Source organism: Euleptes europaea, chromosome 4, assembly GCF_029931775.1.
Source record: "Euleptes europaea isolate rEulEur1 chromosome 4, rEulEur1.hap1, whole genome shotgun sequence".
Taxonomy (NCBI): Eukaryota; Metazoa; Chordata; class Lepidosauria; order Squamata; family Sphaerodactylidae; genus Euleptes; species Euleptes europaea.
Genome location: NC_079315.1, coordinates 113181027 through 113660812, shown reverse-complemented (window position 1 = coordinate 113660812; position 479786 = coordinate 113181027). Strand labels below are relative to the sequence as shown.

At 46.5% G+C, this 479786-nt stretch overlaps 4 protein-coding genes and 5 non-coding genes across 11 annotated transcripts; 1 reads left to right on the top strand and 8 right to left on the bottom strand.

The window, feature by feature from the left end:
* Positions 1–40159: 40159 nt before the first annotated feature.
* SMAD7 (SMAD family member 7) lies at positions 40160–94617 on the bottom strand. 2 transcript variants are annotated; one of them, XM_056848319.1, is made up of 4 exons: positions 94110–94617; positions 91001–91054; positions 80117–80191; positions 40160–40783 (listed from the first exon to the last, which is right to left on the bottom strand). In XM_056848319.1, the coding sequence occupies exons 1-4, from the start codon at positions 94600–94602 to the stop codon at positions 40245–40247; spliced, it is 1161 nt and encodes a 386-aa protein (XP_056704297.1). In that variant the 5' UTR covers positions 94603–94617; the 3' UTR covers positions 40160–40244. The 2 variants fall into 2 exon arrangements, with proteins under 2 accessions (XP_056704297.1, XP_056704298.1); XM_056848320.1 differs by having other exon boundaries at positions 80117–80187; positions 90997–91054; positions 94110–94602.
* Positions 75455–75526, top strand: TRNAS-GGA (transfer RNA serine (anticodon GGA)). The gene has a single exon. It is a non-coding gene; the product is annotated as a tRNA-Ser (tRNA).
* Positions 94618–183808: 89191 nt separating the features above from the next.
* DYM (dymeclin) lies at positions 183809–411052 on the bottom strand. 2 transcript variants are annotated; one of them, XM_056847950.1, is made up of 17 exons: positions 410904–411052; positions 390635–390687; positions 387261–387354; positions 382663–382796; positions 370942–371014; positions 362633–362758; positions 352668–352810; positions 324668–324850; positions 323183–323361; positions 309150–309275; positions 304394–304507; positions 303293–303387; positions 279034–279198; positions 260327–260429; positions 233169–233351; positions 221041–221154; positions 183809–183959 (listed from the first exon to the last, which is right to left on the bottom strand). In XM_056847950.1, the coding sequence occupies exons 1-17, from the start codon at positions 411041–411043 to the stop codon at positions 183810–183812; spliced, it is 2175 nt and encodes a 724-aa protein (XP_056703928.1). In that variant the 5' UTR covers positions 411044–411052; the 3' UTR covers position 183809. The 2 variants fall into 2 exon arrangements, with proteins under 2 accessions (XP_056703928.1, XP_056703929.1); XM_056847951.1 differs by lacking the exon at positions 279034–279198.
* Positions 411053–451821: 40769 nt separating this feature from the next.
* Positions 451822–455556, bottom strand: C4H18orf32 (chromosome 4 C18orf32 homolog). The gene is made up of 2 exons (XM_056848897.1): positions 455310–455556; positions 451822–451896 (listed from the first exon to the last, which is right to left on the bottom strand). Exons 1-2 carry the CDS (start codon positions 455529–455531, stop codon positions 451822–451824), a joined length of 297 nt encoding a protein of 98 aa, XP_056704875.1. The 5' UTR covers positions 455532–455556.
* A 7510-nt stretch (positions 455557–463066) lies between these two features.
* Positions 463067–470714, bottom strand: RPL17 (ribosomal protein L17). The gene is made up of 7 exons (XM_056848000.1): positions 470628–470714; positions 468182–468234; positions 467929–467969; positions 466786–466920; positions 465506–465604; positions 464025–464216; positions 463067–463156 (listed from the first exon to the last, which is right to left on the bottom strand). The coding sequence occupies exons 2-7, from the start codon at positions 468219–468221 to the stop codon at positions 463109–463111; spliced, it is 555 nt and encodes a 184-aa protein (XP_056703978.1). The 5' UTR covers positions 468222–468234; positions 470628–470714; the 3' UTR covers positions 463067–463108.
* LOC130477221 (small nucleolar RNA SNORD58) lies at positions 464518–464584 on the bottom strand. The gene has a single exon (XR_008933309.1). It is a non-coding gene; the product is annotated as a small nucleolar RNA SNORD58 (small nucleolar RNA).
* Positions 465674–465740, bottom strand: LOC130477220 (small nucleolar RNA SNORD58). The gene has a single exon (XR_008933308.1). It is a non-coding gene; the product is annotated as a small nucleolar RNA SNORD58 (small nucleolar RNA).
* Positions 467070–467136, bottom strand: LOC130477223 (small nucleolar RNA SNORD58). Its single transcript, XR_008933311.1, has one exon. It is a non-coding gene; the product is annotated as a small nucleolar RNA SNORD58 (small nucleolar RNA).
* Positions 468336–468402, bottom strand: LOC130477222 (small nucleolar RNA SNORD58). Its single transcript, XR_008933310.1, has one exon. It is a non-coding gene; the product is annotated as a small nucleolar RNA SNORD58 (small nucleolar RNA).
* Positions 470715–479786: the final 9072 nt, after the last annotated feature.

Genomic DNA, 479786 nt, shown 5'->3' with positions numbered 1-479786 from the left:
ACTAATGATTAATATTTAGTCCACATGGATATATCTAGGGTCTTTGGAAGAAGTTAATGTTTAAACTGTTGAAATCCTGTGTCCAAAAAGAGAGAGAGAGGGAGAACGGAGCATTGTTTTTTCTTTAGAACACAGAGTTTGTGCTAATGATGATTTTTTTTAATTGCAAAAAAGTATTTATTTTGTTTGAAAAAACAACAACATTTAATTTAATCATTTATCATATTTGTTTTCCAAAGTGCTTTTGTTTAAAAAAAAAAAAGTTTAACAGGAAAAAAAACATTCTGGAACTGGGGTGACTTAGATGTTTGTAATATGGAGAGGACTCCCGTCGTATTCAGCATTTAATAGACTGTTAAGGGAAGGGAGCGGACAATTTCTTCATGGCAATTCAGTTTTGTTTATGGAACATCCCGAACCGCTGTATGCTATAAAATGCATCATCTGAGTAATAAAAGTTTCAAGCTTGTCTCTTTGCCATCTCTCTTGATATGCGGTATCAGTTATGGTGGTCTGAAAAGACTTCTCCAGTCTGTTTGGTTTGGAAGGAATATGGAAGGAAAGATGACGTTACAAAAACAGGCATTTCGCTCCAAATCATAATTGCAACCTCTCCCCCCCAGTGTCTGTATAAACCATAAAGGACCGATGGAGGATTTGTTTCTCATTAATAACTAGCAAAACGAGCTGCCCTTAAGTTGGATCTTGCTGGCCGCACCATCCTCTGTTTCATTCCCACGTTCTCCAGTCACTTCAAAGTCTTACGCAAGTAATTTACAGTGCAATCCGAGGCAGAATTTCTCCATTCTAAGCGCTTGATATCAACAGGCTTAGTCTGTGCTATTGGGATCGGATAGGATTGCACTATTCACGGAAGGTCTTTTGAGGCTGGTGAACTGGGCAGGCTTCAGCACACATTACTGAGATTCTTTGATCAGCTAACGGGTTTAGTATGCCATGCCACTGGTTGAATGTCAGACAAATAAATACAATTTTTCCAAGTAAAAATGCTGATGCGTGCCTTTCTTAATGCACCAGTATTCTTAGAAGAGGCATTCCCTCCTGTTTAAGGGAGAAGGGAATGTTTATTGTCACAATAATATTCTTAACAGAGGCGTCCCCTCCTGTGTAATGGAGAAGAGAATGCTTAGAGATTTCAGATTGGCAATTTTATCTTTAGTTTTAATTGAAAATGTTTGTAACTATTATTATACGTGACCTTGAACCACAAGGGCAGGCGGGATATAAATGTCTTAATTAATAAATACAATGAATTTGTGTTGCAACAGTGTTCTTAAAAGAGGCATTCCTTCCTGTGTAAGGGAGAAGGGCATTCTGTTCATTGCAACAATGTTCTTAGAAGAGGCATTCCCTCCTATGTAAGGGAGAAAGGCATTGTTTTCATTGCAACAGTGTTCTTAAAAGAGGCATTCCTTCCTGTGTAAGGGAGAAATGCGTTATTTTCATTGCAACAATATTCTTAGAAAAGGCATTCCCTCCTGAGTAAGGGAGAAATGCATTATTTTCACTGCAACAATATTCTTAGAAGAGGCATTCCCTCCTGTGCAATGGAGAAAGGACTGTTTAGAGTGTTAGAGCTGAAAGGGACTTGGGAGGCCATCTAGTCCAACTCCTTGCTCAGAGCAGGAATACACAACCACAGCATCTCTGACAAAATAGAGTTTGGCTTCAGTTTCCAAAGGGAGATCAGGGGTACAGGGCTACCAAGCGAGGCTGCCAGGCCCAGAAACATAAGAATGTTTATGGTGAAGATGGCAGTGCAAAGTTGTGATGCACCCACCCAGGATGAGCTTAGCACTTTGCGCTCTCTCTCTCTCTCTCTCTCTCTCTCTCTCTCCCCCCTGTTCCTGAACTGAGCCTAGAAGCAAAAATGACTCAACTGAGGCTGTCGTACTTTGGTCACATTATGAGACGACAAGAGTCACTGAAAAAGACAATAATGCTAGGAAACGTTGAGGGCAGCAGGAAAAGAGGAAGACTGAACATGAGATGGATGGACTCTCTAAAGGAAGCCAAGGCCCCCAATTTGCAAGACCTGAGCGAGGCAGTTAAGGATAAGACATTTTGGAGGACATTGATACATAGGGTCACCATGAGTCAGAAGCGACTGGATGGCACTTAACATACATACAAGATTTCGAGACTCAAAGCTCTCTTCTTTAGAGCTTTGGGCAGTGTCCAATGCATAGGGATCTCACTCTGTCTCTTTTAGCTAATTGATCATTTAATCAATCGATTGAAGAAAAAGAAGTTGTTTTTTTATACCCCGATTTTCTCTACCTTTAAGGAGTCTCTGCTTTTCCCCCTCAATGGGTACCCGAAGCTCTCCTCTATTTTATTCACCCAACAACCCTGTTCATTCTCCTCTCCTCTATTTTATCCTCACAACAACCCTGTGAAGTAGGTTAGGGTGAGACTGTGTGACTGGTGGGAGGTCATCCAGCAAGCTTCCACGGCAGAGTGGGGATTTGAATCTGGATCTCCCAAAGCCTAATCTGACACTCTAACCACTACTCCACACTACACCACATCAAAATCTAGGGGGCGGTGCATTTTCTCACCCACCTTTCCACAGTGCTCAGGGTGAGATTTGTGTCTGGTAGCAGCCTGATTTGAATGAGATCCTGGGCACGTGCAAAGTCCAGAGGACACCTGCTTTTCGGTTCCACCGCATCATGTTTAAATCAAGCCGTGCCAAATGGACACCCGGGCTCCAGTGCCAGGTTTTGAAGTGCTTTCGAAAGCTGCCGCCCTCTTTCGTTCTGAAGCTGCGTCCTTCCGCCCCAGAGTAATCGCACTTGAAACCCAGCAGCAGATAGCCTTGACCTCCCGCCGGTGGCGAAGAGGGACCTGGCAACCCTATTTGCAGGTGTGAAGTACACCTGATAAGTCCAACCTCACCGGGCAGGTAAAGCCGGTGACTACTGAGCTGAGCCGTTTGCAAAGGCACGCGCCAGCCACAGAAGAGAAGTCGGGCCTAGTTATTAACAAGAGAGCGAGAGATCTGCCTGCAGCTGTTCCAGCAATATTGATCAGGTTCATTTATTCATTTCATTATTATTTTTTTGGTATCATCTCTCCCCCCCCTTTTTCGATAGGGGTCTCTCTTTCGCGTGTTCCCGAGCTCACAGCGCTATAACCTTTCACCTTGGTCTAGACGCCACGGAGCATCGACTGTCGCTTTTTAATGAGAAAACCCAGCCTCCTGTGGTCTTTCTGGTGGGGCGGCGGAGCCAGCCAGATTTCCAGGAACAGATGGTAGGATATTTCTGACGGCACCGAGACCACAACCTGGCGGCTCCCTCCAAACTGCCCAAGTTAAATTATTAAAGACGCAATTTCCTTTCATCTTTCCAGTAAAATCTATCTTTGCTCCGTAATCCTGTGCATTAGAGTCACTGCGGAGCCCGGCACAAACAGCCTCCCTCCGCTCCCTTTAGGAAAAGACCCACCAGGACTTTGTGTTCTTATGGGGAGAGCCCTGAGAAGGAACGCCTTGCGGGCAGGAGGCGTATCTTGAGGTCACGGACTTCTGCCTGTCACTGGCCAAGTTCAACAGAGACACTGTCTGCTCCTAACACCGTAGGTCAGGGGTTGAGCATCTGCTCGGCATGCAGATGGTCCCAGGTTCAATCTCGGGAATCTCCAAACTGGACCAGGGTGATGACAAAGAACCTTTGTCTGAGAAACTGAAGAGCTACTGCTGGTCTGAGTAGGTAGTACTGACTTTGATGGAGCACGGGGATGATGATGATGATGATGATGATGATGATGATGATGATGATGATGATGATGATGATGATGATGATGAAGAAGAAGAAGAAGAAGAAGAAGAAGAAGAAGAGTTGGTTTTTATATGCCGACTTTCTCTACCACTTAAGGGAGGCTCAAACCGGCTTACAATCACCTTCCCTTCCCCTGCCCACAACAGACACCCTGTAAGGTAAGTGGGGCTGAGAGAGCTGTGACTGGCCCAAGGTCCACCAGCTGGCTTTGTGTGGAGGAGCGGGGAAACAAATCCAGTTCACCAGATTAGCCTCCGCCGCTCATGTGGAGGAGTGGGGAACCAAACCCGGTTCTTCAGAATAGACTCCACCGCTCCAAACCACCGCTCTTAACCACCACATCACGCTGGCTCAGTATAAGGCAGCTTCATGTCTTCATGTGCTTATGCATCAGCTCCCTAAACACAACATTAAATTCTGTGGAGGGGACCTGGAGAGCTGCCACAGGTATGACCACCAAGAGGTGAGGGCTAAGTACAAAGTTCCCTAGGCCAAGGTTTTTCTATGGGGGCCAGAGATGTCAGGCCGTTCTCCTGACCCCTTCAGGGAGGGGGCTGTAGCTCAGTGGCAAAGCATGTGATTTGTATGCCAAAGGTCCCAGGTTCAATCCCCGGCATTTCTAGTTAAGGAACATGCAGTAGGTGATGTGAGAGATCTCTCTACCTAAGACCCTGGAGCAGGGCCAGTTCCAGGTTTCAGAGGGCCTGTCTATTGATTTCTGTTGAGAAAGATATTTTTATTAGGAAATTTCAACGTATTTTTAAAAAAACCTTACCTGTTGGATTGAAACCTGTTACATTGTGATTACTTGTTTGCTGGAACAACTTTTTCGTCTACATTGTGCATATCCTATTGTATATATTGTACATATTTATTTGCTTTTTGTCACTTTATGAGCACTTTTTTGACACTTTATATAAAATTTGCATTTATATTTTTGTGCTGTTCTTGTTTACCCATACTTACTTCACAGCACAGAGCCTTCTTTTTTGTTGGTGAACCTCCAGGTACTAGCTGGAGATCTCCTGCTATTACAACTGATCTCCAGCCAATAAAGATCAGTTCCCCTGGAGAAAATGGTCCCTTTGGCAATTGGACTCTATGGCATTGAAGTCTGTCCCCTCCCAAACCCCACCCTCCTCAGGCTCCACCCCCAAAACCCTAGGAATTTCCTATGCCAACGTTGGCAACCCTGTTTCTCCCAGCGTGGTATAGTGGTTAAGAGCGGTGGACTCTAATCTGGAGGACCATGTTGTTTTCCCCCCACTCCTACACATGAAGCCAGCTGGGTGACCTTGGGCTAATCACAGCTCTCTTTGAGCTCTCTCAGCCTCACCTACCTCACAAGGTCTCTGCTGTGGGGAGGGGAAGGGAAGGTGATTGTAAGCTAGTTTGATTCTTCCTTAAGTGGTAGAGAAAAGTGGGGTATAAAAACCAACTCCTCTTCTTCTCTTGCACCTAGGGTTGCCAGCTCTGGACTGGGAAATAGCTGGAGATTTGGGGTGGAGCCTAAGAAGGGTGGGGTTTGAGGACGGGAGGGACTTCAATTCCATAGAGTTCAATGGCCAAACTGGCCATTTTCTGCAGGGGAACTGATCTCTATTGGCTGGATATCAGTTGTAATAGCAGGAGATCTCCAGCTACCACCTGGAGGTTGACAACTCTACCTGTACCTGATCCCCCACACTAGTGTGTCCTGACCCAAAAGTGGGTCATGAAGCCTATAAAAAAGGCTGTTGCAGTTGTGTTGATTTGTGCGTGCCTGTTTTTTTTTTTTAAAGGGGTCACCATATAGGATTGCCAGCACAGCCTGGCAACTGGTGGGAGACTTACTGGGACAGGCCCTCACCAGCAACGTCATGACATGGCTGGCAACATGCTGATGCCACTTCTCATACACCCAGAAGTGATGCCAGTGCATCGCTGAGGACATCTGTGGTTTACCGTAGAGTTTTTGGAGAATGCTAGAGTGCCCCTATGTTACTTCCAGGTAAAACCAGAAGTGACACAGTGTCAGGCTGCTATCTCGGTTTCGTTATTGCCTCTGTCTCTGTGCTGTATTGTCTGCCCCCCAAGGTCGCATGCCTAAGCCTGGGAACTCAGCTCCTGGGAAACTGTATTCCTGCGTGTAATCTCCCGCCTTTCCTGCCTTATAATATCTCCCAGCTAGTGAGCCTTTCATAGCTGTCATTTTATTCGTTTGCACTGTATGCCTATTTGATCAGTAAAAGCCATCTGTTTGGACTCTATAAGACTTTGTGGTGATTTCTGGTTCTGTGGGCCAAGGGCTGACATTATGACAGCTATATCTTCACCGTTCTCCTAGCCAGGCTGGAGCCCAGGGGGGGTTCGCCTGCCACTTGGATGGGAGCTGTGCAGCTCTCCAGGTGATCTACTACCCTGGAGCCCTTCTCAGAGGACCCTACTCTGTTACAGGACTTAATCGCTGAACTTTTCCGGACGAACCGAGAGGTTTGCCGCTTGAGGGGACTGGTACACGCGCAGTGGCAATCTCTTACAGGACGTCTCTGGATGTTAACATCGGAGGATACTGATGCTCGTTTAGATCTTCAGGACTTGGATCAATTACTGGACGATGCCCGATTGGCGACTGAGGATTTACAAATATTAACTGGACTTTTGGATAATCTTATTTCTCGACAAACTCTTTCTACCATGGCGGGAGCCCCGCCGGAGGGTTTTTCCCTGATCCCGGATGCGGCCAGCTGCCAGGCTGAGGCCAAGCGAGTCGCTATTAGCACCGCTCTTCTCCTTGTAGAATGTACAAAGGACACCCCGGTAGCCACCTTGGCTCAAGTTTTGACCCCGACGTTTGGAGCCGAGGCATCCGCACTGGCGGTTCGAGTACAACCTCTGCTGGGCGGGGAACCTGACCCCATACTCTTGCTCCTCGAGACAGAACTTTTGCCGCGCATTACGGCAGAGGCTGCCCTAAGACTTGAGAACGCCAAAGTCCTTGCGGATCAGCAAGCCGCCGAAGCGGCTAGGGTCGCAAGAGAGAGAGAGGCGGCGGAAGCAGCCAGGGCGGCTGCAGCAAGGAATCAGGCGAACGTGGACACGCGCCCCAAGGACTATGTACTGGGACTATCAGGTCTAACTTTTTCCCCGGCGTTTGTCCCGTCGCGTGCGACCCAACGCGCACGCCGTTTGGCTGACCGACGTCGAGACTCAGATGAGTCTGAAGACGAGGATTTATATGGGGATAGCTCTCAATGGGCCACGAGCTTCCGAACCAGTAAGCCTCATCTTACTGGTGGCCCAAGTGAGGAGGTTCATCTTTTACGAGCCCAGAATCGGGAGCTCTCCGACCGTGTTGATCAACTCCAAGAAGTAATGGAACTTATGCTTCACGAGAACAGGCAATTACAACAAACCCTGATAGCTCAGAGACAGCCCGTTCCGATACCGGGTCAGGGGGTACCCGTACAACCACCCGCTAATGTGCCTGCTCCACCCTTACCTCCTGGAGCTCCTGTTGCTCCTCCGCCCGGACCACCCGTGCAACCACCTGCTAATGTACCTGCTCCACCCGTGCCTCCCGGAGCTCCTGTTGCTCCTCCGCCCGGACCACCCGTGCAACCGGGTCAGCCCGCGCCCGGTCCTTGGAAGCAACTCAAATTGAGGACTACGTATGACGGATCTCTTGAGACTTTGCCTTGTTTCTTGCATCAAGTGGACAGTTATATGCGAGAACAAGGTCAACTTTTCCCCACGGAAGATAGCCGGGTGCGGTACGTAGCTTCCCTCCTGACAGGCAAAGCGGCTGACTGGATGGTCCTCCAGTTTGACACCCGCTCTCGTGCGATTCGTTCCCTCAACAACTTCATGACTGCCCTGAGAAGGAGGTTTGAGGACCCCTTCCTGGGAGAAAGAGCCAAAACGGAACTCTTACAATTAAAACAAGGCTCTGCTACAGTTCGGGAATTTGCCGATGAATTTCAGCGACTAGCAAGTAAAATTGTAGGTTGGCCCGAGACCACCCTAATCCATCATTTCAGGGAAGCCTTGCATCCTGACATTCTGAACTGGTCTTACATGCGGGGCGATCCCGATACCCTCGAAGGCTGGATCCTATTAGCCGAGGAAGTGGAAAGCCGCCGCCGCTTTATTTCTCTCGTCCGTCAAAAGCACAAGGAGAAGGGTACCCAAAAGCCTCAACCCAAGGCACCACTGCTCGTCCCACGAAATCCCCCACGTCCGCTCCAGGAACGTGAAGCCCGATTTCAGAGGGGTGCCTGTCTTACATGCGGAGAAATGGGCCACTTTGCAGCCGTTTGCCCACGCCGCCAGGAATTATTTCGTCCCAGCACGACAACCCGCGCCCGAGGTCGTCCACCACGCAGAGGCACCGCGGCCACCCGCAGCGCAGCTCCGGGAAGGCCCACACCCTCTGCACTCCATGCCGGGGACCCAGCCTCCCTGCCTGCTTCCAACGACCCCGCCGGGTCTCGGATTACAAGTGCCCCATTGGGGGACAGCTTTCCCTCTTCGGATGAGGAAAACCCTTGGATTTCTCCAGCCTTAAACCTGGAATCTCCCCTCGACTTGTCAAAAAACGGCTCCGGTCTGTGGTGAATGGAGCATCTCCACAGACCTCTCAGGATCTTCCTATCAAACCGAATGCTCCTACCAAAATCAAAGAAGTGGACTCCACCGTCTACGTAGATGCAGTTTTACAACAACTTAACGGAGGTCCACAAATCCCCGTCAAAGCACTAATTGACTCCGGTTGCTGTCGCACTCTCATAAGCGAAGCCACGTTTGCTGCACTCAGAGCCGACTCAGAGGCTTTACCCGCCCCCGTCCAATTTGCTCAAATGGACGGGAGCCAATTCCAGGGGGGTCCAGTTGATCATCGCACCATAGGGGTGGCAATGGGAATTGGTTCCCACTGGGAACAAATAGACTTCACTATAGCCCCTATCCGATTTGAAGTGGTCTTGGGAATTAACTGGATTAAAGGACATAGTCCCAATATTGATTGGGAAACAAACACTATCTCTTTCGCTAGTCCCACCTGCGACCAGCATCGGCAAAACTTTGCTCTGCCATTTCCGCCCGTTCCAGCGTTAACCTCTACTGCCCCAGTACCACCGGCTCTACCCGCTGTATACCGGGACTTTGAAGATGTCTTCGACCTTAGGGAATGTGATGCCTTACCCCCCCACCGGGCCTCAGACTGTGAAATTGAAGTAGTAAAGGATTGCACATTAACCAAAAGTAAGATTTACCCTATGAGCGCTTCCGAGCGCACTGTCCTCCGGGACTTTTTGGACAAAAACCTCGCCAGAGGGTTCATTCGCCCTTCGAATGCCCCAAACTCGGCCCCCGCGTTTTTCGTCCGGAAAAAAGAGGGCGACCTTCGCCTGTGCATTGACTTCAGAAAGCTCAATGCGGTTACCCAGACCAACGCCTATCCTATCCCATTAATATCGGATATTTTGGGACAATTACAGGAAGGCCGTGTGTTCTCTAAATTAGACTTGGTGGAAGCCTACTACCGAGTCCGTATCCGCGAAGGAGATGAACACCTCACTGCCTTCTCTAGCTGTTTCGGAATGTATGAATTCCTTGTAATGCCGTTCGGATTAAAAGGGGCCCCGGGGGTCTTCATGCAACTCATCAATGAAATCCTACATGACCTTCTATATCGTGGGGTGGTGGTCTACTTAGATGACATTCTCATTTATTCGAAAACTATGGACGAGCATGTGACTCTGGTCAGGGAAGTTCTACAACGCCTGCGTAACCATCAACTGTTCGCTAAACTAGCTAAGTGTGAATTTCACCAAAGCAAACTCACGTTTTTGGGATACATCATCTCCCACCAAGGTCTTCGCATGGACCCCGCCAAAGTCCAAGCCGTCCTCGATTGGACTCCCCCCACCAACCGTAAGCAAGTACAGCAATTTCTGGGATTTGCAAACTTCTATCGGGGATTCATCCCTAACTTCGCCCAAGTGGCTCTACCCATTACAGACCTACTGAAAACTAAGGGAAAAGTAAGCTCGGCTGCCTTGCCCTCCGCAAAAATCCTATGGACTGAGCAATGCCAAGCCGCCTTTCTGGCCCTCAAACGCCTCTTCACTTCGGAGCCGGTGCTCCGGCACCCAGACCCAAATCAAATGTTCATTGTGCAAGTCGATGCTTCCGATGTAGCCATGGGAGGGGCTCTCCTCCAGCAAGGATCGGACGGTCTTCTTCACCCTTGCGCTTACTTTTCAAAAAAATTTGTGCACGCTCAATTAAACTGGCCCATCTGGGAGAAAGAGGCCTCTGCAGTTCATCATGCACTGACTTTATGGCGGCAATTCTTGGAAGGGTCTAAAGTACCCTTTGAAGTTTGGACCGATCACAAAAATCTAGCTGCCCTCACGGGGTCCCATAAGCTATCGGCGAAACAACAACGGTGGGCGGAGTTCTTTGCTCAGTTCCGTTTCACCCTGAAGCACGTCCCTGGGAAGCAGAACGTTCTCGCGGATGCCCTCTCCCGTTTACCACAATATCCGGTAAAACTCGAAAGACCTACCAACTCTCTGTTCACCCCTATGCAACGTGGGGCCCTACCTATGCTGGCTGTGCAAACCCGATCCCAGCATCAACACACCTTCCCTAACTCGCAAGCTCCGCCAACCCAACCGGCTGCCCAGCCGCCACCGCAACAGACCGGAGTTCCCGCCCCTCCTACCCCTCCGACCGCTCAGCCGCCTGCAGTCTGCGCGCCGCCGCACGTAAGCACTAACCCTATAACTATTCCTCAGATCTCCAGAACCGACGGGGGGGCTCCCTCCAAAATCCCCATCTCCGAATCCTTTTTAACTGTCCTTCGGGACCAGTGCCTTTTAGAACGTTCCGCTCATACCCTACCTCCTGGTGTTTTGGAACAAGGGGGGTCCTGGTACAAAGACTCAAAATTGTATGTACCCAAAGCTCTCCGGAAGGACGTTTTACATTTAGCTCATGGAGCCAAAACAGCTGGGCACTTTGGGTTTCTGAAGACCCTTCACTTATTGCGCAGACAGTTCTGGTGGGGGGGAATGCGTTCCGACATTGACTCCTTCATCCGCAGCTGTCCCGTTTGTGCCGCTGCGAAACGATCGCAGGGCAAACCCCCGGGACTGCTACAACCTCTTGAAACGCCCAGCAGACCTTGGGAAGTGATTGCTATGGACTTCATGACTGATCTCCCTCTCAGTGGGGGTAAAACTGTGTTGTGGGTTGTTACTGATTTGTTTTCTAAGCAAATACATTTGATTCCATGTGCAGGGATCCCCTCTGCTCAGAAACTGGCCCGCCTCTTCGTGACGCATATATTTCGTTTACATTCGTTTCCGCGTAAAATAATTTGTGACCGCGGAAGTGGTTTCGTTTCTAAGTTTTGGAAAGCTTTCCTCAAGTTGGTGGGGGTGGAACAGGGATTATCTAGTGCATACCATCCTCAAACTGATGGTCAAACTGAACGTGTCAATGCTGTACTTGAATGTTATTTGCGTTGTTATGTTAACTACCACCAGGATAACTGGGTGGAACTGTTACCTTTAGCAGAATATGCCTACAATAATGCCATGCATCAATCCACAGGTTTTAGCCCGTTTTTTGCTGTGTATGGACAAGATTTCAGTCCCATCGTTCCTACAGATGATGTAGAGGGGGAGGGGAACCCCGACATTGCTTCCTGGGCACACGCCCTCCGTACCACTTGGCCCTGGCTCGTTAGCAACCTCGACCGGGCCAAACGTAAATACAAAGCGCAAGCTGACAAACATCGCTCCCCCGGGGGTGATCTGCAAGTGGGTGCTTTGGTTTACCTTTCCACCAAAAACCTCCGTTCCACCCAACCGTGCCATAAACTCAGCGCCAAATTCATTGGCCCTTTCCCCATTACGCGGGTCATAAACCCTGTCACAGTGGAACTGGCTCTCCCCAAATCCTTGAGGCGTGTGCATCCTGTTTTCCACATAAGCCTCCTCAAACCCCATGTTGCTTCTCCACGGTGGCATCCGAACCCACCGCCTGCACAGCCCATCATGGTGGGGGGGGAAGAACACTTCGAAGTCTCCAAGATCCTTGACTCCCGTATTCACCATGGCACTCTCCAATATCTAGTTCGTTGGAAACATTTTCCCCCTGCCTATGACGAATGGGTGCGCGCACGGGATGTCTCCGCCCCCGACCTCGTCGACGCCTTTCACATTGCTTACCCGGACAGGCCAGCCCCCTTGCGAACTGGGAGGGGGCCTTGAGGGGAGCAGAATGTCAGGCTGCTATCTCGGTTTCGTTATTGCCTCTGTCTCTGTGCTGTATTGTCTGCCCCCCAAGGTCGCATGCCTAAGCCTGGGAACTCAGCTCCTGGGAAACTGTATTCCTGCGTGTAATCTCCCGCCTTTCCTGCCTTATAATATCTCCCAGCTAGTGAGCCTTTCATAGCTGTCATTTTATTCGTTTGCACTGTATGCCTATTTGATCAGTAAAAGCCATCTGTTTGGACTCTATAAGACTTTGTGGTGATTTCTGGTTCTGTGGGCCAAGGGCTGACACACAGGTGAGCTGGCACAATTCTGGCAAGCCAGGCCTTTCCTCCCACAAATTTCCTCCCGCCCAGTGCATCAAAGGGAATTGCTGGGAGACCTCCCAGCTCCCACTGTAGCTGGAGGCCAGCGTGGTGTAGTGGTTAAGAGCGGTGGTTTGGAGCGGTAGACTCTGAGCTGGAGAACCAGGTTAGTTTCCCCACTCCTACACAGGAAGACAGTTGGGTGACCTTGGGCTAATCACAGCTCTCTCCGCCCCACCTACCTCACAGGGTGTCTGCTGTGGGGAGGGGAAGGGAAGGTGATTGTAAGCCGGTTTGATACTTCCTTAAGTGGGAGAGAAAGTCAGCATAAAAAAAACAACTCTTCTATCACCTTATCAAGTACATTTGGACTTCTAGGTCACCATACTAAAAAGGTTGGCCACCTAGGGATGCCATCCTCCAGGTGGGACCTGGGGAGCCCTCAGAATTACCCCTCATCTCCAGACTACAGATATCAGTTCCCCTGGAGAAAATGGATGCTTTGGGGGGTGGACTCTATGACATTCTACTCCACTGAGGTCCCTGTCCTCCCCAGGCTCCACTCCCAAATTTCCAGGAATTTACCAACCTGGATATGGCAACCAGTGGCCAGAGGGGACCTAGCAACCTTATCTATTCTCTGCCATGTACCCTGCCCTAAAGTCCTAGTGGCTTGTTTACACAGGCGTGTGCATCTTAAATCACGTATCAAACCATCTGCCCCATAGCATCTCTCCCCTGCTCTCAGCAAGCTAACATTTTGCATGGTACCTTTGCATCCTGAACTCCCTCTTAGCAACGCCCCTCCCCCTTGCTAGCTAGGGTTGCCAACCTCCAGGTAATAGCTGGAGATCTCCTGCTATTAGAACGGATGACCACCATATAGAGATCAGTTCCCGTGGAGAAAATGGCCCCTTTGGCAATTGGACTCTATGGCATTGAAGTCCCTCCCCAAACCCCGCCCTCCTCAGGCTCCGCCCCAAGACCTCCCGCCGGTGGCGAAGAGGGACCTGGCAACCTTACTGCGAGCTCAGGGATCTCTGTTCCTACTTGTATCTGAGGAAGGGAAATTTGACTGTCAAAAGCTCATACCCTGGAAATCTTAGGTCATTTATGCATGGGTACTTCCACTCATGTTTTCCCCCGGTCTGTCTCGGTTGTTCCTTGGAGTTATGCATGAGTTTTCCATCCATTAGAGATGACCTCGCTGCCAGCCCTCACAAATCTCAGGACTTCCCGTTCCTCTGTTAACCCGATTCTTCCCTCTCCCGTGAGCTCAGCCTGGGTGAAATCCCCAAGCATAAGGCAAAGCACGGGACACAGAAACTTGGCTTCTCTCATAGACAATTACAAAGCAGCGTGTAAAGAGGCGGGGATTCAAATGCTTCCTGCTTCCTCAGAGCTCTTTGTGAGCGGAAGAAAGGCTTTTTAAAAATGAGGCTTGGATTTCTCCCCACCCTCCTTTCAGATTGCTCCGTTTTTTGTGTTTTTTGTGTTCTTAAAATGCTTTTTTATGCAACAATTGGGTTTTTTAGGGGGAATTTTCTCTCACAGTAAGCTCTGCAAAGTAAGCCAATTACAAAGCAGCATTTAAAGGGGCGGGGACCTGATTTGAGCTTGGAGGCTGCTGGTGCAGAGATTCCCAACAGGAAAGTGGGGGTCCAGCAAGCAACGAACCTCAGGTCAAACTCCCAGGCATAAATGACCTTAGTTGCTTCTGGACTTGAATCTAGCTCAGATCATCTAATTTCTCAACTAAATGTGCAGACTTGTTCTGTGGAAAACGGTGATACAGAAACTCTCTTGCTCTCATTCATACCCATGCTTCTTGCTGCAATCAGTGAGTGATGAAACGCATGCGCAAATTGCCTCCAGAAGCCGCCGTTTCCCATGGATGAAATGGCCCGCAGTGATTCAGCCGAAGCGTCACTTCTGGAACGCATCTGGGCACATATTCCCTCCAGTAACATTTCTCTGTTTCAAACAGAAAACCCCCAGGAATGTTGGGTGAAGAAAGCTCCTTTGCTTCCTCCATATGGCGTTATAAGTGTGTGTTTCTCAAGACACCATCTTGACGGGAAATTCCCTGAGCTTTACGTCACGACCGCTTTGTCTTCCACATTAACCTGTAATTATCAGAAAGTTTATTGCTGAAGGATGATGTGTAGATTTTTGCCTCCCCCCCAAACTGAATGTGATTCTGACAGCATCTTGGGGGAATGTGCTGTAGGGGTTGGATGTCATTTCCGTGAACGGGAACCCTCGAGTGAAGAATCCCTCTCCCAGAATGCATCCAAACAGTGACTTATTTCCGAAGTATTTGCAGATGGTTTGGGACTTTGCAAACAGGAATGATTCAGCGTTCTTGCCCACTCCAAATTGAGTTTCCTCCCCTAGGTGATTGGGGAAGGGCTGTGGCTCAGTGGTAGAGCATCCGCTTGGCATGCAGAAGGTCCCAGGTTCAATCCCCGGCATCTCCAATTATAGGGACCAGGCAAGGAGGTGATGTGAAAGACCCCTGCCTGAGACCCTGGAGAGCCGCTGCCGGTCTGAGCAGGCAATACTGACCTTGATGGAACAAGGCCCTGATTCTGTAGAAGGCAGCTTTGTGTATTCATAAGAATGACAATACTGTCCGTGATGGACAAATGGCCTGGTTCAGTATAAGGCAGCTTCATGTGCTCCACCATGTGTTCATGTGTTTCTTGACGTGATCTGGCTAGTTCAACAAACACTCCCTAGCATGTTCTTGTTCTTCTGCCTATAATATGTATAGCCATTGTGGTGCAGTGGTTAGATTGTCAGACTAGAATCTGGGAGAACCAGGTTCGAATCCCCACACTGCCGTGGAAACTTGCTTGGTGATCTTGGAGCCTGACAGTCTCCCACAGCCTAACCTACCTCGCAGGATGGTTGTGAGGATGAAAACCAAAGGAAGAGAAATGATGGTGTAAGCCACTTGGAGTCCCCATTGGGGCAGTTGGGGTATAAATGAAATAAAGAAATAAAAATAAATGGCTTTGTCTCTCACTGCCCTGGAAGCAGGTCCTTGCCCATAGTTCGAATGCCTCAGGCTTAAAGAAGTGTGCGTTGAGAGGAGCTGTGGCTCAGTGGTAGAGCATCTGCTTGGCATGCAGAAGATCCCACATTCAGTCCCCTGCACCTCCAGTTAAAAGGCCCAGGCATTAGGTGATCATAGAGTTGGAAGGGACCACCAGGGCCATCTAGTTTAACCCCCTGCACAATGCAGGAAATTCACAACTACCTCCCCACACACACCCCCAGTGACCTCGACTCCATGCCCAGAAGATGGCCAAGATACCCTCCCTCTCATCATCTGCCTAAGGTCATAGAATCAGCATTGCTGACAGATGGCCATCTAGCCTCTGCTTAAAAACCTCCAGGGAAGGAGCACTTACCACCTCCCGAGGAAGCCTGTTCCACTGAGGAACCGCTTGAACGGTTAGAAAATTCTTCCTAATATCTAGACGGAAACTCTTTTGATTTAATTTCTACCCGTTGGTTCTGGTCCGACTTTCTGGGGCAACAGAAAACAACTCTGCACCCTCCTCTCTATGACAGCCCTTCAAGTCCTTGAAGATGGTTATCATATCCCCTCTCAGTCTTCTCCTCTTCAGGCTAAACATACCCAGCTCCTTCAACCTTTCCTCATAGAACTTGGTCTCCAGACCCTTCACCGTCTTTGTTGCCCTCCTCTGGACACGTTCCAGCTTGTCTACATCTTTCTTAAGATAATGTGAAAGACCTCAGTCTGAGACCCTGGAGAGCCGCTGCCGGTCTGAGTAGACAATATTGACCTTGACAGACCAAGGGTCTGATTCAGTACGGCAGCTTCATGTGCATCAGCTGTGACTTCTCTGCCCCTCCTACACTGCCCCCTCCCTTTCCACTGGACTACAACTAGAATCTTGTCGCCTGGCCAGTTTCAAGCCCAGGGGATGGACTCACCGTGAAACTGACCACATTAGCAGCCTCAAGGTATTCCAGGGTTATTCTCTGGCTGGTGCACTCGCAAATGGCTTTGAGGGGAGGGGATGGGTAAGGGGTTCAGACACGTGGGAGGGAGAAGCTAGAATGGGCTTGGAAAGAAAAACCCAGAGTGACAAGTATGCACAGGACCAGCTTTCGATTTGGGATCGAAGCAGGATTTAAACTTGGGGTAAAACAGCATCTTCAAAACTGAGGAGGAGGAAGAGGAAGAGGAGGAGGAGGAGGAGGAGGAAAACAGCATCTTGAAACCTGGGGAGGAAGAAGCAGAAGTAGTAGCAGCAGCAGAGTTGGTTTTTATATGCCAACTTTCTCTACCACTTAAGGGAGACTCAAACCGGCTTACAATCACCTTCCCTTCCCCTCCCCACAACAGACACCCTGTCAGGTAGGTGGGGTTGAGAGAGTGTGACTGGCCCAAGGTCACCCAGCTGGCTTCGTGTGGAGAAACAAATCCAGTTCACCAGATTAGCCTCCGCTGCTAATGTGGAGGAGTGGGGAATCAAACCCGGTTCTACAGATCAGAATCCCCCACTCCAAACCACCGCTCTTAACCACTACACCACGCTGGCTCTCCAGGGAGAGCGAGGCAAGTTCTGAAGCCCGGAAAATACATGCATAAATAAAACAAAGCCCTGAAGTAGTCAGGGGGTGACCGCGATGGGAACAACCCGTGCATGAAAGGCCTGGGTTGCCCTAAGTCAGCTGTGACCTGATGGCACTTTACACACACACATGTAAAAACTGGTTATGAGGAAATCATGGATTCTCCGTTATTTCTCGGATGTCCTCTCTAGAAATACAGCAGACTCACCCAACAAGGAAAACTGACTCCATCGTGTGAGGGGGAGACCAGGAGAATCAGCATTTCCACACTCCCCTCGGTCTTTCTCTCTGAGTGAGTTTTCCACTGGAGTGACCCAGGCAGAGTGGTCCCATCCTGAGAACTTGACCTAAAGCCAAACTGAAGATAACAGGGGAGGGGCTGTGGCTCAGTGGTAGAGCCTCTGCTTGGCATGCAGAAGGTCCCAGGTTCGATCCCCGGGATCTCCAGTTAAAGGGACTAGGCAAGTAGGTATGTAAAAGACCTCTGCCTGAGACCCTGGAGAGCCGCTGCCAGTCTGAGTAGACAATACTGACTTTGATGCACCGAGGGTCTGGTTCAGTAGAAGGGAGCTTCATATGTTCATATAATCAGTTTCCTTTTAAAATGCCCAGCCTTCTTCATGCCCCATCCTATTTAAATAAGGATGGGATTTCGGTTGTCTTAGGAACCCTACTAGTGTGAGTGTGCTAAGTAGGGATCTGGGAGGCGTGGGTTCAAATCCCTGCTCTGATGTGGAAGCTCACTGGGTGACCCTGGGCCAGTCCCACTTTCTCAGCCTAACCTACCTTACAGGGTTGTTGTGAAAATAACATGGCAGAGGGGAGAAAACTAAGCTACTTTGGGTCCCCATTGGGGAGACAAGCAGGGGGGAAATTTCCAAATTACTAAATAAATATAGCCCCATGCTTGCTGAGATAAACTTGGCCCTTATGGAAACCCCTGATTTGGGATTGTTTTCAGGATTACAGAGATAACATCATGTGATTGGCTATGAATTTATTTATTTCATTTATACCCCACCTGCCTCCCCAGTAGGGGCTCAAAGTGGCTTGCATTGTATTCCATATCATCTCTCTTCCATTTCATCCTCACAACAACCCTGTGAGGTAGGTTAGGATGAGAGTCAAGGTCACCCAGTAAGCTTCAATGATTGAGTGGGGATCCGAACCTGGGCTTCCCAAATCCTAGCCGGACACTCTTAACCGCTGCCCCACACTGGATCCTCCTTTAGGGATCAGGGTAGTCAGGCTTAAGGGTGGTCAGGGTGACCAAGGGAGAAACGTGGGTCACATCGTGAGAAGACAAAGCTCACTGGAAAAGACAATAATGATAGGAAAAGTTGAAGGCAGCAGGAAAAGAGGAAGATGTCAGGCTGCTATCTCGGTTTCGTTATTGCCTCTGTCTCTGTGCTGTATTGTCTGCCCCCCAAGGTCGCATGCCTAAGCCTAAGCCTGGGAACTCAGCTCCTGGGAAACTGTATTCCTGCGTGTAATCTCCCGCCTTTCCTGCCTTATAATATCTCCCAGCTAGTGAGCCTTTCATAGCTGTCATTTTATTCGTTTGCACTGTATGCCTATTTGATCAGTAAAATCCACCTGTTTGGACTCTATACGACTTTGTGGTGATTTCTGGTTCTGTGGGCCAAGGGCTGACATTATGACAGCTATCTCACATCTTCACCGTTCTCCTAGCCGGGCTGGAGCCCAGGGGGGTTCGCCTGCCACTTGGATGGGAGCTATGCAGCTCTCCAGGTGATCTACTACCCTGGAGCCCTTCTCAGAGGACCCTACTCTGTTACAAGACTTAATTGCTGAACTTTTCCGGACGAACCGAGAGGTTTGCCGCTTGAGGGGACTGGTACACGCGCAGTGGCAATCTCTTACAGGACGTCTCTGGATGTTAACATCGGAGGATACTGATGCTCGTTTAGATCTTCAGGACTTGGATCAATTACTGGACGATGCCCGATTGGCGACTGAGGATTTACAAATATTAACTGGACTTCTGGATAATCTTATTTCTCGACAAACTCTTTCTACCATGGCGGGAGCCCCACCGGAGGGTTTTTCCCTGATCCCGGATGCGGCCAGCTGCCAGGCTGAGGCCAAGCGAGTCGCTATTAGCACCGCTCTTCTCCTTGTGGAATGTACAAAGGACACCCCGGTAGCCACCTTGGCTCAAGTTTTGACCCCGACGTTTGGAGCCGAGGCATCCGCACTGGCGGTTCGAGTACAACCTCTGCTGGGCGGGGAACCTGACCCCATACTCTTGCTCCTCGAGACAGAACTTTTGCCGCGCATTACGGCAGAGGCTGCCCTAAGACTTGAGAACGCCAAAGTTCTTGCGGATCAGCAAGCCGCCGAAGCGGCTAGGGTCGCAAGAGAGAGAGAGGCGGCGGAAGCAGCCAGGGCGGCTGCAGCAAGGAATCAGGCGAACGTGGACACGCGCCCCAAGGACTATGTACTGGGACTATCAGGTCTCACCTTTTCCCCGGCGTTTGTCCCGTCGCGTACGACCCAACGCGCACGCCGTTTGGCTGACCGACGTCGAGACTCAGATGAGTCTGAAGACGAGGATTTATATGGGGATAGCTCTCAATGGGCCACGAGCTTCCGAACCAGTAAGCCTCATCTTACTGGGGGCCCAAGTGAGGAGGTTCATCTTTTACGAGCCCAGAATCGGGAGCTCTCCGACCGTGTGGATCAACTCCAAGAAGTAATGGAACTTATGCTTCACGAGAACAGGCAATTACAACAAACCCTGATAGCTCAGAGACAGCCCGTTCCGATACCGGGTCAGGCGGTACCCGTACAACCACCCGCTAATGTGCCTGCTCCACCCTTACCTCCTGGAGCACCTGTTGCTCCTCCGCTCCAACCACCCGTGCAACCACCTGCTAATGTGCCTGCTCCACCCTTGCCTCCTGGAGCTCCTGTTGCTCCTCTGCCCGGACCACCCGTGCAACCGGGTCAGCCCGCGCCCGGCCCTTGGAAGCAACTCAAATTGAGGACTACGTATGACGGATCTCTTGAGACTTTGCCTTGTTTCTTGCATCAAGTGGACAGTTATATGCGAGAACAAGGTCAACTTTTCCCCACGGAAGATAGCCGGGTGCGGTACGTAGCTTCCCTCCTGACAGGCAAAGCGGCTGACTGGATGGTCCTCCAGTTTGACACCCGCTCTCGTGCGATTCGTTCCCTCAACAACTTCATGACTGCCCTGAGAAGGAGGTTTGAGGACCCCTTCCTGGGAGAAAGAGCCAAAACGGAACTTTTACAATTAAAACAAGGCTCTGCTACAGTTCGGGAATTTGCCGATGAATTTCAGCGACTGGCAAGTAAAATTGTAGGTTGGCCCGAGACCACCCTAATCCATCATTTCAGGGAAGCCTTGCATCCTGACATTCTGAACTGGTCTTACATGCGGGGCGATCCCGATACCCTCGAAGGCTGGATCCTATTAGCCGAGGAAGTGGAAAGCCGCCGCCGCTTTATTTCTCTCGTCCGTCAAAAGCACAAGGAGAAGGGCACCCAAAAGCCTCAACCCAAGGCACCACTGCTCGTCCCACGAAATCCCCCACGTCCGCTCCAGGAACGTGAAGTCCGATTTCAGAGGGGTGCCTGTCTTACATGCGGAGAAATGGGCCACTTTGCAGCCGTTTGCCCACGCCGCCAGGAATTATTTCGTCCCAGCACGACAACCCGCGCCCGAGGTCGTCCACCACGCAGAGGCACCGCGGCCACCCGCAGCGCAGCTCCGGGAAGGCCCACACCCTCTGCACTCCATGCCGGGGACCCAGCCTCCCTGCCTGCTTCCAACGACCCCGCCGGGTCTCGGATTACAAGTGCCCCATTGGGGGACAGCTTTCCCTCTTCGGATGAGGAAAACCCTTGGATTTCTCCAGCCTTAAACCTGGAATCTCCCCTCGACTTGTCAAAAAACGGCTCCGGTCTGTGGTGAATGGAGCATCTCCACAGACCTCTCAGGATCTTCCTATCAAACCGAATGCTCCTACCAAAATCAAAGAAGTGGACTCCACCGTCTACGTAGATGCAGTTTTACAACAACTTAACGGAGGTCCACAAATCCCCGTCAAAGCACTAATTGACTCCGGTTGCTGTCGCACTCTCATAAGCGAAGCCACGTTTGCTGCACTCAGAGCCGACTCAGAGGCTTTACCCGCCCCCGTCCAATTTGCTCAAATGGACGGGAGCCAATTCCAGGGGGGTCCAGTTGATCATCGCACCATAGGGGTGGCAATGGGAATTGGTTCCCACTGGGAACAAATAGACTTCACTATAGCCCCGATCCGATTTGAAGTGGTCTTGGGAATTAACTGGATTAAAGGACATAGTCCCAGTATTGATTGGGAAACAGACACTATTTCTTTCGCTAGTCCCACCTGCGACCAGCATCGGCAAAACTTTGCTCTGCCATTTCCGCCCGTTCCAGCGTTAACCTCTACTGCCCCAGTACCACCGGCTCTACCCGCTGTATACCGGGACTTTGAAGATGTCTTCGACCTTAAGGAATGTGATGCCTTACCCCCCCACCGGGCCTCAGACTGTGCGATTGAAGTAGTAAAGGACTGCACATTAACCAAAAGTAAGATTTACCCTATGAGCGCTTCCGAGCGCACTGTCCTCCGGGACTTTTTGGACAAAAACCTCGCCAGAGGGTTCATTCGCCCTTCGAATGCTCCAAACTCGGCTCCCGCGTTTTTCGTCCGGAAAAAAGAGGGCGACCTTCGCCTGTGCATTGACTTCAGAAAGCTCAATGCGGTTACCCAGACCAACGCCTATCCTATCCCATTAATATCGGATATTTTGGGACAATTACAGGAAGGCCGTGTGTTCTCTAAATTAGACTTGGTGGAAGCCTACTACCGAGTCCGTATCCGCGAAGGAGATGAACACCTCACTGCCTTCTCTAGCTGTTTCGGAATGTATGAATTCCTTGTAATGCCGTTCGGATTAAAAGGGGCCCCGGGGGTCTTCATGCAACTCATCAATGAAATCCTACATGACCTTCTATATCGTGGGGTGGTGGTCTACTTAGATGACATTCTCATTTATTCGAAAACTATGGACGAGCATGTGACTCTGGTCAGAGAAGTTCTACAACGCCTGCGTAACCATCAACTGTTCGCTAAACTAGCTAAGTGTGAATTTCACCAAAGCAAACTCACGTTTTTGGGATACATCATCTCCCACCAAGGTCTTCGCATGGACCCCGCCAAAGTCCAAGCCGTCCTCGATTGGACTCCCCCCACCAACCGTAAGCAAGTACAGCAATTTCTGGGATTTGCAAACTTCTATCGGGGATTCATCCCTAACTTCGCCCAAGTGGCTCTACCCATTACGGACCTGCTGAAAACTAAAGGAAAAGTAAGCTCGGCTGCCTTGCCCTCCGCAAAGATCCTATGGACTGAGCAATGCCAAGCCGCCTTTCTGGCCCTCAAACGCCTCTTCACTTCGGAGCCGGTGCTACGGCACCCAGACCCAAATCAAATGTTCATTGTGCAAGTCGATGCTTCCGATGTAGCCATGGGAGGGGCTCTCCTCCAGCAAGGACCGGACGGTCTTCTTCACCCTTGCGCTTACTTTTCAAAAAAATTTGCGCACGCTCAATTAAACTGGCCCATCTGGGAGAAAGAGGCCTCTGCAGTTCATCATGCACTGACTTTATGGCGGCAATTCTTGGAAGGGTCTAAAATACCCTTTGAAGTTTGGACCGATCACAAAAATCTAGCTGCCCTCACGGGGTCCCATAAGCTATCGGCGAAACAACAACGGTGGGCGGAGTTCTTTGCTCAGTTCCGTTTCACCCTGAAGCACGTCCCTGGGAAGCAGAACGTTCTCGCGGATGCCCTCTCCCGTTTACCACAATATCCGGTAAAACTCGAAAGACCCACCAACTCTCTGTTCACCCCTATGCAACGTGGGGCCCTACCTATGCTGGCTGTGCAAACCCGATCCCAGCATCAACACACCTCGCAAGCTCCGCCAGCCCAACCGGCTGCCCAGCCGCCACCGCAACAGACCGGAGTTCCCGCCCCTCCTACCCCTCCGACCGCTCAGCCGCCTGCAGTCTGCGCGCCGCCACACGTAAGCACTAGCCCTATAACTATTTCTCAGATCTCCAGAACCGACGGGGGGGCTCCCTCCAAACTCCCCATCTCCGAATCCTTTTTAACTGTCCTTCGGGACCAGTGCCTTTTAGAACGTTCCGCTCATACCCTACCTCCTGGTGTTTTGGAACAAGGGGGGTCCTGGTACAAAGACTCAAAATTGTATGCACCCAAAGCTCTCCAGAAGGACGTTTTACATTTAGCTCATGGAGCCAAAACAGCTGGGCACTTTGGGTTTCTGAAGACCCTTCACTTATTGCGCAGACAGTTCTGGTGGGGGGGAATGCGTTCCGACATTGACTCCTTCATCCGCAGCTGTCCCGTTTGTGCCGCTGCGAAACGATCGCAGGGCAAACCCCCGGGACTGCTACAACCTCTTGAAACGCCCAGCAAACCTTGGGAAGTGATCGCTATGGACTTCATGACTGATCTCCCTCTCAGTGGGGGTAAAACTGTGTTGTGGGTTGTTACTGATTTGTTTTCTAAGCAAATACATTTGATTCCATGTGCAGGGATCCCCTCTGCTCAGAAACTGGCCCGCCTCTTCGTGACGCATATATTTCGTTTACATTCGTTTCCGCGTAAAATAATTTGTGACCGCGGAAGTGGTTTCGTTTCTAAGTTTTGGAAAGCTTTCCTCAAGTTGGTGGGGGTGGAACAGGGATTGTCTAGTGCATACCATCCTCAAACCGATGGTCAAACTGAACGTGTCAATGCTGTACTCGAATGTTATTTGCGTTGTTATGTTAACTACCACCAGGATAACTGGGTGGAACTGCTACCTTTAGCAGAATATGCCTACAATAATGCCATGCATCAATCCACAGGTTTTAGCCCGTTTTTTGCTGTGTATGGACAAGATTTCAGTCCCATCGTTCCTACAGATGATGTAGAGGGGGAGGGGAACCCCGACATTGCCTCCTGGGCACACGCCCTCCGTACCACTTGGCCCTGGCTCGTTAGCAACCTCGACCGGGCCAAACGTAAATACAAAGCGCAAGCTGACAAACATCGCTCCCCCGGGGGTGATCTGCAAGTGGGTGCTCTGGTTTACCTTTCCACCAAAAACCTCCGTTCCACCCAACCGTGCCATAAGCTCAGCGCCAAATTCATTGGCCCTTTCCCCATTACTCGGGTCATAAACCCTGTCACAGTGGAACTGGCTCTCCCCAAATCTTTGAGGCGTGTGCATCCTGTTTTCCACATAAGCCTCCTCAAACCCCATGTTGCTTCTCCACGGTGGCATCCGGACCCACCGCCTGCGCAACCCATCATGGTGGGGGGGGAAGAACACTTCGAAGTCTCCAAGGTCCTTGACTCCCGTATTCACCATGGTACTCTCCAGTATCTAGTTCGTTGGAAACATTTCCCCCCTGCCTATGACGAATGGGTGCGCGCACGGGATGTCTCCGCCCCCGACCTCATTGACGCCTTTCACATTGCTTACCCAAACAGGCCAGCCCCCTTGCGAACTGGGAGGGGGCCTTGAGGGGAGCAGAATGTCAGGCTGCTATCTCGGTTTCGTTATTGCCTCTGTCTCTGTGCTGTATTGTCTGCCCCCCAAGGTCGCATGCCTAAGCCTAAGCCTGGGAACTCAGCTCCTGGGAAACTGTATTCCTGCGTGTAATCTCCCGCCTTTCCTGCCTTATAATATCTCCCAGCTAGTGAGCCTTTCATAGCTGTCATTTTATTCGTTTGCACTGTATGCCTATTTGATCAGTAAAATCCACCTGTTTGGACTCTATACGACTTTGTGGTGATTTCTGGTTCTGTGGGCCAAGGGCTGACAGAAGACCCAACATGAGATGGATTGACTCAATCAAGGAAGCCACGGCCCTCAGTTTGCCAGACCTGAGCAAAGAGAAAGTTTTGGAGGTCCTTAATTCATACCGTTGCCATAAGTCGGAAGCCACTTGATGAGACATAACACAACACTGAGTTGGAGGGAAACCAGAACAGGGCAGTAACTTACTCTGGCTTCTTTTAGAGCAGCAGCAGCAGCAGCAGCAGCAGCAGCAGCAGCAGCAGCAGCAGCAGAAGAAGAAGAAGAAGAAGAAGAAGAAGAAGAAGAAGAAGAAGAAGAAGAAGAAGAAGAAGAAGAAGAAGAAGAAGAAGAGTGTCTGTTCTGGGGAGGGGAAGGGAAGGTGATTGTAAGCCATTTTGATTCTTCCTTAAGTGGTAGAGAAAGTCAACATCTAAAAACCAACTCTTCTTCTTCTTCTTCTTCTTCTTCTTCTTCTTCTTCTTCTTCTTCTTCTTCTTCTTCCTGCTAGTACCGAAAAAGAAAACAAATTTCCCTGCTGGAAATCTAAGAAGGCACCATCCAGAGAGCGTCTTCTCTGCTTCGACCCTCAGCGTCTGCGCTGTGACAGTAACTGCCTGTAATTAAAATTAAATGGCTAAATTGAGGCCTGTCGGAGCTTTCCCTGTCTGCCTGTCTAGGGAGGCAGGTGTCAGAGAAAAGGGCGGAAAAAAAATCATTTTGTGTCATTACCTGAAGATTCTCCCTGGATGATCCCAGCGCATTACCGACGTGGCAGACAGACGCGGGCCCCGAGGAAAGGGGCTCCTCTTTGATGTCTCTCCGCTGCAAGATCATCTGTCGCGGCCCTTTCATTCAGCAGAAGTTCATTCGTGGGAAATTTCCAAAGCCTCTTGTCTGGAGACTGCGCCCCGAACAAAGGAAAGTGTCCAGGGCTGTGTTCTGTCTCCCATTCAGAGTCCCCAGGTGAGGGAAAGGGCAGAGGGAAATGAAACAGCCTTGGGCCATGATTTGCCATTTGGGGATGAGTCGGCAGCCAGGTTGACAAGGGGGCACGAGTGACGTTGACGTGGAGGGGGAAACAAGAACTCGCAAGTCGTAGGGTTGCCAACTCCGGGTTCGGAAATACCTGGAGGTTTGAGGGTGGAGCCTGGGAGAGTGGGGTTTAGGGAGAGGAGGGACCTTGGTACTGATGTAATGCCATGCAGGTAGGGTTGCCAGGTCCCTCGTTGCCACCGGCGGGAGGTTTTTGGGGTGGAGCCTGAGGAAGGCGGGGTTTGGGGAGGGACTTCAATCCCATAGAGTCCAATTGTCAAAGCAGCCATTTTCTCCTGGTGAACTGATCTCTATTGGCTGGAGACCAGTTGTATAAGCAGGAGATCTCCAGCTAGAACCTGGAGGTTGGTAACCCTGCCAGAACTGGAATAAAAGTGGGAAGGAAGGAAGGAAGGAAGGGAGGGAGGAAGGAAGGAAGGAAGGAAGGAAGGGAGGGAGGGAGAAAGAGAGAGAGAGAGAGAGAAAGAGAGAAAGAAAGAGAGAGAGAGAGAGAGAGAGAAAGAAAGAAAGAAAGAAAGAAAGAAAGAAAGAAAGAAAGAAAGAAAGAAAGAAAGAAAGAAAGAAAGAAAGAAAGAAAGAAAGAAAGAAAGAATTTGTGTAATCTGGAGATCAGAATTCTAGATCTCCATCTCCCCCCACCTGGAGGTTGGCAACCCTTACTGTGTGCTTGCTGGCTCTCAGGATTTGGCCCTGAAGCTTGGATTTTGGGCCATCTTGTGAGCTAGGCAGGAGGTTGGGATCTCAGAGCCATATGCTACCCGTCACTCTTGACAACTTCTTTGAAGGTACCATGTATGCTGTATGTGGTATAGGGTTGCCAGCTCTGGGTTGGGAAATTCATACCAATTTGGGGGTGGAGTCTGAGGAAGAAGAAAAGTTTATACCTGGATTTTCTTTACCGAAAGTAGTCTCAAACTGGCTCACAATCGTCTTCCTTTCCCCTCCCCACAACAGACACTTTGTGAGGTAGGTGGGGCTGAGAGAACTGTGACTAGGAGGCTTCATGTGGAGGGGAATCAAACGAAGTTCTCCAGATTAGAGTCCACCACTCTTAACCACTATGCCACACTGAGCAGGGTTTGGGAAGGGGAGGGACCTTAGCAGGGTATAATGCCATAGAGCCCACCCTTCAAAGCAGCCATTTTCTCCAGGGGAACTGATCTGTGTAGTCTGGAGATCAGCTGTAACTCTGAGAGATCTCCAGGCCACAGCTGGAGGTTGGCAACCCTAATGTGCCAAAAATCTGGCCCTTAAATTCTCAAGCTATATTTGATGTTTATTTTTTTATTTTTTTATTTGATGTTTAGTGCACAATTTATGTCCATGGTTTTGTTTAGTTGGGTGTGGTTAATACTCCATCTCTTCAAAGCAACATGATTGTCATGTATACATTCACAAATACCATGTGGTATTATTCCTAGGGGTTCCATGGCAGGACTACTGCTAGTATTAAAAGGTAAAGGTAAAGGTCCCCTGTGCAAGCACCGGGTCATTCCTGACCCATGGGGTGACGTCACATCCCGACGTTTACGAGGCAGGCTTTGTTTAGGGGGTGGTTTGCCAGTGCCTTCCCCAGTCATCTTCCCTTTACCCCCAGCAAGCTGGGTACTCATTTGACCGACCTCGGAAGGATGGAAGGCTGAGTCGACCTCGAGCCGGCTACCTGAAACCAACTTCCGTTGGGATCGAACTCAGGTCATGAGCAGAGCTTGGACTGCAGTGCTGCAGCTTACCACTCTGCGCCACGGGGCTCCTACTGTTAGTATTAGGGTTGCTAAAACTGGCTCTGCACATGCTGGAAGATTTTGAGGGCGGTTCCTGGGGAGGGAGGAGCTTAAGGGATGTAACGTCACGTCTGGGGGACAAACCATAGAGACCCGGGGAAATTCCTAGAGGGTCACTATGGAAGCCATTTTTCAGTAATTTCTTTCCTGCTCCTCAATTTCTCAAGGGCAGGGCCTTGTTTGCCAAGGGTGGTGGAAGTTTACCCACCACAGGCTGGCAAATGGCAAGCCTATTTAGTATTGGTATTGAATGCGACATCACCCTGCCCATCAAATGACATCACTAGCCCCACTCCATGAGTCTCAGGGTTTGGGTTGCTGGATCATGCGAAGTGATGGTATCGCTTTACTCTGCTCTGGTTAGACCTCGCCTATAGTACTGTGTTCAGTTTTGGGCACCACAATTTAAGAAAGATGTAGACAAGCTGGAACGTGTCCAGAGAAGGGCAACAAAGATGATGAGGGGTCTGGAGACCAAGTCCTATGAGGAAAGGTTGAAGGAGCTGGGTATGTTTAGTCTGAAGAGGAGAAGACTTAGAGGGGATATGATAACCATCTTCAAGCACTTGAAGGGCTGTCATATAGAGGAGGTGCCGAGTTGCTTTCTGTTGCCCCAGAAGGTTGGACCAGAACCAACGGGTTGAAATTAAATCGAAAGAGTTTCCGTCTAGACATTAGGAAGAACTTTTAACAGAGCGGTTCCTCAGTGGAACAGGCTTCCTCGGGAGGTGGTAAACTCTCCTTCCATGGAGGTTTTAAGAAGAGGTTAGATGGCCATCCGTCAGCAATGCTGATTCTGTGACCTTAGGCAGATGATAAGAAGGGAGGGCATCTTGCCCATCTTCTGGTCACTGTGTGTGTGTGTGGGGGGGGGTGTTGTGAATTTCCTGCAATGTGCAGGGAGTTGGACTTGACGGCCCTGGTGGTCCCTTCCAACTCTATGATTCTATTCTATTCTAACTTGGCAGTGTTACGCAGAAAAGTGGTTTGTGGAGCCTTGGAAGCCAACTGCTTACTCCAATGGTAAACCTGTGTTTCCATTCAGTGGTTGACTGGTGGAAAAGAAAAAGAATATTCCAGTGCATGGAAAACTAGACTGTCATGGAGGATAGGGCTATTCATGGCTACTAGTCGAAATGGATACTAATCATGATGCATACGTATTCTCTCCAGGATCAGAGGACCATGCCTAATATATTAGGTGCCGTGGAACACAGGCAGGACAATGCTGCTGCTGTCTTGTTTGTGGGCTTCTTAGAGGCACCTGGTTGGCCGCTGTGTGAACAGACTGCTGGACTTGATGGGCCTTGGTCTGATCCAGCATGGCTTTTCTTATGTTCTTATGTAGTTAAATTGTGGAACTCCCTGCCCCAGGATGTGGTGATGGCTGCCAACTTGGAGGGCTTTAAGAGGGCAGTGGACGTGTTCATGGAGGAGAGGTCTATTCATGGCTACTAGTAAAAATGGATGCTAGTCATGATGCATACCTATTCTCTCCAGGATCAGAGGGACATGCCCATTATATTAGATGCTGTGGAACACGGGCAGGACAATGCTGCTGCAGTGGTCTTGTTTGTGGGCTTCCTAGAGGCACCTGGTTGGCTACTGTGTGAACAGATTGCTGAACTTGATGGATCTTGGTCTGATACTGCATGGCCTTTCTTATGTTCTTATGTCAGGAAGAAGACTAGCTTGGAACCTTTCCGTCTGACATCTCGTTTTCTATATGCAGAGGATTTCATATCAATGAAGAGTGCATCCACATATCGCTGGATATCATTCTATTATTGAACTATAAAAATCATGTGCAACTTGGTTCTCCTGTGAGAGCGAGACAATTTTGCTTCAATTGATTGCTTCAGCGTAACTATGGCATGGTATCCAAAGAGGTGAGAAAGTAGCTATGATGAGACCACACAAAGTCCAAACTGGGGAAGTCCAGGCATGGATTCATTGCCAAAGCGAACACTAGGTCCATGTTAAGGTAGCTCTCCAACTCTCCTCATTCACAAGCAGTGGTCTTCTGTCTCTCATTTCTGAGACCTGGGATTCATTTAGTTATTTATACTCCACTTCTCTCCCCAGTGGGGACTCAGAGTGGCTTACATAATCACTCTCTCTCTCCTTCTGTTTTTATCTTCACAACAACCCTGAGAGGTAGGTTAAGCTGGCCCAAGGTCACCCAGTTAATTTTCATAGCAAGGTGGAGATTTGAACCTGGGTCTCTCAGGGCCTTATCTGACACTCTAAGTGGTACATCACACTGGCTCCATTCAGGAGACGCAGTTGTCAAGTTTGACAAGAACACGAGAGACATGACCACGTAGGGATGCTAGCTCTGTGGGGAAATACCTGGAGATTTTGGGAGTAGAGCTTGAGAAGGGCGTGGTTTAGGGAGTGGAGGGACCTCAGCACGGGTATAATGCCATAAAGTTCACCCTCCAAAGCAGCCATTTTCTCCAGGGGAACTAATTCTCTGTAGTCTGGGGATCAGTTCTAATTCCAGGAGATCTCCAGGCCCCACCAGGAGGCTGGCAACCCTGGGTAACAGCCATGCCACCCTTCTACCCTGGACCATTTTTGCCATAGAGGGGTTGTTTGTCTTGCTGCCAATTCCAAAAGACATTTGGAGAGGACAGTTGGAAGAAGAAGAAGAAGAAGAAGAAGAAGAAGAAGAAGAAGAAGAAGAAGAAGAAGAAGAAGAGTTGGTTTTTATATGCCAACTTACTCTTCCAAGGAAGACTCAAACCGGCTTACAATCACCTTCCCTTCCTCTCCCTATAACAGACACCCTGTGAGGTAGGTGGGACTGAGAGAGCTCTAAGAGAGCTGTGACTAGCCCAAGGTTATCCAGCAGGGCTCATGGGGAGAAATTGGGAAACAAAAACAGTGTACCAGATTAGAGTCTGCCGCTCATGTGGAGGAGTGGGGAATCAAACCCGGTTCTCCAGGTTAGAGTCCATCGCTCCAAACCACCACTCTTAACCACTACACCACACTGGCTTCCCCTTCCCCTCCAGAACATTGGTTCTCTCTCCAGCCCCAGCATCGCCATTTTCATCCTACGTTCTCCTTTCAGCAAGATCCAAATCTGGAGTTGGTAGAAAATGCCAAGAAGACAAGGTTTTAACAGGGTGATTTCAGTAAAGGGGGAAGAGTTAAGCATCCCTCTTCCCACCTGCCCTTCTCCTCTGCAAATGCCATCCCCCACAGCAGCAAACACACCTTTGGGAAAGGCGCATTTGCCAAGCTCACATGTCCTTCCACCTAACTTTGTGCTTTCCACAAGAATTCCAATGGGAACACTCGGCAGCTGGCCGCTAGGGTTGTTTGGGCAACGTCTCCGTCTGGGATATTCATACGCAGCAACTTTGGAGGCATTTTACTTTGCCTCGCTGAGCATCAAAGAGCCCCACAGTCTGTCTGGTGACTTTCAGCGGCGACAATAATAAGAGGAGTAATTATGAAGATGTTTCTCTCAAGCAATATGCGCGGTTGTTTTCATCGTAGGAAGGAATTCTCCTCTCGTGCTCCAGGACAAGGGCTCTCAGGGTGTGTCGCAGTCAAAGGACAACAAAAAAACAACTAGACCTGCATCTTCTTTCTACTCTTGCCTTTAGGATTGCCAACCTCCAGGTGGCGGCTGGAGATCTCCTGCTCCTACAACTGATCTCCAGCCAAAACGGCCACTTAGGCAATTGGACTCTATGGCACTGAAGCCTTCCCCTCCCCAAACCCCACCCTTCTCAGGCTCCACCCCAAAAACCTCCCGTCGGTGACTTGCTACCATGCAATCTGAGCAACTCACCCAGGTGTGGCAGTGGCTATGACTTGATGCCACCCAACTCACCTGGGCCCAGCAGCAGCGTCTGCACTACATGGCCAGCCATGGCAGTGGCTACCACACAACTGAACTGAGCAACTTGCTACTGCACAAGTTTTGCAACTTGGACAAGTTTTTCCAGGAAGAAGAAGAAGAAGAAGAGTTGGTTTTTACATGCTTTCTCTACCACTTAAGGTAGAATCAAACTGGCTTACAATCCTCTTCCCTTCCCCTCCCCACAACAGACACCCTGTGAGGTAGGTGAGACTGAGAGAGTTCTAAGAGAGCTGTGACTTGCCCGAGGTCACCCAGCTGCCTTTGTGTGTAGGAATGGGGAAACAAATCCAGTTCACCAGATTAGCATCCGCCGCTCATTTGGAGGAGTGGGGAATCAAACCCGGTTCTCCAGATCAGAGTCCACCCCTACACCACGCTGGCTCTCCAGAGGCTGACAGGGGGAGGGATGAAGGAAAAGCTAAGAGTGTTATAACGGTTAGAGTGTCAGACTAGGATCCAGGAGACCCAGGTTCGAATCCCCACTTTGCCATGGAAACTGCTGGGTGACCTTAGGCCAGTCACCCACTTTCAGCCTAATCTACCTCCCAGGACTGCTGTGAACATAAAACAGAGGAGAGAAGAATGACGTAAGCTGCTTTGGGTCCCCATTGGGGAGAAAAGTGGGGTATAAATAGTGAAAATAAATAATAAATAAAGCTAAAAGCTTGGGGGCAGATAAAAGAAAAGTATAAATAGTGAAAATAAATAATAGATAAAGCTAAAAGCTTGGGGGCAGATAAAAGAAAAGTTGGTTGGTGAGTGGGAAGGAGAGAAGGAAGCATAGAAAGGGGAGAGAATATGGGGCTACCAGGAGGAGAGAAAGAGGGGAAAGTGTGGGGAAAGTGGGTACAGGGGAAAAGAAAGGGACCTCTGCAAATCCTTATGGGTACCCCGTTTGTAACGTCTATAATAATGAAAGTTTTTTTAATGTGCAAGGATTAGAGGTTGTTCATGCAGAAAGATGCATGTGATGTGGTTACTTGGAGAACACTGTGCAACCGAGTACAGCTTTAGAAAACCTGTTGTTTTACAAATAACACCAAACAAAGGTGAATTCACATTTGGCAGGCACCCTGGCTTGGATTTGGGTGGCCAATAGAATGATGTGAAAGCCAACCGAATGGAATCAAAAGAAAGCCACTGAAAATATCAAACAAAGAACCGACTGGTTTTGATGTCCCAAAACGCATTTACTGGGAACGATGTATTGCGGGTGTGACTTGAAAAGGACTCATTGGTGTGACTCAGAAATTTGGACAAAAGAATCCCTGCTTTCAAAGGGCAAAATTATGGCTTCAGAAGGGAACGATTCTTTTGAAGTCAGCAGGTAAGCATTTAAGCACCCACCTTGGGACTTCTATGTAACAACTTCCAATAACAACATCTGCTATATCGACTGTGGCAGAAGGTAATAAATTGCAGCCCAGGGCAAGGTTGGGAGGAATCCAATAGCTGATTCTTACTGAAGTCTAGCCAGTCACACACGTTCAGCTTGGCCTACCTCACAGGGTTAATGTGAGGATGAAATGAAGGAGAGGAGAACAAGCCCTAGGGTTGCCAGGTCCCTCTTTGCCACCAGCGGGAGGTTTTTGGGGTGGAGCCTTAGGAGGGCGGGGTTTGGGGAGGGGAGGGACTTCAATGCCATAGAGTCCAATTGTCAAGGCAGCCATTTTCTCCAGGTAAACTGATTTCTATCGGCTGGCAATCAGTTGTAATAGCAGGAGATCTCCAGCTAGAACCTGGAAGCTACCAACCCTAGTAAGACCTTTTGACTCAGGGTGGACTCTATGCCACACCAGCCTACACAATCACCCAGGGGCACATCCGTGTAAAAAGGTGGGAGGGGTCACCTCTGGATTCTGTTTCCACTTTAAAAAAAAGACATGTAAATTGGCCTCCTGAATGTCTCCTAGGAGGTGGGGAGGGGCTGTGGCTCAGTGGTAGAGCATCTGCTTAGCATGCAGAAGGTCCCAGGTTCAATCCCCAGCATCTCCAGTTAAAAGGAGTAGGCAGTCAGGTGATGTGAAAGACCTCCGTCTGAGACCCTGGAGAGCCACTGCCAGTCTCAGTAGACAATACTGACCTTGATGGACCAAGGGTCTGATTCAGTAGAAGGCAGCTTCATGTGTTCATGTGTTCACTCCCCTGCCTCCGTTTGTAGACAATGAATTAACAGTTTTATTCAGCTGGACGAATATCACCCACCCCATGGAACAGTTGCTGTCAATTCCCGCTCGCAAAGAGAAGTAAAGGTGGATGAAGTTTACGCTTTCTGTAGAGAGAACGTTATCCCTTGCCCCCCCCCCCCCATTAAAATTATATTGTAAAGATTCTTCCCTCCTCCCCTATTTGGTCCAGTATATTATCCAAGGCGGTGCAAAAATCACTATAGACCCTGTTAGTCGCTCAGCTCCAGACGTCGAGCATTTTTCGCTTGTGATTTATCAGCCCAGAGTTATATGGTTCAGACCTATTTTACTGCACGCTGCAATTACATCTCCACAGCGTTACCTTTGGAGAGCCCCTGAGCTGTGCTATAATTTACGGAGTGGCGGTATATCATTAGAAGATTTAGGGCTGATTACGCTGGAGTCTTGGTACAATGCGAGATTACTGTCAGCAGCAGGGAAAGATTGATATCAGATCTCCAAGCTTTTCGCCAAAAACAAATTTCGCAGGAGAGTTGTCCAGGGCCAGTTTGGCACGCCAGCTGTCACCCTGGATCTCTTGTTCACACAACCCCTAGGATACAGGCCGCAGCAGGTCATAATTAAACTCAGATGGCTTCCCCCAACCTGTTCCCAAGAGTTAGGGCAAACTTAGTTACATCATTGGGTCTTTACAACAACCCTGGCAGGAAGGCTGGAGGAATGGAGACTCATCCAAAGCTATGATTTGGCTTCATGACTGAGAATGGATTTGAACAGGGATCCAGAATGTGGAGATTTATCTACCGCTGTAGAAGAGGAATGCAAGATGTCTAGATGAGATTTAAATACACCGGCCTTAGACTCTGGAGACTCAGTCCTAAGAAGCTACACAAAACTATCTGGAACCAATAGACTCTTCCGTTTCTGGAAAGGTATGAGGAACATTAATAGTGGTGGAAAGTGCCATCGAGTCACAGCTGACGTATGGTGACCCCATAGGGTTTTCAAGGCAAGAGATATTTGGAGGTGGGAGGAGGAGGAGGAGGAGGAGGAGGAGAGGAAGAAGAAGAAGGAGGAGGAGGAGGAGGAGGAGGAGGAGGAGGAGGAAGAAGAAGAAGAAGAAGAAGAAGAAGAAGAAGAAGAAGAAGGAGGAGGAGGAGGAGGAGGAGGAGGAGGAGGAGGAGGAGGAGGAGGAGGAGGAGGAGGAGGGTTTTATACGCCGACTTTCTCTACCACTTAAGGGAGAATCAAACCGGCTTACAATCACCTTCCCTTCTCCTCCCCACAACAGATAACCTGCGAGGTAGGTGAGGCTGAGAGAGCTCTTAAGAGAGCTGTGACTAGCCCAAGGTCACCCAACTGGCTTCGTGTAGAGGAGCAGGGAAACCAACACAGTTCACCAGATGAGCGTCAATCAAACCTGGTTCTCCAGATGAGAGTCCATTGCCTGCCTCCCTGTGGGCTGAGAGAGTTCAGAAAGAACTGTGACTGGCCCAAGGTCACCCAGCAGGCATCATGTGTAGGAGTGGGGAAACCAACCCAGTTCTCGAGATTAGAGTCCACTGCTCTGAACCACTACACCACGCTGGCTCTCTGATCTTGGAAGCTAAGCAGGGTCGGCCTTGGTTAGTGCTTGGATGGGTGACCACCAAGGAAGTCCAGGGTTGCGATGTAGAGGTAGGCAACAGTAAATTGCCTCTGTTGGTCTCGTGCCTTGAAAACCATACAGGGTCGCCATAAGTTGCCTGCGTCTTGATGGCACTTTCCACTACAGGAACAAGTTCAGAAGCTGGCCTTTTGAGCCTCTAAGCCTGGTCTTGACACCGTTGCTCTCTCTCAACTTTAGGAAAGTTGCTTAATGTCTATGCTTAATTTCCCTCACCTGTAACGTTTAGATAATCGTTATCTTCGGGTGCCAGACTGAGGTCCTTCCGGGTCTCTTGGCTGTCAGTGTCTAGGTGAGGGCAGTCTAAAGCCTGCTCGCATTTACACTGGGGAGTCATTCACAAAATGCAGACAACAGACATCCGTATTGTCTGCACAACCCAGTCGCCAGTCTGCTGATAAATATCGTGCCAATTCAGCCGAAGAAAAGGAAGAACTTGGCATTCAACCTCCTATCTTTCATAACCTTTTCTTCCACCACCACCCGCCCCCCCTGTGAGGCCTTTGATGTTGTATTAATTGTGCCAATTTGCCAGGCAGGGAAGGGAAGCCGTAGGGATGCCCAAAACGTCTTGCTACAAAAGAGCCGTCACCATTCCGTGACCTGGAAAGGTGGAATGGGCTAATAGAGTAGCTCATGTTCCACCTGCAGACAGGAACAGGAACAAAACCATCCAGCACAGACTGGTCTACACATGAGGTGGAACAATCCGGAGATATGGAGGAGGAGGAGGAGGAGGAGGAGAAGCAGCAGCAGCAGCAGCGTGGCTCAGTGGTAGAGCATCTGCTTGGCATGCAGAAGGTCCCAGGTTCATCCCCGGCATCTCCAGTTAAAGGGACTAGGCAAGCAGGTGATGTGAAAGACCTCTACCAGAGACCCAGGAGAGCCTCTGCTGATTCAGTATAAGGCAGATTCATGTGTTCAAGAAGAAGAAGAATTGGTTTTTATACCCTGATTTTCTCTACCTTTAAGGAGACTCAAACCAGCTTACGGTTGTCTTCACTTCCTCTCCCCACAACAGACACCTTGTGAGATAGGTGGGGCTGAGTTTGGACAGAACTGTGACTAGCAGTGTAGGAGTGGGGAAACCAACCTGGTTCACCAGATTAGCCTCCACCGCGCACGTGGAGGAGTGGGGAATCAAACCTGGTTCTCCAGATCAGAGTCCACCGCTCCAAACCACGGCTCTTAACCACTACACCACGCTGTCTCCCAGAAAGACATGGTTTTTATATGCTGACTTTCTCTACCTTTTTAAGGAGAATCAAACCTGCTTACAATTGCCTTTCCCTCTTCTCCCCCCCAACAGACACTTTGTGACGTAGGTGGGGCTGAGTTCTGAGAGAGCTGTGACTAGCCCAAGGTCACCCAGCTGGTTTCATGTGCAGGAGTGGGAAAACCAACCCGGTTCACCAGATTAGAGTCCACCACTCTTAACCACTACACTATACTGGTTCTCACAAGGCACCCAAATGTCTCCTCTTCTGCTTTGCAGTACTGCTGAGGGACCAGGAGTGTGTGTGCATGTGGGGGGAGAGAAAGGACACCCCAATTCTCAGAGAGCCCAGCTGCTGCCCTAGCTGAAGTTTTTAGGACCGCTGGGGATCTGCCTTGGATCTATGCGCAAAAAGGCAAGATGTAAAAGTAGCTACCCAGCAAGGATGCCCACTGGAGAGGGGGCAGCCCACCATTCCCCCACCTTCTCTCCTCCCCCAGCTCTCCCGGCTCATGGCTTTACAACTGCTGTTCCTCCTCAGGAGGGGACACAGGCCCCATTTGTTTGGAGCCCAGGGATCAACCAACCAAGAGGACGTTCTGTTCTGTCTGTAAACTTGAAATTGCAGGTTCAAGCATGGCCTCAACTCGCCTCGGGACGAGCAGGAAAAGGAGCGATGGCTTAACCCTTCAACCGCCACCCCACCTTTGATTTTGCATAGCGTTTTATTATTTTCTCCTATAAAACGTCAGTAATCTTGCCATGAAACCCCCCCAAAAAAGGGGTCACCGTAAGTCGGCTGCGACTTGACGGCACTTTACACACACACACAAAACACAGAGAGCCCTGATTTGAAGAGCGAAACCAAGAGGTTTGCCTATTATATTAGGTGCTGTGAAACATAGGCAGGATGTTGCTGCAGCCATCTTGTTTGTGGGCTTCTTGGCCGCTGTGTGAACAGACGGCTGGACTTGATGGGCCTTGGTCTGATCCAGCATGGCTTTTCTTATGTTCTTAGGTTCCCCTCCCTTCCTTGCATGCATGATGCCAAGACAAACTGAGGCTACAGAGAGCCTGCAATTTGCATTTTTATAGAGATCATCCTCACTTCAGAACCTGGCCTAGCATGCCACCCCCTCCACAAGGAGGAGTTAAGGATCTTGGGTTACAGTACCCTAGCCTGGCACGCCATTAGGTGACTGGCATGGTGCAAAATACCCGTACCCAGACGGAGAGCAGGACTGACCCTTATGTTGTATCTTCTGTGTTATATTATTCTTGCAGCACTGCCTGAGAGACTGGTTTCTGCTACACGGATACCTGTAATTTCAAAATGCTGGTTCCTCACTCTGAACACCAGCTCATCCTGGAAAAACAAGCTATGCATGGTATTAGACCAAATATGTGTTGGTTTTGATGGACTGTGTTCCTTTACAAAAGCATTCCAGCTGGAAGGTTTTAAGTAGAGGCTAGATGGCCAACTGTTAGCAATGCCGATTCTGTGAAAGGCAGTGCATGAGAGGGAGGGCAGGAAGGGTTGCGTCAGTGCTTGGCTCTCGTGGCCCTTCCTTACATGCCCCAGGAAATGCTGATCGCCACTTTGGGGCCAGGAAGCAATTTTCCTTCAGGCCAGTTTGGCCAGGGATCCTGAAGGATTTTTTTGGCCGTCTTCTGGACATGGAGTAGGGGTCATTGGAGGTTTCCTGCATTGTGCAGGGGGTTGGACGAGATGACCCTGGTGATCCCTTCCAGCTCTATGATAGCATCCATGAAAGTGGAGAAAAAAACACGCCAAGCTTGTGTTTTTATCGGTTTTTTTTTTAATTTGGCATTTTGTTATTTGCATTTATATTAAAGCAAAGTGCATCTTTTTCTTATTTTTTCTTGTTTATACACATTGCACAATACATAAATAATGATGCTTATAAAACGTCTTTATATTTACAAGTAATAATATATTTATATATAACATAAAATACAATTTTTTCTTTAATAAATCTCAGGGGTTTTTTTCAGGAGTCTCTTTTTTGTTGCTGTTTTATTTCCGAAAGCACTTCAATGCTAAAATTCCAATGAGAATGCTTCTCTTGTTCACTTAAACCTTTTATATTTAGAAAAATAGCTTATGTTAAAGGTCTAAACATGCTCATTGAGCTAAGAACAGTGTAAAATCATCATACTAAGTGTATGAATTCAAGAAGAAAGAAATGAACTGACTGCAAAATCTGGATGCAAACAGTACTATCGTAATAAACCTGAACAGGCCAGGCTTCAAGGAGATAAATACTGAAAATCCTTTTCGTCCTTTGGGGGAGGAGGGGAAGAAAAGAAAAAGAATAAGTCTGGATCTCAGATGAACTTGAGAAACGTAGGCCACGCACCCTTATCGTTTTCTTGGCAGCATGGATGACCACAATGCGCGAAACACAGGCATGCTTTCTGCCTCACACTTCCTTTCCTATGTGTGAGCACCGTTTTCTTCCACAGTGACACAGATGTGAAACGAAGGAGCCGGAGGTGTGTGCAATGGCCAGGGGTGGGCCGGAAAGCAGGACAGATATAGAAAACTAAAGAAGTCATTGGCAAAAAAGGGTGTGTGTGTTACTTTTCTGCATTTGCTCCCCCAAGCCGTCTCTGCATGTATGAATGCATGTTGCATACATTCGATCTGTGCCACTTGACCGTGAGGGGTTTCTCACTGCCCCCCCCAAGGGTCGGCTTCCTTCCTACCAGCAAAGGAACTGGCGTATTTGCAAGGAACAACAGCTGGAATGATTCACCGTAAGGCAGATGATACAGCACGACGGAGTGGTGTGGGGGGGACGGGGATGGTGATATTGGGTAGGCCTTTGACAGTCGTGGACTCGTATGAATGATTTAGCACCAAGCTGGTGAGGAACTTGGCATTAGCTCATTCATTTTATTGTGGGGGGGGGGGAGGTTATCTTGCAAATTCCTTGCAAGCCACAAGAGCTCCAAAGTGCTTATGGAGCTCTTTGCTGTCTGCGGCGGCTCGTTCGTTCCTTTTGATGGAGAAAAACGGATCTCGGTACACGATACCCTTTGTGCGTCAAGATCTGCTCCCTCCGCAACGACGAATGGGGTGGCCCATGTGCACAAGAACTTTGTATCCAATGCAGCGCACACATGCTCCTGGAGCTGTGTGGGTTTAGGAAAGAATTAAAAAAAAACACCAGAAAATCCTTTGTATCCAAAAGAGGGAGATATCAAAAAACCAAGTTGCATCCAATTCCATCCACTGGGTTTGGACAATAAGTTAAAGGGTTACAAAACGATCGGTAACGACACACGTTCAAACGAATTCTCATCCATTCCCCCCTTCCCAGGTGCCTTCTTCTCCCCTTCTGAGTTATTGGTCGTTCACACTTTATTAAGTTTTTTTTAAAATAAAAACTTTATCAAAATACCGAAGCCGGAGAGAGAGAAAGAGATAAATCTTCCCATAAGCTATTTCTCAAAACAGAAACAAACAAAACAAACAAACAAAAAAGTTTGCATGAAAAAGCAAGCACTCAGAAGGAGATATTTTAGCAGCAAAGTAGTTATAAAATGTCATTGCTGAGAGTCCGGGTTCTAGAGTCTCGAGTCATCGGTTATTAAAAATAACTTCCAACCAGCACGGGCAACTGCTGATGAACTGCCTCGTATAGCACTGGCCCCAGCCTTTCACAAAACTGATCTGAACGGTGAAGCCAGTCCACGGCTGCTGCATGAACTCGTGGTCGTTGGGCCGCTGCAAGCTGTACGCCTTCTCGTAGTCGAACGCTTTGATGGAGAAGCCTGGGAACACTTTATGAACCAGCAACGTCCTGGAGTCGGGGTTGTCCAGTGTGGCCGACTTGATGAAAATGGGGTAACTGCTGCGGTTATAAACCCAAACCCCGTCGACTTCCTTGGTCAGCTGGATGCCGTAGCCGATCTTGCTGCGGACTTTCTGAACCAGCTGGCTTTTATTGTCCGAGTTGAGCTGTCCGAGGCAGAAGCCGTTCCCCTGAGGTAGATCATAGAAGATATCCAGGGAGGGCTCTTGGACAGAATATAGCCGACCCACACGTGTCTTTTCTTCCCAGTATGCCACCACGCACCAGTGTGACGGATCCCCCGGCTCTTGAAGAACTTGGGAATCTAGAGGAGAGAGGAAACAAAACAGGTGTTGATCTTGGTACAACAATGCAGCATACTTAGAACTTCTTTTTTAAAAAGCATTTTATTAAATGTATTAAAAAATTACAATAAACAAAATACAGAAAAAGGAACAAATAAAAATACAAACACAGAGACAAGAAGATACTTGTTTCCGCCTCTATAGAATATAAATCTTATTAAGAAATTACAACCTGTTCTCTAGCTCATATACAAAATTACTTTTTAAATTATTCTTACAACTAAAAAAATCAAACTTTTCTCTATCATACCTACACTCTAGATAACGTTATTTTCTCTAACCAAACCAGTCAGTTTGGCCATTTCCACTAATCCCAACATCTTGACAAGCCATTCTTCTATTGTAGGTATATATGGATGTTTCCATTTTTGGGCATATAATATTCTTGCTGCTGAAATCATATATAATAGCAAACATCCATGTCCCACCCCCAACGAGCTATCCATAAAACCCAAAAGATACAATTCTGGTTTCATTTGTATATGAACCTTCAAAATCTTCTGTATTGTAGAATATAATTGTGACCAAATTTTTAAAACTTTTCTACAAGTCCACCATAGCATACTTAGAACTTCTATATGTGTGTGTGTGTGTGTGTGTGTGTGTGTGTAGAGTGCCGGCAAGGCAAGAGATGAACAAAGGTGGTTTGCCATCAGCTTGCCTCTGCGTAGCAACCCTGGACTTCCCTGGTGGTCACTCATCCAAGGACTAACCAGGGCTGAGCATGCTTAGCTTCCAAAATCTGACTTGCCTGGGCCATCCAGGTCGGGCCGAACTTCTATAGAATTTCTACATACCCACAATGAAATGGCAGTGACTCATGTACACATGAAGCTCCCTTCTACTGAACCAGACCCTTGGACCATCAAAGTCAGTATTGTCTACTCAGCCCGGCAGCAGCTCTCCGGGGTCTTTCACATCACCTGCTTGCCTAGTCCCTTTAACTGGAGATGCCGGGGATTGAACCTGCGACCTTCTGCATGCCAAGCAGAGGCTCTACCACTGAGCCACAGCCCCCTCCCCTCATGATGTGTCAGACCACTGGCCCACCACTGGCTAGAGGACGGCTCCTAACTTGGTTGAGCAGAGTGATAGGTATAAGTCAGATTCCAGAAAAGATGATCTGATTCAGCTAACAACTCTTGGAGACTTCATTCCACCATTACATGCCTCAACTGTTAACCAGCGCGTAGGATTCACGTAGACCTGGATGAAATCCACTACGGCCCCTCAGCAAACAACGAAATCTAGGACTAGTAGTAGAGCTGATCTTCGCTTTCTCCACAACTATTTCCCCAGCTTTACAACCTACTTGATATTTATCAATAGGGCCCAAAAGTGGGCCCTATCCATGAATACTGTGGTCAAAGAACTAGTGGAAAATATAAATATAAGACAGTGTCTATTGTGCCGCCCGGTATAATGTGTTTCCTCCTCCACCTCCAAGCCGATCTTTAAATTCTATATGTAGCTATCCAGTTTAAGCCAAGAGTAAATCAATGGCAGATAACATAATACCAAAAGAGCTGCTAATCAGCCACAGACATCTTTTCTGATGTCAAATGTGGGTAAGCAGGACTGACAGCTAGGTATCGTATGGACTAACCAGCTGCATACATCACTGTGTTCTTAAAAGCCAACCCCCAGTTTTGTTTCATATAATAAATTCAACCCCCCCACACATCATTACCAGAGAGAGAAAGAGAGAGAGAGTCATAAAAGGAGAGTTAAACATTGTCGCTTGGGCCAGACAAGAGAGGATGGGCAAAATCGTCTGCTATAATTTACAGGCCTTATTTATGCCTATAGCCAGATCTCTGGTCATAAATGCTGAAGGATGCAGACGTCAGATGAGCTATAAATCTGATTGAATTGCAGTTAGACTGTGGTTTGTGGTAGTGGGGTGGAGACCGGAAGTCTTGCATTTGTTAGCAAAAAATGCAGGGGAGGGGAGGGGGAACGCTTCCCTCTTCCCCCACCAAAGCCTTCCCTTCTCAACTCTTGTCTTGCGTGCTAAAACAGGAGGAAAGACTATTATCCTGATCAGTGTTTAGGGAGGGGGGAATAAAGCATCAACTTCAGATCTTCTCAGAAAAGCTGCCCAAAACTTGCATAACACATCAGCTCCGCTACGATCACGGAAGGGTTCGACTTTGCAAGAAAAAGAAATGTAGCTTGTTCCTGCCTTCCAAATCTTACTAAAACTGGCCCACATTTCTGGTTTCTCAGCAGCAGCCAGGAGTATATAAAACATGTCTGCATTCCAAAACATCCTCTTAACACCTTTCAACCCGCCTGCGCCTGCGCCTTCATTCGCGTCTACTTAGAGCTCCGTTACGAAAACATGGAACTTCGGCCCGTGTGAGATCAACGAAAATCCACGTCCAGAGTAAATGTTTGGGACTGTGGCGTTCAGCTGCTTTCTCCTTCGCGGCATAATACAGTTTAAAGAAATCCTAAATAGGACAGAACTGTTTTGCTAAAATAGCGCCTCTCTGTGGTGGCTTCCACATGACCCAAATCTGAGCTTTTTTTTGGGGGGGGGGTACCCACTGGTACTGAGTACCGGCACCTTTGGGGGAGGTTCTCCCAAGTCCTGAGGGGGGAACAGGTGGACATTGGTGCAACCTTATATATGAGTATCGGCACCTTTTTTGAACAAAATAATAATAATAATACTTTACCAATTCGGCCCTGATCAATGTCACACTGAGAAATAATAATAATAATAATAATAATAATAATAATAATAATAATAATAATAATAATAATAATAATTATGACTCAAAATTATATGAAAACATCCGCTCACATGGGGGTCCCCCCCCCGGATTTCTTTCCCTCTTCAGTGCCAAGCAATCCCTACTGAGGGTCCTCTTTGGTGGAAGGGGAAGGACCTGTATGATTCGGACCATTAATGCGAGTAGCAATTGGTAGCCTAGGAGCCAACTAACCACAGCTTTGTGGTGACAAACATGCCTTCTAAGGTAGCTGGGCCTCGACTACATCACTCACACAACTGCCTTTTCTACACCTTTCTGCAACCGTGGAACTCCCTGCCCCAGGATGTGGTGATGGCTGCCAACTTGGAAGGCTTGAAGAGGGGAGCGGACATGTTCATGGAGGAGAGGGCTATTCATGGCTACTAGTCAAAATGGATACTAGTTCTTGATGCATACCTATTCTCTCCAGGATCAGAGGAGCATGCCTGTTATCTTAGGTGCTGTGGAACGCAGGCAGGATGGTGCTGCCGCAGTCGTCTTGTTTGTGGGCTTCCTAGAGGCACCTGGTTGGCCACTGTGTGAACAGACTGCTGGACTTGATGGGCCTGGGTCTGATCCAGCATGGCCTTTCTTATGTTCTTATAAGTTGAAAGGCTTTAAGAGGGGAGTGGACACTTTCATGGAGGAGAGGGCTCTCCATGGCTACTAGTCAAAATGGATACTAGTCATGATGCATACCTATTCTCTCCAGGATCAGAGGAGCATGCCCATTGTATTAGGTGCTATGTCACACATGCAGGATAATGCTGCTGCAGTCATCTGGTTTGTGGGCTTCCTGGAGACACCTGGTTGGCCACTGTGTGAACACACTGCTCGGCTAGATGGGCCTTGGTCTGATCCAGCATGGCTTTTCTTATGTTCTTATGGAGGATGGGGCTATCAGTGGAAATGGATACTAGTCATAATGCATACCTATTCTCTCCAGGATCAGAGGAGCATGCCTATTATCTTAGGTGCTGTGAAAATGCAGGCAGGATGATGCTGCCGCAGGGGTCTTGTTTGTGGGCTTCCTAGAGGCCCCTGGTTGGCCACTGTGTGAACAGACTGCTGGACCTGATGGGCCTGGGTCTGATCCAGCAGGACCTTTCTTACGTTCTTATGTTCTAACCGCCTTACCAAGGCCAACGCTACCCCCACTCTTTTCGACCTGGAGGAATGTATTCCGCTTCAATTTAGTTACACTTTTCATTTCAAAGAAGAAAAGAAAAAAGGGGAAGGGGGGAGGGAGGGAGGACCGTTTCATACAATTTCCACATTTCGATGCCAGCTAGGAAAATATTTCCTCAGTGGCTTGAGGCTGCCGCTTAAAAAAAAAAAGCACACGCACACACAAAAACCAGCCGAAACTTTTAGCAGTTAGAAAGTTAAAAGTTGACGGCCCCACTCCCTCGGAGGAGAAAAAGAGGGGGACGTCCCTCCCCTGAGGCCCTCTCCCCTGGAAAGAAGAGTCGAGGGCTGCAAAGCGGACTTTGAGCAAGACCCCGATTTTGTCTTTCAGCTCTTTCCCCCACCCCTTTCCAGAGCCTCACAATACTTTGTTTCATATAACTATCCCACTGAAATCTAGCACCACATTAAGGGGGGGGGAGCTGAGTGAGAGGAGGTGGGGGGAGAGAGAAAAGGAGGTTGCCAAGGGTTGGAGGGAGCTCGCGGATCAAATTACTTTTTTAACCGAACTTTCCAAAACTACTTCAACATAGACTTTCGAGGGAGGGGTGCAGGAGGCAATGGGAAGGCTTTGAAAGAAGGGGAGGGGGGGGAAGCAAATGTTTCCTTAAGGGCTATTTTCCCCGGTTAAGAAAGAGGTGAGGAATGAGGCCGCTGCTGAGAACTGAAGGGACGTAGATCTCCTCTGGTGCAAAAAGGAACCTCTCTCTCAAGACTGCAACCACCCCACGGCAAGAAAGAAAATCCCTCAGACTGCATTCTTTCCCCTTTCATCTCCTGGACTTCAACAAGTCCACCCAGCAATTTTGAGACAGACGTCAGGGAAGAGACATTTTCAGATTATGTTAATTGCTGAGCCTGGATAAACTGCAGGCGCTTCTCCCCCACCCCCCCACCCCCCACCCCGTTAAGTGTGCGCCGACTTCTCCATTTGTACGTCCCATAAAACGAAGATCTTACCACATAAAGGGGCTGCCCCTGACAGCTTCAAGAGACAGGCTTCCTACGTGGGTGGCAGGACCAAGAGGATTATGGCAGATTTTCACAAGCATTTGTTGAGTAGTGTTCTGCCATGGCATGGACCCTGCCACGGTTTGGGGATAACCCCTTGGGAAACTGGTCATCAGTTAAGAAGAAGAAGAGTTGGTTTTTATATGCCGGCTTTTTCTGCCACTTAAGGAAGAATCAAACCGGCTTACAATCACCTCCCCTTCCCCTCCCCACAAGCTGAGAGAGCTCTAAGAGAACTGTGACTAGCCCATGGTCACCCAGCTGACTTCATGGGTAGGAGTGGGGTTCGCCAGATTAGCATCAGCCATCCATGTGGAGGAGTGGGGAATCGAACCCGTTTCTCCAGAGTCCACTGCTCCAAACCACAGCTCTTAACCACTACACCACGCTGGCTCTTAAGTGATGACATGGGTGGCAAGACCAAGAAGATCATGGCAGGCTTTCACAAGCATTCATCGAGTGGAGAACTCCTTGGTCAACTGGTAATCAGTTCAGTGGTAAGGGGAATATTATCAATCCCTGCTTCCACAGGTCAGGTGTGGTGAAATTCCCCTTAGTACCTGGGCAGGAAACTGCTGGCGACCAGCTTACCAGATGGCTACATGGCTACCGTAGTAGGCTACTAGTCAAAAAAAGTCACCCCATGTACAGTGTTGAACTTAGACTCAAGGAGGCCCAGAATCTGTGGAACTTCGAACTCGGTGAAGGAAAGAGAACAATGAAATGAAAATTTGAGTCTGGCCTGCATGTTATCTCAATATGGCCTCCTTCACACTACCACTTTATTTTATATCCACAGAGCATGCTTTCTGTCTGTTGTCCTGGTTTAAGTGGAAAGTGAGCTTCCAGAAGCTGACCCAAGCATATTGCCACCCTGTGCAAAAACATGCAATCTACATTCAGGAAAGGTGCAACTGAAGCAAATTGTGAATCTACCACTGGCTCACTCCTACTGCCTCTAAATGAACACACGAAGCTGCCGTATACTGAATCAGACCCTTGGTCCATCCAAGTCAGTATTGTCTACTCAGACTGGCAGCGGCTCTCCAGGGTCTCAGGCTGAGGTCTTTCCCATCACCTACTTGCCCAGTCCCTTTAATTGGAGATGCCGGGGATTGAACCTGGGACCTTCTGCATGCCAAGCAGGTGCTCTACAAACTGAGCCACAGCCCCTCCCCATATGCTTGCACCATTACAGAGGTCTTACTTATCTTGTAATTCCCTGCTAAACGGCTCTCTCGCAACACTGGAAGAAGTTTCCCAACACCTCCGCAGAGCTAACGCTGTCCTGCAGATGTTCCTGTCCACCGGTGCCACGCCTGGCTATCAGAACCAAAGGGCAGATCAGTAACGTATCAGTAGACGATAGCGGTTAATCTGTATTCTCAGCTGCATGCAATTAACCTTATTTGCTTGTCATATTCACGAACACGGCAGGTGACAAACTACTGTTTGCTTGTCCACATGTCGCGCTCCCGTCTGCAGGACATGAGGCTATCAGCCCTTGAAACAACCTGGTAATCCACCAACAGTGAGAACAAAAGCTGATTCATCTAAATATTCATTTGTCACTGTTGTAAAGGAGGGAAATCCATTTTAAAAGAGCTGCAAAACGGCTCTGTGGGTGCGCACGTCCCAAGGACTAGCCAATCAGTGCTGCACACCTCCGTTTTCTGCTGCAATTGGCTCCCCTCTTTCAGAAGAAGAAAAAGAGTTGGTTTTTATATGCTGACTTTCTCTACCACTTAAGGAAGAATCAGACAGGCTTACAATCAACCGCCCCTCCCCACAACAGACACCCTGTGAAGTAGGTGGGGCCGAGAGAGTGTGACTATCCCAAGGTCACCCAGCTGGCTTCATGTGTAGGAAGAGGGGAAACAAATCCAGTTCACCAGATTAGCCTCCGCCGCTCATGAAGGAGGAGTGGGGAATCAAACCCGGTTCTCCAGATCAGAGTCCACCACAGAATTAAAAACAGCATTAAAACCCAGCTAAAACACAGCACAAGCATTAACATGACATGTTAAACGATGCAGAAACTATATAGTAGGGATTACGCTCATAGCAATGAACAGGATGTCCTCTACACGGTAGTACAGCCCACAATCCCTGCCCCTTTACCAAAGAGTTTGATTGTTGTGCTGTTGCATTTTAGATGAGATTTGAAACTAATGTGATCAAGGATGCAACAGAGTTGCTATTTATGCAGTAAACAAGCAAATGGCTATTGCCCCTACCCCACCCCGCATAATCTCCTCTCGATGTCCACATGAGCCACGGTGTCTAGGAAACTGAATCTCCCACGTCCTTCCCATTGTGATTGTACAAAAGACTCCAAAGAAACAGACAGGCTGTGGTGTCAACACTTTCTTAGGGAGTACTTAATCTGTGGATTATTGACACGGCAGACCATAACGTCTCTTTAGGAGCCATTACAGGCGGATTGTGTCAATGGGTGCTTGTGGGGCCTTTAATCCGCGGATTCACACACCAGGCCGTAAATTCGTTTCTGCCTCTAATTAGGAAGTTCTTATTACTCAACACATAAAGCAACCCTGCGAGAAAGCATATTACTTCCAAAAAAAGGAGAGAAGCAATCCCCATCTGACCATGCAAATGGCCTCTGAATGACACTCCTTTTTTTGCTGAGAACAAAAAGGAAGAAACATGGAAACTTCATAAAATTTATTTTCCCCTTAAGGGGGAAACATGGGAATAATCAAATATTTGCTCTTCTAAATTGTAACCAAGCTCAGATACTTGCGATCTAGGGATCAGATACTTGACAGAGAGTTGGTTTTTATACGCCGACTTCCTCTACCACTTAAGGACGAATCAAACCAGCCTACAATCACCTTCCCTTCCCCCCAACAGACACCCTGTGAGGTAGGTGGGGCTGGGAGAGCTGTGACTAGCCCAAGGTTACCCAGCTGGCTTCATGTGTAGGAGTGGGGAAGCAAATCCAGTTCACCAGGTTAGCCTCCACCGCGCACGTGGAGGAGTGGGGGATCAAACCCGGTTCTCCAGATCAGACTCCACCGCTTCAAACCACTGCTCTTAACCACTACACCATGCTGGCTGTTGCAATTGCTAAAATAATGGACTCAGAGAGGAGCGGCGTGCATGGAAGAATCCAAGAGCTTTTTTTGGGGGGGGGGATATTTAAGGGGGGGGAGGCATGCGGGAAGAAAAGTTCTTGAAATTAAAACATGAAAAAAAATAATTAGACTGGGCTGTATACCAAATAACAGCAAAGAGGGCCATTTACTGTAAATATTATGAATGGATTTGGCTGTGTTTCTTGATCCGCGCCCTTCTTCTAAGGTTTTCTTTCTTTCTTTTTTCTTTTCCCTCTCTGCGCTTAAGTAGAAATTCGGCCTTCAGACACCGCCACAGTACTCTATAATTTGCATGGCTGATGAGGCCTTTTTGCCTGGGACACAGGGAAGATGGAGTCAGCTGGCTTTAGTCTTAACCACCAGAGACAGCCAGGCCGGCTTCGTTGTTGTGTGGATCTATGTGTTTTTTCCTAGCTATAAAGCATACTCGGGAGTCCCTGGCTCCTGCCTGCAGGCTTTTAAAGAAAGTACAATTAGACTTTAAAATGGGGGGGGGGCAGCTTCCCCCCTCCTCCTTCCTCTGTGGATCGTTTCTTAGCAGCAGTAATTGATTACTTGTCATAATTAGGCAGCACCAGTGACTAATGAAGCATTTATGAATCAATTCTTTGTTTGCTTTTCAAAGTCTCTCTCTCTTTTTTTTAAAATGCTGTGATTTAGGGGTTTTTTTCTGCAGTGCATCCTTCTCTAACTATACACAGAAAGAGAATCACACCTATAGGCCCATTCGTACATATTGGCAGTACTGGTAAAGTCGAAGTGTGGTGGGGCAACTGGTATCATGCCCGCTGTTATATTCTGGGCACTGGTGTAACTTTTAAAATTTATTTATGTATTTATGCCCCATTTTCCTCCCCAGCAGGGACCCAAAGCAACTTACAGCATCATTCTCACCTCTTCTCTAATCTGGTGAACTGGATTTGTTTCCCCACTCCTACACATGAAGCCAGTTGGGTGACCTTGGGCTAGTCACAGCTCTCTCAGCCCCACCTACCTCACAGGGTGTCTGTTGGAGGGGAAGGGGATTGTAAACTGGTTTGATTCTTCCTTAAGTAATAGAGAAAGTCAGCATATAAAAACCGACTCTTCATCATCCTCACAACAGCCCTGTGAAGTAGGTTAGGTGGGGACAGTGAAGTTATGCTTAACTCTAATAGTAACTTCAACAATTCATGCATAAGCTTTGCTGAACAGATGCCTTTTAGTCTCCATACCAAGTCAGATCTCCAATCAGAAGCCCTGCTGGGCAAAACTAAGAGTTGGTTTTCATGTGCCGACTTTCTCTACCTTTTAAGGAGAATCAAACTGGCTTACAATCACCTTCCCCTCCCCTCCCCACAACAGACACCCTGTGAGGTAGGTGGGGCTGAGAGAGCTCTATCAGAGCTGTAACTTGCCCAAGGTCACCCAGCTGGCTTCGTGTGTAGGAGTGGGGAAACAAATCCGTTCATCAGATTAGCCTCTGCCACTCATGTGGAGGAGTGGGGGAATCAAACCTGGTTCTCCAGATTAGAGTCCCCCTTTAGGTACATTTGGAGTATCCCTTTATACGAGAAGAGAGAGTCTGAAAGTGTGAACAGTAGTAATCTGTCCAATGTCACCCTGTAACCAAGCTGGGATTTGAACCCAAGACTTGCCTGGTGCACCAATCAGTCTTGTCGTATATGCAAAAGAGGGGAAAGGAAGTGAAAATCTACAATATAGGGGCAGGATCAAATCCCTTGTAAGTTGCAGCATTGGGTTTATTTATAGTATTACATTATCCCTTCATGTTTTCAGGCTTTCCTTTCTTTGTGCCAAAATAATGAATAGGATGATATCCACAGAAATAGCCCTGACTTAAAAGGATAGTCCCTCTACTGTTTTAGCATTTCCTAATGTTGTTGCTGACAGCCTGTTAACTAGGACATGTCTAGGGATTTCTCTTACTTCTGGCTTTATGGCTTAGTGGAAGTTGGGAAAAGTCCCCCACCCCCCAGAAGTAGGTGTGATGTGGGAGATCTCATGCTAACATCAGATCTTTGAGTTATTTCAGGCCTGCACAAGTTGGAACCCAAAAAACTGAACACAATTCCCATGCTACTTGCAAATACCTGCATAAGGGCGCTTTCACACATGCTGAATAATGCACTTTCAATCCACTTTAACGATCGTTTGCAAGGGAATTTTGCCATTTCACGCAGTAAAATCCAGCTGCAAAGTGCATTGAAAGTGGATTGATAGTGCATTATTCGGCATGTGTCTTATGGGACACAGTTTGGTGGCTCACAGATGATGCCTGCGTGAGTTATGATAGCACATGCATCTCCACGACAGCTCACCTTAAGCACATGTCTACATGTTCTCAGACAGCCCTCTGCAACATTGAGGACTAGCAGCTTGGTTTCAACTGGAAGCACAAATAACCTGTAAGCTCCAGTGCAAATTTCCATAGCAGTCCTCACTTTTCCACCAGCCGTAAGGGAGATGTGATCCCACAGCATGGTGTAGTGGTTAAGAGCGGTGGCCTCTAATCTGGAGAACCGAGTTTGATTCCCCACTCCTCCACATGAGCAGCGGACGCTAATCTGGTGAACCTGGTTGGTTTCCCCATTCCTCCACATAAAACCTGCTGGGTGACCTTGGGCCAGTCACAGTTCTCTCCGAACTCTCTCAGCCTATAAAAACTAACTCTTCTTCTTCTATTTGGGGGAGGGAAGGCAGTATGGTATAACCCAATCTTGTAAGCTAAGCAGGGTCGGTACTTGGAAGGGAGACCTCCAAGGATGACTCTGCAGAGGAAGGCACTGGCAAACCACTCTGCTTCTCACTTGCCTTGAGAACCCCTTGCCGGGGTCGCCGTAAGTCGTCTGTGACTCAACGGCACATAGGCAGGTAGTTGATATCTCCCTGCCCTGACCTGGACACCCCAGACTAGCCTGATCTCATCAGATCTTGGAAGCCAAGCAGGGTCGGCCATGGTTAGTACTTGGAAGGGAGACCACCAAGGAAGGCTCTGCAGAGGAAGCCAATGGCAAACCCCCTCCTCACTTGCCTTGAGAGCCTCTTGCTAGGGTTGCCATAAGTTATCTGTGACTTGATGGCACTTTATACACACACACACACACACACACACACACACAGCAATTTGGGGGTGAGTAAAAAGGGGTTTGAGACAGCCTACAGCTGCTGTGAGATTCATGGCCAAATGAAGATTCAAACTCCTGGCTACCTCATGACCAAACCCAATGCTCTTTCCACTACAAACAACGTGACCCTAAATTCCCCACCCCTTAACTCATTCCGCAACCCACTCTCTCCCATTTCTTTAAAATTTGCTCTGTCCCCCATTATTTAAGACTACTAAAGATTTGGGCGCGCGCTGATAATTAATTTTCCTGAATAGGAATTTTCCTCATCACCTGGATGTTGGCAACCCTAATTTATAGAGCAGGTAAGATCTTAAAACCGGCTAAAGAGAAAGAGAGAATTTTGAGTGTTCCCTTTCTAAATTGATAAGGCTGCAATCCTGAGGATACCTTCCTGGGAGTAAGCCCCACTGAGTAACATGGGACTTACTTCTGAGTTGACCTGCTTAGGACTGCTGCCCATGGGTCAAACTACACATGATGCAAAACACAGGAATACCACTGGAAACGGGAGTCCAGTGTCAAGTTTGCAACCACTTGTACAAGTTACACCACTGGATCTGGTGGAATAACATTTTGTGTTTCTCCACCCCTGCAAGCTTCTCCAACCCCGCAAGCCCAAGAAACAAAGCAGAAAAAAGGAAACACACAGCCGTGCGACATAGGGACACAAGGCAAACGGTACCACATGTTACGGAAATGAGTTGCGAAACTCAACCCTGCGTAGTGCTGCCATTTTCAGCGGCAGCAACACGCTTCTTACAAAGTCTGCAGGACCCATTTAATTGCCAGTGTAGGATTATGCAAATGTTCTGAGTTTCACAGAACCCTTTGATGAGCGAGCCACCCTTTCTGAATTCTGTACGACTCACAATCACGCATGCCACCGCATCAGCAGATGCCATTCCCATAAAATAAATTAACCTTCTGTAGCTATTCCTACTCTGCTTGTCTTGCTGTTTACATTCAGGAGGCAAACACGCTTCCCCAAATAAAACCATGGCAATTTATTTTTTCTTTGTCTCCAGCTAAAAAACAATTCCGCAAACCCGTTTCCACAACTCGCTTCTGCACCCAAAGCTGTAGGTACAACAGGTTTCTGGACAAAAGAAGGAACTCAAGACCACAACTGAGAGAAAGCTTATGACTCTTCACTTTGCCAAGGCAGCCAGATGTTATCATCCCCTAGCCTGGAACACATACACATTCATTTGAAACACTGCCTAGAGAAAATGATTTGAAGATACCTGAGATAGAGCTCCCATTTCTGAAGCTAAGCAGGCCTGGACCTGGCCAGCTTGGGAACTGCATGGGATACAGATGTCATAAATAAATAATGCAGGACGACCCCGGTTGTACTTAAAGCTGCAGCATCTTCACACTGGTGTCCTATAAACCTGCTCTCTAGAACTGCTGAGAAATGCTTACAGGAGGGGTCTCCAACCTTTTTCAGCCTGGGGGTATATTTGGCACTCTGCCGCGGCATGGTGGGTGCAGCAACCTTTTTCAGCCTGGGGGTATATTTGGCACTCTGCCGCGGCATGGTGGGTGCAGCAACAAAACGGCTGCCACAAAAATGGCTGCTGCAGGAGGTGGAGCCAGCCACAAAACAATTGACGCCGCTTACCTTCAGTAACACAGCGCAGATCCTTGTGTTGTGGTGGCAGCTGCTGCCAAAGCAATGCTCTTTTAAAAAATCTGCACAACCAAACAAATCTGCAGTATTTAATTTTGCTGGGCAAAAGCGGGCGCCAGAAAATGTGCCAACGGGAACCGTAACACCCATGGACACCACATTGGGGACTCCTGGCTTATGGCATCAATAGGATTTCAAGTTGCCATTGATCACTGAAGGTGTTTGGAGACTGCACCCCTTGGTGAGGAAATATCGTATCCTTCCCAGCAAGAAAACAATTAGACTACAAAGATTTCAGAAGAAGAACCCAGCAAGCATTAAACCCAAGATTGTCAACCCTGAGAGGTCATCCAGGACAAAACAGACTTATAATCTATTTCCAGGAGATCAGACATCCATCCATCCATCCATCCATCCATCCATCCATCCATCCATCCATCCATCCATCCATCCATTGGGTTGCCAGGTCCGTCTTTGCCACCGGTGGGAGGTTTTTGGGGCGGAGCCTGAGGAGGGTGGGGTTTGGCGAGGGGACTTCAATGCCATAGAGTCCAACTGCCAAAGCCGTCATTTTCTCCAGGTGAACTGATCTGTGTCACCTGGACATCAGTTGTAATAGCAGGAGATCTCCAGCTAGTACCTGGAGGTTGGCGACCCTATCTCCAGGAGATCAGACATATTTATATAGGTTCTGTTCTCACAACTTCCAACTTCTCACTAGCCCCCAAATGACTAAAATAAGTATGTGCAAACAGCCAAGACACTAAAAACCTTTGAAGGCTAAAAAATGATCAACAAATTTATAGTAATCTAGCATCTAAACTGTCACAGAATACTGGGTACTACTGTATTTCCCCCCTTGTGTGTCTAGCTACATTCAATACAGATATACTACGTATTCTGCAAATCTAATTTTAATAATTCACAGGGAGGGAAGGCGGGGGAGAGGGGGAGAGAGAGAAGGAAGGGGAAATCCTTCCCCAAGTTTCTCAGCTTGCAAGACTAAACATTTTAGCCAAAAGAAAGCCCTCTTAATTAAAACAGCGTTTTCCTGGAGAGTAAAAGGAAGTGCCCCTTACGTAGGGCGACTAAAAACACAGAAAAACAAAAAAAAATAAGTCCTCTTCTTCGTCCCCAACAACTCTCCATTTCTCGGGCGTCCCGTCCCCAAACACACTCCGAATAACAATTATGAAAACTGTTTAGACGGCCTGGCGTTTACTACATTCCAGCCAATAAATTCCATTCCCGGATCCGACGGAAGAAAAGCGCCCTCCCCCTCCCGATTCCTCCCCTCCCCTCCCCTTCCCACCCCCCTTCTGCTCCGTCATCCCCTCCCCTGGCTTTTCATTCCTTCTGTCTTTCTTTACAACCTAATACCCTGTCGACTCAATCCCAGGGCCTGCTTAGGGGGGAAAGAACACACAGCGCCAGACTGGAGACAGCGCACAGACTGAAAAAGTTAATCATTAGTTCTGTCTGCCTTCATAATCTAATCACTTCTGTGCCTAAGCGCAGGGAGGAAACGCTCTGCGACTCCCTCCCTCTCTCATACACACACACACAAATGCAGAGGGTCCAACCCTGCAAAGCCAAGCCCTGGTTGTGGGTTCCTCCCCTCCTTCTCCTCTCCCTGCCCCCAAACTCTCCAGATGCAAACCCCGCAAGTCAAGAATGAAAGCAAGCAGCCAACAGCAATGGAGAAGGGCATCTAAGCTAGGTCTGTATGCTGCTTATCTCGACACACACACACAAAAAAACCCTCCCTCTCTCCCCCACCAAGAATCCTTCCCCGCCTGTCTCCTACCTTACCCATTGGGTTAATAACACTTAACAATTAAGACAGTGCATTACATTCATGAAGCTAATTAATCCTCCCCGACATTCCTGGGAAGGAGGTGGCAGGAGGGGAGGGAAATTGCTTTTACTCCATTTTAAAGTTGGGGCGGATCAGCAGTTTTGTTCTCTGCGTAGCCAAGGATCGGAAAATGTGCAGCGGGGAATCTGAAGCGGCCCTGGCTGCAGCTGAACTCATCTAAACCGCTGCTAAGCATCCAGGTTACATGACTTAGTAGGATTGCCCGGTCCCTCTTTGCCACTGGGAGGGAGGTTTTTGGGGTGCAGGCTGAAGAGGGAGGGGTTTGGGGAGGGACTTCAATGCCATGGAGTCCAATTGCCAAAGCGGCCATTTTCTCAGGTGGACTGATCTCTGTCGGCTGGAGATCAGTTGTAATAGCAGGAGATCTCCAGCTAGGACCTGGAGGTTGGCAACCCTATGACTTAGCTGCAACACCAGTCTTGACCACCGAGCTTGAAACACAGGGTGTGGGGGTCCAGAAGCCCCCCTCCATGCCTGGACTCAAGTCCCTACAGAGCCATTTCTTTGCTGCCCTTTGGAAGGACAGCAAGTTCCAGTTACCAATAACAAATCCCAGTTTGGGCATAACCTCTGGTTTGTCTGTTTCTTGCCAGCTCTCCACCTCTTAGCTGGGACGATACCTACCCTACGGTGCAACCACAAGGGGGGGAAGTCTGCTACTCAACAAACTGTACCAGCTCTGGTTTAACAAACTGGCAACTAACTTTAGTTTGAAATTCCGGTTTGGTGCCAACCAGCAAACCCATTTGCTGGACCAACCTGCATTCAGACATCTCAACAAGGCCAAATTTATAATCCACAGTTTACTACAAAGTCTGCATGTTTACTACAAAGACTCCCCCAACGTCCCCATTCTCCATTTTCTAGCAGCAACCCTAAAACAGATACAGAAAAGGGCCACTAAAATGATTGGGAGGGAGGATGTTTCCTATTTCTATTGAGGAATGAGAATTGGGGTCTTTTAGGGGAGGGGCTGTGGCTCAGTGGTAGAGCATCTGCTTGGCACGCAGAAGGTCCCAGGTTCAATCCCAGGCATCTCCAGTTAAAGGGACTGGGCAAGGTGATGTGAAAGACCTCTGCCCGAGACCCTGGCGAGCCGCTGCCGGAAATGAGTAGACAATACTGACTCTGATGGACCAAAGGTCTGATTCAGCTTAAGGCCGCTTCATGTGTACCAGAGATGGTGGGAGGTCACAGCCTCTTGGGAGGGCAGACTTGACCATGGGGAGAAACAGCATGAGGGTCCTTCCAGTGAAGCTGTCAGGAAGCTTTAAGCCAATGCATATGTTCTACACACAACGGCATTCATTGCCACAGGATGTTGAAGATGGGGATCGCCAACATGAAGGATTTGATCCACTCACTGACAGCAGGCTGCTGGATCCTGGTTTCCAGAAATGCAACCTCTACGCTCACAGACACAGGCCTCAAATACCTTGGCCTCTGGTCAGCGATGAGCACTGGATTCAACCCCGTCATCCTACTCGTGAGTTTTCCTGCAGCATCCAGTCAAGTCACTTCACTGTCTGAGTGCCTATGACACAGTGAATTCTGCCTCCCCTGGGGTGTGACTCATGCAAAACAGACTCCTCTGCTTTCCATAGCACAGACTAAACACCGAGAGACTTCCTAAGATATTTTGGCATTTGACTGTATAATGTTTTATTTGCATCTCATCTCTGTTTTGTCCCGGCAGCACCAAATTAGCTCCTCAGACACTAAATAATATACGAAGAAGAAGAGTTGGTTTTTATATCCTGACTTTCTCTACCACTTAAGGAAGAATCAAACCGGTTTACAATCCCCTTCCCTTCCCCTCCCCACAACAGACACCCTGTGAGGTAGGTGAGGCTGAGAGAGTGTGACTAGGCCAAGGTCACCCAGCTGGCTTCATGCGGAAGAGCGGGGAAACCAACCCAGTTCACCAGATTAGCGTCTGCCGCTCACGTGGAGGAGTGGGGAATCAAACCCGGTTCTCCAGATCAGAGTCCGTTGCTCCAAACCACCGCTCTTAACCACTACACCACACTGTTAAAAATTAACTAAAGACACATTAGAATGATGCAGCCTCTGAACCTTCCTGTGGACTCTCATGAGCACTGGTTCCCAACCGGGGGTCCGTGGACCCCCAGGGGTCCGCGAGAACTAAATTAAGGTCCGCGAAACAAAGTTATAAACCCATAATAAATTTAATATTTTCAATTAAAAGTTCTCTATTATAAAAATATATATTCAAATATTATTCTAAGTTTAATGTTTAACTAACAGTTATGATTAAAGTTTATTTTCAAATTCTCGGAATTTTTATTTTGAACCTTGGGGTCCCTGCACCGAACAAAAACGTCCTAGTGGTCCCTGGTCAAAAAAAGGTTGGGAACCACTGCTCATGAGTAATGGTGGGAAGGGACCCACGTTTCTGTCAATGCCGACTTAAGAGGCAAACAACTGAAGAAAGAAAACTACCAACTGCCTTGCATTCAGACTGCAGCCTACTGTTCCTACTAAAAATGCAGCGGAGACCTCCAATGAATGGAATTAGCCAGCACTAATGTGTGACAGTGGTTACAATGTTGGGTAACATCTGGGTAATTTGGGCGCTAATTCCTACTTTTCAAGAAGCTCACTGAATCTTGTGCAGATTTACTTCAGTCTGTGGAAAAGGCCATCAAGTCACAGCCAACTCAGGGCGATCCTGCAGGGTTTCCAAGGCCGGTGACCAACAGAGACGGTTTGCCATTGCCTGCCTCTATGAAGCAACCCTGGGCTTCCCTCGGTGGTCTCCCAACTGAGCATTAACCAGGGATGACCCTGCTCAGCTTCCGAGATCCGGCAAGTTTGGACTAGCCTGGCCCATCCAGGTCAGGACTACTCCAGTCTACATCCGCCTGAAATCAACGGGCTTAGACTGGAGTCACTCAATAGGATTTCACTGCAAATAACTTTGGGCCAGGCATTCTTTCTCTGCCTACCCTACCTTCCAGGGTCGTTGTGGGAATAAAACAGAGGGCTGCCCTGAGCTGGCAGGAGAAAATTCCAATAAATAAGTCTAGAGATACAAGATCAGATTTTGACCTTCTTTCCCAACGCAACCAATTCTCATAAAGATATTCCCTGCAGAAAGCGCATGAAACAGTGCAAGAGCAACGTGCGCACAGGGGATTCCCATTTAGACACACACTGACGCTGGGGAACTTTGACTGGACATATGCGGCTCCTGAGCGTAGACCCAGAGTTAAGCATGCAAAACTATCTCTTCCCTCTGCAAACACCAGATGGCAACTGCACTTAATGTGTGAATCAGCTCTGGCTGAGTTTGGGCATTCATGCCTGGAGAGTTGAGGACTGGAAGCATTTCTTTACTATGCCCATGAAGATGCCGAATGACCGAGACAAACTTGTCAAACCGTCCAATATGACAAAACAACACAATAAGCCTCTCTCTAATTAACCATCGCTATTATTTACTACTTGCGCGTCGGTACACTTTTTTCTTTGCTGCCTGTCTGGCTGTGGAGGTGATCATCATAAACATGAAGAATAACTTTTCGGAAGACTCATGCTATACCCCATTGATAGTCCATCGCGTCCTGGGCTCCATCTTGTAGATCAGGGGTCTCCAACCTCTTTGTGACTGCGCCCGTGACTGCACAGCCCCCCCAAAATGGCTGCCACAAAATAGCTGCCATGGGAGGCTGAACCAGCTATACAATGGCTGCTACCTTCAGTCACATAGTGAAGATCCTTTCGTTATGTTGGCAGCTGCTGCTGCTGAAGCAACATTTTAAAGAATCTGCACAGCCAACCAAATCTCCAATGGCCCATCAGAAGCCTTTGCTAGGCAAAAGCCCCAACTGGCTAAGCCCACTTTCTAAAAACACTTGGGTGTTGGCGGGCAACATGGCACCCCTGGGTACCACACTGGGGCTGGGGAACCCTGCTGTAGATCCATTCTACCAATGGAGATGACTTTCCATTGGCACAGAATACTTTTGATAGAAGAAAATCTTGCAGAGGGATGAATCTGCGAGATCCAATCTTCTGTCTTTTGGTATCCACCAGCCAGATGTTACAGCTGTTTCCCCATAGTGTTCAATTTCAATATCAATATCTAGAGTTCAGGGGGTTCTCTTCTGTCTATCTTTAGGGAAACCTTTCCATAGCAATTCATCTGACATGGATTCCCAGAGCATCAAAGAAAATTTTGGAGTTTATATTGGGGGGGGGGGATCAGCTGCCATTTATTTTAGCATTAAAAGGTGAAGGTCCCCTGTGCAAGCACCGGGTCATTCCTGACCCATGGGGTGATGTCACATCCTGACGTTTCCTAGGCCTACTTTGGGCAAAAACGCATGGTCACTTTATCCTCCTTTAATCCCTGTTTCAGCCAGGATTTAGCCAGGATCGAACGCATGCGTTTCACCTAATGTGTGTTTGATCCTGGCTAAAACAGGGATTAAAGGAGGATAAAGTGACCATGCGTTTTTGCCCTTTGTTTACGGGGTGGTTTGTCATTGCCTTCCCCAGTCATCTTCCCTTTACCCCCAAGCAAGCTGGGTACTCATTTGACCGACCTCGGAAGGATGGAAGGGTAAGTCAACCTTGAGCCGGCTACCTGAAACCGACTTCAGGTAGCCGGCTCAAGGTTGACTTTTAGCATTATATGTTGCAATTTTTGGTACAGATTTTAAAATTTTAGCTCTTGTTTTAAAGGGGTACTTTAAACTCATAAATATTATGAATAAACAGGGCCTGGCACAATCACCGAGGGGAAACATCAACTTTAGGATGGCATTGCTACAACGCTTGAGTGAGCAGCAGGCCATAAGAAGTCCTTTACAGTTCCTAAGTTCCCTTTTCCTCTGTGATAATGAATGCTTTGCTACTTCTGGTATCTATAAATTAAGTCCACCCATCTCGTCATTACAAGTGATACAGCCTAGGGCAAGCTTTAAAAGCAATAAAGTGAAAGCTCTTTAAGACGTACTCAGCTCTCAGTTGTCGGACTTAGATAAGACTTGCTTCAGTCGTCAATGAACATTTACCTACAACAACCTACAAAATGAATCTGTGCCTCTTTAGGACAGTGGGTATGAAGCTTAACCCAATAAGAACCACTACCGAAAGTAGGGATCATGTTTGCACTGTGGGGGAAAAAACACCTGATTTAATCTACTCTTGGCAGCAAGAACATCTGTAAAGAACATCTCAGAACAAAGAAAATGACTATTGGTAATTATCCACATGAAGCCTGCTGAGTGATCCTGGGCTAGTCACAGTTCTCTAAGAACTTTCTCAGCTCACGCGGAGGCAGGCAATGGCAAACCACCTGACAAAACCACTTCTGAATGTCTCTTGGCTTGAAAACCCAAAGGGGTCACCATAGGTCATCTGTGACTTGATGGGACTTTCCACCACCCAATAATCCCAAACCCTGACCTGGATGGCCCAGGTTAGCCCGATCTCATCAGGTCCGAGACCACCAAGGAAGTCCAGGGTTGCTACACAGAGGCGGGCAGTGGCTAACCACCTCTGTTCCTCTCTTACTTTGAAAACACTCCCGGGTCGCCGTAAATTGAGTGTGACTTTCCACCACCAGTAATCCCAAGCATGCTTCTTTCTTAGATACATCTCACATTAAGACAATACACAAATGCACACATCTTGCTTACTGTTGTAATTCTACCTCTTAACTAAAACAAAGAGCAATTTTCTCAACAAGGAACCACATCCCAGGGAAGTATTTACCCTCTACTACCTGAAAGGACTCCTATCTGCTCATGGGTAGACACAACAACCTTGGGTCCCCCCTTTTCCCACAACCTCGAGTCTTCAACCAACCAAGAAACTACAAGTGAAGGGAAGCTACTACAGGGAACTCCCTAACAGCATGATTCTCAGCCAAAACATCACCCATAATTATTCAACAACAGAACGGAAACCTCTATCGAACAAACACGAAATGTCACCTCGGTCCTTTCCCCGCTAAGGACATAACAGAATACCCCTACTACTAGACTTAATAACACTACCCTTAATAGAACAGGGGGGAAATATGTACGTCTCTCCTTCAGCACTAATTTTTAAAACCATGGACCAAAGCAGAGTTGAGGCTCTTTTGCATTTTAATCAATGACAAGGAGAAAATACCGAAAAAGCAAAATCCCACCAATGTATTCTGGAAACACACAGAGAAAGCAGAGCTAGATGAACATTTGGCATCTTTCATGTCTTTGGACTTGGACACTCCGCCCTCTACAGAACAGTCTAAAAGTTGTCATTACTCTACAATTACCCAGAATGCCTCTGCTTTGGTTTTTTCCTCCCCACATTTCCCCGGCGGCCTGTGGTTAGGATTCCAACTCTTAACAATGCTCCTCAAAATGTATTTTTGTTAGTGAATAATAAGGGTGGGATCTCGCTCCCTCTCTCTCTCCAATTTCCCTGGTAAATCAATTCCTTAAAGAAACAGCATTGCAAAGAGCAAAAAAAAAACACACACAAAACAAAAACCTGGTCTCACTCTGTCTGGTTTTGGGGTGTTTTTTTTTTTTTTGGCTAAACTGTCATGGAAGGACAGCGACTCTGCCTACTCGCGAGTAGCAAGCAGGATTTCAAGGGTTGGGAGCGAATGGGTGCATGCACGCTTGGAGAAGCTGTTTCCAAAACAAAACTCTTCTCCCTCCCACGGAGATTTTAAGCAATAATGGAAGATCAACATTCATCTTCTAGGGGCCCATCATTCATCAGCCGACCAGAGAGCCGCAAAGACTCCCAAGGACATACCTGAATAATCTATCATCTCTGGAGACAAGACTTCCACACTGAATGCACCCTGCTTTGTATGGACTGAATAAAAAACGCACATGTAGAAATTCCACACGCACACACAAAAGCTGAACAACAGGGAAGCGCGTTTACTAATTTGTACCCTTTTAAATTAAGGCTGGTGTTTCAAAATTACGCCAGTGGGAGGGGTGGAGGGGGAAAAAACTACAACAAAATGCACCGAAAGAAACAAGCCAAGCCACCTCTCTGTCTGTTCAAATTGCCTGCATCGTTTTGCTGTGGCGTCTTGTTGTGTTTTGACAAGTTATACTCACTGAGAGATCAGCAAACCCTTTTACGCACTGACAACCACAACCCCAGGCTCTCCTTGTGTTAGGAAAACAAACTGAAGCAAAAAAAAAAAAAAAAAAAGCTTAAAAAGAAACAAAGCTCTTTGCCATCTCTGGTAATAGCCCCTATTTGAATGAACAATGACAAGGCCAGGACTTTCTAAAGGAAGTTGTATCGGCCTATGCAAGCCGGCGAGAAATCCACGCACTGATGCATGTGAAATCTTAGAGGCTACTCAGATAAGTGGCAGACGCCAGGATGAGGCCAGGCAGTGTGCAATCCTGACAAACGTCATTTCACCGCTTGAGTAGTCCGAGGAAGGTACACCGTCAATCACAAAGTCCTTTGCAAGACTTAAGATGGCATCAAACTTGGGTAAGGTCAATGTGACCCAGGAGGAACACTTGTCTGAGGGACTCTGCACCCATATGGCGTCTTGTTTAGACTGGGCTACCACCAGTGCAACACACTTTGTGTGGCTGTCGGCTAGGGTTCCAGGTCCCCCATCCGGCAACCGGCAGGAGACTTACCCCACTTGGGGGGGGGCTCTCCATCACAATGGCGCCAATGACGTGCTCATGTCACTCCCTGTGCACCCACACATGACATCAGCACGTCCCCAGTGATGCAGAGCGGCCCCTGTCACTTCTGGTTTAAACTAGAGCTTTCCAGGAGTGGGCAATTTGTCCCACGCTGCACTAAAGGCCGCATCGGAACCACATCCCAAGCCAAAACGGTCTCAGCTAATCTGCATGCAGCAATTGAGTGTAATTACACTGCAATTTGCATATCGTTTTCGTGAGCCAAGCTTACAGCTGAAGGACACGTTGCTACATGCAGACAGGGTTCTTGTTCCGAGTTTCCCTCTAACAAGGTCTAGCACTTTGGGGTGTGGGGAGGTTTAATGTTTCTCAATGCCCATAAACATATTCTGCAGTATTCAAAGAGGGGCAAAAAAGAAATATCACCTCCCGCTTCGCACAACAAAATTAAAAGGCTAAGTAAGTGCTGAGCGAATTTGTATGCAGCCTTTAAAAAAAAAAAAAAACTTCTCTGCTTCGCTGCCGCCACCATCACCACCCTGAGTTAAAAATCTAGATAATGACGCTGGGTGGGGACCAAGTTCTCTGCAGCCAAACCAAAATTAGCTTCCCAGCCAAAAAGCTCTCTTTGCCTCGCCTTTTGGGGAAGGAAGCTGGGGAGGGGGGGTGGAATCATGAAACGATTCCTCAGTAAACGGAGACAGGCGGCGGCGGGTTACGTTCAAGTAAAGGTGACCCTGCTATTAAAATATTTTTTGAAATAATAAAAACAAAAACGAGTACTCGAGCACCTCTCCCCCTTCAAAATTAGGCCCGCAAAAACATGTGATTACTAGAAGGGGACAGGAAGACCGTCACAATCCTCTCCTACCTCTTTTATTCTTTCATTAATAATTATATTTTCCTTCCTTTCACCTTTTCCATGATTCTCTCCCCCCCATTAAGCAATGATGCAATATCCTATCACATGCCAACGTTTCCTTTCAAGAACTCGGTGAAAGTGGCCATTATGTCTTGAAAATATCAGCTACACATGGCTCTCCCCGCCTGTCCCCGCAACACCGAAGCGATGCAAAGAACCGCTTTCTTCTCATGAACATTGAATAGCACACTTAATACGTTAATCCACATTTGTGTGAGAGGCCCTTCTAAACCGTTTTTATCAAACGGAGGCATTAACCTTGCTCTTGGGACAAAACCTTGAAGGTGAACCGAGTCTCACGGAGACAAATAAGGTCTCTCTTCCTTTGACTCTACGTCGTATTTGCACAGCATCATACTCACCACCATACAACGCCACGGTTCCACGTCTCTGTGGGACACGGGTGGATACCGAAGCCACGGAGAGCTCTGCTTTTAACTCCAGATTGTACGAGCAACTGAGACCACACTTTCTAGTTGCAATCCATTAATTACGTCAGAATAACCACCCCGACTCAATCGCCACCCCCAGGTCAACCCCTAACCACGTTAGGATACTCAGTCCATGAGGGGACATGCATTAAATACAGCAGGGGGAAGGCCGTCCTTGGCAATGTTTTCAACCACCTTGCCCCAGCTATTTGGGCCTTTGCAAAAGAGAGAGCTGTCCTCACCCAAAAAAAACCCCCACAGATGGTGTCCTACATGAGCACTAACATTGGCCATTTCTCCTCAAAGAGGGGCAAAGAGGACAGAAACCGCACAACCAGGCACCAAAATGGAGTGGTTGGTTCATACGTCTGTAGGTTGAAAGGAAAAGCAACACACTGGTCCCCTCTCTACATGGGATATGGTTGCCAGGTCCCTGGCAGGGATGGGGGGGGGGGTAGGGTTGCCAGGTCCCTCTTCACCACCAGTGGGAGGTTTTGGGGGCAGAGCCTAACGAGGGCGGGGTTTGGGGAGGGACTTCACTGCCATAGAGTCCAATTGCCAACGCGGCCATTTTCTCCAGGTGAACTGATTTCTATCGGCTGGAGATCAGTTGTAACAGCAGGAGATCTCCAGCCAGAACCTGGAGGATGGCAACCCTTAATGGGGGGTAGGGTGCCAAATCCAGGCTGGGAAACTCCTGGAGATTTAGGGATGGAGCCTGGGGAGGACAGGGACCTCAGTGGGGCAGAATGCATCCGAGTCCACCCTCCAAAGCATCAGTTTTCTCCAGAGGAACTGATTTCGGTAGTCTGGAGATGAGCTGTAATTTCGAAGGATCCTCAGGTCCCACCTGGAGGCTGTCGTCTCTAATACGGAAGGGCCCAGATAATATATGAACCAAGGCTTTGACAAACACAATTTAAATGCAGCGGAGGGAAATTTATGAGAATCTTAATCTATGTTAAGTGAATCTGTGTGCTCTTCACCAGAGGGGGTGGGCTTTGGCTAACGTTGTCATTGTACATTTTAGAGCCCATATCCCTGAGGGAGGCTTAAAACGGGGGGATTTTGTTGGCATGAAGCAATGGGGAGGTGGGTGATGAAGCCTATATGGAAGGATCCATGCGGCAATGGGGAGGTGGGTGATGAAGCCTATATGGAAGGATCCATGCTTCCTCCTTTTGTATAAAACACTTAGGGTACGGAAGATGCCCATCACAAACACAGGCATACTGAACAAGCGGGACGAAGAAGGAAATCCCCACAAAACCCCTGAAGAAAATTTTCTCGCTCAAAATCCCAGTCCTTCTTGGAGACGCACCGGCCTCACGTGATTAAATTACTTAGCCATTCCCTCCAGCTTAACAGCGAGCGAACGTTTTATGAATACACCCAGTATTTTAATGTCGGTTAAAAGAGCTAATTAAAAGCCAGGGGCCAGAGATCCCGGGAGCTGCCAAGCAATTTCAGTTCCCACCATTTGCACCAGCCCGCATTCTTGGGTCGCAACTACGCAGTTCCTGAACTCTTCCTCTCGCTGTGCCGTGAAACCCACCCCGCAGTGAACGGGGAGGGTAGCAAGAGAACGCCAAGCTATTTGGGTGAAAAGTTAAGGCGGTAAACATGAACTTTACTTTCTTTTGGGAGAATGCGAGCTGAACGAAGGCCGTCTGCCTGCACTTAATAATATCATTGAGCTGAAAATAACACTGGAAAGGAAGGTACTTCGTGACACTGGGCAGCCGGCCAAGTTGCGCTGCGCGGGTCATTCAATCCCGATCAAGAAGAGGGTACTCGCTGGCTATGACCTCTCCCTGGCCTGTTGTCGTCTTCTTTTAGACGGGCTCCCTTTCCGAGGTCACTCGGAGACGGCACCAGTCGGAATTCCACTTTCGTCTCTCAGAAGCCACCCAGTCTGATAAAAGCTGTGGCCCGGGCCCAAATGTTTGGCCAAAGGGATTGAGGTCAGGTACCTGCGTCTCTTCCAAAACCACCCCCGCGGGAGTCCCTGCGGCTGCGGAGATGGGACCGCTTTGATAGCGCAAAGCTGATAACCCTGGAATAACCCTTAGTTAATAGTAAAACTGCAGGCAATCCAGGAGAGCATTACATCCCCTTCACACAGCAAACACAGCAATAGGAAATATGCGCTCAGGAGACAAGGGTGCACCAAAGGTGTACTCTGAATGACAGAAATAACAGCTGTCTTTCGATTATGGAGACAAAGGTGTCACAACCACCCTGGGCCAATTCCCTTCTATTGTGTGTGTGTGTGTGTGTGTTAGAACATAATAACATAAGAAAAGCCATGCTGGATCTGACCAAAGCCCATCAAATCCAGCAGTCTGTTCACACAGTGGCCAACCAGGTGCCTCTAGGAAGCCCACAAACAAGACGACTGCAGCAGCACCATCCAGCCTGTGTTCCTCAGCACCTAATATATTCGGCATGCTCCTCTTATCCTGGAGAGAATAGATATGCATCATGACTAATATTCATTTTTACTAGTAGCCATGAATACCCCTCTCCTCCATGAACATGTCCACTCCCCTCTGAAAGCCTTCTTGGATTATGACTGCTAGATTTACACAGAATAATGTGTCCGCGGCCTCTATGGTCAATCCTATATGCTTTATGGTTTTCTGCGAGTATGTGAAGGGCAGAGTGTATGAAACGCACCGCAATAGTCATCGAAAAGGTGAGAAGACAATGATTACAAAGTAATTCCTGAAACCATCTTGTTCTACTTTTGTACAAAAGCATCACGTAACGAACACCGATGCGGAGGAATGTTTGGAACGGCTGAGCGCCAAATTCTAACCCCACGTTCCCCATATATTTGCCCCGTTTACTGAAAAGTAGAAAAAGTTTTCCCTTGCTGTGATATGCAATGCCAGAAAATACAAAGGAAAAGGTCCCTGGTTCTGATGCCAAGAAGACTGGGGCCCTCGGCCCTATTCAATGGAGCTGAAAAGAACAGAAAAGGAACGTCTGCATTTCAGAAATTCAGGTCTGAAATAATTTTGGATGGAGCAGATCACAGGAAAGCATGACGAAAGACCGGGCCTTCCCAACAGTGTGTCAAGGACAGCTCCCGTCTGCTTCTGTCTAGAACTGAACCTCATCCCTTTCACAAGTTCACCAGTTATCACACTGTTGAGTCATTAGCATCAGCTACCATAGGGGAGGGAGGGGGTCGTTGCGTAATGTGGTCACAGTGTTTGAAATTTTAGAAGTTCAGGCCACTGAAATGACAGTCATGCATCATGCAAACTCAAGTTCAGACACTCACAGTGCATTCCTGCCAGCATCAAGGCCCGCGCTGGCATCGCGGGGGGCGTCCCGGGAGGAGTTCCTGGGGAGGAGCTGCCATTAGGCAGCTTCCCGTCCCCATTCGCCCCGGGTATGCCGGCGGCGAGAAGAGGGAAGCGCAAGGAAAAAATGGAAAACGGGAGGAAATATCTGAGCTTCGCAATGCCAATGGGACACAAGCGGCTTTGTCTGAACAGGCTAAAAAAAACTAAAAAAAACTAAAAAAAGTTTGCAACCGGGAGCCAAAACGGTTGTGTCTGAATTGACACCAAATAATCTGTTAGCATCCTGATGCTCAACCTGAACATAAGGGCAGTTTGAAAAGGGCCTTACTGGACACATGCATCACGCATCATGTTACGAATGACAGGAGGGAGGGAAACATGTTCTCCCAGCACATGCCTACCATCACTGCCCAAGCAGAAGTGCCCTGAATTATCACTATTCTCAGGAGAGCGATGTACTGATAATGGAAAGCGCATGCAACGAGGCACCTGGGGACTGAAGTATTTTCTAGCATGCAGACTTCTACACCTCATGCAAACTTCCTAGTTGTTCGGTGCAACCGCACCTATTTATAATTACCCATCAGGCTCAAACTGCCAACCCCGTTATATGCCGAAGTAAACCACCTCCCGGGCCGAAACCCTCACCACTTCCTTTGGGCAAATTTTATTTAGCAGGCAGATCCATAAATAAAAGTCCGGTTCACAGCATTAGGAGGTTAGGCTAGACTCTGAAAGCATACTTCTGTATACTGGTCAAGACTGCAGGAGCGGGGGGGAAACCACTGGCTAGTTAGCCATACAAAAGATTAAAACGTGCTTGGCAAAAGCGAAGCTTTCAGTGGAAAGGGGGCAGTCACGAAAGAAAGAAAAGATTCTGTTTAGATGTTAACACTCACAATAAATGCAAGGATTCTTTAAAAGCAGCTTCTTCTGATAAAGATTATGTTTTCAACCAGCACACACAAGCCCCCACAAAATTCTTAATGGCTGCCACCCGGCTAAAATTAGTCGAAAGCAATGATACTCCAGTGAGCTGTGACTAACTCCCTCCGTTAGTTTCAACAGTCACTACGAGCTTTTTGCTGCATCGGGAACACTAAGGCAAAAGTTTAAACACGGATAACTTTTGAAATGTCACCCATCACTTAACTGGAACCAAAACGAGGAGAGTCAATGCGGATCCCTGCTTTAAAAAAGAACAAAAAATGACCAGGTGTCATCATGGAAAATGTAAACGTACAATGCGTTAAAAAAAAAAAACTTTTCTTGGTTGAATGCACACCTCTTATAATAAACTTTTTTTAATTAAAGATAGGTCCAGAAGGTTAGCCTTGTTGATCTGCAATAGAAGAGCTAGGTTCAAATCCAGCGGCATGTTAAAGACAAACAAGCTTTTCAGGGGTACAAACCTTCGCGAGTCACCGCTCCCTTTGTCAGAGGAAGGGAGCTTTGACTCTCGAGCGTTTGCACCCCGAATACCTTGACGGTCTCTCAGGCGCCACCAGATTTGAATCTAGTTCTTCTTTTTCCGTTTGTACATAGCCGGGTTACAGGATGCAAATTTCTGTTCCTCTCTCTGGCTGCGGCGTTTGTGCGCATCTCAGATCTGCCCAATGTGCAGTTTGAGCCATGCTCAGAAATATACCCGGGGCTTCAGGCAAAATGTCACCCGCCCCAAATCTCCGTTTTGTAGATTCCTGCAATGTCGCCCTCCTTTCCTATGGAAGGAAATAAGAGAGAGAGAGAGGGAGAGAGAAGCTAGAATGAAGTGCTGGGAGCCAAGAGCTACATCGGGGCGCTTGCCAAGAGCCAGTCTCTCTTCACCTGGTTGGCTTGGCTACACACTGCTATGGTCAGATGATGTGCGAGGAGAACTTCAATGCTCTTGCCTCGCCTGGCAGGCGGCCTGCTTTACTTCAAAGACTCCACACTGCTGTCATCTTACCGTTAACCCCTGATAACCTTGTCCCCTTGCGGAAAGACCTGGGGCTTTGAGGCAAGCCGTTCAAAATCAATGCACATACTTAATGTATAAACACATTTCTCCTAAGAGTCCGTAGCAACCTTCTCTTCCTTGCAGGGAGAGTTCAGACAGATCTCTGAATAAAGGATGCCCCCCCGCCCCCCAAAAAAGCATCGCTAGTTGTTCCAAGAATCTGATGCTGAAGGAAGGAACTTGATTGCAACTAAAAAATGCTGGATTGTTGGCACTTTCACACATGCTGAATAATGCACTTTCAATGCACTTTAATGATTATTGTCGAAGGCTTTCACGGTCAGAGTTCATTGGTTCTTGTAGGTTATCCGGGCTGTGTAACCGTGGTCTTGGTATTTTCTTTCTTGACGTTTCGCCAGCAACTGTGGCAGGCATCTTCAGAGGAGTAACACTGAAGGACAGTGTCTGGACAGTGTCTGGACACTGGACACTGTCCTTCAGTGTTACTCCTCTGAAGATGCCTGCCACAGTTGCTGGCGAAACGTCAGGAAAGAAAATACCAAGACCACGGTTACACAGCACGGATAACCTACAAGAACCAACACTTTAATGATTGTTTGCAAGTGGATTTTCCCATTTCACACAGTAAAATCCAGCTGCAAAGTGCATTGAGAGTGGATTAGAAGTACATTATTCGGCATGTGTGAAAGCGCCCAAGTGTGTTTCTCCTTCAGCTTATAAACTTTTGTTAAAAGAAGGGAAGGGGCTGCAACGGAACTAGGTTTCTCTAAATGAAGTCATCCCACCCACCCTTGAACTGTTCGTTCAAGTCACTGAACGGCAATTGTGAACTCGCAGATTTTTAAGTAGAGAAACAGGGCCTGCCACAAAACTGAGAATTGCACTTCCACTGTGAAAAAAGACCCTTAAAAAAAATTCACCTCTCCAAGCCGACACAGATACCAGGAGGGATCAAAAGGCACACTGAGACATTCCAGGCCCGTTTGCTATTTAGTAATAAAATGGCAGTCAGTTTCCCCTTCAGAGCTTTTTTTTTTGTTTGGGTAGTAAAACATAAACTGAAGCAGAATTAAAAGTATTCGGTAAATAAGGTTATGTTTTGAAGTGTTTAACTCGGGAATCAAGATAGGATATGATTGCTTAGCTGAGCCAAAGTTCTGCAGGAGAAAACTGGCATCGGAACAAAATATTCCTCACCCATTTCAGCACTCCTTGGGAAAAAACGTTGACAGTAATCTACGCTGCCCTCACTTACCCTCACCTCAACTGCCCTCCCTTGTCTCAACTGACATCACATACCAGATCCACTTGGCTATGTAACATCACCCTATTCAGTGCATGGTTTGGGTGGGATTCCCATGGGACTAAAACTAATGAGTGCCAGTGTGACGTAGTATCTGGGAGACCCAGGTTCGAATCCCCACTCTGCCATGGAAGCTTGCTGGGTGACCTTGGGCCAGTCACACATCCTCAGCCTAACCTACCTCACATGAACACATGAAGCTGCCTTATACTGAATCAGACCCTTGGTCCATCAAAGTCAGTATTATCTACTCAGACTGGCAGCGGCTCTCCAGGGTCTCAGGCTGAAGTCTTTCACATCACCTACTTGCCTGGAGTCTTTAACTGGAGATGCCGGGGACTGAACCTGGGTCCTTCTGCATGCCAAACAGATGCTCTACCAATGAGCCTTGGCCCCTCCCCATGGGAGGCATCTGGCTGCCAGCAAACTGGCAGGAGCTGCCCTTTGTACACTTGCAAGACTGTCCCTGGCTGAGGGGTCAGTTCTACTTACCTCATGGGGTTGTTGTGAGGATAAAATGGATGTAAGCTGCTTTGGGAATTACCTAAGAAACAAGTAATGGTCATCTTTTGCCCGTCTTCACCGAACGGTTTGGTGGAGGTCACCTTTCTTCCTCCCCCCACCCCCAAAATTTACTTTTAACTTCCTTTCTCATACGACTCAAAGTAGATGTCAGGTACCTTGGGTTAATTTAATACTACGAGATATATAGGGGTTTTTTGGGGGGGGGAGAAATGTGTCACTACATCTACACAATCACCAGCTAAACTCTCTTGCCAGGTTTCAAGCTGAAGATGCTGACCAAGATTCAAACTGAGAACTTAGCACTTAAAGTAGCTCTGTGTAGGTACCTACGCTTGTAGCCAGTGAGTCTGATTTGTTTTAAAGAACAGTAATTATCACAAATAAAACACACAAATAAAAGCAGACCGCAAGTCATTGGCACTCGAATGCTATCTTGGTCCCTGGGAGTGTTGGGAAAAGGAGGAGACGGACAATATCCATCCAGTCCGCGAGGGCAGTCAGAGCGGCTGCCAGAAATGTGAAAACGCTCTCTCTGCTAGGCTCCAAGGAGGAGCTGGATCCGAACGTCTTCCAAGAGCAACCTGTCTCCAGCTGAGGACCTGAACGGTCCAGTAATGGATTGGGCCTTGGTCCAAAATCCAATTCAGCTATGGACGGCCTTGGGCAAATCGTTGCGTCTCACAGTACAATCCCGCGCGGTAACTCCACAGCCTACGTCCACTGGTTTCAAGAGGCGTGGACTAGAGTAACTCTGGGCAGCATCACACTGACTCGTTTTCAGGTTGGGATCCACATCTTTCTCCCTCTGTGGAGCCAGCGTGGTGTTGTGGTTAAGAGCGGTGGACTCTTAATCTGGAGAACCGGGTTTGATTCCCCGCTCCTCCACATGAGCGGCGGACTCTAATCTGGTGAACCGGGTTGGTTTCCCCACTCCTACGCACGAAGCCTGCTGAGTGACCTTGGGATAGTCACAGCTCTCTCTGAGCTCTCTCAGCCCCACCTACCTTACAAGGTGTCTGTTGTGGGGAGAGGAAGGGAAGGAGATTGCAAACAGGTTTGATTCTCCTTAAAAGGTAGAGAAAATAGACATATAAAAAACAACTCTTCTTCTTCTTTGTCACGTTTGAACCCTGACCATAGCCAGGATCCTTAACATTAACTGAGCGCTCTAGACTGGGAGGGGGTCTTCCAGCTCTAGAGATCCACCACCCAAATTATTCTCAACTCCACAATATGGGAGTGTTTTGGGGTGTTTGTTTGTTTGTTTGACCAAGAGAGACAAGAGTTAAGAGGTGCAGTTAAACCAGAGACTCATCTTTACTCCTTCCGTTTCTCTGGCTGAGAATTTTCTTTTCCCTTTTAGCCTTTGGGAAGACCTTCGCTTTGGAAAACGAGAGTTAAAACTAGATCCAGCAATGCAAAACTTGGCCAGTCGGTCCAGGTTTCTTTTTCCTCTCCCCCCCACCACACCCCCCACCCAAGGTCCTCCCCTTCACCCTGCCCGCCTTTCCCCGCTCTCCAAAGGCCACATACGACATGGAAGGGGGCACTGCCAAGTGAATTAAAGGTCACCCCTGGTGGAACCGGTCCCTTTGTGAGGACCCCCACGGGATTAAGTTTTCACATTCAGCTCCTTTATATTTCTCTCCCCCCCCCACCGCCCGCCCCGTCTCCTTCTCTCTCTCTCTCTCTTTTTCTTCCCCTGCCAAAAGAATCAAGTCACTGGCTCCAGCCTTGCAGCCTTCCTCCCACCCAGAACTGAGCCTCATTCATTAACTGGAACTGCAGCGTCTCGGCCAAAGCCAGGAAGGAAAACAGCAAACAGAGCAAGTGAAAGAGAGGCTCAGATTGGTTATTTTCGAGGGGGGGGGGGACACTTGGGCAGCGTCTCCTTCTCCCCCCCCTCCTCCCCATTACTCTCATCATTCCATGCTGGTCTCCCTCCCACATCCTCTCGGCGACACTCTCCCCCCCCCCAACCCACCCACACCTCCGCCATTCATCCGGGAGAGTACTTTCGGCCACATGAAGCAGAACGGAATAGTCTTTGTAGCTGTAAAAGGCATCCCCTTTTAAAGAAAACACCAGGCCTTTCTGCAGTCTCCAGGCAAATTATGCGTCTGTAAACCTCAGCACATGCGCAGTACTGGTTCTCTTAGTGTTTTAAGATGCTCCTCTTTGTAGGCAAACACCTTCTTAAATTAGAAGGAGAGGCTGCATAACCCCTGGGAGAATTGGCTGGCAACTGCGTGATGCCTTCCCTGATCTGAGTTCCACCAAATTGCCTGAGCTGGGTAAGAAATTCTCATTTTCCTGCCACATGAACACATGAAGCTGCTGAATACCAAGTCAGACCTTGTCAGTATTGTCTGCTCAGACCGGCAGCAGCTCGCCAGGGTCTCAGGCAGAGGTCTTTCCCATCACCTACTTGCCCAGTTCCTTTAACTGGAGATGCCGGGGATTGAACCTGGGACCTTCTGCATGCCAAAAAGATGCTCTACCCCTGAGCCACGGCCCCTCCCCTAAAGGTATTGATCCTAGTGGCCAATTTTCCCTGATGTGTCATGAACACATGAAGCTGCCTTATACTAAATCAGACCCTTGGGCCATCAAAGTCAGTATTGTCAACTCAGACCAGCAGCTGCTCTCTATGGTCTCAGACAGGGGTCTTTCCCATCACCTACCTGCCTAGTCCCTTTAACTGGAGATGCCGGGGACTGAACCTGGGACCTTCTGCATACCAAGCAGATGCTCTTCCACTGAGCCACGGCCCCTCTCCATGGCTCTCCAGGGTCTCAGGCAGGGGTCTTTCACATCATCTACTTGCCTAGTCCCTTTAACTGGAGATGCCGGGGACTGAACCTGGGACCTTCTGCATACCAAGCAGATGCTCTACCACTGAGCCACAGCCCCTCCATATCTTACCCGGCTGGGTGCCAATCGTCAGAAACGGACCAGTGAGAGCCACCATGGTTACTGTCAGAGTAGGACCGGGAGTCCCAGGTTCGAATCCTTGCTGTGCCACTGGACCAGTGAGAGCCACCATGGTTACTGTCAGACTAGGACAGGGAGTCCCAGGTTCGAATCCCCGCTCTGCCACTGGGTAACGTTAGGCCAGTCACGCTCTCTCAGCCTAACCTACCTCACAGGGCCGTTGTGGGGATAAAATGGAGCAGAGAAGGATGCAGGCCGCTTTGGGTCCCCATTGGGGAGAAAGGAGGAGCATAAATAGAAAAATAAATGAAATGAATGCTTGATAGTTTTCAGTACAGGAGAACAGGGGTTTCACACCAAAGAAGAACCTGCCAAAGTTCATGCCACATGCCTCACCTTAGAGAAAGGTTGCACAGATGCGCCATCTGATATTATTGGAGAATATGAAACTTAGGGAAACCTTTTTCTTCCTGAACTAAAACAACCAAGCAGGACGCCTAATAACAGAGGAAACAGTCTTTCTATCATAGGAGAGTAGCAATGCTGAAATGACACCTCATTTCACTGAAACATACAGCTAGGTCTCCGTATCTCAAAAGGTGCCAGATCAATGGTTTTTTAAATCAGTCCATGTTTTCTTAGAAGAAAGCAAGAAGGCGATTTTCCTTTTAACTCGGCTATCTCTTAGAAAGGAAGAGGGAACGTTGTCCCCCCCGCCCAGCACAATATAAGTTCGATAAGTTACTGCAACTTTTTCCTGAAGATAAAGCAACTTTGCACCTGATAACAGTTCGTTAAAAGTACTGTTTGAATACACCTTCCAGCTATCTAAAACTCCAAGTGCACCGCTTGGAGGGAGGGGCTGTAGCTCAGTGGTAGAGCATCTGCTTGGAACGCAGAAGGTCCCAGGTTCAATCCCCGGCGTCTCCAGTTAAAGGGACTGGGCAAGTAGGTGATGTGAAAGACCTCAACCTGAGAGACCCTGGAGAGCCATAGAGAGGGGCTCTGGCTCAGTGGTAGAGCATCTGCTTGGCATGCAGAAGGTCCCAGGTTCAATTCCCAGCACCTCCAGTTAAAGGAACTGGGCAAGTAGGTGATGGGAAAGACCTCAACCTGAGAGACCCTGGACTAGACAGTACTGACTTTAACAGACTTCATGCATGAAGCTGCCTTATACTGAATCAGACCCTTCGTCCGTCAAAGGACGAAAACGCATGGGAGGTTTTGCCTTGGATTTGCCACTCTCTAGCTGCACATTTTCCCCATCTAAATTCTCAAAACTCTGCATGGGGGCTTATTTTTGAGTTTTGAGAATTTGGCTTGGGAAAATGTGGATTTAGAGACTGGCATATCCCAGGCAAAACCTCCCATGCGTTTTCACCCAAAGTCAGTATTGTCTACTCAGACTGGCGGCGACTCTCCAGGGTCTCAGGTAGAGGTCTTTCCTATCATCTATTTGCTTAGTCCCATTAACTGGAGATGCTGGGAATTGAACCTGGGACCTTCTGCATGCCAAGAAGATGCTCTACCACTGAGCCACAGCCTCTCCCCAAGAGGTGTTCACCGAGAGAAGAAAAGTTCTACAAACCCCTCTGAAAGATCACACCAATCCCAAACACTTCTCAATCTCCTGGATCCCAATGGAAAATCCAAGCATGTGCTCAGATCTCTCCCACTGAAATAAAGCAGGACTTTTCAAGACACTCTGCTTCAGCCTCTCCTCTTGGAGAATTTTAAGAGGCTCCGCTTCTAGGTGTGCGGCAGAGAGTTATTAGTAAGTCAGGCCAAATTCAAAACAAATGCTCCTTCCCTTTAATGATATATTCGGCTTGTGCTTCAGAGCAAGCAACAAGCCTTTGCCAGTGACGCTCTCTCCCATCCTCTTCTCATTAAAATCTACTATTACACCGCGATGCAAAAACACACCAGCAGACGTGGACTTTTAAGAGACTCCCTCCCCCTTTTAAAAATTCTGGTACAGTAAAGTTCAAAACTCAGAAGAATTTAGGGGAGGGGATTTATCTACCTTAAGGTGCATTCAAGGGGTGAATTGCAGCATAAGAACCTTTGTGGAAACCAGCCCCTATCCATTCTTTCTGAGCTCTCGAGATGAAATTTTACCCAAAAAGAAGGAAAAAAAGAAAGCATTCCCCCACCAGGCCAGCTATGTTATTTCCTGCAACCCCCCAGACCCCCACCCCTCTCTCTTCCCCTCCCCTTCAGCAGCAGGCTAGACAGGCTGAGATGCTATCAGTACACAAACCTTTTTTTAAAAAAGGGCTCCTTTTAAAAGCTAGCACTTCCTTTCCTTACTTCAGCGTCGCATCCTGTGGATCTCCACCCCTTTCGCATATTCCTCCGTTTCCACCCCCCTCTTTAAACATCCAATATCCTTATTACGTTCTTGCTATCTCTCTCCATTTTGCAAAGTTCCTTTTTTTCCCCACCCACCTTTCCAAAGCTCTACCTCCCCCCCAAAAAAAGCCAGCTTGAAAATTAGACAACGCCAAACCGCAAAGTTCTCTTTCTCCCTTCTGCTCATTTGATTAATTCTCATTAGGGAGCTTCGAGCAAACAGTATACTCCCCTCTCGAATAACGCAGGCCGGGTATATGTTACTCTAAAAGGAAAGCAAATAAGTCTCACTCAAGCAAGGCCATGCTGAATGCTATTCCTGGGGAATCCCATACACACACACACACGAACAAGCGCACACTGAGAAAGAGAGTCGACATATTTTGGACAATCCAGTCATAGGGCAATGAACTAAGTACAATCATCCCATAAAGCATAAATCAAGCAAGGACTCCTTGGCAAAGGAAAAAAAAAAAACCATCTTCCCATGGTACACGAGTCCAGACAAGTATTCTCTTGGCATGAACAAGAAACACTGAGGGCCTGCATTCAGCAGAAGCCTTTTACAGATGCTCGCTTTCATGGCAAGTCCTACTGACTTCGATTCTGACTTTGATTCTGCAGCCATAAACATTACAAACGTGTCAGGGAGTCAAAAGAGGGTCTCAGGGAGCAAGATGTCCCCCCCCTTGCATGCGAAATTGCAAGCCGCCGCAATGTTCTTTGCACCCCATCTCCGGTGCTCCAAACCAGCCTGAACTTGCAAACCTTGGAAAAACACACACGCAGACACACACAGAGCCTGCTTGCAAGGGCACACCCATGCAGTGGACAGTATATAATTTAGCTCTCAAAAGCATAAATCACAGTCAAGACAGTGGCCTCAGCTAACTGCAGGGGTGCAGCTGCCAGCAAGCCTCTGTCTAGCATCGCAAATGGGTCTCCGCGGCGGTAGATGGCTATGTGGCTCGCTGGATCAGAAAGGTGGCACAGATGAAAGGCGGCTCTCATCCTAACCCTTCTAACGTTGTTCTGGAGAATAATACTGCAGCGTGACAGCTTCACGCAAAACTATTATCTGCTTGGGTAAATAGTAAATAACTTTGTCCTGTTTGAATATGAGCGTATCGGTGTAAAATTATAGGCACAAGCGTACTTATGTTGTAAATTTTGTTTCAAGGTATATCAGCGCATTCCTGAGATTCAGCGTGTGCGGAGGCTTTTTTTGTGGGAAACGGGGGCCTTTTCACCCCATAGAGAACAGTGAGGCTGCGCCTGCTAAAAATGAGGTGCAGTCTCGCCCTTCTCCGCACTGGTGTTCCCAGGGCAAAAGGCGACAGGAGGCTGCCTAATGGCAGCTCCTCCCCCAGCCCACCCCAGGGATGCCTTCCGGGACGCCTCCCAGGACGCCAGCGCAGACCTTTACGCCGGTAGGACTCCAGCGGAAGGCCCCATTGCCGTCCCGGGGTGGCGCGGCAGCGGCACTGTCCAGGCCTTCCCGCCGGCGTTGAGGCCACTAATGCTGGCGTAAATTGGCCGGAGGCCGGCACGGGGGGCCCGAACGCCGGTGTAAATTGGCAGATTAACAGGATTAGAATCAGGGAGACTGAAAGAAGCCGTCAATATTCTCCTGTAAATAGCAAGATAAAAAGCAACAGACTTCTGATGAAGCTGATGCGAAACAATGATAAAATCGTGAAACCTTGTTGTACAGTTTGCATTGCTTCGGCATAATTGTAGAGTTTGCACTGCTTGGTCGTAAGTATTTTGAATATTATAAGGTTATATGTGGAATTATAAATCACCTTTTTGAAATCATATAATTTATCACATTCATTTACACTGTGGCATTCTTTCTGCATACACGAACAAGACTTTGTCTAGCATCACATCTGGGTCTCCGCGGTGGTAGATGGATATGGGGCTTGCTGGATCAGAAAGGTGGCAAAGATGAAAGGCAGCTCTCAGCATCTCCTAACCCTTCTATGTTGTTACGAAGAATAATACTGTCACATGACAGCTTCACTCAAAACTATTGTACTACAGAATCCAGCAGCCACAAGAGACACAGCCGACTCACATGGTACCCCAAAGGTGTTATGTCTGTAGAGCTCCCCAGCTACCATCAGCAAAATCCTACTATTTGGTAGTTACCAAAACTAGGTCAACCCCGGGCAATGCGCCACCTATGAATATGAAATAATTTTCCAGCCCTACATAGGGCCAGTGCGTAAAAGATCAGATGTCGATGCCTACCAGACACAACTATTTCTTCCCGCTCTCCTAGTTAAAAGTAAACTTCTATGAAACCACGTGTTTCTTTCTTAGCATGATCTTTGCATTGGCCCAGCAGCAGAAACGAAGCTGATTAATTTATGTGTTTGTTAGTTTCTAGCCTGCCTCTCTTACCAAGACTCAAGGCTTCTGATACATTTTGGATTTTTGGCTGCAAACTGGGTTGACCAAGGAGCTCAGTGACTCCTGGATCTAGGCAAGTGAGTTCCTCTTGGTTCCAGCAATTTGGTAAACGCCGAACTTCTTACTCTTAGTGAAGAGGATGTAACTATTGTCCAAATCCCATCCTACCAGTTAATAGCAGGTTGCCCTGCCAACGTAGGACTCCATTTAAGCAATATCAGAGCTAACCTGTTCTTCTACAGGATCACACATGAAGCTGCCTTCTACTGAATCAGACCCTTGGTCCATCAACATCAGTATTGTCTACTCAGACCGGCAGCGGCTCTCCAGGGTCTGAGGCAGAGGTCTTTCACATCACCTACCCGCCTAGTCTCTTTAACTGGAGATGCCGGGGATTGAACCTGGGACCTTTTGCATGCCAAGCAGATGCTCTACCACTGAGCCACAGCCCCTCCCCCAAAGAACACATGAAGCTGCCTTATACTCAATCAGACCCTTGGCCCATCAAAGTCAGTATTGCCTACTCAGACTGGCAGCGGCTCCCCAGGGTCTCAGGCAGGGGTCTTTCACATCACCTACTTGCCTAGTCCCTTTAACTGGAGATGCTGGGGATTGAACCTGGGACCTTCTGCATGCCAAGCAGATGCTGTACCACTGAGCCACAGCCCCTTCCGGATCCAAGCTACTCTTCCAAACTGTATTTAAAACGCACAATGGTACAAGTACAAACAAAATCCTGTTCCTTACCTGAAAGCCCCGCAGGGGCCAGATAATTTGTTCCCCCTGTCTCAGTGGAGGAAGGCACAGAGTCTGGACAACTTGCTGAAACAGAAAAAAAGGGAAATGAATTAGGAAAAGAAGCATGCCGTGCCACTCTTTAAAAAGGAAAAAACAAAGCAGCTCGCTGCAAACAATGTCTCCAGACAAACGAGAAGCACATTCCTCGGCACTTACCAGGAAGTTATTACTAATTGTCTGCACAGAGACAGCGCAATTCTTCACGATACATCCACCCTAACTCATCACCCATGTCTAGGATCCACTGTACCACTTAATCACGTTCGTCAATGAGCGCAAGATTACAGGCTGGCTGGCATCTCCTCTCCCTCTCTTCTCACCCCCTTCCCCTTTTCTTTGCCAAGTTGGTTTTGAGTTCCTCCTAGTCACCGGTTATTGAAATCCAGGTTGCCTCGCCTAAGCTGGAGATAAAGATCAAAAGGGAGTCTGGATTGTGGCTCTACTGATTTGAGCTGGCAACGGACTGGCAGAGAAGGAGAGGTCCCAGACTGCCAAAGAGGCATTCCAATACTAAAAAAAATAATTTTTAAAATCCCATTTCTGTGTTATTCAGCAGGAACCCATCCACGTTTCTGCCTGAAACCTCTAACTCCTCTCCCTACTATGCCCACTCCCTTTCTACTGCTGCAAGGGTTTTATAATAAAGAATCCTAGTCTGGAGCAAACTATGTTAAATTGTGGAACTCCCTGCCCCAGGATGTAGTGATGGCTGCTAACTTGGAAGGCTTTAAGAGGGGAGCGGACATGTTCATGGAAGAAAGGGGTATTCATGGCTACTAGTCAAAATGGATACTAATCATGATGCATGCCTATTCTCTCCAGTGTCAGAGGAGCATGCCTGTTATCTTAGGTGCTGTGGAACACAGGCAGAATAATGCTGCTGCAGTCGTCTTGTCTGTGGGCTTCCTAGAGGCACCTGGTTGGGCCACTGTGTGAACAGACTGCTGGTCTTGATGGACCTTGGTCTGATCCAGCATGGCCTTTTCTTATGATTTGCAGTAAATGTAGTTTTTCTAGTTTAGACATTGTGGCATTTCCTACAACCTGGAAGCAAAATGGCACGCAGGAAGGAAGGAGAGTCCGGGGGTGGTGGAGAAGAAAGCGAGACCAAAACCCATTCCCAGAACAGCTACTGGCGGGCCACCAAATGCAAAACACTCTGAACATGCATAAGAATCATACTGTGCCAATTACTTATACCAGTATCTGCATCAGTCCAATATCGTATCTTATCTTCACGTTAGTTGATGTAATACACATCCTGATACACTTTCATATACAAGGTGTGAGCCAGAAGTCCATGTTATAAGACACAAGGGCTAACTATATTTTACACAAAGCCACACAGAATAAAAGGCTTTTATTTTTCTTATCTTGAACAATGTTTGTGCAAATGTCAGGATGTGTATTGTGAAACTGTGTATGTACTTGAAGGGCTGTCATATAGAGGAGGGTGCCAAGTTGTTTTCTGTTGCCCCAGAAGGTGGGACCAGAACCAACGGGTTAAAATTAAATCAGAAGAGTTTCCATCCAGACATTAGGAAGGATTTTCTAACAGTTAGAGCGATTCCTTCGTGGAACAGGCTTCCTCGGGAGGTGGTCAGCTCTCCTTCCCTGGAGGTTTTTAAGCAGAGGCTAGCCTGGGCCATCCAGGGCAGGCGAACAAAGGTGGTTTGCCACTGCCGGCCTCTACGCAGCGACCCTAGACTTCCTTGGCAGTCTCCCACCCAAGTAGTCAAGGGGGCTGACACTGCTGAGCTTACAGTTATCTAAAAACCAGAACGCCTATCATTGTTTTCCCTTTGAGATGCCCACCTTCAGCCCGCTCTGATTTTATGCTCCGACACAGGCTGGCAGACAAGGGATAAGACGTGGATTCAAATCCCTACTCTCCCGTAACGCTCCCTGTGCCAGCTGCTATTGCTCAGAGCACGTCACAGGGCTGTTGTGAGGATAAAATGGGAGGGTGGTGAGAGCCCAGTTTCCCTGTCTTGAGCAGCTTAGAGGAAGGGAGGGGGGATGCGCTGACCTCGGATAGTGGGCCTGTGCCCAACACCGAATGTGTACCGCTATGAGGCTTCTGTTGCAAAGTTTCAACTTATATCATCAATCTGAGGTTTAAGAAAATACTGAGGATGAGATCAGCCTTCCCCTGGCTTTACTATCTAATACCAATTAATGCAGCCACCATGACCTATGAAGACACAAAACGAGAGCTCTTGCAGCTGGTGAGCCAGACATTCCTTAAAATTCTGTATTATACAACGTAAAGGGAACTTAATGTACAGCAACACTGAAGGGTTTGCGTAAGACCGTGACTCCCAAAGTGGGCAGTACCACCCCATGGGGGGGATTACCTGGGGGGCACTAAGAGGTAAGGGGGCAGCAGGGGACGCTAGAGGTGGGCCCCTTCGGCTGTGTTGTTCACTAATTTACAACAGATCAAGCTATGGCACCATGCTGGCAAATTTGGTGGAAACTATCAGAATTTTTTCCCCAGACTTTGAAGAGCTGGTACCACTGGTCCAAGTTCATCAGTTTTGTTCAATAAATTTCAACAAAAAAGTTTTAATTTGATCCTGAATAGATGGGCAATTAATTGTTACTGTTTTGAAATTTTATTGTCATCATCTTCTTTAGTGAGTCAGGCAAACCCCTATTTTGAATAATGCTTTTTATAGGGTGGGGGGGGGCTGGGGTTGAGTCTGGGGAACCAAGGGGGCGGTGGCCCGAAACGTCTGGGAACCACTGGTGTAAGACTTTTTTTAAAGTTCTTGGAAAACAAAACGTGGAACCAGATTTCTTCCCCAGACAACAGCGTGATCTGCAACAGAACCAAACAATGCATAAAAGTGAAATTCCTAAGAGTTGCTAGAACTCACAAAGTCCCACACTATGAACGGAATCGGTTTTCAGAAGAGCCCAGCGTCGACTGGAGCCCAGATTCTTCAACAAAAACCTAACCCTGTAACATCCAGGGCAGAAGGAAAGGAAATCAAAAGCCAATCTGACTCTGTGGCCGGCCTTCAATGGCTGGCACCATGTCAATATCGCCTTGGGCGATACAAAATTTGGGCAAGCAGTACCCAACACAGTACAATGAAAACATGGATGTGGACACAAGCATACACACAATTATCCTCCTCTCCACCCACCCACTCCAAGAAGTTGTTTTTCCAAGAACTCACTCCTGAAAAGATAGGGAAAGAACACATGTATGTGTGCGTATGAGACCGCGTAATCTCGTTTTATCAGAGTCAAGTATAACCCTGAACAGGAATATACAGTTTAACAGGATACACTTAATCAAACTGAAAACAATAGGGCAGACAGGAAATTGAGTTACTTATGAAATGCCATATACTATACACTTTCTAAATGTACACTGTTTTCTGTGTTCTAAGGAAATAGGTTGTAAAAAAAAGAATTGGAACTTTTTTTCACTAGACAGGTCACACTTTATATCCTACCCTACTTCAAATGAGAAATTCCTTCAGATTCCAAACAACCGTCCCTTTGGTCTTCACCGGACACAGTAAATTTGAGTTCGGGCTGTACCCAATTCTGGTAGCTCAATTGACAGAATGTGTCCTCCATACAAAAAAAAAATCCCCAACAGATTGTTGGCATGCCAGGACAGCTAGAACATGTCCCCCTTAACATCTTGTTTTGCCATATGCAGGAAATTATTTGTACCAAGGAACATCAGGGCTGGAAGCCACCATCTTTGATCTCAAGTGCCAAAGCCTAGACACAGGTCTACTAGGTCTATACAGGTCTACTAGGTCTATACATGGAGAGATAGCATGGTATTGTGGTTAAGAGTGGTGGTTTGGAGCAGTGGACTCTAATCTGGAGAACTGGGTTTGATTCCCCACTCCTCCATATGAGTGGCAGGCTCTAATCTGGTGAACCCGGTTGGTTTCCCCACTCCTACACATGAAGCCAGCTGGGTGACCTTGGGCTGGTCAACAATTCTCTTACAGTTCTCTCAGCTTCACCTACCTCACAGGGTGTCTGTTGTGGGGAGGGGAAGGTAAGGTGATAGTAAGCCAGTTTGATTCTTCCTTAAGTGGTAAAGAAAGTCGGCATATAAAAACCAACTCTTCTTCCCATTTGTGGGGGCACATGCTGTGTCCATTTGAGATGGCCAGCACAGGCTACCAGTTCATTTCTGGGCTGAGTTTAAGGTGCCAGCACTAACTTTTCAAGATCTACTGGGTCCCCTGCATACTTATAGGAAATCCATTATCCTGTGATTGTAAGAGAATTTTATTCTTCCTTAAGTGTTAGAGAAAGTTAGCATATAAAAAGCAACTTTTCTTTTTCTACTACTATCTTACTAAGCCCAAGTCCCACGTTATGGATTTCCAACCCCATGCTGAAATGGTATACCAGTTGCTTCGTACGATATAAACTAAGTCCCTTTTCTTCCACCCTGTTTTTTTCCCCAACTTGTGGCTTTCTCTCTCAAGAACCAAGGAAAGCCAAGATCAATACTGGCTTAGCCAGGAAAAAAACTGGTAGGCCTTTGGCCAGTCACCACCACATAGCCAATCCTACTCTACAAGGTCATTGTGATAATAATAGGAGATGACACCCCTCCTGTACACTGTCCTCAGTTTCTTGGAAGAAGAATAGGAAACGAATGAGACAGACAGACGTGATAACACTCCACAGCACCTTTCTTACAACTATATGGTGGTCAAGAAATAACTAGGTCAAACACAACTCTGATGTTAACATCTAAACATTCCAGATAGTGCAAGTTAACACACTTCATGGGTGGTGGCGGAAAGCGCTGTCAAGTCGCAGCCGACTTATGGCGACCCCTCATGGTATTTTCAAGGCAAGAGAGGAGCAGAGGTGGTTTGCCATTGCCTGCCTCTGCGTAAGAACCCTCGTTTTCCTTGGGGGTCTCCCATCCAAGAACTAACCAGGGCCACCCCTGGTTAGCTTCCAAGATCTGGCAATATCTGGCTTACTTGGGCCTTCCAAGTCAGGGCACAATTCCTTATAGACTATTAAAAATAAACCTGACACACCCTCAGCCTTGATTGAGGTCTCTTTTATCTCAATTGGGCCCTAGGCCCAAAGCCATCCAGAACTTCTTCTGCAGATGGAGTCATGCAGCGTTTTGAAATAACCTTGGTTCTATTGTTCGAAAGCTGCAGAAAGCTAAGGTATCATTGAACACGTGAAGCTGCCTTATACTGAATCAGACCCTTGGTCCATCAAAGTCAATATTGTCTACTCAGTCCGGCAGCAGCTCTCCAGCAGCTCTCCTCTACCTCTTAGGTAGAGGTCTTTCACATCACCTACTTGCCTAGTCCCTTTAACTGGAGATACCAGGGATTGAACCTGGGACCTTCTGCATGCCAAGCAGAGGCTCTAGCACTGAGCCACGGCCCCTCCCCATTTAAGGCCTTATTCATCTATTCTAGCAGTTTCACTGCAGGTATAATTCATATGCAAGAAACAGAAAACACACACAATACCAGTCCATTTCCTTGGTGAGGCAAAATCAGGAGCTCTCTCTCTCATGTGCATACATTAATTTTTACACATAGACACAATATAGATCTTACTATGCGGCACAGCCTTGAATTCTTAATGTAGCTTCATCTCACAAAGGCCAGCATTGGGTCCCACCTGTCACTTGCTAGACTTAGCTTCTGTAAACAGTCCTCTACTGACCTCAAAATACAGAGAGAATTTACACATCGTCTCAAACACAATGCTTTCCCCTGGAATCGGTTCACACATTTAGCTGCTGCCAATCTAGTGGAGAGAGTGATCAAATGTGTGAGGGGGAAACCTCAAGGGATACACACGCATATGTGGATGAGTTTACCTCCGGGGTTTACCTGTTTGACTCACACAGGGAATTTAGAACTCACGGCCCCCAGTCTTCCCTCTGATACTCTGCCCCCTTTAAACATGAATGGACTCAAAATCTAATCTTATCTTTGCTTAAGTGGCTGTCATGCCTTCTATAACCTCTCTGTAAAACCGGGTTAATAGTACACATCTGTATATCTTATCGGGCTGGTGTGAAGGTAGGTCCCCCATGAATCCAATTCACGTCAACTACATCTGTTGATGACAACACAATTCCCACGTCAAAGTCTGTGGAAAGCAAAGCAGGGAAGGAGTCCCAAATTCGCACCAATCCCTGGCACCCAGAAGACAACTCAAGACCAGATGGTCAGTCCACCTAATCTTTTGTGGCTTGTGCCAGACATGTGACCAAAGCCACATCAAATATTATTTCTATGAACCTCACCCAATGTGAGAAGAATCTATACAACTTGAGGCATGGACATCTAGCCCTAGATCATAAAACTTTACAGTATTTGTTATTACTTAGTAGATGCCCAAATGCAACTAATGTGGGTATTGTGTCTCTAATACCCATTGATACAAGTATTCCACATTTAATAGCTGGAACATCCTCCTAGTAATGCTCAAGAACTAAGTTAGAAACCACAATCATGCTGTTCTAATTTAGCGTGTTGCCCCTCAGAGAGGACAAAAGCAGCTTTCTTATATGATGCTTTCAGCCACGCTGAAAATGTCTCATGTATCAGGAGACATGGCTGAGGGGCCATGGCTCAGTGGTGGAGCATCTGCGTGGCATGCAGAAGGTCCCCGGTTCAATCCCCGGCATCTCCAGTTAAAGGGACCAGGCAAGTAGGTGATGTGAAAGACCCCTGCCTGAGACCCTGGAGAGCCGCTGCCGGTTTGAGTAGACAATACTGACTTTGATGGACCAAGGGTCTGATTCAGCATAAGGCAGCTTCATGTGTTCATGGCGTCCAACTCATTTCTTCTAAAGGGAGAAGTTTGGTTAAGTCCAGCTTCTCCCAATACAAGTGCTGGCACAGTTTATTCCTTTGGCCCTGAATTTGCCCAGTAGCCAAGGCAGGAGAAACCTGACCTGTCGAACAGGTCCTTTACACAGGAGGAATTAAAAGGCAGCATGTAAACCACACCCATCTGCACATAACGTGATGGATGCTAAGCTGTAACATTCACTCTTTGGAGTGGCTGACTCCCCCAAATGTGAAAAGAATGCCGATAACATAGATTTGGCCATCCCAAAAAGATTTTAAGAACTTAAGGAAGCTGGCGTTCCTTTCCCTTCTTGTTTCTGGGCCTCCAAAACACAGCTCTGAACATTAAAGCTAGATTATATAGCAAGGACCAAAACTTTACATCCCTCATAGCCTTATTATCTACCCTGCGAGAAACAGCTTCCTATTACACTGCTAGGCAAACATCTGCATTAGTATAGCAATTCTGCTCCCACAGTTAAGCATCACCTACCTTCCTATCTGGCCTGATGAAGAATTCTGTGTGACTCCAAAAACTTGCTTACCTCTATGACTGACCCATCTAAGAAAGCCCAGGGAACAACAGAATTCATTTCTCATCAGGTCTCCCTCATCGAGCTGACAATACTCAGCAGCACCCTTTCAAGACGTAGGAATGTGAGTAAATTAAAGTTCACAGCAATTTTAACCATAAGCAGGCACTGAGCTCTCTCTCTCCCCTTACAATGGCCTTCCTTAAAGAGGAAATGATTACAGGATTCAACCACCTGCAATGACAGACTTATGGGGTATTTTTGTCCTTCCACGTGCCACAATATTCAAAGTTCAGCTGCCAAAAGGGGGAGAGGGGCCCGGAGGTAAGTAACCCCTGCTATTTCTTGTAGATTTCCGACCGGCCCCATTAATCACTTCCCATTGGCTAATACAGAGAAACTTTCCCCTTTTGAAATTTTTCAAGTCCTGTGGCTTTTCTGTTTACACACAGTTTTTGCTACCTTATGTCAACACTTACTAATGAATAAATATATCACTCCACAAACTGAGAATGAGCCCCTGGCAACGGCCAGCTGGATGTTTAAACTCTGCTAATAGATTTATCCTAGCATCTCTGCCGGAAACCAGTGGCCAACCCCCCCCCTTAACCATTCTCTTCCAACACCTCTGCGGCTGCCAGCCATTCAACACTCTTCCCCAAGCTTGCCTCCTTCTGAGCAAGCAAGGCAGCAAATTCGCAACAGACAAACAAATAAAACATTTTTTAAAAATCAAGACACTCTGATCCTAAACCACCTTCACTTGGAAGTAAGCCCCACTGATTTCAGTAGGAAGTTCTTTCCAGATTAAGGAATGCTTGCAACCTAAGAATCCAGGGGTTCCAAAGAAGCAATCTATTCTCCTTAGGGGCACATTATTATTTATCACCACCGCTTAGCGCATAGTTTGCTTGCAAACGGGCATTTGCATTCTCAATTTACAGGTGGGAAACTGAGGCTGGAAGACAGCTGTTACCGCACTTGTATTCCCAGCAATGTATTAAGGGTTTGAAAACGTTATAAAAAAATACTGTCCGCACTTTGTTCGGCCCCTTTAGCTGTGAAGACGTCTTCCAACCATTTATAAGCCGTGGTATCCAAAAACCCTTTTAAAGCAATGTTTTTTACAACATTTTCAAACTCTTAATACATCGCTGGGAATACAAAGTGCGGCAACCCCCAGCGAGGTGACTCAGCGCACAGGTATTGGCTTCCAGATCTGTCAGGTTCAACATCCTCTGGGAACGCAAAAGCTCAATAAAAAGAAATTAGCTGAAGTTCCGTCACCAGGTGAAGGGAAGGGAGATTCTGGGAGGGAATCCCTTTCTGGAAGGGTTGGGTCTCCATTCCCACAAGTTCCACACACCGTTACCCCACCCTGCCCATGCACCAGGAATCAATGGAAGCAAAAGTAAAATGGAACAATTGGGGATTCCTTTGGAGCAAAGTTGAATTCCTTTTCTTACCCTTCCAGACCTCAGCCATAAAAGATCGAGCTTATTCCTTCCAGAATAGCCCCATCCTGGGACCTGTTTCTTGGTCACACCAGTGTGTGACTGAATGTTGAGGCTCCGATTTGGTTGGTCTCTAAGGCGCTACTGGATTCGAAACTAGCTGTCCTACTGCAAACCAGAAGGTTGCGGGACTCGCAAAATCACTGTTACAGCAACCAAAAACACTCTGCCAGGAGACACGAGGTGAATATTCTGATTTTAATGAAGCAGTCTAGTCTAGAGTAAAAGCGTGTTCCACCTCTCGCAACTCATTTGTTTAACAAAATGTTTAACCTCCTTGCAGAGGCTATACACCTGTATTGCTCACAAGTCCTGGGGGAAGGGGTCCGTTTTAAAAGCCAAGACCATCAAGATATCAAGACAGCGGACATAAAATTAAGTGATGAAACAAGACTAATTAGCATGGGAGGGTGCCATATCTGAAGCCCAATTTCCTAAAACACTATAATAACAACAACAACGACACATCAGTGGACATTGTGCTTTACTAAGTTTAATAACTGAAAAAGCTGTCAGATCCCCTGCCCGCAAGGCGCATACATTCTAAAAAGACCACAGAAGCTATTTTTCAAAGCCAGGGCGAACCTTTGCAAAGAGAAACTGGTACCTTTCCAACCACCTGGGACTTAATGATTATTCTGACTTTATGAACTAACCAAATCTGTAACTTTTCAATGGACAGGGAGGCCTGAAAGGTTGGGCCTTTCCAAAGGAAACTATTTTTAACAGGCACTAACTTACAGCTTTGCCATCAGGATGTAATCAATGGGAGACCACTGCTCTGCAATCTGCATTTCAAGTCCATTAATCTTCAGGAGAGATATGAAGCGGCTTTGTGGAATTTTATTTCCCTCCCTGTCCACATTTCCGATTTCCACCCAAACTCACTCTCTCCTCTGCTCTCTTGCGAAGAAGCACTCACTTTCTCTCTCTCTTTTCCACAATGCAAGCGCTATTTATCTAGCACAGGGTGAGCCTGCAGCCAGCCAAAAAGTTTATGCAGACAACCGCAACAGCGCTTGGTGCCAGGCTCAAATGGGCCCTGGCAAAATGCCACCCAATTACAAGCAACAAGCATGCAGAGAGAAGTCCTGCTGGAAATGCCTGTGTGCCCCCTTCGTGCATTTTTTAAAAAACTGTTTGTGCCCAAGTTACAGGAGTTGATGCAAAAAAATATACACACAGACGTTTCGAGACAACCCACCTGAACGTGGCATTTCGAGACACCCACCCGATGTGAAATTCACTCATGTCCTTATCCATCCTTTGTACAAAAATCCTAATTTCTCAGTGTTTCTTCTGCTGCTAACAACATACGTCAAATATCTGGTTGGCCTGCCTCCATGTACGTGTTCAAAGAAATGGAATCTGTTTTTGTTTTTTAAATGGAAGAAGCTGGTATGCCCGCTCAGGAGTTTGCCCCATTGAACTTAGTTGGGCTTACTCCTGAGTAAACACCCGCCAGGAGCCAGCTACCGGTGAGGAAAGCACTTGTCTTTCCAAGTCTGGGATGCCCATTCTGAAAACCCCGAACAGAACTTCCTTTCAAGCGAGAGAGGATCTTTGCAGTATCTCGCCAAGTGTGGAGGGTTTTTAAGAACAACAGGGTTTACAATCCCCCAAGTCCAGGCTGACTGGAGAGCAAATCCCACTTATCTTCATGGGGCTTGCCTCACAATTATCGGTTTAGGAGCCCTACCCAAGCCAGCAGCAAACACAACCCGCCAACTAAACCGGTGGGCCAGTTTGGTTTCAGACAACCAGAAACAAATACAAACAAAAGGAACTAGATTTTTTTAAATATATATATATATATATATATACAAGGGTGTGTGTGATCTGTTCCTCTCCCATAAAGAAAACCTCTGCCTTTATTTCCTTCCCGTCCCCAGATTTTCAGGTTTGTTCCCAAACGACAACAACAAAAAACACCAAAAAAATCTTACTTACCAGTTGGTTTGAGAAAATCCATTGGGTATCTGGTGTAAGGAGGAGGGGGAGACTCTGGAATTAGAAAAGAACCGAGAAAATAAATGCAGGGCCATGAGAAAGGAGAGGGGGGAGGAAGAGAGAGGAGGGGGAGAGAGAGAGAGAAAGATAGGAACTTATGATAACACAGGCATTCTTGTAGCAATACAGTTTGTCTTTAGCTCTGGGGGTTGGAGGCAGGGCGGCTGGGGCGGCGATTTGCCTTGATATTTAACTGTCAGATAAACAAAAGCGGCCGGCTGGCGCCAGTCGCTTTTGCTATCTGCTCTTCTGGCTGTCTCGAGCCGGGGCCTCCTTGGCTGGGCTGGAAAGGCTGCAGCTCTGGAAATCACCCCACTGATCCCGGCTCCCTGATAATCCCGGCCAGCCCGGCTGCAGGCACACTTAACATTGCGCAGAAAGCCCCAGGAGGGGGGGGGAGAGGGGAGGGCCACGCAACCCAGGCTTGCATTTTCCTCCCCCCTCCCCTGCAAGCCCCCCCTCTCCCCTCCCCAAGGAGCTTGCTCTGAACAGGTTTTTTTTTTCCTTTTCTCCCCACCCCCCTCCTCGTGCACCGACCTATGCAAAGTTTGCAATGTTTTGAAAGGCTTGCGGGACCTTATTCCACCGGGAGGTGTGTGCTTAAAGCCTGCTCCTTCCAGCCCCCCTCCCCCAAATCTTACCATTCAACTTGCACCAACTACACAAATCTTACAATTTAACATGCACCAACTAGACAAAGTGGGTAGCCGGGTTAGTCTGTCTGCAGTAGTAGAAAAGGGCAAGAGTCCTGTAGCACCTTAAAGACTAACAAAAAGTATTTTCTGGCAGGGTATGGGCTTTCATGAGCCACAGCTCACTTCTTCAGTGGTATCTGAAGAAGTGAGCTGTGGCTCATGAAAGCTCATACCCTGCCAGAGAATATTTTTTGTTAGTCTTTAAGGTGCTACTGGACTCTTGCTCTTTTCTACAACTATACAAAGTGGCGTGTTTTTTTCTCTTTCTTTTGTTAAGGAAGGAAGGGGCTTGTTAGATTGGGGGAGGAGTTCGCAACGTACCAAAGCTGTAACTTTATTTAAAAACTACACTTTGAACTTTGAAGGAAACAAAGAAACCTTTTGCACAGACGGATTTCAAGGAGGATCTCTCCGTCTCTCTCATGCGCTCCCCCCTCCCCTTTCCCCAGTTTGGAAACCCAAAAAGGCATTTTGCCCAGAGGAGGGAAAGGAAGCAGGATTGGACGCCTGGAAAATATGTGTTTTCTTTCTTATATTATAGCGGCAGCGAAAAACGGAGAGGGGGAAATATCGTGAGCCAGCCTAAGTGTGGGATCGCTCTTTTGCAAAAAGAGCCTTCGGCCGGCTGGAAATTTGTACGTTTAAAAATATGAACCCGAAGATCCGGGCATCATCTGCTGGTCTCCAGCCCTGTTTACCCGGGGCTTCTTTGCATAAGTCTAACTCTGCAAGGACCAAATCTCGTTTGGAGCATGCTTGCTGTAGGATCCTGGCAATAACCTGGATTATTGGCAATAACCTGGATTATTTTTTAAAAGTTATTAGCAAGGGAAGCCCTGTCCACATTAATCTGGGTGTTTCATGGCCTCCTCCAGTTCTGCCTTTAGCATAAGAACCGCAGGAACTAAAGACACACACCCAGAACTGGAGAGGGTGTTTTTTTTTTGTAAGGGCTGTCCAACGCTGTGGAAAACTCCCCTCGGGCTTCTTTGCAAGCTAAAATTAAAACTCTCCCTGGGAATTTTTTCCCCCCCTTCTCTGCAGAGAAGCATGTAGACATAATACAGGGAGTCGCTGCGAGACAGCCCACAGGCCTCTCTCTATGGCTTTACGGGACAGGGGGGAAAAGTTTCAAACAAAATTAAAAACAAAGCAAACCCACAAGGTTATTATGATCCCTTAAGTAGATCTCAAGCTGGCTGCAGAACTGAAAAGTCTCAAACTGGAAAGGATCCCAAAACAAATGGCACCACCAGAAACCCAAGCGGGAAGGCCCGACTCGCGCGTCTGTTCAGACATCGCGTTCCCACCCCCTCCCTCCTCCTACCCGTGCAAAACATCCCCACGTGCAATGCACAAAAAACGCCTTTGCGAGAGCCTAGCTTTGGGGGGGGGGGAGAGAAAAAAGGGGTCAACCGTAACCAGGACCGGTGCTACCATTAGGCGAACTAGGCGGTCGCTTAGGGCGCAGACCTTAGAGGGGTGCAGTTTTCAACAGATTACAGATTAGTTTGTTGGGGGGGGGGGGGAAATGCAACTGACAATTTATTTATTTTTACAGTGGGTAGCCGTGTTAGTCTGTCTGCAGCAGTAGAAAAGGGCAAGAGTCCAGTAGCACCTTTAAGACCAACAAAAATATTTTCTGGCAGGGCATGAGCTTTCGTGATCTGAAGAAGTGAGCTGTGGCTCACGAAAGCTCACACCCTACCAGAAAATATTTTTTGTTAGTCTTCAAGGTGCTACTGGACTCTTGCCCTTTTCTACTATTTATTTTTATTTTAAGATGAGAACCCCAACCGTGCTATGGGACATAGTTAATTATAATGACATATAAAAAAAGTGTTGCGGTTTAATTTTTCTACAAAACATCTGTTTTTGCAAACCGGTGAGCAGTTTTGCGCTTTGATTTCTCTACAAGACATGTTTTTGCAAACCGGTGGGCAGTTTTGCGCTTCGATTTTCCTACAAGACATCTGTTTTTGCAAACCGGTGAGCAGCTTTGCGCTTTGATTTCTCTACAAGACATATTTTTGCAAACCGGTGAGCAGTTTTGCGCTTTAATTTTCCTACAAGACATCTGCTTCTGCAAACCGGTGAGCAGTTTTGCGCTTTGATTTCTCTACAAGCCATCCGCTTCTGCAAACCGGTGAGCAATTTTGCGCTTTGCTTTTCCTACAAGACATCTGCTTTTGCAAACCGGTGAGCAGTTTTGCGCTGTAGTTTCTCTACAAGCCACCCGCTTTTGCAAACCGGCGAGCAGTTCTGCGCTTCGATTTCCCTACAAGCCATCCGCTTTTGCAAGCCGGGGAGCGGCTGGGGCAGCCGTCCCGGCCTAGGGTGCCCGGAGCCCTTACCTAGTTCGCAGAGGCGGCTGAGGTGGTAGGGGTTGCAGCAGACCAGCTCCGGGTGCGCCTTCCCGTAGGACTCGCAGCCCGCCAGGCGCTTGACCTCCGAGCAGGGCCGCAGGTCGGGCCAGCGGAAGACCTTGCAGAGGAGCAGCGGCAGGGAGTACCAGTGGGCGCCCAGCTTGGCGTCCGCCTTGCCGGGCAGCAGGAGGCAGGCGGTGCGCGCGGCGCCGCGCGTCTCCACGGCCTGCAGGAGGCCCTCCAGGTGCCTCTCCTTGAGCCGCTTGAGCGCGGCGTGGGTGAGCGCCTTCAGGTCCGCCTCCGAGCCCAGGGTCGCCTTGGCCAGCTTGCCCGCCTTGCCCAGGCAGCAGCCCCGGCCGCCCCCTCCTCCATGCGCCCTGCCGTCCGCCGCGCCCTCGCCCACCTCTCCGCCGTCCTCCCCGCAGGGCGCGCGGCTCCGCCAGAGTCTCCGGACGAGGCCCGCGCGTTTGGTCCTGAACATGCGGGACGGCAAGGCGGCTCCCCGGCTAAGAAACGGGCATGCCGTCCGCCACTCATGAAGGATGCGGGAGCCGAGTCCGGGCAGCCAGGACAAGCAGCCCGAAATGATGGGGAAGAAGCGGGAGCAGCGCAGGGGGCCGCCGGCGGCCGATGCGGGTGCTGCGGAGGCTCCTTTGGGGGGTCCGCCCGCCAGAGCCAGCTGAAGCATGCGCCGGTTCCCGGGTGCGGGGCCTGGGTTCGGATCCTGCCCCCTCTTCTTCTTCCACGCTCTCGTAAAAAACAACAACAGGGGTCTTTCCAAATCCACAGGGGAGGAAAAGAAAAAGACCACCCCAAAAAAAAAAAAACAATCCTGCGCAGTTTCTCTGGAAAGGAGGGGTGGAAGAGAAGCGGTTCTGTTTTTTTTTAAAAAGGGGGGGGGGTTCCGAAATTGCGAAGGATGCCCCTCCTTTGCCCGCCGCCCGGGGGTTCAACAGCACCCGTCGAGATGAGCTTAACTTCGAGTGGAAGAGGGGTTTTTTTTCTTCCTGTTTCTTTTTTCCGTCTTAATAAATAGCAAAAATTGTCACCGAGGGTTTTCTTCTAACGCGATGCCTTTCTCTCCCCACCCCCCCCCCGGCTTCTTACACGGTGCTCCCCCCCTCGTCGCCTCCTCCGCCGCCAAGGCACACGGCCCGAAGTGCTCCGAAGTCGGTGTTAAATCCAACCCAAAGGGGAAAGGTGCGGAAAGGGAGGGGGGGCGAGAGGCGAAGGGGGCGACCAGACGGGGGCTGGGAGGGATGGAAAGCAAACCCCCCAAAAATAGCAATGTGGGTCTGGGCCTTTTCTGGGGGGGGGGGATCGAAGGTGGGGGGATGAAAACAATCCGCCGCGAAGCTCCGGGCGTCTCCGAGGCTCCCCCTTTCTTCTCCGGCGGGCGCTGCTGGGTCCCCCCTGCCCCCCAAAAGCGCTTTGATCTTCCTCTCCTCCCGGGCCGGGCTCGCGTCGCTTCCCTCCAGTCGATACTCTTTCCTCCCCTTGTTTCCTCCGGAGTTTTTCAATGCCAAAAAAAAAAAAAGGGAAGAAAAGTTCTTCCCCCTTTGCAATCTCTCCACCCACTTTTTTTCCCCCCCACCTCCTCCTTGCGGGAGAGAGAAGAAAGGGGTGGGGAGGGGGGAGAAGGCGCGCGAGAAGGGCCGGCCAGCAGCGGCCGGGTGGGTAGGTGGGGGGGGGCTCTCCTCGCCCCGCTGCCCTCCGGCCCGGGTCTCCCTCCGGCTTCAGCGGGCGGCCGGGCGGCCTGGGCTCCTGCCTCCTTGCGGCTCCTCTGCGCGCATCGCCCCTGCGGAGACAGACGCGCGCGCAGCGGGGGGGAGGGATGGAGCGGGGGGGAGGGAGGGGCCGCGGCAGCCCCCCCCCCGGCGCTCCTCCTCCTCCTCCTCCTCCTCTCGCCGGGGTCTCCGGCTCTGCCCCGGCTCGCGGCGCCGCTGCAGCTCCTGGCCTCGGGCGGTGCGCTTTGGAGAGGGCGGTGCGCTCCGGAGCGCGCGCTCGCCTCGCCTTCCCCCCTTTGCAGCCCGGGTCCGGCGCTCGCTTGCCCCCCGAGCAGGAGACGGACGACGGGGGGGGGGGACGACCCTGGCCGAGCTGAGCCCCTCTCCTGGGCGGGGGGCTCCCTCGCAGCCCTCCTGTGCCAGCGCCAGCCAGCCCGGCTCCGGCTCCTCCTCCTCCTCGCCCCGGCGGCTTGCAGACTGCGCAGCGGCGCGGCCCTGCCCAGGCGGACCCAAACCTCCCCCCCCGCCTTATCACGTGGGCGTCTAGACACCCTGTCGCTTTTTTTATTTTGCACGGGGAAAGGGAAGAAAAAAAAAAAAAACCAGCGATTGCATTGCGCAAAAAAAGGCATCGGGTTTCTGGAAGCTGGTTTTTCTCCTCCCCTCCCTCCTTCCCTCTGTAATTCCTGGAGTCTGGGGAAGGCGGAGAAGGAGGGAGAGGAGGGGCGAAAGCGCCCGGCCGCTGGAGCCTCCTTTCTTCCCTGTTCCAGCCAGGATGCAGCCAGGATCGAACGCACGGACGTTCTTCGAACGTTCGAAGAACGTTCGAAGAATGTTCGTGCGTTCGATCCTGGCTGGAACGTTCGAAGAACGTTCGAAGAATGTTCGTGCGTTCGATCCTGGCTGGAACGTTCGAAGAACGTTCGAAGAATGTTCGTGCGTTCGATCCTGGCTGGAACGTTCGAAGAACGTTCGAAGAATGTTCGTGCGTTCGATCCTGGCTGGAACGTTCGAAGAACGTCCGCGCGTTCGATCCTGGCGGCATCCTGGCTGGAACAGGGAAGAAAGGAGGCTCCAGCGGCCGGGCGCGTTCGCCCTCGGGAAGGAAGGGCGAGAAGGGATGGGAATTATAGATTGCAAATGGGATGATTCTCAGACCCGGGGAGGCGTGCGGCGACTCGTTTGCAGGAGCGCTAAAAAAAAAGAGGGCGAAGGAGTGCTCGCCTATTAATTCGGGGAGCCGAGTTTAAAAAATCAGCAGAGTGGCCCATGAAGGGCGAGCGGGGTGCCACGTGCCGTCGAGTCGCTCCCCCCCACTCCCCGATTTCCAGCTACCCGGTTGGGGTTTCAAGGCAAGAGGCTAACAGAGGGGGTTGGCCATTGCCTGCCTCTGCCTAAGGACCCTGGGCTTCCTTGGGGGGGGGGGGGCGGTCCGCCATCCAAGTACACGGGGAAGGGCCGTGGCTCAGTGGTAAAGCATCTGCTTGGCATGCATCTGCTTGGCATGCAGAAGGTCCCAGGTTCAATCCCTGGCAGCTCCAGTTCAAGGGACCAGGCAAGGAGGTGATGTGAAAGACCCCTGCCTGAGACCCTGGAGAGCTGCTGCCGGTCTGAGTAGATAATACAGACTTTGATGGACCAAGGGTCTGATTCAGTATAAGGCAGCTTCATGTGTTCACAATAAATAGCAATAGTTGCTATTGGGGAGGGGCTGTCGCTCAGTGGTAGAGCATCTGTTTGACAAGCAGAAGGTCCCAGGTTCAATCCCCGGCATCTCCTGAGTAGTCAATACTGACTTCGATGGACCCAGGGCCTGATTCAGTATAAGGCAGCTTCATGTGTTCATGAGATCTGACGAGATCACGCTAGCCTAGCATAGTGGACCCCAAATCTAACTAAGAATAGTGACAATAATCGCCATGAATAGGGAGGAAGAGTTGGGGTTTCTTATTTTATTTTGATTTTAACTGGAATTTTTTAAAAGTATTATTGGAAGCCACCTTGTTTTAATAAATTATATGTTTATTTAGCACTGTCAATGTTTATTTTATGGAAAGATCAGTGCCTATCTGTCAGTTTCAGGCTTCTGTCCCTAGCATCCCATAAGCAAACTCATCCAGGCAGGTAGCTCTGAAGCAGCAATATTTTTATTAGGAGCAAAAGACAGATTCAAGGACTGACTGCCTACAGGCAGGTGAGGCTGGTAATGGGGAACACAGGCAGGTTACACGTTAAAGACACTACGGACTGAAAAGGTAAACATTGCTAGGCAACCTCGAGATAAGTGGTTCCCAGGAAGACAGACTAAACATTACTGCAGCTGCAGAAAACAGGATGAGCAAAACTACACAGACGTTCATAGGCATGAGAACCAAGGATTTGACGTGTGGCCAGAACCTGGCCTGACTCAGGTCAAGAGCCTTTGCTCCAGCAAAAAAGGCAAAAGCCTGACACTATCCTGACAACTCTACAGCTTAAATTTTGAGATCTACTGATGGTGAGTGAGGCAGAAACCTATCCAATGTACATTTAATCTCCTGTTGTATTTGCTATACGCAGCCATGTTGGTCTAGAAGGAAAACAATCCCCACAAAATAATAGTAGTGCAATTCCTTTCTAACTAAAACATCACCAAATAGTAATTTGATTTTCTTCGTTTCTACCCCACCTTTCCCGCCAACAAAGACCAAAATTGGATTACATCATTCTCCTGGTCTGCAACTTATCCTCACAACAACCCTATGTGGTAGGTTAGGCTGAAAGTATTTGATTGGCCCAAGAGCCAGCGTGCTGTAGAGGTTAAGAGCAGTGGTTTGGATCTGGAGAACTGGGTTTGATTCCCCACTCCTCCACATGAGCAGCGGAGGCTAATCTGGTGAACTGGATTTGTTTCCCCACTCCTACACATGAAGCCAGCTGGGTGACCTTGGGCTAGTCACACACTCACAGCCCCACCTACCTCACACGGTGTCTGTTGTAGGGAGGGGAAGTCGGTTTGATTTTTCCTTGTGGTAGAGAAAGTCAGCATATAAAAACCAACTCTCCCTCTCAACAAGCTTCCATAATATAGGATCTCCCAGATCCTTGTTTGTTTGTTTGTTTATTTGGGACATTTTAATGCTGCCCCTTTGGGAACCTGCCGGAGGCTGCTTTGCAATATACAAATAATTAAAAAAAACACCATGAAATATATTAATTAAAATCCAATGTAAAAAAAGTCCCACCCCTGTATAAAAACATAGATCATTAAAAACAGACCACAGACAGCTCAAAGCAACAGACCACAGACAGCTTAAAATCAACCCCTTTAATTAAAACCCTGGGTGAACAGGAACATTTTGGCCTGGCACTTAAAAGAAAGCAACATAGTTGCCAGTGGTGGGGGCTCAAGGTGAAGGCATTCCACAAGCGAGGTGCCACCACCAAAAAAGCCCTGTCTCCAGTTGCCATCCACCTCTGAAGACGGGCACCAAGAGCGGGGTGTGTGAGGCAGATCTTAACAGTTAGGCTGGGCGATATGGCAGGAGGCGCGCCTTCAAGATCTTAGCCCGACGCTGTAGCCACTACACAACACTGCCAATCTTTTGAGATCACCAGAACTCTTGAGTTTACTTAACAGGTCTTTTAAACAAACAAAAAACCTTATTTCACAAGACTTATTTCTGCCTAAATGTGGGCATGGCTGCAGCCCAAATTACTGAGCTGCAGGCTATGTCATAGTGGTCTTCAACCTTGCCAGACCTGGCACCCATTGGACTGCAAGGACATGACATCAGAGGCACATGAGGAGGAGGCGGGGCTAGTGTGATGACATCACTGGTGTCGAGGCCAGGCCTGTGATCGGCAGCAGGCAGAGTTGAACGGCGTGCCGTAGCAAGGAACAATCTATGGGTTCCAGGTCTTAGAGGAGTCCTTTCCACTCTAGCATGGCCTGTTCAGGTGTTCCTGTAGGTTTAGGTAAAGGTAGTCCCCTGTGCAAGCACCGGGTCATTACTGACCCATGGGGTGATGTCACATCACGACATTTACTAGGCAGACTGTGTTTACAGGGTGGTTTGCCATCGCCTTCCCCAGTCATAAGAACATAAGAAAGGCCATGCTGGATCAGACCAAGGTCCATCAAGTCCAGCAGTCTGTCCGCACAGTGGCCCAACCAGGTGCCTCTAGGAAGCCCAAAAACAAGACAACTGCTGTAGCGTTACCCTTTGGGCCATGTGGAAAGGTGGGATTTCTGGTTGCCAACTCCTGCCTGGGAAATTCCTGGAGATTTGGGGGCGGTGCCTGTGGAGGAGGGGGAACTCAAGGAGGGATTTCACCTAGAATCTATGCTATACCATAAAGCATGCCCTCTGAAGCTGCCATTTTGTCCAAGGGAACTGTAGTATGGAGAGGTCCACCCACCCCCACCCCCAAGGTTGGCATCCCTAGTGGGGATAGAAATAAGGTCTATTAATACAATTTCCAGGCATGATTTCACAGCCCTACCTGTGTGGTTTGGGACCACATATCTTTGGAAGCCTCTTTTATGAGAAAGGCCATGCTGGATCAGACCAAGGCCCATCAAGTCCAGCAGTCTGTTCACACAGTGGCCACCCAGGTGCCTCTAGGAAACCCACAGACAAGACGACTGCAGCAGCACCATCCTGCCTGTGTTCCACAGCACCTAATATAATAGGCCTGCTCTTCAGATCTTGTAGAGAACAGGTATGCATCAGGACTAGCATCCATTTTGACTAGTAGCCATGGATAGCCCTATCTTCTATGAACATGTCCACTCCCCTCTTAAAGCCTTCCAAGTTGGCAGCCATCAGCACATCCTGGGGCAGGGAGTTCCGCAATTTAACTACATAAGAACATAAGAAAAGCCCTGCTGGATCAGACCAAGGCCCATCAAGTCCAGCAGCCTGTTCACACAGTGGCCAACCAGTTGCCCCTAGGAAGCCCCCAAACAAGACAACTGCAGCAACACCATCCTGCCTGTGTTTCACAGCACCTAATATAATGGGCATGCTCCTCTGATCCTGGAGAGAATAGGTGTGCATCCTGCCTGTGTTCCAAAGCACTTAATATAATAGGCATGCTCCTCTGATCTTGGAGAGAATAGGTACACATCATGCATTTGCCGTCTGAACTTCCCTGCATGCTGGCTTTTGGATGAGTCCTCATTTCATTGGGTTCATGTACCAAGCAGAGCTTTCTCTGAGGAAACCCCATGTCTCTGGAAGCTTACCAGGTGTACTCTTGGGCAGGTCAGTTAAAACTTTTATGGTCAGCCAATTTTAAAACCTTAAAAAAAAAAAAGACATGTTTTACGCCTGGGTAGCCACCGTGAACGCCTCATAGGCAGAACATCAGGATTCAAATTAAATAAAGATCCTGCTTCTCGCTGGTTCATCTGGTGCCACCTTAATATCATACGTCCATGGAGCAAATGGTTGTTGGCCACACCACAAGCCTCTCTTTATATTCCTTTATACATTAGCCGGGCAATCGTTCAGGATTAGGGAGGCTCGGTTGCCCAGAACCCAGCAGGATCGAGTCTTCCAATGCTATGGTGCTGTAAACAAATCTAGTTATGATTTATAAAGACGTTGGACACACCCAGAGAAAACACAGAGATGGAAGTAAAGCCACACCCGGGTAACTGAGAGAGTGCAGAGGTCGTTTCTCAGAGGAAATTCAAGATCGTTCCGGTCGCACGGATGGAAGATGTCTCAAAGGCTGGTACCAGAGTCAGGGAAAGCCCTGCATCCTCCAGACATGTTATAGAATGAGTCCCCAAGCAAAACAGGTTTGCACTTACCTATAACCGCTGTTCATCGAGTATCTTCTGTGCAGTCCCACATTGGGGATTGCGCATGTGCAGGCCTGCCTCAGACAATTTACTAGCTTTTACACTCCAAAGAGGGACTAGACCTTGGATAGAGCTCCCAGCAACCGTTCACTCCAACGGTCATGCGCCAATGGTCTAGCGCCCCATCCCTCAGTTCCTTCTTCTCCGTCAACGGATTAGCTTGCTCGTTGTCGTCATGGATTGAAGAGGAAGAGTTGGTTTTTATATGCTGACTTTTTCTTCCACTTAAGAAAGAATCAAGCCATCTTAGAATCACCTTCCCTTTCCCACAACAGACACCCTGTGAGGTAGGTGTGGCTGAGAGAGCTCTAAGAGAGCTGTGACTAGCCCAAGGTCACCCAGCTGGCTTCGTGTGTAGGAGTGGAGAAATGAACCTGGTTCACCAGATTAGCCTCTACCGCTCATGTGGAGGGGCGGGGAATCAAACCCAGTTCTCCAGATTTCAGTCCGCCGCTCCAAACCACCGCTCTTAACCACTGCACCATGCTGGATTGAGAGAGTAGAGTTTTGTTGTGTTGTCCCCTCTTAGCTTATTCAGTAAGCCTAAGAGAGCAGATAGTTCAATCCCCGGCATCTCCAGTTATAGGGACTAGGCAAGTAAGTGATGTGAAGGACTTCTGCCTGAGACCCTGGAGAGCCACTGCCGGTCTGAGTAGACAATACTGACTTCGATTGACCGAGGGTCTGATTCAGTAGAAGACAGCTTCATGAGTTCATGAGTATGGCGCACCATTTTGCAGCCTGGCAGCATTCCTGTGCTTTTATTACCAGCTCAATAGGAATAAATGTTGCATTTTCCCCATCCTGCCATCTTCATTCCAGGAGAAACTTCACCTCTCCCAATCTGACAGTATTATTGAAGATAAAGGTACAATCTCCAGGTTGCAATCTGGCAACGACCTTACCTGCTAGGAACATGGCTTTGGTGAAAAGTGCCATCGAGTCACAGCTGACTTATGGCGATGCTGTAGGGTTGTTAAGGCGAGAGACGAATAGAGGTGGTTTGCCATTGGCTGCCTCTGCGTAGTAACCCTGGACTTCCTTGCTGGTCTCCCATCCAAGTACTAACCAGGGCCGACCCTGCTTAGCTGCTGAGATCTGATGAGATCGGGCTAGCCTGGGCCATCCAGGTCAGGGAGGAAACATGATAGCAGTGGTGTACCCACCCAGATTTTATTTCTGGTCTCTTCTACGATCACCTTGGAAGGAGGAGAATACACAGTGGATTTTCCTCTCGTTGTGCAACTGAGGACAGTTCAGAAGCTTCCAGAGGCACTCATGGAGAGCCGGCATGGTATAGTGGTTAAGAGCGGTAGATTGGAGCAGTGGACTCTAACCTGGAGAACCGGGTTTGATTCCCCTCTCCTCCACGTGAGTGGTGGACTCTTATCTGGGGAACTGTGTTGGTTTCCTCAGTCCTACACATGAAGCCAGTTGGGTGACCTTGGGCTACTCACAGCTCTTAGAGCTCTCTTGGCCCCACCTACCTCACAGGGTGTCTGTTATGGGGAGGGGAAGGGAAGGTGATAGTAAGCCAGTTTGATTCTTCCTTCAGTGGTAAAGAAAGTCGGCATATAAAAACCAACTCTTCTTCTTCTTCCCATTTGTGGGGGCACGTGCTGTGTCCATTTGAGATGGGCAGAACAGGCTACCAGTTCATTTCTGGGCTGGGTTTAAGGTGCCAGCACTAACTTCTCAAGATCTACTGGGTCCCCTGCATACTTATAGGAAATCCATTCTCCTGTACGGCGAGACCATTCCAAGTAGCTTTGTTGAGGATCTCTGGAACTCAGACGTCTAAGTTGCGGCACCCAAATTGTAGGAGTCTCTCCTCTCTGATGTGTGGCAGACTCGTCATCTTTTAAGCATCTTAAGACATTTCTGTTTTCCTCATTTCCTTGGGAAATTATCCTATTGGGGAGGGGATCATTTTTTATTTCTCTTTTGCAAAACTATGGCCACTACACAGGATGGGTATTGGAATAATTTCTGATGTATTTACCACCACCACCACCACCACCCAATTTTGTTTTGTCCAATCTTGTTAGAATTTTCTGTTTTGTAGTGTGTGTGATTTTAGCTATCCTGATGGGCTGGAAAAATGGTTATCTAAACTCATGAAAAGAAATACATACCTACAAAAATAGTGAGGGTGTTATTGGGGTATGGGAGAACTAGGCCTTGAAGGAAGTGACCTCAGGGCTGAACCTAGGGTTGTCAGGTCCCTCTTCGCCACCGGCAATGGGTTTTTGGGTCGGAGCCTGAGGAGGGCGGGGTTTGGGGAGGGACTTCAATTCCTTACAGTCCAATTGCCAAAGTGGCCCTTTTATCCAGGGGATCTGATCTCTATCAGCTGGAGATCAGTTGTAATAGCAGGACATCTCCAGCTAGTACCTGAAGGTTGACAACCCTAGTTGAACCACATGTGATGGAGTCCAAGTGATGGAGTCGTCATTGCCATGAAGATTGTGGACCAGAGGTGTACAAGGAATTCTGTGCTGAGAACTCTGTTTCCAAGTTTGTGGGGGCGGTGAGGTGCAGGCAGTAGGGTTTCCATTTGCCCGCTGTTGGTAGGCAAAACCCTGCTGGTACTCCATGTCCCCTGCCCTAGCTCAGTAGAGCTGCGGGGGGTGAAGGTGGGAATGGGGGGGAAGCGACATCGCACAATGTATCGATGTCACTTTTGGCTAAAGACCTGGAAGTGGCGTCACTGAGTGTAACTTGATGTTTTGACATCACTTCCACGTCTTCATCCGGAGGTGATGTTGACATATCTCGTAACAACACTTTCTCCATGACTCCCTCGCCCTGCCCCGCCCAAGTAAATTCCCAGTGTTTTCTGAGCAGGGAAAAGAGGCTCAAGCTTTCCTCCAGTGCCATTTTTCCAACTTGAAACATCCTAGGGTTGCCAGGTCCCTCTTTGCCATTGGTGGGAGGTTTTTGGGGTGGAGCCTGGGGAGGGCAGGGTTTGGGGAGGGGCCGGACTTCAATGCCATAGAGTCCAATTGCCAAAGCGGCCATTTTCTCCAGGTGTACTGATCTCTATCTGCTGGAGATCAGCTGTAATAGCAGGAGATCGCCAGCTAGTACCTGGAGGTTGGCAACCCTAAAACAGCCCAGGGAGTCTGTGTGTGTGTTGTGTGTGTGTGTGTGTGTGTGTGTGTGTGTGTGTGTGTGTGTGAAGTGCCACCAAGTTGCTTCCAACATATGGCAACCCCTGTGAATGAATGACTTCCAAAATATCCTTTCTCAGGTCTTGCAAATTAAGGGCCATGGCTTCCCTGGGGGAGTCAATCCACCTCATGTTGGGTCTTTTCCTGCTGCCTTCGACTTTTCCTAGTATTATTGTCTTTTCCAGTGACTCTCGTCTTTTGAGATAGCGTGGTGTAGTGGTTAAGAGCAGTGGTTTGGAGCGGTGGACTCTGATCTGGAAAACCAGGTTTGATTCCCCACTCCTCCACATTAGCAGTGGAGGCTCATCTGGTGAACTGGATTTGTTTCCCCACTCCTCCGCATGAAGCCTTGGGCAAGTTACAGCTCTGTTACCCAAGCTACCCTTGGGCAAGTTACAGCTCTGTTACAGCTCTGTTGCCCAAGGGTGAGCTTGGGCAAGTTACAGCTCTGTTACAGCTCTTTCAGCCCCACCTACCTCACAAGGTGTCTGTTGTGGGGAAGGGAAGAGAGGGTGATTGTAAGCCAGTCTGAGTCTCCCTTAAGTGGTAGAGAAAGTCAGTATATAAAAACCAACTCTCCTCCTCCTCCTCATAATGCGACTAAAGTATGAGAACCTCAGTTTAGTCATTATAGCTTCTAGGGTGAGTTCAGGTTTGAACTCCTACTTGTTGAAAATCCACATGGGGAATGCGTGGAATTTGTCTTGCGTGAATCAGCCGGTCAGTCTGGAGGCCCTGCTGAGCCATTCTCTTTTTTAATCTGCCCTTTCTGCATTCTTGACTGTGTTTTCCACCAGCCTTAAGTGTGACCATGGCTCTTCTGAACTACTTCCTCCTTACTGTACTGGAGCTGGTTCAAACTCTGCAACCCATTCTTTTTTCATCAGTGAGATGGTTGATGGCTCGATGACCTAGATAAGTGAGCCAAGTTACTTTCCCTCTCCTTATCTGATACAGACATCCGGCTTAGTTCAGATACACCTGTTTCTACATGCATTACATTTTTCCCCCAATTGCTGAAAGCTCTCCAGAGCATTACAGATTAAAGCGTTTTAGTCACGGCAATTCCCAAATTAAAAAACGAAGCAAAAAAAAAATCATTTGCAGCTGCCATCCTGTCTGTGCAAACATCCATATTTATTATTCGATGGAACCATCGTGGCAAGGAACCAGACAAACCCTGAGAGATCGTCCAGAAGAAGAAGGGGGAAAAAAATGAGCCGCCAGTTTGTGCGAACCGGAATTTCCAGACGGTGCTTTGAAACCTTGCTGGAAATCTTGTTCCACGACTGCCTTTGAAGAGTTAATGGCCAGCGATAAACTCGGGTTAATTTGCAATGCAATTCAGCAGTTGGCAGACAGTTGGAGCCAAGGCACTGTTAAACTAATTGTCTTTCTGAGGGCACCAGGGTGTGACACAGCAAAAGTACACAAACACAGGTATGCCAAAGTTATAATAAAAAAAACCCTCTTTTTAATCCTGACATCATTAAGATACTCAGAGATTATTCCCCTGCGGGGCTCTCCTGCTTGAACCATTAAAATACCATTCCAATCCCCCCCCCCTTCCCACAATACGTTTAGGATCTTGCTAGCTAGCTATTTCCATCTGGCCCTACTTCCAAGGAGCTCAAGGGAAGAAAGATTAAAGGCAGTTTGGCAGATCTGATCAAGGTCTGGATGGTAAATCTCTTGGGATTCCCATTATGTGTTGATCCGATCTCCTTGAAGGTTGCTTGGAGAATAAGTCAAAAAGACTAACAGGCCATTATTCAATTAGGAAGAAGCCCCAGATTTCCTATTCACACGTTACAGTAAATGCACATCCATCCTGCACGTAGACACATGTTTGTAACAAAGAGACAATGCGTTTTCACTTAACAAATGAAACCAGGGACCAGTATCTGGATAAACATGGGGTTGGTATTACAGGATACACTGTACATGCATTGAATGTAACACGAGAACTACTCAAGGCGAAGAAGAAGAAGAAGAAGAAGAAGAAGAAGAAGAAGAAGAAGAAGAAGAAGAAGAAGAAGAAGAAGAAGAAGAATTGGTTTTTATATGCCGACTTTCTCTACCACTTAAGGGAGAATCAAACTGGCTTACAATCACCTTCCCTTCTCCTCCCCTCCCCACAACAGACACCCTGTAATGAAAAATCAAGTGTGCATTGTACATTGATGGCAAATGCATTCACTGTAACTTGTGTTACTATTTCAAAAGATGGCAAATGCTGTAACTTGTGTTACTATTTCAAAAGAAAGCATGTATTAATCTCTCCAGCGTGGTGCAGTGGTTAAGAACGACAGACTCTATTCTGCAGAACCGGGTTTGATTCCCCACTCCTCCACATGGAGCCTGCTGGGTGACCTTGGGTTAGTCACAGTTCTGTTAAGAGCTCTCTCAGCCCCACCTATCTCAGAGGGTGTCTGTTATGGGGAGGGGAAGGGAAGGTGATTGTAAGCCGGTTTGGTTCTGCCTTAAGTGGTAGAGAAAGTGGGCATATAAAAACCAACTCTTCTTCTTCTTTTCTGGAGGAGGGGTTGGAGTAACTCTCTTTGGGATGGCACTGTAAGTTCTCACTTTAGCCTGCTCACTTTTATTTGTTTATCATTTCATTGCAAACATTTATATGCTCAAATAGCGCCCCCAAGGTGGGCCTGCCAGGTAGAGAATCACGGTCACCCCAATCCAAACACAGATTAGCCATAGGAGTTGCGATATTACCTTTTGATGTCTTCTGCTGCAGCCTTGGTCTGATCCAGCATGACGTTTTCTTATGTTCTTATGAGCTGAGAGCCAGCGTGGTGTAGTGGTTAAGAGCCGTGGTTTGGAGCGGTGGAGTCTGATCTGGAGAACCGGGCACAATTCCCCACTCCTCCACATGAGCGGCGGAGGCTAATCTGGTGAACTGGGTTTATTTCCCCACTCCTACACACGAAGCCTGCTGGGTGACATTGGGCTAGTCACAGCTCTCTTAGAGCCCTCTCAGCCCCACCTACCTCACAAGGTGTCCGTTGTGGAGAGGGGAAGGTGATTGTAAGCCGGTTTGATTCTTCCTTAAGTGGTAGAGAAAGTCGGCATATAAAAACCAACTCTCCTTCTTCTTCTATTGAAATGAATGGGGCATGTACATTGAAGTGCGTTGCATACCTTGGCAGTTGCTACCTGGGAACTGATCAGTTGTAATTCCAGGAGTTCTCCAGGGCTCACCTGGAGGTTGGCAAACCCACACACCAATCTTCCACAGCAGAGTAAGGATTCTTACCAGAGTAAGACTGGATGGCCATCTGTCAGCAATGCTGATTCTATGACCTTAGGCAGTTCATGAGTGGGAGGGCATCTTGACCATCTTCTGGGCATGGAGTAGGGGTCACTGGGTGTGTGTGGGGGAAGGCAGTTGTGAATTTCCTGCATTGTGCAGGGGGTTGGACTAGATGACCCTGGTGGTCCCTTCCAACTCTATGATTCTATGATTCGAACTGCTACACCACGCTAGTTCTGTCATTACCAGCCAGCAAGACAATATGTTCTGTATTTTTGGTACTTGGAGGGTGTGATATATTTCAACTTTTTGGCAGCTTTATTTTCTTATTTTAAGGAAAGGCCGAGAGACAGGCTCGGAAGGGATTCTGCGTCCCTTGTTTTCAGCTCTCCCCCCCTTCCTCCCTTCTCTAGGTACACTCATCAATTTTTCTGCAGCTCTCATTTAAATATTAAATAGCCCATTAGATTGCTAGACCTTATGGCTGCACAAATAAAGACGCTCAATGGAGGATTATGGCGAGTGTCTCCTAGACATCTCTGTGGGAAGACGGGCCGACAGACAAGATGGAGGGGTGGGGGAGACAACCCTCATTTGGCATTTAATCCAAAAGGTAAATATGACAATGTGAAGGCTGCTCTTGTTAAGTGTGCTTGGCTTGAACGTTTAAGTGGGAATATCCTGTTTTGGTGGGGTTTTTTTGTTACCACGCAGGGTGGCTGGACATCCCTGGAAAATGGAAAGAGGAAGACGCCAATCGGTTTACCCCCTTCGGGCTCTTTCTCCTACAAAACATTCGCTGGCAATGTCGCCCATAGGCAGATTATAGGAAATCACCTTCCCGGAGACTGGAACATCGATAACTATTAAGGGGGAGACAACAAACCTTTGTTTTCTGTGGAATTAAACTGCTCTCTACGTACCTACTTTTCTCGTCCAGATCCAGTTTGAGGGAATGCGTCGTTAGGTTATTCATGTTCTGCGTGCTAAGAGTATTAATATATCAGTATTTTATTTAATGCAAACACCAAAACAGTCAGCGTGGAGTATGGGTTTGGACGAGGATCTTGGAGACCCAGATTCAAATCCCCACTCTGCTGTCGAAGGTTGCCAGCTGACCTTGGAACAGTCATGCGGAAGTATACCTATCAACAGAAGTATAGTGTCCAGATCATGCAAAGTGCTGGTATCGCTCTGCTCTGCTCTGGTTAGACCTCACCTAGAGTACTGTGTTCAGTTTTGGGCACCGCAATTTAAGAAAGATGTAGACAAGCTGGAATGTGTCCAGAGGAGGGCAACAAAGATGGTGAGGGGTCTGGAGATGGTGAGGTCTGGAGACCAAGTCCTATGAGGAAAGGTTGAAGGAGCTGGGTATGTTTAGTCTGGAGAGGAGAAGACTGAGAGGGTCTTCAAGTACTTGAAGGGCTGTCATATAGAGGAGGGTGCCGAGTTGTTTTCTGATGCTCTAGCAGGTCGGACCAGAACCAACGGGTTGAAATTAAATCAAAAGAGTTTCTGTCTAGACATTAGGAAGAATTTTCTAACAGTAAGAGCGGTTCCTCAGTGGAACAGGCTTCCTCGGGAGGTGGTGAGCTCTCCTTCCCTGGAGGTTTTTAAGAAGAGATTAGATGGCCATCTGTCAGCAATGCTGATTCTATGACCTTAGGCAGATCATGAGAGGGAGGGCACCTTGGCCATCTTCTGGGCATGGAGTAGGGGTCATTGGGTGTGTGTGAGGGGGAGGTAGTTGTGAATTTCCTGCATTGTGTAGGGGGTTGGACTAGATGATCCTGGTGGTCCCTTCCACCTCTATGATTCTATGTACTCTCGGCTCACAGGGTTGTGGTGTGGATAAAATGGAGGAGATGTGATCGATGTAAACTGCTTTGGGTCCCCATTTGGGGGGGATTAGGATATAGTTAAATAAATGTATAGATAAATGTGTGTGTGTGTTAAGTGCTATGGTGTAGTGGTTAAGAGCAGTGGTTTGGAGCAGTGGACTCTAATCTGGAGAACCAGTGGACTCTAATCTGGAGTGGGTTTGATTCCCCACTCCTCCACAAGAGCGGCGGAGGCTCATCTGGTGAACCAAGTTGGTTTCCCAACTCCTCCACGTGAAGCCAGCTGGGTGACCTTGGACTAGTCCCAGCTCTCTTAGAGCTTTCTCAGCCTCACCTACCTCACAGGGTGTCTGTTATGGGGAGAGGAAATGATTCTTCCTTAAGTGGTAGAGAAAATCAGCATATAAAAACCAACTCTTCTTCTTCTATCAAGTCACTTCCAATTTATGGCAACCCTATGAATTAATGACCTCCAAAACGTTCTTTTGTTAACAGCCTTTCTCAGGTCTTGCAGTCTGAGGGCCATGGCATCCTTGATCGAGTCAACCCATGTCATGTTGGGTCTTCCTCTTTTCCTGCCACCTTCAACTTTTCCTAGCGTTATTGTCTTTTCCAGTGACTTGTCTTCTCACAATGTGACCAAAGTAGGATATATAGATGAAAATACCTATCAAAATAAATAAACAAGCTTTAGAAACTTCCCAAAGTTTGAAGAACGGAAGAGGAGGAGGAGAAAGAGGAGGAGAAGAAGAAGAGGAAGAAGAGGAGGAGGAGTTGGTTTTTATACGCTGATTTTCTCTACCTGGAAGGAGTCTTAAACCGGCTTAAAATCGTCTTTCTTTCCTCTCCCCACAACAGACACCTTGTGAGGTAGGTGGATCTGAGAGAGTTCGGAGAGAACTGTGACTAGCCCAAGGTCACCTACCAGGCTCCATGTGTAGGAGTGGGGGGAACCAACCCAGTTCACTAGATTAGAGTCCACCACTCTTAACCACTACACCACACTGGCTCTCTGAGGAACTGCCCTGTATGGAAGACATTCCATAGCCAGCCAGGCTTACAGGGGCTAGTCAGACACTCTGTACATGCCTAAAGGAATTTTGTCCATTTAACAGATGGGGGTGGGTGGGGCTGAGCCCTGGTATTAAAGAACTGGTTCAGGGACTCTTCCCTTCTCAGCTTTGCATCAAACAAAATACTACCTGATCCTGGTGTGAGCTGATAGCTATATCTTTTGTGACAGAATCTCCCAGATGGTGATGGATATATATTCATAACATTTGGGGATTTTGCAATGAACATGCTGGGTGCCATCTTAGAGGTGGTTCTTCTGCTGGCAGAGATGGAATTCGTGCCCTGTGTGGAGCCTTACGATGCCAACAACTTATTTTAATATCTCTGTGTAGCCTGAAGGCCTTTCTGGATTACTTAAAAGGTGGTGGGGGGGGGACCCTTACTAAACCTCATCATGCTGCAACCATTCAAGTGAGCCCCAGAGCCAAGAGGGAACCAACAACAGTTTCTCACAGAATCATAGAGCTGGAAGGGGCCATACAGGCCACCTAGTCCAACCCCCTGCTCAATGCAGGATCAGCCTAGACTCTAGAGCAGTGGTTCCCAACCTTTTTTTGACCAGGGACCACTAGGACTTTTTTGTTCGGTGCAGGGACCCCAAGGTTCAAAATAAAAATTCAGATAATTTGAAAATAAACTTTAATCATAACTGTTAGTTAAACATTAAACTTAGAATAATATTTGAATATATATTTTTATAATAGAGAACTTTTAATTGAAAATATTAATTTATTATGGGTTTATAACTTTGTTCCGCGGACCTTAATTTAGTTCTCGCGGACCCCTGGGGGTCCATGGACCCCTGGTTGGCAACCAGTGCTCTAGAGCATCCCTGACAAATGCTTGTCCAGCCTCTGCTTAAAGACTGCCAGTGAGGGGGAGCTCACCACCTCCCTAGGCAGCCCATTCCACTGCTGAACAACTCTTACCGTAAAAAACGTTTTCCTAATATCCAGCTGGTACCTCTCTGCCTGCAATTTAAAACCATTATTGTGAGTCCTGTCCTCTGCTGCCAACAGGAACAGCTCCCTGCCCTCCTGTAAGTGACAGCCCTTCAAATACTTCAAGAGAGCAATCATGTCCCCCCTCAACCTCCTCTTCTCCAGACTGAACATTCCCAGCTCCCTCAGCCTTTCCTTGTAGGACTTGGTCTCCAGGCCCCTGATCATCCTCGTCACTCTCCTCTGCACCCACTCCGTTCTGCCCACATCCTTTCTGAAGCGAGGCCTCCAGAATCGCACACTGTACTCCAGGTGTGGCCTGACCAATGCTGTATACAGCTGAACTATGACATCTTGTGATTTGGATGTTATGCCTCTGTTGATGCACCCCAAGATGTCATCTCCATCTCTTTATAATGAGAATGGCTTCATTGAAGAGGCAAATCGGTCTGACAGAGGTACAGCCCTATCTTTACAAAGATGAGATCTAGCTAGCCTGGGACATCCAGGTCACAGCAGGGAGATCAACTACCTATGTATGTACTGTCAAGTTGCAACCGACTTATGGTGACCCCAGCAAGGAGCTCTCAAGGCAAGTGAAAAGCAGAGGCAGTTTGTCATTGCCTTCCTCTGCAGAGTCTTCCTTGGTGGACTCCCACCCAAGTGCCAACCCTGCTTAGGGTCTGAGATCTGATGATATCAGCTTATAAAGAGCCAGCGTGGTGTAGTGGTTAAGAGCAGTGGTTTGGAGTGGTGGACTCTGATCTGGAGAACCAGGTTTGATTCCCCACTCCTCCACATGAGCGGCGGAGGCTGGATTTGTTTCTCCACTCATACACACAAAGCCAGCTGGGTGACCTTGGGCTAATCACACTCTCTCAGTCCCACCTTCCTCACAGGGTGTCTGTTGTGGGGAGGGGAAAGGAAGGAGATTGTAAGCCGGTTTGAGTCTCCCTTAAGTGGTAGAGAAAGTCGGCATATAAAAACCAACTCTTCTTCTTCCTCCTCCTCTTCTTCTTCTTCTTCCATGCTGTCTTCCTCCCAGGAGATGTAGCATGCAAAATAAACCAAGTAAAGGGATGCATGAGAGTAAGGGCTGACCCAAGGGGAAACCAAAATTGACAGCTATAGAGAGATATAGCTTTTTGCTATATAAAGATGTAGCAAAAGCTAATACAGAGTTGAATGGGAAATACTGGAAATGTCAAAATACAGATGCAACATTTTATCATAAGTGGTGGGACTGGTAAAAAGGTAAGAAAATACTGGATAATAATCTATGACGAAATGCAAAAAATATTGAAATTTAAATTTCCGTTGTTTAAAAAAAAGTTATTAAATACATTACCAAATAATATGCCAAAAGTATGTAATGAAATATTTAAATATATGGTGACAACGGAAAGAGTTGTATATGCAGGAAAGTGAAAATCAGATGAATATCCATATCCGAATGAATGGATAAATAAATTAAGTGAGTATGCAATTATGGAAAAATTAACATCATTAATACGTAATAGGTCAACTTCTGAATTTAATGAACAATGGAATATGTTTATTTAATTATATAGCTAAGAAATAGATGACAAATTACAAATGCTTAAGAACAGCCAATGTATAAGATATGAAAATGTAATGATGATATAGATCAGTGGTTGCCAACCTTTTTTCACTTGCATACTTCTCGGCAGCCCATTTCCATAAATTGTACACCTCATATTACCAACCTGGAGCTGGCAACCCTAATGAATATGTTTTTATGTTAAACATTAATATTTGTAATGTTAGGAAAAAATAAAAAAAAATTTTTTTTTAAAGAATACCAGAGTAAATCAAGGATATAAGGTGGGGGAAGAATGTAATAAGGTGTGGGGTAATTTGTTACTTTATTTCGATAAAACCTCTGACTGTAATATAAGTAATTTAATTAGGTAAACCAATATTTTATGTCTTAATGAGCAGAGAATTAGTGGAATGTGTTGATGCTCCCATTAGGGTCTATTTCTTTGGTCCATGTAATTTTTGTAATCTTTTTTTTGGGGGGGGGTCTATGTAATCTATGTATTGTTTGTTTGTTTTTTCATTCTTAATTTCTGACGTTCCTGGGTTTTTTTGCACTTTCTAACAATAAAACTCTTTAAAAAAAAAAAGAATGGGAAAGGAGGGGAGCTCTAGGCACAGTGCTGACAACCTTCACCCTTCATTTATCTTGCAAGGAGGTAAAGCGCAGGCAGGCAGAGAGAGACAGGGAGAGGTAGCCAAAGCCCGGGCTCATACCTATGCTCGGGGCAGATCACTGGATATTTTGTGCAACAAAAAAAGGACAATTTGGCTGTCATTGTGTAATGAACCAGGAGCCAGGGAGGTTGTCTGAAGATAGAGCGACGAGATTAAGCAGGAACAGAAAGGCCTGCAGAACAGTTGTGGTGGACCAACCCGCTCTCCCGATGGATTAGACAGCCCGTGGTTTTGAAGGTGAGAGATCTTTCGGCAGGGAAGGTTCTGCCTTTGTGGGAGGTGTGGATAATAGGCTTGAGGCCGGAAGACAGTAAAGGAGAGGTCAAGAAAAGATTTGGAGAGGATGCATATGACACAAGGTTGGCCCCTTTTCACCTGAGGGTAGGGTTGCCAATAGGGTTGCCAAACTCCAGGTACAACTGATCTCCAGCGAACAGATATCAGTTCACCTGGAGAAAATAGCCACTTTGGCAATTAGACTCTATGGCATTGAAGTCGCTCTCTTCCTCAAACCCCACCCTCCTCAGGCTCTGACCCCAAAATCTCCCGCTGGTGGTGAAGAGGGACCTGGCAATCCTAGTTGCCAACCTCCAGGTACTGAGAGAAAATAAGTACCAAACAAACACGTTGAATGCAAACACAAATTTAGTGCAAGTGATAAAAATGTGCAAATAATTGTTTGTTATTCAATTATTTGCATATTTTTATCACTTGCACTAAATTTGTGTTTGCATTCAACGTGTTTCTTTGGTACTTATTTTCTCGCAATTCATAGTACCAAGTGCCTATTTTTCTCCAACCTCCAGGTACTAGCTGGAGATCTCCTGCTATTACAATTGATCTCCAGCCGATAGACATCAGTTCGCCTGGAGAAAATCGCCGCTTTGGCAATTGGACTCTATGGCATTGAAGTCCCTCCTCTCCCCAAACCCCACCCTCCTCAGGCTCTGCCCCCAAAATCTCCAGGTATTTTCCAACCTGGAGCTGGCAACCCTACTTGAGGGGGATGTATAGTTTAACAAACTGGGGTCCAACAAGAAATCACAGCGGCAATGAATCATTCAAGAATTTTCATCGGTTTAACCTGCCCCTACATGATAAAATAAACTCCTCCTTGGGTTTGTCAGTTGCCCAGGTAGGGTAGCCAGTTCTAGGTTGGGAAATACCTGGAGATTTGGGGGGTGAAGACTGAGGAAGGAAGGGTTTGAGGTGGAGAGGGACTTCAGCATGGCCTAATGCCACAGAATCCACCGTCCAAAGTGGCCATTTTCTCCAGGTGAACTGATCTCTGTCACCTGGAGTTCAGTTGTGAAACCCACGGGACTTCAGTTAATCAGGGCCAATTTGTCACATTGAAATAGCATGTTGTTTTGTGAATTGAGAACAATAAGTTCAAAAATGGTATCAAATTATGACCCCCCCCCCAAGAAAATATTTTTTTCATTGCAATCCTACACACAAGTAGGACAGCAGCTGTGGGTACAGGATCACCAACCTTCAAAGGAAATCCTAAATATTTGTAGATGTCATGCAGAGCTGCATTTATTAAATTCTGCTTAGTCAACTTATAATTAATCCCTATGTGTATTCTCTCTCAGGTATTAAGAACATAAGAATTATTAGCTAAAAGAATTCGATGAGGGATTTTATTACGTGACAGACCTATGAGAAAGAAGTATCCCTTTTTTATTTTATATTTTTGGACTCTTACTGTTCAGCTAGTTAACTCAAAACCACTTTTCATTTCTCCTCTTCTGCTTGCCAAATGCTTAGAACAGAACATTTTCTAGCCAGTCATCTGAAGGAGGTTGGTTAGATGTATATCTGAAAAGTCACGGCGGTTATGTGAATCATACGGGCATGCTCCTGGGGAGATTTCTCACCGATCTGTCGGAGTTTATGGAAGGACTTGGGCCTATTTTCTGTTCAGTGGAAGGCTCAATCCCTTCGCCCTGTTCATACAACACCTAAGGGACGAGCACAGTTTGATCTAGAGCAGGGGTGGGGAACCTTTTTCCCGCCAAGGGCCATTTGGGTATTTATAACATCATTCGCGGGCCATACAAAATTATCAACTTAAAAATTAGCCGACCAAGCCCCAAGCAGGCAGCTGCCCCAGATGACCCCCCCTGGCATGGGCAAGCAGGCAAGCATTCAACCAGTGGCGCACTCGCCCACCTGGTGGCACAGGATGGTCTGTTGCACCAGCCGGGCGTAACCATCCAGCCACACCCTGGAGTTGCTCCTGCTCTGCATGATCGAGGATGAAATGACACACTGGCTAAGAACTCTCCCCACCCCCCGGTGCATTCTGGCCCTTTAACCCCTCCATTGTCCCCACTTCCGCCCCCAGCCCTCTTGTAGTACAGAGGGAATACGTTTCTCCATGGCCCGGGTGGGAAAGGGTTAACACAGTTTCTTGGGCAGTTCTAGCAGCTCCATAGCTAAGGACTCTTCTGCAAGGGGGGGGGGAGAAAGGTTCCTTTTCTCGGCAAAACAAACTCGCATCCGCCTTGAATTTTTTTTAAAAAAAAATATATTGTTTTTTTATATATCACAATAATTTGCATCGTTCAATAATATTGTTATATGATATAAGCATTATTTTTCTTAACCAAATAACTAATTAATGCTAGTATGTCATTGACTTCCCCTCTCCCCTCCTCTATCTATTTGATAACTTAATTGTCCCCTTTGCATTTAAATTCTAATTCATTATAATATATTTCTTATATCAATCTAATTACAATTCTTTTAATCTAAACCAATACCCTTAATAATATTTCTACTTCTCTCGTTTGAATTAGATCAAAATATAACCTACATCCGCCTTGAATAGAGGCTGTTCCTGTCTGCAGGAGGGTACGGATCACCAGTCTTAGATCCTTCTGAGCTAGAGATCTGCCAGAACCCACGAAGGGCCAGACCAAATGACTTTGTGGGCCTTAAACGGCCCCTGGGCCTGATGTTCCCCACCCCTGCTCTAAAGAGTGAAGCTTTCTCAGAAGAAACGAAAGCCCAGATCTACAGACCCAACATTTAACTTTGCCTCGTGGTATAGCCAGCACCCAAGTGGAGAACACGCAGGAACACCTACACCCAAAGGGACAAAGGGAAGGTGGAGCGACAGAATTAAACGCAGTGCTTTGCTCCTAATAACACCTGGGCTAATCTCTGTGGTTTTTTTCTGTCGGCGTAAGTCTCAAGCTTCAGGGAGAGATTCCTCAGGTCTTTAGAATCAGCTCCCAAATCTCAGGGTCTTCCAAATGGCGCTGCCGCTGCCACGGGCTCCGGCATCGCTCAGCAATGTGGTATCGTCTAGACCTGCCTCCCCAGTGGGCGAGAGGTGGTTTTCCTAATTAAAAACCAAGAAGGAAAACACGCCACTCGTTTTCTACAATGGCCATGTCAAGCTTTCACTTGCTTTCTCCAGATTTGGGGTGGGGTGGAGGGAACGCGGTCTGATCTTGGTGGTAGGGAAGCCAGCCTCCAGGTGGGACCTGGGGATCCCGTGGAATTACAGCTCATCTCCAGACTATGGAGATCAGTTCCCCTGGAGAAAATGGATGCTTTGGAGGGTGGACTAGGGTTGGGAAATACCTGGAGATTTTTTGGGGTGGAGCCTGAGGAGGGTGGGGTTTGGGGAGCCATAGAGTCCAATTGCCAAACTGGCCATTTTCTCCAGGTGAACTATCTATCGGCTGGAGATCAGTTATAAATAGAGTTGCCAACCTCCAGGTACTAGCTGGAGATCTCCTGCTATTTCAACTGATCTCCAGCCGATAGAGATCAGTTCCCCTGGAGAAAATGGCCGCTTTGGCAATTGGACTCTATGGCATTGAAGTCCCTCCCCTCCCCAAACTCCACCCTCCTCAGGCTCCGCCCCCAAAATCTCCCGCCGGTGGCAAAGAAGGAACTGGCAACCCTAGTTATAATAGCAGGAGATCTCCAGCCGATAGAGATCAGTTCACCTGGAGAAAATGGCCGATTTTGGCAACCCTATTTATGGATAATGTCCTAAGCTCTCACAGTACAGGTGGAAGTAGGTTTGCCAACTAGGGTTGTAAAATTCCTGGAGATTTGGTGGTGGAGCCTGAGGTTGGAGAAGGGGAGGCACCTCAGCAGGGTATAAAGTCATAGAGTCCACCCTCCAAAGCAACCTTTTCTCCAGGGAACTGATCTCTGTGATCTGGAGGTCAGTTGTAATTCCAGGAGATCTCCAGGCTCTGCCTGGAGGTTGGAAACCCTAGCTGGAACCCTCCTTTCCATCCAATAGGAGCTTGGAGCTATAAAAGTACGAGGAAAATAATGCTGCTAGCATCAGGAGCTTCATTGGCCTTCAACAGTGATTTATGCCTCTGGTCTCTGAGGAAAAGAACCTTGTTCAGTAACTCGTATGATCGTGCTCCTGTCATAAACAGTTTTTTTAAAAAACCATGTCAATAATTTCAAATTTCAAATACCTTTATTGGCCTAGTACAATCTGCAGTATATAAAAGGAAAAAAGTTAGAGTAAAATAAAATTAAAATAAATCATTCTTTAATGTTGTGATTCTACTTCCGACTAGATTCCCTTCGGTTTTGCCACGTTTTAGGTTATCTCAGGATCCTTATCAGCTAATAGTTTGTAAAGTATTGTCGTATTATTTGATGAAAAGTTCAAAACTATAGGTTTTATCAGGTTTCCTCTTGAGGAATCATAAAGATGGCAGTCCAAAAGAATATGAGACAGGACATCCTACACCACATCCACAGACCCTTTCAGCGTAAGGCGTTTTCAGGAATCTGCCACGAAGGATGAAGGATCGCTGAAGGCAATGAATTAATCCTAGCCTGCATAAAGACTTTCCTGAGTTTAGGATTGTTAAGACGGTCCAGGTAGTTTAAATGGAAATTAGGTGGAAGTCCAAAGTATTGAGGTGAGCAAATTGGCGGCGTTGAAGGAAATTTGCGCTGGAACCCGTGATCGACTAGTCTTTGTTTTATTAGACTTAAGATATAACTCTCGCTGGACAGAAGCAGGGAGTCCTGGTCGATGCCTATCTGGGCAATTTTCTTTTTTATCTTGATTGTCCATTCAGAGCATTCAGTCCAGTAGGGGTCTTCCAGTGGGTATTTTAACAGGGTTGATTCCCCCGCATGATAATGGATCCGTAGCCAAAATTTTATGGCAGAAGACCAGGCCCTAGTTGTTACTAATTTTTGATTTGTTTTGGAGCAGACGGTGAGATAAGAGACACAATTTGGGAGCCCTACAAGACGTCTGAGAAAACGGCCTTGGATCCGTTCCACTTCATCTGAGTAGGCATGAATCCAAATTGGCACAACATATAGCAGCTGTGACAATACTTTCAGACTGAAGATTTGTAGTGCTGCTGGGATTTGTTGGTTCCCTTGTTCAATAAGTATTAAGGCTGCGACCTACATATTAATTGAAAGGAATTCAAAAAGGTATAACCATGTACTAGGTTTTTTTTTAAGCGTGAGCTTTCCTTTTTGTGAGGCTGCAGCTTTCTTTGATGCCCCTTCTCTGTCACAGCGAAGGCAAATATATGACGAAAGAGTTCAGAGCGCAAAGCCGCTAGGCGAAAGTGCTTAACCTTGTACTGACCCGGTTCAATGGGAGTAAATCAATGCGACTGAAAGCAGATCAAGATTATTAATTGTTTTTATGGCACTTTTAATGTACGGGCTGCTCAGTGTGGGCTTCCCCCCCCCCAATATGATCTGAAATCACTGACCAGAGATGGGGAGGCACTGTGGCTCAGTGGAAGAGCCTCTGCTTAGCATGCAGAAGGTCCCAGGTTCAGTCCTCAGCATCTCCAGTTAAAAGGACCAGGTGTGACCAGATGGGAAAGACCTCAGCCTGAGACCCTGGAGAGCCGCTGCCGGTCTGAGTAGACAATACTAACCTTGATGGACTAATGGTCTGATTCAGTATAAGGCAGCTTCACATGTTCATGCGTGAGACTGTTATCTCAAACATGTTACCCTAAAATTCCCTGCGATGGTTTACGTTAAGTGTGTCACAATCTGTCATATATTTCTCCTACCTTTTCTCTCAGGAGCTAAGGTTTTCCCTTCATCTGTTTGACCCCAAAAAAACTCTAAGAGGTCGATTAGTCTTAGAGACAGTAGCTTACGTCCAATGGGACGTTTGTGCAGACAGAAAGATGCCCACATGGCCCAACTATCTCACACACACACCTTGGTTGCAGGCCAGATTTCCCCCAGTGTAAGCAAAAAGTCACACTCTGCAGGCAGAAATCCTTCCATCTGTGGAACCGTTCTGTTGGCTCCAACCCAGAGAATTAACTCAAGCAAGTTTCGTAGCAAGTGGGGAATATGAACGTGGGTCTCACCGTCTAGTCAGCTAACCACCACACCACACCGGCCCTACAACATACCAGGATTCCTTGGCAGATATGCGGGGGATCCTGGGCAAAGGAATCATTATGCAAACTGTTCCTTGAAATTAGAAAGTCTGAAAACCACCTGGTGGTTTGGGGTGATAAACTCACCTTGGGATGAAAGGGTGAGTCAACAGTCCCTGATCTTGTCAGTTTTCCTGGCCGTCCTTCAGCTCAATGTAACCGGAGATTCTCCCCTTCAGCGGTTGTGACTCCTACCTGATCACACAAACCGTGCCTGGGAGGTACTGAGCGAATGAGGCCTGCACCTCATCACCTTTTTGGGTGGGAAATTAAGTTGATTTTTCTACAATTACATTCAGGCTGATAAATGTTGGCTGGTCAGCCTGGCACTGTTCCCTACTTTTATGTGTTTCTGCCATTATTTATATATTTATACCCTGCTTCGGGGACTGAAAGTGGCTTATAACATCATTCCCACCTCCTTCCTCTTCCCTTTCCAGCCCCTGCTCGTGGCGGGGGATCCCATGCACTGGGTTCCCGTTGCACGCTGCCTCTTGGAGTGGTGGGAGATAAATTAAAACCTGAAGGTTTTTTAAAAAGTTAAAAAAAAATTTGAAACTCATCAAAGTTGCAATGATGTCATTTTCAGGTACAATCCAGAAGTGACAATGGGTAGCTTTAGGAATCTCTGGTAACTCTATGGTGAAACCATACCATGTACAGCAATTCCTAGAGCATCCCACTGGTCTAAGGGGTTTCATCAGTTTATTGTTAAATTGTATTGATGTTAAAGCTGTAATGTTACATGGGTTTTTATATAAATTATGATGTAGGGTATAAATTATGATGCGGGGTATAAATCTAATAAAATAAAATAAAAAAAATAAAGTCACAGCTGACTTATGGCAACCCAGTATGGCTTACAAAGCAAGAGACTAAGGGTGAAAACACATGGTCACTTTAGCCTCCTTTATTCCCTGTTTCAGCCAGGATTCAGCCAGGATCGAACGCATGCATTTTCGCTGAACGTGCGTTTGATCCTGGCTGAAACAGGATAAAGGAGGCTAAAGCGACCATGCGTTTTCGTCCAAGTAACAGAGGTGGTTTGCCATCGCCTTCCTCTGTATAACGACCCTGGTGTTCCTTGGTGGACTCCCATCTAAGTACTAACCAGGGCCAACCCTTAGCTTTTGAGATCTGATGAGATCCAACTAGCCTGGGCCATCCAGCTCAGGGCCTTACAATAATAGTTAAAAACATTTCCAGTTAAAACCAAAAATAAAAATAGCAAAACCCAAATGTCTCCCTCCTTAAAAGATGCCTGCCACTCAAACCTCCTCAAAAGCCCGGGCAAATACGCCGGCCTTGCAGTGCCTTGTGAAGATCTCTAAGGAGGGGCCTTTCCTCACCTCTTCAGGTAGCCACAGCCATGGTGGAAAAGGCCCTGGGCTCCGATCAATACCAAACAGGTCACCCTACGCAGTGGCATAGCCAACTGATGGCTGCCTGATAGGGTTGCCAGGTCCCTCTTCACCACCGGGGGGAGGGTTTTGGGGTCAGAGCCTGAGGAGGGTGGGGTTTGGGGAGGGGAGGGACTTCAATGCCATAGAGTCCAATTCCCAAAGCAGCCGTTTTCTCCAGGTGAACTGATCTCTGTCTCCTGGAGATCAGTTGTAATAGCAGGTGATCTCCAGCTAGTACATGGAGGTTGGCAACCCTACTGCCTGATTACTGTAGTTGGCACACAGGGGCATATGGAAGGTGACAGTTCTTCAAATGTGTAGGTCCCAGCTTGTGAAGAGCTTGCTTCTTGAGGTAGCAAGCATTTCCCTTGGGAGACAGCTACTTGATGACAACAGTGCAGAAGAGATGAGTTACCCCTAGGGTTGTCATCTATGGGTTAGGAAATACCTGAATATTTTGGGGGCGGAACCTGAGGAGGGCGGGGTTTGGTTGAGGGGAGGAACTTCAATAGGGTATAATGCCATAGAATCTAGCTTCCAAAGCAGACATTTTCTCCAGGTGAACGATCTCCATCAGGTAGAAATTCGTTGTAATCCCAGGACATATCCAGCTAATGCCTGGAGGTCAGCAAACCTACTTACCCCTTAACACTCTCAAACAAAATACACCATTGTTCACATGATCAGCAGTGGGCCAACAATGGAAAGGGGGAGGGACTTGATATGTAAACCAATGGGTTGCTCCCAGTGGGGTTGCAACCTCCAGGTACTGTATGAAGAGGCAGCACGTGGCTCAAAATAAAAATAAAGTGCAATAATATCAAAATCAGTATGTCTTGGTGTAAGAATTGTATTCATTCAAAACCAACCAAAAGCATAATAGCCTCGCAGGGCTTAAGACAAAGCCATAAAAGGCTTAAAATTAATTATATTCAATTGGGCCAGCCGGCTCCACCAATGCAATGCCTTTCAAGGCTTAACAAATACAAAATAGAAATTATAGATTCAACAAAGCCAATGGCATTTAGTTACACAATAACATATATTATAGATGCAATCACAAAGAGTAGCAAGACTAAACAAAGTAAAGGTCCGTGACTGGGTCCGTCGTAAGGACGCATTTCGATACCTTCTTCAGCTTGCTGACCCTAAAGCATTTAAAGGGACCATCAGTAATGAAATAACAATTTCCAAAAGTATCCAATATATATATATATACCAGACTAACTTAGAGAGCTTTCACATAGGTTCCTTAACCTCCAGGTACTAGCTGGAGATCTCCTGCTATTACAACTGTTCTCCAGCCGATAGAGATCAGTTCCCCTGGAGAAAATGGCCGCTTTGGCAGTTGGACTCTCTGGCATTGAAGTCCCTCCCCTCCCCAAACCCTGCCCTCCTCAGGCTTCATCCCAAAAACCTCTGAACTTCTCTTGCCTTGAAAACCCTGGGGGGTTGCCATAAGTCAGCTATAACTTGACAGCAAACACACACAGACACTCGCATGCAGGGTTGGCCCTGGCTAGTACTTGGATGGGAGACCACCAAGGAAGTCCAGGGGTGTTACATAGAGGCAGGCAATGGCAAGCTACTTCTGTTTGGTTCTTGCCTTGTAAACCCTACGGGGTCACCATAAGTTGGCTGAGACCTTTTGGCACTTTTCACATACACACAATGGAAGACCCACTTAAGTTGTTGGATCCATGCAACCTGATAGCTTTAACTGGAGATGCTGGGGACTGAACCTGGGACATTCTATGCTGGACCACTGAGCCTGTCTTTTATCTTCATACAAAGGCCTACATTCAAATTCCCCTCAACCCCGAAGCTAGGGTTGCCAGGTCCCTCTTCACCATTGGTGGGAGGTTTTTGGGGCGGAGCTTGAGGAGGGCAGGGTTTGGGGAGGGACTTCAATGCCATAGAGTCCAATGGCTAAAGCGGCCATTTTCTCCAGGACAGCTGATCTCTATTGGCCGGAGATCAGTTATAATAGCAGGAGATCTCCAGGTAGTACCTGGGGGTTGGCGACCCTACACAAAGTTCACTGGGTGATCCAGCCAAGTCTCTTTTATCTAAGCCTAACCAAAATTCTCATAGCACTGGGGGTGGGTGCAACAACCCAAACTGGAGGAACCCTGGGATAGATCCAAAAACCAATAAACCTCTCCCGTTTCCTGCCTTATCTCTTCTGCAAAGCCATCCGCCGCTCTCCCTTTTTGTGCGCGCACTCCTAACGTCTTGCTAGTTTTATTGAGGAACACGTAATTAAACCACAGATACATTTATTTCGAATACCCTCCAGGCCCTGTTTAAAGGGAAGGAATCAATTACACTCAAAGGAAAGGTTGAAAGGGAACGGAATGGTAACTGTGGTGGTATGCCAGTTATTAGAAAAACAAAACCCGAGCAAACGGCAGAGTAAAAGAAAGTTACTTTGAACGTTTTTTGTTTTTTTTTAATGAATGCTTCAAATGTAATCAAACAGCAAGAATTTTTAAAAATTTATTAAGGAGGAGCTGCCCATGAGATCCAGAGAGGGGAACCTTTAAAGATGAATGACTTCTCCAAAGGAGAAAAAAGGGGGGAGAGAGAAAAGAAAGGAAAATAAATATTTCAGGAGCGTTTTAAAGGAGAAAAGGAGGGATCACAAGGCTAACAATTACCACCTCCTAAAGATCTTAAGAAATCCGAGCGGCTGACCTCCTTCTGGGAAGAAATGATACCACAAGCCCCATAAACAAAACTCTGAAAGGCCCGGCCCTGCCTGGAGCACAGTCGTCATTAAGTGCCATGCATTATGATGATGTTGATCGTTGCTATTATTTTCTTTTGTCTGCCCTGCTTGTGAAGTCTGCATTTCCCATTTCCCAAGAACACTAAACTGCCCCGGCGTCTATGAGGTGTCTCAAAGAAATTTATAGGAGCTGCAAGGAGAAACTCAGCCTTTTGGAATTAGGGTCTAGCTGGTTCCTTTGAGGCTTTGGCCTACTCGGGAGGAGACTTCTTCTTAAAAGCCCCTTCCTAAATAGGCAGTTTTTCAAACTGGGGTGGGGGATCGAAATGGCCTCCTAGGTCCATGCCGGTTAGGGTTGCCAGGTCCCTCTTTATCACTGACAGGAGGTTTTGGGGTGAAGCCTGAGGAGGGTGGGGTTCAGGGAGGGGAGGGACTTCAATGCCATAGAGTCCAATTGCCAAAGCGGCCGTTTTCTCCAGGGGAACTGATCTCTATCGGCTGGAGATCAGTCGTAATGGCAGGAGATCTCCAGCTAGTACCTGGAGGTTGGCAACCCTAATGCCGGTGGAAAGTGCTGTCAAGTTGCAGCTATGGCAACTCCAAAGGGCTTTCAAGGCAAGAGACAAATACAGGTGGTTTGCCATTGCCTTCCTCTGCGAAGCAAACCAGGATTTCCTTGGTGGTCTCCCCTCCGAGTACTAACCAAGGCTGGCCCTGCTTAGGTGCTGAGATCTGACAAGATCAGGCTAGCCTGGGGCATCCAGGTCAGACCAAAAGACATACAGAGGTGGTTTGCTATTGCCTACCTCTGCACAGCAACCCTGGACTTCCTTGGTGGTCTCCCATCCAAGTACTAAGGCAGGCTGACCATGCTTCGCTTCCAAGATCTGATGAGACTGGGCTAGTCTGGGCCATCAAGGGTAGGGCACCCCAGGGCATCCGTATCCCTCCTGAAACCACCCTATTAGTTAGGGCTACTTATAAAGTTCCATTTGGAAAGTGTTTACCTCCTCCCACAAAATTGTTGATGTTCTCATCTATGAACATAATATGGGTGCCCCACAAATTTTCCCTTCAACTCAATACGTGAAAGATACACAGTCCCATGAACTGTGATTGTGTGTATTAAGTGCCAACAAGTCACACACTCCTGAAATTCTCTCGCATATGATCTCTAGTGCCTCTTCCTTTTCTGAATCCAGCGTGAACATCTGGCATTTCTTGTTCCATATACGGTAACAGTCTTTGTGGTAAGATTTTGAGCATCACTTTTACTCGCGTGAGAAATTAATGCGATGGTCCGATAGTTGCTGCAGTCTTTGATGTTTCCTTTTTTTGGAAGTGGAATGTAGATCGAGTGGTTCCAGTCTGTGGGATATTGTTTGTTTTCCATATTTACTGGCATATTCTTGTTAAGATTTTGATGGACTTGGTCTCTGCGATTAGTCCTGCATTTACTTAAACGGTAGAAAAGATGAGCCCTCTGCAGACATTATGCTTCCCTTCCATTCACTCAGTGTGAGAGCCCACCAGACATCTGTTTTGGAGAGCATGGTACTTTCAATCACCACATTGTGTGAAAAAACACACACAATGCATAGCAGGTGCTATTTCCATTCACGTATACCAGAAAATCAATGTTCTGGTTTGTGTGAATGGAAGTTTACGCTCCCAGGGGAAATTCACGAGCTCCCTTTTTCACAAGACACAGCAATTGCACGTATTGAGTGGATTCCAGGGATCCATATGCTCCCAGGTGGCAGGGTCATGCGTTGTGTGAACAGAAAATCAGTGTAATACCAGCAGAGAGAATTGGCAGACCTGGTCTTCTGAACCTGTATTTAGTGTGTGACAAAATATCCTTGTGTGTCAAATAGAGCACTCCCTTTCAGTTTCAACATAAAAGGGGAATGTTTTTCAAGACTTTTATATGCCAAAAAAAAAAAAAAAAATCCACCCGAGTCCTTCAAACCTTTAAACCTAAATTGTTTAGAAATTTCCATGAAGTAAGCCCATTCCAGCTCCCATGAGATAATATCATCCTGTGTTTTGTGAAGGACAGTCATTTCATTTTAAAGACAGAACGAGCTTTATAAGCCATTATGTGAGCGGCACAACCCTACATAATCAGGCTGGACGGGACCTGTATAATTCAATCCATTGTCTTCTGCGTTCAGTTTAGGTGATGAGTTTTAATTCCCAGGTTCAGTCTGCAGAAGACGTTGTCCGCGTCTCCTTTTAGGACCGTCTGGCTTGAGAGGGCAGAAATGGGAGTTGTCTGGCTGAGAAACAGCAACCCATGGGCTGTTCTCGTTCCGTAATCATTTATTTTTCTTCTGCAAGAGTTCATCGCAATTCCGAAAGAGTCCTTGATGGAATCTCTGCTTTTATTTGGAATCTTAAACACAACCCTCGAAGAATTTTGAAGTTTACAAGCCGAAAGCACTCAAGATCTCAAATAAACGCAGAGATGCCATCAAGGGCTCTTTTAAGAGTTCAGAGGAACTGAGAACACGCGCTCCAAACCCCGTTGCAGCATCAAGACGAACCACCCAGCCGAGGGTGGCAAAATCCCTTAAGTAGGGCCCTGGAACTATACTTGAAATGGAACCACACAAAAATCTCGATTGTTCCCAGGAAAACAAGGTCTACCAGGTCTTAACTATGGCAGACCACAAAATCTTAATTGTTACGAGCGTAAATCACCCAGAAAAATGCTCGCATTTACTTCAGTGTGTCTTGGCAACAGATTCAGACCGGAAAGTATACCTTCACACAACACATCATTCATGTATGGAGTTCACTGGGCTACTATGAACAGCTTTTCCCAATTTTCTTCCTTATGACAGCCCTTATTCCACACGGTTTTTGTCTATGTGTGCTCCATGATCCCCAGCACAGCCATGATGGGGGGCCAGACAGGTCTTCTCGTTCTCACCAGTGGTGAAGCTGGTTGGATCCAACCTAAGCCTTCAGTGGACTTGGAACTGTGGTTTATTTATCATATACATTAAAATGGAACAGTCTGCTCCCCTCCCCAATATTTGGTTGAGATGGTTTCGTCTCACGGGGAGGACTCCTATCGAAGTCAGTTCCGTTTGTTAGATAGAAGTATGTATAGTCCATAAGATCCATCGTTCTGAAGCCAGTTGAAGCCAGAAGTCCAGTGGCACCTTAAAGGATAATGAGCTTTCATGAGAAGCAGCTCACTTCTTCAGATACAGTGGGAAGAAACTTATCTATACCTGAAGAAATGAACTGTGGCTCACAAAAGCTCATACCCTGCCTGAAATTTTGTTAGTTTTTAAGGTGCTAATGGACTCCTACTCTTTTTTACTGCTAGTGACAGGCTAACACAGCTACCCTTCGTGATCTAGCCTATTTATGTAATGATTTAGGGTCCAGAGACCTGCTTGATTAGTTTCAAGGCTAGCTTGATTCGTATCTATTCCTTTTCAGTATTTTTCCTCTCATCACCAACGCCTGGCACCAAACCTGCAATATGTAAACGTTGGAAAGTGAAAGTTGATACCATACCCTGATCTCTTTTAATTTAAATGGCATATTCCTGAAAAATCAAGGTGGGACGTTTGCTTAAGTGAAGGTTATTTTTAAATACATATATATATATATTTACCACCAGAATTTACAAACTTCAGCAAACTAGTTTTTTTTTTTATAGTTTTGGTCCTTAATAACCATGTTTGCAAACCCTTTTGATTTTAAGTCTAGACTAGGTTGGTAGAACGCCCATTTCGGAGCCTTGGAAAACAGCTAAGGACACCGGTGTTTTCCATACATCAAGCCTATTTTAAGTATAAGTGCTAGCTGTGGACGCTAAGACCTGTCGACAACTTCCCCCAGAAGGCTTTTTTGCTGAGTGTCGTTTGAGTTGATGGCAAGATGGCTGGGATGAAATGGCACACGCCTCAGGGTCACCCTCTCAGCAAGACGGCGTAAAACAGACTCACCTTACCGACTGGCACAGGGATGAGACATCACCAGGAGAGGAAAAAAAGACCCAATAGCCAATTAGAAGGAGCCTCTGCCATTGAGCTCATTGGGTTGCTTTAGGCTAGCCACTCTCTCTTAGCCTCAGTTGCCCTATCTGAAATATGGGCCTAATAATACGAGCCAACCCTACAGGGCGCTTGTAAAGATTATAATGAGGTAAGGGAGGGGAACGGCGCTGAAGCCTTGAAAGAGCTGCAGAAACGCGACATGTTATTAATTTCAGGCCGAATTGCACCCCTGCGGAAAGGGAAGCTGAGACCTATACTATTTTTTTTTGCTCTGTTTTGTAAATGGAATGGACATTGGGGAGGGGAAAGGGTGCCCTAGAACTGGGGGGAGACCTCGGGCAAAAGGATTTTTAGTTGGTCTTTCTGTCTGAAGGTACTAGAAGGTAGCTCACAGAATATTTTAAAACAACCAGTTTTCATAAAACCAAAATTAAAACCACTTCTAAATAGGACAGTGTCTGGGTGCAAATGCATAATCATTCCAAGGCCAAACGATACCATTCTCTCCCACCATCAGTGGTACACTTAGTTGGGCCACACGTTACCTCGGAGGGGCTGTAGCTCAGTGGTAGAGCATCTGCTTGGCATGCAGAAGGTCCCAGGTTCAACCCCCAGCATCTCCAGTTAAAGGGACTAAGCAAGTAGGTGATGTGAAAGACCTCTGCCTGAGACCCTGGAGAGCCGCTGCCGGTCTGAGTAGACAACACTGATTTTGATGGACCAAGGGTCTGATTCAGTATAAGGCAGCTTCATGTGTGTTCAGGTTCACTGCTGTTGGGAAGCATGGTGCTTTTTTCCCCTGCCGCCCCAAAGCATCATGGTGCATTCATGCGCCTCCTGGGGTTTCCCAGGCTCTTCTCAACCTGGTTTTGCTGCAAAGTTTTGGGAACGATATCTGATGAAAGGAGCTTTGACTCTTGAAAGTTTATACCCTGGTCTTTCATACAAGGGAGTTTTACCAGGGGTTTGATGCTCACTCAACTCACACTTTTCCGTTGCGAATTCTAAAAAATGCTACGCACCAGCAAAATCGCCAGCTCAAATCCATAAGTAGCTGAGTCCCCGACCCTTGAAAGCGCTGCTTTGTAATTGGCTGTAGTGCTTACTGCGAGAAAAACGTCCAGTTTCCCTCTCCCCCAAGTGGAAACCCAAGTGCTATTATAAAAACAATTTCCCAAAACGGAGCGCTTTAAAAGGAACAGGGTGGGGTGGGGCAGAGAAACCGAAGTGTCATTTTAAAACCCATTACTATGTGAGACAAATGTCTGCTCAGAAAGAACTCTTGGTGGAAGACAAAAATCAGGAAGCATCTGAATCCCCACCCCTTGAAACCCTGCTTTGTAATTGGAAGTAGTGCTTACTGTGAGAAAAATGTCAACATCCCCCTCCCCTCAGCTTCCCTGTCCCGTGCTTTGGATTATACATGGAGATGAGGACTATTTGACCCAGACTGATCTCAGGGCAGATCGAAGAATCGGGTTTTAACAGCAGAGGAAGACTTGGAATTTGCAAGGGCTGGGTGCGAGGTCATCTCTGAGGGGCAGAAACGTCATGCATATCTCCAAGGAACAACCGAGTCAGTCTGGGGGGCGAACATGAGTCAAAGTACCCATGCATAAAGGACCCCTGAAAATCTTGTTGGTCTTTAAGGTGCTACTGGACATGAATCTTGCTTTCTCCAAAGACAACCGTCACCTCTCAATTTGCTTTCTGGCCTGAGTCCATAATGCAGAGCTTGTATTGGCTGAAAAGACAAAGAGATGAGTTTGGTGTCATCAGTATGCTGACAGTGTTGACCTCTGTGTCACACACACATCCAAGGTAAGTGCAAGACCATTGCAGACGACGCAGCCCCGTGGCCAAAAGGCAGACTAAGCACTACCGGCTAATCGAGGACGCTGGCCTAAAAGCAAAGAAAGAGGTTGGGCAACCCAGACTTCACAATCAACCTTTCACTGAGAACACAACGCCCATGCACTCATGTGCCAGTGCACAATGTGCTGACCCAGTCAGGGAATCATCTGCTTGGAGACGGGCGTCCGTATGCATATGCCTGTATGTATTCCAAGGACAACGCAGCCCTGAATGTATGGCTGCATTCACACATCGGATAATGCGCTTCAGTGATCGTTGGTGAGTGGATTTTCCTGTGCGAAACAGGTGTTGGATAATGACCGTGCTGGATAATGCACTTTTAAGTCGAAGAAGAAGAAAAAGGAGGAGTAGGAGTTGGTTTTTATATGCTGACTTTCTCTACCACTTAAGGGAGAATCAAATAGGCTTACAATCACCTTCCCTTCCCCTCCCCACAACAGACACCCTGTAAGGTAGGTAAGGCTGAGAGAGTTCTAAGAGAACTGTGACTAGCCCAAGGTCACCCAGCTGGCTTCATGTGTAGGAGTGGGGAAACCAACCTGGTTCACCAGATTAGCATCCGCCACTCATGTGGAGGAGTGGGGGATTAAACCCGGTTCTCCAGATCAGAGTCCACTGCTCCAAACCTCCGCTCTTAACCACTGCACCACGCTGGCTCTTTAGTGACCATCTGCAAGAGGATTTTCCTGCGTGAAACAAGAAAATCCACGTGCCAACCTTCACTGAAGTGCATTGAAAGTGAATTATCCAATGTGCATGGAAAGCAGACTGTGTGTCTCTGCCGCATATACATTCTGCCTCCTACCCCGATCCAGCCAGGGAGGAGTCACACATACTCACACAATTGCAGCATAAATAGAAAGCTGTTCCGAGTTACCCTGCCATTCATTCACATTTTCAGTTCAGAAGTATGTTCTTATGAATCACATACCACAGTCAGGAGGTGTACAGGAAAGCACGCAGCGGCCAAGAAGCGTTCTGTCATGCACACCCACGCAGCCTGGGAAAGAGCACATTTTATCCAGTAAATATATATAAATACTACTACAGTGAATGTTTTTGGAAACACACCTCCATGTAGCTTCTAAATTATCCAGACATAGTGGACTAAACTATTAAGAGAGGCCTCTTTCTAGAACAGGGGTAGAGGTTCCATTTCTGCGCTGGCGAGAAACTCAACAGGGACCAGTCGTGTTCTCTCGGCCTAACCTACCTCGCAGGATTGTTGTGATGGCAAAATTAGGAAAGTAGAACCAGGCACGCCACCTCGAACTCCTTGGAGGAGGGGGAGGTTCAGAATGTACCAGATAGGCTCCATTGAGATCAATTTCAATTTATTCCTTTTAGTTAATTAATCCTTATACATGGGGCCACAGATCCCAAAGTTAAGCAGTAACCAGTCGTACGTTTCAGCAACACCGTTGAGTGAAAAGGTGGCATTCTGCCCTCCCATCCCACCCCGTTTTTTCTAGCACATGTAAGGCAATGATCACAGCCCATCTTTGGAAACTCGGGGTGGGGGTGGGGGGACTACCATCATATCTTCCATCAGGAGTTGCCCTTTAGGACTATTCAGCTCAGGGGTGTCAAACATAAGGCCCATGGGCCAGATCCGGCCCCTTGAGAGCTCTTATTTGGTTCGCAACCCAGCAGAGGCAGCCAACCCCACCCCCCCGAACTGGGCTGGTGAGGCATGGCCCGGCCTGACCAAGTGACATCTATGTCATATCCAGCCCTCGTAACAATTGAGTTTGATCCCCCTTGATTCAGCTGGTACAGAAGACACCATGTGCCCATTCCGACATTCCTTGTACGTTGACAAGGTGCGTTGAACTGCAGAGAGCAAGAGTGGTGTAGTGGTTAGAGCATCCGACTAGGACCTGGGAGAACCAGGTTCAAATCCCTACTGTGCCTTGAAGTTTGTCTGTCTCTTTCTCTCTCTCAGCTCTACCCCACAGGGTGGTTGTTGTGAGGTGAAACCAGAGAGGCAAACAATGTACACAGCCCTGAGTTTGTTTGAGGTCAAGATTAAAAAAATGTAATAAACAATTAAATAATAAATATGCGTTGGCTGCAGTGCGTTTGTGTAAATCCACATGACAGCACCCTTGGCTGGAATGTGTGCTTATGAGCCTGGATACGCATCAATGTGTTTGTAAAGTGTGCCTATAGCATGGGTAGGGTTGCCAGAACCCTTTGCCACAAGTGGGAGGTTTTTGGGGTGGAGCCTGAGGAGGGAGGGGTTTGGAGAGGGGAGGGACTTCAATGCCATAGAGTCCAATTGCCAAAGCAGCCATTTTCTCCAGGGGAACTGCTCTCTATCGGCTGGAGATCAGTTGTAATAGTGGGAGATCTCCAGCTAGTACCTGGAGGTTGGCAACCCTATGTATGGGGTACAGCCCTTTGTGGCTGAGATTCATACATACAAGAGAATGAGGTGGTAGAGCCCTAGAATGGTAGAAGAAAATGTACCACTTTAGATAGCAAGTGGTAGATTCCACCCATAAATGTTCCTTTAAATAATAATAATTTTTAAAATAATAGTTTTTAAAGACTCCATGCAAACAGAAAACTAACAGAGCCGAAAGGCTCCCCCCTCCTTCCCCATCAGCTTGTTGCCTTTTGATCTATGGGGAGTTTTAAACATAGGGCACAATTCTAAACCCCACACTTCTGTCATTCCACAGAATGCACAGATCAGAAACCTGCAGAACATTTTTATAAAGAGGGCAGAATTCCAGTATATTGAAACCATCTAGGAGCGTGGTGTAGTGGTAAAGAGTGGTGGTTTGGAGCGGTGGACTCTCATCTGGAGGACCGGGTTCGATTCCTCACTCCTCCACATGAGCGGCAGAGGCTAATCTGGTGAACTGGGTTTGTTTCCCCACTCTTCCTCATGAAGCCAGCTGGGTGACCTTGGGCTAGTCACAGCTCTCTTAGGGCTCTCAGCCCCACCTACCTCACTGGGTGTCTGTTGTGGGGAGGGGAAGGAAAGGCGATTGTAAGCCGGTTTGATTCTTCCTTAAGTGGTAGAGAAAGTTGGCATATAAAAACCAACTCTTCTTCCTCTAGGAGGGCCCATTTATAAGGGAACGGGACAGTAGTCTATTGTGGTGTTTGTTACATTTATCATCCTGTTTTTACTGCATTGTCTGCCTATGTAATCTGCTGTCCTCATTGTTTGCAGCACACTGTGCCTTCCGTAATACACATCGTTTCCTAATTCCTGCATTGTTACCGGATGCCTTGTGCTGTGTGATTGGATTGTTTTGTAATCTGTCTCGAGTCTCAGCAAGAAAAGCAGGCTAGAAAGGAAGCGAAGGAATCAATAAAATGCGATCCTCCACCTGTAGTCTGAAATGGTCGAGGGCATCCCCCCCCCCACCTTGGTATTCTCCTGCCTCATTCTCCGACATGTGCGAATCAGGTCCCAGTGACACGCATGCACACATATTCATTTGCACTCCCAGGATAATGGGCAGGTGTGTGGGGACACAAACATTATGTACCAGCGTGGTGTAGTGGTTACAAGAGGTGGTTTGGAGTGGTGGACTCTGATCTGGAGAACCAGGTTTGATTCCCGACTCCTCCACATGAGCAGTGGAGGCTAATCAGATGAACCGGGTTGGTTTCCCCACTTCTCCTCATGAAACCAGCTGGGTCACCTTGGGAGAAAGGCAAGGTAAATAAATAAATACTTTGCATCCAGAAACAAGTAATCCTGAAACAACCCCCACCACCACCACCACCACCACCTTGGGGGCCCATAATTGTGAAGAGTTTTGGGAAGCTGAGCTAGTACGCTGCTTTGTAGCCTTGCGCCTTATTTCTTATTTAGGGGAGGGGCTGTGGCTCAGTGGTAGAGAAGTGGGTGACCTTGGGCTAGTCACAGTTCTCTTAGAGCTCTCTCAGCCCCATCTACCTCACAGGGCATCTGTTGTGAGGAAGGGAAGGGAAGGTGATTGTAAGCCGGTTTGATTCTTCCTCAAGTGGCAGAGAAAGTCGGCATATAAATACCAACTCTCCTTCTTCTGCTATGGAAGGGCCGTGGCTCAGTGGCAGAGCATCTGCTTGGCATGCAGAAGGTCCCAGGTTCAATCCCCAGCATCTCCAGTTAAAGGCACTAGGCAAGTAGGTGATGCAAAAGACCCCTGCCTGAGACCCTGGAGGACTTGCTGCTGGTCTGAGTAGACAATACTGACTACCCGCTTCAGGGCTCCTAAGAAGCGCCCCTCTTGCAAAAGGCAACTTCTGCAAACCGCAGCTGTCAGGGCTTCTCCCACCTTTCTGCCCGGAGACCTCGACCATTCATAGGGTTGCCAACCTCCAGGTAGTGACTAAGAGAGAAGGCAGCAGAAGGCTCAAAGGACTTAAATAGCAATATCAAAAGGAGGCTTTTTTAGGTAAAGTGTGTGTGTGTTAAGTGCCGTCAAGTCGCTTCCGACTCATGGGGACCCTATGAATGAAAGTCCTCCAAAATGTCCTATCTTTGACAGCCTTGCTCAGATCTTGCAAACTGGGGGCCGTGGCTTCATTTATTGAGTCCGTCCATCTCTGGTTGAGTCTTCCTCTTTTCCTGCTGCCGTTGTCTTTTGCTAGCATGACCGTCTTTTCCAGTGACTCTTGTTTTCACGTAATGTGACCAAAATACGACAGCCCCAGTTTAGTCATTTTAGCTTCTAGAGCCAGTTCAGGCTCGATTCGATCTAGAACCCACTGATTTGTTTTTTGGGGCACTCCGCGGACTTTTAGGCAAAGTACATTCCTGCATTTATGTAGCCGTGACTCTTTTCAGCCCAGGTGACTCTTTTCCCCTGCGTTTCCCCTCCAGGTCGTCGCTGAGCTCCAGCCGAGACGGGATCAGCCCCCCTGGAGCAAAGGGCCGCTTGGGCCATTGGACTCTATGGCCTCGAAGTCCCTCCCAGGCTCCGGGGCCAAGGCGGGCCAAGGGCGCGCGGGGAGGCGGGCGGGCGGGCGGGCAGGCAGGCGCCGCCCGGCCTCCGATGGGGCGCGGCCGGGGCCGCCTCTCCGGCGCCGCCGCCGCCTCTCCGGCCCAGCGGGGGAAGAGGCAGGAGGCAGGAGGCGGAGGGAGGCGCGCACCTGCCCAAGGGAGAGCTGGCCGCCTCCCCCCGGGGGGGGGGTTAAGGCAGCCCGGGGGTGCCACGCCCGGGAGGGGGTCCTGGAAAGCTGCCTGGGGGTTCGGGGCCGCCAAGTCGCTTGCGACGCATGAAGCTCATTCCCAGCGGGTCGCCGGGTTAGTCTGTCTGCAGTGGTAGGAAAAGGGCCAGAGTCCAGGAGCACCGTAAAGACTAACAAGAATATTTTCTGGCAGGGGGTGAGCTCTCGTGAGCCACAGCTCCCTTCTTCAGAGACGAACAAGAATATTTTCTGGCAGGGGGTGAGCTCTCGTGAGCCACAGCTCCCTTCTTCAGAGACGAACAAGAATATTTTCTGGCAGGGGGTGAGCTCTCGTGAGCCACAGCTCCCTTCTTCAGAGACGAACAAGAATATTTTCTGGCAGGGGGTGAGCTTTCGTGAGCCACAGCTCCCTTCTTCAGAGACAGCTTAGAATGTGAATCCATCGGTCTTTAATTCACAGTGGGTAGCCGGGTTAGTCTGTCTGCAGTGGTAGGAAAAGGGCAAGAGTCCAGGAGCGCCTTAAAGACGGATAAGAATATTTTCTGGCAGGGGTGAGCTTTCGTGAGCCACAGCTCACTTCTTCAGAGACAGCTAGAATGTGAATCCATCGGTCTTTAATTCACAGTGGGTAGCCGGGTTAGTCTGTCTGCAGTAGTAGAAAAGAGCAAGAGTCCAGGAGCGCCTTAAAGACGAACAAAAATATTTCCTGGCAGGGGGTGAGCTTTCGTGAGCCACAGCTCCCTTCTTCAGAGACAGCTAGAATGTGAATCCATCTGTCTTTAATTCACAGTGGGTCGCCGGGTTAGTCTGTCTGCAGTGGTAGGAAAAGGGCAAGAGTCCAGGAGCACCGTAAAGACTAACAAGAATATTTTCTGGCAGGGGGTGAGCTTTCGTGAGCCACAGCTCCCTTCTTCAGAGACAGCTAGAATGGGGATCCATCGGTCTTTAATTCCCAGCGGGTAGCCGGGTTAGTCTGTCTGCAGTGGTAGGAAAAGGGCAAGAGTCCAGGAGCACCATAAAGACTAACAAGAATATTTTCTGGCAGGGGGTGAGCTTTCGTGAGCCACAGCTCCCTTCTTCAGAGACGAACAAGAATATTTTCTGGCAGGGGGTGAGCTCTCGTGAGCCACAGCTCCCTTCTTCAGAGACAGCTAGAATGTGAATCCATCGGTCTTTAATTCACAGCGGGTAGCCTGGTTAGGCTGTCTGCAGTGGTAGGAAAAGGGCAAAAGTCCAGGAGCGCCTTAAAGACGGACAAGAATATTTTTTGGCAGGGGGTGAGCTTTCGTGAGCCACAACTCCCTTCTTCAGAGACAGCTAGAATGTGAATCCATTTGTCTTTAATTCCCAGCGGGTAGCCGGGTTAGTCTGTCTGCAGTGGTAGGAAAAGGGCAAGAGTCCAGGAGCGCCTTAAAGACGAACAAAAATATTTCCTGGCAGGGGGTGAGCTTTCGTGAGCCACAGCTCCCTTCTTCAGAGACGAACAAGAATATTTTCTGGCAGGGGGTGAGCTCTCGTGAGCCACAGCTCCCTTCTTCAGAGACAGCTAGAATGTGAATCCATCTGTCTTTAATTCACAGCGGGTAGCTGGGTTAGTCTGTCTGCAGTGGTAGGAAAAGGGCAAGAGTCCAGGAGCAACTTAAAGACTAACAAAAAATATTTTCTGGTAGGGTAGGAGCTTTCGTGAGCCACAGCTCCCTTCTTCAGATACTTTGAAGTGATCTGTGGCTCACGGAAGCTCATACCCTGCCAGAAAATATTTTTGTTCGTCTCTGAAGAAGTGAGCTGTGGCTCACGGAAGCTCATACCCTGCCAGAAAATATTTTTGTTAGTCTTTTGTGAGCCACAGATCACTCCTTCAGAGACTAACAAAAATATTTTCTGGCAGGGTATGAGCTTTCGTGAGCCACAGATCACTTCTTCAGAGACTTCGAAGTGAGCTGTGGCTCACGAAAGCTCATACCCTGCCAGAAAATATTTTCGTTCATCTTTAAGCTTGAGCTTTCGTGAGCCACAGCTCACTTCTTCAGAGACGAAGAATCTGGATACGAAGAATCACTTCTTCAGATACGTATCTTCAGATACGAAGTCTCTGAAGAAGTGAGCTGTGGCTCACGGAAGCTCATACCCTACCAGAAAATATTTTTGTTAGTCTTTAAGCTTGAGCTTTCGTGAGCCACAGCTCACTTCTTCAGAGACTAACAAAATATTTTCTGGCAGGGTATGAGCTTTTGTGAGCCACAGATCACTTCTTCAGAGACTAACAAAAATATTTTCTGGCAGGGTATGAGCTTTTGTGAGCCACAGATCACTTCTTCAGAGACTAACAAAAATATTTTCTGGCAGGGTATGAGCTTTCGTGAGCCACAGATCACTTCTTCAGAGACTTCGAAGTGAGCTGTGGCTCACGAAAGCTCATACCCTGCCAGAAAACATTTTTGTTAGTCTTTAAGCTTGAGCTTTCGTGAGCCACAGCTCACTTCTTCAGAGACTAACAAAAATATTTTCTGGCATGGTATGAGCTTTCGTGAGCCACAGATCACTTCTTCAGAGACTAACAAAAATATTTTCTGGCAGGGTATGAGCTTTCGTGAGCCACAGATCACTTCTTCAGAGACTTCGAAGTGAGCTGTGGCTCACGAAAGCTCATACCCTGCCAGAAAACATTTTTGTTAGTCTTTAAGCTTGAGCTTTCGTGAGCCACAGCTCACTTCTTCAGATACGAAGAATCTGGATACAAAGAATCACTTCTTCAGATAAGTATCTTCAGATACAAAGTCTCTGAAGAAGTGAGCTGTGGCTCACAAGATCTCATACCCTGCCAGGAAATATTTTTGTTAGTCTCTGAAGAAGTGAGCCGTGGCTCACGAAAGCTCATCCCCTGCCAGGAAATATTTTTGTTAGTCTTTAAGGTGCTACTGGACTCTTGCCCTTTTCTACTACCGACTCATGAAGAAGAAAAAGAAGAAGAAGAGCTGGTTTTTTATATGCCGACTTTCTCCCCCACTTAAGGGAGGCTCAACCCGGCTAACAATCGCCTTCCCTTCCCCTCCCCACAACAGACACCCTGGGAGGTAGGTGGGGCTGAGAGTGTGTGACTTGCTCAAGGTCAGCCAGCTGGCTTCGTGTGTAGGAGTGGGGAAACAAATCCAGTTCACCAGATTAGCCTCCGCCGCTCATGTGGAGGGGTGGGGAATCAAACCTGGTTCTCCAGCTCAGAGTCTTCTGCTCCAAACCATCACTCTTAACCACTACACCACCTGGAGATACCTGGAGATTTGGCGACCCTATGAATCCATGCCCTCCAAAATGTCCTATCCTTAACATCCTTGCTCAGATCTTGCAAATTAAAGGCTGTGGCTTCCTTTGTAGCGTCAATCCATCTTTTGGGATCTTCCTCTTTTTCCTGCTGCCTTCCATTTTTCCTAGCATGATTGTCTTTTCCAGTGATTCTTGTCTTCTCATGATGTGACCAAAGTTCAACAGCCCCAATTTAGTCATTTTAGCTTCTAGGGTCAGTTCAGGCTTGATTTGATCTAGAACCCAGTGATTTGTTTTGGGGGGGCGGTCCACGTTAGTAACCCTCTCCTCCAACACCGCATTTCAAAGGAATCTACTTTCTTCCTATCAGCTTTCTTCATTGTCCAGCTTTCACACCCATAAGTAGAAATGGGGGATACGATGGCATGAATTAACTTGATCTTGGTGACACATCCTTATGCTGAAGAATCTTTTCTAGCTCCTTCACGGCTGCCCTTCCCAGCCTCAATCTCTTTCTTTAAAGGCTAACTGGATTTTATTCCCAATTTTGGTTCTCCTGGCCTGGAGGTTTCATAACATCACAAGAAGCGGCGTCTAACCCACAAATGCTAGGGTTGCCAACTCTCCCTTGGGAAATACCTGGAGATTTGGGGGTAGAACCTGGGCAGGGTTTGGGGAGAGGAGATGGTTCAGCGCAGTATAATGCCATAGGGTTCCCCCTCCCAAACATCCATTTCCTCCAGGAGAACTGATCTCTGTTGTCTGGAGATCAATTGTAATCTCAGGACTTCTGGTCTTTGGGATACCTGCTCCTTGAGGTTCACCTGATGCCTATTTTCCTGTGCTTAGGTACCAGGCCAAAATATGTCTTTCTAGCCAGGCTTTTAAGAATATAAGAAGAGCCTTTCTGGATCAGACCAATGGTCCATCCAGTCCAGCATCCTGTCTCGCACAGTGGCCAACCAACTCTCGAAGGCCAACGACAGCACAGGTGCCGAGGCCTTCCCCTGACGTTGCCTCCTGTCACTGGGATCCAGAGGTTTACTGCCTCTGAAAGTGGAGGTTCCCTTTAGTCACCTTGGCTAGTAGCCACTGATAGACCTCCATGAATCTGTCCAATCCCCTTTTAAAGTCAGGATGAAAGGCCTTTGGAGGCCGGCGAAGGCCAGCGCAAGGGCCCACAACGCCGGCATCTGGGCAGCATACGCCGGCGTTTGTGGCCCCAACGCCGGCGTGAAGGCCCAGATGCCGGTCACCGGCTGCTGCTGCAGCTGGACACAAAGGCGGGGCCAGACGCAAAGGCTGTGGCGGCGTCCCGGGAGGTGTTCCCGGGGCGTCTCAGCGTCCCGGGAGGCGTTCCCGGGGTCTCCCGGCGCCGGCTTTGGGGCGGGGCTGCCGTTAGGCGGCCTCCTAAGCCGTCACGGCTTGGGGACGCCCCCTTTTATGCGGGTTGCACGGATTTTGGGCGCTGGGTGGAGGTTTCAGCAGAGCGGAAAACTCCTTAGGAGGCAGCGCCGCTGCATTGCCTCCTAAACCCGGCACAGGCATTCCTGTCAGGAATGCACGGTGAGAGTAACTTAGCTGCATGAAGTAAATTTGTGTACATATTCTAGAAGTCACACACCCTGCAATCCTGCTTCTATAGGCTCCAGTTAAGGTTGCTCAGTGGATGAAAACAGCACTATGCACATGCCCAAAGGCACTTGACTTATTTTTATGTCCCTGTCCAAGGGCCTTAACACAGACTGAGCTGTGCCAAGTCAAATAAATGTTTAGTGTTGTGTGAACAGACTGCTGGACTTGATGGGCCTTGGTCTGATCCAGCATAGCCTTTCTTATGTTCTTATGAGGAGAGGGCTATCCAGGGCTACTAGTCAAAATGAATACTAGTCATAATGTACACCTATCCTCTCCAGGATCAGAGGATCATGCCTGTTATATTAGGTGCTTTGGAAGACAGGCAGGATAATGCTGCTGGATTGGCTGGTAGCTGTGATGTCATGCTCTCCTTGGAGCCATTTTGCAAGGTTTATAAAATAGAGTTTTAAACTAACAAGCAGCAGAAAGCACGAGTGCCTAAACAAGTTTTTTTTTTAAAGGTAGATGGCGGAAAGTACGATCAATTTCAATCTACATAGGGCGACCCTGTAGGGTTTTCAAGAGGCGTTTTTGCCATTGCCTGCCGCTGTTTGAAATGTGAAGAGAGTCAAAAACCTGATGGCTAAAACCAGCTTTCGAAGGTGAGTAAGTCAGTGGTAGTACCCAAGTGGGTGGTGGGTGGAAAATGTTTTCTACACAGGAAAAAATGACCCAGCTCCCGATTTTTGTGATGTCGAAATGCACCTGAAACTCATCTAAAGGCAGGCGTGGCAGGAGAAAGCTGGAAGAACCGTTTCCAGTACAGGTGAGCTAATGAATGAAGGTGCAGACGATGATCAATTAAAGTGTCGACTCGTGAGCCGTGCGTGGCAACTGAAGCCGGAGTGCCCTCGCTTCACCTCCTGCCTTGAGCAAGATCTCCGTCTCGTCTCGCCATGTGGAAAGTCATCTTCAGTTTCAGTTCCTCATCGGTTACAAAAGGGAGTGGTGATAGATTGCCAATACTATTGACCTACCTACCTTATAGACATGGCACAAGTCTTGGTAACAGCAAGATCAAGTGTTAGGAAGTGCTTTGCATACGTAATGGTGCTACTTAATATTCTTTGCAAAAGAAAATGCAGTGTTACCATGCACTCGCCTTAGTCAACCCAGGGCAGGGCAGGGCTGGGCTGGGCTGGGAGTTCTAACCAAAAAAGATTTCACGCTTCACATCCAGGCCTTGATCGGATTTGCATGCATTTGTTTCATTGGCCTAATAGCTAATTTAGGTTCAATTTTAGGAGACGACAAAACGTTTGGGGAAGAAATGAGGTCGCTGGGAGAAAAACTGGAAAGGATACCTGGGTCTTTTATGCCTGGGAGTTTTACCTGGGGTTCGTTGCTCGCTGGACCCACACTTTCCTGTTGGGGATCTATGCACCAGCAGCCTCCAAGCTCAAATCAAGTCCCCGCCCCTTTAAATGCTGCTTTGTAATTGGCTTGCTTTGTAGAGCTTACTGTGAGAGAAAATCCCCCCCCGAACCCAATTGTCGCATAAAAAAGCATTTTAAGAACAAAATACAAAAAAAGGAGCAATCTGAAAGGAGTGTGTGTGTGTGGAAAAGAAATCCAACCATTGGTTTTAAAGAGCCTTTCTTGTGCTCAGAAAGAACTCCCAGGAAGCATTTCAATCCCCGCTTCTGGACATGATGCTTTGTAATTGGCTGTGAGCAAAACCAAGCTTGCGTGTCCCACACTTTGCCTTCTGCATGGGGATTTCACCCGGGCTTTTCTCAGGGGAGAGGGGAGAGTTGGGTTAACAGAGGAACGGGAAGACACAGACATTGCGAGGGCTGGCAGCGAGATCATCTCTAATGGCTGGAAAACTCATGCATAACTCCAAGGAATAACCGAGACAGACTGGGGGCGAACGTGAGTGAAAGGGCCCATGCATAAATGACCTAAGTCATTTATTAGGAAACAACTGAAAGATCCCTGGGTTTTTTTCTTCCATTGAAGTATCCTTTGGATCTTACCCCGAAGACTCAAGAGGCAAATGGGCATCAGGAAACACTTGGGTGGGCGCCATCGTACCCTTGGGCACCATGAGAATTACTGCTATAGTGATCTGAAGAAGTGAGCTGCTATAGTGATCTGAAGAAGTGAGGTGTGGCTCACGAAAGCTCATCCCCTGCCAGAAAATATTTTTGTTAGTCTTTAAGGTGCTACTGGACTCTTGCTCTTTTCTACTACTGCAGACAAACACGGCTACCCACTGCGAATGCTATAGTGATGACATCCAGCTGGCTTCTACTAGATTTGAGTCAAAATTCCTTACGTCAGATACTTCGTCAGAGCTCTGACTCTTGACAGCTTATACCCAAAAAATCTTGTTGGTCTCTAAGGTACTAGTGGACTCGAATCTATCTGTTCTTCTGTAGCCCAACACAGCTACCTTCTGGAACTGCCTTCTGTTGAATCAGACCCTAGTTCATCAATGTCAGTGTTATCTGCTCAGACTGGCAGTGGTGTAGTGGTTAAGAGCAGTGGTTTGGAGCAGTGGACTCAGATCTGGACAACCGGGTTTGATTCCCCAATTCTTCACATGAGCGGCGGAGGCTAATCTGGTGAACTGGATTTGTTTCCCCACTCCTCCACATGAAGCCAGCTGGGTGACCTTGGGCTAGTCACACTCTCTCAGCCCCACCTACCTCACAGGGTGTCTGTTGTGGGGAGGGGAAGGGAAGGTGATTGTAAGCCGGTTTGAGTCTCCCTTAAGTAGTAGAGAAAGTCGGCATATAAAAACCAACTCTTCTTCTCTCCAGGGTCTTAGGCAAAGGTCTTTCCCATCACCTACCGCCCGATCCTTTAACCGGAGACGCCAGAGATTGAACCTGGGACTTTTTGCACGCCAATCAGATACTCTACCACTGAGCCATGCACCCTTCCCGCATTCAGATGTCCCAAACATTCTAGAAATGGGTCTTAGAAGCACAAAGGCTTCCTGACCTTACTATCAAAGCGCTTTGCTTATCCTGGGGAGGTGTGCCACAAAGTTCCCCCCTTCATTTGGCCGTAGATGCAGCTTTTCTTGTGTCTCTGGGCTTAGCAGTTTGTCCCTGTGGTTACACAAGGAGAAAACCCTCCTCCCTTTTTGGAAAAGGGAACTGAATGTCCTCCTACTCCCAAAGCAAAGATGCCGACCCCACCTGTCTCACACCTCCCCAGTGCAAGAAATGCTTGCGGCCAGGAGGAATCATGTTTGTAGGGACCACCCATTCTGAAACAACCTTCTCCATTGCAGGAGGAGGATGCTTGGCTTAGAATCATAGAATCATAGAGTTGGAAGGGACCACCAGGGTCATCTAGTCCAACACCCCTGCACAATGCAAGAAATTCACAACTACCTTCCCTCGCACACCCGTGACCCCTACATGCCCAGAAGATGGCCAATACGCCTCTCATCCTCTGCCTGAGGTCATAGAATCAGCATTGCTGACAGATGGCCATCTAGCCTCTGCTTAAAAACCTCCAGGGAAGGAGCACCACCTCCCGAGGAAGCCTGTTCCACTGAGGAACCGCCCTAACTGTTAGAAAATTCTTCCTAATGTCTAGATGGAAACTTTTGATTTTTATAAACCTGTTGGTTCTGGTCCGACCTTCTGGGGCAACAGAAAACAACTCAGCACCCTCCTCTATATGACAGCCCTTCAAGTACTTGAAGATGGTTACCATATCCCCTCTCGGTCTTCTCTTCAGGCTAAATGTGCCCAGCTCCTTCAACCTTGGAACAGCCCATTGTTTTGTGGAATTTCCCGGCATTCTGTGATTGGCCATACCCCAAGCGGCCATTTTTCCAAATCCCCAAAGTGCCAGCAGGCTCAACAAGGTTGGGGAGGCCCTGCCTTACAGCATGTTGCCCAAGCTTGTCATGTCACAAAGGTCCCCCCCACCAAATAACTTTCAGACATTGTGAAAACCCCTAATGAATTACAAAAAAATAATAATGAATGGAGGTGTTGAAATAATATATATATAATTCACAACATAAGCCGCTGATAAGGCAGTTGTAATGCAGGAGCAGAGAGATGGTAGAGTGATGCAAAAACACACACCCCGATTTGCTATGTGCTAATTAATCAAGCTGATTAAGACTCAATTTGCTCATTAGGCTGAGTGGTTGCTGCTGACAAATCTCTTTTGGCTGATGGCCCCCACACTGCAGTGGTTGACATATAAAGACCATTACAGAGGGTGACCCTGCTGGTGTTCAGTAGAGAAGGTTGCCAACTTCCAGGTAAGTAGCTGAAGATCTCCCGATATCATAGAATCATAGAGTTGGAAGGGGCCACCAGGGTCATCTAGTCCAACCCCCTGCACAATGCAGGAAATTCACAACCACCTCCCCCCTACCGCTTAGTGACCCCTACTCCATGCCCAGAAGATGGCCAAGATTCCCTCCCTCTCATCATCTGCTTAAGGTATAGAGTCATATTTGGTGAGGGAAAGGAATCATTACAACTCATCTCCAGCCGACAGATCATTTCACCTGGAGAAAATGGCCGCTTTGGCCATTGGACTCTATGACATTGAAGTCCCTCCCTAAACCCCGCCCTCCTCAGGCTCTGCCCCCAAAACCTCCCGCCGGTGGTGAAGAGGGACCTGGCAACCCTACTTAGAGTCCACCTTCCAAACTCGCCATTTTTCCCCCAGGAGAAGTGGTCTTTGTAGTCTGGAGATGAATTGTGGTTCCAAGAAATCCCCAGGGAGCCCCAAAATCTCCAGGAATGTCCCAATCCAGAGCCGGCAACCCTAATTTTTGGCATTTTGCCTGGAGACCCATGAACATCAGTAACCAGGCCTGCGATCCCAGCGTGTTTTTGTGATGTGATCTGTTGCTTGACCCCAGCGAGTCATTTCTTCAGTGCCAATCATACCACATCAATGTTCCTTTATGCATGGGTACTTTCACTCACATGCACCCCCTGTCTGTCTCAGTTGTTCCTTGGAGTGCTGCATGAGTTTTCCCTTCATTAGAGATGATCTCACTGCTAGCCCTCGCAATGTCCGAGTTTTCCTGATCCTCTGTTAACCCGATTCCTCCCTCTCCCCTGACCTCAGCGCGGGTGAAATCCCCATGCCAAAGGCAAAGTGCGGGACACACAAGCTTGATTTCTCTCACAACCAATTACAAAGCAGCATGTAAAGAGGCGGGGATTCAAATGCTTCCTGCTTCCTCTGAGGTCTTTCTGAGCAGAAGAAAGGCTTTTTAAAGCCGAGGCTTGGATTTCTCCCACTCCCCTTCTTTTCAGGCTGCTCAGTTTTTTTGTTCTTAAAATACGTTTTTATACAGCAATTAGGTTTTTTTTGGGGGGGGGACTTTTCTCTCACTACAGGCAATTACAAAGCAGCATTTCAAGGGGTGGGGATTCAAATACTCCCTGATGTGAGCTTGGAGACTGCTGGTGCATAGATTCCCAATGGGAAAGTGTGGGTCCAGCGAGCAACAAACCCCAGGTAAAACTGTCATGCATAAACAATCAGTGAGATGTAAATTGGGACCCTCTTTTCTCACCCTAGCTCACAAACACACACATACAAACACTCACACAAAAACACACATCCGCAAGAGGCTGCCCTCTCTCTGCAGTTGGGCAGGCATCTCTTCCCCAGCCAGCTTTTGTAAAATGATATTTCTATATTTACTTAAACGTCTATTTAAAGAGGAATCCTTCATAATTACTCACCCACAGATAGATGACAGTGTTTTGGCTGTGTTTATTTAGTTTCTATTAGCGATTGGCAAAATGTCTACTGTGGCCTTAAAGCAGATCTAAATGAATGACCCCTCGATCATAAAATAAAAGTATGTTGCTTTCTTTCTCTCCCCCCTCCCCTCCAAAGTCCTTGTGGGAATTGGCATGCCAGGAGGACATATATCTCTGTCTCCGCCTATCGTTTCCAGATAAAAATACAAAAAAACCCAATAATTTCTATCGGAGCTGGCACGGGAACCTTCTTCTCGGATGAATTCTGTGGTATTCAAAGCATCCTGTTCTTTTCTGGTTGCAGACTGAAAGGTGGGGGGACCATATAAACTTCATGTAGTGATTTCAAATATGCATGCTGAGTGGAACATGATGGCCGCCTACACACAACTAAGTTTTGACAATAAAATACAACATGGTGGGGAAAGTGTCTCCGTGGGTAACACCTGTTGGAAGTGCATACAACTTAGGGCGAAAACGCATGGTCGCTGTAGCCTCCTTTATTCCCTGTTTCAGCCAGGATTCAGCCAGTATCAAACACGTGCGTTTTGCCGAACGTGCGTTCGATCCTGGCTGAATCCTGGCTGAAACAGGGAATAAAGGAAGCTAAAACGACCACGCGTTTTTGCCCTAAGTCACCAAGGAAGACTTTCGGAGTAGCTGTAACCAGCACTGTCTACCTTAATTCCATTCCTGGGAGAAAACAATTTATTGAAAATATAATTTGGGGGAACCTTTTTCCCCCGAAGAGGAAAGCCCCCAGAATGATTCCCTCGCCAAATATTTTAATCGTCGTTTTCGTGTCTTTGTACACATTTTAGCTCTGTTATTAATTGCTTTTATGATATTTTAATGGTTTTGACTAAAAACTGGAGTCTCCCAGATCTAGGGTTGGCAACCTCCAGGTGGTCTCTTGTTACAATTATATGCACACAATCCTGTATGATATATATATAAGTCATACAAGTTTTGTTCATATGCAACATTCAGTTATTAAAGTCCAATGCCGGTACCCCGTTGGGAACTGGCTAACTTCTCTTGATATACCAGGATGGATAAATAATTTTACTACAACTATACCCTCTTGGGGAACTGTTAATTGTCCTGATATTCGAATCCATTATTGGAAGTATGTGTACATGTGAACTACAAAACTGAGATTTATTATTGGAAGTGGGCCTGTTGAAGAACTGAAGAATCGAAACGGCCGTATCCCCTTCTATTTCTTCAGATACCGGCATTGGACTTTAATAACTGAACGTTACATATGAACAAAACTTGAATGACTTATATCTATCATACAGGATTGTGTGTATATAATTGTAACAAGGGACATTTTGTATATAGTTGTAATTTTGTAGCACTCAAAATATTTGCCCTTTGTTATATTCTCTTGGCTCTGTGCTAATTTCCAAACCTCTTTGGTACAAGTACAGAGGTGTTTGCTTATTTTAAACCTCCAGGTGGTGGCTGGAGATCTGCTATTACAACTGATCTCTAGCCGATAGAGATCAGTTCACCTGGAGAAAATGGCCACTTTGGCAATGGGACTCTATGGCATTGAAGCCCTTCCCCTCCCCAAACCCCTCCCTACTCAGGCTTCACCCCCAAAATCTCCAGGTGTTTCCCAACCTGGAGCTGGCAACCCTATGCTCCCCCATTTCGAAAAAGGGGGGCTAAAGTAAATCTTGCCTAATATTTTATAGCATGATTAAAGGGGTGGGTGGGATTATCGTGCCCTGGGGCCTCTTATTGCATCGCGGCAGAGACGCCAGGGCTTCTTTGAGTCACTGCTGCGAGTTCTGCAGACAGACACAAGCCTTTCGCATGAATGAGTGACACACGGCGAGCTCATGAACTCACAGACTCTGGAATCTGGCTCCCGATTCACAAGCAGCAAGTCACACGTTTCCAAGTCCTCCCAGCACAGTTATTTTTATTACCACCCAGCCTGATGGCACACGGTCCTTCCTGCAGAGAGCTCACTTGGCCATGAGGCTGCGGGCTGAGCCCCTGGCTCCTGGTGGGAATTAAAGTGGGGCAAATTCTCCCTGGAGCTTTTCCCGCTTCTCCTCCCCTGCGCTGCTGGGTCATTTGCTTTCCTTCCTTCTCTTCTGGCAGCCCGGAGGTCCCATTCTAAGAGCAAGCGGTTTTTTCCTCCTCGGAAACAGGGGAAAGGGGATCGCGTGGGTACTCACCTTCTAAAAAAGAAACATTTTCTGCAGGCAGGAAACTAGCATGTCATAAGAACATGAGAAAGGCCATGCTGGATCAGACCGAGGTCCATCAAGTCCAGCAGTCTGTTCACACAGTGGCCAACCAGGAGCCTCTAGGAAGCCCACAAGCAAGATGACTGCAGCAGCATTATCCTGCCTGGGTTCCACAGCACCTCATATATTCAGCATGCTCCTCTGATACTGGAGAGAATGGCTATGCATCACGACTAGTATCCATTGTGACTGGTAGCCATGAATAGCCCTCTCCTCCATGAACATGTCCACTCCCCTCTTAAAGCCTTCCAAGTTGGCAGCCATCACCGCATCCTGGGGCAGGGAGTTCCACAATTTAATGTCAGAGAGAAAAGTAGGCCATAATATTTCCCCCTGAAATGTTGATTTTCTGTGTGCAGGGAATCTGCCACTTTTACCTCAGGCTGTAATTCACGCATCACAGACTACACAGGTTGGGACTGGGAGTCCCCACTTTGTGTAAGACATGACAGTCAGACATACATTGCAGGTTCTCCTCGTTGCTCATACACGTGGTGTCCAAGTCAGATCAAGACCACAGGGCGCATGCAGAAGGGGCTTTAGCCTTCCCTGGGATCGCAAGAGATGGGGCAGAGATATGGGGGGCAGAAACCATAGAGTTCTCAGTGAATCCTAGAGTGACATGACCTCACTCTCCCCCGAAGTGACATCATGTTATGCCTGACACCAACAATTAAAAGAAAATTATCCTGCCTACCAAAGGAGCAGTGATGGTAAATACCCCTAATCTCTATGGTAAATACCACAGAGCTTGGGTCAGTTCCCAGAGCACTGTAGGGAGCTATGTCCATGCCATCATTTCCCCCCCTCGAAATGGGACACTTGTCAATCCTACGGCACTTGCTTGTGTTCAGCCAGGCTAGCCTCTCCACCAGATGGGGGGCGGGGGCTCAGGAGAGGTGGCTCCCCTGGCCATAATGGTCAATCTGCCTCCAGCGTCAGGGGTTCCCATTCTTGTTGAGCCTTTGGACACTTTTGGAGTTTTGAGGATGGGGAATGGGAGTCACCACAAAACGGCTGCTATGGGGTGCTGAGACCAATCACAAAGGGTTGAGAAGGCTACAAGAGAAAGATCCTCCTACAGTTGACTCCAAACGGGTGCACCTCCCCTGCAGATAGAAAGGAAATGTCTCTTGGGCTCTTCTGAAGCATCTCCTGCTCCCATAGGGTTGCCACCGGCGTAGGGTTGCCAGGTCCTCTTTGCCGCCGGTGGGAGATTTTTGGGGTGGAGCCTGAGGGTTTGGAGGGTTTTGAGGATTTTGGGGGTTTGGAGAAGGGAGGGACTTCAATGCCATAGAGTCCAATTGGCGAGGGGGCCATTTCCTCCAGGGGAACTGATCTCTATCAGCTGGAGATCAGTTGCAATAGCAGGAGATCTCTAGTACCTATGCTCCCAAGAGGTGGAGGAAAGCCAGAACTGGCTCTTTGCTCTGAGGAAGAAACAAATGGGTGCCAGAAAGCCCATTAGTAGAAACCATGACAGCCAGGGCACCACAGACAATACAGTGCTCAAAGGACTGGGGTTGTGATTCAGTGCAAGGCGTCGTTACATGTTCCACCCTCCTCTTTTTTGGCAGACTGCCCCAAATGTATTGGGGTGTGTAGGTGCACAGGTGTCATAGTGTAAGTTCAACAATTCTTCTAGCCATTCCAGAAACTTATAGGGTTGGATCCAGTGATGACTAAGCATATAGGAAAATATATTTATTATCCTTGCTTACGCCTGACCTGGATGACCCAGGTTAGCCCAATCTCATCAGATCTTGACTGCTAAGCAGGGTCAGCCCTGGTTAGTACTCAGATGGAAGACCACCTGGGAAGTCCAGAGTCGCTACACAGAGGCAGGCAATGGCCAACCACCTCTGTTCATCTCTTGCCTTGAAAATCCTATGGGGTAGAAGAAGAAGAGCTGGTTTTTATATGCCGACTTTCTCTACCACTTAAGGAAGACTCAAACCGGCTTACAATCACCTTCCCCTCCCCACAACCGACACCCTGTGAGGCAGGTGGGGCAGCGAGAGCTCTAAGAGAGCTGTGACTAGCCCAAGGTCACCCAGCTGGCTCCATGTGGAGGGTGGGGAAACCAACCCAGTTCATCAGATTAGATCTCATGTGGAAGAGTGAAGAATCAAACCCGGTTCTCCAGATTAGAGTCCACTGCTCCAAACCACTGCTCTTAACCACTACTTCATGCTGGCTCTTTATGGGGTTGCCATAAAGCGACTGCAACTTTACAGCCCTTTCCACCACCATTCTTGCTTCTACTTGCATGAGACACTGCCGCCACACAGAGCACTTAAATATTATTTTTAACGTAATAACAGTGCACGCATGGAGCAATGGATGGTTCACGTGGTTTCATTTAATTTGATTTCAAAACTGTATCAGAAGAAATCCTTCGTTTTATGTCTTGTGTGTGTGGAAAAGAGAGTGGTGATACAATCTCTTTCACTTGGTAAAAGCAGACAGTTTGAGAAATTATTTTAGCACTTTTGCATGTGCAAAGGCCCTTTGTCTCTTGGAAGAAAAAATACTCAAAAAAGCTTATTGGACTGATGGCATGATGTCACTTCCAGGGGGAAAACTGGAAGTGACATCAGTCCTCTCTCTTTACCATAGAGTTTCCAGTAATTCCTAGAGAGGTGCAATTTCATGTTTGGGTTTTCCCCAGAAGTGCCATCACGCCTAGGGTTGCCAGCCTCCTGGTGGTGGCTGGAAATCTCCTGGGATTATAACCGATCTCCAAGTGATTGAGATCAGTTCACTAGGAGAAAATGGCCGCTTTGGAAGGTGGACTCTATGGCATTATACTCCGTTGAAGTCCTTCCCCTCTCCAAACCCCGCCCTCCTCAGGCTCCACCCCCAAAATCTCCAGGTATTTTCCAAGCTGGAGCTGGCAACTCTAATCACATCATCGCCAATGGCTGTCCCCTCATGTCCCCACTGCCTCCCCCTGGTCTCCTGCTGGTTTCCAGGTTGTGCCTGATAACCCCAACAGAAACCTTCCATGGAATCCAACCCATTTACACAGGCAATGATTAAATACTCATACCAGGCCAGTGAAAGAAAATACTGAAGTGGACTGCAACGCGACCACTCGCTTGGTCTGAAAGGGGCCTTGTTTATGCTAGCTATTTGCATAAACAAATATGCATATTTGCAAATATATACATATTTGCATATCTATGAATAAATGGAAGTAGAACTTCCAAATTGCACATTAGACATTATAGCGTAAAGCATTTCCTGTCCCAAACCCAAACTGACTCTCGATCCTTTTCTACAGGACGTAAACAAATATTTGACGAAACGTCCGTCACTCTCGTTTCTGCAGCTTCTGGCCATTAGCAACCCTCCTCTCCGGCTACTTCTTCTTTCTTCTCAGGCGCCTTCCTGTTAGGTATGGAGTGGACTTTGTGGTCTACTTGTCTGGCAAGCAAACGGATTACGGCTGCCAGTTCTCAGTAAGGCAGCAGGAGAAAAAAAGATGGGAAAACCACTGTCTCTTTGACACCATGACGTCGGCAGAAACTACAGAGTTTCCAGAGAATCCTGGAGCTTTGTGCTGTCAGTGTGACAGAGCCCCACATATCCCTGCCCCTCAGTCTACCGCTGGGGGCCAGACGTAGAGTTGCCAACCTCCAGGTACTAGATGGAGATCTCCTGTTATTACAACTGATCTCCAGCATCTAGAGATCAGTTCCCCTGGAGAAAATGGCCGCTTTGACCATTGGACTCTATGGCATTGAAGTCCCTCCTCAAACTTTGCCCTTTTCAGGCTCCACCCCAAAAACCTCCTGCCAGACCTCTTCACCAGAACATGAGCCAAACTTGTGGGTACGCCAGCGCCCCTACTCCCTGTTAAGGTTGCCACCGGTGGGAGGTTTTTGGGGAGGAGCCTGAGGAGGGCAAAGTTTGAGGAGGGACTTCAATGCCATAGAGTCCAATTGCCAAAGCGGCATTTTCTCCAGGTAAACTGATCTTTATCAGCTGGAGATCTGTTGTAATAGCAGCAGCACACCCGCTAGTACCTGGAGGTTGGCAACCCTACTCCCTGTAGCCTTCTCCTTTGCCTCTCATTGTCCTAGACCTTCTCTCTTCCAATTGTCCTTTGTGCTTTCCTTGGCCTTAAAATTGCCAACCTCCAGGTAATAGCTGAAGATCTCCTGCTATTACAACTGATCTCCGGCCAATAGAGATCAGTTCCCCTGGAGAAAATGGCCACTTTGGCCTTTGGACTCTATGGCATTGAAGTCCCTCCCCTCTCAAAACCCCGCCCTCCTCAGGTTCCCCCCCAAAATCTCCAGGTATTACCCAACTCGGAGTTGGCAACCCTACTTGGCCCATGCCAGCTTCCCCCTTTCTTAGGCCTTCCCCCCACAACCACTCTTTTCCTTGGCCCTCCTGCCTTCCTCCAATGGGATAGAGCAGCTGAAGCAATAGTAGCTAGACATGTGCCCCTACCCAACCATGACATCAGAGAGGCTCAGCCAATCATCATCGGAGGCTTCATTACCATTATCACCAGGGCCGGCCTGACCATTAGGCAAACCTAGGCAATCACCTAGGGCATCAGATTTTGAGGGGCACCAAAAAGGCAAAAGAGAACCAGTGTGGTGTAGTGGTTGAGAGTGGTGGTTCGGAGCGGTGGACTCTGATCTGGAGAACCAGGTTTGATTCCCCCACTCCTCCACGTGAGCGGCGGAGGCTAATCTGGTGAACCGGGTGGGTTTCCCAACTCCTACGCATGAACCCAGCTGGGTGACCTTGGGCTAGTCACTTTTCTCTCAGCCCCACCTACCTCACAGGGTGTCTGTTGTGGGGAAGGGAAGGTGATTGTAAGCCAGTTTGAATCTTCCTTAAGTGGTAGAGAAAGTCAGCGTATAAAAACCAACTTGTCGTCTTCTCTCCTGGCTTTAAGGGAGGTTTGGCATTAACTGACTTCTAGAATCTCCATATCTGTTGACTCTGGTCTTCTATAGCTGCCCTGATGGAACATGGAATGATTTCGAAGAGCTAATCTATTTTATTTTTACATTGTTCATTTTGAACGCCAGTAAAGTGAAATATTCATTCCAGACTTCTCACTTTTCTCTCTGTTGTATGCCCCCTTCCCCAACATCATAGTTCTCTGAGGGTGCCAAAAAAAACCCTAAACCGTTCCTGCATATCACTACAGCTTAGTGCACTGCAATCCAAATTTTGCCATTTCCAGATCTTGACCTCTGTTGACACCTCCTCCCTAGATTGCTAGATCCCTGGAGCAGCAGAATTGTTCTCGAGCATGTGGAAATTCCCTTTTGCATATTGCACAAAAAGGTGCGAGCGCTAACAAATAAAGCGTTGGCTCTCTTCAGATCTGACAAGCGTCAACTGCAACCGTGAAAGGAAGCCGAAAGACACAGGCGATAAATCCGCATGACTCCGATCTTGTGTCACGGCCTCGCTGTGCAATCCAATGGACACAGTGTGCATGCACACATGCCGACTCAGATGTCTGTGGCAACACGAAAGCAACCGGGGCGGGGGGGGGGGCGGCGTGTGGCAGAGTGAAGCAAGGGCCGTTTCAATGGGGATGGCTTCATAGAGCTTCGAGTAGGATTGTTCAACTAGATGAAGAAGGGGGGGAACCACCCAGGGCTATATTAAGCAAAAATGTAGTCGTTGTAAGTCCTGTTGCAGCCACCAACAAACTGAGAGTCACTCATAAATTAGAGCGGCGGGGTATCTTGCAAGATTCGGCTTCCGGGCCAAGATGTACGAAAGAGGGTGCGTGCCTATGAAAGAGGACTGGCCCATGTGATATCTTTACGTTGATATATCAGTCATCGGTGAGGGAGTGTGAGCCCTCACAGGGTCGGGAAGGAGAGGATCTTCAAGGCTTCCCCTGTCTTTTTTCAGAGGGAACGGGATTCCAGTCCTTGCCCCCTATGCTTCAGTCGCCTGCCCTGTTCTGAAGAAGTCACACATGAACACACACGAAGCTGCCTTATACTGAATCAGACCCTTGGTCCATCAACATCAGTATTGTCTACTCAGACTGCCAGCGGCTCTCCAGGGTCTCAGTCAGGGGTCTTTCACATCACCTCCTTGCCTGGTCCCTTTAACTGGAGATGCCGGGGATTGGACCTGGGCCCTTCTGCATGTCAAGTAGAGGCTCTTCCATTGAGCCACAGCCCCTCCCCGGCTGTAAATAAATTGGCTGACATTTTGGCAGGGCAAAAGCTCGTTTTAAATTTAAAAGGCACCGGGTGAGGAGCGATAGGTTAACTAGAGATATATCAGAGTCCTGGGCCTTTTGTGCCAGCCTTCCTGGTCACCAATCTTGGGCATTTTAGGCTGCTGTTAAACCCAGGCCTTTGTGACGTATCGACCCCTGTCCTTTTGCTGTGTTAGGTTGGGGCAGGTGGAGTTTGGGACGGGAGCTCAGCATGGATGTGATGCCATAGAGTCCACCCTCCAAAGCTGCCATTTCCTCCAGAGGGGAGCTGATCTCTGTCATCTAAAGATCAGTTATAATTCTGGGAAGAATCGCAGACCTGACTTACGGGTTGGGAACCTTTTGACAACGGAGGACAGCTTTTCTTGAAGGATACCCTGTCCAGCAATCCCAGTCATCAGTCCAAATTGCAGAACAGCGCTGGTTGCCAACTCTGGCCTGGGAAATCCCTGGAGACTCAGGGATTGCTGGAGAGGACGCGACTTGGGGAGAGGAGAGACCTCAACAGGGGTTTAATGCCATAGAACCCACCTGCATGGTATAGGGGTTAAGAGCGGTGGTTTGGAGCGGTGGGCTCTGATCTGGAGCACCGGGTTTGATTCCCCACTCCTCCACATGAGCGGCGGAGGCTAATCTGGTGAACCGGGTTGGTTTCCTCACTCCTACACATGAAGCCAGCTGGGTGACCTCGGGCTAGTCACAGGTCTCTTAGAGCTTTCTCGGCCCCACCTACCTCACAGGGTGTCTGTTGTGGGGAGGGGGAGGGAAGGTGATTGTAAGCTGGGTTGATTCTTCCTTAAGTGGTAGAGAAAGTCGGTATATAAAAACCAATTCTTCTTCCTCTTCCTCTTCTTCTTCTTCCTCTTCCTCTTCTTCTTCCATTTTCTCCAGTGGGACAGATCTCTGCAGTCTGGAGATGAGTTGCAATTCCGGGAGATCTTCAGCCGCCATATGGAGGTTGGCAGCCCTAAATATCAGAGGTGATCCTGGGTCATGGAGAATAGGTTGGCCCTGTTCTCAATAAGGGTTACACTTGCGTAGGATTCCCAGAATCCTCAGCAATACACAGGGGTTCCTTGGAAGACTAGTCGATGTGGAAAAGGGTTCCTCAGAGCCAGACATTTTGGAAACAAATGACCAAACGGGTAGAGGGTGTTTCAGCCCTTTGAGAACAGGGCCTCCTCTCTCACGGTCGAGCAAGTTTTAGATGATGCCCACTTCTGGGCTTTCTTCATCCAGGGATTGCAAAACCCTCTTTTTAGACTGGCAACATTTGATATCCTCCCTAGCAGGTTGCAGTGTTTGTAGCTCTGTTGGCCCTACACAATGAGAGAGATAAAACAGGTAACGTGATCTTTTTGCGAACAGAGATGAGGGCCCGATAGTGAAGTGAGAAAAGGTTGTATAACCGTTTGAGTTTCCTTTGATAGTTTTCCAGAGGGAAGAAACCATTCTATCCTTTAGAGAGAGAGAGAGAGAGAGAGAGAGAAAATTTGGAGACACATTCAGGTGAAAGGATTTAACAGCCCTGTGAGAGCGCCAATTCAGAGCCAACAATAATTTGACCAACCTTTCTTGGCACCGCGAACTCCCGCCTCTCAGAAGTCACTCCAGCCTGGCACAATGAGGGATACATTTCTTGAATCTCTGAAGAGGTCCCATTTGGGAACAGCCAGTTTGCAAGAAAGACAGAACTCAGAGAAAGAAAACCGGGCCTTCGCAATTAGGGCCTGACAGCAAAACAGTAGGATCGGTTTAAATTTGACCAGAGCTGGGTAGAGTATCGAGCCATTGGTTAGAAGCCAGAGTGCCTTCCAGTGTAGATGTCTGGGGTAGAGGATTGTGTTGAAAGGTAAGCTTGAAATCCAGTAGAGGAGGAAAGTTCACCATCAGCTTTTGCCAGCAAAATTCTGACACGCATAGTTGATGGATGGATGGATGGATGGATGGATGGATGGATGGATAGATGGATGGATGGATGGATGGATGGATGGATGGATGGATGGATGGATGGATGGATGGATGGATGGATAGATAGATAGATAGGGTTGCCAACCTCCAGGTAGTAGCAGGAGATTCTATGATTCCCTGTCCTCCTTCCTGCTATTACAATTGATCTCCAGCTGATAGAGATCAGTTCCCCTGAAGAAAATGGCCGCTTTGGCCATTGGACTCTATGGCATTGAAGTCCCTCCCCTCCCCAAACCCCGCCCTCCTCAGGCTCTGCCCTAAAAACCTCCCGCCAGTGACAAAGAGGGACCTGGCAACTCTAGATATAGATATAGATTCTCCCCCCCAGGCAACACATGGTATGTGTATATAATATAGACAGACAGACGGATAGATGGATGGATGGATGGATGGATGGATGGATGGATGGATGGGTGGGTGGGTGGGTGGATGGATGTAGATTCTCCCCTCCCCCCCAGGCAACACATGGTATGTGTATATAATTTTTTTTTTTTACCCTGAGCAATGGAATTTCCTATTGCTGCATTGTTTTATGACAGAGTCTGCATGGTAACATTAGGCCCATTCACGCTTCATGATGAATTAAAACTTGGTAACTTTGAACGTGTGAAAAGTCTGTTGGTTATATTTTTGCACCTCAGTATGTCTGTCTCTCCCATTCGTTTTAGACTCCCAACAACCCTGTGAGGTAGGTTAGCCTAAGGGACAGGGATGGGCGTAAGGACACCCACAGAACTGCATGGCTGAGGAGGGACTTGAACCCTTGTCTTTCCAGTCCTAGTCTGACACTCTAACCCAGGGGTGCCCAACGTGGAACCCAGGGGTGCCACAGCACCCACCGACACCATTCTTGGCACCCACCAAGAGTTTTGAGAAAGTGGGTGGAGCCAGGTGAAATCCTGCCCAGTAGGGTTTCTGATTGCCCATTTGAGATCTGATTGGCTGTGCAGATTAAAATAGCATTTCCATTACAGCTGTCACTAGTGTTGGTTTTATACTTTTGCCTACTCCTCTCTGCCAGTGTATCTTTAACATTTACTCCTCTTATCCTCAGCACTTGGGCTTCCGTGTGTGTGTGTATTGGTTGGGGACCCATGCTCTAACACTTTCACCTTACTGGATCTCTAAGCTACTCTACTATTAGGGTTGCCAGGTCCCTCTTTGCCACCGGCGGGAAGTTTCTGGGGCGGAGCCTGAGGAGGGGAGGGTCTTCAATGCCATAGAATCCAATTGCCAAAGTGTCCATTTTCTCCAGGTGAACTGATCTCTGTCAGCTGGAGATCAATTGTAATAGCAGGAGGGAGGACAGGGAATTATAGAATCATAGAGCTGGAAGGGCCCAACAGGGTCACCTAGTCCAACCCCCTGCACAATGCAGGAAACTCACAACTCCCTCCCTCCCACACCCCCAGTGACCCCTACTCCATGCCCAGAAGATGGCCAAGGTGCCCTCCCTCTCATCATCTGCCTAAGGTCATAGAATCAGCCTTGCTGACAGATGGCCATCTAGCCTCTGCTTAAAAACATCCAGGGAAAGAGATCTTACCACCTCCCGAGGAAGCCTGCTCCACTGAGGAACTGCTCCAACTGTTAGAAAATTCTTCCTAATGTCTAGATGGAAACTCTTTTGATTTAATTTTAACCCGTTAGTTCTGGTCTGACCTTCTGGGGCAACAGAACACAACTCAGCACCATCCTCTATATGACAGCCCTCCAAGTACTTCAGTGGGGTTCAATGCCGCAGAGTCCACTAAGGTTGCCAGATGCCAGGTAGTGGCGGGCAATTTGCCTGCCAATAAGGGGATATGTGATGTAATGTCTCTTTAAGTAGAGGTCGTCTCTCAGCACACCTGTAGAATATTTATTATCTTAAAGATTTCTCATCAGTCAGCTCTTTTTGTCCTTATGTTGGCTGATTCCATCGGCAGCCTTCTGTGTCGAGGCTTTCAGAGATACCAATAAAGTAAGTGGTTTTCTTTATGGGACACCTGATTATTTTTCACAGCTTGAGAGCATAAGCAGCAAATCCAATGGTAAACCTATGGATTTAATGCCTGATTATTAGGGTTGCCAGGTCCTTCTTTGCCACCGGCGGGAGGTTTTTGGGGCGGAGCCTGAGGAGGGGAGGGGAGGGGAGGGGAGGGGAGGGACTTCAATGCCATAGAGTCCAATTGCCAAAGCTGCCATTTTCACCAGGGGAACTGATCTCTATCGGCTGGAGATCAGTTGTAATAGCAGGAAATCTCCTGCTAGTACATGGAGGTTGGATACCCTACTTATGCATAATGCCCTAAGCCTTGTACTAAATCAGTCCTTCAACATCAGTATATCAGTAGGGTTGCTAGGTTCCTCTCTGCCACCGGCGGGAGGTTTTTGTGGCAGAGCCTGAGGCGGGCAGGGTTTGGGGAGGAGAAGGACTTTAATGCCATAGAGTCCAAATGCCAAAGGGGCCATTTTCTCCAAGGGAACTGATCTCTGCCGGCTGGAGATCAGTTGTAATAGCAGGAGATCTCCAGCTAGTACCTGGAGGTTGGCAATCCTACTGATTATTTTAAGATTATCTTTGAAGCCTTTATTCCAGTACCTTTATCCCCGTACCTTCATCCCATTAAAGTACCCTTATCCCAGTCAGGGGGCAGTTAGGCCGTTAAAGTCAGCTGCACACACATTTTTGAAAGGCACCATTTTCGGGCAGAGAAACAGACCTCACAAGCGATCCACCAGATAATTTATGCTGTGCCTCCTTCCTCAGCAGGCATTTGGGACCAGCTGAGATGCCTTCCCCAGTGCCCCCAAAATAGACAGGCCGTGGAGCCCTGGAAGCAGCTTAAGGGAACTGATATTTGCATTGGCTTTCTTTTCCCTAAAAATAACCCCTCACCGGGTCGCCCTCAGGGAGTGGACACAGAGACGGTCAGTGTGGTGCCTTCCAAGAAATGTTTGTTTCTTTGCAGATTGGCAATAAAATTGTCTTTGTGACCCCCAGACTGCGCCTCGGATCATCTTACCCAGAGCCAGGATGGGGGGATTGTATTCATGGCGAAACTCACAGCATCCGGAAACGTTTCACAAAATCAAAGGGGTAGAAGTTGTGCTTTTCTTTCTCATGTATGTCAGCAGAAAACGCAGCACCTAAAACCAAAGGCCAACTTCTGTTTCTAAAGGGATCCATGCGATGTTGGTGTTTCAACCATCCAAATGCAATAGGGTTGCCAGCCTCCAGGTGGTGGCTGGAGATCTCCCGCAGTTACAACTGATCTCCAGGTGACAGAGATCAGTACCCCTGGAGAAAACGGCCGCTTTGGCCATTGGACTCTATGGCATTGAAGTCCCTCCCCTCTCCAAACCTAGCCATCCTCAGGCTCCACCCCCAGAATTTCCAGGTATTTCCCAACCCGGAGCTGGCAACCCTAAAACACAGTCATGTAAGAAATCTTCCCACGGCTTGTCTAGTGCAAATCCAAGAAAGTTGTCCCAAGAGAGAGACTGATTGGCCAAGATCACGCAGTGAGCTTCTATAGCCGAGTGAAGATTCAAACCTGGTTACCCCAGATCCTAATCTGACTACTCTAACCACTGCACCATGCTAGATACCTTCACTAAATGAGCTGCATCTCTTTCCCAGTAACTGCGATTGCTAACTTCAGTTGAATGCTGTTTAAGAATCTTAGATACTGGGAAGGACACAAGCCTCAGTTAGTGAGGAAACATGAATTCAGCCCTAACCACACTCTGAAGCCAGTTGAAGATGTCTCTGTGCACCCCACCAGTGGAGGAAGGCAAATGAAATTTCCTATTACTGGGAAGGTGGGAACCCTAGGCTTTAGGCTTCTGACTGGGCATTGGGGATTTGATTGGTTGTGGAGATAGTTAACAACATTGCTTTGGCACCAGCTGCCAGCACGGCACAGCACGGCAGCCATCCTATGGCAGTAGGGTTGCCAACTGCCAGGTAGTAGCAGGAGATCTCCTGCTATTACAACTGATCTCCAGCCGATAGAGATCAGTTCACCTGGAGAAAATGGCCACTTGGGCAATTGGACTCTATGGCATTGAAGTCTCGCCCCTCCCCATACCCTGCCCTCCTCAGGCTCTGCCCCTAAAACCTCCCGCCGGTTGCCAAGAGGGACCTGGCAACCCTATATGGCAACCCACCCCCCTGTGTCAGAATTCCAAAGGTACCTGCAGACTCAAGAAGAAGAAGACGAAGACGAAGAAGACGACGGCGACTTTCTCTACCACTTAAGGAAGAATCAAACCGGCTTACATTCACCTTCCCTTCCCCTCCCCACAACAGACACCCTGTGAGGTAGGTGGGGCTGAGAGAGTGTGACTAGCCCAAGGTCTCTCAGCTGGCTTCATGTGGAGGAGTGGGGAAACAAACCCAGTTCACCAGATTTGCCTCCGCTGCTCATGTGGAGGAGTGGGAAATCAAGCCTGGTTCTCCACATCAGAGTCCACTGCTCCAAACCACCACTCTTAACCACTACACCATGCTGCTCTTAACCATTATACCACTCTTAACCACTCCGTTGAACAATATAGGTGGGCAAATACACCTAAATCTTTCCCTGAAGAGCTGCTGATTCCAGATGCTCCCCTAACACGACAACACTTCGGTTTGCTGAAGGGGTGGATGGAGAGGAAAAAGGAGGTACCTTTTCTTTTAGACTCCCCCGCTCATGTGGAGGAGTGGGGAATCGAACCTGGTTCTCCAGATCAGACTCCACCGCTCCAAACCACCACTCTTAACCACTACACTATGCTGCGTTGCCAGGTTCCTCCTGGCCACAGGTACGGGATGAGGAGTTAGGGTTGCTAGCTTAAGTTCTGGAAACTACTGGCGATTTGGAAAGGAGCCTGGGGAAGATAGGGAATTTAGTGGGGTACCATGCCACAGAGTCCACCCTCCAAAGCATCTGTTTTCTCCAGGGAACTGATCTCTGTAGTTTGAAGATGAGCTGTGATTCCGGGAGATCCCCAGGTCCCACCTGGAGGCTGGCATCCCTACTGGAAACCCCAATTGTCATATTTAACAAATGCACACTTGTGCATTCGGGCGAACTTTATGCTGTTTTATACAAGGAAAATTTCTCCCGTTCATGTCTGAAGCTGCCTATATGGGTCTAAACCTGCCTGTGTTGTCTGGGTCGTATCTACACCAAAAATCTGAAATTGTGGAACTAGGTGTCTCTACAAGAGAATTAACTGCAGTGGCCCCGCCGAACTACAATATCAGGATTCTTTTGGGAAGGAGCTGCAGAAAACGACTAGTACAAGCTTGTCGGGTGGATATGCCCCCAATCTTGCTGGCCACATCTCTGGCTGGTTGGTACAAGCAGTGATGGCATCTTCACCCGCGGCTGACGTTGAGCTTCATAGGAAGGAAGGCAGACGAACTGCCTACAAACATTTGGGTGGAGCTGATGGCTGAAATCTTTCCTAACACACCACAAGCGTCTTCAGAGCTGTAGCACCTACTAATTTATTTGTCTAGTGCATTTTTTAACCCACCCATCCTCCAAGGGGCTCGGGGGAGGGTCCTAAACTGTATGGGAGGGGCCTGGGTTATAGATTCAAGGTGGGACGGGCCATGGCTCAGTGGTGGAGCATCTCCTTTGCATACAGAAGGTCCCAGGTTCGATCCCCAGTTAAAACAATCAGGTTGCATTTGAAGCCTCATTATGTTGTGATTTCCTATCCTGTATAACAGGGGTGGGGAACCTTTTTTCTGCCAAGGGCCATTTGGATATTTATAACATCATTCACGGGCCATACAAAATTATCAACTTAAAAATTAGCCTACTATATTTGGTCAAACATTTAGCCAAGAGGCACGACCGGAGATGGCTCCGAGTGTCTGCCATGTTTCTCCACGGCCCGGGTGGGAAAGGGTTAACACAGTTTCTTGGGCAGTCCCAGCAGCTCCATAGCTAATGACTCTTCTGCAAGGGGGGAAGAAGGTTCCTTTTCTCAGCAAAACAAACTCACATCTGCCTTGAATAGAGGCTTTTCCTGTCTGCGGGAGGGGGCGGATCACCAGTCTTAGATCCTTCTGAGCTAGAGATCTGCCAGGACCCACGAAGGGCCAGACCAAATGATTTCGCGGGCCTTATACGGCCCCCGGGCCTGACGTTCCCCACCCCTGCTGTATAAGTTTTTGTTCATACGTATGTTTTGTGTGTATAATCAAAGAAAATAACATAATCAAAGAAAAGAAAAAATGCAATATTCAAATGAATATCTAAGAAGCTGTGTTTGACTACAATTAGCCATATATTTGCCACTACCTGGAGATTGGCAACCCTATTGTAGGCATTAATCCTGCCAGAGGTCTTGTCTCAATATAGCTACTAAACAAGGTAAGTGCTGGTCTGAGCATGGCGGATCTTGGCCTTCAGTACCTTTTCGGCGAAGACAAAGGAACATACATTGGGAAACCTAATTTTATTCCATTGGTTCCGGGCCCGACACGGCGCCAGCGGGAAACGTGTTTCCCTTAAAGCCATCTCTGTGACTCGGTTGTTTGCTGGAATTACTCGCAGGGTAATTATACGCCTCTAATATTGACACATATAAATGGTGTCCAAGCAAAACAAATTAATCCCGCCCCCTTCCCTCACCTTCCAGATTTCTGTAGGGATCATTCATTTAGCTATCTGCATCACAGACAACGCATCCTCCGTGCCTTGCTTATGGTACAAAATGGCCCGACATCTTGCTGTTTTGTGCGCAAGGGTTGTTAGCCTCAGACGTTCGTGTACGTGTGGCCTGAATCATCATGGAATCTATTCCCCCCCACCAAGCTAATATTCAATGGAAAGACCAGGAAAAACAATACAAGAATATCCTGTGCTAAATTGTCTAACTTGAATATGCATCTGGTTGCCAGCAGTAATGAGGGTACGTGAAGTCAGCTGGGTGACCTCGGGCTAAGTCACAGCTCTCTTAGAGCTCTCTCAGCCCCACCTACCTCACAGGGTGCCTGTTGTGGGGAGGGGAAGGGAAGGGGATTGTAAGTCGGTTTGATTCTTCCTTAAGTGGTAGAGAAAGTCGGCATATAAAAACCAACTCTTGACACATGAAGCTGCCTTATACCCTTGGTCCATCAAAGTCAGTATTGTCTACTTAGACCGGCAGCAGCTCTCCAGGTCTCAGGCAGGGAAGGGATTGTAAGATGGTTTGATTCTTCCTTGCGCATCCCTTGAGCATAGTGGGCCATTTTATTGGCTAATTCTGACTCAGCAGAGGGAGAATCACCTATGAGCAGAGATGCTGCGTTCATGCTGATTAAAAAATGGACGTTTAATACTTAAAAGTGATTTTCTTTGAATTTCAGACAAGATTGTGCCCATGTGTATGCAATGAATGGGAAGGAAGGCAGCATGGTATAGCCCGATCTCATATGATTTCAGACGCTAAGCAGAGTTGGTACATGGAAGGGAGACCACCAAGGAAGGCTCTGCAGAGGAAGGCAATGGCAGACCACCTTCTCACTTGCCTTGAAAGACCCTTGCTGGGGTCACCATAAATTGGTTGTGACTTGATGACACACCTACATATATAAACAGAATACTGAAAGCTTAGACAGGCAATACTTGTTTGATGATAACTTTTATAAACAGGAACATCAAACTTAAAAAACCAGCTTCAGGGTTTTTTTTTTTAATGCAAGAAGTCTAAAAATACTCCCTTTGCTTTCATTGTCTCGGGACAATTGAGAAATCAGACTTGGCAAACTTCACAAAGCATGGCGCAATTGCTGTCTGACAATTTGGCCCAAATCTATGGATGAATGGATTTCTACTTGGCTGAAAACATTGGGGGGAAAGCTTGGCCACTGGCGGGAGATGGGGGATGGGTGGGGTTGCCACGTCCAGGTTGGGAAACTCCTGGAGATTCGGGGATAGAGCCTGGGGAGGACAGGGACCTCAGTGGGGTACAATGCATCAGAGTCCACCCTAGGGTTGCCAACCTCCAGGTAGTAGCTGGAGATCTCCTGCTATTACAACTGATCTCCAGCCGATAGAGATCAGTTCACCTGGAGAAAATGGCCACTTTGGCAATTGGACTCTATGGCATTGAAGCCCCACCCCTCCCCCTCCCCAAACCCCATCCTCCTCAGGCTCCGCTCCCAAAATATCCAGGTATTTCCCAACCAGGAGCTGGCATCCCTAGCTATGCCCCCAAAATCCCCCGCTGGTGGCAAACAGGGACCTGGCAACCCTAGCCTACATTTACAATTATAGGACCATAATTGGGAGTATAATAATCAGCATCAGCCCCACCTTGTAGGGTGGCCAACTCTGGGTTGGGAAATTCCTGGAAATTTGGGGGGAGGAGCCTGAGGAGGGACCTGGCAACCCTAATTCTATGGCATTGAAGTTCCCCCCTCTCCAAACCCCGCCCTCCTCAGTCCCCGTCCCCGAAATCTCCAGGTATTTCCCAACCCGTAGCTGCCAACCCTACTCTCCACCCAATCTATGGCCCAAAGAAGACATTATACAAGCCCCCATGTCCATCACAGGTCAAACATGTGACTCCACTTTCTCCCACCAAACCCAGTTGAGGGAACAAATTATGGATATTGGGTTGTTTAATGGTGGGGGGTGGGCACACACAAAAAAAGCGGTGGGGCCTCCAGCCCTTCTGGCCTCCACCTTCTAACAGGAGGAATGGCCAGCAGGCAAAAAGGGAAAAAATGTAATTTCAAAAACAATGCCCAGACCCTCTAATCACCTATAACCATTCACAAGTAGATTTTAAAATTCAAGTAGGGTTCAACTCAACACTCAATACTTTACTGTCTCTGGGGCTGCTCTTGGGGTTGTCGCAAGTCTCCAGAGGGTGCAGCTCTTTTGAGGTGCCTTCTCAGGTTTCGCTGATCTCTGCACTGTAATTAGGGTTCCCACTAGGGTTACATATGTCAAGTGTAACTGTGGTCTTTCTTGCATGGCTGTGGCACTCGCTGTCACCCCTCTGACGACTTCGGGTCGTTGTGTTGATTCTGCATGTCGTTTCCGACCGTCAGAGGTGGCCTCACTCTCCCGCTGCATTTCCCCACCGTTTGCCCATGTTTTCAGAGACCCGTTTTACCGCGAATTTGAAAACGGTGGACAAAACGCGGGGAAAGGCAGGGGGAGAGCGAGGCGACCTCGGACGATTGGAAACGGCATGCATAATCGAAACAAAGGCTCAAAGTCGTCGGAGGGGTAGGGTTGCCAACCCCCAAGTAGTAGCTGGAGATCTCCTGCTATTACAACTGATCTCCAGCCGATAGAGATCAGTTCACCTGGAGAAAATGGCCGCTTTGGCAATTGGACTCTGCGGCATTGCAGTCCCTCCCCAAACCCCGCCTTCTTCAGGCGCTGCCCTAAAAACCTCCCGCCTGTGGCGAAGAGGGACCTGGCAAACCTACGGAGGGGTGACGGCGAGTGAACAGCCGTGCATAAAAGACGAGACTTTCATCTTTTTAAAAACTGGGCCTTCTTTGGTTGCAGTAGGAATTGCCCAGTTTCCAAACCGCACAGGATTAATAATAAAGACTGCTGTGTAGCCTGAACATTTTCCTAATCCTACAGCAGCAGATGTTGACTGTTGCAGCCAGGGCATTTCCCAAAAAGGCTCCTACGCGCATGTCTTCCTACGCTGAGAGTTCTCTTTTCCCTTGCAGTTTTCTGGTCGAACGTGACCTTCCCTTTCCGCACAGTTCGGCTGCAGTCTCTTGTCTGATGGTCCTTCACAGCAGTTCCCATTCAGCCCAGGCCATAGACTTTTGGGGGCCAAGCAAAGGACGTGACTTATCTGAATGGACCCGGAGCGCCAGCAACAACAGAGCCGGCAATAAAGCCTTGGAACCGTTCCCACAGTAGAACCAGGAAGAAAATGCAGACTTCCTGTCTCCAAGTCCTGTGGCTTTTCGATGCCAATCTTCTTCTCCATCCTCCACAAACAGCCAGTGTTGGACAAATGACCCCGAAAAGAGGCCGCTGGAAAATGACCTTCTGTCATAGAGCGATTGCATTCTGAGTTGCATTTATTTTTACCCCAAAATCTAACCCCGAGTGTCGTGTCCTCCCTTGATAATGTTGTTTGCTCCATTGGTAAGTACAACCCCGTGTTCTTATACTGAATGTACAAGATATCCCATATTTTGAACAGGGCCTGAGTAGAAGGCAAACTCATCCTTAGGGTCAGGTCCTTCTTCGCAGCCAGCAGGTTTTTGGGGTAGAGCCAGAGGAGGGCGGGGTTTGGGGAGGGGAGGAACTTCAATGCCATAGAGTCCAATGGCCAAAGCGGCCATTTTCTCCAGGTGAACTCATCTCTATCGGCTGGAGATCAGTTGTAATAGCAGGAGATCTCCAGTTAGTACCTGGAGGTTGGTAACCCTACTCAACCTCACTAGGTTGCCAGCTTTGGCTTGAGAAATACCTGGTGATTTTGGGAGTGGAGCCTGAGGAGGGCGGGTTTGGGGAGGGGAGGAACTTCAATGCCATAGAGTCCAATGGCCAAAGCGGCCATTTTCTCCAGGTGAACATCTCTATCAGCTAGCACCTGGAGGTTGGCAACCCTACCTGGCAGCAACTTCATCTCTGCATTGAGGGAGGCAGGAAGCAAAGCCAGCTCTCTGTTGCTCCCTCTCAAATCTTATGCTTTCTTCTGGCTTGATTAACAGTAGGCGAAGGTGAAAGGCAGGAGCATGCTTGTCATTGGCTGAGTCACAAGAACAATTGGGGATGACATGGTTTTTCAGACCAATAAGAAGAATGAAAAGTAGGGCTCAGTGTCCTTGGTTGGGATGCTCAGAAGGGTCAGCCTTCGATTCCTATACGAAGCTGAAGTTTGGGGACCAGACCAAGGCCCATCAAGTCCAGCAGTCTGTTCACACAGTGGCCAACCGGGTGCCTCTAGGAAGCCCACAAACAAGACAACTGCAGCAACACCATCCTGCCCGTGTTCCACAGCACCTACTATAATAGGCATGCTCCTCTGGTCCTGGAGAGAATAGGTATGCATCATGTCTTCATTTTGACTAGTAGCCATGTATAGCCCTCTCCTCCATGAACATGTCCACTCCCCTCCTAAAGCCTTCCAAGTTGGCAGCCATCACCGCATCCTGGGGCAGGGAGTTCCACAATTTAACTATGCATTTCAGGCACTGCTCTCTTGGGGGATTTAGGCACACCACTGTTTTCTCTGCCTCCGTCTCGACCCTTCTGAAAAACAGGAGTCAGCCACCCTGACCTACCTTCCAGGGCGATTGTTAGGCTTGCGACAAGCAGAGGCCGTGAAACCCTCTGAACATTCAGAAGGCGCTGTCTAAATGCTGACAATTGTTCTGAAGAACTATAAGTCACATCAGTCATTTATGCATGGTTACTTTCACTCAGGTTCACCCCCTGTCTGTCTCAGTTGTCCCTTGGAGTTATGCATGAGTTTTCTCTCCATTAGAGACGACCTCGCTGCCAACCCTCACAAATCCCGGGACTTCCGGTTCCTCTGATAACCAAATTTTGCCCTCTCCCTGAGCTCAGCCCAGGTGAAATCCCCATGCATAAGGCAAAGGGCAGGACACAGAAGCTTGGTTTCTCTCACAGAAAGCAGACAGCAAATTACAAAGCAGTATGTCAAGGGGTGGGGATTCAAAAACTTCCTGCTTCCTCGGAGCTCTTTCTGAGCAGAAAGGTTGGGTTTCTCCCCCCCACCCCACCTCACTTTTCAAATAGCTCAATTTTTTGTTTTTGTTCTTAAAATGCTTTTTTATGTGGCAATTGGGTTTCGCGGGGGGGGGTGCTTTTCTCTCACTACAGCCAATTACAAAGCAGCATTTCAAGGGGCAAGGACTTGATTTGAGCTTGGAGACTGCTGGTGCATAGATTCCCAACGGGAGAGTGTGGGTCCAGCGAGCAACGAACCTCAGGTCAAACTCCCAGGCATAAACGACCATCGTCTCTTAGTTCCACCTCCCCTGTGCGCGGCGCTGTGGTGACTTTTGCGGTAAAGACAAATTTTATAAAGCCGTTTCCCCACCCGCCCCTTCAGCTGGAAAGTGCGAAACAATTCAGACCAGACACGGGCCGGGCCGGCCTTTCCTGGAACAGCCTATAAAGGCAGATTCCTCGACCTAACCTGGCCTCACCTTCCATGGCGTTACCTCAGCAGCGGGCCCGCTTTTGCAAGCCCTTGAAACGGCATGCCTAATAATAGAGCTCGCAAGCTGGGAATTCCCTGTGGGGAGATTGTTCATACAGCTGGCCCTGCAGAGACGCCATGGCACCTCGAATCACAAGCTGGTTTTTTTTTTTTTTTTACCAGACTGTGTCAGGTCTACTCCTGTGAAAGACCTGCAATTAGCCAGAATGACGATAAATGTTCCAAAACAATTGATTCAGTGTTAAAACAGTGCCGGTGCCCATCCTTTTATTTATTGAAGGGTTTTTAAATGAATGGAAAGAGAGAGAGAGGAATCAATGACCTCATCCGTCAGGGTTAAGATGGCGATTGACCCAGTTTGGGTGCATTTGGGCAGCAGAGGTAGCAGCCCTAATAGTAGGGTTGCCAACCTCCAGTTACTGGAGCCAGCGTGGTGTAGTGGTTAAGAGCGGTGGTTTGGAGCGGTGGGCTCTCCTCTGGAGAACTGGGTTTGATTCCCCGCTCCTCCACATGAGCGGGGGACGCTAATCTGGTGGACTGGGTTGGTTTCCCCTCTCCTACACATGAAGCCAGCTGGGTGACCTTGGGCTAGTCACACTCTCTCAGCCCCACCTGCCTCACAGGGTGTCTGTTGTGGAGGGTGTCTGTTGTGGGGAGGGGAAGGGAAGGTGTTTGTTAGCCTATTTGATTCTTCCTTAAGTGGAAGAGAAAGTCGGATTATAAAAACCAACTCTTCTTCTTCTTATTAGCTGGAGATCTCCCGCTATTACAACTGATCTCCAGCCAATAGAGATCAATTCACCTGGAGAAAATGGCCGCTTTGGCAATTAGACTCTATGGCATTGAAGTCCCTCCCCTCTCCAAACCCCGCCCTTCTCAGGCTCCCCCACAAAAAACCTCCAGCTGGTGGTAAAGAGGGACCTGGCAACTCTACCTAATACCCCTGACTAGCTGATTCTTTTCAGAGCCTGGAAGCTAAGCAGGGTGGGTACTTGGATTGGAGACCACCAAGACCAGTGCCTGCCTGTGCTTGTGAGAACTTCTGCCTGCCTCTGTGTGCAGGTAGGACACTATGGCATCACATCCATGCTGAACTTTCCCCCCACTTCCCAAACTCCCCCCTCCCCTGGTATTGCCCTAAGTCTCCAGGAATTTTCCCAAGCTACACCTGGCAACCCTATGTGCTGCTCATGCTGGGGTTTTAGGACAGGCCCTCTTGGTTTAAAGCAGGGGTGAGTCTTCAGGGAGAAGCCAACCTGCAGCAGTCAACCTTCTTGGAAATATGCTTTTGGTCCCCACCAAAGATAGAAGGGAGATAGAATCATGATTCTATGATTCTATCTCCTCCTGCAACACGCGGCAATAGAACAGCGATGGAGATATTTGAGGCTGCAGTCTCAGTTTTCATGGGAAGGTACAGGCCAGTGAAATGAGTGAAGCCTTTGGACCTTAGTGCCGGGAGGCAACATCAGGGGAAAGCCTCGGCCCTCCGGAGGAACTGGTTGGCCACTGTGTGAGACAAGATGCTAGACTAGATAGACCACTGGTCTGATCCAGCAGGGCTTTTCTTATGTGCTTATGCGTGCTAGAATGCGCCCCAGACGATTTTGCAGCGTGCAGGGGTTCCTCTGAAGCTAGCTTGGTTTCCTTGGCAGACGGCTGTGCCGACAGGGTTCTCTGAAAGGAGGAAGTGTGAAAACCACAATTTAAATGTAAACAACCTTGACGGCCCTAGAACATAGAGACAGATTTTGTTTTGTTGGCTTGTGGTGTTTCAAAGAATTGAAAACATTTGTCTGTTAAGGGAAATCTGGCTGTCCTTTTATCATCCCTTCATTGGCTGCATGGAACAGAAACCTGGATGCTCCCATATAATCCATAGGGAACATCACCATCTCAAGGATTAGGGGAAGAGCTGTGGCTCAGTGGTAGATAGGGTTGCCAGAAAGAACGGTATGGGAAACTTCACTGAAAGCCCCATCAGAATGCTCGAACAAATGTTTTGGTGATTGCTGATCGAGATCCAATTGGTCTGTTGAGGTTTTGGTTGGTTGTGTAATTAAAAAAAAAACATATTGGTTATTCTGCATTTCAGCATTTTAGCTGTGGCGGTGGTGATGGTGGTGGCAGTGATTGATAGAATTGAATTTCGTGTTTTACTGATATTTGTATGATTTCATTTATTGTATCCCATCTGGCTAGTATTTGGGTGGGAGACCTCCAAGGAATACCAGGGGCTTGATGCGGAGGCAGGCAATGGTAAACCACCTCTGAATGTCTCTTGCCTTGAAAACCCTACGGGGTCGCCATGAGTCAGCTGTCAGGTGGTACAGTCCTGTCCTAGGAAGGCATTACCTTAAATACATGAATGGGTCCAAGCAAAGGAAGGGAAGATCACCAGTAGCTGACATGTTGGCCTTTTATATTTTTATTTATTGATTTATGTTATTTATAGTCTGCCTTTCTCCTGAGACTCAAGGTGCATTACGCAATGTAAGTATGCAATCGACAGGATGAGAAATCTAATAAGCAATGTTATAGGACTTAGATTCAGGATGATTTTAGGGTAGAGAGCAAGCTGTTTAAAGAAACAATTCTCCATATGCATTTATAGGTTTCTCAGTCACCTGACAGAAGGCAACCCTCTAGCATATTCACGCCGTTGTCTTTTGCTATGATTAATGTATCCATAACATCCTGAACCATTAAAGGCAAAATGTGTGTGTAAAGTGCTGTCAAGTCGCAGCCAATTTATGGCGACCCCAGCAAGGGGTTTTCAAGGCAAGAGATGGGCAGAGGTGGCTTGCCATTGCCTTCCTCTGCAGAGTCTTCCTTGGTGGACTCCCTTCCAAGTACCGACCCTGCTTAGCTTCTGAGGTTTGATGAAATTGGACTATAGGTAAAATATACAGCATTACATTTAAACTTTAAAAAAGTAAAGAAATGGTCCTAAGGCCCCAGAACGGCTCCAGCGGTGGGAAAGCGCCATCGAGTTGTGGGTGATGTATAATGACCCCTCAGGGGGGTTTCAAGGCAAGAGGCGAAGAGAGATGGGCTAGCCTCAGCTATCCAGGTCAGGGCGACTCTGGTGATGTGCAATGTGTCACACAGAGCAACGAACGCTCACATTGAGACACATCCAGCCAGTTCAGCAACGTACAAAGAAGCGTCGCATGCAGAAGACTGATGCTGCAGGAGGCTCTCCTTTGCCGGACTGGGGACCATAAGTCGTTAAAAGTCAATACAGAGACAGCGCCTGAAAAGAGGACGTGGCTACCCAGAGTCAGTTTTGCTTTCCGTGTCCTCGTCTGCTCTGACAAAGCAAAACAAGTCACTGCAACTAGACTTGTGTTTCCCAGCTCTGTCCTGTAAGCCTCGTCTTTTGGAGTGGGGGAAAGGAAGATGAACACCTTCCAAATTATTAGCTTTTGGCAAACGTTGCTTTTCATAATGCTACTTCATAATTTCCTCTCACTAGCCAGATCTCATCAGATCTCAGAAGCTAAGCAGGGTTGGCCCTGGCTAGTACTTGGATGGGAGACCACCATCCAAGGAAGTCCAGGGTTGCTACGCAGAGATTGGCAATGGCCAACCACCTCTGGACGTCTCTTGCCTTGAAAACCCTACAGGGTAGCCATAAGTCAGCTGCGACTTGACGGCACTTTCCACCATCGCTTAATAATTTCCTCTCTCTCCAGGCATGTGAACCAATGTAACATCCTTAAATGGAGGCTGACCACTGGGTCATTCATTTGCCCAAGATTGGGCAGTGGCTGACATGAACACATGAAACTGCCTTCGAATCAGAGTTGGAAGGGACCACAAGGGTCATCTAGTCCAACCCCCTGCACAATGCAGGAAATTCACAACTACCTTCCCCCCCCCACATTCACACACAGTGACCCCGACTCCATGCCAAGAAGATGGCCAAGGTGCCCTCCCTCTCATCATCTGCCTAAGGTCATAGAATCAGCATTGCTGACAGATGGCCATCTAGCTTCTGCTTAAAAACCTCCAGGGATGGAGAGCTTACCACCTCCCAAGGAAGTCTGTTCCTCTGAGGAACCACCCTAACTGTTAGAAATTTTTTCCTAATGTCTAGATGGAAACTCTTTTGATTTAATTTCAACCTGTTGGTTCTGGTCCGACCTTCTGGGGCAACAGAAAACAATGTTGAATCAGACCCTTGGTTCATCAGGGTCAGTACTGTATCCTCAAGTCTGGTAGAGGCTCTCCAGGGTCTCACACTCACAGCTTTCGCATCATCTTCTGCCAGATCCTCTAAACTGGAGATGCTGAGGATTGAACCCGGGACCTTCTGCATGTCGGGGAGATGTTCTGCCGCTGAGCCACTGCCCCTTCCTGTTCAGGAGCGAGAAAGAGGGGAGGGGGAAGGCCTTCCCCGGCACCTGGGATCCCTTTTTAACTGGTGATGCTGAGGATTGAAACTGGTGGACTTCTACTGTTTTACCTAGTTGATAGTTGCACACACATTTTATATGGGAGACATGTAGAGTATAACAAAGACAATCTAACCAGATGTTTGTATAATTGTAAATGTACTATACAACCTATACATGCCTGGTCTGATATATAATTGTCTGTATATGTATATATCTGTAAATATGTGTGTGTGTTTTACATGGGTATCAGTTGACCACTGAGGAAGGCCAAACAGGCAGACACGCGTCTGGCATGTGGTTGCATGCCAGCGTGGTGTAGTGGTTAATAGTGGTGGTTTGGAGCGGTGGCGTCTGATCTGGAGAACTGGGTTTGATTCCCGACTCCTCCACATGAGTGGTGGAGGCTAATCTGGTGAACTGGATTTGTTTCTCCACTCCTACACATAAAAGCAGCTGGGTGACCTTGGCCTAGTCACAGCTCTCTCAGCCCCACCTATGTCACAGGGTGTCTGTTGTGGGGAGGGGAAGGGAAGGTGAATGTAAGCTGGTTTGATTCTTCCTTAAGTGGTAGAGAAAGTCGGCATATAAAAACCAATTCCTCCTCCTCCTCCTCCAGTATATCAACCTAGGATATGCCATTGTGCTGTTTTAATGATATTTAACGATATTTTAAAATAATTTTTATCCTGACATAGCGCCTATAATAAATTATATTTTCTTTATCTATTTGTTTTATTTATCCCATCCAACCCTGGGTACCCAGACTTCTACCATGCCAAGCGGGCGTTTCACAACTGCATCGCAGCCCTGGCTCAAATACATACATCTAGCGAAATAAAAATAAATCTTGCCCGTGCTCTGAACGCCTTTGAGAACAACAGATGAAGAGTTTTCCAGTTGGGCGGCATGGCATGATTTCTAGAGTTCAGAAGGATATCGTATATCTCTCCTGCCTTTGGAGTGGGTTGGCGCGGTCCATTCTATAGCTTTTGGATGAACAATAACAATCTTCAGTCTAGCCCGAGGCTTTAGACGTCTTTGATCTCTAACCACAACATGGTGCCATCTAGTGGGCACTGTCATTGACCCGCAAAAAGGGCATCACGGAAGCAGCCAGGCCTTGTGGTTTGACCCTGGCGACTGAACAGAGAGGTCCCCTTTCTCCATTATCATGTTTTATAGCCACAGATAGACCTCTTCTTCCAGACTAGCCCCTTTCTAAACTCATCGCTGTCAACTATTATTGTTTATAGAAGCACCTAAAATACACTAGGCCCCGGCCATGCTCAAATGCCCACGCGGCTTGCCAATCTATGGAAAAACCACAGAACAAAAAGAAGTTTGGCATCTACTGGGGAAAGGACTTTGAGGATTCCAGTAAAGCTGATGCAGTAATAAACTGAACAATATGAAAAGAATCATAGAATTGTGGCAGGGGCCATAGAGGCCGTCTAGTCCAACCCCCTGCTTAATGTAGGATCAGCCTAGAGCATCCCTGACAAGTGCTTGACCAGCCACTGCTTGAAGACTGCCAGTGAGGAGGAGCTTACCACCTCCCTAGGTAGCTGATTCCACTGTAAACCAACTCTTACTATAAAAATTTCCCCCCTGATATCCAGCCGGAAACCTTTCCACCCACAATTTAAACCCATTATTGCGAGTCCTATCCTCTGCTGCCAACAGGAACAGCTCCCTGCCCTCCTCTAAGTGACAGCCCTGTTCAGATACTTAAAGAGGGCAATCATGTCTCTCCTCAACCTCCTCCAGATTAAACATGCCCAACTCCCACAGCCTTTCCTCGCAGGGTTTGGTCTCCAGGCCCCTGATCATCCTCGTCGCTCTCCTCTGCACCCGCTCCATTCTGCCCACATCCTTTTTGAAGTGAGGCCTCCAGAACTGCACACAGTACTCCAGGTGGGGCCTGATCAATGCAGTATATCACATCATCCACAACTATGTGGTCACCACCGAGAAGGCCCTGTCTCTGATGACCACCTCATTGTGCCTCAAAAGGCCAGGCATCCAATACAGGTCTTGAAGTATGGGCAGGTTCATGGTGTAACAAATGGTACCATCTGATGGAATCCAGCTGTTAACATGCAGTCCTACAAATTAGACAGATGCAAGCTTAATTCATTCGAAGAGTTGGTTTTTCTATGCCGACTTTCTCTACCACTTAAGGCAGAATCAACCCGGCTTACAATCACCTTCCCTTCCCCTCCCCACAACAGGCACCCTGTGAGGTAGGTGAGGCTGAGAAAGTGTGACTAGCCCAAGGTCAGCCATCTGGCTTCATGTGGAGGAGAGTGGAAACAAACTGAGTTCAAAGCTTTACCATATATAATATTTATAGAAACAACACGGCGCAGATAGGTTCAGGCTGAAATCCCTGGTCTACCATGGAAGCTTGTTGGGTGGGGTTGGGCCAGTCACATATGCTTACCCTTACCCTACCTCAAAGGGTTGCTGTGAAGACAAAATAGGGAAGCTCCTAGACATGTTCTAGACAGATGTCCCATGATCAAAATCATCCCATTTGCAAATTCCCTGTTACAGATGTTATTTCATCTTATTTACGTACTTCATTTATACCCTGCATTTCTCCCCAATAGGGACTCAAAGCAGCTTACATTCTTTTCCTCTCCCCCCTTTTATCCTCACAACAACCCTGTGAGGCAGGTTAGGCTGAGTCAAGGTCACCCAGCAAGCTTCCATGGCAGAGTGGGGATTTGAACCTGGGTCTCCCAGATCCTAGTCCAACACTCTAACCACTACAGCCACACCTCACATGAGTGTGTGTGTGTGTGGGGGGGGGGCTCAACTATACAAAATTGGTTGAATCTTGGGTGCTCAAATTTGTAAAAAATATTTTACAAAATTTGGGTAAGCCAAAAAAGGGGAAACTTAAACTGTCTTTGAACATAAAACAGAGCTGTCGTCATAGAGCCTTTTCATTCCCACTGGTTGTTTGGCCAGCTTCGTCACAAAACCTCTCAGAGAGCAATGCCCTATTAATAGCTTCTCCCTTTCCCCACAATATTAAGTATATTTAAAACTTGGTTGGAACTCGAGGCAGACATTCCATAAATAGTGACTGTTTACCCACCTACTTCGACAAGCTCTTGTTCTGTACACAGTACGATACCAGCGCTTTATTTGGATTCAGACAAAACAGGGAAGGTGATTGCTTGAAGGAGATTAGTGGCTGGTTGGTTGGCTGGGTGGTTGGGGGGGAATTGCCCGAGTTATTTTCCAGCCACTTTGAAGTTGGCATTTTGGAGAAGGGTTGTTCAAAAAGCTGGTAGAAAAGAACAGCCTAAACCAACAAAACTCAAATAAGGGAACCCTTGCAAAGCAGTAAAACAGCGAGAGCCATGCTGGCTCTCTAAACAGATCACGCCCTGTTGCTGAGTCTGGGAGGGATGTGTATATACTGGCTGTTGTGTGCCAGTTCTGTTGGTTACCTGTTGTGATCTGGGTCCAACTCAAGATGCTACTTTTTTATAGCCCTACTTGACTTGGTGGTGGAAAGTGCTGTCAAGTCACAGCTGGCGACCCCATAGGAGTCCAGGCAAGAAATGAACAGAGGTGGTTTGTCATTGCCTGCCTCTGAACACATGAAGCTGCCTTATACTGAATTAGACCTTCGGTCCATCAAGTATTGTCTACTCAGACAGGCAGCGGCTCTCCAGGGTCTCGGGCAGAGGTCTTTCACATCACCTACTTGCCTAGTCTCTTTAACTGGAGATGCCGGGGAGTGAACCTGGGACCTTCTGCATGCCAAGCAGATGCTCTACGAACTGAGCCATGGCCCCTCTGTGTAGCCACTTTGGACTTATACTAACCAGGGCTGACACTGCTTAGCTTCTGAGATCTGACAACATCAAGCTAGCCTGGACCATCCAGGTCAGGGAGCCAGATATCTTAAGGAACACTTCTTCTTTTCATAAGTCCATGTCATTTGAGATCTGGTCTGCCTGTTGTTGTTCCATCCTTAAATAAGTCCTGGAGAGCAGCTGGGTCTTTTCAGTGTTAGCCCCTTTGGAATATCCTACCCAAAGAGGTTAGGAAGGCCGCATCCTTATCAGGGTTCAATCAAAATTGTAGAAATCTCTTTTCCAATGGGTATTGTTGGGATTGTTTTTGACGTTTGCTGTGCCGGTTTATTCAAGTGGGTTTTTAGTGACCCTTTTTTTTTCAACTGCTGCAAGATTCTGGAAATGTGGTCTGTAAATATTTCAGATAAACTATCTGGCTCATCTTAAATGCCAGTGATATTTGATTAAGATATGATACTTGATTATGATCTTAAATGAAGCTTGGTCCTTAGTGTTTAAGGATGCAAATTGTAAATGTTCACCTCGCTTCTTCCAGATACCCTTGAACAGAACTTTCTCCTTGCCAGACTATTTCCGCTGGTTAGAAATTCATAAGTTCAGACAAGCTTTCCTATTGGCGAGATGTAATGCCCTAGACTCAGCCGAGACACAAGGGCGATACAATAAAATTACTGCAGAAGAACGAAAATGCCCATTTTGTCCATATCAAATAGGCTCCTTAGTCCACATTGTTTTAGCATGTTCACAAAATACCGTAATATTGCACAAAATAAATATATCGCTCCCTGGATAAAACAACTAAAGACACTTTCTGAGAAGTGGATAATGTGTTATCTGCTGTCAAATAGATCGGTCAATTGCGTCAGAGATGTGGCATCTTTTCTCTTTATAGAGTCAAGGAAAAATTCAATTTCGTATCCCCTTTTTAAAGTGTGAAGTGGTTGATGGGTAGTCACTGGCTGTTAAATCTAGGGAAAGGAAAAGAGATAGATATGTTGATGAAAATGTACTTTGTTGCCCTTCTGGTGTTTGGGATGGGAAGAAAATCAAACCTTTTGATTGGTAAAAGGGATGCAAAAGAATAAGGCTTTTGGTGTTACTGTGGTTGTTCAGCCAGGGCGAAGTTGGAGGATAATTACATCAGACATTTTTATCCATAAGACCATATCCATCTAGCATTTGATTCAATTCCTGTCCTTACTGCAAAGTGCAGAGGATAGCGAAGTGGGGGATATCCCATTTAATCTGCATAATGGTTCTATGGAAGGTTAGGGCGAGGGTCGCTTCTGCAGCGCCATCCACTGAGTTTCTCTCTTGCTTAGGGATTTGAACTTGGTCCCTTGCCCCATACTCTGAATTTCTGGAGTCCCCCAAAGGCTTTGGTCCAACCCAGGATCTCTTGGCAACATGTGCACTCTGACTTCAGTTTCCGTAATCCCTCCTCCATAAAAATTTCAGACTGCAGCTTTTTCATCACGCCCAGAAATACCTTTTTACCACACCCTTTCTTTGGTTTTATTTAACAATTTCAGTTGATGCAATTTTAAAAAATGAAAGACATTTTTTCTCCCTTGCTGCTGAGTCTCCATCTCTGTCAAAGGTAGGCAGATGTTTCTGGTGTAACATAGCAGTTAAGCAGTTAAGTAGGGAGAAGTTTCCAAGAGGTTTCTCGTAACCTGGGTGGGCTCATTACTCATTCATTCTGCAAGATTGAGTACGTCCAGGACATGGGCATCTGCTCAAAGATCCCTGCTTAAGTGTATTAGCAGGAAGAATGTTGTTTGGACCACAGAAATGACTTTGCAGGACGGATCTTGTCCAGCGTAACTGTTAAGCCTAAGAGGGCTGGTCAGGAGATATCCAGTGCAAATTTCAACGTAGACATGAACGTAAGCAAGATTCAGGATTCTGCCCCTTTACCTGCAATGCTAGCGTACTTTACGGGGCCGATTGATGGGAATATTTATATAAATGCTAATTATTTTGTTTTGCCGTCAAGTCACAGCTGACTTATGGCGATTCTGTAGGGTTTTCAAGGTGGTTTCAGAAGTGGTTTGTCATTGCCTGCCTCTGCGTCACTATCCTGGTATTCCTTGGAGGTCTCCACTCCACTAACTGGATCCTACCCCCATCTTTCCTGTCCACTGAAGAAGATATTAGTTTTTATACCCCACTTTTCTGTAGCTGTAAGGAGTCTCAAAGCGGCTTACAATCACCTTCCCTTCTCCTCCCCGCAACAGACACCTTGTGAGGTAGGTGGGGCTGAGATAATTTGGAGGGAACTGTGACTAGCCCAAAGTCACCCGGCTGGCTTCATGTGGAGGAATGGGGAATCGAACCCAGTTCTCCAGATTAGAGTATGCCGCTTGTGGTGTAGTGGTTAAGAGCGGTGGTGTAGTAGTTAAGGGTGGTGGTTTAGAGTGGTGGACTCTGATTTGGAGAACCGGGTTTGATTCTCCGCTCCTCCACATAAGCGGGGGAGGCTAATCTGGTGAACTAGATTTGTTTCCCCACTCCTTCATACGAAGCCAGCTGGATGACCTTGGGCTAGTCACACTCTCTCAGCCCCACCTACCTCTCAGGTTGTCTATTGTGGGGAGGGGAAGGTGATTGTAAGCTGGTTTGGTTCTTCTTTAAGTAGTAGAGAAAGTCGGCATATAAAAACCAACTCCTCCTCCTCTTCTTCTTCAGTATACCAAACTGGTCTCCAAACTGAGCAAAGTTTATGTATTTATTCAAATATTTATACCCCACCCTTTCTTTTGGTTCAAGTCGGAAGCCTTCCTCCAATCTGAGGAGACTTCTGCAACTGAAGCGCCTCTTCCATTGAAGGAAGAACCTCTTAAGTTAGAGGAAGGCTCCTTAAACTAGGCTCGAGGACTGCTTGGAGGATGGCTGGATCCACACACCCCATGATGTTAGCGTCAAGATCCAGATCCGTGTTTTGAAGGGGGCTTATTAACCACTGTGACTCTTAACTATGACTTTGCATGACATACAGAGATGGACACCCTGGCTTAATCCCCTTTGTTGAAATGTAGGCTGGGGTATCAGCTGGGTCTCTGTGAAATAAAGAGCAAAGACGATGATATCAAAACTTGTCAAAGGAAACCCAGATTTGAGTGATAACCTGTTAGGCAAATGCTGGACTACAGTAAAACTTGTCCGACAGTGGAATCAGCTACCTAGGGAGGTGGTGAGCTCCCCCTCACTGGCAGTCTTTATGCAGAGGCTGGACAAACACTTGTCCAGGATGCTCTAGGCCAGAAGTTCCCAAACTGTGCTCCATGGAGCACTTGGTGCTCTGCGAAACATCTCCTAGTGCTCCATGAAGAAATCGGAAAGAAAAATACTACTGTCATTTGTAGGTGCTAGGTGAAAATTAGTGGTCCATGATGAATTTCTCTCCTGAAAAGTGCTCCATGACTCAAAAAGTTTGGGAACCACTGCTCTAGGCTGATCCTGCATTGTGCAGGGGGTTGGACTAGATGGCCTTGTATGGCACCTTCCAACTCTGTGATCCTGTGATTCTATTGATTGATAAGCTAACCATCGGACAAAGGGAGCTGTGACTGGAGAAGTGAGCTGTGACTCACGGAAGCTCAAACCCTACCATAAATGTTGTTAGTCTTTAAGGTGCTACTGGACTCTTGCTCTTTTCTACTTGCTCTTTGCTATTGCTACAGATGGACTAAAATGGCTACCCATCGCGATCCGTCTGACACAGGGAGCTCAAAAGCTCATACCCTGAAAACACTGTTGGTTTCTAAGGTATTCCTGGACTAGAATCTACCTCTTCTACCGCAGACCAGGACGGCTACCCTCTGAAAATAAGCTAACCACGGTTACAGTAAATAGTAGTTCTGAGTTACATATGAGTTTTGTTAAAATGGGAGACTCTGAAATTTATCAAGTGCTTTCTTGACCAGTCTTTACATAGAGTATAGGCAAAACTGCCCTTGAATTGATTCTGTTACTGACAGACATTCTTCCCAGTCAGAAGTCCCAGATGGTCCTTGCCAGGGGTTTATCGGGTGAGGTCCTTCTGCTTTCTTTCAATGAGGCCAGTAAAATTAAGCATGTTCAGCAATTTTCAACATCTGTTCACTTAACTAAAACATAACTACTCAGAGCTAGATTCAAGTCCAGTAGCACCTTAGACCAATCAGATTTTGGGAGATATGCGCTTTTAAGGATATAAAATGACTGAACTGAGGCTGTCGTACCTTGGTCACATTATGACAAGATGAGAGTCACTGGAAAAGACAATCATGCTAGGAAAAGTTGAAGGCAGCAGGAAAAGAGGAAGACTGAACAAGAAATTGACTCTATAAAGGAAGCCATGGCCCTCAGTTTGCAAGATCTGAGCAAGGCTGTTAACGATAGGATGTTTTGGGGGACATTGTCATAATGTGACCAAAGTACGACAGCCTCAGTTCAGTCATTTTATAGCCTTAAAAGCGCATACCTCCCAAAATCTGATTGGTCTAAGGTCCTACTGTACTTGAATCTAGCGACTTGACAGCACTTAACACACACACACACACACACACACACACACATGTAAGCTTTTGAGAATCATATAAGCTTTGACTCTTCAAAGCTTATACCCCGAAAATCTGGTGCTACTGGACTCGAATCTTCTACAGCAGACCAACACGCCGGTTACCCTCCTGAAAATAAAACTATTTAGACAATCCTCCGAATAAGTGAATTAGAAGCGCACCTTTTAAAACACCAAGCTTTCTAAAGTGTGCAGTCAACAGTCCTTTATTTAAAGGCAAGATTGCAGAAAAACACTACAAAGAATTCACCCTCCTTTGACAAAAGATATTAAAAAATAAAAACTGAACCCAAACACAGCATAAAACGGCACTCCTATTTTCAGCCTTTTTTTTTTTTACACGTGACACTGGAAAAACTGATCTTTCCCGTGTTTCATATTGCCCCTTCCCCAAACTTGTCTTAGTGCAAAGTCCTATAAACCTCCCATGTTCTTTGTGTAACTCTCTACATTGGTAGTTGTAAATAAATACAAGAGGGATTTTCAAAGTCCCGATTGTGCACACAAAAAAACCTACCGGACTTTGCTGATAAATAGGCAAGGGAAAAAAATAATTCTAATGTTTGTCAGGAGGTTTTTTAAAAAACAAAACAGAGCAAGATATTCTGCGTAAAAGCCATTCAGCAAATTGTGAGACCCCCTCCGTCCCACCCATCCCCATCCCAATGGAATAAACGTGCCACGTTCTTCTCTCTGTGACACAGCATGCTTGACAAGGCTATAAACTAGCACATGTTCTCAGTTCCCTTTCCTCTGCAATCTGGCATGCTGGTTAGCGTGTTTGAAAGCAACCTCCGCTAGCGCACATTCAATCCGAAGCTGCGACCTTATTTTAAAAACGTTCACGCCCTCCATGCGCCCGTCTCTGCTTCGGTTCAAAAAAGGATTATTTTGCCAATTACCTTTAACCAGGAATGCTGGGGGGGGGATAATATGGAAAATCCACTTCCCCCCCCCCCAACATTCAGAAGTACGTGCATCGATCCATTCTGCACTGGTTTCCTGGAAACGCATGGGAAGGTGGAATGTGCATTCCTCCTTCGGGGAGTTTTTTTCCTGCCCCCGCTGTCACAGGTTTGTCAGTGCTTCGTTTCTGTTGCTTCTCCTTCACAGTCCTCTTTGCAAAAAAATGTTGACATGGTCAATTTCGATAACACCCCCCCCACCCCATCGTTTGAAATAACAACACAGTTAACACCCTGGAAGCGAATGGACATGATCCAACAAGAATGTCTCTGGCACCCTCTTCATTAGAACAGATGTAGCTTCTGCAGGAAACATTCCCGGGGGCAGTGGGCGAGGGGCTAATCTTAATGCTGCTCGACTTCTACAAATATTGGTAGCCAGAAAAACAAATTTCATAGTGCCTTGTCAAAAAACATGTGTCTTTCTGATGAACACCCCCACAATCAACCTTATTAAAATTTAGGCTTTGTCCTTTCCCTTCCAGATAAGCAATATAATTAATGCACAGTGGTATTATGAACTCTGCAATAATCCAGATACCTTTTCTGTTATGTACACTGTGTGAAAGGGTCCTAATGAGAAGCCCGATTGAAGCGCAACCAGCCCACAGCAGTTTGGAAGGAAATCAAGCTGCAAATGCTGATTTCTCAATCTAAAGGTATTCCCCCCCCCCACGTCCATCCATATGACATTTAGAAGAACCCAGCTGGTACCAATATCTTGCTTCATGCCTGAAGCCGCCATTCCCCAGGGCCACCTGGAAAGTCTCCGGGTTTTTACAAAATATACAAATGAAGGTTAGCATACCAGTCTCATCCCATAATATTCTGGCTTCTGGATGCCGCCCCCCACCCCTGGAAACAGCAGCAGGACCAGACAAGGCTAAACAAGCGTCCTTCTTAGTAGGCTTTGGGTTTAAAGAGTGTGTTCTGGCAGGGGGGACGGCCACAGAGACGCACAGGCTCCCCCCTTTCAGCCCGAATCCATGGTGAAGAGCTGGATGTCTTGCGGGTTCCAGTAAAGGGCCACGGCAGAGTTGTAAACGAGGGACCAGACGTAGGGGATGAAGAACTCCTCCGGTTGCTCCTCCTCAACGTACTTGAACTTCAGCTCTGGAAACTTCTGGAAAGGAGAAAGCAAAGTTGAATCAGAGAGGGTGGGTGGGCATTGGAGGGAGGCGGTGGAGTAGCGAGACAGATTCTTCTAAGAAGCAAAGTTTGCCGATAAAATTAGGAATGGAATGGGCTCCTCGGATGTAAAAGGAGCCGAAGAAGAAGTGTTGTTTTTTATATGCCGACTTTCTCTACCACTTAAGGAAGAATCAAACAGGCTTACAATCACCTTCCTTTCCCCTCCCCACAACAGACACCCTGTGAGGTAGGTGGGGCTGAGACAGCTCTAACAGAGCTGTGACTTGCCCAAGGCCACCCAGCTGGCTTTGTGTGGAGGAGTGGGGAAACCAACCCGGTTCTCCAGATTACAGTCTGCCGCTCATGTGGAGGAGTGGGGAATCAAACCTGGTTCTCCAGATCAGAGTCCACCGCTCTTAACCATCACACCATGCTGGTTCCCTAGGAAGCCAAAGACCAGAACCTTTCTTGGAACAGAGACCCATGTCTCTGATTCTTATGTTTGAGGTCTGTTTGGCCACCAGAATGCACATTCCTGGAGGAAGTCACCAAGGTGCTGCCCTTACTGCATTCTAATCCTTTCCTTCAAAACTTTAAGGGGCTGGCCTACTCTGCCTAGCCTTCGCCTCTCATTTCCACCTCTTGCTCAGCATCCATTGATCATGTTGACCTTCTGGAAGAAATGGGTCAAGAATGCACCTCCCACCCTGCTAGGGTTGCCAACCTCCACGTGATGCCTTGAGATCTCCTGGAATTACAACTCAATCTACAGACTCCAGAGATCAATCCCCCTGGAGAACATGGTGGCTTTGGAGAGGGGCCTCTATGGCATGGTACCCCACTTGAGGTCCTTCCTCTTCCCAAACCCTGCCCTCCCCAGGCTCCACCCCTAAAATCTCCAGGAATTTCCCGAACCAGAGCTGGTGACTCTATACCCGGTTCCTTAGCACGTAAGAAATGTGCACTCTCCCTTCTCCTGACTCTCTTTCTGTGACTGCGGCTCGGCTGAGGCTGAGAAAAGCACAAACCACTAGGTATTTTGCACATGAACATGAACACTTGAAGCTGCCTTATACTGAATGCTTGGTCCATCAAAGTCAGTACTGTCTATTCAGACTGGCAGCGGCTCTCCAGGGTCTCAGGCAGGGGTCTTTCACATCACCTACTTGCCTAGTCCTTTTAACTGGAGATGCCGGGGATTGAACCTGGGACCTTCTGCATGCCAAGCAGAGGCTCTACCACTGAGCCACAGCCCCTCCGTGGTATTCTCAGAAAAAGCATTATCTGATATTTTCTGTTGGGATGCTCATACCAAGAGGGCAGGGAAGGGAGAGACCAAAACAATTAAAGACTTTTTTTTAAAAAAAACACCAACTTCTAAATTCTGCCAGTGACAAGAGCTTGGCAGGGGTTCAAATAAAAGCCACATTTCAGCAATCATTTCAGGGGGAGATAAAACATATCCTACTCCATTATTTATAAGGATGTGGGTAAGGCTATGTACAAAGTGCCAGGCCGTGACAGAAGCAGAACAGGGCCAGCACGCGCCTGGGGCTTCTTTGCCTGTTAATAATGGGCCCCCGCGGGCTCCGATCCCACAAGCCGCGTTTTCCCCACAGCCAGTCCTCCCACCTGTAAATTGTGGGCAGAGAGTGTTATCACCTAGTTAAATACCTCAACACGGATTATAAAGCACTGGATGCACGTAGGCCAGTGTCCCATGCCACCTCACCTGGCTTTAAGTTGCACTCAACTCAGCAAGGCTTACTCCGGAGTATGCATGCACAGGACTAGGCAGTAATAGCCAAAAAAGGAAAAGAAAAAAAAAGACCAGTTCACAGTTTGGACCTGCTAAGAGCTACATTTGAGTCCGTTAGCAACTAAGGGTGCTTTCGCACATACAGAATAATGCACTTCCAATCCACTTTCAATGCACTTTAATGATCGTTTGCAAGTGGATTTTGACGTCCCACACAGTAAAATCCAGCTGCAAAGTGGATTGAAAGTGCATTATTTGGCATGTCAAACAATCAAGTTTTATTTCGATACAATATTAGCTCTCAATAAAAATCAAAGTTAGATTAAAATAATAAAATAATAAAAGTTGATGATTCTGGGAAGGATGAAGAGGAGGAAAGATCTTCTATGGGGAAAGGTTTTCAATTAGCTGTTTACAAATCCCACTAGACCGGAGGAAAAAATTGGCTACTTGGGCGGGTGGTTATCTCCCGAGAGGAGTCTGCTAAGAGAAGGGAAACTTTAGCTTCTTCCTATCTCCCAGGAAAGGATGACAATATGGGGAGAATGTACTGCGATCTTATGTCACTGTAGAAGGGACATCGCAGCAGAACATGTTCTATTGTTTCCACTTTCTCTGTTTTGCATAGGCATAATCGTTGATGAAAGGGAGTACGAAGATACCTGCCTTCCAGGATAGCTGAAGGTAAGGTATTGAAACGCGCAAGAGTAAAGGCCCTTCGATATTTGGATACTTCCAGGAATCCAAGGTAGTCTGCAGGGTGGAAAGGTTTGATGTACTGCAAGTTGGGTGAATATTTGGCATGTGTGAAAGCATCCTTAGTAAGAGACCAACTAAGCAACTAAGAGATTTGGGGGGATTAAGCCAGCGTGGTGTAGTGGTTACGAGTGGCGGACTCTAATCTGGAGAACTGGGTTCGATTCCCCACTCCTCCACATGAAGCCTGCTGGGTGACCTTGGGCCAGTCACAGTTCTCTCAGAACTCTCTCAGCCCACACGGAGGCAGGTGATAGCAAACCACCTCTGAAGGACTCACTTGCCTAGAAAACCCTACGGGGCCGCAGTAAGTCAACTGTGATTCGACGGCACTTTTCACCACCACGTATAATGCCACCTCCTTAGAGAGCATGAACCACTTTGTATGAGGAGCCTTCTCACCGAGGTGGTAAACCTGCATCTGAGCACGTTCAACACAATCATGTGCTCCTCCGGTCCTTAACATTGCCTTCTCCCTGACATGGTAGCTTTCTGTGTGCAGGATTTGGAGGGGGGTATGGAGAACACATGAAGCTGCCTTATACTGAATCAGGCCTTTGGTCCATCAAAGTCAGTATCGGCAGACTGGCAATGGCTCTCCAGGGTCTCAGGTAGAGGTCTTTCACATCACCTACTTGCCTAGTCGCTTTAACTGGAGATGCTGGGGATTGAACCTGGGACCTTCTGCATGCCAAGCAGATGCTCTACCACTGAGCCACAGCCCCTTCCCTAAGCTCTCAACCATGAAAGCTCCCATGCAATCTGACATGGAACAAGGCAGAAGCTTACCATTGCAGTGAGAACTAGGGCCTAGATTGTATTTGCAGAGTAGCAATAGTCTTGCCCTGATCTGGATGGCCCAGGCTAGCCTGATGTCATCAGATCTCAGAAGCTAAGCAGGGTGGGCCTGGTTAATACTTGGGTGGGAGACCACCAAGGAAGTCCAAGGTTGCTACGCAGAGGCGGGAAAGGGCAAACCACCTCGGAACCTCTCTTGCTTTGAAAACCCTACGGGATCACCAGAGGTTAGCTGCGACTTGACGGCACTTTCTGCCACCAATAGCCTTTAGTGGGGAGTAAGCTTATTCCTCATTGGGGAGGGGCCATGGCTCAATGGTAGAGCATCTGGTTGGCATGCAGAAGGTCCCCGGTTCAACCCCCGGCATCTCCACTTAAAGGGACTAGGCAAGTAGGTGATGCGAAAGACCCCTGCCTCAGACCCTGGAGAGCTGCTGCCGCTCTGAGCAGACAATACTAACTTTGATGGACCAAGGGTCTGATTGATATCATATTAGGGGAGGGGGCCGTGGCTCAGTGGAAGAGCATTTGCTTGGCATGCAGAAGGTCCCAGATTCAATCCCTGGCATCTCCAGTTAAAGGGGCTAGGCAAGCAGTTGATGTGAAAAACCTCTGCCTGAGACCCTGGAGAGCTGCTGCCAGTCTGAGTAGACAATACTGACCTTGATGGACCAAGGGTCTGATTCAGTATAAGGCAGCTTTATGTGTTCACATGTGAGCCCTCTCTAAATTTATCTGTGTGTAAGGAATGGGGGAGGGGAAGGAGAGTTTCAGGTTTAAAAGGATGCATCTACCCATGTGGATATCACCTCAAGAAATGTTGACATTACGCCCACTTAGATTGGACAAATTTATCACCTACCAAGAGTTAATTAACTGAGAAGGAAAAAAAAGCTCACTAAAAGACTTTCAGTTACTTAAAGATGATTTACAATGGCTTCAATATCATCAAATTAAATCAGTATTTACACAAGATATGAAGAATGGATTCTCTAAAGAAAAATCGCCTTTTCACAGGATGTTATTAGATAATAACACTCAACTGATCTCTAAAATGTATAATCTTCTTTTAACAATTTATTGTGAGCAGGAAATAATTAAACCAACAATGATTAACTGGGCTCAAACTGTGGGACATGATATTGCTTTAAATAAATGGGAAAGATTATGGGCGAAAGACTTGAAAGGAATAAATGCGCAGTCAATTCGAGAAAATATATATAAAATGATGTATAGATGGCATTTAACACCTAAGAAGATTGCAAGGATTTATAAAGTGACATCCCCTAAATGTTGGAAATGTAATAAAGAAATTGGTTCTTTTTATCATATGTGGTGGACCTGTGATAAAGTTAAGGAGTTTTGGGATATGATTTATAATGAAGTAAGGCTGATGGTACAAAAAAATATACCCAAGACACCTGAAATGATGCTACTAAGCATGATACCTGATGACTTGTTAACACAAAGGACTTTTCTGATTTATGCTACAACAGCAGCAAGATTGCTCTTTGCAGCGAAATGGAAAGGGGCAGAAATCCCAGGGAAAAAAGACTGGATTTCGAAAATGTTTGAACTGGTGGAAATGGCAAAACTTACAGCCATTTTAAATCAAAAAGACAATGTACGATTTATGGGGGAATGGGAGGCTTGGATGAAATATTGTCAATATGAATTAGGACTGGGGGAAATGGAAGACTACCTTTTAATCTGATCTAAACGATACTATTAATAACCAGAATTACAATTAATTATACTTATAGAATATGTTATATGAAACTTAACTGAGATATAAGAAGATCAGACCAATCACGATGGGTTAGAATACTTTATTAAGAGGCGGACGGAGATGATGGGGAAGTTGAAAAATTTTCCGTTATCTGGTAGTTTATAACGTATATAAGAAATTACAACAACATCTAGTTAGGATTTAGAATTACATGTTACCATTATTGTTGTTTGTTAATATGGGAAATTTGTATTATAAAATCCAATAAAATTTTAATAAAAAAAAAAAAGGATGCATCTACCCAGACGGGTTTTTGGCGATCAAGGTCAAAGTATTTTTTCTCAAACTTAGCCCCCATGTTTGCAGAGTGGCCGCTGAGCAAATGAACCAGACAGGTGCGGCACCTCGTAGCGTAGTCCGGCTAACCCTGCTCCCCAGTTGTTCAACGGGATGCTAACACTGTTTATGTAAGCAGCCACAGCGAGGCTCTCCCCCCTCTGACCCCCGACAAAGCAGACATCTGAGACACGGATATGTAGCTATACAGGCCCAGGTTTACCAGACAGTGTCAGCCATCGAGTCTCTGATCAGATGCGAAAACCACAGGAAGTTCCCAACGGAGGGAAGCAGCTTGGTAACAGCCTCAGTTTCAGCAGCGCTTCACGGCAACCTGCCCCTCCCTCCCAGCCAGTAAATGATCACGCAGATAACAACAGAAAGATCATAATCAGGCTTGGTCCCAGACGGTTTGATTCTGCTGCTCAGAATTTGTTTTGAAGAAATTGCAATACATCATTGCAAACTCACAAGTATTTAATCTGTCAGCAATGCTAATTCTATGACCTTAGGCAGAGCATGAGAGGGAGGACATCTTGGCCATCTTCTGGGCATGGAGTATGGGTCACTGGGGGTGTGTGGGGGAGGTAGTTGTGAATTTCCTGCAATGTGCAGGTTGGACTAGATGACCCTGGAGGTCCCTTCCAACTCTATGATTCTATTATTCTAATTTTCTTGAAAACGTTTCAGCCCCACCATTCGGTCTCCAAAGCACCTGATGCACAAATAAAGCACAACTCAAACACAAAACCTAAGGCAAAATAAAAACCAGACTAAAATATACAGCACAACAAAAACCTGCAGAATTAAACAACGGGATAAAATGGCAGCGGCTGCAAAATGTCCTTGCTACCGGCTCTCCTAAAGCTCACTGAAATAAAACTTGGTTGGTGCCATAAAAGAAGATGACGAGGTGATCGCCAAGTCAATCTCTGGTGTGTGTGTGTGTGCGTGCATTTTTATAGGGCTAGGGGCTATCACTGAGAAAGTCCCACTCTACCTGACCTTTAAAGGTGGGAACACCTGCGTCAGAGCCTCAGGTTACCCTCTAAGCAAACTGGAAGATTCCCACGGCATAAGGTTGGTATTCTCTGGTCCTAGGTTGTTACTATCAGCCAGCGTGGTTTAGTGGTTAAGGTGTTAGACTAGGACCTGGGAAAACCAGGTTCGAACTCTCACTCTGCCATGGAAGCACACTGGGTGATCTTGGGCCAGGCTCATGAACACCACATGGACACACACGAAGCTGCCTTCTACTGAACCAGGCCCCCTTGGTCCATCAAGGGTCAGTATTGTCTACTCAGACTGGCAGCGGCTCTCCAGGGTTTCAGGCAGAGGTTTCAGACTTACTTGGCTGGTCCCTTTAACTGGAGATGCCGGGGATTGAACCAGGGACCTTCTGCATGCCAAGCAGATGCTCTACCACTGAGCCATGGCCCCTCCCCATACACTCTCAGCCTCGGCCCTGACTAGTATTTGGATGGGAGACCTCCAAGGAAGACCAGGGTTGTGACGTGGAGGCAGGCAATGGTAAACCACCTCCGAATGTCTCCTGCCTTGAAAACCCCACCAGGGGTCACCATAAGTCAGCTATGACTTGACGGCAAAAAATTATTTTTAGCATTTATATAAGTATTCACATCAATCAGCCCTGTAAGGTAGACTGGCATTTCAGGTAAAGGGGCAGAATCTTGAGACTTGTGTAAATTCTTGTCCATAATGAAATTTGCACTTAAGAGCTCCTTGGCTAGCCCTCTTGGGCTTAACAGATTTTTCTCTATTTTTATTGGTTTCAAACCTAAACTGATCGAAAGCAAACAAACTTTTGCAAACGATTGCTGGTTGTTCCTTTGAAGGCCTTTTCTGTTTCTCGAGGCGCTTAGGGCTGTTTAGCTTGGAAAGAAGGCGGCTGAGGGGAGACATGATAGAGGTCTATAAAATTATGCATGGTTTGGAGTGGACAGGGAGAACTTCTTCTCCCTCTCCCATAATACTAGAACACGGGGTCATCTGCTAAAGCTGGAGGGTGAGAGATTCAAAACAGATAAAAGGAAGTATTTTTTCACACAACGCATAGTTAAATTGTGGAACTCCCTGCCCCAGGATGTGGTGACGGCTGCCAGCTTGGAGGGCTTTAAGAGGGGAGTGGACATATTCATGGAGGAGAGGGGTATTCATGGCTGTTAGTTAGAATGGATACTAGTCATGCTGCATACCTATTCTCTCTAGTATCAGAGGAGCATGCCTATTATTTTGGGTGCGGTGGAACACAGGCAGGTTGGTGCTGCTGCAGTAGTCTTGTTTGTGGCTTCCTAGAGGCACCTGGTTGGCCACTGTGTGAACAGACTGCTGGACTTGATGGGCCTTGGTCTGATCCAGCAGGGCCTTTTTTATGTTCTTATGTTCTTATAAAGCACCTGGAGCGGCGCTTGCCACTGTCTTTTCTCTAACATTAAACCATTTGGACAGTAAGCACACACACACACCCCGCTGCTCCCACATCTTTCATCGCTTTCCCCGTTTGCTGTTGACAGAAAGTCACCTCAACGTGGAATGGGGACACGATGTGGTTGAAATGCCTGCGTGGTATGCAGCCGCGTCTGCCTGATAATATCTTCATGCCTTTTTTGGGACTTACAGAAGAGGCATCAACTGTGGAAAAACTCACGGTCAAGAGACACAAAACAGACCTGTGGAGATTTACAAGGCCCGGTGAGATCTGTCCCCTTTTTCTTTCTGCAGGCGTGCCTTGACTGCGCAGCTCACGATAGCTTTAGCTCCTAAACGGGTTTAGGGAAATAGCTTTGTGGTTATCTGTCTGTCTGCCTGATTGTCTATCTCTCTCATACATGGTCCTGCCTTTCACACTGCTTCCTGCCGGTTGCATATGGGAAATAATGCTTGGGAGGAAGCCGGTTTTGGTCCTGTATTTTGGCATGATGTGGGGGTCACAGCTTGGTGATGGGTACTTTCCACGAGGAACACCTAAGGCTCAATTTACGTCACCACTGGTTAAAAATTCTCAGGTAACAGGAGAAGAAGTTTTATATGCCGACTTTTTCTACCACTTAAGGGAGACTTAAACCGGCTCACAATCACCTTCCCTTCCCCTCCCCACAACAGACACCCTGTGAGGTAGGTGGGGCTGAGAGAGCTCTTAATAGAACTGACTAGCCCAAGGTCACCCAGCTGGCTTCGTGTGTGGGAGTGGGGAAACAAATCCACCAGATTAGCCTCCGCCGCTCATTTGGAGGAGTGGGCAGGGACTTGATTTGAGCTTGGAGACTGCTGGTGCATAGATTCCCAATGGGAAAGTATGGGTCCAGCAAGCAACAAACCTCAGGTAAAACTCCCAGGCATAAACGACCAATGTTTCCTCTCACATAAAAAAAAGAAATACAGTGTACACTGCATCATAGGTGGAGACTGAAAGCCTGCCGTTGTTTGTTGTTGCTCTTGTTTAACAGCTGATACAGGTATTCTGGTGAGACAGTAAAACCTTTGCTTTGTGATGGTTCACTGTTCACAATATTATTTAAAATACTGTTTAAAATTACATTCAGGCCATGTGTATAAAGCATATATAAAACATAAATGAATTTGGGTCCCATCCCCAAGAGTCAGCAGTGTGATGCGGTAGATAAAAAGACAAATGCAATCTTGGGCTGTATCCACAGAAGTATAGTGTCCAAAAACACGCTAAGTGATGGTATCACTTTACTCTGCTCTGGTTAGACTTCACTAGAGTACCTAGTTCAGTTTTGGGCTCCGCAATTGACCCTGGTGGTCCCTTCCAACTCTATGATTCTATGATTCTTTAATTTCAGAAAGATGTGGACAAACTGGAACGTGTCAAGAGGAGGGCAACAAAGATGGTGAGGGGTCTGGAGACCAAGTCCCAGGAAAAAAGGCTGAAGGAGCTGGATGTTTAGTCTGGAGAGGAGAAGACTGAGAGGGGATATGATAACCATCTTCAGGTATTTGAAGGGATGTCATATGGAGGATGGTGCCGAGTTGTTTTCTGTTGCCCCAGAAGGTCGGACCAGAACCAACAGGTTGAAATTAAATCAAAAGAGTTTCCATCTAGACATTAGGAAGAATTTTCTAACAGAGCAGTTTCCTCAGTGGAACAGGCTTCCTCGGGAGGTGGTGAGCTCTCCTTCCCTGGAGGTTTTTAAGCAGAGGCTAGATGGCCATCTGTCAGCAGTGCTGATTCTATGACCTTAGGCTGATCATGAGAGGGAGGGCACCTTGGCCATCTTCTGGGCATGGAGTAGGGGTCACTGGGTGTGTGTGTGGGAGGTTGTTATGAATTTCCTGCATTGTGCAGGGGGTTGGACTAGGTGACCCTGGTGGGCTTTTCCAGCTCTATGATTCTATATCTCATTATGTATATGGAAAAAATTCAAAAATATTCCAATATATGGAAAGATCCAAAATACGGACCACTTCTGGTCCTAAGCAGTCCGGATAAGGGATACTCAGCCTGTATACAGATAAAAGGCCTTCGTAACAAAATAATGGACAGCAAAATGACATGCCTGCATCAGGGGATGGAAAGACCACAGATCTGGGGAAAGAGGGAAAAAAGAGATGCCCTCACTGTGTTATTCATTTGGATCAGGAAATGTCCTGAAATAGATGGGTGTTTTATGTTTTTATGACAGGAATTACGGGTGCACAAGGAAATGATTTCTTAACGGGATTAGACAGGCGAGGGGGCCAGGACGTGACAGAAACAGGAGGAGGAGCAAACATTTTCAAGGCAGGCAGATTGAGAAATAGGAAAAGAAATATCAAGACACCACTAAATAAACAAGCAATAAAATTACTGACAAAAAGCACACACAAAATGATTTTGGTTCCTGACCTTGCTAAAGCTTTTGTGACCCCATTAAACACACAAAGTGATTGACTGCTCAGACAGATAAGTAAAATCCCTTGGTGTGTGGTTTTGTTTTTTAGTTTGTGGAATTAAAAAAATGAAAAACAGAATAAACAAAATAATCCCTAGTCCTGCATTTCCCTGTTATTAAAATACTGCAATCGCATATTGTCATCTTGGCCTACTGCTTCCGAGGAGATGAGCCTGTTTAGTGGGGCTACCAGGGATAACCTCTGCTGACATGCCCTGGACATCAATTGCTTCCTAGTGAGGGATTTGTAGAGGACGCAGAACGACTGGAGGTTATTTCTGTCCACGTTTTACAGCTAAATACATCCTCTTTTGGGCTCACTGCTTTTTTCATGTAAATGCAAAAAAAAACAAAAAAAAAACGTACAAGGTGAAGAGCGGCCCAGTGCTTTAACCTACAAAAGTGATTCTGATTAATAGGGTTGCCAGTTTCGGTTTGGGAAATACCTGAAGATTTTTTGGGGTGGAGCCTGAGGAGGGCAGGGTTTGGGGAGGGATTTCAATGTGAAGTGCCTATAAACTTCATTTATAGGAAAACATATATTCTTTCATATGTATAAACATTCATAGGTTCATGAGGTGCTATGCTCAAGAATAGAGCATAGCATCAGGCAGATATATTCTACCCACACATGGAAACTTTGGGAACGTTGGCATCCATAACTATAAGAGGCCAACAGAACACATTGCCTGGTACAGGCTTTCCCCTGTAGAGAAAAACAGTGTCTTACCTTCATTGTTAGGAATGTGAATCACAAGACCAAGTGCTTGCTTAGAGACAGCTTCTACCAATCTCTATATACTATGTTAATTAAAGAAAGGCAGACAACCAATGTTTAGTAAGTCGACGTAATTGGAACATCCCTAACCAGAAGTTATAACTGGGGTAGCAATCCTTTGTTCTGTATGAAGACTGTCCTGCGCATTAGGGCAGTTTCATCCGGTATGTATATTGAGCTCAATAAACTGCTGCTTTGAACTATCAACCTCCCACTGTGTTATATTGATTCGAAATTAACATTATAACACAGGCATTACAAATGTCATAGAGTCCAACTGCCAAAGTGGCCAATTGCAAAAACCTCCCATTGGTGGCGAAGAGGGACCTGGCAACCCTAATTCTGCAGGTCTGTTCCACTAACTGCAGTGCGTTCCCTGACGCAAGGCACTTCAAGGGAAGGTGTCCTTGTGCCGTGGATAAGTGTTGCCATTCACAGAACCGATGCACTAGGTCTGTCAACAGATATGAAGGTGTGGGGGGGGGGAATACAGTGAAATCTGGGGAGATCACCCTGAGAGCTTTGTTCAGGTTTTTCACTAGAAAAACTGAAAATTTTTGGGAGCACTGAAAAAATTCCCTATGAAATATTTTCTTTTTGGATATACTTTTAAAAACCAAGGTTTCTCATGCAAAATCTATAGCGTAAAGATCTTTATCAAGACAATTCAGTTTTAAAGAATATGTATTGTATGTATTTCATAGAATAGAATCATAGAGTTGGAAGGGACTACCAGGGTCATCTAGTCCAACCCCCTGCACATTGCAGGATATTTACCAACTACCTCCCCCCCCACACCCCCAGTAACCCTTACTCCAGGCCCAGAAGATGGCCAAGGTGCCCTCCCTCTCATGATCTGCCTAAGGTCAAAGAATCAGCATTGCTGACAGATGGCCATCTAGCCTCTGCTTAAAAACCTCCAGGGAAGGAGCACTTACCACCTCCCAAGGAAGTTTGTTCCACTGAGGAACCGCTTGAACTGTTAGAAAATTCTTCCTAATATCTAGACGGAAACTCTTTTGATTTAATTTCAACCCTGGCACCATCTTCTATATGACAGACCTTCAAGTACTTGAAGATGGTTATCATATCCCCCCAATCCCCCCCTGCAAAAAACAACAACACAGGTATTCTCCCATTTCTTTAAAATTTCTGGAAATTTTGCATCTATACATCTAACCCAGAACATCGACACAAATGTGACCTGGGATTCATTACAGTTTTGCTACGAGAAGTTGCTACTAATTGCTGATAAACTAGGTTGCCCCTTAGTAGCCCAATTCCAGCAGCAGCACATCCCCCCCTTGCAAACAGAACCTCTAAGCAAGAACTGTGCACGTGATGCAGGTCTCGGTATCACAGAAGCTTTTTTGCAGTTGTGATTCTGCCTCCCCACCCCGAGAAAGTTCATAGTACTTTGACATTCATATTTTCCTTCACAACACTTGGGGTGGCCTATTTTTAAACGGCCAGCTAAGAGCATATGGGGGGGGGGGGAGGAGAAGATTTTGAAAAGTTGGGGATGTTTCCAGACTTTGCTTATGCTGACCATGTGCCTTTGTTTAATATGCATTCTTATTAGTCATATGTAAAAGGGGCAAAAACTCCTGAAGAAGGGAAAGGGAGATAAAAGCTGCCTTGAAACTTAGGAATGTGTCCCAACTAGAACAAAGCAAACGGTGCACGGGGGCATACTTCTAACTCAAGACTTCTTCTCTGCGTGATTACCTCTTGGTGTTTCCAGCGGGTGGAGTTAGTTGCAAGCCCAAATTCATGGAACTTGATTGACAGGAAACCACTCTTTCTAAGGAGACGTCTGAGCCAGAACGGCAGGAAGTGAGGTTATGCACAACTCTAGTAGTAACTCTTCAGCATTGCAGGCAGAAGCTCTGCTTAACAGGATGCCTTTTAAAATGAACATATTGTTTAAAAAACATTTTATTGCTTACATACACCTTCAGTCATGCAGTGAAGATCCTTGTGCTGTGATGACAGCTGCTGCTTAAGAAACTTTTTTGGGGGTTCAATCTTCAATGGCCAATCAGAAGCCCCACTATGCAGAAGCCCCACTTTCTAAACATACTTAACAGGTGCCAGGAAAGGTGTTGGTGGGTGCCATGGCACCCATGGGCAGACCCCCCCCCCCGTGCTTGCCTCTATACTGAACAGTTCCCAGGATTCCCAGGATAGAGGAGGGTGCCGAGTTGTTTTCTGTTGCTCAAGAAGGTCGGATCAGAACCAACGGGTTGAAAATAAATCAAAAGAGTTTCCGTAGACATTAGGAAGAATTTTCTAACAGTTAGAGCGGTTCCTCAGTGGAACAGGCTTCCTCGGGAGGTGGTAAGCTCTCCTTCCCTGGAGGTTTTTAAGAAGAGGTTAGATGGCCATCTGTCAGCAATGCTGATTCTGTGACCTTAGGCAGATGATGAGAGGGAGGGCATCTTGGCCATCTTCTGGTCACGGGGTGTGGAGGGGGGAGGTAGTTGTGAATTTTCTGCATTGGGCAGGGGGTTGGACTTGATGGCCCTGGTGGTCCCTTCCAACTCTATGATTCTATGATTCCCTAGTTGGAAGCCATGACACTCCAATAAGGTGAAAAACTGAACGCCACTAGCAAGGTAGATACACGCCAGTTTGCCACATACAGACTTCCTCTAGCTAGAAAACGAGATAAGGCTATACTTTTATCTATTACAGGTCATGGAACCACCAGGCCATCTAGCCTCTGCCTAAAAACCTCCAGGGAAGGAAGGAAAGCTTACCACTTCCCGAGGAAGCCTGTTCCACTGAGGAACTGCTCTGTTAGAAAAGGGACATGCGCCAAACAACAACAAACATATAAATAAGTTGTAAGAGCAACTGCACTGCAGTACTGATTGCGTGGAATCCAGGATGCATCTATTTTATATATATAAGGTTATATATAGAACTATGTTGATTATCTGTAGAACTGTAGAACTATGTTGGTTATCTGTAGAACTATGTTGATGGGTAGCAAAGAAAACTCTAACCAAGTGTAGATATATAACTTGAATCCCTTTATCATGCCCTCCCCTGGCCCCCAAAATCAGATTTCCTGTGTCAATTACCAAAGCACCTTCCTCAGTTTTGTGCTTCAGTAGAAGTGGTCATGTTATGAGAAGACAAGAGCCACTGGAAAAGATAATAATGCTAGGAACGGTTGAAGGCAGCAGGAAAAGACCAAACAAAAGATGGACTGACTCAGTTTGCAAGACCTGAGCAAGGCTGTTAAGTATAGGACGTTTTGGAGGACACTGATTCATAGGATCGCCATGGGTCGGAAGCAACTTGACGGCACTTAACACACAGCTCCCTAGCCTTGCTGGGGAAGGCGGGATAGAAATCCAAATGATAATAAATTAAATTAATTAACATAGAGGAGTGGAGTGAGAAGTGATCTGGGCCATTTGTTTGGCTGTTTTGTGTGGTTTTGACTATTATTAGATTTAAATCCCACTTTTCTTCCAGTGTAAAAGCTGTGTTTAGGGGACGGGGCTGTGGCTCAGCGGTAGAGCATCTGCTTGGCATGCAGAAGGTCCCAGGTTCAATCCTTGGCACCTCCAGTTAAAAGGACCAGGCAGTAGGTGACGTGAAGGTCCTCTGCCTGAGACCATGGAGAGCTGCTGCCAGTCTGAGTAGACAATACTGACGGACCAAGGATCTGATTCAGCATAAGGTGACTTCATGCATTCTATAGGGGACAGGGCTGTGGCTCAGTGGTAGAGCATCTGCTTGGCATGCAGAAGGTCCCAGGTTCAATCCTCGGCAGCTCAGGACCAGGCAGTAGGTGATGTGAAGTTCCTCTGCCTGAGACCCTGGAGAGCCGCTGCCGGTCTGAGTAGCCAAGTAACCTTGATGGGACTGATGGTCTGTATCAGTATGAGGTGGCTTTCGAGCGTGTGCATTCATAAAGACGGCGTTGCATAATGTCCCCACGAGGTCTCCCCATCTAGGCAAGACCCAGGAATTTATCGTCTTGAGCAAGGCTACTGCATCGTGTGCCTTCCAACCAGACCCAAGGACCAGAGCGAGTCTGAAAGAGTTGTCAGAGATAGCTCCAGTGTCACCATGTCCAGGGATTCAGCAGCCAGCAGCCTCCAAAGAGCCCCCCCTTCCTAGTCTAAAAATAGCCTGTGTTTTCAGTTGCACAAAACCCCTTTCATGTTGCAGTGCAGTGAGTCAGCCCCACATGCTTTTCTAAGCAGCGATGCTCCAGACATGCTTTCGTGGGCAGCTGGGGCAAGAACGGCATCTCCACGGAACCAGCCAGAGAGTGGCGCTCACCTTGCCCCATGCCTGCAAACCCCCATGCCTCATCTGTTCCATGTGCTGGAAGACAATGGTACTCTCTTTCTCCCTGTGCCCGGCCATCTCTCAAAGCAAAGTTTCCAAAACTCCCCTCTCCTTCCTTTTACAGATCAGTTCCCGGCCAAGCTGAGAATTATAAAGAACCCGTTTTTAAAGTTCTGCTTTCACCGAGCGAGAGGAGCACAGAGGACGCCAAAATTGTTATCTGCCTTCTCGCTTCCCCCCGCTGGCATATATGCCACCCGAATGGCATGCCAAGTCTGTAATGTCCTCTCCACAAAAAGATGGGGGGCGGGGAGGCCATTTTCCTCAGCAAAACAAGTCTGCGTGTGCTAGCGGTGGCATAAGTTTCTAAAGGAATACAGTCCTCCTTGATTTTGTATATTTTAATCTGAGAAACCCAGGCCTGCAAATATTACAAAACGATAACAATTACTTCAGAACAAGAGACAGACTTACTGTCACCAGCTGTTAACTTTCTGATCAGGGCAGCCTAGGAAATGGGCCCTTATCTGTCTTCGCTCAGGACATGCTGACTAACCCCCCCTCTCCCCATTCAGACAGCAGACCTTTGGCTCCACCAGTCTTTGTGTATCGGAAAATGTACGTGGCTGACTTGACATTACTCCCTTTCTTAAGTAACCGAAGGTCTGAGAGGCAAAAAAGGAACCGTTGTCTGAGACGACAAGGCCGGACGAAATCAAATTCAAGTTTGTGTTCGGAGAAACGGGAATGCATCGTGACAGGCAGAGAAGTCTTTGCAAGTTCACTTATTTCTAAGTCCAAAAAGGGGGGGGGGAATAGACAGAGTGGAGACAGGCAGATAGCGATGGAGTAAGAGCCACACATCCCACACCCTGGGTGGGGTGCACTTTTATTATTTGTTCAAGATGACTGCGTAATTCTGGAGTCACAATGCGGGGAGTCATGGGATGCCAACGAGGGCGCCGGCGAGCAGCTCGGTCTGCCCCCAGACTTCTCCACGGCTACTTACTCACAGCTCAGGTATGGGAAGTTGCACTTGCTCCTTCCCAGAGATGATGATCTTAAGGCGCTGGTGACACGGTGGAATAACTTGAGGCTAGTCACGAGACAGCCCGAGGGCCCCTGCTGGGAGCCAGTGTGGTGTAGTGGACAAGAGCGGTGGTTTGGAGCGGGGGACTCTGATCTGGAGAGCCGGGTTTGATCCCCCACTCCTCCACATGAGCGGCGGAGGCTAATCTGGTGAACTGGATTTGTTTCCCTGCTCCTCCACATGAAGCCAGCTGGGGGACCTTGGGCTAGTCACAGCTCTCTTAGAGTTCTCTCAGCCCCACCGACCTCACAGGGTGTCTGTTGTGGGGAGGGGAAGGGAAGGTGATTGTAAGCTAGTTTGATTCTTCCTTAAGTGGTAGAGAAAGTCGGCATATAAAAACCTCCTCCTCCTCCTCTTTCCCTCCCCATGGCGGCTGGTAGCCCATAGCCAAAGAACTGACTGGCTGGTTCAGATCAGCATGGGAACTCCATCCCCATCACGACAACAGCTTTTTTGGCCCATGCCACCCCTTCAAGGGGCTCCACTAGCAGAATTCTCCTGTTGAGGTCCAGCAAAACCAGGCTGAGATATTTGGTCACTCACAGCAAAGGACACCCATGATCTGTTGGGTCTAGCCAATGGCAGTGTGAAGAAGAAGAGCTGGTTTTTATAAGCCAACTTTCTCTACCACTTAAGGAAGAATCAAACTGGCTTACAATCACCTTTCCCTTCCCCTCCCCATGACAGACACCCTGCGAGGGAGGTGGGGCCGAGAGAGCTGTGACTAGCCCAAGGTCACCCAGCTGGCTTCCTGTGTGAAGGAGCAGGGAAACAAATCCAGTCCACCAGATCAACGTCCGCCTCTCATGTGTAGGAGTGGGGGGAATCAAACCCGGTTCTCCAGATCAGACTCTACTGCTCCAAACCACCGCTCTTAACCACTACACCAAGCTGGCTCTGGTGGAGAGTGACACACACACACGCCAGTCTCCACCTGAGCCAATGACGGTGCCTTCCATTCACCTCCAGTGCTTGCAGTGTATCGATGCTCTCCTTGCTATGCTGCCCCCTCCCCAGTGTTTGAGCAGCTTGGGCAGAGAACCAGCCATGGGATCCAGCTTTATATGCCCTTGACTCCCTGACCCCTGGCTTCCCTTGTCTATCCACTTCCTTTCTGTCAATAGAACAGGACCCCTCCCCATGTCTCTTCCTATTTCCTCCTCCGAGCCACCTTCCTTCAGGTCTGCACCTCAATCTCCCACTCCCAGCTTCCTGTCTTTGTCCCACTTTTGCTAGTCATCTTGTCTTGGACAAGGTTCCTCCCATTCACTTCCATTGCCCGTCTTAAACACCACAATGTTTCTTCAGAGTCCCACCCGGTTGGACCCTTTGGGCCTCCATTTCCTGCTTCTGCCACTGGACCTCTTTTCGAGGTCTTCTTTTTCAGCCCATCGCCAAGTCGGCACCTTTCCTTTGCTTCTGCAAACCTCTGCCTGGCCCATGAGGTTTTAATCCCAGTCGAACTGACTACGTTCCATTCCCTCACGGAATCTAGACTGCAAAACTGATTAGTTCCTTGAGCGACTAAACATTTCGTGCCAACACACCAGCTCAAAAGCTTCACCACTGTTAGGACAGTACAATACCAGTGGTTTACTGCCCCTCTTTCAAGGAGCTCAGATGGGCATACAATGGGGCTCTCCCATTCTGTCATCACGCCAGCCTTGTGTGGTAATGGCTGGCATAAAGGCCTTTTATGTACGGGTTGTTTCCATGGCGATCACCCCCCCCCCCAACTACTTCGGGGCTTTGTTTTCATCACACACATTTTTTCCGACCTTTAGAAGTCACTTCGCTCTCCCCCCACCTTTTCCCCACCTTTTCTGGGTGCCGCCAGAATCAGAATCCTGAAAACTCTGGGAAAACACAGGGGCCATTTATGCATGGGAGATTTTGCTTTGGATTTGCTGCTCTCTAGATGCACAATTTTCCAATCCAAATTCTCAAGACTCTGCATGGGGTGCTTATTTTTGAGTTTTGAGAATTCGGATGGGGAAGATGTGCGTCTAGAGAGCGGCAAATCCAAGGCGAAACCTCCCATGCATAAATAGCCCCTGTGTTTTTTTATGCCAATAAAGGCTTCAGATCAGATCAGAAATGGCCATGGAGAGAGCAAAGTGACTTCTAAAGGTTGGGAAAGACGTGCAGGATGAAAACAAAGCCCCAAAGTAGTTGGGGTGTATGTATGTTGATCGCACGAACAACCCATGCATAAAAGGCCAAGCTCTCTCTAAAACAAGCTCTGAATGTCCGTCTCTCCAGTTCATGCCTATTTACTGCACAAATTTACTGCACAAACCCTTATTTTCCTAAGAGGGACAAAATCCCAGAGGGGTTAGCCATGCAGAACTTTTGCCTGCACCTTCTGGGATTGGCCCCTTAATATCCCACGGGCCTTCCAATTCACTTCCCCCTGCCCCGGATCAGAGAGAGTGGGAAAAGCTTGAGTAAGCAGCTACCGAGCATTCTAGTGACAAATAGCTTTCCACTCGGTTTCTGCATGACCCGGGTCCTGCAGAGTCTGCAATGACTCAGTGTCTGGCCATGAAGAGGGACTTGATGTGGGCAAGCCTGAACGAAACTGAATGCCAACAAGACTGAAGTAATGATGAGCTGCGCGCGTTGAGCTCTTCCCCTTTCCTAGCAGTGGGAAGAGCACGATAACCTCTGCACGGTCAGTTTGCTTTGGAGAAGAGTGTGTTTTTTTAAAAAAATTGCAATCCATTTACAAACTACACGGGTTGAGAAAGGAGGATAGGGGTACGACAGCAGACAGGCTATAGGAATCTCAAAGGATAATTCAGGGAAGGTCTCAAGAGAGCCAGAGTGGTGTGGTGGTTAAGAGCGGTGGCTTGGAGCAGTGGACTCTGATCTGGAGAACAGGGTTTGATTCCTCACTCCTCCACATGAGCGGCAGAGGCTAAACTGGTGAATTGGGTTGGTTTCCCTGCTCCTCCACATGAAGCCAGCTGGGTGACCTTGGGCTAGTCACAGCTCTCTTAGAGATCTCTCACCTCCACCTACCTACCACCAGGGTGTCTGTTGTGGGGAGGGGAAGGGAAGGTGATTGTAAGCCGGTTTGATTCTTCCTTAAGTGGTAGAGAAAGTCGGCATATAAAAACCAACTCTTCTTCTTTTTCAACGAACTCGGAGGATACCAGGCTACTTCGGGCCGAATTCAGCTTCCAGCATCCTCTCCGGGCAGTACCATAACGAGCCATTTGCCCTCAAAGGGTGACATGCAGGAAATGTTTAGTTTCTCCACCTTATTTTATGGCAGCTTTAGCGAGGCTATTTACGAAGAGGATTCAAGCATGTACAGTTGACGGAGCTCATCATCTGGTTATTTGGGCTTGCAAGTTTTTTTTTGTGGGGGCTGGTGGTGGTATGTCATCATTTTTATTCTAGCTTCTAAGGATGCCTTCCATCTGGCGAGCAGAAACCATAATCCATGTTGTCGTCATCTACAATCTGGGACGCCTTCTGTATACAAGGATGCAGAATACGGGCTTCTTCCTGACACGTGCATTCTTTCTGTTCCGGCACATTCTGAACCACCAACTTGAACCGCATCCAGCAATGAGCCCCAGAAAGCCTTGGTCCGAGGGCAGAGATACAGACAATGCACCACCAGGCACGGAAGCTAGCTAGAGAGGCCACATATCTAGAGAGCCAATGTGGTCTAGTGCTTACGTGCGGTGGACTCTTCCCCACTCCTCCACATGAGCAGCAGAGGCTAATCTGGTAAACTTCATTTGTTTCCCCACTCCTTCACATGAAGCCAGCTAGTCACACTCTCTCAGTCCCACCCACCTCACAGGGTGTCTGTTGTGGGGAGGGGAAGAGAGGGTGATTATAAGCCTGTTTGCTTCTTCCTTATGTGGTAGAGAAAGTCTGCATATAAAAACCAACTCCTCCTTCTTCTCCTTCTCAAAAGATGGGTTTCTTGGTGTGTGTGTTTTTAGCTATGAGCCTGTGCACCACATATTGCTCTACGCTAGCCTATCACAGCCACCTTGTGAACCTTTGTAAGGATTCAGGAGCACATTTGATAGTGATGGTGGAGATCACACATCCCATTACATGCAGGCTCATGACATAGCCTGGAAGGGAATGTGCAAGCTGCCTCCTCTTCTTCCCCACCCAGAAGCGTCCAAGCGTCTCTGTCTCAGCTTTACCAACCCTGGCCACGCTGGCCGCACTTCCAATTTGTTACCGTGCCAGCAGAACCTTCTGATTCCAGTCCCATTATATATATATATTTTAAAAGTCTGAATTACCCTTGAAAAGAAACATGGTTTGAATTATCAGGCATTGAAAGGTCAGGTCTACAGAATGAGGGTACTTTTTGAGGAACCCATGGACTCAAGTTATCATCTGCACAAAACCTAATGCCGCACGCAGTTACCTTTAATAATTTTTGAAACTGAGAACCACATTCCAGGTCTGAACGAAATTCAATACCCTTGAAACCATTTCTCATTTTCCACATTTAGCTTTGACTGTACCTGCAATTTACAGTGACATTGTTACAGCTCCCCCCCCCATCATTTCCTTCGAATCAATGCATGATCAAAACTACATGTTTAATAAGAACCAGGGCCAGAAAACCAAGTCTTCTTAAATTGCAATGGGGTTGAACTATTTTTTAAAATCATTCGTACAACTTAAATCTATATGCCCCAAATCTCTGCATGTTCCTCATGCTTTTCAACAAGTCATACTGATGACCTCCATAGGAAACTGAAAAATGGGATCAGGCATACTTAGAATATCTTTTTCTTTTCTTTTTTCCTTTCCTGAAAAAAAAAATCTCAGCCAATCTATGCCAGATTGATTGGCAGGGTGACTGGGAGAGGGATACAGGTTTGCTGCTTCTACCTAAAACTACGCTTCAGAAGCTTCTGATAGCAGAGACATGCTAAATATGAATTAATATTTAAATCACATTTCATTTTTATATCTGAAAAAATATTTTTTTCATTGTGGAACAGTAAGAACTTCTCTCCTGGGAGCATATATACCGTATTTACATGTAAGGAAGATGATCCCTGGATGTAAGGTGACCCCCTAAATTTTTTATAATTTTTTAGAAAATGTTTGGACGTAATTCTAACTTGCATGCAAGTTGAAGACAACCCCCTTTTTTTGAAGGTGTGAAAAAGACCCTAGTTTTAAATTTGAGTAAATACTGTGTGTTCCCACATGTCTAGGGTTGCCAACCTCCAGGTATTAGCTGGAGATCTCCTGCTATTACAACTGATCTCCAGCCGATAGAGATCAGTTCACCTGGAGAAAATGGCCGCTTTGGCAATTGGACTCTATGGCATTGAAGTCCCTCCCCAAACTCCACCCTCCTCAGGCTCCGCCCCAAAAACCTCCCACCGGTGGCAAAGAGGAACCTGGCAACTCTACACATGTCTCCTGATTGAAAAGGGGCAATTCCAGAACAAATCATACAGAAACAAGAAGCAACCTCCTGAAAAAAGGGTAAGGTGGTTACAGCTAATCCTTGGTTGTAATTTAACAATCTGATTAGATTTACTGTGGAATCACAGCAGAAATTACTCACCCCAACTGAGGCTCACTGGAAGAAAGCAAAGTCAGAGCAGTAACTCAAGCAGAGACACATCTGGGCTCACCAGATCTTTGAAATGTATTTATGAAGAAGAAGAGTTGGTTTTTAGTATGCCGACTTTCTCTACCACTTAAGGAAGAATCAAACCGGTTTACAATTGCCTTCCCTTCCCCTCCCTACAACAGACACCCTGTGAGGTCGGTGGGGCTGAGAGAGCTCTAAGAGAGGTGTGACTAGCCCAAGGTCACCCAGCTGGCTTCGTGTGTAGGAGTGGGGAAACCAACCCGGTTCACCAGATTAGAGTCTGCCGCTCATGTGGAGGAGTGGGGGATCAAACCCGGTTCTCCAGATTAGAGTCCACTGCTCTTAACTACTATACCATGCTAGATCTTGCTGGCACTACATCATGTTGGCTTATGTGAGCAAGATAATCTTAATATGATCTATATGGGAAATCTTGAAAGAAGAACTGGAATGAATGCATGAATGAATGAATGCCGGGGGCCCAGGAGAAGCTGGGTTCAAAATCTATGCTCGGCCATGAATCACTTGGTCAAATCACTGGTGCTTCAGCCGCAGCTCCCCATTGTAAAATCACCATCTCCAAAACACGAACATTCATAAAGCAACCTCACAAGGGTGTCGTGTGAAGAGCCTTAAAGGCTCTTGAAGCACAACGGACGCCAAAATTCATAGGATTTATGTAATGGTAAAAATAAAAGCCAAAGCTACTATTTTGCAACAATTACCTCGATTGTAATAGGAAGGAAATGTCTGGCTGGAGAAAGTTAAGGGATAAAGGTGGGGTGGGAAGGGAGGCAAAATGACCTTTATGTGCTTTCTAAGAAAGAAACTCGTCTCTAGGAAGGTTATTATTATTTCAAATAAAGGGAAGAGGCGAGGCCTATAAGGCTAGTGAATTTGTTTTTTTAACAGCGGGGGAACTCTGAAAACATGGGGAGGGGCTGTGGCTCAGTTTGTAGAGCATCTGCTTGGCATGCAAAAGGTCCCAGGCTCAATCCCCGGCATCTCTAGTTAAAGGGACTAGGCAAGTAGGTGATGTGAAAGACCTCTACCTAAGACCCTGGAGGGCCACTGCCAGTCTGAGTAGACAATACTGACTTTGATGGACCAGGGGGTCTGATTCACTATAAGGCAGCTTCATGTGTTCAACATATGATTTTTGGAGAATCCTCGGCCTTGACAGCAGTTAACTATTACTTGGGAAGACCAAAATCACTTAGGCATCCTTTGTTTTAAACTGGGCATTACCCCTGCAGGGTCTAGACAAGGAACAAGGCTGCTAGCTGACACCATGGAAACCGCAAGACTCTGCAAAATCTCTGTAAAGCTGCAGATGAGATGGCCAGCTTGTCCCCGGGGCCCCGACTGGGGCAGCGACCTTAGGAAGAAGGGCTGAAGCAGACAGGCAAAGGTCGATCTGCTGGATCCTTGATGCGAAGCTGATGAGTCATCCCTGACAAACAGTGGAAAGAACCGGCACAGGACTGCAAATGATCTTGGATTCAAGATCACGTCGTGAGTGCGGACGGAAAACTCAACCGTTTGGCAGTACTAGCGTCTACTGGGGTTAAGTCACACATTGACCAAGCCGGGTTTACCCTCGAGCAAACATTGAGCGGGATGCAATCGCTGATCACATTTTCCTGATCAGTGCCTTTCATATGCCTTCAGATAATGCAGTATCCGCTTTTCAGAAAGCGTCACTAGCTGTTTTAACCAGAGAGTGATATATTTATTTTGTGCAATATTATTTCATGAACATGCCAAAAAAGTGTGGGCTAGGGAGTCTGCTTGATCCAGACAAAATGGGCATTTGCGTTCTGCAATAATTTTATTGTATCTCCCTTGCATCTTGGCTGAGTGAAAGGCATTACACCGTGCCAATAAGAAAGCTCATCTAAATTTATGGATTTCTAACCAGCAGAAATAGTCTGGCAAGGAAAAAGTTCTGTTAAAGGGTATCTGGAAGAAGAAAAGTGGCCCTGTCTTCTCCATGGGGCCTTTGATTATACACCCCAGCAAAAAAAAAAAAAGGGGGATTGCGAATTCATCAGACATAGAATCATAAAGTTGGAAGGGACCACCAGGGTCATCTAGTCCAACCCCCTGCACAATGCAGGAAATTCCTTAGGAGGTGGTGAGCTCTCCTTCACCGGAGGTTTTTAAGCAGAGGCTAGATGGCCATCTGTCAGCAATGCTGATTCTATGACCTTAGGCATAACATGAGAGGGAGGGCATCTTGGCCATCTTCTGGGAATGGAGTAGGGGCCACTGGGGGTCTGGGGGGGGGGAGATAGTTTGGAATTTCCTGCAGGGAGTTAACTATAGTTAACTATACACACAGAATCCAAAACTCTTCGACCCTGACAAAGGTCAACACACCCTTCAGCTCTTAATTTTTGCACTGACGTCTCTTGCACTTTTTTAGTTTGCTGATTTCAGGTTTCTGCTGAACCCTGAAAGGCTAGGTAAAAACTATGGAGTCATCGTTAGATGTCTGAATATGACAGAAATCAGCATTTCCTTTTTACTGAGGGATGCATCGTGTTGGGTTTTGCTCTTGGAAACAAAATCTCAAGGGCAAAATATGCATCAACAGCATCATTTATAATTAGTGTAAATTGGGGATAAATGGAGTTTGACGGTAAAGTCAGCCGGAACAGGCCAATGCTCAATTGTACTTTGAAAGGAAAAAACTGGAATTAATACTTGGTGCGCAATTCACAATAATACCATTTACATGCTTTCTGAACTCAGGAACTAGTTCTTGTGTACAAAGGAGAGAATGCGAACTGGCTTTTAATGTGTGGCAATTGTTGTAAATGCATTGGATATCTAACAATTATCTCAGCCAACACCACACTAAAAGAGGGGAGGGGAAATATTAAGGCAATTTAAGGCTTATGATCTGTAACACACAGTAAAAAGAAGAGTTGGTTTTTATATGCTGGCTTTCTCTACCACTTAAGGGAGACTCAAACCGGTTTACAATCACCTTCCCTTCCCCTCCCCACAACAGACACCCTGTGAGGTACGTGGGGCTGAGGGAGCTCTAAGATAGCTGTGACTAGCCCAAGGTCACCCAGCTGGCTTCGTGCATAGGAGTGGGGAATCAAACCCGGTTCTCCAGATCAGACTCCACCACTCCAAACCACAGCTCTTAACCACTATACCACACTGGCTCACACCACGTGGGCTCATATTCAGGGCTATCTATAGGTCACAGTGGAAAATGACTCTCCCCCTCTCCCACTCCTAATGTTGCAAATGATCAGAACTAAGAATGTGCATCTCCCCACAATAACCTGCCTTTCGCATAGTGATCCCCTTGCCTGCTCTCCCAGTAGACCAGGAGTCCTCAGCATTGTGCCCGCGGGTTCCATGGTGCTCGCTGATATGTTTCCTGGAGCCCGCCAAGTGCTTTTGGAAAGTGGGCGGGGCCAGGTGGATCTTTCGTCCAGCAAGGATCCTGATTGGCCATTGGAGAGCTGATGGTCTGATTTAAAAAACACACACACACATTGCTGCGGGGGCAGCTGCCACCACTGCACAAGGATTAGGGTTGCCAGGTTCCTCTTTGCCACTAGTGGGAGGCTTTGGGGGCAGAGCCTGAGGAGGGTGGGGTTTGGGGTGGGGAGAGACTTCAATACCATAGAGTCCAATTGCGAAAGCAGCCATTTTCTCCAGGTGAACGGATCTCTATCGGCTGGAGATCAGTTGTAATAGCAGGAGATCTCCAGCTTGGCAACCCTAGGTTGGCAACCCTAACAAGGATCTTCGCTGAATGACTGAAGGTAAGCTGTGTGTAAGCAAGGAAATATTAATATGTTCATTTTAAAAGGCATCCTGTTAAGCAGAGCTTCTGCCCGAAATGCTGAACTGTTACTATAAGAAATATTGTCGAAGGCTTTCACGGTCAGAGTTCTTGTAGGTTATCCGGGCTGTGTGATCATGGTCTTGGTATTTTCTTTCCCGACATTTCCCCAGCAGCTGGGGCAGGCATCTTCAGAGGAGTAACACTGAAGGACAGTGTCTCTCAGGTCATTTATTCATGGCTGTTTGCTGCGGTTTCTATGCTTTGTTGCTCTGGACCTTATTTTTGATTTTTCACAGCTGCCCCGAATTGGCCCATAAAATTCGCAGCATCTCAGCAGCAACTCAAACTTGTGTTGCTACGATCTTTCCTTTTGCCTCGCTCTTTCTGCCAGAGGGTCCCATGAAAAACTCCCTGGAGTCGGATTTCTTCTCCCCACCCATCCTGGCAAATGTCTCCTCCCTCTCCTATGTCTCCCCAACCACAGGGGCGGCTATTGGCCAAGGGTTCTTTTTTTGTTCCGACCAGAAGCCCGCCCCTTTTCGTGCGCTTTGCGCAGCCACTAGATCCGCGCTTGAGTGCCGTACCAAAACCAATTCTCTACGGCAAGATTACAAGAGATGTGTGGCCTCCCATGCATAACTGGCCCTGGGCGCTTTGGCTGCTGCACTAATGAAGAAAGAAAAAATAAGGGGGAAACAAAGAGGTGGAGGTGAAGAAGAAAAAGGTGTGCAAGCGTAAATCATGAGGGGAGAAGTGAAAAGAACTATTCCAAAGGGGGACGAAGCAACAAGTCAGGACACACCATCAAAAAAAAGGGGGGGCTAAAAGAGAAACAAAGAAAACGGACAGGAGCAGAAAACAGAAGTCAACGGGAAAACGAATCCAAAGCTGAAAGGGAAGGGGGGGGGGAACCGGGCCGAGTCAAAGCAGAAAGGGAGACAAGGGCCATTTACGCAGGAGAGTTTTTGCCTTGGATTTGCCGCTCTCTCTAGATGCACATTTTCCCCATCCAAATTCTCAAAACTCTGCATTGGGGGCTTATTGTTGAGTTTTGAGAATTCAGATGGGGAAAATGTGCATCCAGAGAGCGGAAAATCCAAGGCAGAACTCCCCATGCATTCGGTTGCGTGAAAGTGGAGTTGAGCGGTTCGGAGCCCGTTAGGTGGGGGCGGGCCTCAACAGCGAGCTTGTTGGCAGGAGGAGGGCTGAAAGGTCAGGGGCAGACACAACTGCTGTCAAATGCTGCGGCCTTTTTCTCATGAATAATCCAAGCTACATCAGACTTTATGAATTTGATTCGATTCCATGAATAACCTTTTAAGTTCGGGGGCTTTTTTGCTCCTCCTCAAGAGAGCAGCACTTTTTTGAGTGAATAATTGACCTCAGCGTCAAAGTGTGTTGGAAGAATACTTATAGGACAATGATTAGCACATTACCTTTGATTCTTTTGCAGGACAATGACTCAGCTCAAACCCAACCCCCTTCTGACTATATATATTACTCTTCCAACACACTTTGACACTGAGAGACACTGTCCTTCTGTGTTACTCCTCGGAAGATGCCTGCCACAGCTGCGGGCGAAACACCAGGAAAGAAAATACCAAGACCACGGTCACACAGCCTGGATAACCTACAAGAACTGATGTTACTATAAGATTTACGCATAACCTCACTCCCTGCCATGTTGTGGTTGGCTCCGCCTCCTGCAGCAGCCATTTTGTAGTTGTGTCCACCACCCTGTGTCAGAATTCCTAAGGTGACCCCAGCCTCAAAAAGGCTGACCTATGCAGAAGGGCAACTCCATTCTCCTTCTATTTCATTACTGGATCATTTCCTTCAAGAACAACAAAAGTTATCTAGCCCAGCCCAAGAGAAAGTAAACAAGAATACCCATTTTAAAATACTGTGTTTAGTCAATTCTTAACCCACTCTGCTCCTCCCATAACCTTCCTTTGCAGCAAAAAAAAAAGATGTTTAGGTTGGTAAGCTGACAATTACCAGCTGAAACCGTTTCGGCTTTGAAGGATGTGTGCAAACACAGGACCAAAGAAACTATTCCCACAGTCTGAGGGGGGCAAAACCCGCCAGAGCTCCTTGCTTTCTCACTAGGCAAATGATCGCAGTCCTTTTACGGCTCTCAACACAGCTTCTTCCCCCCCCCGCCCCGACTGCGTCAGAAAGAAACTTGGAGCAATAAGCCGGCTAATGAACTCCTGCCATTTCTCCGAAGCGAGCAGCAAACCAGGATTTCGTCAGTGAGGTTTGGCAACGGGAGAAACCCTGCAACCAATTTCATTTCCTGATAAATGAACGGTCCGCTGGGGAAAGTCAGCCAGAGAGCTTCGGAACTGCCGAGGCCCTCAGACGTTACTGAAAGTCTCCTCGAAGGAGCCAGACTGTCTATTGCTTATAGCAGCCGAGCCAAAGAGCACCGCGCAAAACACGGGAACTGCCAGACTCCATTTAGAGCTCTTAACTGAAGAACGATGTGATAGGGCTTCGCGCACACGTGATGGCCCTTTAAAGGCCCAGATCGGCCGATAATGCTCCTTCGATACACTGCTGCTATAAGCCACTACGCTGGAAACACGCGGCTGTAAAGAGCAACACTTTTCCCCGTTTTTATTACCCGTGCGATGTAAAAATAAGCCCCGAAAAGCAGCTATGTGTAATAAGGGGAGCTGGATTTTGAAATGTAAATCTCAGCTCCTTTCAGTGTGGGTTGGTAGCAGTGGTCTACCCCCCCCCCCTTTGAGAGGGGCCGTGGCTCAGTGGTAGAGCATCTGTTTAGCATGCAGAAGGTTCCAGGTTCAATCACCGGCATCTCCAGTTAAAGGGACCGGGCAAGTAGGTGATGTGAGTTATACACCCCAGCAAAAAAAAAAAAAAAGTAGCAAAAACGGGTTTGCGAATTCATCAGACACAGAATCATAGGATCATAGAATAGGAAGGTACCACCAGGGTCATCTTGTCCAACCCCCTGCACAATGCAGGAAATTTCTCGGGAGGTGGTGAGCTCTCCTTTCCTGGAGGTTTTTAAGCAGAGGCTAGATGGCGTCTGCAGGCCTGAGGCCCTTAGCCGCTGCCGGTCTGAGTAGACAAGACTGACTTTGATGGACCGAGGGTCTGATTCAGTATAAGGCAGCTTCGTGTGTTCAAACATAAAACAAACAAACCCCAGAAAGCAAAGTATAAGGGGAAAAAAGAGGTTGACATTTTGATCCTGGGGGAGAAATGGTCAAAGCGTGAAGTAACTTGTAACTAGACAGTTTGAATTTTCCTACATTTGGGACTTAAAAACAGTAAAAAACAACAACCCTTAACTTCAAAAACAAGTAATCAATTGTACACAGCAATGCGGATAGTAAGCGTAAATTCTTCAACATGTAACAAGTAGGATTATGCCTTTAGATAAGACACTTGAAAGCTCCCCCCTCCTCTCTTTACAGAAATGTGAACTTTTCCAAAAGCAGAGATCCAGCCATATTTTGAAAGGAGGATATAAAAAAGTCTGATAACCCTTGAAGGGGAAAAGATAAAAGAAAAACAAATGCGTTCTAAAACTTCAGCCCTTCGTTACACAAATGGAGCTGAGATTTGTTACTTGTTTGTTGGCTAAATTATGAGCATAACCAGCCATTTTCAGCCCGTGGGCACCTTTGAAATTTTGACACAGCGTGGTGGGCGCAGCCACAAAATGGCTGCCACAAAATGGCTGCTGCAGGAGGCGGAGCCAGCCACAAAATGGCTGCCGCAGCTTGCCTTCAGTCTTGCAGTGAAGGTCCTTGTGCAGTGGTGGCAGCTGCTGCCAAACAATGTCTTTTTTTAAAAAAATCCGCACAGCCAATCAAATCTCCCACGGCCAATCAGAAGCCCTGCTGGGCAAAAGCCCCCCTGGCCCCACCCATTTCCCAAAAACATTTGGCGAGCACTAGGAAAGGTGTCAGCCGGTGCCATGTTGACCACGGGCACCTTGGTTGGGAATCCTGGGCTTAACCTCTGGCTGATTTGCTACACCTTCGCAAAAGGAGGGTGTGAGACAAATTTACAAGTAAACAACAACAACAACAACAACACAGAGAGAGAGAGAGAGAGCACTTAAAAGAATATCAGGTTAAAACTCTGTGCATATTAAACACTGACAGCCCATTCCTGAGGATTGGGCTGAAAGTGTAGTGGAGGCGGCATGACCCCACCACAGTGTAAGTGCCTTCTTATCACGGAATAAGAGGCACTTACTCTGGCGGTGGGGGCAGTTCCGGCGGCGCCTGGGTGCTCCTCCAACGCAGCAGCCTCTCTGGGACCTAAATCCCGGAGAGGAAATGGGGCGCCGGTGTGGGGGTGAGCGTTCCCAGGGGTGGAGCTGACTGTAGTCAGCTTCCTGAGCCCCTCCAGCCCGGGAACGCCCCCTCCAGCGACAGCGTTTGTGCGCCAGGTTTTTCTTGCCGCTGCATCGCTATTTTCAATGGGGTTATTTTCTCAATTTTCAATTTTGTTAAAGGTCTTTTTTAGCCTTGCAGCGGCCAGGAAATCTCTTTGGAGGTGCCGCGGCGGTGCCTCGGCCACGCCGTTCCCGGCTGCTGCAAGGCTCAGGAATGAGCTGTAAGAATTTCAACACATTTCCCCCGGTGTCTGCAACTATTCTGCCTACTGTAGAATAAATATGGTAATTTAATCGTTTCAGGTGGGTAGCTGTGTTGGACGGGATCTGAGTCAGTAGTTCAAACGGTAGTGTAATGTGCTGACACCTTGACCTCTACCTGTTTGCGAAATCGGTTTTCACTTTCCTATTTTAACAGCCCTGCGAGGTAAGACCGGCTGTCAGAGAATGACTAGACCAGGCAGGGTGGGGATTTGAAGACAGGTCTCCCAGATCCTACCCTCCAAACCTTGCCCTCCTCAGCCTCCACCCCAAAAACCTCCCGCCGGTGGCTAAGAGGGATCTGGAAACCTCAAAAGTCAAACTCTTACTTCTTGATGCCAATGAATGGTAGCCCAGGACCTTTAAAGCTTTGAAACTCTATGGAACAACCCCTTGCAATCTTGGACATAGGGCAGGAGCAGGGAAGAAAATCTATTTACCCTTAGTCTACAAAGGTAGAACGTCTTATGGAAGGCTCCTTAGACGTTGCAATGCCTGGTAATTATATTCTATTGGAGAACTCTGTGGCTGGCTTACACTAAAAACAAAAAAGGGCGGGGAACCGCCCAGATGTTACACGGCCAGTTGTTTCAATGGCAGAAATTCAAGAGAGTCTTGCTAATGCATATTTGCCTGAGGTCATGATGAATTTGGGGAGCCAGCTTTAATGCCAGAATGACAGGTTAAAATAAAATGGCTGTTTCTTTCTGGCGTGGGTCAGAGGTGCTGGTAAATTTCTTAGCTTTCCCTCCTCTGAAAGGTTCCCCCCCAGACTTCTCCCATAAAGATGACTCCCACACCTCAGGGCCTAGAACCAAACGTAGGAAAGGCCAAAATGGCTTGCTTAAACATCAGAACGGCTGATTGACGGCAAGCAATATGAAAGCAAACCTCAGGGGGTTTGGATTCTCGTGTTCAGTCATATTTTAGAATGAATTTCCGGAAACCCAACTAGGGATTCCCCTTCTCTCCCAAAGAAGTCTATACTGATACTTATTAAAACATGCAGTGTAAGGTTTTTTTTCAGACCCAGACGGTACCCAGGGAGAGGTGTGGTGTACATCCTCAGTTTCAAATTCTTGAAATACGGTTTCAGTTACAATGTGAACAAGCTCTCTTTAGGAGAGTTCGTGCACAGGCTGCGGATGCCATGATAAACACCACGGGCGGTTATAGCGAGCAACTCCTTCAACCAACAGCATGCTTTTAACATAACCAGGACCCCGTGTGGAAAAAGGGCTTCTCTTTGTAACACCAAAAAAACCCAACACTTGGAAGGAATGGCAGTTTCAAAATTCTTCTCAGAGTTTTTCTGGAGAAAGTACTTTTAGCGGATATGTTGGTGGCATTTTAACATTTCAACAAGTCAAAACACAACACTGTTCCTTTTTTTTTTTTTTTTGGTATGAATGTTCTGTAACAACTTGCCAAAGTAAGTCTTTTAGAAATGCCTAGTTTTCGTCAATGCATACTGAGAAATGGTGTGTACTCTGTAACACCAAATAAAATAGATATGAAAACATGAGGCTGCCAGCTGAGCAACACGAAGCTGCCTTATACTGAATCAGACCCTTGCTCCATCAAAGTCAGTATTGTCTACTCAGACCGGCAGTTGCTCTCCAGGGTCTCAGGCAGAGGTCTTTCACATCACCTACTTGCCTAGTCCCTTTAACTGGAGATGCCGGGACTTGAACCTAGGACCTTCTGCATGCCAAGCAGATGCTCTACCACTGAACCACGGCCCTTCTCAGTCCATCCAGCCTTGTTTTGTCTACCCAGACTGGCAGCAGCTTTCCAGGGTCCCACATTTTTAAACTGGCAATGCCAGCGACTGAGCCTGGAACCTTCCTCTACTGCGAAACATGTGCGCCACCACTAAGCTCTGGGAACCTCATCCTGAGCTAGAAATAAAATCTGAACTCTGGCTATGACTCTAGGGATATCGCCTGCACTATCCTCCAAAAAACCAGGTGCATACTCAAATAGCTGCTTTGCTTTTAAGTTGCTCTCGAGCTAATCCCTCCTCCTCCTACACTGCTTTGTAGAGGCTACAGAACCATGCTGGGGGGGGGGGGGTTTACCAGGGAAGCACGCGGGAAAATTCTATGGCGCTCAGTGACAACGCTTGCAAGCCCTCTTGGATTGTATTTATTCGGCTTGCAAAATCAATTGGGGAAGCAAACACACTCCTGCATATACGCGCTACATCTTCCATTTTTATTCTGATTACAAGGATTTGAGGCCTCGTGTAAATGTGAAATAGGGTGAGGGAGGATGGGGAGTGAGTCAGGGTCAGAGAGGAAAGAGCAGGGAGCAGCCGTGGGCGGGGAGGCGGTAGAGACCAGACTGGAGCATGAAAAGCCACACTGCTCCCCCCTCCCACTCTTTCTCTTTACTTCTTTCAAGCTCCCTTGACCAAAAGGTCTTGAGCAGTAAAAGAGAGCCTTTTTTTCTTTTAGGAAAATATGGTGCAGAGATACTTGGCTACTGCCAATGTTGTTCTTGGGTCTCTATCCGCCAGCAAAAAGTGGACTGCTTAAACTTTTGTTCTGGTGGCAAGTAATATCATTAAAATGGGGTAATCCATTGATTGTAATAGGAATTATATTGGGGTGGGGGCATTCCAACAACATATGGGATAATGAATCCACTCTCTTCAGATCACATGGACAAAGCCTATCTTGAACAAGGATATCTTCCATTTAACACTGCTGAAGGGGCGGCATTGAAGTGAGGAAGCACAAATGCTCTGCGGAACTATTAAATTGCTAAAATAAGCTGGAGTTCGCAAAGATGGAAGGATACCTAAAAATTAGGTAGAGCATACTCTCCTAGCACGCATGATAGAGCTGGAGTAATCTAATTTTTTTAAATATAGATCTTGATGGCTAATGTACCCCCTACACTGGTTTCTGAATCAACACCCCACTATTCTTTCCTGAATAAGAGTCAAATTGCTTTTAATTTTTTTAAATGGCAGTGGAAATTCTCCGGACTACAAGTTCACACAACCCCAATTATCTAGTGGCTACTATTCACTCCCCCACTCGTGCCATGGAAGCTTGCTGGGTGACCTTGGGCCAGTGACACACTCTCAGCCTAATTCACCTTACAGGGTTGCTGTGGGGATCAAATGGAGGAGAGGAGAATGATGTGAGTCACTTTGGGTCCCCATTAGGGAGAAAGGCTGGGTATAAATGTATTAAATAAAACTACGCGAGATCTGGGCCAAGAGGATAAGATGCTGATAAGAACTTTGGCATGCAGAAGGTCCCAGGTTCAATTCCCGGCATCTCCAGCTAGAAGGACCACACAGTAGATGATGGGAAAGACCTCAGCCTGAGATCCTGGAGAGCTGCTGACAGTCTAAGTAGACAATACTGACCCTTGATGGACCAAGGATCTGATTCAGTAGAAGTTAGATTCATGTGTTCATGTGACCTGCAAAGGAATGGGCTAATACTGATTTCATTCCCCCCTCCCCCCGCCAACTTTGGCTGCATATTTTAATAGCAATCTTTAGCATTCTGCTAAGCGGAACAAGTTTCAATAAATGCTAGATACTTCACACCATGCTGGCAAAGTACAGCATAAGAGAACGCCGGCAAGTATGTGGGAAACGCACAAAAGGAGAAAAGGAAAGGGTAAAAAGCAAGCGGCCCACTGCGAAATAAAATGGGGGAAATCCAACAGAGGAAAACCATTTGTAAAATAAATGTTTTCTCTTCAAATGGCTTAACCAGCAGGAAGTTTCTTTCAAAAGCGTTTAAATGTGATCTTTTAAACGTTGCTCATTCTATGAACTCAAATGTCAACTTCCAGTTAATAACGTCTGGCGTTCAGAACAGGTTTTCCCACTTACTGCAAAAAAAAAAAAAAAGATAATAAAAATAAAATAAAACAAAACCCAGCAGTTATCTTCTGGCTAACTTCCCTGAAAAACCTGAGATAAACTCCCAGACTCCAGACACGGGTCTCACTCCTCTCAGAGGCTCTTAATCCTCAGACTACAGATAATTTCACCCAAAGGAAGAAAAAAAAGACTGTGAACTTTGGGAAGGGAATTAAAAAATAAAAAGATACTGAAGCCAATTTTCACTTATCGCTCTGATCTTTAAATTACTCTTAATAATCTTCTTTTGCAATAAAAACAGGGAGTCTGCCATGCGGGCTGTCGTCTGCGAGGGAGACGGTTCTGTCTGTCAGGGCTGCGGCTTCCACCCCGGGACCCAGGCATATTAGCTTCATTTATCTCCTCCCGCGTGGGGCGAACGGAGAAATCCAAGAGCTGGTTATTTCAGCACCTGCCGCTTTTATCTCCGGGCTTCTGCTGGAATCTGCTACGAAGGCTAATTACCCAGTTTGGACTTTCCCTGCCCGACACCGCGCAGGGACCGCTTTAAAGCGAGGGCTAATTGTCTCCCGCTTATCTTGGACAGCAGTCCCGTAAAGATGCTTTGGGAGTTTCCAGTTCTGAGGGAACTGTCTGTCAAACACGTTCACCCACACCTGGGCAGGCCGAGGCCTATCTCGACTGGAGGGTCGCTTTGGTAGGCCCCCCCACCCTGCCTTGGACAGCGCACAACGGTTTCGCTAGATCAAAACCCACATTCACCCTGCAGTCTCATATCAAATTTTCCACTGAGTTCTCAGCGATACGCAGCTTATGCTCATTGGGAAAGCGAGTAAACGTCTGGCAAATGTCTTTGGTTACATGCACAGTATAAACACTCTTCTCGGTTATCAAAACAGCAGCAAGTCCTTGTTATCTGAATTCACAGTGTCTGCCTCAGAAGGATGCTTCGCCACATCAATAAGGGCTTTTGCTTATGTGAATTGCTTGCTTTCCTAAAGTTCCAACTGCTGACGGAGTCAGAGCTGGTTCTGACATCATGGTCTACAATCAGGGGCTTGGAGTTTGACGTGATCCCTGCACATAAAATTACGGAAATATACTGAGACTGGCTCTCCACTTAACCTTCCAGATGTGGGTCAGTGATCAGCATTCTAAATTTTCCTTAGGTCTCTGGTCTTGGACCTGCCCCCAAGGAAGTTAAACGAATTACCGGCTCCTAAAAGATTGCCGTTATAAAAGAGGGGTTCTCTTCCAGTAATTAGATTTCTCATCTACTTTGTGTCTCAACTTGAGACTTTTTCTGGGAGATGTGAAGCGGAGGAAGGCAAATTTGATAGGAAATGAAGGATACTAACTGCAAATCTACAAGTTTCACGTGCAAAAGTAAAGCACCGAGTCCTGTGAAGTTCTACTAGTTCAAAGCAACGGAAAGCTGATAGATTAATAGAACCACAGAGTTGGAAGGGCACCTCCAGGGTCATCTAGTCCAACCCCCTGCACAACGCAGGAAATTCATCAACTACCTCCCCCCCACACCCCCAGTGACCCCTGCTGCAGGAAATATGCTTCCTGACCCCAAAGTGGCGACCAGCATTTCCCAGGGCATGTAAGAAAGGGTCATGAGAGACAAACACCAATACAACCCCAGTGCACTTAACAACAGGCCAGACCTCTGAGGCTGGGTGTGGGTCAAGGAGGGACAATGCCCCTTCCCCTTTCAGCAAATTCTGCTTTAACCCAATTTGGATGATACCCCCCCACACACATTTAATGGGGAAGCAGATCGCACTTTGACTCCCCTCCACATTCACCACACCTGCCCTGCCACCAAACACCCATGGATGGATGTAACATTTGATTTCCCTATGCAGTGCATCAGTTCAATGTGGGTCGGTTCTGAAGGGTGCAATCAATAAGGCACATAAAGCTTGCAGTACTGTGGAATTCTGGGCCCATGCAGGTTGGATTTGATTGGTAGGGTTGCCAACCCCCAGGTGGCGGCTGGAGATATCCTGCTATTACAACTGATCTACAACCGACAGAGATCAGTTCCCCTGGAGAAAACGGCCGCTTTGGCAATTGGACTCAATGGCATTGAAGTCCCTCCCCTCCCCAAACCCCGCCCTCCTCAGGCTCCATCCCAAAAACCTCCCGCCGGTGGCGAAGAGGGACCTGGCAACCCTATTGATTGGTGAACGTGACAACCTTGCACAGATGGCTGGTGGTCCTAGAGGCCGGAAAGGCATGGCCGGGTGTGCGAACATACCTGACAGATGCTTCCACAATGCAGGACAGAGGGAATGCAGGGGATTCTCATGTCCAAACTGGGTCGTGGAAGTGTATAATATAAACATATACAATACACACACACACACCGTTCTTTTTAAAAAAGGACAAATTATCTTTGAAGTGCTACTTTGTGGAACGATTTGGGGAGGGGCTGTGGCTCAGCGGTAGAGCATCTGCATGGCATGCGGAAGGTCCCAGGTTCAATCCCCGGCATCTCCAGTTAAAGGGACTAGCCAAGTAGGTGATGTGAAAGACCCCTGCCTGAGACCCTGGAGAGCCGCTGCCAGTCTGAGTAGACAGTACTGACTTTGATGGACTGAGGGTCTGATTCAGTAGAAGGCAGCTTCATGTGTTCATGTGATGTTCTCGTCCTGGCTCTGCTAGTACTTACTCTAAGCCTGTCTCTGGGAAGGGCAACTGCGCCTTGCTTGATGATTTCCAGAACGCGCTCCACTGACAGCTCGGCCCCGGCCTGCTCAATCCGTGAGCTGAAGAAGCTGATCACCTGAAGAGAGACATAAACAAGCGGGAGGGCGGGTTAATTAAGCCATGGCAGAATGTCTGCGGCAGGTATTTCGCAGAGCGCTGGTTCCCTGAAAACTTCCAAAGCAGACCGAGGAAGTGATTTATGCAAAGCTATAGTGATGTTTTAAAATTTATGTGACTCAAATGTCAAGTCTAATGCTACGTTAAAACAATATTTGGGCATTCGTGAACCAATTTATTTAGGGAATTTTAGCTTTATTCTTATCATCTCCATATGCAATATGACCGTGACCCAAAGATGTATGTAGTATGAGACTTTTTATTGACATTTTTATGGCAGGATGTTTTAACCATCTATTTTCTATTTTTATTCCAGAACACCATTTTACTCAGTCACATATATTATGTTCTTGACACACATAATGGCATAACTGTATTTAGGATTTTATGTTTGTAGACCACTGAAGAAGGTTTTACTACCGAAATGTGTCTGGTCTTAGCTTTGGTATTTTTCCTGGTTGTACTATTGTGTTTATTTGTTTTGTATGTTGAATATCCACATTGGATACATAGAGGCTTGAACAGGGCTAGATATAAATTGTTATATCAATATCCCGTTGCAGCAGTATGCATAGCAGGTTCTCTGAGTTCTAAGCTTATAAAAATCTCTAGCCCTTTCCCTTGTGGACATATAAGGGGAAAGGCATATTTCCCAACAGAAAGGGCTAGAGTTTATTTTTTCAAAAAAAAACCCCAAAAAACCGGAAGCTGGAAATTCACAGAACTTGTTACATCTGTTGCTACAAAGGTATGTCGATACAATGATATTCCAGTGCTGATCTTAAAAAAAAAAAAAAACCCTGCAAAATCCCTGGTGGCCCAGGAGAGGGGGTGGGTGGCAGATGCTGGGCCTGGGACAAGGAAACGGCAGGGAAATCTGCCATGTGGAAGCTCTGTTGCCACTGTGCTTTATCTGAAGCCACACCCGCAACAGGGAACCCACACAAGCCCCTCTACATGTCAGCCAGCCTTTCCTTGGACAACAAATCACACAAGCTGTTTTTCAGTCTCTGATACAGATGCCCTGCTGCTGTTCATGTAAACTGCACTGGATCAGGGCTTTCACTACTCATTTAAATAGGAAAAAAATTCCCTAAGAAAGCCCTTTCAGAATACGCTGGATGATTTACCTCTCGTAGCGCACGTGACCCTGTTTTGCAATACGTTATAAAAAGAAAGCTCTAGAAACGGTTTGAACAATATAGTTCTTGGAAACATGAATAGAAGAAGAAGAGGTGGTTTTTATATGCTGACTTTCTCTACCACTTAAGGAAGAATCAAACCGGCTTACAATCCCCGTTCCCTCCCCCTCCCGGCAACAGACACCCTGTGAGGTAGGTGGGGCTGAGAGAGCTGTGACTAGCCCAAGGAAACCCAGCTGGCTTCATGTGTAGGAGTGGGGAAACAAATCCAGTTCACCAGATTAGCCTCCGCCGGTCATGTGGAGGAGTGGGGGAATCAAACCCGGTTGTCCAGATCAGAGCCTACCGTTCCAAACCACCACTCCTAACCACTACACCACGCTGGCTCTCTTGAGAAATCAGGGCGACCTATCAATGAAGAGAAGCAATGCCCTCGGGCTCCAGAAGTACATGTTGTTGTTGTTGTTGTTATTGCTTATACTCCATCTTATACCACCCTGAGCCCCGTCTTGGCCGGAGGGTGAGGGCAGGATACAAATCGAAACAATACATAAATAAATCTTTCTCACGAGGACTCAAGGCAGGTGACAAGTATGATAAAAAATGTCAGTCGATCAGTAAACAGAGAACAAAATGTGGGACCATCAGAAGGCTTTGCTCAGATAGGAAACTCCAGCAGCGGAGAGGTGGTCCTGCAGGTACGTGCATCGGATATGCCTTTAAGGGCTTTGTAGGTGATAGCTAGAACCTTTGATAGTCTGCTTCAAGGACCGGGAAGTGGTTTCCTGCATTGCACTAAGGTGCCAGAGACGCCTTTGTACTCCCAGAGCGAGACACCCAACTGGAGCCGTTAAGCCTAATTAGGCCTGTACAAACTCTGCTGCTATTAGTAAAACAAAAGACAGCTGATGGTTTGATTACTCTGGGATTCAAATTAGACCCAAGGTTCCTGCAAGCAAGTACAGGCATTACCTCCTGTTTTAGAGTGGGGAGATTTGTCAGGCTTGCAAACAAATCTCGTCAGGATATGCTTAAAGTGCAAAGCAAATGTAATTCAACAGGAGGAAGAGAAAAAAAAAAAACCTCAGCAAAGGAATAAGGATAGCCTGCCGCTTCTAATCACTCCCTACAAACGAATCCTGAACACGTTTCTTCCCCCAAAATGTAAAACTCCACCAAGTAACCCTTACAAACTCCAACATTATTAGGACGAATATGCTTAGATAGTGTCCCCATTTCCCTAGGAAAGGGGTCCCCAACCTTTTTCAGCCTGTGAGTACCTTTGGAATTCCCGGCACAGCGTGGAGGGGGGCTCAGCCACAAAATGGCTGCCCCAGGAGGTGGACCCAGCCACAAAATAGCTGCCGCAGCTTATCTTCAGTCACACAGTGAACCTCCTTGCATTGTGGTGGCAGCTGCTGCCAAAGCAACGTCTTTAAAAATCTGCATAGCCAATCAAATCTCCAATGACCAATAAGACGTCTTGCTGGGCTAGGGCTGCCAACCTCCAGGTACTATCAGTAACAAAAATAGGGCACCTCCGTGTGCAATAAGTAGTGGAAACACACATCTGACACAGAAGGCTATAAACAATGTGTGGCTGTACAAATTACTATATTCTGAGTACAAAAATATGCAACACGCATATACATTCCTTAAATCAACATATAGTACAGTTTGGTGCACATCAAAAATTCTCATTCATTCATGCATATACGTATGAGCTCCTAATTCAAATAATAGTAAATCATAGTTCCAATAAAGTTGCTGGTAACTGTACTATGTGTTGATTTAAGGAATGTATATGCATGTTGCATATTTTTGTACTCAGAATATAGTAATTTGTACAGCCACACATTGTTTATAGCCTTCTGTGTCAGATTTGTGTTTCAACCTCCAGGTACTAGCTGGAGATCTCCTGCTATTACAACTAATCTCCAGCCAATAGAGATCAGTTCACCTGGAGAAAATGGCCGCTTTGGCCATTGGCTCTGAAGCCCCTCCCCTCCCCAAACCCCGCCTTCTCAAGCTCCGCCCCCAAAACCTCCTGTTGGTGGCGAAGAGGGACCTGGCATCCCTCTGCTGGGCACAAGTATCACCTGGCCCTGTCCACTTTCTGAAAATACTTGGCAGGTGCCAGGAAAGGTGTCGGCAGGTACCATGACACCCATGGGCACCACACTGGGAACCCCTGCCCTAGGAGTTTACAAACTAGTTGTATGGGCAAACACTCTTACAAACAATCCCCAGAGGTGTTTCATCTCCATCAGTATTGGAAAGGGAGCTTATTTGTGAGCAGCGACAGGCGTTATCAACAATTTCCCTTCTTCACAACATTGCTTGTGGGCGTTTTCACACATGCCGAATAATGCACTTTCAATCCACTTTTAATGCACTTTGACAGGGTCAATTTTGATGCTCGCTCAAAGCTCTTTTTTAAAATGCAACCTTTAAAATGCCTATTCACGGTCCCGATGCAAAAGGAGAAATTCTAACCCCCACTTTCCTACTCCTTCGTTTCCATAGCCATTAGCAATTGCCATTTGCATAGCTAACACGCGGCTGTGATTTTGCATGCTTCCTTGAGGGGATTTTTCAAGGCGGAGCGGAGCAAACACAAAAGGTCGCGTTAAAGGGGCTCTTAAGAAATGCGAAGCAGGTATGCACCGGCTTCGCAGTCACTTCTTGAATGATGGTTCAGCATGAAAAACTCAAAATGCGGGGCACTTCAGCCTGGAACGCACTGCTAATTACCAAGCATAAATGGCCTGTGTGAAATGACAAAATCCACTTGCAAACAATCGTTACAGTGCATTGAAAGTGGACTGAATCTGTCAGTGAAATTTCTGGTTTTCGACGTATTAAGACCACATCATTTGCATAACTTCTCATTTTATGTTCTTGATCTTCATATCTTATTCCTTCTATTTTAGGGTCAGCTCTTATCTTATTTGCAAGTATCTCCATTGCCAAATCAAACAGTAAAGGGGACAGGACAACCTTGCCTTGTCCCTTTTTGTATTTCAAATTGTTCTGTTAACATCCCATTGATCAATAATCTCGCACTTTGGTTGGTGTATAAGGCCTTTATGGCTTTCAGAAATTATATGCCACAGTCTGTTTGTTGTAGCGTTTCCATCAAAAAGTTCCAGGAAATATTATCTAAAGCTTTCTCAGCGTCCAAAAATAACATTGCTGCTTTTTCTTTTTTATTCTTGATGTAATTAATCGCCACCAAAACCACTCAAACATTATCTTTCTTTATCACAAGATGGAGGGAGGTGTAGGGAAAGTCAATATTTCTTTGATTATATACAAATATTTTTAACAATGTTTCCTATCTGTTTTTACTTTTTATTGTTTATGTCAATTGTTAAACTATGTGTTTAATATTTTTGGAAAAATAATAAAAAAATTAAAAAAAACATTATCTTTCAATTGTCTCTGGAATAAAACCAGTTTGATCAGGGTGTATGATCTTCGTGATACATCTCTTCATCCTTTGAGTTAGTATTGAGGCAAAAATTTTATAATCAACATTTAAGAGTGAAATTGGCCTATACGCCTTGGGGAGGTGGCTTTCCGCTTTGTCTTTTGGAATTAAAGAAATGTGTGCCTCATTCCATGTTTCCGGAACTTTTTCTTCGAATAATAGATCACTGAAGACCTTTTGTAATTGAGGGATTAATATAAAGTCCATCTTTTTGTAATAACTTGCCGTAAAAAAGGGCCTGGTGCTTTCTCTGGTTTTAAATTTCTTAAAACATCCGATATTTCTTGTACAGTAACTTTTTGATTTAAAAATTTTCTATCTTCTTCCTCGAATTTTTTAAGGTTTGTTGGCTGTACATAGGATTGTATACCTATTTGTGGTGTGTCATTGTTTCGATACAGCTGTGTGTAATATTCTTTAAAGACTTCTTGAATACCTTCCGCTTTGCTTGTCAATTGTCCGTTTTTATGTACAGCGGTAATTCTCCTTTTGGTTGACTCTTTTTTTCAAAGTATTTGCTAGAAGTCTTCCTGGTTCATTTGCCTCTTCAAAATGCTTATGCTTTACGAATCTCAATTTTTTTTTGCATCTCTTCTATCTCCATACTTTCAATCTTATTTTTAAGGCTTGTGATCTTCAACAAATCTTGTTTTTTCCCAAATCTGTGATTCTCCTCTTCTAGTAGTCTTAGTTGAGAATGAAAACTTTTCAGTCTTTCTTCTCTTTCCCTTTTCACTTTTTTGGCAATTGTTATCAATCTTCCTCTCATATATGCTTTACCGGCATCCCATATTGTTCTAGATTCCATACCTGGGGTGCAATTAGTTTCAAAGAAGTACTTTATTTCCTCTTGACACTGAGTAACGATATCTCTTCTCAAGAACAAATTATCATTCATTCGCCATCTTCTTGATCCCCTTCGGTCCCCACGGATTATAATTTGTAATGGATTGTGATCTGCAAATGTCGCAGGTAATATCTCTGCTTCTTCCAAATTTGTAAGTAAGGTATTTGAAATCCATCCAAGATCGATTCTTGAATAGGAATTGTGTCTGTTAGAAAAATATGTGTAATCCTTCTTATGGGGATGTTTAAATCACCATACGTCTGACAAATTCCAATCTTGAAGATATTGATGGACTATCTTTGGTAATTTGTTCCCTTTCAATGGTCAACGCCAAAGAAGAATGTGAAATATTTAGGTGTTAAGATACCAGTGGGACCAGATACACTTTTTGACTTAAACTACAAAATAATTTGGGGAAAAATAGAAGAAGATCTTCAAAGATGGACTAGACTACAGATTTCATGGTTGGGTCGTATAGCGGTGTTGAAAATGAATATTATGCCTAGACATAACTTTTTGTTTCAAACAATCCCAATCCATATAAATTCATCTATATTGTCCAAATGGCCGAGAAAATTGAACAATTTTGTCTGGAATGGTAAAAAACCTAGAGTGAGATTTGCAGTTTTACAAGATGAGAAAAGTAGAGGCGGATTAAATCTACCCAATCTTAAACTATATCATCAGGCAGCCACTTTGGCAGCATTGACAGATTGGATTATATGTCCTGAAGATAGAATAGCTAGATTAGAAAAAGTGGATCTTGGACACGGCTTTCATCAATGGCTTTGGACAAAAAAAGACACTAGTAAATCTAAAAATGTAAATACAGAGAATCTACCATTGCAGATGATAAATGTATGGAATTCATTAAAGAGATTTCTTAGCCCATCGCCACCTGGATTAATGTCTCCAATAGAAGCATATGCCGACTTTGCAAGCAGGAGTAATAATGACTTACTTACTTACAATGATTGTATCAAGAAAGACGGCCAAGTGAAAACTTTACAGGAACTTCATGAAGAGAACATTAAGATTTCGTGGTATGTATACCATCAAATAATACATGCTTTGAGAAAAGACTATGTACAAGAAGGAAAACAAAGGAAGCTAACAGAATTTGAAATCTTGATTACTAAAACACAAGATCATCTTCTGTCAAAACTTTATAAACTATTGCTGACTATAGAAACAGCATCTGAGCAAGTAAAAACATGTATGGTGAAGGGGATGCAGAATTTAGGGGAGATGATCCCGATGCAAACTTGGGAGAAAATGTGGAAAACAGACATTAAGTTTACCAAATCGCAAGCTGTAAAAGAAAACTGGTACAAGATGTTTTATAGATGGCACTACGCACCGAAAGATTTGCAGAAGATGTATAAATCAAATCAGGCAAACTGTTGGAAATGTTCTGATACAGAACGGACATATTTCCATCAATGGTGGACATGCAAGAAAGTACAAACTTTTTGGGAAAAGATACACAAGGAAATACAAGACTTAACGAACACCAACTTTCAACTAGAAGCAAAATACTTTTTACTGAGTATCATTCCACCAAAAATCCCACCCAACCAAAGAGAGCTGTACCAATATGCTACAACAGTGGCAAGATTATCACTGGCGCAAAAATGGAAAGACAAGGAGATACCAGATTTGAATATGTGGATTACAAAAATGTATGAATACGCGATGATGTCAAAACTTTCCACCTTGCTACATCAGGAAATGTATGAGGAGCACAAGCAAAAATGGCAAACTTTTTATGATAAATATGATAGTTGATAAGTATATATTTTAGATGATACCATTATGATATTAATGATAGTTCTATGTAATAGATTGAAAGGTAACACCAGAGATATCAATTATAATATCAGAGAATTGCTACAGGAATGTTATAATAATAATAGAAGGTAAAGTAAGATTTTGTTAGAGATGATGATTTAGAATGTCCGTACGCCGGTGTAATAGAAATGAAACATGAACAACGACTTATTATTCGCTTCCCTGTTTTCCCTTTCCTATGTCCTGTAACAAAAATAATAAAAAAATTATAAAAAAAGAAGAAAAAAAAGAAAGTGGACTGAAAGTACATTATTCGGCATGTGTGAAAGTGCCCTGCGTCTATTTCAGGCCAGCAACTGGCCATTGTGGCAAATGGCTTTAGCCATTCTTCACTTTATTATTTGGATTCCCCCCCTCCCACCGCCTCCAACTTCTGAGATACTTTTCCAGTTACTTCTCAGAATCATTCATTTTGCAGGAAAATCCCCAGCACCGCCAATGTCATAAACAACCATCTCTCGGTACTATTCAGGATGTTAGCAATCACCAGTAAGAAAGGGCCAGTCACTTTCCCATTTAGATCTGGAAAGGTTTGACGCAGTAAATGGAAACAGAAATCACGCTATCCTCTTGTTAGTAACTGAACCAGATGTTTTCGATCTGTACTATACTAGGGTTGTCAAACTCAGCCCCGCAAATCCAGGCAAGGTAATTCACATATTATGCAAATTGTGTACATATATACAAGCGTATCTCATTTGGGTACTTGCCAAGAGGCGCTTTCTTTTTGCCAAAGGCAAGAACCAGAGACAGTGACAGGCGATGAAAAATCTTATCATCGGGGTCTTTTTTCAACATCAGGGAAAACTTACAACCCTTCCCCAAACGACTCCCATTTACCAGTAAATGTTGGCATTTTCCAGGACACACTGGAAATAATCATAATTATGAAAAGACAGCTGAACGGTTTTTCTGACTTTTTAAAAAAATAAACACAAAAGCTAGGCCAAAAAAATTCTATAAAATGAGTTTGTCAAATGTCATCAGAAAGAGATTTGCCAGACACCTGTTAATAAATTGTAATTTACGGCTTCAAGGCCAGAACCAGCCTTTTCGTTTTTTTTCTTTTTGCATGGTTTTCTGAAGTTATCAGAATAATACATTTCTTTGATCCAGTTACTGGATCCAAGGCTAATAATACAGGTAGAGTATCCCTTATCCACTGTGGTGCAGTGGTTAAGAACGGTGGTTTGGATCTCTGATCTGTAGAAACCAGGTTTGATTCCCCACTCCTCCACATGAGCGGCAGTCGCTAATCTGGTGAGCCGGGATGGTTTTCCCACTCCTCCACATGAACCCAGCTGGGTGACCTTGGGTAAGTCACAGTTCTCTTAGAACTCTCTCAGCCCCACCCACCTCACAGGGTGTCTGTTGTGGGGAGGGGAAAGGAAGGTGATTGTAAACCGGTTTGATTCTTCCTTAAGTGGTAGAGAAAGTCAGCAAATAAAACCCAGCTCCTCTTCTTCTTATCCAAAAAGATCCAAAATCCTAAACCTTTTGAGTGCTTGACATGGCGCCACCTGACCTAATGGGATGGGTCGCAGTCAAAACACAGGCGCACAACAGACAATTTATTCAGCATCCCCAAGGGAAAATTGCTTATTGGTAGCACATAAATTCAAAGTAAGGTATGATGGTGATGCCAAACAACCACACACTGTCCACATGGGTGGCTGAGATAGTGACACCTTTGCTTACTGATAGTTCAATGTACACAAACTTTGTTTCATGCACAAAATTGAAGAAGAAAAGAAGACTTTACCACTTAAGGGAAATTCAAACCAGCTTACAATCACCTTCCCTTCCCTTCCCCTCCCCATAACAGACACCCTGTGAGGTAGGTGGGGCTGAGAGAGCTCTAAGAGAGCTCTAAGAGAGCTGTGACTAGCCCAAGGTCACTCAGCAGGCTTCATGTGGAGGAGTGGGGAAACAAATCCAGTTCACCAGATTAGCCTCCACCGCTCATGTGGAGGAGTGGGGAATCAAACCCGGTTCTCCAGATCAGAGTCCTCTGCTCCAAACCACCGCTCTTAATCACTACACCACACTGGCTCTTGTATCAAATTAGAATTATAGAATTGTAAGGGACCATAAGGGTCATCTAGTCCAACTCCCTGCACAATGCAGGACATTCACAACTGCCTCCCCCCCCCCACACACACACAGTGACCAGAAGATGGCCAAGATACCTTCAGGCTATGTTTATAAAGCATGTATAAAACATAAATTAATGACATGTAGAGAGTTATTTATTTTATTAAATTTTGAGTTGTTTACCCAAATATTTTTATGCAAATGTTAAAAAAAAATCCGAAATCTGAAACAGTTCCGGTCCCAAGCATTTTGGATAAGGGATGCTCAACCTGTAATTTCAATGAAAATACTGCTGTTGTTCTTTATAAACTGATCAACTGATACTGTTAGGATGTTGTTTAGTAGTTTCGGAGATTGTTTTGAATGCTGTTTTGGTGATTATATTCAGCAGGGAACACACTTCGTAATTGCTCAGAACAAGCAAATGAAAGCCGTCTCCTGCTGGCTGGAACAATCTGAGCACCTGTACACCATCTGCTATGTTAACTACCATTTAAAAAATTATTATTATTATTATTATTATTTTACAAGAAAAACACAAATAAACATAACACACACACAAAGGAAACACGGTAACAAAGGCTAAATTGGTTCTTGTAGGTTATCCGGGCTGTATGACCGTGGTCTTGGTATTTTCTTTCCTGACGTTTCGCCAGCAGCTGTGGCAGGCATCTTCAGAGGAGTAACACTGAAGGACAGTGTCAGAAAAGAAAATACCAAGACCACGGTCACACAGCCCGGATAACCTACAAGAACCAATGAACTCTGACCATGAAAGCCTTCGACAAAAACTAAATTCTTCACATTGTTTGTTTCCTTCGACTCAAGACCCCTTCCCAAATTAATTCCATTCTAACATCTTCCTTTTTTTGGTAAGAAAGCTTAACATATAAATAAGTCTTTAACATTATCAAAAAAAAGTTTCTTCTCATTGGTACTTTCTTCTGCTTTCATACCTAGCTAAAATTACTTTAGCAGCTTTTATAATACACATTGGTATCACACAAACCTTAATTGGAATGGAACCTACACAATTTAACAAAAATAATTCTGGTGTACTTAAAATGTTATGGCCAAATCCTGTAAAAGAATTTAGGGAAACCATCCTCCAATATTTCACTGCTCAAACACACTTCCACCACATATGTAAGAAGTCGGGATATGGTTCATTCCAGTACCAATAGTGGTTCTTATCTTACCTACCAGAAGACCTTGCCAGGAAGGTAGAAAACATCTATTATGTTTCTGTTAAAAATTCTATGCTACTTACAGAATTAAGAGTACAGCATAAAAATACATCTGAATTAAAATAATGCTAAAATATAGCCACAGCAAACAGCTAGGCTAAATGGAGATACCTTCAGTTGCTGATCCTAACACAGTGCTAACATTGAAACACTAAATATGGAGTGTCTTTCTTTTGACAGAGTATGGGCACAGTACCGCCTCTCCACTTTGACAAGTGTTCTGGATATTCTGCAAGTAACATCTGGCATTTCTCAAGACAGAACTCTGGAAAGCCTCAGTACTTAGGGACAATCGAGCACTAGGATATTCCTGATCTTTGTCTCCAAGAAGCTCAGAGCCATGTATCTCACCTAAACACATCCATGATCTCTGACTCTCTTTAAAAATTATTGATCTGTCTGCAGGTGGAAATTATTATTATTTAAAGCATTTATCCTAACCTGGCTAGCCTGACCTTGTCAGACCTTGGAAGGGTCGGCCCTGGTTTGCAGAGGCAGGCAATGCAAAACCACCTTTGAGTGTCTCTTGCCTTGAAAACCCTACGACAGGGGTGTCAAACTCATTTGTTATGAGGGCCGGATATGACATAAATGTCACTTGGTCAGGCTGGGCCATGCATACCGTAAAATTTAATGTCTGGTAACGGAGATACAAACTTTATAGAAGACAACAGGCAAAACCAATTAACGATATTATTTTTTTACTTAAAATACAAACATGCTTACAAAAATAACACAGTATTTTATTTTATTTAACAGTCTTTGATCATTGACACCTTGGGACTGGGGGGGGGGTGGCTGGCGAGCCCACAGCGGATTTGCCAGCCCAGATCAGGGGCGGGAGGTGGCTGCTGGTCGGATAAGAGCTCTCATGGGGCCGGATCTGGCCTATGGGCCGTATATTTGACACCCCTGCACTAAGGGGTTGCTACGGTTGCCAGGTCCCTCTTCGGCATCGGCAGAAGGTTTGAGACAGACCCTGAAGAGGGCGGGGTTTGGGGAGGGGAGGGACTTCAATGCCACTTCTATTGGCTGGAGATCAGTTGTAATCGCAAGAGATCTCCAGCTAGTATCTGGAGGTTGGCAACCCTAGGGGTTGCCATAAATCAGCTGTGACTTGACAAGAAAAGAACGTTTTTATTCCCCCTGAGAGCAAATGTTCTTGAGGTAGCTAGTAGTGTATGTGTTACTCTTTAATACTTTTGCCTAAATGTGAGAACCCATCTGTGCAAATACAAGAAATTATATGAACTGTCTTCCCATACCGGATAATTAGCCGATATCCAAAGTATTACTTACCAGATCTATATTCTGCATTATATCTTGGAAAGAAGGGTGAGTTCGAAACTGTTCAAAGAGATCCCGCTTATAAAGCAGCGCGTACACTAAGTTAGGGTTATGGTGTAAAGAGTTTGTCAAGCAGGAATTGATGATCTCCAACATCATTCGAATGACTTCTTCAATCACGTTCAGATCCTGCGCCTTTAAACAAAAAGAACAAACGTGTTAAGCACAGTACACGCTTCACATTATGCATGTGGCAAAAATTACTATTCGAGCACTATTTCCAACAAAGATTTATTTTGGGGAGATGATTTTGGTTGCTCTGAATCTTTCAGTTGCAAAACAGGTAAAGTGTCCGGCTGAAATGGCCATCCAATTTATTTTCCAAACCTCATTCCGTGAGACTATGGCCATTTACGTGTGGCTGTTTCTTCGCGGTCACCCCCTCGACTACTTTGGAGCTTTGCTTTGATTATGCTTGCATTTTCCGACTGTCAGAGGTCGGCTCTCCCTCTCCTCATTGTTCCGTGCTTTTTGCCCGTGTTATCTGGATTTGTGTTTAGCCAGCATCTAGAAAATGCAGGCAAAATGTGTAGAAACGCATGGGGAGAGCGGGTCGACCTCTTGACAGTCGAAAAATGCAAGCATAATCAAGGCAAAGTCCCGGAATAGTCGGTGGGGTGACTGCGAGGAAATAGCCATGCATAAATGGCCTATAATGGATATATAATGGTGATATAGCCAAGCCAAACTAACCTGGATGGCACCACTTCTAAAGCAGACTTCCAAGATTCAACTACACTATTCTATTATTTTTAAGTCATCATGCACTGTCTTGGAACAGCTTTTGTACCAGCTACTGTAGAAAGTTAAATCAGTTCTTTTCCAACTGAGTTTTGGGAAACTCGGCAAGTTCCTTGAACATTCATCACAGCTCCGCGCCCCCCTCCCAATGATAAGATCAGAGACGGAAGACCTGTTTCCTTATTGCTAACCACAATGCACAGTTGCTGGGAATGTTTTAGGGCTAGAGTTGCCAGGTCCCTCTTCACTACTGGTGGGAGGTTTTGGGGGCCGAGCATGAGGAGGGCGGGGGTTGGGGGAGGAGGGACTTCAGTGCCATAGAGTCCAATTGCCAAAGCGGCCATTTTCTCCAGGGGAACTGATCTCTATTGGCTGAAGATCACTTGTAATAGTAGATCTCCAGCTAGTACCTGGAGGTTGGCAACCCTATTTAGGGCACACGCACAGTTCATTAGGGGCAATGCTGAGGCTCCACATGAATTGAGCATGCATCCTAGAACATGCACCAAGATTGTCTGGAAACTCGCAGGGGAGTTCCAGAGAAGATTTGCAGGGGTTCCCCCAGCCAGACAAGTTAAAGTGGAAAGACTTCCCTGAAGGCAGAAAAGCTTCCAAACCACGGAGTTAAACGATCAAAGATGAAAATGAATGTGTCAATTTTCTTGTTCCTAAAGAACAGGTTTTAGATTACTGGTGGTTGGGGGGGGGGGGGGAAGAGAAGAGACCTGATTTCCATGTTCCACCATTCCCTTTGCCCCGAGACATTAAACACTCCAGTCTGCTTTATGTTTTCCACCTTTGAACTTCTCCTGTCATCTCCAGGGTTCCTGGTACGCTCAGACACGGCTCGCCTCCTTCTGCATGCAGAGTTAAATTTAAGCGACAAGCCTAACGAGACTGTTTTGGAAATATGCAAATGGCACAGGTGCCTCTTTTCATTTTTAATCCAGCGTATTCCAGGCCATTTATGTTACATTACTCCTACAAGAATTTGCATGGTTTCGCGATTTCCCAGCGCTTAAAACGATGCAAAGAGACACAACAGAGATCTATAAATGAGCAAATAAAATAACTTCCTTTTGAAAGGAAATAACCTCAAGGTTATTCCCAACTGCGCCGCCTCTGGACGAACATTTCCTGAAGCCTCTCTCCGTGTGCACAATTCTGTAGAGTCCTTGCTGGAGTTTCTTGCATGGCAGATTGGCACAGTTCCCCTGGCTCCATTTCTATACGCAGCAGAATTAAAGTGTTGAAGCTTTTCCGGGCTGCCTGGTACCACTTTAAGCGGCAGGAAGGAGTTTGTACGTTTCAACCCTGCACCATGCAAATGTTCCATGCAGATGGAAAGATAGCAATATAGGGGTTGCCAACTCTGCCTTGAGAAATTCCTGGAGATTTTGGGTGTGGAGCTGGGGGAGGGTTTGGACAGAGGGACCATAGTGGGATATAATGAAATAAAGTTCACCCTCCAAAGCAGCCATTTCCTCCCTTGGAATTTATCTCTTTAAAACAAAAATATCCAAACAAATATTACAAAACATACAAATCAAATTCTTACATTATAATAGAACTTACTCTATAACTTCTATTCTACCTTATTTGAATGTTATAATTGCACATTCAATGACATATTTCTTACTTAAATATGAAGAAGAAAAAGAGTTGGTTTTTATATGCCGACTTTCTTTACCACTTAAGGAAGAATCAAACCAGCTTAAAATCACCTTCCCTTCCCCTCCCGACAACAGACACCCTGTGAGGTAAGTGTGGCTGAGAAAGCTCTAAGACAGCTGTGACTAGCCCAAGGTCACTCAGCTGGCTTCATGTGGAGGAGTGGGGAAATAAATCCACTTTGCAAGATTAGCCGCCACAGCTCAGCTCATGTGGAAGAGTGGGGAATCAAACCTGGTTCTCCAGATCGGACTCCCACTGCTCCAAACTTTCAATTTTTCATAAAAATCAGAGGTTGATCTATCATTTACTAAAGAAGTTAACTTAGCCATGACATAGTTGCATATTCTGCTACTTTATCTGTCCATTCAGTTACATCTGGGTAAGTTGTCTGTTTTCCACTTTCTTGCATACTCCACTCTTGCCACTGTCACCATATACTTAAATAATTCATTATATATTTTTGGCATATCGTCTGGCAAAATATTTAACAACATACTTTTTGGATCTAAGACAAATTCGATTTTCAATATTCTTTGCATTTCATCCCAATATTTTCTTGCTTTCCCCCCCCCCCCCCCAAGACCACAACATATGCATTGGAACTGATCTTTGTCATTCGGAGATCAGCAGCAATTCTGGGAGATCTCCAGGACTCACCTGGAGGTTGGCAACTCTAATAGCCGACCAGGCAGAAGGCTTACCCTCTCCCTGTGACATGGTAGATTTCTACTTGCATGGATCTTCTTTTGCGCGGGAGCATTAAAACATGCAAACCTTCAGCTGCTAACTGAAGTGTCAAGAGTTCCCGAGAATTGCCTTGATATTACAACATGAATCAACTGGGTTCCCAGTCGTCAAAAAAGAGCATCAGAAAAAGCTAGGGTTGCCAGCTCTAGTTGGGGAAATTCCTGGAGATTTGAGGGTGGAGCTTGGAGAGGGCAGATTTTGGAAGGGAAGAGACTCAGAAGGGTTGTGATGCCACAGAGTTCACCTCCCAAAGCCGTCATTTTCTCCACGGGGAACTCGTCTCTAAAGCCTGAAGGTCAGTTGGTCCATCAAAGTCAGTATTGTCTACTCAGACTGGCAGTGGCTCTCCAGGGTCTCAGGCAGAGAGGTCTTTTACACCACCTACTTTCCTGGTCCCTTTAACTGGAGATGCCGGGGATTGAACCTAGGACCTTCTGCATGCCAAGAAGATGCTCTACCACTGAGCCACGGCCCCGGAAGTGCTAGGGGATCGAACCAGGAACATTCTGTTTGCAAGCCATCTGCTCTGCCGCTGAGGTTATGCCGGCAGCATTTCTGCATCCCAAGGAAGGTGCGTCACCCAGCCCAGACTGGCTTAGAGGGCAACCTGAGGGGAGTCAGGAGGGCTACATCTGCTTCCACAGGTCTGTCTCCACTCCAGGCTTTTTTTAAAAAACAAAGAAATCCTGAGTCAGGCCTCACCCCAATTCATGAATCAGATTAAAATACCAATTTAAGTTTTTTTAAATAATAATAATTATGATCCATCTTTGGAGGCCCTGGGGCTCTCGACACAGTCACACACTTTTAGATGCTTTCTTTAAACCGCTGCAGAAGTTCTCACTACTTAAGCAGCCGACTGCTGAAGCCAGAGACTGCTCTTTTCGCGCCGCTAAGCCAGAAGTGAACGCCAAGCTTTCACGGCGGTTGTGTGTGTGTGTGTGTGTGAAGTGCCGTCAAGTCACACCCAACTTATGGCGACCCCTTTTGGGGTTTTCATGGCAAGAGACTAACAGAGGTGGTTTGCCAGTGCCTTCCTCTGCACAGCAACCCTGGTATTCCTTGGTGGTCTCCCATCCACGTACTAACCAGGGCTGACCCTGCTTAGCTTCTGAGCTCTGACGAGATCAGGCTAGCCTGGGCCATCCAGGTCAAGGCTTCACGGCGGTTACCCCACACAAAAAAGGGCTGCATGCAGTATTTGTTGGCATGCTCTTGATATATTTTTTTTAAAAGCACAGGTTGGGTACTATGAAGCAGGGGTCCCGAACTTGGTGCTCGTGGGTGCTGCGTAGGATTGCCAACCTCCAGGTAGAAGCTGGAGATCGCCTGCTATTACAACTGATCTCCAGCCGATAGAGATCGGTTCACCTGGAGAAAATGGCTGCTTTGGCAACTGGACTCTGTGGCATTGAAGTCCCTCCCCTCCCCAAACTCCGCCCTCCTCAGGCTCCACCCCAAAAAAACCTCTCACCGGTGGCAACCCTAGTGCTGTGATGCCCGCCCACATCTTTTCTGGAAGCCACAAACTGTTTTTAGAAAGTGGGTGTGGCCACATGGGGCTCTTGCCCAGCATGGCTTCTGATTGGCTGTGACATTGCTTTGGCGGAAGTTGCCACAAGAGTGTTTATTTGTTTGTTTGTTTATTCGATTTTTAGCCCACCCTCAATCCCCAACCAAGGCCGGGCTCAGGGCGGGTTACAACGATTACATTACAATAAGAGATAAAACAATCTCATAGTTAAAATTTTAAAAGTATTAAAACAGTAATTATAAAATCAACACATCGAGGCAGGGCTAGGGTTGCAAGGCCCCTCTTTGCCACCGGTGGCAGGGTTTTTGGGCGGAGCTTGAGGAGGGCGGGGTTTTGGGAGGGGAGGGTCTTCAATGCCATAGAGTCCAATTGCCAAAGTGGCCATTTTCTCCAGGTGAACTGATCTCTATCGGTTGGAGATCAGTTGTAATAGCAGGAGATCTCCAGCTAGGACCTGGAGGTTGGCAACCCTATCCCTGTTTTCATTCTTCTCCATCTGTTCACCTGGCTTAAAGCTGTAGTATAGATGTAATCTGGTCACAGATTTAACTCAAGAGAAGCGTAAGATCCAACCACCAAATTGTCTTACTGCGTGTTCCTGTGCCGTCTACTTGAAGTATTTTGCGTAATTTTAAATGTTGAGCTTCTTAAAGACTGGGGAGAGGGGAGGGAATGCTGGGATGGAAAGCCAAGGACAGCACATGGATGAAAGAAAGAAGAAATAGGGTCAACAGGTGACAATAGGCTACACTTTGTTGCTCTGCATCTTCCACACCAAGCGAAGGCACCTCTGTGCTAGACGTGGCGTCAGGGCAGACATAAACGAGGTTATAAAAACATTTCTTAGCTAACAAGAAAGTTTTACCACCCTGCGTAATAACCCGCGCACCAGTTTCAACACAAACAAGACAGAGAATTTGTCTCTCTCCAAGACAATGGCCGAAATGCAAAACGCTTCGGCAGCTTTTCCCTTCGATTATAACAGCTGCCGTCCGCAAAGGAAGGCATATAATTAGACTGGTATTTTTGTGTCACATAGTTTAGACTCCTGTCACACTTGCGAGCCCTCCCACAAAACGCACACAAGCACACACTTGTAACTTTGCAACCACGCAAACGGGGCAGATGAATATTCTAACCTCCAACTTTAGCTCAGGAGGCCGTCAACCTGAACATGAACACACATGAAACTGCTTTATACTGCATCAGACCGCTGGCCTGCTAAGGTCAGTACTGCCTACTCTGGCAGTGGGTCTCCGGGATCTCAGGCAGAGGTCTTTCACATCACGTGAGCTTAGCCTTTTTAACTGGAGATGATCCTGGGATCTTCTGTCAGGCTGGGTGATGGGCAGGGTTGCCAACCTCCAGGTAGTGGCTGGAGATCTCCTACAATACAGCTGATCAGAGATCAGTTCCGCTGGAGAAAATGACCACAACTGGAGACCAGGTCCTATGAGGAAAGGTTGAAGGAGCTGGGTATGTTTAGCCTGAAGAGGAGAAGACTTAGAGGGGATATGATAACCATCTTCAAGTACTTGAAGGGTTGTCATATAGAGGAGGTGCCAAGTTGTTTTCTGTTGCCCCAGAAGGTCAGACCAGAACCAACAGGTTGAAATTAAATCAAAAGAGTTTCCGTCTAGACATTAAGAAGCATTTTTTTAACAGTTAGAGCAGTTCTTCAGTGGAACAGGCTTCCTCAGGAGGTGGTAAGTGCTCCTTCCCTCGAAGTTTTTAAGCAGAGGTTAGATGGCCATCTGTCAGCAATGCTGATTCTATGAACTTAGGCAGTTCATGAGAGGGAGGGCATCTTGGCCATCTTCTGGGCATGGAGTAGGGGTCGCTGGGTGGGTGTGGGGGAGGTAGTTGTGAATTTCCTGCATTGTGCAGGGGGTTGGACTAGATGACCCTGATGGTCCCTTCCAACTGTTATGACTCTATGGCATTGAAGTCCCTCCCCTCTCCAAACCCTGCCCTCCTCAGGCTCTGCCCCAAAAACCTCCAGGTAGTTCCCAATCCGGAGCTGGCAACCCTAGTGATGGGGGGTGGGGGGGAAGGATGGAAGATAAGACCAAGGGCCAGCCAGCAGGCAGGGTGTGACCCAGGATGCTGATGGCAGGGTGTAGCTGGCTGATCCATGAGGCCACTGAGCGAGGGAAAGGCATGAAGTTAGGGCTGAAGTTTGACTGGGGTGAGGTGTCTCGAGGGAGGAAGGCCAAGGAGGCAGGACAGGCCAAACATTGGGCTGGGCCCCTATGATGGTGTTGCTGCAAAGCTGGGAAGCGGTCGGGATAGGGTTGCCAGCACCGCATTGGGAAATACCTGGAGATTTTTGGGGTGGAGCTTGAGGAGGGTGGGGTTTGGGGAGGGACTTCAATGGGGCATAATGCCATAGAGTCCACCTTCCAAAGCAGCCATTTTCTCTAGGGGAACTGATCTCTGTCGCCTGGAGATCAGTTGTAATCCCAAATTTCCAGCTACCAGCTGGAGTTTGGCAACCCTCATGCTCAGGCTTCCGCCCAGCCGGCAGGTTTCCTGACGGACCATGCCCACTCTGAACCCCACCACACCAACCCGATGGAAGCAAATGGAACATTTGAGGCTGCAGCTTATAAACGTGTTTTTATTTCTAAGATCCGGTGTGGAGCATGGCCCAGACGAGAATCGGAGAGCTGGATGTTGGTGGCCGCGGCAGATCTGCAGACTCCCATTAAGGCTTGGCAGTGGCCACCTCGAGTCTCTTGGTGGCTCTAAAGATTTACAGACCTTTAAGCTGCCAGTGCAACTGCGGCTAACAGAGGAATAACTAAATATTGCTCCACTCTAAGTATATAGTGGCGGTGGAAAGTCAAGTGGTAGCCGACTTATGGCGACCCCCAAAGGTTTCCAAGGCAAGAGATGAACAGAGGTGGTTTCCCATTGTCTTCCCCTGCGTAGCAGCCTAGGACTTGCTTGGTGGTCTCTTATCCAAACACTAACCAGGGCTGACCTTGCTTAGGAGCGAAGATGACACTGGGCTAGCCGGGGCCATTCATATACGCTCTCCCAAAAGAGTTTGAGCGATCAGTGTTGTAGAAAAGAAATCATGATAATACCTGAAGTTCTAGTCTACTTCTTCATTGGAAAACTCGGATTTGAGCTATAAAAAGGTTGGCTTTTTGTAAAGGCCGTATATGAATCGCTGGGTAAAGAAGAATTGGTTTTTATATGCCGACTTTCTCTACCACTTAAGGAAGACTCAAACCAGCTTACAATCACCTTCCCTTCCCCTCCCCACAACAGACACCCTGTGAGGTAGGTGGGGCTGAGAGACCTCTTAATAGAACTGTGACTAGCCCAAGGTCACCCAGCTGGCTTTATGTGTAGGAGTGGGGAAACCAACCCAGTTCACCAGATTAGCGTCCGCCGCTCCCAACCACCACTCTTAACCACTACACCACGCTGGAAGAAGAGCCTCTTGAAGAAGATAGTGCATGCCAGTCCCGTTTGCAGTAAAGGTGGGGCAGGAGTGGGTGGTGCACATTTGCTGGTCCTGATGGAATGAATCGATAAGTACTTTTTCCAGGTACTTGTCTACATTGGCAATTCGGGCCAACTGCACACAGGCAACAAAGTGGTAAAGCAAAAACAGAGCAAAGAAAGCTTAAAAAGGCTGAGGTGTATTTAGAAGTCCAGGAGGAAAAGACGTCTAAGTATTCATTCTAATTCAAGCTTTACATTCCAAGTAATTAAGGATAAAACTAAGAGTCGGTACTTTTTCCCTGACTCATGCCTAGAGAGTTTATAGGAAAGCTTTTCTGCTAAAAAAAGGAAACCATGAATACTCCATAAACCGATTCATTACTTCCGATACATCAGTCAATCAGGCTGAAGGGAGGTAATGTTATGAATGAATGAAACAAAAAGGACAATGGTGAAGCTTTACACAAATCCTCAGTTTTACCTTCTGGGGAAAAAAATCACAACACAAGGTTGTAAGCTAGAAAAGTCAGCAATTCACTTTTGCCAAGTTCCATGGCTGAAGTCCAGCACAGAGTAAATTTGCTCATTCGTCCACAAAGATGAATGGGCTTCAGGATGCCGACCGTTAACTCTTCACTGGACTGTAGTCAGCTGATTCATTCGGGCTGGGAGTACACATGTATTTCTTGAGGAAAGGGTTATGAGTCCTGATCTTATTCAGAGAGCTTAATGGAACAACCTACTGTTTATAAATAGTGTGCTGTTTAATCATTTACAGTCTCACCTGGCATCCCCCCCCAAAAAACCCAAACCCTGAGAGAACTTCAGTATAACACTTCAGTATACGCTTCTTCGTGATTTTACAAAGAACTTAAATGTGACACCCCAGTTCACGAGAAAACATTTGGGCGTGCGTAAATTTGCAAGGCAATCATGTGGTAGTGAAAATAATAAAGAGTCCTAAAAAATATTAACCACCTGCCTAAAAATACACTCACACAAAAACACATTTAAATAAGGTACACCTAGGAGCCCCGTGGCACAGAGTGGTAAGCTGCAGTACTGTAGTCCAAGCTCTGCTCAAGACCTGAGTTGGATCCCGACGGAAGTCGGTTTCAGGTACCCGGCTCAAGGTTGACTCAGCCTTCTTCCATCCTTCCGAGGTTAGTAAAATGAGTGCCCGGCTTGGTGGGGGTAAAGCGTAGATGACTGGGGAAGGCACTGGCAAACCACCCTGTAAACACAGTCTGCCTAGTAAATGTTGGGATGTTACATCACCCCATGGGTCAGGAATGACGCAGTGCTTACACAGGGGACCTTTACCTTTTTTACTCCTAGCTGAGCTGAAACTGTGGAAATAATAAGGATCTGAACGCTTATCTTACTGTGCCCAATGCCGAATGCTCCTGCACTTTAAAGTCTCAAGTCAATATTTGGAGGGGAGAACACTAGATAAAACCGTGCAGATCTAAATTATGATTGTTCAATAGTTCTGAAATAATAAATAGTTTATGGACCCATCTACAACAGAGAGCTCTACAGCTTTTAAAATCTCTTACTGCGACTCAGAGTTAAGTCTGTGCGCGATAGGCGGCAAGCGCAGGAACCGTTCAATTCTGCATTTCCTTTTTGGCACTAAAAAGCCACCTGTACGCTTCAAACACTGCATTCATTGGTGAAAGCCGGCATTGAAGGCTTTTGCTAATGAATTATACAACTCATCCAAGGAGGCTGGGTAAATAAAACCTGAAATGAAGCTGACTTTGCTTTTTGAATTCTAGAGAATTCTAGTCCGATAAGGACTGCAGTCTAGGGCACCAAGAACACAACAGCAGGAATGCATTTCTTTAATGCAAACTTTTCTCAGCCTGCAGCTGAAAAAATGTGAGACCAGGGACACGTATTCAAATCAGCTAGATCTGAGTTCAGTAACACCAACAAGATTTTCAGGGTATGAGCTTTCAAGAGTCAAAGCTCCCTGGCTGTATCTGACAAAGGGAGCTTTGACTCTCAAAACCTTGTGCGTGTGTGTGTTTTTGCTGTCAAATCACAGCTGACGTATGGAGATCCCGTAGGGTTTTCTAGGCAAGAGATGTTCAGAGGTGATTTGCTGTTGCCTGCCTCTGCGTCATGCTCCTGGTATGCCTTAGAGGTCTCTCATCCAGATACTTGCCAGGGCTGAGGCTGAGAGTGTGTGACTGGCCCAAGGTCACCCAGGACGTTTCCATGGCAGAGTAGGATTTCAACCTGGCTTTCCCAGATCCTAGTCCTACATCTTAACCACCACACCACGCCGGCTTGAAACCTTACACCTTGAAAATCATTGGTCTCTAAGGCGCTGAATAAATTCATGCCATCGTATTCCCTATTACTATGTATGGGTGTGAAAGCTGGACAATGAAGAAAGCTGAGAGGAAGAAAGTAGATTAATTTGAAATGTGGTGTTGGAGGAGAGTGTTATGGAAACCGTGGACTGCCAAAAAAACAAATCAGTGGGTTATAGATCAAATCAAGCCTGAACTGATCCTAGAAGCTAAAATGACTAAACTGAGGCTGTCATACTTCGGACATATTATGAGAAGACAAGAGTCACTGAAAAAGACAATCATGCTAGAAAAAGTTGAAGGCAGCAGGAAAAGAGGAAGACCCAACAAGAGATGGATTGACTCAATAAAGGAAGCCACGGGCCTCAATTTGCAAGATCTGAGCAAGGCTGTTAAGGATAGGACGTTTTGGAGGACACTGATTCATAGGGTCGCCATGAGTCGGAAGCGACTTGATGGCGCCTAACACACACACACACACAAGGATCTGTGTGTGTTCAGTGCTTCGACTTATGGTGACCCTATGAATTAATGACCTCCAAAATGTCCTATCATTAACAGACTTGCTCTAAGGTGCTACTGGACTCAAATCTAGCTGTTCTACTGCATGGCAACCCTCTGACACTACTCAAATCAATGTGTTCAAACGCTGGAAAAAACATATTTGAAACAGAGATGAAAACTCAGAAGAAGCAAAACGGGTAATGTGGCTTTAAACTCAGACGTGCTTACAGATGATACATGAACGGTTCAGCATGTCAGCTCTTGTCTTCAGCACTGCCTCACCTTCATCACTATTTCTGACATCTTAACATATCAAATACATAAATATCAAAAGCTCTTCTCCTCCAAATTAAGCGCCTTCCCCTCCAGCTCCTCTCAGTAGACTTGGGCAGAGGCACAAACAGGAAGGAAAAGTCACGGGAGAGCTGTTGCGGCATAGCAGCAACTCACAACAATCAGTTTAGATTAAGTGCCGTTGCTTGTGACATTCCTGCTTATTTTTAAAGTTTATTCCCTTGGACATAGGATAAAAGTTCGTCGCCGAGTCTGATAAACACAAAAGATGATGCTGTTCGCCTTCCTGTCTCATAGAGTGGAAGCAAACGCTGGCCAAACCGCAAGGGATGCAGAAAAAAAGAGAGGGTATTTTTCCACCAACAGTTTCCCTAACGGAAGGATATAAGAACAGTTCTCAAATGTCATTTCCTTTATAGCCATATTTGCCACTGTGGAAAAGGAATTTTGATATCTGTGCTGATGCAGTTCTGTGTGCTGGGGCCACAAAACCTTTCCCCCCCGACTATGAACAGGAAAATTGTACTGTGCTTGCAATAATATTAATATTTTGTAATGCACTCAGCATTTTTAGGTGTTCAAAGCAGTTCACAGACATTGGCCATTTATGCATGGTCAATTTTGAAGCTTGCTCAAAGCTCTTTTTTTAAATGCAACCTTTAAAATGACTATTCACGGTCCCGACGCAAAAGGAGAAATTCCACCACCCCCACTCGCCTGCTCCTTTGTTCCTTCCATTAGCCAACCACAGTTTGCATAGCTAAAGCGCGGCCGTCGTTTTGCATGCTTGCTTGATGGGATTCTTCGCAGCGGAGCAAGAGGTCGCGTTAAAGGGGCTCTTAAGTAATGCACTGGCTTCGCAGTCACTTCCTGAACGACGGTTCACCATGAAAAACTCAAAAAAATATGCGGGGCAATTCAGCCTGGAACGAGCTACTAATTACCAAGCATAAATGGCCATTGTTTGGCTGTCATCCTTCCAACAGCCCTGTAAGGTAGGTTATTATTATTATTATCTCCATAAATTGCAGTTGGTGAGCTCAGATTAAGAAATTGCCTAAACAAAGTAGTGAGTTGACAGGTGAGATTCAAACCGGGCACCTTTCTGATTCATAGGTGGCGACGCCTCTGAAACTGATTGGCTAAAGCTAGCTCACAGCACAGAATGTTCACAGAAATTCCAACTGCTCAGAGAATGAAGTTGTAAGAATCCGTGCAGTCGTGAGAGAACAGAAAAATGTCCAGCGCCTGCGAGAGAATCTGTTTCATTTTTAATCTAAACCCAATCCAAAAATTTAAAGGGTAGTTTAGCAATCGTTGGGGACTGGGGTGGATTTGATGCACAGTGTAAATAATTTTCAGTGCACAAAGCTTCTCGTGATGGGGGCCCTCGGTGGTGACACGCTGATGCCATTTCACAGGAAGTGACATCAGTGCACTGCTGGCAAGGCTGCCACCACCCAGTAAGCCCCCGTGCCGCCCATCGTTTGCCGGGGGGGGGGCTTGCAACTCTAGGCATAATGCCGTATAGTCCACCCTCCAATGCTGCCATTTTCTCCAGCGGAACTGATCTCTGCAGCGTGGAGATCAGCTGCAATTCCAGGAGATCTCCAGGTTCTACCTGAAGGCTGGCAGCTACAACCTCTCCTGCTGCTTCCAGATCAGTTGAGGGGTGCTTATGGCACCTTCGACGTACAAGCTGGCCCTCTGATGCCCCAGAGGACGCTTCAAGCACAAGGCTGGACAACTGAATTCTTTGCAAGGGTAACACAAGACCCGCTGTGATATGTGAGCCAGCGGGGTAGTGGCACCAAGAGAGGTGGGGGTAGGCAGAGACGTACAAGCCCAGAAAAACTTTGCAAGAACGAAGAAGTTGGTGACTGAAAAGTGTGAGAGCAGGAGGATCAAGGTTTGAAGACTCTCTAAGGATGTTTATGCATGGGTACTTTCACTCACGTTCGCCCCCAGTTTGAATCGGTTGTTCCTTGGAGTTATGCATGAGTTTTCCACCCATTAGAGATGACCTTGTGCCCAGCCCTTGCAATGTCCGGGTCTTCTAATTCCTCTGTTAACCCAACTCTTCCATCTTCCCTGAGCAAAGCCAGGGTGAAATCCCCTTGCATAAGGCAAAGTGTGGGACACGCAAGCTTGGTTTCATTCACTGCCAATTTCAAAGCAGCATGTCCAGAGGCAGGGATTCAAATGGTTCCTGCTTCCTCAGAGCTCTTTCTGAGCAGAAGAAAAGCTTTTTACAACCAAGGCTTGGATTTCTCCCCTCCCCCTCCTTTCAGATTGCTCATTTTTGTTGTTGTTGTTCTCAAAATGCTTTTTATGTGGCAATTGGGTTTGGGGGGGATTTTCTCTCACAATAAGCTCTACAAGTAAGCCAGTTACAAAGCAGCATTTCAAGGGGTGGGGACTTGATTTGAGCTTGGAGACTGCTGGTGCAGAGATTCCTATCAGGAAAGTGTGGGTCTGGCCAGTAATGACCCTCAGGTAAAACTCCCAGGCATAAAAGATCAAAGTCTGCCAGTGCTGCCGACGGCCACTCGGTGAGGTATAAAACTGGATGAAAAGCAAAAACGAATGAAAGGGGGGGAAGCAGAAGAATGCATCTGAAAATGGCAGGTGGGAGCCTAGCTCTCCTTTCACAAATAGGCTTTCAGAAGTGTCAGAAATGGGGGAGGTGGCATAGAGCTCAGTTCACCTGGAGAAAATGGCTGCTTTGGCAATTGGACTCTATGGCATTGAAGCCCCTTCCCAAACCCCGCCCTCCTCAGGCTCCGCCCCACAAACTTCCTGCCAGTGGCGAAGAGGGACCTGGCACCCCTAGGCGTAGGGAAGGGAGAGAGCAAAAACCACCTCACCACCTTCTGCGTGGAACACGTTGGAGCCACTTAATTGCCCTCGACAGAAATCCTGACAGTCTGGCGTGATGGTTCTCCCCCGAAGTTAAAAGCAACAACTCAAGGCTAAGATTTCTGAGGAGACTTAATTGGCAGACTACAATAAGAAAAGAGTCGAGAGAAAGAGAGTAGATGCATATGTTGCAAAAAAAAAGGCCCTTGTATTTCAGGAAAATCCAATTAAGTTTTTCCCCCCTTCTTCCCAGGGCAATGTAACATGAGTTGCTACACAAGCTGAAAGAACAGTGTGGGAACTGGAAACGGACACTTCTTTTACTTTCCCCAGTCTGACAGTGTGTTGGCAAGAGCGACTGAGCTTATGGTATTCCCCCTCACCACACACGCACAAATACACACACAGGAAGGGGGGAATAGATGCAAAGAGCTGGCAGCTAATGACTGGTGTAGTCATTGCTTAGCAAAACACAAACGCACCTCATCCAAGCCCCCAGCAAAATCATAACACGGAAGTGATGTCCCTATGTCACACACGGGTGTATGCTTCGGTTGTTTATACTGTGACTGCATGTAACAGAGGTCCTATCTATGCTATGTTAAAACTGCCCTGAAGTAGGCTAGTAGGAACTATAAGCTGCGACAGAACAGCGAGTGACTTCCAGCACACAGAAAAAAGGATCATCATCCACACGAGATGGTCATGGATGGATTGTACAGCACTTGCTTAGTGACCGTGAAGAGGGCCTTCTCTCCCCCAACTTGGCAAAACTGCTGGACGGTGAGAAAGAAGAAAAGGGAGAGACCTGTCGAATGGGGAAAGACCAGAAGCAGTCCCTAGGGCTTAGAAGGATTTTTGTTTCCCTTGATGTAAGGACCTCTTAAATTCTTTCCATCTTACATCTTCCCTCTTCTTTCAGGGTTGCACAACTTCTATACTCACCTGTCCCTCTAGAAGACGAAGAAGAAGAGTTGGTTTTTATACCCCGCATAGAGTAGTGGTTAAGAATGGTGGTTTGGAGCGGTGGACTCTGATCTGGAGAACCGGGTTTGATTCCCCACTCCTCCACATGAGCGGCGGAGGCTAATCTAGAGAACTGGGTTGGTTTCCCCGCTCCTCCACATGAAGCCAGCTGGGTGACCTTGGGCTAGTCACATTCTCTCAGCCCCACCTACTTCACAGGGTGTCTGCTGTGGGGAGGGGGAGGGATGGTGATTGTAAGCCGGTTTGAGTCTCCCTTAAATGGTAGAGAAAGTCAGCATATAAAAACTAACTCTTCTTCTATCTTTAAGGAGACTCAAAGGAGTCTCACCTTCCATACAACAGACACCTTGTGCGGTAGGTGGAGCTGAGAGAGTTCGGAGAGAACTGTGACGGGCCCAAAGTCACTCAGCCGGCTTCATGGGGAGGAGTAGGGAAACAAACCCAGTTTTCCAGATTAGAGTCTGCTGCTCATGTGGAGGAGTGGGGGATCAAACCCGATTTTCCAGATTAGAGTCCACCGCTCTTAACCACTACACCACGCTGGCTCTCCAGGGTCTAGGTAGGTAGTAGACTACTCTGCCTTTAAAAACTGATGAAAACTGAGTGTCAAAACGTATTTCCTGGGTAGCAGAGAACTGTGTAAAGATCTCAAAAAATTGCTACCAGACATCATGGAAGTCACCTCTGGTTTTCATTTGTAATTTACTGAAAGACTGAATTCCTTAGCTGGCAGCTGGAGAATAAAACAAGTGTACCTATGTTTGCTGTGTTGTATGTAGGAGAACTGGATATTCGTTTTATAATTTGGGTTGGAGAATTAAGATCAAAGCACTGTTCTGCGGCTGAAACACTCCGATTCTTGCACAGATGGGCAAGGAAGTTGCCACATGTATTTCAGTGAGAGAACTGCCTTAAAGTCTTATAGACCAGAATCATCCGCTTCGAGTCCTCTCAATCAAGGGAAAGGCAGGATATAAACATTTTAAAACATTTAAACAAACAATGGAAGCTGACAACCATGCTAAGAATACCTTTCTCTATTTTCAGGTTCAAATCACACATACCTGAACACAGCTTGCTGGATCAGACCAGTGGTCCATCTGGTCCAGCATCCTGTACCACACAGTGGTCCAACAATAGGACATAGAGGCCGAGGTCTTCATAAAAACATAAGAAGAGCCCTGCCGGATCACACCAGTGGTCCATCTGGCCCAGCATCCTTTTTCACACACTGGCCAACCAGTTGTCTTGAAGGGCCAAACAAACAGGATATGGAGGCCAAGACCTCCCCTGATGCTACCTCCCAGCACAGCTATTCAGAGACATCTGCCTCTGACTATGGAGGTTCCCTTTAGTCACCATGGTTAGTAGCCACTAATGGATCTCTTCTCATGAAGCTCTCTAAGCCCCTTCTACAGCCATCTATGGTTGTGGCATTCTTTATATCCACAGAATTCCACACTTTAATTACTTATTGGGTTAAGAAGTATTTCCTTTTGTCTGTCCAGAATCTATTTCTCAACAACTTCATTGGGTGCCCGCAAGTTCTGGTATTAAGGGAGAGGGAGGGAAAAGTCCAGGGTGGTATGGTGGTTAAGAGCAGCAGACTCTAATCTGGCGAACCGGGTTGGTTTCCTCACTCATAAGAACATAAGAACGGCCCTGCTGGATCAGACCAAGGCCCATCAAGTCCAGCAGTCTGTTCACACAGTGGCCAACCAGGTGCCTCTAGGAAGCCCACAAACAAGACGACTGCAGCAGCACCATCCTGCCTGTGTTCCTCAGCACCTAATATAATAGGCATGCACCTCTGATCCTGGAGAGAATAGGTATGCATCATAACTAGTATCCATTTTGACTAGTAGCCATGAATACCCCTCTCCTCCATGAACATGTCCACTCCCCTCTTAAAGCCTTCCAAGTTGACAGCCATCACCACATCCTGGGGCAGGGAGTTCCATCATTTAACTATGTGTTGTGTGAAGAAATACTTCCTTTTATCTCTTTTGAATCTCTCACCGTCCAGCTTCAGCAGATTTTGAGGGAGGGAGAAAAGCTTCTCCCTATCCACTCTCCCCATACCATGCATAATTTTATAGACCTCTATCACTAGTTTTTTGGGGAGGGTGGAAGTGGGAGAAGAGATGCAAAATAAATATTAATGCTGTACTTGAAGCCAGGCTTCTCAAGCACTGTGCTTAACTAATTAAAGCAAACCAATTAAACAGGTAGACCTTTCACAACAAATATTCGGAAGCTGCGAGTCGCGCCGCCTTCCCCCACACCCGACAAAGACAGCCCGGAAAAACTGACCCCAAACCACCCCTCCTCAGCCCGGAGCGGCTTCCTAAACTGATTTCAATAGTGTGCAGACTGTGAGAAGATGAGTTTGTGTCCCCCCCCCCGCCCCCGGTTTCATTTTTAGTGAACAAACAACTGTCTACTCCACCAAAACCACTGTCTCACCCGAGTCACGTATGGACAGCCTCGGCTGAGACACATCCTGAGAACAGGAAAGTGGGGCTTTTCACAGAACACCCGACTCAGACACCTTGGCGAGAATCTGCCAGCGCGACGGAGAGCTCGCGTGCTTTATCTGTCTCGTGGATGCCAGGACGCCTGGGCCTACCCGTAGCACTGCTCCCTCGTCTCTGCCTGGCTTCCCAGCTCAAATCTGAGAAGACGCCAGGCCTGCTGGAAAACTCCCTGCCGCCCCTGCACTCCTCCGTGTCCCTTTGAAGCCTCCTGTGTACCCCCAGCTAAGCCCCACGAGGCTTTCTTCGCAAATGAAAGCATACCATTGCAGAACAAACCCCTGCACAGAAACACACACAATTAACAGAAATCCAGCGATGCGCAAACGAGCACTTGGACACGAAGGGCAAGGAGATGCAGAGATACCTTTTGCAATCATTACTGATTGTTTATCCAAAGGCAGCTAAATCCTGTGCCTCTAGGGAAACCCAATCAGCTATACCTTCGCATTACGCAATTCTGTGCACATGGCTCAATTCTGCGCAGTTTGTTCTGAGTTAAGGTATGCTTTGTCTCTACGTAAACTGGAATGTTGGCAAGGAGAATAAATAGGGTTGCCAGGTCCCTCTTCACCACTGGTGGGAGGTTGGGGTGGAGCCTGAGGAGGGTGGGGTTTGGGGAGGGAGTGCAATTTCATAGAGTCCAATGGCCAAAGCGGCCATTTTTTCCAGGTGAACTGATCTCTATTGGCTGGAGATCAGTTGTAATAGCAGATCTTCAGCTAGTACCTGGACGTTGGCAACCCTAAGAGCCTGAGGAGGGCGGGGTTTGGGGAGGGAAGGGACTTCAATGCCATAGAGTTCAATTGCCAAAGCGGCCATTTTCTCCAGGTGAACTGATCTCTATTGGCTGGAGATCAGTTGCAATAGCAGGAGATCTCCAGCTAGTAGCTGGAGATTGGCAAGCCTAAGAATAAAGGGGAGAGGGACTTGCGAGTTGTGAAGATACATAGGGCAGGGGAAACAATCTCTTAGAATTTTCTAACAGTTAGAGCGGTTGCTCAGTGGAACAGGCTTCCTCGAGAGGTGGTGAGCTCTCCTTCCAAGGAGGTTTTTAAGAAGAGGCTAGATGGCCAAGTGTCAGCAATGCTGATTCTATGACCTTAGGCAGTTCATGAGAGGGAGGGCACCTTGGCCATCTTCTGGGCATGGAGTAGGGGTCACTGGGGGTGTGGGGGGGGGAGGTAGTTGTAAATTTCCTGCAGTGTGCAGGGGGTTGGACCTAGAATCAACTCTATGATTCTATGTTTCTTCTGGAAATTCCTTGGAACATGATGAAGGGCTTAGGCACAGCTCAGTGGCAAAAGGCATGCTTTGTATCACATGAGGCTCAAGCTCCAATGCTTGCAAAATGCAATAAAAGGAACTCATGACCAGGAAAGGTCTTGGCCTGGTTCCTCCAAGACCCACTATCAATCGTGGCTGACAGTATTTAGGCAGCTCCAAAAGATCATAAAATAGGCATTTGTTTGGCGCTTGTCTCCCATCATGGAACTTAAGGCAACATAGGTCATTTATGACTGGGAGTTTTACCTGAGGGTCGTTGCTTGCTGGACCCACACTTTCCTGTTGGGAATCTATGCACCAGCAGTCTCCAGGCTCAAATCAAGTCCCCGCCCCTTGAAATGCTGCTTTGTAATTGGCTTACTTACAGTGCTTACTGTGAGAGAAAATCCCCCCTGAACCCAATTGCCACATAAAGCATTTTAAGAACAACAACAAAAAAAGAGCAATCTGAAAGGGTGGGGGGAGAAATCCAAGCCTCGGTTTAAAAATTTTTCATTCTGCTCAGAAAGAGCTCCAGGAAGCAGGAAGTATTTCAATCCCTGCCTCTGGATATGCTGCTGTGTAACTGGCTGTGAGCGAAACCAAGCTTGCGTGCCCCGCACTTTGCATTATGCATGGGGATTTCACCCAGGCTGAGCTCAGGGGAGAGGGAAGAATCGGGTTAACAGAGGAATGGGAAGGTCTTGGATTTGTGAGTGCTGGCAGCGAGGTCATCTCTAATGGACGGAAAACTCATACATAACTCCAAGGAACAACTGAGACAGACCGCAGGTGAACATGAGTGAAAGCACCCATGCATAAACGACTATAGATGGGTGGGGGCTATGTTGTGGCAGTTGCCTTATGTTCCTTTGCTAAACATATGCCACCTAGGGGTGCCAGCCTCCAGGTGGGACCTGGAAATCTCCTACAATTACAATGGATCTCCAGACTTAGCAGCCTAACTAGCCCATTTTGGCCCGAGCTCACGAGGGCTTGGGAGCTAAGCAGTATTGGCCACAGTCAGGACTTGGATGGAAAACTGCCAAGGAAGACTGGGTTGATATGTGGAGGAATATCTTGGCAAGCCACCTCCTCCTCCCCCCTCCCCCCCACTACTACTACTACTACTACTACTACTACTACTACGGACATTAGTTCCCCTGGGGGGGGGAATGGAAGCATCGGAGGGTGGACTCTATGACATCACATCTTCACTGAACGCCCTCTCCTCCCCACACTCCAACCTCCCCAGGCTCCACATCGCCAGAACTTTTCCAGCCCTGTGCTGGCAGCCCTAAAGCCACACACCATGAAGAAGAAGAAGAGTTGGTTTTCATATGTCAACTTTCTCTACCACTTAAGGAAGAATCAAAGTGGCTTACAATCACCTTCCTTTTCCCTCCCCACAACAGACACCCTGTGAGGTAGCTGGGGCTGAGAGAACTGTGACTAGCTCAAGGTCATCCAGCTGGCTTCATATGTAGGAGTGGGGAATCAAATCCAGTTCACCAGATTAGAGTCCGCTGCTCATGTGGAGGAGTGGGGGAATCAAACCCAGTCCTCCAGATCAGAGTCCACCACTCAAAACCACAGCTCTTAACTACTACGCCATGCTGGCTCTCCATGTATATTGACCTGCTTAATTGAACTAAAGTGAACGTTTTTACAGTCCACCGACCCACCTTGCCTCAGAAGTCACTTGGTGACACTGTGCTCAATAGGACACACTCTCAAGTAATCCCAAATCAGGTATAAAGTTATGTGGCCCTCAACCTACCCATACATAAGATAATTCATTTTTTAAAAAAAGTTTTGCTTTTATAGTATCTTTAGCTTGCTCAAAGATGGCTAACGTTTCTGAGCTAACATTCAGCAGTGCGCTGCCCATGCCAAAACATGTAAGAAGAAATTAAATATGACTTCTAAAACACAATTTGCTTTAAGGAACTAAAATAATATAAGGGAGTAATTTAGCATCCACCAGTGCATAAAGACAGTAAGATTACTAGTCTTTTGCTTCTCTACTGGAGGACAGAAATGAAGGGCTATTTATAAAGTACTTACTGCTTTGGCTATAATCAAATGTAATAACAAGCTAGAACAAAAACAATCTTTTTGTCGAAACCACCTTTGTAATAATGCTTTTTAATAACCCTCCTAATGGCCAAATTAGAAGGACCCCAACTGAAGTCATTCATCCCACATAAAACAAACATTGCTTTTTCTTCTTAGCTTTGTTTTACAAGCTATATCATTTCCAGATGATGCTTGAGGGGCTTAAAGTTTTCAAGAGTCAGATGCTTAAACTGGCAGCTGCTTTCTATTTACCACAGACAAATATAAGATGAATCTCAATAAGGGACTTCATTGACTCCTTTATGGAGAATTAGCTGAGAGAGAAAGAAAGAAGGAAAAAAGAAAGAAGAAAGAAGAAAAGGAATGAAAGGAAGCATCTCACCCAGCAACTTCAGAAGAAAGGTTCTTTGATTTTATTAGCACAAGGGGTGGTCACGGAATGACATCAAGTATTCTGACCCTGCCAATCAGAGGCGCATAGCAGGTAAAAGAAATGTCACTTCTCTGGCAGGATGGAAATTAAGTGTGGCCACAAGCCTGTTATAACTAGACTTTACAAGATACCACTTAAACTTTGCTCATGGACTTTACATGTCTGTTTTACTTTGAGCAGAGGGGGGGACATATGTAACAACTGATACTAAAACCAGTCTTTTGGGGTTCAGGCTTCATACGACTGATGACTAGGGCTATGTACAATTTTCCGGAATTTTTCGGGTTCGGGTTTAATAAACCCACATTTTTTTGAAAAAACCAAAAAGCCAAATATAATTGATTCGGCTTTTCAAAAAAATCTGAAAATTTTTGGGTTTATTAAACCGAGACCCGAAAAATATGAAGGGTTCAATTCTGCACCGCTGGAGTGTTCAGAACCAACTGCTTGCTGGCAACCCAGCAAGCAGCATGCATCTGAATGCTGGGGTGTTTAGATCCATGCTGCTTGCAGGCTCCAAACTCCAGGTGACTAGGGCTGTGCACTTTTTTTCCAGTATTTTTCGGGTTAGGGTTTAATAAACCCAGATTTTTTTTAAAAAAAATCCTAATTAGCCGAATATAATGGATTTGGCTTTGCGAAAAAAATTCAAAATTAACACATAGGAGCCCCGTGGCGCAGAGTGTTAAGCTGCAGTACTGCAGTCAAAAGCTCTGCTCACGACCTGAGTTCGATCCCAACGGAAGTTGGTTTCAGGTAGCCGGCTCAAGGTTGACTCAGCCTTCCATCCTTCCGAGGTCGGTGAAATGAGTACCCAGCTTGCTGGGGGTAAAGGGAAGATGACTGGGGAAGGCACTGGCAAACCACCCTGCAAACAAAGTCTGCCTAGAAAACGTCGGGATGTGACGTCACCCCATGGGTCAGGAATGACCCGGTGCTTGCACAGGGGACCTTTACCTTTATTAACACATAGGGAGAATTTCATATGGATTGTAATGAGCATATTTTCATGACTACTAGCCATACTGGTTTCTTCTCCCAGAAAGCAAATGCTCACCTGAAGCTGGAAGCTTGCCGCTTTGTTCCCATTCTTTTGTTCTTCTACTCATCCATTATCAGACCTACCAAATACTTGTCATGGATTTCATCAAAGAAGAGTGAAGCATGAGCAGTGGGACACTAGCAAGGAAATGTTACTTGTTTTACTTCGTTTGTACTCTACTTTCCTCTACAGTGGGAACCCAAAGCTGCTTACATCATTTTCCTTTCCTCCATTTTATCCAAACCACAACCCTGTGAGGGAGGGTTCAGTCAAGACACAGTGACTGGCCCAAGGTCCCCCAGGGTGCTTCCATGACAGAGTGGAGATTCAAACCCAGGCCTCTCCTATCCTAGTTCAGCACTCTAAATACTATGCTATGCTGGCTGAATGAGGTTCAAGAGGCTGCGAAGGGTTGGGGGAAAAGATTCAGCTCTTTGAGGACTAGAAAGTGGCAAAGCACTGGCTAGCTGAGAGGTTTGTTGAGAATAAAAAATAAGCATTTGTAGAATATCAAGTTAATTCATGCGATCGTATTCCCTATAACTATGTATGGGTGTGAAAACTGGACAATGAAGAAAGCTGATAGGAAGAAAGTAGATTCCTTTGAAATGTGGTGTTGGAGGAGAGTGTTACGAATTCCGTGGACTGCCAAAAAAACAAATCAGTGGGTTATAGATTAAATCAAGGCTGAACTGACCCTAGAAGCTCAAATGACTAAACTGAGGCTATCACACTTTGGTCACATCATGAGAAGACAAGAGTCACTGGAAAAGACAGTCATGCTAGGAAAAGTTGAGGGTAGCAGGAAAAGAGGAAGACCTAGCAAGAGATGGATTGACTCAATAAAGGAAGCCACGGCCCTCAGTCTGCAAGACCTGCCTCGGTCTGCAAGACCTGAACAAGGACATGATAGGACATTCTGGAGGTCATTAATTCATAGGGTCGCCATGAGTCGGAAGCAACTTGACGGTGCTTAACACATACATAGAATGTTGACAGCTCAAATTCCACAAGCACCTTTAAAAATATATTTTTATTCCATCTTCTTTGAGTCCATCTGGTTTCTAACAGCTGCAACTGTAGTAAATGGCATGTTTTACTCATTATTTTGTAAAAACTCAACAGCACTCTTAAACGTATACAAAACATACACATAAAATTAGTGATAACCCTGTACAGACAGGGTTCCCATTAGCGGGCTTATGGCAGGAGACCTCTGGTCAATTGCAGCAGAAGCTGGGGCCAAATGGCAGGGGATCATCTTGGGGAGAAAAATTAAAAAGGAAAATAAGGCCTCTTCTACTTACAGGAAGTTGTGACCATAGAGTTCCTTACATTCCTAGAGCTATATGGAAGTGACATGGGTAGCTCTAGCAATCACCAGAAACTCTATGGTAAGTTTACAATATCAGCTGAGCATCAGCTGGCAAGCCCTGCAATTGCCTGGAGATCTCCTGCCATAAGTGGGCAAATTAGAAGCCTAGTTGTCTGACCTACCTGGGGAACATCCAGAGAACAGTATATCTAATGTTCATCTATTTATTGATTTATTTAGTGAATTTATATGTTGCTTCTCAAGAGTCCTACTTCACAGCAACTGGCAACCAGGAAAGTTTATGAGTAGTTTATACTTGAGCAATTCGGGTGGTTTCCAGAGGCTTTTCCAGGTATCACTGCCTGATATCTCCAAGCCGCAGCAAATGCAATCTCTGTTGCCAACACCCACTAGTCAAAAAGGCAGACAAAATACATCAGGGGTCCCCAACCTTTTTGAGCCTGGGGGCACATTTGGAATTCTAACACGGCATGGTGGGCACAGCAACAAAATGGCTGCCACAAAATGGCTGATGCAGGAGAGAGCCAGCCACAATATGATAGCCACAGCTTAACTTCAGTGTCGATCCTTGTGCTGTGGTGATGGCAGCTGCCAAAGCAACATTTAAAGAAAATCCGCTTAGCCAAGCAAATCTCCAATAGTCAATCAGAAGCTTTGCCGGGCAAAAGCCCTACTTGGCCCCACCCACTTCCTTAAAATAGTTGGCAAACACCAGAAAAGGTGTCAGCAGGCGCCATGGTGACCATGTTGGGGACCCCTGAGCTACACGGTGAATACTTGTCATGATGCATACCTATTCTCTCCAGGATCAGAGGAGCATGCCTATTATATTGGGTGCTGTGGAACACAGGCAGGACAATGCCGCTGCAGTCTTCTTGTTTGGGGGCTTCCTAGAGGCACCTGGTTGGCCACTGTGTGAACAGACTGCTGGACTTGATGGACCTTGATCCAGCATGGCCTTTCTTATGTTCCCTGTCCTGTTTTTGTACAGCACGCTAGGACCCGAAACCAGAATTCTGGGAAGCTCCTCTCCAGCAAACTGGAGAGTTCACCAGAAAGTCATTCTAGGCTAACTTATCTTCATACATCCATGAAGTCTGTTACCAGAATATTGCCAAGTGGTGCATCATATTAAAAAAATATAGATCCCTGCTATTCTTAGCAGAGAAAGTTTGCATAGCCAGTTCAGCACTCTATGTGTGTGTGTGTGTGTGTGTGTGTGTGTACACACACACAAACAGAGATATAACTACAAAGTTCTTCGTTCTTTGGCAGGTTACTAAAACTCAGTGAATATACAGACTTATTTTCATCCTCAGAGTTTATGGAATTAGGGGGGAAATGCCCAAGAAAAAGAAAACCGGTAAAAATCCCCCAAACGACTGGGAGTTATTTGTGAATAAATTCATGAAACTCATTTCTTTATAGAACACACAGGGTATAGGAAAGATGTCTGAATAATTATAATGGCATATATTTATGTCTAGGGTGTGTGCATGCAATTCTGCGTATGCCCATTATATTTACTTGCTTACACAAGCAAAGCACGTGAACACATGAATACCTAGAACAAAACTGTTCGATGAACTGACTGTACTACTTGATGTTCATTAATTTTATCTTAGAATTTTTTTCCTGATGGCCTCAATGCACTTCATACGTTACATATGGATGGACGCAGGCTAGAAGGCAGGAATACAGGCTGGGATTCAAATAATAATTCTAGGCATGACCAAAGGACTGGGTAGACCTGGAGGGGTTTTTCAACTTTTCCTCTGAAACACTAAATGGCCAAGTCACACAGGTGCTGTTTCTGACTTTTTAAGGCCTAAATGGTTTTGGACTAGAATCACAGAATCACAGAGTTGGAAGGGACCACCAGGGTCAGTATCTATTTCCATAAAAGCCCTCTTGCGCCAATGAGTTGCTGCTCAGGGAACATATGAACATATGAAGCTGCCTTATACTGAATCACACCCTTGGTCCATCAAAGTCAGCATTGTCTGCTCAGACCTGCAGCGGCTCTCCAGGGTCTCAGGCAGAGGTCTTTCACATCACCTACTTGCCTAGTCCCTTTAACTGGAGATGCCGTGGATTGAACCTGGGACCTTCTGCATGCCAAGCAGATGCTCTACCACTGAGCCACAGCCCCCCCCCACTTCTCTGGGGGAGACCAGACTGGCACCAACTGGTGGCAGGGCTTTTCCAGTGGTGACTTTAACAATGCAGATATCCTAGCTTGCTTCTTTTTGGGGGGCAGGTGAAGATACATTTAAGGATAAAATTTAGAGTATTTTAAGGACAGAGTTTCCGGTCTAGACTTTAGCTGAAACGGCTAAATTTATTGATCTAATTCAGTCAAGCATCGATGGAGAATCTGTAAGGTCTTTTCAGCAGGGTCAGTATCAATTTATTTTTATCCAGCTACTTGTTATAATATAAATATAAATTATTTTAGATTTTGTGTCCGCTTGACATGGAGTGACTTTTCTTTGGGATCTATGCCACTTTTTATTTGAAAATGCTGGATTATGCTAAATTCGGATTTTGATTTCCTTTAATTAAAAAAAATGAGAATATCTTATAGGGTTGCCAACCTCCAGGTAGTAGCTGGAGATCTCCTGCTATTACAACTGATCTCCAACCGATAGAGATCAGTTCACCTGGAGAAAATGGCTGCTTTGGCTATGGCATTGAAGTCCCTCCCCTCTTCAAACCCTGCCCTCCTCAGGCTCCACCCCAAAAACCTCCCGCCGGTGGGGAAGAGGGACCTGGCAACTGCCTTGAAAACTTTTAAAGCTGTAAAGCAGTATATAAATAATTGCAAAATACAAGATAGAAAATGGCTTTGAAAATCTGAGGGGGGCTATTGTTTGAGAGATACAGGCCTGAAGCAGCCGAGGGCATGCAGAAATTAGCGCTGTGGCTCTTTGGATCTTGGCCAGAGTATTTAATTCCCTTCATGTCCTACTCCCATCATCCTTTGCCTGCAGTCTCTCTCACTCCCCCCCCCCCACTTCTGGCAATCAAATGTAAATGCCTCAAAACTGCAAGCTGTCAGACTAGAGTAAAATCCCTGTGAATAGCTGTGGTTTTTATTTTGCCATTCGCAAGTATATTTTTTATTTTCTTAGTAAGTACCAGACATGATGTCATCAACTGAACTTCCTATATTTTGGTGTTTGGTGGTTGCCGGGTTTTGTCAAACGCTTTGATAAGACGTCTGCAGTCTTAGGGAAGTGGTGGCTGCTTTGCTATTTTGACCCGTTCCCTAAAACGTTAAGCCTCGATACTCACATAATCTGGAAGTGGAGAACCATCTGAAGAGAGGGAACTTCTCAAGGATTGTGTGGCCTGCTCCAGGACTTTGTTGTGCTTCTTGGACAACAGCGAGAACAAACTGGGAAAGAAAAAGAGCAAAAGAAAAGCAAAAAGTTTTTTTTAAAGAAACAACAACAACCAAAACCCCCCCAAAAAAACAAAAAACAAAGAAGAAATAATTCAAAAAGAGGCTTCTCTGCTTCTCTGAAGCTAGATTAGAATCATAGAATCATAGAGTTGGAAGGGACCACCAGGGTCATCTAGTCCAACCCCCTGCACAATGAAGGAATTTCACAACTACCTCCCCCACACACACACCCAGTGACCCCTACTCCATGCCCAGAAGATGGCCAAGATGCCCTCCCTCTCATCATCTGCCTAAGGTCATAGAATCAGCATTGCTGACAGATGGCCATCTAGCCTCTGCTTAAAAACCTCCAGGGAAGGAGAGCTCACCACCTCCCGAGGAAGCCTGTTCCACTGAGGAACCGCTCTCAGTTTTTTATCAGTAGAGCTGTCAGTAGATTAGTCAGTAGAGCTCTTCAACTTGAAACCTTACACAGGAAATAATGTTCATCTAAAAGGCATGTTTTGGAAATGAGGTCTATTTTGATAACGGAGCATTTTTTTAAACCGTTAGCAAAGCTGACATTTTGTGTTCACGACCACAAGGAGTTAACGACTAACAACTAAGAGCTGGTGCAGATGGAACATAAAGTTAGCTCTTAATGAGAGTTAAGGGATCAGTCTATGGGATTCTCTCCCCCTCCTGTACGAATTTGCATCACCCCTTTGGCCGCATGCTGGCTTACTGCCAATCAATGTTAACCATAATTGATAAAGAAGTGGGGGGGGGGAAGGGCTCTGAACCTAGCATCTGGAACCAGGATTAATGCTCATTCCTCTACTTAGAAGCTTGCCCATCAGTTGAGAACTCCTCAGGAACCCTGCTGTGTGTACACCGACCTACAGAGGTAAGGGGCCACTAGAGGCAGGGCCTTTTCTGTTGTGGCACCTTCACGCTAGAACTCCTCTGCCTTATTGGCAATTGTTTCTTGTTGAGATTGGAAGCCAGCCTAGCAGCCTGTGTGCCCAGAACTGTGGGGTATGGATATTTCAGTCAATAAATAAATGCTTTATTCTTGTTCAGAGTAGACTGGATGGGAATGAAGTTGGTATCCTTGAATTTTGCCCAGGGTGGCAACTGGCCAGAGTGTGGGGGGGGGGGAGGCAGGGACATGGGGATGTGGTATTGATGATGGCATAACGTCACTTCTGTGGAAAACCCAGAAGTGACGCCAGGTCTCTCTAGAAATTGCCAGAAACTCTATGGTAAAACCACAGAGTTGCTGGTAATTCCTAGACAGGACTGATGTCACTTCCACTGTCAGGCCAATACCAATTTATCCAGTTTTCTCCCCCCCCCCCGCCCACTCCAGGCGGCATCAGGAAGAGCAGGTTGCCAGTGGGAGGTCCATGGCCCCAGAATCACTAGACCATCCCTGAACATAATAAGCACAATCAAATCCACCATAACTGTGCAATCCATATACATGGAGGATTCTGATAGACTGAATCAAGACCTGCCTCAGCATAAATAAATAAACAAACAAACCTGAATACCTTCAGTGGGCATAAAGGGCAAGAGTCCAGTAGCACCTTAAAGACTAACAAAAATATTTTCTGGTAGGGTATGAGCTTTGAGTATGAGTATCTGAAGGGTATGAGTATCTGAAGAAGTGAGCTGTGGCTCACGAAAGCTCATACCCTACCAGAAAATATTTTTGTTAGTCTTTAAGGTGCTACTGGACTCTTGCCCTTTTTGACTACTGCAAACAGACTAACACGGCTACCCACTGTGAATTATCTTCAGTGGGCATGTCTTCCAAACTCTATATTTGTTAATAGGCCGCTATCTTTCTTAAGTAGTTTTTAGACACTTCTGGCTAATTTAGGTTTTAATTGTTAATACTATTGTAACATATATGTTTTATGATTATATAAAATGATATGAATGTTAGCTGCCCTAAGCCTGACTCTGTTGGGAAAGGGCAGGATAGCAATTGAATGAATGAATGAATGAATGAATGAATAAATAAATAAAATATATAATTCCAGTTTAAGCTGAATGCAAAAAATCCTCCTGAAAAGTATGTACTTCAACAGCTGGACAGCATTTAGATGGATGGATGGTACGGATGCCAACCTCCAGGTAACAGCAGAAAATCTCCTGCTATTACAACTGATCTCCAGCCGACAGAGATCAGTTCTCCTAGAGAAAATGGCTGCTTTGGCAATTGGCATTGAAGTCCCTCCCGAAGCCCCGCCCTCCTCAGGCTCTGCCCCTAAAACCTCCCACCAGTAGCGAAGAGGGACCTGGCAATCCTAATGGATAGATGGAGGACTTCTCCTTATGAGAGAATTTGGGGAGAGGGTCCTTCTCCCTACTATCGCACTGCACTTTAAGCAATAAGAAGGGCTGCTGCTTTCAAAGCAAAACCCCCAGAACAGTAGATAAGAAGATAAGCTTCCTAGAGAGTAATCAGACAGGAGGAGGGGATAAGGCTTGGTGAGATGGATGTGACGAAAGATAGGAAAAGGTTAGAAACTGATTCCAAAACCAGCATTTCAAGATAAATATGTTCATGTTTCCCCACCCCCCCTAGTTTTCACATGATTTATACAGGCTGATCTTTCTTGGAGGATGGCAAAGTCTTCCTCACTCTAGCCAAACAGTCGTCCCTATTTAATCCCTAACGGTTTCAACACTAGCATCCTTGCTTGTGATTCCAAACACCCTTTTGCTTATATATTGGCTCTGTACTCCAAAAGTTCTTCCCAGCGCTCCTGAATAATTCTTCATACTTCAATGGGATCCCTGAGATGGTTCTAGAGTTCTTGTATATGGTTCTGCAGCTATGGTTTCTTGTGGTCTATATATCACAAGGTATATGGCTTGTGTATATCAGCTTGTGTTTCATACATTACAGCAAAGCTTTTGACTGTGTGGAATACGAAAAGCTATTGCTGGTTTTAAAGGAAATGGGTGTGCCACTGCATCTTATCATTTTGATGCGCAACCTGGCCCGTGAACGCACTAGCAACTTACCTCGCAATTTACACGCGTCCAGTACACAAGTATCCAAAACGGCTGTAAATTTCTGTTCCCACCGCGCCGCCTTTCTCTGCTGCATTTGATAAGCCTGAAGACCGGCACGCTCCCACGCATGCCCAGTCGGCGCTCCAAGCAAGGACGGCGATTGGTCCAGCGTTAGTAAGGGAGGCGGTGGGAGTGCGGGGGTTGGCTGGCAGCAGGAAGTGGGCTGGCAGCAGGAAGTGGATTGAACACACATTGCATGTTCCCACTGTAAGGCACCGGGTGTGGAAGACGTTTTATTTTATTAATTATCCGTATAAGCGGAGAAATTGTGCTCTGGAGACGTCCTCGGAATCCTTCGGGTGAGATGAAGTGGGAACATGCAAGGAAAGCCCGAGGAAATTGGAGCTGCAAACGCGCAGTGCGGACATGGCCCTGTACTCTGGACAAGAGGCCACGGTTAGGAAAGAATATGGAGAAACAGAATGGTTTCCAACTGGCAAAGGTGTTAGACAAGGATGTATTTTATCTCTCTGTCTCTTCAATCTGTATGCAGAAGATATCATTAGGAAAACTGGATTAGATTTAGATGAAGATGGAGTGAAAATGGTGGGGGGAACATTAACAAGTTGAGATATGCCGATGATACTACATTACTGGCAGAAAACAGCGAAGACTGGAAATGAAATTCTTAAGTGTAAGGATGTGTCGCTGGCAACCAAGATCAAGTTAATTCATGCCCTATTACTATGTATGGGTGTGAAAGCTGGACAATGAAGAAAGCTGATAGGAAGACAGTAGATTCCTTTGAAATGTGGTGTTGGAGGAGAGGGTTACGGATACTGTGGACTTCCCTGGTGGTCTCCCATCCAAGTATGAACCAGGGCTGACCCTGTTTAGCTTCCAGTCTCTGACGAGAGAGGTGGCGGAAAGTGCCGTCAAGTCACAGCTGATTTATGGCGACCCCGTAGGGTTTTCAAGGCAAGAGACATTGGGAGGTGGTTTGCCATTGCCTGCCTCCGAGTGGGCTGAGAGTGTGCTGAGGGAACTGCGACTGGCCCAGGGTCACCCAGTAGGTTTCATGTGGAGGAGTGGGGAATTGAACCTGGTTCTCCAGATTAGAGTTCGCTGCTCTTAACCACGCTGGTTCAATAAGAAAGGGCTAGTCAGGGTTATCCAGACCACAAAGAAACCTCTCACACTGCAACGGGTCAGAACATGTCATGTGATAAAAACAAACCCTTTTCAAAGCTTTCACGGCACAGACCTGGCTCTTGCCTTGCGACTGCCCAAGATCCCCACTTTGCAGGAGTCAGATCTGTCAGGTTTGAGTGCCAAATAAAGGTTTTGTTTTTAATAGCCATGAGCTGGGCCATTCTAATTTGCTATCCGGCCACTTCAATTGGCTTTTTCTCATACATCAATAGAAAAGTAATGTTCTTGGTCTCCTAACCATATTAAGAAAACGAGGGTCCCTTCACTCTTCCTTCTAGCATTGCTAGCTCCTCGTAGTTGGGAAATACGTATAGATTTTGGGGGTGGAGCCTGAGAAGGGGAGGGTTTGGAGAGGGGAGGGACTTCAATGCCAAAGAGTCCAATTACCAAAGCAGCCATTTTCTCCAGGTGAACTGATCTCTGTCGCCTGGAGATCAATTGTAATAGCAGGAGATCTCCAGCCACCACCTGGAGGTTGGCAACCCTACTTCCTTTCCTTTTCAACATTAGCCAGGCTGCTACGTTATGCTTGCACTTACGTTAACGCAAACCACGGTTAGCTTCAAATCAGAGTTTGTATCCAGTGTTTGCAACAAATCTGCAAAACCCAGGTAAAGCTAACCATGGTTAACATTAGAGTGGTAGGCAAACACATAGCAGAACAAAAAAAATGTCCTGCAGCAGGCCATGGCCCATTCAGATTAATTGTTAGTGCAGGTGGGAACAAGAACACACTAGCAGAAGACAACAAAAAGGATTTCAACACACACACATACACACGCAGGAACACATGCATAAACATAACACATAACATCAGCCTGCTGGGATAACCAACGTGGAGGTCGGCATTAAAATTCATACTGGCATGGTTGTACAAAATTTTCCATCTTTAAATCCCACCATGATGTTTTAAAGGAAAAGTCCGGGGGCCCAAGTGACACACTAATCAGATTTACATTGTCTTCAATTTATGTGGGAATTAATCTTATTTCCACAGAGGAAACGCGATACGTCCTTTGAAATGCTAAAACACTAAGGCACATTCTTAAACAAATAAAAAACCCTCCAGTTGTTCTTTTGCAACTTAAGTAAAGAAACAACGTGTACTGTCAAGTCAACAGAGATCCAGAATTAATGAATTAAAACATTTTAAAGCACCTTTCCACCCAATCAGGGTCCAAAAAGTGGAAGAAGGAGGAGGAGGAGGAGTTGGTTTTTATATGGTGACTTACAATCACCTTCCTTTCCCCTCCCCACTGCAGACACCCTGTGAAGTAGGTGAGGCTGAGAGAGTTCGGAGAGAACTGTGACTGGCCCAAAGTCACCCAGCTGGCTTCATGTGGAGGAGTTGGGAAACAAATCCAGTTCACGAGAGTAGCGTCTGCCGCTCATGTGGAGGAGTGGGGAATCAAACCTGATTCTCCAGATCAGAGTCCACTGCTCCAAACCACCGCTCTTAATCACTACACCACGCTGGCTCTCAACTAAAATACAGTTACAAATATAAAATTCACTTAAAAACACATACACAAATAATACTAGAAGGAGGGCCGATAACCGAAACTAAAAAGTCTTCACCTGCTGGCAAAAGACATCAATAGAGGGAGACGGATGAATCTCCCTGGGCAGGGGGTCGTAGTCTGGGACCAACGTTCAACCTGCGTACCCCTTCAGCAATAATTCTTATCAGGGACTGTAATGTTCAGTATCCCCAAGCCCCCCAGCAAAGTACAGAAAGCCAGTGTGGTGTAGGGCTTGGAGCGCCGGAATAGAATCCGGAAGGACCCAGGTTCAAATCCCCACTTTGCCACGGAAGCTCGCTGGGTGGCCTTGGGCCAGTCATAATCCCTCAGCCTAACCCCCCTCACAGGGTTGTTGTGAGGAGTAAATGAAAGAGAGGAGAAAGATGTAAGCCTCTTTGGGTCCCCCGTTGGGGAGAAAGGCGAGGTATAAATGACTGAAATATATAATAGGTATCTTTGGGGGTGCAATCATTTCTTGGCGACCGGATGCAGGATCAGCTGTTGTGCTGCTGTTTTAGGTGTCTACTCAGTTCTCTACTTTAGGGTTGCCAGGTCCCTCTTTGCCACCGGCGGGAGGGCAAACCCCGCCAGCCCAGTCCCAGATCAGGGCAAACCCTGCCAGCCCAATCCCACTGACCCCTGCCACAAATGTTCACTATATGCACTTAGAACACCACCTAAATGTGAGCATGTGGCCCCAATACTATAGTAATTACTCTGGCTATAATCTGCTCCCGAGCCCAACTCAAGGTGTTGATTTTGACTTTTAAAGCCCAACATGGCTTGGGATAGGGATGTCCAAGGGACTGTCTTCGCTCATATGTTCCTGCCCGGGAAACAGGATCACAGGGAGAGGCCCTCCATCAAAGAAGCTTGTTTGATGGGTACTCGAGAGACAGCCTTTTCAGTGGCGGCCCCACAATTATGGCACAATCTCCCCAGGGAGGTGTGCTTGGTCCCCTCACTGTTCGATCTTGAAGAGGCAACTGAAAGCAGTTTTATTTAGGACTGCATTTGATTAAAACAGTCCTAAATTGTGATTTTTAAAATTGTGAATTTAAACATTTTGGCTTTAATGTACTTTGTTTTATGTCTTTCATTTATATTGTAGGCCGACTTTAACTTTTATCCTTTTATATACTGTAAATTGTACTATGCCAATAAAGGTATTTGAAATCTTGTAGGCAGACTTAAACTCCAAAAGGAAGAAAGGAGGCTAAGAAATGTTTTAAATAACTAAACAGATTATGCCAATAAAGGTTCGTGTATGTGTAAATAACTAAATAGGCAATAATTTCCTGTTTTCACTGGGCCCTAAAAATGTCAGATTAGCACGTGATCAAGTTCTGAATCCCATTCCCCTGGCGCTCGTGTTCATTACAGTTGGATAGAAAGCCCGTTAGAATAATACGGCTGGGAACGTCTCCAGTCCAAACCAATAATCCCGTATAGGATTACCCCATCTATCGGCTGGGGATAGAGACTTGATGGATGGAGCCTAGGGTTGCAAACCTCCAGGTACTAGCTGGAGATCTCCCGCTATTACAACTAATCTCCAGCTGATAGAGATCAGTTCACCTGGAGAAAATGGCCGCTTTGGCAATTGGACTCTATGGCATTGAAGTCCCTCCCCTCCCCAAACCACGCCCCCCTCAGGCTCCACCCCTCAAAACTCCCACTGGTAGTGAAGAGGGACCTGGCAACCCTAGTGGATCCTGGAGAGGGGAGGGTTTGGGGGGGGGAGGGACCTCAAATTGGGTATAATGCTATGAAGTTCTCCCCCAAAGCAGCAATTTTCTCCAGGGGAACTGATCTTGGTCATCTGGAGATCAGTTGTAATAGCAGGAGATCTCCAAGTACCACCTGGAGGTTGGCAATCCTAGCCAGAAGCCAGTAAAGGTAATAGGGGCTGGGCCAGCTTGGCATAATTAGGAGTGGGGGGGGGGAATCAGTAAATTCAAGGATGCCCCCCTAAAATTGCAAGCTTTTCCCTGTGGAACTTGGCCAACAGGGATGCATTTCAAGTGGAAAGTAAGACTGTATTTTGTTTATTAGAGCTTTTAAAAAACTACATTATTCTTTGTTGAGACTATTGGGTTAAAGGAGTCTAGCTCGTATTTTGAGAGCCGAAGTGAACCTTTGCAAATCATTGCTGTCGTGTTTGCATTTCAAACGCTTAGCGCTATACGATGCAGGGATTTCTCGTCTCAATACGGAGATCAGAATTTCATTTTTATATTAAGATGTTTAGTTTAAGGATCTTTGTGAATATCGTTCCTAGTAATTCCTACATGAGCACGCTTCCATCTCCTGCAGCGAGCCATGATCACGTAATGGGCTTGCTAGTTTTTGTGCCATGAAGAAGTTAATAATTTAGTTATGGGAGATGGGGAAGGGGGAGTGCAAAAATCCTTCTCTGCAGAACTTCTGGATTTAATAATCTTTTATATATGAAATGAATATGTTAATGGAGACTGCCAACCCACAAGTATAACCTAGTTTCTGAATCGGCATAAATATTTGCTACTCTCTTAAAATGTAAACTTGAATTCATTACAGGTTTCAGGACTGCATTGTTAAAAGAGCCATAATTCTTGTCTGGTTGCGACAGAAGAGCCACCAGTTTAAAAATATGGTAATGACACAGAGATATTTTCAGGCTCGCTTGAAATCCCTTATACATAAATTCTGTGGGCCCTTCAACTATTACTGCTTTAGAATCTTCTCTCTCATTAAAAAGACCATTTCCTAACATTCCACCACAATGGGATTGCCAACTCCAGGATGGAAAATTCTTGGAGATTTGGGGGGTGGAGCTGGGGAGGGGAGGGACCTCAGTGGGGTATAATGCCGTAGAGTCCACTCTCCCAAGCTGCCATTTTCTCCATGAGAATTGAGCACTGTAGTCTGGAAATCAGCTGTCATTCTGGGAGGTCAACAGGCCCCACCTGGAGATAGAATCATAGAGTTGGAAGGGGCCATACAGGCCATCTAGTCCAACCCCCTGCTCAAAGCAGGATCAGCCTAGAGCATCCCTGACAAGTGCTTGTCCAGCCTCTGCTTAAAGACTGACAGTGAGGGGGAGCTCACCATATCCCTAGGTAGCCGATTCCACTGTCGAACAACTCTTACTGTAGAAAAAAAAAAACCCAATATCCAGCCAGTACCTTTCCATCCAAAATTTAAACCCATTATTGTGAGTCCTATCCTCTGCTGCCAACACAGAATCATAGAGTTGGAAGGAACCACCAGGGTCATCTAGTCCAACCCCATGCACAATGCAGGAAACCCACAACCCCCTCCCCCCTACACCCCCAGTGACCCCCACTCCATGTCCGGAAGATGGCCAAGATGCCCTCCCTCTCATGATCTGCCTAAGATCATAGAATCAGCATTGCTGACAGACGGCCATCCAGCCTCTTCTTAAAAACCTCCAGAGAAGGAGCAACACCCTGCCCTCCTCTACATGACAGCCCTTCAAATACTTAGAGAGAACAATCACGTCCCCCCTCAACCTCCTCTTCTCCAGACTGAACATTCCCAACTCCTTCAAACTTTCCTCATAGGGCTTGGTCTCCAGGCCCATGATCATCCTTGTTGCTTTCCTCTGCACCTGCTAGCGTACCACTAGGATAAGATAAGTAACCTTATCCTAGTGGTACCCAAAAGCAAACTCTGTGGATTGAACAGCAGATTCAATGAGGAGGATGTCACTCGTTTAGCCCCAACCCCAAAGGTACCCACTTCGAGTCTTGGTGAGAATGGTGAACTACAAATAACATGAATAAATAAGTAAAATTAAGTGGTCCCCCCAGACTGTTGCTGTTCACTCCTATGGAAACTTGGGGAGAAGAAGAAGAGTTGGTTTTTATATGCCGACTTTCTCCACTACTTAAGGAAAACCCAAACCTGCTTACAATCCCCTTCCCTTCCCCACAATAGACACCCTGTGAGGTAGGTGGGGCTGAGAGAGCTATGACTAGCCCAAGGACACCCAGCTGGCTTCTTGTGAAGGAGTGGGGAAACAAATCCAGTTCACCAGATCAGCATCCGCCACTCATGTGGAGGAGTGGGGAATCGAATCTGGTTTACCAGATCAGAATCCACCGCTCCTCTAACTCAGATTTATTTTTGTTAAATCCAAGCTGATTATCTTTATTAAATATATATCTTAACCTATAATACACAAACCAATCCTTTATATCTAATTCTTCCCTACTTTTTAAAACCCATTTCTCTTCTTTCCAGTCAATAATATTTATATAGATATGTATAGAAATATTATTGACTGGAAAGAAGAGAAATGGGTTTTAAAAAGTAGGGAAGAATTAGATATAAAGGATTTGGTTTATAGGTTAAGAGATATATTTAATAAAGATAATCAGCTTGGATTTAACAAAAATAAATCTGAGTTAGAGAAAGTATTAAATAAAGGAAATAAAGGACTGATAGGTAGAATGTATAAATTACTAATTACAACCAATCTAGAACAAGAAAGAATCAAACCAGTTATGATTAAATGGATGAAGGACTTAGGATTTAATATCGATTTGGATATATGGGAAAATTTATGGAAGAGAGAATTTAAATTTACAATAACCAATGAAATCAGAGAAAATTTATATAAAATGTTTTATAGATGGTATATAACCCCAATTATGATATCCAAGATGAATAGTGGAGACAAGGGAATCTGTTGGAAATGTAGAAAGGAAAGAGGAACATATATGCATGTATGGTGGTTATGCAAAAAAATTAAAAAAAATTGGAAAAAAATATTAAGAGAAACAAATAATTTGATTAATAGTATAGTAAAAAGGAAACCATCATTTTGCTTATTGGGAATCCCACCAAAAAATATATCTGACCAGGATAGGATTATCTGTCAATACAGTTTTGCTGCTGCAAGAATTGTGATAGCCAAAGTATGGAAACAAGTAAATAAACCTTCAATCCTTGACTGGAGAGAGAAATTATGGATGTATATGAGGATGGCCAGGTTAACGGAATTTCTGCATGGAAAGGATATGGGAGAATTTAAAAAAACATGGGTTAAGGCCACCTCATATTGGGATAAGTTGGCAAAAATGGACTTTACTTTATTAATTAATGAGATATAGAAATCAATTTTTTAACAATTGTGATTTATAATATTAATGGATAAAATAAAACTATTAAGACACTTCTGCGGAAGTCGGGTGAAGGGTCACTCTTTAGGTGGGTGGAGGGGAAAGGGTATCTTTGTTTAACATTATAAATTAGTAATTATGAATGTATTAATTATGGTACATGAATACCCCTTTACAATTTCTTGTATTCTTTTTTGTAATTTTAATTTTTTTTTATTTTTTTTCTTGTTGTATTTGTTTGTTTTTATGTTTTCTTAAAGAAAAAAAATCTAATAAAAATTATATATATATATATATATATATATATATATATATATATATATATATATATATATATATATATATATAAAAATAAAAATAAATAAATAAAAAGAATCCACCGCTCTAAACCACCGGTCTTAACCACTACACCACAGTGGCAGAAGAATGCACTGAAGGGAAACTGACAGATCCAACAAGGGAGAGGCTATCACACAAGTTTCCTTTCTGCTCATTCCCTTGCAAATCATAACAACGGGCGTTTTTCTTGTTAAGAACAAATGTCACGATGTGGCAGAATTGAAGCGGCGAAGAAGAACAGACAAAGCACAGTGCGCCATGTTGCAGAAAAAGGCGCACGAGTAAACAACGCTAAGTTTGCCACAGCTGATTGAAACGAGCAGGCTTCACACAACAGATTGCTGGGAAGTATCAGCGGTGGCCACGAGAGGAACCGTGGCCGCGCTGAAATCTAGCCGAAGATAAAAGTTGCTTATCAACTGTGGGTGTGGGTTAAACAGAGCAGAATATTTTGAGCCCATTCCTCAAGCTACCTACACATACGACAAACAGAACACCATGATAAGGGGAGGGGGAGCAGGTGTGACGTGACGTTTAGTTACTTGCTGAGCTATAAATTGGTCGGTTATGGTTCAGCACCCACAATTTGAAGTCCTGCAAGTTAGAGGTTCACAGGGGTAAATAAACCTGCCAGGATGGATTCCCTTTACAAAATCCATGTAGAAAAGTTCCATAGCGTCGTTCCTTCCTGCCCGCCCATGAATCATGTCCTCCTAATCAGCACATTTAGAGTGGTAGCACTTCTGGGAGGAGGAGGAGGATGAAGAAGAAGAGTTGGTTTTTATATGCCGACTTTCTCTACCGCTTAAGGGAGAATCAAACCAGCTAACAATCACCTTCCCTTCCCCTCCGCACAACAGACACCCTGTGAGGTAGGTTGGGCTGAGAGAGCTTTAAGAGAGCTGTGACCAGCCCAAGGTCATCCAGCTGGCTTCATGTGTACAAGGGGAAAACCAACCTGGTTCACCAGATTAGAGTCCACTGCTCATGTGGAGGAGCGGGGAATCAAACCTGGTTCTCCAGATTAAAATCCACCGCTCCAAACCACCGCTTTTAACCACTACACCATGCTGGGTAGGGGAAATTTCACTGAATTAAAGTGTTTTCTTCTGATTTTTTCCCTTTTAGTTACCTGCCACCAAGATGAGATAAGGTACATAACTATCGAGCAGGGGAAAGGTGTACCTAGAGTTGCAACATCTAGGCCTATGTGGAGGACCCAGATTGGAAGGAAAGAGTTTTCCAGAAGAGAATGCCTGGTGCATTTTAAACAACAAGATGCTTTCAGAGAAAAACACTCTTATGTTTGGCATTCAGCCCCAATGCAGCAAGAACAGTAAAAATTGTTTTTGAAAATGTAACCTTGTACCTTGCCTCTGGCATGATCTTGTTTGGATTAGCCAAAAAGAAAATCACGAGAGAATGCATCTGTTGCGTATTAAGAAGCCCCAGCAATGTGACGGGCCTTGTTCCCCTACCTATTATACCTAGAAGGCATTCTAAAAGCAAACGTAGTTTAGCCTCAAGCAAATACTCGAATACAGAGTGAGGATCACCAGCTACATAAAGAGAACAGAGTAACTCACAATCGTGTACCATGCACATGCTTCGCAGGGAGAAATACAACACTTGACAGCAAACGTTAACACATCGCCATGATCCAGGGCTGACTTTAATTGCACGTAACTATGTGTTGAACTGTGGTCTACAGTTTCCTCTCTAACACCCATACAACCATTTCCTTATAATATTACCTTAAAGTGAAATACAAAGAGCAAAGCATAACGTGAAACAACAGAGGGACAGGCACTTCCTACCTGAACTTCTATTTTTCTTCTAGAAGCTCTGACTCGGGAGTCAGCCAGCTTGAAGGAGCCCAGCTGTGTGCTCAGCAGCAGAAGCTACTAGTAAAAATGGAAACTAGTCATGATGCTTACCTATTCTCTCCAGGACTTTATGGGTCTGGGTCTGATCCAGCAGGGCTTTCCTTATGTTCTTATGTTCTCTCCAAGATCAGAGGAGCATGCGTATTATATTAGGTACTTTGGAACACAGGCAGGATATATGCTGCTGCAGTCGTCTTGCTTTGTGAGCTTCCTGGAGGCACCTGGTTGGCCACTGTGCAAACAGACTGCTGGACTTCATGGGCCTGGGTCTGATCCAGCATGGCTTTCCTTATGTTCTTATGTTCTCTCCAGGATCAGAGGAGCATGCCTATTGTATTAGGTGCTGTGGAACACAGGCAGGATAATGCTGCTGCAGTCGTCTTGTTTGTGGGCTTCCTAGAGGCACCTGGTTGGCCACTGTCTGAACAAACTGCTGGACTGGATGGGCCTTGGTCTGTTCCAGTATGGCTTTTCGTATGTTCTTATGATTCTCATCTACAAATGCCAAGGCTGGCATTACAGGTCAGAATCACCAGATGCTTTGGATCCAACCTCAAATTAATAGTGTTGTATACTTCGTTGAACTGCACATGAATCTAGGCTGTGCTACCACGCTTGTGCCTTGATTTTGGCCAGTAGGAGCCAAAATTAAGGCTCTTAAGAATGACAGCAGAGCCAGGGCCTCCCTTCAGATTTCTCAGAATCTACCCTCCGGGCATTACCTCTCCTCAGCAGCCTGTCCTGAGCATTACATTGTTTGGCCTTTACATATTTAAAACAACAACAACCAAGAACAACCAAGCCATAAGGCCCCTCATAGATAAAAAAAATAAACCATAAAAACGTCATAAAACACAGCAGTACAAAAACAGCACTAGCAATGCCTGAACAAACAAAAGCAAAATGGAGCAAAAACAATAATTAGATCCCTCTAAGACTTGATGGCAAAGGGCAATCTTTACTTCCTGTTTTAAATTTGTAAGACAGCTCTCCCAAGGAAGGGATTCCAAAGCCTGGGTGCCACTGAAGAAAAGGCCCTGTCTCTTACATTTCTGAAGCCTGTCACAGATGGTTGAGGATACACAGAGCAGAGCCTCTGAAAACGGACTGAACGATCAGGCAGGATCCTGACCTGGCCCCTCGACCATGAGGGTTTTAGATATCAATATCAGCGCTCCGAACTGGAAGCCAGAGAAGACAGTACCACCCAGGAGCCGCACCCTTCCTGACAGAGCAATAGTTCTTAGCCTGGATTTATAACACATCTTAATTCAGCCTAATAACAGCTTGTCCCTATGGAATCACAATAAAGTTTCTGGTTCTTCCTTGTTTGATTCAAGCAGCTTGGATAACGGCTTTTCCCACAACTAGGTCTCCACCTTCCATCGGGGGCTTCTCAACAACAAAAATTTAGTATCACTACAGACTCCGATACAATTTCTTTTGTTTTAAGAGAGGAAAGCTATTTTAAATCACATGCCAAATTTTCTTTTCCCCGGCAATCAAGCTGGTTTTATTTATGTTTACTGTGTGGTCTCTCTGCCATTGTATGCTTGCATAGCTGGGATGCTGTTATTTCCATTTTGGACGGTCTCCATGTTCTGGTCAAAATTTTGTCATGCAATTTTTCCCCCCCTGCCTTCCCAAAATTCTTGGCATCGGTCGTGAAACATTAAAGAATGTGTGAAGCTAGCGTAGCATGAATTTAAATGTACTATTTCATACGGAGGAACCCATACTCTCTTCTGTATTCTTTGCCATATACTTTGCCGTACATCGCCTTGAGCATTCCCAGAAACCGGGAAAGCGGCTCAGAAGTGCCGTAGCCAAAATAGACACCTGAAAATATTTATTTTTCCTCACCGCTTCTCGGGAATGGCTGCATAATGACACGGACTGTGACAGTTTCTGATGTTTGGTGTCCGTGCCAAGAGCTTCTAAATGTAATCTGTTAAAAATGCACTGCTCGGATTTCAGCAACTGACAGCCCTTGGGCCAAATACCAGCTTGGAGCTGACTAACAAATGCCCCTGTTACTACTTAGAGAAGTGAAGGGGGGGGGGGGAAGAGAGACACACAGAAAAATTTGAGGAAACCGGGTTTCTCCTGGTTTTTCCTCCAATGACTTCTTTTTCCAGTTTTTCTGAGGGGAAAAAATTGGGAAACTTTGGGAAGCGCTTAAAACCCCCCAAAAAACTCCTTATGAATCTTCTCTCCTTTTTGGAATGAGTAAAATGCTTTTCCGGACAAACCTTTGTTCACTCGAATTGGACGGCGTTCAGTTTTTCCATTGGGACAATGAAATAATTGGGAATTCTGGGGGAGCAGTGGGGGAAAAAAACCCTTAAAAACTGACTTCAAGGTGTTTTTTTAAGCGAAGATTTTTTCAAGACAAGGTTTTATGTAACCAGGACGTGTTTACTCAATATCCATTTTCTAATGGAAAAACTGGGAAATCTGGGGGAACATTGAAAAAATTCCTATGAAACGTGTGTTTTTTTACTTTTGAAATGAAAGAAGTGTGCACAGACATGTCTGAAATTTTGCTTATCAAAAACAAAGGCATTTCATAAATGTCAACTGATACAGTTTTATAGGCTAAGTTAAAAATTATGTATTTTTGTTGTTACAGCAGCAAAATAGGTATAAGTTTGAAAGAAAAATTAATATTGCATATAATTATTGTTGTTGTTTTTTGCCAACCCCACTCTCAAACTTTTTTTAACCATGGCTTTACAATTTCTGGAGTTTTACATCTCTGCTACCACTTCATACCTGGCCTGGTAGATCTAGTCACAACAGTTCCGTAAAGTGGTGGTGGTGGTGGTGATGTAAAAGGCAATCTTTATTTAGCCAGCATAGTGTAGTGGTTAAGAGTGGTGGTTTGGAGCAGTGGACTCTAATCTGGAGAACTGGGTTTGACTCCCCACTCCTCCACGCGAGCAGCGGACGCCAATCTGGTGAACTGGATTTGTTCCTCACTCCTACACACGAAACCAGCTGGGTGACCCTGGGCTATCCCAGCTCTCTTAAGAGCTCTCTCAGCCCCATCTGCTTCACAGGGTGTCTGTTGTGGGGAGGGGAAGGGAAGGTGATTGTAAGCCGGCTTGAGTCTTCCTTAAGTGGTAGAGAAAGTCGGCAAATAAAAACCAACTTCTTCTAGTCAAAATGATGGGAAAACCACCTTTTTTTGTTTCTACTCCAGCATTCCTGTCATGAAAGAAGCACCATATCAGAACTTTTAGGAGGGAATTTAAATTTTGTTGACCGCCTTGAACCAAATTCTAAATCAGCTTACCATACAGTCTGGTTGTGGCCATTGATATTTTCCTACGGAATTACCTGCCATAGTAACAGATGATAAAATAGTCCCCTTCTTGCTGGTGGACCAACATCCAAGTATAACATTGGCAGTGGCCAAGTATCTCTCCACCATATTTCCCTTAAAGAAATAGGGGGGGGAAACCTCCCCAGTAACTGCTCAAGACCTGTGGGTCATGGGAGCTTGAAAGGAAAGGAAAGGAAAGGAAAGGAAAGGAAAGGAAAGGAAAGGAAAGGAAAGGAAAGGAAAGGAAAGGAAAGGAAAGGAAAGGAAAGGATATTTTTTCCGTGGCCTGAAGGAGGGAGCTAGATGTTAAGAATGACCCAGGGATGCTCCCAAAAATGACCAGCCCCCAGCTGTCACTCTTCCCCAGGATAACTCTCTCGTTCACTGCCCCTGCAAGGGATAGCTGATGAAGTAGAGCAGAAGTAGGGAAACAGGTTAGATAATGGCATCAATTCACATGCCGAATATGCTTAGACAATATAGGGAATGCAAGAGGAGGAAGGCACCAACACATTTATATTCCCATGGGTCCAGATTATTTATCTCTCAAAGTAAAACTGTGCTCAGCTTGCAGCAAATACATTTAATGCTGTTTATCCTCTGCTATTTGGAGGGGCAACGGCCCCATGCCTGGGTAGCCCCGGGTTAGCCTGCTCTTGCCAAATCTTGGAAGCTAAACAGGGACGACCTTGGCAAGTATTTGGATGGGAGACCTCCAAGGAAGACCAGGGGCGTGATGCGGAGGCAAGGCGATGGCAAACCACCTCTGAACGTCTCTTGCCTTGAAAGCCCTACGGAGGTCGCTATAAGTCAGATGTGACTTGACGGCAAAACAAAACAAAATGGCCCTGTGGCAGAGCACCTGCTGGGCAAGCAGAAAGGCCCCAGGTTCAATCCCTGGCATCTCCTTTAAAAAAAGAAAAAAGGATCAGGTAGTGGTGGTAGAAAGTGTTATCAAGTTGTAGCCCACTTATGGCGACCCAGTAGTGTTTTAGTTTTTAAAAAAATATTTTTATAATTAGGGTACAAAAGAAAAATGGGGAGAAAAGGGGAGAAATAATAATCAAAGCTTTGTATCTGTGTCCAAATGACATTGAAACGTTACATACAGGAATCCTTCAGTTTTCTAGTCTCGTCCATGTCATTAAATATATTTTTATATCAAAAGATTAAGAATATATCAAAAGATTGGAAATATTTATTTAGTATTTTCTAGTCCACTGTCACTCACTAGATAATTATACTTCATATACTCTATGTTGTATCTACAAACTATGTTTAATTCTGCATATTCTATATTTCAGCTTATCAGCTTGTCTCTATATCTTCTAAAAACCTAGTAGAGTTTTCAAGACAAGAGACATACACAGGTGATTTGCCATTGTCTTCCTCTGAGTAGCAACCTTGGACTTCCTTGGTGGTCTCTCATCCAAGAACTAACCAGGGACGACTCTGCTTAGCTTCCGAGATCTGATGAGATCGGGCTAGACTGAGACATCCAGGTCAGGGTGAATAGGTAGTGGGTGATGCGAAAGACCTCTGCCTGAGACCCTTGGAGAGCTGCTGCCATTCTGAGTAGACAATACCGACGGTGATGAAGCAAGGGTCTGATTCAGTATAAGGCAGCTTCATGTTAATAGTGAAATAGGTTAGATCTGCAATTTCCATGACCTTTGGGACAGAGCTCAAAGGGTAAAAGGTAAAGGTAGTCCCCTGTGCAAGCACCGGGTCATTACTGACCCATGGGGCAACGTCACATCCCGACGTTTACTAGGCAGACTTTTGTTTATGGGGTGGTTTGCCATTGCCTTCCCCAGTCGTCTTCACTTTACCCCCCCCCGCCCCCCCGCCCCCCGCAATCTGGACACTCATGTTACCGACCTTGGAAGGATGGAAGGCTGAGTCAACCTTGAGCCGGCTACCTGAAACCGACTTCCGTTGGGATCGAACTCAGGTAATGAACAGAGCTTGGACTGCAGTACTGCAGCTGACCACTCTGCGCCACGGGGCTCTTAGCTCAAAGGGACCGGTCAGTAAAAATTTAGCGCATGGCCCCAAACCCAACACCCACCCACCTCCACCCAGTTTTATTCATTCAGGCATGCACAAGATCAGTCACACGGAAGCATGCAGCATGCAGTAAAACGGAGAGCAGAGGTTAATAACCTGGAAGCATAGGATCTGAGAATGTGAGAGCAAGTTAAAGACAACAGCTCCTCTCCGTTGTCACTGAGGGCCGAGAAGCAATGCTGCAGCGAAGAGCAGTGGGAGTGGGGGAAATAGAGCCTGTCCAAGACATAGACATATCTCCGCAAATGGCGGCAGGTGTAGCTGCAAGACAAGGGGGTGGGTGGGTAAAGGGAAGAAAACAAAGAAAAGGAAAGGAAAGAAACAGGAGTTTTCCTTTGAGAATGTCAGTGGCAGATGTCAAAGAGCAAAGCAGCGGATAAAAAAATAAAATTAAGAAATTATTTCTTAATGGTTAAGAAAATTATTTCTTCACACAACGCATAGTTAAATGGTGGAACTCCCTGCCCCAGGATATGGTGATGGCTGCCGACTTGGAAGGCTTGAAGAGGGGAGTGGACATGTTCATGGAGGAGAGGGCTATCCATGGCTACTAGTCAAAATGGATACTAGTCATGATGCAGACCTATTCTCTCCAGGATCAGAGGAGGTTGCCTTATTATATTAGGTGCTGTGGAACACAGGCAGGATGGTGCTGCTTGTGGGTTTCCTAGAGACACCTGGTTGGCCACTGTGTGAACCGACTGCTGGACTTGATGGACCTTGGTCTGAACCAGGATGGCCTTTTTTATATTCTTATGTTCTTATGAAGAGAAGTTGTAAAGGGCAAGCAGTCTCTACTACCCAGGATGATTTCATTAGTGACGCAAATGAGGTTACTGGCTTTGGCAGGGAAGGGTGTGTGTAAACACACCGACCTTTGTGGGTTTACTTTTTTGGGGGGGAGAAGAAAATGTAAAGATACCTTTTCATGCAATCCAGAGACAAACACGTTTGTGCCAAGATGTAATATAAAATGTTATGGGAACAGTCACACATCTTGTGTGGTTTTACACACAACTGCCATCTCTTGACTTAGAGAGAATGAAAAAGGCTGAGCTCACGGGGTTATGTCGCCGCCCTGAGATTCCTGCAGCAGCCTTCAAAAACCCAGCAGTTAACAGTCAATGAATTTGCCCCGGCAGTTGGAGAGGAGGAGGAGGAGAAGAATTGGTTTTTGTATGCCAACTTTCTCTACCACTTAAGGTAGAACCAAATCGACTTACAATCCCCTTCCCTTCCCCTCAACAGACACCTTGTGACGTAGGTGGGGCTGAGAGAGTTCGGAGAGAACTGTGACTAGCCCAAGGTCACCCACCTGGCTTCATGCGAAGGAGCTGAGAGAGTTCGGAGAGAACTGTGACTAGCCCAAGGTCACCCACCTGGCTTCATGCGTAGGTACGAGGAAACCAACCCAGTCCACCAGATTAGCCTCCGCCGCTCATGGGGAGGAGTGGGGAATGAAACCCGGTTCTCCAGATCAGAGTCCGTCGCTCCAAACCACCGCTCTTAACCACTACACCACGCTGGCTGCAGATCTGTTAAGTCCTGCCATCCATGAATCATCCTGGTATGCTTCTCCGTTTAGGGTGCAACCCAACCCCCTCCTCCTGGTTATTTCTACTTCTGCCACAAAAACTCCTTGTAATGTATCACTCAGACATTTGGCTCTACTTTAAGTTTTCTACCTCTCCTCCTCCTGCACTGTTTCCAGCACAAATTGTAAGTATGTGTATCCACGATGTACATTGTTCTCTTGCAAACAGTAAAATTAATTTCTAGGTACGGGGACAGTCAGGAGCTGCAATGCTTGACTGATATCTCCTTCTAAAAAGTTAGCATTTGGAATGCCTGGGTAATTGAAACCTGGAAAGTCACTAAATGTTGATTGGAGTTTTCCTCTTAAAACCAGTTGTTCTCACTTCAGGATGGAACTCTGCCATTTTTTTTTAGATAATGAAACCAATAAAAAATTTCTAGTGTGTTCTCAGTGTATAAAGATCCCTCCCCCCCAGGGTTATGCGTTGCATAAATCTGAAGAGTTATTAGAAAATAAAATATCATCAGCTGCTCTATTAAAACCAAAGAGATATCGACATTCTTCATGTTGTTGAACTGCCACCACTTTGGAAGATCCAAGCAATTGTGCAGCCAAACCAATATAAAAGCGAAACCCCCCAGAGAGTAAGCAATTTCAAAAGGATATTAAGATCACTATGCCAGAGTCCAAACGACAGAGTGATCAGTTATCAAGCTTTTCAAACTTGAACAGAAAAGGGATAATTCGAAATGTCAAGCTCCTCAGTATCTCTGAGCATCTATCTTAGAGCCCTTAGCTCTTTCGTTGTTTTAAATGCAATCTGCATGAGAGATACAAAAATTTATAGATTTATATCCTTCTCTCAAAACTTAAATTTTGAAGTTAAATTTGGCTTTTAAGGATTGGTGGAAGAGGGTTTGTGCTTTTGTAGTTTTACTATTTTGACGTATGTGGAGGGAATGTAACCCTATACTGCTAAAAGTGCTGCTAAACCAAATATCCTTTTTATTTACTCACTTTATACCTTGCCTTTCTCCCCAGTGGGGACCCAAAACAACTTACAGTGTTCTCCTTGCCTCCGTTTTATCCTCACAACAACCCTGTGAGGCACCTGGTTGGCTGCTGTGTGAACAGACTGCTGGACTTGATGGGCCTTGGTCTGATGCAGCAGGGCTTTTCTTATGTTCTTATTAGATTGAGGATGAGTGTGTGAGGGGCCCAAGATCACCCACCAAGCTTCCACGGGGTGGGGTGCGGATTTGAACCTGGGTCACTGAAATTCTAGTATGACATTCTTAACCACCACACCACATTTTAAAAGGTTTAATTAATGGTCAGTTCAAACATTATAGACAGCCCCGTGGTGCACAGTAGTAAATTGCAGTACTGCAGTCCAAGCTCTGCTCACAACCTGAGTTCGATCCCGACGGAAGTCGGTTTCAGGTAGCCGGCTCAAGGTTGACTCAGCCTTCCATCCTTCCGAGTCGGTAAAAGGAGTACCCAGCTTGCTGGATTAAAAGTGTAAATGACTGGGGAAGGCAATGGCAAACCATTATCAGTCTGTTTTCTCCTATGGAATTATCAGCAGTTTCAGGTAGTGATTTATATCAGAGAAACAGCATGGACAGGAAAGACTGACTACCCTCCAGCCCTGAACAAGCTACCAGTCTTACATGGCCGGGGATCCTGGAGGTTTTTTGTCTTCCTCTGGGCATAGAGCAGGGGTCACTGGGGGAGTGGGGGGGGGGGAAGGTAAGAACATAAAAAAGGCCATGCTGGATCAGACCAAGGCCCATCAAGTCCAGCAGTCTGTTCACCCAGTGGCCAATCAGGTACCTCTAGGAAGCCCCCAAACAAGACAAATGCAGCAGCATAATTCTGCCTGTCTTCCACAGCACCTAATATAACAGACAGGCTCCTCTGATCTTGAAGATAATAGGTATGCATCATGACTAGTATCCATTTTGACTAGTAGCCATGAATAGCCCTCTCCTCCATGATCAAGTCCCCTCCCCTCTTGAAACCTTCCAAGTTGGCAGCCATCACCACAACCTGGGGCAGGGAGTTCCACAATTTAACTATGCGCTGTGTGAAGAAATACTTCCTTTTATCTGGTTTGAATGCTTCACCCTCCAGCTTCAACAGATGACCCCACAATCTAGTATTACGAGAGAGGGAGAAAAGCTTCTCCCTGTCCACTCTCCATACCATGCATCATTTTATAGACCTCTATCATGTCTCCCCTTGTAGTTGTAGTTGTGAATTTCCCGCGTTATGCCGGGGGTTGGACTAGAGACGACCCATGAGGTCCCAGCTCTATGTTTCTACGGCTACTTTGCAGGGGGGGGGGGAGAACCACTGGAAATGTTGATCACAGATGTTCCAAATCATGTCTAGTTTAGCCCTAAGTTTCATGGAGTTGAAAGAAGTGTGTTCTCCCTGGTGCATGAATATGCAACACGAGTATACGCCTCACCGCAAGTACACTAATGAGCTGGTATATGCAATGGTTGTGAAATCAATGTACTTATGGCAAACAGAATAAATAAAAAAAAGACTAGTCTGTGTGTGGGAACCGTAGCATTCAAAGCAGCCTTAAAATAAAAACATATCTGAGTTGATTAGTCACACATCATAGCCCCCCAACAGTGGGCTGCTTTTAAGGAACAAAACGGTATCTATTAATCACGGCTCCTGGCGATGGGCTTTCATCGTTAACCCAGCTATGCTGAAATGCTTTCAGGCTGCATGCTAATGGGTGGGCTTGGCTTATTAAAGCCGCTTCGGCCGGCCGTGGTCAGGCATGGGTTTCTGTGCGTCGACACGGCGCAGAATCGGCAGGGAAAGAGGAGAGCAGCTCCCCAGCGCCGTCTTGGCGATCCTTTCCCCTAGTCCGAAAGCGGGGCTGGCCCAGTGTCTCCAAATGGCCCAACAAGTGCAGAGATCTCAAACCAGCCCCCCCCCCATTGACTGCTATGGTAGCTGGAATGGCCACGGTTTGATTAGCCAACACTGACAACTCAGAAGTAAACATACAATTATACGCAGGGTTTATCTTTCATGACTCTCCCCCACCCCCAAGCTCGACCTCAACAGTTTCACTCATCTGAGCAGGGCCTTCTGCGGGTGCCCCAAAACTGCTCATGCACAGGCTGTGGCCCCCACCTTGTTGGAATGGCTGGCCCAAGGAGGTTAGGAAAGCTTCCCATTTCCCGGCATTCCGCAAACTATGCTAAACTGAATTATTCAAGAGGGTTTCACAGGTAATAGGGCTCCACTGTACGAAGTGGTTTACAAAGTTACTTGGATAAATGACTAGGGACTGTACTCTATACTACTGTGTATAGCTTGCTGTAAATAGGCCCCTCCTATGAAATTTTGAATTGTTTAATGTATCATGTTTACTTAAGCTTTACTTGGTTTTTTTGGTTTCTGGTTGGTTCTACAGTAGGGTTGCCAGGTTCCTCTTTGCCACCGGAGGGAGGTTTTTGGAGTGGAGCCTGAGGAGTGTGGGGTTTGGGGAAGGGAGAGACTTCAATGCTTTAGAGTTCAATTGCCAAAGCGGCCATTTTCTCCAGGTGAACTGCTCTCTATTGGCTGGAGATCAGTTGTAATAGCAGGAGATCTCCAGCTTGTACCTGGAGGCTGACAAGCCTTTTCTACAGCCATGAGCAGATTGCATTGTTTACTGAATGCCCCCATCCCATTGATTGTATTGACTCTCTCTGAGTAATCTGCCTTGAATCCCAGTGAGAAAGGCGGACTATAAATAACGTCAATAAAATAAGAAAAAACAGGCAGGATGGTGCTGCTGCAGTGGTCTTGATTGTGGGCTTCTTGAGGCACCTGGTTGCTTGCTTTGTGAACAGACTGCTGGACTTGATGGGCCTTGATCTGATCCAGCAGGGCTTTTCTTATGTTCTTATGACCACAGGTCTGATCCAGCAGGGCTCTTCTTATGTCCTTATGATGCATACCTATTCTCTCCAGGATCAGAGGAGCATGTCTATCATATTAAGTGCTGTGGAAAACAGGCAAGACAATACTACTGCAATCATCTTGTTTGTGGGCTTTCTAGAGGCACCTGGTTGGCCACTGTGTGAAATATGGATCTGTTTTTGCACATCCAGAAATTCATCTGCCACTGTCAGCACTGATAGGAGATGAACATTCACTTCGACAATCATTTTATGCACACACTCCCCTCTCAAAAAAAGTTTTTAAAAGTTTCTGCTGTCTATTCTCTTCTCAGTTTTCTCTGAGTGGATCCCTCAAGACTAGGGTTGCCAAGTGCCAGGTGGTGGCGGGCAAACCTCCACCAATCCACCTGGCTGCCCACTGATGTGATGGGACCCCTCATTTACATAGATTCCAATGGAGTAAATGAAGATCAGGAGGTTGGGTTGAGCTTCACGGCTTTCTTTATTGGGCCAAGGAAGAAACAACCGGGTGATCTCAGATGCAGACATGATGAACTCTGCTATCTGGTCACACTGAGGGAGGGGCAATGCAAGAGGTTACAGTGAGGGGGGAAAGTATTTGATCCCCTGCTAAATTTGCCCGTTTGCCCTCTGACGAAGAAATGACCAGTCCATAATTTTAATGGTAGGTTGATTGTAGCTGTGATAGACAGAATAACAACAGGAAAACCCCCAGAAACCCAGAAGACAAAAGTCAGAGATTGATGTGCATTATAATGAGTGAAATAAGTATTTGATCCCTTATCAACCAGCCAGATTAGGGGTAGGGGTAGGGTTCTGCTGTCGACAGAAGCAATCAATCCATCAGATTCCAAACTAGCCACCATGACCAAGACCAAAGAGCTGTCCAAGGATGTCAGGGACAAGATTGTAGACCTGCACAAGGCTGGACTGGGCTACAAGACTATTGCCAAGCAGCTTGGTGAGAAGGTGACAACCCTCACCCTAACTGTCAACCTCCCTCGGTCTGGGGCTCCATGCAAGATCTCATCTCGTGGAGTTGCAATGATCATGAGAACGGTGATGAAGCAGCCCAGAACTACACGGGGGGAACTTGTCAATGATCTCAGGGCAGCTGGGACCATAGTCACCATGAAAACAGTTGGTAACACACTACGCCATGAAGAACTGAGATCTTGCAGAGCCCGCAAGGTCCCCTTGCTCAAGACAGCACATGTACAGGCCCGTCTGCAGTTTGCCAATGCACATCTGAATGACCCAGAGGAGAACTGGGTGAAAGTGTTGTGGTCAGATGAAACCAAAATCGAGCTCTCTGGCATCAACTCAACTCGCCATGTTTGGAGGAGGAGGAATGCTGCCTACGACCCCAAGAACGCCATCCCCACCGTCAAACATGGAGGGGGACATATTATGCTTTGGGGGTATTTTTCTGCTAAGGGGACAGGACTCCTTCATCACATCGAAGGGACGATGGATGGGACCATGTATCGTCAAATCTTGGGTGAGCACCTCCTTCCCTCAGCTAGGGCATTGAAAATGGGTCGAGGATGGTTCCAGAATGACAATGACCCGAAACACACGGCCAAGGCAACAAAGGAGTGGCTCAAGAAGAAGCACATTAAGGTCCTGGAGTGGCCTAGCCAGTCTCCAGACCTTAATCCCATCGAAAATCTGTGGAGGGAGCTCGAAATCTTACTGACTTGGAGAGGATCTGCAAAGAGGAGTGGGACAAAATACCTCCTGAGATGTGTGCAAACCTGGTGGCCACCTACAAGAAACATGTGACCTCTGTAATTGCCAACAAGGGTTTTGCCACCAAGTACCAAGTCATCTTTTGCAAAGGGATCAAATACTTATTTCACTCATTATAATGCACATCAATCTCTGACTTTTGTCTTCTAGGTTTCTGGGTTTTTTCCTGTTGTTATTCTGTCTCTCACAGCTACAATAGACCTACCATTAAAATTATGGACTGGTCATTTCTTCGTCAGAGGGCAAACAGGCAAATTCAGCAGGGGATCAAATACTTTTTTCCCTCACTGTAACTTTGAAAATAGGCAAGGGGACTTGAAAAATTAGTGCACCTATGGTGGGCAACATTACCTTGACACCCAAGATTACCCGCTTCCATGTGGCAGCTGAAGCTCTCCTGGAATTGCAACATCTCCAGATTACAGAGATTTGTCCCCCTGGAGAAAATGGCTGCTTTGTAGGGTGGACTCTATAGCTTTGTACCCCACTGAGGTCCCTCTTCACTCCAAGCCCCACCCTCCTCAGGCTCTGCCCCCAAATCTCTAGGAATTACCCAGCCTGAAGTTGGCAACTCTATCAACACCACCACCTCCATATTGCCCGAAAAGGTTACTCGGTATGTTTAAAAGTGAAAAAAGGCCCTAATAATAAACAATGATTAGAAAACCCAATTCAACTAAATACATGTTTAGAAACAGCATTTTAAAAGACAGGGGGAACGGAGGGAAAGCATGGGGCCGCAATTACCAAAAAATAAAAAAGTTATTCCAACTAACAGAGGGAGAAAAAATTAATACTTAAAAAACCAACTAGGCTGCGGTTAAGCCTTATAGTTTAAAAGAATGCTTCTCAGAAACCAGGCCTGATTTCCCAACCCGATTAATAAATCTTATTGGAATGAAAATGTTCTACTTAGTCAGATATTTTTGGACATGGTAGCTGATGATAAGTTCAAAGCACTTCTCCGACGGTAAACAAATCATTTACGCTCCTTAGCCCTTAGAAGTTTTTTAGTTCATACTTTCAAACCATGGATGAAGATCAGAAAACATCTAATACCCAATCATGGACTGCAGCACATTGCAAGATACAAGGCTACTTCAAAACCAAAAGGGGGAAAAAAAGAGACCGAGCTGAAACGAGGTAGGATAAAGCATTACCCAAAGCCCATTCCAATTACTTCACTTTTCTACTTCCTTTCAATATTTACAAATGCCCCTGAGACTCCATTCTCAGAGGAGGCCGTGTGTTTTATCAATTACCACCACGCCACTCAAAGGGGAGCTTTCGTCACTCCCAGGTCAGCCTGGGGGACCAGGCAGCTATGACTTGGATTCCATCCCAACATGACAAAGCCCTGCCTACAAAAGCGATTCCAGAATCGTAAGCACCACACACATTGTGGGATGCTGTAACACGGCTTCTGATGTAAGCAGGTTGCCGCCCCACAATGCCCTGTTTCCCTGCACTCACAAAACTTCTTGCTGTTGCTTTAGGGTTGCCGGCCTCAAGGTGGGGCCTAGAGACCTCCCAAAATTACTACTGATTTCTGGATAAGAACATAAGAAAAGGCATGCTGGATCAGACCAAGGCCCATCAAGTCCAGCAGTCTGTTCACACAGTGGCCAACCAGGTGCCTCTAGGAAGCCCACAAATAAGACAACTGCAGCAGCATTGCCCTGCCTGTGTTCCACAGCACCTGATATAACAGCCATTCTCCTCTGATCCTGGAGAGAATAGGTATGCATCATGACTAGTATACATTTTTACTAGTAGCCATGAATACTCCTCTCTTCCATGAACATGTCCACTTCCCTCTTAAAGCCCTCCATGTTGGCAGCCATCACCACATCCTGGGGCAGGGAGTTCCACAATTTAACTATGTGTTGTGTGAAGAAATACTTCCTTTTATCTGTTTTGAATCTCTCACCCTTCAGCTTTAGCAGATGACCCCGCATTCTAGTATTATGAGAGAGGGAGAAAAGCTTCTCCCTGTCCACTTTGTCCATACCATGCATAATTTTATAGACCTCTATCATGTCTCCCCTTAACTGCCTTCTTTCCAAGCTAAACAGAGATCAGTTCCCCTGGAGAAAATGGCTTCTTTGGAGAGTGGGTTCTATTTCATTATATCCTACTGAGGTCCCTCCCCAAACCCTGCCCTCCCAAGGCTCTGCCACCCAAATCTCCAGGAATTCCAAAACCCGGAGTTGGCAACCCTGTACGGCTTTATTTATCCAAACCTCAGTGCCTCTATGAAGCAATGACAAAAAAATTAATTATTTGCAGGCATGCTAGACATTAATACGTTTCGGAGAGTGTAAATAAGCTCGGGCAACAGTTCCAGACCAAACATATAGCTGCTGTCACGTTTAAAAGATGGGCGGAATTTGGAATCTAGATCAGGGATGTCAAACTCATTTGTTACGAGGGCCGAATATGACACAAATGTCACTTGGTCGGGCCGGGCCACGCCTCACCAGCCCAGATCGGGGGGGGGGGGTGGCTGGCTCATGGGCCAGATAAGACCTCTCAAGGGGTTGGATCCAGCCCTTGGGCCTTATGTTTGACACCCCTGGTCTAGATGTTTGCCCAGAAAATACTCCACATGGTTTCACACCCATCCTGGCCCAACGTGGAGAGGCTGTCTATCTGGGCAATCTGGCTAACCTGTGACCTTCTGCCCTCTTGGCTCGCAGCCCCCTTCTAATGGAACGCAGAGTGCTCGGATGCTCACACCAGATGGACAATGAGGGTCTTAATATCTTGCCAGGTGCCTGTTTCTGAATCCCCAGAAGATTCAACCAGGCTTAAATCAGGGTTCATCAGTATTTCCATGCTGGCAACTGCAGATATTAGCCTAAAACCTTAACTCCATATGCTCCACACGCCAGGATGCGATGCAATCACCATTTTGGCGATGCTGCTAAACAGCAGGACGCAGTGGACGAAAGAAACGTTAACACTATAGCAAACTTAAAGACAGGTTGGGGGGGTGTCATGTTATATTAATAAAGAATTTCCTACAGAACTCCTTCAGTTAAACTTGTAATGAGATGTTTCCTCCCCTGTGGTCATTTATCAATAACAACTTCTGCCCTTGTTTTGATAGGCTCCTCGTCTTGTTATAATACTTTTCACTAATTGTAGTGACACCTCCAAAATCGGGGGGGGGGGAAGGGGTGCTAATCGGCTTACAAGATTTAACATAGCTAAACTAGGTCATCACACTGCTAACTAATGCTACTGGCATATGCTTCTCTTGTTCTACGCTTATCAGGAAATTCTGTATTTATTTATTTTCACCTTTCTGACGGGCTTTGGTTTATAAAATGTATATCCTATGTTTCCGCTCTCACAAGGGACACTGAGGCAGCTAACAAATTACAACGGGCATACCATTTTAAAACTGACCGACAAGGACAACACTGTATCATTAAAGCAATTAAAACCAGAACTAAAATACACACAAAGACATAAAAACAACAATTAAAACACTAGGCAGGATGGAGGGATCAGAGGTGATGCCAAAAGAAACAAAAACGTCTTCATGTGCTGGTGGGAGATGGCAACAGAAGGGTACAGAAGAAGTTTTCTGGAGACGGAGATCCAGAGTTCTCAGCTTCTGCTCAGACGCAGAAGATTCAAGCACAGTAGCAGAGCTCTTCCAGAGCAAGAAAATAAATGAACACATGAAATTGCCTTATACTGAATCAGATTATCAGTCCATCTAGGTCAGTATTGACTACTCTGACTTGCAGTGGCTCTCCAAGGTTTCAAGTCTTTTGCATCACCTACTGCCAGGTCTTTTAACTGGAGATGCCAGGGGTTGAACCTGGGACCTTCTGCATGCCAAGCAGATGCTCTACCACTGAGCCACAACCCTTCTCCAAGAATAACCCTCATTGCACTGCAATTTTCTTTTCTAATTTTCAGAGGACACAATACAGCCCAAACGAAGCATTTTCAAGACCTATTTCAACAGGAGAGCTGTGCCTGTGCTTTCACAAGTTGGACTGGAGAGAACTTAACTCTGGCTGGATCATGTGAAGGACATTTTCTTCAAAAAAAAATAGCAATAGCTGTCCTTAACATAGGCAGACATGTATGACTTTAGTAGTAGAAAAGGGCAAGAGTCCAGTAGCACCTTAAAGACTAACAAAAATATTTTCTGGTAGGGTGTGAGCTTTCGTGAGCCACAGCTCACTTCTTCAGATACAGCTAGAATGTGAATCCATCTGTCTTTAAGTAGAGGAGAGTGAATTCAGACAAGCATTAGTATGTAAATGTTAACAGTATGTAAATGTGAATAGCAGGCGTGATGGGATTAGGTGTGGTATGCAGAAGAGTCTGTGATGTCCGGGGGAGAGATGGGTGCCGTCAAGTCGCTTCCGACTCATGGCGACCCTATGAACGAAAGTCCTCCAAAATGTCCTATCTTTGACAGCCTTGCTCAGATCTTGCAAATTGAAGGCTGTGGCTTTCTTTATAAGTCAATCCATCTCTTGTTGGGTCTTCCTCTTTTCCTGCTGCCCTCAACTTTTCCTAGCATGACTGTCTTTTCCAGTGACTCTTGTCGTCTCATGACGTGACCAAAATACGATAGCCTCAGTTTAGTCATTTTAGCTTCTAGGGTCAGTTCAGGCTTGATTTGATCTATAACCCACTGATAACCCAATCAGTGGGACAGAATTTAACGGGCACATTTTAATGTACTTTTTCTTTTTTAATGATATTGGCCTGTCCATTTTAAAATTGCTGTTATAGTGTTTTTAGATTGTAATGGCCTATGGTTTTATACAATAAACTACTATTATTATTAGATCACTTGATTATTCGGGGTGACACCCATCTCAACACTCACCTGCCACTGAAATAAAATCTAAAACTACTATTTGTTTCAGCAATGCTGGCTTTCACTGTAACACTTTGCTGTCATTAGCTGTTTTCTGAAAAAGAAGATTCCAACTGGGACTTGTCTGATGAAACCTGACTTCAGAGGAAGTCATGGCCCTATGTTTGCAAGACCGGAGCAAGGCGTTAATGATAGGATGTTTCAGAGGTTATTAATTCATAAAGTTGCTGTGTTGGAAACAACTTGATGGCACATAACACATACAAGTTGAAAGGAGCAGAGCAGCACAATCCTGTTCTCCCAAGTTATCACTTAAATGGAGCCCACCAACATCAGACGGTTGTTTTCCCCTACTATTTCCCTCCCCCTTCTCTACCACACCAACCCCAAAGAGGATGTTGTTTTAAAGAGATCCCCTAAATTATAATGATAATTAGACAAAGCTGCTTGAAAAGCTCATGCTGGGTAATATCCACGGTATACCAATCCGCTTATTATTAATGTAAGCAGTCAAACGGATTCCTAACCAATTATGCAGTTCTCCCTCAAGTAACTTAACCGGTGGAAATCCTTAGATTTCTGAATCACGTCTTCAAGATTATTCATTTCAAAACTGAAACCTCAACAGCAGCCTCAAACGGCCCCTATCTCCAGTAACCTGGCCACTACTAAAAACCATTTTAGCGTCTTCCCTTAGAAAACACCCTGAGAGACAAGACAGCTGTTGCAAAACACTTTTAAATTGTTTGAGGTTTTTAAAATTAACTTTATTGACTATTTCTGAAGATTTCACAGCTGGTCTAGCTTTCTTAGAAATACCATGTCTAGAGTCTCCTAGTGAGGGAAACTCTCAGTTATATTCAGACAACACAATAAACCATGGGTTAATGAAATCCAGTTTACAAGACACCCCAATGCTGGAAACCCAACTCACTCTGGTTGGCTGGAGATTCACAAACCAGTATCCTCCACTATGGTTTTGCTCAGCTTTCTTAACCAGTTTGGTTTATCAGGACATCCAAAGGCAGAATCCAAGCTTAACTCCAGATGAACCACTACTAATATGTGAGCTGTCAAGTTGCAACTGACTCATGGTGACCCCTTGAGAGCTTTTCAAGACAAGAGGTGAGCAGAGGTGGTTTGACAGCACCTTCCTCTGCATAGCAACCTAGGGTCGTTTACGCATGGCTACTTTCACACACTTTTGCCCCCAGTTTGTTTGGGTTGTTCCTTCGAGTTATGCATGAATTTTCTGTCCATTAGAGATGACCTCACAAATCCTGGAACTTCCCGTCCCTCTGTTAACCTGATTCTTCCCTCTCCCCTGAGCTCAGCCCGGATGAAATCCCCATGCATAAGGCAAAGTGTGGGACACACAAGCTTGGTTTTCTCACAGCCAATTACCAAGCAGCATGTAAAGAGGTGGGAATACAAATGCTTCCTGCTTCCTGGGAGCTCTTTCTGAGCAGAAGAAAGGCATTTTAAAACTGAGGCTTGAATTCCCCCCCCCCACCTCCTTTCAGATTGCTCAGTTTTCTATTTTTAAAATGCCTTTGGGTTTTTTTTGGGGGGGAGGGATTTTCTCTCACAGTAAACTCTACAAAGTAAGTCAATTACAAAGCAGCATTTCAAGGGGTGGGGACTTGATTTCAGCTTGGAGACTGCTGGTGCATAGATTCCCAACAGGAAAGTGTGGGTCCAGCAATCAATGAACCTCAGGTAAAATTCTCATGCATAAACAACCTAGGTCTTCTTTGGTGGTTGCCCTTCCAAGTACTAGCTAAGGCTGACCCTGCTTAGCTTCTGAGTTCTGATGAGCTTGAGCTAGTCTGGGCTATTTGGGCTGCACCACTGCTGGGGTATGAAGTTGCAACTGCTGAACATAAGGAAGTCCTTACTGTTTCTGCTACGGCCTGCTCCTGCAGATGCTCTCTCAGAACATGCCCTTTGCCTCTCTCTGCTTCTTAGCCCCTTGTCAAGAAGAATTTAGATTATATGTTTTGCTATGCCAGTGGTTTTCAAACCACTCTGGGGGGCTCCAAGGATCCCTGGAAGCTTATGTGGGTTTCCTCAATGATAGGATAAGGAACAGAGAACAAGCTTTCCAGGAAGAAGAAGTAGTAGTAGTAGTTGGTTTTTATATGCCAACTTTCTCTACCACTTAAGGAAGAATCAAACCGGCTTACAATCACCTTCCCTTCCCCTCCCGACAACAGACACCCTGTGAGGTAGGTGGGGCTGAGAGAGTGTGACTAGCCCAAGGTCACCCAGCTGGCTTCACGTGGAGGAGTGGGGAAACAAATCCAGTTCACCAGATTAGCCTCCGCCACTCATGTGGAGGAGTGGAGAATCAAACCCGGTTCTCCAGATCAGAGTCCACCACTCCAAACCACCACTCTTAACCACTACACCACACTGGCAGTTTTGTCCACCGTGGCCAAATTTTCTCTACAATGTTGAACAGCAGGGGAATGTGGGTGTGTTGTAGGGTACATCCTTGGCTCATGTAGGGTACAGTGAGGCCCAGCCGGGCTGGCCAGTGCCCTGCTTGCCCAGCAGCCAAGGATACCATTCAGAATCCTCTGAATTGTGCTGGGTTTCCCTGGCAGACAAGTCACTTTGGAGCAGTTCCCTGAATGAGTAAGAACTTGAAAATCACTGCTTTACATTGAATAATGAATAAATAAATACATTAAAAACAAACTGAGGAACTTCAATACTGCATCTATCCACAGGAGCAAGATAACCCCACCACACACACACACCCTGTGGCGCAGAGTGGTAAACTGCAGTACTGCAGTCCAAGCTCTGCTCACGACCTGAGTTTGTTCCCAACGGAAGTTGGTTTCAGGTAGCTGGCTCAAGGTTGACTCAGCCTTCCATCCTTCCAAAGTCAGTAAAATGAGTACCCAGCTTGCTGGGGGTAAAGGGAAGACGACTGGGGAAGGCACTGGCAGACCACCCCATAAACAAAGTCTGCCTAGGAAACGTCAGGATGTGACGTCACCCCATGGGTCAGGAATGACCTGGTGCTTGCACAGGGGACCTTTACCTTTTACACACACACATCATCTCATTTAAGTAGCTATGTTTGTAGGGCTTCCCCCCAAAAAAATTAAAAAAGGGATTGTTGACTGTATTACACACGCTGCACAAGCTGTATAGTGTTGAGACAAAAGAGCATTCTTAGCATTACTTCTGAACGAGTCCTAAGAGAGCACAGCCAGGCCAAAAATAGTTTCCAGTGCTAAATGCAAATACATTATTCCAAGAATGTTTAGAATTTGCCACCAGCCACAGTAACGAGGCTCAAGACCTTGGTAGAGCTAGTTAACTTTTCCCCTTCCTTAAGATCTGACCTTGGAACTTCCCGACTCTTGCTCAAAGCAATGAAAGTGAAAAGCGCAAAACATCTTTTGGAAGCGGATCTTTAAGAATTCCAAGGGACTTGTTTTCTTTTGCCTCAAACAACAGGCACTTACTTAATCTTGTGGAGCTATCAGGAACCTTTTTTTATTTTAAAAACGTTTTATGTCAGTACACAAAACATATAAACATATGTTCAATTTTGCGGAGCTACAGGAACCTTTTTTATTTTTTAAAAAAAGTTTTATTTCATTACACAAAATATATAAACACTAAACATAAACAATCGTAATTTATGTGGAGTTTACTTTTTAAATTTACATTTTAGTAGTTTACTTCTTTTGAGTTACATTACTCTGCATTCTCAATATATCTCCATAGCTATTAACATATTTATTGAAAAACATGTATTACCTCACTCTTTTGTCTTCTATTTTTATTTACGTTTATTCTTAATTTTTAGCTATATAATGAAAAAAGACACTCAATTTTTTGCTGAAATTCTGAAATTAGTCTAGTAGGTATAAAAGATGTTAATTTTGCCATAATCGTACACTCCATTAACTTATTCATCCATTCATTCAACTCTGGGGATTTCTCCGCCTCCCATTTTGATCCTTATGTTACTCCTGCTGCCATCACCACATACTTGAATAATTTGCTATATATTTTTGGGATATTACTTGGTAAGATATTTAGTAGCATATTTTTCGGATCCATCACAAACTTGTGATAGATGTTGACCCTTTCCTATAGGAGAGAGTGTAAATCAGGTAGAGTTGGAAGACCCTGGAGAATCCCTGTCAAGATTAAGCAGACAATACTGGACAACAGAACAGTAGCCTGGCTTGGTGTGAGACAGCTTTATATGTTCAAAGACTGACCTCTTCAACCAACACAAGTTGTTTTTTGGGGGGACGGGAGACCGAGAACCAGGCAAAGAAGAAAACAACCATCTGGGAGGGGCCGTGGCTCAGTGGTAGAGCATCTGCTTGGCATGCAGAAGGTCCCAGGTTCAATCTCCGGTTAAAGGGAGTAGGCAGGTAGGTGATGTGAAAGACCTGTACCTGAGACCCTGGAGAGCCGCTGCCAGTCTGACTAGACAGTACTGACTTTGATGGACCAAGGATCTGATTCAGTATATGGCAGCTTCATGTGTTCATCTGCATCCATACAAATCAACAGTTGTAACAGAATTTTTTGGATAGCAAGTTCTTGCTGTCCACAGACCCTTTATTATCAATAAGCAGAAGCAGCATGATTTGATGACTCTTCAACCTGAAGCCTAAGCAAAGGGCACATACAGCTCCCATTCAAAAGCAACGAAAGCGGAAGATTCGGTGAATCAAATTTGTAACAGAGATTAATGCACAGCAAGACAGCTAATGCAGGTTACCTCCTTCGCGAGCTCTCAAAACAAGAGTTGGCAAGAGTTTCAGAAAAGTAACTCTAATTAGGAACCTGGAAATTCTAGGTTAGCAAGATGTGTGGCTGTATAATTGCCTCTTTGCAGCTCGATCTGACCTCTGCTAACAGATGGGGAGGCCAGAGGGCTGGAGATGCAGCCCGCAGATGTAACTTCTTAACTGACTCATCATCAATCTGGACCGGTTTTATTTGCACTGGATGCTCAACCCCTTTTATTTAGGATCTTGACCCTTAACAAGCTGAACTAAATATATTCCTCCCGTCAACTGAACTCAGAACTCCTCCCAGATGGTTAGATCTGAGTCCAGTAGCACCTTAGAGACCAACCAGATTGGGGGGGTACAAGCTTTCACGACTTGAAGCTTACACCCTGGTTTCTAGAGTGCTACTGAACTCGAATCTAGCTCTTCTACAGCAGACCAAAACGGCTACCCTCCTGAAGCTCTCATTTCTTACTCTCTTGCCGAGAGACCTGCTGCAGTCCTTCACGGGCTGCTTATCTTACGACTGGGAATAGTTCCATTCTGAGCAGTACGCAGCAGCTGACCCTGCCAGAAGATCTACTCATGAGCAAACACCGACCGAAGGGGTGCTTAGAATCATAGAGTCATAGAGTTGGAAGGGACCACCAGGGTCATCTAGTCCAACCCCCTACACAATGCAGGAAATTCACAACTACCTCCCCCCCACACCCCTAGTGACCAGAAGATGGCAAAGATGCCCTCCCTCTCATCATCTGCCTAAGGTCCCAGAATCAGCATTGCTGAGAGATGACCATCTAACCTCTTCTTAAAAACCTCCAGGGCAGGAGAGCTCACCACCTCCCGAGGAAGCCTGTTCCACTGAGGAACCGCTCTAACTATCTTCTTATGTATAAGCAGGGGTTTTGGGAGGGTCAACTCCAGCTTGCTGCTTGAAATCAAGCCTTTCCCATCTGGTATGGTATATCTGATCAACAACCGCAGAAGACGGCCAGCTGGAAAAGTGTCCATTTTCAGCAGCAGACATGAGCCCTCCCAGCCGATGGAAGGGTCCGATATCTGTACAACGCTTATTCAGACATTTAAACTCAGTGTGGTACAGTGGTTAAAGTGTCGGGCTAGGACCTGGGAAGCCCAGGTTCAAATCCCCACTCGTGCCATGGAAGGTCACTAGGTGACTTGGGGCCAGTCGCACACTCTCAGCCTAACCTAAAATCATAGAATCATAGTGTTGGAAGGGACCACCAGAGTCATCTAGTCCAACCCCCTGCACAATGCAGGGAATTCACAACTACCTCCTTCCCCCTCACACACACCCAGTGACCCCTAATCCATGTCCAGAAGATGGCCAAGATGCCCTCCCTCTCATCATCTGCCTAAGGTCATAGAATCAGCATTGCTGACAGATGGCCATCTAGCTTCTGCTTAAAAACCTCCTGGGAAGCTCACCACCTCCTGAGGAAGCTCGAGGAAACCTACCTCACAAGGGTTGTTGTGAGGATAAAACGGTGGAGAGGAGAATGATGTAAGCCACTCTGGGTCCCCATTGGGGTGAAATACAGGATATAAATAAAAGTAACTACCGTATATACCCATGTATAAGCCGACCCCTTATACCCGGGGCAGCCTCCCTGCAGTTGCATAGGGTGTGTTTTTTTAACAATTCTGTCAGCAGGAGAGTCCTGTGGAAAGGTTTGTCTGCCTAAGTTTGCCCCAAGATTATTACAGAACTGCCTCTCCAAAGGAACATCTTCCCAGCAGCAGCAGCAGCAGCAGGAGGAGGAGGAAGAGTTGGTTTTTATATGCCAACTTTCTCTACCACTTAAGGGAGAATCAAACCGGCTTACAATCACCTTCCCTACAACAGACACCCTGTGAGGTAGGTGGGGCTGACAGAGTGTGACTAGCCCAAGGTCACCCAGCTGGCTTTATGTGGAGGAGTGGGGAAACCAACCCGGTTCACCAGATTAGAGTCTTCTGCTCCTAACCACTACACCACGCTGGTATAGGTGGTAAGTCATCAACTTCACGGCCAACTTATGGCGACCCCATAGGGTTTTCAAGGCGAGAGATGAACAGAGGTGATTTGCTATTGTCTGCCTCTGCATAGCGACCCTGGACATCCCTGGTGGTCTCCCATCCAAATACTGACCAGGGCCGACCCTAATTAGCTTTTGAGTTCTGACAAGGTTGGGCCAGCCTGGGCCATCCAGGTCAGGACTTATCCCCTAACTGTTTTAAATAGTTAATACTGCTATTCCATGAGAATCACCACCTATTCCAATGTTATCAGCCTGGCAGCAATAAAGTCAGATAAAATCATTATCATAGCTAATGACGGAATGCTGTTTTTTACCTTCAAAGGCCTAAACAGCTTTTATCCAAATTACCTAAAAAGGCTGCCTCTATCCAGATCAAGTGTGTCTGGGATTGGGGTGTTTCGTTTTATTTTTGCCGTCAAGTAGAAGTTGACTTACGGCAAACCCACAGAGTTTACAAAGCAAGAGACAAACAGAAGTGGTTCACCATTGCCTGCCTGGAAGGGGCTGTGGCTCAGTGGTGGAGCCTCTGCGTGGCATGCAGAAGGTCCAACATTCAATCCCCGGCATCTCCAATTAAAGAGACTAGGAAAGTAGGTGATGTGAAAGACCTCTGCTTCAGACCCTGGACAGCCACTGCTGGTCTGAGTAGACAATACTAACTTTGATGAACCAAGGGTCTGATTCAGTATAAGGCAGCTTCATGTATTCATGTGCCTCTTCATATTGACCCTGGACATTCTTGGCGGTCGCCCATCCAAGTACTAACTAGGGTTGACCCTGCTTAGCTTCAAGACTGATGAGATCAGGCTAGCTTGGGCCATCCAGGTCAGGGGTGGGGAGCCCAAAATAATTCAAGGGGACCAAGCTGCCTTTAAGAAGTAAAATTACAGGGGTGTTCTCAGCAGCCACCCCTATACTCCCTCAGCAGGAGCATCTCCTACCATCCTAATCCCCATCGTGGTGTAGCCAGCAAGGTGTAGTGGTTAAGAGCAGTGGTTTGGAGCAGTGGACTCTGATCTGGAGAACAGGGTTTGATTCCCCACTCCTCCACATGAGCGGGAGAGGCTAATCTGGAGAACTGGGTTGGTTTCCCCACTCCTACACACGAAGCTGGGGAAGGCACTGGCAAACTACCCTGTAAAAAAACAAACTCTGCCTTGAAAAGTCGGGATGTGACGTCACCCCATGGGTCAGGAATGACCCAGTGCTTGCACAGGGGACCTTTACCTTTACACATGAAGCCAGATGGGTGACCTTGGGCTAGTCACAGTTCTATTAAGAGCTCTCTCAGCCCCACCTGCCTCACAAGGTGTCTGTTGTGGGGAGGGGAAGGGAAAGTGATTTTTAAGCCGGTTTGATTCTTCCTTAAATGGTAGAGAAAGTCGTCATACAAAAACCAACTCTTCTTCTTCTCTCAACATCAACTAAACACATTTCAGAAGGTTTTTTGATGGTGTGAAGAATTGTTTGCTTGTTAAATAGGTTTTGGTTTCTGATAACTGTATTTTATGTTTCCCTTTGGTAAGCTGTCTCAAGTAGGGAGGGAGGCATGGTATAGCCCAATCTCCGTCAGAAGTTAAGCTGGGTTGGTTCTCAGAAGGGAGACCTCCAAGGAAGACTCTGCAGAGGAGGGCACTGGCAAACCACCTCTGCTTCTCATTTGCCTTGAAAGCCCTTTGCTGGGGTCGCCATAAGGCACTTTACACACACACACACACACAAGCTGCCTTGAGCACTCTTGCAAGGGAAAGGTGGCACAGAAATGCCCTGTTATTCAAAAGTAACTGGATGGAAAATGTAGACACAGACAGACCCAAGGGTAGGTGGTGCCAATGGATCCTACAGTTATTGTGCTGGGGCTGTTATGTCATTCCTAAACATTATATTATGTTATCATATGTATGGCCAGATGCAAAGATGATCAGTTATAAAGAACTGGTGTCACTCTAATAACCTCCCTGTTATTGTATGGATTACCATTTGATGGGACTGGGTGACTCAGTTTAAAAGTCTGGGAGTATAAATGAAACCAAGGCCATTTATGCACGGAAGGTTTTGCCTTGGATTTGCCACTCTGTAGATGCACATTTTCCCCATCTGAATTCTCAAAACTCTGCATGGGCTCTTATTTTTGAGAATTTGGAAGGGAAAAATGGGCACCTATTGAGTGGCAAATCTAAGTGTCAGGAGCAGGCCATGAGGATGGTATGCGGTAGTGCTGGTGTGCTGCTTCCAGGTGCTGTTGTGCTATTCTGTACAAGGCCAGTCTATGCCCCGTGTTTAGTCTTCATAGATTCCCATAGTGTGGGAATCGCCAAGAGCTGCTTCCTGCCTGTTGGAGGGGGGGTTGCCTGGGTAACCGGTTATCTCCTTTTGCTCTCCCATATATGTGCCTTGCCTTGCACCCTACTAGTATCCTTTTGAATATGGCTTCTGAAACCAGTCAATTCTTCCCAATAAAACTGCTTTCGTGGATTTGCTGTCTGCTGAAATCTGTTTATGGGTTCCAGCAGGGCTAGAGCTTACACTAAGGCAAAATCTCCCGTGCATAAATGGCCCAATAAAAATGAACAAGATCTAGCAAACTGCCAAGTTATCAGCAAGGGCCAACTTTTGAAACTTATTGGAAACCTCTTCTTGAATTTTGAAAGAAAGGGGTGAGTGAGTCAGATAATAACAATTATAATTGCCCTTCACTGAGTTAAAACCAGGTTTGAAATAAAAAGAAAATGAATGTCTTTTATCATGTTTTAGATAGTGGTAGGGCTTCCTTGCATAACATGACATTACACTTGTCTTGCTTTATATGATATTATTGTATTTGTACTGGCCCTTTGTATCTGTCAAACAGTTAAAAATAAATAAATATATCCTTTCAATATTGGGGCGGGGGAATAAAAGGCAATTTGCAGACTATGAACAGCACGACAATCTCAGATGGGCACACGTGTAAGCAGAAACATAATCCCCAATTAAGGATTGTTCTGATAACAATTACATTCAAGGGTACTCTCTGTCCAAATCATCTGCAACCTCTAACTGCCAGCAGCTGTAGGTGAAGAAAAGATTTATGCAGTTCTGTCAACATTGATGACTACAGAAATGGGATGAGAATTACTTGGTGATGTAAAATTCCATTTTATTGAGCTCCGGGTTAAACTATAAATGACAACTCTCTGTTCCATCTTCAGCACATGGCGGCCCTCATAATTTAAAACTACTGGCCGTCTGTACTCGGAGGACTTGTTTTTTATGCTTAAAAAGCCGCCATAGAAGCTGAATTACTTCTCACATTAAAGCAGGAATTACCAGAGCATCTGGTGAATCTTGAATTACGGCCGTCTGTGCTCACTCAGCTAAGTAGATTTTGAGTTAAGTGTTCCTTAGCTGTTGTATTTTAAAAACCAGAGCACTAAAAATAAGATATGTAGCAGTATTATTTCCTTTTTTAGGACTTTCCAACAGTCCACGTGTTGCATAACTTCTTAATCTGATCGCAGAGGGACAGAGATGTACTTTCTAACAGTGGGTACGCCGAGGGGAAAGAGAGAGCGATCACACATGCGTTTCGGAAATAAAGACAAAATAATACCCTCTTGTACACTGAACGTACAACAACTTTACAACCCATTCAGTCTTTATAGCCAGCCTGATTTTGTAGTTCCTTGACCATGTAAACTGCAATTACTACAATCCCCTATTTTAGAAGGCTATGTTGCGGTTTGCGGATATAAGCTAAGATACGTTGTTGTTTTTTTAAAGTCAGCTACTTCAGACGAGAGTTGTAGCTTTTGCTGCAGCGTACAATTTTTGTTGCAATAAAGTGCTGTGAAAACTAATTAAAACTGTATAATACATTAAGACTTTGCTTATGACGACATCACTGTTCAGGCCATTGTAATATGATAATCAAAAAAGGCTATTTTAAAGATTTTTTTCTTCAAGCCACACTTTAGAGAAGGGGTCACCAACATAGGGCCCACAGGGGACTGGGCACCCGCCAGCACCCTACCTTGTGCCTGCCAACTTTATTTTTTTAGAAACCCCCACCTGGAAATGGTCACATGGGTCTTTGTAGGGTTGCCAACCTCCAGGTACTAGCTGGAGATCTCCTGCTATTACAACTGATCTCCAGCCTACAGAGAAAAGTTCATCTGGAGAAAATGGCCACTGTGGCAATTGGACTCTATGGCATTGAAGTCCCTCCCCTCCCCAAACCCCACCCTCCTCAGGCTCCACCCCTAAAACCTCCCGCTGGTTGCCAAGAAGGACCTGGCAACCCTAGTCTTTTTCCCAGCAAGGCTTCTGATTGGCTTTGCAGATTTTTTAACGTTGCTTTGGCAGCTTCTATCACAGCATAAGGATCTTCACTGTGTGACTGAAGGTAAACTGGGGCAGCCATTTTGTGCCTCGCTCCACCTGCAGCAACAGCCATTTTGTGGCTCACTCCACCTGCAGGGGCAGCCATTTTGTGCCTCGCTCCACCTGCAGCAACAGCCATTTTGTGGCTCACTCCACCTGCAGGGGCAGCCATTTTGTGGCAGTGCCCACCATGCCGTGCCTCTGGCAGATGCACAGGGAACTCTCCGCAGGCAAAAATCAATACAGAAAGGATTTCCTGAAGGTTCTTCTGAAATAGGGTTGCCAGCCTCCAGGTACTAGCTGGAGATCTCCTGCTATTACAACTGATCTCCAGCTGACAGAGATCAGTTCACCTGGAAAAAATGGCCGCCTTGGCAACTGGTCTCTATGGCACTGAAGTCCCTCCCCTCCAAACCCCGCCCTCCTCAGGCTCCACCCCTAAAACCTCCCACCAGTTGCCAAGAGGGACCTGGGAACCCTACTTTGAAACCAATTGGTGTAGGGTGTGTCCCATCAAGTGGTAATAAGATGTTTCACAGGCTCAGTAATACAGTGAACTCTGCTATTCAAGGCAAGAGACGAACAGAGGTGGTTTGCCATCGCCTGCCTCTATGTAGCAACCTTGGACTTCCTTGGCGGTCTCACATCCAAGTACTAACCAGGGCCGACCCTGCTTAGCTACCGAGACTTGATGAGATCGGGGCCATCCAGGCCAGGAACTACATCTACATTTAGGTCTGTGAAAATCACACTTCTTATGCAGAATAGCGATACATCTCATTTTTTATCCCCCCACCCCCCAATCCATCAGTAATAACTCATTCTCATTCAGGACAAGCAATGTTAATGGCTGCCATCTATACTGAACAGCTGTTTGTTTTACACTGGCATACGAAGCAGTCGCCAAGAGGTACCTATGGTATCAATGGAGCACTGTCTATTGCACTACAAAATTTAATTCATGCTTCACAAAGCTGAGTATGATTTACCTGGGTTAACACTCAAATTTCAGCAACAGGAAATTCAAGTATCTTTCCTGAGGAATTTAGGATGAAGCTAGTTTAAATATTTTGTGGAAGGCTTATATTTACCTGATTATCCTCTGAGCGGCATACTGATGAAGGGAGCGGAACTGCGCCGACATATTGGCTAAAGCTGCCAAACAATTTGTATGAAGGTATTTGTCCTGAAGGAGAAGAGAAGGAGGGGAAAAACACATCAAGCTGTCCTTTCCGCACACTGCAAGACCTGTGGAAAGGAAATCGCCCAGCAGCCGATCATCCGTTTACCGGAGGTGAGGTTGCAATAAACAAAACTTGTGCTCCGATTTTAGGGGATAAGTAACAAGAGATAATTCCATACTTTCATGGCCTTAGCGTGCTTCGGGGCTTGTATTTGTGTGGCTTGCATATTTAACCCTGGTTTTAAAAAAAAACCGAGCTGAATTATTGGCTTTACTTTTTTGATCTTGTTTTAAACGTAGGAAATTAATATATGTAAACAATGATAATGGTAAATTTTGTTCACTGAAAACTGGTGTCTGATGTTCAAAAAAAAAATGGTTGACAGTGCACTCCTGGAATTAGTCCAGTCTATGGCTGTAATCCTAAGAACACTTTCCCAGGAGTAAGCCCCATTGAATAAAATGGGACTTAATTCCAAGTATTTCTGCATAGGGTTGCTTCCTAAGTCCATCACAACCAATGGGTTTAGACTAGAGTAACTCTGCATAGGATTTCACCATTAACCTTTTATTTAAAAAGTACGGATTTGTCTTCATGATTTAATTTCATTGTGATTTAAGAAGAACAGTTGTTTTTTATACCCTGGTTTTCTCTACCTTTAAGGAGACTCAAACCAGCTTACAATCGCCTTCCTTTCCCTCCCCACAATGGACACCTTGTGAGGTAGGTGGGGCTGAGAGAGTTCAGAGAGAACTGTGACTAGCCCAAGGTCACCCAGCAGGCTTCATGTGGAGGAGTGGGGAAACCAACCCGGTTTACCAGATCAGAGTCTGCCACTCTTAACCACTACACAACACCGGCTCTCTTTATTAGCCACATTTTAAAGAGAATATTTGGGGCTCTTATTCCCTCCCCCCCTCACAACTTCACTTTCTTCTGGTATCATTATTCATGAGGAACTTCCCCCATGGTGACAGAATGATGAAGATGCCCTATCGCAACGCTTACCCTTGTCCGTGTCATGTTGTACTGAATAGTTCTTATCACTACCAGTATCAGGAGACTCCCCAAGGAAATCTCAGTTAACACACGTTCTGAGTACCAGGTAATATTCTTCAGTATCTGCAAAGAAAGAAAAGAACTATCCTTCACTTGTGAACATAACTCTATTTTCAAGTCAGGTTTTTTAAAAACTGTTTTCAGAGACAAGGGAATTAAACTTACAGATCTGGCGCACCACGGTTTTAAAGTGCAGACACACAAAAGGGCCCCTCCAGACTTTTTCAAAGACCCCTGATAACCTTTGCAGCAACTCGGACTTTGTACAGAAACAGGACTGTGTCCGACTGAATGCAAACATCTGCTTCTGATCGAACCCAATCCGCCATGCACCATATAGAAGCCTCATAGGCTATGTTAGCATTTCAAAAATACAGGGAAACAGTGAATTCCATAATGAGATATCATTTCACTCAGCACTTAATCCCATTTGAAAACTATCTAGGAACGAGAGTTTGGAAAGCGAGATATATAGCTCCACGGGGAGTTACATAGTTCACTCAGATATGCCTTCTGTAAGTGGGTTTTCTATGGTTTGGTATACGGTTTCAAGGGTTGATAATCTGGAACTTTTTCTTCTTCTTTTTCTTAGAATGCAGAGTCTTTTTACTATTTTATGGCTTTCTGTTCACCACTCTGGAATCTTGGTAAATATTGTGAATTAATGAATTCTAAGTAAGAGTACTACATTATCGAGGGAATAACTGGTTCTGTTTTTTGTGATGGGCAAAGCATTATGGGGAAAAAACATTACAATATGTTTATATAATATTCTTTAACAAGTGTAGACATTTGGATACAAAGGAAAAAGAGGCTGTCCTTTCTGTCTGTGTATAAAAAGATTCTGGCGCTAGTGGTTACCTGAAAGGGAGCTTTTCCATCCACATTAACATCATCCGCTGGGGAGAGATGCATCTGGTAATATTTTTCCTTCTGAGCAATGCGCTAAGGATGGAGCATTAATGTACACTCTCCTTAAATTATCTATGGCTTCCTTGACTGCGTTCTTACTTGGAAACCATGGGCAACACGTTAATAAACTATTTTCTGAAACTTACACTCAGTATGTGTTCACACAGAAAGATGTTCCGTAGCTGCACGTTTCCTTGAACCGTGAGGAAAAAGTGGGATATAATTTTTTATTTTAAAACAAACAAATAAATAAATAAGAATAAAGGAATGTTAGTTTGACAGCAGGAGGAAGAACCACCACTACTGGGAGACCTTGGGCTAGTTACAGCTCTCTTAGAGCTCTCTCAGCCCCACCTCCCCACCTCACAGGGTGTTTATTGCGGGGAGGGGAAGGGAAGGTGATTGTAAGCTGGTTTGATTCTGCCTTAAGTGGTAGAGAAAGTTGGCATATAAAAACCAACTCTTCTTCTTCTGGTTAAGAAATGCTACGAAAATATTCACTGTGCCTCCTGGAGAAATTGCCATTCGGGGCCTATCAAGAATGCTTCTCATATGTTTACTGGCTGCACGCCAAGTGGTTCTGTCCATTCTTGTTTTGATGGTTTCTACTTCCACTGCTTATCTCAGAATTGACCCTGGTGGTCCCTTCCAACTCTATGATTCTAAGAAAAGGTCTGAGTCCTTAAAAACCCACATAAAATGTACAGGAAAGATAGACATGGAGGATATATACGTGCTCCTGCTGCCAGGAACAAATATGCCACTCTTCTCAGTGATCAATATAGTGAAGAAACACAGAAAACCTGTACGTTGGGGCAGAGTGCTAGTCTGTCATGAAGACAACAGCTGAACAACCCATAGACTCTGTACTGGATTAAATCTCCTTTTCAGTGTTATTTCTCTCTCCACATGGCAACAGTTGTTACTTGCCAGCAAACCAAAACTGCTGTGAGTATACGGCACAGTAGAGAATCTACTCACCCAATTAGAAACTAATTCCTTATCATATGTTTGTGATATTGACCACTGTCTAGAACAGGGGTCCCCAACATGGTGCCTGTAAGCGCCCTAGTGCCCACCGACATGTTTTCTGGTGCCCGCCAAGTGTTTTTAGGAAGTGGGTGGGGTCAGATAGGGCGTTTGCCCAGCAAGCCTTCTGACTTGACTATTGGAGATTTGATTGGCTATGCAGATTTTTTAAAATGTTGCTTTAGCAGCAGCTGCCACCACAGCACAAGGATCTGCATTGTGTGACTGAAGTTAAGCTGTCGAAATCATTTTGTGGCTGGCTCCACCTCCTGTGGCAGCCATTTTGTGTCAACCATTCTGTTTCTGCGTCCACCATTCCATGTCAGATTTCCAAATGAACTCAAAAAGCTTGGGGACGCCTAGACTAGACCTAAATATATTGAGATGGGTGCCTAATGCAAGATTGGTAAAAAAACAAAAGTACTTCCTTCCTGAAGGACAACAGTAGCTAATCAGGTTTACTTGGTGGTGGAACGTGTCATCAAGTTACAACTGATTTATGGCAACCCCGTAGGGTTTTTAAGGCTAGAGGTGAACAGAGGTGGTTTGCCATTGCCTACCTCTGCTTAGCAACCCTGGACTTCCTTGGGGGGGGGTGTCTTCCCATCCAAATACTAATCAGGGCTGACCCTGCTTAGCTTCTGAGATCTGACAAGATCAGAAAGCCTGAGCCACCCAGGTCAGGGCCCGAGGTTTACTTTCACTGTTCCTATTCCCATTATTAATAAAACCAGATTCAGTATGGACACAGGCAGCCATTTGTGTGAAATTGTTGGGAGAAAGTGATCTTATATTTTTGATCTTCTTTCCAAGGAAGCCAAAACCACATTTTATTTTCAAACAAAAAACCTTTGACCAGACAGGAAAGCTTTTGCGGCTTCCTCGGGGGAACACAAGTAAGAGTCTATACAATCAGTGATTTATAAAATGGTACTTACTAAAATTAATCTTAAATATCAATAAATAAGTGTGGGCATCACACCACAAAAGGAAAATATGTGTCCTACTATGACACAGTCAATACAGTTATAAAAGCAGAATGTGCGGCTGAGGATGGGATGGAGTACCCAGCTTGACGCAGCAGGTCTTAATTATTTTTATTTTCTCAGTCTTCAACCATCGGATGAAAGCCGCTTCCTTCCGAAGCGGCTAAAATTAACTAGCCAAGCAAAGTTTGAGGGGCCTCTCTCGTGAACATGAGCACTGGGATGGTGCTCACCCGTGAATTCCCTGAATACTCACACCACTTTTTATTCCAATACAACAATCTTCAAGGCAGGTTTATCACTGCTTTGTACTGCATCTTTATATCTTTTTTAAAAAAAGGTGAAATTCTAAAGTGAAACACGGAATTGTGCTCCGCATGTCAGAATCTAATTTCATTCCAGCACCTCCACATACAGTGGTGTTAAAGGTAAAGGTAGTCCAGTGCAACCACCAGGTCATTACTGACCCATGGGGTGACGCCACATCCTGAAGTTTACTAGGAAGTCTGTGTTTACAGGGTGGTTTGCCATTGCCTTCCCCAGTCGTCTACACTTTACCCCCAGCAAGCTGGGTACTCCTTTTACCAACCTTGGAAGGATGGAAGGCTGAGTCAACCTTGAGCCGGCTACCTGAAACTGACTTCCGTCAAGATTGAACTGAGGTCGTGAGCAAAGCTTTTGACTGCAGCACTGCAGTTACCACTCTGTGCCATGGGGCTGCCTGCGTTACCATGCTACAAATTTACAAATGGTAAGATGCCAATAAAGGTATTGTATTGTAACTTACAAATGGAACGTCAAACAAGTCCGGAATCACAGCCAAAGGCTGCTCAACCAGTCATACAGAGCACACCAAGTTATTCATTTTGTGAGACTGATGTGAATCAATCAGATGCTACAAAATTTAGACATCTCCCTTCTTTCCATTAATATCCTGGTTGGAAAGTGCTGACAAGTCGCAGCTGACTTTGGGCAGCCCCACAGGGTTTTCAAGGCAAGAGACAGAGTCAGTTTGCCATTGCCTACCTCTATTTGGCAGCCCTGGATTTCCTCGGTGGTCTCCCATCCAAGTACTAACCAGGGCCGACCCTGCTTAGCTTCTGAAATCTGATAAAGATTGGGCTATCCTGGGTCATCCAGGTTAGGGCATTAATATCCTACCTGCCCTTAAAATATTTTCAGCATTTACAAACTGATGTGGCTGCCTACAATGCAGTTCTTGGGTATTTAGCAGGCCATCTGAAGTCATTTCAGGTCAATATAATTCTTGTAACGAGTGCTAGATCTTCCTTACACATTCGGTGATGAAATTATTTGGAGGGGGGGGCAGATATCGCTTTCTACCATTCCTCTTGCCCAGAAAAAATAACATCCCCCACCCCCGATTGATGGAATGGCAACACATTTTTGCCATCAAGAGGAAGTTCAAACATTGGAAAAGCAGTTGCTATATGGCATGACAGGGGAAAAGAGAAATATAATTTAAAAATTCCATAGGGTTGGCAAAAGCCTTCAAGAGTGAGCTTTTAAGTAGCTCTACAAAATTTCAAATGTTGGCCAATGCACTTAAATTTTATCTCTAGACTGATCGTTCCTCTCAGTTTTACCAGATCGTCAACAAGTTAGCTCAGAAAGGCAATGAAAGTATGCAAATGAGATGGAAAAAAAGAGAAAAGGAGAAGAAAAAGAACAACAACAACAACACAGTGACGCTTATCCTTACACAAATGTACATTTAATTATTATTTTAAGTTAATTTACTATACCGCAGAACTTACCACTTCATGAATGGACCGATTAAAGCCATCATCTTCAGTCAGGATTAACAAAATTATTAGAGCCATATAAACATGGTGCGAGTTTCTTTCTTCAACATGATAAAGGATCTCAAGGATCGGCAAAACCTAGAAGAGAAAAATAATAATATACTACTTCAACATGACCCAGACCAAACACAAGTTTTAGTTCCTCCTTATTTAATGATAATTCAGAAATTCCAGAAAAGGGGGGGGAGGGGAAAAAATCCTTCTAGTGACATACAATGTTTAATGGCCTTTCATTTGTTTTCTTCTGTTGCCAGAAAAAATTAAAACAGAGTAAATAAAACTCCTGCGGGGAGACGTACAACTCAATTCCTAATAAACAAGATTCCCAGGGGTGCTTTAAAAGGGGATCAGCACATTCTGAATTTGTAGAGATCCAATTTATATCACAAAACTAATAACTGTAGTCTCAGTTTAACTCAATCACTGGCAGTTTAAACAGACAGGGACTAACGTTTCACCTGCAGTACTTCTCCGCATCGTTTTGAGATATTATGCATCCATCTCCGACGGACACCCTGAGGTATTTTTTAATTCTCAAACCAGACAAATTATTGCAGTATCATTCAGATCCAAGATTCTGTAATAGTTTACAGCATTTATTATTAGATTGTTTTATAAAGACCTATCTTAGCTTACCCATGGTACTAAGTTGCAAATATTGAAGAACCATTCTCCTCCACTCTTTCCCACCATTTTGATTTTTGTGCAAAAAGGCTCTGCAGTCCTTTTTCTGAATAATGGATAGCAAGTCAATAGCAAATGTTTGGTTGGATGGGCAATTTTGCTGTACTGCAGTAGGTTGATGGTTGTTCTTAAAAGCAATATTTCGTGGGAAATCTGAATAGATCAGCTTATTCTTTTCTCTAGTGGGTAAATATATCATAAAAGAAAACAAAAATGAGCTGGTACAGGCTTTACTACAAGAAAGGGCCACGTGAACAGGTTTTAATCTTCCTCAATTGTACTCTGCTATGGCTCACTTGCTTGAGCCATCTGGAATATGGTGATGCTTAAAAGTTCTCTCCCAACACCTAATCCATTAAGACTGTACCATCTTCCAGTAGGAGAAGAAGAGTTGGTTTTTATACCCTGCTATTCTCTACCTTAAGGAATCTCAAAGCGGCTTACAATCACCTTCCCTTCCCCCACCCCCACAACAGACACCTTGCGAGGTAGGTGGGGCTGAGCGAGTTCAGAGAGAACTGTGACTAACCCCAGGTCACCCCGCAGGCTTCATGTGTAGGAGTGGGGAAACAAACCCGAATCACCAGATTTGAGTCTGCCACTCATGTGGAGGACTGGGGAATCAAACCCGGTTCTCTGGATTAGTACAGTCTTTCAGTTTGTGAATTCACTGAGATACCAAGGCCCATGCTTACTGCTGGGGGCTGTCAGGCTGCTATCTCGGTTTCGTTATTGCCTCTGTCTCTGTGCTGTATTGTCTGCCCCCCAAGGTCGCATGCCTAAGCCTAAGCCTGGGAACTCAGCTCCTGGGAAACTGTATTCCTGCGTAATCTCCCGCCTTTCCTGCCTTATAATATCTCCCAGCTAGCGAGCCTTTCATAGCTGTCATTTTATTCGTTTGCACTGTATGCCTATTTGATCAGTAAAATCCACCTGTTTGGACTCTATACGACTTTGTGGTGATTTCTGGTTCTGTGGGCCAAGGGCTGACATTATGACAGCTATCAAACATCTTCACCGTTCTCCTAGCCAGGCTGGAGCCCAGGGGGGTTCGCCTGCCACTTGGATGGGAGCTGTGCAGCTCTCCAGGTGATCTACTACCCTGGAGCCCTTCTCAGAGGACCCTACTCTGTTACAGGACTTAATTGCTGAACTTTTCCGGACGAACCGAGAGGTTTGCCGCTTGAGGGGACTGGTACACGCGCAGTGGCAATCTCTTACAGGACGTCTCTGGATGTTAACATCGGAGGATACTGATGCTCGTTTAGATCTTCAGGACTTGGATCAATTACTGGACGATGCCCGATTGGCGACTGAGGATTTACAAATATTAACTGGACTTCTGGATAATCTTATTTCTCGACAAACTCTTTCTACCATGGCGGGAGCCCCACCGGAGGGTTTTTCCCTGATCCCGGATGCGGCCAGCTGCCAGGCTGAGGCCAAGCGAGTCGCTATTAGCACCGCTCTTCTCCTTGTGGAATGTACAAAGGACACCCCGGTAGCCACCTTGGCTCAAGTTTTGACCCCGACGTTTGGAGCCGAGGCATCCGCACTGGCGGTTCGAGTACAACCTCTGCTGGGCGGGGAACCTGACCCCATACTCTTGCTCCTCGAGACAGAACTTTTGCCGCGCATTACGGCAGAGACTGCCCTGAGACTTGAGAACGCCAAAGTTCTTGCGGATCAGCAAGCCGCCGAAGCGGCTAGGGTCGCAAGAGAGAGAGAGGCGGCGGAAGCAGCCAGGGCGGCTGCAGCAAGGAATCAGGCGAACGTGGACACGCGCCCCAAGGACTATGTACTGGGACTATCAGGTCTCACCTTTTCCCCGGCGTTTGTCCCGTCGCGTACGACCCAACGCGCACGCCGTTTGGCTGACCGACGTCGAGACTCAGATGAGTCTGAAGACGAGGATTTATATGGGGATAGCTCTCAATGGGCCACGAGCTTCCGAACCAGTAAGCCTCATCTTACTGGGGGCCCAAGTGAGGAGGTTCATCTTTTACGAGCCCAGAATCGGGAGCTCTCCGACCGTGTGGATCAACTCCAAGAAGTAATGGAACTTATGCTTCACGAGAACAGGCAATTACAACAAACCCTGATAGCTCAGAGACAGCCCGTTCCGATACCGGGTCAGGCGGTACCCGTACAACCACCCGCTAATGTGCCTGCTCCACCCTTACCTCCTGGAGCTCCTGTTGCTCCTCCGCTCCGACCACCCGTGCAACCACCTGCTAATGTGCCTGCTCCACCCTTGCCTCCTGGAGCTCCTGTTGCTCCTCCGCCCGGACCACCCGTGCAACCGGGTCAGCCCGCGCCCGGCCCTTGGAAGCAACTCAAATTGAGGACTACGTATGACGGATCTCTTGAGACTTTGCCTTGTTTCTTGCATCAAGTGGACAGTTATATGCGAGAACAAGGTCAACTTTTCCCCACGGAAGATAGCCGGGTGCGGTACGTAGCTTCCCTCCTGACAGGCAAAGCGGCTGACTGGATGGTCCTCCAGTTTGACACCCGCTCTCGTGCGATTCGTTCCCTCAACAACTTCATGACTGCCCTGAGAAGGAGGTTTGAGGACCCCTTCCTGGGAGAAAGAGCCAAAACGGAACTTTTACAATTAAAACAAGGCTCTGCTACAGTTCGGGAATTTGCCGATGAATTTCAGCGACTGGCAAGTAAAATTGTAGGTTGGCCCGAGACCACCCTAATCCATCATTTCAGGGAAGCCTTGCATCCTGACATTCTGAACTGGTCTTACATGCGGGGCGATCCCGATACCCTCGAAGGCTGGATCCTATTAGCCGAGGAAGTGGAAAGCCGCCGCCGCTTTATTTCTCTCGTCCGTCAAAAGCACAAGGAGAAGGGCACCCAAAAGCCTCAACCCAAGGCACCACTGCTCGTCCCACGAAATCCCCCACGTCCGCTCCAGGAACGTGAAGTCCGATTTCAGAGGGGTGCCTGTCTTACATGCGGAGAAATGGGCCACTTTGCAGCCGTTTGCCCACGCCGCCAGGAATTATTTCGTCCCAGCACGACCACCCGCGCCCGAGGTCGTCCACCACGCAGAGGCACCGCGGCCACCCGCAGCGCAGCTCCGGGAAGGCCCACACCCTCTGCACTCCATGCCGGGGACCCAGCCTCCCTGCCTGCTTCCAACGACCCCGCCGGGTCTCGGATTACAAGTGCCCCATTGGGGGACAGCTTTCCCTCTTCGGATGAGGAAAACCCTTGGATTTCTCCAGCCTTAAACCTGGAATCTCCCCTCGACTTGTCAAAAAACGGCTCCGGTCTGTGGTGAATGGAGCATCTCCACAGACCTCTCAGGATCTTCCTATCAAACCGAATGCTCCTACCAAAATCAAAGAAGTGGACTCCACCGTCTACGTAGATGCAGTTTTACAACAACTTAACGGAGGTCCACAAATCCCCGTCAAAGCACTAATTGACTCCGGTTGCTGTCGCACTCTCATAAGCGAAGCCACGTTTGCTGCCCTCAGAGCCGACTCAGAGGCTTTACCCGCCCCCGTCCAATTTGCTCAAATGGACGGGAGCCAATTCCAGGGGGGTCCAGTTGATCATCGCACCATAGGGGTGGCAATGGGAATTGGTTCCCACTGGGAACAAATAGACTTCACTATAGCCCCTATCCGATTTGAAGTGGTCTTGGGAATTAACTGGATTAAAGGACATAGTCCCAGTATTGATTGGGAAACAGACACTATTTCTTTCGCTAGTCCCACCTGCGACCAGCATCGGCAAAACTTTGCTCTGCCATTTCCGCCCGTTCCAGCGTTAACCTCTACTGCCCCAGTACCACCGGCTCTACCCGCTGTATACCGGGACTTTGAAGATGTCTTCGACCTTAAGGAATGTGATGCCTTACCCCCCCACCGGGCCTCAGACTGTGCGATTGAAGTAGTTAAGGACTGCACATTAACCAAAAGTAAGATTTACCCTATGAGCGCTTCCGAGCGCACTGTCCTCCGGGACTTTTTGGACAAAAACCTCGCCAGAGGGTTCATTCGCCCTTCGAATGCCCCAAACTCGGCCCCCGCGTTTTTCGTCCGGAAAAAAGAGGGCGACCTTCGCCTGTGCATTGACTTCAGAAAGCTCAATGCGGTTACCCAAACCAACGCCTATCCTATCCCATTAATATCGGATATTTTGGGACAATTACAGGAAGGCCGTGTGTTCTCTAAATTAGACTTGGTGGAAGCCTACTACCGAGTCCGTATCCGCGAAGGAGATGAACACCTCACTGCCTTCTCTAGCTGTTTCGGAATGTATGAATTCCTTGTAATGCCGTTCGGATTAAAAGGGGCCCCGGGGGTCTTCATGCAACTCATCAATGAAATCCTACATGACCTTCTATATCGTGGGGTGGTGGTCTACTTAGATGACATTCTCATTTATTCGAAAACTATGGACGAGCATGTGACTCTGGTCAGAGAAGTTCTACAACGCCTGCGTAACCATCAACTGTTCGCTAAACTAGCTAAGTGTGAATTTCACCAAAGCAAACTCACGTTTTTGGGATACATCATCTCCCACCAAGGTCTTCGCATGGACCCCGCCAAAGTCCAAGCCGTCCTCGATTGGACTCCCCCCACCAACCGTAAGCAAGTACAGCAATTTCTGGGATTTGCAAACTTCTATCGGGGATTCATCCCTAACTTCGCCCAAGTGGCTCTACCCATTACGGACCTGCTGAAAACTAAAGGAAAAGTAAGCTCGGCTGCCTTGCCCTCCGCAAAGATCCTATGGACTGAGCAATGCCAAGCCGCCTTTCTGGCCCTCAAACGCCTCTTCACTTCGGAGCCGGTGCTACGGCACCCAGACCCAAATCAAATGTTCATTGTGCAAGTCGATGCTTCCGATGTAGCCATGGGAGGGGCTCTCCTCCAGCAAGGACCGGACGGTCTTCTTCACCCTTGCGCTTACTTTTCAAAAAAATTTGCGCACGCTCAATTAAACTGGCCCATCTGGGAGAAAGAGGCCTCTGCAGTTCATCATGCACTGACTTTATGGCGGCAATTCTTGGAAGGGTCTAAAATACCCTTTGAAGTTTGGACCGATCACAAAAATCTAGCTGCCCTCACGGGGTCCCATAAGCTATCGGCGAAACAACAACGGTGGGCGGAGTTCTTTGCTCAGTTCCGTTTCACCCTGAAGCACGTCCCTGGGAAGCAGAACGTTCTCGCGGATGCCCTCTCCCGTTTACCACAATATCCGGTAAAACTCGAAAGACCCACCAACTCTCTGTTCACCCCTATGCAACGTGGGGCCCTACCTATGCTGGCTGTGCAAACCCGATCCCAGCATCAACACACCTCGCAAGCTCCGCCAGCCCAACCGGCTGCCCAGCCGCCACCGCAACAGACCGGAGTTCCCGCCCCTCCTACCCCTCCGACCGCTCAGCCGCCTGCAGTCTGCGCGCCGCCACACGTAAGCACTAGCCCTATAACTATTTCTCAGATCTCCAGAACCGACGGGGGGGCTCCCTCCAAACTCCCCATCTCCGAATCCTTTTTAACTGTCCTTCGGGACCAGTGCCTTTTAGAACGTTCCGCTCATACCCTACCTCCTGGTGTTTTGGAACAAGGGGGGTCCTGGTACAAAGACTCAAAATTGTATGTACCCAAAGCTCTCCGGAAGGACGTTTTACATTTAGCTCATGGAGCCAAGACAGCTGGGCACTTTGGGTTTCTGAAGACCCTTCACTTATTGCGCAGACAGTTCTGGTGGGGGGGAATGCGTTCCGACATTGACTCCTTCATCCGCAGCTGTCCCGTTTGTGCCGCTGCGAAACGATCGCAGGGCAAACCCCCGGGACTGCTACAACCTCTTGAAACGCCCAGCAAACCTTGGGAAGTGATCGCTATGGACTTCATGACTGATCTCCCTCTCAGTGGGGGTAAAACTGTGTTGTGGGTTGTTACTGATTTGTTTTCTAAGCAAATACATTTGATTCCATGTGCAGGGATCCCCTCTGCCCAGAAACTAGCCCGCCTCTTCGTGACGCATATATTTCGTTTACATTCGTTTCCGCGTAAAATAATTTGTGACCGCGGAAGTGGTTTCGTTTCTAAGTTTTGGAAAGCTTTCCTCAAGTTGGTGGGGGTGGAACAGGGATTGTCTAGTGCATACCATCCTCAAACTGATGGTCAAACTGAACGTGTCAATGCTGTACTCGAATGTTATTTGCGTTGTTATGTTAACTACCACCAGGATAACTGGGTGGAACTGCTACCTTTAGCAGAATATGCCTACAATAATGCCATGCATCAATCCACAGGTTTTAGCCCGTTTTTTGCTGTGTATGGACAAGATTTCAGTCCCATCGTTCCTACAGATGATGTAGAGGGGGAGGGGAACCCCGACATTGCCTCCTGGGCACACGCCCTCCGTACCACTTGGCCCTGGCTCGTTAGCAACCTCGACCGGGCCAAACGTAAATACAAAGCGCAAGCTGACAAACATCGCTCCCCCGGGGGTGATCTGCAAGTGGGTGCTTTGGTTTACCTTTCCACCAAAAACCTCCGGTCCACCCAACCGTGCCATAAACTCAGCGCCAAATTCATTGGCCCTTTCCCCATTACTCGGGTCATAAACCCTGTCACAGTGGAACTGGCTCTCCCCAAATCTTTGAGGCGTGTGCATCCTGTTTTCCACATAAGCCTCCTCAAACCCCATGTTGCTTCTCCACGGTGGCATCCGGACCCACCGCCTGCGCAACCCATCATGGTGGGGGGGGAAGAACACTTCGAAGTCTCCAAGATCCTTGACTCCCGTATTCACCATGGTACTCTCCAGTATCTAGTTCGTTGGAAACATTTCCCCCCTGCCTATGACGAATGGGTGCGCGCACGGGATGTCTCCGCCCCCGACCTCATTGACGCCTTTCACATTGCTTACCCGAACAGGCCAGCCCCCTTGCGAACTGGGAGGGGGCCTTGAGGGGAGCAGAATGTCAGGCTGCTATCTCGGTTTCGTTATTGCCTCTGTCTCTGTGCTGTATTGTCTGCCCCCCAAGGTCGCATGCCTAAGCCTAAGCCTGGGAACTCAGCTCCTGGGAAACTGTATTCCTGCGTAATCTCCCGCCTTTCCTGCCTTATAATATCTCCCAGCTAGCGAGCCTTTCATAGCTGTCATTTTATTCGTTTGCACTGTATGCCTATTTGATCAGTAAAATCCACCTGTTTGGACTCTATACGACTTTGTGGTGATTTCTGGTTCTGTGGGCCAAGGGCTGACAAGGGCGTCACGCTTCTTTCATGCATGTAGCTCTTTATAAGTATTCACCAATTCAAAAACAGAAAATTTTTATCAATTGAGAGTGAGGGGACCTATTAACAAATGCAGTTGAGGGCTGTGCAATATGACGGAAAGAACTGGTCTCTGCAACATAGTGTAGCTGTCCAAAAACGCACTGAGAGTGATTTAAAAATTAGTTTTTTGGGGGGAGAAAGATTTGTTTTCTACAGGAGGTGGGCAAATCTGAGGAGTGGGAAAGGTTGTGGATAAACCTCCACTCTCTGGTATTCTGTGCGCTAGGGTAAACTGAGTCCACACTGAGTATATTGAGTATATGAATATATTGAACAACATCTGAGTATTGTACTGAATAACCTGAAGAAACTGTACTGAGAACTAAGTACCGTGCCTGTAACCATTTCAGATTTGAACTGCTCGTATCCAACTACGCTTTGTGCCTCTCTTGAAGAAAAACAATCAATGTAACTACCTCTCTGTAAAGAATAAACTTCAATTTATAATAATTATTATAAAATCAGTTACAGCCTCTAAGCCTCTTAATTTTACCTGTGGGGGGAGGAAAGGGAAGCTTTCTCCTCACACCAACAAAGGTGACAAACTGTGGGGTTTAAGAAATATTAAAAACCCCTCACAATTATTGGTAATAGAAGAAAAAAATTGTGAGGGTTCAAAAAAGGGAAGAAGGACCCTCACATTTAATTTGTCTCAGTGAGGAATATCAAGAGGGGGAAAGTGTGCATTTTTAAAAATTGTATAATAAAAAGGGTACAGAGGAAAGAAAAGGGGGGAAAGGGAAAAAATAAAGCAACCCAACATGTAATTTAAAAAATCTGAGATTAAAGAACAACTCGAGCAGACTACATTGCCCTACGTTCCAATATCATTTTTCAATCTTGTAGTTGTCCAAATTATAAAACAGAAGAGAAAAATCATTCGGGCGAACTGAGCATACAAAACAGTCGGAAAATGATCATCTTTTATACCTGTCGAACATGCATAATATCTCTACACTCAAAACGGTTATCTAAATTTGAAAGCGTGCGTTTGCATGTGTGCGGAGGGGAAAAGAAGGTAGAGCCAATTTTTTCATTCCTGTGGAACAGATAAAAGGGCAGCAAAAGAAATGCACAAAAAGCTAACTGAAATTAAACGGCAATAACACAGGGGGGACGGGACGGGATGGGACAGAACAGGCAGTTTCATAGTGCGTTTTTTGGGGGGGGGGAGTTTTCAGTGATGCTTTCATCAATTACATCAACTTTTCCTGGAAAGTGACATGTTTTGCTTAGAGTATTATTTCCGGGCTTGGAGGTAATTTTTCACCCGGGAGGGGTAGGGGAAAGAACAAGTACGTCATGGCATTCTACTTCACCGCGGATAAAGTCATGAGTTGTTCAAAGACCGCGGCTCCTCTGACATGAAAATGGTTGAGGAAAAGACCTCCAAACTCCTTAAGAGAATGTCAGAAAATTGGATTCGGCGCCAGTTAAGAATTCTTAGGGGCAGCAGAGCCGCTTCTGACCATCCTTCTACTCATAAGAAGAACGTAAAGAAGAGTAACGGTAAAGGTAGTCCCCCTGTGCAAGCACCAGGTCATTCCTGACCCATGGAGTGACATCACATCCTGACATTTACTAGGCAGACTATGTTTACGAGTGGTTTGCACTTGCCTTCCCTAGTCGTCTACACTTTACTCCCAGGAAGCTGGCTACTCATTTTACTGACCTCGGAAGGCTGGAAGGCTGAGTCAACCTCGAGCCGGCAACCTGAAACCAACTTCCGTCGGGATCGAACTTGGGTCGTGAGCAGCTTTTGACTGCGGTACTGCAGCTTACCACTCTGTGCCACAGGGCTCTAAGAAGAGTAGCGTCCACAGAACCTTTCTGTGATCACCAAAGTATCAAACTATACACTGGAAACTGCAAGGATTTTTCTGGCTGAGACCCGAGGGCAACCTGCTCAAACAGCGCTCTCGTGATGAGACCACAAGGGACATGCTGAGAAACTGCAGGACAGAAGGAAGGCTGAAGGCTTTCCAACTGAGGCGGCCTGCACAGGCAGAGAAAGGCTTGCATGAGCCAGCCCAGGGAGATTTTATTTCCCATTTTCTCCTTTGTTTATTTGTACACCAGACCTGTCAAATAGAGAGGTCTCAGAGACAGCCCACCAAAGAACATTCATGGCGCAATCCTAAAAAGAGTGACACCATTCTAAATCCATTAAAGTCAATGGTCGTAAATCCACTGAGGTCAATGGGATTAGAATGGTGGTGTCAGGATCAGGCGTCTGTCCCTAGCATCCCAAAAGCAAACTCATCCAGGCAGGTAGCTCTGAAGCAGTAATACTTTATTAGGAGCAAAAGACAGATTAAAGGACTGACTGCCTAAAGGCAGATGAGGCTAGTAATGAGGAAACACAGGCAGGTTACATACTTAAAAACACCATGGACTGAAAAGGTAAACATTGCTAAGCAACCCTAAGATAAGCGGTTCCCAGGCAGATAGACCAAACACTCCCACAGCTGCAGAAAACAGGATGAGCGAAACTGTACACAGACGTTCAAAGGCATGAGAACCAAGGACTTGACTTGGGACCAGAACCTGGCCTAACTCATGTCAAGAGCCTTTGCTTCAACTAATCTGGAGCCAGAACCTGGCCTTTGCTTCAGCTCTAATCTGGAGAACCGGGTTGGTTTCCTCACTCCCTCCAGTCTTCGTAGTGGTTTTCTCTCCCTTCATCTGAGCTCTAAAACCAGAAACAAGCTCAGATGATAGGAAAATGGTGGAAAGGGAGGTATTGGCAGGAGCAAAGAGCCAATGTGGTGCAGTGGTTAGGAGCAGTAGACTCTAATCTGGAGAACCAGGTTTGATTCCCTACTCCTCCACCTGAGTGGTGGACGCTAATCTGGTGAACCGGGTTGGTTTCCCCAGTCCCACACATGAAGCCAGCTGGTTGATCTTGGGCTAGTCACTGCTCTCTTAGAGCTCTCTCAGCCCCACCTACCTCGCAGGGTGTCTGTTGTGGGGAGGGGAAGGGAAAGTGATTCTAAGCCGGTTTGATTCTCCCTTAAGTAATTGAGAAAGTCGGCATATAAAAACCAACTCTTCTTCTTCTTCTTCATTTAGGATTGCAGCATCAATCTTTAGGATTGCAGTATTTCATGGCTAACCAAGGGTTTATTCTAGGTCTTCAGCGTTCGAGCTTAACACTCAGAGCTGAGTAATATTTTAAAAATTGCACATTTAATTTCATATTTCAAACCCAATTTAAATTGTATCTCTTGTCTCTGAAATATACAGGATACTTCCATTGGAATTTTGCAACAAGTTACTCCCCCCCACCCCCCGGGTATTGGGTTCTTTTTGCCTCTTATAAGAAACGTGAGCATACAAGAGATACTTTTGTGATGTTAAAAACTAGCTACGGTAGGTTAACATGTTAGTCTTTGTTTTCAAGCAGATTTTTAAACTCTCTTTGCTCATTACATATACTGTGACAAACACCCTCTTATACAACAAAGTTTGTAAAGGTCATCTGAACACATAGAACAGATGAATAAAGGTGAATGACTCTTTTTACCTAACATAGTCCTATAGAGACTTAAACAACCATTTCACAGAGTGTGGCCGAAAGGCAGTACATTATAACTGCTCGGAAATGACTCACCATTTGCATCTGAAAAGTCAACTGAATGGAAAGCACTGATGAGTAAATCAGAATTTGGGCCCCATTCCTACGGGAGACGGACAAATTTATCTGCGTACCAGAAAATATTCTATCCACAGGCAATCCTGCTAAAAACTGATTATATTCTTGCAATATCCTAGTTGACACCATGCACTGGATATTGGGGGAAGCAACAGGCCAGAGTTTCTGAGGGAAAACATATTTGGACAAAAACCCATGATGAGGGTCAGCCCCCTCCCATATGTCCTGGTTGAGGATAAAAGCTCCGGATGCATTACCAGGATTTACAGGATCTAAGGTTTCCAATGATGGGAAAAGTATAGCACTGAAGTCATTCTACTGTTTCCAAGGTTAAAAGGAACTAAGGAGTGCTGAAACATTATCTTGGAACATGCCATCATGTTGCAGCTGATTTGTACCAACTCCTCATGGGGTTTTCAAAGCAAGGGCCTGCCTCCGTGAAGGTGGTCTCCCATCCAAGTACGAACCATGGCCAACCCTGCTTAACTTCCAAGATCTCACATGAACACACATGAACACATGAAGCTGCCTTTTACCGAATCAGACCCTTGGTCCATCAAAGTCAGTATTTGTCTCAGACCAGCAGCCACTCTCCAGGGTCTCAAGCAGAGGTCTTTCACATCACCTCCTTGCCTAGTCCCTTTAACTGGAGATGCTGGGGACTGAACCTGGGACCTTCTGCATGCCAAGCAGATGCTCTATCACACATCTCATGAAACCAGGCTAACCTGGTCCATCCAGGTCAAGGCAGACATTCTCTCAGAGTCATCTTTATGCTTAAAATGTCATGTACCTTGTAGGACTAGCACTACTGAATAATTTTGTGGACAAGCTCACTAACTGCTCCTTCATAAGAGAAGAACTAACAAACACTGTTTTAAAGCTACTAGTTTTATTTTTTCCTTTGTCCTGTTAACCAATGTGAAGTAGTGAGAATTAATCAATCTGTTGAGAACGCAACTAATTAAATACAGTTATTTAATTGTAATGCACCGAATATCCCCAGAACATATTTACTCAGAAGTTCCCGTGAACATAATTGGTCTCACTCAATAATAAGAGTGTAAAATTTACTCTCATTTTCTATAGTAGTAGAAAAGGGCAAGAGTCCAGTAGCACCTTAAAGACTAACAAAATATTTTGTTAGTCTTTAAGGTGCTACTGGACTCTTGCCCTTTTCTACTACTGCAGACAGACTAACACGGCTACCCACTGTGAATTATCTCATTTTCTATGTGACCCCTTTACATGTAACCTCTGTAAAGGACACCTCTCTGTAATGTTCGGAAGTAATGTGTGTTCTGTTGCCTCTTTTCCTTCCTTATTTTAGCTGCCACCAAAGGCTTTCGCCATAAGAACATAAGAAAGGCCCTGCTGGATCAGACCAAGGCCCATCAAGTCCAGCAGTCTGTTCACACAGTGGCCAACCAGGTGCCTCTACGAAGCCCACAAACAACTCAGCAGCATTGTCCTGCCTGTCTTCCACAGCACCTAATATATTAGGCATGCTCATCTGATCCTGATATACATCAACCGTGAATGTGTTGTAAGTAAATGTTTATTGTTTTTAGTTAGCCTACATTATAGGCCCTATGTTTTTAACATAACTGTGCACCATAATAATAAAACAGAAAATAGGCATATAAAAATCAACTCTTCTTCTTCTTCAAGAAGTATACTGTTACAAGATGGCCCAATTGTAGCGCTCCTAGCATGCATACATGTCTTTTACATCGACTCAATATATATTTAAAGACTAGAATTTTGCTTTTCAGAACTGAAAGCCAAGGTTCTGAGGATGACAAATTCTATGCTCAAAAGGCAAATTCCACATTTGCTCAATGCAGTTGCTGAATAGTAGAATACAGTCAACCCCACTATAGACAGCACTGGAAACAGAGGCAGGAGAGGTCTACTAGATACACAGCCAAGAAAAAGCACTCAAGAGTGGTTCAAATAGAAAGAGATTCTGACACAAGGTAATGCAGCAGGAGTGTCAGAGCAGGAAAGAGTTGCTAGGGTGTAAAGATCACCAAAGCAAAATACCCATATGTAGACAATGCCAACAAGTTTTCTTTAAGATAATAATTCTGGCAACAGAGACTGTCCCCCTAGAGCTCCAGTGTAGATTATTTGGGAATAATCTACACCCTATAGATTATTTGGGAATAATCGGCTGCAACTCTTATGTTCTTAACACCAACATGACTTGATTTAGCTCCCGTTCCAGTAACCGGTCCTCACAGCCACGGCACACAACACACAGCCTCCACAAAGCAAACTCTGCTGCCCTCCAACTAACTAGGCACAACACTTACCAAATTTTCCATATCCGTTCGAGCCAACATGTATGTTCGGACATTGGTGTTCTGATGCAGCAGAGTGTATAAAAGAAGGGTGGCTTGATCCGAGTTCTGCTGTTCACACAAGGTGGTGTACAAACTGTTGAAATTAATCTGGAAGGCGTGAGGATTTGGCGATGGAAGAGCTGTGCTATCTGGAAGGGGGGAAAAATCCCCTTTACAAATTTCATCTAACCGAAGCTTCCCTTCCCACCAGTCCCAACAAAGTTTACTTTCAAGGTTTAGCTCAGATTCTTTAAATGGCTCATTTTATCTGTTCCTTACTTGTTTACAAGATAAAATATTTGGCTTACTGATCCAAAGCTGACATTATCCCCTCCCCTCCAATAATATACAGCAAATGTTTAAGTGGGCCATGGCTGAGAAATAACATAAGAAAGGCCCTGCTGGATCAGACCAAGGCCCATCAAGTCCAGCAGTCTGTTCACACAGTGGCCAACCAGGTGCCTCCAGGAAGCCCACAAGCAACACGACTGCAGCAGCACCATCCTGCCTGTGTTCCACAGCTCCTCATATAATAGGCATGCTCCTCTGATACTAGAGAGAATAGGTATGCAGCATGACTAGTATCAATTTTAACTAATAGCCATGAATACATGTTTTGCATATAGAAGGGCTGTACAGATTCATTCTGAAGATCTCAGGACAGACAGTGAGGCTGGAAATGCCCAGTGCTTTGGAGAACTGCTGCCAGTTTAAACAGACGGGTTTGGGCCTCAGGAAGCAGTGGTCTGGGAGCCATACAACACGTTACACGAGTCGGGTTGGGAACCCGTTCCTGGCTCGTCACATGTAATGTCTTGTCTGGCTCTGACTCAAGGTGAAACTACATACTGCCTTGGCAAGCATGTCTGTGAACACATGTTTGAAGAGGTTATAAAAAAGCAGGTGAAGAGAAGAACGTGTGTGAAGGGGATTTAATGGGAGGGAGGGATGCTCAGCTCAGCAGCCCCCATACCCACAGAATCGAACAGCTCCCTGCCCTCCTCTAAGTGACAGCCCTTCAAATACTTAAAGAGAGCAATCATGTCCCCCCTCAAGCTCCTCTTCTCCAGGCTGAACATTCCCAACTCCCTCAGCCTTTCCTCATAGGGCTTGGTCTCCAGGCCCCTGATCATCCTCGTCGCTCTCCTCTGCACCTGCTCCATTCTGCCCGCATCTTTTTCGAAGTGAGGCCTCCAGAACTGCACACAGTACTCCAGGTGTGGCCTGACCAATGCAGTGTACAGCGAAACTATGACATCTTGCGATTTGGATGTTATGCCTGTTGATGCCCCCAAGCTGAGAAAGGGAAGGTGCAGTTTGTCCACGTCCACCCAACAAGCCCACAGCCCAGCCAGAATTTGAACACAGAGATATGACATTCGGTCCTGAGCAATATACGCATTTATTTACTTCGACTCAGGCTAGGAGGATGGCTGTTTTTCAAAAGGTACATACCTTGTGTGTTCTTAAAGGACATAATAGCTTGTCTGTAAGGGTTTGGTGCGTCGGGAGCATCGGTTAGATTTGCTAATATGAGCAGCAGTAGAAGACTCTGATTAGCTAGAGGAGAAGACTCTTCCTGCTGAGGAGTCCGCTTGGTTCCCGCTGCTCCTAAAGTGAACACCGTCCACAGGCCGGCTAGATGGGAAAAATATATATTTTTCTTGAGTTTCTTGAGTAGTCAAGTCAATCTTTATTACAGCTCACAAATCATATATCTACATATATCATTCATCCCAGTACATCGGACAAGGAAAGGGATTAGAAGTTATCAAAGAAAATTCCATTCAGGACACTATCTCAGCCTGTACTTTCATAGAAGAGGACAAAAATGTAGCTACTTCTACAGTGATTCTTTGGTCAACCCCAGCCAACCAAATTTCAAGCTTCCGTTTCTTGAGTAGTCATCAGTGGTCCTTGGTCTGATCCAGCAAGGCGGCTGTTACAGGAAGCGAATGAAAAATGTTTCTAACTATTGGTAAAAGCATAATCTCACTGGATCAGACCAGAGTCCACCTATTCCAGAGAGTCAGTGTGGTATAGTGGTTAAGAGCAAGGGACTCTAATATGAAAAACAGGGTTTGATTCCCCACTCCTCCACAAGAGCAGCGGACTCTAATCTGGGGTACTGGGCTGGTTTCCCCACTCCTCCACATGAAGCCTGCTGGGTACTTGGGCTAGTCACAGTTCTCTCTGAACACTCTCAGTCCCTCCTACCTCACAAGGTGTCTGTTGTGGGGAGAGGAAGGGAAGAAGATTTTAAGCTGGTTTGATTCTCATTAAAAGGTAGAGAAAGTCAGCATATAAAAACCAATTCTTCTATTGTGCTTCCAACACTGCAAAACACCTTAGGAACTGTATAACCAGGGTAGGAAGATAACGGCAACCCCCTCCATCTGGGTCAGATCAAATTTGCTAATGTACATTGCCTCAAGGCGCAGATGTTCCATTCCATCACAGTTATAGTTGTTGATAAACCACATGAACACATGAAGCTGCCTTATACTGAATCAGACCCTTGGTCATAAAATCCAGCTCACCAGATTACCCTCCACTGCTCATGTGGAGGAGTGGGGAATCAAACCCCGTTCTCCAGATCAGAGTCCACCGCTCCAAACCACCACTCTAAACCACTATACCATGCTGGCTCTCACCACCATCACCAGCTTATAAGATTCAGTGAGCCTCCCAAATGCCATTCTGAGCTCCGTGGAAAAAAAGAAAGGCCCAAATGAAAGAGCAACTAATAAATTATCCTTAAAATATGCTCCATTACTCATAGGACTAACAATGTGTGCAACAGAAAGCATCAAACTTCACAGTGCTGTATAAAAGCTAAGTTTGCTTATAAAACAAATGTGGAGAAATCTCTCTTAAGCAATCATAGATGCAATAACAATGCCATAGACTAGGTGGTCTAACCAAACCTATTAAGGCACCTCTGGGATTCCATAAAATATACCCCCTTGCCCTACAATAATGCCATGCATCCGTCAAAACAAGCTCAACCAGGCGCCAAGTTTTCTTTGCACACATTTATAAGTTGTTGTACTGACCTGGCAGGGGACCCCTGTGGAGGGAAGGAAAGGTTACCCTTAGCCTTTACTCTCCTTCACATCCCACAACCACACAAACAGTGGAGAATAAGTCCAAAGGACCCAGATACGTGGGCAGTACCGCAAGCTGGAGAAGAAGCCAACCACAGCCTCATAGTTTCACCTTCGGACACATAAAGCGAGATCTTTAATGCCTTAATGTAACAATAGGATTCTGTTAAAGTATTCAACACATTGGGCAGCCTATTAATTTCATTTCTCTTCTAACGCAAGAAACCCTTCATGAAAGCCAATACAGCTTTGACAAGCGGGGGTGGGGGAATAAAAAACATTTGGAGAGCATTATGTTTTCCTCAGGAAGCTCAAAAGCAACAAAGGAAGCAATAATACTTATTCCCTAAGCGCCCCGAGCCACTTACCGTATATACTCACGTATAAGCCGAGTTTTTCAGCCAAAAAAAAGGGCTGAAAAAGCCGAACTCGGCTTATACGCGGGTCAATACGGTAGAGGGGGGAGGAGGGAGGAGGGAGGGGGGAACTTACCTCCATCACCGCCGCCGCCGGGCCCAGGCGCCTTCCTCTGGCCAGGAGGGGCCTGCCTGCGCAGGCAGGAGGCCCCCGCCGGCCACGTCGCCGCTGGCCGTGCGCCTGGCCGCCTCCCTCTGGCCGGGAGGGGCCTGCCTGCGCAGGCAGGAGGCCCCCGCCGGCCGCGGCGCCGCCGGCCGCGCGCCTGGCCGCCTCCCTCTGGCCGGGAGGGGCCTTGTGAAGGCCCCCGCCGTCCGCGGCGCCGCCGGCCGCGCGCCTGGCCGCCTCCCTCTGGCCGGGAGGGGCCTTGCGAAGGCCCCCACCGGCCGCGGCGCCGCTGGCCGCGCGCCTGGCCGCCTCCCTCTGGCCGGGAGGGGCCTGCCTGCGCAGGCAGGAGGCCCCCGCCGGCCGCGCAGCGGCCGACCTTGCGCCTGGGCGCCTTCCTCCGGCTGGCAGGGGCCTCCTGCCAGCCCAGGAAGGCCGCACCGCCGCCGCCGATTCGCCGCCTCTTCAGGTAAGTAGGGGGTTCAGGAGCTCTTCCCCCTCCCCCCCTTGGATGGCACTGGGGTCGGGGTGGGTTGGGAGGGCCCGGAGGCCGGCGGGAGGGCGACCTGGGGCAGGGGCCCTGCGCTCTAAAATGGCGGCCGCCATTTTAGAGCGCAGCATTGCCGGTAAAGGGAATTTCTTATTGACCCTCGGCTTATACGCGGGTCAATAAGAAATTCCCTTTTCTGGCCTCAAATTTGGGGGGTCGGCTTATACTCGGGTCGGCTTATACCCGAGTATATACGGTACATAAGTTCACTCAATAATCCACACAACAATCCTGTGAGGTAAGTCATTAGCATTATTCCCACAAGGCAGACGTGGGAGAAAAGGGAACAGTAGCTCGAGTAAGGCCACCCAGCGAGTTTGTTGCCGAATTGATACTTGAAACAGGGAATTCCACTTTGCTGCACCCTGGTAATTCGTCAAAATGGAAGTCCATGCTGTATCTCCTGTGTACCGGGAATGATCGTGGAGGAAAGCAGACGGAGAAAAACATTTGTCCAAGAACATGCTCTATCAATGCAATTAACTGGTGTGGTGGTGGAAAGAGCCGTGCCATCAAGTAACAGCTGATTTATGGCGACCTCGTAGAGTTTTCAAGGCCAGAGACGTGGGGAGGTGGTTTGCCATTGCCTGCCTCCATGTGGGCTGAGAGAGGTCTGAGAGAACTGTGACTGACCCAAAATCACCCAGCAGACTTTATGTGGAAGAGTGGGAAAATTGAACCCGCTTCTCCGGATTAGAGTCCGCGGCTCTTAACCACTATGCCATGCCAGCTCTCAATTAACCAGCACCATGACCCTATTGCGAAAATCTTTTCCTTTGATAAATTTGGCCATGAACTCAAGTATGGGATGGATTAGCGAAGATGCCACTCAATAAGAACATCAGCCTTACGAGGTGCTCTAGCGTAATTTATTGCAGAACAGATTGACATGGAGAGTACATCTAACTTGGTTTCCACAAACCAACAGTTTTCATGGCCCCTTGCCTCCCAGCCATCTATGTAATAAAGAAGCTGGCCTACAGATATGGCAGTATTATTTATTTATTTGAAAAAGTATAGCCTGTTGACACAAACATAGTTTCGTTTGGGTAGCCATGTTGGTCTGCAGACTGGAGTCCAGTGACATCTCAAAGAACAACAAGATATCCAGGATATAACTGATGAAGGGAGCTTTGACTCTCAAAAGCTTATACGAAGAAGAGAAAGAGGAGGAAGAAGAAGAGCTGGTTTTTATATGTCAACTTTCTCTACCACTTAAGGGAGACTCAAACCGGCTTACAATCACCTTCCCTTCCGCACAACAGACACCCTGTGAGGTAGGTGGGACTGAGAGACCTCTAATAGAACTGTGACTAGCCCAAGGTCACCCAGCTGGCTTTGTGTGTAGGAGTGGGGAAACCAACCCGGTTCACCAGATCAGCCTCCACCGCTCATGTGGAGGAGTGGGGAATCAAACCCGGTTCTCCAGATCAGAGCCCATCACTCCAAACCACCACTCTTAACCACTACACCATGCTGGATATCTTGTTGGTCTTCACACTGGATATCTTGTTGGTCTTCAATGAGCTACTGGACTCAAATCTTGCTCTTGGGACAAAGAAGTCCCCTTGTCAGATGTAATAAATGTTTAAAACACACGCGGCGTCTTCATATGAACGTATCATTCTACAAAAAGAGCGGAACAAACTGACTGCAATCTCTTTTATTTTATTCAAGCAATATTTCCCCACCTGGGATTACGTACTGAGTGAGGCCAGGAGAGGGACGTATCCCTTTTCCCTGGCTCCTGTCATTGAGGGAGAAATGAACAACCATACTGGGAGACCCTGTGTGAATCTGAAGGCAAGTTCTTGCTAACTCTGCAAGATTAAACCTGCTAGAAAGAACCTGATGTGGTAACTGTGACAATTTTCACATAGGCGTGATCTCAGACAAATACTTCTCTGTGTGAAAATGAGGTAATTCACCAGTCTAGCACCTAAACATGAGCGGTACGCTGCAGGATTATTTTGAGAATAAATGTTTCATTCTAAATTACTGAAGAAGAGGGCGGGGGAACCCTCCAACACAGCTGGAGTAAAGAAGTGAAGAAATCTACCAGATCCCTGTAACAGAGGAAATCAAAATGAAATCCATTGCTATTTGACTTTTTTTAAGGTAAAAAAAAAAATCAGTCAGCCTTTCAAAAATAAAATAATTTCCCATTCATATTCCAAGATTAACACTCTAGGGCTGTATCTCTGTGAAGCTGTTTAAAGCAAGAAGCCGTACAGACATGGTTCAGAAGGATAAAGCGTTCTGAATGTATGAGGATGAGTCCAACATAAACTTCCACAAGTCAGACAATTTCTCTTTAGTTACCCTTCTGAGCCAGCCTTTCTGCTCCGTCTTCAGAAGAAATTCTGACGTAACCCTCCTGGGTTTGTTGTGCTTGTTCACTGCCCTTTGCTGTTTTTTTTGCTCCCAGCATGCAGAGCAGGAAGAGTCCATTAATTTTTATAACCTGACATTGTGCATCTATAGTTGGCCAGCAGACTTGTCACAAGGAACATTTATTAGCTCTTGGTATGAAGAAATATATATACTAGAAAAACACCGCTGTAAAGACTGCTGTAATTACACATATGCACAAAGCTGCCTTATACTGGGTCAAACCCTTGCTCCATCGAGTTCAGTATTGCCTACTCAGACTGGCAGCGGCTCTCCCAAAGTCTCAGACAGAAGTCTTTAACTTCGCCTGCTACCTGATCCTTTTAACTGGAGATGCTGGGGATTGAACCAGGGACCTACGGCGTGCAAGGTAGATGTTTTACCACTGGGCCACAGCCCCTTCCCAGAACTAGATTCAGATTTATTAATACAGCTAATGCCATTAAAACATACATATCAGTTGCAGGATAAAAATTTTTAAAAAGAAAATAAAGCAGAATCTAAAACTATATAATATACATACAATTCTCAGATAGCTTAATCGATTTAAAAGGCTGCGCTGCCTCCAAAGGAGGTTTCAGCCCTGTCCCAAAAGGGCTTTGGAGGCCCCTAAAGGCGGCCCTGCCACCAGGCCGGCACCATTACGCCCCGAGAATGCCTCCCAGGACACTGCTATGCCCTGGGAATGCATCCTGGGATGCCGGCGCGGCCTTTGACGGCATTCGGACGCAGCTGGAACGCCCCATCGGGGTCCCAGGGCGGTGCTGTGCGACCGACATTTGGGCCTTCCCACCGGCGTTGGGGCCACTAATGCCGGCATTAGTTGGCTGGACGCCGGCGCGGCGCCTTCCTGACTTCCTAAGGGCTTTCATCCTTAGATCTCACGAATGCGCAGAAGAAGCAGAAGAAGAAGAGGAGGAGGAGGTTTTTATATGCCGACTTTCTCTGCCACTTAAGGGAGAATCAAACCGGCTTACAATCACCTTCCCTTCCCCTCCCCACAACAGACACCCTGTGAAGTAGGTGGGGCTGAGAGAGTTCTGAGAGAGCTGTGACTCGCCCAAGGTCACCCAGCAGGCTTCATGTGGAGGAGTGGGGCAACAAATCCAGTTCACCAGATTAGCCTCCGCCGCTCATGTGGAGGAGTGGGGAATCAAACCTGGTTCTCCAGATCAGACTCCACCGCTCCAACCACCGCTCTTAACCACTACACCATGCACAAATACTACCCCCATACAGTAGACCTATCCAATTTTAAGTTTAGTTTACTTATTTTTGTTTTTAAATTTGTATCCCGCTCAATCCCAGCGAAAGCTGGGCTCAGAGTGGCGCATATATGAGCATTCTCTAAAACTTCCACCAAACTCCTCTACATTTGCAAATGATAGCCAGTGTGGTCTACAGGTTAGGGTGTTGGACTAGGATCTGGGAGAACCAGGTTCAAATCCCCACCCTGCCAAGGAAGCTTGCTGGGTTACCTTGGGTCAGTCATACATTCTCAGCCTAACCGACTTCACAGTGAGGGTGTGAGGATAAAATGGAGGAGAGGAAACTTATATAAGTCACCTCGGGTCCCCCTTGGGGAGAAAGGCGGGGTATAACTGGAGTAAATAAATACATTTTAAACATGGAGGCAGCTGGCTGGCAACTGTTGCGGACGGGACGCCCAACTAGTTGGACTCCAATTAGGGTTGCCAGGTCCTTCTTCGCCACCAGCGGGAGGTTTTTTGGGGTGGAGCCTGAGGAGGCCAGGGTTTGGGGAAGGGAGGGGCTTCAATGCCATAGAGTCCAATTGGCGAAGCGGTGAACTGATCTCTATCGGCTGGAGATCAGTTGTAATAGCGGGAGATCTCCAGCTAGTACCTGGAGGTTAAGCAAAACAAAAACAAGGGCACCTCCGTGCCTTTACCTTCAAGGTTTGGAAATTAGCACGGGTGAATGGTACACAAATGCACAGAGCCAAGTTATAACAAACAAGTATATAATACGTGATAAACATTAAGAAGAGGACTTTTTTGTCTGTGAAATTACATTGTGACTTCTTGTGCTTTAATGTAAATATTAGTCACACATTGGTTAGGTTTACTTGCTACACATTGTTTGTCCTTTGGCTTTATCACTTATTATATACTTGTTTGTTATAACTTGGCTCTGTGCATTTGTGTACCATTCACCCGTGCTAAGTACCTGGAGGTTGGCAACCCTAACTGCAATTAACGAGTGACGGCATATTCAATTTCCAGAATTTGTATCCACACAAATTTTGCTTAATTTGCAAGCAGAACAGGAAAGTGGGGAGATAAACAGAGCCAGCCAATGGAACAGGATTGGGAGGTGGGGCAACAGGCAGGAAATCCTCCTGTTTCGGTTCGTTGATCTTTCAGAGGACGAATATTTCAGCCAAAGCCATCCGGCTCTGAAAACTAACTTCACAGGCACACGTACAGCTAATTTTGCTATTGCGTTCAAAGGCCTCTAGCGCTCAGACTCGCCGGCTTTGTAGGCATGGCAACTGACAGGAGCCCTGGATACGTCAAGAAGAAACCAGCTTGTGCTTTATGTCATGTTCCAGATCCTGCAATTACAAGGCTTGATGGAATGCGAATTATTTTTTCTTAAAACGTCCAGGCATAAGAAAACACCATGGCTCCAGCACAGATACACATTTAAGAATCAGATAACCTAGTATAGAAACGAAGTACTAAAAATGTGTGTAATAAGTTCTACACATAGATGTCAAATTTGCTGATTGTTCCTTTAGAGGTTGTAATAAGAATAAACTCTTTAAATAATTTTTTAAAAGAATTCAATAATACATCTTCGAAGAACGACAGCAGTGCCACGCTGTATTTAAGAGAGTTACTAATTTTTCCGCAGCATTTTACAGGCTATGTGTACCATGACGAGTACAAGCTAAATCACTGAATGGCGTTTGACTAAGATAATTAACCAGTGCTGGTTTGCCATGCAGAAGAAAGGCCATCTGAACAGTAATTATGAAAGGATCCTTCCTAGGCGACGTGAAGTCTGGAAAAATAAAAGTTTAGTTTTCTGAATACTTGGGAGATTGGCTTAGCTCTGAGATATTAGCACATGACAAGTTTTCAGGCAAGGCAGAGAGAATTTTAAATGTATTTGCACAAGACTCAAACGGCCGCTGAAAGTATCAGTAAAGCTTTGTTTTGGTTTTACCAAGTTAATCCTAAAACTGAGGCAACGGGTGGCTTGCAAACCCAGTGACCTTCTGGTGGAAAGGAAGAAGAGTTGGTTTTTATATGCTGACTTTCTCTATCACTTAAGGGAGAATCAAACCGGCTTACAATCACCTTCCCTCCCCCACCCCACAACAGACACCCTCTGAGGTAGGTGGGGCTGAGAGCTGTGACTAGCCCAGGGTCACCCAGCTGGCTTCATGTGTAGGAGTGGAGAAACATATCCAGTTCACCAGATTAGCCTCCGCCACTCATGTGGAGGAGTGGGGAATCAAACCCGGTTCTCCAGATCAGACTCCACCGCTCCAAACCACCACTCTTAACTACTACACCACGCTGGCTGTCAGGAAGGGAAGAACTTGCTAATAGTGGGCTCAGCTTTCTCTGGAAACTTCTTCCATTAAAGACCGTTTCAGTATTATTGTTTTCATGGGGAAATCCCTGTAGCCTTTCAGTCCAAAAACCCATGCCCATTTTATACTTGGCAGTCGCAGCAGGCTTACTACCAGGAAAGCATCCTTAGGTAGGGTTGAGGACCTCCAGGTGGGCACTGGAGATCTCCTGGAATTTCAACTGATCCCGAGGCTAGAGATCAGTTCCCCTGAAAAAAAGAGTCTGCTTTGGAAATAGGCGCTATGGTATTATACCCTGCTGAGGTGCCTTCCCTCACCAAATCATGCTGCCCCCAGGCTCCACCCTAAAATTGCCAGAATATTCCCAATCCGGACTTGGCAACTCTGTGCACAAGACTGCAGCCCAGATTAGGTTGGAAACGTACCTTAACATAAGGCCTCAGGTTATAGCAGGAACAAAACAGCTTCCTTTACATATAAACCTCATCTCTGTCTAGCACTAATCAGAATTTACAAATCCCTCTTTTCTTTTACATCCAAACTGCACTGTCAATGCTGGTTGGCTCTTTTTTTTTTTTTAAAGGCACCGCTATATTACACTGCCATTGTGACCTTCATTAGAATAACAGAATCACAGAAACATAGAGTTGAAAGGGACCTCCAGGGTCATCTAGTCCAACCCCCTACACAATGCAGGAAATTCACAACTACCTCCCACATCCCACATCCCTAGTGACCCCTGCTCCATGCCCAGAAGATGGCCGGAAAAAACCTCCAGGGTCCCTGGCCAATCCGTCATGGAGGAAAATTGCCTCCTGACCCCAAAGTGGCAAGCGGCATTATCCAGGGCATGTAAGAAAGGGCCACATTGTTGAAGAAAGCATTGGATTGATGCTTGTGCTTAAGAGGCAGTTTGCATAGGATAAGCAACTCTGGGATTACTATACCTATTTCACAGGATATAGTCAAGATAAGATATCCACCTCTCCTTTAGACAATTATTTCTCATGAACTGAAAGGGCCTTGAGTTCATAACGCCTTTAATCCTATATTCAGATTGATTCTGTGGAAAATGTGTCTACATCTTTTTTTTTAACTGTCTGGCCACATACTCATCAGGTAACTGGAAAGGGTACTAGTGTACTATGTATACTGCGATGAGGAATCCCAGTTTTAAACCCAAGCTCGGCTGTGGCTTGATCATCTCAGCCTAGCACAGTGGGTAGTTTTGGTGGTAGGTCCCTCTTTCTCTTTGTGCCTCAGTTCCTCATTTGTAAAACGGGAACCGTAACTATCATCCAAAAGCGAAGTATTTTCTAACACTGTACGTAAAGAATAGTCTGGCATCCGTGATTTCTGTTTGGGATTATTAACTTGTTCAGTCCAAACACAAAATCTAGGAGCAGAAGGCATGATTTCTCCCCAAGGGAAGCATTTTGAAGTCCCGCTGATTGTAACGGGAGAGTGCAAAAGCACTCAACTCAGATGAGTGGGGGTCTTTTTTTTTTTTTTAAATAACTTTACCCCCATGGCGCAGAGTGATAAACTGCAGCACTGAAGTCAAAAGCTCTGTTCACGGCCTGAGTTCGATCCCGACGGAAGTCGGTTTCAGGTAGCCGGCTCGAGATTGACTCAGCCTTCCATCCTTCCGAGGTTGGTAAAATGAGTACCCAGCTTGCTGGGGGTAAAGTGTAGACGACTAGGGAAGGCAATGGGAAACCACCCCGTAAACATAGTCTGCCTAGTAAACATCGGGATGTAACATCACCCCATGGTGCCTGCACAGGGGATGACCTTTACCTTCTTTAAATAGAAAGAGCACCAGGTTTCTTCAGTGAGCAGTTTGCCTTTCATGAGGAAGATTTTTACATATTTTTGTAGCTCCCCCCAAAAGAGCTTCCTGCATTTATCCCCAAAGTGTACACAGAGCCAGCATGGTGTAGTGGTTAAGAGCACTGGGTTAGAGCGGTGGACTCTAATCTGGAGAAGAGGGGTTGGTTTCCCCACTCCTACACACGATGCTAGCTGGGTGACCTTGGGCTAGTCACCGTTCTCTTAGAGCTCTCTCAGCCCCACGTACCTCACAGGGTGTCTGTTGTGGGGAGGGGAAGAGAAGGTGATTGTAAGCGCGTTTGAGTCTCCCTGAAGTGGTACAGAACGTCGGCATATAAAAACCAACTCTTCTTCTTCTTCTTCATTTGTACAATTGTCAGCTTTACTGAGCTTCGTGCAAAACAGCGGGGCAAACCAGTATCGCTGCCAAGCTGCTCTGCTCTGACATCCTCCGTCTAACAGGCTGCATCCAGAGGCAGGGTGGAGAGCTGACAGGGTGAGTTAAGATAGTGAGGTCTTGTGACCGACCCCTGTACGCTGCTGGCACCAGCGAGGCTAGACCAAGGCTCCGGCCGCCCGGCCTTGGCATGGCTGCTTCCTGACTGACTGGACATATTTGCAAGCCGGCCAACTCTGCTCCCTGTTTTCTCTCTCCCTGTTCTCTCTCTCCGGTCTCAGACGGTCGCTTTGGCCCCTGTAATCGCATCAGCCGAAAACGGGCTGTTTGTCCAGTCACTTTTAACACATAATTTCAAGACTCCATAAATTTAAAACGCCCATATCCTATAATATTTAATGGTATCTTTGTTATTAGGGGGTTACGTTTGACCCAGTTGCTTTCCTTTAAAACCGGTTGCTTCATAATTAAAAATAAAATAAAGTCTCTTCTGAGAAAATTTTACCAACATCCTTGAGAAGAAGAAAAAAAATTGCAGTCATCGGTATGCTCAGTGGTGCCAAGTTTTATATAAATCATACCCAAGCATGCTTATTTTAGGGGGGGGGGGAGATATGTACTTAAAAAAACAAAGGTTTTGAATATGTCTGCAACTTTAAAAAGATAAACCTTACACACCAACATCTTCAAAGATTACTTTGTGCCCCTCTTCATGAAAACTGTACTCAAGTAAACCTTGTCTATCAAAGAGGAAGAAAATTCCACCCAAGGGACACAGGATGTTTACTCATAAAGTCCGGCCAAAGGGCCTGTCTGTGCTGTGCAAAGGAAGCTCCATTTCTGTGTCACAGATATTCAAGATCTTCCTCAAAAGATACAATGATAAATAAACCCCAATGCAAATGTGTTCATGGTGCACAAGCATGAAGCAACCCCACCCCGGCCATATTGGCGTCGTCCCCCCAACCCGTCACACACGAATACCATCGCCCCACTGTCTTCTGGATACAAAGTGCGGGACAGGAGGAAGAAGAATAAGAAGAGTTGGTTTTTATATGCCAACTTTCTCTACCACTTTAGGGAGAATCAAACCAGCTTACCATCTCCTTCCCTTCCCCTCCCTGCATCAGACACCCTGTGAAGTAGGTGGGGCTGAGAGAGCTACGACTAGCCCAAGGTCACCCAGCTGGCTTCATGTGTAGGAGTGGGGAAACCAACCCGGCTCTTAACCACTACACCACGCTGGTTCTCACCACAAAGCCTCTCCTTGAAACAAGCGGCTGCCTTGCTCCTCCGAATCAGCGCAGACCGCGATGCTGTCTGGGGGTGCACAACTAAGAGGAGAGATGCCAAAGGATGCCTCTAAAACCGTGGTGCTTACTCTGCAGTTCACAGCAGTTCCCTCTCAACATCTGCCTAAGATCGTAGAATCAGCATTGCTGACAGATGGCCATCTAATCTCTCCTTAAAAACCTTCAGGGAAGGAGAGCTCACCACCTCCTGAGGAAGCCTGTTCCTCTAAGGAACCGCTCTGTTAGAAAATTCTTTCTAATGTCTAGATGGAAACACTTTTGATTTAATTTCAACCCGCTGGTTCTGGTCTGACCTTCTGGGGCAACAGAAAACAACTCAGCACCCTCCTCTATATGACAGCCCTTCAAGTACTTGATGGTTCTCATATCCCCTCTCAGTCTTCTCTTCTTCAGGCTAAACATACCCAGCTCCTTCAACCTTTCCTCATAGGACTTGGTCTTCAGACCCCTCCTCTGGACACATTCCAGCTTGTCTACATCCTTCTTAAATTGCGGTGCCCAAAACTGAACACAATACTGAACACAAGATGCCTACCAGAGATTATCTGCTGCCAGATCCGAGATCTGCAGGAGGCTTCAATAGCTCTGCTTGTGGCTTGCAAGTCCATGCCCCAACTCTGGATTTCCAGGTGCAGCAATGGATCTACCTCATGATCAATAGTAGAAAAGCTTGAAGGCAGATAGGTTTATGGAGGTAAGTTGCAACACCACATTTACCACTTAGGGATACAAATAACTATGCTAACTTCTGGGCAGCCACACTGAACATTTGGGGAAAGGCCGTAGCTCAGTGGTAGAGCATCTGCTCGGCATGCAGAAGGTCCCAGGTTCAACCCTCAGCATCTCCAGTTAAAAAGACTAGGCAAGTAGGTGATACGAAAGACCTCTGCCTGAGACCCTGGAGAGCTGCTGCCAGTCTGAGTAGACAAGGCTGACCTTGATGGACCAAGTATAAGACAGCTTCATGTGCTCATGTGTTCAACATTCTAGCAGATAGCTAAGCTTTTTTTTCTGACGTAAGAAAACCAAACTGATTTAAAATAGTGGCTATCAGATTGAGAAAAGAGAGGGAGACAGGTGGTAAAGCACAGCCTAAAAGGGGGGGGAATAGGCACCCCCACTTTGGGAGGAGTTATGTCTATCACTAGCCCAGTACACATGCTACTGAGAAGAACTGTAAATTACAATTCAGAAGGAGCTCCTTCCCATAGTTCACCTCCTAATGAGAATGAAGCGACAGCAAAAATATCAGCGCTATTTTCACATTTTGAGCCCTAATTGCCAATTTCAGTTTGAAAGCTTCCATCTGCAATGGTTGGCAAAGGCTTGTTCGAAAGCCTACTTAAATTTCAACTACGTTTCAAAGCCTCCAATTTATAGTTCAAGATGTACTCATAACGGCGAAGCTTTCCAAAGATCACACATTCCATAAACACAGCTCTTTAGGGTTTTTTTCTTTTCTTTTTTCAGTTGTGCAAAAGTTTCTGGCAAATCAAGGGGATTGCTGGAAACGTGCCACATGATTATGTGTCTATCAGAAGTTAAAGTGTAATGCTAAAAATGGGTGTGGGCGAGACAGGGAGTAGAGCACAACCAGATGGGAGGAACAGGGCTATGGAAACAAAACTTCACTTCAAGAAGAATGAGACGAAGAAGAGTTGGTTTTTAAATGCTGACTTTCTCTACCATTTAGCGAAGAATCAAACCGGCTTACAATCTCCTTCCCTTCCCCTCCCCACCACAGACACCCCTTGGGGCAGGTGGGGTTGAGAGAGCTCTAAGAGAGCCGTGACTAGCCCAAGGTCACCCAGCTGGCTTCATGTGTAGGAGTGGGGAAACAAATCCAGTTTACCAGATTAGCCTCCGCCGCTCATGTGGAGGTGTGGGGAATCAAACACAGTCCTCTGCTCTAAACCACTGCTCTTAACCACTATACCACGCAGGCTCTCTCAAGCATTAATACAGAAAACCTGGGACATAGCAACTCTTTCTCCGCAGTAATTCTCAGCAGAATTTCTCAGCAGTAATTATTTAGCTACGTTTTCATTTAAAAAACCCCAACAACAACAGGTTTTCTACTGAATGCAGCTAAAGAAATTCCATCATCAACTACCACGTGCAGCCAAAGAGAGTTTGGCTGCTACACAGGAACAACCATAATTCCAACACCAATAGCTGTCTACAGCTTGGAATCATAAACGTGAAGCAAAATAAAGGGGTTTCCCGAAGTACTTCTGAAGTCACAGAACAGAAACCTGAGAAGGGGACAGCCCAGTGTGGGCAAAGAGACAAAGAGCAGAGAACAGCTTTGTTGGGAATTTGGTTAGAAGAGGACAGAGAAGGAACAAAAATATACAAAATAAAAAATATACAAAAAATGGCAACCACTGTGTGTGTGTGTGTGTGTGTGTGTGTTAAGTGCCGTCAAGTTGTTTCCGACTCATGGCGACCCTATGAATCAAGGTCCTCCAAAGTGTCCTATCCTTAACAGCCTTGCTCAGATCTTGCAAATTGAGGGCCATGGCTTCCTTTATAGGGTCAATCCATCTCTTGTTGGGTCTTCTTCTTTTCCTGCTGCCTTCAACTTTTCTTAGCATGATTGTCTTTTCCAGTGACTCTTGTCTTCTCATAATATGTCCAAAGTACAACAGCCTCAGTTTAGTCATTTTAGCTTCTAGGGTCAGTTCAGGCTTGATTTGATCTAAAACCCACTGATGTGTTTCAAGTTCTTTGGCTTTTTTGTGGGTATAGAGGTAGAACCTTAAAGTAGTAGTTAGCTTTAGAAGTTCACTCTTTTAGAATATTGATATGAAAAGGGTATGTATAGTTAAATGATATTAGCTAATATTGGATTATTAACAACCTGTTAGCGCTCCCAATCTTCTCGCTCTTTAATATGAAATTTAGTAGATCTATAAATTAACATTCAATATAGGATTTTAATAGTGCAAGTTTAAAGTTAAAGTTGAAAATGGATGTATGTATTTAGTATTCTATCGAAGCTTGTACACAGATATACTGTTTTTATTCAAATTTCCCCTCTTGCCCCCATTTTTTTCTGTATCCTATTATATAAAAATATATTTTTAAAAAAAACGTATACAAAATAGTGTCTCGGGGGGGGGGGGAGTATAAATATAATAAAATTAAAAAGTCAACCAAGGAAGCCCTGAAGCGTCGTCATATCCTTTCCCTCAAGCAGATATCGCTGAATTTCCTACTTATGTCGCACACCAACTCTGACCTATCTGCTCTAAATCGCATCTGAACTACTGCAGGTCAAGGCATCTAGAACAAATACCTTTGCCTTTGCAGGGGTCCCCAAACCTTTGTGAGTCTGCGGGCATCACTGGAAATCTGGCATAGCATAGTGGGGGTGGCCACAAAATCGCTGCCGCAGGAGGTGAAGCCAGCTACAAAATAGCTTATGCAGCTTATCTTCAATCGTACAGTATAGATTCTTGTGTTGTGGTGGTAGCTTCTGCCAAAGCAATGTTTGTTTGTTTTTAAATTGCAAAGTCAATCAGATCTCCCATGGCCAATTAGAAGCCTTGCTGGGCAAAAGCCCCCGCCTAGCTCTGCCCACTTTCTAAAAAGCCAGGAAAGGTGTCAGTGGAACCGTGTTGGGGACCCCTGTCCTCCAGCATGTGTCATGGCTCATTTGCTGGAGTTATTTGGTCTGTGAAAATCTTGTGGATTGATGATGATGAATAATAAGAAGAGGAGGAGGAGGAAGAAGAAGAGGAAGAAGTGTTGCTTTTTATATGCCGATTTTCTCTACCACTTAAGGGAGACTCAAACCGGCCTACAATCACCTTCCCTTCCCTCCCCACAACAGACACCCTGTGAGGTAGGTGGGGCTGAGAGAGTGTGACTAACCCACGGTCACCTAGCTGGCTTCATGTGTAGGAGTGTGGAATCAAACCCAGTTCACCAGATTACCCTCCGCCGCTCATGTGGAGGAGTGGAGAATCAAACCTGGTTCTCCAGATTAGAGTCCACTGCTCCAAACGCTGGCCTAATTCTACTGTGGCCTAATTCCATGGGTTTCCGGGGGATTTGGGGAGTGCGGCTCCTGGGTGTATTGACCTGTCTTCTAGACCAATGAAATTTATTTCCAAACACATGCGCTTTCCTTGATAGGCTACTTTTGAAAAGATTTGTCTAAAATAATTCCAGGTTCAATAGTTAAAACAGAGCATTACCAGTCCAAATGAGTAAGCAAGTATGCAATATGTTAAAGTAGAACAGAAGGGAAGAAAGAAGCAAATGTGCGTGTCCGCAACTATGCCAGAATTTTGCAGCCCTGACTACAAAATACCTTACAGTTTTAAAAAAGAAGCTTTTATAATATAAGGAAGAAGCATTTTAAAAAAAAAACTAGCGAAGAATAACATGGGCTTTCATGGGTCATGACTGGAGATATCCAGCTATTACAACTTTCTAGGTCCATCAGTCCTATTTCTTTGCTTTACAAATATTTCTTCTTTTTCTAAATGTTTTGGGGTTATTCTGAGCTCTTAACAAGAATGGTTGCGGGGCTGGGGGGAGAAGAGGTTTCTTTCAACCATCACTAGGAAATGTTACAATCAGCTGGAAAGCGATTACTCTAGTTCAGAGGTTCCCAAACTGTGCTGCATGGAGCACTTGGTGCTCCATGAAACATCTTCTAGTGCTCCGTGAAGAGATGGGAAAGAATCATAGAGTTGGAAGGGACCACCAGAGTCATCTAGTCCAACCCCCTGCACAATGCAGGAAACCCACAACCACCTCCCCCCTACACCCCCAGTGACCCCCACTCCATGTCCAGAAGATGGCCAAGATGCACTCCCTCTCATCATCTGGAAAGAAAAATGCTACTGTCATTTGGTTTAGTAAATAGGTGCTAGGTAAAAATTTGTGCCCCGTGACGATTTCTCTCTTGAAAAGTGCCCCATGACTCAAAACGTTTGGAAACCTCTGTTCTAGTTGTTCGTGAAGACACTTCTTTCCTGTCCAGGAGTGGTGAAACTACTGGTTGAGAAACTGGGACATTTCCTGGAAATTCACTCAACTTAGAAATTGCTAGTGATAAGATTCTTCAGGACTGTGCCTTTCAACCAAAGCTTAAAGCTGGTTTAGACAACAGGGGACGTAAACATTACTTGCTCAAGAGTACTGGCTGATCTTTGGTATTCAATGTGATAATGTTTCCTACAAATTCATACAAGTAATCTGCATATGCAATGGGAGCTCTAAACTAGAATGTAAACTGCTGCCAAAAACATGGGGAGGGGAAATGTACATTGTCTTTCTCTGCTATTCAGCACTTTGGATAAAGGCAGCCAAGGTTCGTTTGAAGCATCTCTTCACTATGCATACCTGTTTATGGACTTCCATAAGGAGGGCCCCTGGGGGCTAAGAGAGACAGCCTGAAAGACTCTATCATTCCTTTCCAAAATATGTTTCTGAAGTAAGACTTCTTTTAAAGTACTGCAGCACTTTTGAGCAAGCAAAGCACTATGAAGTAATGATTTATCATTATTTTAAAGGTTCTCCAATAAAAAATATAGGCCACATCCAACGTTTGCCAAGGAAACTGTTAAGTTTTTTTCTTAGGTAATTACCTGCTAAAGCCTTACCTCACCACGAGGAGTCACCCAGTTAACGGTGACCATGAAAGAATATCTAGACTCCTTAATTTGAGGGATGAGGTATAGGACTCAGAATGGGACAGGTCTTCTCCCCCTTTTACAAATGCCAGCCCAGGACATTTATATCACACCTTTCCTCCAAAGGTGATGCACATAGGGGATACCCCGTTTTATACTCACAAGAACCCTGGCTTATATGCCAGGCTGTGTGCTAGGAAGAGAGCAAAAGTCTGGCTCAAAGTCACCCAGTGAACTCCATGAACAAAGAGGGAGTTGAAACTGGGAACGTCCCCAGTCCAAATCAAACACTCCGCCACTGAACTGTTCTGCTGGCTTTCCATAGGCAGCCGACATTTGCATGCAAAAAGCCAACGATGAAGAAACTCTGTAAAAAACCCACCACCAGTCAGCAATATTAGTTCAGAAAGCTGCTTACTATTACAGGTTGAGTATCCCCTAGCCGGAAATCCGAAATCCGAAAAGATGCGAAATCCAAAACTTCTTGACATGACGCCACCTGACCTCATGTGACGGGTCGCAGTCAAAACGCAGGTGCACAAAAGACAGTTTATTCAGTGTCCCCCAGAGAAAAAAGCCCCCTTCAACGGAGATGCACCTTTTCTGTGCTTATGCTCTCTGCTCTGTGGTGGGTGGCTGAGATAGTGACACATTTGCTTTCTGATGGTTCAATGTACACGAACTTTGTTCCATACACAAAATTACTAAAGATATTGTATAAATTTACCTTCAAGCTATGCGTATGAGGCGTATATAAAACATAAATGAATTTCGTGTTTAGACTTGGGTACCATCCCCAAGATATCTCATTATATATATGCAAATATGCCAAAATCCAAAATGATCTGAAATCCGAAACACTTCTGGGTCCCAAGCATTTCTGATAAGTGTTACGCAACCTGTACTACCATTTATAAAGCTGCAAACGGACACCCCAGTGCAACACAAAATCCAAAAGCAACCCCTTAAAAGTTTGAAATCCCTAGTCAACAGACAAGACAGAGGATTAAAGACAGCCTGGTAGGTGAGGGGATCATGACGGTGGTGTATGTAGACCTAAGCAAGAATGGTTGGACCCAAGAATCTGTTCTTGAAATGAAGGAAGTAGGTGACTAAGTATTAACAAACCATATCTATTTTGGGTGTGTTTCTGAATAAGGATTTCTGCGCAACCCCTCCCCCCCAAAAAACAACAACAACCAGGGATTAAATAAGGGTTTACAAAAACTATTATGGAAAACACATTCTTCATTTTTTGCAACAACAAAAAAAAAAGATAAGAATTTATTTGGTTCCAGGGAAAGTAATCCAGACTGATTCCAAGAAAAAGTCTTGGCATGGAGACTCCTCTAGCACATCCGCACTGTCTCATGGTCTCACTATCATGTTGAAATAAAGATTGGCGTTGTACCTCTATTCGCATTGTCTATTGTTAGCTCACTGCCAAAGAGTCAGTGCAAGGTACCAAAGATGATAATGTTAAAGGGCAAGCCAAGGAGGCTCTTACTCAACCTTCCCAGACATTCTCAGCCACGAGGGATGGCCAAGAAGGGAAAGAGCTCATCCACCAACTTTTCCAAGAAATGTATCAGTTTCCCCCAGGGCCTCTTTTCCAGCATCAAGAAAGGTTATGTTGCCATTTTGTTCTTGTTCGCCAATTTAAGCTCCCAATGCCACAACGCCCAGGGAGGTTTTGCCTCTTCCTTCCACTGATCTAGACATGAGCGGCGGAGGCTAATCTGGTGAACTGGGTTGGTTTCCCCACTCCTACACACAGCTGGGTGACCTTGGGCCAGTCACAGTTCTTCAAGAACTCTCTCAGCCACACCTACCTCACAGGGTGTCTGTTGTGGGGAGGGGAAGGGAAGGTGATTGCAAGCCGGTTTTATTCTTCCTTAAGTGGTAGAGACAGTCGGCATATAAAAACCAACTTCTTCTTCCAGTTCCTCCATGGCACACAGGGCAAAATGAACAGATAAAACAGATAAAAGGAAATATTTATTCACACAACGCAGTTAAATTGTGGAACTCCCTGTCCCCAGGATGTGGTGATGGCTGCCTGCTTGGAAGGCTTTCAGAGTGGAGTGGGCATGCTCATGGAGGAGAGGGCTATCCATGCCTACTAGTCAAAATGAATACTAGTCATGATGCATACCCATTATCTCCAGGATCAGAGGAGCAAGCCTATTATATTAGGTGCTGTGGAACACAGGCAGGACGGTGCTGCTGCAGTCATCTTGTTTGGGGGCTTCCCAGAGGCACCTGTTTGGCCACTGTGTGAACAGGACTTGATGGATCTTGGTCTGATCCAGCATGGCCTTTCTTATGTTCTTATGAACCAGTCTGGTTTGCTGCCCCTTTCTCCTAGAAACAGGAGAGGTAGCATTCTCAATATGGTTTCTGGGAAACAGCAAAATCTCTTCCTAGACCATATTCCTTCACCTGTGTTTTCCTCCATTAATAGTGTCCCTTGCCCCCAAGATCATTCACCTTGGAAAAACCACTGAACAAGCCAACAAGTTGACCTGCCATTAGCGACTCTGCCCTATCCCAAATGCAGCCATATGATGTGCCAGTTCTATTCATCAGTCACCAGCAATCCGGGGTGGAGGTAATTAAATTTAATCTGTGACAGCTAAGTAGTTAGTTTTACCTACAGAGCAACACTGTTTTTTAGTCTCGTTATAATTTAGCTGGGCAAACTTTCACAGAGAAAAAAGGGGAAATGTTTTTGATGGCTTATTCAAAAGGAAAAACAGCCATTTATCAGAGGTTATGTAAAAAAAATCTCATACTTGTGTTGGAAACTCTAGCTTGGCAGAACACATTTCATTAGAGCTAGTTCCTTCAAAATGTTCGGTGAAAAAATAATGATGTTTGTTATAATCCTGTTAACAGCTTGGCCTACATTAAAAGAAACAAATGTCATCGTCAGAGACTTTCCTACATCCTTAACCCAGGCCTTTACGACTAAAAAATATATTTTAAAGGGTAAGTAAAAGAAAACTTCCCTTAAACTTCTGATCCAAAACAGCAAATTAGGACAAAATATCCTTGCTTGCTATTGTCGTTGTGAATTTTCTATCAGAACAGTCTTAACACTGACTGTTGTCACCACATTGATCCTGGAGAATAGAGTGATACGGTGCCCATTCCCCATGACAGCATTCCATGGGGCACATGGAACATTCCTCAGCATAGTTTTACAGACCCCTGTTGTACTTTGGTCACATTATGAGAAGGCAAGAGTCACTGGAAAAGATAATCACGCTAGGAAAAGTTGAAGGCAGCAGGAAAAGAGGAACACCCAACAAGAGATGGATTGTCTCTATAAAGGAAACCACAGCCCTCAGATAGCAAGACATGGGCAAGGCTGTTAAAGATAGGACACTTTGGAAGACATTGATTCACAGGGTCGCCATGAGTCGGAAGCGACTTGATGGCACTTAACACACACATCATGTCTTACCTTTTTTCTAAGCTGAACAGCCCTAAGCGTGTTAACTGATCCTCATAGGGCAGATCCTTTAGCCCCTTGATCATTTTGGTTGGCACCTTTTCAAGCTCTTTGTGTGTGTTAAGTGCCATGAATTCACTTCTGACTGATGATGAATTAATGACCTTCCCTATGAATTAATGACCTCCAAAATGTCCTGTCATTAGCAGCCTGGCTCAGGTCTTGCAAACTCAGGTCTGTGGCTTCCTTGACTGAGGCAATCCATCTCATGTTGGGTCCTCCCCACTCCTCCACATCTGGTGAACTGGATTTGTTTCCCCGCTCCTCCACATGAAGCAAGCTGGGTGACCTTGGGCTAGTCACACTCTCTCAGCCCCACCTACCTCACAGGGTGTCTGTTGTGGGGAGGGGAAGCAAAGGTCATTGTAAGCAGGTTTGATTCTCCCTTAAGTGGTAGAGAAAGTCGGCATATACAAAGTAAGTAAATGAATATTACAGAAGACTTTAAATAAATGCATTACAAGTGGTAGAAAATGTTGGACAAATGTACCATAGTACCAGGAAACAGTAGCAGCATAAAACATACAGAGTCTTGACAGCACAGGAACATTTTATAGGGTACTAGCAAATAGCTACTATTATAGTATATAAACGGTATGTCCCTGGCTGCCACAGAGGGAAGAACCCCAGGACCACTCAACCTTAGTGGTTAAGAATGGTGGTTTGGAGCGGTGGACTCTGATCTGGAAAAACAGGTTTGATTCCCCTCTCCTACACATGAGCAGTGGAGGCTAATCTGGTGAACCGGTTCTCCAGATTAGCGTCCACTGCTCTTAACCATTACGCCACGCTGACTACACCACGTTCTAAACCACTACACCACGCTGGAGGGCATAGAGGCTGAGGCCTTCCCCTGATGTTGCCTCCTGGCACCTTCCCCTGATGTTGCCTCCTGGCCTCTGCAGGTGGAGGTTCCCTTTAGTCACCATAACTAGTAGCCACTGACGGACCTCTCCCCCTTGAATTTGTCTATGCCTGTGGCCATCACTACATCCTCCGGGAGCAAATTCTACACTTTAATCACTCATCAAATAAAGAAGTATTTCCGTCTGGCCGTCCTGAATCTACTTACCCCATCAGCTTCATAGGATGCCCTTGAGTTCTAGTATTTGGAGAGAGGGAGGAAAAAGTACCGCGGGGTGTAGTGGCTAGGAACAGTGGACTCTAATCTGACGAACTGGGTTCTGTTCCCCACTCTTCTACGTGAAGCCAGCTACGTAACTTGAGCTAGTTGCAGCTCTCTTAGAGCTCTCTCAGTCCCACCTACCTCATAGGGTGTCTGTTGTGGGGAGGGGAAGGGAAGGAGATTGTAAGCCGGTTTGATTCTCCTATAAAAAGGTAGACAAAGTCGGCATATAAAAACCAACTCTGAGTGGGAGGGCATCTTGGCCATATTTTGGTCACTAGGTGTGGGGGGGAGGTAGTTGTGAATTTCCTGCATTGTGCAGGGGGTTGCACTTGATGACCCTGGTGGTCCCTTCCAACTCTATGATTCTATGATTCTTCTCTTCTTTCTGTCCACCCTCTCTACCATGTGCATAATTTTATGAATCATAGAACCATAGAGTTGGAAGGGATCACCAGTGTCATCTAGTCCAACACCCTGCACAATGCAGGAAATTCATAACTGCTTCCCCCACACACACACACACCCAGTGACCCCTACTCCATGCCCAGAAGATGGCCAAGATGCTCTCCCGCTCATGATTTGCCTAAGGTCATAGAATCAGCCTCTGCTTAAAAACCTCCAGGGAAAGAGACCTTACCACCTCCCGAGGAAGCCTGTTCCACTGAGGCACCGCTCGAACTGTTAGAAAATTGGTTCTTGTAGGTTATCCGGGCTGTGTAACCGTGGTCTTGGAATTTTCTTTCCTGACGTTTCGCCAGCAACTGTGGCAGGCATCTTCAGAGTAGTAACACTGAAGGACAGTGTCTCTCAGTGTCAAGGGTGTAGGAAGAGTGACTCTTCCTACACCCTTGACACTGAGAGACACTGTCCTTCAGTGTTACTACTCTGAAGATGCCTGCCACAGTTGCTGGCGAAACGTCAGGAAAGAAAATTCCAAGACCACGGTTACACAGCCCAGATAACCTACAAGAACCAATGAACTCTGACCGTGAAAGCCTTCGACAATGTTAGAAAATTCTTCCTAATATCTAGATGGAAACTCTTTTGATTTAATTTCAACTCTAACAAGCTTCCCCTCAGTCGTCTCAAGTCCTATGAGGAAAGGTTGAAGGAGCTGGGTATGTCTGGCCTGAAGAGAAGACTGAGAGGTGATATGATAACCATCTTCAAGTACTTGAAGGGCTGTCATATAGAGGAGGGTGCTGAGTTGTTTTCTGTTGCCCCAGAACGTTGGACCAGAACCAACAGGTTGAAATTAAATCAAAAGAGTTTCCGTCTAGACATTAGGAAGCATTTTCTAACACTCAGAGCAGTTCCTCAGTGGAACAGGCTTCCTCGGGAGGTGGCGAGCTCTCCTTCCCTGGAGGTTTTTAAGCAGAGGCTAGATGGCCATCTGTCAGTAATGTTGATTCTATGACCTTAAGCAGATAATGAAAGGGAGGGCATCTTGGCCAACTTCTGGGCATGGAGTAGGGGGTCACTGGGGGTTTGTGGGGGAGGTAGTTGTGAATTTCCTGCATTGTGCAGGGGGTTGATGACCCTGGTGGTCCCTTCCAACTCTATGATTCTATGAAAACAGAAAAGTCCCACACTCATCAGCCTTTCCTCACAGGGAAGGTGTTCCAGCCCCTCAGTCCTCTTGGCCCCCTTCTGCTCCATGCTGGGGTGCTATCCACCATTATGAGGCCAGCTGCATGTCCTATTTTTTGAAGGGAGAAGTGTGCAGAGTTTTCTGCCTTCAGACCTTTCCTGGTAACCAAGCTGTGTTCAACTACACATGCACCAAATTTGTTTTCTGTCTCTGGCGGAAACCCCTTAAGCCCCCGTCATCCAGGATCTTCTTTCGATGACCCACTACAGACTAAAATAAAATGGAAGAAATCCCTGTTAATTAGAACAAGTGATTATGGCCAGGGATCTCTAGAAAGCCAGGCTAGAAAAAAACTGAAATGATTTATTCATTGTTTCAGGGGGAAATGGCCCGCTCCGTACGGCGTCAGTTCTGCAAGTCAAGATGCTCAGTGACACACATGTTCCTAAATTAAATAAAAGCCAGGGAAGGACTGTGGGTGGCTGCCTCTCTCCTACGAGTCGCATACAGCCCGCCTACTTCAAAGAACAAAAGGCATGCTCTTTTACTGCCTCCACGAGGAAAATCAGACACACTGTCACGGAGGGACTGTAAATGATTTCCTGGCAAGTTAAAATACTGCTCGGCAAAGTACTTCACTGAATTGTGAAAGAAAAAGAAGATTCCATAAGATCAGATTAACTACGTACCCAAGCAGGCGTTGCCCAGCCGTTATGGGGTGGGGGGAGGAACAGCCCCAGGGTCGTCTCTCAAATTTCTTGAGTCCCATTTCACAACATGTTCTACCATTTGCTCCTCCCTGCTACCAACCCAGCACGATGTATCTGTTCCAGAAATGAGCAGATGGCGATCACTGCAGAAATGGTTGAGACCTTTTTGGTATCTGAGTCCCTCAGGAACCCACACTTACAGTTTAAAAATCTAGATGCTAAACAGAAAAGCGTACTTTGATTTCGGATCAGGCAATTATCATTGAAACATATTCACGACCGCCCCCTTAGTGGGAAAGAGAGACAGTCCCAAGAAAAGGAGGAGGAGGAGGAAGAGGAGGAGGAAGAGGAAGAGGAAGAAGAGGAGTTGGTTTTTATATGCCGACTTTCTCTACCACTTAAGGCAGAATCAAACCAGCTTACAATCACCTTCCCTTCCCCTCCCCACAACAGACACCCTGTGAGGTAGGTGGGGCTGAGAGAACTGTGACTGGCTTAAGGTCACCCAGTTGGCTTCATGAGGAGAAATGGGGCAACAAATCCAGTTCACCAGATTAGCCTCTGCTGCTCATGTGGAGAAGTGGGGAATCAAACCCGGTTCTCCAGATCAGAGTCTACAGCTCCAAACTACCGCTCTTAACCACTACACCACGCTGGCTCTCTAAGACGGAATTCTGTAGGAAGGAAGTCTGTGTGCTGTTTAAGCACCCATTCAAGGAGACAGAGGCGTATTCAACAGCACATCTACTGCAAAAACTGCAGGGAATTCGTTATCTGCCTCGTAACGATTCAGGGGTCAATGATTTGCCAGTGAAACCCAAATACGTGAGATCTTCAGTTATTACAAATAATATTTACTTTGCTGATACACTCATGACACATCATTGATTCCAGCCTCGTTGCGTTCCACAGGCTTGAAACAAAAAAACAAGAATCAAAAGCGTCAGTGTGTTTAGGATTAAAGTATTGCACACAGTGGGGTTCTTTAAGAGGGAGGAAGTGCGATCAATCTGCTTTAACTGCTTTTGTCGCAGGAGAGTCAGAGACGCAGTGGGGTGGGAGAGGGGGGAGAAAGGAAATAAATCGCATATGAAAGCCTTCCTACCACACACAGCACTGTGGTCAGGAATTGTCAGCATTCCCAACACAGGCAGAATTGATTCATGATGAAAGCAGATACCCAAAGAGGCATACCACGAGGAGATTCCTATCACAACAAAGGAGAAGGCCCAGCTATGTGCTTAAAGTCTACAAACGAAAAAAAAGAGAGACTCTTTTGGGCAACGTGTCATTCTGTGGTGCGGAAACCAGCCACTGAGGCACTCTTGTGCCACCATGAGAGGGAGGGGATGTGGCTCAGTGGTAGAGCGTCTGGCTGGTATGCAGAAGGTCCCAGGTTCAATCCCCAGCATCTCCAGTTAAAGGGAGTAGGCAGGTAGGTGATGTGAAAGACCTCAGCCTGAGACCCAGGAGAGCCGCTGCCGGTCTGAGCAGACAATACTGACTTCGATGGAACAAGTGTCTGATTCAGTATAAGCCAGCTTCATATACATGGGGAGGGGCCATGGGCCAGTGGTAGAGCATCTGCTTGGCATGCAGAAGGTCCCAGGTTCGATCCCCAGCATCTCCAGTTAAATGGACTAGGCAGGTAGGTGATGTGAATGACCTCTGCCTGAGACCCTGGAGAGCCGCTGCCGGTCTGAGTAGACAATACTGACATTGATGGACCAAGGGTCTGATTCAGTATAAGGCAGCTTCATTTGTGTTCATATGTTCAGCACAATGAAAATGCTAGATTTGGATGCAGTGGTACCTTAGAGATCAACAGGATTTTCAGGGTACTGGCTTTAGAGCAGGGGAGTCAAACATCCGGGGGCTGGATCCAGCCCCTTGAGAGCTCTTATCTGGCTTGCGAGCCAACTGAGGCAGCCACCACCACCCCACTCTCGATCTGGGCTGGCAAGCCTGCTGTGGACTTGCCAGCTGAGGCAGCCACCTCTCCCAGTCCCAATCTGGGTTTGCGGGCTTGCCAACCAAGGCAGCCAAACCCCCACCCCCCAGTCCTGATCTGTGCTGGAGAGCCCACTGTGGCAGCCACTCCCCCACTCTTGATCTGGGTCGCCAGCCAAAGCAGCCACCACCACACCCCCGCTCCCGATCTGAACTGGCAAGGCATGGTCTGGCCAGGCCAAGTGGCATTTATGTCTTATCCAGCCCTCGTAACTAATGAGTTCGACACCCCTGCTTTAGAGAGTCAAATCTCCTGGGAGGTTTGACTCTCGAAAGCTCATACCCTGAAAATCTTGTTGGTCTCTGTGCTACTGGACTCGAATTTAGCTGTTCTGCAGCAAACCAACTAGGCAACCCTCTGAAAAAAAAATGAAAACAGTTGCCAGCACTCACAACAGCAAATTCTTGTTATCTACAAAATGATCCAGGATGTCTCCTGAAGGGTCTTTATTGTTGGAAGTATGATAGCTACAGGGAGAAAGTGCTTAAGGCAATCGAGAGTTTCAGTCAAGTTTGGCAGCACAGTGGGAGAGTACATGGTACACAGGGATGCAAAAAACATCAGATCTGGCGGGAAATGGGGGGGTCACTCCACTGAAATTCGTGTGATTCAGACACTTCAGCCCCAACAGGTTGAAACAGACTGGGGAGAGATTACTTGAGATAAAGAACTCTACATCAAGAACGCTACTTTTCCTGCTGATTTCGTACAGAGGTCAAAAGCAGTTCACCCAATCTGTCAGAGAGAATGAGGGTTTAGAAGAATTTATGTGAGAACTGAAGTGGGAAATTTTAATGCAATAGAACACACACGTGCTCACATACAGCGCAGGCGCCCATGTGGCCTCCAGATTTCCCTCCCGCGGAATCACTGGCAAGGGTTTCCTCAAATTTCATTAAAGCCCACATCACAAGCCCTTCCAGCCGGTACAGCGGAAGCCCTGCCCTTCTTACATCATTCACGTACCTGACGGAGGGAGCTGTGACTCTCAAAAGCTTATACCCCCAAAATCTTGATGGTCTCTAAGGTGCTACTGGACTTGAATCTAGTTGTTCTGCCATTCATAACTCTTTCCTTGCAGAAAAATATGCAAACTGCCAATGGGGCAAATCGTCGCCTAGAATTTCCTGTTGACACAGCAGTAAGGGGCAATGGTACCATAAAGACTCACTTGCTACTCCCGAAGCAATTCCATATAGAAGTCCTCCTCCGTCAGACTCTGGTTGAAAGATGTGAGCACCCGGTGGAGGGCTTCTCTCTTGTCTGATAAAGTTATACAGCAATGTTTTCACAAGTCTGCTGGTGTACGGGAGACTGGAAACGAAAGAGAACGAGACTTAGTCCTGTTTGTGACAATACTACAACCAAATATAGCATTTCTAATTCACGCCGTGCTTTTCTGTTGGACGGGTAACAGTTGCTTACACCTAGCTTTACTGAGATTTTTTAAAAAGGCAACAGGTCAGCCAAAGGTACACATGTAGACCAAGCCCTACGAGAAAAGGCTTAGGGAGTTGGAAATGTTTTGTATGGAGAAGAGGAGATTGAGGGAGGACATGATTGCTCTCTTTAAGTATCTGAACAGGGCTGTCACTTAGAGGAGGGCAGGGAGCTGTTTCTGTAGGCAGCAGAGGATAGGACTCGCAATAGTGGGTTTAAATTGTGGGAAGAAAGGTACCCGCTGAATATTAGGAAAAAAATTTTTACAGTAAGAGTTGTTAGACAGTGGAATCAGCTACCTAGGGAGGTGGTGAGCTCCCCCTCACTGGCAGTCTTTAAGCATAGGCTGGACAAGCACTTGTTGGGGATGCTCTAGGCTGATCCTGCATTGAGCCGGTGGTTGGCCTAGATGTCCTCTAGGACCCCTTCCAACTCTATGATTCTATTTGAGTTCTTAACACCAACATTTCAAACAAAGCGACTGATACCCAGTGCATTGAGCAAATGCAGTTGGAAAAATCCAAAGTCCCTTATTTACAACAAATAAATAACCGCTGCTCATGTGTTAAATATTCCTAAATGCTCTGGCTAGCCTAAGCACAGAGATATGTAAATTTGATATTCTACGTTTCCTGGTCTGAATAATTATCTAAATTCAGAATCAGCCTTGATTAGTATGGAGCAAGGAAAATGAGTCTCGGAATGAACTTCCCCGGATCTTCATGAACGCTTACAATTTCTGTAATTAGTTTCAGGCGGGGAGACGTATTGCTCCGCAGTAGAAGAGCAAGACTCGGGTCCAGTAAAGATCAACAAGATTTTCTAGGGTATAATCTTTCAAGCTGAAAATAAAAAATGTCTGATGTTCAAGCTGGATTCAGAAAAGGAAGAGGCACTAGAAATCATATTGCAAAAATACGTTGGTTACTGGAGCATACAAGGGAATTTCAGAAGAAAATGAGCTTGTTTCATAGATTACAGCAAAGGTTTTGACTGTGTAGATCACGAAAAGCTATGGCTGGTTTTAAAGGAAATGGGTGTGCCACTACATCTGATCGTTTTGATGCGCAACCTGTACTCTGGACAAGAGGCCACAGTTAGAACAGAATATGGAGAAACAGAATGGTTTCCAATTGGCAAAGGTGTTAGACCTTTTATGTATTTTATCTCCCTGTCTCTTCAATCTGTATGCAGAATATATCATTATGAAAGCTGGATTAGATTTAGATGAAGGTGGAGTGAAAATTGGAGGGAGGAGCATTAACAATTTGAGATATGCCAATGATACTACATTACTAGCAGAAAAATTTGGTCACATTATGAGAAGACAAGAGTCACTGGAAAAGACAGTCATGCTAGGAAAAGTGGAGGGCAGTAGGAAAAGAGGAAGACCCAACCAGAGATGGATTGACTCTGTAAAGGAAGCCACAGCCCTCAGTTTGCAAGATCTGAGCAAGGCTGTCAAAGATAGGACATTTTGGAGGACTTTCATTCATAGGGTCGCCATGAGTCGGAAATCACTTGACGGCACTTAACACACACACAAGCTTTCAAGAGTCAAAGCTCCCTTCATCCTATTTGTACCAGATGAAGGGAGCGTTGACTATTGAAAGCTTATACCCTAGAAAATCTTGCTGGTTTTCGAGGTGCTACTGGACTCAGATATCTATAATTGTAAGGCATTGATCAGTCCATGCCACAAGGGGTAAGCGTTTACCCTTCGTCCCTGATCCTGAAGACATTTTTAAAGGTTGGGACTGGAGCAATCTGAGAGATCTTTTGGCAAAACAGTGCGTTTCTACTCTGTTGTAGACCTCTTTGTTTCTATCTTTTTTGTTCTGACAACTTCAAGTGCAATGATGATGGGAATTTGTCTCTTAGCTCCTTGGTCCCTTTGGAATCGCACTCCTATAATCCTGACTTCAGGAGAATTACTCAACTTTAAGGCTGACAATGAAGAAATTGAAATGGTTCAAGACTTTCTATTCCTTGGCTCCATCATCAACCAAAAGGGAGACTGTAGCCAAGAAATCAGAAGGAGACTGAGACTGGGAAGGGCAGCCATGAAGGAGCTAGAAAAGATTCTTAAGTGTGAGGGTGTGTCACTGGAAACCAAGATCAGGTTAATTCATAATTTTTCCTATTACTATGTATACATATTACTATGTATGGGTGTGAAAGCTGGACAATGAAGAAAGCTGAGAGGAAAAAAGTAGATTCCTTTAAAATGTGGTTTTGGATGAGAGTGTTGTGGATACCCTGGACACCCAAAAATAATAATAATAATCAGTGGGTGATAGATCAAATCAAGCCTGAAGTGACCCTAGAAGCTAAAATGACTAAACTGAGGCTATCGTATTTTGGTCACATTATGAGAAGAATCACTAGAAAAGACAGTCACGCTAGGAAAAGTTAAAAGCAGCAGGAAAAGAGGAACACCCAACAAGAGATGGATAGATTCAATAAAGGAAGCCACAGCCCTCAGTTTGCAAGACCTGAGCAAGGCTGTTAAGGATAGGACGTTTTGGAATACATTGATTCACAGGTTCGCCATGAGTCGGAAGTGACTTCACAGCACTTAACACACACTCATAATCTGGACAACTAAAACACATATACAACTTGTCCCTTTAGATCAAAGAAAGTTTGTTTTTAGTCTGATATGTACACCTGTTCTTCCTCAATTGTACTCTAAACTTCCACTAGATTTGACTCTTCTGCAGCTACCCGTGAACTTAAACGCTGTGCTGTGTTTTACGCTACAGGTAAGCAGATATTTGGATTTGATAGGAAAAACTGTCATCGTTCCAAATGTTTAGAGGGCAAAAAGAACAGAAAAAAAATTAAACACTCATTTGGAGTCATGGGAAGTGATTACTATCTTTTTTGTGTGTGTGATTTTTTTTTAAATTGAACAAAGCTAGGCTGCTGTCCAAAAATTCTGCTTTGGCTTCAGGCAACCCCTTAACGAATGTTTAAGGATGCAACCATAAAGACTATCAAAGACATTATCAAAACAAGCCCTCACACTCCAAGAATCTGGAAACTTTGATACTCCAGGTTCAGAGATGGGTGAACTGCATAATGAAGGAGGTTTACATGCCAAAAGGCCCCAAAAAGACCTACATACACAGGCAATGATCCACTCCAAGTCTTGTTTCCTCCCACCAACAAACCCTGTGCTCTAAAAACACACCAGCCTAACAACGTAAGAAAAGCCATGCTGGATCAGACTAAGGCCCATCAGGTCCAGCAGTCTGTTCACACAGTGGCCAACCAGGTCCCTCTAGGAAGCCACAAACAGGACGACTGCAGCAGCATTATCCTGCCTGTGTTCCACAGCCCCTAATATCACAGGCATGCTCCTCTGATACTGGAAAGAATAGGTGTGCATCATGACTAGTATCCATTTTGACTAGTAGCCATGAATACATAAGAACATAAGAAAGGCCCTACTGGATCAGACCAAGGCCCATCAAGTCCAGCAGTCTGTTCACACAGTGGCTAACCAGGTGCCTCTAGGAAGTCACAACAAGATGACTGCAGCAGCACCATCCTGCCTGTGTTCCACCGCACCCAAAATAATAGGCATGCTCCTCTGATACTAAAGAGAATATGCAGCATGACTAGTATCCATTTTAACTAATAGCCATGAATACCCCTTTCCTCCATGAATATGTCCACTCCCCTCTTAAAGTCTTCCAAGTTGGCAGCCATCACCACATCCTGGGGCAGGGAGTTCCACAATTTAACTATGCATTGTGTGAAAATACTTCCTTTTATCTGTTTTGAATCTGTCACCCTCCAGCTTCAACAGATGACCTCGCGTTCTAGTATTATGGGAGAGGGAGAAAAACCTCTCCCTGTCCACTCTCTCCAAACCATACATAATTTTATAGATCTCTATCATGTCACCCTTAGCCGCCTTCTTTCCAAGCTAAACAGCCCTAAGCGTCTTAACCGCTCCCCATAGGACAGTTGCTCTAGTCCCCTAATCATTTTGGTTGCTCTTTTCTGCACCTTCTCAAGCTCTGTAATATCCTTTTTTAGGTGCGGTGACCAGAACTATACACAGTATTCCAAGTGTGGTCTCACCATAGATTTGTACAAGGGCAGTATGATATCAGCAGTTTTATTCTCTATTCCTCGTCTAATTATGGCCAGCATGGAATTTGCCTTTTTTATAGCAGCCGCACACTGGGTTGACATCTTCTTTGAGCTATCCACTACCACCCTAAGATCCCTTTCTTGGCCTGACGCTGCCAGCACAGATTTCATCAGTGTATATGTGAAGTTGGGATTTTTGCCCCAATATGCTACACTTGCTCACATTGAGTCTCATTTGCCATTTTAATGCCCATTCTTCCTGTATGTAGAGATCCTTCTGGAGCTTTTCACAGTCCGATTTTGTTTTAACCACCCTAAATAATTTGGTGTCATCTGCAAACTTGGCTACTTCACTGTTTAACCCCAACTCCAGGTCATTGATGAACAGGTTGAAAAGCACCGGACCCAACACAGATCCCTGAGGGACCCCACTGCTCACATCCCGCCATTGTGAGAACTGACCATTGATTCCTACTCTCTGCTTCCTATTTTTCAGCCAGCTCTCAATCCATAAGAGAACTTTTCCTCTTACCCCATGACTATGAAGTTTGCTTAGCAGTCTTTGATGGGGGACTTTGTCAAAAGCTTTTTGAAAATCCAAATATACAATGTCCACAGGCTCATTCCTGTCCACATGCTTATTGACGCTTTCAAAAACTCTAATAGGTTAGTGAGACAGGACCTACCTTTGCAGAAGCCATGTTGGGATTTGCTCAACAGACCCTGCCCTTCTATATGCTTGACAATTCTATCTTTAATAATGCTTTCCATCAATTTACCTGGAACAGATGTTAAACTAACTAGCCTGTAATTTCGTGGGTCCCCCTTGGAACCTTTTTTATAAATGGGTGTTACATTGGCCATTCTCCAGTCCTCTGGTACAGAGGCTGATCGAAGGGACATATTACATAGCTTCGTTAGAAGTTCAGCAATTTCCCATTTGAGTTCTTGAAGAACTCTAGGATGAATACCGTCTGGTCCCTGTGACTTGTTAGTTTGTAGTTTGTCTAGACTTTCTAGGACTTCCTGCCTTGTTACCACTATTTGTCTCAGTTCCTCATTCTCCCCTCTCCAAAATTTCTGTTCAGGAGAAGGAATCTGCCCTGTATCTTCAACAGTGAAGACAGATGAGAAGAATTCATTTAGTTTTTCAGCAATCGCTTTATCCTCCCTTAGAGTTCCTTTACTCTCATTGTCATACAATGGTCCAACCGCTTCCCTAGCTGGTTTCCTATTCCTAATATACTTAAATAATTTCTTATTGTTTGTTTTGATGTGTTTAGCAATATGCCCCTCAAAATCTTTTTTTGCATCTCTAATTATCTGCTTTAATTTCCTTTGTGCAAGTTTGTGTTTGCTTCTGTTTGCCTCGTTTGGACAAACCTTCCAGTCTCTGAAGGAAGACTTTTTTTCTCTGCTTCCTTCACCTTACCCGTTAGCCATGGTGGTGACCTCTTGGACTTATTACTACCTTTCCTGACCTGAGGTATACAAGCTAGCTGAGCCTCTAGTAATGTGGACTTGAGTAACCCCCAAGTCTTTTCCAGAGATTTAACCCTCCTAACTGTTCCTTTCAACTTCCTCTACCATTTTTCTCATTTTAGAGAAGTTCCCTCTTTTAAAGTCAAAGGTAATTGTGTGAGATTTCCCAGTCACTTTCCCACTTACATATAAATTAAATTTGATGCCATTGTGATCACTATTGCCAACTGGCTCAACTATATCCACATCCCGCACCAAGTCACTGGCAGCACCGCAGAGTATTAAATCCAGGATCGCCTCCCCTCTGGTTGGGTCTATGACCAACTGTTCGAGGGCACAGTCATTTAGGATGTCTAAAATTTTTATCTCTTTGGCTTGACTGGAGCATACATTTATCCAATCGATATGAAGGAAGTTAAAGTCTCCCATTATTACTACTTCATTACCTTTACATGCTTCCCTAATTTCATTCCCAGTCTCAAGATCACCCTGAGCCATTTGGTCAGGGGGCCGATAGAACGTCCCCAGTACTAAATCACCTTTGGGTCCCGGAATCGTCACCCATAAGGATTCTGTGGAAGAGTCAGCCCTTTTTATGGTCTCTAGCTTATTAGACACTATGCCTTCCTTGATATACATAGCAATACCCCCTCCAATATGCCCTTCCCTATCATTTCTATACAGTTTGTAACCAGGGATGACCGTATCACACTGGTTCTCTACCCTCCACCAGGTTTCTGTAATGGTCACTATATCAATGTTTTCTCTTAAAACCATGCACTCTCCCATTTTTGCTTGGAGGCTTCTAGCATTAGCATAGAAACATCTCCACACTGTTTCTCTCCACCCGTCTCCTCCATGAACATGTCCACTCGCCTCTTATAGCCTTCCATGTTGGCAGCCATCACCACATCCTGGGGCATGGAGTTCCACAATTTAAATATGCATTATGTGAAATACTTCCTTTTATCTGTTTTGAATCTCACCCTCCAGCTTCAGCAGATGACCCTGCGTTCTAGTATTATGAGAGAGGGAGAAAAGCTTCTCCCTGTCCACTATCTCCATACAATACATAATTGTATAGACCTCTATCATGTCTCCCCTTAACCGCTTTCTTTCCAAGCTAAACAGTCCTAAGAGTCTTAACCGCTCCCCATAGGGCAGTTGCTCTAGTCCCCTGATCATTTTGGTTGCTCCTTTCTACACCTTCTCAAGCTCTGCAATATCCTTTTTTAGGTGTGGTGACCAGAACTGTACACAGTATTCCCTTTCATCTAAAAAAAGTCAAGGTTACTAGATCTGAAAATATAGGCCAGGTTCCAGAAAACCACAATGTGTTATATGTACCCAGGAAGGCCTTCTTTACCCTCAAAAGCAGTGTCATATGACCACGCAAGTTGATATATTTGAAATGAGTGAGATTCTGAAGAAGTTGCCAGCATGGTAGAGCTTGGAGGTTGCTTGTCTCGAAGAACCTTTCTGGATCTCACCCTGGTGCTGACGTTTGCTTCCTGGAAAGCACGCAGCAGCTGAGGCTGTCCTCGTATTCCTGTGCGGCAGCTCTGTTTCCCCAGCAAGGACTATCATTAGTAATCCCCTTGGGCTAAGACACGTTCCCCAACAGCCCAGACTTGGGCTTTTTCAGTGGCTACCCCCCACCTCCGGAACAGCCCCCCACAAGAGGTCAGGGGGGGCTCCGACCTGTCTGGCGTTCAAGTGAGGCTGTTACGGTGGGATTATTTTGAACAGCTTTGGGGGCAGCCTGGGCAAAAGGGAAATACCCTGTGACTGGGGGGAGGTGTTTTTAGATTAGGTTTTTGTGTTTTGCGTCTGTTGATAAAGCAAACATGAAAACAAACTGGGATGCAGTAGAAGAGCTAGATTCAAGTCCAGTAGGACCTTAGAGACCAACCGGATTTTCAGAGTGTATGCTTTCGAGAGTCAAAGCTACCTTGGAGGAGGAGGAGGAAGAAGACGAATATGCCGACTTTCTCTACCACGTAAGGAAGACTCAAACTGGCTTACAACCACCTTCCCTTCCCCACAACAGACACCCTGTGAGGTAGGTGAGGCTGAGAGAATGTGACAAGCCCAAGGTCACCCAGCTGGCTTCATGTGGAGGAGTGGGGAATCAAACCCGGTTCTCCAGATAAGAGCCCACTGCTCCAAATCACCGCTCTTAACCACTACACCACGCTGGCTTTGACTCTCAGTACCTTATAACCCAAAATTCTTGTTGGTCTCTAAGATGCTACTGTACTCGAATCTAGCTATTAAAACAAATTGTTTATTTATTTATATTCCTGTAACCCAAATTGGGTGCTGAGATCCTTAGGAGAAAGATGGGCATATAAATATTTTAAATAAACACCTGTATTTAAAGACTTTCCTAAAAACAGCTGGTTTACCACAATTCTAATTTAATTTGCTAAAGTATTTATGTCCCGCCGTTCATTATGGCAGCTTGAAGATCTGCAATGCAAGTGAATATCATTTGCTTAGTTCCCCTCGGTCGCATCCAGTGGTCTAAGTGTTCCAAGAGAGCGTGAGCTAATGAGCCAACACCCGATTCCATGCCTAGTTAAACAGTTTGCAACATGCCTAATTCCAGCTTCTATACAGAACAGCAGTGTTAAAATAAAACTATATATTCACTTACGGCTTCTATCACAACCTCAATAATACTGATCCTGCACATGTGTTTGCTGGTTAGTGGGAGGGGAAAAAGCAGAGAGAACTTGATTAAGATACATTAAGAGGTATCTCCTGCTGAGCTTCTGCGAACTCCCTTGCATGACTGTGGTCCTTAGTTTGAAAGTATGGTTTACATTTGACAACATCATACTGATCTAAGCTTCAGAATCTCTCTCAGCTCCCCCTCCCATCTCCATTCCCTCCACGTACCCAGGATGTATTTATTCAGAGAAAGGAAATATCCATCAGATTCCATGCTCCCTTGACACATTGACCACACAGGAGTATTTTTCTAGCGTACAGTGTTATGTGACTATAATCAATCTCTTCTCGGGGTTTTAGTGGTGAAGAGGAGATCTGTTAGACATAAATCAAAGCCAGCCATAAAACGCCTTTATAAAGCACTGCTGTGGAGTGGTAAGGAATACACGGCTCTGTCTGAACCATGGGAGATTGAGGTGCAGTAAATCCATGCTCACCCACCAAGGTCACCCTCTCACAGCCAAACATTCCCTGAGGGCGATGCTTTGCAAAAATTTTGAACTCAACCCCCCCGCTCAATGAAAGAGAAGGAGAAGAAGAGTTGGTTTTTATATGCTTACTTTCTCTACCACTTAAGGGAGACTCAAACCGGCTTACAATCACCTTCCCCTCCCCACAACCTACACCCTGTGAGGTAGGTGGGGCTGAGAGAGCTTGAAGAGATGTGACTAGCCCAAGGTCACCCTGCTGGCTTCATGTGTAGGAGTGGGGAAACAAATCCAGTTCACCAGATTAGCCTCCACCGCTCATGTGGAGGAGTGGGGAATCAAACCCAGTTCTCCAGATTAGAGTCTACCGCTCCAGACCACTGCTGTTAACCACTACGCCATGCTGGCTCCATTGAGAGGGAATCTAGGGTGGAATGCAATTAGCTGCAGCAGAGAAGAAAAATCCAAAACGTCCCAGGGCATCCATGGAAGCATTTGGATGAGCCGTTGTGGAGAGAGAAAGAGAAGGCAATTGTAAGCCCCTTTGAAACTCCTTACAGTAGAGAAAAGCAGGGTATAAAAACCAACTCCTTTTCTTCTTGTTGTAATGAAATTACATTTAAAATATTCACCAAATTTGATGAAGCCTTCAAATTCACCAGGAATCTATATTCAGCGTGAGTGTGTGTATATGTGCAAATGTTCTCAATATTTGGCAGCAACATCTATTTCTGCTGCCTCAGTACTCCACCCTTAAACGGGCCGAGTATTTTCTCATTCATTGTTCACCAGTGAGATGCTTTGGTACCACCGGGGTGGGTGTGGGTGGGGAAAATAGTTAAACTACAGCATTTCCTATGCTGAGAGGGAAAATGCAGGAACGGGATAAAAGTCCAATAATGAAAATAATCTATGTAGGAAACGACATCGTATTTTGACGTACCATCGGCCATGCATGAGATACTTATGAACGATGCTCTCCCGCAGAATTTCCTTGTGGAAAAGCTGGCAGGATAGGAAAACCACAAGGGTCGTCACGGCTTCTAGAGAAATGCTGTATGTTATGTCTCTGCAAGGGGGGGAAAAACACAGAAGAATTAATCAGTACCAACCTAGGTATTTAGTAGCTGAATTTTTCCATTATACTCAAAGGACTGGGATGAATGTGTTTGCATTGTGGCTGGAGCAAGAAAGCCGCTGAGAGTAAGAAAAACCCGAGGACTCCATCCACAATAAGTCACAGACGCTCTCTCATGATTTATTTTCAAACAGGCAATGCATGGGAATAAACTTATTCAGTATACTTCCACTCCTGTACTTCACCCTCTCTCGGCCCCATCCACCTCACTGGGTGTCTGTTGTGGGGAGGGGAAGGGAAGGCGACTGTAAGCCGGTTTGATACTTCCTTAAGTGGTAGAGAAAGTCGGCATATAAAAACCAACTCTTCTTTTTCTTCTTCCTATGCCCACTTTTGATTTATCTTGTGCTCCAAAAACCAACTCCCTCCTTTTATGTCATGAGTGCAAAAGGAAAGCTCTTTTAGAAGAAGATGAGGAAGAGGAAGAGGAAGAGGAAGAAGAAGACGACGAAGAGGAAGAGGAAGAAGACGAAGAAGAAGACAAAGAAGACGAAGATGACGAAGAAGAAGACGACAACGAAGAAGAAGAAGAGTTGGTTTTTATACGCTGACTTTCACTACCACTTAAGGGAGACTCAAACTGGCTTACAATCACCTTCCCTTCCCCTCCCCACAACAGACACCCTGTGAGCTAGGTTGGGCTGAGAGAGCTCTAAGAGAGCTGTGACTAGCCCAAGGTCACCCAGCTGGCTTCGTGTGTAGGAGTGGGGAAACAAATCCAGTTCACCAGATTAGCCTCCGCCGCTCATGTGGAGGAGTGGGGAATCAAACCTGGTTCTCCAGATCCGAGTCCACTGCTCCAAACCACCGCTCTTAACCACTACACCCCGCTAGCTCTCCTTTTACAAGGTAAGCTTGTCTTTATTCAATTGGTTCATTAGAAATAAGAGCCTCGTGGCGCAGATTGGTAAGCTGCAGTACTGCAGTTCAAGCTCTGCTCACGACCTGAGTTCGATCCCAACGGAAGTTGGTTTCAGGTAGCCGGCTCAAGGGTGACTCAGCCTTCCATCCTTCCGAGGTCGGTAAAATGAGTACCCAGCTTGCTGGGGGTAAAGGGAAGATGACTGGGGAAGGCACTGGCAAACCACCCCGTAAACAAAGTCTGCCTTGGAAACGTCAGGATGTGACGTCACCCCATGGGTCAGGAATGACCTGGCGCTTTCACAGGGGACCTTTACCTTTTTTATCATTAGAAATTCAAGGTCTGATGATTGTTACTGCCAATTATAAACTTCCTGCAATCAGTTAAACATTTTACAAAATAATACTTCCTTTGGCAAAGTGGGACTCCTGCCAAAAACTGTCAATTTCCTCCCTCTCCTATGTAATACGTAGGAATGTTTTCCCAGTGCTGTGACATCATAACATGGGCTAGGACTGGTAGGGGCAGTGCTTGGACCGATAACCTCTGTTTTTTTCTTCCTGTTTTCTGTTTCCTCTTCTAGTTGCAGCTTATAGAAGACCTGCCTTTGCAAGACACAACCAAGGTCATGCCCTACTCTATCCAACTCAGGTTCAAGAATAAAACGCTACACCAACAACAAAGGGGGGAAAACTTAACCCTAAACAACATAATTAAGTACCCAAAAGGTCAAGAAAAAAATAAATAAACATCCAAGACCAATGGTTATACAATCTAAAGATTATGTCAGTACAAAATATGAATATTTTTATTTCAAGATAAAATCTAATACCACATATAACACATATAAGGCCCTGCAAGAGCCTACCAAATTGACATACTCATATAATACAAAAAGATATAAAATCACACAATTACTCAGACAATATGTGTTTCGGCCCAACATAAGTACATATGAGACCATGTTCTTGTGTGTATTAGAACTGCCAGTTAACTATGGTTCAAGCTTGGGTAAGAAGAAGAAGAAGAGTTGGTTTTTATGTGCTGACTTTCTGTACCTTTTAAGGAGAATCAAAGTAGCTTACAATCGCCTTCCCTTCTTCACCCCACAACACCCTGTGAGGCATGTGGGGCTGAGAGAGTGTGACTAGCCCAAGGTCACCCAGCTGGCTTCATGTGCAGGAGTGGAGAAACAAATCCAGTTCACCAGATTAGCCTCCGCTGCTCATGTGGAGGAGTGGGGAATCAAACCCGGTTCTCCAGATCAGAGTCCGCTGCTCCAAACCACCGCTCTTAACCACTACACCCCACTGGCTCGATAGGAGCTTTGACTTTTGAAAGCTCATACCCTGGAAATCTCGATCATCTCTGAAGGTGCTGTTGGACCCTACTCTGGCTGTCCTATTGCAGACCAAAACGGCGACCCTCTGAAAGTGAGAACAAAGAGGATTTTTTGCGGCTTCTTATTCTTCAACTTCAACCCAGAAAACATATTCCATGGGAAGCGTTAAGTGTTAAAAGGCCACTCATTTAGAAAGGCTGCCAGAACCGGCCGATGCACAAATGTAGGTTCCAAACAATACAGGAACAGAGTTTGATTGCCACACATCCTGAGGGTCTACGAGAAAGGGTGAAATAAAAGTCGGCAGACGGGATTGGTCAGCTTAGAGAAAAGCAAGCTGAGTATCTGGTTATCCATCTCAGGGCGCAAAGACAAGAGCTGAATGCAAACATATTCCCCCCCCCCCATTGGCTCAGATCCCAAAATTAACACCCACTAATGGCAAACATGCATGCAAAGAGAGCACTAGTTATGGCTGTCGAGAAATGTTTGGGAAACATCCTAATTACCCTTTAAAAAGAAACAGTAATTGAAAGCAAAAGACCACGAATGACCTCTTCTGTCGTGGTTCTCTTAACAGAAAGGAAATATTACCAGTTAATTCTCCCACCTCCATAAAAAGGAAGGGAGTATGTTCAGAGGCTACAAGGGAGAATTAAGATACCATGTTTATGAATCATTCTGAGGCTGGGGGGCAAACCTCAGACTTTCAGTTCTTCTAGTTCCTATCCCTGCATACATTTATCCTATAAAAATAATTTACTATCTATAAACGAATGAGGTGAATCAGGATTTTGTAAGTGAGTCTAAACGGAGAGTTTCTCCTCTAAGTGTATAGGGAACTGTGAACTGAGTCATGCTTCCACCCCAGGACCAGCCATTCCACAAAGCAAACAATTCCCCCGCAATGCACTCTCCTGACTCTTTTGACTAAATGGTTTTATGCCAACAAATTGTAGCACTGTGGTGTATTGGTTAAGAGCGGTGGACTCTAATCTGGAGAACCGGGTTTGACGATGATGATGATGATGAAGATGATGAAGGAGGAGGAGGAGGAGGAGTGGGCTTTTATATGCCAACTTTCTCTACCACTTAAGGGAGAATCAAACAGGCTTACAATCACCTTCCCTTCCCCTCCCCACAACAGACACCCTCAGGGGCACCCTGATGAAGTTAACGGGCAATTTGTTCAGGATGGACAAAAGGAAATACTTCTTTAATCAACAAGTAATTCAATGGTAGAATTCACTGCCAATAGATGTTGTGATGGCCATGAGCATAGATGGCTTTAGGAAAAGATTACACAGACGCATGGAGGAGAGGTCTACTAGTAACTACTAGCCATGTTGACTGAAGGGAGCCTCCACATATAGAGGCAGCAAATCTCTGTAACCCAATGCTAGGAAGCAACTGCAGTGGAGGGCCTTGGGATCTCTGCCCTGTCTGTTGGCCCTCCGGGGCAACTGTTTGGCTGCTGTGTGAAACAGGAAGCTGGACAAGATGGACCGGTGGTCCAAATGAGCAGGGCATCTCTTATGTTCTTATGATGAAGCACCCCAGTCCCTTCCACCCCAGTCCCTTCCAACAAGGCTCCCCTTCCACCTATTGCACATTCTAAAGTTCGAACAATCTAACTCTGTAGTGGTGTAGTGGTTAGAGTGTTGGACTAGGATCTAGGAGGCCTAGGTTTGAATCCCCACTCTCCCATGGAAGCTCACTGGATGACTTTGGGCTAGCCACACTCTCTCAGCCCCAACTACCTCGCAGGGCTGTTTTGAGATTAAAACAGAGGAGAGGAGAATGATGTAAGCCGCCCTGGGTCCCCATTGGAGAGAAAGGCAGGATATAAATGAAGCAAATAAATAAACAATCTAACAATTAACCAGAACATATAAGGAAGATGTGCATCCACAAATCACAGGATCTAAGTGCAATTTCAAGCCACTTGAGCTTCAGGCATTATTCTCTAATGCCACATCTCAGTCCTTGAACTGGTGACGTAACGAAAAAGGAAATATACAGGGTATTAAAGAGCAGCCACAGATATCCTCCACTTTTGTTTTAAAGCTGAGCTTCCAGCCCAAGTCTGAGCTCTAGCACTTTCTTTAAGGCAGTGTAGCACACTGGTTGGAGTATCACACTAGGGCCTGGGAGACTTGGGTTCAAATGAACATACTGCCATTAAACTCGCCGGGTGTACCCTGCGTCGGTAACACACTCTCAACCTAGTAAGCCTCGCCAGATAAAACGGAGATGGGAAAATCCCGTGCACGTCTTTGAGCCCCTTAAAGGAAGGAAGGGAGCCAGCATGGTGTAGTGGTAGAGCGGTGGTTTGGAGCAGTGGACTCTAATCTGGAGAACCGGGTTTGATTCCCCACTCCCCCACATGAGTGGCGGAGGCTAATCTGGTGAACTGGGTTTGTTTCTCCACTTCTCCACATGAAGCCAGCTGGGTAACCTTGGGCTAGTCACATCTCTCTCAGCCTCACCTACCTCACAGGGTGTCTGTTGTGGGGAGGGGAAGGAAGGTAATTGTAAGCCGGTTTGAGTCTTCCTTAAGTGGTAGAGAAAGTTGGCATATAAAAACCAACTCTTCTTCTTCTGGGTTAAAAGTGTGCTGGATAGAGAGACCACCACTTATGAAGAGAAGGGGCTTTCAAATGCTGAACAGCCATTCCCCACCCTTAAAATATCACCATCCGTAATTCTGGCTGGAAAGGAGAAAGGGCAGATTTAAATAAACCTCCATGCGCACAGATTGCAAGAACAGATAACAACCAGGCAAATAAAACCTCTGTGTTCTCTGTCATATTAAAGACCTCCATGCCCAGCTTAAATCATCGGTGCTGCTTTAGTAGCCTTAAAACTATTTTAGGACTCCCGCTGTTGTTGTTGTTGTTTTAAGACTCCATATCTGTTTTGTAAGCATTTATATAATGTTTAACTACATGTAATTGTATATACTCTTATTGTATGCTGTCTCAAGCACCCTATTTTGGGGAAGACTTGGCAGGATATAAATGCCAAAGATAAAATGACTGATCTGCAACCCAAACGGGTGAAACCAGTGATGGAAAACCCCCAGGTTTACAGGCCAAATCATACCAGCTTGCAGAAAATGACTTTTATGCCCCATTCCACCAAGCTGTGCCGCACTATGAGCACAGAACAGCTGATTCCCAGGGCAGGTCAAAAATTGTTTCTCAGGAGCCTCTTGATGCCAAGGGCATTTTGCATATCAGTGGGGCTGCTGCTCAAGAAATCTCGATTTAACACTTGGCTTAGATGCACGGAACTACTTTCCAGCATGATGTAGTGGTTAAGAGCCAGCGTAGTGTAGTGGTTAAGAGCGGTGGTTTGCAGTGGTGGAATCTGATCTGGAGAACCAGGTTTGATTCCCCACTCCTCCACATGAGCAGCGGAGGCTAATCTGGTGAACCGGGTTGGTTTCCCCACTGCCACACATGAAGCCAGCTGGGTGACCTTGGGCTAGTCACAGCTCTCTCAGCCCCACCTACCTCAAAGGGGAGGGGAAGGTGATTGTAAGCTGGTTTGATTCTGCCTTAAGTGGTAAAGAAAGTCGGCATATAAAAACCAACTCTTCTTCTTCTTCTTTCAAGATACTCTGGATCCTGACAAACCACAGATTTTTTTTAAATAGGGTTGTGCTGCAATTGCAGAATGTGCTTTCAAAAGGAGTGTCAGGCTACCACTAAACGCCATACCAGCCCCAAGCTGGCTTCCAACGAAGAGAATGATTTATGAATGTGTCCATATATTACTCTGTCCTTTCACCTCTCAGTATTTCCTCTAATCTGCCCCACACAGAAGTATGACTGTTCCAGGAAGTGCCAACAATACCTCTGCATAATCAGAAGGACTTCTCCTAAATCATGCCACACATTCATTGGACAGCCAACGGCCCAAGAATTAATGTAATGACGGCAGGACTATGTTTCATGACAGCGAGGTTTCCAAAGAAAACAGCCGTATCTTTAGCAGGGTACTAAACGGCTGTCCAATTCCTCAGCAAAAGGGAAAGAAGCAAAGTAAAAAAAAAAAAAAAGGCTCCCAAAGCCAGCCACACACACACACACACACACACACACACAGAGAGAGAGAGAGAGAGAGAGAGAGAGAGAGAGAGAGAGAGAGAGAGAGAGAGAGAGAGAAACACAAGAAAATAAGTTTCCCTCTTCAAGCCCAGACACTACAAACACAAATAAGGGGGCTATTAAATACATGCACAGTATCATTAATGCTGTATCATTAAAGATCCTCCCTTCACACAGAAGACACACACAATTCAAAGCAGGTTTACTCCAAAGCAAGACTCACAAAAATACATGCTAGAATAAACATAATGCACTAGACCTCTGCTTTGTTTAGCTATAATAAAATAACATGGCAAACTCCAAAGTAAGGGTTTGTGACTTCAACGGGACTTGCTCCCAGGTAAATATGGCTAGGACTTCAGCCTTAAATTATAAAATGGACTAGAGAAACATATGCACTGCTGCGCTGCTTTTTCAAAAGAAAACCAGGAAGGGGGAAAAATGTAAACTTTCTCAACACCACAGCATGATGTGGTTCCGAAATGGGGAGAAGCAGAGCTGAGTGCTAGAAGGATCCTGGCTGAATGTGCTACAGAGTGATACGGCTGGCTTCAAGGGGGGAAGGACCTGAGTGAACTCCTAAATTAGTTGCCAAACGACAGAAGTCCTGTTTTAATACATCAGATACAGATATTTTTAGTCCCTTAGATTCAATAGCACCTTGTAGACCAACAAGATTTTCGAGGTATGATCTTTCAAGAGTCAAAGCTCCATCCGTCAGATACCTAAGAACATAAGAACACAAGAAAAGTCGTGCTGGATCAGACAGAGGCCCATCAAGTCCAGCAGTCTGTTCACACAGGCCAACCAGGTGCCTCTAGGAAGCCCCCAAACAAGTCGACTGCAGCAGCATTGTCCTGCCTGTGTTCCACAGCACCTTATATAATAGGCATGCTCCTCTGATACTAGAGAGAACAGGTACGCATCATGACTAGTAGCCATTTTGACTAGTAGCCATGGATAGCCCAGTCCACTATAAGAACATAAGCCATGCTGGCTCAGACCAAGGTCCATCAAGTCCAGCAGTCTGTTCACGCAGTGGCCAACAAGGTGCCTCTAGGAAGCCCCCAAACAAGACCACTGCACCAGCACCATCCTGCCTGTGTTCCACAGCACCTAAGATAATGGGCATGCTCCTCTGATCCGGGAGATAATAGGTATGCATCATGACTAGTATCCATTTTAACTAGTAGCTATGAATACCCCTTTCCTCCATGAACATGTCAGATTTTCGAAAACTTATACCCTGAAAATCTTGTTCTCTTAAGGTGCTACTGGACTCAAATCTACCTGTTCTACTGTAGACCAACACTGCTACAATCTGAAACTTTTACTCCCGTTTCAGAGAAGGTGCTTAAACCAAACCCTTCAACGAGAAAACTATACGTGCAAATGGTACGGCACCATCAATGTGCATTAGAATAGCATCATCAAAGAGAGATAGGTCCCTGCCCTGAGGAGCTTACAAACTCAACTGAAACATTTTCTCCTTGAAGCAAGGAATGGGACTTGGCAACGTCTGGTAGACATTAGATTGGGTATGCAACTTCAGCTTTTATTCTGAGATTTTTTTTGTCTCAAATATCACTGTAGAACTCAAAAAGATTGCTTCCACATTTCAAATATTAGCTGGGGCAACAGTATTGCTCTATATTTTCTGGTCCGCTATTACAAAAAAACTGGCACAGTGTTAAATTATTTCACTCTATTATTTCAGGGCTTTGGAACCATGAGCTTCTCCAAGAATCCTGAAACGCTGCAGTTGAAGACAGAGAACTTTATAGCACAAACTTACAGAAGAGGAATCTCAACAATCAGCAGGATGAGGCAACACAATAACTCTTCCATAAGGTCTTCACATTCTGCACCTAAAATAAAAGATAAAAATCCTGTTACTGGATGTTTTAATATTCGTTTCCTTCCTTCCTTCCTTCCTTCCTTCCTTCCTTCCTTCCTTCCTTCCTTCCTTCCTTCCTTCCTTCCTTCCCTCCCTCCCTCCCAGTCTTGGTTTAGACTGCTGTTTACTGAAGTAATGCAAACGTCAACCCTGATGTTAAGTACAGTTCAACATCTGCTCCGAACAGAGCACTGGTATTTGGGGGGAAGTGGGGATCTGTGTGTGTTAAGTGTCGTCAAGTCGCTTCCCGACTCACAGCGACCCTATGAATCAATGTCCCCCAAAATGTCCTATCTTTGACAGCCTTGCTCAGATCTTGCAAACTGAGGGCTGTGGCTTCCTTATTGAGTCAATCCATCTCTTGTTGGGTCTTCCTCTTTTCCTGCTGCCCTCAACTTTTCCCAGCATGACGGTCTTTTCCAGTGACTCTTGTCTTCTCATAATGTGACCAAAGTACGATAGCCTCAGTTTAGTCATTTTAGCTTCGAGGGTCAGTTCAGGCTTGATTTGATCTATAACCCACTGTTGTTGTTGTTTTTTGGCAGTCCACGGTATCCGTAACACTCTCCTCCAACACCACATTTCAAAGGAATCTACTTTCTTCCTGTCAGCTTTCTTCAATGTACAGCTTCCACACCCATACATAGCAATAGGGAATACGATGGCATGAATTAACTTGATCTTGGTGGCCAGTGACACATCCTTACACTTCAGAACCTTTTCTAGCTCCTTCATGGCTGCCCTCCCCAGTCTCAATTTCCTTCTGATTTCTTGGGGATCTGCCACTCCCAAAATTCTCAGCCTCCAGAGCTTCTCCATTACTACTGTGGACATATTTAATATTGATTTATTTCTTACATTTCTATCCCGCCTGATCTCCTCAGACAAGGAGGCTCATGAAAGGATAGAGGAGCAAAAGGGAAGCCATTAAAGGGACAGATTTCCCCCCGCACACACTTCTGCACGTCACTGACATAATAATTTGTACAATGTGCTCTTCCCTTCTTCCTGTGCATTCCCTCACGACCACCCTGTGAGACAGGTCACTATTATTCCTATCTTATAAAACAGGCAGATGAGACCAATGCCCAAGGTAGCGCAACGGGACTGTCAACAAAAACTGGTCTTGTCCAGGATCTCCAACTCTTACATTTCACACTTAACGTGTACAGTCCAATCGAAGCAACAATCAAGAGGCAGCATTATGGATATTAGGACTTCGTTGTGAACTCCTCAACAGTAGGTATGTATCTGAAGGAAAGTCATGTTCCTGAGCTATGGTACGTTGAGCGCTTTCATGCGGTTAGTCACAGCAACCAAGCAGATGGAGAACCACAGATCTAGAGGAGGAGGAAGGTTTCCATTGGTGCTTTACAGTTTGTAGGAGCAGAAGTCAGCCTCCCCAGGTAAACTTCGAGAAAGGGGAAACCTTTTGGACAACAGACCAGGGCAAGCAGAAAACAGAAATAAAATGTGGTGTGTTGAAGGTGAAAACATCAGTTTCACCCAATTCGGGATGTTTGCTACACCAGCATGGTATAGAGGTTAAGAGCGGTGGACTCTAATCTGAAGAACCAGGTTTGTTTCCCCACTCCTCCACATGAGCAGAGGATGCTAATCTGGTGAACTAGGTTGGTTTCCCCACTCCTACAACTGAAGCCTGCTGGGTGACCTTGGGCTAGTCACAGTTATCTTACAGCTCTCTCAGCCCCACCTACCTCACAGGATGTCTGTTGTGGGGAGAGGAAGGGTAGGAGTCTGTAAACCAGTTTGATTCTCCTTAAAAGGTAAAGTCAGCATATAACAAAAACTCTTCTTATCTTTAGGAACCACAAAGATAATTTAAGTCACTAGTCTTCAATTAGTAGGCTGTGACCCACAACTGGGTCCCACCCAACTGAAGACAGACCATAGCAGAGGAACTACCCTCCCCCAATTTATTTGTATTTTCATTGCCTTTCCTTAAATTTTTGTAATTTGTAGATAGACAAAGTTGAAAGAGGTGAAGGGAAAAACTTAAAATGGAAAAAAAATTAAGAGAATTAACACAAAAGTACAAAATTGAAAATGTAAAGAGGGTTTCATGTTGCAGAACATGAGTGAGTTCCAGGTCCCAAAAGCTTAAAGATTATTGGGTCTAGTCATATAAATGGACATAATGGCAGCTGGAATGTAATTAGCAATTCTTTCCACGTAGCTAGCTCTTCCTCGCAAAATTACTATCAGGACTGCACAGCTGAAAAAATAAGCAATAGGAAGTGTTTTTTCTCTCCAGAAAAAGCAGATTAAGCAAAGAGCCTTAAAAGTTACGATCCTATTTAATTGCTTTCATTTGACTCCTCTGGAGGATCCAAAGGCAACAGGGTTTAAAAAAAAACAGATTTCATTATGTTTATCTGGGGACACTTCAGGGCACTCTGACATCCTGAAGTTTACATACTTTTAGAGACGGTTTTTCAAGGCATCATGGAAAGCGTTTACAGAATTATGTCCTGGCATAAAAGGGCATGTTCCGTGCAAGCATTAGCCCGGCCTCACAACATCCCAAGTGAGGAAATTATCCCAATTTTATAGAGGGGTAAACCAAGGCAGGAAACAATCAGCTGGCAGAAGATCACAGCGAAAGGCAGAGATCGCACCAAAGAGGAACTCCCGATTTCCTGGTTTCTGGTTCCCAGTTCCAAACCAAGAGACCACACACGAACACCTTCTAAGAGATGTCATGTTGCCTGTTAGAACAATTAAATGCCACTCTTCTTGAGCCAACATGTTGGTATAAGTTTGGCTGCCCTGATTAGCATCAATGGGCCCATCTCTATGGTTTTTGCCTGGTGGACTGATGCTCAGTCAGGGATTTGCCAAAAGAATCGCCATGTTCTTAATGATGAGGAATGCTTTCCCTAATGAGAATCACTCTCCCTCGCCTTCAAAATGTGACATCAATCAAAGCTAGCAGGAGAAGCAGCTGTAACAAGATTTGAGAGGAAGGGGAGATGCGAATTAAGTTACGCTGGAAAAGAGTGTGTGGGCATGTGTGTGCGTGAACGCAATCAGGAATCTGATTCAGGTTAAGTGGTTTTGCTGCCGTCTATAGGAGTCCTATTGCTTTCAATAATAAACCAAACGTTACAAAGTACCATAAGTCCCTGGTGCTTATCTAGACAAAACGAGCTAAGCGCCGGAATTTCTCGCTTCTCAGAAAAGAACTCAACACTGTATTCCGTGGTTATGCCATCTTACAATGCTAATAGGCATGACAACAGCCATGGGTAATAAAAAAACCTCTCTGTATAGCCCCTTCCATGCATGACCCAAAATATAAAAATGCACTTGCCATGCTAGTCAGCTCATTCGGCTGCAGAATTTGCACCCAAGGGGTGAACCCATGAATCAGAGATGGTGCATGTAGAACACCACAGGAAAGCCTTTTACTTATGGCTGCCATAACATCCATTTTGGCCCTTCATGGTGCATTCCTAAGGAGAGTTACTCCAGTCTAAACCCATTCATTTCAACGGGCTTAGACTGGAGTAACTCTCCTTAGGAATAGAAAAGAGCAAGAGTCCAGTAGCACCTAAAAAGACTAACAAAAATATTTTCTGGCAGGGTATGAGCTTTCGTGAGCCACAGCTCATACCCTGCCAGAAAATATTTTTGTTAGTCTTTAAGGTGCTACTGGACTCTTGCTCTTTTCTACTACTGCAGACAGACTAACACAGCTACCCACTGTGAATTATCTCCTTAGGAATGCACTGTTAATACGTCTCTTGACGTTGAAAGCTTATGCTTGGCAGTCTCCTCACAATGAATGATCGGCTGGCTGACCTCATTCTTAATAATCATAGCCAGGACATACTAAACGGTTTCAATATTTAACTGTGCCTCTTTTCATATGAGGAATCCAACTTCTTTTTTCCAGGTCAGCAGCAGGCACCCCAGAGACAGTTACGCAGATTTTTAGTGAATGGATTTCACTAATCCATTCTCGGTATATGTCCTAACCCAGGCTGGCTGAACAAGGAAGTCCATGTATAAATGCTGATGGGAATCTGTCTCTCTCCACAGCGGGTTAAGAATTTTGACACCACCAGGCATTTACACTGGAGACAGCAGCAATTACTTTTATGAGCCACCTGAGATTTGAATCTGAACAGTTATTTTATGGCTATGCAGAAATACAGGGTAGAAGCACCCCTACAACGTGCAATACATCAATTACAGAACAATGCAATTACAAAACAAAAAATAATGACAGCTACAGGGAGAAGGGTGAAAAAAGAAGAGTTAATAGGGGGGGGAGGGAGAACGGCCATGAATAGCCCTCTCCTCCATGAACATGTCCACTGTCTTCTTAAACCCTTCCGAGAGGTGTATTCATGGCTGTGTGACCAGACTGCTGGACTTGATGGACCTTAGTCTGACCCAGCAGGGCCTTCTTAATGTTCTTATGCTAGTCTTACACTCTGCACCACACATTAACTTCACATCCCTCCAGCATCTCCCTCGGTCCCTCTGCCACCAAAGGTGAACCCGGAGCCACATTCTCACTAGAGCCACGTTTTTTTTTGTTTCGTATTAATTGCTTGTCAGCTGCCTTGGCACTCACTGGCTCTAAAGGTGAAGCAGAAATCTTTACAATATACAAATACAATAGCCAACACTTGGCTTGGTTTGTAAGACTGGCAGTCATGTGTGATCAGTACAAAGCTGTACTTTTGCCTTCGTTAAATCTTTAAACATTTAACAAACTGGAATGGAATTCGAGCCCACGTCCTCTCTGAAAAGTCAGCAGAAGCCACAAGGCAGCCCTGCAGAGATTCACCGCACAACTACGCATCTTGATGCAGCAAAGGACGTTTTTCTGCTCTTTGGCGTGGATATCAGAATCCAATGCATAAAACATGAAAAAAATGGGTGCCAAGAGAAAAAGCCAAGAGAAAAAGCACACAAGAGAGCCAAACGCCTTCTAATTCTTTCACATTCCTAGACCTCAAGAGGTTTCATGGCTCATCTTTTGCACAAGGCAGCAGGTTGGGGCAGCACACGAGAGGCACCATTCAGGAAAGAACAACAACCAAAGCCAGGTCTGCACTGAAGAAGAAGAGTTGGTTTTTCTACGCCGACTTTCTCTACCACTTAAGGCAGAATCAAACCAGCTTACAATCACCTTCCCTTCCCCTCCCCACAACAGATACCCTGTGAGGTAGGTGGGACTGAGAGAGCTGTGACTAGCTCAAGGTCACCCAGCTGGCTTCATGTGGAGGAGTGGGGCAACAAATCCAGTTCACCAGATTAGCCTCCGCCGCTCACGTGGAGGAGTGGGGAATCAAACCTGCTTCTCCAGATCAGAGTCCACCGCTCCAAACCACCGCTCTTACCCTCCCACTGGCTCCCTGCAGACATGTCCCCACTCCAGTCTAACAGCACATAACATGGACAGGGCTATGTCACGCTGCAGTGTGGGTTAGAAGCTACAGCCCCACTCATTTACTCTTTGCAGTGAGGGAGGGGTTGTGGCTCAGTGGAAGAGCCTCTGCTTTGCATGCAGAATGTCCCAGTTTCAATGCCCGGCATCGCCACTGAGAAAAAAAGACCAGATTTGAAAGACCTCTGCCTGAAACCCTGGAGAACTGACCTCTGTGAGGAGGATGCCCTGGGAAAGAATGGAATTCGCTCCCAGAGGATGAAGTGAAGGCCACTGTCAGATCCATGGAAGAGAGGTCTATCAGTGACTAGTAGCCATGTTGACTAAAGGGAACCACCTTCAGAGGAGGACAACCTCTGAACAGAAGAGCCATGAGGCCACTTCAGGGGAAGGCCTCCCCTTTAGGCCCTGCTGTTGGACCTCCAGAGCAACTGGAGGAACTGGGTGGCCATTGTGTAAGGAAGGATGCTGCACGAGAGGGACCACTGGTCTGAGCCAGCAGGGCTCTTATCTTTCACCGGGCTCCACATGAGGGGCCTCCTACACATGAAGCCAGCTGGGTGACCTTGGGCCAATCACAGCTCTCTCAGCCCCACCTACCTTACAGGGTGTCTGTTGTGGGGAGGGGAAGGTGAACGTAAGCCAGTTTGATTCTACCTTAAGTGGTAGAGAGAGTTGGCATATAAAAACCAACTCTTCTTCTTCATCTTGCAGTGCACCTGGCTGTCAGTATGCTGCGGCCCGTAAGGAAATTAAACTGATTTGCTATGCAAATACCTACGGAATGGGCAGGAAAGAAACCTCAAAAAAGATGAGAGGCAGGAGAAAAATGTGTTTGAGGAACTTAAGATCTGCTAATTTGTTGTGGGGTGGAGAGACTGGCCCTACCCTCCATAAATTGCCCTGGGGGAAACCATTCCCAGCCTATCCCAATGCACGGGCATCAGTGACCTCAGTTGCCCACACACCCTTCTATTCTGGAAAGCAAGCGTAGTATAGTGGTTAAGAGCAGTGGACTCTGATCTGGAGAACCGGATTTCAGTCCCCACTCCTGCACATGAGCGGCGGACACTAATCTGGTGAACCAGGTTGGTTTCCCCACTCTCAGCCCCACCTACCTCACAGGGTGTCTGTTGTGGGGAGGGAAGGAAAGGGAAGGTGATTGTAAGCCGGTTTGATTCTGCCTTAAGTGGCGACCACCCTTGCCACGCCCCCGCAACGTCTGTCAAAGTATGCCGACTATGTGGATGTGTTTGAAGAGAAGGGGCCAGATAAACTTCCTCCGCACCGGCCCTATGATTGTGCCATTGACCTGATTCCCGGGGGGCCCCTGCCGGCAGGGCGCTTATATCCCACGTTGGAACCCGAATTGGAAGCCCTACGAGACTTTCTCTCCAAAAATCGGACCCGAGGTTTCATCCAGCCGTCTACCTCTCCGCTCTCAGCGCCGGTTCTTTTCTTAAAGAAGAAGGGAGGGGAACTTCGGCCCTGCAATGATTATCGAGCCCTCAATAAAATCACCGTGAGGAGCCGATACCCCCTCCCGCTGATCCCTGAACTACTAGACCGCCTTAAGGGAACCCGGATATACACCAAGCTAGATCTTCGTGGTGCATACAACTTGGTCAGGATTCATGCCGGTGACGAGTGGAAGACAGCGTTTGGCACCCAGTACGGGCAGTATAAATACCTGGTGATGCCGTTCGGGTTGACCAACGCCCCTGCCGTGTTTCAGAGACTAATGAACGACGTCTTCCGAGACTTGTAAGACCATTATGTCATCATCTACTTGGATGATATCCTGGTATACTCTCAAAGCCCTGCCCAGCACACCGCCCACGTCCGCCAGGTTCTGCAGTGGCTCCGGGACCACAGCCTCTATGCCAAACTGGAAAAATGTGAGTTTGACCAGCGGTCTGTCGAATTCCTGGGTCACATCGTCTCGCCTCAGGGAATTATGATGGATCCAAGCAAAGTGGTGGCTGTTCAGAATTGGCAAGCTCCTCACAACCGCAAGGATCTACAACGGTTCCTTGGCTTTGCCAACTACTACCGGCAGTTCATCCCGGCCTATGCGGACTGTACCATACTGTTGACTAAACTCCTCCGACCTAAAGAACCATTTCAATGGACTCCCGAGGCCGAAAAAGCCTTTGAGGATTTGAAGACTTGTTTCACCGCTGGGCCGCTCCTGAGGTACCCGGACCCTCAATTGCCCTTCCTAGTAGAGGCCGATGCCAACATAGGCCTGGGAGCCATTCTATCTCAGAGGGAGGACCCCTCTCAACCCTAGCAGCCTTGTGCTTATTACTCCCAACAGTTGACGGCGGCAGAGAGAAACTATACCATTTGGGAACGAGAGTTGCTTGCCATTAAAGTGGCCTTTGAAGTATGGAGGCACCACCTTGAAGGGGCACGTCATCCAGTACAAGTACTGACCGATCACCGCAATCTAGAACATCTCCAGACCACTCGATGCTTAAACCAACATCAGATCCGGTGGTCCCTCTTCTTTTCCCGGTTTGATTTCCGTATCTCCTACATTCCACAGAACCAAAACAGCAAAGCAAATGAATTATCCCGAAAACCCAAATACACTCCCGTACCAACCCAAGATCGACCTACAGGTACCATTCTGCCACCATTGGTCTTCGCAGCTACGGATCACCCAGACTTAACCGAAAACATCCGGACTCACTAGACCAATGATTCATCGGCTCAACAACACCTTAGAGAACTTCAGGAAAGTCCCTCCCCAGACTTCACCACTCGGGCAGGACTTCTACTACAACGGGGACACCTCTACGTACCGACTGGGCCCATACGTAACCAGGTGCTGCGACTGTCCCATGACACTCGCCCCGCAGGATATTTCAGGCAGCATAAGACGCTACACCTACTCACCCGTGAAATCTGGTGGCCTCAAGTTCATGCGGACGTCGCCCGGTACATCAGCTACTGTGAGATGTGTCGGAGGGCTAAAGAAATTCCGGGTAAACCCACTGGACTTCTACAGCCACTACCAGTACCGGATGGTCCATGGAACACCATCTCCATGGATTTTATCACAGATTTACCCCGATCCATGAGGTATACCTGTATAATGGTGGTCGTGGATCTCCTCACCAAAATGGCCCATTTCATTTCTTGTCCAAACTCCCTTCAGCCCAGGATACAGCTCAGCTATATATCCAGCACATCTTCCAGCTACATGGGCTCCCCTCCCATGTAATATCCGACAGAGGGTCTCAGTTCACCTCCCGGTTCTGGAAAGCCTTCCACTCGTGTCTAGACACTCAGGTTCACCTATCCTCGGCATACCACCCCCAATCCGATGGCCAAACAGAGCAGACTAACGCCACTCTCGAACAATATCTCCGTTGTTATACGAGTTATCAGCAAGACAACTGGGCTACTCTACTTCCGCTCGCGGAGTTTGCCTATAACAATGCAGTGCACTCGTCTACACAGCAGACTTCGTTTATTGAGAACTACGGGCACAATCCCCGCTATTTCCCAGCGAACCTCCCGCCTACCAATGTCCCTGCCGTAGAAACTCGCTTACAGGAATTGCAAGCGCTACAGAACCTACTACAAGAACAGCTCCAACAGGCGAAAGTTTCCTACAAAGCCGTTGCAGACCAGAAACAAGAAGGTTCAAACCCGGAGATCGCGTCTGGCTGTCTACCCGATACCTTCGTTATCTGGGACGTTCCCGTAAGTTGTGTCCTTGCTTCATTGGTCCCTTCCCTATTTCGGAACAAGTGAACCCTGTCGCTTTCAGGCTCCAGTTACCACCGACACTCCACCTCCATCTGGTCTTCCACCGGTCACTGCTAGCGCCGTCCGGGCCGCCCGATCCTGGCCGACCTCCGACCCAGCTGCCACCTTCTGTGGTGATCGAGGATCAGGAGGAATATGAGGTGCACGACTTCTTGGATTCTCGGATCCACCGGGGGAATCTGCAATACCTTGTGGATTGGGAAGGTTATGGCCCCGAAGATCGATCTTGGGAACCTGTGGAGAACCTCCATGCCCCTGACCTGCTTCAACAGTTTCACGACTCATACCCTATGAAACCAGGCCCGCTGAATGGGGAGGGGGGCTGTGGGGGGGATAGTGTCATGGTCAGCAGGGACAAGGACACTGAACAGACAGAGCTCCCGGATGAGTTGGCAGCAGAGGCAGAGGCTGGGCGCTCTACCTCCTCGGAAGTTAGCAAATGGTCTCTATCAAAGGCTGAAGCCCCCGCTCCTAGCATGAGTAATGAGGAGAGACAGCTGCAGCTGGTAGAATCACCCCCGCCTGTAGCTAGGCTGAGGGAAAGACTACGCAAAGATTTAGACACCCGCCGCAGGAATACACGGAAGTATATGCGAACACAAAGCCCTGAATACTGACAGGAGCCAGGCTAGGTAATTAGTGGGACAAAGGAGTGCACCACAAGAGAACCATATATTCCAGGCTGTTGGGAGGTTTCTCTGTGGAAGCAGCAATTCAGTTTCCGGACTGCTTCGCATCCACTTCGGCTTCTGACTCTTTCTCCGATCGGCTTGAATTCCTGGAACTCCGACCCTCGGCTTGATTCACGATTCTTCTTCTGGACACGTTTGGACTCCTGTTTTGATCTCCACTGACTCGACCTTGGACCGCAAGTCTACCCAGCCTCCTAGCCCCGCCCGGGACCTGACACATAACCAGCCTAGGAATGAGTAGCTGTGAGTAAACATGGCTGTGCACAGACAGACAACAATCCTGCCTATGCATAAAACTGCCCTAGAGCAGAGGACTCGGGAGGGATGGTTTGAGCAAAATTGTGAAAAGTTTCCAAAAGAGGATTCTGCTCATTCTGCAAGGGCTTCTTTGCTCAAACGGTTTATCCATTCATGGAAGGCAGCCTTCAGAAAGTGTTGTGCGTATAACATAGAGAGAAGGTGCCACGCACATGACTGGTGAATTAAAGGTCTGGATGAAGCAAGCAGGGAAACCCAGAGAGATTTGGTCCACTGCGTCAACACCAATGACAGGTCTGGCACTCTCAAGAGTCACGCTGGCCAGCCAGTGTTTGTACAGAAAGCAACCAAAACATCACAGGGAATTCTCCCGTGTTCTGCCAGAATGTAATTTGGGGTTGGAAGCAGCATTGCAGCAATTTTTACACACACATACACGCATGCATGAGTGAGTACGTGCATACACACAAACTGATATCAGCCATCTATCTGCATCTAAGAAGAAGAATTGTGTTTTTATGCCAACTTTCTCTACCACTTTAGGGAGAATCAAACCGGCTTACAATCACCTTCCCTTCCCTTCCCCTCCCCACAACAGACACCCTGTGAGATAAGTGGGGCTGAGAGAGCTCTAAGAGAGCTGTGACCAGCCCAAGGTCACCCAGCTGACTTCACGTGTAGGAGTGGGGAAACAAATCAAGTTCACCAGATTAGCCTCCGCCGCTCATGTGGAGGAGAGGGGACTCAAACCTGGTTCTCCAGATTAAAGTCCACTGCTCCAAACCACCTCTCAGCACCACTACACCACGCTGGCTCTCAATATTGGAATATTAAAATCTACACAATATTGGAATATTAAAATCTAAATGGAATATTAAAATCTATGCACAAACCGAAGGACCGTCTTGTCCCATACCTTCCTGCCCAGGAATTAAGATCACAGAGAGGAGCCGTCCTGACCATCTCATCAATCAAAGAAGCTCACTTGGTGGGTATACGCGAGAGGGCCTTTTCAGTGGCAGCCCCATGACTACGGAAAAATTTCCCAGGGAGGTTAGCCTGGCCCCCTCAGTTTTGATCTTCAGCAGGCAGTTGAAGATGGTTTTATTTAGGACTACATTTGATTAAGTTTACTAGCAGTCTTGAGCAGTAATTTTATAAAGTTGGTTTTATGTTTTTAATGTATTTTATTCCATGTGTTGTATCTATGTTTGTAAGCCACCTTATGCTCCAGAAGAAAGAATGGCAGCTAATAAGTTTTTAAAAATAAAAATAAATAAGTAATACATGGGCTCAAAGGTTCTTCAAATGGCCTTTGTCTAGCCATCATAACAATATAAAATCCACGCTGAGTGAAAACACAAAAACTGGGATACTTCGAAGTAGACAGCATTTTACGACAAAGAAGCTGTCAGCAAAAGTATGGGGTTATTTGTTCTCTTAGGATTGTCAAACATTTACCATAAGATCCTGGTGTTTTTTCCTCATAGGTAAAATGAAGTTGTAGTTCGTCTTCTGACATCTGACAGATCAACACTTTGAGCAGGCAGCAAATAATAAACAGGGCATTGTGAGCCTGCCAGATGAAGAGGTGACTGGAAGAGAAAGAAAGGAATAAATGGCGCATACCCCCATGGAACACACAGCAAGAATCGTGCTCGGGTGAGCATGCAGCAAATACAAACGATCTCCCACAGGACACTTGTGTGAGGGCGAAGTGAAACTTGTGTGAAACTTGGGAATGGTGTACATACAATGGCAGCAGGCGGATCCATCTGAGGGCCAGCCAGAAGAAGATTTTCTCAGAGAAATAAGAGGGTGCTTTAAGAAATATGTCTTGGGAGAAAACAAGCCACCCTCACAGTGCCTGCTGACCACTTCACATGAACACATGAAGCTGCCTTATACTGAATCAGACCCTTGGTCCATCAAAGTCAGGATTGTCTACTCAGACCAGCAGCGGCTCTCCAGGGTCTCAGGCAGAGGTCTTTTCACATCACCTACCTGCCTGGTTCCTTTAACTGGAGATGCTGGGGATTGAATCTGAGACCTTCTGCATGCCAAACAGATGCTCTACCACTGAGCCACAGCCCCTCCCCTAATATGATATGAATCAGACCCTTGGTCCATCAAAGTCAGTACTGTCTACTCAGACTGGCAGCGGCTCTCCAGGGCGTCAGGCAGGGGTCTTTCACATCACCTACTTGCCTGGTTCCTTTAACTGGAGATACCGGGGATTGAACCTGGGACCTTCTGCATGCCAAGCAGATGCTCTACCACTGAGCCACAGCCCCTTCCTGACACTGCTCAGCACCTGCTTCTGGGGAAAGGGGTTCACTGTAGCCCCAATGAGAGCAGTACCTCGAGGAGGAAAAGAATAGCTTCGACTCCTCATGAAAGATGGGGTTAATTTTACAATTTTTGTTTGTTTGGGTCCTTTGTTTTCGGCCTGTAAGCCAGACTGGGTACCAATACTGACAGAAAGGCAGGATGAATGTTCTAAAGACAGACTTAATGAAAAGGAAGGTATTTCAGTGCATTGTTAATTTTCAAAAGTCATTATACTTTACATAAAAAACCGTTCAGTACAAGTGAGGGACCCTCAAGGATTCATGGGGCGGGGTCCCATTGCCTCCCTCTTGATTTTCGTCTTCGCCTCCCCACAGCAGTTCTGACAGCAGCTCTCCTTCCCTTTTTCTCCTACCCAACAACCTGTCTTCTTTTGTTCCCCGGGCAGCCTCTGTCCCTCTACCTTCCTCCCTCCCTCCTTTTTTCTATTCCCCTCCCCCATCTTCACCTTTACCTTTTTACCCTTCCTGCTCCTCTACCCTCCAGCTTTACATTCCCTTCTGCTTACCTTTTATCTTTTTTAGTTTCTTCCCCCACCCCCCCATTTCCTGTGCTGATACTAACCGAGGCTGGGAATCCGCAGCAACATTGGCTGGAGGTGGCCTGGCAAACCCAAAAATTGCTGCCAAGATCTCAAAAATGGTCTTGCAAGATCTCAGTTGCACACTTTTCTTAAAGAAGCAGTCATTTAGCTTCTGTGGTTTTTTGGCTTTTCCCTCACCCGCAATATGTCTTTCAAGTTGCAATTTTTTTCCTGCGAACCCGGAACTTCCTCCAAGGCTTATAGAATAATAGACCTCAACTGTCTGCCCTGACCCCGTTGTGTGGATTTTTTGATCCACACTCTATGACCCTGTTCAGAATTAGATCTAAAAGTCATTACTGAGAATCATCATGTTACTGATAAAAACAGAAATTCAGGAATTTGCCTAGACAGTCCTTCTTGTTTCAAGAAGATTCTTAAGCATCACCAGTGGGAACATCTGTTCCTTGTACTTTCCCTTCCTCCAAGATCTCCCTAAGACTGAATCAGGACAGAATGCAAACAATCACCCGTCCCTAAAAATCCTGCTCTGTTAAGAAAAAAAAGAAAAGTGGGATTTCACAATTTTTACTCTTGCACAGTATACACTCAAGATTATGCATTGGATTACAAACAAACTGAGGTTTAACTGCAAATGTTTTTTAAAGCTTGTTTTGAATACTCCTAAAAATACTCGCATAAGCTGAAAAATAACTTTATTTTGCAAGCTTGGCAGCCAGTAGCTACGCATTAGAAGCAGTTGCTACATTCTAAATGGGAAAAAACATAAAATAATTGCTAAATCGTTATCTTACATTTTTATGCTCCAAGAAATTTTGAGTCACAGACTATAAACATAAGAAAGAAATACTGGGACTTCGTTTTTATCGTCTCCCCTCTCCACCCTCAGAAATAATGGGATAGTACTGCCCTGTGTAACAGACACGCCAGGAATTATTACAAAAGTTACAAGAGCAAATATTTGTTGTGTAACTGAGAACCAACAGTAAAAATTAAGACACTGCTGCTTTTCAACATTATACCTCATCCCCCCTTTGGAAATGCTCAAGGTGTTTTACTTAAAACAAGCTATCCAATTACAAACACTTAGAGAACAGGACATCTTGCTGACTAGAAACCCAACCCTGAAAATACTTGTGTGGGCATAACCTCAGCTTTTATTACTGATATTACATGGGTGTCATGGGAGGGACTGTGGCTCAATGGCAGAGCGCCTGCTGAGCATGCAGAAGGTCCCAGGTTCAATCCCCAGTGCCTCCAGCTGGAAACAAAAAAATCAGGTAGTAGGGGGTGCAAAAGACCTCCACCCTGGTGAGCCAATGCCAGTCACAGTAGATACAGCGCTTGATCTTAGCCATTATTAACTGTGAAAAGCCAATGGACTGGCTCAGTTTAAGGAAACTTCATGTATGCAATATTTGTGACATGATGTTTGTTTGAGGCTCAGGTGGGAATCACTCAATGAGAGGTCCATTGGCAATCCTCATGACAATGGTCGTGTTGAGCTTTCTACCTTCCTGGGACCTACCTACATTGAAGGATGTAGACAAGTGGAACATGTCCAGAGGAGGGCAACAAAGATGGTGAGAGGTCTGGAGACCAAGTCCTTTGAGGAAAGGCTGAAGGAGCTGGGGATGTTTAGTCTGAAGAGGAGAAGACTGAGAGGGGATACGATAACCATCTTCAAGTACTTGAAGGGCTGTCATATAGAGGAGGGTGCTGAGTTGTTTTCTGTTGCCCCAGAAGGTCTGACCAGAACCAATGGGTTGAAATTAAATCAAAAGAGTTTCCATCTTATCAATAGGAAGAATTTTCTAGCAGTTAGAGCAGTTCCTCAGTGGAACAGGCTTCCTTGGGAGGTGGTAAGCGCTCCTTCTCTGGAGGTTTTTAAGAAGAGGCTAGATGGCCATCTGTCAGCAATGCGGATTCTATGACCTTAGGCAGATGATGAGAGGGAGGGCATCTTGGCCATCTTCTGGGCATGGAGTATGGGTCACTGGGGGTGTGGGGGGGAGGCAGTTGAAAATTTCCTGCATTGTGCAGGGTGTTGGACTAGATGACCCTGGTGATCCTTTACAACTCTATGATTCTACGATTCTATACTTATTGGCTACTCAGTACCACTTAAAGCAAAAACAGAATTGCTGGGGCACTAGAGGACGGAAGCCAACAGGACATAGAGCTTCCAGTCCTGAATGAAGGCCATCCAGGAGAACTTCATCCTAAGCTCACAACAACCTGCCTCCTTAAGGATGTGGAAAGGATGGAGAGGTCCCAAACAAAGGTCCCTCAATACTGAAAGAGGTGATGCCAAAACCATTCAACTAATACCAACCTTTTGGTGGTCCCCAGCCTGAGGAATGTCCAGCTGGCCTTGACCAGGGCCAGGGCTTTTTCAGCCCTGGCCCCTGCCTGGTGGAACAGCTTCTTCAGTGAGACCAGGGCCCTGCGGGACCTTAAAGAGTTCCACAGGGCCTGTAAGACACAACTGTTCCTCCAGGCTTATGGTTGAGGCCAGCTACGGTTTCCTATATACGACTGCTGGCCTCCCTAACCCTCACCACTGTTCTAGTTAGCTCTATCTGCTCACTGAGTTGTTTTATACTTTAGAGGCGCCTTAAGTAATTTTAGGGTATTTGGTTTACATAATTTTACAAGGCTATTTTAAATGCTGTTTTAATTGTTTTATTGACTAAATGGGATACTATTTCCTTGTAAGCAGCTCTGAGCAGGAAGAGTGGGGTATTAAATTGAAATAATAAATAAATTTCCCATGACACCTACTTACTACATTTACCAGTTTGTGTTAGCCCCTATTTGTCAAAAAAAAAAAAAAACCTCTCCAAAAGCCATCCCTTAGAAGATCCCATAATGACAGACAGCCTACCAATCTATCTTCTATGTCTTACATCTGAATACCTGTTGTCTGACTCAGGCAGGCCTACTGCTTAAGAGGTTTCAAAGCACATAGAGTAAAAAAAAATGCACAGGGAATGCAAAATCAGTTCCAAAGATTTATCATATATGCTTAAAATTAGGTCACCTAGGGTGAGCAGCATGTTCTCCCCACTTGTCTATCAGGGCTGAAACACAGGGGTGGGCCAGCAGCTAAATTTTCTAGTACTTAATGGGCAATTAACCAACACTTAACACATGACATACTTACTTCTGACATTCTGTTGAAATTTTTAACTCTTTGGTTCTAGAAAGGAAGACTTTGATCAGCGCAGCAAGATTGCCTGTCCGAGGATTGTTCTCCACTGGAATTGAAAAGAATTTACACAGAATGTCATATTACATATGGACTATTACATAATTAACATCAAGGCTACAACCCTTCATGGAATTCAACTGTACCCAGTCCCATATGGGGGAAAAACTCAATTGTACTCACTCCTATATAGGAATAAACTCAACACTATATTGGAATAAACTCAGTTGTATTATCTGAAGTAAATATCTCCCCCTGAAGTAAATATCTGAATATCTAAAGTATCTGAAGTAAATATCTCCCCCTGCCTGCCAAAAGGAAACCTGAAAAAAGGATAAAATTTCCAACACCTAAGAGGTAGACCTAAAACCAGACTTACCAGCTATTGGGGCTCAAGCAATTCACAATTTCTAGGCAACCCTTTTTAGAGGACCTTTGTAATGCCATGATCAAAACTGGGAACCCAGCCTGTAACACAAGTAGTGAGTGAACCCTGGGCTACATTTTCAGTGGTATTACCACATCTTCTAAAATGGGTGGTGGTGGTGAAAAGTGCCATCAAGTTGCAGATGACTTAGGCGACACTGTAGAGTTTTCAAGCCAAGAGATTGTTCGAAGATGGTTTGCCATTGCCTTCCTCCGTGTGGGCTGAGAGAGTTCTGAGATAACTATGACTGGCCCAAGGTCACCCAGCAGGCTTCATGTGGAGGAGAGGGAAACTGAACCTGGTTCTCCAGATTAGAGACTGCCACTCTTAGCCACTAGAGGTGGCTCTCTTTAACATGGGGACAGAGAAACAATGTTCTTCCTGACTCTGCTCATCTGGTGGCATCATGGTGTAGTGGTTAAGAGCGGTGAACTCCAATCTGGAGAACCGGGTTTGATTCCCACTCCTCCACATGAGCGGCGAATGCTAATCTGGTGAACTGGGCTGGTTTCCCCACTCCTACACATGAAGCCAGCAGGGTGACCTTGGGCTAGTCACAGTTGTCTTAGAGCTCTCTCAATCCCACCTACCTCACAAGGTGCCTGTTGTGGGGAGAGGAAGGGAAAGAGATTGTAAGCCACTTTGATTCTCCTTAACAGGTAGAGAAAGTCAGCATATAAAAACCAATTCTTCTTCTTCTTACCCAAGCTTGAACCATAGTTAACAGGCAATACTAATACACCCAAGAACATGGTCTCAGAGAGTTTAATTAAATAGCACTAAAGCTATGGCTCCAGCGGGGTGCTACGCTGTGCTTTCTGGGTTGCAGAGCTCAAAGTTAGACAACAATCTTCAAACCTCTGCACTCATTCAGTCTTCCCCTCTGTCACTCAAGGTTGCTCCTGATGAGTTTTTTCCTTGCCTCAAATATGGACAATGGAGCTTCCATCAAAAGTCCTTTATCAGTTCTGACACAGACTACCAAAGAACGGGTCTTCTTTTGTGTGTGAATATAATCCTCCCCTTCCTCTTTCATGGGCATACAAGGTTACTTTTCATAAAACAATAGATTTTTTTTTTAAAGAATTATCATTTAAGAGCCTTAACCATCAAACCATAGATTAACCAAAGTACTGCAAGAACCTCACCAGAGTTCCAAAACATCAAGACTGAAAAGACGGTAGATGCTATAAGGCTTATATCAACACAAGGAGTTGACAACCATTTAGCAATCTTTGAAAAAGGAAATGTGGAATAGATACTCGCATTTGGTATCTGTTTTTCATTAATTTAGGTTCTGCTGGTTCGCTGTTAATCCCTCTTTCTGTTGCTTGTTAGCCTGAATCCTGTTTTCTGCCAGCGGAAAGATGGGGGAGGAATTTTCACTGATTCCCCTGCCCTGCAGATCCCCACTCCCCCCCATCTGTAACATGTAGTAACACTTACCCTGCGTTGTTGTGATAGGCATTTCCCTGCCCCTCCCAAAGTCAGCTAACAATGTGAAGTGCAGGCCAGGAAATGCACAGCATCAATGAGAGAAACACGTGGGGTAAATTTTACTACATGCTCGGAAGGAAGAAGGGGAGAATTTGACAGCAGAGAGCCAGTGTGGTGCAGTGGTTAAGAGTGCTGGACTAGTACCTGGGAGACCCAGGTTCGAATCCCTACTCGCGCTGTGGAAACTCGCTGGGTAACCATGGGCCAGTCGCACTCTCTCAGCCCAACCTTCCTCACAGGGTTGTTGTGAGGATAAAACAGAGGAGAAAAGAACGATATAAGCTGTGCCTTGGGTCCCCACTGGGGGGAAAGGCGGGATATAAATGGATTAAATAAACAAATTTTCGGCACCAGGTCTCTCCTATTGTCTAGTTCTGTCCTCAGTTTTCAACAAAGCATTGTAACAAAGGAAAAAGTACCCTAGGGGGGAGGGGGGAGAAGGAAGAGGAGGAGGAGAAGGAGAAGAGTTGGTTTTTATATGCCGACTTTCGCTACCACTTTAGGGAGAATCAAACCTTACAATCTCCTTCCCTTCTCCTCCCCACAACAGACACCCTGTGAGGTAGGTGGGGCTGAGAGAGTTGTGACTAGCCCAAGGTCACCCAGCTGGCTTCTTGTGTAGGAGCGGGGAAACAAATCCAGTTCACCAGATTAGCCTCCGCCGCTCATGTGGAGGAGTGGGGAATCGAACCTACTTCTCCAGAGCAGACTCTACCGCTCCAAACCACCACTCTTAACCACTAAGCCACGCTGGTTAGGTCAAGCAAGGGCTGTCAGCCATGACACCGAAATGGAAACCATATCCTAAGCCCATCCAATGGCTCTCTGGGCCACAGACAGGGCAGAAGTTTTAAAATAAATACTTCAAAATGAGCCTTGTATTCACAGGCAGGGAGCCTTCTGTCGGACCCACCAAGGAAATTTCTGTGCTCAAGCTTTAAATTCAAGACAGACTGAAATAGGATCAAAATTCAGACATAAAAGGGGCCTGTGAGCACACAGATTCCAGATCCTTTTTCATGCTCCATGCCTGCTTTTATCTTCTACAGTTTCTCCGGTGAATAAATGCTTTTAAATCCTTTAAAAAAATAATAAAAGTAGAAAAAAACAACCTGTTCTATTACAACTTAATATAGCTGTGCCCAAGCCACTTCCTGTGACAGCATGCAAAATAAAGCAAAAACCTGTGAAAACTTTATGTTCAAACAGCACATGCGGGTACAATATGTCTGCATTGAGCCTTGGAAAGCGAAGAGTGACTTTAAAAAATCCCATGCGCAGAGCACAGATGGGAGGTATTAAATGCATCACAAATACAAAAGTTTACAGCGCAGTGTAATTTACTAGGGAAGTTGACAATACTAAGAACACTGAAATAAATGCCAACATCAGAATAGCCTCTTACCTAAAGACTTGCAGACTGAGACGGCAGCTTCTTCCAAAAGCTTCAACTCAGCACTGAAGACAAAGTGAAAAAGAATGGGTTATAAACAATACTTTGAGCTGGCAGAAGACAGTCATCAAATGAAGACACAGGTTTTTTTAAAAAAGGAAAGCGACCAATGTCAAGTTATCAGGAAGTTCGTAGATCTTGTGGCCTGAGAAGTTTTTAGCCATCCCAGGGGCTCAAGGGAAAATGAAAACAAAAATCAGAGGGCCACATACAATGAAAAATTCACATGAACACATGAACTCATGAAGCTACCTTATACTGAATCAGACCTATGGTCCATCAGAGTCAGTATTGCCTACTCAGACCAGCAGTGGCTCTCCAGGGTCTCAGGCAGGGGCCTTTCACATCACTGGAGATGCCGGGGACTGAACCTGGGACCTTCTGCATGCCAAGCAGAGGCTCTACCACTGAGCCACGGCCCCTCAGCTGGTTTTGGTGGTGCCTCTGTCAAAATCATGCATCTGCTTTCTGTGGTTCAGTGTGGCCATAGTAGCCGAAATAAGGGATTTGGTGGCGAACTTGGGGGCATCTGTGTAAAAAAAAGTTACCATCCCTGTTTTGTTATGTGCTTTTTGTAGCAGGGCAGCACTATGAATAGTGCTGCCTGTGGAGAAGGATATGAAGGGTACTAAGACATTCGGAACATTAATAATTTGAGATATGTTGATGACACTACATTATTGGCAGAAAATAGTGAAGATTTGAAACGACAACTGCTGAAAGTTAAAAGAGAAAGTGCCAAAGCAGGACTACCGCTGAACATCAAGAAAACAAAAGTAATGACTACAGGAGAATTACACAACTTTAAGGTTGACAATGAGGAAACTGAAATTGTTCAAGACTTTCTATTCCTTGGCTCCACCATCAACCAAAAGGGAGAATGCAGCCAAGAAATCAGAAGGAGATTGAGACTGGGAAGGGCAGCCATGAAGGAGCTAGAAAAGATTTTGAAGTGTAAGGATGTGTCACTGGCCACCAAGACTAGATTAATTCATGCCATCGTATTCCCTATTACTATGTATGGGTGTGAAAGCTGGACAGTGAAGAAAGCTGATAGGAAGAAAATAGATTCCTTTGAAATGTGGTGTTGGAGGAGGGTGTTACCGATCCCCTGGACTGCCAAAAAAAACAAATCAGTGGGTTATAGATCAAATCAAGCCTGAACTGACCCTAGAAGCTAAAAGGACTAAACTGAGGCTATCATATTTTGGTCACGTCATGAGACGACAAGAGTCACTGGAAAAGACAGTCATGCTAGGAAAAGTTGAGGGCAGCAGGAAAGAGGAAGCCACAACCTTCAATTTGCAAGATCTGAGCAAGGCTGTCAAAGATAGGACATTTTGGAGGACTTTCATTCATAGGGTCGCCATGAGTCGGAAGCAACTTGACGGCACTTAACACACACACAAGACATTCGGAGGTATGTATACAAAACAGAAACCATACCTTTTCCCAATGCAAGATAGGCACAATTTTTTATCCGCATCCGTTTAATGAAAATGTGTGAAAGGTGGGGGTTGTTCTGAGATGTACTGTACTGAGTGCTTCCTACAGCTTTCTGGTCCTATTTTCCATTGACAGCATTACTTGCTATTAATGGCCAGTTCAGCATTATGCAGTGTTTAGAGCAAGTGTGCATGAGGAAACGGACCGTTGAGAGGCTCTGGCGATTGCTTGCTTCCCAAGAATAGGACAGGCTATTCGCTGCCACCCACTCTGTGCCATCAAAACAACTGCAAGAGATCTCCATTCAATAGCCATCCCAACGCTCAAGTGTCTACTCATACCATGTTGTTTTATACATATATTCCCAGACTGCCTGCTCACAGGATAATTATACGTCATCCCACATGTTCTCAATAGGATCCCTCACTTGTAAAAGTACCACAGGCGCATACTTATGCTCAACCTTCTCCAGGGAATTAAAACTGTAAAGCTGACTCGCTTCAGGGAGGCCCCGGCTCTCCCACTCTCAAGGCAAACTAAGGATTACAAGAACGAGAATGAACAAAACTAGCCTCTCCAGGTGCCACACTCCAAGGAAGACCTGAATTAAGCTACTGGTAGAAAACAGAGAACTTGACAGCAATGATAAATGCACAGTGGCATGGTACTGCGATGTATATTATTCGGTATCAACTGAAAAAAAAGGTGAACAAAGAAACTCAACCTAAAAGTCAGGGGCTGAACTAAACATGTATATTGTAAAACTGCGTATTTATGACCACTGAGGAAGGCCTGTAAAAGGCTGAAACGTGCCTGGTCAGATTTTAGACATTTTATATACTAACATCAACTGTTATGTGTTGGTAATATTTGTAACTATGTTTGTGCTTTTTAGGAAGCTTGTATTTTAGGCCCTGTGTTTTTAAATATAATTGTGCACAATATATACTAAAAATAGATTTATTGGTTGTTACATTAGATAGCGTTTAGCTCAACCCCTTTGGTTTCCCCTATTATTTAGTATCAGCCATCCTCGAAGAGCTACATATTACACTCAGGTTGGGACATGAGGTTATTATGCATGCCTCGCCAACCACTAATTTCCCCTTGCAAATATCCCTGTAGTCATTTTAATATTAAGTTTTTCCTTTCCACTGGGGTCAAAGGCCACCAGAAGCCCAGCTGGGAGGGGGCATTTGCAGGAGAGAATCAGAAGACAGAAAAGGGGTTAAAAGACCCCCTCTGGTCCCACCCCTGTAAATGCCCTCTCTTTAGCATTCACATTGACTGGATTATGCATCTTCTTCCAAACACCGCCATGACCACAGTCATCAAATGGTTTATACTGAAGCCACTATACAAGATCCCACTGTTCGCTCCACCACCAGACATCGTCAGCCGAAGAAGGAGGAAGAAGAAGAAGAGTTGGTTTTTATATGCTGACTTTCTCTACCACTTAAGGGAGACTCAAACCGGCTTACAATCACCTTCCCTTCCCCTCCCCACAACAGACACCCTGTGAGGTAGGTGGGGCTGAGAGATCTTTAACAGAGCTGTAACTTGCCCAAGGTCACCCAGTTGGCTTCGTGTGTAGGAGTGGGGAAACAAATGCAGTTCACCAGATTAGCCTCCACCGCTCATGTGGAGGAGTGGGGAATCAAACCTGGTTCTCCAGATCAGACTCTACGTAAGGATTTATGCAGATCCATCAGATATGGTAGGGTAACTGTTGAACTAGTTAGAGTGCTGGGCTGGAATCTGGGAGATCTAAGTTCGAATTCCCACTCCACCATGGAAGCTTGCTGGGGGTAACCTTGGGCTAGTCACTCTCTCAGCCTAATCTACTTCACAGGGTAGTTGTTTTGAGAATAAAACAGAGGAAGGAAGAACGAAGCTGCAAGCTATTTTGTGTCCTCGTAGGAGAGAAAAGCAGGGTATAAATATCTTAAATATACATACATACATGGGTGTGTCAGACTGAGACACCCCAGCAACCCCCCTCTTTCACAACTACTGTAACACTAAGGGGAGTTAGAGAGGAGTTTTGTGATTTAGCCATTCGAAAAGGCTTCTGCAACCAAATAAATATTAGGAACACATGAACTAACCTAGAACTGTAAAAGAAGAGTTCACACAGAAGCAGCCATCTCATTTGTTCAGAAAAAAGAAAGTAACTGACAGTTCACATCTTTATATCAGGCATCAGTGTGCACCGAAAAGGAAATGAAGAATGATAACAAAGAACAAAAAGTGTTTTTTTCCCAGGTGATATTACGTCCTGCAACTAACATAATTAATTGTATCGGAGGGTTTACACAAAGCTGTAACAGCAGGGGGTCTGCCCCCTTCAGTGATGATAATCTAGGTCCTTTCCTATTAGTATCTCAAAAGACACCCCCGAGCACACTCAGACGACCTTTACTTGATTATATAAGGGATATTTCAAGCATTATTCCACCTGAGGTTCAGTGAGAAGCAAATGCTTCCATCTTCTAAGGTTCCAATGAAGGACTGCAAAGATTATGAGATGACTGAGAAGAACCTGAGACATTTTAATTGGAGGTATTTAGAGAATTAAATCAAATTGTTTTAATAAAATAAAATTTAAATACTGGAGAACTTTTCCATTTAGGGTTTTGCTGTTTCATGTAAACGTATAAAGCCCCAGATCCAGAGCATAGCCATAGAACTGGATCTATATTTGTAATTTTTGTATACTGTTATTTGATTATTATGTTTTTGCCGTCAAGTCACAGCAGACTTATGGCGATCCCGTGGGGTTTTCAAGGCAAGACTCGTTCAGAGGTGGTTTGCCATTGCCTGCCTCCATGTTGCACCCCTGGTATTCCTTCGTAATCTTGCTTCCAAATACTGACCAGAGCCATCCCTGCATGGTTTCTGTGATCTGACGAGACTGGGCTGCCCTGGGCTATCCGGGTTGGGGTGTTATATAATTAGGCCCCCGAAAATTGTAACCTCCAACACCACCCTCCTCACCACCAAACCAAATGTAGTCCCACAGGTAGTTGTGAATTTCCTGCATTGTGCAGGGGGTTGGACTGGATGACCCTGGGGATCCCTTCCAACTCTATGATTCTAGGGGCCTGGTCTACCTTAGGGTTGCCAGCTCTGGGTTGGGAAATCCCCAGAGATTCTGGGGTACAGCCGTGGGAGGGACCTCAGCAGGGTACAATGCCAAAGAGTCGATCCTCCAAAACAGCCATTTTCTCTAGGGGAACTGATCCTGGTTGCCAGCTGCAATTCCAGAAGAACTCTGGGCCCCACCTGGAGGTTGGCAACCCTAGTCCGTCTCTTATTTTTGCTTCCTGCAGAAATATGTGTTGTGGGGGGGGGGGAGACACAGAAATTGTCAAGCGACTGTCAGAACAGACAACATGGCTGGAGGGCTGCTTTTTGGTACCTGGTGTAGACTCTTGCATAGATGGAGGATAGGAGTGTACCTGTGCTCTCTTGTTGACCACAGCCAACGTCATCACTGCCAATAGAGAGCCAGCGTAGATTAGTGGTTAAGAGCGGTGGTTTGGAGTGGTGGAATCTAATCTGGAGAACCGGGTTTGATTCCCAACTCCTCCACATGAGCGGTGGACGCTAATCTGGTGAACCAGGTTGGTTTCCCCACTCCCGAGGCCCGCCCCACCCAAGAACTGCAAAAACTTCAACTCCTAGTTGGTCACCTTTTTCAGCCCAAGAAGCAGACAGCAATCATTACAATTTTAAAAAACAAACCAGAATGAACGCTACACAAGTTACAACCTTAAAGCATTTCAGCTGATTCCTTCCCGATAACAGAACATTTTAGGTTTGCTGGGTATTATTCCTTCAGAATGAAAGCGCTTTTATTTTCATTTTCAAGTGTTGCCTTCGGCTGGCATAACGGGCTTATGCAGGGTCCGGAGCACGAGGTGACCCCTCCCCCCAAAAAAACCCCACTTCTCGTTCGGTAATCCAGTTTTGAAGACAATCAGTCTGAGTGCTCGATTCCGAAGGCTTAATCGGAGGATAATTACATCCTTTGTTTCCAAAGACAAACCTGACTCATGAAAAACCGTACTGAACTCCCGCTTGAGCAACATAGAATCGAGGGCTGGGAACTCAGTTCTTTAGAAAAAGAGGCGGCAACAGACTGGCAGGGGCCACAGATCATATATTTCCACGAAAATTAAAATGATTACAGAACATTTTTCTTTTATTCTTTTATCAGCAAAAAAAGGTTGCACAGCTTCAAAATGCTTAGAATGGAAAAGTCTCGATGCAACGGCAACCTTGCCAACGCTCACTTGCATGACTTGGAAGTTGGAGAAACTGCAAGTCTAATGTAAGCGTTCAGGTCCAACCAAATTTTCTGGGGTGGGGGGGTCTGGGGCAGATATAATTGGGGGCAGGATACAGGCTCGCACTCTCCCTCCTTCCTTCAGCCTTGGCCATGGCTTAAATGCTATTTCTTCACCAATGCTAACCATGGTGAGGGTTCCCTCTTCTAAGCGTGGCTTGCTAGCTACTTCAAACCCTGGTTAAGGGCCATAATTCCAAGACAGAATCTTGGATCCAGACTCAGGTTAGCGCAACCCTATAGAAAAAAAAAAACATTATAATGCAGTGTGAGAGCTGGCGACAGCAGGGAAGGAATTTGTAACCATTACCCCCCACAGAGTTGTGGGTCCCCATATATAAAGGTCAGTTTTGCCTTTGCATTTTTAGAACTCTGAGCAACTTTCCCTAAGTATTAGGTTCACCAGCTTGAGAAATCCAGACACATTTCAGATTCTCCACCAGTCATCTATGCATTCCTGGCATTTTGAAAGATTTTAAACAAATCACTGCTAGTTCAAAGATCATGACCTTAGTCATGATCTTTAGCCAAGTAAGATTCCTTAAGTAAATTTATCGATAGAAATTGTGAAGCATATCCTGCTTTTTCACTGTTTATATTCAAGAAGGCTTTCCAATGCGATTCAAATACTTTTTTTTAACTGAAATCGGTATCACCAAGCCTGCCAAAGGTGTGTTTGTGTGTGTGTGTGGGGACACACAATACATAGCACATATTATGCATTGACACACACAACCCACAATTGCAGGAAGTGCTGATGCAATGGGACTTATCAGGAAATGCAGAATTACCCTTCCCACGTAAATAGTAACCACTACTTTTTGACATCCCTGACCTGGATGGCCCCTGCTAGCTTGATCTCATCAGATCTCGAAAGCTAGGCAGGGTCGGCCCTGGTTAGTACTTGGATGGGAGACACCACCAAGGAAGTCCAGGGTTGCTACACAAGAGGCAGGCAATGGCTAGTCTCTTGCCTTGAAAACCCTACGGGGGTCACCATAACTCCTAGCACTGACCCAGATGGCCCCAGCTAGCCTCGTCTCCTCAGCTCTCGAAAGCTAAACAAGGTCGGCCCTGGTTAGTACTTGGATGGGAGACCACGAAGGAACTCTGGGGCTGCCATGCAGAGGAAGGCAATGGCAAACCGCCTCTGTTCACCACTTGCCTTGAAAACCCTACAGGGTGGCTGTAAATTGGCTGTGACTTGACAGCACTTTCCACCCACCACATTTTGGCATGGAATAAGTCAACGTCAATGATGGTTAAATTGTGGAACTCCCTGCCCCAGGATGTGGTGATGGCTGCCAATCTGGAAGGTTTTAAGAGGGGGGGGTGGACATGTTCATGGAGGAGAGGGGTATCCATGGCTACTAGTCGAAATGGATACTAGTCATGATGCATACCTATTCTCTCCAGGATCAGAGGAGCAGGACTATTATATTAGGTGCTGTGGAACACAGGCAGGACAATGCTGCCGCAGTCATCTTGTTTGTGGGCTTCCTAGAGGCACCTGGTTGGCCACTATGTGAACAGACTGCTGGACTCACACACACCCCGTTATAAGGACCGAAGATAGTCTATTTGACCTAATTACCCAGAAAATGCCTAGCGCCATCAACCAAGATTCACGGAACGGCACAAGAGCAGCAACACAAATGCTACCAATTTATTAGATTTGCTTTGCACCACAATACCCCTGAGGAGGCACTGCTTATTTAAAAATGAATGAATATCAAAATGGAAATGTAGGGATTTTTTTTTTTTTAGTATGGATCCTTTCATTAGCCCGCAACATGGCCCTGCTAGACTTCAAGCTGCTTTCCGATTATTAAAGAAAAAGCTAACCCAAGGCAAGAAGGGGCGGGGAGAAATGGCACTCTTCCAAGCAAGAAGCGTACACTTAGCATATGGATCGCTGAGGAATTTCCATTAAGAATTACAGCAGATATTATCAATCAAGAGTGAGAGAGTAAGAGTACTGAGACATACTGTAAGGTGCAACGTACGTTTCAACTAAATCCAGCCCCTGCTGCAGTTCCCGATCAAGGATTCTCTATGCCAGCGGTTCTCCGCAAAACATCTCCTAGCGCTCCGTGAAGAGACTGGAAAGAAACTACTGTCGTTCAGTTTAGTTATATAGGTGCTAGGTGGAAATCAGTGCTCAGTGATGAATTTCTCTCCTGAAAAGTGGCTCCATGACTCAAAAAGTTTGGGAACCGCTGCTCTATGCATTTCACTAGGCCAGCAACTGTTTTCTTCCAAGCTGACAAAGGGTTCTTCAACCCTCTTTTCCTGTAGCAGGAACTACACAAGAAGCTTTGGAAGAATCCCCCCCCTTTATTATGAACCTCAGATGTTCCTGGCCACGCGCAAGCCAAGGCTTGCTGCTCACACACGGGGCAGAAGGGTCAGGAACCTGTTTACCAATGTCAGGTGGGAGTGAGTTAGGGGATGGTATCAAGACTGCTAGTCTTCCAAGTCCTTGCTCCACTGAAAATATGGCCCTTGCTAAAAAAAATTGTTGCTGACCAGAACTAGGAAGGTGTTTGTTCTTTTGCTGTTGTTTTTTGCTGTCAAGTCACAGTTGATTTATGGCCACCCTGTGAGCTTTTCAAGGAAAGGGACTAAAAGAGGTGGTTTGCCATTGCCTGCCTTTGCACAGGGACCCTGGACTTCTTTGGTGGTCTCCCATCCAAGTATTAACCAGGGCCGGCTCTGCTTAGCTTCTGAGATTTGAGATCGGGCTAGCCTGGGCCATCCAGGTCAGGGCTATGAGTTAGGGTGATCCCTTAGCTTTTTTAAGACAAAAGACAAACAGAGGTTGTTTGCCATTCCCTGCCTCTGCATAGTGACCCTGGACTTATTTGGTGGTCTTCCAACTAAGTATTAACCAGGGATGACCCTGCTGAGCTTCTGAGATCTGAGGAAATCAGGCTAGCCTGGGCCATCCAGGTCAGGGCTATGAGTTGTGAGCCCTTAGGGTTTTCAAGGCAAGAGAAAAACAGAAGTGGTTTGTCATTGTCCACCTCTGCACAGAAACCCTGGACTTCTTTGGTGGCCTCCCATCCAAGTATTAACCAGGGCCGGCTCTGCTTAGCTTCTGAGATCTGACTAGCCTGGGCTATCCAAGTCAGGGCTCAAGGCAGTTATACCCAAGAAAAAAGGGTTATCTGCAAAACTGTTTCTGAGTTTGGAAACTATTCTACCTACCAGGGGAGGGGAAAACTAACAACGTATTATAAGACAACAGTTTGCCTCAGGGCTGGTTCACACATTCATGAGTTGGTTTCTTTACACTTGATGACGGGCAGCTGAATGTGTAGACTGTCTCTACATTGTGTACGAAGGTACATGAATTTATCTGTAGGATCTGATCTGGACAGCCTTTCTTGTGGACGGATGTGCCGTGAAGAGGCGTGCATGAAGCAGCCGCCAGACAATGCGGTAAAACAAACCCCACCACAAGCAGCTGTAGACGAGGGTAGCCTTTGACTTGAACCACATGGAAAGGACATGGGCCCTACTCCTCCACGCAGAGTCCTCCTCACACATACACACCCCATCCTCCCCCTACCGCTCTGGCCATTTTAACCCAAGGATTAGGGACAGAGGAAGTAAGTCTTGGTCACAGCACAATCACAGGACATTCTTCACAACCAGCTCTGCCAGGGGTTGCATAAAGTTAAGAGGAGCTCAGCGGCCAGCTCTGGGGAACACCCACCACTGCTCTACGTTTCTCAGAAACGCATCCCAAGACAAATCATTCTGTTCGTCCAATTGACGGCGCGACCATGATTGCACCTTCCTCTTTCACGGGCATCTGCAATGACCTTAAGAGCTCCTGCCGGTCTTCTTAAGGCCTCGCGTGTCATGTGTGTCAGGTGAAGTCGCTCCCATGGGGGTAAAAAGTGCAGACAAGTCGTAGCTGACTTAAAGCAGCCCTGTAGGTAGGGTTTTCAAGGCCAGGGGGATCCAGTGGTGTTTTGCCACTGCCTGCCTCTGCACAGTGATCCTGGACTTCCTCGGTGGTCTCCCATCCAAGCAGTAACCAGAGCTGACCGTACTTGGTGATGGAGGAGTGCCGTCAAGCCACAGCCGACTTATGGTGACCCTGCAGGGTTTTCAAGGCAAGGGATGTTCAGAAGTGGTTTGCCACTTGCCTGCCTCTGCGTAGCGACCCTGGACTTCCTTGGTGATCTCTCAAACACTAAACAGCATCAACCCGACTTAGCTTCTGAGTTCTGACAATCTGACCATCTTCAAGTACTTGAAGGGTTGTCATATAGAGGATGGTGCCAAGTTGTTTTCTGTTGCCCCAGAAGGTCAGAGCAGAACCAACGGGTGGAAATTAAATCAAGAGTTTCCGTCTAGACATTAGGAAGAACTTTCTAACAGTTAGAGCGGTTCCTCAGGGGAACTGACTTCCTCGGGAAGTGGTGAGCTCTCCTTCCCTAGAGGTTTTTAAGCAGAGGCTAGATGGCCATCTCTCAGCGATACTGATACTATGACCTTAGGCAGATCATGAGAGGGAGGGCATCTTGGCCATCTTCTGGGCATAGAGTAGGGGTCCATGGGGGTGTGTGGAGGAGGTAGTTGTGAATTTCCTGCATTGTGCAGGGGGTTGGACTAGATGACTCTGGTGGTCCCTTCCAACTCTATGATTCCTTGATTCTAAGATCAGGTTAGCCTGGCCCATCCAGGTCAGGGAAATGCTCCCGTAACATACATATTTTTTAAAATACCTAACGACAATAATGCTGGGCATACGAGACAGGATAGGGGTTCCAGCACTCTTCTATTTCATCCCAGTTCATCAAAGGGGGCAGTGGAGAAAATAACACACGTCTGTTTCCAGAGAGTCTGTGTGAATGCCTTCATTTTTTTTTTTACTGAAAAAGGGAAAGAGACACTACACACTTCTCCACAGGGCATTCTCTATTGTTAACTGATGGGCTTTCAGCGCCGCTCTTAGGAAACCTGTGTGCAATCCCTGCTCCCTGGCCTACGGCCTTCATTATCTTCCCGCCATGACTTAACTTCCATTGTTTCACAACAACTGGTGGCAATGCATGACTAAACAAAGGGACGCTAAATTAAAGTCAAGCAAAATTTCAGAGTTTTGACACTGAATCTGCCCTGCCTGGCAGTTCTGAAACACAGCTGCCCACTTCGAATTGTAGAAGCCAAGGTTTCCTCAACGTTCCAGGGGTTGACGCGGATGAATTCTGTTCCCAGACGGGGCTGAGATTCCTCTACGCACAAGTTCAGTGGCAAAGGGACCACAACCACAAAGACCTGCTCCTTCGCCGTTCAACCACCTCATACTGCCTGACACTCCAAGGCCAAGAGGCGAGTCTTTGGGGGGGGGGGCTGTTGGTGCTGGTGCCCACCGGGGTCTGTCCGAGACGGAACCCAGCATCACGTCCCATCTTCATTTCCGTAACCCCTTCCCATCAGAACCACAGGCTTTGGTTTCATTCCCCTTTGAAGAAGCAGCAGCAGCGTTGGTTTTTATATGCCGACTTTCTCTACCACTTAAGGAAGAATCAAACTGGCTTACAATCACCTTCCCTTCCCCTCCCCACAACAGACACTCTGTGGGGTAGGTGGGGCTGAGCTCTAAGAGAACTGTGATTAGCCCACAGTTACCTAGCTAGCTTCATGTGTAGGAGTGGGGAAACAAATCCAGTTCACCAGATTAGCCTCCGCCGCCCATGTGGAGGAGTGGGGAATCGAACCCAGTTCTCCAGATCAGTTCACCGCTCCAAACCACCCCTCTTAACCACTACACCACGCTGGCTTTGAGCAGAAGCCACCCAAAACAAGGGCCACCCATGAGCCGTACCATGTCATGGGCTAGTTAATGTTTAACATCCCTATACCAGCTGCCCATATGGCAAACCACATCATGTGTAGCATTAACCCTTGGATGGACATCTGCTTCAAAAAAGAGGATGTAAAAGCCCTTGGAAATTCTTTTTTCCCCAAAAGGTAATCTTTAGTTTAAAAACTGGGCTTCCAAAAGCAGAAAGGGCTTCTAAAAATAATCAAAGCACGCACCAGGGGCAAAAAATACAGTTATAACATAGACATGCTCCCAATATAGAATATATCTTCCAAAGCCATTGGTGAAGGAGCATAGAACAGCTTTCAAGAATGCTTTTACCCCTTGCCTAAGTAAAGCTCTTCTCCTGTTGCCATTATTCACACACATACACACACACACACACACACAAAGAATTAGCCTATTCACTATGCTCTTACTACCACAACACAGAGACTTTAATGTACTATTCATAGCCAAAGACGCTGCAGCACGGAAAAGCTGCATGTAATTTATCGAACCTACTTTTTTAAAAAACAAAATTGACTGTTAAGGCAACATAAAAGTTCACTAGTTTTATTCCTTTCCATTAGAATGTCACATATGCTATTCTTCAAGCTGTCGTTCGCAAAAACTAAGGGGGGGGGAGAACAAAGTGGAACGGTAAATATTAAGAGAAGCATATGGTTTTCGGCAAGTTCTGCATTAGTCTGAGACTTTCCAGCAGGAAAGATGCTCACACTTGTTAATATATTATGGGCAGGTTTGTGCATGCACCACAACTCCAAGAGCTCCTGTGAATCGAGGACAAATAGATTAACCATGGAATGGGGAGAAGAGATCACGGTTTCACTGTGCATCAGAGATGCGCACTTTGGCTCAATTCAGACATGGTGCAAAGCCACAGTTTAAACAAACTAACTATTGTCAGTATGTCTGTCTGAATGCAAGCCACTCGACTAACCATGGCTATCTGGGTCACATCAAACCAGGAGCCAAAGTTGGTTTATTAACCAGTTTAGAATTATGCTGGCCCAGCACACAGACTGTAGTAGGGGAGGGGCTGTGGCTCAGTGGTAGAACATCTGCTTGGCATGCAGAAGGTCCCAGGTTCAATCCCCAGCATCTTCAGTTAAAGGAACCAAGCAAGTAGGTGACATGAAAGACCTCTGCCTGAGACCCTGGAGAGCCACTGCCAGTCTGAGTAGACAATACGGACTTTGATGGACCAAGGGTCTGGTTCAGTAGAAGGCAGCTTCATGTGTTCATGCGTGGTTTTCCATGACATAGGAATGCAGACACCCTGGCTTGTTCCCCAGCATCTCCCTCCCAGGTGACAGAGTGAAACGAAAGCAAGCCAGGGTTTGAGTACCTGTGCACTGAATCTGCCTTCTAAAACTTACCATAGCTAAATAAAACCGGTGCTTGTGCATGAACTGAACCGGTGCATTGCCTTTAACCTAGTGAAGACCCTTTAAAAACTATAACACACTCATACACACCAGTCTCCTTTTCACACATATAATCCAGATGTGGCCACTATAGCAATATATGGTGGGTTACTATTGTTATCCTGCTCCTCATTTGAGAAGCAAAAGGTGGCTTCCACTGTCTCCTCCTCCCACCCCATTTTATCATCACCCTGTGAGAGAGGTTAGGCTGAGACAGTAAGGTACCTAAGGCCAGCCAGTACGCCACATGGCAGTGTGGGGACTTGAACCTATGTCTCCCACCCGGGACTGGCATTAGGACCAGTACTACTAAATGCGTCCATAAATGATCTGGACACAGGGGTGAGCAGTGACATGGCCAAGTTTGCAGATGGCATTCATATTTGCAGTGGCAAGCTGCTTTTAATAAGAGCAGGGACGCTTTCGCACAGATGGAATAATGCACTTTCAATCCACATTCAATGCACTATAGCAATAGTTTGCAAGTGGATTTTGCCATTTCACACAGTAAGATCCAACTGCAAAGTGCACTGAAAAGTGGACTGAAAGTGCATTATTCAGCATGTATGAGTGCCCCAGGTCAAAAGCTCTTGAGCTTGTATATGCAGAAACATCACTTCCTGTGTGTGTGTTCAGTGTCATCAAGTTGCTTCCAACTCATGGTGACCCTATAAATTAATGACTTCCAAAATGTCCAGTCATTAACAACCTTGCTCAGGTCTTGCAAACTGAGATCCATGGCGTCCTTTATAGAGTCCATCCATCTCAGGTTGGGTCGTCCTCTTTTCCTTCTGCCTTCAACTTCTCCCAGCAGTATTGTCTTTTCCAGTGACTCTTATCTTCTCATAATGTGAAGAAAGTAGGACAGCCTCAGTTTAGTCCTTTTAGCTTCTAGGGAGAGTTCAGGCTTGAGTTGATCTAAAACCCATTGATTTGTCTTTTTAACCATCCATTATATCTGTAAAACTCTCCTCCAACACAACATTTCAAAGGAATCTGCTTTCTTCCTGTCAGCTTTCTTCATTGTCCTTCACACACATACATAGGAACGGGGAATACGACAGTATGAATTAACCTGATCTTGGTTGCCAGTCACACTGCTTTCTGGCCGAGTCTTAATTCATCCCCAAGACCACACTGCGATGTCAGTGTCAGGGGTCCCAGCTAGCTGTGAACAAAAATTCCTAGGAAGTGGTATGAAAGAACAGCAAAGGGGAAACAGTACTGAACTAAAAAAGACTTTCCCTTCATGGCTCTCTTCTTGAATTGGACACATGAAGCTGCGTTATACTGAATCAGACCCTTGGTCCATCAAAGTCAGTACTGTCTACTCAGACCAGCAGCAGCTCTCCTGGGCCTCAGGCAGAGTTCTTTCACATCACCTACCTGCCTAGTCCCTTTAACTGGAGATGCTGGGAACTGAACCTGGGACCTTCTGCATGACAAGCAGATGCTCTACCACTGAGCCACAGCCCCTCCCCTGGACACTGGCTGTCTGGAAAACTCATGTCATTCCACACTACCACAGTTAGGTCAAGGATACGGGTAAACCTATTAAAATTAAGAAAACCAAGAACCTAAGAAGAAGAAGAGTTGGTTTTTATATGCCGACTTTCTCTACCACTTAAGGAAGAATCAAACTGGCTTACAATCCCCTTCCCCTACCCACAACAGACACCCTGTGAGGTAGGTGGCGCTGAGAGAGCTGTGACCAGCCCAAGGTCACCCAGCGGGCTTCATGTGTAGAAACGAATCCAGTTCACCAGATCAGCATCCGCCGCTCATGTGGAGGAGTGGGGAATCAAACCCGGTTCTCCAGATCAGAGTCCACCACTCCAAACCATTGCTCTTAACCACGACACCACGCTGGCTACTAACTTTCATACCACTTCCTACTAACACATGGGCTAGAAAATTACTGTTAGTGCCTGCCACAAAAAACAAGGCCCGAGGAATTGCTGCATGGCTTCTGTTGGACACACAAAATGAAACTGATTATATTTTTTGCAGGACTGGATGGGGCGGCAAGCTAAAGCAGCAAAGAGTTTCTCACTCCTCGGCTCTGAAGAAATCTTATCGGTGGCATTGCAGATTCTCCCAAGGCAAACGGGAATGGGTGAGAAAAAAGGTTTTCGCTAACAGTGCCTGAAACGGGAAAAAACATGACAAGACACACCCAGCTGTGCCCAACGTGTTTGGTGAGCACGTAGCAGATTTAGTTAAGAAACCTGCCTCTTTCACAAAAGCAAGAATGATTTAATACAGATAAAAAGTACCACTGCGAACTGCAGCGATCCTGATTAAGCAAGAATTCAAAAGGTTCATGGTGATGCCCCTAAGTGTGTGGCTTGTACTACAGATAACATACAACAATGGGTAGCTTTAAACATACAATGTTTTTCCTGCATAGACATACAATTAGGGCTGTTGATTCGGTTCGTCCCGAACCGAAAAACAGCCAAATTTCCCGATTCGGCTGTTTTTAGTTAGGATGGAACCGAACCCAAAAAAAGGTGGGAAAACGGGGAGCCGAATTCAGCGAGTTCGGGGTGTTCGACGAATAAATTCGGGGTTCGGCGCAGCAGCATAACCGTCAGTAAACGGCATTCTCCCGCGGCCAATCGGTGGCCAAGCTGGGTCTTCTTCTGGCCAATCAGTCGCGATTGAGTGCATGAGCCCAGCTGCTGCGCAGCCCGGGGAGAGAAAGAGAGAGTATCTGTTTGTGTGTGAGAGAGATCCCCCTTGGGAGGGTGCGTGTGCACATTCGAGCCATTCCATGGCTGCAGGGGGCGCATATTTGGGGGTAGAGCCCCCAAACTTTCAGCATAGCTTCAGAGGACCCTTCTTGCAAGAACCCCTACGTTTTGTAAAGACTGGATCAAGGGGGGGGGCGAAATATGGGCCCTGGAAGGGCCCCCCCCCCTTAATATGCATTTTTATTCCATTTACAGCACACCTTCGCACCATTCCATGGCTGCAGGGGGCGCATTTTTGGGGGTAGAGCCCCCAAACTTTCAGCACAGCTTCAGAGGACCCTTCTTGAAAGAATCCCCAAGTTTTGTGAAGATTGGGTCAGGGGGGCTGAGATATGGGCCCCGAAAGGGGTCCCCCCTCCTTAATGTGCATCTCTGACAATGGGGGTTTGCAATTAGCAGAGCTTGCCGCCCACGCCCAAAGCTCCCAGCCCCGACAAACAGCTGAGCTGCAGGGAGCAAGGGCGGGGCAGGTGTGAAGAAGATGGAACACAAGACATCCACAGTAAGACCCGTTTTGGGGCTTTTCTCTATAATTTTTCTCCTGTGTGTGTGTGTGGGGAAGCAGAGTCTCTGTGTGTGTGGGGAGCAGTTTCTGTGGGTGGGGGGGAAGCCAAAGGGGGCTTTCGCCTGTTCTGCCTGGGGTGTGTGTGCCCCCTCGAGTCTCTCTCTCCCTGGTTTGAGGGGGGGGGCTTCAGTTGTGTGTCCTCAGGTTTTCCCTCATTCATAAGATCGGTTAGGACTATTTTGATGCTTGCTCAAAGCTGGTTTTCAAATTGTGACTTAAAGAATGCATTTGCCTGGTCCCGAGTCCAATGCAAAAGGGGAAATTCCACCCCCTCCTGCTCCTTTAGCGTGCCTCTGTCCCTTTCCATGGTTTGCAAACTCCCAGGCGTAACGTGTTGCTTTGCATGGTTGCAAACGTGTTGCTTTGCATGGTTTGCATGGTTGCAAACCTTTTGCTTTGCATGGTTTGCAAACTTCTTCGCACCTGCCCCGCCCTTGCTCCCCGCAGCTCAGCTGTTTGTCGGGGCTGGGAGCTTCGGGAGTGGGCGGCAAGCTCTGCTAATTGCAAACCCCCATTGTCAGAGATGGACATTAAGGAGGGGGGACCCTTTCGTTTCGGACCTCTACCCCCAAAAATGCCCCCTCCCCGAGCTGCGGAAAGGCGCAATTGTGTTTTTTAATGGCTTTATTCGGCCAAATTGTTCCCCAAACTCCGGATCTCATGCCAAATTGCACGGACCCGAAGTGGGGGAGTTCGGACTTCGGCATTTCCCGAATAAAAACGGGCCGAATTTTGCCGAATCCGAATTTTACCGAATTGTTTTTTTTCCAACAGCCCTACATACAATAACGTGCTAGGGGGAGGGGGACAGGACCCATGCACACAAAATCTGTGCACTGGGAAAATGCCAACAACAGTGGTGTATGCAAATCTTCATGGGGCCTTTTCCTTCACTTGTGCGGGGAAGGTTTCCTAAGTGACAAAGCTTTAAGCAAAACCATCTCCGAGTCTCAGTTTCTCATCTGAGAAAAATGAGGCCAATAGTGACGTACGGGAGCTGGTGTAGCGTAATGGTTAAGAGTATTGGATTAGAGCCTGAGGCAGCCGGGTTTCAAATCCCAGCCAGTGTGGTGTAGTGGTTAAGAGCCAGCGTGGTGCAGTGGTTAACAGCGGTGGTTTGGAGCAGTGGACTTTAATCTGGAGAACCGGGTTTGCTTTCCCACTCCTTCACATGAGTGGCAGACGCTAATCTGGCGAACCGGGTTGGTTTCCCCACTCCTACACACGAAGCCAGCAGGGTGACCTTGGGCAAGTCACAGTTCTCTTAAAGCTTTCTCAGCCCCACCTACCTCACAAGGTGTCTGTTGTGGGGAGAGGAAGGGAAGGTGATTGTAAGCCACTTTGAGACTCCTTAAAGGGTAGAGAAAAGTGGGGTATAAAAACCAACTCTTCTTCTTCTTCAGCTCTGCCATGGAAGCCTGCTGGTAACTTTGGACCAGTCACACACTTTCAGCCTAACCTACCTCACAGGGTTGTTGTGAAGCTAAAAATGGAGGTGATGTAAGCCACTTGGGTGCTATTAGGAAGAAAGGTGAGGTACAAATGAAGGAAATGTGTAAATGTTATTGTCATTGTTTTAATGGTTTTAAATACTTTTTATTTATGAGTTTGACTGTTTTTACCTTCTATGGTAATGTATTTGTTGTAACCCGCCCTGAGCCTGGCCTTGGTTGGGGACTGAGGGCAGGCTAAAAACTGAAGATAAACAAATAAATAAAATAAAATAAATGTTTCTGAGAGCTATTGTGAAGATGACTATAAAGCACGACAGGCATTATATCTTCTGTACGAGGGCTCAGGTGGGGAGGAGAGAAGGGTAATATTTACTAAGGATGGGGGGTCAGAGGGTACAGTCCATATGTGACAATGAAGTCCATGAAGTAATAGTGATATGGTTCATATTTAAATATTTGTCACATAACAACGGCCATGTGGTTTGAATGCTATTTCTTTGCAGGAAGTACCGTCTATGGAGAAAATTCATTACATTTGAAGAGGGCCTGATTAAGACACACCATAAGGGACTTCCAACAGCTCAGCTGTCATACAACAGCGCCCTCTAGTGTTCAGCAGAGTGTATTATGCCAACAGGTTTTTCGTTCACAAATAATTTGCTTTGATTTTAAACAAACTTGTTCTAGAATCTAGGACTTGATACTGTCGGTTATGACTGAACTCTGTTATGTACCAAATAATAATAATGTTGCTTAAATAAAAACCCATAAATGCTAGGGGCAAGGCTGACTGTATATTGATAGACTGATAATGTGTCTTGCTCAAAAACGAACGTGTTCTTTAAACTAAGCTAAAATGACTAAACCAAGGCTATCATACTTTAGTTACATTAAGACAAGAGTCACTGGAAAAGACAGCCATGCTAGGAAACATTGAAGGCAGCAGGAAAAGAGGAAGACCCAACAAGAGATGGATTGACTCTATAAAGCAAGGATGGGGAATGTCACGCCCTGGGGCCATTTAAGGCCCACAAAATCATTTGGTCTGGCCTTTTGTGGGTCCTGGCAGATCTCTAGCTCAGAAGGATCTAAGACTGGTGATCCGTCCCCTCCAAGGGACAGGAATAACCTCTATTCAAGGCAGATGTGAGTTTGTTTTACCGAGAAAAGGAACCTTCCTCCCCCCCTAAGTGCGCCACCAGTTGGATGCCTGCCTGCTTGCCTGTGCGGGGGGGGGTGTCATCTGGGGCAGCTGCCTACTTGGGGCTTGGTCGGGTAATTTTTAAGTTGACAATTTTGTATGGCCCGTAAATGATGTTATAATCCTTGGTGGAAAAAAGGTTCCCCACCCCTGCTATAAAGGAAGCCACGGCCCTCAGTTTGCAAGATCTGAGCAAGGCTGTTAAAGATAGGATGTTTTGGAGGACATTGATTCATAGGGTCGCCATGAGTCGGAAGCAACTTGACGGCACTTAACACACACACACATATATTTAGTAAATTATGTAAAACGAGAAACGAAAATGTTTAGTCATAATACTATACAGGAATAGTATATAACAGAATCTAGCAAATATAAACAAGTCTATATAAAATTATATGGCAATCAGTATGATTTAATAATGGCTAGTTGTATTATGTAAGTTTAAAGTACTTATATTATGAGAAAGATGGAATAAAAGCAGTTAATATTATAAAGCAGTAAAATTCATGGCATAAAGTTATAATAGTGTATTATAGGGAAGATGCTAAGAGGGCAACAAAATTGTATGTGTTCACCCAGTTAAAGCTCATTTTTGTCTATTTTAGATTAGGTGTATGCAACATACTGTTTGTGTTTCCCATTTTTTTGATGTTACATGTTTAATACTTGTTTCTATTTTACAGTTATGAAATAAAAACTTCATTAAAAAAAAGAAAAAAAAAAGATTTTTCAAAGTAGAAGCTTTTGAGAGTCAAAGCTCCCTTCATTGGATACAAGTAGGAATCTTGTGTTATGTGCTGTCTCCTGGCTGCCGAACTTCCAAAACAACAGTTGTCTTCAAAGATTCAGAACACTGGCAACAAAACACAAGCGACTGCCAGCCACAGCCAACTAGCTGTTTAAAATCCCCAGATATTCAACTAGAACGGCAACAATATCCCTGCCCCAGGATGTGGTAATGGCTGCCAGCTTGGAAGGCTTTAAGAGGGGAGTGGACATGTTCATGGAGGAGAAGAGTATTCATGGCTACTAGTCAAAATGGATACCTATTCTCTCCAAGATCAGAGGAGCATGCCTGTGTGAACAGACTGCTGGACTTGATGGGCCTCGGTCTGATCCAGCAGGGCTTTTCTTATGTTCTTAAATGTAGTAAACATGCAAGTCCCTTACCTGCTTGTTGGGGTACTAAAGCTAAAAGAAAGCAGCTGATTCCAGAACGGGTCATTCTCTGAGATGGCTTCTGGTCCTGACAATTTTTTTAAGTATTCGTTTTCTGGGAGCTCACTGATGCTGCTGCCGTTTGCTCCCATCTTCTTACTGTTTGGTGTGCCCTCTATGAAGTTTTATGAAATTGACGGAAAGCCTACAAAACACACAAGGAATTTAAAATTTAAAATCTGGTACAAGTACTACACACACATATATATATATATATATATATATATATATATATATAAAATCTGCTATGAGTACTACATACACATATAAATGCTATCATAGAGTCGGAAGGGACCACCAGGGTCATCTAGTCCAACCCCCTGCACAATGCAGGAAATTAACAACTCCCTCCCCCACACACACACCCAGTGACCCCTACTCCACGCCCAGAAGATGGTCAAGATTCCCTCTCATCATCTGCCTAAGGTCACAGAATCAGCAATGCTGACAGATGGCCATCTAGCCTCTGCTTAAAAACCTCCTGGGAAGGAGAGCTCACCACCTCCCGAGGAAGCCTCTTCTATTGAGGAAAGAGCTCTGTTAGAAAGTTCTTCCTAATGTTCCTATTGAACAGTAGCCAACTATATTTCCATGCCAGAAACTGTGCACTAATGTAAATCTGGAATATAAACAATGATGTCCAAAGAGCATATTTTAAAAGGTGAAAAAACCTACTACAAATTGAAAACTGCCATATAATTAAGGAATTTACAGGGAACAGATGAGCAATGCATACAACATGGTTACACTAATTGTAACCTAAAAACAGTTGGTGTGTGTGTAAAGTGCCGTTAAGTCACAGTTGACTTATGGCGACCTCGTAGGGTTTTCAAGGCAAGAGAAGTTTGGAGGTGTTTTGCCATAAGGGCGGAGAGAGTTCTGAGAGAACTGTGACTGGCCCAAGGTCACGCTGCAGGCTTCATGTGGAGGAGGAGGGGATCAAACCCGATTCTCCAGATTAGAGTTCCACTGCTATTAACCACTACACCTTGCTGGCTCTTAACACAGTCACACCCTTCTAAACATGCTTCTTTGGATCCTCGCCTCTGATTTAATGTTCAAAACGTAAACAGAGAGACTGCTGTCTTGTTCAGAGAAGCACCAAACCAGGTTACCATTGTTTTGACAGATTCAAATACTCTTCCTTGCCACCCTCAGAGAAGAAGAAGAGTTGGTTTTTATATGAGGACTTTCTCTACCACTTAAGGAAGAATCAAACCCGCTTACAATCACCTTCCCTTCTCCTCCCCACAACAGACACCTTGTGAGGTAGGTGGGGCTGAGAGAGCTGTGACTAGCCCAAGGTCACCCAGCTGGCTTCATGTGGAGGAGTGGGAAAACAAACCTGGTTCTCCAGATAAGAGTCCGCCGCTCCAATCCACTGCTCTTAACCACTACACCATGCTGGCTTCTAAAGAGAAGCAAGCGGCTCATATTCCTAGCTGTTAACTTTAACTACTTTAACCTACAGGAAGAGAGCAAAAACTTTTATCAAATTTAAGTGGGGTTGAAGGAAACACGTGGATTGAAAACAAAAACAGATGGATATCATACAATTAACCTTGCCCGCCAATCAAAATTCCCCTCCTTGGAGATAGACTAATGTTTAGCAAGATGAGCTTGCGTCCTACGCACGCACAGTTAGGAGTGACACCCCCCCCCGCCCCGTGAACACAGACAGATTTACTTCCAAGGATATGTGTACAATATTGCAGGGTCAGAGGGTTAGAAGTTATTCTTGCTGTAAATGAAACTTGAACAGGGGGAAAGAGTACACCCAAATTACATACATTGGTATTATTACTATGGAACTCTTTCCAGAAAACTGTCATATAAATCCCCCCCCCCCCCGAAAACAGGAGCGTGTCTTATAATTCCAACACTACTATGCATTTCACATATAACACAACACCTGAGAGCCAACTGAATCTTCCAAAAAGCAGAATGAAAGTGAAAGCCTTAATTCAGTCCTTAAGGGGAGACATGATAGAGGTTATAAAATTATGCATGGTATGGAAAGAGTGGACAGGGAGAAGCTTTTCTCCCTCTCTCCTAATACCAGAACATGGGGTCATCTGCTGAAGCTGGAGGGTGAGAGATTCAAAACAGATAAAAGGAAGTATTTCATCACACAACACATAATTAAACTGTGGAACTCCCTGCCCCAGGATGAGGTGATGGCTGCCAACTTGGAAGGCTTTAAGAGGGGAGTGGACATGTTCATGGAGGAGAGGGCTATTCATGGCTACTTGTAAAAATGGAAACTAGTCATGATGCACATCTATCCTCTCCAGGATCAGAGGAGCATGCCTATTGTATTAGGTGCTGTGGAACACAGGCAGTAGGGTTGTCGATTAGGTTCATCCCGAACCGAAAAACAGCTGAATTTCTCCCGATTCGGCTGTTTTTCGGTTCGGACGAACTGAACTCAAAAAGGCGGGTAACGGGGGAGCAGATTTTGGCAGATTCGGGGTTCCCCCCCGTGCCTTCACGGGACTCCCCTGAAGGCGCGCGGGGGAGCCCTTTAAATAGATCTGTGCCTCCCGGCCGGGAGGCACAGATCTATTCCAAGCCCCCTATTTATTTACATGGCACTTTTAAGAATAATGAAATTATGAGAAATTGAGGTACTGTGGGCTAAGGCAGGGGTCGCAAAAGCGCGCGCAAGGGGCTCTTCCCACATGTGGAAGCAGCGCTCTAGGCCGGCCGAAGCAGCGGGAGGGTCTCCGAGAGAGGAAGGAGTGGCCCTTCCTCCTTCTCGCCCCAGCGCCGTCCCCGCCTCCCACCATTGCAGTGGCGGCCGGAGAACGACAAGAGCCCCTCAGCTGCCACCCCCCGTCTTTTCTTGCCGCCCGGCTGCTCGCCCCGGCTTGCCGCCCGGCTGCTCGCCTTGGCAGAGAGGGGGCTCCTCCCTCCCCCCTTCCTTCTCTCCACCGTGAGGAGTGAGGCGTGGCTGTCTGGTCCTCGTTTCGGCCGCCGCCTTCCCTCCTCTGTCTCTATGGGAGACCGGAGCTGGGCGACCTCTCACCCCCCACCTCCTCCGCCTCCTCTTGGCTCCGCCTGGCCCCGGGCGGGGAAGGCGACGATGCTTCTGGGCCAGGACCGAGCTTGCTTCGCCCTCCCCGCGCCTCAGACTGAGAGTTTGGAGCCGGTCCGGCGCATCACCTTCCCCCCCCCCGCACAGGCCGCGTGTTGCCCGGCCGGGATCTTGCGGGGGAACTCCCAGGGCGGGGGGCGGATTTCGCGCCTTAATCACCGGCCCACTTGGAAGTAAACTCTCCTCCTCGCCGCCTTCCTCCTCCTCGTCCCCCTCAGGCGGCTCCCAAAAGTCCAGCTCCAGGCTGCCTTTCTTCCCCAGTTCCTTCCTTCTTTTTCCTTTCCCAGTTCCTTCCTTTCTTTCTGTCCCTCCCCCACTCTTCCTTCCATCCTCCCTTTCATCCTTTCTTCCCCAGTTCCTTCCTTCTCTTTCCTTTCCCAGTTCCTTCCTTCCTTCCTTTCTCCATTCCTCCCCCCTCCCTTCCTCTACTAGCATTTGCTGTTCTTTCCCTTTTAGGTTCTACATATTCATGCAAACAATCTTTTTCAAGCATGAACCTTATCAAGATTAAATTGAGAAGTTGTCTTATTGATGAGAACCTGGAATCATGCCTAAAATTAAAAACAACAACATACAAACCTGATTCACCCAAACTTTCCAAGGAGATGCAAGGCCATGCCGCCTCCCCGCTCGTCTTCCTGCGGCCTGGGAGCGGCCAGCGGGGCCTGCCTGCTCCCAGGCAGGCCTTGCCGCCCACCACACACACCCCGCCGCCTCGCCGCCGCCGCCGGCCCGCTCGCCTGGGAGCGGCCAGCGGGGCCTGCCTGGGAGCAGGCAGGCCTCGCCGCCACCCCGCCCCCCCCGCCCCGCTCGCCTGGGAGCGGCCAGCGGGGCCTGCCTGCTCCCAGGCAGGCCTCGCCGCCGCCCCCACCGCCTCCCCGTTCGCCTTCCTGCAGCCTGGGAGCGGCCAGCGGGGCCTGCCTGGGAGCAGGCAGGCCTCGCCGCCGCCCCCGCCGCCCCCGCCGCCGCCCCCGCCGCCTCCCCGCTCGCCTTCCTGCGGCCTGGGAGCAGCCAGCGGGGCCTGCCTGGGAGCAGGCAGGCCTCGCCGCCGCCCCCCCCGCCGCCGGGCCCACGAGGGTTCCTCCGGCCGGCAGGGGCCGACAGGGGCCTCCTGCAGGGCTGGCAAGGCCGCGCCGCCGCCCCCGCTGGGCCCGCAAGGGTTCTTCCGGCCGGCAGCGGCCTCCTGCAGGGCCGGGAAGGCTGCGCCGCTGCTGCCGCCGCCGACTCTCCTGGTGAGTAGGGGGTTCAGGGGCTCTTCCCCCTCCCCCCCTTGAATGGCACTGGGGTCGGGGTGGGTTGGGATGGGTTGGGAGGTCCCGGGAGGCCGGTGGGAGGGTGACCTGGGGCAGGGGCAAGATCTTCCCTGCGCTCTAAAATGGCGGCCGCCATTTTAGAGAGCAGCTTTACCAGTAAAGGGAATTTCTTATTGACCCTCGGCTTATACGCGGGTCAATAAGAAATTCCCTTTTCTGGCCTCAAGTTTGGGGGGGTCGGCTTATACTCGGGTCGGCTTATACCAGAGTATATATGGTACCTATATAGTTTAAGTTTAAGAAATTTGGCTCTCAAAGAAATCTCAATGGTTGTACTGTTGATATTTGGCTCTCTTGACTAATGAGTTTGCCGACCACTGGGCTAGGGTTAGAGGTTAGTTTCTTGTTGTAGTGAGAATCATAGAATCATAGAGTTGGAAGGGATCACCAGGTTCATCAAGTCCAACTCCCTGCACAATGCAGGAAATTCACAACTACCTCCCCCTACACACCTGGTGACCAGAAGATGGCCAAGATGCCCTCCCTCTCATCATCTGCCTAAGGTCACAGAATCAGCATTGCTGACAGATGGCCATCTAACCTCTTCTTAGAACAATCAGGGTTGCCCCTATAATTTTTTTTCTGATAACACCACTGTCATAACTTTGCAAAATCACAAGAGACAGTGGTCAGGATTAGGTTTTGTGGTAGCAATAACTAGAAAATTTGTCCAGTTTAATATGGAACACTGAATGTTGAAAAATGAGTCTGGCACCTCGATTTTTGGGGTGGTTCCTACAGGCAAAGAAAATTTGCAAAGGCCTGTCTTAAATACCCTCATCATAAAAATACACATGAGAGGGAAGGCAGCTACCGTATTTTTCGCTCCATAGCACACACCTGACCATGACATGCCCCCCCCAGCTGGCCGTCGGGGCGGGGAAAGCCGGCTCGCGCTGGAATGACGTGAGCCGGCTCTGTGTGCCCTGCCCGCCTCCCAGCTGGGAGGCGGGCGGGGAAAGCCAGCTCGCTGTTCCAGCGCGCCCAGCTGGCTCTGTGCGCCCCGCCCGCCTCCCAGCTGGGAGGCGGGCGGGGTGCACAGAGCCGGCTGGGTGCGCTGGAATGGGGCGCACAGAGCCGGCTCGCGTCGTTCCAGCGCGCCCAGCCGGCTCTGTGCGCACATTCGCTCCATAACACGCACAGACATTTCCCCTCACTTTTGAGGAGGAAAAAAGTGCGTGTTATGGAGCGAAAAATACGGTAAGTATAGCCTAATCTCATCAGATCTCGGAAGCTAAGCTGGGCCGGTACATAGAAGGGAGACTTCCAAGGAAGACTCTGCAGAGGAAGGCACTGGCAAACCACCTCTGCTCATCACTTGCCTTGAAGGCCTCTTGCTGGGGTCGCCATAAGTCGCCTGTGACTTGACAGCACTTTACACACACAAAGATACACATAGCTTTAAGAGTCCAGAGTATCTGAGGTTCACTAAGCTCCACTGTAAATCAAAGAGTCTGCAAGTCTGACTTGCTGTGCTGTGGGTATGGGTGGGCGAAGCCATGTATGCTCCCAGATGAAGGGTGGGATAAAAATGTATAGACAGTATATTCTATAGATAGTGGACCATAAGTTAAATATGAACAGAAAGTGTGATGCAGCGACAAAAAAAGCTAATGTGATCTTGGGGTGCATCAACAGAAGCATAACATCCAAATCACAAGATGTCATAGTTCCGCTGTACACTGCATTGGTCAGGCCGCACCTGGAGTATTGTGTGCAGTTCTGGAGGCCTCAATTCAAAAAGGAAAAAATCGAGCGGGTGCAGAGGAAAGCGACAAGGATGATCAAGGGCCTGGAGACCAAGCCCTATGAGGAAGACTGAGGGAGTTGGGAATGTTAAGTCTGGAGAAGAGGAGGTTGACGGGGACATAATTGCTCTTTTTAAATATCTGAAGAGCTGTCACTTAGAGGAGGGCAGGGAGCTGTTCCTGTTGGCAGCAGAGGATAGGACTCACAATAGTGGACTTAAACTGCAGGCAGAGAGGTACCAGCTGGATATTAAGAAAAAGTTTTTTACAGTAAGAGTTGTTTGACAGTGGAATCAGCTACCTAGGGAAGTGGTGAGCTCCCCCTCGCTGGCAGTCTTTAAGCAGAGGCTGGACAAGCACTTGTCAGAGATGCTCTAGGCTGATCCTGCATTAAGCAAGGGGTTTGGACTGGATGGCCTTTATGGCCCCTTCCAACTCTATGATTCTATCATTCTAATGTCATTGTAACAGCTTACTATAATCAAACACATCCAGGTTGATATAAAATGTGGGTTGATATAATAAATAAAATTCACTCAAGTGTTAATACAGGGTATCAGTTCTAGAGAGCCTGGTGAACTATGCAAAATCTAATATATATATATTTTTGCTGCATCTGAGAATCCTGAAAATTCATTTCATGCACGAACCTAGAGTGAGCATCCAGAGGCCTCTGCACTGAAACCTTACATCATAACAACATGTCTCCAAATATCTGACATAAAGCTTTTGATTGTCAGAGTGAAGGAACAGCAGTTTAGGGGGTGTTTGTGCAGTAATGGGACGAGAAAAGGTGTGTGTGTGTGGGGGGGGGGGAATTGGGCAAGGTAAGTCCTGACTCTGAGAGGGGCAAGTGTAGTCTTTCATGGGAGAAAGTTACGTTAAATTATGTTCTTTGGAGTGAAGGTCAGGATTGGCACAGCAGAGATTTGTAGTGAGATAAGATTCCTATGTCCCTATTCAGCCTGGGGGGGTGTTCATTGTTCTGAATATGTGGATGAACTTGAGTTCATCAATCTCCCATTGTACTCTCCCTTTGAAGCTTCTCCATTTGAGGACTGCCACTCCTTAGGCCAGCAATGGAATGACCTGGAAGATTAGTTTTTCAGCATTGTGGATTTTAATGACAGATTTTATGTCCGTTTATTCTTTCTTCACTGCTCTACTCAAGCTGCTTACACCCTTCGATCTCCATTCCAACTTGTATCTGACGAAGGGAGCTTTGACTTCCACAAACTTGAACACATGAAGCTGCCTTATACTGAATCCGACCCTTGGTCCATCAGAGTCAGTATTGTCTACTCAGACCAGCAGCGGCTCTCCAGGGTCTCAGACGGAGGTCTTTCACATCACCTACTTGCCTAGTCTCTTTAAGTGGAGATGCAGGGGATTGAACTTGGGACCTTCTGCATGCTGAGCAGATGCTCTACAAACTGAGCCACAGTCCCTCCCCAAAAGCTTATGCCTCAAAAGTCTTGATCGTCTCTATGGTGCCACTGGACACGAACCTAGCTGTCCTACTGAAGACCAACACTGCTACCCTCTCACCAACAGGTTCACCGTGAGGGTAAGAGTTAGTACAACTGAAAATACTTCTCATTTTAATAAGCAATATAATGTACTAGTAGCAGCAATGTCACGTTACTTTTAAATAGACAGACCCACATTTTTTGGTTTCAGATTTTAGTATTTTCCTCGTGGTCGTGATAAACATATTTCATCCAGATTTCATTGCAGGTCGAAGCTGCAGAATGTTCAACAGCAAATAGTAACCAACATCACAAGACTCTAATCAAATGTTAAGCAAGCATTTAAAAGACACAGACTACCAGCTCAAACCCACCCAAGCAACATCCAAAGAGAGAACAGAAATTCTTTTTTCTATTTAGGAGAAAGAGCAAGCTTGTTTCTTAATTTCTGAACTGATGCACGGTCAAGAGTCAGTGTGGTGTAGTGGTTAAGAGGGGTGGTTTGGAGCGGTGGAGTCTGATCTGGAGAACCATGTTTGATTCCCCACTCCTCCACATGAGCGGTGGAGGCTAATGTGGTGAACCGGGTTGGTTTCCCCACTCCTCCACATACAGCCAGCTGGGTGGGCTCTCCAGGGTCTGAGGAAGAGATCTTTTATATCACCCAGTGCCTGGCCTTTCGACTGGAGATTGAACCTGAGAACTTCTGCATGTCAAGCAGATGCTCTACCACTGAGCCACAGCCCCTCTACTTGTTTTATTATAAACTGCTCTGAGCAGGGAGAAAAAGCAGTATAGAAACAAACAAGCAAACAAAGATTTATTTTGTTGCCGTCAAGCCACAGTTGACTTATGGTGACCCCCGTAGGGTTTTCAAGGCAAGAGACGATCAGAGGTGGTTTGCCATTGCCTGCCTCCGCATCACACCCCTGATATTCCTTGGAGGTCTCCCAACCAAATACTAGCCAGGACCGACCCTGCTTAAAAACTGCCGAAAATAAGATTCCTACCGTTAATTTTCCGTCAGTCTGGCTGAGGGAACTTAAGCAATCCGTTAGAGGACACAGGAACTCCTGCAAAAAGAAAAAGAGAAATACTTTTATTTGTTTTTACCCCACTTTCCAACCAGAACAATCAAACGGCAGTGCCAAAACTTTCACAGGATACTCTCAAACAGGATACTTAGGCCTACAGGAGCAGCCTTCATGGAGCAAATCAAATAGAAATACTAGAAAGTTAATGAGTAATGGCTCTTTATTCACTGCTACATCCTGCTTTGCGGCAGCTTAATGCTATTGCAAACAACACCTCAAGTTGCTGATATACACTAGTCAAAGACCTTCTCCGGAAGTAAGAAGGAATCTATGAAATGAATAAAACCCCACATTCACTGGAGACACCGGATTCCCCCCCCCCCATCCTATCCTCCTGTATTCGGTATCAGGCAGCTTCACATGTCCATGATGCTAGAGGCTGGCACCACTTACCTTTATTTATTTATTTATTTGATTTCTAGCCCACCCTCCCCAGCTGAAATCTTAACAACTGTGATTTTGGAAGGCTACAGGAACCCAAAATGCAATCACATTTTCTCCCTTCATGCACAGACACCATCCCCTAATTGGGAGTGCAAGTGTTACTCGAAAGGTAAATGCAGAGGTAGTCCACCTGTGCAAATACCAGGTCATTACTGACCCTTGAGGTGACATCACATTGCAACATTTACTGGGCAGACTACTTTTACCATTGCCTTCCCTAGTCGTCTACACTCAAAAGATATTTTTTAACAAATTGGATTTGGGGGGGGGGCATGGCTGGTGGGGTGCAGGAGGATCCCCCTGGAGTTTCAGGGTCCTAAACTATAACCATGACAGATTCTGTTGATCCACATGGGGCCCAGCCCTGGGATAATACATATAAGGGATATCTCACCACAGTCTATGAAACGTACAACTAGGGAGATGTTGTCATGATCTGTCAAGGTGGTGTTATGTCCCTTTAACAGGAGCCGTCTCCCAGCACAGGTGTGAAGTATTTATTACCCGAGTGTTTTCTGGGCAGCCAGCTGTTGGTGGCTACCTGATTCTGTGTGCAGCCTTCGTGAGGAGGCTTCTCTCGAGATGTTAATAAACTAAACTGCTTGCTGTGTGGGACGCCTGAATATTTCATGAATATTTTCTACACCCTCATCCAATGTAAAGGTATTACCATCAATACGGTAATCTCAACTGGCAAACACACATAGAGCAATTCCTATTGCCTGCACTCACAAATTCATGTCAATAGGTATCAGTGGCACCAGTTTCTATTTACAGTATATGTAGGGTTGCCAACCTCCAGGTACTAGCTGGAGATATCCTGCTATTACAACTGATCGCCAGCCGATAGAGATCAGTTCCCCTGGAGAAAATGGCCGCTTTGGCCATTGGACTGTATGGCACTGAAGTCCCTCCCCTCCCCAAACCCCGCCCTCCTCAGGCCCCACCCCAAAAAACCTCCCATTGGTTGCAAAGACAGCCCTGGCAACCCTAAGTATATGTCCCACTGGAACCTTGCTTGTATGACCAAGTCAAGTACTCTTCTAATACTGCTATCAAAATCCATAGATCCCTCTTGGCAAATGCCCATAGCTCCATCATCAGAAAACAAGACGTGGAAAATTACACGCTGCTCTTTTAGCAATGCTGGCCCTGGCACCCAAAATATAAATATAAAACGGAAGAAAGCAGCATGGTACTCGATGCTAGTTAAACAAATTTTTGGCATTTTTATTAAGGAGATCCACCTGATACTCTGAGAACTGTAGGCTAAATCTACGCAAACATTACGCCCATCTCTACAAACTGCAACATCACACTATTGCAGCACAACATGACGCTGCGCCAGCATTACAGGGACACTTCAAAAGTGTTCCACGCAGAGAGACGGGACCAATGTTTAGGGGCAGCATGCCCACTTGGAATACTGGGACAGTGTGGTGTGTGCAGCACAAAATGGCCTGCCACAGGAGGTGGAGCCAGCCACAAAATGGCTGCTGCAGCTTACTCTGAGTTATACAGTGAAGTTCCTTGTGCTGTGATGGCAGCGGCTGCCTAAGCAACATTTTTAAAAATCTACACAGCCAGTCAAATTTACAGTGGTCAATCAGAAGCCTTGCTGGGCAAAAACCCCACACGGACCCACCCACTTTCTAAAACCACTTGGCAGGCACCAGGCAAGGTGCCGGCGGGTGTCATGGCGCCCACAGGTGCCACATTGGGGACCCTTGGTTTAGGGCAGTGGTGGGGAACCTGTGAGAGATCCCCTCTCTCTGAGTTTACTTCTCCAAATCAAATGTTCAGACGTTGATACAGAAACAAAGGATTTATTGAAGACACCAGGAGATGAGACAGGCACAGATAGAAAGTTGCAAGTGAGGCGCTTATCGGGGTTACAGAATATATTGACTCCAGGGCACTGGGGCACTGGGGTTCACACTTATTGTTATGGGAAGTTACAAGCTTGGCATAATACAAAACATCAAACGAGTCCCAGGAAGTCTGCTGGAGCTATCACACTTCCAAGGCCGCACCGGCCTGAGGGAGTACTGACAGGAAGAACAGCGGGGGGGGGAGATACTTGGGGCAATCAAGTCAGGCGCCTGAGACCAGTAAGTGTGAACTGCTTTTATGAGTTCACAGATAACAAAGCAGGTGAAGGAAAGCAGAGACACAGAGACCCTCACATTCTGCCCCCCTTAAGGCCCCCCTCCCGCGGCCTCGAGAGGACGAGGCTTATCGGGATAAGCGAGGTGGAATTCTCGAACTAAGCGAGGGGCCGCCATGTGGGGCGCGGCCACCCACTCGTCGTGTGCGGACCCAAGGTTTTTCCAACGAACAAAGTAATACAGTTTTCCTTTCTTCCATTTGGAATCTAAAACCTTGGATACTTCCAAATGGGTATCCCCTCCCACCACGGTAGGAATCTTTGGTTCGGGAGGGGGGTGGAACTGGGGAGCTGCCACATAGGGTTTGAGGAGGCTTATATGAAAGACTGGATGGACTCCCTTGAGGGTCTTTGGGAGTTCCAGTTCTACGGTAACCTCGTTGATCACCCTGGTAATGGAGAAAGGTCCCACATAACGGTCACTAAGTTTTTTGCAGGGACGAAGAGAGCGGAGGTTTTTGGTGGACAGATAAGCTTGCTCCCCCACCTTAAGCTCCCATCCCGGAGACCGGTGTTTGTCTGCCTGTTCCTTGTACTTGCTTTTAGCCCTCTCAAGGTTTTTGAGCAGCCACGGCCAGGTAGACTTAACCACCTGTATCCACTTCTGAAGTTCGGGAGTGGACTGGAGATCAGGCGTGACGGGGGCGGAACCGAAAGGACCAAATTCCGTCCCGTAAACTACTTGAAAGGGACTAAAGCCGGTAGAGGAATGGGGCGCATTGTTGTATGCATATTCGGCAAATGGCAGCAGGTCGACCCAGTCGTCTTGGTGGAAATTCACGTAGCAACGCAAATAACATTCTACCACCGCGTTTACACGTTCAGTTTGACCATCAGTTTGGGGGTGATAGGCGGAAGAGAGGCCCTGTTCCTCAACCCCCATCAATTTTAGGAAAGCTCGCCAAAATTTGGCCACAAACTGGACCCCCCGGTCGGAGAGGACCTTCCTCGGGATCGAGTGTAGCCTGAGGACGTGTGTGACAAACAGTTTGGCCAAGCCCTGAGCTGAAGGAAGACCCGCACACGGAACGAAATGAACCTGTTTGGAAAAAAGGTCCGTGATTACCCAGAGAACCGTCTTTCCCCGACTAGGAGGTAGGTCGGTGATAAAATCCATGGCTATGACTTCCCAGGGACGGGAGGGGTTCTCTAGCGGTTTGAGAAGCCCGGGGGGTTTTCCCATCCGTTTCTTGGCTGTGGCGCAGGTGGGGCAGCTGCGCACATACAGCTCCACATCGGACCTCATACTTGGCCACCAGAATTGCCTCCTTACCAGGTGAAGAGTCTTTACGAAGCCAAAATGACCCGCCAACTTGGCACCATGTACGAGTCCTAATACCTCCTTGCGGAGGGAAGATGGGACATATAGCTTTCCCCCTTGTACCCACCAGGTGTTCGTTCGTTCCATGCCCGTGGGGAGGAGATGGTGCTCCTCCTCCTGCAAGGAGGCGTCCCGGAGCCGCTGCTGGAAGGCCTCCGGAATACCCTTGAGCGTAGGGGGGGTCCCTGGTTGATGGGCCTGGGATCGGGTTGTGACGGCTAAGCCCGGAACCTCCCCTCGCTGCTCGGGAGTGAACAGGGAGTCGACCGGACGGTCGAAATCGTTGCGATACTGGGGAAGTCGCGACAGAGCATCGGCTAGGGCGTTTTCTTTGCCAGGAACATGCTTGAGAGTGAACCGGAATTTGGCGAAAAATTGGGCCCACCGAATTTGTTTGGCGTTGAGCTTTCTAGCTCCCTTGAGAGCCTCAAGATTTTTGTGATCGGTACACACCTCAAATGGCAGTTCGGCCCCTTCTAAGAAGTGTCTCCAAATGGTGAGTGCGTGTTTGACTGCTGCCGCCTCCTTCTCCCAGATGGCCCAGTTGATTTCGGACTGGGAAAACTTTTTGGAGAAGTAGGCGCATGGTCGCAACCGCCCCCCTTCATCCCTTTGCAATAGAGCCCCGCCCATTGCCACATCGGAGGCATCCACTTGCACCACAAAAGGCTTAGTGCAATCCGGGTGAGCTAAAACTGGTTCGGACGAAAAAAGTAGCTTTAAACGTTCAAAAGCCTGCTGGCAGTGGGGGGACCATTGCAAGCGGGCCGAGGGAAGAGCGGCGCTAGCCCCCTTGTCTTTGGTACGCAACAGGGCAGTGAGGGGGAGCGCTACCTGGGCAAAGTTGGGAATGAAGTTGCGGTAAAAGTTAGCAAACCCCAAAAACTGCTGAAGTTGGCGGCGGGTGGTGGGGGTTTCCCAATCCCGCACCGCCTGGACCTTATTGGGGTCCATTTCCAAATCCTGGTGGGAGATCACGTATCCCAGGAACGTAATAGAAGGTTTGTGGAATTCGCACTTAGACACTTTAGCATATAATTTGTGCTCCCGCAGCCGCTGGAGCACGTCCCGAACCAAACGCACATGTTCTTCCATAGTTTCAGAATAAATGAGGATGTCATCGAGAAACACCACCACCCCCCGGAACAGCAAATCATGCAAAACCTCATTAATTAATTGCATAAACACACTCGGAGCCCCCGAAAGTCCGAACGGCATGACTAGGTATTCAAACATTCCAAAACAGCTGGAAAAGGCCGTTTTGGGTTCGTCTCCATCTTTAATGCGAATGCGGTGGTAGGCTTCTACCAAGTCCAGTTTGGTGAAGATTCGGCCCTCCTTTAATTGTGCTAGAAGGTCGGGAATAAGAGGGAGAGGGTAAGCGTTAGACTGGGTGACCGCGTTCAGCCTGCGAAAGTCAATACACAGTCTTAGATCTCCCGTCTTTTTCTTCACAAAGAAGGCTGGGGCCGAATAAGGGGCCTTGGAGGGGTGTATGAAACCTCTAGCCAAGTTGACATCCAGATAGTCCCGTAATACTGCCTTTTCACTGGGGCTCATGGGATAGACCTTCCCTTTGGATAATTTGCCTTCCCCCACAATTTCGATAGCACAGTCCGTCTCTCTGTGGGGAGGCAGTTCGTCACATTCTCTAACATCAAACACATCCGCAAACTGCGAGTATTCGGTAGGCAATTGGGGAGAAACCGAGACTGGGGAGGGGGACCCTACCAGTGCGGCGGCCGGAGTACTGAGCACCCGTTCCTCATCATGTAACCTACAGGGGTTTTCGGGAAACGTGAGCAGCCGCTTAACCCAGTCGATGGAGGGGTTGTGCCCCCGTAGCCAGTTCATCCCTAACACCACCGGGGTTACAATAGGGGCAATAGTAAAATACAAGCGTTCCCAATGCTCCCCCACAGACATAATCACAGCCGCAGTTCTGTGGGTCACCGGGCCCCGTTTAAAATCACTGCCGTCCATTTGGGAAAAGCGGAGGGGTCCCGGAAGCCGCTTGCGCCGGACGCCCAGCTTCTTGGCTGCCTCCTCACTAATCATGGTGCGGGCACACCCCGAGTCAACCAAAGCGGGGAATTCTAAACGGGGACCCCCTTTGGGTAGGGACAGGTGAACCCTTACATACACATTGTCCTCTTGGTCGCTTACCATCGGTGGAGCTCCTTGCACAACGACAGGGACGGTCTGCTGCGGTGCCCCCTCTACAGCAGACCGACGGCGTTTTTTGCCGGTTGTTCCCACTCCTCCTCCTCGCTGGAAGAGGGGGACGGGGTGGTGGCGATCTGAGACCCGTCAGACTCAAAAGCGGTACTTATAATCCGGGACCCCGATGGGCCCATGGAGGTGGAAGCTCCATCCTGGGGGCGCGCCTGGAGAGCGGAGGGTGCGCCGGCGCGTCGGCCCGGTGGTCCGCTCCTGCGGCGGGACTGGTCTTCGGCGGGAGCCTTCTCCGGTTCGGTCTGAACCTGGCGAGGAGGGGTTGGACGGCCCGAGCGAGAGGGGCATTGCGACGCAAAGTGCCCTTTTCCCCCGCAGGTCAGGCAGACACCGGTCTCGAAGCGTTTGCGGCGTTCAGCGGCCGAGGGGCCCCCGCTCCCTCCCGGTCGGAAGTCCCGGCCACGGTCACTCCGGGGTCTCGGGTCCCGTCCGATGCGCTGCTTGGACAACGTTAGGAGTTGCTTACGGTTCTCAATGTCCGCAGCGTGGCGGACCCAGCCTTCCACGTCCGGGGGGTTCCCTTGCATGAAGGCCCAATGTTGGAGGTCCGGGTTGAGACCCTCCCTGAAGCACTGTACCAGTGGCCTCACTCCAGTCCAGGATTCGGCTGGCCAGGGACTGGAATTCGCTTGCATACTGCGCCACCGACTTGGTCCCTTGGCGCAGTTGCATCAGGGAGGCCTTAGCCCGCTCACCCAGAGTCGGGTCCTCGAAACGGTTTCGGAGTGCAACCATAAACTCGTCAAGGCTCCGCAGCACGGGTGAGCGGAGCTCGTACTGCAACACCATCCAAGCGGCCGCCTCCCCTTGCAGTAGAGAAGCCACGTACTGCACCCGGGACTCCTCGGAGGTAAAGGTCCGGCCTTGTTCCCGCATGAAAATGTCCACTTGGACCAAGAAAAAGGTTAATTGGTCTCCTGATCCGTCATACGTGACTTTCAGGTCCCGACGGGTCGGGAGGCTAGGAGGTGCGGGAGGAGCTGCCGGTACCCCTTCCGGGGGATTACCGGTGGGTGGTTGCACTTTAAGCGCATCTAAGGCCGCGGCCATCTCACCCATCACGCGCTGCATGGTCTCAATCTGATCCTGCATTGCTTGGCGGTCCTCCTGCCACTGCCTCCGTTCTTCGTCCATCACGACTTCCCTGCGTGCAGGGTCCCCCTCGAGTCCTGTACTGGGGAAGGCCAACCGGCGTCCCTTTGCCGCAGTCCGGGAGAGAGACCAACCCTTGGGAGAGTCCAGCCAATTGTTGAGGAAGTCCCGGGGACGTCCGTCCCGGCCTTGGTCGGGGACAGGAGCCCTAGGTGCCTTCGGTTTGGCGCCCTCTTCCTTGGGGTCCGGTTTCTCCGGCACCTCAGGTTTCTCTGGTACATCGGGGTTAGGGGTGGTGTCCTCGTCGGCTGATATTCTGTCCCGAAAGGTACAGCTGCAGTCCGGGAGGCAAGGACTTGCAACTTAATGTGAGAGATCCCCTCTCTCTGAGTTTACTTCTCCAAATCAAATGTTCAGACGTTGATACAGAAACAAAGGATTTATTGAAGACACCAGGAGATGAGACAGGCACAGATAGAAAGTTGCAAGTGAGGCGCTTATCGGGGTTACAGAATATATTGACTCCAGGGCACTGGGGCACTGGGGTTCACACTTATTGTTATGGGAAGTTACAAGCTTGGCATAATACAAAACATCAAACGAGTCCCAGGAAGTCTGCTGGAGCTATCACACTTCCAAGGCCGCACCGGCCTGAGGGAGTACTGACAGGAAGAACAGCGGGGGGGGGGAGATACTTGGGGCAATCAAGTCAGGCGCCTGAGACCAGTAAGTGTGAACTGCTTTTATGAGTTCACAGATAACAAAGCAGGTGAAGGAAAGCAGAGACACAGAGACCCTCACAGAACCTTTTTTTCCACCAAGAGCCATTTGGATATTTATAACATCATTCGCGGGCCATACAAAATTATCAACTTAAAAATTTGGGGTAAAATGAGGATATACTGGCTAAGAACTCACCCCCCACGCGTATTCTGGCCCTGCCCCCTTTAACCCCTCTATTGTCGCCACTTCCGTCCCCAGCCCTCTTGTAGTACAGAGGGAATACGTTTCTCCACGGCCCAGGTGGGAAAGGGTTAACACAGTTTCTTGGGCGGTCCTAGCAGCTCCATAGCTAATGACTCTTCTGCAAGGGGGGGAAAAGGTTCCTTTTCTCAGCAAAACAAACTCACAACCGCCTTGAATAGAGGCTATTCCTGTCCGCGGGAGGGGGCGGATTGCCAGTCTTAGATCCTTCTGAGCTAGAGATCTGCTAGGACCCACAAAGGGCCAGACCAAATGACTTCGCGGGCCTTAAACGGCCCCCAGGCCTGACGTTCCCCACTCCTGGTTTAGGGGGTTGGCAAACATCCCCTGGCAAGACTACACTGCTTGAATGCAATGGTTTGCAATTCACTGCTATACCATGAAGTTACATATTTACAGCTTTGTCTTTTGATTTCTGTTCACTTAACCCTTTTATGTTCAGCCTGTCAACTGTACCACTCTTTCTAATCTCTTTGTAAGAGAAAGGGAGATTAGAGAGACTGCTGCATTACAACTAATAACAAAGCTCAAGACAATGTATTCTCCTGGACTGAATAGAGATCTCGGATTCCTGTCTCATTACCAATGCTAATTTCTCCATTGTGTGTCTAATTCACTCTTCTCTACTCAAGGATAGATGGACTCACATTCTAGCTCTATCTGAAGAAGTGAGCTGTGGCTCACGAGAGCTAATACCGTCAGAAATTTTATTAGTCTTTAAGGTGCTACTGGACTCTTGCGCTTTTCTACTGACTATTTTAGATACCTTGAACTGGGACTGTATTTCCACAGGATTACAAGCACACCAGATCACCAGTGTGATTAATTTCGCTCCATAGGCAGGCCAAGTGACAGGACATTCGTGTGAGTTCTCCATCAAATTTTAGACTTATTTTTGTAACCAACTTTCACAGAAGTTCTGTTTTGCGGCTTCATTCTCTTCAGGCTGCCATTGGAACAGTCCAAATAAGTAAGACAGAGCTTGATTTTGTTTTATGCATTTGTTGCATCCTCTGCATCCCATACAATTTTAGCGTTTCCAGAACGTACCTAGACCTTTAGGTATTTTTGTGAGCCACTTTCTGTCAAGCTACTACAACATTCAAATGGAAAAGGAAGCAGCTTACAGCAAAAGGGATCTAGGTCCTGTCAAACATTAACAAGATTGCTTTGACTTTCAGCCATAGAACTGTGCAAGCTGGAATAGAGCAGCTGCCTCCAAATTTTGTTCCTATCTGCAGTCCGCTCATTGCCATCTGTCACAAGCTCGGCAGACGTGCTACAACTGACTTCCCAACTACAATCAGAAGTTATTCATTAAAAACATAAATCATAGAATCATAGAGTTGGAAGAGGCCAGATAAGCCATCTAGTCTGACCCCCCCCCCTGCTCAATGCGGGATCACTGAGCATCCCTGATAGGTGTTCATCAAGCCACGGTTTCAAGACTGCCAGCAAGGGGGAGCTCACCACCTCCCTAGGCAGCCAACTGTACTGCTGAACTATGCTTACTGTAAATATATATTTCTTAATATCCAGCGGATATTAAGAAGGCCTGCAATTAAAACCCATTATTGCGAGTCTTATCCTCTGCTGCCAACAGGAACAACTCCCTAACCTCCTCTAAGTGACAGCCCTTCAAATACTTAAAGAGAGCGACCATGTCCCCCCTCAACCTCCTCTCCTCCAGAACGTTCCCAAGTCCCTCAGCCTTTCCTCATAGGGCTTGGTCTCCCAGCAGGTGCCCTCTAGGACAAGTACAACTACTTTTGCAATGCACCTATGAAATATTTTTCAGGGTGGGGATTTGGAGCAATTCTGAAGGACCTTGGGCCAGTCACACACTCTCAGCCTACCTCACAGGGTTGTTGTGAGGATAAAATGGAGGAGGGGAGAACAGTGTAAGCCGCTTTGGGTCCCCAGTGGGGAGAGCGGGATATAAATGAAGCAAATAAATAAATAAATCCCAAATCACCTCTCCTCCTGACCTATTTCAGTTACACTGAGCGTATCCGTTGAAAGAATATGCTGCACTGGAAACAATTCAGGCACAGACTGTTGGAAGTATTGTTGGTTTTACCTTTTTGTTCACTGGGCGTCCCCACTAGGGCTGTTTTTTTCCAAACTCCAAACTTAGTGCCAAATTCCACGGATCCGAATCGGGGGAGTTCGGACTTAGGCATTTCCCAAATCAGAACAGGCCGAATTTTGCTGAATCCGAATTTTACCGATTTTTTTTCCCAACAGCCCTAGTCCCCACCCTCCTCGCTAAAAATCCTGCCGGAAAGGCAAGCCTTCGAGTTTCTCGGCTGAAGATTTTAAAGGACAGTGCGATTCCTGCATCGCAATCAATAAGACACATAAGATCATCCCTTCGTTATGGAAACTCCACCGAACCTCACTAAAAGCCTGATTCAGTATAAGGCAGCTTAATGTATTCAATATGCCCTGGCTGGGTTTTGGGGACGGGCTGTGGCATCTGCTTGGCATGCAGAAGGTCCCAGGTTCAATCCCCGGCATCTCCAGTAAAAGGGACTAGGCAAGTAGGTGATGTGAAAGACCCCTGCCTGAGACCCTGGAGAGCTGCTGCCGGTTTGTCATGGGCCCTGCCTTGGGAGCTGAGGACTCGGAGGACTCTGAAGCTGAAGTGGAGGAACAGGTTGCCTCTGGGCCCTCAGTACCTCCATTGCAGCCACTAGCACAGGAGCCTGAAACAACTCAGCAGGAACCACAGCTAGGCAGAGAGATGGAACAAGGGCAGACAGAAGCTACTCTTCCCCCAACCCCTGCAGTGGAAGCTGAGAATGGCAGCCCTCCAAGCTCACCTGAACCTGATAGGCATATCAGGACTCGGCAGTGTGTGGTTCTGCAAGGTAGAAGAAGAAGTGCTCGCTTGGAGAGGCTAAGCAGACAGAGAACTGGTGCTGAGTCGTTTCAGGATGAAGCCTAGCTTGGAAGTGCACTGACTGATAAAGGCAGTGCAGGCGTGCTTTCACTCTGCGGAAGCAACCGTGCAGTTTCTCTGTGTTCCCGCTACCGCTCATGATTGATCTCTCCGGCAGTTGACTCCTGCCTGCTTTGACGACGCCTCCGACTTCTGACCTCGGTAGACAGCATAATCTTTGTCGCCTGCTCCGAAAGGGGCTAGATACCTCCCGCACGTCTGAGGACTGCGGGCACCGCCCGGCCCTTGGCCTATGCCGGCACACGGTTTGAGTAGGTGATACTGACTTTGATGGACCAAGGGTCTGATTCAGTATAAGGCAGCTTAGAGTGTTCATGTGTGTTCAAAGCCTCCCTGCACAACCCAAAAAAGTCCACCCAAGCTGCATTTCATACCTACTACAATCACTGTTTAAGAGCCGGCCTGGTTGCAGTACATTGCCTCTGTGTAAGGAAAGGATACTCTGTGTAAGGAAAGGTGGTGGAAAATACTGTCAAGTCGCCACCGATATGGCAACCCCCTAGGGAATTTTCAAGGGCAGCCATGAAGCAGCTAGAAAAGATTCTAAAGTGTAAGGATATTTCACTGGTGACCAAGATCAAGATATTTCAGACCACGGTATTCCCCATTACTGTGTATGGATGTGAAAGTTGGACAATGAAGAAAGCTGACAGAAAGAAAGTAGAATCCTTTGAAATGTGATTTTTTTAGGAGAGTTTTACGGATACTGTGGACCACCAAAAAGACAAGTCAGTGGGTTCTAGATCAAATCAAGCTTAAATTCTCCCTAGAAGCTAAAATGACTAAACTGAGGCTATTGTACTTTGGCCACATTATGAGAAGACCTACCGGAAAAGACAATAATGCTAAGAAAAGTTGAAAGAAGCAGGAAAAGAGGAAGACCCAACATAAGATGGAGGCAACTTGACGGCACTTAACACACTCACAGGGTTTTCAAGGCAAGAGACGTTCAGAGGTGGTTTTGCCTGCCTCTGCATAGCGACCCTGGACTTCCTTGGTGGTCTCCCATCCAAGTACTAACCTGGGCTGACCCTCCTTAGCTTCTGATATCGGGCTAGCCTGAGCCACCACACTGATTTTAAAACACGTCCTGGCAAACATTCTAACAGCGCTTTTATACTGGGGGTTGGGGAGAGAGATACACAGCCAGCAAGGAAATAAAAATTTAAAAAGTTCCCCAAATGGCAATGCAGTGCGATTGAAAAGGAGTAGCTTTCCTGCATTTCAAAGTTTTAAAAACTCACCGTAGATAAGCATCCCAGTGCCAAGGTTACATAACAGGGAAGAGTACTGCTACTAAGGACATAATTTTTTTAAAAGAAGAGGCCATATAAAGAGTACAAACATCAAATGTTAACAGAAAGATCAAAGGGGATCAGAATTTTTTTCTCAATTAATGTAAAAAGCTGGAGATGGAAGTCTGGATTAAAAAGGGAGAGAAATGCCTAAAGCACAAACTGTCAAGTCGCTTCCAACTTATGTCAACTCTATGAATATGTCCTCCAAAACATCCTGTCGTTAACAGCCCTTGCTCTGGTCCTATTGCCTTGGCTTCTTTTGTAGAATCACATGAACACATGAAGCTGCCATATACCGAATCAGACCCTTGGTCCATCAAGGTCAGTATTGTCTACACTGACTGGCAGCCGCTCTCCAGGGTCTCAGGCTGAGGTCTTTCATCTCACCCAGTGCCTGGTCTTTTGGCTGGAGATGCCGGGGATTGAACCTGGGACCTTCTGCATGTCAAGCGGATGCTCCACCACTGAGCCATAGCCCCTCCCCAATCTATCTCACGCTGGATCTTCCTCTTCTCCTGCTGCCTTCAACTTTTCCTAGCATTATTGCCTTTTCCAGTAACTCTAGTCTTCTCATTATGTGACCGGCGTACAGTACCCTCCTTTTAATCATTTTAGCTTCTAGGTAGAGTTCAGGCTACCCAGTGTCAATAAAGGATGACAGATTTTGCGCTTGTCGCACTTTTATTCTGCACTTCCTGAGAGAAGCTCAATTTTGTTTTCTTTAGCCAGCCCAAGTTTATTATTACCACCCCCATTTTGTATGGCTTTTGTCCATGTAGGTCCCATGATTCCAAACATAACTCCCTTGAGCTTTTCCTCCCCTTTTCACCAATGGGAAAACTGGTTGGATCCCACCCTTTGTACTTCCTCTGAAAGTGCGGAAACAAACAAATCATTGCTTGAAATTTTATGTGCTGCAATGAAATTTCTAGGCACCATGGCAACCTAGGATGTGTCAAGCTATGTTGATGGTTCGCTCAAGTGTGCCCAAATGCAGAAACTTTCCCCATCCCCTCATATATGGAACCAAGCTGGTCTTTTTAAAATGTTCTTTCAAGCCAAACGTTGAATACAGAAAGGTAGAATCATAGAATCACAGAATTAGGAGGGGCCTTACAGGCCATCTAGTCCCGTGTTGGCGAACCTATGGCACGCGTGCCCGACCTGGCACGCGTAGCCCTCTCTGCCGGCACGCGGGTAAGTGGCTCGGGACGGGACCAAAAGTCCAGACGGGCGAGGCAGCGACGGATGGAAGCAGTGGAGAGAGAGCCAGCCCGCTTCCTGAGGGACGGGGTGAGGAACCGGCAAGCCGACAGCCGGGAGAAGACGGAGCGCAGTAGACGCGGCGGCGCGCTGCCGCACCCCAGCTGTAGCCCCGCCGCCCGGTCGCGCCTGCGCCAGTCAGAGGACTTGGCTGGGGGCGTGGGGAGGGGGCAGGATGTTTCAGCCCTAATAAGGTCTTGGGGGCGGGACTAGAGGGAGGGCTGAAACATCCTGCCTCCTCCCCACGCCCCCAGCCAAGTCCTCTGACTGGCGCAGGCGCGACCGGGCGGCGGGGCTACAGCTGGGGTGCGGCAGCGCGCCGCCGCGTCTACTGCGCTCCGTCTTCTCCCGGCTGTCGGCTTGCCGGTTCCTCGCCCCGTCCCTCAGGAAGCGGGCTGGCTCTCTCTCCACTGCTTCCATCCGTCGCTGCCTCGCCCGTCTGGACTTTCGGTCCCGTCCCGAGCCACTTACCCGCGTGCCGGCAGAGGAGGCTCCACCCCCACCAAAAGTCGACCACGAAGCCTCTCCTCACCGCCCCATTTCTGGTTTATTCCCCCCACACACACACACACAAGAGAGGTGGTGTGTGAGGTAAAGCGCCACCCTCCCCCTCACAGCGCGGCCGGGTTTTGAATGCGCGCTCGAGGGCCGGCAGCGCCAAGGCGGGCGGCGAGGAGGAGGTCGGAGGTCGGGGCCCGGGGGGGGGGAAGAAGCAATGTTTGATTCAAAACTCTGCATGGGGGGTTATTGGCCATTTATGAATGGGAGGTTTTGCATTGGATTTGCCATTCAGATGCACATTTTCCCCATCCAGATCCTCAGAACTCAACAATAAGCCCCCCTGCAGAGTTTTTTTTCAGACGGAACCCTCTGAATATAGAGCAGGTTTTGCTTCATATATTTGCCTTAGGGTTGCCAGGTGTCCCTCCCCCAATCATTTACCTCTTTTCCTGATGGTTCAGTTACAAATATCAAGTTTCACTTTGAAGAAGAGTTGGTTTTTATATGCCGACTTTCTCTACCACTTAAGGAAGAATCAAACCGGCTTTAAATCACCTTCCCCTCCCCACAACAGATACCCTGGCCATTTATGCATGGTCAGTTTTGATGTTCACTAAAAGCTCTTTTTAAAAATGTGAATTTAAAACTGCCTATTCACGGTCTCGAAGCAAAAGGAGAAATTCCACCCCTCCCACTCGCCTGCTCCTTTGTTCCTGTTTGCATAGCCATTAGCATGTGCATAGCTAACCCGCCGCTGTTATTTTGCATGGTTCCTTCAGGGGGATTCTTCAGGTTAAATTGCCGTGTTGGCACTTTGCTATATATAAGAGGGTTTTGGGTTGCAGTTTGGGCACTCAGTCTCTAAAAGGTTCGCCATCACTGATCTAGTCCAACCCCCTGCTTAATGCAGGATCAGCCTAGAGCCTCCCTGACAAGTGTTTGTCCAGCCTCTGCTTAAAGACTGCTAGCGAGGGGGAGCTCACCACCTCCCTAGGTAGCTGATTCCACTGTAGAACAACTCTTGCTGTAAAAAAAATTTTTCCTAGTATCCAGCCAGGACCTTTCTGCTCGCAATTGAAAACCCATTATTGCAAGTCCTATCCTCTGCTGCCAACAGGAACAGCTCCCTGCCCGCCTCTAAGTGACAGACAAGTAAAGGGGTGTATGAAAAGTTGAAGGCAGCAGGAAGAGAGGAGGACCCAACCTGAGATGGATTGACACTATAAAGGAAGTCACAGCCCTCAGTCTGCAAGACCTGAGCAAGGCTGTTAACAATAAGATTTTTGGGACATTGATCCATAGGGTCACCACAGGACGGAAGCGACTTAAGGGAACTTAACACACCCACAAATGGGTGTACTCAGAGATACCACTGAGGTAACAAGCGTTAAACCTACTTCCTGCCCCTAGAAACCTCAGCCCAGTAGCATAGCTCAATCTCTTTGTCTGCACAGTCTCACCAGCTTCCTGATCAAATTTTGGGGAAGTGGGATAGGAGGCTGGATACTGGCTTTTGTACATGGAATCATAACAGAATCGGTTTGATCTGATCAGCTTCCATAGTCTGATCTCAGGAATACCCTGGCACATTCTCCACCATTCTTCCCACAGGGACATACATATGGCCAGGAGATCCAAAGCCCTGAATGAAGATCTAAAGTAGTCATTCACCAAAACCAGCTGAAAGAACTACTAAGAACGTGCTTCCTTATAAAACAGTCTTGACAACAAGGGTCCTGGCATGGGCCCTTGTATACCCCCCCCGAGAACGTTAAGATTGGCGGACAAGAATTTACTGGTGGTCCCTGGCCCTAAGAGTGTGCTGCTCTCCTCGACAAGAGCCAGGGCTTTTTCAGCCCTGGCTCCAGCCTGGTGGAATGCTCTGCCTGGTAACACCAGGGCCTTTCGGGATCTGAAAGCGTTCAGCAGGGCCTGTAAGACAGAGCTTTTCCACCAGGCCTACAACTGAGGACAGCCACCGATATAATCTTTACTAGCCTCCCCCCTCCCCTCTAAGTGGGAATAATGTAGACTGAACAGTTGCCATCTGTATGGCACTTACAGTATATTTGGGAACCGGTGCGCCATCATGTTGGGTTTTTTAGTTTTATTGTTTGGTTTCATTAATGTATTGAATGTTATGTTTTCAAATGATGCTACCCACCCTGTGCCGGCTTGCTGCGGAGGGCGGGTTATAAGTCTGAAAACAAACAAACAAAGGGTCACAAATATAATGAAATCTGCCATGCTAAACAAAGTATTGGAAAAGAAAACATGGTGACGGATGGCCACAATACATCCAACCCCCAAAATGCTATTCTGCTTTCTTCCATCTTCTGTAACTGTGTAAGGAACATCCGTCTGTCCATCACATTTTACCCTTCCCTTCCTCCAAATGATTCAAAGTGACACCCATATTTTCCACCCCATTTTACCTCCACAATGATCCTAAGAGGAAAGGTTAGGCTTAAACACAGGATCAAATTCTTCCAGTGACCTTCACAGCGGAACTGGAGTTGAACGTATTTCACCATGGTCTATGCCCAACACTCTGTCTTCTGCAACAGGCGTGGGCAGACTTCAAGCTTACATGAACATTTTTTAAAAAAATTAGAAGCAAACACAAAATCACAGCTCAAAGGCTGGTGCTAGTAACAGAGCAGCAGCTCGGGAGTGGAACCCATTGAAAACACTCTGTTCATTAGGTGAACGGATGCTACGTGTGATTATAAATTCTCCACCACCAAGCTGTACCACCCACACGTTCTAACAGGACAGCCCAGATCAGCCTAACACAACCTACAGTGCATTCCTGGGGGGGTCAAAACTTCTTTGGAGGCGGCGTGACACCTATGCTGGTGTCCATGCCACTTGCGCCATGCAAACTGGCACGGACGCCGGCGTAAGGCCACTTCCTGGTCCAGGGCGGCCGCACAGCCCTCAGACACTGGCACAGCCTCCCACTGGTATTCTCCCAGCACACAGCCCGCGGCAGCATCCCAGGGGGGGGGCGTTCCCGGGGCATTTTGGGGAGCGAAGCTGCAGTTAGGCAGCTTCCTAATCACTTTCGTGCTGGGAAAACCCCCTAACGCAATGGCATTGCTGCACCACCTTTTTCGGTGGCACAGAGTTGCTGTTTTTAATGGGGCCTTTCCCCCCATTTCTGGCTTTATCTCTTTTTTTGCCCTGTGGCGGCTGCGAAACCTCTGTGGAGGTGCCACAGCAGCGCCACTGCAGTGCTGTCCCCGGCCACTCCAGCTTTCAGGAATGTGCTGTAGACAACAAATGTGCCACAAAGCAAGAACTAAAAGTAGATGCAACAGAGGTAGCTCAACCAAGTGAGCCCAGCCAGACCTATGAGGCACAGCATTTAGGGAGTAAGCATTTAGACTGCCTACAGACCATTTACAAATGGCAACAAGACTAGTCCTAAGGAAATCAGTGAACCCACAGCCGAGCCTTCAAACCAGAGAGAATGGATTACTTAAGAAAACTAACTATACCACAGAATACAGGCTGCAAGCCGCTGGTTCTGCAAGGGTTCCACATTTTAATAAAGGCTGTGCTTAACACTGATTGGCTGGCAGCAATAGCCCCTCCTCCTTAGAGTGATTTGCCATGCAGGTTGAGTAACCCTCATCCGGACATCTGATATCCAGACTGACCCGAAAACCAGACTTTTTGAGACGGCATGCAGGCATTACTCACAAGCACATGGCAGCACACCAATTTGCTTTTCAATGGTTCAATGTACGCAAAGGTATTAAAAATATTTTGTTTAAAGTTACGTTCAGGCTATGTGCACAAAGTGTATATAAAACATAAATGAATTTCATGTTCAGACTTGGGCCCCATCCCCAAGATATCCCATTATGTATATGCAAAAATTCCAAAATATTCCAAAATACGGAAAGATTCAAAATTCGGACCACTTCTGGTCCCAAGTAGAAGAAGAAGAGTTGGTTTTTATATACTGACTTTCTCTACCACTTAAGGAAGAATCAAACTGGCTTACAATCCCCTTCTCCTCCTCACAACAGACACCCTGTGAGGTAGGTGGAGCTGAGATAGCTCTAACAGAGCTGTAACTTGCCCAAAGTCACCCATCTGGCTTCATGTGGAGGAGTCGGGAAACAAATCCAGTTCACCAGATTAATGTCTGGTACTCACGTGGAGGAGTGGGGAGTCAAACCCTGTTCTCCAAACGCCACCGCTCTTAACCACTGCACCATGCTGGCTCTCCGGAGAAGCAATATTCAACCTGTGTTGGGTTGGCAGATTATGTACCTGGTTTTTCAACATATATCCCCATTTCCAATTTTTTGAACAAATCCCCAATCACTCATGAAACTCAGTGGGTGATCCTGGGCCGGTCATACTCTCAGTTTAACCTACCACGCAGGGTTGCTGTGGGGATTTGAGAGGGGAGAACTCTGAGCTGCCATAAGCTCCAGGGAGAACAAGCAGGATAAAAACGGATGGCTGGAAGGAGACTTCCATGGCTCAAGTTGGAAACTCTTGCCTGTGAACAAGGCAGGTAACATGCAAGCCAAGGGAATGGGGTTGAAATGAGCGAGCTGACTCTAAATACTGGAAAGATTAAACTTGGCAAAGCTTGCTGGACTAATTTTCCCTTTGGGTTAACATTCTGTAATAAATGCTGTTGTCTGCCAGGATTTCACTCCATGTATTCACTCCACCATCTTCTTTCTTTAGCTTACACACTCCAGGAAATGAAGCACTTTGTACCAAATAAAAAAAGTGTATCATGTCAAACAGCATAAGTAAACTATACCTCCAAGGCCAGCATTACAAAGCAAATACATCACTTCTAAAATTTTCTTCCCAGCAGTTTGCAAGGAAAGTAAAGGTCATACAGCTTCTCCTTCCCTCCAGTAGCAAGACTACAGAAGCACAACAAGCTAACCTTTGAGAAAGCCTTTACGCACCCACAGGTCAAGATCGCTAATAGCAAATTTAGCTTTTGAGGCAAAGGCAGAGACATATCACTCTCCACCAGTCCTCTCTGTCCAATTATACAATAATGAAGAGCACCTCAGAACACATGGGAAGTTTTAAGTATTTCATATGCATGTAATTTTAAGAGGTCTATAAAAAAGAGCCAGCGTGGTGTAATGGTTAAGGTGTCGGACTAGGGACCTGGGAAACTACTCTGTTATGGAGGCTTGCTGGGTGACCAGTCATACTCTCTCAACCTTGACCCTGGCAAGTATTTGGAAGAGAGAACTCCAAGGAATACCGGGGGTCGTGACGCGGAGGCAGGCAATGGCAAATCACCTCCAAAAGCCTGTTGCCTTGAAAACCCCACCATAAGTCATCTGCGACTTGACGGCAAAGAATAAATAAATAAAATTATGCATGGTGTGGACAGAGAGGTTTTCTCCCTCTCCCATAATACTAGAACCCAAGGTCATCCACTGCAGCTGAAGGGTGGGAGATTCAGGACAGACAAAAGGAAGTGCTTCTTCACACAGTGCACAGTCAAATTGTGGAACTCGCTGCCATGGGATATGGTGAGGGCCGCCAACTTTGAAGACTTTAAAAGGACAGAGGATGAATTCATGGAGGTCTGGGCTATCGATGGCTACAAATCATGATGGATATCTACCCTCTCCAATACCAGAGGCAATATACCTCTTTAAATCAGTTACTGGGGAGCACAGGCAGAATACTGCTGCAGTCATCTTGTTTGTGGGCTTCCTAGAGGCACCTGGTCGGCCACTGTGTGACCATGATGCTGGACTAGATGGGCCTATGCTCTGCAGAGCTTCTTGTCCTTTTCCGTCATTAACGGAACAGATTTGTACAAACGTGTTCATGGAGAGCTTGATTTACATGGGTCACAGAATCTGACTATTGCTATCATGGAATTTGGGTTACCATAGCACAGAATTCCAATTTCAAATGCTGCGAACAAATAACTTACCCTATTTTACGTTCATACCAATTTGTGAACAAGGAAATCCATAAGCAGTTCCTCCAATGTACTTTTTTTGACACCTATAAGCACACCAACAACTGACACACATACTAGAATTATCAAACTATTCTGGCCATACCTGTAATACAAAATGTACATGTCCCTATACACAAGGAGGGACCTGTGTGTACAAAACCTTACAGAACTGTAAATCCTCCTACAAATATTTGTTGTATGTCTATATGTTTCTACTGTTTTGTTAAATGTATTGTTCACACTGTGTAATCTGCCTTGAGTCTCAGCGAGAAAAAGGACTATAAATAAATCTTTTTTATACACATTTTAAATGCTATTTTAATATTTTAAATGTTTATTTTTCGATGTTCTCTGCCTTGGGGACCCTGTTTGGGTGGCAAGTTAGAATAGGAATGTTTTAAATAAAAGAAATACTGTGGAAGGGGCCACCAGGGTCATCCAGTCCAAACCCCTGCACAGTGCAGGAAATTCACAACTACCTCACCCACACAGACACCCAGTGACCCCTACCCCATGCACAAAAGATGGGGAAGAAACCCTCCAGGATCCCTGGCCAATCTAGCTTGGAGGAAAATTGCTTCCTGACCTCATGACACTGCCGAGGCCTGATTCATGAAAGTACATTTTAAAAAAATTTCTCTGTATGAACCCAACAAAACCACAATAGCCATTCTGAGTATGAAGAGGTACTATATGCATAATCAACCGCAACTTTTCTCCAAACTGCTTATTCATAGAACAGAATCATAGAATCGGAAGGGACCACCAGGGTCATCTAGTCCAACCCCCCGCACAATGCAGGAATTTCACCACCAACTCCCCCATACACTTGCAGTGACCCCTACTCCATGCCCAGAAGATGGCCAAGATGCCCTCCGCCCCATGAACTGCCTAAGGTCATAGAATCAGCAATGCTGACAGATGGCCATCTAGCCTCTGCTTAAAAACCTCCGGGGAAGGAGAGCTTACCACCTCCTGTGTGGCCACACAGGTTATTTATGCTCATGTGGAACAGGGTATGTATAGCTCGCTGGCATATCACCTGCTTCACTGCTCACAGGTAGTCTCAGATTCCACCCTAGGCTTCTATGCAGTTAAAATGACTTTCAGCACACCAGACTCTGAACGAACAGTCTGCCCTTTATTGCTTTTAAGCAGTCAGCCACAGGACCACACATTCCCTTACCACTGGGAGAGACTTCCTCCTTAACCATGGTTAAGCATCATGCAGGCTGTAGCTAACCAGGATTTACACATAGAGACCCAGACACGAGGTCAGCCATAACAGCTGAGCTGAGAAAAACAACTCATATCCTGAAAAGACTCCACTTGCAGGCTCCAATGGTTCAGACCAATTATCGTACTCAAGACTAAGATTATGGCAATTATCATAATCAAGACTAAGATTACAGTTACTCTCTTCAGGAACTGTTACATAAGGCTCTATCTCCAGACTGATATGTTTCTAGGCACGCTGAGTAGAGGAAGTAGCGTTTGAAAAAGCAGCATTACCACCTGCCGCACACATTCCTTCATGCTTAACTTGATTCAGCTCAGTCCAGCTCCAAGTTCACTCAGCCTCTCCAACTCCAAGTTTACTTGCAACTAGCCCTACATTCTCCATCTCACCAATGAAACTACAGTTACGTTAAGGTAAAGGAGTCCCCTGTGCAAGCACCGGTTCATTACTGCCCCTTGGGGAGACGTCACATCCCGACGTTCACTAGGCAGACTATGTTTACAGGGTGGTTTGCCATTACCTTCCCCAGTCATCTTCCCTTTACCCCCAGCAAGCTGGGTACTCATTTTACCAACCTTGGAAGGATGGAAGGCTGAGTCAACCTTGAGCCGGCTACCTGAAACCGACTTCCATCGGGATCGAACTCAGGTCATGAGCAGAGCTTTTGACAGCAGTACTGCAGCTTGCCACTCTGCACCACGGGGCTCCTACAGTTATGTTAACACTGGATATTTGTTCAGATTCTCAGGTCTGGCCTAAATAAAGGCACTGCAAGCAGGCCTGATGCCAGGGACACAAAATCCTCATGGAATTGATTACAGCATTGACAATGTAGCTGTTATACAAACCCCACCTCTAATGTGACAGCCAGGAATAGCTTCTCCACGTTAGAATGATAAGAGTTGGAAGGGGCCTTACAGGACAATTAGTCCAACCCTCTGCTTAATGCAGGATCAGCCTAGACTAGCATCCCTGACAAGTGCTTGTCCAGCCTCTGCTTAAAGACTGCCAGCGAGGGGGAGCTCACCACCTCCCTAGGTAGCCGATTCCACTGTCAAACAACTCTTATTGTAAAAAACTTTTCCCTAATATCCAGCCAGTACCTTTCCACCTGTAATTTAAACCCATTATTGCGAGTCCTATCCTCTGCTGCCAACAGGAACAGCTCCCTGCCCTCCTCTAAGTGACAGCCCTTCAAATACTTAAAGAGAGCAATCCTGTCGCCCTTCAATCTCCTCTTCTCCAGACTGAACATTCCCAATTCCCTCAGCCTTTCCTCATAGGGCTTGGTCTCCAGGCCCCTGATCATCCTCGTCGCTCTCCTCTGCATCCGCTCCATTTGGTCCACATGCTTTTTGAAGTGAGAACTTCAGAACTGCTCACAGTACTCCAGGTGCAGCCTGACCAATACAGTGTACAGCAGAACTATGACATCTTGCGATTTGGCTATTATGCCTCTGCTGATACACCCCAAGATCACATTAGCTTTTTTCGTCGAGTTAGCTGCTGCACACCAAAAAAAATTACCTTTGAAAAACCAACAGGCTCCAAAGCAGTTGTCATTCATCACCACCTATGTACAAGCTCATGTCTCCACAGTAACTCACCCAGTCCACTACCCCAGAGGTGGCATGGACACCACTTTGCTTATAAGCACACACACCCAGAGGGAAAATCCAACTTTAAATACTTCAACTACCGTGACAGACTTTCAACTGCCTTATACTGAATCAGACATTCAACTGCCTTATATTGAATCAGACAATCAGTCCATTAAGGTCAGTATTGTCTACTCAGACAGGCAGCAGCTCTCCGGGGTTTCAGGGAGAGGTCTTTCACATCACCTACTACCTTGGCCTTTTTAAGTAGAGATGGCAGGGATTGAACCTGAGGCCTTCCTCTTGCCAAATAGATGCTCTAAGGCTGAGCCAGGCTGGTCTTCCCCCCAAAACTGAACGCATGGATCTTCCTTATTTTGAATCAGACCTTTGGGGTCCATCAAGCTCAGCATTGTCTACTCAGACTGGCAGCAGCTCTCCAGGGTCTCAGGCAGAGGTCTTTCACATCACCTACTGCCTGGTCCTTTTAACTGGAGATGCCAGGGGATCAAACCTGGGAACTTCCGTACGCAAAACAAACGACAGCAAGGGTACAGACTCACAAAGAGTGAACAAAGACTACTCTCTTACCACCCTTTACTCAGTGGGACCTACTTCTGAGTAAGCATATCCTAAATTGGTCTGTCTGGTGCATCAGGGTGTAAAACACTATGCAAGCTGCATACAATTGGAGGGGACTTATGTTCACCCCTCTCCAATCCCTGTTTCGGCTACAACAAGAGAAACAGCACATAGCAGCGATTAGAATGTCTGATTAGAATCTGGGAGACCTGGGTTCAAATCTCCATGAAGCTCACTGGGTGACTACAGTCCAGTCACTCCTTCTGACCTACCTCATAGGGTTGTTGTGAGGGTGCAACAGAAAAGGCAGAACTACAGCTATCATCACCCTGAGCTCCTCAGAGAAAGGGCAAGATAAAAATGTGCTTATTTATTTATTTCCAGCATCAATTTATTTACAGCATTATGTATTTATTTACAGCATTTCCCCCAGAACTGGAATCATCACTGGTTGCAAACACAATTAAAAATGCAAGTAAAAAATCCATAAGAATGCACTGATCCACCTACTATCAGATGCAGATTTATGAGGGAGAGAGAAAAACTGTTTTACAATAAGGCCATTTATGCATGGGAGGTTTTGCCTTGGATTTGCCGCTCACTAGATGCACATTTTCCCCATCCAAATTCTGAAAGCTCTGCATTGGGGTTTAATTTTGAGTTTTGAGAATTCAGATGGGGAAAATGTGCATCTAGAGAGCGGCAAATCCAAGGCAGACATGTGAACACATGAAGCGGCCTTATATTGAATCAGACCCTCGGTCCATCAAAGTCAGCATTGTCTGATCAGACAGGCAGCGGCTCTCCAGGGTCTCAGGCAGGGGTCTTTCACATCACCTGCTTGCCTCGTCCCAGTTTAACTGGAGATGCCGGGGATTGAACCTGGGACCTTCTGCACTCCAGGCGGATGCTCTTCCACTGAGCCACGGCCCCTCTCCATGGCTCTCCAGGGTCTCAGGCAGGGGTCTTTCAGGCAGGGGTCTTTCACATCACCTACCTGCCTGGTCTCTTTAACTGGAGATTCTGGGGATTGAACCTGGGACCTTCTGCATGCCAAGCAGAGGCTCTGCCACTGAGCCACAGCCCCTCCCCATAAATATGTGTCATTTAGCCCTGAGAAGCTTTGTTCTAGTTGCCAGTTGCAGAAGGCACTAGTCCACTGCACATGAACACATGAAGCTGCCTTCTACTGAATCAGACCCTCGGTCCATCAAAGTCAGTATTGTCTACTCAGACCAGCAGCAGCTCTCCAGGGTCTCAGGCAGAGGTCTTTCACATCACCTACCTTCCTGGTCCCTTTAACTGGAGATTCTGGGGATTGAACCTGGGACCTTCCGCATGCCAAGCAGAGGCTCTTCCACTGAGGCACAGCCCCTCCCAATGCAAAACCTCCCATGCATAAATGGCCTCCCATGCATAAATCATACCTTAAAAAAAAAAAAATGAGGATGAACTTTCTATTTAAAAACGGTTGAGGAAAAATAACTCAAAATATGCCACTGGGGTGAGTTCACGACAGGTCGAGTATGGGAGTGCCTCCCCTCCCCTTAACCCCATAGACGCCAAGACACCCCCCCCCACCCCATCGTCATGGTGACCACTGACCCCTCCTCCCCACCTCTCTCTACCCAATCATGCTCCTTCCCAAATCCCTCCACGATTCCGTTAATGGAAACCCCCCCCCCAAGCAGGGAAAGACCCTCACAGCAGCCCCCCACATAGAACCCAGGAGGGCAACGACCACTCACCCGCCTTCAGCTCCCCCCCCCTTGAGGTGACAGGAAGGGGGCGACACACCTTCTTCTTCCTCCTCCTCCTCTTCCTCAGCACCCCCCACCTTTCACTAGACGCGCGCGCCGCCGCCTCTTCCTCAGGAATTGGGGGGGGGGGGCCGCCGCTCTCTCTTGCGCACGCGCACTGGCTCCCCGCTCGCGCCCGACTCTTCCCCGCTTAGAGATTCAGGCAAACCGCCTCCATCTTTCCACGTCGTCACAACGTTCCATGCTGCATCATAGTACCAGAGGGGTGTGGTTTGGAGCTGCGGGGGGGGGCAGGAGACGTCACGCACCGCGCCTCGGCTGTGCCACGCCCCCTTGTAACAGACCGGGCGGAGGTGGCTCGGCGCGATCCCGAAGAGCATGCTGGGAAATGTAGTCTTGGAAGGATATTGATTTAATAAAGTGGGATAGGATAAGGACAGGTTAATAAAAATATTATTGGGATTAGCTCTGTTAGCAAAAGTTTATACAATTTATTTTTAGATGGAAGAGGGAGAGGGGGACGTCATTTTATTGTTAAATTAGTAATATTACTTGTTTTTTTTTTATCACTACTATTATTTTTACTATTGGATATTGTTTCCAGGCTGATATGTTAAATGAAAAACAATTAAAAAAATTTTTTTTTAAAGGAAGGATATGAGGGTTAGTTTGGGGTTCAGCCCGTGATGCCCACCTGGTAGGGTTGCCAGCTCCACTTTGGGAAATACCTGGTTATTTTGGGGCGGAGCTTGAGGAGGGCGGGGTTTGGAGGGGGAGGGACTTCAATGCCATAAAGTCCAATTGCCAAGGCGGCTCTTTTTTCCAGGGGAACTGATCTATATCAGCTGGAGATCAGGTGTAATATCAGGAGATCCCCTGCAACCACCTGGAGGTTGGCAACCCTACCACCCGAGGACGGCATATGTATTTGCAAAGCAAGTGATGAGCAGAAGTGGTTTGCCATTGCCTGCCTCTGCCTAGCAACTTTCTTGGTGGTCTCCCATTTGGGTTGCCAACCTCCAGGTGGTATGGAAATCAAACTACAAACTAGTGCCTGAAGTAGGAAGTTAGCAAAAAGAACGGCACTTATGGGATTGCCAGAACTGAAAAAGCCTGTGCGAAATAGGACTTAATACCGGAAACCTATCTTATTCTTGGCCTTCTTGGACCTTACCATTCCTATGCTGTTATAACAGGGACATTGTTCCTACGTTTTGTTCTTGCAGTCATGTTTCTATATCACATTGATATTTATGGTTAAAGCTTTGAGTAGTTCTCTGCATTATTTGCCATAAGCGCCGTTCTTTTTGCTAACCTCCAGGTGGTGGCTGGAGATCTGCTGTTACAACTGATCTCCAGCCTATAGAGATCAGTTGCCCTGGAGGAAATGGCAGCTTTGGCAATTGGACTCTATGGCATTGAAGTCCCTCCCCAAGCCCCACCCACCTCAAGCTCCATCCCCAAAATCTCCAGGTATTTCCCAACCCGGAGCTGGCAACCCTAACTCCCATCCAAGCACTAACCAGGACCAACCCTGCTTAGCTTCCAAGATCTGATGAGATCGGATTAGCCTGCAGTATTTCCTTCTTGTTCGAACTTGATTGCATTCAGCTTTCTTAAGATAGCCGCCACTTTTAGAGACCTGGAAAACAACAACCACCCTGCTTGCGTTTGTATGTTTTCATTAGATTGTTAAATATTTTATGTGTATTTTCAAACGCTTTTAACGTTTTAAATATTTTAAAGCTGTTGTTCACAGCCTTGGAGACCCTATTTGGGTGCCAAGGCAGTATCTAAATATTTTAACCATCGGTAGCCATGTTAGTCTGTCTGTAGCAGTAGAAAAGAGCAAGAGTCCAGTAGCACCTTAACGACTAACAAAATTTCTGGCAGGGTGTGAGCTTTAAATATTTTAAATAAATAAGTATGGTAAATAATAAGTCTCTGAATCCCAGAGCCAGGAGGCAAGATCAGGGGGAGGTCTTGGCCTCTGTTCTTGGACCTCCAGGGTAACTAGTTAGCTGCTGTGTGTGAGTAGGGATACTGGACTAGATGGACCATTGGGGAGGGGCTGTGGCTCAGTGGTAGAAGGTCCCAGGTTCAATCCCTGGCATCTCCAGATAAAGGGACTAGGCAAGTAGGTGATGTGAAAGACTTCTGCCTGGTACCCTGGAGAGCCGTTGCCGGTCTGAGTAGACAATACTGACTTTGATGGAGCAAGGGTCTGGTTCAGTAGAAGGCGTCTTCATGCACGATACAGTAGGGCTCTTCTTATGTTTTAAAGAGATTTCTGTATTCACCCTTTCCAAACCATAAATACACGGAACCTTGAAAACTGGTCTGGCTTTAATATTCATGGGATCTGTTTTATTCCTCATTTATCTAAATCACACTTGAATTAAGATAGGTCATGAGCTTCAACATCCTTAATAATTATGCATTTTTCATTCAGCATCTCAAACATTTTCTCACATTCCCATTAACTGAAAAGGCTGCATTAAGGGAAAATGAAATTAGATCAGGACATTAATCATCCTCTCTTTTAATAAGATAATAAGAACAAGCTCAGGGTAGACACAGCCCTTCTAATGAGTAAAATGCCTGAATGATAATCATGTTCAAACATATGTAGAAAAGGCAAACACAGGCAATTGCAATTTGTCACGTATTTTATGGGGCTGCCAAATTGTGGCACAAATTATGATCTTCAATTGAGCCTAGCCTGTTTTCCATTTGGGCCAGAGGGAAATTAATTACAACAGACATTTCCAATATTATTCCTTGCCTCAATCTTATTTTTAAAAAATCAGGCTGCAATAGTTACAGTTCATTGTTCTGAACCTAGGGTTAAAATATCACTCATGGAAGTTGAATTCTTCTTAACATTGGCTGGAAAACTTATTCACATTTAGGGTTACCAGCTCCATACCTGGAGATTTTGGGGGTGGAGCCTGAGGAGGGTGGGGCTTGGAGAGGGGAGGGACTTTAATGCAATAGAGTCCAATTGCCAAAGTGCCAATTTTTTCCAAGCGAACTGATCTCTATTGGGGAGCGCAACCTACCGCTTAGTCCGGGCATTATGGATTAATTTAGGCGCCATTTAGGGTTTTTAAGGCTTTTAATTGGGGTTTTATTGTTTAATTTTTAGAATTATTATTAATTTTGTTGTTAATTCTTTTATATATTTTAAATGATGTTACCTGTCCTGAGCCTGTCCTTGGCCGGAGAGGGCGGGTTATAAACCGAATAAATAAATAAAACTGAAAACCACAGATTCTTATTGATGAGTAAAGGAACATTTACATATACTGGTTCTAAGCAAATGTACTCATGAGACTACTTTTAAAATGCTGGATTTTTATGCTGTTTGTACGCTTTGGTTGTCAAATGATGGGTTTTTAATAATTCATTTTATGTTACTTTGCAAGCCAGCTCAAGTAATTTCTCTGGAGAAGCAGCATAGAAATTTTCTAAATTATTACTCATAAGTAAAATTTTAAAACGGCCTTTAGTTAATGTGAGCTGGAAAACTTCCCAGTGCTTTGTTTTTTGTTTGTTTTTTCACATGGAAAAATGTTCTGTTTCTTGAGATGTTTTCATAAATTCAAGAAGAAATGAATGGCCGTGATAGTCGACATTGGACGAGCTTGGCCGTTTCAAAGTTGTAACTAATATTTTTCAGGCAATTGTCCCTAGGAATTGCGTGAGAAAGTAAATGCATGATTTATTGATTTCTAAACCAGCATGAATTATAAAATTACATATGTAATAATCCAAATAAAATTGTTTCGTATTCACCTGATTGCCTGTGCAGGTCAAATTAAAACCACAGCTGAAGCGGGCATGTTCATGGAGGAGGAGGCTGCCCATGGCTACTAGTAAAAATGGATGCTAGCCATGATGCAGACCTATTCGCTCCATGATCAGAGGAGTGTGCTTATTATATCAGGTGCTGTGGAACACAGGCAGGACGGTGCTGCCAGTCATCTTGTTTTTGGGCTTCCTGGAGGCACCTGATTGGCCACTGTGTCAGACCGCTGGACTTGATGGGCCTTGGTCTGATCCACATGAACACATGAAGCTGCCTTATACTGAATCAGACCCTTAGTCCATCAAAGTCAGTACTGTCTACTCAGACTGGCAACGGCTCTCCAGGGTCTCAGGCAGGGGTCTTTCCTATCACTTACTTGCCTAGTCCTTTTAACTGGAGATGCTGGGGATTGAACCTGGGACCTTCTGCATGCACCCAGCATGGCCTTTCTTGTGTTCTTATGTTCTTAATTCTTATTTATGTGGCTCCTCACACATTGGCGAAGGGGTAGAAAAGAGCAAGAGTCCAGTAGCACCTTAACGACTAACAAAATTTCTGGCAGGGTATGAGCTTTCGTGAGTCACAGCTCACTTCTTCAGATCTAGTTAGAATGAAAGGGATATGTTAATCACTGATCTGATGTGGAACTAACAAGAAATGCAAGTAATCAGTTGCTGGCCTGCCAACTCTAGGTGGAGGAATTCCCAGAGATCTGGGGACAGTGCCTGGGGAAAGTAGTTTGGTGGGTGGAAGCGCTCAGCAGAGATGTAATGCCACAGAGTCTGCCCTCTGAAGCTACCATTTCCTTCCAGAAAGCTGATCTCTGTAGTGTACAGATGATCTGTAATTCCAGAACTCGCGGCCACCTCTGGAGGTTGGCAACCCTAAGCCCCAATGACCTTCATGGGCGAGAGTCAATTTTGTTGGAAGTACATGAGCAGACAACCATGCTTATGCCATATCACACCCAGTTCTTGGAGCGCACTAAAATTAACATGTCAGCTGTTCTCAGCGCTTTCGATCTAAATTTAAGGGAGGAAATATAAAAGTAGTTCATGCTATACTTTGAATTTTTGCAGGGATTATTCCAGTAAACATTTACGTATCAAGCTTGGAATGTTTGAACATAATATTTAAACTACACTTGATTCCCCCACCCACCCACCCTTAATCAAATCTTTCAGTTCCCAGTATTGGTTGCTATTATGACATTCAATTAGCATGAGATACGTTTCAACTGTGCTTACTAAGTGAAAATCAAAACAAACATGCTAAATTAGATCAAATCTTATTCTGTTTGGGGTTTTGTTTTTTGCCGTCAAGCTGACTTATGGCGACCCCATAGGGTTTCCAAGGCAAGAGACGTTCAGAGGTGGTTGGTCATTGGCTGCCTCCGTGTCACGACCCTGGTATTCCTTGCAGGTCTCCCATTGGTATTGACCTTTAAAGGCCTAAACCAGGGGTGTTGAACTCATCTGTTATGAGGAGGGGATATGACATGTCACTTGGCAGGGGCCGAGCCATGCCTCACTAGCCCAGATTGAGAGCAGAGGGGTGGCTGCCTCTGCTGGCTCGCAGGCCGGATAAGAGCTCTCAAGGGGCTGGATCAGGCCTGCGGGCCTTATGTTTGACACTCCAGGCCTCAACGGTCTGGGACCATCGTATCTTCGGGACCGCCTCTCCCGTTATGTCCCCCAAAGAACACTGTGCTCTGCAAATAACCATCTCCTGGTAGTCCCTGGCCCAAATTTTATCTGGCTGTTCTCAACCAGGGCCTGGTGGAACTCTCGGTCAGGTGAGAGCAGAGCCCTGTGGGACCTAGAACAGATGACACTTTCATTAGACGGAGGTCATTTGGCTTCTATTCGCAGGACTCCGGAAGATTAAAAAACGTACAGGTGCACTCCCATATAAATCAAATATACTTTATAAACCAGCTTGCTATTGTACAAGCTAGACAGATAAGACGGAGTCCCCCCCCCCACACACACACACACAGCTGTTGCACTGGTCTTAACACTCCAGCTAAAGCATCTTGCCCACAAAGGTCTACCACAAAGCAACCGAGATGCTTTTCCCCCTGTTTCCTGTGGTATCAGGGCTGCCTTCTAAATGGACCCAACCCACTCATACATATTTTGGTTCGTGACATTGGCAAGATCATCAGGTGCCTGCCAAACCACCCTGGGCAGAACTGTACAGGAGTGGATTTACCACCTATTAATATATTATTAAGCTCTGACTATTTACAGGCCTGCTCTGTTTGACTACAGTGCATGGGACAAGTGTAGGAGAAGCAGAGTTTCTGGTAGGGTTGCCAAGCTGTGCCTGGCAACCAATAGGATGTTGGGGGGGGGGTTGACATAGGCGGTGCTGGCGTCATGTGCACCATGACATCACTTCCGAGGGGGGGGGAGAGGAATTCAAGTGGCGTTACAGTGCTCTAGGAATTGCCAGAAACGGTATGGTAAAACCATTGAGTTTCTGGTGATTCCGACAGCAACGTGACATCACTTCCAGGTTTCCCCTGGAAGTGACATCATCTCACACCGACATTTGATTGTTTTTTTCTCTTGCCGTGGCCCAGAGGGAAACCTGGCAACCCTCGTTTCAGGGGAGTCTGTGACACAAATACATGGCAAGCCTGACAAAACACAGCAGTTAATAAAGCCTTGACCCTAAAACCTCTACCACTACCCACTGTACTGCACTGGAGAAAATTCCAGCGAGGGGAATGTCAAGAGAAACAGAGCAATAGATTAGAACTATTTCCCCCAGCTATCTAGACAGAATTTTGCTAAGTCTCCCAAAGGGTGTGGGTGTTGAGAGTGTGTCTAAGTTTCCATTCTGGGAAAAGTGCAACAACGTTTTTCCAGGTTCATTCCCTGCAGCAGCCACGGCGCACGTTCCTTTAATCCATCTTTTTGTCGGACGTCTCGGTAGGCTCATTTCCGGCGTATCCGTTGGCAACCCCATTGCCTTTGGTCTAAAACATAGGAAGAAGACGACAAGGAAGAGAAAGAAAAAAAAGATATGAAACACCAGGGGAGAATGACATCTTCATATCTCCGCATTCTCCCCCTAGGGGAAGAAAAGACATGACTAAGGATTTTTTGGAAGGCTTAGAGAGGTTCATAGAAAATTTAACAATGCAACATACAGAAGCCTCACTTATTATGCGGGGGGACTTTAATGCGAGAATGGGCTGCGATGATCAAGTATTATATGCCAGCTACTATTTGTGTGATCCGAGTCTGGAGAGCTCAAATGGCTTGCCTAACAGATTGTTTAAAGACACTAAGCACAACCTTGCAGGACTTCATCTAGCACAGGCTGCACTCAAGTTGGATCTAGCTATTTTAAACGGTAGGATTATCACCGATTGCCCTGCAGAGTTTACCTTCTGGGCAGGAAACAAAAGAAGCACCATTGATTATAATAATGATCTCAAAACATTTACTGCAAAACCTGCGTGCTTTTGAGGTCTCTCCCTTTTTTGACAATGATCGCTTTCCGTTGGTCCTCCACCTTTCAGTATTAACCAACCAGCTTTGTCTAAAACAATGTTACGTTGGCATGGCCCTGGATGATTCTTCTGCATGTTAAATGGACTCTTAACTCTATTAAGAATATAATTTAATTTAGTTCAGATGAATTTATCTCTCATATTCCTGCATCGGAGAGTCAGATAACACCGTGATTTTGGAATGCCAATCCCCTTGTGCCATGGGGCTGCTACTGGTACTGACAGAGCATCTGCTGGGCCCTCAGATTCACAACCACAGAGACCTTTTGGCTCCATCACAGATCTGAACAAACAAAATGCTAGAGCAAAAAGAGACATCCTACAAGTGATAAATGAGTCGGTATTGTTAAGCTGCAGTACTGCAGTCAAAAGCTCTGCTCACGATCTGAGTTCGATCCCAACGGAAGTTGGTTTCAGGTAGCCAGCTCAAGGTCGACTCAGCCTTCCATCCTTCCGAGGTCGGTGAAATGAGTACCCAGCTTGCTGGGGGTAAAGGGGAGATGACTGGGGAAGGCACTGGCAAACCACCCAGTAAACAAAAGTCTGCCTAGGAAACGTCGGGATGTGACGTCACCCCATGGGTCAGGAATGACCCGGTGCTTGCACAGGGGACCTTTACCTTTACCTGACAATAAAAATACTAATTTATTGGAATCAGGTAACAAGTTTAACCCAGTTAATATTGTACAAAGGAATTTTTCTCTAGGTATTGCATAAAGAGGACAAGCTAGGATATAACAGGATAAATCCTCCATAGGAGACCCACAAATGCAAATATACTGTGCTATTGGTACTTTATTATATCATCCATCAAATATTGGAGTTTTCATTGTTTGAAAGGGTAGAGATGGGAAAGCCATTCTGAGCTTTTGGACTGAGATATTAACTAGATATTTGGTTCTGAGTCTTTTTAAGTTAATTTACACCATCGTTGCAATTCCCTTATCCCATGATTTGTGTCTGACCCTCCTGCCAACGCTGCAAGCCTTCCAGAGACAGTTGAACATGTTTTTATTTTAAAGTAATTGTGGACACATGAAGCCACCTTATACTGAATCAGAAGGTCAGTCTTGTCTACTCAGACTGACAGCAGCTCTCCAGGGTCTCAGGCAGGGGTCTTTCACATCACCTACTTGCCTAGTCCTTGTAACTGGAGATGCCGGGGATTGAACCTGAGGCCTTCTGCATGCCAGGCAGATGCTCTGCTGGCAAGCCACGGCCCCTGGATTTCTTAAGTGCTTTTTAATCGCTTGCCTTCATGATTCTACAGCTGTACTTAAGTTGACCATAGCGTAAGCTGCCTGGTGCACCTCTCAAACTTGAAAGGCGGCTTAGAAGTTTACTTATCAGCTTCTCTGATCATCATGCCAGAGTGCCAGTGTGTTAATTTTTTAAATAAAATATTTGTAATTTTTATTTATGTTGTTAACTACCACAAGCCCTGATTGCTGGGAAAGGAGCAGGATAGAAATCGAATGAAATAAATCGGTCAAATGTAGCCCAGAACCATGTCCGCACCAAGTCTGTCCAACCTGAACAAGGGGGCACCCAGCAGTCCCAAACCTCTTCCAGCTAGGCTACATCACAAGCAACAGAGATTGGGCAATCTATATGAGCTCCCGGAGGCCCTGCCGCAGGGAAGCAAGGAAAACAATGCCAGCAAGCCAAAATGCTCTCAGGTAGATTTTCAAGGCACTAAACGTACCGAAACCCTCTTAGACAGAAGGAGGAGGAGAAGAAGAAGAAGAAGAAGAGTTGGTTTTTATAAGCCGACTTTCTCTACCACTTAAGGGGGACTCAAACCGACTTACAATCACCTTCCCCTCCCCACAACAGACACCCTGTGAGGTAGGTGGGGCTGAGAGAGCTGTGACTAGCCCAAGGTCACCCAGCTGGCTTCATGTGGAGGAATGGGGAAACCAGTCCACCAGATTAGCGTCCGCTGCTCACGTGGAGGAGTGGGGAATCAAACCTGGTTCTCCAGATCAGAGTCCACCGCTCCAAACCACTGCTCTTAACCACTACACCATGCTGAAGGAGAAAGGGGGAGATGTATGTTCACTCTTTTAGCACAGATCTGCTTTCTCACATATCACAATTGTCTCAGAAGATGAAATGCCCTGCATATTCACTGGCAAGTGCATGCCACTGGTTTCAAGGTGACACCTCTATGCACGAGCGGCAGAATTGCAGCTTTAGAGAAAAGGGCTACTTTCAGTAGGCCGTTATCGAGACAATAAAGTCAGACAATAAAGCCCTAACACATATTTCCACGTCAGCTTTAGAATGAAGTTTGTTTTCTCTTCCCTTGATGGTTCTGGAACAGATAATATGACCCCTGGGACCGCACAGATACGGCTGCAGAGAAAGGGAAAGCAGATAGCACCTCTTGGCAGAACAGATCGGGTGAATGTTTGAGAAAAATGAGGGTATTTAATGTCCTAGAAACTTTTTTTTTCTGACTAGCTGAGCAACCTGATTGTCTGAAAGGAAATTGTGTACAGAGAGGGAGAGAGACGGAGAGAGGGGAAGAAGAAAAAAGGAGAAAAAGTAGAAGGAGAAAAAGAAGAGTTGGTTTTTATATGCTGATTTTCTCTATTACTTAAGGGAGAATCAAACTGGCCTACAATCACCTTCCCCTCCCCACAATAGTCACCCTGTGAGGTAGGTGGGGCTGAGACAGTTCTGAGAAAACTGTGACTAGCCCAAGGTCACCCAGCTGGCTTCATGTGCAGGAGTGGGGAAACAATTCCACTTCACCAATTAGCCTCCACTGCTCATGTGGAGGAGTGGGGGATCAAGCCCGGTTCTCCAGATCAGAGTCCATCGCTCCAAACCACCGCTCCTAACCACTACATCACGTTGGCTCTTACTTTAGAAAGTTCAACCTCATCCGTGGAACACTCATGTGCGGCCGCTGGCTCAGGTCCGTCTCCAAAGCTGCCCTTCTGGTCTTCCTTTACTGTTCCCGTCACGGCTTTCTTGGGCCACAGGCGCTTGATGAAAGGCGAGATGATGGGGTAGAGATAGGGCTCCAGGAACCTTTTATAGACCCACAGCAGGACAGGGATGACGATGCAGGGAATGCAAACCATGGCGGCTCCTCCTTCCAGGTGCTAGGCCACTAAGAAAAGCGACACAGTCAGTAAAAGCTTGCGTCGTCGTACTGATGCATATCCCAGTGAGACATTAAGGCTGCAGCCCTATGAGCTCACAGGGACACGCTTCCAAGCCAGCAGACGCAGCTGTGCGCTGCACAGATCCTAAGCTTTGGCTGGGGGCAGTTCCTCCATCCCAAGGGGCCTTCCTCCAACTTAAGTGGCTTTTCTGTCAGAGGAAAAGCCACATGTGCTAGAGCTGGGGGCCCCAAACACCACAATGCCCACTTCTCCTGGCACCCACCAAGTGCTTTCAGAAAGTGGGACCTGGTGGGGTTTTTGCCCAGTAGAGATTCTGATTGGCTGTGCAGATTAAAAGGCATCCCCCATTAAACAGAACTTCTGCCTGAAGCCCTGAAGGGTTACTATTAAGAGTTACACAGAACCTCATGTCCTGGCATTCTGCAGTTGGCCTTGCCTCTTTCGGCAGCTATTCTGTGGTTGGCTCCATTTCCCGTGGCAGCCGTTTTGTGGTCATGCCCACCACCCTGTGTCAGAATTCCAAAGCTGCCTGAAGGATGAAAAAAGTTGGGGACCCCTGAGCTTGAGAAAGCCTCCTTCCGCTGGACAAAGGCTTCAAACTTTGCTAGGGAGATGGAGTACACACACCAGCAAGCCTGCACATATTTTATCCTTGCCTGTGTTCTATTCACTTGTTAGTGAACAGAACAATAGATAAAAAGCAGGAAAACAACACAGCCTTGTTTTTCACAAAAGATGGACTGGGGAACACGCACAAATCTGTCCACCACAATTTGATACTGCCCCTGCTAACGCAACTCAAAACCGACCCCTCAAATGCAAATTAAGTGTCTTTTGCACTACATAACTGGATGGGAAGAAGGCTTGCAACCCGATTTGAAAAATGTTTCTTTGGCCGCAAGTTTCAGCGGCGCGTACTTAGTGGGTTAGGAGTGCACAAGTTTCAAGCCTGACTGCTAAAAGGAGTCACTGGGAAAAGTTCATAAACTTCCATTTTTTGAAAGGCATCGAGAAGGCCTGATGCGCCCACACCATCTGTACATAAGCACACCCACTAAATTATGCTGGTCAGTGTTATTAAGCCAAATCATCTACTGATGTGAGCACTACAGAACTCGGCTTAAGCATCGATGTTTTATCTCTTTAGAGGAGCAATCCCCAGTGTGGTACCTGTTTGCTTCTTAAATCTTGGGGATAAAATCCAGAGGGTCTTCAATGGAACAAGGGGGGGGGGAAACGAACAGCTTTTTGGTCACTCCCCACCAGCTGATTAACTAACAAAGCACTGTAACTCATCCTGGGGAGTTACACAACAGATGTGCACCCTTGGCTTGGCCACAAACCTTTTCAGATCTCTGAGCTCAGCAGTCCCTCCCTGGGGCAGCGCAGGTTGGAAATCTTCCTTTGGAAATGGAAACAAAGCAGCAGCCCTTCCCCAAAACACAGAGCCAAAACCAGCTTCCCTCCAGCTCCCTGAAGCAAGAGCCACATTACTTTTGCATCTGGAGCACAATGTCGGATGCATCGTAAGACGAAGCTTGGCTTGGAACCTCCCAACGTTCCATCATTTTGTGATGACACCTGCAACAGCCTCTCAGAATTCCAAGAGTACCCTCAGTCTCAGAAGATCGGTCATCTAGTCCAAACCCCTGCACAATGCAGGAAATTCACAACTGCCTCCCCCCCCACGCCCCCAGTGACCCCTACTCCATGCCCAGAAGATGGCCAAGATGCCCGCCCTCTCATCATCTGCTTAAGGTCACAGAATCAGAATTGCTGACAGATGGCCATCTAGCCTCTGCTTAAAAACTTCCAGAGAAGGAGAGCTTACCACCTCCCAAGGAAGCCTGTTCCACTGAGGAACCACTCTGTTCCTAATGTCTACACAGAAACTCTTTTGATTTAATTTCAACCCATTGGTTCTGGTCCAACCTTCCGGGGCAACAGAAAACAATTCGGCACCATCCTCTATATGACACCCCTTCAAGTACTTGAAGATGGTTATTATCTTTGGTTTTAGAGACTCCCAGTGTTCTATCAGGAAGCTTGGATTAACGTTTAGTAGGCATATTATTTCCAGGAATATATTTCAAACAACATGGCTATGAAACCAATTTTGAGGTGGCAAATTCCACTGGACAAATACATGGGGAAGGGGTTCCATGGAAGCAACAGAGAAGGCAATATGTTAGACTTTCAAGTTACTTCCACTAGCTACCAACACCAGAACATAAAACCAAAATCCTCAGTAACGTGCTGATATCACAAGAATTATTCTGTCACAGACAATGTTTTCTTCCAGTTCTTCAGTCTCAGGCCTGCTACATGATGTTGCTTTAGTAGGAATCTTTGCGGTTAGACTCTTTTGTAATCTGCTTGATGATTGACTGCATAAGCTTTGTTTTACTAGGAATCTTTGCTGTTAGACTCAGTGTGGTGTAGTGGTTGAGAGAGGTGGACTCTAATCTGGAGAACAGGGTTTGGTTCCCCACTTCTCCACATGAGCAATGGACTCTAATCTGGAGAACCAGGTTGGTTTCCCCACTCCTACATGAGAAGCCAGCTGGGCGACCTTGGGCTAGTCACAGTCCTCTCCGAACTCTCTCAGCCCCACCAACCTCACAAGGTGTCTGTTGTGGGGAGAGGAAGGAAAGGCAATTGTAAGTCAGTTTGAGATTCCTTAAAAGGTAGAGAAAATCGGGGTATAAAAGCCAACTCTTTTTATCATATTCTGTAATTTGCTTACTGACTGAACAGCCTTATACTTGTAATCTTCCTTGCACCCCAGTGAGAAAGGCAAACTATAAATGAAATCAGTGAACTATAAAGCATGAAACAACTAAGAGCCCTGTGTCACCTTGAAGACTAACACATTTATTGTAGCATAACCTTTTGCAAGACTCAGACCGCTTCCTCAGGTTGCAGATGGATTTATAGCGAAGTTACAGACAGCAGAAGGAAGCAAGAGAGAGAGTACAAGAGGTCAGGAGGATCCGTTTCTCTGTGCAAGGTATGGGATATTACATTGCTAAGCCCAGATGGTAACAAGATCCAGTGAGAAATCTAAGCGATCCACCAAAAGGGATGCAGATCACTCCCAACTGCTGATGAAACAGAATAAATCGGAAGGGTGTATATAAATTCTTAACAATTACTAAAGATGAGCAATGAAGCAGACTTAACAAGGATCTCTTTCTGGAATTTAAAATTTTTAGATAAAAAGCTTTCATATGCACAGATTTGGAGTAAAGTTACTACAAAGGGCTGCCAACTCCAGGTTGGGAAATTCCTGGAGATTTAAGGGGGTGGAGCCTGGGAAAGGGGGGTTTGGGGAGGGACTTCAATGGAGTATAGTGCTATATTGTCCCCCCTCCAGAGCAGCCATTTTCTCCAGCAGAACCAATCTCTGTCATCTGTAGGGTTGCCAGGTCCCTCTTTGCCACTGGTGGGAGGTTTTGGGGGCGGAACCTGAGGAGGGCGGGGTATGGGGAGGGACTTCAATGCCATAGAGTCCAAGTGCCATGGCAGCCATTTTCTCCAAGTGAACTGATCTCTGTCGGCTGGAGATCAACTGTAATAGCAGGAGATCTCCAGCTAGAACCTGGAGGTTGGCAACCCTAGTCATCTAGCTATCCACTGTACTCCCAGGAGCTTCACCTGGAGGTTGGCAACCCCATGCCAAACCTCCATTATCAGGCTACCATGCCATAAATGAGGAAAATTGTCCCCATCTGATTAATTACTTTGAATAGTCGAATAATTTCAGTTAGAAACATGTAAGTTACCATAAGGAATGTGTGTGTGTGTGTGTTAAGTGCCGTCAAGTCGCTTCCGACTCATGGCGACCCTATGAATGAAAGTCCTCCAAAATGTCCTATCTTTGACAGCCCTGCTCTGATCCTGCAAATTGAAGGCTGTGGCTTCCTTTATTGAGTCAATCCATCTCTTGTTGGGTCTTCCTCTTTTCCTACTGCCCTCAACTTTTCCTAGCATGACTGTCTTTTCCAGTGACTCTTGTCATCTCATGACGGGACCAAAATACGACAGCCTCAGTTTAGCCATTTTAGCTTCTAGGGTCAGTTCAGGCTTGATTTGCTCTAGGACCCACTGATTTGTTGTTTTTTTTGGGCAGTCCAGGGGATCCGTAACCCTCTCCTCCAACACCACATTTCAAAGGAATCTATTTTCTACCATAAGGAATAGCTACTTGAAAAGAAAAAAAAAACGCTCCCCTACCTAGGTCCAAAAATTAAACAGAGTTAATATAAAATTTTATATATAGATAGATAGAGATAGAGAGATAGAGAGATAGAGAGATAGAGAGATAGAGAGATAGAGAGATAGATAGATAGATAGATAGATATAGATATAATTTTATATTATATAAAATTGGCATTTATATTATAAAATTGGCTTTTACAAGGTACCCTCTGAGAACCGTGGCCAGTTTAATTATTTAAAACGAAAGGGTGCATAGAAAGGGAGAGGACCGTCCATGCCTGCCCACCTTCACCTGCGGCCTCTCCCCACAACAAGCTCACCTGTGCGGAACTCCGACGCTCCACCGCTTCCCTGGACCAGAAGAAAAACGTCGCTTCACTTCCGGGAAGAGAACGTCGGGCGTCATTCAAGGAGCTCCAATGGGAACGAGGAGAGGCGGTCATGTGACGTACCAGGAAGCGGCCGGGAGCCTGCCCACTGGCCGCTTCGCTTCCGCCATGACAGGAGAGGCAAAGGGGCATAAGGACAGACCAGGGTTTCCCTGCTCCGAAGGAATGGTTTTTCCTGGAACGTGGGATGGGGGAGGGACGGGTTTATAAAAACTCTCCCCGACCCTTCACGCTGCTTTGATATTCCCTCCAGAAGTCCAGTGGATATTACTCCCCCCCCCCTTGGCATCTGACGCGGATGCCAGCGGATTGGATAACACCATTAGAAAAGTCCTCTGCTACTTAGAAAAGTGTAGTTTATTTCACAGTTCAAAGATATAATACAAACACTTGTTTGTATTATATCTTTGGATATAACACCATCAGAACACCATATAACACCATATAACACCATCAGAAAAGTCCTCTGCTACTTAGAAAAGGGTAGTTTATTTCACAGTGCAAAGATATAATACAAACACTTGTTTGTATTATATCTTTGGATATAACACCATCAGAACACCATATAACACCATCAGAAAAGTCCTCTGCTACTTAGGAAAGGGTAGTTTATTTCACAGTGCAAAGATATAATACAAACACTTGTCACACTCTCTCCGCTCATAATGTTCCACACTGAGCTTCGGTTTCGCTCCATTATATACACTTGACGGTTGCAGCCGCCAACCACAGCAGATGCCTAGTCATCATGACGTTGCTCATGCATTGCATCAGCCTGCTGGTCATAACCGGATCAGGCCAGCTCCCTCTAGCTCTCCAGGGAGCTTCCAGGCTGACTGCATCATTTCAGATCCATCTGATCTACCATGCGCCTGTAAAACTAATCTGACAGCCTTGCAATATCCGTCAGCATCCATAGTTAAATTGTGGAACTCCCTGCCATAGGATGTGGGGATGGCTGCCAACTTGGAAGGCTTGAAGAGGGGAGTGGACATGTTCCTGGAGGAGAGGGCTATCCATGGCTACTAGTAAAAATGGATACTAGTCATGATGCATACCTATTCTCTCCAGGATCAGAGGAGCATGCCTATCATATTAGGTGCTGTGGAACACAGGCAGGATAATGCTGCTCCAGTGGTCTTAGTTTTGGGGCTTCCTAGAGGCACCTGGTTGGCCACTGTGTGAAGACTGCTGGACTTGATGGGCCTTGGTCTGACCCAGCATAGTTTTGTTTTTATATTCTGTGCGACGTCTTACATTCAATTTCAACAGAATGCCAGCCTCCAGTTGTGACCTGGGGATCTCCCAGAATTACAGCCCCTCTCCAAGTAAGAGATCAGTTCCCCTGGATGATTTGGAGAGCTGACTATGGCATTGTACCCTGCTGAAGCCTCCCCCCCCCCCCAAACCTGCCCTCCCTGGGCTGAACAGGTTTCCCAGCCTAGATCTGGCAACCCTACCACATCCCCTCTACCCGTTCTTATGGCTAGCAATGACTGTGCGTTATCTCTGCTGAATCTAGTTTGAAATATGGGACAGCACCCCAAAAGACAAACCATTGTATTGTTTTGAGGGCTACAGCCCTCTCCTTCACATACAGTTTAATTTAATTTGCTGCAACTTTGCACCTTCACAGGCCAGGAATGCCATTTTTTCCTCCCCAAAGTTTCCTACTACTTGGAAACCTGCTTGACAGTCAACGTCATCTAATCTAGGGCCAGCCTTGGGCCAGTCACACTCACAGCCTCAACCCTGGCAAGTATTGGATGGGAGACCTCCAAGGAATAGATGAACTCCCATTCTAGCTGTATCTGAAGAAGCTGTGACTCGCGAAAGCAGATACCCTGTCAGAAATGGTTAGTATTTAAGGTGCTATTGGACTATTGCTCTTTTCTAAGGAATACCGAGAATGGCAAACCACCTCCAACATCTCTTGCCTTGAAAACCCCAGGGGTTTGCTGTAAATCAGCTGTGGCTTGATAGCAAAACAGAATAAAACCATCTAAGCGAGGTTGTAGCAAACCTTTTCACTTTAAGGCTACACTTGGAGGATTTAGGCTTTACCGCCAAGCCTTGAAACTACTTTCCCCACTGCCTTTGAGTGCTAGGCTGATGAAGGGTTCTAGAGGGTTCAAAAGTTTGTAGTATAACAGCTGTTGCCCATTGAAGGACCACAATGCTTCTTCCAAGGTTATAGTGACTACAGAAGAAATCAGCTTCACATCCTAGAGCTATGAAGCATGAAGACCAGGCCTAAACAAGTCTTCACCCTTTAACGTTCTTAGATTGCTCTTGCAACCCTTTGAGCAACTTGAAAGGACGATACAAATGCCTATAAAACTAACTAGCACTTAGTTACTTGGTGCATCTCCACTGAGTTCAATAATCAGAAGCTATTGATCCTTGAAACATTTTATTGTCTTCTCCCACCCCATGGAGGAATAGTATTTTGGAAACACAACTTAAGTTGGAATTCCTACTGCGTTCAGTGAGACTGACTCCCTACTAAGTGAGCACAAGATTTCAGCTAGCTTAAGCTTCAAGCGGTGGTCTTGCTCAAAAACAGTGTCTGCGAAGCACAGTAAAACAATGAATGCCTGTGACTGCACAGAGTACATTACAAAAATCCTGGAGACATGGTGTGTTACATTAATTCAGGACACCAACAAATGCAAGATGCAGTCAAGAAAGAAACCCCCCATCAGAGTGGGCGTGGGCCATTACCATACAGTAATGAATTGGCAAAGCAAGTTGAACAGAGTACATAAACATCTTATTTTCGATGAGTTAGCCACTCCCAGTCTAATGTCAAATCTGCACTTGCCTTCCAATGAACATTGCAAATCTCTTAGCAGCTACGCAGAAAAAAAACAAATGCGGTTGACTTGTGTTTTATTTTTATTTGCGAAATGAACATAGTGTTTATTCCCGAGCCATAAGTTTCTGCTTCTTAAGCTTCTTCTGAGATATCTGAAAAATAAGATAAAATGAATCAAAACCTGCCACAAAATATTCACGTTTACTAAAACTTACTATTAAAACTGCAATATGAAGGAAGGGAGCATCAATGGCTACTAGCCGTGGCAACTAAATGGAACCTCCACATTCACAGGCAGTCAACCTTTGAATACCAGTGTTAGGAGCTAATATCAGGGAAGGCCTCTATGCCCCACTGTTGGCCCTCCAAAGTACCGTGCTGCCCACTGTGCAAGACAGAACACTGGACTAGATGAACCACTGGTCTGATCCAGCAGGGTTGCTCTTATGTTCATAACCTCCATTACACAATAGAATTTTAAAAAATCTTTTCAGCGTAGTGAAATTATTTAAGGACGAGAATGAAAATGATGTCTTTCTACTAGCAAGCACAGAAAAGTATTAATAAAAATCAATGCACAATCACATTAGTGATATTATTTCTCACTGAAGAGCACAATTATAGCTTAGGTCATTTCTTGAACATCTAAGATAATTTACCATTTAAGAAGAGTTAGCTTTTATATGCCGACTTCCTCTACCTTTTAAAGAGAATCAAACTGGCTTACAATCCCCTTCCCCACAACAGACACCCTGTGAGGTAGGTGGGGCTGAGAGAGCTTGAAGAGAGCTGTGACTAGCCCAAGGTCACCCAGCTGGCTTCGTGTGGAGGAGTGGGGAAGCCAACCCAGTTCACCAGATTAGAGTCCGCCGCTCTTAACCCCTACACCACACTGGCTCTTTAATTGCCATGAAATATTACATTAAAACGTCTTCATATATAATGAAGCGTTTACAAAAAAAACCCCAAGATTTACTTCATAGAACGCCGCCATAATTCATACGCCAAGTAGCTTCATACCTTCTTCTTCTGGGCCACCTCTTCTTCCGGCTTGGGGACTATCTGCTCCTTCTCTGTGAGGATCATCTCAATGTGACAGGGGGAACTCATGTAGGGGTTGATGCGGCCATGAGCTCTGTAGGTTCGCCTGCGCATTTTGGGAGCTTTGTTGACCTGAATGTGCTCAATTACCAGAGAATCCACGTCCAGACCCTGGAGGGGAAAGAGATTGAAAGACAGCTCTCGTGATCAGCCTCAGCAACCAAGTAAGACTTTCTCACGCAAAGCCAAAAAAACCAGACCTGGAAAGTCTTTTCCCCCTCGGTACAGAATGATCAGCTCTATTTTCAGCCAGGCACTGTCACAACAGTAGGCCAGAACTAAAGTTGTTTGTAAGGAATCCTACAATAGTCCAAATGCACAGCTTGCATGCTAGTCAGTTACTCAGACATACAAAGTTTTATAGAATTGCCACCTAAGTTTGTACAACAATCAACACTTAACTGCTTTAGTAACTGCTCAGAGCGAACTGGTGGTTTCATGATGAATCCAAAGGTGTCCTAAGTTGGTCATCACTGCAGTTACACTACTCTCCCCCAGAAACAAATACTATGATCCCTGACTCGTGACCCAAATATTCTGCAGCTGTTCAGTTTTCATTCTTAACGCGAAGTCTGATCAAGACAAGTGATACAGAAGAGTGACTATTAGAACTGTTATGCAATTCATTACTTTTTCAGGTTCTGGACGGTTTATGGCAGTACGTTTTATTACAAGCCGCTTCAGCACATGGAACTGAGAAAGCACTCAAATGAAACATAACCTCTCGATAAACCAAGGCAGTTTTGACTCTATGGGGAAAAGGCCAGCATAAATAGCCTCAGGTGTCCTTTAAAAATCCTTCCCTGAACTCTACTTCTATCATCATCTCAATCCCCACAAGGTTACAGCTGTCCTTTGCATTTTTTCCTGGTCAACCTCATTCTGTCTTTTACTTTCAGTAAAAGAACTCTGTATGTTCTTCAGTAAAAGAACTATAGGAACTCTGTATGCTAATTTTTCCCTCTCCAAACACCTCAGAATGACCCTGTTGATTTTCATGGCTTCTACTACTAACCCTATAGCAATAAATTCCTAATTTTTTTAGGAATTAAGTGTGCTTTATGTTTCACTCCACAGGCACCAAAATTCTGCCTTTTCAGCACCTCAGAGCTCCAGCCATCCATCTCTGGACCTGCAGCTAAACACGGTCCCTTCTTTATTCTGACTGCCTCACTTCCACCTTCAAAACAGTTCCTGTAACAAATGACATACAATTCTGTTTGCATTTTTTTAAAATTTCTATCCTAGGCGCCCACCAGATACTTAGTGGTGTTTCCAATTACAGATTATTTAAAGGGCTGCCTTGTAAACAAGACTGGCGGGCAAACACGTGGACTGCTCCTTGACCCAAACCATTCCCTTTTCACTTGTGTACACATCGACATGCATTTGATTTTTACCTTCAGCTCAGCATTGCTTTCGGCATTCTTGAGCATGTGCAGAAGGAACTCGGCACTCTTCTTTGGCCATCGCCCCTGTGTCCAGCCCCACTGCTTGGCCTATAACATGAAGAATGTAATATTGAGTTTCCTTTTAAACAAGATTTACACGGCTTTCATTTTCAATGGGTTGCTCAGAACTCAAGTTTCTTTTCACGGTTAATCCAAAGGTGTCCTAAGAAAGTCATCATAGCAACCACACACACACACCGGATGTGAGAAATCACCCCGTGTTACATCAGAGTAGCTTCATCTGTAAAGTATCTTCTTAAAAATACTTATATCCTGTACATGTGCAATTCCGGTATTAAACTGATCAGAAAGAAACAAAGATCTGGTACAAGCCATAGTACACAGGAGCCAGAGTGGTGTAGTGGTTAAGAGCGGTGGACTCTAATCTGGAGAACCGGGTTTGATTCCTTACTCCTCCACATGAGCAGCAGATTCTAATCTGGCAAACCAAGTTTGTTTCCCCACTCCTACACATGAAGCCTACTGGGTTACCTTGGACTAGTCACAGTTCTCTCTGAACTCTCTCAGCCCCACATACCTAACATCCCGACGTTTACTAGGCAGACTTTGTTTACGGGGTGGTTTGCCAGTGCTTTCCCCAGTCATCTTCCCTTTACCCCCAGCAAGCCGGGTACTCATTTTACCGACCTCAGAAGGATGGAAGGCTGAGTCAACCTTGAGCCGGCTACCTGAAACCAACTTCCGCTGGGATCGAACTCAGGTCGTGAGCAGAGCTTGGACTGCAGTACTGCAGCTTACCACTCTGCGCCAGAGGAAAGGAAGGTACTTGTAAGCCAGTTTGAGACTCCTTAAAGGCAGAGAAAATCGGGGTATAAAAACCAACTCTTCTTCTATACTCCCCCCTTTTCTTTCTCCTAGGATTTTTCAGTGCCTGCACCCTGACCTAGTTTCTAACACTGTGAAAATAATTGGTCGCTGAATTAAGTACTGCAGGCACCAGACTGACAGCAGACAGGCAAGGGGACAATTCAGCTGATACGATTAAACAAAACCTTAAGCTGCTTTATCCACAAGCTGCGCGTAGAGTACATGCTTCCCGTACTGGGTTGCAAAAATCTAATGTATTCGTCATGGTTTCAAATGTTCAGCACACAATTCCCAACACGGTTTATTGTCTGTTCTAGTTCATCTGTAGCAGCTTCCCTTTGTCCAACTGACAGTCACACATCTACCCTCTTCATCCTTCAAGGACTTTTACACAACTGTACCTGAGCACATCTGCCAACCCCACCATTGTAGCGGCGAAAGGGCACACACTGCTTCTTCAGTGTCACGTCTTTTAAGTATTTGGTGGCCTTTCGAATGTGCATACCCTTGATAGCTTGGGCTGTCTCACGTGTATTCTAAGAAGGGGGGAAAAAAGGTCAAAACATTTGACTTCATACAAATTAAATAGGCTAAAAAAAACCTCTAGTCAGTTACTCAGACATACAAAGCTTTGTAGAATTGCCACCTACGTTTGTACAGCAATCCAAACTTAACTGCTTTAGTAACTGCTCAGAGCGAACTGGTGGTTTCACGATGAATCCAAAGGTGTCCTAAGTCGGTCATCACTGAAGTTACACTACTCTCCCCCCAGAAACAAATACTATGATCCTTACTGGTGCCCCAAATATTGTGCAACTGGTTCAGTTTTCATTCTTAATGGGCAGTTTGATCAAGGTAAAAGATACAGAAGAGCACTATTAGAACTGTTATGTAATTCACAACTTTTCCTGGTTCTGGAATGTTTATGGCAGTAAGTTTTATTACAAGCCGCTTCAGCACATGGAACTGAGAAAGCACTCAAATGCAACATAACCTCTCAATAAACCAAGGCTGACAAGATTTGGAGCAGTTTTGAGACTATGGCAATGAACAGGACCTGCATTCTAATTTACCAATCTCTTATGTTTTCTTTTTGTTTATTACACAGGCAGAAAAAAGACAGGAAGTTATATTAAGGGGTGATGGTACTGGAAGCTGTTGAGCATGGACTAACTTACCTTGCATAATACAATAAACATCAAAGATATTAAAAAATTCACTGATGTTCACAAGTCACACATATAGTCTCTTTTTGCCCTAGCAGACAGGAAAATTTAAGCCAGCATTGCAGTTAAACCATACAACATTTGTATTTGATTTAAAAAAATTTTACTTGATTTTAACTGTTTTCTTGTTGAATTTGATTTGATTGTGTCTACTTGATTGTAACGGCCTTTGGCTATATGCAATAAATCTGTACCTACCACATATAGTGACTATGTGCAATCTAACACACTTAACACACTACTGAATACACAAAAGATATGCTATAGTCCACACTCATACTTTCAGGAGAAAAAAAATGAAAGTCAGATTCCACATACCTTGAAGTGGACTCGAAGATTGGAGCCCCTTGACTTGCATGCTGTAGGGAAAAGAAAATGAGCACTGAAAGCTTAACGCATCCCCAATGTGATATTTAAACAGAGGTCTTCTATATATTTTTGTAATTGTTTTATTTGCACTGTGAGCCAACTTGAGATGCACAAGGTAGAAAAGTGGCTAATAACTATTTTAAATAAATAAATACAATAACATCTAAAGAATTTCAAGCAAGCATGTGAGAAAGCTACTTACATTTTGTGGGGTTCTCTGGATCAAGCGAGTAGCGGACCATTTTCAGAGCTAAACTAAGAAAATAAATTGAAAATGTGCAATTCAGATTTGCAACAGAAAGGCATCTGCATCTTTTCAATTACCTTAGAGATTATGATATATAATTTAAAAGAAAGCTGCTCAGAAATCATAGTGTTTTCATGAATTAATCCAAAGGTGTCCTAAGAAAGTCATCATTACAGCTTCAGTTTTTAATCACAAGATTTTCTGTGTCCCTTAATTCATACATACAGACGATAAAAGCAAATAAAGGGACTCAATTCTCCATTTCCCAAACTTTTACTTCATCCTAGAGTACGATCTGGTAGTTACTCCAGTCTAAACCCACTGATTTCAACTGAAGAACTCTGCATAGGATTACACACCTAGAATCACAATAAGGCAGCGCTGAGAAAGACCACAACCTACTAACAAGTAATGTTAAAAACAATTTTAGCACCCAATGACTACACATTACTATATTTTTCAGAGGGAAGAAGTGTTGGTCTGCAGCACCTTAGAAACCAACAAGATTTCAGGGTATAAGCTTTCAAGAGTCACGGCTACCTTTTTACTCTTTCTTGTTAAACAAGGCCATAGTCTAAAATTTTGCATTTTATGGCAGCACAAAGGGAACATGAATTACAAATGATTTTATGAGAACAATAACCAGACTTCGACCATATCTCAGAAACTCATGTTTGTTAATAAGTTTTCAGAAAGCATCTTTGATTTTTGAAGTACTATTCCTGTATAGGGCTTATGAATCTTAACTCAGCCCTATTAAGATTTACTCTGCTTCAGCCTGGCCAGATGTCTTTAGCTATCAAGAACTACTTACCACCGAGCTACCACTCTGGAATTAATAAGCTTTACATAACACGCACGCCCTGATGGCCCAGGCTAGCTGGTTTTTGTCAGATCTCGGAAGCTAACAGGGGTCAACCCTAGTTAGTACTTGGATGGGAGACCGCCAAGGAGTTCCAGGGTGGCTATGCAGAGAGGCAGGCAATGATAAACCCCGTTTATATCTTTTTTCCTGACTTGGATAGTCCCGGCTAGCCCAACCTCATCAGCTCTGGGAAGCTAAGCAGGGTCAACTCTGGTTAGTAGTTGGACAGGAGACCAACAAGGAAGTCCAGGGTCGCTACTCAGAGGCAGGAAGTGGCAAACCACATATTTTACCTTCTTCTTACAGATCAGAATGGGGAACTTACGCATAAGGACAGCAACTGATTCCCCTTGAACATATGAAGCTGCCTTCTACTGAATCAGACCCTTGGTCCAGCAAAATCACTATTGTCTACTCAGACTGGCAGCAGCTCTCCAGGGTCTCAGGCAGAGGTCTTAGTGTAAAATCTGCTTTCTAGGGTGCTAGTTCTGTGCTGTACCACTTCAGATTCCAAGTGGAGGCTCATATGACAGCAGGTTCCTACATATAGAGAAGTAATGTGCCAGGGAAAATGGCAAAGTTAGGCCTGGAATACTACTGAGTTAAAAGTGACCTGGATAGCCCAGGCTAGCCTAATCTCATCAGATCCTGGAAACTAAGCAGGGTCAGCCCTGGTTACACTTGGATGGGAGACCACCAAGGAAATCCAGGGTGGCTAAGCAGAGGCAGGCAATGACAAACCACCTCTGAACGCCTCTTGCCTTGAAAACCCTACGGGCGTCACCATAAGTCATCTGCGACTTGAAAGCATCTCCCATCACCACTGTGACAGCAGGTAGACTTCCCCTGACTATGGAAGCTCCACTGATTTAGCAATAATCTCTTTTCCTTTCTGTAAAATGTATTGAAATGTATTAGGGCAGCCAGGGAATAGCTTGTTGCTGGGCAGAATACACATAATGAAGCATTCAGAAATTATGCAACTGAGGGGATGGGTAAGTGGGGATCCCACCCCACCTACATTTACACACCACCTATTCACAAGATCAAACACACGCCCCTTCCAGGGCTCCCTCGTCCGGCCTTTAAGGTTTTGCTACCTGCATTCCTATACTCGAGCTGGCCAGCTCAATGCTTCTTGCACGAGCTAAATAAGAAAGCCGCGCTGAAGGCATCCCTACTTTTAACGTCATTTAAGAAACCTACAAAAGGCTTCGTCGGCTCCTTCTCGAGCTTGCAATGAAATCTCCCGTGATGCTCTCCCCCTCCCCGCCACCCCAATACAGGCACTTCAACATCCGGGGCTTTCACGGCCCCCTCTTTACAACAGCGGCCATTTTCGCCGCTTCCACCCAGGCCTTCCCCGCCTGCCCGCTCCGTCCTTCCCTCAGCCCCCCGACACTGAAATGCCGCGGCGGGAGGGCGGCTATACGTCTCGCCTCTCCGTGCGGCAGGATCTCCGGGGCCTCCATCGCGGGATGGCGGCGTTCGCCGGCGGATACCAAGCCGGGCCCCGAGCAACCCCGCCCGACTCACCCGAAGACGTCCACTACCGCCGGGAAAAGGAAGGGCAAAGCATGCTGGGAGGATTTCGTGTGACTTCCGGCTCTCGCGAGAGTTCTGGTTGGCGAGAGCCAAACAGAAGGGAGAATCTTGCGTTTATTGGTCAGGGGGCGTGAGTCAACTGCGCGACTGGGGATGGAACGAAAAGGGCTCCGGAAGGGACCGTGTAAAAAGTTCTGGTTTTAAAACATGGTTTGTCATAGCACGTTTATAGCGCCGTGCATATACAGTGCCACAATACATTATTAGTTAAAAATGCGATGTAAATTGATAACAGCAGGCGGAGCCACACTAGCAACAAAGTAGAAGCAGAAAGATAGCCCATAAATAGGACAGCCATTCAAGTACTTGAAGATGGCTATCATATCACCTCTGAGCCATCTCCTTTTCAGGCTAAACATACCCAGCTCCTTCAACCTTTCCTGATAGGACTTGTTCTCCAGACCCCTCTCCATCTTTGTTGCCCTCCTCTGGACACGCTCCAGCTTGTCTACATCCTTCTTAAATCGTGGTGCCCAAAACTGAACACAATACTCTAGGCGAGGTCTAACCAGAGCAGAGCAAAGCGAGGGTCAAAGGATCTGACGAAGGGAGCTTTGACTCTCGAAAGCTCATATCCCCCCAAATCTTACTCGCCTCTAAGGTGCTACTGGACTCTAATTTGTCTGAGCTAAGCACCATTCTGAACTTGCGGCACCATGGACAGATGCTCCTATACAAGCACTGATCAAATGGCAAAGTGCGACATCTGGAAGCCTTCAGAAGTTCTAACAATTCAACTGGATTGACTGCAAAGAAACATAAGAACATAAGAAAGGCCCTGCTGGATCAGACCCAGGCCCATCAAGTCCAGCAGTCTGTTCACACAGTGGCCAGCCAGGTGCCCCTAGGAAGCCCACAAACATGATGACTGCGGCAGCATTTACCTGCCTGTGTTCCAAAGCACCTCATATAATAGGCATGCTCCTCTGATCCTGGAGAGAATAGGAATGCATCATGACTAGTATCCATTTTTACTATTAGCCATGGATAGCCCTCTCCTCCATGAAAATGTTTACCCCCTCTCTTAAAGCCTTCCAAGTTATAAGAACGTAAGAAAGGCCCTGCTGGATCAGGCCTAGGCCCATCAAGTCCAGCAGTCTGTTCACACAGTGGCCAACCAGGTGCCTCTAGGAAGCCCACAAACAAGACAACTGCAGCAGCACCATCCTGCCTGGGTTCCACAGCACCCAACATATTACCGTAGGCATGCTCCTCTGTTACTAGAGAGAACAGGCATGCATCATGACCAGTATCCATAAGAAAAGCCCTGCTGGATCAGACCAAGGTCCATCAAGTCCAGCAGTCTGTTCACACAGTGGCCAACCAGGTGCCTCCAGGAAGCCACAAACAAGACGACTGCAGCAGCACCATCAATTGATACAATTGATACAGCTCAGCTGCAATTAAAAACGCAAGCCACAAGGTGGGGCTGTTTGATATGCTTGAAATTTCAACAAACCTCAGCAAAATTTTCAGGTTTTTTGGGATGTGTGTGAGTGTTGCTTGTTTTTGTCTTGCGTTTTGCTGTCAAGTCACAGCTGACTTATGGCAGCCCTTATCAGTACGTGAACAGAAATGAGTTACGACTTTTACTGCACTCTTTTTTCCCCCTTACTATACTGAAGAAGCAAAGACGAAACTGGTATTTCACTGGAAAATTTCTTCCTAATCCTTTCAGTTGTTGAAAGGTGTACATACTATTTTTTAGTTATCTCAGGCAAAGAGACTTGCTCCCCGATCCCATGTAAGCTTACTCAGAAGTAAGTCCCAGTGTATTCAGTGGCGCATACTCCCAGGTAAGTGTGCACAGGATCCAAGAGCTGAGAGGGTTCTTCAAGGACATCTAGCCCAGCTGTCTGTTTTTGTTTTTTTTAGGGGGTTACCGCACTTGTATTCCCAGCGATGTATTAAGAGTTTGAAAATGTTATAAAAAATACTGTTCGCACTTTCTATGTATTCCCACTGATGTATTAAGAGTTTGAAAACATTATAAAAAATACTGTTCGCACTTTGTTTGGCCCCTTTAGCTGTGAAGATGTCGGGGGTTACCGCACTTTGTATTCCCAGCAATGTATTAAGAGTTTGAAAATGTTATTAAAAACATCGCTTTAAAAGGGTTTTTGGATACCACGGCTTATAAATGGTTGGAAGACGTCATCACAGCTAAAGGGGCCAAACAAAGTGCGAACAGTATTTTTTATAACGTTTTCAAACTCTTAATACATCACTGGGAATTCAAGTGTGGTAACCCCCATCTTCCAACCATTTATAAGCCATGGTATCCAAAAACCCTTTTAAAGCGATGTTTTTTATAACGTTTTCAAACTCTTAATACATTGCTGGGAATACAAAGTGCGTCTATCTTTGCAAACATAAGAGATTTTTTTCAGGTTATAAAGTTACATGATTTCATAGAATCATAGAGTTGGAAGGGACCGCCAGGGTCATCTAGCCCAACCCCCTGCACAATGCAGGAAATTCCAAACTATCTCCCCCACACACACACCCAGTGACCCCTACTCCATTCCCAGAAGATGGCCAAGATGCCCTCCCTCTCATCATCTGCCTAAGGTCATGGAATCAGCATTGCTGACAGTTGGCCATCTAACCTCTTCTTAAAAACCTCCAGGGAAGAAGAGCTCACCACCTCCCGAGGAAGCCTGTTCCACTGAGGAACCGCTTTGACTGTTAGAAAATTCTTCCTAATGTCTAGATGGAAACTCTTTTGATTTAACTTCAACTCATTGGTTCTGGTCTGACCTTCTGGAGCAACAGAAAACAACTCGGCACCCTCCTCTATATGACAGCCCTTCAAGTACTTGGAGATGGTTATCATATCACCTCTCAGTCTTCTCCTCTTCTTTAATAGATTGTCAAGAAACACTCCATTTTCCTTGTATGGGTTCATTTTTGCATCGATTGTGCTGTTGCTTGCCTTGTGTTGCTGAACATGTGAAACGGCCCCTCTGAAAATCATGGTGATTGGGGTGATGGGAAAGTTCTGTCTGTGGTACTGGACCTGTTCATTCACACATGCTAATGTTGGATGCATCAGTCCCCAAAGGGTGTACAATTCATTTGTTCAAAAGCCCTCAGATTTATCCTACTGGGCTTGAAAAAGTACAAAATAAATGAAATGCTGGTTCAAGTATAGTTTCATGTGTCTGGGGAATAATTCCAAAGTTTGCAAACCTCCACAGCAGTTTTCAGACCTGGAATCTCCACCGAATGCTTCCGTATCAAGTTGTCTTCTTTCGAACGCCGGTGTGTCTGCCATGGATTCTCTGCTCAAAAAGATTGGAAAGCACTTGGGCACATTCAGTTGATGCCATGTGCCCCCAGAATGTGCCAAACGTTTGAAAGTCAGTAACAGTAGATAAAATTGAGCTAGATTTCTCCCTTCGAAATCCCTTTGTATGAGAACTGCTACTCTTAAATCAGCAACTGAATGCTCTGGAAGGTTAAAATGCTCCCCTACTGGTTTCTGAATGTTGTGGTTTCTGATGTCAGAGTTTTCAGGGTATGAGCTTTTGACAGTCAACACTCCCTTGAGTAGGAATGGAGATTTGAGTGTGTTTTTAATCCCAGTCACAAGGTGGGAGGGGTGTTATAAAGAATGCTGTTAAAGGATGCAAGGGTACAATGCACATTGTAATCAGCTTGCTTGGGGGCAGAAAGTTAGCATCTGCAGAGAGATAAGAATCCTATGTCTGGGGGGTCCATTGTTCTGAACTTGTGAATGACCTCAAATCCAGCAATCACGTTGTAATTTCCCCTTGAAATTTTATTGTTTGAGTACTCTTAGGTCAGCAATGGAATGACCTGGAAGATTAAAATGCTCTCTTACTGGTTTTTTAGTGTTGCGGTTTTTAGTGTCGGAATTATGCCCATTTATTCTTTTGCTTAGGGATTCTCCTGTTTGTCCGATGAAGAGATTGGAAGAGCATTGCTGATATTTGATGGTGTATATAATGTTGGAAGAAGAATAACTGAACAAACCTAAGATAGTGTGGCTGGTGTTGTTAGGTCCAGTGATTGTGCTGTCAGAGTGGATATGGGGACAGAGTTAGGGTTGCCAACCTCCAGGTGATGGCTGGAGATCTCCCGCTATTACAACCCATCTCCAGTTTCCCTGGAGAAAATGTGGGATGTGTAAGATTTTAATTAATTTAATTCTAGCATATTAGAAAAATGTTATTTTTCTGTTATATTTATAAGCTGTGGTTATTTATATAAGTCAGTAAAAAATAGTCTTGTCTAACTTAAACTGAACAAAGCAGGTGATTTTTCGTATCTGGAACAGGGTGGTATAAAAACAACAACATGTGACCACGGAAATGAGATCAAAGTTAGGGTAGATTTGAGAGGAGGAGATATTCAAATCCTCTTGGAACAAAGAACTCTGGAGGAGTATAAAAATATGGGAAATAGGCGGAGTCTGTTAGAAAACTTTCACTTTTGAAGCCGAAAAGGCCTGAAATGTATTCCTCTTTTGCGTGGCAAAATAAAAAGCTTTTTTCCCCTTGCTTCTTAAACCTGGTGTCGTCTCTGTCTCATGGTAATAAAATCTGGCCAGGGAACAGAGTGAATTTACATCCAACAGATTTATGGCACCCCAGAGGGACATCTGGTTGTCAACTGCCCACAGATGAGGGGTGTCGAAGCTTTGGAGGACAGGTGCACCCAGCGATTTCACTGGCCAGCCGCTTCGGCAATTGGAGTATATGGCATTTAAGTCCCTCTCCTCTCCAAACCCCGCCCTCCTCAGACTCCACCCCCAAAATCTCCAGGTATTTTCCAACCGGAGCTGGCAACCCTAGACAGAGTTGGCTTTTTGGTTTGTTGCTGGCCCTAGTCCCAGTGTCCATGTCCAGGTTTGGAAGGGTATTGAGAAGTTGTTTAAGGGTCTGTGGGCAATGAAAGCTTTGCCTCCCAATGCCTATGAGAGAGAAGTATCCAGCATAGGTTGTAGATCATTAATGATGCGTTGAACCGGTTTGAGCTGAGAGCTGAATGTGGCCTCCCGTGGTGTTCTGTTGCTGTGTCCTTCGGGCCTATCTTGTAGCAGGTTATCCCTTGGTATCACTCTAGCTTTGTTGATCTGTTTCCTTACTACATCACATCGTTCCCTTTTAAGTTTCCCAGGAAACGGCTGCTAGGGTTGCCAGGTCCCTCGTCGCCACCGGTGGAGCCTGAGGAGGGCGAGGTTTGGGGAGGGGAGGGACTTCAATGCCATAGAGTCCAATTTCCAAAGTGGCCATTTTCTCCAGGGGAACGAATCTCTATCGGCCGGAGATCAGTTGTAATAGCAGGATTCTCCAGCTAGTACCTGGAGACTGACAACCCTACTGGCTGCCAACTCCATGTTGCGAAATTCCTGGAGTTATTGGTAGTGGAACATGTAGAGGGTGGGGTTTGGACAGGGAAGGAGCCTCAGTGGGATATAATGCCATAGAGTCCGCCCTCCAAAGCAGCCATTTTCTCCAGGTAAGGTTGCCAGCTCTAGGTTGGGAAATACCCGGAGATTTTGCGGATGGAGCCTGATAAGGGCGGGGCTTGGAGAAGGGGAGGGACTTCAATGCCATAGTGTCCAATAGCCAAAGTGGCCATTTTCTCCAGGGGAAGTGATCTCTGTTGCCTGGAGAACAGTTGTAATGGCAGGAGATCTCCAGCCACCACCTGGAAGTTGGCAACCCTATCTCAGGAGAAGTGCTTTCTGTAGCCTGGAGATCAGTTACAATTCCAGGGGATCTCCAGGCCCCACCTGGAGGTTGGCAAGCCTACCTTTGCCTCTATGTACAGGAATACACCAGCATACTGTGGCCTTCTTTGTTCAGCCTCCTTATACTATTGAGATGCCATCTGGTTGTTTTGTAATTATTTGTATATTGCGAGCACTCCGTTATAATTCATTTTGTGCACAGTATTTTGGAACAGTTCACAATACTGACTCAGATTTCATTACGGAGGTGCCTGATGAAATGTTTGAAGGACCCACATCCCATAGCAGTGCTGGGAAAGACAGAGCATATATCCCATGCATCCAGAATCTGTTAACAGCCTGATATGGTCTGATCATGATTAATGAACAACGGTCAGGTACAGCCTGTTTCTTTGTTTTTCTTGGATGCTTTCTTATTAGACAATCACACAATGCCTGTTTCGCTGTCATGCTAAGTGGCCTATTATTTATTGTATAGGAAGACTGTCTTCTCTCTTTCAGTCAGCTCAGCCACATTATTTCCTCATCTATCCCACTTGGGCTGGTGGAGGTGATTATATGTTTCATCATCCACCTGGATATCCCATACATTTCAGACTCCAGACCCCTTCAAAATTTGCAGTATCTATAGAAGAAGAATTGGTTTTTGTATGCCTACTTTCTCTACCACTTAAGGAAGAATGAAACCAGCTTACAATCACCTTCCCTTCCCCTCCCCACAACAGACACCCTGTGAGGTAGGTGGGGCTGAGAGAGCTTTACCAAGCTCAAGGTCACCCAGCTGGCTTCATGTGGAGGAGTGGGGAAACCAACTTGGTTCACCAGATTAGCCTCCGCCGCTCATGTAGAGAAGGGGGGGAATCAAACCTGGTTCTCCAGGTCAGAGTCCACCGCTCCAAACCACCGCTCTTAACCACTGCACCATGCTGGCTCTCAACCACCTCCTGACAGTCCCCATTTTGCCATATGAGTGCACAGAATTTTTGCACCTATCTAATAAACACACAAAGATGCCTTCTACTGAATCAGACCCTTGGTCCATCAAAGTCAGTATTGTCTACTTAGGCTGGTAACGGCTCTCCAGGGTCTCAGGTCTTTTACATCACCTATGACCTGATCCTTATTGGAGATGCCAAGGATTGAACTCAGGACCTTTTGCATGCCAAGCAGATGTGAGCCAGCGTGGTGTAGTTGGCAATCCTAGCCTTTGGTCTCCCTGCCACAGGATCTTCTTGCTGGGAACTTTGTGCTCCTGCTCGGTTATCTTCAGGACGTTAAAAAAGGGAAATATGGCAGCTTTGCATGTGCATTTGCCTTGCGCGTGCACTCGTTCCTTGCTGCTTAGAGTCGCAGTCCATGACTTTTACAGTGTAATGGACTTAGAAGTGTGTAACTGCATTGTGAGAAAACTGAGTGGGAAGGAAAGCTCCAGACTTAGAATTTGAGAGCAAGAATGAGGCAGACTTGACTTTTTGAACTGCAGAAAAGTTCTTGAGGAACTGTATATTTGGTGTTAGGTTGCACATTTCTTTAAAAGGCCTGGTTGTTTCGTATCCATCTTCAGAGGAGCCTACCTCCCATACACGTACACTTTGAGAACTACTGTGATAGATACCTCCTCTCCCTCTCAAAAAATATTTTATGAGAATTTTGCCAGCCCATACCAGCAGTTCTTTCTTTTGTTAGATATGCACTGGATCCACTCCAATGTGGATCCAATCCCCACATCCACACAACACTTCCCTTTTTCTCATGCCTCTCCCCTTCCCTTATACACTGCTTACTGGAGATGCCAAGGATTGAAGCTAGGACCTTCTGCATGCCAAGCAGATGCTCTGCCACTGAGCCACAGTCCTTCCCCCATTGCACAAAGCTGCACAAAATGGGTTATCACAGAATCACTACAGCTTTTGCCACCTCCATGCCAGCAACAGCAATTTTTATTTGGGATTCCCCCCCCCCCCCGTCACTTCTGCTTCTAAAAGTCCAACTTCCCACGCTCCTATTTAAGGCGAGGATAGACAGACTAGCATTTCAGAATAGTGAAGACAGCATGAGCTATCATTGCCAAATGTACAGATCTTTCCTTTTTCTGTCCCACTGTGGATTTTAGCTAAACGGATTTCATAGGGCCTCAAAATCTTTCACTAACAGGGAAGGGTGGGGAAAACCAGTACGTTCAGCCCAGGCAACAAGCGCTTTGTTGTGTCAAAGTCTCGTGCAGTCTAGCGGGAGCAGAGGCTTGCCAAATAGCAGTGCCACACACCCTTCAACCTCCTTTGCAACTCATTTGTGCAAGGATTTCTGCCAATAAAACCTTGAAAACCTTAAAATCCACATTTCCTAGAAGGCTGCTGAACGCACCTTTTTACACTTTACATGAGAACCAGTGTGGCATAGTGGTTAAGAACAGTGGACTCTAATCTGGGTCAGACCAAGGCCCATCAAGTCCAGCAGTCTATTCACACAGTGGCCAACCAGGTGCCTCTAGGAAGCCCCGAAACTAAGACTACTGGAGCAGCATTATCCTGCCTGTAGCACCTAATATGATAGGCATGCTTCTCTGATCCTGGAGAGAATAGGTCTGCATCATGACTAGCATCTATTTTGACTAGTAGCCATGAATACCCCTCTCCTCCAGGAACATGTCCACTCCCCTCTTAAAGCCTTCCAAGTTGGCAGCCATCCCCACATCCTGGGGCAGGGAGTTCCACAATTTAACTATGCATTGTGTGAAGAAATACTTCTTATCTGTTTTGAATCGCTTTGCCAGAGCCAGCTATGGCACAGCAACAGCAGGGCACTTCGCCAACGTACCTCCAAGGTATGCCAGCCTTTCTCTATGATGTGCTGGCATAGTGGCTGTTCATCTTCCCGGGTGCTACCCAGCCAGGGTTGCGTTGTAAGTCACACTGATATCATTGTGGCACTGAAAGGTAGCTCCCCACCCCCCCAGGACACAATTCAATGGAATTTCTCCTGCTCAACCCGTATTCCCAATGGGATTGTGTGGGAAAGCCTCCTGTGGGTAGTACTCAGCATGTTGATCATACAATGACTGCAAAGTGAATATGCCCATCAATCAGAATGACTCATTGTGTGATAAACCAGGGACATAAAATTACCGTAATTAGTCTGGGGATAAGCAAAGTGAACCCTTTCGTTTTGAATTGTAATATCGTCGTCTCCCTCGACACACTTTTTGGCTTCTGGACCAGCGAAAGAAAGAGCATGCAGACACACAGAAAGTTCGGGAACATGCTGACAGGAATAACTGGTTTCGCCCACCTTCCAACTTTCTTCAACCTCACACCTCACAACTGAGATTATTGCTGTCAGTCCATCCATTGTGTTGATAGAAAACTCAC

What these genes read in the sequence shown, in the direction of transcription:
- SMAD7 (XM_056848319.1), bottom strand. Translation starts at nt 94,602, where the DNA reads ATGTTCAGGACCAAACGCGCGGGCCTCGTCCGGAGACTCTGGCGGAGC. An exon ending in CAGCCGCCTCTGCGAACTAG is followed by an intron (nt 91,055 to 94,109) that starts GTAAGGGCTCCG and finishes TTCTAATTCCAG; the next exon opens with AGTCTCCCCCTCCTCCTTAC. An exon ending in GGCCCCTGCGGGGCTTTCAG is followed by an intron (nt 40,784 to 80,116) that starts GTAAGGAACAGG and finishes TCTCTCCTCTAG; the next exon opens with ATTCCCAAGTTCTTCAAGAG.
- RPL17 (XM_056848000.1), bottom strand. Translation starts at nt 468,221, where the DNA reads ATGGTCCGCTACTCGCTTGATCCAGAGAACCCCACAAAAT. An exon ending in AAAGCAATGCTGAGCTGAAG is followed by an intron (nt 464,217 to 465,505) that starts GTAAAAATCAAA and finishes TTTCCCCTCCAG; the next exon opens with GGTCTGGACGTGGATTCTCT. An exon ending in AGGTGGCCCAGAAGAAGAAG is followed by an intron (nt 463,157 to 464,024) that starts GTATGAAGCTAC and finishes CTTATTTTTCAG; the next exon opens with ATATCTCAGAAGAAGCTTAA.
- C4H18orf32 (XM_056848897.1), bottom strand. Translation starts at nt 455,531, where the DNA reads ATGGTTTGCATTCCCTGCATCGTCATCCCTGTCCTGCTGTGGGTCTAT. An exon ending in ATGAGGTTGAACTTTCTAAA is followed by an intron (nt 451,897 to 455,309) that starts GTAAGAGCCAAC and finishes CCTATGTTTTAG; the next exon opens with ACCAAAGGCAATGGGGTTGC.
- DYM (XM_056847950.1), bottom strand. Translation starts at nt 411,043, where the DNA reads ATGGGAGCAAACGGCAGCAGCATCAGTGAGCTCCCAGAAAACGAATAC. An exon ending in TATCTCATGCATGGCCGATG is followed by an intron (nt 352,811 to 362,632) that starts GTACGTCAAAAT and finishes TTTCGTTTCCAG; the next exon opens with TCTCCCGTACACCAGCAGAC. An exon ending in GCCGCTCAGAGGATAATCAG is followed by an intron (nt 279,199 to 303,292) that starts GTAAATATAAGC and finishes CTTGTCTTGCAG; the next exon opens with CTACACCTGCCGCCATTTGC.